This window comes from Hemicordylus capensis, chromosome 8 (assembly GCF_027244095.1).
Source record: "Hemicordylus capensis ecotype Gifberg chromosome 8, rHemCap1.1.pri, whole genome shotgun sequence".
NCBI lineage: Eukaryota > Metazoa > Chordata > Lepidosauria > Squamata > Cordylidae > Hemicordylus > Hemicordylus capensis.
Genome location: NC_069664.1, coordinates 32,096,730 through 32,621,642, shown reverse-complemented (window position 1 = coordinate 32,621,642; position 524,913 = coordinate 32,096,730). Strand labels below are relative to the sequence as shown.

The 524,913-nt window shown below is 57.9% G+C and overlaps 32 protein-coding genes across 93 annotated transcripts; 19 read left to right on the top strand and 13 right to left on the bottom strand.

Moving 5' to 3' along the window:
- Positions 1-2,596: 2,596 nt before the first annotated feature.
- On the top strand, positions 2,597-53,645 carry KMT2A (lysine methyltransferase 2A). Of its 6 annotated transcripts, none has more exons than XM_053269328.1 (37): positions 2,597-3,173; positions 18,170-18,239; positions 19,297-21,989; positions 22,764-22,941; positions 23,114-23,348; positions 24,198-24,262; positions 24,402-24,539; positions 25,180-25,253; positions 26,135-26,266; positions 29,639-29,752; positions 30,348-30,494; positions 30,739-30,834; positions 31,163-31,283; positions 31,400-31,441; positions 31,596-31,709; positions 32,181-32,365; positions 33,679-33,852; positions 35,633-35,743; positions 36,498-36,571; positions 36,905-37,098; positions 37,518-37,624; positions 37,837-37,974; positions 38,838-38,996; positions 39,098-39,215; positions 39,304-39,382; positions 39,534-39,694; positions 40,365-40,532; positions 41,457-45,675; positions 46,222-46,290; positions 47,156-47,220; positions 47,394-47,603; positions 47,762-47,836; positions 48,715-48,889; positions 49,308-49,415; positions 49,613-49,696; positions 49,982-50,111; positions 50,568-53,645. In XM_053269328.1, the coding sequence occupies exons 1-37, from the start codon at positions 2,784-2,786 to the stop codon at positions 50,841-50,843; spliced, it is 11,688 nt and encodes a 3,895-aa protein (XP_053125303.1). In that variant the 5' UTR covers positions 2,597-2,783; the 3' UTR covers positions 50,844-53,645. The 6 variants fall into 6 exon arrangements, with proteins under 6 accessions (XP_053125303.1, XP_053125302.1, XP_053125298.1 ...); XM_053269327.1 differs by having other exon boundaries at positions 24,402-24,560; XM_053269323.1 differs by having other exon boundaries at positions 24,402-24,770; positions 40,368-40,532.
- Positions 53,646-54,357: 712 nt separating this feature from the next.
- On the top strand, positions 54,358-56,191 carry TTC36 (tetratricopeptide repeat domain 36). The gene is made up of 3 exons (XM_053269340.1): positions 54,358-54,535; positions 55,183-55,371; positions 55,766-56,191. Exons 1-3 carry the CDS (start codon positions 54,424-54,426, stop codon positions 56,050-56,052), a joined length of 588 nt encoding a protein of 195 aa, XP_053125315.1. The 5' UTR covers positions 54,358-54,423; the 3' UTR covers positions 56,053-56,191.
- A 331-nt stretch (positions 56,192-56,522) lies between these two features.
- Positions 56,523-60,597, top strand: TMEM25 (transmembrane protein 25). The gene is made up of 7 exons (XM_053269336.1): positions 56,523-57,402; positions 57,522-57,830; positions 58,107-58,397; positions 58,608-58,739; positions 58,827-58,857; positions 59,096-59,211; positions 60,163-60,597. Exons 1-7 carry the CDS (start codon positions 57,339-57,341, stop codon positions 60,234-60,236), a joined length of 1,017 nt encoding a protein of 338 aa, XP_053125311.1. The 5' UTR covers positions 56,523-57,338; the 3' UTR covers positions 60,237-60,597.
- A 448-nt stretch (positions 60,598-61,045) lies between these two features.
- On the bottom strand, positions 61,046-64,477 carry IFT46 (intraflagellar transport 46). Of its 2 annotated transcripts, XM_053269334.1 has the most exons (12): positions 64,337-64,477; positions 64,135-64,231; positions 63,795-63,871; positions 63,476-63,606; positions 63,310-63,384; positions 63,139-63,232; positions 62,718-62,846; positions 62,442-62,563; positions 62,191-62,257; positions 61,929-61,989; positions 61,571-61,656; positions 61,046-61,358 (listed from the first exon to the last, which is right to left on the bottom strand). In XM_053269334.1, exons 1-12 carry the CDS (start codon positions 64,421-64,423, stop codon positions 61,263-61,265), a joined length of 1,122 nt encoding a protein of 373 aa, XP_053125309.1. In that variant the 5' UTR covers positions 64,424-64,477; the 3' UTR covers positions 61,046-61,262. The 2 variants fall into 2 exon arrangements, with proteins under 2 accessions (XP_053125309.1, XP_053125308.1); XM_053269333.1 differs by lacking the exon at positions 61,571-61,656.
- A 53-nt stretch (positions 64,478-64,530) lies between these two features.
- On the top strand, positions 64,531-71,258 carry ARCN1 (archain 1). The gene is made up of 10 exons (XM_053269332.1): positions 64,531-64,675; positions 65,099-65,362; positions 65,744-65,923; positions 66,030-66,235; positions 66,629-66,793; positions 67,289-67,454; positions 68,268-68,415; positions 68,585-68,693; positions 68,779-68,983; positions 70,180-71,258. The coding sequence occupies exons 1-10, from the start codon at positions 64,673-64,675 to the stop codon at positions 70,267-70,269; spliced, it is 1,536 nt and encodes a 511-aa protein (XP_053125307.1). The 5' UTR covers positions 64,531-64,672; the 3' UTR covers positions 70,270-71,258.
- Positions 71,259-74,574: 3,316 nt separating this feature from the next.
- PHLDB1 (pleckstrin homology like domain family B member 1) lies at positions 74,575-104,565 on the top strand. 15 transcript variants are annotated; one of them, XM_053270009.1, is made up of 25 exons: positions 74,575-74,961; positions 78,326-78,398; positions 79,184-79,307; positions 79,603-79,773; positions 86,979-87,104; positions 87,596-88,914; positions 92,642-92,857; positions 92,985-93,113; positions 93,273-93,410; positions 95,286-95,414; positions 96,216-96,371; positions 96,463-96,573; positions 97,095-97,184; positions 98,438-98,542; positions 99,524-99,667; positions 100,206-100,316; positions 100,611-100,713; positions 100,866-101,172; positions 101,709-101,799; positions 102,058-102,198; positions 102,659-102,878; positions 102,987-103,072; positions 103,222-103,251; positions 103,713-103,751; positions 104,045-104,565. In XM_053270009.1, the coding sequence occupies exons 2-25, from the start codon at positions 78,339-78,341 to the stop codon at positions 104,183-104,185; spliced, it is 4,287 nt and encodes a 1,428-aa protein (XP_053125984.1). In that variant the 5' UTR covers positions 74,575-74,961; positions 78,326-78,338; the 3' UTR covers positions 104,186-104,565. The 15 variants fall into 15 exon arrangements, with proteins under 15 accessions (XP_053125984.1, XP_053125983.1, XP_053125989.1 ...); XM_053270008.1 differs by having other exon boundaries at positions 102,052-102,198; XM_053270014.1 differs by lacking the exon at positions 95,286-95,414 and having other exon boundaries at positions 102,052-102,198.
- A 351-nt stretch (positions 104,566-104,916) lies between these two features.
- TREH (trehalase) lies at positions 104,917-112,283 on the bottom strand. Its single transcript, XM_053269857.1, has 16 exons — positions 112,141-112,283; positions 111,610-111,708; positions 110,780-110,880; positions 110,259-110,406; positions 109,498-109,585; positions 109,129-109,229; positions 108,865-108,957; positions 108,467-108,583; positions 108,131-108,253; positions 107,761-107,810; positions 107,330-107,530; positions 106,883-107,100; positions 106,048-106,159; positions 105,749-105,861; positions 105,408-105,461; positions 104,917-105,258 (listed from the first exon to the last, which is right to left on the bottom strand). Exons 1-16 carry the CDS (start codon positions 112,281-112,283, stop codon positions 105,121-105,123), a joined length of 1,899 nt encoding a protein of 632 aa, XP_053125832.1. The 3' UTR covers positions 104,917-105,120.
- A 4,170-nt stretch (positions 112,284-116,453) lies between these two features.
- DDX6 (DEAD-box helicase 6) lies at positions 116,454-134,458 on the bottom strand. 2 transcript variants are annotated; one of them, XM_053269421.1, is made up of 14 exons: positions 134,320-134,458; positions 132,476-132,933; positions 129,121-129,184; positions 128,635-128,739; positions 127,826-127,955; positions 126,793-126,939; positions 126,568-126,662; positions 125,681-125,803; positions 125,412-125,540; positions 124,932-125,048; positions 124,365-124,428; positions 121,966-122,067; positions 120,987-121,169; positions 116,454-120,114 (listed from the first exon to the last, which is right to left on the bottom strand). In XM_053269421.1, exons 2-13 carry the CDS (start codon positions 132,673-132,675, stop codon positions 120,994-120,996), a joined length of 1,452 nt encoding a protein of 483 aa, XP_053125396.1. In that variant the 5' UTR covers positions 132,676-132,933; positions 134,320-134,458; the 3' UTR covers positions 116,454-120,114; positions 120,987-120,993. The 2 variants fall into 2 exon arrangements, with proteins under 2 accessions (XP_053125396.1, XP_053125397.1); XM_053269422.1 differs by having other exon boundaries at positions 116,454-119,811.
- On the top strand, positions 134,389-142,501 carry CXCR5 (C-X-C motif chemokine receptor 5). Of its 5 annotated transcripts, none has more exons than XM_053269415.1 (2): positions 134,389-134,601; positions 140,804-142,501. In XM_053269415.1, the coding sequence occupies exons 1-2, from the start codon at positions 134,389-134,391 to the stop codon at positions 142,091-142,093; spliced, it is 1,503 nt and encodes a 500-aa protein (XP_053125390.1). In that variant the 3' UTR covers positions 142,094-142,501. The 5 variants fall into 5 exon arrangements, with proteins under 5 accessions (XP_053125390.1, XP_053125394.1, XP_053125391.1 ...); XM_053269419.1 differs by lacking the exon at positions 134,389-134,601 and adding an exon at positions 134,637-134,807; XM_053269416.1 differs by lacking the exon at positions 134,389-134,601 and adding an exon at positions 134,637-137,136.
- A 1,050-nt stretch (positions 142,502-143,551) lies between these two features.
- On the bottom strand, positions 143,552-175,967 carry BCL9L (BCL9 like). 3 transcript variants are annotated; one of them, XM_053269701.1, is made up of 8 exons: positions 175,841-175,967; positions 155,115-155,537; positions 154,907-155,029; positions 152,511-152,709; positions 152,067-152,151; positions 149,658-151,911; positions 147,792-147,956; positions 143,552-147,165 (listed from the first exon to the last, which is right to left on the bottom strand). In XM_053269701.1, the coding sequence occupies exons 2-8, from the start codon at positions 155,449-155,451 to the stop codon at positions 146,042-146,044; spliced, it is 4,287 nt and encodes a 1,428-aa protein (XP_053125676.1). In that variant the 5' UTR covers positions 155,452-155,537; positions 175,841-175,967; the 3' UTR covers positions 143,552-146,041. The 3 variants fall into 3 exon arrangements, with proteins under 3 accessions (XP_053125676.1, XP_053125674.1, XP_053125677.1); XM_053269699.1 differs by lacking the exon at positions 175,841-175,967 and adding an exon at positions 167,844-168,419; XM_053269702.1 differs by lacking the exon at positions 175,841-175,967 and adding an exon at positions 159,207-159,411.
- A 63-nt stretch (positions 175,968-176,030) lies between these two features.
- On the top strand, positions 176,031-180,793 carry FOXR1 (forkhead box R1). 4 transcript variants are annotated; one of them, XM_053269704.1, is made up of 5 exons: positions 176,031-176,164; positions 176,801-176,923; positions 177,300-177,484; positions 178,628-179,393; positions 179,696-180,793. In XM_053269704.1, the coding sequence occupies exons 2-5, from the start codon at positions 176,869-176,871 to the stop codon at positions 179,722-179,724; spliced, it is 1,035 nt and encodes a 344-aa protein (XP_053125679.1). In that variant the 5' UTR covers positions 176,031-176,164; positions 176,801-176,868; the 3' UTR covers positions 179,725-180,793. The 4 variants fall into 4 exon arrangements, with proteins under 4 accessions (XP_053125679.1, XP_053125681.1, XP_053125678.1 ...); XM_053269706.1 differs by lacking the exons at positions 176,031-176,164; positions 176,801-176,923 and adding an exon at positions 176,268-176,419 and having other exon boundaries at positions 178,628-178,872; positions 179,161-179,393; XM_053269703.1 differs by lacking the exons at positions 176,031-176,164; positions 176,801-176,923 and adding an exon at positions 176,268-176,419.
- Positions 180,794-182,239: 1,446 nt separating this feature from the next.
- Positions 182,240-186,845, top strand: CENATAC (centrosomal AT-AC splicing factor). Its single transcript, XM_053270103.1, has 11 exons — positions 182,240-182,434; positions 182,641-182,807; positions 183,516-183,614; positions 184,025-184,091; positions 184,186-184,248; positions 184,806-184,870; positions 184,987-185,113; positions 185,417-185,447; positions 185,717-185,794; positions 185,907-186,039; positions 186,559-186,845. The coding sequence occupies exons 1-11, from the start codon at positions 182,264-182,266 to the stop codon at positions 186,632-186,634; spliced, it is 1,077 nt and encodes a 358-aa protein (XP_053126078.1). The 5' UTR covers positions 182,240-182,263; the 3' UTR covers positions 186,635-186,845.
- A 582-nt stretch (positions 186,846-187,427) lies between these two features.
- Positions 187,428-190,244, bottom strand: RPS25 (ribosomal protein S25). The gene is made up of 5 exons (XM_053270106.1): positions 190,111-190,244; positions 189,917-190,012; positions 188,905-189,088; positions 187,608-187,706; positions 187,428-187,489 (listed from the first exon to the last, which is right to left on the bottom strand). Exons 1-4 carry the CDS (start codon positions 190,111-190,113, stop codon positions 187,612-187,614), a joined length of 378 nt encoding a protein of 125 aa, XP_053126081.1. The 5' UTR covers positions 190,114-190,244; the 3' UTR covers positions 187,428-187,489; positions 187,608-187,611.
- On the top strand, positions 190,244-193,288 carry TRAPPC4 (trafficking protein particle complex subunit 4). The gene is made up of 5 exons (XM_053270105.1): positions 190,244-190,518; positions 190,895-191,069; positions 191,194-191,297; positions 192,367-192,493; positions 192,908-193,288. The coding sequence occupies exons 1-5, from the start codon at positions 190,293-190,295 to the stop codon at positions 192,984-192,986; spliced, it is 711 nt and encodes a 236-aa protein (XP_053126080.1). The 5' UTR covers positions 190,244-190,292; the 3' UTR covers positions 192,987-193,288.
- Positions 193,289-193,447: 159 nt separating this feature from the next.
- SLC37A4 (solute carrier family 37 member 4) lies at positions 193,448-206,879 on the bottom strand. 6 transcript variants are annotated; one of them, XM_053270092.1, is made up of 11 exons: positions 206,598-206,879; positions 202,336-202,548; positions 200,956-201,450; positions 199,846-200,078; positions 198,465-198,708; positions 197,948-198,106; positions 197,493-197,578; positions 197,184-197,297; positions 195,988-196,053; positions 194,704-194,842; positions 193,448-194,624 (listed from the first exon to the last, which is right to left on the bottom strand). In XM_053270092.1, exons 3-11 carry the CDS (start codon positions 201,101-201,103, stop codon positions 194,458-194,460), a joined length of 1,356 nt encoding a protein of 451 aa, XP_053126067.1. In that variant the 5' UTR covers positions 201,104-201,450; positions 202,336-202,548; positions 206,598-206,879; the 3' UTR covers positions 193,448-194,457. The 6 variants fall into 6 exon arrangements, with proteins under 6 accessions (XP_053126067.1, XP_053126065.1, XP_053126066.1 ...); XM_053270090.1 differs by having other exon boundaries at positions 202,336-202,461; XM_053270091.1 differs by having other exon boundaries at positions 202,341-202,461.
- Positions 206,880-207,391: 512 nt separating this feature from the next.
- On the bottom strand, positions 207,392-224,129 carry HYOU1 (hypoxia up-regulated 1). 2 transcript variants are annotated; one of them, XM_053270078.1, is made up of 25 exons: positions 223,943-224,129; positions 223,199-223,363; positions 221,233-221,326; positions 220,745-220,823; positions 220,033-220,187; positions 219,511-219,587; positions 219,130-219,311; positions 218,688-218,803; positions 218,261-218,444; positions 217,818-217,952; positions 217,604-217,686; positions 217,375-217,507; positions 217,028-217,215; positions 216,458-216,596; positions 216,312-216,372; positions 215,730-215,812; positions 215,227-215,409; positions 214,198-214,394; positions 213,775-213,862; positions 213,001-213,123; positions 212,331-212,464; positions 211,931-212,015; positions 211,145-211,397; positions 210,781-210,870; positions 207,392-209,775 (listed from the first exon to the last, which is right to left on the bottom strand). In XM_053270078.1, exons 1-25 carry the CDS (start codon positions 224,100-224,102, stop codon positions 209,717-209,719), a joined length of 3,246 nt encoding a protein of 1,081 aa, XP_053126053.1. In that variant the 5' UTR covers positions 224,103-224,129; the 3' UTR covers positions 207,392-209,716. The 2 variants fall into 2 exon arrangements, with proteins under 2 accessions (XP_053126053.1, XP_053126052.1); XM_053270077.1 differs by having other exon boundaries at positions 223,199-223,366; positions 223,943-224,128.
- A 58-nt stretch (positions 224,130-224,187) lies between these two features.
- On the top strand, positions 224,188-234,102 carry VPS11 (VPS11 core subunit of CORVET and HOPS complexes). Its single transcript, XM_053270079.1, has 16 exons — positions 224,188-224,453; positions 225,324-225,468; positions 226,129-226,264; positions 226,538-226,701; positions 226,818-227,065; positions 227,659-227,860; positions 228,177-228,328; positions 228,865-229,051; positions 229,578-229,721; positions 229,989-230,177; positions 230,644-230,805; positions 231,014-231,153; positions 231,425-231,627; positions 232,453-232,624; positions 232,975-233,197; positions 233,325-234,102. Exons 1-16 carry the CDS (start codon positions 224,308-224,310, stop codon positions 233,487-233,489), a joined length of 2,778 nt encoding a protein of 925 aa, XP_053126054.1. The 5' UTR covers positions 224,188-224,307; the 3' UTR covers positions 233,490-234,102.
- A 1,495-nt stretch (positions 234,103-235,597) lies between these two features.
- On the top strand, positions 235,598-245,537 carry HMBS (hydroxymethylbilane synthase). 5 transcript variants are annotated; one of them, XM_053270099.1, is made up of 14 exons: positions 235,598-236,058; positions 239,091-239,144; positions 240,154-240,226; positions 240,669-240,718; positions 240,806-240,861; positions 241,344-241,421; positions 241,740-241,817; positions 242,227-242,302; positions 242,778-242,891; positions 243,149-243,187; positions 243,608-243,727; positions 243,847-243,900; positions 244,538-244,624; positions 245,138-245,537. In XM_053270099.1, the coding sequence occupies exons 1-14, from the start codon at positions 236,029-236,031 to the stop codon at positions 245,306-245,308; spliced, it is 1,080 nt and encodes a 359-aa protein (XP_053126074.1). In that variant the 5' UTR covers positions 235,598-236,028; the 3' UTR covers positions 245,309-245,537. The 5 variants fall into 5 exon arrangements, with proteins under 5 accessions (XP_053126074.1, XP_053126076.1, XP_053126077.1 ...); XM_053270102.1 differs by having other exon boundaries at positions 235,932-236,058; positions 239,074-239,144; XM_053270098.1 differs by lacking the exon at positions 235,598-236,058 and adding an exon at positions 236,181-236,346.
- Positions 245,538-246,240: 703 nt separating this feature from the next.
- LOC128333960 (uncharacterized) lies at positions 246,241-247,506 on the bottom strand. The gene is given in 1 exon segment (XM_053270104.1): positions 246,241-247,506. A coding segment is annotated over 1 exon segment (870 nt). The 5' UTR covers positions 247,317-247,506; the 3' UTR covers positions 246,241-246,446.
- Positions 246,241-255,537, bottom strand: DPAGT1 (dolichyl-phosphate N-acetylglucosaminephosphotransferase 1). Of its 2 annotated transcripts, none has more exons than XM_053270097.1 (10): positions 255,399-255,537; positions 253,285-253,658; positions 252,815-252,935; positions 252,495-252,708; positions 252,045-252,191; positions 251,759-251,843; positions 251,012-251,200; positions 249,932-250,019; positions 249,565-249,720; positions 246,241-249,256 (listed from the first exon to the last, which is right to left on the bottom strand). In XM_053270097.1, the coding sequence occupies exons 2-10, from the start codon at positions 253,437-253,439 to the stop codon at positions 249,191-249,193; spliced, it is 1,221 nt and encodes a 406-aa protein (XP_053126072.1). In that variant the 5' UTR covers positions 253,440-253,658; positions 255,399-255,537; the 3' UTR covers positions 246,241-249,190. The 2 variants fall into 2 exon arrangements, with proteins under 2 accessions (XP_053126072.1, XP_053126071.1); XM_053270096.1 differs by lacking the exon at positions 255,399-255,537 and adding an exon at positions 254,053-254,202.
- Positions 254,935-275,612, top strand: C2CD2L (C2CD2 like). Of its 2 annotated transcripts, none has more exons than XM_053270085.1 (14): positions 254,935-254,955; positions 262,957-263,052; positions 264,221-264,340; positions 264,870-264,980; positions 265,859-265,975; positions 266,224-266,341; positions 266,886-267,009; positions 268,098-268,174; positions 268,391-268,518; positions 269,864-270,026; positions 270,139-270,240; positions 270,809-270,942; positions 271,091-271,364; positions 271,578-275,612. In XM_053270085.1, the coding sequence occupies exons 2-14, from the start codon at positions 263,050-263,052 to the stop codon at positions 271,799-271,801; spliced, it is 1,695 nt and encodes a 564-aa protein (XP_053126060.1). In that variant the 5' UTR covers positions 254,935-254,955; positions 262,957-263,049; the 3' UTR covers positions 271,802-275,612. The 2 variants fall into 2 exon arrangements, with proteins under 2 accessions (XP_053126060.1, XP_053126059.1); XM_053270084.1 differs by lacking the exon at positions 254,935-254,955 and adding an exon at positions 255,707-256,305.
- Positions 275,613-278,765: 3,153 nt separating this feature from the next.
- On the top strand, positions 278,766-295,179 carry BACE1 (beta-secretase 1). Its single transcript, XM_053270089.1, has 9 exons — positions 278,766-279,067; positions 285,365-285,453; positions 286,621-286,837; positions 287,490-287,627; positions 289,676-289,810; positions 290,128-290,229; positions 291,007-291,156; positions 291,958-292,129; positions 292,468-295,179. The coding sequence occupies exons 1-9, from the start codon at positions 278,777-278,779 to the stop codon at positions 292,707-292,709; spliced, it is 1,536 nt and encodes a 511-aa protein (XP_053126064.1). The 5' UTR covers positions 278,766-278,776; the 3' UTR covers positions 292,710-295,179.
- Positions 295,180-295,374: 195 nt separating this feature from the next.
- On the bottom strand, positions 295,375-308,221 carry RNF214 (ring finger protein 214). Of its 4 annotated transcripts, none has more exons than XM_053270080.1 (16): positions 308,081-308,221; positions 306,941-307,189; positions 305,927-306,461; positions 305,443-305,502; positions 304,221-304,361; positions 301,203-301,342; positions 300,634-300,702; positions 300,040-300,136; positions 299,838-299,926; positions 299,149-299,239; positions 298,636-298,734; positions 298,081-298,451; positions 297,709-297,847; positions 297,223-297,330; positions 296,824-296,919; positions 295,375-295,646 (listed from the first exon to the last, which is right to left on the bottom strand). In XM_053270080.1, the coding sequence occupies exons 2-16, from the start codon at positions 307,072-307,074 to the stop codon at positions 295,581-295,583; spliced, it is 2,235 nt and encodes a 744-aa protein (XP_053126055.1). In that variant the 5' UTR covers positions 307,075-307,189; positions 308,081-308,221; the 3' UTR covers positions 295,375-295,580. The 4 variants fall into 4 exon arrangements, with proteins under 4 accessions (XP_053126055.1, XP_053126056.1, XP_053126057.1 ...); XM_053270081.1 differs by having other exon boundaries at positions 297,223-297,249; XM_053270082.1 differs by lacking the exon at positions 308,081-308,221 and having other exon boundaries at positions 305,927-306,052; positions 306,229-306,390; positions 306,941-307,069.
- On the top strand, positions 308,082-320,788 carry PCSK7 (proprotein convertase subtilisin/kexin type 7). Of its 4 annotated transcripts, none has more exons than XM_053270086.1 (16): positions 308,082-308,325; positions 309,089-309,619; positions 310,040-310,174; positions 311,033-311,198; positions 312,863-312,953; positions 313,306-313,360; positions 313,895-314,033; positions 314,247-314,347; positions 314,939-315,106; positions 315,383-315,490; positions 315,785-315,887; positions 317,849-318,005; positions 318,300-318,394; positions 318,504-318,600; positions 318,974-319,091; positions 319,725-320,788. In XM_053270086.1, exons 2-16 carry the CDS (start codon positions 309,101-309,103, stop codon positions 320,073-320,075), a joined length of 2,403 nt encoding a protein of 800 aa, XP_053126061.1. In that variant the 5' UTR covers positions 308,082-308,325; positions 309,089-309,100; the 3' UTR covers positions 320,076-320,788. The 4 variants fall into 4 exon arrangements, 3 of the variants coding, with proteins under 3 accessions (XP_053126061.1, XP_053126063.1, XP_053126062.1); XR_008311126.1 differs by having other exon boundaries at positions 308,174-308,325; positions 318,504-318,605; positions 319,725-319,744; XM_053270088.1 differs by having other exon boundaries at positions 308,174-308,325; positions 318,504-318,605; positions 319,047-319,091; positions 319,725-319,780.
- A 685-nt stretch (positions 320,789-321,473) lies between these two features.
- Positions 321,474-327,327, bottom strand: TAGLN (transgelin). Its single transcript, XM_053268998.1, has 5 exons — positions 327,175-327,327; positions 324,519-324,722; positions 323,590-323,767; positions 322,898-323,000; positions 321,474-322,054 (listed from the first exon to the last, which is right to left on the bottom strand). Exons 2-5 carry the CDS (start codon positions 324,696-324,698, stop codon positions 321,910-321,912), a joined length of 606 nt encoding a protein of 201 aa, XP_053124973.1. The 5' UTR covers positions 324,699-324,722; positions 327,175-327,327; the 3' UTR covers positions 321,474-321,909.
- A 2,867-nt stretch (positions 327,328-330,194) lies between these two features.
- SIDT2 (SID1 transmembrane family member 2) lies at positions 330,195-347,927 on the bottom strand. Of its 2 annotated transcripts, XM_053269953.1 has the most exons (27): positions 347,404-347,927; positions 345,173-345,294; positions 344,199-344,363; positions 343,967-344,012; positions 343,156-343,257; positions 342,970-343,053; positions 342,418-342,517; positions 342,014-342,079; positions 341,548-341,641; positions 340,965-341,026; positions 339,946-340,017; positions 338,226-338,300; positions 337,903-337,950; positions 336,878-336,996; positions 336,635-336,708; positions 336,401-336,467; positions 336,065-336,138; positions 335,481-335,604; positions 334,974-335,091; positions 334,546-334,682; positions 334,119-334,227; positions 333,143-333,219; positions 332,966-333,012; positions 332,744-332,849; positions 332,506-332,616; positions 332,140-332,253; positions 330,195-331,629 (listed from the first exon to the last, which is right to left on the bottom strand). In XM_053269953.1, exons 1-27 carry the CDS (start codon positions 347,848-347,850, stop codon positions 331,567-331,569), a joined length of 2,823 nt encoding a protein of 940 aa, XP_053125928.1. In that variant the 5' UTR covers positions 347,851-347,927; the 3' UTR covers positions 330,195-331,566. The 2 variants fall into 2 exon arrangements, with proteins under 2 accessions (XP_053125928.1, XP_053125929.1); XM_053269954.1 differs by lacking the exon at positions 337,903-337,950 and having other exon boundaries at positions 347,404-347,924.
- Positions 347,928-349,860: 1,933 nt separating this feature from the next.
- On the bottom strand, positions 349,861-356,963 carry PAFAH1B2 (platelet activating factor acetylhydrolase 1b catalytic subunit 2). 2 transcript variants are annotated; one of them, XM_053269956.1, is made up of 6 exons: positions 356,850-356,963; positions 356,101-356,188; positions 355,216-355,305; positions 354,535-354,651; positions 353,288-353,410; positions 349,861-352,855 (listed from the first exon to the last, which is right to left on the bottom strand). In XM_053269956.1, the coding sequence occupies exons 1-6, from the start codon at positions 356,888-356,890 to the stop codon at positions 352,577-352,579; spliced, it is 738 nt and encodes a 245-aa protein (XP_053125931.1). In that variant the 5' UTR covers positions 356,891-356,963; the 3' UTR covers positions 349,861-352,576. The 2 variants fall into 2 exon arrangements, with proteins under 2 accessions (XP_053125931.1, XP_053125932.1); XM_053269957.1 differs by lacking the exon at positions 356,850-356,963 and adding an exon at positions 356,379-356,828.
- Positions 356,964-357,115: 152 nt separating this feature from the next.
- SIK3 (SIK family kinase 3) lies at positions 357,116-444,220 on the top strand. Of its 7 annotated transcripts, none has more exons than XM_053269950.1 (26): positions 357,116-357,204; positions 359,530-359,653; positions 410,864-410,980; positions 413,059-413,122; positions 422,960-423,121; positions 423,359-423,483; positions 423,724-423,847; positions 427,767-427,885; positions 428,480-428,590; positions 428,680-428,826; positions 429,809-429,886; positions 429,977-430,086; positions 430,381-430,534; positions 430,787-430,942; positions 431,053-431,123; positions 433,246-433,383; positions 435,860-436,010; positions 436,549-436,674; positions 436,833-436,918; positions 437,646-437,773; positions 438,039-438,369; positions 438,551-439,494; positions 440,900-441,063; positions 441,266-441,398; positions 441,678-441,864; positions 442,275-444,220. In XM_053269950.1, exons 2-25 carry the CDS (start codon positions 359,648-359,650, stop codon positions 441,845-441,847), a joined length of 3,915 nt encoding a protein of 1,304 aa, XP_053125925.1. In that variant the 5' UTR covers positions 357,116-357,204; positions 359,530-359,647; the 3' UTR covers positions 441,848-441,864; positions 442,275-444,220. The 7 variants fall into 7 exon arrangements, with proteins under 7 accessions (XP_053125925.1, XP_053125923.1, XP_053125926.1 ...); XM_053269948.1 differs by having other exon boundaries at positions 357,180-357,816; XM_053269951.1 differs by lacking the exons at positions 357,116-357,204; positions 359,530-359,653 and adding an exon at positions 359,675-359,693.
- Positions 444,221-447,564: 3,344 nt separating this feature from the next.
- On the top strand, positions 447,565-451,113 carry APOA1 (apolipoprotein A1). The gene is made up of 4 exons (XM_053269955.1): positions 447,565-447,691; positions 448,853-448,942; positions 449,240-449,399; positions 450,141-451,113. The coding sequence occupies exons 2-4, from the start codon at positions 448,900-448,902 to the stop codon at positions 450,760-450,762; spliced, it is 825 nt and encodes a 274-aa protein (XP_053125930.1). The 5' UTR covers positions 447,565-447,691; positions 448,853-448,899; the 3' UTR covers positions 450,763-451,113.
- A 1,193-nt stretch (positions 451,114-452,306) lies between these two features.
- Positions 452,307-465,767, top strand: LOC128333495 (apolipoprotein A-IV-like). Of its 3 annotated transcripts, none has more exons than XM_053268973.1 (5): positions 452,435-452,565; positions 461,715-461,864; positions 462,449-462,540; positions 463,578-463,704; positions 464,483-465,767. In XM_053268973.1, exons 3-5 carry the CDS (start codon positions 462,492-462,494, stop codon positions 465,402-465,404), a joined length of 1,098 nt encoding a protein of 365 aa, XP_053124948.1. In that variant the 5' UTR covers positions 452,435-452,565; positions 461,715-461,864; positions 462,449-462,491; the 3' UTR covers positions 465,405-465,767. The 3 variants fall into 3 exon arrangements, with proteins under 3 accessions (XP_053124947.1, XP_053124948.1, XP_053124949.1); XM_053268974.1 differs by lacking the exon at positions 461,715-461,864 and adding an exon at positions 458,637-458,737 and having other exon boundaries at positions 452,452-452,565; XM_053268972.1 differs by lacking the exon at positions 461,715-461,864 and having other exon boundaries at positions 452,307-452,565.
- Positions 465,768-473,429: 7,662 nt separating this feature from the next.
- Positions 473,430-481,468, top strand: ZPR1 (ZPR1 zinc finger). The gene is made up of 14 exons (XM_053270285.1): positions 473,430-473,675; positions 475,001-475,162; positions 476,570-476,660; positions 477,445-477,515; positions 478,269-478,355; positions 478,469-478,591; positions 478,813-478,866; positions 479,018-479,084; positions 479,519-479,589; positions 479,679-479,768; positions 479,853-479,963; positions 480,195-480,281; positions 480,495-480,560; positions 480,919-481,468. The coding sequence occupies exons 1-14, from the start codon at positions 473,544-473,546 to the stop codon at positions 481,051-481,053; spliced, it is 1,347 nt and encodes a 448-aa protein (XP_053126260.1). The 5' UTR covers positions 473,430-473,543; the 3' UTR covers positions 481,054-481,468.
- Positions 481,469-481,938: 470 nt separating this feature from the next.
- BUD13 (BUD13 homolog) lies at positions 481,939-491,685 on the top strand. Of its 4 annotated transcripts, XM_053270235.1 has the most exons (12): positions 481,939-482,130; positions 483,600-483,696; positions 484,147-484,231; positions 484,870-484,924; positions 485,842-485,931; positions 486,010-486,230; positions 486,376-486,728; positions 486,952-487,060; positions 488,007-488,145; positions 488,361-488,545; positions 489,207-489,288; positions 490,815-491,685. In XM_053270235.1, exons 1-12 carry the CDS (start codon positions 481,979-481,981, stop codon positions 490,906-490,908), a joined length of 1,662 nt encoding a protein of 553 aa, XP_053126210.1. In that variant the 5' UTR covers positions 481,939-481,978; the 3' UTR covers positions 490,909-491,685. The 4 variants fall into 4 exon arrangements, with proteins under 4 accessions (XP_053126210.1, XP_053126209.1, XP_053126208.1 ...); XM_053270234.1 differs by having other exon boundaries at positions 481,939-482,122; positions 483,601-483,696; positions 485,842-486,230; XM_053270233.1 differs by having other exon boundaries at positions 485,842-486,230.
- The last annotated feature ends 33,228 nt before the right edge of the window (positions 491,686-524,913 follow it).

Genomic DNA, 524,913 nt, shown 5'->3' with positions numbered 1-524,913 from the left:
GGACGTGCCCAGAGGCAGATCCTGGTGCTCTGTGTGAGTGGCAGCTGGTGGACTTCAGCTGTACTCGTGTAAATGTGACAAACCAGTGCTGAAGACTTTAATTTGTGTGCTTCATTACTTTTTAATGGGCTATCTCTTCAAGACCGTAGAAACTAATGGAACCCAGTTGACAAAGGAAGAAAGTTGTTTTTGCACAATTCTGTTGGTTTCCAAAAACAAAAATTGTTTGTTTATGGAAACAGACAAATGATTCCACAGGACAATGCATTGTGTAATATGGCTGAGATGTGGTTGCCCTGTAAAACCTAATTTATGTGTAGAAGTGTAGAAAACAATAGGTTTCCTTCCATGGAGACTTCAGAGCACAGCTTGCAAAGTTTGGTTTGTGATCAGTTGAGTGACATGGTTTGGCTCCTAAGTGGGGTGAAATTTTAGCAAATATTTGTTCTTGTGTCATTGAATTGTGACGCCCTAAAAACAGGGTGGGCTAGGGATCCATGTTGAGCTTTGCTCCCAGCTGGGAGTGCTTGAGGTGCTCAGATATGACTGAGCATTGAAGAGATGTGGGTCACAGTCTCCCACTGGAGTTAGTGTTGCTGCTTCAGGTGGAGTGCCGAAGCCACACCTTAATCAAGGTGTCCCCTGTGGTGCCCCAAGGTGTGGTGGTGCCCCTGACTAGGCATTAAAAGTTGACTGACTTATTTTGTCACCATTGTCATAATTATCTAGATAAGGCATAATTAACCAATGAAATTCTCTGCCACGGAATGTGGAGATGGCCACTAGCTTGGATGGCTTTAAAGGGGGCTTAGACACATCCATGGAGGACGGGTCTATCAATGGCTCCTAGTCTGATGGCTACAGCCAACCTCCAGCCTCGGAGGCAAGATGCCTCTCAAGACCAGTTGCAGGAGAGAGGGCATGTCTTCACCTCTGTGCTTCTCAGAGGCATCTGGCCCATTGTGGGGAAACAGGATGCTGGACTAGATCTAGCAGGGGCTGTTATTGTCAAAAGTTGCTTCTGAGTGATCCTGGAAGAGCATTGTTGATTATTTCTTCCATCTTGAAAACCTGGCCCAAATACTTGTCTGCTCAGTTTGCTACCCTTGTTAATATACTGTTATGCTCCAGTTTGTCCAGATGTGAATTTATACCAAAGGGATACTGTATGGTTTTCAAAGAAAAAAGTCATAATTTCCAAACTGGTTAGGAGTGGTCCATTGTACCCATGTCCCCATCTCCCCTTCCCCAGGCCTTAACCACTGGGGTGGCAGGCTTTTTTCTTAATGCCTTCTTGCAAACTGTGGAGTGGCTGTTGCAGTTTGTGCTTGTGACCAGTGTTTGAAGGAGGAAAGCCAGGAGAATCTGGCTTTCCCCAGTTTCTTAAGAGCACAGTTTGCAGTAACCTGTAGGATAGAAGTGCACAGGAGGGGTGACTGGATCATGCTTTTCTTTATTCTTGCTTGAAAGTGTGGCACACACCTCCTGTTTCTGTGAACCATCAAGACTTAAAGCTGATGGTAGACAGGAATGTTCTTGTTTACATTGGATGCAGTTGCTATAGTATAAAATGCCAGTCCACTGGGCAGCAAGGAATTCTGTCTCCACTAGGACCCAGAAACTTAATTGGGCACTAGCCCAGATTTGCCAAGGGGTGGGGGAAGTGACTGGCACCACAGAGAGGGACTTCCCACCCCTGCAGGCGGCGGCGGCTGCTGCTGCTTCCCTCTGCTGGCAATTGTGCTTTCTCCCCCACCCCAGTGGCAGCATTGTTAAGGGCACAGTTGCTTAGCATCCCAGCAGGCCACTCCTGCAGGGAAGGCCAGTTTGGTGCATCCCCCCCCCGCCCGGCTGTGGAAGCCCCTCCCAGCCAGGTGGGCCTTCCTGGGCATCCATCCAGCCCTTCCTCGCTGAGTGGGTGGCAGGGCCCTGGAAGTCTCTTGTGGACTTCGGGTAAGACCCGTGGGCTGCGGCCGGCTGCTGGGTGCCCCCTCCCTCTTGTGAAGCGCCCAGGGTCCCGCAATGGGTGCTCCGGGGTGGGGTCCAAGGAGGCGCCCCAGGCCTCGCGGGCGAGGGAGGCGCTGCTGCTGCTGCTGGTGGAGGCCGCGCACTCGCCGGGCGGGGGGAGCTGCCTGCCTGGTGAGTCCGAGGCTGGGCCTGCTGCCGCTGCCTCCTCTCCGGCTAGGGAGGCCCCCCCCACCCGCGGAGGCTGGGGGCAGAGGGGGAGCCCTGGTGGGCCGGCCGGCCGGGTCGCAGAGAGGCCGCCCCCGCAAGACGCCCCTGGGCAGGAGCCCGCGGGGAAGCCTGCCCCCCCCCACCCCGGGAGCCTTCAGCGCGCTCCACCGGGCAGCAGCGAAGGGCCGGCGGGAGTGGCGCAGGCGCCGCGGCGGGCCTCCCGGGCGGGGGCGCGAGCGCGAGCGACCGCTCTGCCGCTGCTCTCCGGAGCGCGGCTAGGCGGGCTCAGGCAGCCGCAGTCAGGCAGGCGCCCCGCGCTCTGCCTGCCGACCCCAGTTATGCCGGGCGGGCAGGCTGCGGTTGTACGCCATGCCGCTCGCGGGGCGGCTGGGCGCGCGGGACCCGGGACCCTGGATAGCCATTGCGGTTATGCCGCTCGGCCGGCGGCGCGCTATGTGTGAGGCTGGGCGCGGGGCCGGGTACTGCCGGCGCCCTGCAACCTGGATAGGCGCGGCGCGTGTGCAGCGCCCCTAGGGGCGCGTTGTGCGCTAGGCAGGTTCCCGGGCGCGGCCCGGCCCCGCTCTCTGGCTCGTCGCCTCACAGGAAAGATGGCGCACAGCGGTCGGTGGCGCTTCCCGGCCCGGCCCGGCAGCGGGGGCTGGGGCCGCCGCGGGCTCGGGGGCTGCCGCGTCCGGGTGCCGGCCCTGCGCAGCCCGCGAGGGGAGCCGCCCGACGAGCGCCAGAGGGAGCGGCCCGCGGGCGGAGGGGCGGCGGTGGCGGGAAGCGGCGGAGGGGGCGGGGCGGGCGGCTCCTCCTCCGCCGCCGGGCCTCCCGGGGCGCCCCCCCAGCTGCCGCCGCCCCCGCCGCCGCCCCCCTCGCCCTCGTGCTCAGCGGGGGTGGCTCCCGGCTTCGACGCGGCTCTCCAGGTCTCGGCCGCCATCGGCATCAACCTGCGCCGGTTCCGGGCGGCCTGCGGGGCTGAGGCGGGCAGCGGAGAGGTGAGCGCGGGGGGGGAGGGGGGGCTGCGCCCGGCCGGGGGGGAGGGAGGGAGGAGCAGGAGGAGCCGTCGCCGCCCCCACCCCCGGGAGAAAGGGCTGGGAGGGGGCGGGGCGGGGCGGAGGGCGCCTGGGTGAGTCTGCCGCCCGGGGAGCCCCCCCTCCCGTGGCTGGCTGCGCATCCCGCTGCCTGGGCCGCCGAGGGAGGGAGAGGGCGGGCGGGCGGGCGGGCAGGCAGGCAGGGCGGCACGCCCACCCCGCTCGGGAGATGCTGCGCTCGGGAGGGGAGGGGAGGGGCAGGCCGAGGCCGCCGCCGCCTCCTCCGCCCCGCCCTTCTGTCAAAGGCCCTGGGCCACCCCGCTGCATCTACCGGCCGCTCCTGGAGGAGGGGGCGGCGACGCCTCCCCACCAGCGCCGGGCAGGCGCCTCTCCCCCAGCCCCTCACGCCCGAGTGGAGAGCGCTGCTCCCGGGTGCCCCCACCTCTCGCAGCAGGGAGTCAGGGTGGACGGGTGGCCTTTGTCCAGAGCCCGGGTCAGAGCGAACATCCGCCCCTCCGGGCTTTTCCCCTCTGGCCAAAGGGGTAGTCACAGGCAAGCAGGAACCGGCCTTTCGCGCCGCCGGCGGCAGCAGCAGCCGCCGCACTTGGCAGGGACGCTGGAACTCAGGGGGCTGTCACCAGGAGCCTGAGGGTTGGCTCAACCAAGAACAGATCAGATGTCCTAGTCCATTCATTCCAGGGAAATGTTCATGGAGTAGCTCCAGAGTAAAAGGCTCCAAGGTTGCAGCCACTGGCTTCATTTCGGCAAACACCTACCCTACGGGCAGAGAGAACCCATTCAAACCTTTTACCAGACTTAAGGAAGTTGCTGTTGAATTGTAATCTCAACATGGAGTTAAGAACTGGAAAGTTCCATACAGTGAAGTCTTATTTTGTCCTCCTTTCTGCATTGTTCCTTCCCTGCCCCCCCCCCCCAATATGATACCTCCGGGCTTTTGTGCACATGATGTGCAGCTTCATGCCCTTTAGAAGCCCAGCTGGGACCTGGCTAATCAGATCTGGTGCTATAAGGGGAGTGGAGTTAGTTACCCCCACTTTGCTTTCCCCCCCCAATCATTTATGGGGAGAAGTGTGGCTGAGCTCCTCAACAAGCCCTTACAGGCCCCCAACTTGTTTCTTTCTGACAATAAAAGCATTCATGGAGGAGGCTTGTGCTCTTTTAAAATGGATCAAAACTCTTGAGATGTTTCTACTTTGTATAGATAGAACAGCAGCAGCATACAGATGTGTTTGAGTTGAGGAAAGGGTTGTCATCATTATTGCTGTAAATTTCTGGTACTGTGATATGAATTGTAATCCTGGGAAGTTGAGGTGTGCAGGGACAAGGCCAAAGGAAGCAAGGCAGACACCAGTGCAGTGGAGTAAGTGGGCTTCCTGTTGGCCACACGAGAAAGGTGTTCCCTAGCTAGCTGACAGGAGGTGTGTGGGCTGCTTTTATAAGACTTGGGATGTAGTCTACAGCTGGCTGGCTTCCAGACTATTCTGTTGGTGTCTGTGAGACAATTCCAGAGTAATTGGTTTGAATTGCAGGCATTGTGCTTTTGATAAGTAATTTCTCAGTGTGAGATCAAGAGCTCTCCCACATTTCGTCATCTGTAGTCTGATTGGAATTTCTGGATGCAGTGTGGCATCTGCACTCAGAGATCATGTCAATCAGGGGAGATGCACATGCAGCTGGCTGTGATCTTGCTTGGGAGTCTTCACTGCTAAGCAGAACAGAATGGCTGCATCTTTTTAATGTCAAGCAGATGATGATGCTTTTTGATTCTGGTGGTGAATATCCCCAGAGGCTGGCCTCTTTCTCTGCCCCGACTGGACCCAACTGGGGTGTCTTGGGGATGACTATGCAGCTCCTACAGAATGTATGATTCCTAGTGGGGTTGATCTGATCAAAGCTGCTGCTGACCTCCTCATCCCTCTTGTCAACACGAAGTTGGAGGCACCTGGTTATGCTCCTGCTCTTTACTGACACGGCAGCAGTTCCCCAGCCCTAGAGGAGACTAGGTGCAAATCCTGGCATCTTTGATGAGCCAAGCCTCAGGATGCAGTAATCTCATGTAATATTTTAAAAGCAGTCTGTGTTCCAGATTTGCTTACGCACATGTGTGGATGCAACAGGTGTAACCAAACTGAGGTCAATTAACCCAAAGCAGAGAGCTGTTGTCTTCCTATTTGTATCCTCTTCCATTTCCAAGGAGCTCAGGGGTGCGGGTTTGTTCTCGTATCCTCGTTACAACCCTGAGAAGATGGAGTGAGAGATAATTATGCTCGCAGCCATACAATCAACTTTATACTAGGATGTGTTTCCCACAACCAAGCCCAGCACTCCTCCCTCCCTCTGTCCTAGTCACATGTTAGGATGACCACATTAACAGGGTGGGGTTTTTAGACCCTTTTAATGGCACATTTTTGCAATAAAGTTTAGTTGCATGTGTAATAAGTCTATTCATTTTTGTGAATAAAGGCCTGTGAATAAAGGCTTTCATGGGGTGGTGAAAAATTCTCCTTGGGGTGGCATACACGTCCCAACCATTTGCAGAAGCAAGTAATGTTGTGGTTGCATCCAGTGTTCCCTCTAACAGGGATTCCCAGTTGTTGTTGACTACAACTCCCAGAATCCCCAAGCAAAAGCCATTGCAGCTAGGGAGTCTGGGAATTGTAGTCCACAACATCTGGGAATCCCGCTTAGAGGGAACACTGGTTGCATCCCAAGACTTGCTGCATCCGCACATATCAGTGCAGTGTCACATACTTTGATGATGATTGCATGGAAGTTTCCTCATGATTACCTTGACTCCTCCAGTGCAGATGTGTTTGAGAGTTCAGGTATAACTGAATATTGATGGCAACTGTTACTGAATTCTGTGGTGTGTGCAATGTGATATGACTGACATAGGCAGATCCTATGTGTGTTTGTTATCAGTATGTCAGCCTGGTGGTGGTGGTGGTGGTGGTGGTGGTGGTGGTGGTGATTTTGCAGGTCTTGTGTCTTCTGTTCTGGCAAAGCCTGTTTCTTTCCTGAGAACTGGGGATCCGGCTTCTGATGATGTAGCTGAGAATTGGCCACGCTTCCAGTTGGTCTGACCAAGTATTCTAAGCAGCTGGAAAGCTCATGTTGGTTGCTCTTCAAGCAGCGGATGTTGGAGGGTTTTTTGCCTTTTAAACTTACAGCAACAGTGCTGAACTTGTTTCCTGCAACTGTAAACTGAATTTGTGAATAGAATTAAAGTTATTGTTACATCTTAAATAAAACTACAAGTATTTGGGGAAGAAGTTTAAAACATACATGACATCTTAACTGTCAATGCAGTATGTGTTTTTGATGTCAGGCAAAACCATTTTTTAATTTAAAGATTATTTTGCTTTTTTTAGTCATATATTTATGTAATTGTGTTTTACTATATAAACTGCCCTGGAAATTTTTAACTAAAGGACTAGATGTCAAATATTTTAAAAATATAATAATAAATGAATGATGCCATCCTGGTGCCATATTTGTGAATGGATCAAAATCTTAGGAGGCAAGCATTAGATTTATACTGACGGCTGAGATGCTCCTAGCCATCCTGGGTGTAGAAAAACTGAAGGCGGGGGGGGGGGATACACTTTTAAATTAAAGAAACATGGCAGGTAGGCATGTTTTCTGTATGGTTCTTCCACAGTCATACCAGAGCTGTGTTTATATTTTTTCCTTCTATCTGTGTGACTTTTTGCCATGCAGAATTGAACATTGTACACTGACCCTTTAGGGCAGGGGTAGGCAACATGTGACACTCCAGGTGTTGCTGAACTACAACTCCCAACAGCCCCAGCCACAATTTATTACAGGTGGCGATAGTGGGAGTTGTAGTGCAGCAACATCTGGAGAGCCACACCTTGCCTACTCCTGGCTCTGCATGGTAGCATTATTCCTTGATAGGTTGTGCTTCTCCTTGGCTTGTTGCTCACCTGGCAATGCCTGTGAGGCAGCACATCCTGCATAAACATCTCTGAGGAAACAAATGTTGATGGCAGTAAGACAAGCAGAAGGAATCTTGCCTATATCTGGGCTACTAGGTGTGTTGGTGGTTCCTCCTAGAACCAAATGACTTAAGGCACCCCATTTGCTGGATGCAAATACCTTTCATAAGGCACAGACTGTGTGTTACCCAGAGAAGATACAGGCACTGGTGGGGGAATGGGTGGGGACTGTGCCAGGCCAGTCTTGACAAATTGTGCCTTTAGTGAGTTAATGATGTGGCCCCTGCAAGAGATTGTCACCACTGTTCCTTCTAAGGCGTGCGGCCATGTGCGCGCTCACAAGTTCTGGGATGTTTGCTCAGATCAATTTAGATCCCGCTCAGGTTGAATCAGGAAGGTCCCATTCTGAAATGCATGTGCGTGCACACTGCCTTTATACTGCCGCCCAGAACAAAACTCATTCCCCACAGAGATGGAAAAAAATTAGGACCACCGATTGTCACAGTGGCCCTTCACAGAGCAACTGGTATGAGGGTTGTCAGCTGCCCCATTTCCAAGGCAGCTCTACCAGGGTGTGGAAATTAATCACAAATGACACTAGTAGGAATAGTCAGGCAATCCAGGGGAAGCTTGCTTTAGGGAGAGTTAAACGGGAGGACAGTCTCTGTGCTCCCCAAGAAGATGAGAGCCAAGCCCCTAGTTGTTTTTTTTAAAAGCAATGTCTTGGGATCCCAGTTCCCTGCTCTCACTAGGCCAAGACTAATGCTGGCATCACAGGACTGTGATTCGGTGCCCAAGCAGCAGCACAGTAGCTGCTGTGCCAGTGAAGGCTAAAGCAGTGCCTCCACCAGCATGCCTGGATACTCTTCTACACACACACACACACACACACACACACCCTCACACCAACTGTCCATGTGAAGCACCAGCCAATATGCTGACGATCTATATTCCTGGGAGAGCATTCATGCCTTGTGGGGGAGTGGACAGAGGTGTGTTGTAGGAAAGGAGACAACTTCTCTTCCTCCATCAAAGGCTTCCCCTGGCCTAGTGGTCAGGAGACATTCATGGAGCATCCAGAGGCTTCCCAGGAGAAGACCTGCTAGTGCCAATTATTTCATTCAAGTAGTGTTAGTTAATGTGCTTGTTAATGTCTGTGGGAAGGAAGCAAGGGTGTGTCTGTGCGCTTGCTTGCTTGCTTGCTTGCTTGCATACAAGGGAGAGGGAAGCGAATGACCTGAACAAGGAAGAATGGAAGCATCCACACCGTGAGGTGCCTGGCAACTGAGTGAGAAGGTGGCATTGCGGTGGGAGATTTGCGCAGGGGTGAGGGATTTTCATGTGAGCTTGGAGAGGGGAAGCCTACCCCTTGAAGCAACAGTTTTGGCTAGAAAAAGGGTGAAGCCACAGAACTTGAACCCTGGCTTCTTTCTGCACAGAGAGCAATCCCCTAACCACAAAGCCACAGGAACAAACAGATGAAAACCATGTGAGGGGCCTTATGGTCTCCTTTGTGGCCAAGCTCATGATATGCCCCTCACTTGTTCTCCCCCTGTTCCAACAATAGGAGATCTTCCAAACATGTAGACTGAAACTGAAGGAGTGCTGTCTTGAGTCACTGCTCAATAGAAGAACACTGGCTTAGCATCTCATCCCGGGTTTGATCCCTGTCTACAGTCCCTGAACAGGGTAAAGGGCTGGGAAAGCCCCCCCGCCGCCCGCCCCCCCACACCCTTGCACACTTGAGAGTACAGTGTGTGTCGTCAGAGTGGCTGGCATGTGGATCAATAGCCCCAGTGAGGTAATTGGCCCATTTGTGCCCAGGATGCCTTTCATGTTGTCCAGCCCCTTCATCCCATTTGCTCTCACACACACCTTTATTAGAATAATTTCAAGTGTCTTCTAGTTATTTTCTCAGGACACCCCCTATCCTCACACTCTCTACTTCATGCCGCCCCACTGCTGTGTTAATTATCACACCAACAGTTACTGGGCAGAAGGTAGTCAGGAGGACCTTGGGCTGCTTTGCCCTATTCCTGTGAATCCTGAGTGGTGTGATTTGGTCCTTAGTGAGGGTGTGGAGCTGTCTGGCAGGTCCAAGGCAAGGGATGCTGGAGCGGCAGGGGAGCTGTCCAGCCAAGGAGTCAGAGTCGGAATTTGTCTTTAAAAAAGCCAAATCTGGCAACAGAGAGTCAGACTAGAGCAGAAGTAGGGGTTGCACTAGCAACAGACAGGCAGCAGGTGGAAGCCTTTGTTTCAGCAGAGCTAGCTAAGAAAGGTGGTCACTCCATGGAGGATCAGTGGGTTTTTCACTGGTTATAGCTGCTTCTGTAGCCCGCACATAGCACAAGGGAGTGGGGAAGCATGCATGTTCAATGGGTGCCTGTGGGGAGCGAGAAGATGCAAACAATGAGGAATGGGTCGCAGTGGTATTCATTCCAGTGACTAGCTGCTTATCAGGGGATGTTGAGCACAAGTGAGGAAGGGGGCCACCTGGGTGCTCTTCCATTCACCTGCCTCAGCAGAGCTTCCTGCTCTCCCCATTTGAGGGGAAAGAAGATCATCAAGACAAAGCTCTCCCATCCAGTATTCCCTCTAATGGGGATTCCCAGATGTTGTGTACAACTCTCATCAGCCCCAAGCAAAAGCCAATGCAGCTGGGGATTCTGGGAGTTGTCAGCAACATCTGAGAATCCCTGTTAGAAGGAACACTGCTCCCATCTCCTGTATTGCACTGCAACAACTCTGCGGTTCTTGCTGGGTCACGGGCCACTGGCCGGCTCATATCCTGCATAGACGCTACCTAGCCAGCACGGGTAACAGACTGAATGGAAAGCCTGCTGTATTCCAGCAAAGTCTCTGAGTCCCCCTTTGCCCTCACTGGAGCATGATATCTGCCTGTTTGCACTGGATTTCCTGTCGGCTGGGGCCCCCCATTCTGTGAACTGCATGGGAATGGGTTGCCTTGGTGAACATACGGAGCTGCCTTGTACCCAAGCAGGCCATTGTTTCATCTAGGAGAGGACTGTCTACACTGACTGGCAGCAGCAGCTCTCCAGGGTTGTGCTTGTCACAGTTCCACTTTGTTCTTAAGAATATTTCTGACAGGTTGGGGAATTTATTTCTGTTGATTCTTAAAATGTGACAAGATGATGTGATCCTCTATGACTGGGAGAAATAATATGGTGTGATTGTTGTCCTGGTGGTTTTTAGGATCCAGCCTCGAGGTTAAATTTGTAAGACAGAGCTTGCATAGATAAAGTTGTCTTGCAAACGAGCCATTACACAATGAAAGGGCTCCTCACAACTTGCGCTGCCTTGCCAGCAGTGTTCCCTCTAACACGGATTCCCAGATGTTGTTGACTACAACTCCCAGAATCCCCAGCTGCAATGGCTTTTGCTTGGGGATTTTGGGAGCTGTAGTCAACAACATCTGGGAATCCCTGTTGTTCCTATTTATTTTTTGATTTGATTTGATTTATATACTGCCCTGCCAAAAATGGCTCAGGGTGGTTTACATAGGGATCACTGCTTGCCAGGTAAGTTAGGCTGAGAGATGCTTGGGGGGTTGCCTCATGTGTTGTGTGGCCTGAGCCCCAGACTCCCTAGTCTCAATGGATTTCCCGTGGTGTCGCACTTGGAAAATGTCAGGCTGCCATTTCATCTTTGCCTGAGCTGCCTTGAGCCAGCCACGCTCCTTTGAAAAAACACCGGTCTCTTCCCCCAGTCTCCTTCCCTACATTCAGCACAACCTACATGTTATCTTTTGGGATGGATGTTTGCGGAGGAAGTTCTGCCTGGACAAGATCTTGCCATCTGGGTGGCAAGTGTTGGGTATAGGCTCCCTTACTGAGTGGCAACAAGGATTGTGTCTGCTTTGCCCTTGGCATTTTCTTAGAAGTGTTACTCTTGTCAGTCTTGCATGTTGTGGAACTCTTTCTTGTCCACCTGGTGGAGATATTAAGAGCATCCCTAGAGTTGGTGGCAGAGGAGATTCTTCCAGATTGGCAAGGCAAGGAACTAGGCTTTGGAGACCTGCAAGTGCTCTGTGGAAGCTGCCCACAATCCAAGCTGTAGGGCAGTCAAGCCTGCTCCTCCTTCCACTTTGTCACATCCCTCTCCATCCCTGTGAGGGCTTGGCTTCTGCTCTGGCACAGACCAGCTGGGTCCCATGCCCAGTCTCCTAGTGGGCAGGAAGCACCCTAGCAGTCTTCAGGCTGCCAAGTACAGCTGTGCTTTCTAGGGCTTATCTCCTAGCCTGGTTGCTTTTCTTTCTTTCTTTCTTTCTTTCTTTCTTTCTTTCTTTCTTTCTTTCTTTTTATTTTAAATTTTTATTGGATTTTACTACACATAAATAAATATTGACTTCCTGCTTGCCTATCTGCGCGGTTCACAATAACTATACATATAAACCATTGCTATAATAATTCAAAACATACATACTAGCCTGGTTGCTTCTCTTTCAGGCAGTGTTCCCTCTAACAGGGATTTCCAGACGTTGTTGACTACAACTCCCAACATCCCCAGCTGCAGTGGCCTTTGGTTGGGGATGATGGGAGTTGTAGTCAACAACATCTGGAAATCCCTGTTACAGGGGACACTGCTTTCAGATATAAGATGCTGTATTATCTTCTTGGCTTAAGAAGGAGAAATCAAAAGCCAAAGTGCGTTGATAGTGCCTTTTTTATTGAGATCAAGACATCCTCTTCAGATGCTGGCACAATATGGTTCTTTGCTTTGTGCTCCTGTTTCTTTGGTAACTTGGCCCAGTTTTCCTTAATAAATCCACATTTGCCTCCAAAGCAGAAAGCTCAGGTTGTCTCTACAAGGCACTGTCTTGACCATGTTGTATGGTTCCTTCAAAGCCTTACAAAGACTTTTGGTGAATTGATGAAAATAGAGAGAGGGCTCTTACCTCTGCTTCTCTTGCGCTGGTTTTGTCACAAGTTCCTGATGACACCTCTGTGCAGTTGGGCCTTGAGCAGGCAGCCTGAGAGGCTCAGCCCTCTTGCAGTCCCAAGTCCCTTCCCATCTTGCTGGACAGCCTCCCTGACTGGGTGCTCAGGCCTTCTCCAGCCGCCCTCATTTAAATCTTGAGGATTGCAGCTAGAAGAGTTCGATTTCTGCCTCCACGTCTTAGACGATACGCCAGTCCCTGGGTCATGCATCCTTCACTGGCTTCCCACTGGAGAGCAGGGAGGGCTTCTCTTGCAAAGCAGAGAGAGATGATGAGGAATTGGTCTTCTCTTTCCATACCTGGTGGCCAGAGCTCTGCATGGCTGTAGGGATCTATCGGTGGCGTAGCTGTGATCACCAGAAGTGCAGACTCCGCGTTCAGAGACTGTGCATCTTTCAACTACCACAAGGAAGCACCAGCTTCCAGGATTCCCTCTAACAAGAATTCCCAGATGTTTTGTTGACTACAACTCCCATCATTCCCAAGCAAAAGCCATTGCAGCTGGGGATTCTGGGAGTTGTAGTCGACAGCACCTGGGAATCCCTGTTAGAGGGAACACTGCCAGCTTTCCTTGGTACATGCTGCTCATGTCAAGTCTAGTGGCCTGACCCAGGACATGTGTCTGAGTCTAGTGGCTGAGCCAGGGTTAGGGTTAGGGTTAGGGTTAGGGGTAGTACAATCTGCCAGGCCAGAATTTAGGGAGGTGAGACGATGGTCTGGTCGAGGATGTGTGACAAATGTGGAGGTGGTCATGAGTATTTGGCTGTGTTGGATATGAGAGGGAAGGGGGCGTGTATTAGAAAGGGTGTGGGCTTGCAGGACTTGAACTTGCTTGCTGAAATAAAAAAGCAGGGTGTTGTGGAAGTGCCAGGAGTCCTGGAGCTGAGGATTGGGGGCTCTCTGATTCGGTTCCTAGGTCCCGTGGAACCTTGGTGGCTTTCCCTCTCTCTGCCTCTCTTTAGTCCTCATTAAACTGGTGGTAGTTGTAAGAGGTCACTGCAGGGGCTGTTGGTGTGCTGAGGGTATGGTGGCCTTTGATCTAAGCTGAAGCTGCTTGGCACCCAGCTGTGTCTTGTGTGAAGGCTGCTGGTTCTTCTTTCAGGATTCTGGGGGTGGTATGCTGGGCTTTCGAGGAAGGCAGACATGAACGAGGGCAAAATGAAGCTTTGGTTGCATGCCTAGACTTCCCAGACTGCTGGTCAGTGGACTCCTCTGCCCTACCAGAGACGCCTTGGTGCTTCTCAGAGCAGCCCTGGTTGACTTTAGCCAGCTGCGCTCTCTTCCAGCAAGCCTCTGTCCTTCCTCAGCCATCGCAGTGCGAACATTGTTTACTTCTTGCAGGGTGCCCCACGTGTCCAAGGGGAGTGGCTGGCAGAGGAGACATGAAGAGGCTGCTGTTGCTGCTGCTGCTGCTCTCTGCAGTGCTGTGTGCATCGCCCCAGCCAGCCTCCCAGCAATGTGCTTCCACAGCCCTCCGTGAGCACTAGTTCTGCTGAATTCTGCAGAAGCCACAGCAGTTTCATCTTGCATGAAATGGTGGCCTAACCAAGGTCCACTTCAGAGGGATCCACAGCAGTGTTGTCAGCTCTTTGTGCGTGCGCGTGCACACACACGCCCGCACGCTGGCAGGAGAGTTTACTAGTTGACGTAATGCCGAAAAGCAGGCCATCTCTTTGCCTCCTGCCCAGTCCCTGCTCCAGTCTGGATGTCAAGGAGAGGCAGCCAGAACGCAGCTCTGTTCCTCCTAGCTGCCTTTCTAGCACTGCTGTCCTGTCAAGGGTTGACTTGCAGCAAATGACTCTTCTGATGTTGACTCTTCCTACCTGTAGCCTGCGGCAAGGTGCTTTCCGGAATGAAGTCTTCTTCCTGCATCAAGCACACTTGTGTGTGACTGTGCATGTGCTGGTACTCTGGGAATGGGCATCTGTAATAGGGAGGGGTGATAGCACTGTAATAGCACTCCCTGGGAAGGGTGCAAAAAGGGTTGCAAGGCTGGCTTCTGTTTCGATGAGCCATGGGAAGCGGGGTGGGTGGGGGACAGGCCCATCTTGACCAGGGTCTTCAGGGGCATGGAGCAGGAGTGTCCACAAGCGCTCCCCACTTTTGCTTTCTCCCGGAGAAGTGAGCGGCTGCTGATCACTCTTAGGGGGGACTGCTAAGGTACTGCCCTGGGTCCTTGTTGCAGTGAGGGCAACACCTGCCCTCTGATGCTGCCCAGAGAACTGGCCCACAGTCCAGTGCATGAAGCAGCCTGCTTCATGCTACCTGCTCCTCAGAGTAGCCATCTTTCTGGGCTTATAAAAGGACTGCTGCACTGTGCTCTGTGCCTCAGTGCCAGAAGCCTTGCAGGGAGGAGAAGACTTTAGCATCTGCTTCCCAGAGACAATGGCCACCCAGTGGTGAGAGCCTGAGCGGTTACTGTCTGCTTTTGTCAGCTTGCCAGTCTGGGTGCCCCCTAGCTTGTGGGGCTGTGGCTGCCATGCAGGTGAGTCTGTGTGGGGTCGGGGCCAGAGGGGATGAGTCAGCAGTTCCGGAGGGTCAGCTGCTCAGAGTAGCCATCTTTCTGGGCTTATGAAAGGACTGCTGCACTGTGGTGGTGGGCCTGCCACCGGCAGGGTCGCTCCTTTGGGGGAGCCACTTCAGGAGGCAATGAGGGTGAGGGCCTGGTGACATTTTTTGGCTTCTGTTGTTATTTTTGGATCCTGGGTGTTTCAGATGTGTCTTGGTTTGTCTGGGGATGGGGAGACAGGGGGTGTGTCCACTGACTGTGGGATGGCTATTCTGGTGGTGGTGGGGAATAGAGGAAGTAAAGTTGGCAGGTCAGCATGTCGTTACAGGGGAAGGGAAGTCAGAAATCTATTAGATGTTTCCCCTTCCGGCTGCCCTGCCAGCTCTTTGACCTTGGGGAGCAGTGCCAGCCTCCCACAGACTCTCACCTTGCTCCTCTGTAATGCCAGGTCTGTCCAGAATAAATTGGAAACTATCCATGATTTGATTCTGGATGAAGGGGCAGACCTGGTATGTATTACAGAGACTTGGCTGGGGGAGGCTGGTGGCCCAGTCTGGTCCCAGCTTCTCCCTCCAGGGTATTCTGTTGAGGAGTGGGTGCAGGGACGTGGGCGGGGAGGTGGAGTGGCTGTGGTCTACAAGAATAACCTTTCCCTGACCAGGATCCCTGTGGAAGTGTCTGAACATATTGAATCTGTGTACCTAAGTTTGGGGACCAGGGATAGACTGGGACTTCTCTTGGTGTACCAATCACCCCGCTGCCCAGTGGAGTCCCTAACTGAGCTGACGGACTTGGTCTCGGGTTTGGCGTTGGAGTCTCCCAGGCTTGTGGTACTGGGAGACATCAATGTCCACTATGGGACCAATTTGACTGGGGCGGCTCAGGAGTTCATAGTGGCCATGACAACTATGGGCCTATCCCAAAGGGTCTTGGGACCGACGCACATTACAGGTCATACACTTGATCTGGTCTTTCATTCTGATCAGGGTGGTGTTCCCTGGGTGGGGACTCCTGTGATTTCCCCATTGTCATGGACGGACCACCATCTGGTTAAGGTTGAGCTCACAGTCACACCCCACCTTTGCAGGTCCGCCCGAGAAGGTTATTAGATCCAATGGGGTTCCAAGAAGCCTTGGAGGAATTTAGTGTTGGCTCTGCTGGTGATCCTGTTGATGCCCTGGTGGAAACTGGAACAGCAAGCTCACCAGAGCAGTAGATATGATTGCACCTAAGTGTCCTCTCCAACCCACTTCAAAATTGTCCCCTTGGTATACAGAAGAACTACGGGGGCTGAAGCGGCGAGGTAGACGACTGGAGCGCAAGTGGAGGAAGACTCAACTCGAATCTGACAGATTACAACATAAAGCACATTTGAAGAACTATGCTCTGGCAATATGGGCGGCAAAGAAGCAATTCTTTTCGGCCCGTATTGCATCCACAAGTTCACGTCCAGTGGAGTTGTCCAGGGTTGTGAGTGGGCTAATGAGTGCCCCTCCTCCCTTGAATCAGACTTTGGAACCATCTATTACCCGCTGTGATGTGTTTAATTATTTCTTTGTGGATAAAATCTCTCATATTCGGGCTGACTTGGATTCAAACTCCACAATTACTGCAGTGTCTGAATCGGAGGTGCCCAGTGACTCCTTTTATGTGGTTAGGCTGGATCAGTTTCAGTTTGTGACTCGTGAGGATGTGGACAAGCTGCTTGGAGCGATGTTGCCTACCACCTGTTCTCTTGACCCTTGCCTGACGTGGCTAATACTCTCTGGCAGGGAGGTTGTTGTAGAAGGCCTGGTAGAGATAATAAATGCTTCTCTGAGGGAGGGCAGGATGCCTCCTTGTCTTAAGGAGACAATTATTAGACCACTTCTGAAGAAGCCTGCCCTGGATTCCTCAGAGTTGAGCAACTATAGGCCTGTCTCCAACCTTCCGTGGCTGGGCAAGGTAAATGAGAGGGTGGTGGCCTCCCAACTCCAGGCAATCATGGATGAAAGTGATTATCTAGACCCGTTTCAGACTGGCTTTTGGGTGGGCTATGGGGTGGAGACTGCCTTGGTCGGCCTGATGGATGATCTCCAATTGGAAATTGACAGAGGAAGTGTGACTTTGTTGGTCCTTTTGGACCTCTCAGCGGCTTTCGATACTATCGACCATAGTATCCTTCTGGAGCGTCTGAGGGGATTGTGGGTGGGAGGCACTGCTTTGTGGTGGTTCCACCCCTAGCTCTCAGGCAGATTCCAGATTCTCAATTGCATGTTAGTTGACTCTTCCAAGAGGAAGTACTTCCTTTTATGTTTTCCAAAGTGGCTGCTGGGTGCAGTTGCCTGAAGACTTGCGCTGAGGAGTCGTCGACATGCTGGGCTCGATCCTTCATTTGCATCAAGTCCTAGGGAGACTGTGGAATCCCTGAGCTGCTGTGAAGGGCTGGGTGGGAGCTCACACACTGACTCTGAATCCGGACAAGAGCAGTGTGCTACTGGTGGGTGGGCCTTCATTCCTGGGACAAGGTGTGCATCCTGTTCCATAAGGAGTTGTGCTCGCCCAGAGCTTGTACCTTGGGGGTGCTCCTTGATCTGCTACTGCTTTTGGAGGATGAGGTGGTGGTGCCCACTGGGGTGCCTTTTCCTGGTTTCAGCTGGCATGCCAGCTGCAGGCCTTCCAGGCAATGCTCAGGTTAGAGGACAGCATTGCATGTTGGCACTTAAAGAGCACTTGGGTTAGTGCACACTGGCTGCATGTTGCTCTGACTTCATTCAAGTTGGCCTGCCTGCCTGTTTGTTTGGGGGATCCATTCAAGGTGTTGAGCTGTAAAGACTTGCATGACTCGGGGCTGGGCATCCCGGAGACTGCCTTCTTTGGGGTGTGCCCTCATGCATGCTCCATTCGAGGTCTGAGGCTGTCCTTCAGGCACTGCTGCCAAATGGGGCTCACGGAGCAGGGCCACCTCAGGGGTGGCGCCATGCTCTAGATTGCCCTCCCCGGAGACCTGTACACAGCTTTCATGCAGGTGTCAGGAAATCCGTGGGAAATTTTTCTGTGAACCGCCTTGGGCTTGTTTTAATGAAAGGCGGTATATAAATACCCAGAGTACCCAGAATGTTGGGGGCAATATGCTAAATCATTGTAAACCGCTTAGAGAGCTCCGGCTATAGAGCGGTATATAAATGTAAGTGCTATTGCTATTGCTATTGCTATAAATGTAAAGATAGATAGATAGATAGATAGTCATACTAGATGGGCCTTGGGCCTGATTTAGCAAGCCTGTTCTTATGTTCAGTTCTGTGGCCCACAGTTTGATTTGACATATCTCTTGTGGTTTGAAAGGCATGTTTTCATGTGGCCTGCAGCTCACTCTGCACATTGACCAACAGACCACCTGTGGTTTATTTATTGCTAATTATTTCTCAGCTTCCACTTTCTTTGGAACAAACATTTGAAATTGCCACAGATTCTCTAACTTGTTTTGATTTTTGCCCTAGTTCTATCTTGACATTGCCTCTCTCTCTTTGCACAGGATGAGCAGTTCCTAGGCTTTGGCTCCGACGATGAGGCCCACGGACGAAGTCCTGCCAAGCCTCCCACAGGTATGGCCCACTAGCAGCACTGCCTGTGAGCTGGCTGCTGCCTGACCATCCTTGCAGAAGTTTGTACTGATGGGAAGTTTGTACTAATTGTACATAGTGTGGCTGGACTGGAGATTGTCCTGTTAAATGCTGCAAATGGTGGGATGCAGCCCACACAAAATGCATTCTGTCTCTTTGCACTATCAGTGGGAGATGTTTTGGAGGCACCTTGAGTAGAGATATGCCTGAACTCGGCCATGTAAATTCTGCTTTGGGTTTCATTTGTGGGGCAGGGAAGAAGTGGGGTATACATAATGAAATAAATGTCACTTCAGGGTTATTCAGCAGCATGTTGATTCAGCAGGTGCTCTTGGGGAGTGTCTCTGCTGATTGGGTGGGGATTCGCAAGTTCCAGCTCTCCCTGCTGTGGAGTCCTGGGGGCTGAGTCCAGCCAGAAGTTGTGTGTGCAGTGAAGGTGTTCTGTCTTCTTTAGACTTCTGGGTTTCTGCCCTCATTCTGTTCCAAGTAAACAATGCTGGTGGAACAATTTCTCCCAGCACAGTATTCTTTCAAGCTGGGCCAGTGGTCTGAAAAGAGGCACCTTCACACTCAGGTGCCACAGTGTTTCTGTTGTAGTCTGAGGTGAAACGAGAAGGGTATTTGAACAAGTTCCAGTCTTGCACAGACCCCCATCCCTCACTCGTTCATGCTGAGTCCAGATATGGACAACTGGTTAAAATCAAGTAGCATGATTAACCCTAAGTTTGGTCCCTCCTGCATGTGATCTTGGGTCAATGGCTCTGGAAAGAAATGAGATAAACTTACCAACTTCTAAAGCTGTGAGGAAAACTTTGATCCTTTTCACTCGACTAGTCAGGTCATTTTGCTATGGAAGATTCTGTTTGTTTCAGTGGAATTGCTTGGTGAATGTTGCTTGTTTAAAAGAGTCTGTTTGGACTGGGTTCAGTAGCCTGTTTGAATATTCCCACTATCTGTAAATGCATACATTTGTTCATTGTGGGAACAGTGATCAAGCCTAACATCTCCTTTTTTCATTCTTCTTATTCGGCAACCTCAGTCAATCCTAGCATACGCAAACCTCGTGGGAGACCCCGGAACAGCTCAGACCGCAGCTCAGTTGTGCTCTCAGAGCCCTCGTCTGTATATTCCCCTTCAAGCAAACTAGAACCCACATCTGTGGAAAAAGTAAAGAAGAAAGAATTAAAAAGTGGAGAGAAAAGGAGAGGGAGGCCCCCTGCGCTTCCCAGCATGAAGTTCAAGATCACCCGCAAAGAGGGCATGCCAGATGTGCAGAAGGGGGGCAAGGAGGGGAAGGAGGGTCTCAAGAAAATAAAGCGGACACCATCCACCACATTTCAGCATGCTGCCAAAATAAAAAAGCTAAGAGCAGGCAAGCTCTCCCCACTGAAGTCTAAATTCAAATCTGGGAAGCTCCAGATTGGGAGAAAGGGGGTTCCCATTGTTCGCAGAAGAGGAAGGCCACCATCTTCTGAACGCTTGAAGCCTGTGCCAGCGCTAATCATGAGTCCACAGCTGGAGAAACCCCAGAAGGTGCGAAAGGAGAAAGAGGATGGCCAACAGCTCCCCAAAGAAGAAAAGCCTGCTGTCAGGCAGAGCCCCCGCAGGATCAAGCCTGTGAGGATTATTCCTTCCTCCAAGAGGACTGATGCCACCATTGCTAAGCAACTCTTGCAGAGGGCTAAAAAGGGAGCCCAGAAGAAGATTGAGAAGGAAGCGGCCAAGCTGCAGGGCCGGAAGGGGAGGACACCCCTTAAGAACATCCGGCAGTTCATCATGCCCGTGGTGAGTGCCATCTCGTCACGGATCATCAAAACTCCCAAGCGCTTCATCGAAGATGAGGACTACGACCCACCCATCAAAATAGCCCGCCTGGAGTCCACACCCAACAGCCGGTTCAGTGCCACCTCATGTGGGTCCAGTGAGAAGTCCAGCGGCGCCTCTCAGCACTCTTCTCAGATGTCTTCGGATTCCTCACGGTCCAGCAGTCCCAGTGTTGACACATCCACCGATTCTCAGGCCTCTGAAGAGATGCAGGCATTATCTGAAGAATGCAGCAATACCCCAGAAGTCCACTCTTCGTTGCCCATCTCCCCATCCCCTGAGAATGAGGGTGGCGAGAGGCGGCGGCGGCGGCGGTTTTCTATGGCAGAGAGAAACTTTGTGCCCAAAGCAGCTAAAAAACTGCCTAGCATCCAAAGCGTGTCCCAGCAGCAATCCTCCTCCTCCTCCTCCCCTCCTCCGCCTCTCCTCACCCCACCCCCACCGCTGCAGCCCGCTGCCGGCATCTCAGACCACGCGCCTTGGCTGATGCCCCCTACCATTCCTTTGGCATCGCCCTTTTTGCCCTCCTCTGCCAATCCCATGCAGGAGAAGCGGAAGTCCATTCTCCGAGAGCCAACGTTTCGATGGACCTCTCTGAAGCACTCTCGCTCCGAACCTCAGTACTTTTCCTCAGCCAAGTATGCCAAAGAAGGTCTCATCCGCAAACCGATATTTGATAATTTCAGGCCTCCGCCGCTGACCCCCGAGGATGTTGGCTTTGCCTCTGGCTTCTCAGCTCCTGGGGCTGCAGCTCCAGCCCGTTTGTTTTCTCCTCTTCACTCCGGAACAAGATTTGACGTACACAAAAGAAGCCCCCTGCTGCGAGCTCCAAGGTTCACCCCCAGTGAGGCCCACTCGCGCATCTTTGAGTCCGTCACTTTGCCTCCTTCTGTTAGTCGAGCCGCTGCAGGAGCCACAGCGGCAGGTGCAGCTGCCTCTTCAAGGAAACGCAAGAGGAGAGTGTTCAGCCCCCTTGGATCCGAACCCAGATCTCCTTCGCACTCCATGAGGACAAGGAGTGGAAGACTCAGCAGCTCTGAACTGGCCTCTCTCACGCCACCCTCATCCGTCTCTTCCTCACTAACGAGCATTTCTGTGGGTTCCCTGACCACCAGTGCCTTAAATTCAACTTTTACTTTTCCTTCCCATCCCCTGACCCAGCCTGGGGAATCAGCAGAGAAAAATCAGAGATCAAGGAAGCAGACAAGCATCCCAGCTGAGTCTTTCTCATCCGGTGGCCCCGCTCCCCTCTTTCCCTGGTATACCCCAAGTCCCCAGATGGAGAGGGCCAAGAACAGAGACAGAGGCACAGAGAATCCATCCAAAGATAAAGAAAGTGACAAAAGTGTTGAGAAGGAGAAGAGCAGAGAAAGAGATAGAGGAGAGCGAGAGAAAGAAAACAAGCGTGAGTCCAGGAAAGAGAAAAGGAAGAAGGCTCCTGACATCCAGAGCAGCTCCACCCTGTTCCCATTGGCTCGTGTCTCCAAAGGCAAAGGGGTTAGCAGTGAAGAGGGAACCATTTCCTCTTCTGCCAAAAAGCCGGCAGGACGGAAGAAATCGGCAGCTGCTGACCCAGCAGCAGATGTGCCTGCTGTCGTTCTTGTGAACTCGGCAACGGCCATCAAGACCAAGCTGCCCAGGAAAGGCCGAGGGGGGTTAGAGAAATCCAGTCTGGAACTTGGCCTGGCTGCTCCCTCAGTAGAAACGGAAGAATCCCTTCATCTCCCGACTGCTTCTGTGAGCATTGTGAAACATTCCACTTCCTCCATCAGTTCAGTCTTGGCTCACGCGGACAAACTTCCCATGACTGACAAGAGGGTGGCCAGCCTCCTGAAGAAAGCAAAAGCCCAGCTGTACAAGATTGAGAAGAGCAAGTCTCTCAAACAGGTGGACCAGCCAAAAGGACAGGTATGTTCCCCAAACGGTGGGTGGAAAAGGGAGCTGAGTGCCTCCCAGAAGGGAGCCGTGATAGCAAAGTGCCTGCCTTGGGCATGGGCAGGATGGGGAAGAAAGGTCTGACCAAGGGGTGGAGGAGTCAATCCAAGCAGGATGCTGCCAGCCCAGGATTCTTCCAAGTCCTGGCTCCGCTTCATCCAGAGCAGTTGGCTTTTTCAGCTTCCTTTTTAGAGCTGCTTCTAGCTGCCTTGATCTCGCCCATGGCTTCTTGCTTTGGAATGGCTGGTGAGACTTCTCGTGATGACAGCCTTTCTCTTTGTGCCTCCCTCTCTTGGCTGTGCAGTGCTACTTGGGTCGTGGGACCACCTGACACACAGCAGCCACTGGGCGTCTTCTAGCCCTTGTCATGTTTTCCTATTGGGTGTCGGTGGCAGAGGGCTCTTGGTGGCTCATGAGGCAGTTCACCTATGCCTTTTTCACAAGTACCTGCAGAAGGCAGCCTTTTGCAAGCAAAGGTTCAGCGTAGTCATTGTATATTTGGCATTTCGAAGCAAAATGAAACTAACATCACCTTTCATTAGAAAATATATTACCAGTGTGTCCTCTGAAAGAGGAACTTTGCTGGGAAGCTGAGATGAGCAGAAGGTTCAGAAAGCTCTCTTCTGCTGTGCAAGCTGCCTCTTGCCATGGAACTGGCATTGCTCCCATGAGAGAGAGGGATGGGCCTGAGTGCACCCGAGAGAGCCAGCTCCCTGATTCTGGTGGCGTTGCTCCTTTGAAATGTAGGGTCAAGAGAGCGATTCATCTGAGACCTCAGTGCGAGGACCACGAATAAAACACGTCTGCAGAAGAGCGGCTGTAGCACTAGGCCGCAAGCGAGCAGTCTTCCCGGATGACATGCCCACTCTGAGTGCCTTACCGTGGGAAGAACGGGAGAAGATACTGTCTTCCATGGGGAACGATGGTGAGTCTCCAAACGCATGCACAGTAGGGCTGTAAGAGGCTGCCGGATAGGGTGCGCCAGCGGCCCTGCTGTAATCCCCTTCTAAGAAAACAGCATCGGCGCTGCTGGTCTGGAGCCCCCAGTCCCCTCTGCTGAGGGCTTCTGAATTTACGGCTGGCCTCTCACTTAACAGACAAGTCTTCGGTTGCTGGTTCAGAAGATGCCGAGCCCCTGGCACCTCCCGTCAAGCCCATCAAGCCAGTTACAAGGAACAAGGCCCCTCCGGAGCCTCCTGTGAAGAAAGGCCGGCGGTCGAGGCGCTGTGGCCAGTGCCCGGGCTGCCAAGTTCCAGAGGACTGTGGAGTCTGCACCAATTGCCTGGACAAGCCCAAGTTTGGTGGACGGAACATAAAAAAGCAGTGCTGCAAGTAAGTTGCTGGGCAGGAGGAGGCCCTCCCCTCCCCTGCCCTGCCCTCTTGTCTGCTTGGGGCAGCATCGCCAGCCTGTTGAATTGGGGAAGGGGTGGGGGTGTCGCACTTCTTTATTTAGCCAGGGTGAAGTCCTTTGACCATCATCAAGCAGGAGCCAAGGAAGGTACGGCTGCTGCCCTGATCTTGCCCTGGGCTTGGCCTCTGCATTGCCTATCTCTTGGAGTTCAAAGTGGCCATCAGATACCAACAGCCTCTCAAGCAGCCGCAGGGGAGGCGAGAGCCAGCTGCAGCTCTGCCCCCTTTGGCTCTGCCCCCTCCTTTCTTTGGCCTTTCTGGCTTTGGGTCTGTCTCTGCTGATTATGCCCATTCCAGTTTCTCCAGGGTGGTGACCTGGTGCGAGAATTGCCCCAGGATGCTTGCTTTGAGCAGACGTCCTTGCAGCTGCCTGGGCAGACCTCAGGGCAAAGTTTCAAGTTTCAAAAAAGAAGAACAGTTGTTGCCTCCTCCACCTAGACATAAGACTTTGAACTCCAGAAGATGCTTCCAGGGTCAGAGTCCTCTTCGAAAGGCTGATGCTGCAGAATGGGTGCTGCGGTGGTGGTGACCAAGTTGGGTGTGTGACTCACATTGGTCTGGAATTGGTTTCTGAGGGTAGAAGGAGACTCTGACCAGACGGGCGGTTGTGACCCGTGTTGAAGCCAGAGGCGCGCTCACCTTTTCCTCGACAAGGCCTCCTGTGAAGGACTTGGAGTCCAAAGCGACCTCTGCCACTTGCATGGGTCATTTCTTGCCATCACCTTCCTACCTTCCTTCTTTTATTCTCCCCTCTTGCTCTTTTCATCCTAGGATGAGGAAGTGTCAGAATTTGCAGTGGATGCCGTCCAAAGCTTATCTCCAGAAGCAAGCCAAAGGTAGGCCTGCGTGATGAGAAGGGGAGGGGAAGGCCTGGGGTTGCTCAGCGCCAGCCGAGCTGCAGGGCCGCCGGCTGCCGTATCCACTGCTGGCTGAGCTGTCTGTCATTGCAACTGAGGTGCTGCTTTTGCATTGCAGCTGTGAAAAAGAAAGAGAAGAAATGCAGGTCCAGTGAAAAGAAAGAGAGCCATGCTGGGAAGAACCAGTCCGACCCCGGGCAGAAAGCAGCTACTCAGCCCAGCCTGGCTAAAGAAGATCACGCCTCCAAGAGAAGCAGTGAGCCTGCCCGGAAGCCCAGTGAGGAGAAGAGTGAGGAGGGCCCCCTGCTGCCCCTCCCTGACACCAAGCAGGCCCCTCTGTCTGCCGCCAGGAAAACTGGCAAGCAGGCCCCAGCCCCCATGCCAGTGGCCCCCAGCTCACCACCCAGCTCAGGCCCGCCAAAAAAGGACGTCCCTAAGGTCATTCCTGCAGAGTCCAAGAAGAAGCCAGCCCCGCCCCCGGAAGCAGGTAGGTGTCCATCCATGTGCAGCAGCCTCTCCAGCGCCAGAGGCCTGAGAGCAGCCCGGCTGCAGGGCTGCCCTCCGGATGGGAGCCGTGGGGACATAGGCCATGGTAACTGGGCACACCTCAGCAGGCAAGAGACCTCTTGAAGTGGCAAGAAGGGCCTGCTGTTGCCCACTCTCCCCTGGCGGAAGCCCGAAGCAGATGGTTCCCTTTGCCCGGCCACCCCACCAGGAGAAGGGGCTGTGCTGAGGCCAGACCCGGGCTCTGCCAGCCCAGCAAGGGCAGCGCTTGGTCCCTGCTTTCCGCCGCAGTGTCTTTCGAGCGGCTGTTTTCTCCCAAGCAGTCTCAACTCCCTCCTGAGCTCCAGTGGCAACTCCTTACCGGTGGCAAAATGTGGTTCTGTTTCTCTTAGGTCTAGAGCAAAGCAAACAGAAGAAAGTCGCTCCTCGTCCAAGCTTGCCAGTGAAACCGAAGCCGAAAGAAAAGGTAACCTGCTGCTGCTTTGCAAGTTTTTCATGGCCGTGTCCTTGCAGGCTCCGCTCCTGGCCTGTGGAGAGCCCCTTGAGAGGATGGCCCGGGCACAGAACTCCCTTCCTTTCCCCTGCTAGTGAAGTAGGTGGGCTCCGCAAGAGGCCAGTGGGTGCTGCCCATTAACCTTCCAGGATGCTGAGCCTGCCCCCCCCCTCCAATCAGATGCAGGGTGGGTGATGACCCAAGAGCGGCCCTTCTTAGTTCTGGCACCCCAGTGCCAGAGATGCCCCTAGGAGTGCCACCTCTTTTCAGCACCAGGTGAATGGGCCCTGCCAGTCCCGCTGTTGAGTTAGTCCTTGACTGGTGGTGCTCCATTGTGGCTTTCATTCTTGAGTTGGGTCTTTCTTTCTTCCTTAGGATTTTTCTTGGGGCGGGGGGGGGGGCGTCTTGATTGTTGTTAGCCACTCTGGGTGCTTTTGTTTTACAGTGTTTGTATCATGGGTCTGTGGGTAGGTGGCATTCAGACTCTTCTTGCTGTGTGTGTGTTGCCATGTGACTTGCACACAGGACTGCTGCCTGTTGTCGTCTTCACAGGCCCTCAAGAGGAGGCCAGGAGGGCTACTTATTCCCAGCTGTGTGTTGACCAGACAACTGCCGCTGAAAGGAGTTCTGCTTTTGAAGTTAGATGGTGACCAATCCATCACTTGGCTCTTGCTTTCATTTTATGGAACTTGCTGGTTGCTCTTTACTTAGTGTAGCTTCTTTCACACTTCGAAAACAACAGGAGTGCTTCTTGGATCCATTGTGTGAATGACTGGAGTCCTGCATCAATTTGTTCTTGCTTTGGGGGAGTTTGGGTTGTAAAAAACCAAAACATTTCTCCCTCCCTTCTCCAGGAAAAACCCTCTCCAGTCAGCAGGCCAGAGAGCAGCACGCTCAACTTGCTGAGCACTCTGACCAATGGCAGCAGCTCCAAGCAGAAGCCGCCCCTGACTGATGGTGTCCACCGGATCCGAGTGGACTTCAAGGTAAAGAGCCGATGAAATGGAGTCCCCTCGGCCACCACTGCCAAGAGCTATTATTTTGAAAGCTGCTTAATTTCTCATGCTTTTTAACGTCTACTTCAAACCACTGGGAGAGTTCATCCATGGGTATAGGCTGTGGTGTTCTCAATATGCTGATGATATGCAACGTTTTCTGTCATTTAAGTCAGTCCTGACTTCAGTCACTCATGCACTGGTAACATCCAGATTGGATTACTGCAATGTGCTTTACTTGGGACTGCCCTTGAAGATGGTTCAGAAGCTTCCGCTGGTCTAGAATGCTGCTGCAAGGATGCTCATGGATGCTAGTTGCTCCTCAAGTATTACACCCATCCTGTGGCAGCTTCACTGGCTGCCAGTTTCTTCTGGGCTAGATTCAAGGTGCTGGTTTTTACCCATAAGCCCTACACGGCTTGGGGCCCGGTTATCTGTCGGACTATTAGGGATGTGCACAAATCACGATTCGTAGTGCAGTTCGGAACACATCCTCGGCCCCTTTAGAACGGAAGAGATCAAGTGCATACCTACTCACTGCCACTTCCTGGATTGGCGGCACTTCTCCCAGCTATCTGCATATACCAGCAGTGCTCTCTCCCTGTGGGCGGCCCTTGCACAACATGGTATGCGTGGAGGCCATGTGCCAGTCTCGGGCGAGGGCAGCTGGGGAAGAGCGCTGCCAGTGCATGCAGATAGCTGGGAGGAGCACCACCTATTCCGGAAGTGGCAGGGGGCAGCAAAGGAGCAGGTATGCACCTGCCCTGCTCCAGTCTGAAGGGGCCAGGGATGTGTTCCGAATCGCTCGATGAATTGTGATCTGCGCACATTGCTGCAAACCACATTCTCCCATATGAATCTGCCAGGATCCTTCACTCATCATCTTGAGCCCTGCTCACAGCCCCACAATGGGCTGAGATTTGGTTGGTGGGGATGAGAGACAGGGCCATTTCAGTGGTGGCCCCTGAGTTTTGGAATGCCCTCCCAGAAGAGCTTAACCATGCTCCATCCCTTCAGGTTTTTAAAAAAGATCTTAAATCTTGCTTGCCTAGAGAAGCTTTTTGATGTGTTTTATTGCAGCCTGTTGGATTTTTAATTTTAATTGGGCTTGTTTTAATTGTGACAAAATGCCAATTTAATTTGTTCTTGTGACAAAACGCTGATCTCCATCTTAGCTCAAGAATGCCTGATACTTCTACTCCACCCTGAGTGCTCTGAATGGGAGCAAGTCCTCTCTTTTGTTACTAAATGGGGACGGTTTCTTACTTTTGTTATTGAGGGGACAGGGCCATCAAGCTACAGGCCTAGGCCCACCCCCCACCCCACCCTGGCTCAGACTGGACTCACCTTTAGCCATGTAAGCTTAGGCCCAATAAGGAGGAGGAACCTGCAGTTTGGAGGGGAAATCCCAAATCCCAATTGGCCCCAAACCAGCATGACATCGAAGATGCGCCAGGCCTCCTCATTGGATCCAAAAGCTGTCTAACCTGGGAAGAGGAAAGCCTTCTTACTCCATAATGGCTATGAAAATTGAGAGCCAGGGCCTGCCTGGCCAGCGGTCACCATTTCCCATCTGTGAATGGGTGTTCCAGGGGAGAAGCTGTAGAGATTAACACCCTCTCAGACAAGGACTAGCTTACTGCTAGACTAAGTTAAAACTCAGTGCTAGTTAGTTAATGTTTTTGTATTTTCTTAAAGTTCATATACTTAGAAGTGGCTTTAGTCTGGAGTAGCCAGTACTGGAGTAACCAGGTTCTGGAGACTTGCTTGCAAAATTCTTCCATATGTGCCTCATAAGGTCATTTGCTGCTGTTGAATTGTTTTCTGAATAATACATTGTTGTCTAGAGCTGGCTGTACAGTGCCTATAAGTCCCAAGCCAGACAGGTCTAGGTTGTCGAAGCCATGGCTAAGCCTGGTCAGTGACTTCAGGTCAGTCTTCAGCTGGTGGCAGCCTACTTTGAAGGAGTGACATGCTCCTAGATTGGGATCAGCGCGATCTCTCTACTGAGGGTAGAGCCTAGGAAAGCAGAGAGTAGCCCCTGTTTCACCACAATTCTGCATTGTATTTTATTTGTTTTATTGTGTTAAATTGTACATTACTTTTATGGTTTTACTATTGTGAGCCACCCCAAGCAGTATTGTACTGGAGGGACAGAATATCTATATCTTAAAAATGCATACATATAAAAGAACATAAGAACAGCCCTGCTGGATCAGGCCCAAGGCCCATCTAGTTCAGCATCCTGTTTCGCACAGTGGCCCACCAGATGCCGCTGGAAGCCACAGACAGGAGTTGAGGGCGAGCCCTCTCTCCTGCCATTACTCCCCTGCAACTGGTACTCAGAGGCATCTTGCCTTTGAGGCTGGAGGTGGCCCACAGCCCTCCGACTAGCAGCCATTGATAGACTTCTCCTCCATGAAGTCATCCAAACCCCTCTTAAAGCCATCCAGGTTGTTGGCTGTCACCACATCCTGTGGCAGAGAGTTCCACAAGTGGATCACGCTTTGTGTGAAAAAGTACTTCCATTTGTTGGTCCTAGACCTCCTGGCAATCAATTTCATGGAGTGACCCCTGGTTCTGGTGTTGTGTGAGAGGGAAAAGAATTTCTCTCTCTCCATTTTCTCCACACCATGCATGATTTTATAGACCTCGATCATGTCTCCCCGCAGTCGTCTTTTTTTCTAAACTAAGAAGCCCCAGGTGTTGTAGCCTTGCCTCGTAAGAAAGGTGCTCTAGGCCCCTGATCATCTTGGTTGCCCTCTTCTGCACCTTCTCCAGTTCTGCAATGTCCTTCTTAAGATGTGGTGACCAGAATTGTACGCAGTACTCCAGGTGTGGTCGCACCATCGTTTTGTATCAGGGCATTAGAATGTTAGCCTTTTTATTTTCAGTCCCCTTCCTAATGATCCCTAGCATGGAACTGGCCTTTTTCACAGCTGCCGCACACTGAGTCGACCCTTTCAACGAGTATGTCTATGATAGGTGGGAGTCTGTAACTTCTTGATGGTACCCACTGGGTGAGCAAGAGCAGTTTATGACAGAAGAGGAAACCAGCCAGTTCAGTAAGCCACAGCAGCCTCCTGAGCTTCTTTGTGCCCAAGGAGAGAGTTCTGCTGAGTGTTTGCAGCAGCAGCAGTATAGGCACACGTCCAGGCTGAGAGGAGCTGTGCCCCTTCGCAACTGTGTCGGCTTCCCTGCTGGGAGTTAGGAAGGCGTCTTCACTTATGGCATGACATCCCTTTGTATGCAGCAGGAGCCCTGGCAGAAGAAACCCTTCTATTTGCAGAGTGTTTGGGGGGATGCTTATTGCCCAGTGTAAGGCTCCTTCCCTTCTCATGTGCTGGCGTTTGTGTTTTTTAGGAGGACTGTGAGGCTGAGAGTGTTTGGGAAATGGGTGGCCTGGGAATCCTGACCTCCCTCCCTATAACTCCCAGAGTGGTCTGCTTTCTCTGTGCCAGCAGTGGGCACCTGGAGGTAAGGAGCCTGGCTCTGGCAGCCAGCACCAAGTGGCGACAACCCGTACACACCTCTGATTATGTTGGCTGCCTTAAGGTCAAGGAAGTCTTGAATGGCACATGGAGCCAGATCCTTGGCTGGTTGGTTGCATTTTTATACCGCCCCATTCAGAGGCTCTGGGTGGTGCTTAATCCGTGCTGTCTGTGATTTTGCAGATTCAGCTACCATTTGAAATGCCGCTCTACTTGCCTCTGAACGCGAGGGCTGGCTGGGGGCTTCTGCCTCTGGGCCTCGGCTCCAGTTAGCCTTGCTTAAGCTGCTGCTCTTTCAGGTGTGGGGGAGCACCCTGGAAGGAAAGCAGCCTACGCCCTGGGCCTAAACCAAGACATTGACTTAGCTCCCCATTACGGCTGAGGCCTAGCTGGGCAGGGCAGGGGCATGTCTAGCCCTCTTTGCGATGACCCATCCGGTGTTAGCAGCAGGTGGAATAGGGACCAAGCCAAGCTGCTTCTGGAACCAGCTCTTTGGAGCCAACTGGTGGGCCCTTCAGTTCAAGAGAGCTCTGTGGGGTGTCTGACTAACTGGCCCACTGACTTCCTTTCTCTCCTTGCAGTTTGTGTATTGCCAGGTGTGTTGTGAGCCCTTCCACAAGTTCTGTTTGGAGGAAAGTGAGCGCCCCCTGGAGGACCAGTTGGAAAACTGGTGCTGTCGTCGCTGCAAGTTCTGCCATGTGTGTGGGAGGCAGCATCAAGCCACCAAGGTAGTCAGGGCCAGGGGTGCGCCTCCTGCAAACTTGTCCAGCACTTTTGTCCCTGTAGAGCGTGGGTCTGGGGTAGGGGCATTGCTGGGACATACCTTGGGATTCAGCCTTGTTTTGCATCCAGCCATTTTTGGTCATGCTGAACTGAAGCTTCAGAACAGCATCGGCTGGTCCGGTTAGCATTCAGTGGAAGGGCCTGGGTTTGAGCTAATGTGGCTGCTGGGTGTTGGCTCTGTCTCTGTAGCAGCTGCTGGAGTGTAACAAGTGCCGGAACAGCTATCACCCGGAGTGCCTGGGACCCAACTACCCAACAAAGCCTACCAAGAAGAAGAAGGTTTGGGTGAGTTCTGTTGCCGCACTTAGAGAGCAAACGGCACTTCCCCCCCCCCCGCCCCATTGTAGCACGGCTGACAAATACCTTAGCAGCATGACCAAAGTGCTGCATCGTCTCTCTCAGGCACAGCCCACTGTTTATAAGAGAGCGCACAAGAACACCTGCCTCCGCCTTAGAGAGTCCTGCATCTCTGGAGGCAGGCATTCTGCTCCCTGGCTAGCCAAGAGGAAGCAGCCGTGTCGTGGTGCCTGCCGTGGCTGTTGCTCGCTCCCCAGCCCAGGGACTGTGTGGCAGCAGCAACCATTGACCATGTGTGCCTGCCTTGTCTTTCCAGATCTGCACCAAGTGTGTCCGCTGCAAGAGCTGTGGTGCCACAACGCCAGGCAAAGGGTGGGATGCCCAGTGGTCTCATGACTTCTCTCTGTGTCATGACTGTGCCAAACTCTTCGCTAAAGGTGCAGAAAGGGAAGCTGGGAGGGTGCTTGTGGGCGTGGGTGGTGCATGCCATAACATGAGCAGTGGCCGTGAATCCAATTCTGGATGCATTCCTTGTTTTAAATGTTGTGTCCAGGAACCAGTGTGGAGGGGCGGGGGACCCTGTGCAGTGCCACCGGTAAGTATGGCTGGTGGAGTCCTTGCCAGGGCCCCTTAGCTGCAGAATCAGCTGGTTGCCATGCTTCTTTTGGGGACCCCTGACCCCAAGCTAGCCCTCTCTTTGGCCACGTGTTCTGGTGGCTGAAGGCCTGGCTTGCCTCTGTTGCTTGCAGGGAATTTCTGCCCGCTCTGTGACAAGTGCTATGACGACGACGACTATGAGAGCAAGATGATGCAGTGTGGGAAATGTGACCGTTGGGTCCACTCCAAGTGCGAGAACCTCTCCGGTGAGCCCGACTTCTGCCCTGAAGCCTCTCAAACGGAGAAGCTGGCTGGCTGGTACCTGGCCAAAGAAGGGAGGGGCCAAGCCCTGTTGGCTAGAGCAGAGGTCTCCCAAGTATACCTGGACCGCCTCAGGAGCAGAGCAGCTTGTGCTGTTTGTTCTCTGTGCTGAACAGGGGAGTGACGGTTTCCAGGGAGCCCAGTGGTGCCGGCTGCAGGGACCCCTCTTGCCTTGCAGAGCGTGGAAAGGGGCAGCTGTCACGTGGGGCACGAGACCGAGAGCTGCAGCTAGCCTCCCCTCTCGAGGTTCTGTGGGCTGCAGCCCCCAAGCAACTCAGACTGTGTCCCAAGCATGTCATCTCCTGCCCGAGCCCCCCTGCCATGCTGCCCACCCCAGAGGGAGCCCATGCCGCCGCCGCCGCTGCTGCTGCTGCCTGAGAACTGGCACCCCTGACACCTCTCGTGTCCACCCACAGATGAGATGTACGAGATCCTCTCCAACCTGCCCGAGAGTGTGGCTTATACCTGCATCAACTGCACTGAGCAGCACCCAGCTGAATGGCGCCTCGCTCTGGAGAAGGAGCTGCAGCTTTCTTTGAAGCAGGTGCTGACAGCCCTGCTCAACTCCAGGACAACCAGCCATTTGCTGCGCTACAGACAGGTGGGCCTCCCTCTCCTCTGCCTGGGTTCTGGTCACCAAGCATTGTGTTGCTGGGCTTCACCTGCAACCTCCTTTTGAGAAGAAAAACAGAAACGCTTTGCTAGTTCCATGTGATGGCAGTTGGGAGTGAGAGAGAGCGACAGGTTAAGATTTGCCAGGCTGGCTCAGAGCAGAGAACCCGCACTCGCCCCCCACCACCACTGGGGAAATTCATACGCAGAGCGGGTGTCGTGAGGATTGTCCTTTCTTACTAATCCCCACCAGCAGGTCATGGGAGGGTATATTCAGCTCAGAAGGCCCTTGGCTCACCCAGTTTGCATGAAGCTGCCTTTTCCTGGGCCAGACTCTTGGTCCCCGGGGGATTGGCCCAGTATTGTCTAGGCTGACTGGCAGCAGCTCTGCAAGGCCCCAGGCGGAGATCTTTTCCAGTCCTGTTACCTGAGACCCTCCTTAACTCAAGATGACAGAGGCTGAACGTGGAGACACTCTTCCTCCAGGCTTCCGGAGGTGATAGTTTCCTCTGCTTCCCTTGGCAGTGACCACCTGCCTCCTGAGTCTCTTCGGATTGGTTAGTGTTCTAGTCTAAGAGACAGGGCCACATAAGTCCCACACCACCCGCAGAACTGGAGGGTTGCATTTCCTTCAGTTCTTCAGCCTCCCCACTCCCCGGGAAGCCCAGCACCCATATGCCAGACATTGCTAATGGGCTTTTCCAACTTGTCTCCCAGTTCCTGAGGGATCCCTCTTACTCGGGCGGTGCTCTTTCCCCTCCAGCCACCTGGAGAGTCCCTGGGCCCCTGCCATCGCCCAAGGGCCTACCGTATTCTCTTTGGGTTCCTCTTTCCTTCCAAAGGAGCCTCTGCTTGTGCTGTCATATGAAAATGGAGAAATACTCCCTTGAGTGTGTCTTGACTGCAGCCTATCTTTTTTCACTGGACAACTCTTAGTTCTAGTATGTTGGAGATAAATGTTTCCCCCTTTTGCTCCATCTAGGGTTTTGTCTGCAGTTTTGTTTCTAAAGCTCTGGAATAACTGTTTTTCCTTAAAAGAAGATGCCCTCTCTCCCCCAATCAGTTTAGCTGTTCTTCCCTCCCTCCCTCCCCCCACTCTTTCTTTCTTTCTTTCTTTCTTTTTTCACCAATCAATCAATCCTAGTTATATATCACCTTATATGTGCATTTCTTTAACTCTGATTGTGTATCAGTAGATGAAATGCTGCATTAACATTGTCTTAGCAGCTTCTTCATTATTTGGTGCTGTGTGTTTGGGATGGGAGGCAGAAAACATTCTTCAGGCTTACTGTCTGTCTCCAGGCAGCCAAACCACCTGACTTAAACCCTGAGACAGAGGAGAGTATCCAGGCCCGAAGTTCCCCAGAAGGCCCAGACCCGCCGGTGCTAACAGAAGTCAGCAAGCAAGAAGAACAGCAGACCCTCGATCTGGAAGGCGTGAAAAGGAAAATGGACCAAGCAGGCTACACCTCTGTGGTATGTCACAATCTAAGTGCAGTTAGCTTAATGTCTGTTCCAGGTAAATTGATGGCAAGAATACTGAAAGATGAAAGTGTTAAATAGAACAGGCCTTGCTGAAGGAGAATCAGCATGGCCTCTACAAAGTTAAGTCTGGCCTCCCTTTGGAGTTTGATAATAATGTCAACAGGCATGTGGACAGAGGTGGTCTAGCTGATATAGTATACTATGGACTTTCAAAATGCTTTTGGAAGTCCCTCATCAAAGGCTCTTGTCTAAATTTAGTAATCTTGAGATTAGGGAGCAGATTAGGGAACATTTATGGATTGCTAACTGGTTGAAGGACAGAAACAGAACAGGAATAAATGGATAGTTTTCACAATGGAGAGATAGATGTAAGAAGTGGAGTCCCCCAGGGATTTCTACTGGGACCAGTGTGTTTTAATTTGTTCATAAATTCTCTAGAAAGTGTTGTAAACAGCCAGGTGGCCAGATTTTCTGATAAAACTAAACTGTTTAGGATTGTGAAAATCCAATCAGATTGTGAAAAACTCCAGAATAATCTTCAAACTGGGCAACAAAATGGCAAATGTGGTTCAGAGTAAGTAAGGGTAAAGTGATGCACATTGGGTCAAAAAATTCCAGCTTCACTAAACTCTCAGTGACTGATCAGGAGAGGGATCTTGGGTTTGTGTGGACAACTCATTGATAGTGTCAACTCAGTGCACAGAAGCCTGAAAAGGGCAAAACCCATGCTAGAGATTATTAGGAATTGAATGGAAAATAAAACTGCTAACATTACAATGCCATTATAAAAATTTATGGTGTGGGCACATTTGGAATAGTGTGTACCGTTCTGGTCACCCTATCTCAAGAAGAGTATAGAACTGGAAAAGGTGCAGAAGAGGGCAGCCAAAATTACCAGGTAACTAGAGCACCTTTCTTATGAGGTAAGACTACAACATCTGGGGCTTTTTAGTTTAGAAAAAAGGCAGTGAGGGGAAACATGGTAGAAGTTTCTAAAATTATGCATGGGTGGAAAACGTGGATAGAGGGGCCATACCATGAAGCTGTTTGGCAGGAAATTTAGAACAGACAAATGGAAGTACTTTTTCATACAGTCGATAATTAATTTATGGAGTTCTCTGCAACAGGATGTAGTGATGGCCACCAGCTTGGATGGCTTTAAAAGGGGCTTAGACCTGTTGTGTCTAAGCCCCTATCAGTGGCTGCTAGTCTTGATGGCTATAGGCTATCTCCAGGCTCAAAAAGGCAGGATAACTCTGAATACCAGTTGCAGGGTAGTAACTGCAGGAGAGGGGGCATGCCTTCATTTCCTGCTTGTGGGCTTCCCAGAGGCATCTGGTGGGCCATTATGGGAAACAGGATGCTGGACTAGAGAAGCCTTCTTGGGCCTGACCAAGCAAGGCTCTTCTGATGTTCTTATCCTCTGTTTGCTTTAATTATAGCTGGCTCTCTTGCATGAAGAGAAGAGAATGGAATATAAGATTTTAAAAAAAGGATAACCTACACAGCAGTAGTCTTAAAATGTGGTGTTTTTGCTCCAATGGCCTCCTGTGTGCTTTGAAGATGCTTGGGCATCATAGCCATTGCTCTTTGGCTCTCCTAGAGCACTGGGCAGGGAATGAAAGGGTGCTGGCTTAGCAGGAACACTACGAACGGGTAGCCCTTTGCCTATTGAAGAGAGATGGGCAGAGTCAGTGGGAGCTTGCAGAAGAAGGTGGCAAACATTCCACCACAGGGTGTATATCTGTGTGTCTCTCCTTCCCCCTTCTAGCTGGAATTCAGCGATGATGTCGTAAAGATCATTCAGGCAGCCATTAATGCTGACGGAGGGCAGCTCGAACTCAAGAAGGCCAACAGCATGGTGAAGTCCTTCTTTATTCGGGTAAGCTGCTCAGTTTTGCCACTGTTTATTCTTTTTAGGGATGTGCACAAAGTTTCTTCGGCACCGGGCGGGGGTAGTCCTTTAAGGGCGGGGGAGGGTGCACTTACCCCTCCCGCCGCATATCCCCCGCCGGCGCTCCGTCACTGCTAAGCCCCTCGGGGCGGCAGCATTCCTCCCTGCCGCCCCGTTTCTGTCATCGGCCGGAAGTGGCTGGAAGAAGCAAGCGCGCGTGCGCCCATCGTGCGCACGCAGCTGCACGGCAGACGGGCGTGTGCACGTCCGCAACGGGCGCATGCGCGCTTGCTTCTTCCGGCTGATGACAGAAACGGGGCGGCAGGGAGGAATGCTGCCGCCCCGAGGGGCTTAACAGTGACAGAGCGCCGGCAGGGGATATGTGGCGGGAGGGGTAAGTGCACCTCCCCCGCCCTTAAAGGACTACCCCCGCCGGTGCCGAAGCACCAAAATGGCCCCCGGAGCCGAAACGTTTCAGAGGCCTCCATAATGGCCTCCGAAACGTTTCGGGCACAAGCCTAATTCTTTTAAGCAGAGGCTGCATCTTGAACGCTCCCAAAGGAGATCATATTTCTGCTTAAGCTACCGCTTGGCTGTCTGAGAAACAAATTATTACCTTGGCTTGGCAGGTTTCTAAGGCTGGCTGTAAATTTGCAGGGATCCTGGAAGCTTTCTTGCAGTATTTAGTGATGAGTCTTGTAAAGCATTTCTAATAAAATCTTGGGCATCTCTTTTTCTTCAGCAAATGGAGCGAGTGTTTCCGTGGTTCAGTGTAAAGAAATCAAGATTTTGGGAACCTAATAAAGTCTCAACCAAGTAAGTTGCTGCTCTGCTTCCAGCAAGTGATCAGCTGCCTCTTTAGAAATGGGGCGGGGGGGGGAATACTGTTTTGACGGGGCGGCAGCGGGGTCTTCTGCTCCTCGTAGCCATTGCCGGTCCTGAAAGTCGACATAGGGTTTGCATCCTCCGATGGGAATCCATGTCCTGGTCATCCCAAAAGGAAATGGACCACACGCCTTGCCATGCCGTGGTGATCCCAGGAACTGTGTGGGAACTGCGTGGGCAGCACCTGCCCAGTGGCTAGAGGGGATGACGCCGTGCAGGGGTGGCCGTTGCTGACTGCTGGCCACCTCTCTTGTTGCCTTTCAGCAGTGGGATGCTGCCAAACGCTGTGCTGCCTCCATCACTCGACCACAACTATGCTCAGTGGCAGGAGCGCGAAGAAAACACTTGTGCTCAGCAGCCTCCCCTCATGAAGAAGATCATTCCCGCTCCAAAACCCAAAGGGCTTGGGGAGCCAGATCCCCCCACTCCACTGCCTCCTCCCACACACCCCATATCCAGTGAGAAACAGAGACGCGCTTGTCTGGTTTTGCCTGGGGAGGCTGCCGCTGCGGGAGATGGGTTTGGGCTCTTCGGGGAGAAATCTTGTCCAGCCAGAACTGGACACCAAGGAGGCCTGGCTGCAGTCCTGTAGCTTGGTCCCCTGCCTGCCAGGGGTTCTCCGGAGGCTGGACTCACCTAGTTTCCATCATCCCCAGTGTCTGCCTGGTGGGTTGGCTGGTCTTTCCTTGGAAAGAGAAACAGAAGCCCTTCAAGGAAGTAGTCTTTCCACAGCTTTGGCCTTTGGCAAGCCAGTTGGCTTCTCCTGTAGATCGTTTCCTGCTCCTATTTTCTTCCAAGTGTTGCTTGTCAGGAGTGAATAGTCCTCCCTCTCTCTCCCTCTCCCTCCCTCCCTCTCTCTCTCTCTCCTTGCTCTGAGGTTCTGACAGAAGCAGGGAGGACAGCCCAGAACTTGCCCCTCCTCCAGATGTGGAAGACAACCGGCAGTGCGCGCTTTGTTTGAAGTATGGCGACGATGGGGGGAATGTAAGTGGCTTGTGGAGGGGGGAGGAGGAGGAGCGGACCCTGTGAATGGGGACAGGCTGGCCTCGCTCCCCTCGCCCTGCTTCCTTTGCCGTGGCGGCTGCGGTGGCAGCTCACCATGGAGCTCAGTCACTTGGGGTGGGGGCTGCCATGCAGAGCTGCCCGGGCTCTTTGCACGCAGCTGTATCCTGAGTGGATCTGGTGACTTTTGGCAGGATGCTGGCCGTCTCCTCTACATTGGCCAGAACGAGTGGACCCATGTGAACTGTGCCCTGTGGTCAGCCGAAGTCTTTGAAGACGATGATGGCTCCCTGAAGAACGTCCATGTGGCCGTGATCCGAGGGAAGCAGCTGGTGGGTAGGAGCAGGCGAGGGCAGGGCGGCGGGGTGTCTGGCAAGGAAACCAGAATTGCCCCTGGAAGGCCGCGAGGAGCTTGGCTCTCTCTCGCTCCTACAAGAAGGAGGGAGGGAGGGTTGCGGGGAGCCTGCTGCCCTCCTCCTGGGAGCAGCTCCTCCTTGGTTTTCACTGTGTGGCTTGTGCTGCTTGATTCTCCACACTCTTAAGTAATGGAGTTCACAGACCTCATGGCATGTCAAGAAGGTGGGGTGGGCGGGGGGAAGGAAAGGCATGCATACATCCTGCTTCTAGCCTTCCTCTAACTGCAGAGCATCAAAAGGACTAGGCAGCTGGACACTTTTGAGCTGCTCTGAGCATGTATCATACGGCTCTTGGTCTGGCTTTGTCGAAAGCAGGAAAATGCGAGCGGGTGATCTACGCCTCCTTGGGTTGAATAAGGGATGAGTTGGAGAAGGGGGTCCTTTGTCAACTCCCTGTCTGCCGCCAGATGCAGTTGTTGCCCGCGACAGCTCAGAGAGAGGGTCCCTCCCTGTGGCAGGCTCCGAGGGTCTGGCTGAACCCTTTTGCGCCTGTAGAAATGGCTGTCAACCGAAAAGCCTTAGAAGGAAGTTGTAAAATTGAAATTGAATTAAAATTGAAAATCTAGGGAATGTCTGCATTAGCAGATGGAGCAGATTGAAAATGGGGTACTTAATAAGGGACAAGAGGCTCCCCGTTTGCTGGATACTGGGCTTGCTTGCTGCTCAGTGAAGCAGCTCTGGATAAGATGCTTTGCGATGCCCTGCTGTGATCCAGTACGTGCCATGAGTTGTGTGGAGTTCCCTTTGTTCCCTTTGGCAAAATGATCCCAATCTTGCAGAGGTGTGAATTTTGCCAGCGATCAGGAGCCACAGTCGGCTGCTGCTTGACCTCCTGCACGAGCAACTACCACTTCATGTGCTCCCGGGCCAAGAACTGCGTCTTCCTGGAAGATAAGAAAGTGTATTGCCAGCGCCATCGGGATCTGATCAAGGGAGAGGTGAGGCCCTGCTGCGGCCCCCGCCTGCCTTCTCGCCTCCTGTGCTTCTTCCTGTCCTGCCTGCCTGATGCTGGAGAGGCCTCTCTTTGTGGTTGCTGCAGGTGGTGCCTGAGAACGGCTTTGAGGTACTGAGAAGAGTCTTTGTGGATTTTGAAGGGATTAGTTTGAGGCGAAAGTTCCTCAGTGGTCTGGAGCCAGAGAACATCCACATGATGATTGGTAAGGTGACCTTGGTGACCTGTCTGGAACGTGGCTGCCTCTGTGGCTGCTCTCCTTTACACCCTTCCCCCTCCTGTTTTCCACGCAGGGTCCATGACCATTGACTGCTTGGGGATTCTGAACGATCTCTCAGACTGCGAAGACAAGCTCTTCCCCATTGGCTACCAGTAAGTCAGTACCCACGGCTGTGCTGGGGACCCCGACCCACAAAGAAGCACAGGGAGTCTTTTGCTTCCCTCCTGGTGAGCAGGCGCTGGGAACAGAGGCCAGGCTCCTGCAGGCCCTGCAGCTCTGATGCTGTGCGACATCTTTCCTCAGGTGTTCCCGGGTGTACTGGAGCACGGCGGATGCTCGGAAGCGCTGCGTCTACACGTGCAAGATCCTGGAGTGCCGGCCCCCAGCCCTGGAGCCAGACATCAACAGCACCGTCGAGCACGATGACAACCGGACCATTGCCCACAGCCCAGTGCCACCCTCGGGTGAGCTGAGCTGCTTTCTGTGTGGTCCAGCCTGGTGCAGTGGCCTCTGTGCCACAGCTGCTGACCCTGGCTTGCGGATCGGGGGCTCCCCTGAGGAAGGACCTTCCCTCTGGCCTCCTGTGCTGCCCCCTGTAGGGGCTCCCCTCCTCTTCAGTGGCCAGCCTGATCCAGCGCGGATGAAGGGCTAAGCAGGACTCACGGTATCCGTTGGTGGAGGTTTTCTGAGGAGTGCAGAAAGGGATCCCCCTCTTTAGTGTGGAACCCTCTTTCCTTGTTCCAGAACTGGCAGTGCCGAAGCAGCTTACAGCAGATGGGGGCGGGGGGTGCAGTAGAAAACGCCACCTTTGCCTCTTCAAGAAGTTTCTCAGCTGGGTTAGAAAAATGGTGGGGTAGGGGGGCAGAGTGGGGGGGGGGGGCTTTTCTAAAGTGCCATTCCCATTTGTGCCCCTTCCCTGGGCCCATCCGCAGCTTGGTCGTCTGTTTTGCTTCCTGCTCGAGTGCTCCCTTTTTCTTTCCGCTGTGGCTCTGCTCTGCCTTCCATAAGGAAGGAGGCTGTGAAGAAGACATGCCCTCTTCTCTCCTCTTCTTCCCCAAAGACCTTTTGTTTGGATGGACCTTATTTGTATTACCTGAATCCAGAAGTTCCTGATGGTTTGTTTTTCTTCTGCAGCAGAAATGCCAGCCAAAGAGGGCCATGGCGCCATCGCAGCCATTGTGATGAGCCCTCCGTCTTCAGATCTTCCTCCACATTCACAGAACTGCAAAGCTCTGCGGATCAGAACACCAAGCTTTTCGCCTGCACAGAGATCTCCGGGTTCAAGGCCGTTGCCCTCTGCAGGTCTGACCCTTTACCCCCACTCACCACCCCTCTGTTGCCTGTAGTTGGCTTTCACCTTGGAAACAGCCACTTCTTTTCCAGGCCTAGTTTCTGCTTCTAGTCCAGAACCTCCAGTAGTATGTTTCCATCAAAACTCAAGCATCTGTGTATGGCGTGTGCTGAGGTTATTCTAGATAAAGCCCCCGAGAGCTTGGGCCCAGCAGGTTCTGCTGCCCATCGTGCCCCAAGGCCAAGCAGGGCATCAGCTTTGAGCCTACCTGGTACAGAGAGACGAGTCCTTGGTGGCTGTGAGGTCCCCTCCTCCTTGAGCAGCATCCTCCAGGCATCCTCTCATGGTCCTGCTGAGCCCTTTGCATTATGGCATTCCTCTGATGAGCTGGATCCTGCATCAGCTGCTGACAACTTGCAACCCTCCCTTAGTCTTTGGGTTAAGGGGGGGCTCTGTTTTTAAATTTTGGGTTTGAAATTTTGGGCAAATTTTGAATTTGAAAAATTCTGGTTTCTGACATTCCCAGCTAACTTCTGATGGACACTTTTGAAGTCAGAAGGCATGGCAAAGGTGAGAGAAGGTGTCCTAATATACTGGCACCCCAAATTCTAGTTGCAAGTCTCCAGCTTAGCAGGCTCGAACCTCATGGGAGAGTTTCCATTATGCTCTGGAATTTCCATCAGAGTTTGAGAGGGCCCAGTCTGCTGCTGCTTGGGGCTAGGAAATATTTCTGGATAGCCAAGCCTAAGCCTGACCTAGGGGAAAATGTGATGTCTGGGTATTTTGAGGAATATGGGGAATGGAGTCTCAACTTGGTTCCTTGCCTTTGGGGGCTTTCAGTACACTCTGGGTATTTGTGTTCAAGGGGAGGAGGATGCAATTTTTGGCCCTATTGAGCCTAGTTTAGTAACTGCTACCCCCACCCCTCTTCCTAGGGAGTCCAACCCCTGTGACGCACGAGATAGTGACTGTGGGAGACCCGTTGCTGTCATCTGGACTTCGGAGCATCGGCTCCAGGAGGCACAGTGCATCTCCTCTGTCCCCGCAGCAGCTGAGGTCCTGGATGCTGTCTCCCAGCAGAGCCGGGGTCACTAACTCCAGGCACAGCATCTCTTCAGTGGCCAGCGCGGGCCCTTCCCCAGAGCAGGACTTGAGCACAAAGCCTACAGAACAGCCTGTGGGCCCAGCCACTGTGCGTGTGGCTTCCCAGAACAGCTGTGCTCCTCCCAATGTGGCAAGTGGAGGCCAAGGGGCTCGCTTGGAGGAGTCCCTGTCCTTGGAAACGGAGCTGGCAAGAGGGCCCATCCCTGCCAAGGCAGAGAAGGTCAAGCTGCTGTGCCCCAAAGACTCCAGCACTTCCCCTGGGAGTGCCAAAGCAGGCACTCCGCTTCAGAGCACAGAGCCAAACCCCAGCAAAGCAGTGAAGCTTCCAGAGCCCCCTCCTGGGTTGTTCTCTTCGAAAGAGTTAGTGGCTTTCCCAAGTCCACATCTGAGAGCCCCAAAGAAGGAGCAAGACCAGCAGGTGGACCTTGGACAGGCAGAACAAAGCTGCCCTCTCGAGGATCCAGAAGCAAAGTCCCCCAAGCTTCCTGGAGGGGGTCTCAGGCCTCCTTCCATAAGCGAGCCACTTCCTTCTGTGGGCAGAGACAGGCGGCCAAAGGGGAAGAAGGGAGCAAAAGAGAGACACTCCAGTAAGTTTTTTCCAGGCCCAGTCCTCCTCCTCCCAGCTAGCAGTGAAGAAAGTGCAGAGCCAGAGTGTGTGAATCCAGCTCTGATGCCGGAACCTGTTGAGCAGAGGCACTGCAACAGCATCGCCACTGAGAAGAGCACCGACAGCAGCCCACTGGCCCAGAGGACACCCAAGGCTTCTTTCCAAGGGGAAGTCGCCACCTCCAAGGATCTGCAGGCTTCCCAAAAGCGCACCGTGAAAGTCACGCTGACCCCCCTCAAGATGGAAGGGGAGAGCCAGCCCAAAAGCGTGCAGCGAGAGAGTGATGCAGAGCTTCAGGTGAAGGAGAGCAAGCCAGCTTCCACGGCACTGTCTTCTTCCACCCTGGAGCAGGCAGGAGATGGCTCGGTGGCCCAGGACAATCCCAGAGGTGCTCTAGTCCCAGAGTCCCAGAGCGACACCTACCAGAGTCTTCCTGTTCAAGAGAGCAACGTGATGCTCCAGGATGGGGCCAAAGCACAGGAGGATGGGGCCTATAAGAGGCGGTATCCGCGGCGCAGTGCCCGGGCCAGGTCCAACATGTTCTTTGGGCTGACTCCCTTGTATGGTGTGAGATCTTATGGTGAGGAAGACATTCCTTTCTACAGCAACTCCACTGGGAAGAAGCGGGGAAAGAGGTCTGCTGAGGGGCAAGTGGATGGAGCAGACGACCTCAGCACCTCCGATGAGGATGACCTGTACTACTATAACTTCACCAGGACAGTGGTGTCCAGCACGGAGGAGCACCTGGGTCCCCACAACCTCTTCCGAGAAGAAGAGCAGTGCAGCCTTCCCAAGATCTCTCAGCTGGATGGCGTGGATGATGGCACCGAAAGTGACACGAGTGTCATGGTGACAGCAAGGAAGGTGAATCCAGTGACCAAAAGGAACACAGGCAAAGAGAACGGGACGGACAGCTTGAAGCTGGATCGGAGTGAAGAGGGTGGGGAGAAAGCACAAGTGACCAAGGGCACGGCCGGCCACAAGCCAGCGGATCCCAAAATAGAGAACAGCCGGGCCAAGCCGCAGAGCCAGGACTCCCTGGAGGCCCAGCTGAGCTCCTTGGAGGCAGCCGGCCGCCGCCCTCGTGCCAGTACGCCCTCCGAGAAGACCCTCCTAGACACTTTCAACACGGAGCTGCTGAAATCCGACTCAGACAACAACAACAGCGACGACTGTGGCAACATCCTCCCCTCGGACATCATGGACTTTGTCCTGAAGAACACCCCCTCGATGCAGGCGCTAGGAGAGAGCCCCGAGTCCTCGTCCTCGGAGCTCCTCACCCTGGGAGAAGGACTGGGCCTCGACAGCAATCGGGGCAAGGATATGGGCCTCTTTGAGGTGTTCTCACAGCAGCTGCCGACAGCCGAGCCCGTGGACAGCAGCGTTTCTTCCTCGATTTCGGCCGAGGAGCAGTTTGAGCTGCCCCTGGAGCTGCCCTCAGACCTCTCTGTCTTGACGACACGGAGCCCTGCGGTGCCCAGCCAGAACCACGGCAGGCTTGCTGTCATTTCGGAATCCTCGCTGTCCTCCTCTGGAGAGAGATCAATGCTCACTCTGCCTTCCTCCAAATCTGCGGAGAAGAGAGTGACCGTCACAGAGAAGCCTGCCTCCAGTGAAGGGGAGCCAACACTGCTCAGCCCCAGAGTGGGCCCTAGCCCCGAAGGACACCTGACCCCAGACCCCTTTATTCCGGGCCCCATGGAAGCCGAGCACATCGCCAGCCCCCCCTGTGGGCCGGTAGAGCAAGGCCACGGAGCCAGCCAGGACTTAGCAAGGAACAGTGGGACGCCTGGCCTCCAAGTCCCAGTTTCTCCGACGCTGCCACTTCAGAACCCCAAGTACGGCCCCAGTGCCACGGAGAGCCCTGGTCCATCTCAGATCTCAAATGCTGCGGTGCAGACTGCCCCACTCCACCTCAAGGCAGCTGCTGAAAAACTCCTGGTGGTGAACCAGAACATGCAGCCGTTGTACGTCCTCCAGACTCTTCCCAATGGTGTGACTCAAAAGATCCAGCTGACCTCCGCGGTCAGCTCTTCCCAGGGTGTGATGGAGGCCGGTGCGTCTGTGCTCGGGCCCATGGGCACCGGGCTTGCGCTGGCCGCAGGCTTAAGCCCAAGTCTGCCCTCGCCCCAGGCGCTCTTCCCCCCCACCAGTAAAGGGCTCCTGCCCCTGCCTCATCACCAGCACTTGCATTCCTTTTCTGCAAGCCCCCAAGGCGGCTTCCCCTCCACTCTCAGCAGCCCTGCCTCGGGCCTCCTGATCGGTGTCCAGCAACCTCCTGACTCGGAAACAAGCCAGAGAGCAGACGTCGGGGCTGTAGCCCCAGCCCCAGCCTCCGGCCTCGGCAAGAAAAGGCCCATCGCACGCCTGCAGTCGCGGAAGAACAAGAAGCTTGCCCCTTCCGACTTGGTCCCGAACATGACGCTCATCAACTTCACCCCCTCCCCGCTTCCCAGCCATCCCAGCCTACTTGACTTGGGGACCGTCAGTAACTCTGCACCCCACAGGACGGTCCCCAACATCATCAAGCGCTCCAAGTCTGGGGTCATGTACTTTGAGCAGGCCTCTCTCTTGACACAGGGGGTGGGAGGGTCAGCAGCCACCGTGGCAGCAGTTGGCACTGCTGCTGGCGTGGCTGGGCCAGAGACGGGCCATCTTGCAGTGGGGCCTGTGTCGGAGCTTCCCTCCACGCCCTCTGTGCTGAACGTGGTCTCCATGCCGACGTCTGCCACGGCGCCTTCCACAGCCACCTCTGGCCCCGGACACGTGCTGGCCCGGGGATCCGTGGCGCTTGCTGGACCCAGGCTGCCGGGGGTCTCCGAGGTGGGCTCGATCAGCAACCTCCTCATCAAAGCCACTCAGCAGAGCCTGGGCCTTCCCGAGCAGCACTCCGCTGGGCCCCCATCTGGCTCTGGGATGTTCTTGCAGCTGGGCAGTGCCTCCTCAGCCCCGCCCGCAGCCACGATGGCAGCGGCACCAGCACCCGGCACCTGCCTCTTGCCCTCTGCACAGACAGTGGGCCTGGCCGCAGACCCGGAAGGCTCTTACCAGCCGGGGCCTCTGACCCAGATGCTGGCTAGCAAAACGGGGACTGTCCCCTCTGCAGGGGACCTCGCCCCTCCTTCCCAAGCCCCTCCGCTCTCAAGCTTCCCCCAGGTGGTGGACGTTGCTCTGGAGCCAAAGAAGACTTCCTCCTCCTCCTGCTCCGTCCCACGCGCCCGCTCAGCTTCTCCCAGGAGCTCCCCCCCTGCTGACCAGCCACCGGGAAGCTGTGCCGTGCCGGCCTCTGTGAAAGCAAAACTCAAATTCAAACGGCTTCAGTCCTCCTCCGACTGCAAAGGGTTTGGGAAGAAGCACAAGATGTCTCACCTCTGGACCAGTTCTCTTGAGAAACACATTCCGCAGCAAGGCAGCAGTGTGGCGGCCCAGGACTCGGCTGGAGGGTAAGAGAAGAAGACTGTCCTCTCCCCTTTCCCCTTGTAGCTTCTGCAGCAGAGCCCAGCTGGCATCCCGTCAGGAGAAGCCAGACTGGCTGAGAAGCAGCAAGCAGGCAGGTGCCTCCTGGAGCCAGAGAGCCACCTGGGGGCCGAGCTGAACTTGGCTTCTCGGGGCTCTCCCTCCCTCTCTGCAAGGGGCTGGCCGCAGGGTCTTCACAGCCGCTTGCTCTGTGGTGCTGGTGGCTCTTCTTGGGCTGTACCAGGTGTAAGTGGGGCAGGGAGGAGGGAGGAGATTTGCTTTCCGGAGCAGCGGCAGCTCTGGACGCCATGGAGGTCTACCAGTGCCGGGGAGTTCCAAAGGGTTTCTCTAGACATCCTAGTGACTGTAGGCAGGAACAGCACATAGTCCTCCTCAGGGAAAGTGGCACCTGGCCTGCCCCCCTGGCAGCCGCTGCCCCTCCTCCTCCTCCTCCCAGGTGCCAAGTTTGGCGCCACCTGCATGGGGCTCAGGCTTGGCTGCTGCCCTGATTCTCTCTCTCTCTCTCTCTCTAGGATTCCTGCCCCGAAGATGCACTCGGAGGAAGCCACCAGTACAGCGCCGCCTCCGCGCAAAGCAGCAGGGTAAGGCCGCCCCTTGTCTCGCCTGCTCCTTTGCCTTCTTCCCAGCCAGGCCCTTGGGCCGTCCAGCTCCACTACTCTGCCCGGGGCACTTCTTCCAGGCTCCAGGCGTCCCCTGCTCGGCCTGGAGACGCTGCTGCCAGGGAGTGCACCGGGGGCGGGGGGGGGGGGCGGGGGGCCTTCTGCATGCAAAGCGGATGATCTGCCAGCACTGAGCTACGGCCTCATCTCTAGGGAGCGGTGTGGGGCACGTGTGGCCCCTGAGCTGCTGCCAAGTCCTCTGGTCCCCTGAAAACCCTTAAGAGCCCCCGGATGGGTTCCAGAGGAAACAGGGGGGCTGGCTTCAGGGGAGAGCAGGGCGAGGCCGCAGCCAGGCTCCTAGGCGGTTCCCTGGAAGGACTGGCTGCCGGTGTCTCCAGGGCCCTCTGTGGTGGCCTTCCATAACAGAAGGGGAGGCTGGCTGCTGGATCAAGCCCCAGGAAGCCTGTCCAGGCCAACATCCTGGAAGCCCACAAGCGGGAGAGGGAGTCAGTGCCCCCCCCACCCCGCTGTTGCTCCCCTGGAGCTGGGATCTGGAGGCACCCTGCCTCCACTGCGGTCTTGGGAGAGCAGCCGTGAGCTTCCTCTCCTCCCCAGAAGTGTGACCCGTCTGAAAGCGCCAAGCGTGGTCCTTCTTGCCACCCACCGGGCTTGCTGTGATCAGGCCCGCTTGGTCCACCCCAGGACTGCCTCCTGAGCCCTGGAACTGCACCGAGGGCTAAAAGGGGAGGCTTTGTGGAGGGCCAGGGCTCGTGGCTCTCTGCGTGGCTTCTCTCGGCATCTGCCAAGGATTCAAAGCCCTGGCTGCCCCCCCCGCTCCTCTCCACAGGCAAACAGCAGCTCTCCCGGAATCCCAGTCAGTACAGAATGCTGCAAGTGAGCAAGAACATGCAGGTATGTTGCCCCTACCAGGCTCTGCCCTCTTTCTGCTGCGGGGTGGCTCTGGGCGTCACAGCGCTGCTTGCTCCCTTCTGAGAGTTCTCAGGAGCTCGCTCCATTTGGGAGCTGCAGGTCTCCATGCTGGTCTTGGGCTGTCTGTGTTGCTGAGGACCCTCTTTTCCCTCCAGACTCCAAGACTCCCGAGGAAGAGGAGGAGGGGGAGGAAGAAGAAGAGGAAGAAGAGGAAGAAGAAGGCCCTTTCAGTTCCCCACTCATGTTCTGGCTGCAGCAAGAGCGGAAGAGGAAGGAGAGCCTTGCTGAGAGGAAGCCCAAGAAGGGGCTGCTCTTTGAGATCTCCAGTGACGATGGCTTCCAGATCTGTGCTGAGAGTATTGAAGGTGGGCACAGGGGCAGTGGCGGGGAGGGAGGGGGTGCGCTTTGGATCAGCAGCGTCTTCACTCCTCTGCCCCACTGTGGGTGTGAACAAGAAGGGAGGGGGAGCCTCGCTGGGTGAGCCTCCCGCTGAGCCGCCCCGTTTCCCTTCTCTTCATGGCAGATGCCTGGAAATCTCTGACGGACAAAGTCCAGGAGGCGCGTTCCCAGGCCCGCCTGAAGCAGCTCTCCTTTGCAGGTAGCCAGGCCGGGGCGCTTGGGCAGCACCTGGTGAACTCGCTGCCTTTGCCTTTTTTTCAGAACATGCACTTAATTAAACATTTCCCCCCAAAGCAAGATAAAAGTTAACAAATGGAAAGCATTTAAAGTTTAAAGCAAATAATAAATATACACAGAATCAAACATAGAAATGTAACATATACAAAAATAATGACTGCATATTGCGAGGAGAGGTGTGCTTGCATGATGAAAACCATATCAAATATTGGCTTCAAGTTTGAGGAACAATTAGCAAATGAGAAAGACAGGCATTTTCACAAGAGGGACAGGCTGCTTGTGGGGAGGCGCTTCAGGGTCACATAGAGAAGGGGACCCGGTGGCCATGACTCTGGGATCCACATTTGGGTTTCTAGCCTGCCTAACTGGAACCACTGCAGTTGTGCTCGCTGCTCCTACCCTGCAGGCAAAATCCCAGGGAGGGGGTTACGGGGATGATCGTGGGGGGGCGGGGGGGCACCAATCTCCTCTTTTAGGCGGAAGAGCGAGTGGGCAGACGGGTAGGGCATGCCGTGCAATGCAGTTTCCCCCAGAAGTGACCCTTGAGTTGCTCCTGCCAGCACCCTGTAATCGACTGGGCTAAGGCTCAGGGCCATGGCTAAGCCCCCATGGGGGTGGGGCCCCCTGAGCAGCTGGTGCAGTTCTCCAGCGGGGCTCCTGTGCTTTGCGGTCTTGAGGCCAGGCACAGCGGTGCCCTCAGTGAACCCCACATCGGCCTTGGCGCCCAGACCTGCCCCACTGCTGCTCCTTGCAGCGGGGCTTTGCCTGGGCGGCCTTAGGCCTTGCGCCCCAGCCGCTTGCCTGCTGCCTGGGCCTCAGGGGCCTTCCTCCTCCTTCCAGGTGTCAGCGGGCTGCGGATGCTGGGCGTCCTCCATGACGCGGTCGTGTTCCTGATCGAGCAGCTCAGTGGAGCCCAGCATTGCCACCACTACAAGTTCAGGTTCCACAAGCCAGAGGAGGCGAAAGAGCCCCCCGTCAACCCCCACGGCTCGGCCAGGGCCGAAGTGCACCTCAGGCAAGTGGAACCCTCTTCCGGACAAGGCCCCGGCTCTCCTCTGGGGAGACCCCAGCCCGGCCTTCTGATGCCTGCTGGGGCCAGCACGAAAAGCCATGCCTCTCCAACTGGAAGTGGTTTGTATGGCCCCTGGAAGGTGCTCAGGGGCTGGGTGGGGGTGGGGGGTGACCCCAGTATATCAGGGCGGGGGGGGGAACGCCTCAGAAAGCCTGTCTGCTTCTCTGGGCCATTCTTGGGCTCCAGGTGGCTTCACTAAGGCCAGCTCTAGAGTTTGTCATGGAGCCACGGGAGGAGGGGGCGGGCTGCAAGACCCCAGAGGGCAGGGGAGCCAGCCCTGCTGGGAGCCCCGCCTGTGACCCAGAGCCCGTGGTCCTGGCTGCCGTGGTGGACCTCAGTCCCTCTGCCTTCTGCCCCTCAGGAAGTCTGCCTTTGACATGTTCAATTTCCTGGCTTCTAAGCATCGCCAACCCCCGGAGTACAACCCCAACGACGAGGAGGAGGAGGAGGTGCAGCTGAAGTCTGCCCGGTACATAGTGGGGCCGGCGGGAGGGCTCCAGGGCTGCCCTTTCCATCTCCCCTGCCCTGGTGGAGCGGGGCGTGATGGGAGGCCGACTCCCCTGCCCCCTGTGCCGAGAGCGGCTTGTGGGGCGTCCCGTGTGGGCCGGGGCGGTGGCTGCCTGCTTCCAGGGGCTCTTGAGCAGCCTCTGGCCTTCCTTTCCCCAGGAGGGCGACCAGCATGGACCTGCCCATGCCGATGCGCTTCCGACACTTGAAAAAGACCTCCAAGGAGGCAGTTGGCGTCTACAGGTGCGTGGGAGCCGGGGCAGCAAGCGGCAGCGGCAGGGCCGAGGGCAGGGCAGGCGGAACAGCTCAGGAGCCCCAAAGGGGTGGGGGGGGTCCCAAGAGAGCCTGGCCCCTCTGAAGTGTCCCCAGAGGTCTCCCTTGGGCCCTGGCCAGGCCTCTCGAGCAGCACTGACCTTGCTCCGGGAGGGAGGGAGGGGGGCCCCCCAGGGGGCCCCCCATTTCCAGGCCCGGCGCGAGGCTTCAGAGCCCTGGTGCCTCCTGCCCCTGGAACGTGCGTTTCCTGGCCAGGTCTCCCATCCACGGCCGGGGCCTGTTCTGCAAAAGGAACATCGATGCTGGGGAGATGGTGATCGAATATGCTGGCAACGTGATCCGCTCCATCCTGACTGACAAGCGTGAGAAGTACTACGACAGCAAGGTGAGCCTGAGCAGAGGCCTGTGTGCTGTGTGCTTGGCTGCTCCGGAGAGTTGCCAGTGGAGGGGCGCGAGGGGCAGCGGGCCTGGCTGGAGACCACCTCCAGAGGGCCTGCAAAGCCTCTGCACGGGGAGAGCCGGTTGGGGCCCTGCCTCGGAAGCCTGTGGTCAGGTTTCCCAATCCTCGGGTCTCCAGTGGCCGGCTGGCCTGCGACTCCTCCAAGTCGGCTGGGGCTGTGCCTGCCAGGCCCCGCTCCTCTGTGGCGCTTGGAGGGCCAAGTGCCTGTGGCGGTGGGGTGGGGCCCCCGAGGCGCCAGCGGCACCAACAGCTGCTGCCTGCAGGGCCTTGAGCCGAGATGCCTCCGGGGCGCCTCCCGCACAGCCCCGTGGCCTGGCTGCTCTGGCTGCCTGTGGCCCTGCTGGGATGTAACGGGCCCCTCCCGCTTGGCTCCTGGCCCAGGGCATCGGCTGCTACATGTTCCGCATTGACGACTCCGAGGTGGTGGACGCCACCATGCACGGGAACGCGGCCCGCTTCATCAACCACTCCTGCGAGCCCAACTGCTACTCCCGGGTCATCAACATCGACGGGCAGAAGCACATCGTCATCTTTGCCACGCGCAAGATCTACCGGGGCGAGGAGCTCACCTACGACTACAAGTTCCCCCTCGAGGACGCCAGGAACAAGCTGCCCTGCAACTGTGGGGCCAAGAAATGCCGCCGGTTCCTCAACTGAAGGGGGGCCGGGATGGCTGTGGGGCTGCCCCCTCGGCCCGGGTGGACGCCCAAAGGCTCCCTGCCTGCTTGGCTCTCCTGGGGAGAGCGGGAGGGCCGGGCTGGAGCAGAGAGCCATCCCCGACTGCCCCGTGGCCACCCTTCCTCCCGGGGCTGCCTGCCTTCTCCGGCCTGGAAGGCAGCCTGGAGGCCTCACTGGCCTGCCCTCCCCTCCCCTCCGGCCGCTGCTCACAGTTAGGGCCGCTTCCCAGGGCCCTGAGAGAGAGAGGGCTCAGGGCTGCGTGAGCAGATGCTTGGCAGAGGGGTCCCTGCCGCTGGCTGGCTTTCCAGGCCCCTGGCCTCCAGCCGGGAGGGAGCAGCTCTGCCCCCCTCGCTGGAAGTGGAGCATCCCAGAGAGCAGCCGCGGCCCTGGGCCCCTTCGGCCGAGTCGGCACCTCTAGCAGCCTCTCGTGGTTCGCCTCCTGCCGGCTGCCCTCGGAGGGGACACACTCCCAGGGAGAGCGGTGGGGTGGGGGGGGGGGTGCCGGCGTCCCCAGCACCCTGCAGGCTGCGGCTTCCTTGGGCCACAGAAGACGAGGAAACCAGGGTCACGGGGAAAGCCCCCAGTCCACTCTTGGGCCCATGTCAGAGGGAGTCCCAGCAGCACAGCCTCCTTCCCTCGCAGCCTCTTGGATTTATGTCATTGGATTTTACTTGGTTCTGTTTACAGTTTAGTATTTAAGGTTTTGTAAATGTAAATATATTTTGTATATTTTTCTATGAGAAGCACTTCATAGGGAAGAGCACTTATGAGACTATTTTTTCAACCGTGGTGTCATCCTAAGTTAAGAAACTCAGTTTTTGGAGACCTGTTTCGTTTAAGAGGATGGGCTTGAGCGGGCTGCTGGCCAGGTGTGCCGCCGGCTGGCTCCCTCCTCCTTGTGGGGTGAGGTCCTGGAAGCCTTGGCTGGGGCCGCGAGCATCACCTGGTGAGAGCTGAGAGCTGCCCCCTCCCAGCTGCTGGGAGAGGCTCTTGGAGCCCCGGCGGGGCGGCGGCTGCTGCTGCCAGGGAGTGGTTCCCTCGGACGGCCCCTGAACGTCCCGCCCCGTCCCAGAGAAGAGGAGTGAAGTATCCCGTCTCCCACCAGGCCAAGCCCCCTTCTCGGCCTGGCCTGTGCTGCCTCTTCCCACCCGGCCAAGGCCCGCAGCGGCCTCTCTCTTCAGCCCAGGCCGCAAGCAAAGCAGGACCCGGCCCGGCTGGAGGGGCCCTCGTGGCCCACGTCCCTTCCAGGCCCACAAGCACACGGCCTCCAGCCCCAGGCCCATGGCCGGCTTCCCTGGCTGTTGCCTTGGAAGGGGCAAGGTCCAAGCTGGGCTGGGGGGTGGCGGGCGGAGTGGGCCTGCCTCCCGCGTCTGGGGGCTCTCTGGCTTGCCCTTGCGGGCAGGCCCATCCTGCAGGTCAAGGAGGGACCTGACCCCTGCCCCCTGCATTTGCCCCAGGTCTGTGCCTTTGGCTGCCTGGTCCAGAGCGAGAGGGCGCCGGCCTCTGTCCGTCCGTCCGGCGCTTCCCTCTCTTCCTGGAGCCGGATCCCCGGGAGCCCGAGTCCCAGCTGACTGACTTTGCTGCTGCTAACCCTGTTCTGGCTGTCCGGAGCGACAGCTGCTGTGGCCAGTAAAACTGCCTGCCCCCCAAGGGAAGCCGCGTGGGCCCCCCGGGCAAGGGGAGGGCCAGACGAGGCAGGCTCCGTGTTGCTTCCCGGCAAGATGAATGTATATTTCTAAGGACTGACAGAGATCATGATACCTGAGAATGCGAAGAGTCAAACCTTTAAGGTGTTTATTTTTTTAAAGGAAAAGCGGGTCATTGCCAAGGGCTGGGTCTCACCTTCCTCTCGTCATTTCCCTTCATTGCCAAGCAATACCGGGCTCTTCTCCAGCCAGATGTCCTTTGTGCAGAATCATGTGGTTCACACCCCCGCCTCCCACACACTTGCAAGTTTTTATAACTTTAAATATGGTATATATAGGAACTAATATCGTACTGCACCGTGTCTTGAAGCCTGGCTTTTATTTCTCTTCAACACTATAGATAAGGGTTGTGTTCCAGTTGCTAAAAAGGCAGGGAACCAGCCAGCCCCGGCCAGTGGACGATGTCTCTTCTATGGGGAGGTGGCGGGGGGGGGCGCGTGACGGCAGATGCTCCAGCTGAGCCTGCCCCCAGGGAGCAAGTTGGGGGGCTTGGCTAGGCTTTCTCCTGGCCTTCAGTGTTAACAGTCAGTACTCGTACAACTTGTTTCTCTCCTCCACCTTTTGTTGGGGTACCACAACTGTGTCGTGCTTTCCAGGTATCTTATTGAGGACCTGCAGCTTTGCCTCTCAGCCAAGATCTGTGCTTGTGGTGTTCCTTTGATTCAACGTAGCCGTCTTTTAATAGCGACAGGTAGTAAATAATCGTCTCAAGCTGTGCAAACGCTCTGCAAACACAGGGTTCTGTTCCAAACAAAACGCAACTACTTATCATGTAACGCCAATCTCTCTCTTTATTTTTCCTTTCTCTTGTGTTCTTCCAAATTGTTTGGGTGTTTTTTCTTTTAAAAAAGGAAATGTGTCTCCTCTAGTGCATCAGTGTTAACTCCTCCCTGTCATCACAGGGATGAAGGAAATACTTTAAACTGTTCCAAGAAATTACTGAAAGCTTCACAAAAGACTGAATGTAAAAATAAGTGTATATAGTTGTACAAAAAAAAGGAGTTTTTAAACATGTTTATTTTCTATGCACTTTTTTATTTAAGTGATAGTTTAATTAATAAACATGTCAAGTTTATTGCTTCAGAAGTTGGTGGTTCATTTATTGGCCAGAGATTGCGAAGGTTTCCCCATGCCTTCTTCATAGCTGCAGTTGTGAGACCAGCCAGCGTCCCCACCGGTGTCTTTCCTGCCATCATCCAGGATGATAGGATGACCAACACCACTTCCACACCAGTTCGAGGCATGAGAGTGGAGCTCGCCCAAAGTGGAGGCTGGAGGGATCCCGCAAGGGCGGAAGGGAGGCTGAACCACCCCCTCCTGCAAGGGGAGGCATCTAGAACCTCCAGGACCCAACTGGTCCGCTCCATATTACAGGCCTTGAACACTGAAGTGGTCCGCATCTTCTTGGGAATTGTGAAACCATCACAATTCCTTTTTTGGAGATGCTGCCAGGAACTGAACCACGGAGGACCTTCTGCGCGCAAGGGGGCTGCTATGCCACTCCTCCATGGGCCCCTCCTGGGTCCTGAGGTGAGAGCGAGGGGGAGCCACCTGCCCCACAGACGTGGCTTTATCCCCTTGTTCTTACTTCTGTCCTTCATGCTGCTACCCCAGCATCCTGGGGAGAAAAGGGGAGGCAGGAAGCATCTCTGCAGGGGGCCAAATGCCTGCCCCTTGGATGTGCTGTGCAGGCCAGGCCGGCTCAGCCCCACCTCCCTCTCTCTTCTGCAGCATGTGGCCCCATCTGACTCCACCCCCACTGCCATTGGCTGCCTGGAGTCCAGCCCCTCGGCCCCAGATCAGCCCAGAGCCACAGAAGTTTCCCTTCCAGTGCTGACTGCCTGTGGTTCAACATGGCTACAAGCAAGGACAAGGCAGTGTTGGAAAGTATCTTCCACCCCCATGCCCCCTTTGGTGGCATCTCCGCTGAAGAGGAGCAGCAGCCTCAGAAGCACCAGGAAGAAGGTGAGTTTGACTTCTGCATAGGCTAGGGAGGGCGACTTGCCTGGAGCTCTGTTCTCGTTCTCTCTCTCTCTCTGCCCTGGACTTCAGAGGCTGGTGTGCACTTCAGACGTGCCAAGGAAGCTCCCGAGCTTGAGGAGGGCAGAGCGCGAGAGACAAACCAGCCCTTGGCCTGGCCAGCTTCTTGCTCTGCTTGCAGTTGGATAAGCAGCAAATGCCACGGACTGTTTCTTATTAGCCAGGCAGCCTGTGGGAGGGAGGGGCTCTGCCGAGCTGTCTCTTCCCATCTCTGGGTGCTGAAGGTTACTTTCAGGCGGCTGCCAGCCCAATTGTCCTGCAAGCAAAAGCCAGCGTTGGGCTCGGCCTGTGGGGCAGCCAGGCCTCCCAAAGTTCATCCCAAGTGACCAACCAGCACTGGAGAGAGAGAGGCACGTGTGTCTCCCAAGAAGTTCCTGGGTGCCCCTAGACAGACACAGCAGCAACTGCATAGGACCCCAGTCAGCAGGCAGCCCCATGGTGGCAGGGGGTGGGGGATGCTGTGGGGTGCGACCCGAGCAGTCCCAATACCTCCTAGAGAGCTGGCTGCTGGGTTCCCCCCCCCCCAGTGGCCCAAAGCTATGACAAAAGTGGCCTTCTCCTGATGGTGGCAGAAGGCGCATTTGACCCAGAGCTGCTGGAACAAGCCAGAATTCTGGAGCACCAGGGGGTCACCGCAGCGGAAGCAGGAGACGTGGACGGGGCTTTGGAGAGGCTGGACCGAGCCATTCAGCAGCTTCCCGAGCGAGCCTCCACCTACAACAACCGAGCACAGGCCCTCCGCCTCAAGGGTGAAGTTGCAAGTAAGTGGAGCTGGCGGGGGATCCTTCTCAGCCCCCACAACCCCGGCACGAGGGTGCACTCTGCCTGGCTCAGGCATGGCCATGGCGGCCGTGGGGCATGCACACTGAGAGGCAGCAGCCTGTGGCTCAGCGGAGGAGGCGGCCATCTGCTCGGCCTGCTTGCCATTCTTCCTTCTCAAGTGCTGTTGGGCAGACAGTGCCCTGGGGGAGTTGCTCCCTGGGCCGGGTTCTGGTGTTCTGAGGGTCTCTCTCAGCCGAAACCAAAGCTTGGTCAGTGGCTGCTGGTCGTGGCTTCCTTCCCCACCCACCATCAGCTCGCCATTAGCAGGCCCGTCTCCAGGGGGTTCCTCGCTCACATACGTACATCCCCCGCCCATCCCATTTCTTCCATCAGGTGCCCTGAAGGACTTGGATGTGGCCCTGAAGCTTAGCAAAGGCACTGGCCACGTGGCATGCCAGGCGTTTGTGCAGCGGGCCCTGATCCGGCGGCTGCAAGGGTGCGAGGAGGAGGCCCGGAGGGACTTGGAGCAAGCAGCCAGCTTGGGCAGCCCCTTTGCCCACCAGCAGCTGGTCCGGATGAACCCGTATGCAGCCCTCTGCAACCAGATGCTGTCAGAAGTTATGGGGAAGCTGCGCAGCCCCAGGGGAGAGCCCCAGCCTTCCTCAGGGGGAGAAGAGTGATGCTCGGAGCTCTTGCCCCAGCCCGTGGCTTGGTCTGCTATTCCAGCAGCAGATGCAGGAGCAGCTCCGAGCAAAACAAATTGCAGTTGAATCTAAATGGTGAGCCTGAATAAAGCACGCAAAGGAAGCACCTTGGAAACTGTTTCCCCCCCCAGGTTTTGTCTTATTAGCAAAAAAATCTCTGCTAAAAAATAATACTGATTAAAATCCCTGAAATGTCAAACACAGAAAGGTCTTGACCCAGCTGAAGGGTCCCAGTCCTAGAAGTAAAGCAGCCAGGGAAGAAGTGCTGCCTTCTCCAATGAAGCACTCAGACCACTCACGGAGGTTGAACCCCCCCCCCTCCTAAACCCCGCCAGGGAGTCCATGGGGCCCGCCCCGGCCGGTCCTGCAGCCTCTGTTTGGAGCTCCCAAGCAGCAGGGAGCCCAGAGGCGAGCAGATGCTCTTGGGCTCGCCCTGACCCCGCGGAAAGCGGCAGGGAGGGGCTGGGGAAGCGCTGGGAGAGCCCCTGCCAGGCGGAGTGTCAGCAGCTGAGCGCTGGAGGAGCTCGGCCCTTCAAGGCTGCCAAGGGCGCAGGAAGAAGTCAGTGGGGTCGCTGGCCTTGGGCCAGGGGGCGGCCGCGAAGCTCCTGCCTTCAGGAGGGGAGCTGGGCCAGGCCCCATCTCTCAGCCCCGCCGCTCTCAGGGGCAGAACCCGCCGCGCAGCCCGCGGCTCGGAGGAAGGGCAGTGCAGCACGAGCAACGCACCGCCGCCATGCCTGCCCACGCGTAGTTCGGGATGCGTCCAGGCAAATTATGCGGCAGGAGGAGCAGGAGGTGTGCGCACAGAGCCTGCCGGTGCCAGGAAAGCCTCTGGCGAGGCGCTTGGGCCGGCGGGCGGTGCGGACTCCGGACCGGGGTTTCCAGGGCGCCCAGCCGGCGCGGGAGAGAAGCGGGCGGGGCTTCTCGGCCGCCCACCTTGCCGTGGCAGCAGCCGCCGCCTCGCTCAGCGGGATGGGCTCGCGCGACGCAACCCGCTCCGCAGTGAGCGCCGGCCGGCACGCCGCTGCAGCGAGGGCGCCGCCGACCCGCCCCGGCCGCGCTCGCGCCCTTTGCCAGCCTGCGCGGGGCTCGGCTCGGCGTTAGCCGCAGAGCAGACACACGCCCCACCGGCCGCGGCTCCTTGGAGGACGAGGCGGCCTTGCGAGGGATGCCCGGCCGCCGGGACCAGTCAAGGTCGTCTCCCGCAAGTACCTCCCTGCTGCTCCCCCCCGGCCGCGCTGCTGCTCCCTGGAGGAAGCGGGCGGATGGCGCCGGGCGGCCCCCAGCGCGCCCTGCTGCTGCTGCTCCTGGAGGCTCTGCAGCCGCCGGGTGAGCGATGGGGCGCATGGCGACCGAGGCGGACTGGCGCCGAAGCGGGGACCCCCCCCCGCCCCGGCTCCTCTCGGCCTAGCCTAACCTCCCCTCCCCTCCCCTCCCCTCCCTCGCAGCCGCCGTGGCGGAGCCCGAGGCCACGATCGACGGGCGGGCGCTGTCGGTCAGCAGCTTGCAAGAGGCCGAGAGCCGCGCCTTCACGTGCCTGGCCTCCGCGCCCAGCCTGGCCTGGTACCTCAACGGGGAGAAGCAGGAGACCAACGGCTCGAGCAGGCTCGTGGCCACGGCCGACGGCACCGCCTTCGAGGAGAGCAGCAGCACCTTCGTGGTGACGGCGCGGCGCCTGGACCGCCAGCTCAATTGCTCGGCCACCGACCCGGCCACCGGCCATGTCTCCAGTGCCTCCGTCATGCTCAACGTGCAATGTGAGCGAACGGGACCGCCAGCCCCGCGGGGATCGGGGGTGGGGTCGCGCCTCCCGCCGGGTCGCTCCTCTGGCCGCCTGTGCCTGCCCTTTTCCCAGAGGAAGCGCCGCTGGGCACCAGTGAGGAGGACGCGATGCTTCTCGCGCGCCCCCCCCCCCGCCCATGCCCTGCAGGGTGGGGCCGAGAGCCAGCCCCCCCCCCCCGCCCTTCAGCGTCTCCTCTTTGCGCCCTGCTGTGCCGGCAGTAATCGTTGGTCTTTGTGTCCCTCCCGGCTAGTTAAGCCAGAGATTGTGAAGATGGGTGCCTGGTACGAAGAGGCGAGGGACCCGGGGCTCCTGCTGGTGCTGTTCGTGCTGGTCCAAGCCAACCCACCGGCCAACATCACCTGGGTGGACCAGGATGGGCACATGATGGTGAACACCTCCACCTTCCTCATGGTGGACACCAAGGCCTACCCCTGGCTCACCAACCACACCGTGCAGGTGCAGCTGAGCAGCCTGGCCCAGAACCTCTCCTTCAGCGCCGCCAATGATGTGGGCATCACCAACTCCTCCCTTCCACTGCCTGGTGCGGGCCTGCAGGTCGCGGCTTCTGGGGGTGGGGGGCTTCCGGGGGAGAGGCAGAGCGCACCCATCTTTCTCCGCCTAGCTTCCCCGGGAGGGATGTGCCGCCGGGAATGGCTCCGGCCTGGCTTCCCCCGGTGCTGATCCGCCTCCTGCTGTCCCAGGCAGGGAATGCGGCCACCTCTGGCCTGACGGGCATTTCTGGTCTCCCCAGGCTTCCTGGACACCCGTGTGGAGCTGCCCCTCCTGGCGCTTGTAGTGGGGGGTGCTGTGGCCCTGGGGACACTCCTGTGCCTTGGTGTGTGCATGAGCTGTGTGCTCTACCGGAAGGGCAAGGAGGCAGCAGGTAGGAGGAGGAGGAGGAAGGGGGCTGCCCGGAGAGACCAGGGCTGGCCTGCGTTCCGCCTGACCCGGCTCTCTTTCCTCCCCGCAGGGCTCTCCGCACCAGCCCAGATGCCTCCCAGGTAACCTTCCCCGCCACGGACTCATCTTCTTCTGGCTTGGCCTGGGGTCAAGGAGCCTTGTGTGCTCCCTGCCCACCACCCAGCTGCGCAGAGGTGGGGGCTCCCCTTGATGCAAGCCCCTGAAAGGCCCCACCCCAGCCGGGAGGGCCCCTAAGCCCTGTGGTCTTGGCTCTGGCTGGAGGGGAGCTGCTGCTCCAACGGCCAGCTCCCTTCTCTCTCTCTCTCTGCCTCTCCCCAGTGACTCCAACAACCTGAAGGCCATGGTGGCCCAGCTGCCCCGGGCAAACAGGTCCCTCCCGGCCAACCTTCAGCTCAACGACCTCACACCTGAGCCGCCGCCACCGCCGCCGCGAGGTAAGGAGAGCAGAGTGGGGCCTCCTGTCCCTGGGCCAGGGAGGAACCCAGCAGCGCCCCAGCCCGCCACCTCTTCCCCTCCACAGCCAAGGTCGGAGCAGATGGCGCTGCAGCTGAAGAGGACAGCCTGGCCCTCGCAAACGGAGGGAGGCGGGGAGGCCATGCCGGATGTGCTCTGAGCTCCCGTGGCCCTGAATTTGGCAACAGGGAGAGCTGCAGGAAGCCCGGGACAGAGAACCCTGCCTGAGCTGCATGTGGGGTGGGGGCAGGGCTCTTTCCCGTTGTTTCCATCTGTGTGCGGGAGGAGTTTTGTTCTGGGCGGCAGAATCAAGGCGGTGTCTGCACCCCAAAGTGCATTCAGAGTGGGGCCCTCTGGATCCAGCCTGGGCAGGACCTGAAATTAACTGAGTGGACATCAGAAAATGTGTGAGTGCATGCACATGCGCACCACGCCTTCGAGGGAACAGTGGCGGGGAGGGGGCAACAGATGGTGCTGGAAGGCTCACTGGCATAGGCAGAAATGAAGAAGCCCCCTGGGGCCCCCAGTGTGGCATCACTCCTCTTCTAAGCAAGACAAGCAACCTGTCACTGACGTGGGGTTCCTTCCAGGTGGATTGCAAGGGGGCCCAGTTTGGGGAAAGGGCCATCAGGAAGTGAATGGGCTGAACTGTGTCCACCTCTTGGCATCATAGCTCCCCACTTTCCCCCTAAAACTCAAATAATAATAACCTGCCAATCATCCAGCCGAGGTGCTGTTCAGCTGCTGAGAGATGACTGGGGTGGCCTGTGAGGGGTCCTTCCTTGCTCTGCTCCCTTGCAGCCTGCTAAGGGGGGGGGGAGGCCCTTCTGCAGGCAGAGCAGATGCTTGGCCACTGCAGTACCCCACCCGCCGACCCCCCTGTGTGAAGCCACCAAAGCAGTTGCTGCAAGTGGCTTTTCTCTGGCTTGCAGGTCTTGGCCAGTTCCCCATGGTGGGCTACATCTACAGAGCCTCCAGCATGAGCAGTGATGAGATCTGGCTGTGAGGACAGCCTGGCACCAGAGCAAGGGCGAAGACCACTCCTGAGGCGGCTGGGCCTGCGTGGACGGGAGCCCCCCCCCCGGTGGGCATCGGCCTCCAGGGGTGCCTGGCCAGTTCCCGAGGAGTCCACCAGGCCAGCAGCCAGCCTCTCCGCAGCCTACAGTTCATCATCCTGCGCTCCGCTCTGCTCCGCTGGGGGCCACCCCCTCCTCCCCTCCAGCACGGCAGCTGCCCCCCCGCTCCTTTTTCTCAACTGCCCCCACTTCAGGGGGGCTCGGTCTGCTTGCAGCTGGCGCTGCTCCCCCCTCCCCAGGCATGTTTGCTTCCGGGCTTCTACACCCTTGAAATAAACCAGCTCTGATGAATGGGGGCCCTTTTCTTGCACTGTTCCACCCCTGAAAGCAGCCGCTAGAGAGGCCAAGGCGGGCGGGGCACACAAGCCCTCCCTCCAGACAGGAGGAGGGAGCAGGGCCGGAGGCAGAGGCCACTGAGGGGAGGGCCACAGCCAAGCTTTGCCAAAGCCCTGAGTGGCTTCTGGGTAACTAGCCGGGCAGGCAACCTACGCACACGCACACACACACGCAGTTGCACAGGTGGTAAAGGGGAGCCCCGGGTTCACCAGGCAACCCCCCTCGCACTCCTAAAACGGTGTTGTGCCTTAAGGCCTAGCAGGATGTTTCCGAGCCCAGCAAAACGGGGGCCTCTCCAAATACTGGCTTCTGCCCCACCCGCCCACCAGAGTGACTCTAGGGCTGGCCCCGAGGGCCCAGTGAGGGCTGGCCCCTTGCCCTCCTGCAGGACCAAAGCAGCATCGGGACTTGACTTGGAACTTTACTGAGGCAAATCTCTGACAGATGATGCACAAGGCCAGTGAGATGCTGAACAGCTCCGGGGCTTCAGTCCAGCAACAAGCTCTAGGTCCGTGCCTGGCCCGGGGCCTGCTGGGCTCCACGGGACCCTTTCCTGCTCGGGGCCATGGCTGCAGGGTGGCCTCCCGAGTCCTTGCTAGTCTCCCAGGCAGGCAGCTGGCTCAGGTAAAGCTCAGGATCTCTGTCTCTCCAGCCTGTGACGGGGGGTGGAAGGGCACACTGCCGGCCTTCTTGCCCTCCGCCAGGGCTATGAAGTGCTGTGGGAAAGGAAGGCCACCATGACAGAGCTGCTGCTGGCTGGCCTATGAAGCCCAGGGCAGACCAGCTGCAGCTGGGCCTGAGCCCTGCCACAGGGACCCCCCTGGCCAAGCTGGATGAAGCCACCCCTCAGCAGAGCACCCCCCCACCCCCCGCCATGGGCACAGACAAGTACCCAAAGCATCAGCTTCTCCCCCAATCCTCCACATACCAGTGAATTTTTGAATTCAGAATAAAGTGAGAACAGGGTGTGCAGAGACTGGATACGGCCCTTGTAGACAGGAATGTCCAGAATGGCTGTGAAAAAGACACCCCCACACACACACCCCGCAATAGAAGTGATTTAGTTGGGCTTAAACTAAGAGATGGGGGAAACTGAGCTCAGCTATGGCCAGGAAGCAAGAAGGGAAACTGCCTAGAATGGGAGACCTAGGACGGTGGCATCGAGCTGAAGGGGCATCTCTGGGCGGGAGCAGCTCCCCAATGCCCGAGGCCTTTCCCTCCACCCAGAGGCAGGACAGCTCAGGCAGACTCCCTCCACAAAAGGCCAGGAGGATGGTGGCACCTACCACAAATCATGTCTGCATATTCCGCCAGGCTACAGTTGATGTCTGCAGTGGGGAGGCTCACCTGAATGGCACAAAGGACAGGATGGGCGGCTCAGTGCTGGCTCCTTCCTTCCTTCCTCAAGGGGTCGCTCTGGAGAGCCCCAGCTCCTGCTGCCAAGAGTCCCTTCCCCCATCACGGAGGACCCCCCCCCAGAGCAGGAACCAGTGATGGGGCAGATCCAGATAAAGGCCAGCAGCTCAGGGGGGTGATTGCCCCACGCACCTTTCCCAGCAGCTCTTCAAACTCCGGGGACCACTCCTGCATCAGGTTGTCTATCTCCGGCATGGGCCTGCAAGGGAGAAGCCCAGGTCAGTCAGGCTAAGCAGACGGCTGAGACTTGGAGGCTACCTGGGGGTGCCGATTCTTCCAGGCAGAGGACACGTCTGTGAGAGCGGGGCAGCAGAAGTGGTTCTGCCCTCTCCTCACAGAGCAGAGAGGAAGAGCCTGCAGTGGGGGGAAGAGGGGAGGCCCACCTGGCATAGTGGACGGTGGCGGGGGGCTTGCAGCGATGGAGTTCACTGATGCTCTCGATCCAGCTGTCGATGGCTTTGGGATGCTTCTCGGCGTTCTCCAGGCTCTTCACTTTAACTTGCTGCTGGAGACACAAACCAGAACCTGCCCCACCATAATCTGCTCCCACTCCTCACAGCCCTCAGCCACCTGCTCTCTCTGCTGTCCTGCTACTCAGAGCTGCCACTCGGCAATCCTTCCGCAGCCACCCGCCCCTTCCGCCCCCAGGGGCCACTCACAGCCACGTTGTGTTGCTTGGTGTTTTCAGTGAGCCAGAGGGAGAGCACTGTGGGGTCGGACTGCTTGGTCGAAGGCTCGTCGAGGACCAGCAAGCCAAGATTGTCCGGCTTCCCATCAGGGCGCGGGACCTGCAAGGAACCACCAAAGGCACCCTTTGGGTGAGAGGCTGCTTCACAGCCGTTGCTTCTAGAAAGCCTTTTTCTGGGAAGGCCCAGTCAGCTCGGAGAGAGCCAAAGGCCAGCACACGGTGGCGGCAGAGCCTGTGAGGGGCCCCTGGAGGCAAGGCTGCTGACTGTGGGGACAAGTCAGAGACGACCTCCGCCAGCCACACGCAAGCCTTCCCTTCCTGTGCCGCCCTAATGCTCCTCCCCGGAGCTGATCCTGGGTGCCTTTGGGGCAGGATCAAAACGACTGCTGTACCTTCAGGAAAGCATCAATGTCTCCCACAGCCGGGATGAAGTCTGGGAAGAAAGGCTTCAGCTTGTGCTCCAGGTCGATCATTTGTGAGGAATACCTAAGGAACAGAGGCCGTGAGCAAGGGTGGCTGCCACTCGCCTGGCCACGACCCGGCCCACCATTCTCGCTTCCCACCTCCGGATGTACTGGAAAAGCTCCTTGATCTCCAGGGAAACGGGAAGGTAGTCGTAGTCTGCGGAGTTGTAAGCCCTGCGGGAGAAAAGGGAGAAGACAAGAAGCACCCAAAGGCAGGCTCGGGCCCCCATGGGCTGCCCCGCCAGCCTCCCTCCTGGCCCCATACCCCTCAAGGGGGGCTCCGTGCTCCTCGTCGTCGTCGTCGTCCGAGTCGGTGTCAGAAGAGTCGTCGTCCTCGTCCTCCACCTCGTTGCCACTGAAGCGCCGCTGTGAGGCCAGCTGGGCCACCTTCTTCTCCTGGGGTGCAAGCGAGCCCAAGGGGCTGTCGGTGGGAGGGCAGGCAGAAGCGCCGACGGGCCGTGGGGGGAGAGGGGTGCCCCCAGCCACTCCTCAGGGTCCCAAGGGGGGCCCGCACCCTCTGCTCCCCTCCCGCCTACCTGCCCTCCTGGGGCTGCCCAGGCCCAGCCGCCTCGCCCTCCGCCTACCTTGAGGATCTCCTCCTCGTCCTCCTCGCTGCTGTTCCCGGCCAGGGTCTTGTGCTGGGTGCGCGGAGCCCTTGGCCCTGCGGGGAGGGGGGGGAGCGGCCGCCGTCAGGGTCCCGCTCACAGGGACTCCCAGACGCTGCTGACCCGAGTTCAAATCCTCTTCCAGCCATGGGACAAAATAGCCTCCCAGCATGCTCAGCTGCAGGGGCTTTGGCTGGGGATGCTGGGAGTTGTAGTCCGCCGCATCTGGGGTGGCCCCGGCTAGAGGGGACACTCAGGGCCTGCCACGGGGGGGGGGGGTCCACCCTCCCCGCCCGCCCTCTCGGGCCCCGCGGCCGACCTGGCTGCGGCGGGCTGGGCGCGTAGATGCTGGCCACGTCCTCCGTCTCGGCCACCTCCAGGCTCTCGTCGTAAGGCTGGTTCTCCACGAGCCGCGTCTGTCGGGGAAGGAGAGCAGCGGGAGGCCCTTCAGCCCCGGGAGCGGGAGAGGGGCGGGCGGCTCCCCCACCCCGATGGGGTCCCTCCCCGCCGCACGTCCACACCTGCAGGCCGGCCTCGGAGGGCGGCGGCGCCCCGGCCATCGCGCCGCGGGACGGCGGGCGAGCGAGCCGCGATGGCGCCGTCTCCATGGGAACAGCGGGAGAGGCCTTCGGGCCGGGCTCCGAGAGGCAGGCGCGGGCGGGGCTGGCCAGGCTGGCCCTTCCCCTCCGCGGGGCGGGGCGGGCGTGCGTCGTGGCGTGACGTGACGTGGCGTGCGTGGCGACGCTGCTGCTGCTGCTGCTTCCGCCTGCTGCTGCTGCTGCTGGGAGACGTGGCTCGGCGCCGCCATCTTGTGTGGCTCCCAGAGCGGCCGCCCAGCCAGACCAGACGCCGCCGCCATGGTGAGCAGCAGCAGCAGCAGCAGCAGCCGCGCCGCCGGGGCGAGGGCGGCGGGGAGCGGAGCGCGCCGGGGGGGGGGGGCGCTGCGCCGGGGTCTCCCGCGGGGCTCCTCGGCCTCCGCTGGCGGCGGGAGCAGGAGCGAGCGGAGTGCGCTGGCGGCCGCCCCCGAGCCCGGAGGGAGGCCCGAGGCGGCGGCGGCGGCGGCGGCGGCGGCGGCTCCTCCCGCTGCTCACGGCGCCCGGGTCTGGGCAGCCCCCCCTCCGCCCCCGCTCCTGCCTGGTCTCCGCAGCTGGCTGCCGCGGGCCTGGCCGGGCTCCGGCCGCGCTGCTCTGCCTGCCCTTCGGGAGGGCTTCGGGGCTGCGGCCTCGGCAGAGACGCGGCCGGCGCCTGACTCGGCCTCCCCCCGTCCCCCCCCCCCCGCGCAGGTGCTCTTGGCCTCCGCCGTCTGCACGAAGGCCGGGAAGGCGATCGTCTCGCGCCAGTTCGTGGAGATGACGCGGACGCGCATCGAGGGGCTGCTGGCGGCCTTCCCCAAGCTGATGAACACGGGCAAGCAGCACACCTTCGTGGAGACGGAGAGCGTGCGCTACGTCTACCAGCCGCTGGAGAAGCTCTACATGGTGCTGATCACCACCAAGAACAGCAACATCCTGGAGGACCTGGAGACGCTGCGGCTCTTCTCCCGGGTGGTGAGCGGGGCTCCGGGCCCGCCGTGCCGGGGGGGGGGGCTTCTTCCATCGCAGAGGCCCACCAGGGAGGGCCCTCGCCACAGCCCCTGGCTGCTTCTCCCCCCCCCCCGCCGCCACTGGGGGGTCCCTCAGCCTGGTTGCAGGGGCCAGGCTTGTTTCGTGGGGGTGGGAGCTGGGGCTGGTGGCAGGGAGGCTGGGGTCTGCCTGATGTCATGAGACAAGGGTGTGCTCCTTGGGCTGGGGTGTTCTCTTGCCCTTGGCGCTAAAGCTTCTGGACCGAAGGCTGCCTCTGCAGGGGCCTTTCTCCGGCTGGAGTTTGCTGCGTGGGACTTGGTTTCCCCAGCCCCTCGAAGCCCCTTTTTGTCCCTTGACTTCACCCAGATCCCTGAGTACTGTAGAGCCCTGGAAGAGAACGAGATCTCTGAGCACTGCTTTGATCTGATATTTGCCTTCGACGAGATCGTTGCCCTTGGCTACCGGGAGAACGTCAACCTGGCCCAGATCCGCACCTTTACAGAAATGGACTCCCATGAGGAGAAAGTCTTCCGAGCTGTCCGTGAGGTAGACGGTTTTTCTCTTGGGGTTTTCATTGGAGTGCTTGTGGTGCATGGAGCCAAGAACCCTGACTGAGATGTGTTTCTGACAGCACCCCTCTTCCCCCCTTTAGACACAAGAGCGGGAGGCCAAGGCGGAGATGCGCCGGAAAGCCAAGGAGCTGCAGCAGGCACGCAGGGATGCAGAGCGCCGGGGCACGAAAGCACCGGGCTTTGGTGGCTTTGGCAGCTCGGCGGTGTCAGGGGGCACCACGGCTGCGATGATCACAGAAACTATCATTGAGACGGAGAAGCCCAAAGTGGCTCCAGTCCCCACGAGGTACCCAAACTATTGGGCTGGGGCTGGGGACAGAGCCCCGGGGCAGTTGGTGCAAAGCGTGGGTGGGGATGGCCAGGGTCCCTGCAAGCGTCCTGTCCCTGCAGATGGTGCTCCAGCCTGGACACTCACACACACGGTTGACTTGGACTCATTTTCGGGGCTATTCCAGTAGCCAACTGACATGTTTGCTAGCTAGAGCGCTTTACTGCCCTTGGGCATATGCTGGCCCTGTGCAGATTGCCTTGGCGTGCAGCCAGCATCTTTTGGGTCATGCCGAGCTTTGTGGCATAGAAAGCAGGAGCAGCGCTGATAACATACACACGACCCTGGTGGTTCCCTTGCTAGGGATAAAGGGCTGTCGTCAAAGAGCTCTGCTTCTCCTTTGTTCGTTAGGCCGTCAGGTTCCAACAAGGCACTCAAGCTTGGTGCCAAAGGGAAGGAAGTGGACAACTTTGTGGACAAGCTGAAGTCTGAAGGAGAACACATTGTCGCCTCTTCTGTGGGCAAGCGGTCCTCGGAAGCGGCCACCATCCTTACTCCGCCCATGAACATGGAGAGGTGGGTGCTGAGTTATGCTGTTGTGGGGGCAGAGAACACAGCATCGGCAGTGTCCGTTCTTGTGCTTCAGGGAGGCTTCCAGGTCTTCTTCTGAGGGGTTCTGGCTACCTTTCCTGGGCGTTGGTAATTGCCTGTACCCTTTCAAGCAGATACTCATTAGGTAACCGGAGAGCGAGAGCTCCTGTCTGTCTCCTTGAGACAAATAGGCCAGATGTAGCAGGAGGTGACGCCGTCCCTGCCCCAAGTAGCAAGGAATTCACGGGGGAGGGGGCAGGCAGCAGGGGCAGAGAGAAGCCTGCTGCAGGACTGGCACTTGCAGGCATCAGGTCGAGAGGACAAGACGGAGGGACTTGGAACAAGCTTAGGAAGGCCACCCAGTGCTGCGAGGCCAAGGTATGGGGCCTCCTCTCTCGGGTACCTCTGCTGTGCAGCCGGCCTGTGTCCATTGCGGGAGGCCTGCAGAGCCCCGTCTGGTGACCAGACTCTTCTCTACAGTGTGCACATGAAGGTCGATGAGAAGATCTCGCTGACCTGTGGCCGAGATGGGGGGCTGCAGAACATGGAGCTGCACGGCATGATCATGCTGCGGATCCTGGATGAAAAGTTTGCTCGGATCCGCATCCATGTGGAGAATGAAGACAAGAAGGGGGTGCAGCTCCAGGTACAGTTGCCCGTTTGGGGGCAAAGCGACAATTGCTGGGTGGAGGGTCGTCTTTCTATCTCTCTGGCGGTTTGTATCGGAAGGGCTGTTCAGCCGTTTCTGGATGGGATTGAGCTCCCCCCAAAGGGTCAGGTTCACAGTCTGGGGGCTGGTTGAAGCCCAAGTGGCAGCAGAGAGAGTCTGGCTGGCTGAAGCCACCTTGGTTAGACTGCTGCCATGCAGTGGGTGTGGGGCTGCCTTGGGAGACTTCCTAGACACCTGCAGGGGCCGGGTGTTCAGCAGACAGCTGCTAACTGGCCCTGCAGGATGGATGATGTTCGTCCTGAAGCAGCATCGTTGGCCACTGGTCCCTGTGTGACTTGGAGCTGGAGGGGCTGCTTTCTCCCCCACGAAGCAGCCCAGACACGAAGGTCATTCCTGGGGTGGGGGTGGCTGGAGAGAGAGACAGAGGGGCCCCCTGGGGTTACTGTTCCAGGAAGGCTCACCTTTGATGCCAGGCAAGCACTTCTTAATTTGCAGGAGGGGAGGATGTGTTTCCTTTTGGCTTGCTCACATCCTGCGAGAACAACAGTCACGGTTCTCAAACTGCTTGCAGCCAGGGAAATGGGTCCGCAGCTACAGGCCCTGAGGAGGCTTCTCGCCTCTTCTGGCTGGCTGGCCTGTCCCAGTCTGGTTTGTAAAAGCAGCAGAGCTGAGCAGTTGAAGGCGACAAGTGGCCAGTTCAGGATCCTGGGGTGGGGGGAGCTTCAGGCTCCTTGCTGCTGGGCTTCTGGGAGCTCTGGCTGAATCTCTTCTCTCCTTTTCCTGCTCCAGACTCATCCCAATGTTGACAAGAAGCTTTTTACAACAGAGTCCCTGATTGGCCTAAAGAACCCCGAGAAGTCTTTCCCCATAAATAGTGATGTAGGGGTGCTGAAATGGCGGCTGCAGACCACCGAGGAGTCGCTCATTCCGCTGACCAGTGAGTGTGGGCACAGTTGCCTGGGAGTTGCCCCAGGGCCCCTGGGAAGGAGGAGCTAGGCACTGTGCTTCCTGCTGGCCAGGCTTCATCCAAATCAGCCCTTCGGCCCCTCCTGGGAGCCTGGTGCTGCCACAAGGCGCCCTGACCAGTGGGTGCCTTTCTGCTTCAGTTAACTGCTGGCCTTCGGAGAGCGGGAGCGGCTGTGACGTCAACATTGAATATGAGTTGCAGGAGGAGAGCTTGGAGTTGAATGATGTGGTGATCACCATCCCCTTGCCGTGAGTAGTGGGGTGCCCCCCCCGGGCCCGGGCAGCAGGGTGTGTGTGCAGGAGGGCCCCCGGTCACCTGTGGCTGCTTGCACAGGTCTGGCGTGGGCGCTCCTGTGATTGGGGAGATTGATGGCGAGTATCGGCACGACGGCCGGAGGAACCTTCTCGAGTGGTGCCTGCCTGTGATAGATGCCAAAAACAAAAGCGGCAGCCTGGAGTTCAGCATCGCTGGGCAGCCCAGTGACTTCTTCCCTGTGCACGTCTCCTTCGTCTCCAAGAAGAACTACTGCAGCATCCAGGTGAGCGGGACTCCAGCTCCCTCTGCGCTCCCCCCCCCATTTTGAAAGGGACCCTGTTCCATCCTGCAGTGCCCCCCGACACACACAAACCGCCACTCCCTCAGTTAGAAGCGCCTCTTCCACATGGTTGCCTCAGCCGGCTGGACAGAGCAACCTGGCAGCGTTGTCTGCGCTGCCTGACTTCCTTTTTTTACCTGGAAAGGCTGGCGATTGAGCCAGAGAGGAGCTTCTCCATGCAAAGCAGGTGCTTCTTCCCGGAGCTGCAACTTCCTTTCAGGCGCCATGCCGACCCACACAGGAGCAGTATGAATGGATCAGGCCAAGCACTAGCCAGTCCCACATCCTGTTTCTAGGGATGTGTGGACAGGTTCGGAGTCGAATTGGTTTTGTTCGACGGCTTGATGTGGAGCCCCCACACATACACACACGTATCCACACCCCAGTTCGGCTTATCGGACCAAACCCCCCTGGCCGTGGCGGGGGGTGGATGCTTTGCGAATATATATAATACATGTCTCTTCCGGGGGGGGCTTCTCCAAGGCCGTGGGGGTGTCTGTGGGTGCTCCCCCTCCCCCCACCGGCCTCCGTTTTTCTAAAAAGCACCCAGTTTGGGTGATCTTTGCCCCTTTCTAGGCGTTTTCTCCTCTCTTGGTGGCCATTTTGGAGGCCACCATGCATGCCCAATGGGCCCCTATGTGGCTGTGAGTCACCCCCATAGCCTTGGAGAAGCTCCCTGTAGGGAATAAGTACAGAAGAAAAATAATGTTTAAAAAAAAATATTTGCAGGACCCCCCCACCAGCCAACCGAATCCTGGAGGGTGGGGTTCGAGGGGGCAAAACTGAACTGGCCCGGTCCAGTTCAAGGCCGGCCAGTTCTGTGCACACCCCCACCTGTATCACACAGTGGCCCAGTGGATGCCTCCAGGAAGCCCACAAGCAGGAGATGAAGGCAGGCCTTTTCTCTTGCCCTTGCTCCCCTGCAACTGGTACTCGGAGGCATCTTGTCCCTGAACCTGCAGGTCCTGTGAGAGTCATCGTGACCAGTAACTGCTGGTGAACTTGTCCAATTTTGTCCTTAAAGCCCCGCCCACGGGAGTCTCTGTGTGAGGCCTTGTGGGCATGGGAGAGTTGCCCTGGGCGGCCTCAGCGTGCCCCGTCCCAGCTGACTTCGGGGCCTGCTCTTTTGCTTTTTGCAGGTTACCAAAGTGACCCAAGTGGATGGGAACAGCCCCGTGAGATTCTCCACAGAGACCACTTTCCTCGTGGACAAGTACGAGATCCTGTAGGCTTTGCTGTTGGGAAGCTGCAAGGAAGACTTTGAGGCTGTGGCTTCTCGTGAAAGGGCTGCGGCCCTCCCCGTCTTGAGGGACTCAGACACATCGGGTTGCCCACCTGCATTTCCGAGGTCCCAGCCGGGCAAGCAGGCAGGGAGAGGCCGCTTGCTTCTCTGGCACCCCCCGCCCCCCCCGGCCAGGCTGGCTCCTTCTCCCTGATCCTTGGGCTCTCTGCCTGTGCTTGATTTCACCAGGGCCCCTCCCCTGTCCCCATGGCCCTTCTCTTCTGCTGCTGCCAGGAGGTGCTGGTGGTCCTGGCGTGCGGCATCAGTGGGGGTGACCGGCCATCATGGACCCCTAGTAAGCTGAACAGTTAACCCCTTTGCTGGCCTAGCTGTGGGCTCTCCCTGCCATGATGCTGTCAAGCACTCCTCAGGACATGGGTTGGCGGGTGGGGCAGCTGGGTCATCTGTGGAGCTCCGTGCCTGACTTGGCCCAGTTCTGGGCTCCTCCCGGAAGACTCTTCCACCACTCTGCTGCAGCCACTGCCCCCCACCCTTTCCCCCTTGACCAATTGTCTCTGGTGCTCCCTTCTGGAAGCCCCCTCAAAATTCCCGGGAGTGGGGCTGGCAGTTTTAGATTGTCACCAGTGGCTTTTGGGGGGTGCCAGAGTTTTGCCCACCCACTAACCAAGTCACCAGCCTCTTTTCTGGTGTGTCCTGGGCCAAGGGGAGGGAGGACACACCTGTCCTGTAGGTAGGTAGTAGCCACGACCTGTAGGGAGCCAGCTGGGTTCAAGACTTGTCTGACTTTTAACATGCGTTTAGTTCCACCATCAGAGGAGGCTTTTGTTCCCCGTCTGTGTGGAGGGGAGGGGCTGATATTTAAAGAAAGTTTTGTCACCCTGTCAAATAATGATCTAGGGCCTATAACACATTCCAGTGTACACAAAGGACCCCTCCCCAGTCCCCGAATCAAATAAAATGTATTCTGAAAGGAGATCCCTGGTGCTGTTGAGCTGCCTCACAAAAGGGGGGAGCGGGGCTAGTGGAGGCGGCTGCCCTTGGAGCAGGCCCAGAGCGTGTGGGAGCTGCTCGAGCCTTGGTGCGTGGGAGCAAGGCTGCTGTCCCGCGCCACGGAGTACATGCACACGCACACCCCCTTCAGTGGCGACTGCCTCATGACAAGAGGACGGGGTTTTGCAGCCTTCTGGGCCTTTGGAGTGCAGGGAGAGGGGACATCTAAGGATCTCTCTTCTGCCCCCACACATCTTCTGGTGCCTCAGCTGCCTGGTTGAGGCCCAGCTGCGTGCTAGGAGGAGGCGGGCGTCCCCTGAGAGGCAGGCAGGTGCCTGCATGCTGGATTTGGTCGCAAGCCTGTGCCTGTGCCTGCCTCCAGCTCACCCGCAAAGGAGATGGGGTGGGGGAGAATCTGAGCATCCTTTGAGTGGGGGTGGTCTTCAAGGGAATAGGGTGGGGAGGTGGAAGGAAGCAGCCGGGGCAAAGGGAGCTGCATCGAGTGCTGTCGTTTATTTTATGTACTTGGAGGCAGACCTCTCCTGGTGATCTTGGTGAGCGGTGGGGATCTTGCAGGAAAAGGTGCCCTCTTTTTTGTAGCCTGGGGCTAGGCCATTCAGGGCCGGGTGAGGGTCTGCCCCCTTCTTCACCAACTTCAGTGTTGACCCCAGGAGGTCACTGGGCTTCCCGACGGGCCTGCCCTCTGCCTTCCTCCTGTGAAACTCCACCACGGGCCGGCTGCTACTGTTGGCAAGAATAAGGCTCTTGCGGACTTGTCCAGTCTGGAGCCCTCCGCGGATGTCTTCTGAATGGCATGCCGAGCCCCCCCCCCCCCCCCGGTCTTGTGTGCAGGCACACGGGAGCTCAGGGCAGCTCCTGCGACAGGGTTAGCCCGGCTTCTTGGCCAGCCTGATGCCTGCACATGGCTGGGAGGGCAGCACCGGGGCCTCGCCTCAAGCCTGCAGCACGGAAAGAGCCCAAAGGCTGGCGCAGCTGGAAGGTTGCTTTGACTCTGGAAGCCGAGGCAGAGCGTTGGGTGGCCAAGTTCCGTGCAGGGGCCCTGCACTTCACTCTGGCTGGATGCACGTGGGCCGACTGCCTTTCATCTCTGCTCCGGCCCCGACTCCTGACCCACCTAGTCCCCTGTGTAGCCGCAGCTGTGGCCTTCCCCGTGTTCAAAAGGTGCTTCCTGTCCATCCGGGGACCATCTCGGCCCTTGAGTCTCCTGTTTATGCTGGAAGGTGAGCGGATTCCCCTGGCGGAAGTGTGGGCTTTCCTGGGTCTCTTGCTGCAACGTGCTGGAGAGGGTTTCATGCTATTTAAAGGGGCTTGTGGGGAGGGAAGAGGGGCAGCAATGAATGAATGAGGGACTTGCACACGGCGTGTCACGTACTGTTCAGCTTGAACTAGATCAGTCTCTGTGAGAGCGAAACTGGGCAACGTTTAGGGCTGTGTATTCTGTATGTGTTTTGAGACCGGCCCAGTCTTGGTCATCCTGAGATTGCTCTTTGCCTAGTTCTGTAAGGCCCATAAGTGGGGGGGCCCTGCCCCACTTGCGCTTTGCTCTGACACCATCACCTTCAGTGTTGGAATGATGCTGCCGATGGGCCTGTTGTGAGGGTCACTGCAGTGCATGGGAAACCGATGGGGCACTCCCTCGCAGAAGAGTGCCCCCTGGGCTCTGGCCTCGCTGTCCGTGTCCTTCGCCTCCTCCCTTTCCTGGAAGAAGGCACTTGTGTGTGCAGCTGTGCAGAGCGTTGTGTCATGCAGAGCTCGGGGCTTGATCGGTTCCAGATGTTGCTCTGTGCACAGACTGTGGGAAAACAGGGTCACTGCGTGCACTGAGCCCGCCTCCCACTCCTGCCGGGAGTGCTTGCCGGCTGCTTGGCTCCTCTGCAGGGCCGTTGTTCACCTGCAGACTGATGGTGTGGCCGTTCTGTGCGCACAAGCTTCCTCCGTGTTGCTGGTCTCCCCCTTTCTGTCTTCTTGTGTTTGCTGCTGCCCCAGCTTGGCCCAGCCACTTGACCCCCCCCGCCCCAGGCCCAGCCAATGACTCAGAGCAGGAAACTGGTCCAGGAAAGTTCCGCGTTGTTGTCCTGGAGCCCAGCATCTGCCTCTTGGCACTGGCCGCTCCCGCCCAAGTTTCTCCAGAAGTTTCTTTCTAAATTGGTCCAAGAGTGGGATAGGCCAGCCAGGGCTGCTGTGCTCCTGGATGCTCAGAAAGAAGCCCCGTCCGGGTGGGGGGAGTTATCTGCTGCTGCTGCTGCCGCTGCCACCACCACCACCACGGTGGAAGGCCAAGAGGCAGGCCTGCTCCCCGTTCTCCTGCCTGCCTACCTACCTCCAGGTGGCATCTGAGGGTGGGGTGGAAATCTCTTTGCATGTATTATGTTTATATAGCACCCTCTACAAAGAAGCCCCTGGGTGGTTCGCGATGGCGAGCTATGGGGGGGGAGCCCCTGGTTTCCACCACACATGTGATGGGGTGGCTTGGACAGGCCAGGAGTCCTCAACTTTACATCCTCTGAGGTTGTGGGGAGGACAAAGCCCATCACCCCAGCCAGAGTGGCTGAAGGCCCTTGTGGCTGGGGGGTGGGAGCAGTGACAACCCCTCAGCATCCGGGTGGGCACCATGCCCCAGTGCCCCTTGGCTGCCTGCTGCTGCTGCCCCCTACCAGGGCTTGGCAGCTCCCAGCTGCCATTCAGAGGTAGACTGCTTCCGAATAGGGTAGTTCCATAGAGAGGGCCTGGTTAATAGCCACTGATACGCTCCCGGTCAGCCCCGCGGGATCAGGCCCATCGAGTCCAGCGTCCTGCTCCGCCATGCCCTCTCCCCCGCTGCCGCTCCCCCGCCACTGGTGCTTAGGGGCATCTTGCCTCCGCGGCTGGAGGCCGCCCATAAGCCCCACAGCCACGGAGAGGCCAGTCCTGCAGGGAAGGGGGGCGGGTGTGAACCAGAGTCTGCGATCCAGCGAAAAGTGAGCCGCCGCCGCGGCTGCTGGGCCTGGATGTCCGGCTGGGGAACGTGGAGCGGGCTGCCCGCAGGCCCCTGCCCGGCACACACAGCCTCGCCTCCGGCCTGGGGCGTCCTCCGGCAGCAGCGAGCGACCAGCCTCTGGGAGAAAGAGCCCCGGCAGGCAGGCAGGCAGCAGGCGTCGGCCCCAGGCGGGCAGCCCTTGGCGTGCGCACTGCGCCCCAGTCAGAGAGGCGGGGCGAGCCGAGGGCCAGGCCAGCCCTCGTCGCCCCGTCCCGGCAGGCCGCCGCTGGCTCGTCTCTTGGCTGGCCGGCCCAGCTTGGCGGCGGCGGCACGGCCAGTCTCGGGCGTCGCCTGCCGCTGCTGCTGTCGCCGGCACTGCCGCTCCTGGCAGGTCCTGCGCCGGGCGGCGGCGGCAGCAGCAGCTGCTGAGCCCAGCCTGGCAGCGCCCGAGGCGCGAGCGGCGGCGAACAAAGGCCCGGCCGGAGCGAGCGCGCAGGGACTCCATCCCCGGCTGCCGGCGCTCCTCCCCTCCCCGGGCCAGCCCCCTCCTCCCCTCCCCTCCCTCCCCGGCGCTGAAATAGGAGCCCGGACGCGGCGCGGGGAGACTCGGTGCTCCAGTGCGACGGGCCGGCGGAGCCAGCGGCGCGCAGCGAGGGACAGAGAGAGAGAGAGACCCCCGCAGTGGGCGCGCCCCGTCGGCGCCGCCAGCAGGTACGTCGCTGTCTCTAGGGCCGGGTGAATGCCAAAGAGGGCGCCCCCCCGCCCCCCCACACCTGCACCCAGACAATGGAGCCGAGGAGGGGCCCTTCTCCTAGGGCTGGGGCGGGGGTCTTCGCCCCTCCTCTTCGCCCACCTGCCTGGGCTGCGCAGGAAGCCGCTCCAGAGGACCGGCCGCCCTTTCTTGTCGGGGGAACGGAATAGATGCGCGAGTAATCGCCCCCCCCCCGCCGTCACTGCATCGCATTCCCTTGCTCTTCTCGGGGGCGGCGAGGGGTTGCCTGGATGGCACCTGAAGGCGCACCGGAGGGGCGGAGGGAGGGAGGGAGGGAGGGAGGAGCGAGCCCGCCCCCCCTCCCTCTTGGACGTGGAGCATTCCACACATTTTTGGCATTTCCCGACCCTAATTCCAGCCGCGATCTGAGGCTCCGGGACGCGGGGCGGGTGCCCGGGACGAGGATGGCCTCCCTGCGGGAACTGCTCCAGGAGAGCGGGGGTGGCTGGAAGCCGCCCGCAGACCGCCGCCCTATTATCCTGCTGGTGCTTTCTTTTGAGCTAGCCCCCACTGGTACTCTCAGTATGAGAGGCTGAGTAGTTGTTAAGAGAGTTTCTGAGTGTGTGCAGAGTGTCCCCCCATCCTCACTCAGTGACCACAGCAGGCTCGTCTGGGCTGAGTGCACCAAGTTTCTATCAGGCTCTGTCAGAAAAGGGGAGGGAATAGAGAGCCAGTTTGAGAGCAACAGGTGGGTTTGTGTGAAGCCCCCAGTCTGAGGGAGGCTCAGGGATCCGTGTGATTTCCTCCACCATAGAGGCCACAAGCGGTGGTGGGGCTGATCCTGGTTCCAGGACCTGCTGTGCCCCTGGTGCTTCCAAGGCTGCAGTTGTCCTAGGGGGAGATGGGGAGGTGCCCCACCCACTGGGTAGCCAGGATGGCCCGGTGAGAGGATGCTCCGGCTAGCCCAGGCTCTGCTCTCTTTGAGGTGACTCCCAGGGAAATTCTCTCTCTTTGCTCACCGTGGGGAGCCTGTGGTGGAGGCTGGTTGGTGGCCTGATGTGGGCAGGCGAGGCCTGGCTCTTGGGGAGAATTTCTTCCCATGATGGCCTCTGGCCCCTCACCCCTGGTGCCTTGGTGGGGGCCTTTGGGTCAGGACTGCGTGGCAGCATCAGCAGAGCGGGGGGGGGGGGGCGGGCCAGGCGGCTTCTCTGTGTGCTCTCCTCCCTTTGTTTTCCTGGGAAGAAGGAAGGGGCGCGTGTGTCATTGTCTGAGAGCGGAGATGGGCTTCCCCTGCCGCCCCCGCTGGCCGGCCGCGGGGACTTCCTTTCTGAGCTGTCATCTTCTTGCTGCACAGCCACGGCCCTTGCGGGGCTGGTGGCAACCTTGCAGCCACCGCCGGCACCCCGTCTCTTCTTCTCAGCACTCCTCATTCCAGCCGCTTCAGAGCAGAGCAGAGCAGAGAGCTGTGATCTTCAGACCCGGAGCAAATGTGCCCCTGGAGAGGAGGGAGGCTCGCCAGGGGCCGCTGGCTTCCTTTCCACTGGGCATTCTTGCCTGGGCCCCCTGCCTGCCCTCCTTGTGGAGGGGGGCACAGGCCAAGCAGTCTCTGCCCCTTTTCCGTGGGAGTGGGTGTGGGTGTGGTCTGCTGCCTGTTGCCTGGCAACCAGTGGCCTGGCCTGTCCTCCTCGTTGGTCCTGAGCGGTGGCGGGGGGGGGGAGGAAGGGCGGCTTCCTCCCTGTGACCCTGAGGGGACTCCAAAGGGGTCTCCAAAGGGGTCTTCTGGGGCCAGGCCTGGGCTTGGAGGTGGCACGTTTTTCTCCGGTTGCCTGCAAGCAGCCTCTTGCCTCTGCACGGGGCTTCCTGGGGCCCTTCTTGCCCCATAGGCTTAGTTTGGGGGCTGGTGGACGCCCACCCCACATGCCTTCCACTGCCTGGCCTTGTGAGGAAGGGTCCGCCTTGCTCTGAGTGCTCGGGACCCCTCGCCCTGCTTCCTGTGTGGGGCTTGGGCAGGCAGACCCATCCCCGCCTCCTGGCTCTCCCCCCCCCCCCGGTGGGCGGCCTGGGCTCGGCCTGGCTTGGGAAGAGGGTTTCCGCCGCCTCCTCCTTTCCCAGGCTGCCCGAGGAGGCAGGGGCCCAGAGCGGTCCAGGGGGCCAACAGCCTGCTGGGGCCAAGAGGCCGCGATATACTCACACCCTCCCTCCTGCACTGGGTCCCTTTTCTCACCCCCCCCTTCCTGGCCTGATGGGGGGAGTCCCCACGCCCCGGGCCCACAGGGACCTCCCCTCCAGGCCTGGGCTCGGCCTCGCTGAGCTGACCCTGCGGCATTTGCAGCCACACAAGTGCCTCTTTCTCTGGCAGCCCAGGGAAGAAAGGGGCCTTGTGGCTGGCAAGGTGGGCCGCCTGCCCCCCCCCCCCGCCGGGCCCTCTCCCGGAACAGAGGCCGCTTGTCAGGGCTGGTGACCTGCTGGCGCTCTGGCGGGGGGGGGGGGGCAAGGCAGTTCTGCTGTGCTGAGCAGAGGCCACAACTGGCTGGGGGGGATCTAGAGGTGGGAGAGCTGTGCCGAGCGAGGGAGCGGCTGCCCTGGAGAGGGGCTGGGCCCTTGCTTGCCGCGTCCTACTCTGGGGGATGCAGGCTCCCCAGTCAGGGTGCTGCCGCCTCCCCCCTCCGGGGTGTGTGTGTGTGTCTTGGGGCTGCTGCTGCTGTGCCAGTGCTGGGGCTGCGACTCAAGCCGGGTCCCCGTCAGCTCCCAGGTGGCGTCTGGCAGGGCAGGGCAGGGGCCTGTCGGTGGCCTGCTGGGACCCCCCCCCCCCGGCCAGGCTCCACTCCGCTGCCTCCAGAGAAGGCGGCAGGGATCATCTCCTCTTGTGCCTGTGGGTGCGGCGTGCTGGAGGGTGGGCCAGGTGAACCCCGGTAGGATCACCATCATGGGAGAGGCGGTGGGGTGGCCAGAGCATCCCTTGATGGGCTGCTGATGTGGGGATTGCGGGGCTTGAAGTGCCAGCCGTGCCGAAGGCGCTTGATGGTGTCACAGCCACTTCCAGTCACCATGCCGCAGGTCCCTGCCCCAAGGAGTCTACAGCCTCCTTTTCAGCTGGGGGGAGCAACCAAGGAGGAGCAGGAGCACAGGCTCCCAGTCAGTTGCTGGGCTGAGATGGACTGAGACTTGCAGGCTGTGCTCGTCCCCCAAGACAACGGCGAAGCCTCCCAAGCCCCGAGAAATGCCGCCCGATTTGGTAACGGCTCCGCCTCTGCCCCCTTCTGAATACAGCCGCCGGAGGTCAGAACCAGCGGGATGCTTGAGCTGTGTGTGTCTGGGGGGGGCTTTGCTGGGCTGAACTCTGGATGCCCCTTTTCCCTCCAGGACAGCTGCTGTCATGGAGACCTGTAACCGCAACGTGGCGCGTCCAGCCTGCCGGGTGCAAACACGGATCCAGGTGTGCAAATGCTTCCAGGGGCTGAACTATGGGGAGAGCTGTTGGGGCAGAGGAGCAGCGCAGACCACAGGCACGTCGGAAGCGGCCCGCTGCCCAGCCAGAGCCCCCACTCTGCCTCGCTGGGGGCTCCAGGCCGGAGTCCTTCCCAGCCGTCGCTGGAGACGCTGCTGCCTGGGATGGAACCCGGGGCGCCTGCGGGCCAAGCAGAGGCTCTTTGGCCCTGAGCTCCGGCCCCGTCCAGCGGCAGAGAGAGATTCTGAGCGTCCCAGCAGAGAGTGAGCCGGGCAGGGGAGGAGCAGCCGGGCACCCCAAGCGGGGCGGGGGGCACAGCATGCATTGGGCAGGGATGGCAACTGGCCCTCTCCATCCCCAGGGTCCGCCCAGCGGCTGTTGCTGGGCTCTGTCTTAGATGTCCGTTTCAGATGGCGAGCCCTTTGGGGACCGGGAGCCCTTTGCTTTACTGATATCTGCGTAAACCACTTTGGGCGGAAGAGCAGCATCTCAGCATCCGTGGTGGTCATCCTCTGTGTGCTCCAGCCGGGCCGTCCGCCTTGGTCTGCCCAGGAGGCTCCCGATTACGGGGATCAGCCGCCAATCCCTTTGGGCTAATTGGCTTCTCCGGTCATCCTCTCAGACTGAGCCACAGAGGCGGCCTGAGGCCACCGCAGGGCCCAGCCCGGCCACCCTCCGCGTCCCCCCCCTGCCCCCCCGATGCCCTGGCCCACCCTGTGGTGAGGGTGGAGGGAGGCTGCCCAGCCGTGACCTGCTTCTCCTCTGCCCCACAGAGCAGCCTTCTGGACCTGACGGAGACGGGCCGAGGCCTGAAGGTGCAGGCGGAGAAGCCCCACCTGGTGAGCCTGGGCAGCGGCCGCCTCAGCACGGCCATCACTCTCCTGCCTCTGGAAGAAGGTCAGAGCCCTTTCCTTGGGAGGGGCATTCGGGGGCGGCTCCTGGGACATGTGTGGGCAGGATGCTTTCGGGAGGGAGGGAGGGCAGCCTGTCCCAAGGCCAGGGCCAGCAAAGGCGAGCCTTGGCAGGCCCCATCCCCACCCCACCCCAGAGGCACAGCCATTCTGTGAGCCAGCCCTGCCCCCCCCACCTCCTGGGCTTGCTCTGTGGCTGGAGCAGGGCAGGGGGGCCCAGCCATGCAGCCCCCCACCCCCCAGGAGGCAGAGCTGCCCGCTGACCGGGGCTCTTCTTGCAGGCAAAACGGTGCTGGGCTCCGCCACGGGGGACATTGTGCTCCAGGGCTCTGGGGTGGAAGCCAAGCACTGCTTCATTGAGAACTCCCACGGGACCCTCACGCTGCACCCCTGCGGCAACCCCTGTGCCATAGACGGCCTGGCAGTCACACACCCCACGCGCCTCTCCCAAGGTAAGGGGGTGGGTGTCTGCGTCTGCTTGGGGGAGGTGGGGGGGGGAGGACCCAGACACAAGAACTGTGGTGGGGCCATGGAATGATATGGGGCAGCCCAGCCTCTGAAGGCCCCAAACTGGGCTGGGGTCTGTTGCTCTCAGGTGGGTGAGTCTGGGGTCTGTGGCAGGAGGGGTGCTGCTTATTCCTCTGCCCCTTGACCCACTGGGGTGTGTGTGTGTGTGGTGGGGGGGCCGCCCGGCTTGTAGCCCTTTGGGCTTTGCTTTGGTGATGCTGCGTGTGAGGCAGTCTGGATGGGGCCTTTCTCTGCCAAGCCCCCTCTGCCGTTCCAGCCCTAGGGTGGGGGTCCCCAAGGTGGCTGCAGTGCTGATAGCTCCTGGGGCCCGTGTCCCTCCAGCTCCTTGTGCCTGGCTTCCTGTGGGGAGGGGTGGGCAGTCTCCAGCCAGCGCTTTGGGCACAGCGCACCCCCCAGGGCCCCTCTCTAGTGCAGACCCCACAGCCCTCTGGGGCTTGGGCCGGAGAGGGAAGCCCATCCCTCCTGCCCGTGCCCCCCCCCCCGTGGCCCAGGCGCTGGGTGGCAGTGGCAGGAGCGGCTGGGAGAGGCAGCCGGGCGCCTCTGAGCCGGAGGACGGGGCCGTCAGCTCTGGAAGGCGCTGCGTGGAGTGCCCGTGGCCCCCTCCACCCACGGCCAGCCTGTTTGTTTCTGCAGAGGGCGGCTGGGGCTGTCAGGAGCTGGCTCCAGCTGTGGCCCCGTCACTTGGCAACCCCCCCTGCTTTACGGGGAGGGGGTACAGGCTGGCGGCAGCAGCGCAGCGGGCCCTCTGCTGCCTGGCTCAGCGCGCTTCGCTGGGTCTGCTGGAGGCAAGGAGAGCGGGCAGGGGGCTCGGCAGCATTGCCATCAGGAGTCTGTGGCTCTTTGTCCTTCGGGGGGGGGAGCTCCCTTGGCACTGACCAGAGGAGCAAATGCCAGGAGCGTCAAACCCCCCCCCCCCCGCGCAGGGAGGGAGGCTGGGCCCGGCACTGGCACTGGGCAGAGCCAAGGCGCACGTCCCCTGCCATGCCCACACTGGCGGGCCCTGTCCCTGGGGCAGCCCCTCACTGGCCTTCCCAGCAGGGGGGCAGCTGAGCAGGCAGCTCTGGCCGGGCCCCAGAGGAGAGTCTTTCTGGTGGGCTCCGGAGCTGCCCCGGGAAGAGCCAGAGCCCCCACCCCAACCACGGCTGGACTGCCTCCTCCCGCTTACGGAGCGGCATTGGTGTCGCGGGGAGAGTGCTGGACTCGGACCGGGAGACCCGAGTTCAAATCTCAGTCCCTCCATGCTGAGCAGGATCAGGACTCGCTGCTCCCCCCAACGGGCCTGGGGTGATGGGGCTGCTCCCCCCAGAGGGGACAACGCACGGAATGAGTTAATGAATGGATGCGTCTCTCGTTTAAAACTGGCTGCTGATGAGCAGCAAGCCCGGTCTGGAACGAACCATCCGTCTGAACCAGCAAGCAGCCCACTCCCCGTTCAGGCTGGGTGACAGAATGATGCCCCCCAGGGCGGAAGAGAGGCCCCCCCGTCCCTCCCACAAGCCACAGAAACCGCCCCCCCCCCACAAGCCAGCCCTTGCCTTGCCGCGGCACGAGGCGGAGGGGAGGGGAGGTGCTGGCCGGGGCTCCTGGTCACAGTCAGGGATCCCCAGGTGATGCCAGGATCGTCGCTGGCCATGCTGGGAGTTGCAGCCCGGAGCCCAGCCTCCCCTGCGGCCTCGGAGCCACTAGCCGGTGGCCCCGAAGAGCTGCGGGGTACAAGGCTCGGGCCACTCTCTCTCCCACCCCGCCCCTGCAGGCCGGCCATTCGTCAGGTCGAGCTGCACAGGGAGAGGGGAGCCGCCCCAGCTGCCTCCGTGGCCACCTGCTGCCGGCCAGAGCCCTGAAACGGAGCCCCACAGGGACCCAGGCAGAGGAGCAACCCAGTCATGAAGGCAGGCGCCAACCTACCGGCGCGCCTCTGGCATCCACGGGGCGTGAGCACATGCAGCTCTTGCCCCACATGGCCTTTCAGGGTGTTTGTTTGTTTGTTTGTTTAGTATATTTGTATGCCGCTCTATTAAAACAAAAGGCCCCGGGGGGTTCACAGTATAAAAACCGTTTAAAATAGGATACAAACTCAAAATTCCTTCCCTCCAGCCAGGAAGCCCCAAATGTTCTCTTCCTGTTGCCAGCAGAGGAGGGGCTCCAGGATGGGGGGGGCGTCCATGTTCATTCATTCATTCATTCATTCAATTTCTATATTGCCCTTGGTTTGCACAGAGAATGAATGAATGAATGAATGAGGTGGATCCCACAGGGCTCACAATCTACAAAGCAACATCAGATAGACACCAGCAGCAGCCACTGGAGGGATGCTGTGCTGGGGATGGAGAGGGGCAGCTGCTCTCCCCCTGCTTAATCAAGGGAGCCACCACGTTGAAAGGTGCCTCTTGGCCCAGTCAGCAGGGGATGTTCCCGCGAGGTGGGGTGGGGTGGGGTGGGGGTGGGGTGAGGTCGCTGCTCTCTGATGACCAGCCTCTGCCCGGCCCCCTAAGTTTCCCCATCTTTTTGAGGAAGCTCCTTCTCACAGGCAGCGCAGCAAGTCCTGCCGCAGGGATCGCACGCTCAGATTTTCCACAGACTCCCGGCTTCCGGGCTGAATCACTCTCTCCTTCCCCCCCTGCTCAGGCTCTGGAAAAACCAGCCCTGTGTAGTTTTTGGAAAGACTGTTCCTGTCGCTCCGAGGCCTGCTTGGGCTGACTGAGCGGAGCGCCTTCTCTCCCGGGCGGAGCAGTCCCAGGCACAGGCCTCTCGCCTCAAGCCCCTGCTGCAGCTGGCGGGAGAGAGCGGGACACACACACAGCTGGGCTCCTGGGGGGGGTGGACCCGCGCCCCCCCCACAGGCATGGTGCTGCTCAGCTGTGATCTCACATGTGGGAGGGAAGGAGGCCGCTGGGGGGAGAGAGAGGGAGAGGCTGCTGCTGTGGCCATCCTTCTTCCGGCAGGGTGGCTCTGCTGGTCCCTTTGGGCCAAGGGCCACCGCCTTCCCCACGGGGGTGGTGCCCTCTCGGGATCCTCCTTCCAGGCTCCTTGCAGCCATCTCCGAAATGGCAGCGCGGGAGGCGGGAGGCGGGCCTGGCCCCCGCCACTCGGGGAAGGAGGCAGGGACCTATCCCCTGAAGGAACGCAAACAAAAATCAAGGGCGCTGCGGCAGAAGGAGGGCAGAAGGAGGGCCATCCGTCACAAAGGAGATCCCATCCAGTCCGGGGAGGGAATGCGGGGGGGGGGGGCTTTGCTCCAGGACACACTGCCTCTGGGGCCAGAGAGAACGTGCTCTCTGTACAGGCTCAGAGGCTGCCGTTCTGGGGCATCCACACCTCAGCAGAGAACAAGGACACCTGTGCCCATATCGGGCTCCCGAGATGCAGCTCTTGGGAGGGCCCTTGGGTGCTGTGGGGTCAGCTGCGCTTCTGCCTCGGCCTTCTCCAAGCTTCTCAGGGCAGTGTGCACAGCTCTCTACCTACCAATTGTCCCCGTGGGCAACAGGCCGAGCGGGGAGTCAATGCGAATCAACCCAATACTGGAGTCCTCTGGCCATTGACGCTGTGCATGCACCTGTGTCTGTATGTGTGTATAAGTACATTTGTTTCAGAAGTGAACCTGGGTAGAGAGAGGAAGGGTGCTCCTGTATGCCTCTTGAGCATGAATGTGTGTACAGTGTGCACAGAGTCGACTGCATGGCAGAGGCACATGCAGCCTGAGGGGGGGGGGGGGCGTCTACCAGGCGCAGATTGGACAAATGCCCTGCTGTGACTGGGGCTGGGCTCCCGAACTGCCCGCGAGTTCTCACTGCCCCGGCAGGTCACCGAAGGCCAGATCTGCCCCAAGTGGCTGTTTCCTTGCGCCTGTTTTTTGGAACAAAGGTCCCAGCCCAGCAGCGTTCCAAACGGGCATCACAGCAGGGGTGCTCTTAGCCCTTGGCTTCCAGGCCGAGGTCCGGGGCCCCCACTGCCCCTGGGGGCCCCCACATCCTCCTTAGGCCGTCCCGGGTGGTGTCGTTGCCCAGCCCAGCATGATGATGGTTCTTAATTTGCGGGGGGGGGGAGAGGGGGCCTCTCCAAAGGCCTTTCGGTCCAGGCTCCGAAAGTGCCTACACTCACCTCTGATCACAGCCCCGCCCCCAACAGCGCCCCTGCAGGGTGGGCCGGCCGCGGAGAGTGGTGCGCGCGTGGCTCCTCCTCCTCCTGCCCGCTTCCCTTCCCACGGGGCTCCCTCGCCTCCTGCGCCCGCCCCCTGGTCCCCCGCTCGGCTGCACGCGCGGCGGAGCCAGGAGGAGGAGGAGCAGCCGCCAGCCGGGGCCGGGCTTGGCACCGCCGGGGCGGGGAAGGCAGGCGCGGCCAGGCCGGGATCCGGCGCGGGGAGGTATCCAGGCGGCGGCGGCGGCGGCGGGCAGACCGGTGAGTGTCCCGGGGCGGGCGCCGCTGCCAGCCGGAGGGACGGGCGGCCCTGCCCTCCTCGGCCGCAACAGGCTCTCCGGCCCGGCGTCGCGGCGGCGGCTATTTTTAGGCGCCCCGACCCTCTTCCAGGCAGGCCCGCCGGCCTCCCCTCTCCGCCCCGAGGGCACGCACGGCTGGCTCCCTCTCCGGGCCTCCGGCCGGCGGCGCCATTCTGGGGTCTGGGCCCGCGCTGAGCCGCCCGGAGTTTCTCCCCGCCGAGCCCTGGAGCTCAGTGTGGGGAGGGGGGCCCCGCGGGGTCTGCAGAGCGGGGAGTTGCCGGGCGCCATCGCTGCCCTGCCCCGCGCCGGCCTAGAGGAGAGCGCGGCTGCTGGAGGCTCTTGCCGGGCGAGGGGGGGACGGAGGGGGGGCGCCGGCTCCCGTGCGGAGCCCCTCGTCCGCCCGGCGCTGCGGAGATGAGGCGCGTTGCCCCTTCCCAGCCTCGTCCAGCCTTTGTCAGGGGCGAGGGTTCCTGCTGCTGCCGCCCTTACAGGGTTGTTGTGAGCAAGCTGGTCTTGTGGTCCCCTTCGCTAAGCAGGGCCCGCCCTGGTTGCATCTGAATGGGAGACTAGAAGTGTGAGCACTGCGACAGACCTTCCCCTCAGCAGGGGATGGAGCCGCCGCTCTGGGAAGAGCCTCGAGGTCCCGAGTCCCCTCCCTGGCGGCAGCAGCTCCAAGTTAGGGCTGAGAGAGACTCGTCCTGCCTGCAACCCGGGAGAAGCCGCTGCCAGTCTGGGCAGACAATCCTGAGCGAGATGGATCTCAGCTGCCGCTTGCTGCGCCCGCCCGCCCGTTACAAGTGCTGGCGATCATAGTCTAGGGTGCGCATGAGGACAGGATGGAGCATGGAGGGGCTCAGGCGGCGGGAAGGCCAGCTGGGGAGCAGCTCCGCCGGGAGATTTCGCTCCGGTCGCGGGTGTGTGTGTGTGTGTGTGTGTGGAAGCCGAGAGAGGTTTCTAGGGCAGATTGCTGGGCGACGGGCTGCAGTGCTGGCGGCTGGAGGAGGCCGGGGCCTCAAAGCGCAGCTGGTGACATCCCCTGCCCGCCCCCGCTGCGCACTCCAGCTGCCGCCTTGCCTGTGCAGAGAGCCCCTCCCTGGGCAGGGACGGCCACCTGTTCTTTCTCCAGCACTTTGGCGCACTTCCGCCGCTTCCCAGGGTTGGGGCAGGACAGAGGCCAGGCCCGCCCTCCCAACTGCTGTAAAATGTCCTGGACTCAGAAAGTGGGGCAAGGAGGGGGTCGCACTCTGCCCCTGTCCTCATGTGGGCTGGCAGGTGGTGGCCCCCTGAGCTGGATGGCTCTCCTCAGCTAGAGGGGGGGGCAGCACCCCAGGGTGCGGGCGCCTAGTGGGGGTCTGGCCCTGACGGCCCTTTTCTGGCGAGCCTGTCGGCTCTTTATGCACCCGCCAGGGCAAAGCCGGAGCTCCCTTGGAAAGGCCCAGCAGCAAGCACCAGTGCCCCTGGATGGCATGCACGGGGGGGGGGGGCGGGCATCGGTGACCCCCTCCGTGTGCACAGGAGGGCACCCCTGAGGAGGAGGTGCAGCCTGCCAGCCCAGGGCCAGCTCCGCCTTCAGTGGGGCTGCCCAGGAGGGGGCTGAGCACAGCTGGCCTGTTTTTAGCAGCCTACAATTTCTTTTCTTCCTTTCCAAAATCTCCCGGGCGGCTGGTGCCAACACAGCATCTTTTTGTGATTCAGGAAAGGAATTGGTTGGTCCTGGTTGGCAGCAGAGCGTTCTGGGCGGTGGCCGGGGCTGCCGGGACCAGGCTCTGGGGCCGCCTGGGAATTTGGCGCTGCTGCTGCTGCTGCTCTGTGGTTTGCACAAGCCTGGCATTAGTGGTGGGTCAGGCTCCTCCAGGCTGGGAGGCAGAGCCGGAAATGGGGCCCGCTTGCTCTGCTCCCCCTCCAGAAGGAGCGGCTTCAGCTGCCTGCTTTGTAATACGATCAGAGGGGTGGGGGATTTCTGGTGGAGCACACCCGCCCCCCCCGCCCCCCGCCAGGGCTGGTGTGTGTGTGTGGGGGGGCATGGCTGCTCTGCCCTGGTGTCAGGTGGAGGGCACCCCCAGGGCGTGGCTGGCCAGCATTTCCACACCTCCGGCCACCCCACACGCACACGCCCTGCATTCTGCCCAGGAGCTGCAGGCGGAAGTCGGCTTGCGCTTGTCTGCCAGCCAGAGAGGCTGGAATGTGGCTCCTCGGGGCGCTGAGTTCTGCCGCTCAGCCCCGCCCCAGCCCCCTGCCAAGCCCAGGAGCGCCACACCCCTCTGGGCAGCCCGCCCAGGGCTCTTGCGGGGCTCCGCGGTGCTTGCCACTGGCCTGCAGCCTGCCTGGGCCGAGGTGAACTTTGTGGAGGAGGCCCCGTGCCAGACCTGTTTGCTGCCTCCCAGGCCCTAAGCGGACCTGCAGGCTGCAGCAGCTGGTCACCTCCTGCCTGCGGAGCGGCCCAAGAGCTTTGCCGTGGCGCAAAGCTGGCCTGTCGGCAGAGGCCCAAGTGGAGTCTGTGGGCTCCCTGCTCGTCCCGTTGAGATCCGCTGGCTTATTTGTTGGGAGGGTCGATGTACCGGATTCGTGGCAGCTGACTCCCCAGTTCACTTGGAAGCCACCACTTCTAAAGCCACGGAGAGGCACTGCTGCCGTCGAGGGCCTCCCCCACCCAATGCTCGTGTCTCTCCCACCCACCCACCCCGCCCGCCCCCCAGGATGCATGATCTGCCTGGGCCAGTCGACGTTCCTTCGGTTCAACCACCCGGCGGAGGCCAAGTGGATGAAGAGCATGGTTCCCGGAGGGGGCCGGAGCCCTGCAGCCCAGCACGAACCCAGGCCAGGTAGGAGAGCGGCAAGGTGGGGGCGAGAGGGTTGGGAGGCGCTTCCGGGCTGCGGGCCTTGAGCTGAGGTTCCTGTGCTGGGACCCTGCAGCCTCCTGTCCGCCTGGCCTGGCTCAGCTGCGGGGACCCCTGCTGTGGGCATCCGCGGGGCTGTCAGAAGCAGCACCCCGACCCCCCGGACTGGGCAGCATGCAGCTCCTTCCTTGTAGAAGGACGATGGCCCTTCTCCTGCCCACGCTGGAGCTGGGGATTCCTGTGGCTGCTAGCCCAGCGCCTGGTGGCTGCTAGGAGACCAGAGATTCGGGGCCGGCTCTCTTTCAGAAGAGCTTGCCCATCTCCTTGCGAGGAGTCCTGGGCAGAGAGTGGGTGTGGCCCAGCATGGCGAGGATGCCTCTCAGCAGGGCCCAGCCAGTGGTGCGGTCGGGGGGGGGCAGCCTCTAGCCTGCCCCCTTCGGCAAGGCCTCGCCCCACCACCTCCCCTCCCTCCACAGAGTCGCAGCGCCTGGTGAATGGCAACCAGGAGCCCGCCCAGCCCTCCCGCCACCGGCACAGCGCCCTCGTCAGCTCCATCGAGCGGGACTTGCAGGACATTATGGACTCCCTGGTGCTGGAGGAAGAAGGCAGCCCTGCCAAGCACCTGCCCGGCAGCGCCACCTCCCCGCTCTCCTCCTCCTCCTCCTCCTCCCCCCTGGTCAACGGCAGGGGCGGGCGCTGCCTCCTCTCCCCGCCCCAGAGCCCTGGCGCCATGTCTGTGGGCTCCAGCTACGAGAACACCTCGCCCCCCTTCTCCCCGCTCTCGTCTCCCGCCAGCAGCAGCAGCTGCATGAGCCACTCGCCCGGCAGCCAGGATCCGGCCCCTGCCCTGCCTCCAGTGGTGCCCGTCCGCTCTTCCAGCTACAACCATGCCCTGTTGACGGCGCCCCCCGGCGGGCCTGGCGCGGAGCCCTGCGGCAGCCCTGGGGGCTTGAGCCCCGCGCGGGGGCCCGGGAGCCCGAGGACGGCACGGCGAGCGGTGCGGGACAGCCCCCCGCCCAGTCGCAGGGCTCGGCCTCCGGCGGAGAGTCCCCGTTCCGGCCAGCGGGGCTCCCCGCCGCCTCTGCTGCCCGGCGGCCTCGGCGAGGCTGTGGCTGGGAGCCCCCAGGGGCTGCACCCGGGCAGTCCATGCTCCACCCCCAAGTGCCAGCCTGCCTCGGCGCGGCGGGCCAAGGGGACAGCTCTGCAGGAGAGGCCCCCCAGCCCCTTCCGGGAGGGCAGGGACGTGCCCGCCAGCCCCTCCCGCCAAGGGACGGCGAAAGGCTTCCAGGCCGCAGAAGGGGCTGGGGCGGCGCCTGGCCGGGCACTGCAGCCCCCCGAGAGCCCCCGCCTAGGCAGGCGGACTCTGCCTCCCCCCAGCCCGGTCCTCTCCCGCCGCGCGGCGGCCGGATCTCCCCAGGCCAAAGCCTCCGAGAGCCCCTGTGCCTGGCGGAGGGAGCCCCCCGAGGACCCTCCTGCCCCCGGGGCGGCCTCCTGCCTGCGGAGGGGCCGCAGCCCTTCGCCCACCCTGCTCCTGGGAGAAGCGGCCCGGCGCAGGCCCGGCTGTGGAACAGGCCTGAGCCCCGCCTACAGCCTGGGCTGCCTCAGCCTGCCCTCCGCCTCGCCCCACCAGAGCCCCCGGCTGCGCCGCAAGCTCTCCGGGGACCTGCCGCTGCCGGGGCCCCTGCGGGAGCGCAAGCAGAGCATCTCGGAGCTGGGCGGCGACCAGGGGGGCCTGCTGGAGTACCACCGGCGGCAGCACCAGGAGCGGCTGCGGGAGCAGGAGATGGAGCGGCTGGTGAGTGGCAGCGGGCGGAGGCCGGGGCGGGGGGGGCCCTCTCCCTCGGAGTTCCACGTGGCCCCCACGGGGGGGGGGTCTGTGTGTGGGGGTGGGGTGGGTAAGAGGAGCCCTCCTGGCCAGGGACCCCCAGGCTGTTCCCACGGAGGGGATTGGGGCCCGGCCTGCCGAAGGAGCAGGGCCCGTCTCCCACCAGGGAGGGCGAGATCCGGTCTCCAAGGCATGTGGGTGGGGAGCACCGTGCCCAGAGCGAGGGGGCGGGAGGGGCCCCGGAGCAGGCCCCGCTCTGTGTGGGAGGGAGAGAGGTTGGCCCAGGGGGGCCTGGCTGCACAGCTGCTTATGGGGAAGGGGTGCCTGAGCTGAAGCCCCCAGGCCTGAAACATTCTCTGGGACTTTCCCATCAGGCCCAGACTGAGCATGCTCTGTGCCCCCCACCCCCCCCCCCGGCACTCCCTGCTACATTGTTCCACACTCTGCCTGCCCAGACTTAACTCTTCAGCTTCCAGAAATTCCTCACCCTCCGCCAGCCCCTCCCAAGCAGGCTGCCGTCTCCCTCCCTCCTTACCTGCCCCCCCAGTGCACCCCCCACCTCCCTGGGGATAGCATTGCAAGGCCCCACGTACACTCCCCTTGGCAGGGCATTGGGCCCCTGATGCCAGCAGTCCCATGGGGCCAGGGACAGCCCCCGCTGGGGCTGCTGCTGCTGCCCGCTGAGTCCAGCACAGTCAGCAGGGCGCAGAAATGCTTTGAGCAGCCAGCCTCCAGAGCAAGCAGCCCCAACCCTTTTTAAACAAGCGTGCCCCTTCTGCCACAAATTTCCCATGGAAATATTTTGTGTGTGTGCACACACATGCGCGCTTGCACGCTTAAATGTTGCTAGACAGACTACTCTAGTCTCTAGCTTTTCTCCAGACTACATTACTCATGAGTGCTCCATTGAATTAAATGGGGCAAGTAAATGGGTCCCATTAATTGCAATAAGACTGCTTCATCTGGATGTGCTGCTGTCTGGAGTAGCCGGCCTTGTAACTGTAACATTTACGTGTGTGTGTGTGTGTGTTTGTGCGCATAAAGATACGCATTGAGGTGAGCCCAGGCTACTGGCCCACATCCACACTATGTTACTCATCAGCAAGTAAACTTGGCCCGCTAATTTCAGTGGGGGTGCTCAGTGCTAATGTGCTGAAGCCTGTCTCTGAGGCGGAGGGGAGGGGCGGGGCACACTGAGCTTCAGCACGTAACCAGCCAATCGGGCGCAGAGGAGGCGGGTCTTCACCCTCCTCCCTCCCCTTCTGCAGTGGGTGCATCCCTGAGGCGGAATCGGCTTCAAGCCGGCAGTCCTCAGGTGGGGCGCAAATAGCGCAGCTGCCATGTGGGGAGACAGGAGGGCTTGGAGGACCCCCTAGGAGAACTCGCACCCCCTGTTGGGAGCCCCTGCTCTAGAGCGTCTTTGGATGTTTGGGTCAAGGGGGGGCGGGAAGTTGAGGGGCCTGGCCCTTCTCGGGGTATCTTGGAGCACCCCATGCGAAGGGGCCAGTCCCCCTTGCAGCCTGAGGGGTGCGCGGCCCCACTTGGTGACTGTGCTCCTGCTTGCCGTGGTGAGGCGGGAAAGGGGGAGGTCGTGGGGGTCTATGGAGCTGCCAGCAGGGAGCAAACACATCGCTCCCCATCTTTATTTTCCTTGGGGTCGGGGTCAACCCTTGTCCCTTTCCTACCCATGAGCAAACGCTCATGGTGGCTGACACCCGCCCACTCTAAAGATCACCTTTCCAGAGTAACAGAAGAGACGAAGACCGTCCCCGAGGTCCCTCTGGACTCACAGGGGTGTGGGCAGGGCAGGGCAGGGCAGGGCAGGGCAGGGCGGCGCTTCCTGGGGCTTCCTCCTCCCCCCCCCCGCGCCTCCCGCCTTCACAGCTGCTCGTGGGCACGAGAGCAAAAGGCTTCTTCAGGAAAGAGAGGAGATGGATGGGCACCCTCAAGGGCACGGACCCCGCTGAGGAAGGCTCCGCTCCCCGAGACAGCAGCTTTGGTGGCCATGTTGGCCGTGCCCCCCGCCCCCCGCCAGTGTCTGGCTTGCAGGGCCTCCCTCTGGTCCTCCCCTGGCCACGCCCTACTCTGAGGAAGAGGCTCTTGCTCCTTTCCCCCAGGAGGCCCCAGAGCCTTGTCGGCAGCCCTGGGCCTGGGGTGCCCTGCCGTGCGGTGGAGAGGAGAGCCCTTGGGGGCTGCCCTGCCTGGCTCTGGCTCTGGTGGAGTGTCCCCCCCCCCGGCCGCTGTGCCCCCCCTCCCCGGCCTGGCGGCGGCTGCTGCTGCTGCGTGTCTCGCCCGGGGCTGGGCACTGACTCACATGTGCTGCTTGTTTGCACAGCTTCCATCATGGAGCAGAAATAGGCTGGAGGTGTGGGGCCGGGCGGGGGGGGGGGGGGGAGTGCCGCTTGGCCCACACCCTGCAATTAGCCGTCTGGCTGCCTCTCTCCCTCTCCATTGCATGGCCCTGTGGGGCATCCCGGGTGGGGAGAGAGCTTGGGGGGGGGCTGCCATGAGGAGGGTTGCTCTTGCGGTGAGTAAGGCCGGTGTCCGGGGGGGGGGCAGTCCAGGGCTGGGTCCTCCAAGCCCCTTGGAGCTCTGCCAGGGGCACAGAAGGGGAGTGGGGCTGGGAGGGCAGAGGGTGGCCCAGGAAGGGGGGTGTGTGCCTCCGGAGGGAAAGGCAGGCTTGGGGGCGCTGGGGGCTGTGCCAGGGCTTGTCCTGGAGGCATCCGTCTCTCCCCCCCCCTGCAGCTCCTCTCCTCTTGGCTACGCCTGCTCTGCTTTTCCCCAGCAGCTGCTCCAGGCATCTTTGCAGCAGAGAGAGGCCTGGAGGGCGGGTCGCAGGGGGCCTCTGAGGCTGCAGCCCCTCCCTCCAACTCCAAGGGGCCACCACATGGCACGCCAGGTGCAGGCCAGGGGTGGCTTTTGTCCCTCCGGCGGAGCCGGGAGGTCTGGCACGCAGGTCCCCTGGGCTGGGCTGGGCTCCTGCTCTCTGCAGTCGGTTCCGGGCTCTGGCCAGCTGCAGGCCTCTGGGGAGCCCACCAGCGGGGTGTCGGGGCTGCTGCCCGGCGGGCTCTTGGTCCCTTGCGCCGGGTCTTCGGAGGGAGGCTGCCCTGAGCACAGAGGCGCTGCTCTCTTCCCTGAGTGGGGCTGGCCTTGAAGCACATCAGCGCAGCCCTTCTCGGCCGGCATCCCCTTCCGCCCACCAAGGGGGCCACTGGACACCACCCTCCCTCCCTCCCTCCTGCAAGGGGATTCTGCGCTGGGCGAAGGAGGCCTTCCAGGGCCTGGGCTGAGCAACTGCCATCCGGGCCACGGAGTGAGCCCAGGTTCTGCGAGGGAAGGGGAAGTCTCCCTCTCCCCTTTCTCCCTGGCAGTCAGTGGGGCTGGTGCGAGGCGGCGGGGAGTCTGTGTGTGTCTTGCTTACTGACTGGCTTGGCAGCCAGGCAGCGAGTGCCGTGCAGATCTGCCGGGCACCATCTTCTGGGCGGGGCGGGGTTGCTTGTCAAAAGCTGGGGCAAGCAGAGCGGGTGGAGGGGGGCTTGGACGGGGCCGTGGGGCGTAGGGGCGCCTGGCTGCCACTTGCGGGCTACGGTAGGAATTGTGCTGCTTCCTCTGTGTGAGTGCGCATGGCTGCGCTTGACGGCCGGGTCGGGGCCCCCAGGGTGACCGTGGCCCTCCTCCCTCCCTCCCCCTCCCCCAGGAGCGCCAGCGGCTGGAGACCATCCTGAGCCTGTGTGCCGAGTACACACACAGCGATGGCGCGGGGGGCTCAGAGCACCCCACCTTCCCCAGCGGGGCCGAAGACGGGGCTGCCTTGGCCGGCAGGAGGCCCTCCAGGGGCCCTTCCGGCCTGGAGCCCTCGGAAGAGGAGCACCTGCAGGAGGAGAGCAGCAGCACGGAGAGTGCCGGCCACGAGGTGAGGAGGGCCCCCAGGCGTGGCCAGAGGACTCCTGCAGGCCCCTTCCCCTCTGTGTGTGTGGTGGGGGGGCTGCCAGGCCTCGGGGCTGGGGGAGCCCCCCCCGCTGACTTGCCCACCTCCACAGCACGAGGAGCCGCCCAGCGCCAAAGCGGCCCAGCTGGAGGAGGAGCGCGCCTTCGCCCTGGCCACCATCGACCAGCTCAAGGGCCGCGCCCAAGAGCTGGAGCAGCAGCTGCAGGAGACCGCCCAGGAGGTGAGGTGCCCCCCGGGGGGGGGAGCCGTCCAGGAGTGCGGGGGGAGCATGCTGGGGTGCAGCAGGAGTGCCCCCCCCCCCGGGCCTGGCTCTTCCCCCAGAGAGCGCCTGGGATGGCTGCCCCAGTGTGTCACGGCCGCTTGTCACCCCCCCCCCCAGGCGGAGATGGAGAGGGCCCTCCTGCAGGGGGAGCGGGAGGCCGAGCTGGCCCAGCTGCAGCAGGAGCAGAAGAGGGCGCAGCAGCTGCAGGAGCAGCTCTCTGGCCTGGACGCCTCCATCCGCCGCGACCGGGAGAAGGTGAGCGGGCCGGGCTGGAGGCCTCCCCTTCCGGCCAGCCGACTGGCCTCGCAAGCCCAGCGCCGGGGATGTCCGCCGGCCTGGCCTGGCGGGGGCTGCTCCTTCTGGCGCTTCACGGGGACCCGGAGGCTGCCTCTGGCACCCTGCAGGGGGAGCTCCCCCCCCCCGGCTTGGGGCCTGCTCCGGGCCGGCCCCCTCCTTGCCTCCGGCAGGGCCCAAATGCCAAGGCTTCAAACCTCCCCCCCCCACCCCCTTCGCAGCTTTCCAGACCGGAGGCTCTTGGAAGACGTTTGCCCGGCTCATGTGGGGCCGCGGTGCTGGCTGGAGAAAGGCCCCCTGCGGGGCACCCTGGACCCACGACCCCGGGGAGGCTGCAGTGCCCGGCCAGCCTTTCCTCCAACCTTTGCTCACACAGGGAGCCCAAGGGAAGCACACGCCCCGCCACTAACCCAGCGGCCTGTACTAACCACCTCTGGCCTGCTCTCCCTCCCTCCCTCTCTCTCTTTCTCTGCCTCTCAGCGCTCTGGTGTCTGCCTGCCTGCCTGCCTGCCTGTCTGCAGCGGGGGCTTCTCCCCTCCGCTCCTCCCCTCCCCTCCGCCGGGCTCCAAGGGCTGCCCAGCAAGGACCGGCTGCCCCCCCCCCCGGCCCCCTCTGCCCGCCATGCTGGAGAGCAGCGCCACCTGCAGATTGCTCTGCCAAAGTGCCGCCTGCCTCCCTGCGGCCCAGACCCTGAGGCTGGATGCCCCTGGAGGGGCCCGAGGGGCTGGCCCTTCCGGCCCCTCCCCGGGACGCCTTCCGCTCCCCCACTGAACTGGGGCAAACGCACGCAGGGCAGCAGCACACAGTCCTTGGACGGGCTGCAGCAAACCGTCTGCCTGTCTCTTGGGGCCGCCAGGCTGGAGTGCTCGTGGCCGTCCGTGCATGGAGTGGCAGCGTCCAGCCACAGGCAGAGCCAAGCATTCGGGGGGGGGGGGCAAGGGGCTCAAAGGTCCCCACCCCCACCCCTGGCTCTCTGGAAAAGGGGGTGCTGCACGGCGGGGTTCTGTTGGCTTTGCGGTGCACCCCGCAGCCTGCGGTTTTCTGGTCCCAGGAGGGCTGAAGGCAGCAGAAATGCTGCACCCAGAAAAGCCCCGCTGTCGGTCTCTGTGAGGCAGAGGGGCGTCCTTTCTCTCAGTGGGCCTGGGGCCCGGGAGCGCCACGGGGCAGGGGAGCCCCTCGCCATCCCCAAAGCGGCTGGGCCTGGTGTCGCCTTCAGCCTGACGTGGCAGCCATGAGATTAAGGGCTAGAAACTTGCTTCTTTACAAAACAAAACATGGTGGCAGAGCTCTGCGTGCAGGTGCGCGCCTGATGGGTTTCCTGCGCCCAGACAGAGCCCTCGCAGAGTCCTGCTTCCCAAGGGGGGGGCCTGGCCTCTGGCGGCCGTCACTAACTGACTCACATGAACCCCCCAAGCCCCTTGAATGTGGAGGTGCACTAACCCGCAGGGAGTCTGGAGCCTCGTTTTGTGTCTCAGACGTTGCACAGACTTGTGTGTCGTGATGGAATTGGCTGCGTGTGTGTGTGTGTGAGCGCCTCTGTGGCCTCTTGGCCTGCCCAGCCCATCCGTGGCCGGAGCGACATTTGGGCAGCCAACTCCACAGGCCCTGCAGCTCTGAGACACACGACTGCAGTCCCTCGTGTGTGTGTGTGTGTGTGTGTGTCCCCGCCCGCCCCGACACCCCGTAGGTGTCCCATAACCACCTTGGTGTTTGCGCCCCCCCCCCCCCCCGCCGCTAACCCAGCCCAGCTTTGCATGGCTCTTGAGAAGTGTGTTTTCTCTCCCTCTCTCTCTCTCTCTCCCTCTTTCTCGTGTGTGTGTTTTCTCCCGGATTCAGGAGAGAGCAAAGGTTGATGCTGAAAGGAAGGAGCTGGAGCGGCTGCAGGTGCTGTACTCTGAGCTCCAGAGCCAGCTTGAGAACTGCCCTGAGTCAATGCGGGAGCAGGTGCAGGAGCAGGTGCAAAGGGTCAGTGCTCCCCCCACTCCCCCCCCACCTGCACTTGAGGCCAGGGATGCCACGCAGCGCCTGGGCGATGGTAAGCTGGGGGGGGCCACGGGCAGCAGGCGCAACACGCCCCTCCCCGGGGGCCACGGCCAGTCTGTGATCTCCCTCCTCCTGCTGGTCCTCCGCTGGCCGCTGGCTCCGGATCCTGGCCTTTCCAGTCCCCAAGGAGAGAGAGCTCCACTTCTGGAGCCCGTCAGCAGGGCAGGAAGGTCGTCGCCCTCCCCGGGCCTGGCAACTGGCACCTCCAGGGCCATGCTGCCACTGCATATGGAGGCTCCACCACGGGGCAGGCACGCCTCCAGGGAATTGTCCAGACTAGCGGAGGCTTCGCTCTGTGGGCCTTGTGGAGCCGGGCCTCGCGCCCCTTTCTCGTGTGCAGCCGATGAGCTCCAGGGACGTAGCCGCGGCCGTTTCTCCTGGCCACGCTCTGCCCCGGCTGCTCATGGCGGGGCAGCAACTCCTTGCCTCTTGCTTCTCGGACCCAAGCGCCTTTGCTCTCTGTGCTCGCCCTTCTTGCTAGCCGAGAGGGGCCATCTGCTGCACGTCGCTCGCCCCCCTGGAGGTGCTTGCTGGCCCTCTGGCAGGCAGCCATGGTCCTCCTGGGGGGCCCTCCTCTGCCACCCCCTGCCAAGTGGGTGCTTTGGACCCTCACCCGCTGGCCCCGTGGCTGCTGCGTGTGCCGCCTGCCGAGGGTGGCGCTGCCCTCCCCGCACTCTGCGCCAGCCGGCCCCGGACTGAGCAGCTGTGTCTCGCTGGCTGCAGGAGGCGGAGGCCCTGGAGGTGGAGGCCAAGCTCTTCGAGGACCTGGAGTTCCAGCAGCTGGAGCAGGAGAGCCGCCTGGAGGAGGAGCAGGAGCTGCTCAGCCAGCAGCTGATGCGCAGCCAAGCCGAGAGCCGCTGCAGCCTGGCCCGCAGGAAGGTGGGCCGGCAGGGGCGGGGCTGCGGGGGGGGCTCTTTGGGGCCCGGGGCCCCTCCCAGGGCGCGCACTCAGCCTGCTCCTTTCCCCCCAGGAGCGCGTGGCAGCCTTGGAGAGCCAGGCCGGCCAGATCCGGCTGCAGGCGGCCCAGGAGGTGGAGCGGCTGAGCAGAGAGAAGAGCGCCACCCTGCTGCTGCTGCAGAAGGTGCCATCTGGGGGGGGGGCGTCATTCCACTGGGTGGCCCCTGGGCTGTCAGCATTGTGGGAGGGGGGCCGGGGCGGGGGGGGCTGGGGGTAGTGTCCCTGGACTTGGCGCTGTGCCACAGAAGAATGTGCCACATCTCTGCCACGAGAGGTGGTGACAGCCAACCAGCTGGATGGCTTTCAGAGGGGTCTGGAGAACGTCAGGGAGGAGAGGTCTGTCGGCGGCTACTAGTCGGAGGGCTACAGGCCACCTCCAAGTCCCAGTTGCAGGGGAGCAACAGCAGCAGGCCAGAGGGGGCACGCCCTCCTCCCCTGCCTGTGGGCTCCCAGCGGCAGCTGGTGGGCCACTGGGTGAAACAGGAGGCTGGGCTAGTTGGGCCTGACCCAGCAGCAGGGCTCTCCTTCTGACCTTATGCAAGAAGAGAAGCCGAGGCAAGGTGGGCTGCCCCCCTGTGTGTGTGCGGGGGGGGGGCTTGGAGCACGCCCCCCCTCACCGCCTCCGCCCTTTCCCCTCTGTGGCAGGAGAAGGAGGCCCTCCTGATGCTCGAGAGACGGTACTGCGCGCTCACAGGTGCCCCCGGCTTCCCCAAGGCCTCCACAGCCTTCCGAGAGGTAAGGGGGCCCCTGCGGTGACTTCCCTGAGCAGGGGGCTTTCGGCAGCCTTTGCAGCCCCCACCCCTCCGTCCGCAGCAGGCGGTGGCATCAGAGAGCCGCCATGTGCAGGGCGGGCTGGTCCTCCGTCCTCACTGGGAGTGCAGCCTCACCGGGGGGGGGGGGTGTGCTTCAGCCGGGGGGGGGGGGGCTCATGGCCAAGCTGGAGCACGCTGGCCCCGTCTCCCTTCTTGTGTGTTCACAAGAGCACCATCGCCCGTCTGCAAACTCCGAGCAAGAACAAGCCAGAGGTGGCCCCATGGACTGCAGCGTGGGCCCCCTCCGCAAGCTTCTTCACAGCAGGCACTTTTCTGACCCATGGCAGTGTTTTTTAAGAACCCCTGTGCCGCCTTTGCTGCCCATCCCGCTGTGGCCTTCCCTTCCCCCGCCCCCTCTTGGGGGGGCATCTGGGTGAGGCCTCCCCCCCCTCCTCCTCCTTGCCGAGCCCTTCCTGGGACCTCCTTCCAGTGAAGTCTCCAGCGCCTGGCTCCCCATTCCCAGCCCGTGGGGCCCGTGGGGCCCGTGGGGCTGGGCAGCGGCATCTCCTTCACCCAAGGGTGCCGGGGCCCTGCCACGGGCCGCTGTGGGCCCACCAGGCCAGCTGCAGCTCTGGGGTCCTTCCCAGGCCCTCTTGCCACCAGTCTGCCCGTCGGGGTCTCCGATGGGTCTGGTTCCTCAGGGCCCCCCGCAGCAGCCGCCTGGTGCTCTTTCAAGGGGCTCGTGGCAGCTGCAGCCGGGCCTGTGAAGGCCCCTTCGGGCTTCTAAGCCGCTGCTCTTCCCACTCGGTCGGCCGGCCTGCCCACCTGCCTGGCTCCCAGCATCGCTCCTATTTCTGTTCCTGGTTTTCCTGGGAAAGCGTTGGGGTGATGCTGCGGGAGGGCCGGCTGGAGGGGCAGGCTGGCCTTAGGGGTGCTGGTGAAGATGGGGCCCGGGGAGGGGGAGGGGGAGGAGGGGGGCGGTTCACCCACCGCCCCCCCCCTGCTGTGAGCAGGATGCGAGGATTCCCTTACTGGCAGCAGAGAGGCCGGGCAGTCTCACTCGCTCTCCTCCTGCTGCTGCTGCTGTTCACAATGAGAGCGGAGGGGTTCAGGGCTTCCCGTGGCCCCCCGTGCCCCCCCCGGAGGCTGCTCACGCACCGCTCCTCCCTCCGCAGCTTTCTCTTTCCTCCGCCTCCCGTGCCGGCTTCTCCCTCACAGCTTTCCCCATCCACACAGGAGTCGCTTCCTTTCTCTGGGCTGGAGTGGGGAGCTGACGTGGCCGGCAGCCCCCCCCTCCCCGCAGCCCCCTCCTCCCTGCAGCTGAGCCCAGAGACGCTGGAGGTAAAGCCGGCGGGCGGCTCGGTGCTGTGTGCCTCTGCGCTTGCCCCCTGCATGCCTTGCTTGGATGCCCTTTGCCCCGTGAGCAGGCTTCTCTGCCCAGCCCGGCCTCCGGAACGCATCCCCCCCCCCCCAGCATGCGCATGGGCCTCTGACCGAGTCCCACTCCCCCCTGCCAGTGGGATGCCTGAACTGCGGGCAGAGCGTGGAGGAGCAGCTTCTGCCTAAAGCTCCGGCAGGTGCCAGCTTAATGGCCAGGCTCAGGAAATGCACTCGTCTACTTGTCTGTGAAGGGCGAGTAACGTGCCAAGAGAGCTCCAGGAACCATCTGAGGCGCAATAGATTTTGTCTGGCTGGTAAAATGAGCCGGCATTTCTTGGCCCCTGCTGATGGCATCACGTGGGCACAGGGGGCCCCGGACTCACCCACTTCCTCCCACAGAGCCATGGGGCCTCCCCCTCCCAGGGTTCCTCCTGCAGGCAGACGCCACCAACCAGCGGCTCACCCTGAGCAGTCCCAACCCTTCTGGGGGGGCCTTCCCCGCTGGCCCTGCTCCTTCTCTGTCTGCTGGGCTTGCATCTGTGAGGTGCTCCCGACAGCCTCGCCCCCTGCCCAGGCCACGCCGATTCCACGGCCTGGCGAGGTGCCACTGCAGTGGTTGGCCAGGTGCTCCCGCTGCCCCTCGCCTCTGCCCCTGCTTGCCTGCCAGGCCCCCTGCCCCGGCTGCTGGTGTGGCGGCTTGTGCTGAGAAGGGGGCAGGTCCTTGCTCACCCCCAGGGCATGCCATCTTCTGGGGAGGGCCTAGGGCTGGACCCCCTCCCCGTTGGTTGGGGTAGTCCCCTCAGGACACTTGAAGGGGCCCCAGCAGGGGCGTGTCAGTTAGCGCCCCCAGCCCCACCCCCTGGGCTCTTGCCCCCCCACCTGCATGCTGCCCCCCCACCCCGTTGCTGCCAGCCTCTCACTCTGGCTCTCCTCTCTGCCCAGTACGTGACAACTGACCAGCTGGCAGCGATCCTGGGCAGCGTCAGGGCGGCCGTAGGGCTCGCCCCCCCGCCCAGCTCCCCCACTGCGGACCCAGCTGCTCCTGCCCTGCCGGGGCGGCTCTTCTCCTCGGCCAGTTGCACCCAGGTTTGTGCTCCTCCTGCAGCCCTCCAGCCCCACCCCCTTCCTCCAGCAGTGGGGCTGCCGTGGCCTCAGGGAAGGGGAGGTCTGAGGTCTGAGGGGGGGAGCAAGTGAACACCCCTTGGCAGATGGGGGGGTCCCAGACCCAGCCTGCGTCTTGCTCCAGCTTCAAGCAGGAGGGGATGCTGTGGGCAGGGGTCAGCGGAGGCCCTTCCCTGCTGGGACACCGGCCTGGGCTGCCCAGCTGAGCCCCCCTTCTCTTTCCTGCTCCCTCTTGCCCTCCTCTCCCCCCCCCAGTGGGTCGGGAGCAGGGGGCAGCTGCCGCCTTTTGACCTAGAGCTGCTGGCTGAAGCGGAGTCCTCTGCTCCTCCTCCTCCTCTTCCTCCTCCTCTGCCTGCCAAAGCTCACGCTGTGCCCAAGCCATGCCAGGGAACTGCCCAGCCCGAGAGGGTGATGCCAGCGGCTGCTCAGAGCCCCCCCTCCCGCCAGCCCCCTCAAGCCCGGCTCTCTCTCCTCCCTCTTCCCCTGCCCCCCCCCCGCCCAGGTCTATCGCTCCAAGATGGACAGCTGTCCTGGCAGCCTGCCTGGGGCGAAAGGCAGCCGCGCCTCCTCCCAGCCCAGCAGGGCCGCCCTCGGGCACAGCCCCCCACCCAAGGTAGGGCTGCTGTGGCTCCCAGCAGGAGGGGCCGGGGAGGGTGTGTTCCTCTGCTCCGGGGTGGGGGAGGCTTCTTCTCCCTGGAGGAGCCCGCCTGGCCCTCTCCCCCCCCCCCCCCCGTGGCCATCGCTGCTGCTGGTGCCCCAGTCTGCTTGTCCTGTGGAATCAGCGGCTGCGGCAAGCTGGGGGTCTCCCTCTCCCCTGCGGCAGTCGGATGGAGTCACACGGTGGGGGGGGGGGGCGGGCGGGGGGGGAGTCCTCTTTGCTGAGCTGCCGCCCGCTTTCCTCCGGCAGAAGGTGCTGCCCCCGGCAAGTGGCACCGGCAGCCTCCCACGCCAGCTGGCCAGCACCCTCCAGGACATTGAGAGCAAGCGCCAGCAGGCCCTCCAGCAGAAAGGTGGGTGTGCAGAGCTCCGCCGCGGGGGCCCCGTGGGCCAGCAGGCTCGTGGCCGGGCAGAGCAGAGGCCGGGCCCCTCCGGGGGGGCGTGGCCTGAGCGGGCGCCATCCTGCCCAGGCGCTCAGCGGCTTCTGTCCTGGGCCTCTCTGCAGGGCAGCAGGTGATAGAGGAGCAGCGGCGGCGGCTGGCGGAACTGAAGCAGAAGGCAGCCGCCGAGGCGCAGTCCCAGTGGGAGGCCCTCCACGCGCAGCCCCCCCTCCTCTCCCCGCCCTCGCGCTCCCCCCTCATGCCCCACTCCATCCTCCATCCTCACCCCCCGGGGGGCTTGGGCCTGCGTGCCCACCCCCACGAGCAGGAGCAGCACCCCTACGACACCCTCAGCCTGGAGAGCTCCGACAGCTTCGACACCAACCTCTCCGCCAGCGGCAACTCCGCCTGCTCGCCCGACAACGTCTCCAGGTACCCACCCAGGGAGGGGGCAGCCCTGCTGCTGACTCACTGCCTAGGGAAGGGGAGATGCCCCCAGCCCCACTCCGGCAGGGAGGTCGTGGCAGCAGCCTTGGCCCCTGCTGCCCCCCCCCCCCCGGGACCTGCCCAGCCCTGAGTCGGTTCTCTAAAGGAAAGTCGGGGCGGGGCGGGGGGCGGGGGGGGTGCAGGACCAGTCCTCTGCCTCCAGCGGTGTGCCCTGCAGCCGGTGAGTATGCCCGCCTCCGCCCGCCCACCCATCTCACCCATCTCCTCCATCTCCCATGGCTCGTTAGTGCCACCCTGCCGGAAGCGCAGCCTCCGCTCGGCTGGCGTTCCCCACCTGCCTGGCGAAACAGAGGCGCCCCTGTGCCCCAGGGAAGAGGGGGCCGTCCCCTGGGCGGGGCCTCTTGGGGGCTGTGGAGCCAAGGAGCGGGTCTGGCTTCATGGCTGCGAGGAAGCAGGAGAGGGCCAGGCTGTGCCCAGGGCGGCAGCAGCAGCAGGAGTGAAGGCTGGGCTTTGGCTTGCAGCACCAGTGGGGCCGACGCAGGGAAGATCGAGGAGATGGAGAAGATGCTGAAGGAGGCGCATGCGGAAAAGTCCCGCCTGATGGAGTCGCGGGTGAGGAGAAGGGCTGGGGGCGGGCAGGCGGGGTTCTCCGGGCAGGGGGCCCCCCCACCACTCTGGCCCTTCGCCCCGGGGAGGGGGGAGCCTAGCCGGGCCCTCTTCGAGGCTGCCCCTCCGTGGGAGCTGGGCGCCCGCAGTGGCCTCCTCTCTCCGGCACTGACCTCTGCCCGGACAGTGGCCGGGAGGCGGGCGGTCTGGGCAGGTGCCGGGAGTGGGCAGCAGGATGCCGGCGTGTCTCCCCGGCAGGAGCAGGAGATGGAGCGGCGGCAGCAGGCCCTGGAGGAGGAGCGGCGGCGGCGGGAGCAGCTGGAGCGGCGGCTGCAGGATGAGACCGCCCGGCGGCAGAAGCTCATCGAGAAGGAGGTCCGGATGCGAGAGAAGCAGTTTGCCCAGGTGAGCGGGGAGCGCAGAGGCCCGTGTGTGCTGGGGCAGGGGGAACAGAGGGAGCGGCCATATGCTGAGTCAGACCCTTGGGCCAGCTAGCTCAGTCTTGTCTGCACAGGCTGGCAGCGGCTCCTCCCAGGTTGCAGGAGGTTCTCTGTGTGGGTGTGGCCGGCTCTGCCTCCCTGTTTCTGTTCCAAAAGGAACACGGCCTCCTGCCGGGGGGGGGGGGGGGTGACCTTGGGGAAGGGCCCACCTCTGGAGGTTCCCCACTTTTCTGATGGCGTTTGTGACCAGCAGCTGAGCTTGGTGGCTGGGCTCCCTCTGGGGGGCTGGGAGGGCCCGGTCTACGCCTGCGAGGTCAGGCTGCTTTGGCTGTGTGGGGGCTCCTTTGGAGACGATCCCTGCAGCTGGGGCTCCCCGGAGCACCCCGAGAGCCATCCTGCCCCCTGTCCTCCTCACCCCCCCCCAGGCACGGCCCCTGACCCGCTACCTGCCCATCCGCAAAGAGGACTTTGACCTGCGCTCGCACATCGAGTCCTCCGGCCACTGCGTGGACACCTGCAGCCACGTCCTCCTGTCGGAGAAGATGTGCAAGGGCTACCTGGTCAAGATGGGCGGCAAGGTCAAGTCCTGGAAGAAGCGCTGGTTCGTCTTTGACCGCCTGCGCCGCACCTTCTCCTACTACGTGGGTAAGGCCTGGCCACACGCTGCACCTGCCTCATCGCCGCCTGCTAGGGCTCGGGCCATGACCCCCCCCCGAGCTAGGACTCAGGCTCCCCCTTCTCTCCCCCACACAGACAAGCACGAGACGAAACTCAAGGGCCTCATCTACTTCCAGGCTATCGAGGAGGTTTACTTCGACCACCTGCGGAGCGCGGCCAAGGTGAGTGGCCGGGCGGGGAGGAGGGGCCTGGGTGCAGCCGTCTCCTGGGGAGGGGCCCGCTTGAGCCCCCCCAGGGTGGCTTTGTCTGGGACTCCCCCTTCACCACTCTCTCTGCCTCTCTCCTCCTCCTCCTCCTCCTCCTTCTCCAGAAGGGATTCTTCTCTCTCAGCCTGGCCAGTGTAGGTACCATCCAGTCGTGGGCATCTCGGGTGCCCCCCTTAACACTGTGCTGCCCCAGAGCACCTCAACTAACATGCCCCCCCGCCCCGTGTTGGCTGGGAAGCCGCCATCATGGGACTGTGGCTGGGTGTGGGGCTGCCACCCCACAGGAGACGGGCGTGTCTGCACGGTGGCGCTTTGTGCAGGACAGAGTCCCCTCTCTGCAGACACTGACCTGGAAGCGTGTGTGGGGTTTTTTTTGGGGGGGGGGGTTGCACTGGTGAGGCATTTGCATGCTCAGCAGTGGTTGCCCGGTGCCACATGTGGCTGACTGCGGTGTGTCCCCACCATGTGCAGACGTGCTCAGAGGCTGTCCTGAGCAGGGTCCCCCCAGCCCCGCCTCGCCCCCCTGCGCCTGCTACTCACAGCTGTGCTGCTGCCTGGTCCCCTGTAATCCACCTCTGTCTCTGTTCTCTCCTAGCACCTAGCAGACTTTCTCCCTGCTCCCTTCAGCAGAGAGGTTGGTCTTCACCCTCCCTCTGAGGCCAGGGTGGGGGCCGTGTGGACTTGGGGGGGGCATTTCGGGAGGGGGGTGCTCTGAGGAGCTGAGCTGAGCTGCGGTCTCCTCCCCTCAGTCAAGCACTGCAGTGTACCCCACCCCACCCCACCCCACCCCACCCCACCTCTTGGGTGCTAAACGTGGCCGTGGCCCTTGTGGGGTGTGTGTGTGTTGCGGGGGGGGCTGGCCCTGTGCCCCAGGCTTGTCTGCCCTCCCCAGCAGGCTTTTTCTCCTCCTCTTCCTCCTCTCGGCAGAGTCCCAACCCAGCGCTCACCTTCTGCGTCAAGACCCACGACCGGCTCTACTACATGGTGGCCCCCTCGGCCGAGGCCATGCGCATCTGGATGGACGTCATTGTGACGGGCGCCGAGGGCTACACCCAGTTCCTGAACTGAGCCGCCCAGGGGCCCGGACTGCGGCTGCTGCTGGCTGGCTGGGGGCCGGGGCGGGGCGGGGGGAGGCCGCCTCGGTGGGGCTGGCGATGCCAAAGACGCCCCCAGTCTCCACACACTCTCTTCCTCCAGCTGCTGCTGCTGGCGGGGGGGGGGAGGCAGGGGCTGGGTGCCCCCCCACCTCTGCACCAGACACGGGCCCCGCTCCTGCAAGCCTCCCTCCTGGGGGGCCCGTTGCTGGCACTCCGTCGTCACCCACCACCATGTGCCTTGTGTGGGGCGGGGGGGGGCAGAGCGGCCCCAGGGAACGGGGGCTCCAGCCGTGCATGGCGTACGCTGAAGAGCGGGAGGCGGAGGAGAGAATAAACAAGCCTTTTACGTAATCTGGCCTGCCCTTGTCCTGCTTTAGCCAAGGGAAGAGGTCAACTGTAGACACTTCTCCTTGGAGGGGGGCACTCCTGGAGGGGGGCTGCAGCCCCAGTTCCCTAACCCTGCCCCACGATTCGTAGGGGCTTCCCTCCATATACTCACAGAGGGATTTGGAGAGGAGCTGGCCAGCCGGCCAACTTTCAGCTCTCTGGGTCCCCTTCGCTCAGCAGAGCCTCCATCTCCAGAAGTAGGCTACCTGTTTCTCTGCAGAGGGAGGGCGGGAGGGCTTCAGGCCCTGCTTGTGGGCTGGTCAGAGAAACTGCCCTTGGGTCTGATGCTCTTAGCTGAAGGTGAGCAGGCAGGACTGCATGGCAGGAAGCGAGACAACTTTATTATTATTATTATTACTTAATTCAATTTCCATCCCGCCCTTCCCAAAATGGCTCAGGGCAGTTTTATTCCCTGGCTTGGCTGGCTCATGTACATTCCAGGCCCGTCCCCCAGAGGGGAGGAGGAGGCTGGCCGGCCGGCAGCTGCTCCAGATGCCCAGCCCTCCCCGCAAGTGGCTTCTACTCCCAGACCATCCGGAGGAGGAGGAGGGCGGCCCAGGCCCCGGTGCAGGGGTCTGGTGAGCCTGCCGAGGTGAGGCGGTCTCCATAGAGGTCCAGGAGGTGAAAGGCCACGCCGTTGGTCCAGCCAAACCCCTCCTGTAGGCAGGAGGCAAGAGGGAGAGAGATGCCAGGCCAGGCTACCGTCCCCTCCCCCCCATTAATAGCAGGACCTGCTGCTGCCCCCCCAGCCACCTGCTCCAGCCCGAGATTAGCACTCCCCAAGAGGAGCGGAAATCTGGCCTCACCTGGACGTCATACTCGCCACCAGAGCCGGGGCTCCCATCTCCTTCTACATTATACTAAAGAAATACAAATGGTGGGGAGGGCGGGGGGGGCGGTGTCAGCAGTGCCAGCGAGCAGAGCTGCCCCAGCTCACCGGGCGAGGACTGGGCACGGTGGCCCCACTGAGGGCAGGGGCAGGGCCCCCCTTCCTCCCTCCCCTCGCCCCCGCCAAAGGGTGGGCAGCCTCTCCCCTTCGCCTCCTGCATCCCCATCCCAGCAGGAGGCAAGAGGGAAGAGCAGCTGGGAGGGGCAGGAGCCCCAAGGGGGGGGGCACAACCTGGGCGGGGGGCACGGCTCGCCCTACCTTCTCAAACATGGCGTGGTGCCTCCTGTAGACGGCCAGGTTGGTTCTCACCCAGCGCTGGGCGAGGGAGAAGGCCAGCTCTTGCGCAGGGAGGGAGGAAGACTTGGCCAGGCCTAGTGGGCAGGAAGCGGGGTCAGGAGGGCACAGCAGGGCTGCTTGCTGCCCCACACAGGACGCCGCCCCTGCCCCAGCAAGGCACCTGGCAGGCGGGGGGGGGGGGAGAGAGAGCCATGCCTGGCTACTGTCCTCTCGGCACCCTGCCCCCCCACCCCCGCATGGGTGGGGAGCCAAGCCTTTACCTGCAATCACCATGTCCTGGAGGGGGGCCCAGGCATTGGGAAGGTCCCACTGCTCCCCTGTGCGCGCCAGCGAGGTGGGCAGCCCATTGGCGTAGGACAGGGCCGAGCTCCCCTGTGGACACAGACGGGCATGAAGGTGGCAGCAGCGGGGCGGGGAGGGGGGGCAGAAGCAGCCTTGGCGGCTCAGGCCTGCTGGAGGGCAGTAAGCAGCATGCGGGGGGGGGGGAGACCGGCCTTTCCCCCTTGCCCCCCCACCGCCACCTGAATTGGTCTGGCGCCCTCTGCTGGGCAAGAGGCCAGTTCACAGCTGCCCCCCCCGCCTTGCCCGTGTGGGTCTCTCCAGAGACCACCCCCCTTGTCCGTGGCTCCCCCTGGCCCTTCAACAGGGCAGGAAAAGGAGCCCAGGAGCAGGTCCCTGCCTGCCCCACACCCAGGTCTCAGACACCCTTCGGGGTTGACTGCACCTGCAAGATGCGAAGGCATCGCCTGGGGGCCCTCCTGCTTCAAGAAGGACAAACCGCTCCAGGCATTGGCAGTGGCGCCTTCCCAGCACACACACACACCCCTTGACTTCCCCCCATGGACCCCACACAGTTCCACAAGCCCCTGGGAAGGCTCTGGCTGGCAGCATCCACGCCTCAGCTGCCGCCAGTGCTGCCTCGCTTCCCCACGCCTGGCCGGGTTCTCGTGCACATCTCTGCCCTGAGCCGGGTGCCCGCCCTGCCCCCGCCTGCCCCAAGCCTCCCCTCCCGAGTCCAGCTGAGTGGAGGGGCTCTGGGGCAAAGCCCCCTCCCTGGCCCTCCTCGGCCCCCTTGCCCTGCTCTGGCCGGCTCACCTGCAGGTAGCCCAGCACCTTCTCCACCACGCCCGCCGTCACCCCACACTCTGTCCACAGGGGCGCCAAGTTGCTCGGGTAAAAGGCCCGGTTCCGCCGCCGGCGCAGGAGGTTGTAGTCCAGCCAGACCCCGTCCTCGGCGCTCCACAGCACAGCCTGGAGCGCGGCCACCCGCCGCTGGTGCGCGGCCTGGAACTGGGCGGCCTTCGTGGCGTTTCCTTGGGAGGAGAGAGAGAGAGAGGCGGGGGGGGACCGGAGGAGGCTCGCTGGAGGGGCCGGGCCGAGCCCGCAGCCCCAGGGGGTCCCAGCGGCAGCCCTGCCGGGAGGGCGGGGCCCGTGGGCGGCCAGCCCTCCCGCCCCACAGCTGGCCGAGGGCCCGCTGTGCCTGGCCCCCAGCCCAGAGAGGCTCCCCCCGCTTGCGGGCACGGAGGGCTGCCGATGCCTCACCCAGCGCCCCGTAGAAGGAGGCCAGCAGCCACTCCACGCGGCACAGGACGGCGTTCAGATCCACGGGCACCACCGCGCTGGTCCGGGTGTCTCGCCGCGTGGCCTGAAGGGGGGGCGGCCCTGGCAGGAGCCAGCGGGACGAGAAGTCCCAGCCGGACTCGGCGGCCCCCTTCAGCTCTGCCCAGAGCTCCTGCCGGGCGTCTGCGAGAGAAGCTGGCGTTGGAAACGGGGGCGGGGGGGCTGCCCCTTGGGCTGCCGGCAGCATCCCCAAGCGGGGGCCTGGATCCCACGCCCGCCGCCAGGCCCCCCTGCAAGAAGCACGAGGCTCTTCTCAGCCCCCTGGCTGCGCTTTGAGCCTGTCCCCCCCCGGCCCCTCCCCAAGCTGGAGACCAGCCCTCGTCCACCGAGCCAGGGCCACGGGGGGTAGGTACCTTCGTCCAAGCCCGCGGCCAGTTCCACATCCTTGGAGTAAGCCTCAGGTCTGGGGAAGAGACAGCAGAGGGGTGGGCTGTTGTGGCCCCTTGCTGGGCCGGAGTTCCTAGAGGCCTGGTGGGAGCCAGCATGGCTTGTCCCCTTAGCTCAGCAGGATCCCCCCCGGTTTGCCTTTGAATGGGCACCTACATGGGTGAGCACTGCAAGATCTTCCCCTGAGGGGATGGGGCCATGCGGGGAAGAGCACCTGCCTGTGGAAGGATCCCGGTTCCCGGTTCCCGCCCTGGCAGCAGCTCCAAGCCAGGGCTCGGAGAGAGTCCTGCCTGCAACCGGAGCAACGTGGGGTGTAGGGCTGGCCGACTGCCTCACCTGGGCCCCCCCACCTGGACGTTGTAGCGATTGAGGAGGTACTCTGTGCCCCCCACCGTGACGTTGACGGCCCGCTTCTCTTGCCAGAACTGGTACTCCGCCTCCAGCAGGTGGATGTTGGCCCTGGGGGGGGAGAAGGGCGGGTGAGAGAGCATCACACCTCAGGCAGGCTCCTGGGATGTGGGGGGGGGGGCGCAGGCGGGGGGGGGCTTCCTGTTGCCGCCATGGCCCAAGTCCCTGCTTGGGTGTGTGAGTGAGCACACTGGTCCACCCCACCCAGACCTCCAGGCCGCGATGCTCCTATGGGGAAAGGAGTGGACAGCAGGGGCCCCCCACCTGAGGAAGTCTGTGTGGTTGGTGTGCCTCAGGTAACTCTCCACCATGAGGGTGAGGAAGGGCGGCTGGCTCCGGCGCGTGTAGTAGACCCGGCCTCCGTTTGGGATGTGCCCGATCCTGTCGCCAAGAGCAAGGCGGGCGGCCTCAGAGCACAGGCAGGCAGGCAGGCAGCCCTGGGGCCGAACGGCAACTCCCATCACCCCGAGACACACTGCATTGTGGCTGGGGCTGATGGGAGTTGTAGTTCAGCCACAGCTGGAGAACAAAGCTGCCCCCCCACTAACCCTAGCCCCCCCCTTGCCAGCCATTCTCCTGCTCCAGCCCTTGGGGGGGGTGCCAAGGAAAGATTCCTGCCCGCCCCCACCCACCACGGCAGCCCTTTCCCAGGGGACTCTCACCTTTCCACCAGGTAGAGGAAGTTCTGGATCATGCCCTTGGCTGTGGTTGTCATGTTGCAGAGCAGAAGGCCTTCAATGACCCAGAAGGAGTCCCTGCAGGAGAAGCCGGCTGGGTGTCAGCCACGGGCCGCGGCCGCCCCCTGGGCCTTGTGTGCTGGGCGGTGGGGTGGGGGGTCTGGAGACCAGCAGCTGGGCACACCAGAGCCCTCCCCCCTCACACGGCCACAGGCCTCCAGTGGTGGGGGTGGGGGTGGGGCTGCTCACCAGTAGTAGTATTCAATGAACCGCCCGCCAGGCACGACCAGTGGGTGGGGCACGTAGAGCAGGGAGTGGCGCTGGGGGCTGCTCTGGACTTCAGGCTTCATCTGCAAGGCACAGAAGTGGCAGCTTCTTCTCCGCAGGGGTGGGACACAGCCAGCCCCCCCCCGCAGCTCTCTGGCGGTCCGCCTTGGGGGTTACCAGGGTCCTGCTCTCTAATTCTTTCCATCTCTGTGCGGAAAGCGGCAGGAGCAAGGCAGTGTGTGCGTGCGCCAGGAGCATTCAGGGTGGGGCCTTCCCGATTCAGCCTGCGCGGGATCTGACATTAACGGAGGGGACGTCCAAGAACCTGTGAGCGGGAGCACCAGGGGTTACCTTCCTGCCCAGGAGTTTCCACTTGGCGTTGAGCTCCCGGGCCCATGACCGCAGCTCCTTGTTGGCAATCCTCTCAAGAAGTGGAGGGCTGGAAAGGGATGGCAGAGGCAGAGGCAGGCAAGGAAGGAGGTGGCGGGGGGGGGGACGCACAGCAGGGGCCTCGAGGGCATCAGACTATCAGCCCACCCAGCAACTCAGCACCCCAGGCAGCCCCCCGCCCCGCCTTCTTCTTCTTCTTCTTCAGGGAGGTCCCCCTCCTCAGCTAGATCCGCTCCTCCTCCTCCTCCTCCTCCTCCTCCTCTAAGCTGGGCAGGGAGGGGGTTTCTCAAGGAGTGGCACTTGTTCCTCCAATAGGAAGAGCACCTGGGCAGCAGCTGCATCCAGGCATGGTGTCCAGCAGCCCCCTGCCTTGGATGGGCCCAAGTGGGACCTCAGAGTCTCCTCCTCCCTGACTCTGAGGAGTGGGGAAGCACCTGGCTGGGCAGGGCTGGGGAGGGGAGGCACCCCCCTGCCTGCAGGCGCCTGACCACCCCCTTCCTCTCCTCTGGTCATTGCTGCTGCAAGCAGGCCCATATTTCACTGCCCCTAATGCGGGGGGGAGGCAGGGAGGATGCCTCCATGTACAGTGGACTGGCCCAGGATGGGGACACACCTACCCACCCACCCACCCACCCCGACACCGCCAGCCGCCTTTCCCTGGCTATGCTGGGGACCGAGAGATGGGCAAAGTGGGGGGGGGGTGTGGTGGCCCAAAGCGCTACCTGCCTGTCCAGTCGGGAGGCTCCCAGTTCTCCAGCTCCTGCCCAGGGGGCGAGAAGTGGGTCTTCACAAACTCTTCCAGCTGCTTCCTGGGCAGAGCCCCTCCCAGTGTGGCATTGACCAGCCGCTGAAACTGCGCCAGAACCACCTCTGGGAGACGGAAACAGCGCTCAGCGCAGAAGCCAGGCCAATCCTGCTGCTGGGGTGGCAGAGGATGTGCCAGCCGGCCCAGGCAGGGTGCAAGGAAGTGGCCGCCGGAGAGAATGCCTCTCCTCTGGCTGCTGGCTGGCTGGCTGGGGCACAGCCTGCAGCCCATGTGCCGCCGCCGCCTCCTCCTCCTCCTCCAGGCCCCTGGGAGGGCAGCCTTGCCCAAGGGGCTCCCCCAAGCCCGTTGCCAAACAAGCTCCCAGTCAGACGGGGCCGCCCAGGGCCTCCCGTAGAATGGCCGGCTGCAGCTCCCAAGCAGGAAGTTCTGGGCTCAGAGGCAAGAGCGGGCCTGCTGGCGGCACAGCCCTGCCCTCACCTGGGCTCCTCTGCAGGGGCATGTCCACAAAGTCCTTGTCGTCGGGGAAGAGCTGGGCCAGCTGGACTTGCTTCAAGAGTTCCCCCGAGCAGTAGATCTGGCTGGGGAAGGACAGGTGCGGGGTGAGGCCCATCCGCCCAGGCTGAGGAAGCAAACTTGGCGGGGGGGGGGGGTCAGGGGATGATGATGATGATGATGATGGGCATCCTGAAGCCCCCACCTGGTGGGGGGGCGTTGGCCATTCCTCCCCATCTGCACTGCCCTCCCTTCCAAACTCTGGCTCCCCATCTGGGGCAGACAGGATGAGGAAGGGGGCGGAGGCTCAGGGCAGAAGCACAGGTGAGTCGGCAGACAGGGCCAAGAAGACGAGACCAGCCTCTGCCCAGCCCCCCACAACTGGACTGCGCAAGGAAGTCACTGAGGCCCCCACAAACACGCCCCCCCCCCAGAAGTCAGCAAGAAAACCGTGCCTGCTGCTGTTGGCAGGTGCACCCAAGTTGGCTGCCATCCTGCCCTCTGCAGCGGCTTTTCTCACTAGCTCCGTCACAGAAAACGCTTGAGCCCAGGAGGCTGGGGCCCCAGAGCATGCCCCCTCTGCCCAGCCTGGCCGAGGCAACCCTGCTCAGTGGCAAGGTGGTCTTGGATGGAGAGGGCATCTCCTTTGCCCCGTGGGCGTCTGCTGGGGCAAAGCCAACAATCCAGTCCCCCCCCTTCCCCTGGGCGTATGCCCCACTGACTTCCATGGGGACAATTGTGGGGGGGATTGCCCCGGGCCTCCCCTGCTGCCCAGGGCCGCCAGGCCACGCGGCCCTCAGCCCTTCAGCCCTCACCTGTCACAGGGCAGGCGCCATTCGCCCGCTGCCTGCTGCCACCACCCTGGCAAAGCAATGCCCATGCCCAGGAGCCACCACCAAGCTGGGGCTGGCATCCTGGCAAAGAAGAGCCAGAGCAGAAGGGGGCTGCTTGTCGGTCCGCCCGAATCGCTGCAAAGGAAGCCAGCAGCAGGTGAGGCTGACTGTGCAAGGTCCACAGGACCAAACTTGCACTTGCGAGGCTGAAGTCCTCCTGGGCGGCGGCGGCGGAGGCGTGGCCTTCTGCAGGGGCGGGGGGGGCAGGGGCTGCTCCGCTGGGAGGGGCCAAAGGAAGAGGCCCGCCAAGCTGCCTGCTGCTGCTCCTCTCCCAGTGCTGTGCTTCTGCAGCACCACAGAAACCACACAGGCAGCCCAGCCTGTGATGTGCCATCGCCACCACCACAGGCCGGCAGCAGCCATGAGGCAAGGGGGCTCCTGGGTCCTTGGGCCAGCCTCCAGCTGCAGCAGTCTTGCAGCGAGACCTTCTTCCTGGCTGGTGTGCCTGCCCACTTCTTTTTCTGGCCCTGCTCAACAAGCTGCCAAGAACAGCCAGGCTGGTCTGCATCGAGCTCGCCTTCCGGAGGAACAGCCTTCTCTTGGCCTTCAGCGCCATCCCTCTCAGAGATCCCGGCCAGTGCCCTCTCCTGGCACATGCCGGCAGTTTGCACTGCAATCCTCAATGGTCTTTTGCAACTCCACAGCCTGGGGGCTGAGATTTTTTTTATTTCTTCGGTACATTTCTATACCGCCCCAAATACAAAGCTCCGGGCAGTTTACAATTGAAAAAACAACATTTAACACATCAACACAAAGCAATTTAAAATATATATTAGACACTCTATAACTTAGAACTTTCTAAATTAAAAGCCTGATTTAGAAGGTGTGTTTTCATATTTTCCTTCAAAATATCCATGTTTTCAAGGTAACTCTGGAGCTCCTCACTTTGCACTCTACGGGGCATTTCTCTCTCTCTCTCCCTCCATGATCCATGTCATCTTGTGATGCCTACTGTGCTATCTAAACCTTCCGTGTCTTGCTTGCAATTGCCAGGATCCAGGGGGTTCTCAAACTGGAGGTCAAGCGGGTGCCCACAAGCCACGCAGAAGGGAGCTGTCTGGAGGACACTGGCCTTACCCAACGTGTCCAAGGTGTGGAGACGCCGGTCAGGGATGAGGGGAGGCCGGTGGAGACAGAAGCCAGCCACGGCTCGGCTGCTCCAGCACTCACAAAGCCAAGGCCAGGCACCGCAGTGGCTGTTCTTGGGCTGCTTAGCCAACGCAGAGGTCCTTCTCGGGAGATGCTTGCTAAGCTCACCTAGTGAGTGGCCAGCGCAGAGAAGCGGGGGGTGGGGGTGGTGGGGGTGGGGGTTTCGCTGCTCCTGCCTGCCCATGCCTTGCAAGTTGGAGCAGCACTTCGCTTGAAGGTCTCAATAACATCTCTGCCTGAATGCTGGATGAGTGTGAAAGCTGAGGACAAACAAGTAAGTCATGAAAATACCAACACTGATTTCTACTTGTGTGAACCAGTTTTCAGCAGTTGCTGCTATAACAAGCAAATATCTAATGAAAATAACTTGGAGCCTGAAAGCATATTGGCATTCTCAGATATCAAGCCCAGGTTTGAAAACCCAGCAGGAGCGAGCGAGCAAGCGAGCAAAGCAAGCAAGCAAGCATGCGCATCCTTCTCATGGAAAAGGCAAATGTGCTTTAGTTGTCTCTAGCTAATCACATAAACGGCCGACATCTGGACTAACACCATATGGGTACTCATAAGAACCTAAGGAGAGCCCTGCTGCTGGGTAAGGCCCAAGGAGGAGGCCCATCTCGTCCAGCATCCTGTTTCACACAGTGGCCCACCAGATGCCACTGCTGGAAGCCACAGAGGCAGGCGTTGGAAGGGGCCGGCCCTCACATCCCCTGCAACTGAACTCTCCCCACATGCCAGGCTTCCAGAGCCCGGTGGGCACCTGTCCACTCTGGCGCAAGAGCACAAGCGCTTTTGGGAGCTCGGCTGCGCTCTGGGAGCACGAGACTGCAAGGCTGGGAACACGTGCCTGACTGACCCTCAGCGACAAGTCTCTGCTTTATGCGTCATTTGTCAGGAAGTCAGCCAGTAGTTTAAAATATGGTGGGGGTGGGGTCCTGTAGCTTCATGCACGCTTGTAGGGGGTCACAGCATTAAAAAGCTTGGGAATCCCTACAGTTACCTGTTGCATTGGATAGTAGCGAGTTTCTGGAAGACCTCCTATCTTCAAACTTAAGAACATCCCTGCTGGATCAGGCCCAAGGCCTATCCAGCCTCCTGTTTCCCACAGTGGCTCACCAGATGCCTCTGGGGAGCCCACAGAGAAGAGGTGAGGGCGTGCCCTCCCTCCTGCTGCTGCTGCTCCCCTGCAACTGGGATTAAGAGGCATCGTGCCTCTGAGCCTTGAGGTGGCCTATAGCCATCAATACTAGTAGCCATTGATAGGCCTGTCCTCCATGACTTTGTCTAAGCCCCTTTTAAAGCCATCCAAGCTGGTGGTTATCACCACAGCCCATGGCAGAGAATTCCCTAGATTAATTATGCTGTGTGAAAAAGAACTTCCTCTTGTCAGTCCTAAATTTCCCGACCTTCAGTTTTATGGGGTGACCTCTGGTTCTAGTGTTGTGTGCGAGAGAGAGAAATTTATCTCTGTCCACCCCTCTCCACTCCATTCATAACTGTATACACTTCAATCATGTCTCCCCCTAGTCACCTCTTTTCCAAGGTAGAGTTCCAGATGCTGTAGCCTTGCCTCATAAGGAAGGTGCTCCAGGCACCTGATCCCATCAGTATATATGTGAAGTTGGGGTTTGTTTGTTTTTTGCCTCAATATGCATCCCTTTACACTTGCTTACATTGAACCACATTTGCCATTTTGTCACCCACTCCCCCAGTTTGGTGAGATTTGTTTGCAGCTCCTCACAATCTGTTGTGGATTTCAGTACCCAAGTTTAGTGTCATTTGCAAGTTTGGCCACTTCGCTGCTTACCCCAACTCTAGATAATTTATGAAGAAGTTAAAGAGCACTGGTCCCAGTACTGATCCCTGGGGGACCCCACTTCAAATCCCCATGAAACTAGCTGGGTGACTCTGGACCAGTCACTTCTCTCTCAGCCTAACCTACTTCACAGGGTTGTTGTGAAAGAGAAACTCAAGTATGTAGTACACCGCTCTGGGCTCCTTGGAGGAAGAGCGGGATATAAATGTAATAATAATAATAATGAGAAACTGAGGCAATCTAGCCTAGTCATACATGACTAAGCACCACTGAAATCAAGTCAACACGTTCGGCATAACTCATTTACATTCCGTTCATTGCAATGGGATTCAGTCATGACTACCTGATTTACTTTAAGAATTCCAGGACTTCGCCCAGCTGCTGCTTTGAGAGATCAAACCTGTAACATGCAGAACAGGGATCCGACCCTAAGAAGCAGCATCTGCCTCTCATAACCTGAGCATTTGGGCAGGACTCAAGCATGGTCAAAGCATTTAAAGTACATCCTCTCTTAACCTGACAGCCTCATTGTAATAATAAATCAAAAAGGTAAAAAACTGAATTTTGTAAGCCTTACAAATGCCTTCTGCCGAGTAAAAACAGCTAGGATTATATTTTATACCCTACATGTTTTAGTAGACTTAAGCCCTCACCAATGGGCTTGGAGTGTTATGGCCACTGCTGTGCCTACCCTTGGCTTTGCCTTTGGGTGTGGCCACGACTCTCTCTTGCTGCCAAGTGCAGTCCTAGGCAGGCAGAAGTATTGTTGGCCCGTTGTGGTGCATTGGAGTACTCGGTTAGACTACGTGGAGGGGTGTGGCTCACCACTTGCACCTCCAATCCCCACCTTAGATATTAAACACTGGAGACAATATGGAGCCTTGAGGGACACCATATGAAATTTCTGATTTTGGACAAGTTTCCAAGGGACACCATCTGGAATCTGCCTAAAGTAGGAGCGAAACCACTGCAAAGCAGTGCCTCCCACCCGCAACCCCTTCAGACGTTCCAGGAGAATACTATGGTTGATAGTATCAAAAGCCACCAAGAGATCCAAAAGGACCAACAGTGTCACACTCCCTCTGCCAATTCCCAATTGGAGATCTTCCCTCAGGCCAACCAGGGCAGTCCACCTTATAGCCTGTGCTAAAGCCAGGTTGAAATGGGTCTAGATAATCAGATTCCTCCGTCTGGAACTGGGAGGCCACCATCCTCTCAATTACTTTGCCCAGCCACAGAAGGTTGGGAGACAGGCCTGTAGTTGCTAAACTCTGAGGGATCCAGGACAGGCTTCTTCAGAAGTGGTCTAATGATTGCCTCCCTGCCCTCCCTCATATACCACAACAATAAAGGAAAAGCCCACCTGTGCATCACCCCAGGGGACAGGGATCCTCCCACCTCACAGCTCCTGTGGCTTTGTTGCCAAGGGCCACCCCCATCAGGGAAGGGATGTACTTGAGAGCTCAGGCCTGCCTGCACTCTTGGCTCCAATGCCACAGGGCAAGGAAGGGAAAGCCACCCACACCACTGGCTGAGCATTGCCCTTGCAGCAGGGACAGGAGCAAAACACTCCTCTCACTTCTTCAGGGAGAGACTTGCCCGGCTGGCCTGACCAGGAGTCCCCTCTGTCCAGAAGCAGGTCCTGCTTCTTCTGGGGCTTGGCTCCAAAGAGACAGCACAAGGTCAGGGACCAGCTACTGCAGCAGACAAGCCCTTGAACCCCACCTTCCTGCAAACAAGACGTTCCCCCTACCCACCAGCAGAACCACCAGATACTCAAGGAAGAAAGAAACAGGCAAGCTCAAGTCCCAGTGAGCTTTTATTGAGCTAATTTCCCCCCCTTAAAAAATAAGTCAGGATTTTACCATTCTTCACTTCTTCTGTCTGACATCAATATGGTCAGCCCTCCATTATATACTTTTGTACAGATAATACACTGAACCAAAAACTGAGCTCTACTGGACATTTGCCAATTATCAGTTCCCCCAACCCAAAAAAAGGTTAGCTTCCCCTCCCCCACCCACCCCAATTCCAAATTCTCGTCCTCATTGTTCACAGTGAACATGGCCTGGACTGAGGACCAAGCAACATTGTACTTTCATTGAACTGAATAATAAAAAAAAAATGCCCCCCTTCCCTTGACATTTCTAGTTTGTTTCAATAAAGGGAATTGCAACTAATTTTTTCTTCCAGATACCACCTCCCCACAAATCCGGGTTAAAATACAGCAAGGCTGTATCTTTGTATTCCCCCCCACCCCATCACCTGCACAGGACTTGGCAATGCTGCCAGAAGGGAGGCTGGCTTCTCCCTCCCCGCTCCCGCCACCCCCACCATGGGTCACAGCAAGCCTGATGGGCCCTCACTTTGGTTTAAGCCTCCCAGACTCTGCCAGGTCAGAAATTGTGGCTGTGCCCCCACGAGCAGCATCCTTTTCACCCGAGCCAGCGGCACACGGCACCAGCAGTATGGGCCAGCTTACTGCTGGTGGCAGCTGCACCGAGGCAAGGGGTCTGGCCGACAAGACAAGACACACAGCACCTCCCCTAGCTGGCAGGGCTCAAGCAATTCCTGTGCAGGTCAACCCACCCCTAAAAGAAAGAGGAGAATGAGATGTTTGATGCGAACACATCTGCTTTTGTGTCTTGCTTCCCGATCTCACACAGTTCCATGCAGACACAAACACAGAGGGGCAAGGAAAGATGCTCCCATCTCATTCTGGAGAAATTAAAATAAGTCTAAGTCCACCCCACCCCCCACCCCACCCGGGTAACTTCTGGTGAACAGAGTGCATTCTGGGAAGAGCACATGGAGATACCACAGCCCCAGTGCCAAGGAATTAATCCAATCGATTGGTCAATCTCCGCACACACTAAGGGGCGAAGCCAGCCAATGGGCACCTGTGTGCTCCTTTTCTTTGGACCTGCAAAGCAACAGACAACAGGATGTTCTTGACTGCTGCAATCCATGGGGATGCTGGTCACCAGCGACCTTTAGGAAGAAGACTCCCAGATGCTCAGGGTTTGCGTTTCTTTTCAGATGGAGGGGGAAAATGTGACCAGGGTCTACCTAGTCCTACAGTGGAGCATCTTTCCGCTTACAAGTCCCTCTCTTACACCTAGAGAGAGAGAGAGAGAGAGAGAGAGAGAGAGAAACCAGCAGTGGGTGGCTTCCTGACCCAACAAAAGCCACCCAAGAGTGGTGCTCAAAAATCTAGACAAATGCCACTCCTCTGCCAGGAGGATACATTTAAAGTAATACTTTCCATTTAAAAATGCTGTGCTTCAAGAGTGACCACCTGAGCATGGCACAGGGCAGAGTGGCCACCTCAACTCATGGCACAGGGCGGCACAGCAGGCGTGCACGCTTTCAAAAGACTCAAGACATTTGCATGCTGGTCACCTTTGCACTAAAAGGACCCCCTTCTCTCACCTGCTGGGAAGAGACTGGCTGCAGCAGAACAGCAAGGTTTTGCTATTGATCAGAACGTCCCACCCACAAAGCCTCCCCCTAAGAGACTGAATACTTGCTCATCTGGTGCAGCCACAGGCCAGTCCCAGCAGCTGAGCTGTACTTGAGTGCAGCTTTTGCTATGTTATTATGGAGTTACTTCGACAAAACACATTTCCACTTTCAACGGTGTTGCCAGGAGGCACCTAGTTCAAACACAAGTCTCTTGCGGGCTGGGCAGGGCAAGAGTGTGTTTTCCAATTCCAATGCAGGGAGAAGCCAGAAGACTCCGCTTCTCGGGGCAAGAAAGCAGGATGGCATTGCAGGTGCAGTTTCTGACTATACAGGGTCTGAGCAGAGAGGGCTGCGTTTGTCCCAGTGCCTCCTGGCAGCCTGTTGCTGGTCAGGCTGGAAGGGAATTCTTAAGAAGTTTACAGGCTGAGTGGTCTCACTCCTTTTGCCTGAAGATCAGGCCAAACATCAAGCATGTTGGGAGGGGCCCAATTTAAAGCAACACTGCTTGGCCCCACAGCACCTGCCAGTCCCACACAAGGCCAGCAGGGCTTCTGCAGCGGCAAAGGAAGAACATGGCAAAGGGCTGGGCAGGGGGAGCTCGTCCTTGCCTGCTCTCGAGAACCGAGGCAGGCAGATTCCGGGGAAAGTTGCAAGCCAACCCCACAGAACTCCAGAAATGGCCAGTGGCTTTTTTTCTTTTTATCAATGAAAGCCCCAGATCCACGCATGTCTGTTCTGTCGTGCCTTGCTCCAAGGTGGCAAACCAGGCCTTTGCTCCTGTAATGCACGCTGCCTTCCTGGAACGGTGGAGGGGGGCAATGGAAGAGCATCTGCAAAGGACTCGCTACGCACATCTGTCCCACACCCAGCTCTCCTCCAAGCGCTGCAAGTGAGCCTGGCCTGGCCAGAGGCTGGAGCGCTTGGCACAGTGCAGTGTTGCAGAAAACTGAGCCCCTCTCACCTGTAGCTGCTGTCAAGATCGATCTGTAATCCCTTTAACCCCAGCAAACTTCATCAAAGAAAACAAAAAGAAAAAGGTTATATGAACCCATAACAGAAAAACACATATTTACAAAGTTTATACAAGTATACACATCCAATTTTCTGTGGAACACACTGCAGAGAGGAAAGATTGCCACAGCTCTGAGACAGTCTGCCTAGCAAGTGCTGTGACCACCAACAGAGACTCACGGAAACCAGTCTGTAGTGTTCTGCGAGAGCCCAAGGGGCTTTGTGGATGGCAAGGGGCTCTTTCCTTCTGGAGCGTGAGGTTGCACTCCATCAGCCCAGATGGTCCGGCTTGTTTCGTTTAAATACACATATTTACAAAGGGGGTGAACTGCAACTGCATCTCAACTCCTCCATTTTGTTTAAAAAGGTTAAACAAAAGTATTACTGACAAGTGTCACCTCCCAGCCCAACTTGTGGGGGGGAGGGGGAGGGGGAGGGGGAGGGGGGAGAGAGACGTTGACCTGAACCAAAACGACTCCTGGGGCTGTATCTGAAAGGTGATATTCTGAATGGTCTTGTAGCATAAGGCACTTTGCACAAATAAGTAACAAGCTCTTTAGCTTAAAGACGGATGAGGAGCCAGGGAGACGTTGAAATGCACTCAGTCAGGCGGCTGTGGATGAGTTGGAAGTCGCAGTCAAGCTTGTGTTTGGGAGTCTTCTCTTGTCAGAGTTTTTCTTCTCCTCCACAAAGAAAAATTAAAACCAGCAGTTAGTGCAACTAATGTTCAGTCAGCACACAGTGCAAACAAGTGGGGGGGAAAGGTATTTCCTTCCTATCTTCTGCTTTCTTCCTCACAGCCAGATTTATAATTTTAAAAAAAGGGGGGAGGGGGAGGGGAGGCGGAGCTCTTTAATCTTTGTAGTTCCAAAAAAAAAGGGGGGGGAATAAAAGATGAAAAACCCATAGAGAGAAGGGTATCCCCAAAGAAACGACGTATCACATATCCAGATCGAAGGGCTTTAGCTCGTGTGTTTAAGCAAAGCCTAGGAAGGAAAAACACAGGCACTCAGAGATGTTTCATATCAGGCGGTGTATATATATACCAAACTGCATCTGAGAGCCACCCACTTGCTGAAGCCAAAGCACTGGCTAGCTAGCCTGAGCACAGCAGCGGAATCCCCAACAGCCAGATGTTCCCCCTCATTGCCACACGGCATCCCCAGCTCTACAGGGACCAACAAGAGCAACACCCGTGGCAAAGGAAAGGCCTCCTGGCTAGACCTCTCTTAGGCAAAGGTCTCTTGCCCACGCCAGCCACTTTGTGGCTCAAAGACGGCTATTCTGGCCAAGACTTACCTGCTTGCCAGAAGTGTGAGCACGGCCCATTCAGGGTGTCAAGCAACCACACCTGGAGAATTCCGTCAGTACCACTTTGTGGGCACATCAAGCTCAGGGGGTTTGCTCTAACGTGTGAATGAGTCACTACTTGCCCCTGCAAAAGCCCCCCAAGGGGATCAAATGCTGTACTCGCCCCTCATGGCAGGAGCCACAATAGAATCTCGCTCTGTTCTCAGTCACTGACCGACTGAGAGGTGAGGCCTTTCCCCCACCCCCCCAGCTGCTGTCTGGGGAAAGAGTTTGCAGAAAGTAGGAGTAGCTGCTTGTTATGGGACCCTGGAATTTCTCCAAACCTTCCTTCAAATACCTGCACCAAGGGTCGAGGACGTGGCCAGGTTCCTCACGACCAAGCTGTAAACTCTTATCTGACCTCCTAAACACAGCTAAGCAGCACCAAGTGCAAAGCGACACACCGGCAGCACATTGCCAGTGCTTCTTAGTGCAGCACCCATGCCCACAGCACAGGCGGGGGGGCCCCTCAGATGCTTTGCCGGCTTCTCCCAAGCCAGATACATACGCAGCAGTTAAGGTTTTTCATCCTCTACGGGTTCACTGTGGTATTCTGCCACGTACAGGCTCTTGTCAATGTTGCTGGGGATGGGCTTGATTTCTGTGCCCAGCTGCTCTTCAATACTTTTCAGGTTGAAGCGATCATCGTAGGTGATCAAGTTGATGGCCAGGCCCAGGTGGCCAAACCGACCTTGAAGGGAAGAACGTGTCTGGCATGAGACAACCGGCCTCTTTGTGCAAGCTCCCAGCTTGTGCCACTACCTGGGCTACGCATGGCTGGGCTGAAGGCTGCTTCCCGCAAGCACGAGACTCAGAGGCTCCCCTCCCCCAGCAGAGCTGCGTTCGGAAGTTTCACATCCCCATTTGTTGTGGGTGGTTTTTTTAAACACTTGACAAGATGTATCATGTTCCTATTTGCCAGTGGTGAGGGGTGCAGCTAAGAGGAACTTTGCCATAAGGTTCAGAAAATTTATGCGCTACTTTTCTTGCTCAATCCAAAAGCCACCTACAAATGTCACACAGAAGACAACACCTCACTATCTACACTTACATCATGATCTACACAGTTAATCAGAATAGTGATGGCAGCAGGATTCCTGCTTTTACACCTGCAGAGCTGAAAACTTGCTACCGTGACGGAGGCGCGCCATGTGCAGGCCCTGCCCTGGATGTGCTCTGGCCTCACCTCTCACCCAAGACAGAACTCCACCCCATTCCCATCTACTTCATGGACTGGGCAGTCCTGTCAGGAGGGCTGCTCATCGCTACAGACAACAGTACGTTAGATGGACCAACGGTCCAGCTCTGTAAAAGGCAGCTTCCTATGACCAATATGACCAGTTAATCCATCACCTGGCCATGCCCACCCCGCACACCACCAGGGACTCAGTCCAAGCAACAGCATTCCTGTCTCCCACCATTAATTTAGCACCAGTGCAAAGGCTCCACCAGTGAAGCTCTTCTTCCTCAGAGCACAGGCTCCTCACCTGATCTGCCAATACGGTGGAGATATGTCTCTGCCAGCTTTGGAAAATCAAAGTTTATCACAACATTCACAGCTTGGATATCAATACCTCGGGTAAACAGATCTGAAAGACAAGTATTCCAGTGCAGACCATTTGACTCAAGAAGCAAACAAGAAAGTGGCAGACAAGAAAAATGCAATAGCTGGCCTTGTGGTAGCACACATGACTTTCCCCTTTGCTAAGCAGGGTCCACCCTGGTTTGCATTCAAATGGGAGACTATATGTGAACACTGTAAGAGATACCCCCTGGGGATGGGGCCACTCTGGGAAGAACATCTGAATGCTTACAAGTAGAAGCCCCACGTTCCCTCCATGGTAGCATCTCCAAGATGGAGCTGAGAGAGACTCCTGCCTGCAACCTTGGAGAAGCTGCTGCCAGTTAATGTGGACAATACTGAGCTAGATGGACCAATGGTCTGACTCTGTATATGTCAGCTTCCAATGTATGAGCTGCTAGATTTTTAAAAAACATCTATTAAAATATATATCACTCAACATTAGTTGTATACTGAATGTATTCACTGTTCTTGTTTTACAATTCAATTTAACCATTATTACTTCATAAGGGACTCTAAATTTATGTTTTTAGTCCTTAAATATGGACACTCACATTACTTTCATAATAACCTCAGTGTCTGAGAAATCCAGCAAAATGGACAAAAAGGTTCCACAGTCAACCACTAATGCTTCCTGAGGCTGCTCATCCAAGCCAACGGCTTGCTCTAGGGCCACCACTCAAATGGGATAACTATTTTTCATTCCTTCTCATGCCCACTTGGATTATCCTCCTGCATTCTTCCATTTTCCCAATAGCCAGTTACCAATGATGTCTTCTTGAATTTCCAAAATGGAGGGAAGTACAACAGTGGTCAAAGCACAAGGAAAACCCTGAAAGTCTATCTTTTCTCTGAAGCTGCTTGGTCGTTAGAGCCAGGCTTGGCACCTAAATTCTGTACACAGGAAAAAAATTGGGCGGCAGAGTTTTAAAGTAGTTCTGTTCCTACCTCTGGAAAATTCCAGATGGTGTTGCTTGGAGACTGTTGCTCTGCAAAGCGGGAGTTAATGTATGGAGTGCCACAAGGCTCCACACTGTCTCCAATGCTTTTTAACATCTACATGAAACCGCTGGGAGAGATCATCATCAGATTTGGTAGAGGGTGTATGCTGATGACACCCAAATCAATTTCTCCATCTCAACTTCATCAGCTAATGGCAGAACTTCCCTAAATGCCTGCGTGGAGGCAGTAGTGGGCTGGATGAGGGATAAACTGAAGCTGAATCTAAACAAGACGAAGCGACTGACTGTGAGGGGGTTGGGACCCAAGAGATGGTTTAGATCTGCCTGTTCGAGATGGGGTTACATTCCCCCTGAAAGAACAAGCACATAGCTTGGGACTATTCTTAGATCTAAAACGCTCTCTGGCCTCTCATGTTGAGGCAACAGACAGGGTTGCTTTTTAATCTGCTTTGGCCAATATGTCAGCTATTTCCATTTCTGGAGGTAAATGACCTTAAAACAGTGGTATATATGCTGGTAACCTCCAGGCATGATTACTGTAACACATGTGGGGCTGCATTTATACATAGTCCACAAATACTGCTGGTGCAGAATGTGGCAGCCAGACTGGTGTCTGGGATAACCAAGAGAGACCACATAGGTTGTGAACCACCTAGAGCGTTTGGAGTCAGGTGGTATATACATAAATTAAATAAATAATACATCCATCTTAAAAGAACTGCACTGGCTAGGATTAGGGTAATAAGTGCTGCTTATTACCTATAAAGCCCTTAACAGCTTGGATCCAGGGTATTTAAGAGAGTGCCTCCTTTGTCATGAACCTTCCTGCCTATTAAGATCATCTGGGGATGTCCCACTACAGCTACCACCAGCTCATCTGGTGGCTACTCAGGACCAGGCCTTCTCTGTGGTTGCCCCAGGGCTCTGGAATGCACCCCCTGTTAAATTCCGTTTCTCTGTCGCTGGCTGTTTTTAAATGAAGGAGGTTTTCATTTAACACATCTGTTTTATCAGGCTTTTAATTAATTTTAATTGGTTTTATAACCTAATTGTTTTAATCATTTTAACCTGTTTTTATATTTGTTGTATTTTAACGTATGCACACTGCACGTCAGGCAGTATAGAAATATGATTAAAATTTCTCTTTTTTTAAAAGACCAGCTCTCTGGATTAAGTGGGAGATACCTCTGAGTCTAGCCCCAACCTTTCTGCAAAATAAAGTATCTCCTGGTGGAGGGAGGCAGAAAGCACACCAGCATTTGAACCACTGGATGGCCACATGTAGGGAGAAGTGGAGAGAGTATGAGCGCCAGAGAGAAAACAAAAGGGAAAGAAGACTCACCAGTGCAAACAAGATTACGGCATAAACCATTCCGGAAGTCATGGAACACTCGATTGCGGTGCTCCTGGTGAAGAAGAACAAGAGATTATTCACCAAGACTTTTCCTGATGCTCAGAGCCCAGAAGCTGCCCACCACTTTGTCCTAGGCCCAGGTGAAAACAGCAAGCACTTTTGTCTGCAGGCATCAAGTCAACTCGCTGGAGGGAACAGTGCTGTACTAGACAGGGAGTGTCTGTGCGGTCCCATCCAGCGCCACCATCTACCAGTCTGCCCCTTCTGCTCCCACTCAGTTTTGTCCAGTTTAAGCCCAAGTCGCCCTTTGCAGAGTCCCCAACATGGTGGTAGCAAACTGACCCCCCCCCCCGCCCCCCACACTTGGTTTAGGAATTGCCAGAGGACAAGCAAGGCAAACATTCTTCATTCAGTGCTGGTAACAGCAATGGAATGCAGAGACCAAGGTCGTCCAACCAAGCATATGCGACCCTCAATGCAGAGAGGGAAGCGAACCTCTCTGCATCCACATTGAAATCCTATCAGTGTCTGTTAAGTGCTCAACTTTACACTGACCTGTCTCATCTTTGCATGAATGTAGAAGCACGAATATCCCAGCTGGGAGATTTTCTTGGCTAGCAGTTCAACCCGTTGGGAGGAGTTGCAGAAAATGATTGACTGGTTAATCTGGAGCTAAATGCAAATACAAAAGTGTTAATTATCCACTGCCTATAAATTCAAAGGGAACTAATTCCCCACCCCCCTCAGAAAGATGAAATAAGCATAGAATCTTAGTCATGCATCCAATCTATAGTTTTTGGTTGAAGATTTACATAGGCTGATGACAAGTGTACAGTGTGAATGCTACACACACTCACGTGCACAAACATAGCCCAACACAAAGCTTGCAAGTATCTTTACTATGTTTCTGTATATGTACCGAACCAATACACCACAATAGTGATCGAGTCCTCTCCCGACATACAGTCCCCGATTCTATGATGTATCAGAAGCAAATTGAGGAAAAAGAACGTGCAAGTGGAGGTTGCTGCTTACCCTTGAGAACAGTGTGTTGAGGCAGTGTACTTTCTGGCGCTCAGTTACATAGGCATAGTACTGAGTAACTCCCTTCAGCGTCAATTCCTCCATCAAGTTAATCTCATAGGGTTTCTGCAAGTGAGAATTCTGAAAGAGAAGCACGCTAATATTTAGGGAAATGAGCAGACCATGGTCTGGTGCAAACTGACATGCACCTCTTTCGCTGATTCAGGAATGTGGGACTTATCAGAAATGCTACAGGCCAAGCTCGGCAGCATCACACTTACCATGAACTTCTGTACACTTAGAGGGAAAGTGGCCGAGTATAGCAAGATCTGCCTGTTTTTAGGTAGCGTGAGAATAATGTCCTCCATTATTTGAACAAAATCTTGGGACAACAACTTGTCTGCCTGCAATGAAAAGTGAACCAACTTAATACTCCAGTACTTAGGACATATCTGGACCCTTGCTTCAAGTTCAGGGTCTCCCACCAGTCACTTTACTCTGTCATGTATAGTGAACCCTCACCAACCGCGGGTTTCCCAATCACGGTTTTAAGTATCCATGACTGGGAAATTGTGGCAGGTCTCGCCTGTGGTTTGGTGAAATATTTGGGCAATCTGGGGTTGCGGGGGGGGGGGGGGGCTCTTTGCACGATTTCCGGGGGTGATTTTTTCTTTTAACTGTATTTTTCTGTTTCCCCCCGACCACTATCCCCCTAATCCCATTTCCCATGCATTTCTATTGCTCTCCAACCGCTAGGTTTTCCTGGAACGGAGCCCACGCAGTTGGCAAGGGATGACTGTACAACAGGTTGCAGAGATCCAGCCTCAGTTTTAAAACATTCGCATTGAAGGCACTGTTGGTTTCCCAGCCCTGAGCTGGAATAAACCTGGTTTGCTTTTTCCACACAAGCCACTTCCTCAAACTATGTGGCTCCCCTCCCTTTAAACAGAGGAAAGAATCTTCCTTGGGAAGGTACTGTAATAAGAGTCTGATTTTAAACTACATTTCAGAACATAAGATTGAATCAGTTTAGTAAGCAAGCACTGCCACTTTTATTTATTTAATTTTATTTCTATAACGCCCTTCCAAAAATGGCTCAGGGCGGTTGAGCTAAATGGCTCTAGTTGGTGAAGAACCAAGGTTCAACCTTGAACCTTGATGATATTACCTCATCTAGAACGATCATCTGAACATGGTCCACCTTTGCTACTCCCTTCTTGATGAGATCCAGAATCCTCCCTGGCGTAGCGATCACCACATGCACTGCAACAGGAAAAGCACACAGAGGTGAGCAGGAATTGAAATGATGGGGTCTGAAACTGAGCAGAACAGAAGACTCCAGGCTCCCACCTGACTTGCTCAGGAGCCAGCCCTTCAGAACCATGTGTCTTACCTGTATCGTCAAGCCTCATTATGTCATCACGCAGGTTGGTTCCTCCTGTGGTTGCCATCACTTTGGCCCCTCCCATATGTTTGCTGACTTGGATGCAGATCTGACTGACCTGCAGGGCAAGTTCTCGTGTGGGAACAATCACCATTGCTGCAAGAGGGGAAGAGAATATTCAGGGCACTAGCTTCATGCTTCCAGATTGCTCAGGGGAGCACCTGTATGCCAACTATTTCTGTCCTTTAGAAGCAGAATGTGCAACATTTGTAAGTCCTCCCCAGCTGGCAGGCACATCTGGTGTATACAGCTGTGAATGGTATGAAGAGAATGGACAGGGAATTCTCTCTCTCTCAGATCAATATCATGCTAGAACTTGCGGGTCAAGAAAGCCCAGAGAAAGGACTTGTTCACTCAATCAATGAATCAAGCCACAAGAGGGAGTGACAACCACTGAGCTTTAAAAAGATGTAGGTAACAGGAACCTCTATATAATAAAGGGACAATATACCTCTAAATGTCACATGCTGGAGAAGAATAAGGATGACCATCACTCTTCCCAGAGGTATCTGGCTGGCTGTTGGACAAAATGCTGGATGGACTGATCTAGCAGACTATGAAGTTCTTAATTGTTTGGAGGCTCTTCCATGCAGATAGAAGTGGGGGCTTATTTAAAAAACAGACGGTGTCCCTTTACAGAGATAGCTGGATTCACTCAACTATCTACCCTTGGGCATTTTCTGCAGGAAGATTCTCAGCAGCTTCCTAACTCTGGATTTCCCCCTCCTTATGTTTACTAGCCAAGCCTTCTATTCAAAAATTTCTGTTCTGTGCAAATATTCTATAAACAGAAGGAACAGTCTTAAACTGGAGCCAAAGGCAGAAAGGACAGAGGGGCCAAAGAGGCATATCAACCCTGGCAACATTCTGCAAACATCTTTGTTTCTCAACATCAGTTGAGTGGGTAAGAAATTCAACACGGCCATCTGGGAAGATTAAAGGGTCTGTTGTAGCTGACACTTGCTGGCCACTTTCAACTGACCTTGTATGTTGTCCTTCTTTAAGTCAAGCCGTTCAAGTAAGGGAATGAGGTAGGCGCCGCTCTTGCCGGTCCCGTTCTTAGCTCTAGCCAAGATGTCCCTCCCAGACAGAGCAATGGGAATGCTCTCCTCCTGGAAGGAAGCCACAGGGATCAGTAGGATGCCACGCAGCCCCAACTCATCCTACAATGCCTGCCTCAAGGAAGTAGGGGGAGACGGAGAACAGGAGAGACTAGAGACTATGAACAATCATCATTTTAATCGGCCCTATGCATTCAGCACTACTGATTATCCACAGCTGCAAGAGATCCCCACCCAAGCAGCAAGATTACTATTAGGAACTGGCCTTGCCATAAGCAGAGCAATAAGATGACAGAGAGGTTAATTCAGAGTAGCTGTTAGTGGCATCCAGGGTTGGGCCCAGAGAAAGGCTTTCCATTTCTTCAAGATGATATCTGGCTTTAAAGACAGTGTCAGATTTGAGACCAAAGTCAACCTATAGCAGTCCTGCCCTGCAGCAGCCAAGAAATGTAATGGTTTCCCTGCTATACAGTGAGCTATGATAAATTTATAGATAAGCACCACCACTGACAGAAGGAAAAGTCTCAGCTGCTAGGGAGGCAGCTAGACTAAGTTAAACTGACTAGATGCAGCCAGAGCACCAGTGAAAGCACAGGGCACAATCAAGCCTCCAACTATGCAACATCCAGCCCTCAAAAGGGCAGAGGAAAACTCCATTTCTATTCACTAAGCAAGCCCCTTCAACAACCCATTCCTGTCAAAAAGAACGAACTAGTTGATGTACACCAACCTGAATAGGAGATGGTTTTTCCCAGCCCATTTCAAAAATTCCCATCAGCAACTCCCGTTTCAGACAGTAATCTTCAAATTCGTTTCCTTTTGTGGAAGTCACATCCTGAACAAGCAAAGCAAGACAGTCAGCTCTCGCTACCAACACATCGGCACCCTTACTTAACACAACACGCGTTTCAAAAGGAGGTTCTGGCCAGTAGATGGGGCAGGCTAACCACCACACCTCTGCTTGCTGTGGATAGCAGAGCTATATTGAACGGTATAGGCATGCACAAATCTTTCAGTCCATTTTTCAGGAGAAACGAGTAGAGCCAACGTACCAAGAGGATTACTAGCCAAGACCTGATGAGCTGTACTGTAAATGGAAAGTTCCTTGCCCAGAATTTCAAGTCTTCATATTATTCCCTCAATTAGATTTTAAGCCCATCAGGCAAAACACTAGTACTCAGTATTTTTCATCATTACAGGTTTAGGAAACCCTTACCGAAGTTTTGATTCTCAGATCTTTTGGAGGGAGTTTTAAAGTCTTCTTCCAGTCATCACCAGGTCTGAAGAGAAAAGAGTTATATCAGCTGCTGAATTTGATTTGACAGTTTAAATGCTTTCTTCTACCTCTCTCTGCATCACACAGGAGGCATGACTTAATTCAGAGCTGCTAGTATTACTGAGCTGGAAATGCAACAAGAACCACTGAAATGACAAAACCACATCAAACTAGCTGACTTGGTGCAGAGCATCGGCACCCCAGTCCATCCTGCCATTTTCCCCTGCCAGCCAGCTTGGCAGCAGGCGCTCTCCCTCTCGGCCCGCCAGCCCAGTGGTGGGCACTTTCCCTCCCCACCGGCGGCCACCATTTTCTCTCTCCACACCTGTGGCTATCTGGCAGCTGCTCACAAACTCTCGCGAGAGCTGTCACGCATGGGATTAGCCATGGGTACGTCTTAGAGAAATAAATATAGAGATCGAAGATAACCAGTACAAACAGAAAAGCAACAGGAGCAGAACAGAAAAATGTAAGAGCACCACCGCCAAATTCGACGGCTCAAACAGAAGACCAGATGAAAAAGGTTTCAGCTGCTATTTAGAACTGGCAAAGGAGGTGGCCAAACCCCTCTTTCTGGGGAGAGAGCTGCAGAGAACCAGTATTGCTGCTCGGGAGTCTCCATCCCTAATGCCCACCAGACAGACTTCAGTCAGAGGTGAGGCAGAGGCTTCTCAGGCTGCACAAAGGAGCCAGGCCACATTTATGCAAGGCACTGTATTTGCTGTCAAGTCCACAGGCCAGGAAGCTGGCCTGAACAAGTTCTGCTGGCCAGGGGTCAAGAAATGTTGGCTCTGTTCACCAGCCAATTTTTAAAAACTCATCTACTACTACTATGACTATTTATATACCACTCTTCAGCCAAAGTTCTCAAAGCGGTTTACAGAGAAAAATACATAAATAAGAAGATGGTCCCCGTCCCCAAAGGGCTCACAGTCTGAGAATAAACATAAGGCAGATACCAGCAACAGCCACTGGTGGGATGCTGTGCTGCAGTTGGATAGGGCCAGTTGCTCTCCCCCTGCTAAATATAAGATATATAATATAAGGCACCTCTTTAAAAGGCGCATCTTTGCTCAGTTAAGCAGGGGCTGAGCTATGCTGCTTCGTTACTTGTCAGGAATCATTTTTCACTCCTCACAGACAAGTAGATGAGTGGATTCCCTGAGCCCTGCTGCTGGCAGCTTTCGTACGGCTACTGAGCAGGACAAGATCCCCTCACAGCCTGCCAGCTTCCTTTCCGGATGTCAAGGTATTCCAACACAAAAACTAAAGTTTGCTTTAAAACAGTCAGATAGCAAAGTAGCGTTGAGCAAAGGCATCAAAGGATGCTGACAGGCTACCGGGATATGTACGTACCACATGCCCACTTGACCTCATCCACAGTATTACAAAGCTGGGAGAAGCCGACTGCCTTTTGGGTGAATATAATTAATTCCTTACCAAGGGAGGGCTGTGTTTCAGTAAACTGAACTTGCTTAATTAAGACTATTGTGAAATGAGCCATCTCTCAATCTCCTTGAGTTCTTTCTTTCATTAAGAAATTTATATCCTACCTACTTTTCAAAGGGCATTGAAAGCAGCCAACCATTAAAATATGCAATAAACTGTTAAAACATAAGAGGTACAAGTTGAGGAACTAAGGTGAGACTATAACCTCCCCTTGAGCCAAGGTGGCACAAGCGGCTCCAGGTGCTCCTGGATGATATGGATCATCTAATTCCTTTCAAACTAGCTGCCAGACAGAGGCTGCCTGGGTCACCATGGCCAATGGTGTCCAGCGAAGAAGAGACAACATGAGCACCACCTTCCTGACCTCTTGAAGCTGTCATTAGCTTCCGATACCATTGACCATGGTGTCCTGCTAGATCAAGTAGGCAGACTGAGATTAGGGGGCTGCAATCCCATTGGACAGTTCCAGAAGATGATGATTGAGGCTGTTCTTTCCTGCTAGAGCTCTTTTCCTGTAGAGATATATTCCACCCCACTGTGCTTTTTTGTATGTACTGGGACAGGTCATCCAGGATTTTAGAGCAGGTGACCATCAGTATGTAGATGACACCCAGCACTGTTTCTCCTTTCCTACCCGAACCAGGTGTGGACCATCCTTGAATGACTGTGCATAGCTGATAATGGGCTGAATGAGAGTACATAAGCAAGGCTGTAGCTTAGGAGTGATCCTGGACTCTTAGATGGAAGCCACAGCCAGGAGTACATACCAGCAGTGTTAACAGATAAGCCAACCAAATCCCTTCCTAGAGATGCATGCCCTTGCCACAGCTGTGTGCACCCTGGTAGTCTCTTCAGTGGGAGGACTGCAACAATACGCTGTATGCACAGCTGCCTTGACTACTTGAAGTGTCAGCTGGTCCGAAATGCAGCAGTGCTAGCTGCTTTTCTGCAGCCTCAGAGGCACGATGCCTCAATACCAGATGCAGGGGAGCAACAGCAGGAGAGAAGGCATGCCCTCACCTCTTGCCTGTGAGCTCCCCAGAGACATCTGGTAGGCCACTGTGTGAAACAAGATGCTTGACTAGATAGGCCTTGAGCCTGATCCAGCAGGGCTGTTTTTATGTTCTGCAGTGGTTGTATTGGTTTTACTGTGTGTGTGGTTAATGTGTTTACAGTTAAATTACACCAGGGCTTATAACCTTTTCAGAGATTTTTTTTTTTTTTGCCAAAAAAGCAAGATTATAACCTTTTAAATAAATGTGCCAGTGGCACCCAGTGTCCTCTCTCATTTTTCCCCATCTGTGTGCGGAATGAGTTTTGTTCTGGGTGGCAGCAGTATCCAGGCAGTGAGAGCACACTGTGCAATTAGAGTGGGGCCTTCCTGATTCCACCTGTGTGGGATCTAAAATAAACTGAGCGGACATCAGAAAGTGTGTGAGCGTGAGTGCACATGCACACGCCTTAGAGGGGAAAGTGGCAGCACCTTAAGTTAGTTTCATTGCTTGCTGCCCTCTGTCAAAAATTAAACTGTAAACTCCTCAGAGAAGAGAACTAACTTTTTTTCTTTGTCAAGTGCCAACATCACTGATGGCAGCATATAAAGCAGAAGAATCCTACTAAATATTTACTTAGAACCTAATAAATTGGCTAAAGTATTGGAGCCCACAGCAACTGGAATGCTGACTCTTGCGCACACACAGACTTCTTGCAATTAACAAGCAAAATAATGCGGAAAGACAGAAAACACGATAACTGTTTTGACATCAAATGTGGGCTCAGCCTAAAGAGTCAGGCTTTTGGCCACTCTGGAGCACCACACCGACCAAGTCTTCATACAAGTACTCACTTGATAGTGGAGGCCATGCTCTGTGCTTGCTGCTGAGTGCCATTGTTGATTGTATTGGGATGTTTCAGCTGGTTCATCTGTTGCTGAGCCTGCGTTCCCCCACCTCCTGGGCCACCACTGGGCTTTACTGGGCCCCTCAGCTGTCCATTTTGACTGGAGAGACCCATTATAACAGGGTTCTCTGTTCTGGCTGTACTCATGTTTTGCTTTGTAAATACGTCTTTTCCAACTTCGAAACTTTTGTGAGTACAGAAACTGTAGTACAGTTTATTAGACTCTCCAAGATGAAGAGATAAATAAGGTCCTGCTCAATAGATGAGTCCTTTTATTGCAACGCAGGCAAGCACCTGTAAAGTCACTTAAGAGTCAAGCAGTCACTTGCACTGATGCACTGTGGAACCACTCTTTTAAAAGTCTTCTAACCAACTTGAGTTCTATCCAAAGTCATTCACTTCAATCTGGAAAAAAGAAACAGACAACAGAGTCAACACATGGAGTAGCTGCGGCGACCGACATGTCTGCAGAAGAGCCAAAGGAGACCCACAGTGATGAACACAAGGCTTGAGAGGACTATTTCGTTTATTTATTGTTCACGTTATTTATACTGCCTTTCATAAAGCATCCCAAGGTGGCTTACAAAAACTAAAACACAACAAAATTCAATGAAAATCATTTAAACCCTTAGCATTGGTTATTGTGCAAGCCCCAGGCAAAAAGGAAGCCCAGGGGACTACTGCTTGCCACTCCTCACCAACCTTTAATTGCAAAGAGGGTGCCCCCTAGAGACCATGGATGGTGGCCACTGAGAAACTAGCCAGGAGCCTCCTTCCTTTCAAGGGCACAAAACCACACTTCTTTGGTTCTATATACTTCTAAGACATCACTTAAAGGCGGAGGCGCCTTTGCTCTTTAGTTCTGTGTCCCCCACTGGAAAGGTGTTGGGGCCTCTCTGTCTTCTGCTCCCCCCCCCGCCCGCCATCTCTTAAAGGGCAAGGGGGGCTCTGGGGGCCGGCCAGGCAAGAGACTCCCAACCAGGCCCTCCAGGCCGGGCTCCTCCTGTCAGGGAGGAGGCAGCACCTCCCTGGGGCTTTCGGAGGGCGGCAGAGCCCACCGAGGCAGCGCCGCCGCCAGCTGGAAGCACCCACCCAGCCCGCCTGCCGCAGCGGCGGCGGCGTCGTCCCAGGCAGACTCTGGCGCGCCGGGGCCCAGCCGCACGGCCCTCCGGGGGCGCCTGGACGGAGGCAGCGGAGCGGCGTCTCTGGAGGAACAGAGCCCGCCCCAGGGAACAAGCGCCCCGCGGGGGCTCGGCGACCCCGGCTCCGGGCTGCACGCCGCCCCGGGCTCGCGCCCACCTTCGCCAGGCCCAGGCCCGCCCGGGGACCCGCGCTGGGCAGGGGGCCGGCTGGAGACGCCGCCGGCGGAGCGCCCGAGGATGGGCTCCGCCCGCAGCCCCGGAGAGCCGCCCCGCGCAGGCTCCGGCAAGAGGGCCGCCGCCGCCGCCGCCTCCTCCGCCAGCACCGGCAGGCCCCGCCGGGCCGCCGCCCCCTCTCGGCCGAGCGGCCTTCGTGGGGGGGGGGGGCGGCCTGCCTGCCTGCCTGCCTGCCGGGCGCCCATCCAGAGGGCCGAGCAGGGCCCTCCGGTCAGGCGGCGAGGCCCGCGAGCGGGGGCGGCGTCGTCCACCGCGGCCGGGAGGGAGCGAGGCCGCGCCAGGCTCCGGGGGCCGCGCGGCGAGGGGCGTGTGTGAGGGGAGGCCCCGATCCCAGGGACGTGCCGACGTGTGTGTGCGCGCCCGCGCGCCCCCGCCGGAGCCCCCCTCCCCCGGCGGCCCTCCTCCTCCTCCTCACCGCCGCCACCGGCTCCTTCGGCGCCCGCTCCGTCCGTCCGTCGATCGGTGGGTCGGTCTGCTCCGGACTATGGCGGCGGCGGCGGCGGCGGCGACGCGACAACAAGATGGCGGCTTCCTCCTTCCTTCCTTCCTGGCGTCCTTCCTCCCCCCGCGCAGGCTCCGCCCACACTGGCAGCAGCGCGGGCAGACACGGCGTGCGCGTGCGCGGGAAGGCCCCCTCGGCGGGGCGGGGCGAGGAGGAGGAGGAGAGCGATGGCGGCGCCCAGCAGAAGAAGGTTGGGTAGGCGCCTGCGCAGTGGGACTGCTGCCGCCGCGGGAGCCGCAGCAGAGGCTGCACGAGCGATGCCGCCCACGGTGGCCGCGCGCTTCGCAGCAGCTGCAGCAGCCGCAGCTTCCAGCATTGCATAGACTGGACGTGGTTCAGGCTATGATTTGTGGGGCTTTTGTCACTACGCCTGGCTTGTGATGTGCTTCGGGGTGTGGCCGGTGAGGCAGGCTGTGTCGGCGCCTTTTGGATACTATGCTTTGGACTAGGTTGCGGTCTCTCTCTTTTAGGAACTGGGGTAGCCTGCGTGCTCCTTGCTGGGAACTTGGTGATGGTCGCTCGCCATCCTCATGTTGCTCGACCCTCTTTATGGCCTGAGCTTGAGTTTCTTGGAGGGCTGCGGCACAGGGCAGGAGGAGTGGCGAATTTGCACCCGACATGGCTTTACCACCCCCACCCACCCCAATTTTGTGGGATGATTTGGGGAGCGAGTCCTTTTCCCGACCTGCTGCTGTTTTTAGATCATGGACCTTTGAAAGGTTGTTCCCTGATTCGGAATTCTGTGACATTTTTACAGATGGGTCAAGGTCTGTTCGGGGTGACAAAGTATCAGCAGCATTTGTTATACTGATAGAAAAGGGTTTTAGATTGTCCAGTGGAATTAGCATAATGTCTGCAAAATTAACAGCAATTCTTTTGGCCTCGGAATGGAATCAAGATATGCGTCCTGGGGTTTTTGTAATTTTTTCTGATTCCCTTTCAGGTTTACAGGCCATTCAGGCAGGTGGCTTTATTAATAAAGCCCCGGTGATTTCGGAAATTTGGAACCTGAATAACATTTTACTTTCCAGGGGCTTTACTATCAGATTGTTGGGTTCGGTCTCATGTTGGAATTTTTGGGAACGAGCTCGCTGATTCAGTAGCAAAACAATCGCTGGATCGTTTCTGCAGATTGTGAGGTTCCCTTGAATAATATGGAAGTTAGAAACTGAGTTTTATGGGAGATGAGGAGTTTGTGGCAGGTGGGGTGGGATAAAGATCTTACAGGTTGAAGAGTGTATTCCTTTTGTCAAAAGTTGAGCAATTTTTGACTTTTTAGTTTTTCGGGAAGAACTTGTCAAGTTTCTCTTTTAAGAACATTGACAGGACATTGTTCTACCAAGGATAAGTCGTATCTCCTTGGCAAATCTGAAGACAGCCTATGCCCTCTGTGTGGAGTGACTGAAACGACTGATCATCTTTTATGGGACTGTGTTCAATTTTGTGATGAGCATGAGCTCTTTTTTCATCTCTATGCTCTGTTAATTTCCCTATTGGATCGCTTCAGGAATTTTGCCAGAATTGGATGGCAGCCAAGCACCTTTTGCGGAACTTTCTCAAATCCTCGCGTCTCTTCGAGCACTTATAGTTCTTGTTTTCCTGTGGATTTCCAGTAGGTGGCGTTGGTGGGACCTTATGGTCCTGGTACGCCATGGACTCCTACAAGGAGCAGCACCACCGCCGCCACCGTTGGCTGCCCACGGCCCCATGGCGGCAGGACAGAGCCGGAGGTGGCAGAGTCTTCAACGCTGGCCTAGCCCGGCAGCGCCCCCCATGTATGCGTGGGGTGAACTGCTCCCTCCCTCCCTCCCTCCCTCCGAGTCGTCTCCTTCGCCCACACTCCTGCTGCTGCTGCAAACCGTGGCCGCCCCCGGCTGGGCCATCTTTGCCTCCAAGGAGCCTTCCCCTTGGAGCCTTCCCCATGCACACCACACCCCCGCTCATCCATGCACCCCACAACCACATCTGCATTCCTGGCACTAGGAGAGGAGCCCGCCAGCCAGCCAGAGGTTCCCTCACCCACCCACCCACCCCGCATGCACTGGCAGCAGATCCTGCTCATTCTTATGATGGGGGTGTGTGTCAACTGCTGTGCATAAGGACAGCCCTGCTGCTGGATCAGGCCCAAGGAGGAGGCCCATCTAGTCCTGTTTTACACAGTGGCCCACCAGATGCCGCTGCTGGAAGCCACAGGCAGGAGTTGAAAGGGGCCGGCCCTCTCTCCTGCTGTTGCTCCCCTGCAACTGGTACTCAGAGGCATCCTGCCTTGGAGGCTGGAGGTGGCCTGTAGCCCTCTGACTAGTAGCCGTTGATAGACCTCTTCTCCATGAAGTCATCCAAACCCCTCTTAAAGCCATCCAGGTTGTTGGCTGTCACCACATCTTGTGGCAGAGAATTCCACAAGTTGATGATGCGTTGTGTGAAAAAGTGCTTCCATTGGTTGGACCTAAGTTTCCTGGCAATCTGTGGGGGCAAAGTGGGCACAGCTGCTCTCCACTTGCCGCCGCCGCCGCCATGGTCCTTGCCTAACTCCCAGCTGCAGGCACCGTTTTGGACTCTGTGACCTGGGCATCCTCTCTCTGTCTCCCAAGACTCGGCTGCTGCAGGACCTGCAGGCTGTGTGGCAATGGTGTGCCTTCCATGGACGACATGAGCATAAGAATCCCCTCCCCAGTTCTGATATTTAAAAGCAGCTCAGCCAATCGCCAGCTTCTTGCTTGTCGTCAAAAGGTGGGCAGGAGCTTCAGCCAACAAAGCAACTATCCAGCTATGATAGATTTACCTGACCACCCACCAGGAGTGCCTGGAGGCAGGCACCATTTGAGAGAGCAGGGTGCATTGGTGTTCTGTCAAACACCGTCCTCCTGGAGAGCTTCAGGATCCACCCAAGCAACCAAGTTCCAGCAAGCAAAATGATGATGTTGATGATGGTTGATGATCTTGAATTTTCTCGTGGTGTTTGTTTTTGTTTAATCAGAAGTGGTGGGTAGGGGGTGGAGGCAGGGGGTTCCTGGGTTCTTCTTCTTCCGGAGAAAAAGCCCTTTCTTTTTCTTTCTTGACTTTTTTTTTTTTCAAACTGCTGCCTCTCTTATTAAAACATGGATTTTGCCCATCTCACAAAATGATGAGATGAGTGTTGCGGTCTCAGCTGCTGCTGCTGGACAATGCTGCTTGCCCTCCTCCTCAGAGCTCTATGCTCCTTGCAAGTTGCCTCTCCTACCCGCCCCCCCCCCCGCCGCCGCTCAGTCCCAGGGGCCACCAGCCACTCAAGCCGGGGCTGAGCTGCCTGATAGTGGGAATGGGAAGGGGCTTCAAGTCCTACCCTACAAAAGACACACAGGCTTCCATTGGGGGGTGGGGTTCCCCCTGGAAATGGCCACAGCAGAACCAGAACTTTGGCCTTCTCCTCTGCAGGGTGAGCAACACCTTAACAGGCGGCGGCGGATTGAAGGGAAAAGCCAGGGTGGCGCCTGCCCCACCTCCCAGAGGCCAAGCCCAAGGCATGCCTGCTGCTCTCTGCCCTGTCTGTGAGAGGGCTGACCCAGCCAGACCCAGCTGCCCTCTCAGATGGGAGAAGAGGACTAGAGCCAGGACTCAACTAGAGCTTGACCTTCACGGGCTGTCCTCCTTCCCCGACCCCATGGGATGGTGTTTCCTTCACTCACACCTGAGCCGCCCTGCTGGGTCACCAGGCCAAGGCCCATCCAGTACTTGGGAAGGGGGGCAGCTGGTGCTTCCCTTGGGGCTCCCTAGAACCGGGTGTTCAGGGGCACCCCCCCCCCAGATCCCAATGGAAGCATATAGCTGCTCCGGCTAGGAGCCGTTGGTAGCCCTGTCCTCCTTTTAAAAGCATCTCTATTGATGGCCATCACCACACCCAGCACAGCTTTTGGTCCACCAAGCTGAACATGGTCAGGCAGCCTACCAAGGCCTCAGTGCTGCTGCCTGCCTGGGACCACAGGACTATAAAGCTTCTGGCTGTGTCCTGCTTGGTAAGGCACAACTTGTGCAAGCCGGCCATCTTTTACAATCAGGTTGATGGGGGCTTCTGTTTGCCGTGCGGGGTGGCAGAAGCTGCTGGTGAGCTCCAGGTCTTGATGGCAGTCCTGTTGGCCTGGCCTGGTCTCCGCAGGCTCTGGCAAAGCAGCTACAGCTGCTGCTCCTGCTGCCACCGCTGCCCCCAGCCAAAGATTTCAGGATTTGTTCCTGGACCTCAAGCAAACCATGGTGGGGCCCCCAACCTCCCCCGTCCCAGGAGGTCCCTGCCCTCTAAGGCAGAGTGAGTGACATCTTCTTGAAAGGGAAGGCAGAGGCTCACAGGTGCTGCTCTGGGTTTTGCTAGCCTGACTTCTACTAATCCAGAGAGTAAGAAGTGCTCTAAAAAACTAGGGTACCTTCTGGGGAAGATACCTAATTTGCATTGCAAATGTGAGATGCTGAGTGCTCTTCATCCGGCTCTTCCTCCCACTTGGGGAAGTTGTTAAAGACCAAGCGAGAGACCTCGGCTGAGTCTCATGATGGACCAAGTCAGCTTTGCCTTGGATGACTTTGACTGGGTGAGTGCGGGGGCAAGGCCGGGCTTTGCTGAGGCTGCCCGGTGGGGCAAGGGCGGCGGTGGGGGATGAGGCAACCTGGCATCACGGCCAGGCTCTGGGAGATCCACTTCCATTCACAGCCAAGGCTCTAAGCAGATCTTTTGGGCCAGGAGGGCTAGGGGAGCTTTCCAGGTCCTCTAGCGGTTCAGGGCATCTTCCCTTGGAGAGTTGTGGGGCTCAGCCCCTAAGAGGGAGCATTCCAGAAAAGGAACTGCCTTCTGTCAGTCACTTGCAGGATCTTGGGGCACCTCAAGAACAGCAGCTGGTGGGGGCATCCGGTGCTCTTTAGGGTCCCACGAGCCTCTTGTTTGATCTAGGAAAGGCTTTCAGTTCTTGGGTGTGGGGGGCGGAAGTGTGGGGCTCTTGGGAAGACGACAGGTGAGCAGTCCTGAAATCCAGCCTCCGTTGCTGCCTCCGCCTGCTCAGTTTCTTTGCCTTGGGTCAACCCGGCCTTTTAGCTGCTTCAGCTCTTGCTTTCTTACCATGGCTTGGCTCTCGCACCGCCAGAGCTGGGACAGCCTCCCGCTGTGCTCTCAGCCAGCACGGGTGGGTGACGGCAGTGTGGGGAAGGGTGGTCCCCGGGTGCTCTGTATGTGCGGAGGCTTCCGCCTTGGCCAAGGGCAGCTTCTGGCCTGACCCAGAGCCCTCTCTGGGCCCTGTGGGCACAGTCTGTCCAGATGTGGGCAGCTGCTTGTTTGGTGCTGGCCTTGGCAAGAGAGGCGGCTGCTGAAGGCCGAGACTCCAGCTGTGCGGCTTAGCACAGGTGGTTCGTTCCTGAGATTTGGGGCTGCCACCTAAACGGCACAGCAGCGTCAACACAGGCAGAGGCAACGGGCAGACAAACATCCCCTTGGCGTGTGCCGCTGCCATGGGGGGCATTGGCAGAAGCCTCAGTGGGGCGCGGCATGTGGGCAATTTCCAGTGGCAAAGGGGGGGGGGTGAATCCCAAGAGGCAAGCGCGTTGACATTTCCCCGCTTACGGCATTTCTGTCCTGCCTTCCTTCCACCCGGCATGGATGCCCCCAGGCGGCATCCGTGAGGGGGCTCCCAGGAGGGTTTCCATCCAGACCTTCCTGAGCTCCAGCAAGGTGCCCTCAGGCCAGGCCCTGGTGCTTCACAGACAGGCTGAGTGCAAGATCTGGGTGGCTCTGCGCAAGAGGAAGGAGCTGTCTGCAGAGGTAGTTCATCTGGCACTTCACAGTTTGGTGAGACTTCCGCCCCAGAGCCCCCGAGTCCCACGAGAGAGAGAAGAGCTGCCCCCCCCCACCCCCGAGGGAGGAGGCCTCCAGGGAGCAAATGGCAGAAGTCATTTCTCTCCTTCCTCCTTCTGGGCAGCTGCTGCTATGATGGACATGCTAGGAGGTGGGGTGTGCAGATCCTTGAGCCCTCCTGCAGCTGCTGTCAGCCCAGATTTGCCCCCCCCCACCCCACAGCAGCTCTTGCAGTGAAGGCCTCTCTTTCAAATACTGCTTTCTGTAATGGCTTGGTGGTTATTTGATCCAGCTAACGAATTAGCTGCTCTTCCCAAGAACTGAGGGAGTCCAAGTTTTATTCTGCCTCCTTTGTGGCTGGAATTTCCAGGTTCTGGGAGAAGCTGCTTGCAAACCCTGGAGTTGTAGATTGTCGAGTTATGAGACGGAGTGCATTTTTAAAAGGAGACTTCTCATTGTGTAGTCACTTTTGGAGCTTGGCAGGGAGGTGGCTTAAATCTGAGAGCGAAGGGTCAATTAAGCTGCAGATGGAGACTCTCCGATATGCAGACTCCGCACCCAAAACACACACTCTCTCTCTCTCTTATTTAGGACGCCTATTACAACACTTCGGAGGATGGTGAGGGGGACTTCTCAGGCGACTACATGTGCTCTGAAGTGGCGGAGAGCTCCGTGCCCCTCTTCAGGAAGCTCTTGGTGTCCGGTGTCTTCCTGCTGATCTTCCTGCTGGGCAGCCTGGGCAACCTCCTGGTGATCGTGATCCTCTGGCGCTACCGCCAGTTCCGCACCTCCACCGAGCTCTTCCTCTTCCACCTGGCATTGGCCAACCTGCTGCTGGTCCTCACCTTCCCCTTTGGTGTGGTGGAGAGCATTGCTGGCTGGGTCTTCGGCACTTTCCTCTGCAAGGTGCTCAGTGCCACCCACCGAATAAACTTCTACAGCAGCAGCCTGCTGCTGGGCTGCATCAGTGTGGACCGCTACCTGGCCGTGGTGTACGCCGTGCAGACCTTCCGGAAGCGCCGTGCCCTGTCCATCCACCTGACCTGCCTGGTGGTCTGGCTCCTCTCCCTCCTGCTGACCTTGCCTGACTTGCTCTTCACTCAGGTGTGGACAGCGGCCAGCAACATGAGCATCTGCCACTTTGCCCCCAGCGGGGTCCATGGCTTCAACTCCTGGGTGGCCATGCGTTTCCTGTACCACATTGTGGGCTTCTTCCTGCCCTTGGTGCTCATGGGCTATTGCTACAGCGCCATTGTGAGGGCCCTGTGCCAGTCCCAGCGCCTGCAGCGGCAGAAGGCCGTCAAGGTGGCCATCGTGGTCACAGGCGTCTTCCTGCTCTGCTGGAGCCCTTACCACGTGGTCATCTTCCTGCAGACGCTCACCAAGCTGGAGGCCCGCAACGTGCTGTGTGCCGCAGAGGACTGGCTGAGCACCCCCATCATGGTCAGCGAGCTGATCGGCTTCAGCCACTGCTTCCTCAACCCCATCCTCTACGCGTTTGTGGGCACCCGGTTCCGCCACGACGCTTGCCGTGTCCTGCACGACCTGGGCTGCTTGAGCCAGTCTGCCCTGCAGGACATTCTGGACGCTGGCAGGATGGAGAGCAGGAGGGAGAGCAGCCTGGAGACCAACATCTCCACCATCCGGCAGCCGGCCTCGCCCTGCGCCGCCATGAATCTGCTGGCCATCTCCTCAGACCCGCCTGCTCCCTCGGCTTCTGCCCCAGCCGCTCCCAGGCCAGAGGCCCAGCTGGGCACTGCAGGACTCGACTCCGGCCGAGGCAGAGGCGGCCTCAGCAAGGGCCCACACTCCGCAGACTGGAGCAGCACATCTGCCGCCCGCCCGCCCGCCAGCCGGGGTCTCCTTCCTGTAGGCGAGTGACGGGTGGAAGCTCCTGGCCTCTCCGCTCTTTGACCCAGGCTCCTGCTTGCCAGGCTTCTAGGTGGAGAAGTGTCTTGCTTCTGCCTTGTCCCTTTTTGCTTAGACCTGAGAAAGCAAATGTAACTCCAAGCCAAAGATGCTGTCCTCACACCCGCTCTGGGCAGCCTTCTCTTCCGATGAGGCCGCTTTTCACGTCCTCCAAGGCTGCAGCAGCAGGAGCAGCAGCAGCTGTTGAAGGGCCAGGAGCCTCTCTTGGTGTGGGAGCTGGTAACATGCCACACCAGACACCAGCTTCTGCCGCTAGCAAAGCAGAGAACTGCGGTGGAGGAAGAGGTTCCCTCTGAGCATGACTGCACTGCTTTTGCAAATCACCTGAGGAGACTATGAAATAAAGAGATTTTGAACCGACTTCTCTCTCCTTTCTGCTGAACGGTCACTGAGGGCCTCCAAACCCAAGGTGGGTAACAAGGGCGGAGGGTGGACAGACTGCCAGCAACTGGGAGGAGAGCTGGTCTTGTGGCAGCAAGCATGAATTGTCCCAATTTGCTAAGCAGGGTCTGTCCTGGTTTGCCTTTGAATGGGAGACTACCTGCGGGAGCATTGTAAGAGATTCCCTCGAGGGGATGGGGCTGCCGCTCTGGGAAGGAGAGCACCTGCCTGCTTGCATGCAGAAGGTTCCCAGTTCCCTCCCTGGCAGCATCCCCAAGACAAGGCTGAGAGAGACTCCTGCCTGCAACCTGGGAGAAGCCGCCACCAGTCTGTGTAGACAATCCTGAGCTAGCTGGACCAAGGGTCTGACTCGGTAGAAGGCAGCTTCCTATGTTCGAGCTGCTAGATTGTTTAAAAACGTCTATTCGGTACTTCACTTAGCATGAGTTGTATACAGCTTCCGATGTTCCTCTCTCCCCCTCCCCTGCTGCTCCCTGCCTTGTGGCTCTTGTGGCCTGGCCTTCTCTGCCGGGGGGGCCTCGTGGAGGTGACCTCCTGGGCCCAAGGCTGCACGGGGGCCCACCCTCATCGCACTTCTGGCTGCCTCAGGCCCCCAGCATGGTGTCCTGTGCCTTCCTGCTGGCCTTCCAGCCAAAGCAGGCAGTCTGCAGTGGGGCCCCAAAGGAAATGGGCTGCCTCTTCCCGAAGAGAAAGTGGTGCCTGCTGGCGACCCCAGGGTGGGTTGGGGGGGGGCATCTGGTCCAGAAAGCAGCAGCAGCCCACCTCCAAGGGCCATTTGGGATGTAAAAGAGGTGGGCCCCCCCGCTCCTTCACAGCTCCCTGGCCACTCGCTACACCCCTGGGTGAACCCCCTTCATGCCAACGTTGCCAGAACCAGCAAAAAGGCCGGTGCAGAACACCGCCCCCCCCCCCAGGCCAGGCCTCACCTCTCTCGGGTAACTGGGAGACTGGCAGGCAGCTCTTCTCAGTCGTCCCCCCCACCCCAAAAAGGCTCCTGCCAGGCAGGTTTTGAAATGTCTCTTTTTAATAAAAAGGCACCTATAAAACAGGTCAATCAATACGTTACAGGCAGCACAGATACCCAAAAACAAGCCTAGAAATCATTTCAAAATAAAAACCAATAAGATGTCTTCACATATTGTATTTATATATTTATATTTATATATATATATATTTATAGAATGGTACAAAATGCATGGGTGGCAGCCCCCCCCCGCCCCCCGCCCAGGGGATGACAGAGAGCAGGCCGGTCCCCATCACCATCACTCAGGGCAGCATTTGAGATGGCTTGAAATGGTTCTCCCTAAGCCGGAGAGACGGACGGGCTGGCTGGGGCGAGACAGGCCCACTCACCGGGCAGCTTCAGCGGACACCCCACAGTGGAGAGCCCAGCCAGGAAGCACAAGCCACGAGACGTTCACAGCGCCGGCGGGGGGGGGGGGGGAGAGGGGGCTGCAGGGCCACCGTGCTGGTGAGGCGGCCAGAGGCTTCCTTCCCAGGTGTGCCGGCCACAGAGGGACACGGCCACCCCAGGCGGGAAGAGTTCCCTTTTATTTCCAGGACAACCAAGGTCCCCCTCTTCACCACTGTACCCCATTACTGAGCAGAGGCATATTGAAACCCCCCCCTCGCCACTTGCATTGCAGTGTAGTAGCCCCCCCCCCCGATTCCTCACTGCTGGGTGTGTGTGTGTGAGAAAGACGACACCCGCTTCTTGCTTCACTCCGTGCAACCCTTACTCGGGGTAGGGAAAGGACCATTCGAGGGCCCACTGGAGATGGAAATGGCACCAGCCGTGGTGACTTCACTGGCAACCCTTCACCCCTCCCGCCCCACAAGGGGTCAGCCACGGTTCCCACAAGCATGGTGCCAACGCCGTGCCCCTCCACAGTCAGCAATGGTGCCTTCGCTGCAAGGCCTGAAGCCTCCTGCGGCACAACCCTCGCCTCCCTTCAGCAAAGGGCAGGCAGGCAGGGGAAGCGCAATTCTGGCGGAGGGGCTTGAAGCACTGGGCAAAAGCATACAGGGACACGGGGGCCCGAGCGGGGGCCCTGCTTCTCTCGACCACCAACACATCTCTGAGACTTGGGTTTTCTGCTTATGGCTACCAGCGGAAATTACCGGGGTCCAGGACCCTGAAACCGAATCCCCAGGACACGAGGGAAGGCAGCAAGCCAGGGCTGAAAAGCCGCAGGAGCCTCCCGGATTCCAAAGGGTCCCTCTTGGCTGGGCACTCTCTGGCCTGAGCACCAACGCACCCAGGAGACCCCCCAAAGCCTGAGCCATTTCCCCCTGAGAGGGAGCAGGTGCTGGGGAGCCCAAGGCTGACCCCCAGCCCCCAGTTAGGGGTGTGTTTCCGGAGGGGGCGTTTAACAGTTGGGCCTGTCTGGAAGAAACGTTTCTGTGCAATCCATGAAGTGCAGGTGGATTCCCTCCGCTCATCCTTGGACGCAAAAGGAGAGCGCTCCCTCCTGCTACAAACACCTTCAGCATCCAGGCCAAGTCGGCTTCAGCCTGGCCCAACCGTTCCGGAAGCCCGTTCCTAAAAAGGAACCAATGCAGGCCCAGGAAGCCAAAGCCAGCGCTCTCTTAACTAGGGCAGGGTCACCCTCGCGACAACCTCCGCCCAGAAGCTTCCGGATCCATCTGCTGGCCCAGTTCTGCTCTTGCTACTCCCCAGGAGTAAAGGCGGAGATGGGGTGGGGGGGAGGAAGGCACGGATCTGCTCAGCTTGTGAGATTGTGTGGGTGGCAACTGCAGCCCGTCAAAAGCAGAGGGCCCAGAGGTGGCACTTCCCCACCCACCTCTCAGGGATGCCAGCAGGGAGGCATGAAGAAGAGGGTGCCCACTGCCTGGGGAAGGGAGCCGGGCTGCCCAAGCTGCTCCTGGCCTCCTTGGGGACTTCTTAAGGTCCTGGCAGACCCGGACAAGGGGGAGGGTGTGTGTGTGTGTGTGCGTGTGTGCGATTCCGGGCCATCTCGGCAGAGACCCTCCTGCACCCACCACGTGGCTGGTTGGCAACAGCCCTTGCTGGGCCAAGAGACCAGGCAAGCCGAGAGATCCCTGCCCCTCGTGAAGCCACCAGCCATCGGGGCAGGGCAGAGGCTGCTCCATCAGGGGTGCCCAAAGCGCGACCCCAACCCCCAGCTGCAGGCACCTGGCAGAGAGGCCTGAGGCACGCCCGGGCACCCGGCAGCCCACACCGCACTGCATCTTGCCAATGGGCTGTTGTCTGTCTCCTCCCTCTCTCTCCTTCAAGACAGGTATTGAGGCTTCTATTAAAACACAGAAATACAAACAATTGCAAGCCAGCAAGCACTTGCTGTGGCTTCCCCCTAACCCTATTTACAGCTTTTCCAAACCCTCTTGCACATTTTGGTTGCTTCTTTATTTAAAAAAAAAAGTGGGGGGGGGAGAGAAAGAAAGAAAAAGAAATTCACACTCAGAGGAAGAATCCAAACCAAACTCTGTGCCGCCCCCCCTGCCCCCCCCCGCCCCTCAGAAGGGCAGGTTGGCCATGCTGCTGGGTCCGGGGCCGTAGCTCATCTGGCTGTCCAGGGAGACGCTGCGCTGGCGCAGGGCGTGGGGCCCCATGAGGCTCTGCTGGGGCCCCGGGGGGCCCATGAGGGAGCCCTGGCTGGCCAGCAGGTGGGCCGGCTGGGCGTACCCCTCGCCCGAGACCGACAGGCTGCGCTGCTTGGCCTGCATCAGCAGGAAGTTCTGCTGGGCCAGGAGGCTCTGCTGCTGGGGCGGCGGCGGCAGCATCATGCCCTGGTGCAGGCTGTTGCCCATCATGGCCTGCTGGGGCGCCAGGCCTGTCCTGCCCAGCACGGGCACCTGTCCGGGGTGGCACATGGCCATGGCGCGCTGCATGCCCTGGGGGCCGGGCCGGGCCGGGGCCTGCTCCGCCATCATGTTCTGCAGGTTCATGAGGTGCAGGTTGGAGGGCGGCTGGGCCTTGGGCAGCTGCTGCCCCTCGCCTTTGGGGAAGTACTGCAGGGTGCTGCTGGGCTTCTCGGACGGGATGATGCGCGAGAGGTCGAACTCCGGGATGCCGGTGGGCGTGGGGCGGATGACGTCGCTCAGCTCCGGGTCGCTGAGCACCGAAGCCACCGAGGGGTAGGACTCGGGCAGCCGGCCGGCCAGGCGCTGCTGCTGCTGCTGCTGCTGCGGAGGCGGGGGAGGCGCTTGCTGCTGCTGCTGCTGCTGCTGGCCGGGCTGCGAGGGAGGCAGCTCTTCCGGAGGCAGGCCCAGGCCAGGCGGGTAGTGGGGAGGCCCCCCCGGCCCACTGGCGCCTCCTCCTGGAGCCATGGGCATGCCGCCGCCACCGCCGTTGGCCGGGGGCTGCTGGAGGCGCGGCGGGAACACCAGCTGGCCAGGAGGGCCGCAGGGCTGGCCGAGGGAGTCTTGGGGCCCGGGGGGCAGCAGCATCGGATTCTGGGGCGGGGCGCCGCTGTGCATGGGCATGCTGGCGCCCAGGGGGCCTGGCGAGGACAGGGTGGGGGCCGGCGGCTCGTGGGAGAGCGGCTGCTGTCCAGGAAGGGCCATGCCCATGGGGCTCTGCGCAGGAGCCGGGCCCAGGGAGTTCATGGCCATCTGGCTGGGCTGGGCCCCTCCCATGCCTGCGGGGGGAGAGGAAGCGCTCTTAGCCTGCAAACAGGAAAGCCTCCCACCGCCACCCTCGCCAGCACCGGAAGCCGGGCACATGCTGCTCGCCCCCAAAGACCGGCGGCTCCAGCCCCGCTGCCTCTGCCTCCTTGCACTCAAGGGAGCAACGAGAACAGCTCCCTCGCGGTTGCTGGCTGATGGGGGGTGGGGAGGAAAGGCCCTCCCCGCCATTGGACTGGCAGCTCCCTGCTGCCCCGACTCCCTGCCCCGCCCCACCAGTGCTGTCCTTGCTGGTGCCCCGATCCAGGTGGGGGTCCCCGGAGAGGCCAGGAGAGTGGCTCCGACAGGAGGCAGCAGCAGTGACCACGTAACCTGCCTTCAGCCCTCCAGCTGGTGTTGGACTACAACTCCCACCATCTCTGATTAGCTGGGGATGATGGGAGTTGTAGTCCACGTCCACAGCTGGAGGATCTGCCTTAGCCGGGGACTCCGCATTCCAGGAGGGGCTGAAGCTGCCCGAGAGCTGGGGGTGCAGGCAGAGGAACTCCCACCAAGAGGGCTCCAGACCCCGCAGTCTGCAAGCAGCCTTCTCTCTCACGCAAGGGCACAGCCCCCCCGCCCCCCCGCCAGCAAGACCTACCCGGCATGGCGCCAGAGGGCAGCAGCGGCCGGTCGGGGAGCAGCTCATCGTCGGACGTGGCGATGGTCTTGATGGCGTTGTGGTAGAGAGGGGTGGAGCTGGGCATGGCGTACTTGGACATCTGGGACATCATGAGCGACAGAGGGTTCTGGGACGGGGGTGGATCTGGAGAGGAAGGAAAAGCCAGCTTGGGGTTCAGGGGGCCACAGGAGCTGCTCCGAGGCCCAGGCGGAAGCCAACCTGCAGCTGCAGCAGCAGCAGGAGGAGGAGGAGGGCTCCCCCCACACCCCACGGCATGACCTGGCCAGGGGGCCCAGCAGCCCTGGATGCCAGCAGCAGCCTCGAGGGAGGGAGAGGCATGCGAGGGGGGGGGCAGACTCCACCAAACCTCACTCCCACCCACAGGCAAGACAGCTGACTGCAGAGGGAGGGGCTGCTCGAGGCCTGAGTCACATCAACTTCCCCCGTCTGAACAAGAGTCCCTACCAATTGCGTGATGGAAACACCTGGAGCTAAGCAGTAGCTACCCTCTGTCTGGAAGGTCTGCGTTACAAACAGTTCTCCATCAAAGACATCTATATGGGAGACTCCTTCGCTTCTAATGGATGCCACACTGTGTCTGGATTCCTATTTGCAGCCCCTCTCTCTCTCTCTCTCTGAGCTCACAGCCAAGCTCATGGACCAAGAGCACCGACTTCTGGAACAGACCCACCACCTCCCAAACCTTATGGGGTCAGGCAAGGGCCGGAAGGGATGGGGGAGAACAGCATCTGCCTAATGGCCCAGGATACCTGAAGGAGCATCTGCTCCCAAGGGTTTCTGCCTCAGAGGGGCCTTTGCGCTGTGTGCCGACATTTGAGCGAGGCTAACTGCCGTGCACGCAAGGCAGGGCCTTCTCTGTTGTTGCCCCCAGGCTCTGGAATGCTCTCCTGGCGAATGCCTGCTCTTTGACATCTGTGGCTGCTTTGAAAAACAACAAAATACCTTTTTATTTGTCCAGGCTTTTACCTCTTAAGGGCTGCAGGGCCTCTCAGCTCTCCTGCTTCCTTTTGTCTTTTTTATGGTGGTCGTTCTTTTGTTGTGTTATGGATTTTACTTTTAAACTGGTTTTAAGGTTTTAAATGTGATTTTTATGAAATTTTAATGTAAACTTCTGTAAACCACCTTGAGATGCCTTACGAAAGGCGGTATAAAAACTGAATAAATAAATAAAACAAACAAATAATGGCGAGACACACACACAGAGTTATGAATATATATATATATATATATATATATTCATAACTGGAGACCAAAAATGCAGTACACCGAAGCCAAGGGCTGGATCCAGCGCCTGGGAGGGATGGTTAGTTCTGGGTGCCAGCCATCAGCATGCAGCTAACCACCACCCTAATTCTACAGTGGCATTATTAATTATTGCTATTTATATTTTTATCCCACCCCATCTGTTAAGCTCTGGGCAGTTTACAACAAAACAAAACAAAAGCACAATTAAAGCCAGTAGCTGATGTTTGAACTCCAGCTGTTTTCTCCAGTACTTCCCCTTTGCCTGTTGGACACCAGATCACTGCATGATGAGGATTACAGATCACACTTTGGGAACAGGAAAGTCTAGGAGTTGCTTTTGGTGCTCACATTTCTCCTCACTTGCCAGACCCTCCGAAGCCTTTTGCCCACATTCTTAATGGGGACGTGGAACAAGCCCGGCCCCCAAGAGAGTCTGGTGATGCACCCAACCCAGCTTTCTCGCCCTTCGCCCGCACTTGTGGCCAAGCACATCCGGGATCCCAGCTGCAGCCCGCCCTGCTCTAGGGAGACCCTGGCCCAGACCCCCCCACAGGCCCCCGAGCCCCCCACGCCCCTTACCTTGCTCAAGGCTGCCCAGGGGTGCAGAGTTGCTCATTCCAAGGGCGGGCTTGTTCTGGCCAATCCCAGGGCTGGAAAGGGCGTTTTTGGGGGACGGCACCCAGCCCGGAGAGGACACTGCCATGCTCGGGGACTTGAGGTGGCCGGGGGAGCTGGTGGGGGAGCGGACGCTGAGCACAGAGCTGAGGACTTGAGGAGATTTGAGGGGGGCGCTGGGGGCTGGCAGGCTGACCAGGGCGGACGACGGCGTCTGTGGGGACTTGAGGTTGGCCGAAGGAGAGGTGCCCAGCGGAGAGTGGACTTGGCTGAGGGTCGGGGACTTGAGGCAGCCCACGCTGGGCGAGTTCATCTGCCCCATGTTGAGGGCCAGGTCCGAAGGGCGGCGGCCCAGGCCCCGTGCGGGCGCCTGGTGCAGGCTGGTGGGGGGCGCGTTGGTGGTGGGGGGCAGAGGGATGTGGCTGAGGCGGGTCGTGCTGCCCAGGCCGCCCTGCTCCGAGCCAAACATGTCGGGCGCGCTGCCCATCTCCTGGGGCACAGCCGGGTAGGGGCCCTGCACCGCCGGGAAGCTCTGCTGCCCCTGGTTGGAGAAGGGGGAGCCCATCATCATTTTGGGGGGGCCGCCGCTCATCATCGCCCCCGTGCCGTTGGGGGCACGTGCCCGGGCCATTTCCTCGGCGGGCAGCAACTCGGGGCCACGCATCTTCTGCGACATCAGCAGCTGCTGCTGCTGCTGGGGGGTCATCTGCACATTCAAGTTCATGTTCATGTTCATGTTGACGTTCATGTTCATGTTGAGGTTGCCGGGGCCCAGGGCCGGCTCCATCTCCCGCAGCGGCGGGCTCATCATGGCCCGCGAGCCGGCAAACTCCATGCCCAGCCCTTCGCCCGCGAACATGGCCGGCTCCATCTGCCGGTGGGCCTGCATCACGCGCTCCATCTCCACGCCCAGGGGCCGCTGCAGCCCCGCCTGGCGCTTCTCCAGCAGCTGCTGCTGCTGCCGCAAGATCTCTTCGCGGGCGCGCGGCGTCAGGAAGCGCTCCGCCTCGCCCGGCCCCGGCGGGTAGGGCAGGTTCCCCGGGGCAAAGTTGCCCGGGCCCCCCAGGGGCATGTCCTCGCTCCAGGCCATGCCGGGCCGCCCGGGGCGCTGCATGGAGCTCATGGGGCCCAGCGTCTCCAGGGGCAGGTTCTGCATCCCCGCAAAGCCCCGCGGCAGCTGGTTCCCGGGGAAGCGGGGCCCCGAGAAGGCTGGCCGCAGCTGCAGGGGCTCCTGCAGGGGCTCCATGGGCACTCCCCGCAGCAGCCACTGCTCGCCGGGCTTGCTGTGGTAGGGGGGCGGGGGCCCGCGCAGCATCATGCCCCCCAGGGGCTGGGGCAGCATCATGTCCGGCAGGGGCCGCGCCCCGTGCATGCCGACCTGCTCCTCCTTGCGGCGCTTCTCCTCGTAGTACTCCTCCTGCAGCTTGCGCCAGGCCACCTGCTCGGGCGTCAGGCTGTCCTGCCCCAGCCGCTGCATCATCAGGTTCATCTGCTGGCCCACGTCCAGCCCCGGGGGCACCGGCCCCTCCTGCTCCAGGCCGGGCCCCCCCAGGCTCTGGGTCTGGGAGATCATGGACTGCAGGGGCTCCTCGTACTTCTTCAGGCCCGCCCCGGGGGGAGGCGGGGCCTGGGCGGCCTGGGGGGGAGGCGGGGCCTGGGCGGGAGGCAGGGCGCCCCCCTCGCCCGCCTTGAGGAAGGGCTCGGCCTCGCTGCTGCGCAGCAGGAGGCGCTCAATGTCTCGCAGCGTCTGCAGCGACCTCTCCCGGTGTTCCAGCTGCTCCTTGGAGAGGCCCTCCGTGTTGAGGGGGTTGCGGGGGCCATTCCCTGCCGAGGGGGGCCCCGAGCCGGCGGCTTCCCCCAGCAAGCCCTCGGCAGTGCTGGCAGACAGGGAGCTGGGGGCGGTGGGCGTGCTGGGGTGGGTGCCGCTGGGGGCGGTGCTGCTGCTGCCGTTGCCCACCGAGTTGGGCGTCAAGTCCCGGCGGGGGTCTTCGGGAGCCCCCTCCTGGGGGAGGGCATTCACGGGCGGCGGCGGCGGCGGCGGCCCCTGGCCCAGACTCAGCGGTGGGGCTGCCGGGGGCTGGGAGGGCAGGGCAGGAGGTGGGGGCTGGCCCTGGGCCTGGCTGCTGGGAGGCACGGCGGCCTGAGACTGCGGGGTGCTGGCGGGAGACGGGGCAACCGGGAGCGGCTCGGGAGCGGCCTGCAGCTTCGGGACGGGTGCCTGCCAGAGAAGGACAGACAGTCAGGAGTGGGCGGGCGGGCCGTCAGAGGGCCCCATCCAGCCTTGACCCGCAGGGCCCAATACCCAGCATGACCCCCACCATCCGCAGCCCCTCCGGCTGAAAGCCCACCCTCTTGCCCGTGGCCCCCTCATACCTGGTCCAGCTTGGCCCGGGGCACATGCTGCTGGTGGTAGCCCAGGATCGAGTCCGCGCGGCCCTGTAGGACAGCCTCGGCGGCCCTGCAGTCCCAGAGAGAGTCACGGATCAGGGGCCTGCCCTACAAGCTCCCAAAGCCATTGAGCCGGGGCCCTGTGCCCCACGGATGCCGGGGCTCAACGGCCGAGGCCTGCCCCGCTGCCCTCTGGGAAGCACAGGCCCCCCGCATGCAGAGGCGCTTCCTCAGCCTCCGGCCCTTCCCAGACGCTGGAGGAGAGGCCAGCAGAGGAGAGGCCGGCTCTGCACGAGGGCAGCAGCCGCCTCCGCCGCCCTGGCAGATTTCCGGCTGCCCCGGGAAGCCGTGCTTCCGAGCACAGCCCAAGCCACAGGAAAGGCGGGCAGGGGGAGGGCGCCCGGTCCGTGGGCAGGCTCTGGGGCTTACGTGTTGGCGAGGTGGGTGGTGAAGACATAGACGAACTGCAAGGGCTGCTTCCCGCCCCCGCTGCCAGCATCCGGCCTCAAGCCGGGGGCCGTGCCGTGGGGCGTGCTGGAGGCGTTGCTCTCACTCAGGGCTGGCAGCGGATTGGGTCCCGGGCCCAGCTGCGAGGCCGCGGTCATCGCCGACTCTGCTGCGTTACAGTCTGCGAAGCAAGGAGAGCACCAGGGTGGGACCCGGAGCGGGGCTCAGCGGCGGGATCCCCACACGCTTGCTCCCCGCCATGGGGAGGGCCTGGGCAGAGCCGGAAGGAGCCCCAGCCAGTGGGGGGGGGGGTCTGCTCCTTCCCCACGGGGCCCTTGCGTTGCCTCCCCCCTCCGCTTTCCTCCAAGCGTCCAGCAGGTGACAGCACGCAACGGGAAACCCCAGCTCTGGCCAGCTCCCTTTGTGGGGCAGAGCACCCCCCTCCTGCACTGGGTTACTGCCCTCTGCAGAGCATGGAAGGCCCGATCCACTGCTCATCGGTCATGCGCGTGGCAGGGCTGCCGGCTCAGATTTCTGCAGGAGCCTCCTCTGGGTGGGCAACACCTTCCATGTGGTGTGGACAACTTCAGCCAAGGCAGCCCCTCCCGGCCTCAGGTGAGGTGGGGGGGGAGGAGAGCTTCTGGCAAAGAGGAGGTGGCCCCCCGGGGGGGGAGGGGGAGGAGGAGGAGGAAGAGGAGGGGGTGTGTTTTAATGCTCTGCTGGGAAGGGTGCAAAAGGAGTCCCAGGGCACCCCCCCCCCACACACACACCCGATCAGGGCTTCCTCCAGGAGGGGAGTAGAGGCAACTGCACTGCCCAAGTTCAGAACAGAGATTGCCGGGGGGGGGGGCAGGGAGAGAGAGAGAGAGAGAGAGAGTGTGTGTGTGTGTGTGTGTGACACAAAGGGATGCCTCAAGTCTCAAAGACAAATTCAGATCAGACTCACCGACAACAGGCTCATCTCCGCAGAGGGAGGTGGGGAGGGAGGAGAAAAGGAACCCTCTGCTGCCCCCCGCCCAGTGGCTTGAAAGGGAAACAGCAGCTCCCAGCTCAGAGAGAGAAAACTGGACGAGGGCGAGTTGGGGGGGCGAAAGAAAGAGACCCCCACCCAACCCACAGGCCTTGGCCTCCTGACGCTGAACAGGAGAAGACCTGCCTGGAATGGGGCTGGGGGGTCAGCGCAGGGCAGAAGCCCTCTTGCTCCCAGGGGTGGGGGTGGCAAGCCCCTCCTGCCCAAGCGCTGCTGCTGCTGCTGCTGTTGGGGGGGGGGCTCAGCCTGTGAACTGGGCAGGCTGGCGCTGGATCTCCCCTCGGCCCTGGACGTTTGCCGGATGTGGAAGCAACTTGTTTTGACTGAGTGTTTTATCTTGAATTGCCATTCTGGGTGTATTTATTTTGGCTCTGATGCGTTTGTAAAGGACTGTAAGCTGTCCTGGAGATCCATGCAGGGTAGATATTCATGGGTTAAAAAACCCCCCAAACCCCCATGGAATCCAAACCCGAAAGCTTGGTAGCTTCCCTGCAGCCAAGGGCTTCTGCCTGGGCTGGGCTTGGAGCCTGGTCTCTGGGTCCCTCCTAGCCCAGACCACTTCCCCAACCCCCTCACAGCCCTGGCTCTTTAAAACCCTCCCATGGAAAGAAGGAACCCAAAGCTGCCCAGGACTCCAAACCTGGGGACAGCACGAGGAGGAGGAGGAGGAGGAGGAGGAGGAGGAGGAGGAGGAGTCCGCCTTGTGCCTCGGACCACTCTGAGCAGAGTCCTGCCGGGCACAGGCTGAGCATCCACACCCCCCTTATCCACTGCCCCCGTGGGGACCAGAGGGGCCCCAATCTCAAAAACCACCCACCCAAGCAACACTCAAGGGGCAGGTTAAGCAACCATTTAAGCCCCACCGAGAGAAAACTTGGGTGCTGGAGGAGACTCCTGAGGACACCATGGAGAGCCAGGAAAACCAGCCATTGGATCACCGAACAAGGCAATCCAGGATTCCCACAAAGGACCAGGCTCAAGCTGCCATACTTGGGACACATGAGGCGAAGACCCAGCTCCCTGGAAAGGTCCATCATGCTGGGGAAAGCGGAAGGAAAGAGAAGAGGAGGGCGGCCGGCAGCGAGGAGGAGGGACTCGGTTAGGAGGGCCACGAAGGCACCCCGAGAGACCTGAAAGGCCAAGCTGAGGCCAGAGCGTCATCCTGGAGAGGATCTCTCTCGGTGGTCGCGAAGGGTCGACAGCGACGGGACAGCACACGATCAACCAATCAGAGCACCAGGGGCCCGTCCGCAGTGCGCGCGCACGCACGTGTACACACACACACACACACACACACACACACACACACACACACACACACCCACACCCAGAGACCCGGGGGACTCACTGTGGGTGCTGCCGAGGGGCTTGTCATCCTCCTCACTGTCGGGCCCGGAGCACCATTCGTCGCCACTGTAGGGCTGCTTCCGCTCCAGCACGCAGCGCCGCTTGCTGCGAGGGGCCACCTCACCTGCGAGGGGAAGACACGGCGTGAGCCTCCAAGGCCGAGCTCAGAGAGTGTGTGTGCGTGTGTGTGTGCTGTGTGTCCTGCTCACCTTTCAGCTCCTTGTCCAGGGAGGTGGCGGCGGCGGCGGCAGCAGCAGCGCCGGCTTCCCGCCGCTCTCCGGAGTCCCCAGAGACACTCTGCTCCCGCTTGACTTTGCCCTTCAGGGCCCCAAAGGTGGGGACGGGGGCCTGGCTGTTCTTCAGCCCCGAGCCACCGGGGGCAGGCTGGCTGGCCTTGCTGCCGCCGCCGCCATGGGCCCCTGCCCCCAGGCCCTTCGCACTCAGGCCGCAGGCGGGGCTCTGGCTCACGTTGTGGAGCTGGAGCTGGCCGCCGCCGCCGCCGCCGCCTGTCTTTCCATGGCTGGCCAGTTTACTGTCAGGGTGCATTGGACTAGCGGAGGCTTCCAGCAGCAGGCGACCCTGGAGGCGGCCCCAAGTCCCTGCTGCGGCTTCCCAGGCGGGGGGCAAAAGACCTGGAGGGAGGGAGGGAGGGAGAGAGAGAGAGATGAGTGGTGCCAGCCAGGGCAACGGGCACCAACCCCAGGCAGCCCCGGCCACCCCTGCAAACCAGCACTGCCCCCTGGAACCCTGAGACCCCCCTGCTCAGGAGCCCCAAGAACCCAGGAGGCCTAGGAGAGGAGAGCTGGTCTGGCGGGAGCCAGCAAGACCGGTCCCCTTGGCTAAGCAGGGTCCGCCCTGGCTGCCTGTGAATGGGAGACTGGGTGTGGGAGAGCACTGGGAGGGAGATCTTCCCCTCAGTCAGGGGATGGGGCCGCTCTGGGAAGAGCAGGAGGTTCCCAGTCCCCTCCCTGGCGGCAGCATCTCCAACGAGATAGGGCTGGGAGAGAGAGACTCCTGCCTGCAACCTCAGAGAGGCCGCTGCCAGTCTGGGTTGACAATACTGAGCTAGACAGACCAAGGGCCTGACTCTGTATACGGCAGCTCCCTATGTTCCTAGGATGCCGCAGCCTTAACGGTCCGCTGGCCCAGCCGAGGAAGCAAAAGGCCACACACACACACACACACACCCCGCCTGCGCTTGGATCTTGGCCGCGTCTCCCCTACGTCTAGCAGCCCAAGCCCTCCCCCCACCCCACCAGCTCTAGCACAAACGAGACCGAGCCACTCAGTCACCCCCCACCGCTGGGTCAGTGGCACCAGGGCGCATGTGCTGGGAATCCCCTCAGCGTGGCGGGGGCCATTCTTGTGCCTCCCCCGCTGTCCGGCATTCAGTAGCCATTTGGGATGGCTGCAGCCCAGCTGGCCGGCCAGGCACGGGAGAGGAACCCGCCCCCCCCCCCCCCGCAGGCCAGAGCCCCTGGCATTTGCCACGGCAGGATGGAGCAGCCGGGCACTGCCCCTGGAGGAAGGCCCAAGGCCCGGGGGGCCCACGCCCGGCTGCCTTGCAGGGCTCTCCCCCCTTTGCTCCCCAGAGCCCCTGGCCTCCCTCCGCCCGCCCCCTCGACAGGCTGCCCTTCGGCCTGGCTCTTTCCAGGAGCCTGCCGAGACTCCCGGGCAGGGCGGAGGGAGGGCCCAGACAGCCCTCTCCGGCCCCCCAGGGAAAGGCACTCTCAGGACATGGGGGGTGGGGTGGGGGGGCGAGAAGCAGAGGCAGCAGGGAGGAGGCAGCAGCTGCTGGTTGGCTGGGCGGGCAAGGAAGCCAGGCCCCCTGCCCTCAGCGGCTCCGGGCGGGCGGCACACACACTGGGCCTGTGGGACGTGCAGCTGGGCCACGCGGCTACTGCTAGCCAGCGCCCCCCCCCGGCCTGGCCCGTGCCCCTCGCTAACTAGCCAGCCATTCGCTGTTCCCGTCCTGCTCTGTGAAGGCAGAAACTCGCCAGACTGCGGGGTGTGTGTGTGTGTGTGGGGGTGCAGATCCGTGTCCTCCTCCCCCCCCCCCCCGGCAGCCTGCGAGGGACGCGGCGGAGGGGCCACTGTCCCTTTAAGTGTCCGCCCATGGCGCTGCCGGGCTTCGTCTCCGGGGGCCTATTAATAGCAGCTGGAAAGATCACATCACTCCCGGGATATTTATACCCCTCATTCCACACCAGGAGACATTTATTTCCATGCTGCCCAGCGCAGAATCCTGGAGGGGGCGGGGAGAGGCAAGGCCGGCCCGGGGGCAGGGGCACACCTGGAGTACCTGGCTGCCCCCAGCCCCCCCCGGCAAAGGGGGCTGCCCCAGCAGCAGGGCCTCTCCCGCCAGCCACCCTGCAAGGCACCTGCTGCTGCTGCCGCCGGATGCCCCCCGCCCTGCTGCGCACCCCGCCCAGAGCCAGCGCCTTCGCCTCCGCCCTCCTGCTCCGGATGCAGCAGCCTGGATCACAGGAAGCCCCAGCCTGAGCCGCAGAGCCGGCCCGGCCAGGGAGGCTGCCTCCTGCCTCCCGCCTGCCTGCCGCTCTTCAGGGTGACCGGCCTCATCCAGCCCCCGGCAGCCCAGCCCAGGATCAGGTTACAGGGCAGGCAGGCAGGCAGGCAGGCAAGGTGCGACCCCAGGACCTCTCCAGGGCCGGCAGCTCTGCAGCCTGGCCAGCACCAGCAGCGTCTCACCCAGCCCCAGCTGGCCAAGGCTCCCCGGACCCCTCCGGAGCTGGCCACGCCAAAGGGCAGCCCGCCACCCCCGGGCTTGGCCCGTGCCCAGCCTCCGAATGGAGGAGGACAGGCAGTGGGCCCTTGTGGGGGAGCGTTTTGCACAGGCTGAGGGCCACCTTTTCGGACCAGCTGGGGCTGAGAACGTGGCCTCCAGGGCCACGCCCTGGCAAGCGAAGCCGTGTTTTGAAATCTTTGCCCACTCTGGTCAGGCTGGAAGAGAATCACCATGAGCCAAGTTCTCTCTGGCTCCAACGTGTGAGCTGGGAGCGACCCAGAGACTCCTGCAAGGGTGACGGGACGAGCACCGTCCCGGTTCCCCACACAACTCTCCCAAAGCCAGGGCTGGGAAGAGCTTTCCAAGCTCCCGGGTGCCAGATTCCCACTTGGGAGAGTCCAGGTGCCAGAAAGCCAGCCCACCCTGGACCTGTGGCTGCTGCCGCCATGGGCCGCTCTCCCTTCGGTCTGCGGGGGGGGGGCATCTCCAAGGCAAAAAAGTGCCCCCCCAGCAGCCCCTGACCCCGGGAGGGAGGCGCCTCTGCTCCCGCCACTGCCTCCCAGCTCCTGGCAACCTCCAGCTGACACCCCCCTGGGCAGACCAAGCGGAAGGTGAAGAGTCCGGGGGTTGCTGCCAACCAAGTCTGCAGGCCCTCAAGAGAAAAGGCCGCCACTGCCCAGCCCGCCCCACGAAGCCCTGCACGCTGCCAGCGGGAGGGTCCTGGCCCCGGAAGAGCAGGGGCCCCTTTCCGCCTGGGCTGTTTGCCAGGGAGGCCGGCTGAGCTGAGGGCTGCCCAGGCCCACGCTGGGCCAGGAGGTCCCCAGAGGCTCCTGGGCGGCCACCCAGCCCACCCTCCCAGCGGCGGGGGGGGGGGGGGGCAAGCAGCTCGCACGTGTCCTGCCCCCAGAGGGGAGCTCAGGCAGCAGCGGCGGCGCTAAGTGAAGGAGCAGCGGGCGGGGACCCAGGCAGGAGGGGGAAGGGGGAGAAGCCACCCCCGCGGGCTTCCTGGTGGGCAGCCAGCTCCCTGACTCAGCCGGCTTGGTCACCTGCCATGCAGCATGGAAAACAACACGCTCTGTGCAGCCTGGCGGCGGCGGCGGCGGCGGCAGCAGCAGCAGCAAGGGGGCTCCTGGGGAGGGGGGCGGATCCTGCAGGGGCCTGGCATGAATGCTGGCAAGCGGCCACAGGCACCGCAGGGCACCGCTGGGTGCCAGCCAAGCCCTCCCGTGGGGGGGGGGGCGTGCTGATTCCCCAGGCCTGGCGGAGGCCCGGCTGCTGTGGCGGGTGGGTGGGGAGGTCACGAGCCCCCTCCTGGGCCACGGCCGGCCCCTCCCCACCTGTCTCTAGGGCTCCATTCCATTTGAGACGTGCCACGCCAACCCGGGCCCCCCCCATGACCCCGCAGTGGGGAAGGGCCAGGAGGGGTGGGCCACTCAAACAGAAAGAACCCCTCCCTCAGCAGCAAAGCAGGAGGGCCCCCAAGCACATATGGTGGGGGGGCGCCCCCAGCAGTTGCTGGCACAACCCCACCAGGAGCACCAGGAGCAGCACCCACCTCCCTGCTGCCCCACAGGACCGCTGCAATGGGGCCCAGGAAGCCGCTCCAGGCCTGGCCAAGGAAGGAGGAGCAGGGCGGGGGGGGGGAGAGGCCCCCCCTGCCCCGAAGCAAGGAGGGAGGAGAAAATGGCTGCTTCCTGGCAGGCGCCTCTTGCAGGCTGGAGCCTGGAGGTCTGGGAGCAATTTCTGCCTCCCACGTGCTGGGCTGAGTTTGCGCTGGGGGTCGAAGGTCGGTGCTTTTCCAAAGCACTCTGGGAAAGACGCCAAGTGGAGGCGGCTGCGGGACCCCCCCCCCCCGCGGCCCAGAGCAGGCGGAGGCTCCCCGGCCCCACGCTCTGCCCCCCCGCCCCCCCCCGGAGAGGCCTGCCAAGACCACAGCTCAAGGGGGCGCCCTCTCGGGGGAGGCGGGGGGTGGGGGGAGGGCAAGCAGCCCCCAGAAGCTACCCCGGAATCCTCTCCCCCTTTTGTCAGGCAAGGGGGGCACCGTGTGGGGCCAGCGGGATCGCCCCCTCCCCTCTGCAGACCTTCATGCAGCCACTCCCCACTTGCAGGAACAGGATCCCCCGGGCCCCGCGGGGGGGGGGGGCTCCAGGGACAGCCGTCCCACCTTCCACGGTGCAACCCACCCAGCCCCCCCATCACACTCCCAAGGCAGCCCCGACTGAGCCGCTGTGCCCCCCCCGCCCGCCCCCGCCCCCCGGCATCAGATCAGCTTCCTTCCTGCAGAGACGGAAGCAGGGAGAGCGCAGGGCTCAGTGGCAGGCCTCATCCTTTCCACGCTGAGCAGCCCCAGGAACAGGCCAGGAGGCTGCCAGCCTGAGCAGGCCGGGAAAGCCGCCAGGGCTCCAGGAGGTGGCCAGGCAGCCCCCCCCCGGCTCCTCTGTCCCCCCCCCCCCCCGCCGAACACGGCTCCTCTGCGCGAAGGGGCAGCAGCCACTCCCCCCCCCTGGCTTGCAGCTCTGGCCTGTCGGCCTCCAGGCCCCCCCCCGGGGCTGGCCCCTTCCCCACCTGCAGCCCCCTCCTCCCAGCTCAGCCCACAAGCCTCTGCTGCTCTTGGCCGCCATCCCCCTTCCCAAGGAGCCAGGCCCAGGCAGCAGCCCGTCGTCCTGAGGGGCACCCAAGGAGGCGCAGCTGCCTCTGCTTCCTGGCAACAGCAGCACCACCACTGCCGCCTCGGGAAGCTCCCCTCTTGCCCACGCTGCCTGCAGGCTGCCATTTGTCAGGTAGAGCTGCATGACAGCCTGCAGGCAGCACAGCACTTGGGGAGGAGAGGGGAGAGAGGAGCAAGCTTGGGCACGCCCCGCCCCCCCCCAGCCGCCGGCTGAGCCATCACTGGGTCTAGGGACGGACCCACGCCTCTCAGCTCCCCCAGCAAGCTCCCGTGAGTGTGCACGCAGGCTCAGACCCCCACCCCTTTACAGCCGGGCGAAGGACTAGAGGCACCAGGCCCGGCTTCCTTGGGCTGCCTTCGGGCTAGCCGGAGCGCCCCCCCCCCCCAGTGCCCGGGTGACACTGCTGGGTTGGACACGGACACTGATCCGTGGCGACTGGGAGCAGCCGCTGCTCAGGAGGCGGGGAGAGGGGCCCGGGCCCAGCTCAGCCCCTCGGAAGGCAGCTGCCCGCGCCGCGGCCCCACAGCCACCGCAGACCCAAGGGGGGCGCGGGAGGAGGAGGCCTCCCACGCAGCTAGCTGCCTGGGGCTCAGGGGAACCACCGCCACCCCCCTGGCTCGGCTCCCGGACACAGAGGGAGAGCCCCCTGGACGGACGGAGCCGCCTCGCACACGCTCTGCTTTACGGCAGAGGAGACCCAGGCCCTTCGCGGGCCCGGAAGGAAAGCCAGCCCAGCTGCAGACAGACGCTGCGGCCAGATCCAGCAGGAGCTGACCGGCGGGAGGGCAGGCAGTGCAGGCCAGCCCAGCCCCTGCTGCTCCCCACACTCACCCCGGGGGGGCACCCAGGGGCCACGGAGGACGGCCTGCGCAGCCACCCCAGGAACTGGCCCAAGCCCCGGAGAAAGAGGGGCCCTGCCAGAGCCCCAGGGGCTCCTCTGGCTGGGGGTGGCCTCCCCTGGCGGGCCCAGCAGGCCAAGGCGCACACCCGCTCGGCCCCCCAGCCCGCCCTGCTGCGGCGGCACGAGGAGCCCCCTCCTCTGCAGCCCAGCCCTTGGGCCGCGGTCTGCTCTGGGTCCGCACTGCTGACTGAATGAGGATGGGGAGGAAGGAACGGCTGGGGGGCGCACAGAGAGAGAGAGGGGCAGGGCCCTGGAGCCCACTGTGGCCTCAACTGCCGGCCCCCCAAGTATCGCCCTGCAGCGGTTCCTCATTCCAGCAGTGCCTGCCTCCTGACCCACAGAAGATGCACGCCTCAGGTGTGGGGGGGAGGAGGAGGGAAGACGCTCTTTCAGCCCCCACCCCACCCCCGCGCACGAAGGCCTGCACCCCCCCTGCGCATGCTGCTCTCCTGATCAAAGAGGAGGGAGGGAGGAAATGGACACACCGTGCCGGGGGGGGGGGTGTCTTGAGCCGCACTCTCCTTCCGGGGCAGCGGTGTGCAAGGCCCAGGACTCGGCTTCCAAACTTGGGCCTTGGAAGCCACTCCCCCGGAAGAAGAACACGACTCGAAAAGCGTGTGTGTGTGTGTGTGTGGGGTCTACTCTTTAATGAGCGGCCATTCCTACCTGGAGGGGGGGTGCTTCCCCCTCCCGTGTGCCTCTTGCAACCAAAGCACCTCCAGGCTCAAGCCGGCCTCCCCAAGCCCAGGTCCCCAGGTGTCACTGGACGGCAACTCCCAGCCAGTGCTCCCTCTAAGAGGGCTTCCCAGATGTTGCTGACTACAACTCCCATCACCCCCAAGCAAAAGCCAGTGCAGCAGGGGATCCTGGGACTCCCTCTGGGAGCCGAGAGCGAGGCCGGCATGGGGAGCTGCAGCCGGACCAGCCTGACTTCGGGGTCCTGGCAAGAGCCAGCTGCAGCTGCCAGCCGGGAGTGAGTCCCATTCTGGGCGGCAGGATCAAGGCGGTGTTGCTGTGCCCCATTCAGAGTGGGGCCTTCCTGACTCAACCTGAGGGGGATCTCAAATGAACCGAGCGGGCATCAAGAAGCCCCTGAGTTTTCTCGCGCCCGCCTTCCCGGGAACACGGCTGCCAATGCCGGTTTCTGGAGCCCAAGCGGTGCCCTCCCAGCAGAGCGGCTTCTTCCAGTCAGGGATGGGCTCAGTGGGGCAGGACGAAGGAAGCCGGGAGCCAGGGCAGCCCAGTCCCCAGAGGACCGAGCCCTGGCCCAGACCCCCCCCCCCCCGCTCCTCCTCCAGGGTGGTGAAAAGAGCGGCCTCTGGGCCAGTGTCCATTCACAAGGCGGACCTAGGCAGAGCACCCCACAAGCGCCTCTCTCTTCGCCGGCTGGATGCTCTGACAGAGGCCTCACGTTCTCTCACCCGCCCGCCCACGGATGGCCCGGTCAGACTGAAGGCACCCCCATCTGGAACTCCCCCCCACCCTTCTCAGTTCAACAGAGGGCTAGCACCGTCTCCTTACAAGAAGGGGGAGTGAGGGGAAGGAGCCACACGCTCTCCCATGAACACGATGGCGAGGAGGAGAACCGAATGGTTATTTCAACAAGGCTGGTACTACCAGGAAGCAAGGCGGTCCCACTCCTGGCTCTCGGCCTTCCCAGGCTTGGGCTGCAGATTGGTCCAACCTGCCTGGGACGCACCGGACTCGGGGGACGAGGGCAGAAGTGCTCTGGCGGAGACAGCCCACAGCGGCCTCAACAGGGCTGTTGACCAGGCCTGCCACGCCGCCCTCCAGAGGATGCCAAGGAAAGACGGAGGCCTCTCTGTGCTGGCCCCGGCTTCCTCTGAGCCAGACGAGGCACACACAGCGCCTGCCCAGCAGAGGACGGGGGGCAGGGGTCATCTCCCGGGAGCCCCGCGAGGCTCGGCTGTGGGGAAGGAGGGGCGCTGAGCAAGCTTGCAGGCGTGGTGGGATGGATGGCCTTACCCGCCCTCGGTGCATTTACAATGACCTCAACAAAAGGGCCAGCCAAGCAGAAGGAGAGAAGCAAACTTTCAGGACGGGCACATCTGCAGAGAGGAAGGAGACGGGAGAAGCTCCCCGGCCCCACTCCTGCTCTCGCAGTATCATCTGCCGCTTGCAGAGGCAAGCACGTTCCTCTATGGAGCTGCACAGGTGTGCACACAGGTGTGCCTCAGGGCAAACAGGGCAGCGAGGGCTGGAGCAAATGCCCAGAACCAGGGTCAGCCCACCAGGCAAGTCAGGGGGTCTGTCTGTGTGTGTGTGTGTGCGCACACGCACACAGCCCGGCCCATCCCGCCATCAGCAAGGACCACAAGGAGCCAGCACAGGCCGAGTCCGGGTTGGGAGAGCAAGAGGCTCCTCTTGGAAGCTCAGCCTGGCAAGGCCTCATGTGACCACAGGTGCTGGGACCCCAAGGAGAGGCCGGGAGGGATGGCAGCGCGTCCGCGAGGGCTCCAAGGAGCTGCCGGCCCACAGCCCCCGCCCCGCCCCCCCCGGCTGAGGAGGGGGCTGCCGCCCAGGCCCTGCCCAGGCCCACCTGAGCTCGTGGCCAAAGCCCCCCCCCCCAGCACTCCCCTAGCTCTGCTGCCCATATCTGCCCAAAGCCCCCCCCTAGCTCTGCTGCCCATATCTAGAGGGCTGCCCCCATCGCAAGACTAGGGGCATGTCCCCCCCGCCCCCGCCTCCATGACCTGGCTCCCCACTCCACATCGAGAGCAGCACCTGGAAATGGGGGGGGAGCCTCATGCCCCCCTCCATTCTAGTCTTGACCCTTCCAACTAGGACCCCCCCTCATAAACACACACACACACACACACACACACACACACACACACACACACACAGAGAGCGCGCACTATTACTGGCATTTCCTCCCTCCAGAAGAGGCTGTAAAATTTCCCAAGTGCAGCCAAGGATTGGGGGGGGGGGAGGAGGAGGCTCAGCTCATTAGCAGCTGCATGGGGAACCCTGGAGCAGGCTAGGAGTAGGGCGGAGGGGGGGGCGGTGGGGGGGAGGCAGCCTCCTAATGCAAAACAGTTCAGGCCTGGGAGAGAAAACAAGAACCAGGCATCCCGGCCGGGCGCTTGCTCACTGGCCTGGGCTCCACTTCAAGCCCCCGTTCCAGGATCCCCCCCCCCCGCCGCCGCCGCCCCGCTCGGCCTGGCCTCCACGCAGACACACTGGCCGGCCCGAGATGAGCTGGCACCAGCCAGAGGAAATTCCTGCTCTGTTGCTTCTGGCAGCCGCCCGTGCTGGGCCTGGCCACGGCCACAGCCACTTGGAAAGCAGCGACTCAGCAGTTCTCTTGCCATGCAATGGGCCGGCTCCAAGCCCCACACGCCCCCCTCCTCCTCCCCCCCACCCGCCGACGCCATCCCCTCCTGCCCCCTCCCCACTCGCCCCCAGCAGCGACTCCCACAAGCAGCAGCCGGAGTCTCCTGGGAACCCCCCACCCCACCCCAGCAGGCCGGCCTGGGAGCCTCAGGTGGGAGGGCAGCAGGGGCTGGCTGGGCGGGGGGGGGGCTTAGCAGCAGAGAGGGCGGAGGAGGAGGAGGGAGGAGTTCAGCCGAGGCCACCACTAGGCAGGCAGGACACAGGGTGCTTTCAGCCCCACTGACTGACCCACCACGGATGCCCAAGAGCTGACTCCAACTGCCCAGCCCCACACAGAGAGGCGGGCACAGCAGACCCCATGCACACGCTGGCCGGAGAGAGGCAGCCTCCCTTCGGCAAAGACCACCGTGCCCACGCCTTGGCGCGTTTGCTCGGGCAAGCCCCTTCCCCAGGGCAGGCGGGCCCGGGACCAGGGTTCCCTCTAAGAGGGGTTCCCAGATGCTGTGGACTACAACTCCCAGAATCCCCAGCCAAAGGCCGTTGCAGTTGGGAGTGCTAGGAGTTGTAGCCCACAACATCTGGGCACCCTTCTTACAGGGCACCTCCTGCCTGGGACCTCCCTCCCCACCCCACAAGGGCCAGGCTCAGTGCTCGCTCACCTCTTGGGGGACCCCAAGGACCCCCTGAAGGGCAGGACAGCCTAAGCCAGGGCTCTCAAGGGAGGGTCCCCGGAGGCTGTTGGACTACAGCTCCCATCACCCCAGCGGCAATGGGTTGGGGAGCATGGGAGTTGTAGTCCCTCTGGGGACCCTGCCTGGAGAACCCCCCACCTAAGCCAAAAGCCAGGAAGCCTTCCAACTGCTGCCCTCCCCAGCCGGCATGGAAGCCGGCCGGCGTCCACAGTCGGGTCCAGATGCTCCCCCAAATCGCCTCCTGCCTGGGCTGCTGGCCTGGAGAACGTGAGGGACAAGCGTCCAGGCGAGAGTCAGGCCCCCTGCTTTGGGCCAGCCCAGATCCAGGGCGCATGTCTAGCAGCCAGAGCAGGACCACAGGCAGGCTCTGCCCTCCCTCTACACACGTCACAAACATCCGCAAGGCTTGCCTCAGCACCATCCAGCCAGAGGTGTGTGTGTGTGGGGGGCAAAGGAGTGGCCCCAATCCCCTCCCAGCTCGAGACAGAGAGGAGCACCAGGAGCACCTCTGGAAGGCGGTGGCAGAGCGGCCAGCCCCCACCCGGGGAGCAGTCCAGCGAGAGACCCAGCCCCAGGAGACCAGGGCAGAGTGCCGGGCCCTTCTCCCTTGAGAACCAGGGCAGGGCAACCAGCAAGGGGGCGGCAGGGGTGTGAGTGTGCGCGCTCCCTGCCCCTGGGGCCCTGAAGCAGACCACGCAGCCAGCTCCTAGGCTCCAAAAGCCACGACAGCCACAGAGAACAAGAGCAGCCGGGCCAGCTGCTGCCACGGCCTCAAGAAGGGGCCCTTCTCGCCAGCCATGACGGCACCCCTTTGGCCAAGCAGGCTTCGGCCCTCTGCCACCATCCCATACAGATCCCAGGAATCTCCGCTTTGCACTCTGGACAAGCTCAAGGCAGGGAGGTCGGAGGCACCCTGAATGCGTAGCCACCCTGAGCGCCCTGCCTGTGCAGACGACCAGCCTGGGCCCCCAGACCTGCTCCTTGGCCCCCTCCCTCCCTGCCAGCAGCAGAAGCCCCTCTGAGGCACAGCAGGAGAGAGGCGCACAGGCCCCAAGCAAAGCTGGAGGGAAACTCCAGGTGACTGCTCCAATGTGTGGCTGTTCCAAGCAGCTAAGAATCCAGAAAGGCTGCCTGCCCTTGCCATGCCTTGATCCTGAGACTCCGGGGGTGTGTGTGTCTTGGGACAAGGTGGGGGGGGGCAGGCAGAAAGGACTAGGGAGGCCAGTCATGAGGCGGGGGGGGGGGAATCCCCTGCAAGTGGCCAGGCAGAGTCAAGAAGAAGAGGGATGGTTCTCCAACAGCACAGTCACACCTGGGCACGCAGGTGGGAGACTTCTGTGAAACTCCACGCAAGGCTGGCGCAAGGCTGGCACAAGGCTTTAGTAGCCAGTGGCCACTGGAGCCCCTGGCCAGTCCCTGCAACTCCCCCCCTTCCCCATCACCTCCTGCAAAGCAGCAGCCGCCGCCTGCAGGCCACCTCCACAGGGCCACCCACCTCCTTCCTCTGCCAACTGTTTGCAGTGAGAAAAAAGCTCGGTGCCACCCTCTCCTTGTGCCAAACTGCAACTTGTTCTCATAGCGAAGCAGGGTGCCAAAGCAGGGCGAGGAGAGGGGCACTTGCCGTGGGCACGGCAGCTGCATGAGGCAGCCCTGGCTCCGTGGGACAAGAGCCCACTTGCCCGACCAAGAGGCCGCCGCACCACTCACTCTTCCAACTTCCACAAACCAAGCCACCTTGGGCCCTACGGGGCGGCGGGGCAAGGCGGCAGCTCACAGAGCTGGACCCTCAGTGGCACCCATTCCCCTGCTGGGGAGGGCAGCAGCACAGCACAAGAGATCTCTTCCCAACAAAAGATCCCTGAACCACATGGGATCCAGTTAGCGAAAGCCACCGCAGGTGACAGCTGACAGAGCTCTTGCCAGTGGCGGGACGCCAGCGCAGTCCACAGAAACATCTCCCCACTCAAGTGCAACATCTGGAAAGACAGGGCTGCCGCCGGCCCACATGTGGACCCCCGAGGTCCTCCTCCCCCCCCCGCTCAGGGCCAGACACAAACCCACAGGCACCCTGGCATCTGCAGGCCGCTAGCAACCTGGGGCCACCACCGCGGGCACTTGGATCCACAGCAGCCGGGGGGGCCCACAAGCCACTGGCTTGTGCTCAACGCCCGGTAAGCCACCGAGGGGCCCGCACTCCGCCAGGCATCGCCTCCCCGGGGTCGGGGGAGCCCCCGACCGAGCCAGCTGCCCGCCAGACTCCTCACCTGGGCCAGCGCTGGCTCCGGAAGCCCCGACCAGGCGGCGGCTGGCAGGCAGGCAGGCGGGCGGGCGCGCGCTGCTGGGGCGAGTGCCACCACCAGGGCAGGGCAGGATCTGGCGGCGAGGCCGAAGGGCCGGCGCCTTCCTGCAGGCAGAGCGTGCTGCGGAGTGAGAGGCCGGCCGGAAGGCCTACGCCCGCCCGCCAGGCAGCCGGCAGCGGCAGCCGCCCAGCCCGAGGCCCGCACGGTGACAGCCGCGGCTGCAGCGGCGCCTGCCCGGACCGAACAATGACCCGCCTGGCCGGCCGAGCTTACCTGCTCAGGAGCGGAGATCGCCGCGGGGCTGGCCCATGCTCGCGGCGGCGGGAGGAGGGCGGCGGCGGCGGCGCTGCTGCTGCTGCTGCTGCTAAAGCCTTCGGGGCGCGGGCAGGACGCGCGGCGGCGGCGGCGGCGACTGGCTGCTCGTCGTCTTCCTGCTGCTGCTGCTGCTGCTGCTGCTCCTCTTTCGCTCTCACTTGCCGGGCCTGGCCCTGGAGGGGGCCGTCGGCGGGCACCCTGAAGCTCTCGCGCCGCCCCTCCGCGCCGCGCCCGAGCCGGCCTCGCCCTCCACTGAAGCCGGTGCCAACGGGCAGCGCCCGCCGCCGCCGCGTCCGCCTCCCGCCGCCCGCCGCAGACTGCTCATTTGGGGGAAAGAGGAGCGCTCGCTCCGCTCCAGACGAGCAGCCACTCCAGGCAGGCGCCGCCGCCGCCGCCGCTGCCACTGCCGCCGTGTCAAAATAAGAGCCGCCTCCCTCCTCCGCCTCCAGGTTCCGCTCCGCCGCGGCCTCCCAGCGGCCTGTCGGAGACCAGCACCTGGCTGGCGGCGGCGGCACCAAGGAGGGCTGGGCTGGGCGCGCCGGGCGGGCAGGAGAGCTCCGCGCCCCCCTCGGGCTAGCCCCGCGCGCGCCCCGCGCTGCGAAGCAAGGCGCCGCCACGCGCCCCCCCGACGGGCTGGACGTAGCATCGCTGCTGCTCGGGCCTGCCGGAGTCTGGGGCTGGCTGGGGCCCCGGGCCAGGTGGGCGCCCCCCGGCTTCCAGAGAGCCGCCTCCGAGCCGCCCAGTCCCAGCCCGCGAGCGAACCGAGGAGCTCACGACGGGCAGGCGGCAGAAGCCCGGCGGCGGCCCCCAGAGAGGTAGCTAAGTCGGGGCTCGCCGCCGCGGTTGCCTAGCCTCAGAAGCCCAGGCATGAATGACTCAAGGAAGCGAGCCAAGCCACGTGCCGAAGGAAACCCGTGAGGCGGCGGGGGGCCCACCTCGGTACCCGCCCGTTGCACTGGCCACCAGAGTGGATGCACGTGCGCGCGCGTGGGGGGGGCGGGGGCGGATTGGGCTGCTGTGGAACAGGCCGGCGGTGCACATCGAGCCCCTGGAGAGCCCTTGCGGGGCAGCGCGCACATCGCGAGGTCCTGCATGGGCGGAGAGCCGGCGGCGCTGCCTGGAGAAGGCGCGGCCGTCCTTTTCAGCCACCCCTCCGCGCAGGAGACATACACCCCACAACGCAGGGCGGCCTTTTCCCGACTCCTCGCTCTGAGGGTGCGTGCCCAGGGAAACTGAGGCAGGCGGCTCATCGCGCGGAGGACTCGCGTGTCCCCGGCAGCGGCCAGTCCGGGCCTGACGGCTCCCTCCCCACCGCCCCCCCTCCTCTTCTGACTCCTTTTCTTCTCCCGCCCGGGTGTGTGTGGGGGGGGGGAGGAGTCCCCGTCCTCTCCCTCCCCTTCCTCCTCCCCCTCCTCGCAGGCTTCGGCCCGCGCAACGCTTGGCAGGAGCTGCTGGGACTCTTATCCTGACAGGGCGCCTCCCTCCCAGGTCGGGGCCCGGAGACGTCGGCAAATCAGGGCCAGTCAAGCGGGCGGCGGGCGCCCGCAGCTGCGCTCTCCTTCGGTGCGCTGTGCATCGAGCCAGCCGCGGCGGCCGCGGAAAAGCAGCAGCAGCAGCAGCAGCAGCAGCAGCGGGAGGTGCCGTCTTCCCGGGGTGGGGGTCTGCGGGGCGGGGCGGGGGCACCCCGCAGGCGGAGCGCCTGCTCTGCAGTCCTTGGCTTCGGGTCTCGCCCGCCCGCTCAGCGGTGCGTCCCGGCCAGGCTCCTCCCCGCCCGCGAGCTCCCGCAAAGCACTTCCAAGGCGCGGGAAGGCTCGCTGCGTTCCCGCCGACGGCGCCAACCTGAGTAGACCGCAGCGGAGTACCAGGAGAAGCGCTCCGCCTGGCGGCCGAGCGCGGACCTGCTACCTGCTTCCCTCTCCCGGGCGGGCATCCTGTCTGTAGGAGCCCCCGACCCGCGCACCTGTTGCAGATTATGCCTAAGCACTAGTGTGGAGTGAACCAGTGTGCCTCTGAGCATGGGCAGAGCTCCTCTGTGACATCACTGAGGAACACACCTGGGCCAGACTGCAACTCTCCCTTTGGAAAGGGCATCAAAAGTGAGGGGAACCCCTTCTGGCCCCTCCCCTCAAGCGCCCTTAGCTTCTCTCTTGTCCCCTGGAGGAGGGGATTTGTGCCTGTCCCCCTCCTCCCGAGACAGTTTGCTACCCCTTGGCTGTGTTCAGTGGTCCCTCTCATTTCCCCCCATCTCTGGGCGGAAGGAGTTTTGTTGCAGGCGGCAGCAGCAGCAAGGCAGTGTGTGCATCCAGAGTGGGGCCTTCCCAGTTCAGCCTGAGCGGGCTCGAAACTGAACGGAGCGGACATCCCAAGACTTGTGAGCGTGTGCACGCCTTAGAGGGAACCATGCCTGTCTAAAGTGTGCACGTGCTCACAAGTCTCTGGATGTCTGAGAATTTTAGATCCCACTCAGGCTGGCCTGGGGAGGCCCCACTGAATGCACACGGTGCGCGCACACACTGCCTTGCTGCTGCTGCTGCCTGCAACAAAACTCATTCTGCCCAGAGATGGAAAAAATGAGCGAGAGAGAGAGAGTGTGGGGGTGGGGGGAGACGGGCTGCAGCATGCAAGGAAGCATGCGGAAGTGAGTGGCAACTTGGGAAGGGATCCATTGGAACCTCACGGGAAGCCCGAGTTCCCCAGCTGCAGAGGCCCAAGACCTGCTTTGGGGCCCGGGGCCCATCTCCCCCGAGTCAGGGTCAGGGCCCTTGGAAGCTCGCACGCTTGGGCACAGGTTGGAGTGGCTGGTCGCAACAAGCGCGGGGGGGGGAGGCAGCTCTACCTGACCCATGGCCAGCCTGCAGGCAGTGTGGCGCTCAGGCGGGAAGAGGAAGGGGAGCAACCCGAGCTGCTGCCCCCAGCCCGCACCTGCCTCTCCGGGCGGCCCTCCCGCTCGGGGCTGCAGCGGCTCCCCCACAACCTGCATGGAAAGGAAAGAGGAGGCCAGTGGGTGCCTTCAGGGTGCGAGCAGCGTGTTCCCATGGCAACAGGAGGATTCGGTGGAAGGAGAGGGGGATGCAAATGGGATGATGAGGTGGGGGAGGATGCAAAAGGCCTGGCGGGGCCAGAGAAGAGCCACCCGCAGCCCCCCCCGCCTGCCGCCACCTCCTCTCCTCCCTTCCGCTGGGGTCTCTGTGCGGGGCCTCCGGTTCCAGGAGAGCACCCTGGGCAGGCCAAGCGCCCTTTGCCAGGGAGGGACCTCTGCAGGCCAAGGGCAGCGGGACAGAGCAGGCGAGGCGGCCCTTCAGAGCCTGCCGAGCTGGGGGTGGCGGCGGGCATCCTGCCAAGGTGGCCTCCTGGGCGGGGGGGGGGCAGCTGGGGGCCTCGGCTCAGCCTGCACAAGCCCCAGAACAGCCTCCCTGCGAGAGGCTGGGCTCCTGGTCACCCTGGTCTCCCAGCGCAGGGAGCAGCCCCAGGGCCAGTGGCTGGCAGCAAGAGGGAGGGAGGGAGGGGGGGCCGCGGACCTGGAGATGGGCCCCTGTCACAATCCCCGACTGAGGGGTGTGTGTGTGTTTCTCCAAATGGGCCCAAGCCCCTCTACATTCAAGGCGCCAAGCTCGTCTGAAAACGGGGCTGGGGGCCAGAAGGCGGCCCCCTTGTCCAGGGCACGGAGCAGCCCCTGGCTCAGACAAACCCCTGAGGTGGGGAAGCCCCTGCTTGCTGTGGGGGGCTGCTGGGGCTGGGTGAGCTTCTCATGGCAGTGGAAGTGGACCCCTCTGGAGAGGGCTGCCATTTCTGGGCACGGATGGCCCAGCATGGGCTGGGAAACTCCCAAGAGGCCTGGGAAGGCCGAAAGGGCAAGCAGGCTGCTGCTGACCCGGAGGCAGAAGCGCAGGGAGCAGGATGGTGGCCTCAGGGCCCTTCTGAAGCCGCTCGTGGCCCTGGCAGGAAGGAGGAGGGCTGAGGCCAGGGCAGGCCCCTTGCGGAAGCCAAGGAGCCCCCCCCCCCCCCGTGCACCAAAGAGAGCAGCTGTTCCTTTAAAGGTGCCTCAAGTGGTGGGAGACTTAATCCGGCTGCTCCCCCCAAGACCCTCTCAGCCGCTGTGATGGGATAATTAGATGCGAGGGCTCAGTGCAGACGATGCTCCAGTCGCCTAGCAACTAATGGTTTCCATGGCAGCGGCAAACCACGGCCTCCTCAGCAGTAAGTGAGCAGTGCAGCCGGGCAGGGAGAGGCGGCCCTGGAGGTATTGAGGAAAGGGCTCTGTGTGTGTGTGTGTGTGTGTGTGTCTTGCGGGGGGCGGGGCTTAAAGGCACCGTGTCCCTCCGAGGGTCTGTGGGGTCCTTGAGCATCCAGGGCAAGGCTGGAGGGGGTCTCAAGCCAGACCCCCCCCCCCAGCTTCTCTGCACCCAATCCTGGCATTGCCACCTGGCCTCTAACCACAGTCTGGTGTGTCAAAATCGAGCAGGCCCACCACATCCCTCCATGCCAGGTCAGGCTTCACCTGCTCCCTTTGCAGCAGCAGGAGGAAGAGCTCCGAAAGAAAAGGTGGCAAGGCTAGCCCCGGCTCTGCCCGCGGCTGCGGCTGCTGCACATTTGTGCTTGGTGCACACACAGACGCACACCCCGGCAATGCTGCTGCAGCCACACGGGGGGGGGGGTGCTGGGCCCTCCCTCTGCTCCACCCTGGGCTGCAGGGGGCTCTTCTACCTAGGCAGGGAGGATGGAGCGCGCCTGACGGTTGCGCTTTGCAGCGATGAGCTCCCAGGCCAGAGAGAGGAGGGTTGCGGAAGGCCCAGTCAGGAATTGCTGCTTGCAGGGTGATGTGGGCTCTCTGCACATGCTCAGAAGTCACAAAGTATTCCTGGAAAGACGGTTTCGCTCTAGTACTCAAGGCCAGATCCATTCATCCCATCCTTGCCTGACTTTTCCACCTTGTTTTAGGAGTTCCCACTGACAGGAAGGTCCCCAACTTGCTCTGGGACCAACCTAATATAATGGCCAGGAGGCCACCCAAGACCTGGTGGCTTTTCTAGCCATGGCCCATCAGAGGAAGACACGAGTCCGTTTCTGGGCCGAGGCAGAGGCCAATGGACACTCCCTAAAAGGACAAGCCCAGAGCTTTTGACTTAAGAGCTCAAGGACACTCTTTGAATGCTCAGAAACCTGCTGCCACCCTTGGAATATACTTCAGGGGGCAAAGCAGAGCCTGGCCTGGCACAGACAGCAATCTGCCACAGTTCATGTGTGGACAGGGCAGCAGGATTGCCTCTGGCGTCTGTGTGTGGACTTGGCAGGGGGCTGCTGGGAGTGGTGAACAGCCCCCCTGGGCCTCCTGCTCCAGGACCACCACTCCCCCCCACCCCCCCGCCAGCCTCCCTGTCCCACTGAAGAAGGCCTGGCCTCTCCCCCCGGCTCTTGCCACCACACACAGAAATCAAAGGGAAAGGGAGCTCTTTGTTCTGCTGGGGGGGGGGAGGCAGGGCTCAGCCAGGTGTTTGAAGGCTTGGCTTTGAAGGGGGGGTGAAAATCTGGGAGGAGGGGCTGAGATCTGAGTCTGGCGAAAAGTTCGGGGCTTGCCAGAGTATGGGCTGGGTGGGGGACTGGAAGGGGGCCATTTTGATCCCGCCTTCCTTGCCTCATGGCAGGGCCTGATCCTGATCTTATGGTGGCTGCTCTCACCTCTGGTGACCCCAAGGAGGTCTTCTCCAGCCGGCATTGTTGGCCAACCTCCCAGCAGCTCCGCGACCCCCCATCCCTTCCTTCTCTAGTCTGCATCTCCACCAGGGCCTGAGCCTCCCACGTTCCTGGGGGTGGGACGTATGGAGGGGGCTGCTCACCCCCTCATCATTTCTGAGGCAGCACACCTTTCCCACCTCAGCTCCCTTTTGGAAGAGGTGGTGGGGATCCTTGCTGGCGATGGATGTCCTGCAAGGTTCCAGTTGGATGGAGTGGTGGGTCCTATGAAGGCCCCAGCAAAGTTGGGAACGAAAGGCACAGCTATCCGGGCAGTGTCTGAAACCCGCCAGAGTCGCCAATACGGAGGGAAACGGACTCAGTGGAAGGAGGCTTATGGGATCTCCCAGATGGAGGCGGCTGGGTGCAGAAGCACTCTCCCGCCCTCTGGATTCACAGGAATTCTGCCCAGCGCTTAGAATGGACGGGTTTATTTGCATCAGTCCTTAGACGACAGCCAAATAAAAACCGAGGAAAATGCACAGCATAGGAATAATAAAGTCCCACAAATCCATCCAGCCATAACAATAAAATAACCAACAAGTAAACATGGCAGAAATAAATCACCCATACTCAAATACAATAAGAACCAGTACGAAACACACACACTATAGAAGCAGATCATGTCGTGCAAATCCAACACAAAAACACACACACACAAATCAGGAGAAGCACAAACAGGAGAATAAAATCATGCAACCCTCAAATCAAAACCACCCAAAGGAGGAATCAGCTCCTGCCGGTCCCCACAGAGAGGGGGTGCAATGGCTTGGCCCTCAGCTGCCAACCCCCCCCCCACACACACACCATGGGGCTCTGTCCTCACTGCCTGCTGCAGTGCTGGTAACTGGGGGGGGGACCAAGGGGAGGGCAGAGAGGGGGCTCTCCCATCAGGGACTTCAAGGGCCCATGGGGCCAGGGGCGGGTGGGCTGCCTGCCCGCAGTGCTGACTGGCCAGGGCTGAGGAGAGACAGACATTTGCGACACCTTGACTGGGGGGGGCGCAGGGAAGCCCCTCCCCGCTCTTTTGTGCCTCTCCCCCAGGGAGGACGTGATCTAAGTCTGTTCTGTAACCAGAGCAATAAAGGTGTGGCGCTTTCTGGTGCAGCAGAGCCCTCGGGCTGCCTGCAGGTTGTTCAAAGGTGCTCGCCACGAGGGAAGGGCGGGGGGGGGGCGCGTCCATCCATGCCCGCGACAGGCTCGGCTCACAAGGGCAGCTCTGAACCTACTAGGCTTCTAGCGGCAGGGAGACGGGCCTCCTCGTGAGGGCGTTCAGTAGGAGGCGTCTCTGCCCCGCCCCGCCCCCAGCAAGGCTCAGGGAGAAGCTCTCCACGAGGATACGGGAACTAACCCAAGCAACCGATATGGAGCAGTCCGGCGTCCCCAGGCTCTGTCTGCCTCGGCTTCCCGGCAGCAGCAGCTCGGCTTGCTCCTCTCTCTCCCGCCCGAGAGCAGCGCTGCCTGCAGGCCGGCCAGTCATCAGGTAGAGCGATGCGGCCACTGTGCAGCTGTACCTGACGAATGGCCGGCCTGCAGGCAGCGCGGGAACGAGGCGAGACGGGACACCCGAACTGCCGGGAAGCAGGGCCAGCATGGATGGGCCAGTGTGGTGTAGTGGTTAGAGTGCTGCTGGACTAGGACCGGGGAGACCCGAGTTCAAATCCCCCTTCAGCTGGGTGACCCTGGGCCAGTCACGTCTCTCTCAGCCTAACCTACTTCACGGGGTTGTTGTGAGGAGAAACTCAAGTACATCGTACACCGCTCTGGGCTCCTTGGAGGGAGAGCGGGAGATAAATGTAATAAACAAATAAATGGGCGACTTTGGAGGTCCAAGAAAACGCAGCGGCCAAAGCCCCACGCAAAGGGAACCGTCCATGCCGAGGATTTGTGTCTGAGCCGAGGGCACCGGGCCGGGGGGAGAGAGACCGGGGAGGCCCGTGGGGGTCACCCCTCTCTCCGGGGGCCCCTGAGGGAGATAATGGGGAAGAGCGGGGCCCCGGCTTCTTGGAAGCCCTCCGCTCAACAGGAGCGACCCCCCGGGCCTGCCCCAAACGTGCTCCTGTTGAGACACAAAACGCAACCAGGAGAGCCGCTGGCCGAGGGCCGTGGAAACGGTTTCCCCGGAGCGGCTGCCGCCGCGATTCCTCACACGGTCAAGACTTCTCCACACACGCCGCCCCACACTTCGGCATATTCACCTTCCAGGGCTGTGGGGGGCGACTCACCTTGAGAAACGGGCGAACCCAGCGGAAGGCGGGCAGTTCGCTCGGCGGCCAGCAGGCAGGAAGAGAGTCCAGTGGAGCCTCCGCGTCCAGAGACAGTCTACCTTCCAGTCCCGGAGCCGGCCGCTGCCAGAGGAGGGCGGCGGCGGCGGGGCTGGGATCGTGGTTCGAGGGCTCTGCCTACAGCCCAGGAAGCTACCGCGCGGCCCGATTCCGCGGCTTGGCTGGACCGGATCCTGCAACGCCCCGCTGGAGACCCTTCCGGGACTGCCCACGTGGAGAGAGATGGCCAGGCAGGCCCGGCCGGGCCGGCCTCCGCGCTCCAGGGTAGGGTCAGGCTAGCGTCCCGCCCCCTGGGCCTCCCCTCCGTCTCTCCATGCCGGGCCTCAAAGGTGCGAAGCGCGCCGCGCCCACCTCCGCCCAGCAGCAAATGGCCTGAGCCCCTGCCCCGCGGAGCTTCCATGGACCTGCGCGTGCAGAAACCGGCCTTCTGGGCCAGCCTGCACTTGCGGAGTGGGCTGCAGAGCTGGCCCCTGGACCGGGAGCTGGCTCTGGGCGCCACCAGCGACCAGCTGGTCCGAGGTTGGCGGGGCAGGCGGGCGGACAAGGAGCCTTCCCCCTTCACTGGGCTGCCCTTCTGTGGGCTGAAGGCAGAGGGTCCCCCGAGCATGTGCAGAGGGCACCGAGCAAGCCCTTCCAACTCCCTGCAGCCCGGGCCAAAGGCTTCCTCCCTCTCTCCTGGGAGGGGGGCAGGGGGGGCTGGCTTCCCTGGGCTTTGTGGCCAGCAGTTGGGGGGCAGGCAGCACTGCTGGGCCTCTGGAGCACCAGGTGCTTGTGGGTCCTGCGCTGCACAGTTCTTTTCTCCCGTGGGGGGGGTGTCTGCCAAGCCCCCAGTACCTTGCGGGGGGGGGTGGACTAGAGGTGCCCAGCTCACTGGCCGGGGTCTGCCCTCCCTCTTGCTAGATCCTGAGGATGAAGAGGAGGAGGAGGAGGCGGAGGCGGAGAGGGCGGCTCACAGCTCTTTTGCCCTGATGGGGCAGTTTGAACTGCAGGCCTGCAGCCCCGCAGAGGCCCAGGGGGCCTGTGGTAAGCAAGTAAGGGCTCACAGAGGCTGGGGGCAGGGTGGGGCGTGCACTGTGGGGAGCTTGTGCCTGGACTGAGCACCCCAAGGGAACAAGCCACAGACGGCTTAGCAGCAGCGGGGAGAAGGGTGGCCCCTCCCCCCAGCACCCCTCTCACCCTTCTAGGGTGGCCCCCACTCCAGTAAGGCTAGGAAGAAGGGATTGGGGCATAAGGCTGTGGTGTCCCCCCCCCCCCCCCCGTCTCTAGCCTGCCCTCTGGCCAGCAAAGGGGGCTGGGCAGGGCCCACTTGAGGAGCCTCTTCCTGCCCGGCTGTGTTGTGCTGGGCGGCTTTGAGCTGGGGTGTGGTCCTGAAGCAGGTCCTTTGCTGCTCTCTCTGCAGAGTCTGAGGTGAGTCCCCACCTGTGGATGTGGGTGAACCCCAACCTGGTCTGCCCCATCCCTGGGTGTGTGGTGGCGGAGGGGCCACTGCCAAGGCCTTGGCCACCTGTGGGCCCAGCGGCTTCACCCCCCAGCCTGCCCTGCCCTCCAGAGGAGCTGCTGCCCACACCCAGTGAGGCAGAGAAGGTAAGGTGACGGGCCACCTAGGAAGCTGCCATAGACTGAGTCAGGCCCCTGGCCCCTCTAGCTCAGCATTGTCTGCCCAGACTGGCAGCGGCTTCTCCAAGGCTGCAGGCAGGAGTCTCTCCCAGCCCTTTCTGGAGATGCTGCTGCCCGGGAGGGACCTTGGGACCTTCTGCTCACAAGCGGGCAGGTGCTCTTCCCAGGGCGGCCCCACCCCCTACAGGGAATCTCTTGCGGTGCTCACACGTGGAGTCTCGTCTCCCATTCCAGTGCAAACTTGGTTGAGCCCTGCTTAGCAAGGGGGACCATGCATGCCTGCTACCACAAGACCAGCTCTCCTCCTTCCCTCCCTGGCACCCACGTAGGAGAAGGGCTGGCCTCTGCCTGCTGCCTGGAGCCCGGGATTCTGGGATTCCGGCCTGTCTCCATCCAGAGGGCGGGGGGGGGGGGGGTCTGACTGCTTCCCAGGCCGCTGGGCTCCTGAGCGAGTCACCTGCCTTCTGCTTCCATGGGGCCTTGCCCCGATGTGGGTGGCGCTTTTATTCTGCATTACTGAAAGCGGGTGTCTGCCGTCTTTCCATCTGGAAGTGTACAAGGCAGCCGACGATCAGCACTACAACCCCCCTGCAACATGTTAAGGCAATAATGTCCCAACACAGGCGGCTCCTCAGATATCTGACCCTGGCCAGGCGCCTGAAGTGCCAGGGGAGGAGCCGATGACCCAGTTGGAGCTTCTGTTTCACAACGGGGAAGACCCTCCCCGTCCCCGTCCCCAGGCAGCCACTGAGGGCACACTGAGCTGGGCCTCTTAGGAAGGACTGAACGTGGGGTGGCATCCTGGGTGGGGGGGTGGGGGGAGGCAGTCCTTGCAGGCTGAGTGCCTCCTGTCACCCGGCTAATGGCCTCTCTGGAATAGGAAGCAGGGTCCCCCCTCACAGGGATTCCCAGGTGTGGTTGACTACAACTCCCAGCATCCCCAGCTGCATGGCTTTTGCTTGGGCATTGTGGGAGTTGTAGTCAACCACGTCTGGGGATCCCTGTGAGCGGGGTCCCTGCCAGGAAGCTGTTTCCTCTGCTGGCTTCTGAGTGGGAGAGGGAGCCAGGGGCGCCCAGGCGGCTTGCTCTGACCTGGGCTACTCTTGACAGGTCTCCCGGGAAGAGGATTCCTCCCCAGTGGATTCTCTACCGCTCTGGAGCAGAGGAGGCACCCCTGGGCCACCCGCCCCAGCACCCTGGAAGGCAAAGGGCCTCCGCTCTCGGAGCAGGCACCCGAAGAGGGCTCAGGGGGGCTGGCCGCGCCCCCCCCTCAATTACTGCCTCCTCATCAGCCTGGCCTTGAGCAGGAGTGTGGACAGCAGCCTGACTGTGCAGGAGATCTACCAGTTCACACGGTACCAGCCCCCAGGCTGTGGGGGGAGGCAGAGGCCAGGTCGGACCTGTGGCCAGAGGCGAGACAGCGGGGTCCTGTCTGTGTCCAGTGGGGGTGGGGAAGGGCTGACCTGTGGGTCGTCATGTGCCACCATTGCAACCCCCAGGACAGCAACCCAAGCCCCCCCCGGACACAGGCAAGACCAGAGCACGGGGCTCTCCCCCTTCCCCGCCCCCTCTCGGCGCCGCTCTAGCCCTGGCAGCCGCGGGGCACCCCAGGGTGGCAACCCCTGTGCTCTGCCTTCCTGCAGAGAGCACTTTCCCTTCTTCCGCACGGCTCCCGAGGGCTGGAAAAACACCGTCCGGCACAACCTGTGCTTCAGCAGCAGCTTTGAGAAGACCGCCGACTTTGTGCACCTTGAAGGGAGCCGCAAGTCTCGCCTGTGGAAGCTGACCGCCGAGGGACACCGCCGGTTCCGGGAGGAGATGCAGGCGCTGTCGGAGGACATGATGGGGCTGGTGCATCAGAGCATGGACAACCCAGGTGGGCAGGAAATGGGGCACGGCGGGAGGGGAGAAGCCTAGGTTGCAGGAGGGTGATAGCAGTGGGGAGGTGTGTGGGGAGGCAGCGAGATCGGAGGAGACAGGAGCCTGCATGGCCGGGGGGGGGGGGGTGGCGACCTTGGCCAGTTGGGCGTCTGAGAGCAGCCTGGATTGGGCCGGCTACGGTGGCCTGGCTGGTTCCCTTGCAGAGCAACAGCCAAGTGCAGGGCCCCTCTCGATGGGCGACAGTGGCCCCCTTTGTCCAGCCTCCTTTTTCCTCTTCCTCCTCCCCCTCTCTTGCAGGATTGATGGGCTCTCTCTTTGGCCTTTGACCGTCCCTCCGGCACACTGGCCTGGGCAGCCATCACCATGAGCTGGGCTTGCTTCTGTGGGCAGCGAGGCCCTCCCCAGCTATCCCAGAAGAGTCCACAAAGTTGTCGAAGGGCTCAGGGCAGCTGGAGCCCTCCCTCGTTTCCCTCGGGGAGACGGAGCCCATTTCCGCTCAGAGACGTGGTTGAGCCCACGGGGAGGCATCCCAAGCCGCCAGGACTGCTGGCGGGAGAGGGAGGCCTTGCCAAAGCGGCCACCTGAAGCTGTGGGCTGCCTCTGCTGGAGGAGGAGGAGGGGCAGGCACCTGGCTGGGGGGCGCTGGGCTCTCCGGCCCTTGGCAGCGAGGCCCTTTGCGGAAGAGACATTCCTGGGGGAAGAGACATTTTTCATTCAACCAACAAGCTACCAAAGAATATGGCACGTTGCCATAGCACAATTATGTACAAAAGATCTGTCTTTACATTGATTGTGTGTGTGTGTGTGTGTGTGTGTGTGTGTGTACGTACACACATACATCTACAGATATGAGGTTGGAAAACAAGAGAGTTGTGAGTGAGGTATATGTAAGCAATACTGTAGCCAAAGGAAAAGGGGTTTAAAACAAATCAGGTGATCGGGGGTGTCACCTCTAAGGTCCATTTCCACAACTTGACCCATTGCCTTTCAGAAGAGGTGCTTTTGTCTTTCTGCACGTAACCATACAGTCTCTTTCCAGGAAAAAAAATCTCTGTCTTATCCCTGTGTATCTCTTAGTCACGTCTTACCTCCCCATTCCTATGTTGGAACATAGTGCAAAGGACATATAGGTTTACTAGCCTGATTACCAAGGCGGGGAGGGCGTTCCACTTCCCCAGTTTGCGCTGCTTTTGCACAATTGACCTCCTTCGGGAAGAGCAGGCAGTGGAGGTGCCCAATTTTTGTGTTGATGTGAGTGTGTTCTGTTTACGGGCACTTTTGAAGTAAAAAGTGTGAAGGCCTGAGTGCCTGACCTTTTTGTTCTTGAAGAAGAATCTTTCACTGCTGAATGCATATGATGGAGAGCAATCCACAATAAAGACCTTCAGAACCATGCACGGTGTTGCTTCTCTTCTTCCTTTGGGCTGGATTCCCTTTGCGCCTCCATATTGTAGGAATGACGGAAACCCAGGGAGTGCAAGGAGTGTGGAGGTGACTCCCCTCGTGCTGAGCTGGAGCCACTTGTGGCCTGCAGGGAAAGCCTCCTGCAAACTCTGCTCGGGCTGAATTCCGGGCCCAAAGGAGGCGGCAGCATCGCTCTGCTCTGCTGCTGGAGGGAAGAAGAACCGATTAGGCCACCTGCTGTAGAACGTGTGTGTGTGTGGGGGGGGGGGTATGTGCACCCAGTCCTTGGGGGGCTCCCTTCAAGCTGTGAACTGCTGTTCATGCGCAAGCTTGGATCTCTCCTCCCCCTTCCAAGCCAGGTGCCTTGAGTGGGGATTCAGTGTCATCAAGGGACTCCTTGCAGCACTCCTTGCTAGACCAGCGGCTGCTTGCTCTCCTGCGCGGACTGAGAAGTGGCTGGCCCCAGCTTGTTGCTTGTGGAGCAGCGTACAGCCCAGGGAGGCCCGAAGGCCCAGGGGCAGCGGACGGCTGGCTCTTGTCCAGACAGGGCAAATGGCCTGGGGAGAGCAAGCCTGGAGCTGGCCGGGGCGCAGGGGCCGTCTTTATCGCTTGGGGTTCTCTGAGGAAGCACTTCTGCAGCAGCAGCGCTCAGTGGTGCAACCAGGAGCAAGAATGACGAAGCTCAGTGGAAAGGCGGACAGCGCGAAGTCCCAGGTTCAGCCTCTGGCAGCAAAAGAACACCGGAAGCTGCCTTGGCATGGTCAGCATGGCTGGCAGGAGTCTCTCCCAGCCCTTTCTGGAGAGGCTGGCGACAGGGAGGGAGCCTCAACCCTTGTGCATGCAAACAGCTGCTCTACCACTGAGCTATGGCCCTGGGAGAGGCTCCTGCCTGAAAAGACTTGGGCCAGCCGCTGCCGGTCAGTGCTTACAGTACTGAGGTAGATGGACCGTTGGTCTGACTCAGTAGAAGGCGGAGAGGAGAGCTGGTCTGGTGGGAGCAAGCATGACTTGTCCCCATAGCTAAGCAGGGTCTGCCCTGGTTGCATCTGAATGGGAGACTTGATGTCTGAGCACTGCAAGAGATTCCCCTCAGGGGATGGAGCTGCTCTGGGAAGAGCAGAAGGTTCCCAGTTCCCTTCCTGGCAGCATCTCCAAGAGAGGGCTGAGAGAGATTCCTGCCTGCCACCTTGGAGAAGCCGCTGCTGCCAGTCTGTGAAGACAATACTGAGCTAGAGGGACCAAGGGTCTGACTCAGTATATGGCAGCTTCCTAAGGCGGCTTCCTATCTATGGACCTCTGCCTGCCCCGCCCACCTCCACTGACATCATCCTGAAGTTTGAGAGCTGGCCACCAGGGGGCAGGCGCCACAGGCCGAGAAGATTCGGGAGGAGGGGCCGGAGGGCGCAGGGTGGTGGTAGCGGCGCCGGCGGAAGTCCCGCCCGCTGCTTCCGGGCCCGCAAAATGGCGGACGGCGGCAGTGCGGTCGGGGGGCCTGCTCCGGTTCCCATGGCGACGACGCTCTTCCGCTGCCCGCTCTGCCGCCGCAGCGCCCTCTCCGGCCGCCGCAACCACCTGTACAGCGCCGGGCACCAGCGCCGAGTCCGGGAGGCCCTCGCCCGCCTCGGGGAGAAGGTGAGGGCAGGCGAGGCGCCCCGAGGCGACGGCGATGGGCGTGGGCGGGAGCGAGGAGACGCGGGCGGGGAGGAGGGCAGCAGCTGGCTGGCTGGCCGGCCGCTGTCGCGAGCGAGCGGGCGTCTCCTGCTCCTCCTGGCCCAGAGCGAACAAGTTGCTGCAGCAGCAGCAGCACCTGTTGAATCCCTGCCTCGCCCTTGGCCCAGGTGGGGGCGGCGCGGAAGACGCTGCAGGCGGCGGCGGTGGTCCCCTTCGAGGCCGGGGAGCACGAGCGGCGCTTCTGGTGCCTCTGCTGCCAGCGAGAGGTGGAGCAGCACCTGAGCCACGGAGCCCTGGCCGTGCTGCACAGCGGCCTCCTGCAGCACCTGGCCAGGTAGGTGGGTGGGTGGGTGGGCGGGTGGGCAAGAGCGGCTCCCTGGATGCCTGCTGAGGCTGCTGCCCTCGGACTAGCCCTGGGCCAAAACAGACCCACTTCAAGGGGGCAGGAAGGAGGGCTGAGGCTCTCCAGCTGCGGTAGGACTACAACTCCCATCACCCTCAGCTGCAGTGGGGAGTAGTAGTCCAAGAAGCACTGCAGAGCCTCAGGCTGGCCGTGCGGGATACAACTCCCTTTCTGCTTGAAAACATAAGCACAGGGTGTGCTCGTAGTGTATAGATAGGCCTGTAAGGAGCCCAGGCAGATCCTCCTGCTCTTCCCATATTTAGGAATGGAGCCAGGGACGTGTCGCCCCCCCGCCTCAATAAAATAAAATAAAAATAAAAGAGATGAAGCAGCAGCAAAACAAAACACCACTCTCGTCTTCCTAGGCACAAATACGTTTCCAGAAGTGATTCAGCAGTTGATTCAGTTGCAACTTTGGTTATGGTATTCTGGGGGACATCGACACTGGTTTTATTCCATATATGAAGCTCTCTGTGTATCTCCTGGTTTGTGACTAAGGCCTCTTTCTGCTGCTCTGCCTGTGAGATGAACTTTCAGGAATAGCAATTTAAATGACAAGCGCGCCAGCCTGCATAAGCATATTAATATCTATGCTTTTCTGGTGGCTTAAGTAGTCCTGGCCTTCCTTTCTTTTTCAAGTCCTGAACACGCAAAAGCCGTTTCTGTCTTCTGGTGGGAAAACAAAGCAGATCCCAGCCTGAAGCCCCACTTCCTGCTTTCCCCTGCAGATTATGAACTGTGAGTAAGCTCTTTGCCAGCCTCTTTGATGTTGCTGGGTAGATGTTTCTTTCCCAAATTCCAGTTCTTTAGGGTAGAGATGGCTTTGATCTTTGGGTGCAAGCTTCAATGTGTCTTCCTTGGCGACCCCATCTGGTTGTAACATGCATACTGTGGCCTGCATTACGTGTTTACTGGATGGGCTGAGAGCTGGTGGAAGGTGGCCATACCTGGCCTTTTCTAGTGCTTGGATTATCTGCCTTCTGAGGTGTGTGTGTGTGTGCGTTTCAGGCTCCCCCAAAAACTGTGCTATAAAGGTACAGCTCTTGTACTATCCCAGTTTTAGAGTTTAGAGTAGAGGCTGCCAGAGGCAATTCCTTTGGTGTCCTGGGCCACAAATGGATACGCTGACCTCTTGAGTTCTATTACAGTTTCAAGGTATCGCTCACCAAAGCTTTGGATGCTTATGAGGCAAGAGAGGACGAGGTTATTCAAGAGGTGAGGATGACGGGGGAGTGGGGAGAGGACAGAAACTCCAGGTGGTTCTTTTGCCTTGGATTCTCATTCTGTCTTTTGCTCACCCTAACTGCAGGTGGCAGCTCATATCCGGGAGGTGGAACAGAGCCGGCAAGAAATGATACAGACTCTCTTAGAGGTTTGTGTGCCCAGGATGCAAGTGGGCAGTATCCACCATCATGTGTCTGTGGGAAACCACCCCTCACCCCTAGGCCCCTTTTTCTCTCTTTAGGCTGATTCTTGAAGGAAGAATAGCTGACTGTACAAGCCATGCCTTTCTGTCTCTCTCAGGAACACCTTGTGTTTCCTGTGTACGGTCTCCAGTGCCTACCCATCTCTGGTAGCACTAAAAGGTCAAAAGGAGATGCTTGAGAGAGACATAGAGCTCTTATAGTAGCTTTGAGACATGCACGCAGCTCTTTGCCTCCCTTTCTTACCATTCATTGTGTAAACTAACTGTACTGTATTATGGAAATGATGGCTCTTTGGCAAGTGTTTTAAATAGCTTCCCTTCTTTGGTGGGACAGGAGTACTAAAGGGTTTGAGCTGTTTTGGGGTTCCTGTTGCTAGTAGGTGTCTTTGCCACATGACCTTTGCTAGGAGCTGGTGGAATCCCTTCCACCGAAGGATCTCGTACAAAAAAATATCACTGCTGTATTTTGGAACAAGTATTTGTTTTTCCTGAATCAAACTCAGCCACAGACACAGAGTGAGCTGTGTGATGGACATGCTGCTGTCAACACCCTTACAGGGGGCCTCAGGTAAGAGAGTGGCATCAGTCATGCTTGGCTTTGGCATTTGGTGACAGGCCTTGCTGCCTCCTGTGTGCTTTCTGCCTGGGCATCCCCAGCCAGGCTGAGCTTTTCTTGTGTTCCAGCGACTCTGCTTCCGCCACAGAAGAACAAGAACTGCCAGGACCAAGCAGGAGCACTGCATTTGTCGGAGAGCAGCCTGAGCTAGACTGGCTGGAAGCTGGGCAGCCCTTAACTTTCATTGGCCACCAGGTAAGCAGGCAGGCTGGAACCCTCTTGTCTGTTAAGTCCCAGCTCTGAGGCCTCGCAGCACTAGCAGTGTGAGTCTGTGAGATGTAGAGCAGCTACAGACCAGGTTGTCTCTCTGTCTTGCATGGGAGGGAGAATGCTGCTTGATAGGTTTCCAGAAGCAAATAAAAGCTCGTCCCTTCTTGCCATTGTCACCGAAGCACGTACACTGTTCATTGTGCAGCTGTAGGTTCTTTCTCTCTCAGCATCCTTCCTCTTCCCCAAGCCACTTCTAATTTAGATTCCCCTCCATTTCTTCGTACACAGGAAACAGCAGAGAAGGGCAACATTCACACAGGTATGTTTGTGAAGATGTGCTTGCTCCACCATCTGAAACCTCTCTGAACTCTGGATATGGTTTTGCCCTATGTGATAGGAAGAGGCTTGATGAAATTGGCCTTACAGTTGCAACTAGAAGTGTCATGTAAACCACCTCTTGGCACACTGAGGATTTCTTCTGTATTATCCAGAGGGAAATAGCACTAGAGACTTTACTGCTAGGGAGACTGTCCTTTGGTGTACAGATATGAGGAAGTTACCCTAACATGTTCCCCTTTTGATCCTTAGGGGCCAAGCCCCCATGGCTGATGGAGGAGGAAAGCCAAGGGCAGATTGGACCCTCCTATGAAGAATTTCTGAGAGAGAGTGAGTGAGCAGGGCTTTGTCCCTTGCTGGGAGGATATTAACCTACTCTGTTGGTCAGAATGGGTCGGGCTTGGTGTGACTCACGCCTGAACAGCATCTCTTTCCTTAAAAGAAGAGAAACAGAAGCTGAAGAAGCTCCCGCCTGATCGTGTTGGTGCTAACTTTGATCACACCTCCCAGACTGGAGAAGGCTGGCTTCCTTCCTTTGGGAGAGTCTGGAACCACGGAAGGAGATGGCAGTCGAGGTAGGTTTCTGGGCACCGACAAGGATGGCAGAGCACAGGGCTCAAGTGGGAAACAGGCTGGCCGGCAGAACTCATGCCATGCTGCAGCTGCATGTGTAGCTGGGTATAGCTTGGTCTGAATCCTAAGAGCAGCCTATGCCTGTTCCCCCCTGCCCACACTTCTAGAGGTGGACAGTGAGCAGGCAGCAGGCCATGGTCTAGTGGTGAACCACCTGCTCATTGCTGGGAGCCTTGCAGAGAACGCTGGACCTCCTCTTCTTAGGCACTCGTAAGCAAGAGTGCCCAACTGTGCCCCCTCTTATTTTTTCATCTGTGTGCGGAATGAATTTTGTTCTGGGTGGCAGCCTAGCCCTGGTCTGTAGTTTATACCCTTCATGCTCATGGGCTTCCTGCGGAGGCAAGTTCTCTTCAGCAGCACTTACTACTCAGCTTGTGCCTAGTTTCTGCAAGGAAATAACTGAGGGTTAAGCAAGTGGTTGCCAGCTACTACTTAACTTGTTCTCCTTGGCTTCCCCACAGACATCAATTCAAAGCTGAAGCAGGACAGAAGAAATCCCGCACAAGACGGAAGAGGCCCCAAACTGAGTCTATATGAAGAGGGTGGAGAATACTTCTAGGGAAGCTTTGTGTAGTTTATAATCTGCTTGCCAAGAGAAGGGAAAATCTTAATGATTGCCAAAACTAGATTATATATCTAACCAGTATTTGTATGCTGGTGACTAGAGTACTACTTCTGTTTTGTAAGAATTCTATTGCTATGGATTTAAGATCTATATTAAACTGATCATGTGCTCATTTATGACTGAGTCATAGGTAGCTGGCCTTTTGAGTTTTAAAGCTTGTTTGATCACAGTAGACTGTCCTGTCCCACACACAGTGTAATGTTTCATGGCTAGTATCCTATGGTGGGGAGAGAAAGGAAGGCAGAGGCCTAGCTTTCACCATTAGGCCTGTAAGGCAGCAGGGCATGTCTTGTAGTAGTAGTTAGGGATGTGCACAAACCTGTTCGGAAGCCCTCTTAACAGGCCTCTGAACTGGTCTGAACATTCAGCAGGGTGTATGTGTGGGACTTTAAGGGCAGGGGAGGGTGCACTTACCCCTTCCCCGGCAGCAGCGTACCTCCCTACCACACCTTCCCCTCTTTGGCCAGAAATATGGGGTGCACGTGCTTGCAATGTGCACGTGCTTGCAACATGCGCCTGGTACTTCTGGCCAAAGAGGGGAAGGGGCAGCAGGGAGGTACACTGCTGCCCCCAAAGCTTTTACAGGAATCTAGTGCTGGCAGGGGGAGGTGTAAGTGCACCCTCCCTTGTCTTCTTGGGTGTTAAATACCAACTTTGTACTCAGAACTCCACAGCAACTGCCCCACCCGATACACCACAAACATGTTAAGAATTCAATTATTTTATTTTTAGTAATATACAGAAGAGTTCCAACACCATTCAAGAACCTGTAATGCAAATAGATGACCAGTTAGAATGGTCTTCAATATTAAGCAAATGTCCTGCTTGAATTCCACTAAAGCATATTGGGTGAGGAGGAATAATGCCAGCCCTGAAGCAACTCACCTTTTCATGCATCTTCGCCAGCAGCGGGTGCATCACCTCCCTTGGTGTTGCGGGTGTAGATGACCTGGGCTCTGTGCTTGGATACAAGTTTGATTAGACCTGGTGGGAGAGCAGTGCAATTTTAGTATAAAGCCTGTAGAAAGAAGAGTTACCAACTTTCTGTACATACAACAATCTGGGAAAGAATTGATTGTAAGCATTGTAATGATCAGGCAGGAAATAAGCAGCAGCCTCCTCTTCACATCACTGTATGTTGTATTAGCATGCTAGTCCCAGGATTGCAGATGACCTCTGCCTCCGCCATCAAACAAGATGGGGAGCATTTATTTATTTCATTTAACGTATTTTTATACTGCCCCAAATGTACGTCTCTGGGCAGTGTACAAGAAAAAATGATAACAGAAAAGTTGAAACATTAGTTAAAATAAATGACAGCAAAAAGTTAACACATTACAACAATTTAAAACTTCTAAACAATATTTTAAGACAATGTTAAAACTTAAAATGATATATTTAATTAAAAATCTGGGTGAACAGATATGTCTTTAAAGATTTTTTTTAAAGTTGTCAAAGATGGGGAGGCTCTTATTTCAGCAGGGAGTGCACTCCAAAGCTCAAGGGCCACAGCAGAGAAGGCCTGTCCCCAAGTAGCCAGCAGATGAGCCGGTGGCAACTGCAGATGGACCTCTGCTGATTATCTCAATGGCCGGCGGAGTTCATGACAAATAAGACGTTCTCTTAAATACCCAGTGCCCAAGCCGTTTAGGGTCTTATAGGTAATGACCAGGAACTTGTATTTTGCCCAGCCAGTGTAAGTCTTTCAATACAGGAATAATATGGTCTCTCCGAGATGACCCAGAGACCAACCTGGCTGCTGCATTCTGAACCAGCTGTAGTTTCCAAACTACATACAAAGGCAGCCCCACATAGAGCACAGTGCTGTAATCCAGTCTGGAGAGTATCAGCATATGTACCACTGTCCTGAGGTCATTTATCTCAAGAAATGGATGCAGCTGGTGTATCAGCCGAAGCTGATGGAAGGCATGTCTGGCCAGTGCCTCAACCTGGAACACCAGGGAGAGACTCTGATCCAGAAACACCACCAGAAAAGTGTACCTGTTCCTTCTGGGGAAGTGTGACCCCATCCAGAACAGGCAGATCATTTGGCAAATGCTGTGCCATCAAATGAGATGCTACATCATGTCCAACATCTGAGAGAAGCCACCTGCGACTCCAGTCCCTACTCAACTTCTGCCTTCAGGGGCCCAGCAGCAGAGCTTCAGAGATCCGCTTTTACCTTTGCTAAGCAGCTCCTGGAGTGCAGCTCTAGCCAGGGAACCTCGAATCTTCAGCCTTTCAGAGACCACAGCTGGTGTGATGAGCTTGTAGTTGGGCACCTCTTTGCACAGCTTATCATAAGTAGCCTTGTCAAACAAGACAAGGTTGTTCAACTTGTCTCTTACTTTCCCTTTTGACCACTTCTACTTGAGAGAAAGAGGAAAACCATTAGTACTGTGAGAGACCACATGCTAGAATGTTCAGAGCTTACTGTGAAATGGGTCAAGGAAAAAAAAAAATCAGAAATCCCACCCGAAGATCTCTCTCACACAACTTCAGAGTTGTATTCCTGCTACATTTTTTGATGTTTGGTCATGGACAAAACAGTTATACTGTCAGACAGTAGCTGTGCTCCTACACTTACTCAAGTTTGGGGCCCACAAGGAACTGTGGAAAGTGAAATGCCCAGATCCACAGGGTGAAAATGCTGAACTTGAGTAGGTAAATCCCTTCCTAAATACGAACAATTGTTGAGGACTGTTGACAGCTAGGGATGGGGCAGGATGAAGAGGAAGCTTCATCAAGCACTGAACCTGGGGTAGCTGCAGTACAATTATCTGGTACGACAGGCTAAGGGGAAGAAACACTTCCCAGGCACCACTGATCCTCCTCTTCTCTCCAGGCACATTAATTAGAGATTCTGCCTCTTCCACAGGTTAGAGACGTTCAGGGCTTTTGTCCTAGACGGCTTTCTACTGCACCATTACACACGCGAGTGGGGGAGAACTGGGGGTGCCTTTAGGAGCTGGAACAGGCCAGCTGCCTCCTTTCAACCGTCTGGGGTGCCTTCCGGGCCACCCTGCAGCCCTCTCCCGCTCCCCTCTTCACAGGCATGGCGCCGGTTTCTGCCTTGCGGGCTGGGGAGGAAGAGAGCGGCTGCCACAGAAGCTACGCAGCACGTGCTCCTGGCACGTGGCACAACCCGCCCGCCCGCCCGCCCGCGGAGGGCCTGCTCGGCCCGCGACGTCCACCTTCTTCTTGGCTTTGCCGCCGGACTTGTTGACGGGGTCCTTGTCCTTCTTGGCCGACTTGCCCGCGTCCTTCTTCTTTTTGTCGTCCTTCGGCGGCTGCGGAGGAAAGAGACAGAGAAGGGAGGGAGCGGGAGGCCAGTCAGCCAGGCCCGCCGCCCTGACCCTGCCCGCTGGTTGCCCGCCGCGGGGCCTACCATGGCGCGATTCGGGGGAGCTCCTGCAAAGCGGGAGCGGCGGCGGCTGCTTCTCCTCGGCGACTTCCGGCCAGAAAGGAAGGCAGCGTTGCGGGCAGACCGGGAAACCCCGTGCAGGAGCGGCACTTCCGGCTCCGCTCCGGAAGGGGAGGAGCTCAAGGGCAGGAGGGCGGGTCTTCCTCATGGCCCAGGCCCCGCCCTCCCCGAGCCGGCGGGCGGCGACGGGAGCCGCGATGGCCATCTTCAGCGTCTACGTGGTGAACAAGGCCGGTGGGCTCATCTACCAGCTGGACCACTACGCGCCGCGGGCCGAGGCCGAGAAGACCTTCAGCTTCCCGCTGGAGCTGGTGCTGCGGCCGCACGACGAGCGTGTCCTCGTGGCCTTCGGGCAGCGCGACGGCATCCGCGGTGAGGGGCTCGGGGGGAGCGGAGCGGAGCTCCGAGGTAGACTGCCTCTGGCCATGGGGGCTCCACTGCTGCTTACCAGCAGTAGACCCCTTCTCCGTGAGGCGGGGCTTGCCGTGCGGTGTCGGGTCCAGCTGGCCCGGCGTCCTGCTTTGCGGAGGGGCGGCCTGGAGCAGGACGTGAGCGCCAGAGCCGCCTCCTGCTCCGTGAATCTCTCCTAGCCCTCTGAGTTAGCCGCCCGCCAGTGCCCCTTCTCGGAGCTCTGCCGAGGGGGTGGGCGGCTCCCTGCAAAGCCTCCGGCCTCTGCCCCCCACCCCGCGCAATGCGCCTTCTTCTTCTTCTCCTTCTTAGCGTGTCTCTCCTCTCCCCGCTTCTCCAGTGGGCCATGCTGTGCTTGCCATCAACGGCATCGATGTCAACGGGCGATGCACGGGCGACGGGAGGGATGTGCTGGAGTTCCTGAGCAACCCGGTCAACTACCCGGTGTCGATCCGCTTTGGCCGCCCCCGACTCTCGTCCAATGAGAAGCTCATGCTGGCCTCCATGTTCCACTCGTGAGTCACGGGGGAGGGGGGGGGCTTGATCTGGGGAAGGGGCTGGGGGCATCGCTCTCCCCCGCCCCAGGCGGCAAAAGCCTGGCCGGAGGCGCACATCATCCTAGGTCTGCTTTGTATACAGGTTGTTTGCGATCGGGTCCCAACTGTCTCCTGAGCAGGGCAGCTCTGGCATTGAGATGCTGGAAACAGACACTTTCAAGCTCCACTGCTTCCAGACTCTAACAGGTACCAATCCCTTTTTGATAGCCTGGGTGATGGGACTCCCAAGAGCAAGGGGGCAGCAGGCCAATGGGCCTTTCCCTAGCTTTTGCTTTGGAGTTCTCACCTGAAGTAGCCGCCGCCACAAAGAAGTTAGTGCTGCATCCCTGTGTGCATGCAAGGCGGGGCTCCTTTGCTTGAAGTATCTGCTGACTCCTTTCCTCCACCCAAACCTGCAGCTGCTGTCTGCTGCCACTTCCCAGCTGGGCTTTTAGTGTGTTGGCCATTGCCCTCCGTTTGCCTGCTCACTAGATGTTGAATCCCCAAATATAGGGGCTTGCAGCAGAAGGGTCTTGGATCTGAGGACCAAATTCCATCCCCCACTGGGTGCTGACAGAAATTAAAACAAAGACCCATGGTCTCCAGCTAGCTTCTCAACTGGAGGGAACTACCGTCTATAGGCACAGACCAGGCACAGAGGGTCTTTCACTTTGCTGGCTTCATCACTTAATTGCAAAGCAGACCCTCTGATCCATGCCCACAAACTGCAGCTGTCTCGCCTCTCAATCTAAATCTCCTTGAGAGAAAAGAATGCCTTGCGGGCCAGTGCATACCCCACTGCCTGCTAGAATGACTGAAGGGCTAGTCTTCCAGTTTATTTATTGAGAAGGAATGATCTTTTGTGTTGTCCAGTGCTTCATGTGAATCCTGGTTGCTTAACATCTACAAGCTTTTGAACTGCTCAGCCATTCTTAAGAGCAGAATAGGCTTTCAAATTTCACCTAGTTGAACTTGGTCCAGCAAGAAAGGTTGTCTCTGTCTGTTCGGTGGGGCCAGCAAGACAAACCACTCCTTGTGCACAGGAAAGGGGCAGTTAGCCTGTGAGCACCAATTTTTTAGGGAAGCCATCATCTGGCTGGAGACAACTGCGGTGTTTGCAGTGCAGCACTACTGCAGGCATCTCCAGTCCTTGCCTCATACCACCTGCATCTCCCAGAAGAGACTTGCAGTTTAAATCTCTACTTGTGTCCCTTCAGACAGCTGCATTCATTGCTGTGGGTGTGCCATGTTCCAACTCTCTTCGTTCTGTCTTCAGGGATCAAATTTGTGGTGCTTGCTGACCCACGGCAGTCTGGGATAGATTCTCTTCTGCGCAAGATCTATGAGATTTATTCAGACTTTGCTCTGAAAAATCCTTTCTACTCCCTGGAGATGCCAATCAGGTATGGATCAACACTCATTCTCACTCAACACAGAGGCGTGAGGGTGAAGCTAGATAGCCTTTCCACCTCTGTCATTACTGGATCAGCACTGCAGGGGACAAACATACCGTTCCTGAATTTCTTAGCCCACTCCTCCTTTGTGGGCTGCCTGGAACGCTGGCCCCTGGGGGATGTGACCATGATAGGCAGCCAGGAAAGGTTGAGGTTTGCATCACAGCCTGTGAGCCTGGTGATGCTTTAGGCATGATTGTGCCTCTTGAAGTGTAAAAATGTGCTGGAACAAAAAGTCCTACCTAGGCTGATCATGGGATGGAAAATCTGGAGTTCAAAGTACAAGCGGCTTACTGCTCAAGGTATGCACTCCAGTACATGCTGATGCTGTAGGGCCTCTTTCTCTCTCTCTCAACATTTCAGGTGTGAGCTCTTTGATCAGAACTTGAAGCTTGCGCTGGAGGTTGCCGAGAAAGCAGGGCCATTTGGCCCGGGATTGTAGGATGGATTTCTCCTGCTTCAGCCACCTCATGGACTCCTTCCAACAAGAGCTGGGTCTTCTGCCAGAAAGGTTCCCCGGCATGCCTGGCTGCAATTCCAGAGTGCAGAATAATGGATACGACTCCTATTGCTGAGGTTGGAGGCAGCAGGGGGGGCTGACTGAGGGCTTAGAAGAAGGGAGCACCATGGCTGCACCATTCCCGAGTGCTGGAGTGTGTGTGTACACGTTTGTTGCAATGTAAGTTATGGCTAGAGGATTATATGCTACTTGTGTAAATAAAGTATTCCCTAAAAGAAGAAGAAGAGGCACATGATGCTTCAGGCAGGGTGATGGGGACTTCTGTAGCTCCCCTGTTTGCATTCCAAGTGTGCGTGAACTTCTGTGGGCCTCTGCCCAGTGGGGAGCGGAGAGAGCAGTGGAGCCAGGCTGTTCAGGAAGAGAGGCCTCTGCACAACTTGGGCTTGGATTGCATTGTCCTTTATTGCAGGCAGTGACCACTTTGTTACAATTATCATGGCATGGAATCGGTCATAGATTATTTTTACCCCGCTGCTCAGACAAATGTTGTCTCCCAAAGCAGCTCACGGTGATCAAGAGATGACCCGAGCTGGGCCCTCAGGCTTACACACTAAAAAGACAGAGATGCACAAGGGAAGGGGAATGGCAGGAAGAGGTTGAGGAGGGAGGGCAGGATGCAGCAGTGAGCTATCAAGTTGGGACCAGGCTTACCTCTCCTTGCTGGTAGTGGCAGAGGGCAAAGGGTCTTTCCCCTCACTTTGTCCCGGGGCCCTGTCTTTCAGTCTTTGCAAGAGAATTCTCCAAGACAGTCCCAAACACTGCTGTGGTTAGTGGCTAGACCTTCTCATTACTGAGATGATAAGATTGAGGTGAAGAGGAAAAGAGGCAGTAGCACCTTATGGCCTTGTGGTACTAATAAGTTTATTTTTGTGGCCTTCATTCTCTGCTCCAGCTTTAAGTATGTCTTAGTCTGTGTATATACCTGGCTACACCCGAGTGCCTCTGCGCTCCAGCTACACCCAGCTGAAGTCAAAAGACTGAGATGACAGAAGAAAGCCGTCTCCTCTAGTTCAAGAGCACCTCAGTGGAACTTGCTGACACACAAGGGCAAACGCCTGTTGCTGACCACAGAACCTAGCATTCTGGCGAAGGCATCAGTCCTATTTCCCTTAACACGCTAAAGAAAGAGGGGAGAAGGGGGCTGCCAGGGGGGTCAGCAGGAGGGGCTGTTGCTGCCCAGCAGGTCGGGCTGAGAGCACTGGCCTCAGCCCCCCTTGTGCTTCTGAGCGTGCGAGCTGAGGGCAGCCGAGTGGTGGGAGAGGGAGGCTGTGCCTGGCTTGGGCAAAAGGCGGCGGGACCGAGGCCTTGAGTTCTGCCTCCGGTCCACTGCCCTCCTGGGCTGGTGGGGCTGGGGGAGCTGGCCCGTCCCCGGTGGAGCCAGCGCGGCTGCACTTCAGTCCACCTTCTTTGGCAAGCGTCCCATCTTGGTGCGGATATTCCTCAGGAGGAAGAAGGCCACCGTGCTGGCAGCGCAGGTCACTTCGGCGACCCAGAAGGCCGTCCCCCAGCTGTAGTGCTTGGCGATGGTGCTGAAGGGCAACCCTGCCAGGAACCCTCCAACTGGACAGAAAGGGACCTGTGAGTGGAGCCAGAGGGAGGGGGCCTTCCTCTCCCCACCCCCCCGGGGGGCGTCACTCACCGTTCGCCATGAGTGCTACGATGGCATGAGAAGTTCCACACAGGTTCGAGGGGGCACTCTCGTTGGCTATGACTCCAAACAGTGCAATTGGTCCATAAGAGCAAAATCCAAAGATCGCTCCGAGTATCAGGATCCACAGCTGACAAAACAAGGCCAAAAAAGAAGTTGGGGGTGTGTGTGCGGTGCAGTCCTAGCCTTCTGACGCCAAACTGCCCGGACCCCCTTCCCCACCCCACAGCACTACAGGGAGGTCTCTCCCTCGGATCACGCTAACAAATCCCACGGACTCCTCTTGTGAGAAGAAAGTGCAGTTCCTCTGCCAGGGATGGTGAGAAGTGTGATTGGTTAGCAGTGCTTCCTGGCAGCTCAGGTTGCTCCTCTCGCCCTGTCTGAGAGCTGCGCTGCCCCCAGGCTGGCCATTCATCAGGTACAGCCACGCAGTTAACTGCAGCTCCACCTGACAAACCGACAGCCTGCAGGTGGTGCAGGAGAGAAGAGCAACCTGAGCTGCTGCCAGGAAACGGAGCCTGCCACCCCCCCCCCCTTAGGATGAGCTGCGACTGGTTTGCTATATTAATGACAAACAGCATCAGTCACCACCAGCAATGGAATCGAAAAGGGGAGAAACTTGCTCAACTATGCTGGTGTCAATCGGTGCTTGAACCGAGGCTCACACATGCAGTGACGTCAGTGGAAGAAGAGAAAGAACTTGCTGCACTGCCACTTGCCCAAAAGCCTGCCCAAAAGGCACTGGTGAGGGGCCCTTGGCTACAACGTGGCTCCAAGGGGGGAGCCCAGGAACTGGGCAGAGCCCTGCTAGCAGAGGGTGTCCCCCAGGTTTCTGGGCTCTTCTCCCCCTACAGCCCCCACTGCTGGCCAGCATCCTTCAGCAAGGCCTTTTCAGTCGGCTAGCTTGCTCGAAGTTGCTCATGCTGGCTATGGGAGCCATGATCTTCAGCCAATGGACTGGACAAAGCCTCTTAAGTAGTTGCACTCATCAGAGCAACCCAAACACCAATAGTCCCCAATAACCGCCCCACACCCTCAAAGACCTCTCCATCCTTCCTCAATGGAGGGCAAGCAGCTACTTGCACAGGCAGGCCTCCCTGTTCTGTGCCCAAAGAGGAGGAGGGCTACTGATGAAGTGCAGCCGAGAGAAGACAGAAGCATGAAGAGGGAGGGGGCTTCCTTTCGCCCCGGCCGTGACGGCATTCCTCCTTCAAGGGCCCAGTTCTAAGCCCCCCCGCACAGCAAACAGGCAAGCAGAGAAGGCGCGATAAAGACCTCATGTTCTGTTAAGCCCACGAGGTTAGCAAGAGGGTGGAAGGCCAGAATCCAAGCACTGCTTTCCTGAGAGAGAAAGGAAGAGAGAATGAGAACAAGGCTGGAAGAGAGAAAGAGCTCTGGGAATGCAAAGGCCGCTTCAAGTCTCTTCCTGGAAAAGGAGCCCCGCTGGGGGGAGAGGCACAGGCCAGCTCCTCTCGAGGGCCTGACCTGCTGCTTGCCAAGGCCCTGCTCCAGCCACTCCCAGCCCTTTGGTCAACCCTCCTCCAAGGGCGGTTGGCTGGCCGGGGCGCTCAGGCCTGAGAGAACGCCGCTTTCTTCCTGGTGTAGAGAGCAGGGCTGGCAAAGGAAGGCTGTGCTTGCAAAAAGGCCAGAGGAGGCACTGTCCAGAAGGCATTTCTGCCTGGCTTCAGAGGCTCTGTTGTGTTGTCTCTCAGGACCGGGGCCAGATGCACAAGTGACCCCTCGGGGGGCGGGGGGAGCTTTCAAAAGCCACCCTTCCTCTTGCCCGGAGGCCGCAGGGCTCAAGGGCTACTCTGAGCAGGTGATGCTGGGAGCAAAGAGGCCCCCCCCCTTGGGGCGCAACCAGCTTTGCCATCCCCCCCGCTCTGGGTTCCACGTGGCCACTGGCCACCTTTGCCATGGGGATCGCCCTCTGGGAAGGCGTAGGAAGGGGAGCCCCACCTCCCTCCCCAGCTTGGAACTGGGAAGAGGTCGGGGCTGTCCCCATCACTGCCACCGAAACAGCCAGCCCCAATCTTGCCTCCCAATGGGGTGAGAGAGGCTGGGGCTGCCAAGCAGTGGCGGCTCCAAGACCTCTGCCCACCAAGGCCAGCTGCACCCTTTGCCTCTGGTTCCAAGGCTGGACTAGGAAGAGGGTGTCTGTCTGTCTGTCTGTCTGTGTTGCAGGGCGGAGGAGTTGCCTCTGCAAACTGCCGTGGAAACTGCCACTGCTGGGATGATCTTGGTGGGTTTCCTCAAGGGGAGCAGGAAATCGCCCCTGGCCAGGCTCAGCAATTTGATGCATGTCTCCCTGGGAGGAAGCACCCCTGAGCACCCAGAGTGCCACTGACTTGTGGGCAAACATGCATGGAGGGGCCAAGCTCTTGCTCCTGCTCCTCTAAAATCCTGTTGCCATCAATCGGCTCCTCGCTTGAGCTGCCCTGTGTGGCAATGAACCCCCCTGCATGGCTTACCTTGGGAGAGCTGGCTGTGACTGAGACCCGGAAGACGTACATGGAAGCAGACATGCCAGCCATCATGGCAAGGAGCAGCCCGTGCCGAGGGTTGCCGTAGATGGACAGGCCCACCTGCAACACACACAGGGAGAGCCCCACGGGAAGTGAGCGGGGACCCAGCGGTATTGGGTGTGCCTCCCTGAGCCCCTCCCTGACACAGAACCGCTCCGGTGGCTGCTGCCTGAGCAGGAGGCTTGTCTTCACTGCTCCTCCCTCTGTAGGTTTTGAGGACTGCTGCCCCACGAGATGGGGTGCCAGCCAGCTTACCCGTGCCACTGCTCGGTCTGAGAGATAGCCAGCTGCAATGCTTCCAAGCAGACCCCCAACTTCCAAGGCACTCATGTAGGAACTTCCTACAGGGAAAGGGGATACAAGCCCGTTGGCCCGAGTGGGAGAAGACCCCCGGGCTGAGGGCACTGGGCCTCCTCCCTGAACTCAGGAGTGGGGGCCTCTGCACCAGCCTAATCGTGCCTTGCCCAGTGCCCGAACACAGCCCCGCACCAGACCCACCCATCCTGCCCTGGTCAGTGCCAAGCGGGCAGGGGAGACCGGGGACGACATTTCGGAGATGCGTTCCCACCAGTCTGGAGACTGCCCCTGGCTCACAAGCACCCTCTCACTGCCAGCGGCTCTAGCGGCATCTTCAAAGGGCCAGTGAGGTGTCTCTCCCACTGGCATCTGCTCAGCAATGTAAACCGCGACACGAGGCTGCTGCATCCTACCCACAAGAGCAGACTGTCCTCTCTCCTGGATAAGGAAGAGCTGCCCCCAGTCGGTACAGCAGGTCTTCACGCCAAAGACCACCAAGTAGCCGGTAGACAGGACCCAGAGATAGGGGGAGAGCAGCAACTCAGCCAGGGTGCTGTCGTCGGCCGCGGAGCCTGCAAGGAAGAGGCCACCGCTCACTGCAGCCCAGGCGGGCCCAGCCGCTGCTCGGAGACACCCTCGGCCGGGCTACAGGCTGCGACAGATTTCACGGGAGCCCAGAAAGGCGATTTCTCATCAGCCTCAGCCACCACCTCCCGTGGCCGGGGCTGCCTGCTCCTCCAGACTCCCCACCTTCTCCCCCTCCCCGAAGGAAGGCAGGGACGCCTGGCCGGAGGGAAGGCCAGGAGTCCACTGGACAGCAGAGGCCAAAGAGGAGGAAACGTCTGGGCTCGAGGGGAAGCGAGCCCTTCGTGGCCACACACGCTCGGCAGCCTGTCCTGCTTCGGCCGGTCCTCCTCCTCAGGAACTCACCCTTTCCCCCCTTCTTGGGCCCAGGCTCAACGCTGGGCAGTCCCACGTCGGAGGGCTCGTTCTTAATGAGGAGCAGGCACACCAACGAGGCAACCACGCAGACGGAGCCGGAGAGAGCCAGGGTGGTGCGCCAGGCGTAGCTCAGGGCCATCAGAGCTGCCACAATGGGGCCCAGCCCCCCTGCCAGGTTCATGCTGGTGGAGAGGACTGCCCACCAAGTCCCAAACTGGGAAGGTGCAAACCACTGCGCAGAAAGGAGAGAAAAGCAAGTGCCAGTCACCGCCACGTCCAGGTGGCCAGCATACTGGAAACTGACGTGAACCAGGAACCCCAAGGCCTCAGTGCTGCTCATGACACACAGGCCCTTGAGCGGGCAGCAGTCATGGCTAAGAGGCAAACTGGGGCCATGAGACACAGATCTCCGCCCCGTGAAGGGTGGCTCGCCAAAGAGAGTATTGCAGACTCAAGACAGCAGGCAAGCAAAGGGCTGTCTGCAGCCTGGCCCCTCGAAGACAGCTTTGGAAGAGCGGCTTCTGCACAAAGAAGCCAGGCGGGGCTCCGTCCCACCAGCATCTTCACAGCCACCCGTGTTTCCCTCTACATGCCCTGCAAGAAAGCTCAACCCCCTGAGGAAGCCTGCAGGCTTCCTGTAGGAAGGTTTTCGCTGTTCCCAAGAGCAGCTACAGCCCTCAGTCTTTTGCTTCCGAGGGCCACGGGTGCAAATGGGGCCGTAAGGCTCCGTCAGGGTCCCAGAGGAGAATCGCCCCTCACCCCAGCCCTTCTCTGCGCTTGCTTTCTGCTCAGTTGTTGCCTGGACAACAGCTCCCGGCTGCAGAACGTCCAGCCCAACTCTCACCTTCGGGCAGAAGAAATCCAAGCATCCCCGCACCCCACAAGCAAGGTTCACTTGCTCAGCGTCATTTGATCGTTGTTTTAGGCAGCTGTGACAAGTTGCTGCTGGCGGCAAATGGGGTGCCAGCTTCCCAGGAATATCTCAAACTGCAATGTGATCCGGCTTGTGATTTATCATTCGCGCCACCATTGCCAACCTGACCCCCACCAGAAATACGGACTGGAGCCTCTTGTCCATGGAGGAAGGCCTTCTGTCTCGACACAGGCCAGGAAACAGCAGTGGGGCGGGAGGGGGGGGCGCTGCTCTGAAGGGCCTGCAGACCTCCCAGTGGCACGGCTACCAGCCAGCCAGCAGCAGATGACCTGACCCTCCTCGCCTGTGTCTGGCTGGAGGCTCAAGAGCCAGCTGCTGCCTACGCTTTGCAGACTCCCCCCACCGCTCTCCCCAGGGAGGGGATTCCTGCCAGCAGGGCCCTCTGCTGGGGGCTTGCTGCTAGGAACATCCCAGAAACCAGCAGCCGGCTCTTACCTTGCGCAGCACTTTCCCACACGGGGGCCACCCTAGACCTTGGGCCAGCCCATTGAGGAACCACAGCCCAGCGAAGACGGCCACAGTGGAGCTCCAAGAGAAGACCACGTTGACTACGCCCACAAGCAGGAGGCCAGCGGAGAAGAGCCAGCGGGCACTCATTTGGTCCGACAGGACTCCGCTGATGAACTTGCTGATTGCGTAGGCTGCTGACTGGCTGCTGGTGATCAGGCCTGCATCAGACGAGAGCCCACATGCAGATGGCACCACAGGACAGCCAGAGGGAGGCCTCAGCCCCCGGACCAGCCAGGGTGCAGAAGGTGGTCTTTGAATGGCATGCAGCGTGGCTTGGGACTGTTGATTCGACACCTCCCCAAGGGGCATGCAGGGTGCTTCCGGGCTGGCATTCTGGGGAGTCCATGCTCGCTCTCCAGCCAAACCAGCCAACTGCAGAGGCTGCACAGCTGAGGACAACGTGCTGCTCAGATCTGAGGCTGGTCCAGCACAGCTGCCACCAGCTTGTGGGTGAATCAAACACCACTTTACAGGAAGCCTGTTGTAGCTAAGCCTGCATCATGGAAGCAAAAGACTCTTCTTCCCTGTTAACCCCGTCTCCACTTCCCACCCTGCCTTTGCAGTTTCCTTTGTGCTGGTGTATAGACTGCAAGCCCCTCAGGGCAGGGACCTATCTTCTCGTACAGTCAAAGTGATAGAAAAGGACACCATTTGCAGCAACCCCAGATTCCAAGGTGATGCAGTTCTTCACAGTGGAGATGCTGCATGATTAATTTAGGGGGCTGAACTTATCCTGCCACATGCAGCCAAAAGGTACCTTCTCTAAACAAACGGAACCTTAAGAGACCTTTCCTGGAAAGGAAAGGAATCGCAGGCACTCTGGGAAGCCCAGCTAGCAGCTCCTCTCTGAGTCTCCGTCCCAGAATTGGAAACTGGCCTCTTTCCAGTGAGAACAAGTTTCCCTGGCAAGTGAACAGCTACATGTTAAGAGAACCTCTAATCAAAGCAGAGAAGGAAAACTCCAAGTCCCACACGGATCTGAGCCCCACAGACCCTCCCATGCACACCTCCTCCATCCAAAAAGGAAGCTCTTACCCAAGTCATCTTTATCAAGGTCTATCTCCTCCATAATGGAAGGCATCACAAAGGAGAAGGTTTTCCTGTTGAAGTAGTACAGGGTGTAGCCAACGTACATGGCCGTGAAGATCACCAGCCGGTAATAGCCATAGCCCTTTCCTGCCATCGTGAGGCCGGAGTTGTCCTCTTGAAGGAAGGAGAAGAAGAGGAAGATCTTCCCCCTTCTTAGAACTCCAGTGCACAGGAGCAGCAAACCTGCTTGTAGATGCAAGCAGAGGGGAGGGTTGGCACCAACGTGCTCGGAGGAGGAGGAGGAGGCGTTTGTGCCGAGAGGGAGGCAGGGAATCAGCAGCTGTCCAAGTCTGTGAGCGGCAGTCACTTGCCGGGGTTTCTGCTGAGCTGGGGCTTTGACAGAGTTCTCACTTGCTCTCCGTCCAGCTCAGGGCCACCTTCTCGAGAATCATTAACTCAGGGAACATGGCTGAACACACCGTTCAGGATAAAGCCATCCACCTAGAGTGAAACAAACAAGAGAAGCTGGCCTAGGATAAACAGCCGCCTTCAGAGTGGAAAGATTAGCCAGGCTTTCCTCACTCCCGCTGCACTCTGACCTCTGAACTCGCACAGCACAAGCGGAAGGCAACCCAGCCCAGCCCTTCCTGGGACAAGGCTGCAGCACGATCCCCCCCAGGGATGAAGAAGCCCCACATTCATTCAGCAGAAGGCAGCCTCGAAGGAGAGTCTTGCTTTCGTAAGGAGACACAATGTTATCCTACATGCTTCACAATGGCAACATTTCACCAGCGCTCTGCAAACGTTTCCTTGACAAGAGCTCTGGTGAAACATTGTTTGGATGAGGCCAAGGTATAACTTCCTTTCCCAAGTTGTAAAGCAACAACACTCTCCAGGGTGTGTATTATGTGTGGATGCAAAGAACCACCATCCTTTTCCAGGGTGGACCAGCAAGTTTATTTTAGAATCGTATACCCTACCATTCAATTTATCAAAGTTATGCCAAGGCACCTTCCAAATTAAGAGAAAAACAGAGTATCAAAACATCAGCAAAATGAAGATAGAAAATATATCTATATTTCTTCCTCTTGTATGCCTTTTCCTTAACCTTGTTACAGAAGTAGTTGAAATTTTCTGATATTAAATAGTTCTCCTTTTGTAATTTTTTTTTGCATGCATGCACATGCACCACAGTAAAACCCAAGAGTATCAATAAAAACAAAACAAATAAAAAACAAACGTTCAGTTCGGTGAAAAGCTCAAGCAGATGAATCCGTTTAACCTAGTGCCTAACACTCAAGAGAGTCTGCATCAGGCACAGGAAGGAAGGAAGTCCCATAACTGGGATCCCACCACAGAGAAGGTCCTGTTCCCATTGCTACCCACCTGACCTCGGAGGGTGGCAGTTCTGGAGAAGGGCCTCCAGTGAAGGCCTCAGTGACTGGGCAAGTTCTTCCAAGATCCAGGTCCTCAAGAGCTTTGCAAGATGCACACCAGCACTGAGAATTGTGCCTGGAAATACACAGGAAATCCGCAGAGTTGTCTCAACACTGGTGAGCTCAGGTCACTTATTTAGCTGCTGTATGTTGCATGTTCCTGCTGGTTGAGAACAGGAGGACAAAGGCCACTGCTTGGGTCGGAGGAACCACCCACCTCTGACTGAGCTTCAGCTCACCCTCATCCTGACCATGGCTGACTTCAGGATATCTGCTGTCTCATCTGAATCGGATGAAAGGAGACACAGAGCTGGATGTCCACTCCAAATCCCCAGATGGCCTCCCACAGCAGCTTCATGTCAGTGTTAAGCAACCTGTGGGGCAAATAGAGCCCACAGCACAACTAGCATGGGGCAGCACAAATGCCAGCCCATGCTACTTCTGACAAAAGTTATGCTGCTCCTGTTAAGAGTTCCACTCTAACAGGATAGATTTTGTGCACAGAGACTATCAATTTGCTTTGTCATGCAATATGCATGACAAATATACGTTGATAGGATCTGAGCTGTCCGTGACTGACCAGGAGAGGGATCTTGGGGTCGTGGTGGACAGCTCTTTGAAAGTGTCAATTCTATGTGTGGCAGCTGTGAAAAAGGCCAATTCCATGCTAGGGATCCTTAGGAAGGGGACTGAAAATAAAGCTGCTAATATTCTAATGCCCTTACACAAAACTAAGGTGTCGCCACACCTGGTGTACTGTTTACAGTTCTGGTCACTTCATCTAAAAAAGGACATTGTAGAACTGGAAAAGGTGCAGAAGAGGGCAACCAAGATTATCAGAGGCCTAGAGCACCTTCCTTATGAGGCAAGGCTACAACACCTGGGGCTTTTTAGTTTAGAAAAAAGACAACTGAGGGGAGACATGATAGAGGTCTATAAAATCATGCATGGTGTGGAGAAAATGGAGAGAGAGGAATTCTTCTCCCTCTCACATAACACTAGACCAGGGATCATCCCATGAAAATTTAGGACCAGCAAATGGAGGTACTTTTCCACACAATGCATAATCAACTTGTGGAATTCTCGACTAGAAGATGTGGTGACAGCCAACAACCTGGAGGGCTTGAAGAGAGGTTTGGATCACTTCATGGAGGAGAGGTCTACCATTGACTACTAGTCGGAGGGCTGTGGGCCACCTCCAGCCTCAAAGGCAGGATGCCTCTGAGTAGCAGTTGCAGGGGAGTAACAGCAGGGTATGCCCTCAACTGGGCCTGATCCAGCAGGGCTGTTCTTATAATCATGCTGTGAGGGGATCTGTTCCAGTTCTTTTCAGCTCTGTGGAATGGATTCCAGATCTCACCCCAACAGCGTGACAGGCAACATTAGCAAAGGGAAGCCCACCAGTCTTCCGTTTCCTCTGCATGCAGAATGAGTTTTTTTTCCTGGGCAGCAGTATCAAGGTGGTGTGTGGGCACTTTCATTCAGTGTGGGACCTTCCTGATTCAATCTGAATAGAATCTATCGTTAAATGAGTGGACATCAAAAAGTGTGTGCATGGAACACAGCAACCCACCAAACCCAGGATGGTAACTGGAACATAATATTAGAACCATGGGCCATTGTTGCATCCATGAGTCCAGATACAAATCTGAGGAGGTCAGTGGAGCTAACCTTTGCACTGAATTTGGGGGAAGAATAACTAACAGAGATAAGATTATAATTGGGCAACTGCCTGCAATGGGCAGTCAGCCAAATGGGAGGAATGGGCTGAGGGCAGAACACGCGTGCAGCAGGCTTCTCCATAACCTTTTGTCAGCTTTGTTTTCACACCACCCCAAGCATGTCCTACAGGCAACCCTATATGCTATGTCCTACGGCACAGAGATCTCTTGAATGAACCAGCTGTCTGATCAGTGGACCTTCCACAGAAAATCTACTTCCACTGTGGATGTCCTATGCAGTGCAGAAAACACACATATTCCAACAGAGAGAGTTGCATGTCAACAAGATGATGCATGAAGCGATCCCGTGCAGAAGAGGAAACACGGACAGGTGGAACAGTGTGGGGCCTGTGCAAGAACCGCTTGCGGGGCTCCTGAGAACAGATTCCCCTTCAAGAACAAAGCTTCCATCCCGAAGAGCGAGCCAGCCTCTCATCTTGTTTAATAAGGGAGCCGATCGTTAGGCAGGAGCCTTTGCAGTCCCATGTTTACCCACTGAGGTAGTTTTGTTTATTTTAGGGAAATGCTTGAGATTCAAAAGGAATAAACAACAAGCTGCTTCATACTGTTTTAGGGACAACTCTCTTCTGGCTCAAGGTAACCTCTGGGACCAGGCTAGCAAAACTCAGTGATACCGCTGCCAAATAGGAGGAAGCCCTGGCCAGAGTGGGAGGTTTTGGGGAATGCAGACTCCTTCTGAAGAGCCAGCTCCATTTCTTTCTGGGGGTGTCAAGGACAGGTTCTCCTGCAGAGATGAGAGAGGCTCACTGACTCGCATTCGAGCTGCTGGCCACTGCAGCCACCCAGCCTGTGTCTCTGGCACTTGCAAGCAAGAACACAGCTGGATACTGGATGCAGCTAGGTGGACCATCTATAGGAACATAGGAAGCTGCCCTATACTGAGTCAGACCCTTGGTCCATCTAGCTCAGTATTGTCTTCACAGAATGGCAGCAGCGGCTTCTCCAAGGCTGCAGGCAGGAATCTCTCTCAGCCCTATCTTGGAGATGCTGCCAGGGAGGGAACTTGGAACCTAGATGCTCTTCCCAGAGCGGCTCCATTTCCTGCTGAGGGGAGTATCTTCCTGTGCTCACCCTTCTGGTCTCCCATTCATATGCAACCAGGGTGGACCCTGCTTAGCTCAGGGGACAAGTCATGCTTGTTACCACAAGACCAGTTCTGCTCTCCATGAGGTGTAAACAAATATTTCTGCCTTTACTCGGTATAATTTCAGGGAATGTTCTCTGAATCTGCCTAAAAGGAGGAAATGTGAACCCCACAGTATTTAAAAGGAAAATGCTGCCCTATTTCTGCAAACAGCATTGTGCCAAGTTGCACAACATTTCTGAACTACAAGTATTTTCATACATCTTAAGTTTTCCCAGATGGTAAAAGTTGGTCTTCCAAGTCTGTGGGAGGCAGGTTCTCATGAACATATCCCCTGCTAACTGGGCAAAGAGGCACCTTTTACCATGGCGATTCTCTTTATTTAGCAGAGGGAGAGTAACTGGCCCTCTCCACCCCCAGCGCAGGACCTCCAGCGACTGTTGCTGGTGTGTATCGTGGTTGTTGTTTTTTAAATGTGAGCCCTTTGGGGACTGGGAGCCATCTTATTTATTATTTCTCTGTGTAAACCGCCCTGAGCCATTTTTGGAAGGGCGGTATAGAATCGAATTAATAATAATGATAATGATGATGAACATAACAATACAGGGCTGTAGAAGGCAAAAGGCAGAGAGTTTAGGCAGGGAGGACATGAACTATCACGATCCGTGCCTGAAAAGACCCAAAGCCAACTTGCCCCATGTAGACTTGCCTCTTTCCTGAGAAAGCAAACTGCTGCATTTGGTGAGAGGAGAGCTAAGCATCATCAGCCTTCAGCTTTTGCCTGCAATCATTATTAAACATGGGGGCTTGTCAGAGAGACTGGCGTAGGATGGGGAGATCAGGACTATTAGGGGTTTCACTTCGTGTGTGTGTGTGTGTGTGTGTGTGTGGTAGTTGGATTGATCGGTCTTTCTTCTCAAGCAGATTTCAACAGGTACCTTTTTCCAGCAAAAAGTCCACCCTATCTATAAAAATAAGCAATCCAAACAGGCGCGCGCACTCAAATGCAGGAGCTTGCGCGCATTTTGCATGCAACAGATTAAAAGGCCATCTCTGCCAGACGAACCCTGGCCAGGCCCCAGACTACGCTAGTCAGGACCGAGTCCCGCTGAAGCCAACGTGGCCGAGGTTACTCCCGGCTCACTGATGCCGACTGGGCGCCGCGGGGCTGCCTGCCCCCCCGGCCCCCCCCCCCGGAGCCTCGGTCGGCGCCGCGCTGCAGCCACGTGGTGGAAGCCCGGCGCGGGACGCGCACGCTCCCTTCTGCGTCCCCGCGCCCAGCCCCGCCTCGGAGGAGCCCGGCCGGGGGGGCTCAAGGGCGTCTGCTCTCAGGGCGGGCCGCTCCCCCCACCGCCGGCCACGCCAAGCGCACCGGCTCCTACGTACCGGGCAGAAGCTGGCTAGCCAGGCCGGCCGGCAGGCAACGCGGCGGCTCCTCAGCGTCCCTCACCCGGCTGGAAGCTCCGCCTCAAGGAAGGCATCTTCCTCTTTAATTGGACAGACTGCGCGCCTGTCTCTGGAATTCGCCATTCACGGCTTTTCCCACCTTGCCAAGGTAGACCTGCCCCGCCCCTTTTTAACGAGCAGCCGACTTCGATGCTCGGCTCTCTGCCCTGACCGAGCTCGGTAGGAGCGCATGCGCATTTCCTCCCCGAAGGCCGCCTAACTTCCAGTGCTGCCCGGTTGCGAAGGGGCTGCTCTGGACCGTGGAGGCCGCATCCTGCTCCTCCCCGCAGGGGCCGGGTCCAGGAGGCTCCCAGGACAAGCAGGACCTAGCGGCGGCGGCGGCAGCTGGCTTCTCCGCCACTCCCCGAGGTAGACCGTCTCTGACCACAGAGGCTCGCTTTAGCCCACTTAACTGACAGGCCCTACCGGAAGCTGCTCCTCGACCCCCTCTGAAAACCGTTCCGGCGACAGGGGAGTTTCGCAGGAGGGAAGGTTTTTCCTCAGGCCAGCCGGTAAACGAGTTTCCCTTTCTGTCCCTTGCGGGAGGGGGCAAGGAAGGGCAGCAAGTGCGTCCCCTTCCCTCCGCGCAGAGGCTCAGCAGAGGCAGCCCCTTCCTTTGGGGGAAGGAAGGAATCGGGCCTCTGACCGCAAAGGGATAGGGATCTATTTGGAAATCCCGCTTCGGAATGCCCCTGTGGTCACCCTTCAGGTTAAAGAGAGAGGAAAAGACTGTAGAAAAGCAAGTTATTTTATTGAAACCAGTTCTTCAAAAAGGAGTAAGTACATTTCAACTGAGTTAAATTTGAACACCATCACCACCCTTTTCTTTTTCCTTCCTTCCTTCCCTCCTAAAAAAGAAATTAATAGAACTAACAAGTACCCCAACACTGATGGAAGACCAACACATGTCAGCCACCACAGCTGAGTAAGTGCCAATGTGGCCACAAGGGGTAGGAGAATGGTACTCTGAGGCCAAATGACTCTTTAGGTTTGGCTTGCTTCCCTTTAAGCAGTTCTGAAAAGGCGGCGGCAGCAGCAGAGGGATGAAGAAAAACCCACTCCTCCTCTCCTCCCATTTCTGTGAAAGAAATATACAAAACTTCTACGCCTGCCATGTTCAAAGGGAGGAACAAACAGAACACCACAAGACAAACATTGTTCAGGAAACTGAAGATTTTACATTCAAATTCCAATTGCTTTATCAAGAGTTATCACAGTAGAAAGCACGTTCTGGCCAACACTGAGGTATGAACAAACAAATGCTTTTTAAACATCAGATCTGAACATTCATTCCTATCAAAATCCAAGTATGTGGTACACATTTTGACAAAGGCAAAACTACCTGTTGGGCCCAAATGTGTGCTATCAACTGTCTGAACAGGATGGAAAAAGATTTCAGAGGATGGCATGGGAAAGATGGCAGCTAAGCTTCCAAGCACTGCACAGATGGAATCCTTGTTGAAATAAAGAGGGCTTTATTGTGTGCAGCACTCAATTTACCATACAAGCCTTGATCTGGGAACTTGCAGCATCTGGCACAGAACTTCTGCCAACATAAAAAGGGAAAAAGGTTCCCCAAATGGGCAGGGGTAGACAAATGAATCTTCAAATTTATTCAGGTGAGCATCTGAGCTTCCTCCTTGGTTTCAAGAGACTAACAGGTGGTGTTCTCTCTAGGCCTGTGAGTTGGGTAGCAGTATTTTAAGATGAAGAATCCCTCCATGTTTCAAGGAAGATATTCTCTTGGGGAAACCGTTTGAGGATTGCAGGGAAGAAGAGGGGAACTAAAGGCTCCGGCCCATTTTTCCCTTCACCCTGCAGTAACACCTTTGGGCATGTATCCCATCTTGTGTGTTGATGGACTTGATCTGTGCTTCCAAAAATTGAAGCGCCAGGATTTCTATCCCCTATGAAAATCTTTCCCACCTACTGGCTGAAGTGGGAGGTTCAGATGCAAGGTAGGATAGGTTCAGCTATTAAATAAAAACACACACACACGACAGTGCCCTTTGAAAGTTCCAAAACCACCCTAAACATCAGAAGGAAGTGCAATGCCACTGTTACACAGAGTACTGGGAATTTGTAGGAAGGCTATTAGAAAGCAGCCACTCCTAACTTGATGAGCAAATACAGTGCAAAAAGAACTTGCACCTTAAGATAAATGTGAAGACATGACTGCTGTGTTTTGGCTGGACTAGTCAGCCCCTCTTTGCATTACAGCAGAACAGTAACAGCCCCATGGGCCCCCTAGAAATAGCTCAAGCTGGGGGAACTTTACCAAAGTCACTGCAAGATCACGGAAGGGAAGGACCAGGCTATCGCTTTCAACATTTGCCAGCCCTTGACGCATGAAGAGCCACACCTGCTATTCTACATCTAGCTATTCAGAGTCTGCTTTAGGTTTTCTTTGTTTTGTATTGGGACTAACGGTTTCTGAACGTTTTGGTTTTCCTTCTAAATGTTATCCAGCTCCTTTAAATTCCACTTCTATTTCTTCCATTTTTGATACAACCACCCCCAAAGGGCAGAGAATGGCATTATCAGCCCAACTCTCAGGTACAAGCAGCTGCTCATCCAGGCCTTGTCCATGTACCAGAAGACCAGGGTAAGGCCAAATCAGACTCCAATCTGGAATTCTGATTTGCGGGGGGACCTGGCTCTGCTACCATGTTGCAGATGGAGTAACATACGCTGCTCTTCACAAAATGAAGCATACATAGCACAGAGCACTGGTGCCAAGTTTCATTTCCTAAAACCATTTCAGGCAGAGCTGGATCTATCAGTCACAAGTGGCAATTCCAGTGGGAGTTCCAGTGGGACTTTGAGCTAAATGGAACTCAAAGTCACCTTTTAACAAAGGAAGTGGAGAGAGACAAACACCACACACCAAAATCAGCAACACAATGAAATCCCCAACAGAAAGGAAAAAAATGTACAACTCTATTGCATTTTGTCATCAGTCTGGTGCCATGTTCCACTTACTGGGTCCATTTTAAAAACAATGGAATCAAGTGTAAATAAATAGATTTTGATGCATGTGGTGTGGATTTCAGGAACTGTTATAATTCTTCATTTGTTCTGGTGTCTTTTGTTTGTGGCTTCTTTTTGGTTTGTGAGTCTGTAATATAGGAGATGGAAATTAATTAGAATACATACATACACACATCTCACAGAGGACAAATGTTCAAGTCAATATGCAGCCCCAATTTCTTCTCTCTCTCTCTCTCTCTCTCTCTCTCTCTCTCTCTCTCTCTCTCTCACTCACACACACACACACACACACACACACACTCTTTCCAAAGGATTTGATCCTTTAAGAACTCCAGTGCAAACTGATATTTGAGGGACCGCCTGCTCCCAAGGGTTCTTCCCACTTGATGAGATCATCTGAGGGGGCTCTGCTCCAGGTGCCGACAATGAGGGAGGCTAGGTTGTTGTGCACTTGGGACAGGGCCTTCTCTATTGCTGCCCCCAGGCTTTGGAATGCTCTCCCTGTGGCCATTGGCTCTTCAGACTCTGTTACTGTTTTTAGAAAGCTGGTTAAATCTTGGCTTTTTATCTAGGCCTTTACATGATTGTTTTATTGCTGCTTCTGTGTGTTTTTATCCATGTATAGGTTTTTTTTTTTTTGGTATATTATATATTTTTATATCAGATTGTTTTTATATTTTTAGCTAAATACTTTTAATTCATTTTTATGTGTTTTAACTTTTGTAAACCGCCTTGGGGTTGTTTTTAGCAAAAGGTGGTATATAAATCTAACAATAAATAAATAAAACAAACGGTAGACATCAAGAATAGGAAGAAAGCAAATTCTAAACTAAAGAGGGTTAGGCTTAAGTCTGAATTCTTTTTTCCAATTTGGACACATATTTATGAAGTGCATGTCCCACAGAAAGCAATTAACTGTGGCACTGGATGTGGGTAGAATATCTATCACCCATCTGTATTCCTCCAGTCAAGGAATATTATTCCACACTGAATTCAGGAGCAGAGTGCGGGAATCATATGGCTGTAGAAAAGAAGGCTCCTGTACCCCATTGTAATATGAGGAAGCAAGAAAGGAGATTAAAAAAAAACACAACTCAACATGCATTCCACTCTCTGAAGGAGGTCTCCTTACCTGTTTCTGATCCCAACTGATCACCCAGTGGTGCTTTGTCTTCTGTGGGTGGTTCTTTGATTGGGCTGGAATCTTCTAATTTATCTGTTCCTGGTAAGAGAAAACATCCACAGTTGCAGAGAAGTCTTGTGGCATTAAGACTCAATGCATGTAAACACAACAGGAAGAGAATTCCTGGGACATGCACAATGGCCAAATTGCACCACCCTGACCCAAGAGAGATGGAAGCCAACTGCATGACAGATCATGGAGCAACCAGTGGGGAGATGGGGAGGTGCAGGCCAATGCTGGGAGTACGCTTTGAATCTTCAAAAGACACACCAGGAACCCAGAGTGAAGTGTCTGCTGTCATGAGACTGCTCACCTTGCTTCTCCTCCTTGGGAGGAATGACCTTTTCACTCTCAGGAGGCACAGTGGTGTTCTTTCCAGCTTCCGTTTTTGTGGTGTTCTCCTTCTTGGGCTTGGGCTTGGGCTTTGCAAATTTGGCCTTGTTGAGAAGGTACTGCACCTCCCTGTCCAGGGCTGCAATCTTCAGCTCAATGTCCTTGGAAAACAGGGTGGGTTTCTCGGTGGGGAGCCGCTTGCTCTGCTCTGCCAGGGTCTCATTCTTCCACAACTGAAGAGCAAATGGAACCAGGGTCACAGAACACCCTCAGCCGGAAAACAGCCTTGGTTGGCGAGGTTCATTACTACGCACTTGCCAGCCTCCAGGGTAACTAATTCAGCTGCCCTACTAAGAACTGCTAATATTGTTCCTGAATGTTTTAATCTGTTTTATATTATTGTTTGTTAGTTTCTTGTTTTGTTGTTGTGCACTGCCCAGCGCCTTTGGATAGGGTGGTATAAAAATATAATAAATAAATATGGATCCACATGCTTACTACTTGAAGTTGTTCTCTGTGCAACTCCTAACCTTGGCCAAGAGTATTCCTTTTCCTCCCCATCGGTTCCCATGGGAGTGGGTGGGGGAGAGCAAGTGGAAGAGTGGATCTAGAACTACTATCCCTTTCATGGTCCCTTCCTTTTACCACCTGTGAACTAAATTGTGTGAGCTGGGAGAAAGAGAAGAAGAGGGGTGGAAGAGACCCCCAGCTCTGAGCTAGGATCCTCAAAACAAGATGAGCATCCCTTGCAACCCCTCTTTCTTACCGCTGTCTCATTTATAGCTTTTTCCAGGGTGCTTAATTCCACTTCTGTGAAAATCTGATCAGCTTCTGGGATCATCCGAGCTCCCCTGAAAGTGAGCAAGAAGCACATTCATTCCCTCTTAGGCGGCACTAAAATAAACATCTGTGTTAAAACTCTTCAGCTGAGGCAATTGGCTGAAGTTAAGAGCAGTGACTGTTGGGTGTGCAGGAGCCGTGATGTTGGTTTCTAGAGGGATCTGTCCCCTCATACTTTGAGACCAGAGCTGCACAACTTTGGCCCTCTCGCTGCTGCTGGACTTCCGCCTTGGGATTTTTAAATGAAAAGCAATATATAAATATGAGCAGATCAGCACTCCCACCCTAGCCCCTTTCCCCATCCAATCATGCCGAGGTCACCATACTTGAGGAAGAAACTGGAGTGATTGAGCAAGCTTTCCAGGGCAGCCAGACGGTCCGGCCACTTCCTTCGCTCCTCCACACGGAAGAAGAGGCTCCGGCACAGCTTCTTCAGTCCAGAGAGCCTCTCCTTCAGCTCCTGGGAATTGCCACAGAAATGAAACCGATTAGAAACAGGGCACTGCCAAAAACTCAAGAGGCCTCAGAACAAGATGCTGAGGATCCACAGAGCTCAACCTGCAGACGAGAACTTCCCTGGGGCGCTATAGTCCCAGGGCAGTTGTCTGTTGCAAGGTGAAGCCAATGACACACAGGTTGGTCAGACACCTGTAAATTATGGCAGCCTCAGAGAACACTGGTGTCTATGAGAGAAGACAATGCTGCACCATATACCCCCAAAGTAAGGTCAGCATGAAGGATCAGCCCGATGCCACATTGCACTGCTGTCCAGAGAAAGCAGCCTGGAAACTACTTCTCCCTCTGCCCCCAGCGTTACCCCTCATTCTGACAACCAGCCCGGAGCTAAGAACTCAATCATTTTAAGAGGAAAATGCAGCTTCTACAGTAAGGATAATCCACATAAAGCAAACTCTGAGGCTCTTCAGCTGGTGTCGCATAGTGATTTAAGGATTCTCTCTGGCTGAAGCTTTGGAAGGGAATTCCAGGGGTCCTAACCTTTGTCATAGCTGCATAACCTTCCTCTTCCATCCAGCTGGAGGCTTCACTCAGTTTTTTGGAAATTTCCTCTCTCTCTTCCTCAGTCGAAACAAACCGGTACTCCTCCTGATCAAGCTTATCCTGGTATAGGGGACACAGAAAGTAATTTATCTTGTGTAGGAGTGGACTTCCAACCAAACTGAAGCCCTAAGTTTATTTAAGTTTATTTTCTGATGCAACAAACCTGGCCAAGGAAAGCCCAGCAATTTGGGCTATTTATTTTATTTAATTTAACATATTTCTGTACTGCTCAAAACTTGCGTCCAGTGTTCTCTCTAATTTTTTTCATCTGAGTGCGCAATGAGTTTTGTTCTGGGTGGCAGTAGTATCAAGACGGTGTGTGCGCAAATATGCATTCAAAGTGGGGCCTTCCTGATTCAACCTGAGCAGGATCTAAAATTAACTGAACGGACAGAAGAAAAACTTGTGAGCACACGCACACCTTGGAGAGAACACTGCTTGCATCTCTGGGTGGTTTACAATTAAAATCATTTAAACATTAAAATCATTAAAAGCCCAACATTGAAAGTATTAAAACTATAAATCGAATTAAAAGCTATTCTAGGTTCTCTTCAGCCAAAGAGCAAGAGTGCTGCATGACACCACAGAGGATATGCACAACTGACAGAGGTCTGGCTAACTCTTGTTTTTCTGGGGGCTGAGACATCCTAGAACACAAGCTGAATTCCAGGAGACATGTCCGCCCTGGCGCCCTTTGGTTCCTTCTCCCACCTGGGTCTCAAAAATGAAGGCCTCCAGACTGTTAGCTGATCTCTCCCTCTCCTGCTTCTCTAGGTCTCTCGCAGTCAAATCTTGCAACCTGAAGTTGGAAAGAAGTGGGAAAGGAAGAGCACACAGGTCACAACCCTCTAAACAGCAGCAGGTAAAACCACTTCTTTGCATGACAACAGACTAATCTCATTTCCAAGCCACAGCTTAGGGGGCAAAGGCAGCCCTAGAGATTCACCCAAACACACGTGTAACAGAGTCTCTCATCAAATGCCCTCCAGTAAATTTAGTTGTGGCATAAGAAGTGCCTGATTAAACAGGAAGCACAGAGCTGGGGTAAGTGAGGGATTCTCACGATGGTGGAAAGCAAGAAGTCGAGTCCCCCAAGGATTTAGATTGGGAGCAGTGCTATTTGGCTGCCCTTACTTCTTGATGGAGTCTTGCAGCTCTTCCAGCAGCAACTCAGGCACGTCATTCACATCTAGCTCTACCATGATCTCCTCCACCAGTTTCTGCTTCTTGGGGGGCTTCGGTTTTTCCTCCTCTTCTGCTTTGGCACCGTTGCCCTCAGGGCTCTTGACAGGCTCCTCTCCTTTCCCAGATCCGGGCTTTTCTTGGGCTTCCTACAGAGGAGACATTCCAGGAACATTAAAGGCCATTTGCAAATCCCAGCTGGTAGACACATGTCACTGCTTAAAAAGAAAAAAGATAGCTCCACTTTGGTGAGCCTCTAGAGGGGGAAAAGTCCAGAACTGTAGCCCAGCCTTCAGGAGTGCCTCTGTGTGCCCCTTTGAGAGGGTGTTCTTGGTGGACATGCCCAGGAAACATCTAGAGTCTGCCTCCGAAACACAAGGAATTCCACAAGGAATGGAGGGACCCTCTCGCACAAGGGCATGTGCCAGAAAGTGAGGGACAGGACAAGCACTAAACAAACTCTCCAACTAAGAGGCAACTCTCTGAAGGGATCCCTCCACACAAGCCCAAGGAATCAGATTCTGAAAGCAAGTCATAGGGACACAGGAAGCTGCCATATACTGAGTCAGACTATTGGTCTATCTAGCTCATTATTGTCTACCTAGACTGGCAGTGGCTTCTCCAAGGTTGCAGGCAGGAATCTCTCTCAGCCCTATCTTGGAGATGCCACCAGGGAGGGAACTTGGAACCTTCTGCTCTTCCCAAAGCAGCTCCACCCCCTTGAAGAGGAATATCTGCTGTGCTCACACTTCTGGTCTCCCATTCATATGCAACCAGGGTAGACCCTGCTTAGCTAAGGAGACAAGTCATGCTCACTACCACTAGCTTTCTTCTCCCTTCCACCCCAACACAAGCAGGCGAGGATTTCAGTGGCTCAGGTGTTTGGGGTTGGAATGCTCCACCCCCTCCCCCCGAAAAGGCTGTCGTCTCAGAGCCCAGGTCACAAGGGTGGTGCTTTGGGGGACTTTGTTTCCTGCTCACCGGAGAGTCTGGCTTCTCCCCGCCTTCCTCCTGTTTGTCCTCAGCTGTAGAAGCATCTTCAGCAGCTTTTTCTTGAGTTGGGGACGGGGATGGTGGCAGCTGCTTTTCATCCTCCTCGCTAGTGGTGCCAGAGTCGTCTTTCTGGTCATCCTTTCCTGATTCTGCTGGGCTCTCCTCTTCCTCCTGGGCAGCAAAGCAAGGAAATGCCCAGCGGATGAGCTGCAGGGCCTTGCTTGACCAGGCTTCTTCAGCCAGGCCTGGCCCAGTACTCCATTAGAGCCATTCGCCACCATGGATCCCTTGCTCTACACATGCTCCATAGAGCCTCAGCAAAAGTACAGCACAAGGACCGAGAGAATCCTTGGGGCTGGGCCCAGGCTCCTTCCCTCTCTCTGTATGACAGAAGCGCCGCAACCAAGCCTCTACTGCCATCTGCACTGGGTTTATGCCAAATCCTGCATCAGGCTGGCTGCCCCTTTCACTGCCAGCAGTACAGTACTCACCTGGACAGTTTCAGTCAGGTTTTCAGTTGTGTCTGGCACAGGGCTGCTTCCTCCAAACAGGCTGGAGATGGTATTCCCAAGCTCTGCCAAAAAGAAGGAATGAGTCTCAGGAGCAGCCAAAGGGTCAGGTCAGGCTGTGCTCAAGCAGTAGCTCAGCTGCCATGGCTCTGGAGTGGACCACCCATGACCTCTCTGCGGGGCCTCTCAACTTTAGCACGGGGAAGACAAGACTGGCCACTTCTGCTCCACCAGCCATAAACAGGTATCAGCCTTTAAGGCTTGACCTATCTGCAGCTATAGAAGTGAAGTCACACAGAACTTGCATGTTTTACTCATGGGCATGCAGCACGGTCTCTGAAAGCACAGTGGGATGAGTGGCCAATGACAGAAGAGTGGAGAGTGCAAGCCCAGGGAACGCCCTTGTAGCCATAGCTTGCTTGGCTGACAGGATGGAAGAGAAAAAGATGGCTAAAGGACTCTTTCCCCACTCCTCCAGCTGATGCCAAGAATGGGGAGCCTGTTCCTGGCGTGTAAGAGTGGCTACCTGCCGTGTGTGTAGCCACTACGGCTTGGAGAACTTACTTGTTAAGGTGGATTCCTCCTCTGGCTTGTCCTCCACTACAGTCTCAAACACAGATTCGACCTGGAAGACCACACACAGAACAGAGTGAGACTGACAGCAGGGCCCAGCAGCACAGCCAGACACATGGTACAGAGGCAGCACTTACGCGGTCGAGACTCAGCACACCACTCTCATCCATGTTGAAGTGAGCCTTGATGCCTTTGGATTCATAGTCCAAGTGCTTCTTGAAGCTCTCACCCACACCTCGCAGCTTCACTCTTGTGAGATTCAGGGACCCAAAAACCCTGCCAAGACCAAAGCAAGAACAATTGTTGGAATGAGTAAACATAGTAGCCGGGCATCACTCTCCACTGCCACCCCCTGACCCTGTTTCAAGCCTCCAGCTTTGCAGCACCTTCTAGAAACACTGGACAGGAAAGCAGTCAATCAAGATTTCTTTGGGGACTATCCACCTGTAAGATGCAGCTCCAGATTCAGAACAAACCAAGTCCCCAAAGTAGTAGTGATAAGAGAGACTGCACAGAGTCATCCGTGTGACCCAGGTAAAGATTGGAGTTCAGCACAAGCCTCGGCAGGAATACTTCCCTTCACAGAGGAAGCTCCTGGGCATAGGTGTTGCAGCTTCACTGCTGTGAGCAGCAGCCATGGTGGGGATGGCGGGGGAAGGAAGAGGGAAGCATTCCAGCTGCCTGGCTGGCTCCCCACAGGCACTCACCGCAAGTCACTTTCGCTCAGGAAGCCCAGGTCAGCATAGTTGACGTGGAACTCAAAGTCATCTGTGTAGCGATTGAAAGTGATGACCTTGCGCTGTGGATACGGAGCCATGCGCTGGAACAGGATCCGCCTGTTGTGCTTGAGGCTTTTGGATTTATCCTCCTCTTCCACCTCACGCGTGAACTCAACCTGAAGGCGGAAGAAGAAAGCAGAGACTGTAGCTCTTGTATACCCTACTAGACCCCAAGGGAACAAGAGATCAATGCTTCTGACTGCTGCACTTACAGATTCCAAGATGGGCTGGTTACCCCCTCTGTATTAACCCCCCCCCAAAGAGCCATAGCTCACCTGGATGGGGAAAATGGCAGCATCACGGACAACGAAAGGCTTCACCTTGAAGGCCTTGCTCAGGGCAGCTGCCTGGTAGACAGCGCCCATTGCAGCAGCTTCGTCTGCATTGATATTCTTGCCCAGCTCATCCCTGAGATTGGCAAAGGAGAAAGAGTTAAGCACCACCCTGCTCTGGCCAAAAGAGAGTGGTGGGAAGAAGGGCATCAGAGACTGGCCGGGCACTTACTTGCCAACTGCTCTGAGCAGAAACTCCTGCACCTTTGGCACTCGAGTGGCACCACCAACTAGGACCACCTGGTCAATTTCATTCTAGGAATTGGAGACATATTCAAAGTTTGACTCTCAAAAGTGTAGGATGTAGATCTATGCAGTCAGTCCCTGTCCTGCGTAGCTTATGGCACTGGGATCCCTCCCGCAGCAGAAAGCATATCGGCACCTACCAGATTGATCTCAGCACTGCTGAGCGCCTGCTGCACAGGCCCTGCAACCCGCTGGAACAAGTCGGAACACAGATCCTCAAACTCCTGACGTGATACCTTGGCCTTGAAGTCAATGTCATCCAACAAGCCCTCAATCTGGGAAGGGAGGGAGGGAAACCGTGAGCGTCTCATCACACAGCACTTCTTATGTGGCACTTTGCTTCAAGTCCCTCCAAGAAAAAAGCCCGGTGCCTCGTCTCCTTCTCAAGGCCACCACACCCACCTTGCAGGACTCGTCTGCAGTGCAGGAGGCAACCACCCAGCCCACCAACCCCTTTATTACAAGGGCTGGGAATGGTCCATGGTCTTGACTAAGCATCCTTCTGCACACTGGATATGCTGCCTGCCCACCCCAGGAGGCCGTCTCTTATGCCACACCACTTTCCACGCACACCAGCGCCTACCTGGGCCATGTGATCAGCATTGGCACTGAGCACAGTTTTCAGGCGATTGGCTTCCTTTAGCAGCTTGGCCATTGACCGGAAGTTTTTCCGAACATCTTTTGAAGGGTGCTTTTCATTGAAGAGTTTGGCCAGGTGGTCCCGAAGGCGCAACTCCATTTCCAGCCCTCCCAGCGTGCGATCAAATCTGAGCAGCAGACAGGCAGCAGAAGCAGATGCTCATGCCAGGCCTTCCTGGCCAAGAAGCCCAACAACCTCCCCGTTCACAGCTACCGTTTCCTCCCACCCTTTGGTTTTCTGCACATCCTTCTGTGGCACTTGGTGAAACAGGCCTCCCAACGTGGAGGGAGAGCAGCTGCCCTTCATAGATCCTCCTCTCTCCTGACTTTCCAAAAAACTGGAGGCCCAATCGCAAGGGATGAGCTCTTACCCGACACCCCGGATCTGCAGCTGTGGCTGGGTTCCCGAGTCCTTCATTTTCATCGTTTGATAGGTCACAATGGTGCACACAGTGCTGCCTGCTCCCATGTCATAGAACATGATATTCTGTTAAGAAAGAACAAAAGCTAACAGGAAGAACACACAGCAGACAGAGGTACTTAGATGGGATTTAAAATGGCATGCTTGGCTTTGGGAAGCCAGCTCTGTCCTCTCTTCAGGCTCAAACAGGATGTGGGTACCCAAGCATCTGTTCTGCAAGCACTTTGAATGCATGCGATCCTTTCCCCACTAGGACTTAAAACTAAAGATTCAGCACCAGGCAGATGACTCCCATTTTTACAAAGGAAACGAGTCTGCCCCAAAGCCCCACACATCCCAGGCAGAACTACAGGAGCATGGCAGCTTGAGCCATGGAGAGTAGCCAGACATACCTGGGCTGTGGCATTGATGTCCTTCCTTCGGAACACTCCGTAGTTCAGAGCTACAGCTGTGTTGTCGTTGATGAGCTGCAACACCTTGAGACCAGCCATCTGGGCGGCATACAGGACAGCTCTCCTCTCTGCCTGGTTGAAGTAGGCAGGGACGGTGATCACAGCATCCTTGATGGTCTGTTCTGCAAGGTAGGGAGAGGGAGGCACGTTAGCCCAGGGCTTCCCCCCCCTTTTTTTATTTTAAGAAAAAGGGGTTTCTTCATTTATGGGTAAATAAATAAATGTATAATTATTGGGAAAAGCAGGGCCTAGCATCTTAATCTTGTTTCTCTCACACCCCATCCCCGGAAGCAAGACAACTTTATATTTCCCATTCCCAACCTGCAAATTCTTCTGCCAGCGCCCGAGAATAGTTCAGGACCATGCCCAAGATCTCTTCTGGAGAATACTGCAGTTGGCTGCGAGGAAGAAGAGAGAAGATAAACCTCTGCATTCCTAATTCTGAGCAGTGAAATGCATCCTTTAGAGGGCTCCCCCCAAAAGGTTGCAGGATCCTTCTCTGAGGCAGTCTAGACCCAGACAGTCAAAACCACCACACAAAGAAGCTGGATCCTTCTAAGTGAGCAACAGCGAGCCAACACCATGGCAGCGGCCCTGGAGGACAGATACAGTCAGGCCTGTAACAGACGACAGTCAGAGGAAACTGACTCCCTACCTCTCATCCTCAGGGCATAGGGTATCAATTCTGCACACTACAGCCCCAAAGCACGGCAAAGGCACACATCTTTGTATAAGCTGACCAGAGCATTGGTCCAACTCAGCCCCTGTAGCAGCACTCTGGGTGGCACAGCTTCTCTTGCTCGGCCATGCCACGTGGCAAATCCCAAACTGGCCAAAACTCACTCTGACAGCTTGAAGTTGACCGTCTCCCTCCTTGCATCCTTCACCAGCTCATGCTCTGGGAACCGCAACTGGTACTGTGCCACCTGGGGGTTATCTATGTGCTTGCCCAGGAGATCCTGGAAATACCGGAAAGTCACCTTGGGGCTCTTGATGGCCTGTTGGGGGGAGCACAGAACAGAGTTCCAAACAGCCCCTGACTTGCTCCTGCCAGGCTTCTTTGCCTCACATGCTCAAATGGCATTTATTTTACAAATCCCTCAACTGCCTTTTGAGCCACATGATAGCAAGAGAGCTTACGATATTAGACAAATTACCACACAAATCCCTCCCCCACCAATTGAATAATTATTCAGAACATCAAGCAGGACAGCATTTCGCACCCTTCGTTGCTTAAAGCCAAACATGTCTGCCTGTCATCTCACATGAAATGAAGTCCAGGCAGCAATCCCACAGGGTGAGCTCCACAGCTGGGATGCCAGAAAGGAGATAGACCCAATCTGCAGCACACAACCTAGCCTCCTGAAGAGGGAGCACCTCTCCAGCCAACCTCAGCAAGGAGTTATGTGCTATGGAAACTAAAACTGGAGCAAAGAGGAAAAGGTAGCTGAAGTGTCATCCTGTGTAACTCAAGCTTCCTAAGCAATTCAGAGCACTTGGTTCTAAGAATGGAAGAGAGACAGAAGAGCTGGGTGGATGGCATTCCAGAGCTTACCATTCCTGCAGCACTGTCACCAAAAAAGCGTTCGTTCTCCTTCAGGGACACAGCCACCGGCGTTTTCCTCCGAGATTCCCTAAAACAAGAAGAACAATTATGCTGTTATTCTGCAGAACACTCTTCCCTTGGCTGAATAAACACATGAAGCTTCCAGGCAAATGTGAGGCCTAGGGTTTCTTCTCTTTTGACAATTCACCACCAATACAGTGAGCTGGCTGGGCCGTATCTTAAGGCTACCTATTGCATTAGGAGCAGTAGCACCAACACTTCTGGTAGAATGACTTGCATGATCTGATGGCAGCGGATGCTTGATCTTTCTTCATACTTAAAAGAGCTGGGAATAATTTTATGTCCCTTATCAACAATGAAAATTCTGCCACTTCTGTCCAGCTGCTGTGTTCTCTCTGGATTGGTAAGAAGTTGTGCCAAGTCCCAAGAAATGGCTGTGCCCCTCACAATAGCAAACACACATCAAGCCCACTCACTTATTTAAGACAATTTCCATTGGCACCCCAGGCTTGACAATGGCGATCTTCATGGATTCACTTCCCAGGTCCACTGACATCACAGCCAAGGAATCTGCAGCACAAGAGGCCTGTGTCATAGGTACTCAGTGCTAAGAAGAATATCAGATGCACAACAGCAGATGATGTTTCCCACCCTCTCCTCCCATTTCAAGACTTCTGCAGTCGTCCATCCTAAATGCTCAGGCAGAACAACTGCCTCACCCAGGGAATCTTTTGTTCATTTTATTTACATACTCAAGCTTTTAGTCTGCCCCAATCCAGCAGCCCAGGCAACAAATTAAGATCATGTATGCCAAAGATCCAGCTATAATCAGCAGGAAACAAATGACTTGTATCAAGAACTAAAGTGGCAGTCGACAAACCAGTTTAACCCCAGGCAACAAAAGCCAGTCTGGACAGGGACGGATCAGGGCACCCTTGAAAGATGCTCCTCTGGAGACTCCATCCTATCACCTAGGACAGGGGCTCCCAACTTTGTGACTCTCATCATCCTCAGCTGCCTTTGATATGGGAGTTGCAGTCCAACAGCATCTGAGGACCCAAGGTTGGGAAATGATGACCCAGAACACCTCTTGGGTTGCAGGTGAAGTGTCAGACTAAGCGTCTTCCTGGTCCAGCATCCTGCCTTGCACAGTGGCCAACCAGGAGCCTTGGAGAAGCCCACAAGCACGACATGAGGCTCTCTCCCACGGTTATTCCCCAGAGGTACATTCCTTCTGAATATGAAGATTGTACTTAGCTATTGTGGCTAGCAGCCATTAACAGACACCTGCCGCTCCATGAATGTGTCTAGTTCTAAGGATGTGCACGAAATATTTCGTCAACATCCAATGGGGCAGGGAGGTCTTACCTGCCCCTCCCTCAGGCCTCTGCTGCCCCGCACCACCCCATCATGGCACTCTTCTAAGCAAAGGTGCTCTGTAAAAGCAGCAGCCTGTGCCTCTGGCTCCATCGCTGTGGTTAGGGTTTAAAAGAGCTGGCGGCATGGACTGCCACTTTCACAGAGCAGCTTTGCTTAGAACACCACCTTGATGGGGCAGCAGAGGCTTGGGGGAGGAGCCTGCCTCCAGGGAGATAAGACCTGCCTGCCTCCTTTTAAAGGGACTGAATAGTTTGGTGCCTCTTCAAAGAGGTGCTGAAACGGGCTCATCCCTATCTAATTCCCTTTTAAAGCCATCTAAAAGTAGCCATTATTGTGGCATCTAGCAGCAATGAATTTCATAAATCAATCATGAGCTGTGAAAGGAGGACTCTCTTTTGTCTGTCCTGGATCTACCAAAAGTGGGTTCATCACCCTAACATCTCCTGGACATCACAAGGGCATCAGGGTCCACGTGGCTGCCTCACCAGAGGATCATTACAAGCTCAATCATCACCAGAAAGACACTAATATGCCCAAGCCTTTGATGGGACCAGACTGGCACCTGAGACTAAGTCAAGGGTCACAGAAGCCCTAGAGGAACACTCCTGCCTTCTTTGTGCCCACAGCTCTAAATCTCCCTGCTTGTTTCTCTGCCATCACTGCTGTTCTCAGCAAGACTTCAAACTCAACAAGACTTCAACCATTGACCCCCTGCTTGGCTTTTGGTTCCTTCAACCTGCTCCCAAGGCTGGCAATCTCATGTTAACCCAGATTCCCCAAACCACCCATCACCTCACTTGGCTGAATGTATCTGGAAAGAACATAACATGGAATATAACATGCATGTGCAGCTGGCACCTTTTGCCCAGAAGCTGATCAACCCCCACTCAAATCACTCTTAAATCACTCTGGACAGTCACCAGCCATCAACAACATGGGCCGCCAGATCAGGAAGAGACCCTGTTGCTGGCCTGCACATCCCATTTGCTTGAACCAGGCGAACCGAGTCTCAGCATTTGGAAAGGCAGCCCAGGTTCCTGCCTAGCCCGTGGGTTCGCCTACCTGAGTGCGATGGCAAACAAGCAAGCAAGAGGATGGGTAGGAACGGCCACCAGGGTCCTTGAGCCATCCTGGACAGAAGGAGCATCAACCCCTCTTGAGACGAAAGGCCGGCGGAGAGCGGCGCTCCCAGCCTGGCAGGTCCGCGGCGATCCGGCCGCCTTCGCGCTGCTGGGGAGGACAGTTCAGGCTCAGCCGACCGTTGTCGCAGACAGCGCCCGCGCAGGTGCCCAGCCCGGCAGGCTGACCGGGGAGACTCGGGCTCTCTCGGCACAGACCAGGCTTCCCTTTCCTTGCTGCTGCTGCTGCTGCGGAGGAGCCCCGGGCAGGAGGAGGCTGCCTTGCACTGGCGCAGCCGGGCCAGCCCCGGGGCCTCTGGCAGAGACTCGCCGGCTGGCCTTGGGCCCCGGGGTGGTGGTGCCGCCGCCGCCGGGCCGCCCACGTGCTTGGCCGGCGCGCGGGCAGGGAGCGGAGCGGACTCGGTGTGCGCTCGGCTTCTCGGCGCCCCCGAGTCAGCGCCTGCTCCCCCGGGGGCTCCCCCGGGCTGGCCCTCCCTTCCTCCCTCCCTCCCCTCTGCCGGCGGGGGGCGAGCTCTCTGCCTTTCGGCTCTGTCCCGGGGTGGCGGCGGCGGCGGCAGCAACAGCAGCAGCAGCAGCGGCGGCCCGTCACCGGCCCCTCGCGTCCCGGCGGGGCTGCGGAGGCCAGGGGCAGGCGGGGCGTTCTCCGTGCGCGGCGGGCGCCTCTCACCGTCGGGTCGGTTCCTGCGGGGGGCGCCTGGAGGTGTGGCCGGCCGGCCGGCGTCTGTCTCGGCCTCCCCGGCTGCGGCTCCTCCCCCAGCGGGACGCGGCGAACACTCATTGGCGCGCCCCTCATTGGGCCACGTCGCGGGCGGAGCTGCCGAGCCCATTGGCTGCGAGGAGGAGACCCGAGGAGGAGCTTCCTGTCTCCTCGCGCTCACCGCCCACAAGTGGCCGGGCTGCCGCCTCTTCTGCGCTTGCGTGCCATTGGGGGACCGGGACAACAATTACTCGTCCCAGCAGCCCCTGCAGCAGGGGGCGGGCAGTGCGGAAGCGGCTCGGCCTCGGTCACGTGACCCCAACACAGCTGCCAAGATGGCGGCCTATCTGCAGTGGCGCCGCTTCGCCTTCTTCGACCGGGAAGTGAAGGAGCTCGATGGCTCCCCTGGGCAGCCCCTGCCTCTGCCGCCGGGCATCACAGTCTGCGACTCGGGCCGAGGCCGCCTCGTTTTTGGGGATATCCTTTGATGGGCGGGCCCAGAGGAACCGAGTTGGGTCCTCTCTGGAACGGGCTGGGGTACCTCTCCTAGCCTGGGCCATGCCCAGAGGTCCAAGCGGGCAGGTCCTCGGGGAGGCCTGGAGCAGGTTGAAGGCTCTCAGACAGAGGCTGGGCGACCATCCTTCGGGGACCGAGTAGTAGCCTCCTGCACTCAACTGAGGTGGACTAGAAGACCTCTGTGGCCCCTTCCAGCTCGGGTATTCTAGGCTTCTGTGACTCGAGGCCCTCGGGAGAGATGCTCTGGGCCCCCTCTCGCCTTACTCTCCCAGCCTCTGGCTGCCATCTTCACAGCCATGCTCCTTGCACCAGGCTCCCCACCACCTTTGCTTAGCAGGTCACCATTAGGTCCTGTGAATATCAGACAGCAATTGGACAGCCCGGCTGTTAACCTGGAATTTGTCTAGTAAACGAAGTGACTGGTTAGTAGCCACTGCAGTATAAAGTAAGCTGAGAGAGCGTGCTTCTGAATGACTGTAGTCTGCCTTCCCTTCACAGCTGAATGGGCCCAGCCAGCTCTGCTGGGGTTGGTCGTTGTAGGGGTTTTTTTGCCAGGGTCACAGGCAGGCTCGAGTCCTGGCTCTTCCCTGGGTGTCGTGCGAGGGTGTGTAGTGCAGCCACCTTGTTTCTATGCAAGCAGGGCTGCATCTGGACACTGCTTGACAGGGAGGCCACCTGGGAAGGAGCCCAGCCCCCATGTCTGTTGCCTTCAGCTTCATGATAGCCGAAAGAATAGAAATGCATGAACCCAATATTTAGCAAACTAAGTATTAGGTCACTTCCTTGGCTGATACTTTTGCTTACGCTGAGGACCCCTTAACTCACACCTACATATGCAAGGCTACATATGGTTCCTGCCACGCACTTGTAAACTCAGCAACTTCCAAGCCTATAAGCTGAGAGTGACCCACCTTTACCAGCTGAAGCAGCACAGCATCTTGGCCTCAGTCGGTGAGGATGAAGAAGGTATTAATCCTTTGGTAAGTCCAGGACAGAGGAAGAGGCTGCCTTGATTTTTTCTCTTACAAGAAGCTTGCAGGGTGTCTTCTAAGATGACAAAGCTGGAAAAAAACTCAGGCTTGCAAGTACCTTAAGCTTTGTTGCTAGTTTTTAGGAATTTCAAATACTTTCCCAGACCTAGTCCTGGTTTATAAGAATTTGTGCTGCTTTTATTGATCTGTTACTTTATAGACAGTCAGCTTAACCATAGCCAAGGAATTATAGCAGCAGCAATAGTACAGACACCCACTGGTGTTGTCCATTTCCCACTCCCCCAACCAATGTAGCATCGCCATGCTATGTTGGGGGGTATTGTGCTGGGTGAAATGGTGGGTGTTGGGCTAGAATACTGTTTTTTGTACTACAGCAGTGAAAGAAGCAAAAACCCATCTCTCTGCCAAGGTAAGGGGAGCAAGCCCACTGGAGGGCACTTTGACAAGAGCACTCTCGAACCTGGAGCCTTTTCTACTTCCAGGGCAGCTGTGACTGCTGTACTGGTCCAAGGGTTTATGCTTGGTACTGTCCGAAGAGGTAAATGTACAGCCACATATAACACACTTAGGCAGTTATCTCTGGATGAAGGGGGAGCTACGCCAGAGTATGGCAACTTCTCCAGACAAGCGCCTTCTGGTAATTTTCAGGTCAAGGTCTGGAACCTAGAGAAGCATGATAGTGGCAATCCCCTATGCACTCGGATTTTCCCTGCTATTCCAGGCAACAAGCCCACAGTTGTGTCTTGCCTCACCGTCCACGAGAATCTCAACTTTATGGCTATCGGTAAGTGGAAATGAAATTACCACTGCAGGTGAGAAACATTCAGATGCTTGCAGAGTGAATTATGAGAAGCTTGTAAGGCAGGTTAGCTCAGATATTGGGAGAATGCTCCTTCCTATATGGTGAATTATTGGAGCAATGTTTGATTTTTTTTTCAGTAGCCGAGAGTACTAGCCATTCAGTAGCCGAGAGTACTAGCCATTCAGTAGCCGAGAGTACTAGCCATACCTAGGATTGTCAAAGGGTGTATGACATTATTTCCCTTTTCTTCCATAGGCTTTGCAGATGGGAGTGTTGTGCTTACAAAAGGGGACATCACAAGAGATAGGCACAGTAAGACTCAGATCCTCCAGGAGGGAAATTACCCAGTTACAGGCCTTGCCTTCCGCCAGTCTGGCAAAACGACTCATCTTTTTGTTGCCACCACTGAGAAGATCCAGGTAAGACATTGGACTAACCGTCATGGGGGACCAAGCTTGGCCCAGTTATGGTCCCAGCCTCTGATCTTCTCCAGCTGCCGTCTGTGCTTCACTGTTGTCTCCTTCCCATTTGGCAGTGCTACACGCTTTCCGTGAAGGACTATCCAGAGCTAGAACTGGACACCCGTGGTTGTGGGCTGCGCTGCTCCACGCTCAGCGATCCCTCCCAGGACCTCCAGTTCATTGTGGCAGGAGACGAGTGTGTGTATTTGTACCAGCCAGATGAACGCGGGCCCTGCTTTGCCTTTGAGGGGCAGAAGCTGATTGCCCACTGGTATCGGGGCTACCTGGTCATTGTGTCCAAGGACCGGAAGACATCTCCAAAGTAAGATGACTTTAGACAGCTAAGCACTGAACGTTTTGCTGTGGTGGTGGTGGTGGGGTGGTCACCTTCTCCCTCTGCTGAGCTGTGTTGCTACCTGATAGCTACTTTGCCATATATGAGAGCATTAAGTAAAATTTGTGTATCTTGGGAATTTTTCCTTGCCTTAAGAAGCAAGTCAGTTCTCCTCCTTGCTCTGTCAAATTTCTGTCATGTTTCAGATCTTTTGAATGTGCTGGGTAGAATTTATACAAATAGTTCTAAGAATATGGCAGTTGTAATCCTTGGACAGATCTGTGGTCTGTCTAGCCTAGCGCTCTGGCCGAAAAAGTGTCCCAGAAACATCAACCAACAGGAATGTTGTCTGTAGCCATCTTCCAGCATCTCTTGGTCATGCAGAAATAGTCTTTGAAAGCGAGAGCTATTCTCTGGACATGGTTACTAACCGTTTCTAGTACATAATTCAGCTTGATTAGTACCTAGGCCATGGGTTCTGCAAATCAGGCCATAAAGGGCAGGCAGGTCCAAATGGGCTCTGTGAAGCTGGTGAGTGTGGCCAGGAGGCTGTTCCTCATTCTGAGTTCTCTGTGTTCTAGATCGGAATTCGCTGGGGGTGACCCACAAAACTCCGACAAGCACATCCTGAACATTTATGACTTGGGCAACAAGTTCATTGCATACAGCGCTGTCTTTGACGACGTGGTGGATGTCCTGGCAGAGTGGGGATGCCTGCATGTGCTCACCAGAGATGGGAAGCTGTATGAGCTGCAGGAGAAGGACACCCAGACAAAACTTGAGGCAAGGGCACTCAGCGTGTCCCCCTGTGGGCTCAGAGAGGGGTGGCCCTTGAGCAGCTGTCCTGGGCATCTGGCTTTCTATTCCTCCTCAAAGAACTGGATGGAGGCCCATACATGGCAGAGGGTGGGCGCTGGGAGTTGCTCTGAGCCAGCGTCTGTGGAGGGAGACCAGGCAAAGCCTGGCTGCGTCCTGCAGGCCCAGGGAGGAGAGGCTCTGGGTTGGCACCTTGGTTCAGAGTCCCCGTAGATGCATGCACTGCCCGGGCTTCTCATTGTTTCAAGCTCTGGAAGCAACCGCTTCCTTTCCCATCCAATAGATGCTCTTCAAGAAGAACCTGTTTGAAATGGCCATTAACCTGGCCCGGAGTCACCACCTGGACAGTGATGGTTTATCGGAGATCTTCCGCCAATATGGAGATCATCTGTACAACAAGGGCAACCACGATGGTGCCATTCAGCAGTATATCCGGTAGGCGAAGGCCATGTGTGGTGCGGAGGGGCAGGCCCTGGCTTGCCCAGGAACCTTGTTTCCGTTGGGCTAGGATGAAAATGCTGAGGCCTGGCCTAGAGGCCTTTGAGCAGCTGGGCTCCACAGCCTTCTTGCAGACTTCTTTTGGCTTTCTTTTTCTTGTTGCCACACTAGGGAAACATTGATAAGGTGAAAAACAAATATAGCCAGAAGTCTGGTTTGCAAACCCAATGGAGGCTTGTGAGCTCCAACATCCATGGATGAGTCAAGTAGAGCTTGGTTCTCTGGATCTCAGTGGCTAGAATTATTTTCTCCTGTGTAAATTTCATGACTTATTTGGGGGAGAGAGGCTTTATGGAACATCGGGGAACTTGGAAGTGGGTAGAACTGTGGTGTGTGTGCAGGGCTGTGGTGCTCAGTTATTCTAATGTTTTGCAGAGTGGGGAAGGTAAGGAGATATCTAAGGGGAGTGTCCAAAGACACTTTCCTGATGTGTTCTCACTGCGCTTTAAGTAACAAGCCCCCTTTCTCCCCAGGACTATTGGGAAGCTAGAACCATCGTATGTAATCCGCAAATTCTTGGACGCTCAGCGCATACACAACTTGACAGCATACTTGCAGATGCTCCACCTGCAGTCGCTGGCCAATGCAGACCATACGACACTGCTGCTGAACTGCTACACCAAGCTGAAAGACATTTCCAAGCTGGAGGAATTCATAAAGGTAGAATTGGGAAGTGGGAAATGCTCCTGGCTGTAGGCCCAGCCTTCCCTTGAGTTCCTTGATGCTCTCGTGCACCTGAGCAGCTGTCCCCAAGCTCCCATGGCTGGCTTACTTTCTGGTTCAGATAACTCTGCCAAACTCACATGAAAGCCCTCTGGGAATGGATGGCCCTTCCTCTCTAGCCCTGGAGTCGAGGAGCAGCAGCAGCAGCAGCAGACTTGCCTTCCTGTGGAGGGGAACTCTTCTCTTCTACCCACCCCCGCCCCCCCGGCCGGGATGAACAGCGCTAGGGGTTCCCTTTGTCTGGTGGGGAGGCGCTGCCCCTGGTTCCAAGCACGATGCAGGAGTGGGAGGTGGGGAGAGAGAGCTGGGCATTCCGCTTGCTGATGGATCCCTGGCCCAATCCCTTAAAGAGGGGCTGCCCTGCAGAGCCAGGTGGGCAGATCTGGTGGGACATGCTGCAGAAACCGCCGCATTCCGTCTTCCTGCGAAAGAGCTGCTTTGGTGTGTGTCTTTCCCCACACAGACAAGCGAGAGCGAGGTGCACTTTGATGTTGAAACAGCCATCAAGGTCCTGCGCCAAGCCGGCTGCTATTCCCACGCTGTGTACCTGGCAGAGAAGCACGCACACCACGAGTGGTACCTCAAGATCCAGCTGGAGGATATCAAGGTGGGGCCTCCCTGCGTCTCTGTGGGCCTCGCCACGTACACTGTCATGGCTGGTGTTTTAGAATGCGCTGGGGGGGGCAATGGGGGTGGCAGGCCCTCTAGGGCTGGATTCTGTGGAAGGAGCTGTGCGGCCTGGTGGTCTCTCTTGCTCTGCTGCCACCCCCAAGCTGCTCAGAAACTTGGGCCTGCTTCTGAAGTTAGCTCAGCCAAAGTGCTGGCTCCCGAGTGACCCCTCCCTCCTCCTCCTCCTCCTCTCTCTCTCCTGCAGAACTACCAGGAGGCCCTGCGGTATATTGGGAAGCTGCCTCTTGAGCAGGCTGAGAGCAACATGAAGCGTTACGGCAAGATCCTGATGCATCACGGCCCCAACGAGACCACTGAGCTGCTGAAGGTCCTCTGCACAGACTACCGACCAGTGGGGGGCCACGAGGGCTCTGGAGCGCCGGAGGAGAGCAAGGTAGGGGCTGGCCAGGGGAGCGGGGAGGCCGGCCCAGGAACTGCTGCAGTGGGCTGAGTCCACCACAGAAGACTGTGGCTAGAAAGTGGGTGACGAGGCTGCTTGGCAGGAGGAGTCGGGGAGGAAAGCCTGCAAGAGTGGTCGGGGGGGCAGGCAGCAGAGTTTGCCAGAAGGGCAGGGATGCTGGAGCCACAGGCGGGGTGTCTCTGTTGTGGGGGGGGAGTGGCTGGCCACCCCAGCTGGAGTCTTCCCAGCCCAGCTGGAGTCTTCCCAGGTCCTGGCCGCTCTCCAGAGGAGTTGCCCCACCCTGCCCGTTGCGACGCCACCCTCGGGCCACTCTGCAGGCTCCTGGGAGGTGGGGAATGCCTGGAACATGCAGAGGTGCGGGTGGCTCTGCTTTGTGGGGGTTGACCCCGAGGGTGCTCAGGGTGGGCTGCCTCCTTCCTTCTCTTCCCTCGCGATCTAGGCAAATCCAGAGGAGTTCATTCCCATTTTTGCCAACAACTCCCGGGAACTGAAGGCCTTTCTTGAGCACATGTCGGAGGTGCAGCCCGACTCTCCGCAGGGCGTGTATGACACCCTCCTAGAGCTCCGCCTCCAGAACTGGGCACACGAGAAGGACCCGCAGGTAGGTCTGGCTTTGTGTTTCTGGCTGTATTGCAGGAAGCCATCTGCAGTGGGGTCCTTGGCAGACGTGTTTGCGGGGCGGGCGGCAAGAGAGGCAGAGCCCCCTAGCCCATGGGACCCTCACCCACTGCTGCTCGAGGCATCTGGGTCGAGGTCTGGGACTCCCCTTGCCTCAGCCTGAGGCTCTCTTGGCTTGGGGCTCCTTTCAGGTCAAAGAGAAGCTGCACAATGAAGCCATTTCCTTGCTGAAGAGCGGGAGGTTCAAGAGCGTCTTTGATAAGGCTTTGGTCCTGTGCCAGATGCACAACTTCAAGGATGGGGTCCTATACCTCTATGAGCAGGGCAAGCTGTGAGTGCAGAGGAGCCAGCTGCTGCTGGTGGCGGGGAAGGGGGGCTTCTGGAGGGAGGGAGCTGCCTGTTGAGCCAGGCTTTCACCCCCACGCTCAGAGCACTGGCTCAGTTGGCGTGAGCCTAGGCTGTGTGGACAGGAATGGGCTGGGCAGCTTGGGGTCCAGTCGGGATACATCTGTCCTCTGGCCCGGAAGCCTCTTGGGGGCAGCGGGGGGGGGAGACCTTGGCTGGTTTTCACCTTCCCTCTTCTCGTCCCGCCCCGCCCCCAGTTTCCAGCAAATCATGCACTACCACATGCAGAACGAGCAGTACCGGAAGGTGGTGGAGGTCTGTGAGCTGTATGGGGACCAGGAGGCCTGTCTCTGGGAACAAGCCCTCGGCTACTTTGCCCACAAGGAGGAGGACTGCAAGGAGTACATCACAGCTGTGCTCAAGCACATCGAGACCAAGAACCTCATGCCCCCCCTGCTGGGTAAGGGGCCCGGCAGGTCGGGGGTGGCTCTGGGGAGCCCCTGGGGCCAATGGAGCTGGAGGGACAGGGGGTGGGCACGTGGCAGGGGGTGTCTCTGGAGCAGCCCTTTACCCCCCGCCTTTCTGGGAAGGATCTGCCTCCCGGTCTGTGCTGGTTGCAGCTGGCCATCCAGAGGCCAACACTGGGCTGTGCGCTTAAAAGTGCATTTCTTTCTTTCTGAGCCGCCTCACACCAAGGGCTCTGGGTGGAGAAGAAAGCTTTAAAACCTCCAGTGGCCCTGCCTGGATGCGACTCTCCATGGCAACCTGGATGCAGCCTTCAGCCACTGAGGCCAAGGGGGATGCTGGGAGCTGCAGTCCAGCATCGTCTGGGGACCCACATTGGAGAACCCCTGCTGGATTCCACGGTTGAGTTCCGTGGCCTTTGCTGGCCAAGCTGTGACCATTCAATGCCAGCCCAAATAGGGCTGCTGGGTGTTGCTTCAGGAAAAGTGATCAGGCTCTGGTTAGGATGGGCTTTGGGGAGAGCAGGATCCAGACCAGTGGAGCAGCTCCTTGGAGCCACTCGTCTTCCACGTGCCTCAGGCTCTCAGCTGCCGGCCCGTTGGGTGTTGGGGCAGTGGGCAGCTGCTGAAGTGTGCTGAGCCACACCCTACTTGGAGATCCCTCTTCCATCCCGAAGGACAAACGCTTGTCCCTTGTTGGAGAGATCTGGGTTCTCCTCGGTGTCGTGGGCATGACACAAGTCGCCTGTGCCCATCCTCCCTCCACCCTGCCCCGCCCGCCCCCATGCCTCTCTGTGCCAATGGGTTGCTTCCCCTTCCAGTCGTGCAGACTCTGGCTCACAACTCCACTGCCACACTGTCGGTCATTAAGGACTACCTGGTGAGCAAGTTGCAGAAGCAAAGCCACCAGATTGAGCAGGACGAACAGAGGATTCAGAAATACCGGGAGGAGACCAAGCGGATCCGCCAGGAGATTGAGGAGCTCAAAACCAGGTAGCCACAGCCCGCCCTTTGCTGCTGGCTGGAGTGTCTGTCTGTCTTGTGCACTTGGCCCCCCCAAGTAACCCAAGTATCACCCTATAGCACTTCCCTGTACCTGGCTATTGTCCTGCTCTGTGTGGTGGCGATGTATGATGAAAAAGGCTGTCCATTTCCTTGGAAGAGATCTCTGCTGGGAAGAGACCTTAGTGGTGGCTTTTCATAGCCAGTGTCTCTGGCAGGGAGCCAGCTGTCTTTCCAAGTCCAGCAGTGGCTCTTTGCTTGCCGGGATCTGGAGGCAGGCTCTTATGCTGGGGTTCTCGGGCTTCCCTTCCCCTGTGTGTGTGTGTGTTTCCCTCCCTTAGTCCCAAGATCTTCCAGAAGACCAAGTGCAGCATCTGCACCAGTGCCCTGGAGCTCCCCTCGGTGCATTTCCTGTGCAGCCACTCCTTCCACCAGCACTGCTTTGAGAGCTACTCGGAGAGTGGTTCAGAGTGTCCCACCTGCATGCCAGAGAACCGCAAAGTCATGGACATGATCCGTGCCCAAGAGCAGAAACGGGATTTGCACGATCAGTTTCAGCACCAGGTAGGACTTCTGGGTTGACTCAGGGCTGTGACTCAGTGGGGCCAGGGTGTCCATTGCATACACTTGCCAGATCAACTCCCTTCTGCCTCCATATCCCATCTGACTAAAGCGTCTGTGTCTCCTCCAGCTCAAATGCTCCAATGATAGCTTCTCGGTGGTTGCAGACTATTTTGGCCGAGGTGTTTTCAACAAGCTCACTCTGATCACAGACCTTCCTCCGGGGAAATCGGCTTCAGCGCTGGAAGCTGGCTTGCAGCGGGAGCTGCTGATCCATACCAAGCGGAACGCTTAGACTGTGGATGGGGGCGTCCAGTCCCCTCTCCTAGGATGGCCTCCAGTGTGAAATGAGGCTTCTCCACTGAGCAGTGAACCTGTGGAAGGCAAAATTGGGCCAGAGGTGCCTAGCAGGAGGGCTGCGTGTCTGCCATGGACTTGTGGAATTGCTGTGCACTTTGAGAGAGGCGAGATCGCCACGGCAGCTGTGCAGGGCACCTTTCCTGCCTAACCACAACGCTTTGGCCTGGCTCCTGGCAGCTGGAGCTTCTGCTTTTCAAAGCATTGGCATTTATAGCAGCTGGTAAAAGTCCATAGCTTAACTGTGCTCTCCGAGTCCCAGGAGTAGTGAGCTCCCGTAAGACTGCCGTGTGGTAAAAATGAGGAGCTGGGCATCTGGTTCTGGGGGTAGCTCAGCAGGTTCCAGGCTGTGCTCTGACCCCACAGCAAGAATGGGCCGCCCCGACTACAATGAGGGGCGAAGCTCCTGGCATTGTGGGACTAGGGGGAGTTTCCTCTTGGGAGGGGTGGGGGGTGGATTCAGGGTGCAAACAGTGTTTAAACCCTGGCTTCCCTCTCTGTAAGTGGGTTTCTTTCTTCCTTGGGTTATAAACTGCATGGAGTATTTTCAAGGAGTAACTTCATTCTTTCTGTCCCTGGTGTGCAAGCAACTTCCTACACATTTTGGTAGCCATGAGGGCCGGCACCATGCAAGGGCCCCAGCTGTAGGTGTCTCAGGGCAACTTCCGGACTCTCTAGTTAGGTTGAATCTCACTAATTTCAGTGGCACTTAGTCATTATCAACTGAGTCTGGCTGTTGCCCTTAGAATCGAGCCTACCACAGCGTTTACTCAGGACTGGCCCCTCATCTTGGAGGCAATTTCCCTTGAGGGCAGTGTGAGGCAGGATGCCTTTCTGGGCAGGTGCAGAAAATGGTGTGGGAGGCAGTTGGCAAACCTCAGTTGGCTCCTCCCTCCTGGCCTCATATTTCAGCCCCATCCTGTAGCTTACAGGTGCACAGCACTGCCTCCTTGGAGCTGTGGTCAGCTTCGGCTAGGGTAGGGCAGGGCAACCCTAACCCGTTTTGATTCTGCCCGCTGCTTGCTGGCCACCTCCTTTGATGTCCTCCCTAGCTGGAGGAAACAGGCAAGGGGGCTTGGGTGAGGGAAGGAAGCTTGGGGTTCCCCCACATAGGGAATAGGGGTCCCTTAAACTCCTCAATCGCTACTCCCCCCCCACGCCTTTCAAAATTCCTTTGAAGGAGAAAAGTCCTGGGATGTCCCCTGCTGTTGTGCTGCTGGGCCACTGTGTGAAACAGGATGCTGGACTAGATGGGCCTTCTTGGGCCTGATCCAGCAGGGCTGTTCTTATGTTATGTTCTAATCTGCTGCTAGTACCTGTAGTTTGCAAATTAGCAGGGATGTAGGTCAGAGAGAGCCAGAGGCTGGAATTGCGGAATCAAAAAGAAATAAGTCAAGATGAAAAGCTTAACATATATGTTGCTGAAGAGCTCCTTGCAGATCCTATGAGCAGAGGTGATGGTTTTACCTGCTAATTAAAGGTAAAGTGTGCTATTGAATCGGGGTCAACTCCTGGCGACTACAGAGCCCTGTGGTTTTCCTTGGTAGAATACAGGAGGGGTTTACCATTGCCTCCTCCCATGCAGTATGATATGATAATGCCTTTCAGCATCTTCCTAGATCGCTGCTGCCCAATGTAGGTGACTTTCCCGCTGTGCCATTAAGTGGCTGCCTGCTAATTAGCTCTCCCTTAATGGTCTTTCCTCTCTGGTTTTCCCACTCCACCAAGGTGGTCCAAAACCTCCACTGCAGAGCTGGGGTTCAGGATCTTGTCAGTTGTCTTCTGGGTCAGTCACTCCACGCAGGCCGACAGGTTACCCAACAATGCAGCAGGGAGGTGGCTGGAGTTCAGCTTTTCTTCTTTCCACACAGAGCACAATGAAGGTTCTCCAAAATAACCACCTACTCATTCCCGGCGATTAAACAGCAACCAAACTAGTGCGTGCAACGCAGCCTTCTGAACAAACAGATCTTACGCATGCACCAGAGCAGCAGGCCTGCGGCAGTGCTTGGGACCCGGAGTTCACACGCTTTGGCCCTCCTTACAGGGATGATGGGGATTTTCTTTTAAAGGCCATACGCGGGTCTTTGTAGAAAGGGAATGGAGCGGCACAAAACGGGGCTGTGGCAGAGGAAGACCCCCACCGCTGCAACTCGTTTCTCGGGCTGAGGCGTCCTGCGGGGGCGAGTAGAATGCCTCTGAGACGGTGCAGAGTGCCGCAGCAAACAGGAAAGGGCGCGCGAGAGCTGCCGTCGCCGGCAATCACCTCTTTTACAGCAATTACGGTAAAGGGGCCGGGTCGCAACCCCTTCAGAGAGAGAGCGGCAGGTGGGCGGGGCGCAATGCCTGCCGGAAGTGACGCGAGAGGCAGGAAGACGCGTATGTCCACTTGGAAGCGGCGATGGAGCCGGCGGTGGCGGCAGCCAGCTAGCTGACCTTGCCCGGCTGGCCTCCCCTCGCCCTCCACGGCCGCCGTCATGGCCAGCCCGCACCCTGACTCGGCCCCGGTGAGTCTCCTTGCCGCTGATTGGTCGGCGCGCTGGGCTCCTTGCCCGCTATTGGGGAGGGGAGCTTGAGGGGCGGGACTCCAGGTGGCCCCGCTCCTCCGGGCGTGTGCAGTGATGCAAGCGGTGGGCTTCCACCCCCCGGTTGATGACATGTAAATGAGCTCTCCCCCCCCCCGAGTCGGTGGGGCCTCTGAGCCCTTCCTGCGCAGGAGCCTCCTCTGAAAGAGGACCGGAACGCGGGCAGTGGCCTTAATGGCCTCCTTGCAATCCTTACAACAGCCCTGCAAGGTAGGCCTTTGTCCCAGGGGTCACAGAAGGCCGCCATGGCGGAAGTGAGGTGTGGATCAGGGGCTTCCAGGCTCCTGCATGACGCTATGCCTCGTTTCCTCTTTCTCCTCCTCCTCTTTATATACTGCTTTTCAGTAGAAGTTCCCAAAGCAGTTTATACAGAGGACTAATAAATAAATAAATAAGATGGCTGCCTCTCTCAAAGGGTTCACAATCTAAACAACACAATTGTCTGAAGGGTAGACTGTGGCTTGTGCGTGGTGGGAGGGTGAGGCTGGCTGGTGGCTCCAAAGGAGCAAGGCCAGCCCCCTGCTCTCTGCGAGCTGGACCCCTTGGCCGGTGTGCTTTGCCCCAGGGCCAGCTGAGCATTGCTAAGGCTTGGTGGGCAAAAGCCAGCTCTGTGCCCTGCAGGTCACCTTTCACAAGCACTGGCTGCAGGAGATGGGAGAGGCTGCGCCTCTGATGGGATGGGAGGCCTCTCTGCTTGCGCAATCCGGTGCCGGAGGAGCTCTTCCTCTCTCTGGAGAGCAGCGCTTGCTCAATCCCAGGCAGCGGCTTTGTGGGCCGGGCCGAGCCTGGCTGTTGTCATCTGGCAGCTTCTGCTTCCATGCTGGCAGCCGAGCTGAGCATGATACGGGGGTGATCGGGAGGAGGAGGAGGCAGCTCTGTGGCCTTGGCAAGCCCTCACTGGCTGCTTTGAGGCTGCTTCCTGACACTCTTCCTCTGCACACTGCTGCGTGACCTGCACTTTCTCAAGCTGCCTGTCTGCCCCATCCATGCACGCATCACGCCTCCCCACCCCCATGGCTTCAGCTGCACTCTGTTGCCTGCCAGTGGGGCACGTGGCCGTGCCAAAGAGCAGACGGGCTTCGAGAGGTCTGAGGGATGCTCCTGAAGTGTGGCCTGGATTGGGACCCCAGTTGGCTGTCAAACAAGGCAGGGATTAGGGGAACTGGATGGCAGAGTCACCTGTGCCTGCTCCTCAGACCCATCACAGAGGAGTGGTCGAATATCTGGGTTGCCAGTCGGGCTTCTCTACGCCAGTGCAGTTCTGCAGTCAATGCAGCTGCAGAATTTTTGCACAAGTGTGGGACTTCCACGTTTTGGCACCCTGAGAGTCCCTTCTTGTTAAGAGAAGGTCCTGGTCTTTATCTCTGCCCCTCCTATCAGCTGCTGGGATCTGCTCCCCATTGCTAACTAAGCAAAGAGGCACCTTTTAAAAGTGGCTATTCTCTTGATTGAGCAGGGGAGAGCAACTGGCCCTATCCATCTCCAGCACAGCATCCCTCCAGTGGCTGGTGTCTATCTTAAGCTTCTTTTTTAGATTGTGAGCCCTTTGGGGACAGGGAGCCATCTTTATATCTATTTATATCTATGTAAACTGCTTTGAGGACTTGTGTTGAAAAGCGGTGTGTGTGTGTGTGTATTTGTCGTCATCGTCACCGCCCCACCAATGCCCCATCGGTGTCCTTTCCCCAGTCTCCCTGGATCTGTTTGTTTTGCCCACCTCCTTTCAGTTTTTTGTCCCAAAGATTCAAATGCGTTAGGCGCCCCCATACTGCATGTGCACTTCGTTGCACAGAGGACAGCCAAGCCTCTGCCCAGCCTCGGAGGCAGCTTCCGGCTGCAGAAGCTGGGGCAGAGCACAGGCAGTCTTGCCCGTTGGCTGAAGCCGGCCGGTCGACTTCCGGTGTCCGGCTCAGAGAGACGCTTGGCTGCTGTGCAGCTTGCTCGGGTCTCCTTCCTCACGCCATCCTTTCCTCCTGTCCCCAACCTCGCTGCAGATAAGTGGGTCAAATGACTCTTGTTCACTTGTGAAAATGGCCCATTGTGAGCTGCTGGGGGGTGGCGGGGGGGGGGGACGCGCCTTCCCTGCCTGTCTTTCCTAGAACAGTTTTCTTTCTGTGCAGAACCTGCGTGGTCTTGGCAGCTGCAGCTCCTCCAGGGCCTCGCTCTCCCTCCCCTGCCCCCTCCCCACTGGGAAGGCCTCTCCCTCCTTATCTCTCCCTCCACATTGGGCTGGGCTGGCAAGGAGGAGAGGCGGCCTCAGTCAGAGACCAGGGCAAGGCAGCAGCAGGGCTGCTCTTCCGCTTGCTGGTGGCAAAGCCCCATTGTGGCTTCGGGCTGGGGGAGCGCTGCTGGGATGGCAAAGGTGGCGTTGCAGCAGGAGCAGGTAAGGGGCGGCGTTTCTTGGGGAACGGGCAGGGCTGGTTGGAAGAAGGTTTCCCAGTCCTGCCTGCCTGCTTCAGTATTGTAGGAGCCAGCCCTGCCTTTCAAGGGGTTGGGGAGCCTTCTTGCTCCGGATTAGCAGCCAGGGAGTCACACTTCTCCTCTTCCCTTTAAACACACACACATACACCGGCTGCTGTGCTTTGCTCTTTGTCTCTGGTTGCAGAGTCTTGCGCCTAAAAGTGTCAGACTTGCCCAACTCATGATTCTGAAAATTATTACTTGTCCAAGCCACTTGAGTTGAATGCGTGCCTCTTAACTGCCTTCTCCTGCACATATGGTTCGCCTTAAGCACCCCCCCCCCCGCCCCCCTGCTCTCTTTTAACTGGGGGGCCTCTGCAGTCTGTGCCACATTGCATTGCCTGGTCTGAGGCCGGTGGGCTCTGCCTTTGGGCAGGAAATGAGGCTGGAGACCTTTCGTTCTTGTCTGGCCTTGGATTCTCTTTGGGAGCCAGAAAGGGGTCATCAGCTGAAATCTCACTTTTCAAACATAACAAGAGAGAACTACTTTGCAGGAGGAGAATGGCTTGAAAAAGCAGACGATCCGCGTGGGAACCCGGAAGAGCCAGGTGAAGCCTCCTCCCTACTTGTTCTGATGCCGTCTCTGGCATTCCTCTCTGCCTCTTCTGGGCCTGCTCCTTTCGAGACGGGGAGAAGAACTGTGTGCAGGGCATGATGTGAGGGTTCGGGTGGATTTCTGCAGGAGCGGTGTGGCGTTTCCTCTCTGGGCCATTATGACTAGGGGATCTCTTGGCTGCCCCCTTCTGAGTCCCTGTCTCTTTCCTGTTGTTGCTCTAACTCGGCATCAGTCCTGGGATAGGGTGGGTTTTTGCTGCATCAGCGAGAGCCCTTCTGCCACTTTCCATCAGTCCTGGCTTTAGACGGAACAGTCTTAAAAATGTCCTACCCTTGAAAGGAACTCTCAAAACTCACTGGAGCTCGCCCGAGGACTGGGCTGGATCCTCACTTCCCCCACTCTGAGCTGGGAATCCCCGCAGCCTTTCCCCCTTTGCTAAGACGGCCTTGAAAGACCAGGCCTGGAAGGAGAGACCCAAGGCCCCGCGGAGCTTGGCGGTGTGGAAGGAGCGGGGGCAGCAGACGCGGGAGAGCCCTCACCAGCTGCCGCCACGTGTGCCCGTGTCCAGGCTCAGCAGCAGAGCCCAGGTTTCCCCAAAGACCTGAGGGAGGGGCCGGCTTGCAGCAGGAGATAGTGCCCCACCCTTGTGGCTGAGGCTAATCTCCATCTCCCTGCTGCTGCCCCACCAAACCCCCTTCCTCAGTGGGGGCCTAGCCAGGGGCGGGCCTAGGGACATCTTGTGCCTGTGCGGGGGGGGGGGGAGGCAGGAGCAGCAGCAGCAAGGCCCAGACTGATGAGCTTGCATCACCCAGACCGTGAAGCGGACAGCCGCCTCTCCCCAAGCGCTTGCATTGCAGCACGATGTTGTGCAAAGGCACCCTTTCCGCAGCAGGCCGGAGGAGTGTCGGCCGTCTGTCCATCCTGTGGAGTGGAAACGGTCTTGGCTGGAGGATTGGTTCCCCTTGCCGATGGCCTTTGCCTTCTCTCCTTTGCAACTGCAGCTGGCCCGCATCCAGACCGACAGTGTGGTGCAGATGCTGCAGGAACGCCACCCCCACCTCTGCTTTGAGATCGGTGAGCATCGGTGGCGGGAGGCCCCAAGGGCTGCTGGAGGAGCCCAGCCAGGGTGGGGGCTCCGGGGTCCAGGCACTGGCGCGCATCGCGCTTTAGGGTGCTCCTCATGGGGAGTGGTCTCAGCTCCTGCTCAGCAAGCAAGTCCTCCCAGTGGTCTGCGCAGCAGGAGGAGGGAAAAGCGGCTTCCCTTTGGGCTGCACGCTAAAGAGCAACTCCAAGGAGACCCCGGCAGGAGCCCCGGGAGTGGCGCCATCTTTGTCCTGCCCTGCTGATGGCACTGGATTGGGTCACGGCAAGACTGCTTTGTGCTGTGCTTCCGGAAGCAAAGCAGCGGCGGCCTGGGAAGCCCCCCTTCAGCCCATCTCCGAGTTGGTGGGGGCCCCCCGTGTCCTGGTCCCACCACGTCCGCCCTCAGCTGCCCTTTTCCTTTCTCTCGGAATAGTTGCCATGTCGACCACTGGAGACAAGATTCTGGACACGGCTCTGTCCAAGGTGAGCGCCTTCTGCTCCCGGGGTGAATGTGGTTGGCCGGTGGCGGGAGGTTCAGACCGGGCCGTAACGCTCCCTTTCTGCTCCCAGATCGGAGAGAAAAGCCTCTTCACCAAGGAGCTGGAGCTCGCCCTGGAAAGGAATGAGTGAGTGCTCTTGGGCCAGAGGCACACGGGAAGGGGCGGCTGGTGCCTGCAGAGCCAGGATTGCTGGGCCTGAGCGAGGCCTTTCCCTCTGCCCCAGCTTGGCAGGCAGCAATTCCGGGGAAGGAAAGGCCAAGTGTGGAGCAGAAGGCGGGAGAACACCCTGTCTGTCTGGGTCTGCCCTACTGTCCAGTGGTTTGGTTTTCCTGCCCTTTCGGCGGGGATCAAGGTGTGCTACAGCAGCAGGCCCTAAATTTCATTTTTTCTAAACTGTTAGTATCACAACAGTCCTGAAAGGTAGGCTGCGCCGGGATTGACTTGCTCATGGAGACCAGCAAATGTAACAGCTGCACAGGAATGTGAGCCTGGCTCATGTATGCCAAGGCCCTGGACCTCTCTCCCGCCTTTGACGCTGCGCTGGATTCTCCGGTCTGGTGCTTGCAGTCTCCCGCCTGAGCCTGGTTGCTCTGCTTCTCTGCTTCCAGGGTTGACTTGGTGGTTCACTCCCTGAAGGACCTGCCCACGTCGCTCCCTGCCGGCTTCACCATCGGAGCCGTCTGCAAGTGAGTCCGAACTGTGCTGCCTGCCTGGGGCCGTGTGCTGTGGCGCTTGGCTGGCAGCTGACCCTCTGCTGAACTGGACATGCATCGCTCAGGGTGCTTGAGGCATGAGGGGGAGGGGCGGTGGTGGCACTGCCCCCGCCAGCGGGTGATGGGCTGCAGAGTCCTCTGAGAGCAAGGAGGGGGGGGCTGTTTCCGGGGGGAGGATCCGATCCGTGGAGCTCCAGCGTTCCCTCTCCCAGGAGATCAGGAGCAGCTGTTTTGGTCGCTCAGCAGCTCTGCTGCCTGAAGCCCTCCCCGCAACTCTCCGGTTCTTTGCAGGAGAGAGAACCCCTGCGATGCTGTCGTCTTCCACCCCAAACACACGGGGAAAACCCTCCGCAGCCTCCCTGACAAGAGGTGAGTGCTCCTTTTTTTGCACCCTCCTGCAACCCGGCCAGATCTTGCCTAGCCTCTGTCCTGCCTGATGGGGTGGGAGGCAATTTCAAGACCCAGTCTGCCTCTCCAGGAAAGCAGCCTTGTGCCCAGTGGGTGGTCGGAATTCATTCCTAAGAGATCATGTACATCTGAGATCCCTCCTTGCCAGAGACCCTGATGAGTTGCTGTTGATCAGAGCAGACTTGCTGGGCGAATGGTTGGACCTGGCTTGGCAGCGGGGAAAGGAAGGCTGGCGGAGTGGTGTGTGTGTGTGTGTGTGTGTGTGTGTGTGTGTGTGTGTGTGTGTGTGTGTGTGTGCGCCAGCCAGGGATGGGGAGCCTGGAGGTGCCGATCACCCTCGGATGCTGGTCTGATGTTGGCTTCCCTGCAGCGTGGTTGGGACCAGCTCCCTGCGCCGGGCGGCTCAGCTGAAGAGGAAGTTCCCTCAGCTGCAGTTCAGGGACATCGTATCCTTTCCTGACTCAGCAGGGCGTGGGAGGGAGAGGCGGGGGTGTGTGTCTGGGGGTCCCCTCTCTGCCCCCAGAGCTTTGCTTTGCTTTGCAAAAGGGGCCGGGCCTTCCCAGGGAGCAGGAGGCAGGTGGGAGTTCCTTGCTGCAAAAAGACAGCCCCGACAAGGTGGGTCTCCCTCTCTGGAAATGGGGTCTGGGCACAGCCCCTTCTCTAAAGCCAGCCTGGCTTCCAGCCTGAGTTGTCCAAGGCCGGGTCTGGCACTCAGCGGAGCGTCTGCCTTGTGACCTGGAGGAGTGGCCCGGCTCTTCCCCTTCCGAGAGGGGTGGCTGAAGCGAGTGGGGCCTGGCCCCCCCCCCTCGATCCCAAGGGGGCTTGGGTTCTTGTGGCAGCGGCCCCCCAGGAGCAGACCAAGGGCCACCCAGTTTCCGCTGTGGGCCAAGGCCCCTTGTTTTCACTTAAGCCTCCCTGCAGAGGGGAAACTTGAACACGCGCTTGAAGAAGCTGGAGGAGAAGGAAGACTTCAGTGCCATCGTCCTGGCTGCTGCGGGCCTGAGGCGGATGGGCTGGGACGGCCGCATTGGCCAGGTGAGCAGGGAGTGACTCGGAGTGGGGGCCCTCCTGCGCCCCAAGTTCCCTCCGCCAGCTGTGATGCTGACCCTCTGCCTCTTCAGTGCCACAAGGGGGACCCCGAGGAGGGCTGTGCCACTTCCCCCCCCCCCACTTCAGAAGCAAGGAGAGGCATTTGTCTCAGCAGGCCCTCCCCGTCTGGCGAGACCCTGGGACTCCTCTCCCAGGAAAGACGGGGTGACCCTTCTGCTAACTTTCATTCTGCTCCTTTCCAGATCCTGAGCCCAGCGGACTGCTTATATGCTGTCGGACAGGTGCGTGTTCTCCCGGCTGTGTGTCCAGTTCAGCTCCAGGCTGCTGCTCCCTCTAGCCCCATGGTCTCTACTCCAGCAGGCAGGGGTTCTCCAGGGCTCCTCCTTAGCACCTGCTAGGGTGGTAGCGACTCTGCAGGGTGGTCAAGCAGTCAGTTCAGGTTTCTCCAATGAGGTGACCACTCTGCAGTTCGCCCTGCTTGCCCCTCATCTCGGGGAGGCCCCCGCACACCCATGCCCAGCATTCCAGGGGCCTTTCTGTGCCCACGTCCCCAAGGGAAGCCTGCTTTGCCGAGTGGGCGGCACCTGTCTGGATACAGCCTGTCCTCCGGCTTCCAGGGGCTGTTGCAGAGAGCCTGCCGGCCCTTGTTCCTGGGGGAGCTGCTGTAAGAGGCTGAGAAGGGGCTGTTGTGCTGCCCGTAGGGTGCCTTGGCGGTGGAGGTGAGAGCCAAAGACCAGGCCGTCCTGGAGATGGTGTCTGTCTTGCACGATGAGGAGACGGTGCTGCGCTGCATTGCTGAGAGGGCCTTCATGAAGCGCTTGGTACGTCGGGGGAGGCCCTCTGCCCCCATGCTGGAGGGCGGGGCGGTGTCGGCCGGTCAGGGCTTCCAGAGGGCCTGGCAGCAGCTTTTCATTAACCTGCCTGGCTCCTTCTCTTCCAGGAGGGCGGCTGCAGCGTCCCAGTAGCGGTGAGCACCCTGTTGAAGGACCTCCAGGTAATGCCAGCACTCGGACCATTCCCTTCTGCTGACTGGCAAGGGGCATCCCTGGCTCTGGAGGGCACTGGGCCTGCGTGTGCATGATGGAGCACCTGTTCTGGGCAACTTCCGCAGGGCAGACAGGTGGAGGTATAAGGGCTCAAGAAGGCCGTCTGAATGGAGAGGGCTCTGCTGGCTGAAAGAGAGAGCCACACCTCCGATCTAAGTTCTCGGCTTGGATTCTGGTCTCTGCCATGAATTAATGCATTTGGTGGCCTCCAGTGATGGTATTACTGGCCTTCCTTACAGGGCTGTTGTAATGTCTCCAGGACATGAAGTATTCAAGCACTCTATATGAAGGCTGGTCATTTTGAATGGCTATTTCTATGTGAGCATCATACTTCAGCATTTTTATTTTATCTGTGCCTGGCTCACAACAGAGGGAGGCAGATAAGAGGATAAGAGTCCCTTCCTGGAGTTCTTTACCTCTATGTGTGTGTGTGTGTATTCCAAATTATAGGAATCTAGTCTTGCTGTAATACTTGCAGCTTGCCTCCAGTTCTAGCCTATTGCATTCATTTGCCTTCTGAGAGGTGAGAGAACCCCGGTGAATTCTCTCCCCTCTGCTAGAGCTCACACTTGCCTCTTCTCCTAGCTCTACTTGACTGGAGCAGTCTACAGCCTCGATGGATCAGAGAGTCTTCGGGAGACCATGCAAGCAAGCATGAGCTTCCCAAATGAGGTACTTGCTTCTGTTGCTTTGGCAAACCCTATGCTTTGGAGTTTTTGGATGGAATAAAACTTCCAGTGTACTGTCTAATGGTGTGTGTACGTGTGTATATACACACACACACACACACACACACACACTCTTACACTTGTAGGTCATTCATAGCAAAAGGGGTGGTAAACAGGAGGGTCAGGCCCCTGTTAGAGGAGCAACTCCCCAGTTCTGGCAGCTTGTTGGTGCAATGGTTTCAGGAGTGGGGCCACCTTTTCCAGCAACATGCGCTGGAGCAGGGCGGGCAACCTTGTCTCTCTAGTGGTTTCTGGACTACAACTCCCATCATCCGCAGCTGCAATAAGCTGGAGCCAAGGCTGCCTACCCCTGCACTGGAGGATGCAGCCTCTTTTGTGACTTCTGCCATGCGGGAGGCCCTCAACATGTCCCCTCCGCCCCAGCTCCCTGAAGGGTGTTTTTGGCATCTTCTGCCTCCAAGTAGGAGTGCCTGTCACCTCCCCTTTCATTCTGCAGAATGAAGATGGGCCTGATGATGACATTCAGCACGTGGGCATCACAGCCAAGACCATCCCTCACCCAGCACAAGTGGCTGCAGAGAGGCTGGGCGTGGAGCTGGCGGAACTGCTGTTGAGCCAGGGGGCAAAGCAGATCCTCAGTGTGGCCAGACAGATGAACGATGCCTGAGAGCGGCCTGGTCACCATCGTCCTCTTCCCAAGAGAGGGCGCAACTCCTCATAGGTCGCCACCACTGTTCACTGGGCCTGAAGGACAGGCTCTGGTCAGTCCCCAGACAAGGCCTGGACTCTGAAAAAAGGGAACTGCTCCAAGGACTCAACAGGGTTGTGTTGTGTGGAGTGCCTGTTTTCTTCTGCCTTACTGTGGTCAAAATGGATTAAAGAGATACAAAGTGGAACGAGTGAAGGGGCTCTCTGGGTTCAGCTGGGCTTCTGTGAAGGGGCCCCTGTGGGCCCTCTGGAAAACAGCACCAGGCCTGCTTTCATGAGCAATGGGTTAGGGTTAGGGCCCTCTCTCTTTTGAGCCAGGCAGCAGCAGATCATCCTAAGGAGCCCGAGCCCTGCCAAGAGGTGCAGCTGTCTATGCTTCCCTGCAGCAGCAAAGGCTGCTCCTCCCAACTCCAGGAGCCTGTCAGATGGAGCTGCAGAGTCAATTGTGCAGCTCTGCCTGGTGAATGGCCAGCCTGCAGGTACCACAGCTCCCGGAACTGGGAGGAGCAGCCTGAGTTGCTGCCAGGAAGTGGACGCAGTTAGCCGGCAGCCCTGGCTCCTGGGGATGAGCTGCTGGGGCGCCCCACTCGGGCCCCGCCCCGAACCGCCGCGGCCCAGCAGCCCTCGCAAGGAAGAGGAATGCCTCCTCCGCCCCTGCAGCTCTGGGTCGTTTGGGCGGCGGCAGCCCACCCTCCTTCCGGTCCGGGCCCGCAAGAGCACCTGAGCCGGCTTGCTTCTGCCCAGCGGGCCTTCCGAGAGCCGGAGACCGCGGCGCCCCCGCAGTGACAGGCCCTGGAGTCTGGCCTCGCGCCCCCGCCATCAAGGCCGGGCTCCAGCGGCGCTGCCTTCTCCCCCGACCGCCCCCGAAAAAGCGAGGACAGCACACTCGAGTCAAACAAAGCCCCTTTAATGAGCCACCTGGACGCAAACGAGGCCCCGAAGAGGCAGCCCCGGGGCAAAGCAGCCGCCCCGCCGCCGAGCAAGGGAGAAAGGCCTGGAGCCTCTGCGTCCATCGAGTCCCGCTCTCCGGCTGGGGGCGCGCCGCGCCTGGATCCCAGCAGGGCGACGAGCCGCTCTCCTCCTGCCGTCGGCGGCATCTAGTACTCCTGCGAGGCCTGGACCGCCGTCTGCTTCTTCTTCTTGGCCGGCTGCGCGGCTGCTCCGGAGGCTGCGCCGGCCTTGCGCGGCAAGAGGGCGGCCGGGATGTTGGGCAGGACGCCGCCCTGGGCGATGGTGACGCGGCCCAGCAGGCGGCTGAGCTCCTCGTCGTTGCGCACAGCCAGCTGGACGTGGCGGGGCACGATGCGCGTCTTGCGGTTGTCCCGCGCTGCGTTGCCCGCCAGCTCCAGGATCTCGGCCGTCAGGTACTCCAGCACCGCTGCCAGGTAGACGGGCGCGCCGGCCCCGACCCGCTCCGCTTAGTGTCCTCGCCGCAGCAGCCGGTGCACGCGCCCCACCGGGAACTGCAGCCCGGCCCGTGAGGAGCGCGACTTGCCCTTGGCCCGCGCTTTGCCGCCGCCAACCTTTCCGCGCCCCGACATGGCGAGCCCTCGACAGCCGAAAGGATGAATGGGAGCAGGGAGAGCGGAATGGAGCAGAAACCCGCGCTTCGCCGATATTTGTAGGCGCCGCGCTTTCTCCTTATTGGTCCCTCCGCTGCCCACATGAGCGCGCTGATTGGGTACGAGTCTACGATTCTCCCGACCATTGGCCGACACCCGCAGCCAGTGGGGAAGCAGCGCGCCAAATTCGAAAAGGGAAGAGGAAAAGCTCGCGAGCGTATGCAAGCAGCGGAGTTCCGTTGCGTCAGCGGAAGAGGCGTGAGGAGACGGAAGAAGGCCCCCACCGCTCCTCCCCAAATTGTGAGTGACTAGTTGAAGGAAATGCCTTTTATTACTGCTTAACACCCAGCGGGAGAGTGAAGAGGGAATCCAAAATATGCCTGAGAAAAGAGCCTCCACCTGCATAAAGGTCTAGGGAAACAAGGTAGGGGTGGTTACCTTCCCGAACAGGCAGGGCCGGACTAGGGGCACTGAGGGGGGAGGGCGGCAGGTTTCGCACAAAATAAGTAATTAAGGGTAGGAGTTGGGCACACTGGGAATATGCCCAGTGGGCCAGTCAGAGCCTGCAAACAGGTAACTATGGCAGATACTGTAGTATTCACACACCTGCCCCCCTCTGTGAGCACCAAAATGGGAAAAGGCCAGTTGCTGAAAGGCAGCAGTGCAGGATTAGCAACAGAGACCAGAACAGCTAATGAGTTTTCACAGGCCTTGCTCCAAGGGGGAGTTGAGGCTTCCACTTCCAGAAGGTGCTTGGCTAAAAAGTGTTACAAATCACCTGTCTTATCCCACCCCAACCCCTTCTCACCCATTTGATGAGCATCCTTCACCAACACACACACCTTTCACACCTATTCTGTCACAGCTTTATTGCAGGGCCACTGGCCGACAGCCCTGACAGATTGCCAACTATTTCACCTCCCTGCTCCCCAACTGTCCAGCCCCATGCCCCACAGGGATGACTTAAGCTCTCCCCGAGCAGGCTTCAGTCCTCAGAATGCAGTGCCCGCTTGTAGTCTGTCAGTCTTCTCTTTATGGATCTCAGGCCAGGGCAGAGAGTGACAGTGCAAGCCCAAGACAGTGGTAACAGAAAAACACAAGGCAAGACAATCTTCCTTGGGGCTGCGGCAGAGAGCTAGATAGTAGTACAGAAGTGGTTTGGCACGGCAGGCCTGAAGAGGCCAACAGCAGGATCATATACTGGCTTACAACCCTACCACCTTTAATAAGACTTGCTTTGTAGGAAATATGTTTTGGGCTTCTGTCTCCCACATCCAGTCTTAACAATCACCTGCTGCTGCTTCTAGACTGCATCACCCACCACAAGACAAAAAAAGAGACATGAACTGACATAACAGCTGTGAGCAGGAGCAGACGATCCTAACAAGCCAGCACACATAGGTGCTAAAGGGGAGATAGCTGTCTCCCCTTCCCGCCCGCTTGATTGCTTCTCTCTCCCACCCCCCACTGCCTGCAGGCTAGCCATTTGTCAGGTAGAGCAATACAGCTCTACCTGACAAATAGCCAGTCTACAAGCACCACAGGGCAGAAGAGGAGAGGAGCAACCTAGTTGCGGGAAGGAGAGGCAGCTGTGCCTCCTTTGGTGCTTCCCCCAATTGTTAGGTCAAGCCATTCCTGAAGGAGGGGAACAAGACTGACCAGGCTCATGACCTCCCATGCCAAGCAGAGTACACCATACATGTGATGGTTCCCTTGGATTTTGGTGTCTGATCCCTTTGCTGAAGGCATTAGTGCTGGCCACGGTAACCCTGAGGGAGAAGCCCAGCAGTCTTCACAGTGGTCCTTGACCGAGTGCAGGAAACTACAGGCCTAGAATACAAGGCCGGGTCCATTTTCCTAGCAGGAGTAAACAGGGGAGGTGGTGATGCGGGACTAGTTTCAGCATGGACAGCTCCGTTCTAGAGTCCTCCTTCAGGTCAGATATGCTCCATAGGAGAGATGTACGCAGAAGCCAGTGCCCTTCCCACCCACCCCCAACCCCAGCAGTCTTTTGACACTTCCTGATCTGCCAGTGCATTAATAAGCTACTTAAAACACATAGTGCAAACTCCTGCACCGGCAGCGGCAGCAGCAGCCTGTCTCCAACCAAGATCCCAAACACATCCAGAGAAAGAGCGGCTGGCATGAGAGGCCTTTTCAAATGCCTTCCTGCACCTTGGGATGGAGACTGAGTGGCAGAGGCCAAGGGCAGCTCTGAGCCACATGCGGGGCAAGCCAGAAGAGGTGGTGGGTCTGGTGCCAGCAGCAGAAGGGAAAGCTCAGACATCATAGAACAGCCGCACAAGCTGGTACCGGACCGAGAAGGCAATGATGCTCCCCGCAATCTGAGGAGAGAGACCAACAAAGGATACGTCGGCACCCAAGAACATGCCTTGTTCCCCACATGCTTGCCAACACTATAATTTTGAGCAACTGTGGAGAAGGGCGCCTTCCCCCCTGCCCCATCAACACACTTGCTGAAAAATTCCACAGGACAAGATGGTTACTGAGTCCGCCTTCAGAGAAGGTGCTGGATAGCAACAGAGGAGCCATCCAGAGCGGTATCCCACCCCAGATGTAGGCTCATGGGGAGGAAACACAAAGCATGACTTGCAGCAGAGGCTCCTGCTGCTCTGGGAGACGCACCCCTTACCTGCATCATCAGCAGCAGAATGGTGAGGGTCCTCTCAGCAGTTGGTCCTCTCAGCTTTATCACAAAGTTAATCAGCGTCATGTTGTTACATTCTATGTATTCTCCGTCCTTGTCAGCTCCTTGACGTACATCCATTATGTGGAGCTTCTCAGATATCTGGAGAAGATTCATTTTATTAGATTTGCCTCTCTATAATTCAGCCAGGAAAGTGATGAGCCCTCCCCTCCTCCATCAGCACAAGCAGGCCCAACCCCCCTCCTGGGAGAGGGTTAGATTCTCTGCTACTCAGCAGGTATCCCCTCTGCTTGGCCCAAGACCCGGCCTTCAAATCAGACTATAGCGATGCTGAGATTGTTCGGGGCATTACCTTGAGGATATGTGCCCCCAAGGGAGAGAGGCTTTTGAGCTTGAATCTTGAATAGCTCATTTCTAGCTTTCCTGTCTCAGGGTTGAATCTGCAGACAGACAGACACAAACTTCAGCTTGCAAGCAACTTGAGACAATGGAGAAAGAGCTCAGGACAGAAACACCTGAACTCGGAGGGACCTTGCACAGAGACGGATCAAGGCAGATGCCACATCAGCTACACAGAGATGGTTCTGAGCTACTTCAAACAGAAAAGGCATTTGAGCTACAGAGCTTGCTTCTAGGCTATCAAGTTTTTCATGCTGATCTATAATATCTACTAACTGGGTCAAGAGCCACCTTTTAAGTGGTGGTTCTCTTCTATTTAGCAGTGAGAGAGCAATTTCCCCTATTTTCCCAAGCAGTATCTTTTTCAGAGGCTGTTTGCTATTTGTAGACTGAGACCCTATGGGTCAAGGAATCATCACTGCATTTATTTTGATCTTCAAACTGCTCTGAGAACCATTTCTTTCTTGAGAAGTGATATTCAAATATTCTAACAGCAGCAGCAATACTCCTTTCATAGAACTACAGTTCCCAGCATTAACATAAGAGCAGCCCTGCTGGATCAGGCCCAAGGAGGCCCATCTAGTCCAGCAACCTGCTTCACACAGTGGCCCACCAGATGCCTCTGGGAAGTCCACACAGGGAAGAGCTGAAGGCAAGCCCTCTCTCCTCTTCCTCGTCCCCTGCAACTGGGATTTAGAGGCATATTGCTTCTGAGGCTGGAGGTGGCCTATAGCCCTCAGACTAAGACTAGTAGCCACCGATAGACCTGTCTTCCATGAATTTATCTAAACCCCTCTTAAAGCTCTCCAGGCTGCTGCCTGTCACCACATCTTGTGGCAGAGAATTCCATAGGTTGATTATACATTGTGTGAAAAAGTACTTCCTTTTGTCGGCCCTACGTTAGGAGCCAAGGAATCCTGGTTTGAGTTAGTTCCAACTTGCAGTGTTCACATGCTGCAAGGAGAAGCGCCAGGTGCCACCGGGTTGCGTACCAAGCAGGGCGGCACCTGGCAGGCAGTCAAGTCCTGGTTACCTGGGCAGCCGATGGCGTGGGCAGGGGATGATGTGGAAGAGCTGAGGCAACGAATACAGGAAGTTGAGAACTTGTGGGATGAAGAAGAGCAGCATGGTTTTGCTGAAGTGCCCCAGGATCCCGACCACAGCGAAGGTCATGCCGGCAAAATAGCAGAACGTGTCGCCCACGAACACACGGGAAGGATACCTGCAGGCAGCCATGTGGCCAGTCAGGACACACAAGAGTCTGAATGGACCAGGCCCTCACACTGAGGGGGTCTGTGGCACCCTAGCATAGCCCACCAGGATGTAGGACAACAACTGTGTGTGGCACGTGAGAGAGGGCAGCAGGGATTCTGGAAAACGGGATGGCATGAGAGGGCCTGCTCCTGTTTAATGGGTCTCCTCAAGAGGAGCTGGTGACACACGGTAGAGGGGGAAAGCCTCTTAAGCTGGATTTCACATGGAGAACTTAAAACCTCTAAATGGAACCGTTTGTAATCTGATGGTGCTCTGAAGCTCCTCCTAAAGAGGCTACAGCTGGGGCTCCCAGAGGCTCCCACACACCTCTCTAGCGAGGATTTCCAGATAATGCTAGAACTGTGGAGCCCCACCATGCACTGCCCCCAAATGGCTGCAACAGCAAGGCAGGTTGTGCTGCCTTGATGCAAATAAATTCAGAAGCCTGCAGCCTCCTCTGAGCATGTCCGAACACTTCTCTCCCAGAGGCTACAGCCTGGCACATTCATCCTGCAGGTGCTCTTACCAGTTGTGATACAGCAGCCCCAACGTGGTGAAGAAAAAGGGAATCATGAAGTAGAGAGAGAAGATGTGGTCATCTCTGTAATCCCCTGTGAGCAAGGAGGAAAAAGCAAAACAGACATCAGCCATAGGCAGCCCCACAGCACAAGCACCGTTACGCACCCTGCCCGCTGCTGCCACAGATGCAGAAGGGATGCCCTGCATCTGTGATGTGTCTTGCCTCAGGTTCTGCTGACCAAGCCACTTGAGAAGTTTGGCAGCACAATCCTCAGCTATCAGCCCCTTCCTACCGTTTAACTCTATGACGTTGAAAGTGACAATTGAAGCAGCGATCACCAGCGACTGCCCAGCCTCCAGACCATTGATCCCCGCAAGAATGTTGATTGCATTGGTGCAGAAAACAGCCAACATGCCCATGTACACATAATACAAGATGCCTGCAAGAGGAGAGAAGACCCGCAGGAGAGTGTCTTTTTCTCCTGTATCTTCCAAGGTCATGAGCCACATAACTCCGTGGTAAAGAACGCCAAGCAGGGGGTGGTGGGAGATCTGGGGAGATCTGGCAATGCTCGTGTCAGTCACAGCGTTTCTCAGACTAGCACTTTTGCTCACGGGCCACCAGCTCTTGCAACATGATGCTGAGAGAACAGCAGCTCTGGTAATGCTAGCCAGGAGCGCGCCCCGCCCGCCGCCATGTCCTCTGGGCCACAGTCAGCCGGGGATGGTCCTGAGTCACTCACCCAGGTCTAAGTGCATGCCGAGCAGCAGCCGGAAGGGCTTGGGGACCACGATGGTCGTGTTCCCAAAGTTGGTGAAGTAGACCATGAGGAGGGGCAAGGAAGCCATGGTGGGCAGCAGCAGCTTGTGGCGCCAGCGCAGGTTGAGGACGTCATCTGCGAAGCCCAGGAAGATCATGCAGCAGATGGCCAGGAGGGAGCCAATCAACGCCACAAACTGCAGGGCAGGGAGAAGTCATGAGGCAGGCGGGCGCTGCTCCGTCCCTGCAGCCCGGAGCCCTCAATGGCCCCCCCATGCAAGGCCTGGCTCCGCAGCTGCTTACCTCATGATGAGGGAATGCTTTACACTGCTCTTCCACGAAGCAGCTCAGGAAGGGCACCGGGATGAAGCAGAAGAGGATGATGAGAAAGACGGCCCCACTAATGACTCCTTGGGACTCGGGGCTGAAAGCAAGACCGCACGACAAGGCAAACGTTCAAATAATCCCACCAGGACTTGCTTGCCCTACATATCTGAGTCAATTTTAGGAGGAAAAATGTGAACCAACAAAAAATGTGAACTCAACAAATTGGAATAAATGAACAGTAAAGGGCATCATCCTTACTGATCTCTAGCTGTCAGCTCTAGGAGGCAGAGACTCGGTGCAGCATATCAGTGTGTGTTTATTGTCTTATGCTATTTCCACAGCCACACACCTCTGAAGTCGCCTACCCTCCAGGCTCAGGTCACACCCCCAAAGTACAGTGTGTGGGTCCCAAAAGAATAAAGCGCATGCAACAGTCTGTTACTCACATGGGCTGCTTGGAGGTTTTGTTCAAGTCAATCCCAAAAAGCTTGGCAGCAATGAAGTGATCCTTGAAGGCTGGGATGAGTGTCACCGTTGCAACAAAGCCCAAGAGGGAGCCGAAGACGTTGATCAGCAGCGGGATGACTGGCAACTTCCACATCTCTAAGCTGGCTCTGGACACACCCAGGGGAGAGGAAGGCGAGCAGAACCGGCACCGGCGTGGGGCCAGAGAACGGAGAGCGAATCCCGCGGCCTGGCACTGCTGCCCGTTGCAGTCTACCTTAGAGAGCCACAGCAAGCATCTCTCGATACAGGAAGCCCAGCAGAGAGGAGAGCCTCAGGCCCCAGCCGACGCCAGCAGAATCGGGCTCCTTCATCGCTAAGGATGAGAAATAGGTGGCAGGTCACAGGTGCAGCAGGGCACACCTGCCTGCCCGCCTGCCCTGCCGTTCTTCCCAGAGGAGGTGGGGCGGTGTGTTACAGAAGGGGGGAGGGATCCTGCCTGGGGTGGGTGCGCGCGCACGCGCGGGGTGGGGGCTCTCCCCAATGTGCAAGAGATGATGGGGGGGGCGCGCGTTTGCAGGCTGAAATGGCAGCGCGTGCAGAGGGAGGGGATCATCGGGGTGGAGCCGCAAGCACGGCAGCCTCCCGGCCCTCCTCCCGCTCCGCTTCTGCCGGGGTCTGCCGTGCTGTGGGGTTCTGGGGGCTGGAGGGCAGGGCTGGGCCAAGCGCACACCCCGCTGCCAGAGGGCAAGGCTGCCCCCCAGGCTCACCAGCGCGGAGGGGGCACCCACTGGCCTCGGGCCCCCGCCCCTCGCACGGACGCCCCCGCCGGCGAGCAGCAGCAGCGGCTTCTCCACTTCCGCGTGCAGCTGGCTGGAGTTTCCACCCGGAAGCTCCCGTTCCAGCCTCCCACCGGGTCGCCTCTATGGTTTATCGAGCGGCCGCCGCCGCCATATTTAATATTGGCACCGAGACGCTCCGGCACACTAGAAGGGCAGTCGAGCCCCTTTGAGGCGGCTTGTCGCATTTCGGGATCGCGTTGAGCGCAACTTCTCAAGAGTTTGGGGTGGGAAATTGTGCCAGGCGCAAAGTTCCAGCCAGCAGACTACCCACACTAAAGATGGCGGTCCCCATGTATCATGTGACAGCCCCTCATACTCCCTCATTTCGCTACACGTCACCTAACTCCTGATTGGCTGGACAAGGGCCTTCAGCTCCGGGCGGGGCCACTTAAAGGGGCGCCGCTCTTCAAGCAAAGTAACGCCAGGCAGAGCACGAAAAATGCACCACCTAGGCAGAGGCCGAAGGGTTTTGTGGAACTCCGAGGCTTGCACAGACCCAAGTGAAAAATTAGCTGGCGGCACCTGGTCAATCAGTAAAGGCCTCACTAATTAGAAAAACATATACAGACCAGGAATCCTCCTCACACACAAAAGACTCAAGGGGTATCTGCAAGCCCATCTACACTTATTTAGGAGGAAAGCCCCATTGAGCGTAGCGGAACTGGCTTCTGCGAAAGCTGGCCTGAGACTGCTGCTGAGTCCCTGTGCTGTAGGTAGGACGTCCCAAGTTCTTCAACTCTGAGCTGCTGCCAGCCAGTGTCGACAAGAAGATAGTCTAGAAGCCTCAACAGGAGGCAGCAGTGGCAGCCTGCTGTTCTTATTTGCGCTGCAGTAAGCTGACGGTGGCAAAAACTTCCGCACAGCAAATGTGTGCGGAGACTTCCAGGTGCTACTGGGAAGCTTTGCAGAGGAGGACGGCGTGGGAAGGGCCCCCTGCCCCCCCCACCCCGCGCCCTCACTGCCCCCGTTGCCTGACCTTGGCCAGACTCCGGGGGAGGAAGGCCACCGGGGCGGGGGGAGCCCCGTCGGTGACTGCGCTGCTGCCTGCCAGGCACGTCGCTCTCCTTAGAGAGCAAGCGCGGCTGCCAGCAGCAACGGGGTCATCGCAGCCCACCACGGCAGTCCAAGGGGCGTCGTCGGCAGCACTGCCACTCGGGGGTGGGGAAGTGGGGACGAGCGGCGGCGGCATTCCGAGCCTGGGCCCCCAAGCCCCCCCTCCCCGCCTCCCTCCAGGTAGCCCCGGTGGTGGTGGTGGGGCTTCCCCAGATGCTCACCAGCAGCAGCCTGCCCAGGAGCGATGGGAGGAGGAGGACCCGCGATCTCCGTGCGGCTTTCTCCAGGGCGGGCGGCCGCCTGCAGGATCGCACCCGGGGCTGGCGCTGCGGCGTTCTCTCCGGCTGCTGCCCTCAGGCGGGGTCCCGGCGAAGGAGGCAGCGGCTTTGGGGCGGGCCCGACCCCCGACCCCGGCTCGGCTCCTTTAAGACGGCCGCGAGGGGAGGCGCGCAAGGAGAGGAAGCGCCGGCCGGGAGTCGGCCCTGCCCAGCTCAGCTGAGCCGCCGGCGGCGCCCACACAGCCCACCCCGGACGGCCCCCGCGAAGCGACGCGCTGCTCCGCCCAGCCGCCCTCGCCGCGGCCGTCGGAAGAGCGCAGCAGCGCCGCCGCCGGTGCTCTGTGGCAGCTCCTTCCTCGTCGGAAGAGAAGGCGAAGAGGAGCCGGCAGCGGGGGACGGCCGGCCGGCCGGCCGACGTCGTGGCCTCCTAGCCAGCCGGCCCGTTCGCCCGCCTCGCTGCACCTGCCGAGGGAGGATGCGCGCGGAGGACGCCCCGTGACCAGCACCAGCCATGGAGCCGGGGCTGGGCTTGGGCTGGGCGGCGCTGGTGCTGCTCTTCGCCGCCTCGCTGCTCACCGTCTCGGCCTGGCTCCTGCAGTTCGCCCGGGGCTTGTGGCGCGGACGGGGGCTGCCGACGGGGGCGCCGCGGGGCAAAGCTCCTGTCGCCGCCGGCGGCGGCGGCGGCCTCTGGACGTCCCTGCTGCGCCTGGGCTCGGCCCGAGGGGGCGCCAGCTCGGAGGCGGCGGGGGCCCGCGGCTTGCTGGCTTCGCTCTTCGCCTTCCGAGCCTTCCGCGAGAACTGGCAGCGAGCCTGGCTGCGAGCACTCAACGAGCAGGCCCGACGGCATGGGGTAAGGCACGGGCCGGGGACGCCCCTCGGAGACCCGGGCAGGCCGAGCGCGGGTGGCTGGAGCGGGGGACGCGGCGCTCTCGGCGGGCGCTGGGAGGAGGGCTCCGCTGTGGGGCTGGACAGCGCCTGGCCCCACACACAGGGGGCGGCCAGGCGTGCTTGCGGGCGGGGTGTGTGTGAGAGAGATGGGGGGAGCCTCGCAGCAGGGCCCCGGGAGGCCGCCCACATGCCCCCGGGCTGCTCCCAGTTGAAGCGGGTGGCTGTCGGTGCAGGATGCCCAGGTGCAAGGGGCGCCGCGGCACAGGATCCACGTTCTCCCGGGGGCGGGCGGGGGGCTCAGGGCTGAGCTGCTGCTGCACAAGGGCCCGCCTGCCTGCCTGGGGCTGGGGCACCTGTTGGCTCTCTGCTCCGACACGCGGGCGCCCTTGAGTCCCTGAAGGGCGGCGGGAGGCAGCGGTGCCGACCGCTTCTTGCTCCCTTGCTGCCGCCGCCGCCGCCGCCGCTGGGCGTGAGGGGAGTAGCAGAGCCGGCAACTGCGTGATCCGAGCTGCTGCCAGTCTGCCTTGCGGCTGCGGGAAGCGGATTTCCTAGGCGGGCAGCAGCTCGGGAGTGCAAGCAGCGACTGAGCCAGCCGGCAGCATCTGGGCAGGGCTGCTGTTGTGATGGATGAAGTGGCGGGGAGGCGAAAGTTCCCCTTTTGCCTGGTGCGCTTCCTTTTGGTGGCCTAAAAGCCCCCAGGGAGCGTTGCTGCCGCCTCTTCCTCTGCTGGGTTTAGTCTCCTGTCACTTCTGCCCAGGCCTCCATTTGGACCATTTCTCGCCGCAGGCCCTTTCTGGGAGTATAAGCCGGTTTGATTCGGTGTAGAGACTTCGGTGGGGAGGAAGAAGGGCTGTTCCTGGGGCTCCAGGGGTCTGTCTCTGCAAGTTCTTTCGGTTCGGAGTTGTAATTTGTTTAATCAAATCCTCTTGCTTTGTGATCAGATAAGCACCCTAACTAGCTAAATGGTTTAGTGTAACAATCAAAGGTCACTGCAATTCCCTCTGGGGGCAAAGGTTTGCGAGGCGCTTCTTAAGACAACCACAATGACCAGCAGCCGCCTTGCTGTGCTGCTGCTAATAGGGTGGCCGTGGGACCCTGCCTTCCTGGGGAATGCCCACCCCCCAGAGGCCTCCTGCAGTGGGGGGGGGGGCGGGGGGGAGCCCTGCTGGCCTTCTTGGCTGCCTTGGTGAAGTCGCTCCTGAGAAGGTAGAGAAGTAAACCTCCTTTCTGAGGGGGCCCTGGGCGGCGGCTGCTGCTGCTTGCCAGAGGAAATTCTCCTTGCTTTGCTGCAAGGTCCTCCTCCCTCGGTTGGAGGCCTCCTGCTTCCCCAGCCCAGCCCTGGCAGGGGCTGCCTCTGCCCTCGGCATGCCACGTTTCCTGCCGGAGGAAACACGCGCTGTCTGGTGGCGTCCCTGCACTGCCTTGCTACATGAGTTGTGCGGATGTGCACAGCTTGAAGGAGCGGGTGCTCCTCCTGAGGCCATGGAGCTTGGGCCCCGGGGACCTGGCCGAACCCCTTGGTTAGTCCAGGACTAGCTGGTGGATCTGGACAAGCTGGCGCTGTGGCTACCCATAAGTAAAACGGGGCTGATCAATGACACTGGAAGACTGGGTCCCCTGGCCTTGGATATACACCTGGGTACCCCATGGGGTGCCACGGATGTGTGTCTTATGACTGGCTTTCTGCTACATGTGTGCGCACTGGACAGTGGCTGCGCATTGCATAGTTGTGTGCACAGTTAACTTCATTTATTAAGTCTTTATACCGCCTTTCATTAAAACAATCTCAAGGTGCTTTGCAAACCACCGTTGCCTGCATTAGAATAACACCTTGGTAGAGGAATCTTCTAGCATGGAGGAGCCCGTGTCAGGATCAGCACAGGAGACGCCTCCCCCATCCCGTCACCTGCAGAAGCAACCCACTCCTCTCTGGCAAAGGTGGATGGAGACCTGTGAGGGGGCAGGTGCAAGAGCCATCCTCGGACTCTGGGGTGGGGCGACTGACAGCAGGGGCCTGGCGAGCCGGGAGGGAGAGTGGTGCTAGTGAGAGGGTGGGCTGGCTTCTGGTGTCTGGCTTTTGAAGCAGACTGGGAGAGCAGCCACAATGACCTTGCCGCTGCGGGGCGGAGAGGCAGGAAACCTAATGGCCAGGGCACGCTGTCAGCTGATTGGCATGAGAACTGGGCAAGAGCTTCCCCTGGCCCTCCTGTGGTTGTGCCAGTGAGCAGGTTTGTAACTGGTCCTTTTCCAGGAGGGGGGTGTTGTACCACGTAGGGAAGCGACCAAGTCTGGCAGCAAACCCCTCCCGTTTTTGCCTGGGAGGCGAGGGAACCTCGGTTGCTTGCTGCGTCTTTCTTCTGTGGTCAAAGAGCCCAGCCTACTTGGCTGCTTAGCCCTTTGGGCAAAGTTTGGGCAGAGAGTAGCTGGGTGCCTGGAGAGACCAGCTCACTGTGCGGGTGCAGCTCTGCTTGCCCGCCTTGTAGGGCAGACAGCTCCGCTCTCAGCCACTTAATGCTGAGGTTGCATAAAACGCCCCAGAATGGGGCTGGGGGCAGTGTGGACTTGGAACTGAGCCTTGCATGGCCTGCCTGAGAAGCAGCTGCCTTCTCCCGCTTCTCGAAGCTCATCTGCTAGCGTCTGAATCACCTGTGCATGGTGAGGGCATCAGGTCAAATTTATCACAGTCCAAGACCAGCGTAAAGTACAAGTCAGGTTGGTTTCAAGCAGTAATAGGGTTGCATAAGAGGCGTAAGGGATAAGCTGCAAACACTCGACTAAGGTGAGGGCACCACAAGGCCTTTTCACTGGCCGCAGCCCACAACGGTGGCAGGCCCTCCCCCTGGAGGCAGCCCAAAGCCTGAGCCTGAGCCTTTCCCCACATTCTTCAAGACGCCCCTTTCGTGGCTGTAGTAAGTAAATGCAGGGTGACTTTTCTCTGGTATAATATACTGTTCTTGATCTGTTGTGTTTTTTCTCTTCATGTTATCTGCCCTTTTTTTGCTAAAGTAAAACGAATCGTTTGTCTGCAGGGACAGGAATGGCACTCAGTTCAGTGACTGGGGGAAAACAAAGCTTGTGCTCAGTGTAGGTTCCTGTCCCTCAATTTAGGAGAATTCGGTTTTAGCAGAACGTATTCTGGGATTACGGCTCCGGTGACTCCCCAACCTCATCCCCCCATCCTAATAAGAAGCTTTTTCAGTGCTCTTCTCTGCACGCCACCCCTAATCCCTGGTGGCTGCGGTGACACTCTTTCATCTGGGGAGCAAGAAGGGGCTTAAGGCCGGATCCTGCTCCCGTCCGTCAGCTGCGCAATGCTTCTCTCCATGCCCCCCACCCCAGCCCCGGCTCCACTTTCTTTGCCTTGGAAGCCCCAGAGGACTCTGGGATGGATTTTCTTTTGGAGGGAACTGATCTCTGGTCCCTCTGGATAGGATTATTTTTAGCTTCTTCTGATGTCACAGTTTTCCCTTTTAGCGATTTGAAATGTGGAGAAGCCACATAGAAAGGCATAAAGAGGGGATTTGGTTGGGTGAGGGAGAGGAAGCTGGGCATCAGCTTTCTTGTGCGTGGAGAGACGCGGCAGCAGCGGGGGGGGGGCTTGGTGGCTGATGTGGGGTGGGGGGAGCAGTCCCTCTTCTCCCCCCCCTTGCAGTTTGCCTGCATCCTCTCGTGGAGCCTAATAAAGGTTGTTTCTGCTTGGCCACTTTTCTCTTCCCTTCCCACCAGGATATGCAGGGGGCAGGAAGAGGCCTAGCCTGGCACCTGGGCTCCTCTTGGGCTTGGGGATTTGTGCTTCTTGGCGAAGAGCCATCGGGCACCCCTGCCTGGGACTTGCCCTTCAGGGTCCTCCTGTAGCTTTTCCCTTCCAGATTTCCGGGCCTTCAGTGCTCTTGTCGGGAGCAGAATCCAGTCTCTGGGACAAGCACACTGGCAGCTCATGAAGGTTGGCAACCTTTTCAGAGGTGGCTGCTTTTCAGGGGAGCAGAGAGCAAGTCCAGCACCATCCGGCTGGAAATCCCTGCTGCTTCATGGAAGTCTTGTTTTCAGGCCTGTGGCCACGTTGTGCAGCCGTAGAAAGCAGCTGCCCCTTTCTGACTGTTGTCGCTTCCTGCTTGAGTCGTGCTTCCTTTCTGGGCTGAGCAAGGCAGCAGTGATGGGTTTTATGTTCTCAGCGTTTTGATTTACTTCAGATTTGGTTGGCTTTGTTCGGCTGTGGCTGTGATGCCACCATAGCTGAAACGAGCTGCGTATTTCCTATATGGCCTTTATTTTCCGGGGGTGGGTGGGTGGGTGGGTGCATGGTTTGAGGTGACTGGTCTGGATGGCTCCATTCCTGAGGATAGGCAAGTGTGCTTTGGCCCCTTTACGGCGGTCTTGCACGAGAGCAGGACAGCTTCAAGGCCTCTTTAGGCTGGGCAGAAGACCGCGCTAGGCAGGGCTGGGGTGCCTTTTCATCCAGTCTAGGGCGGCTTCCCGGTTCCAGGTTCTTGACGGCCCTGGACGCAACTTGTCTCAAGAGCCAGAGGTCCAGAGAACGCTTCCGCTCCCTGCTTCTGTCACGGCCTCCAAAGCTCCTGGCAAAGGGTGCTCTTCTCTCTCTGGGCGCTTCCCAATGATGTGCCTCAACTTCCTCTGCGGCATCATTCTGGGCAGCTGTTGCTGAGGGTCTGTAGAGCAGAGTTGCCTGCATGACAGTCCCCAGAGAGAGGGGAGCTGCTGTTCACGGATCTTCTCTCAGGAACGTCTGCCTTGTGCTCCTACTACAAACTTTTATATACTGCCTTCCCAAGTGGTTTGTGCAGAAAAATAAATAAGATGGTCCCCTGTCCCCAAAGAGCTCACAATCTGAAAGAATTAGAAGATAGCCACCAGCAACAGCCACTGGAGGGATGCTGTGCTGGGGTTGGATAGGGCCAGTTGCTCTCCCCCTGCTAAATGTAAGAGAAGCACCGTTTTAAAAAGTGCCCCTCTATTCGGTTAGCAGGGGCTAACTATACAGAGTCGGACCCTTGGTCCATCTAGCTCACCTTGTCTACACTGACTGGCAGCAGCTCTCCAAAGTTTCAGGCAAGCGTCTCCCCCAGCCCTGCCTTGGAAATGCTGCCAGGGACTGAAGCTGAGACCTTCTGCACGCACAGCAGATGCTCTTCCACTGAGCTACAGCCCCACTTCAGCTGGTGGGGGCAGGCCCCAGAGGGCTGAGAAGCAAAAGCGGAGAAGCCGGGGGGGGGGGGCGGGCGGGGCGGAGAGCCTCCCCCTCTCCTTGAAATCCCAAGAACAGGGCGGCCTTTGAGGCAGGGGCTGGGCTGGGGAGACCTTCACTGGCTTTGTCTGAGCCTTGTGATGCCTGCTCTAGCCAGCCAGATGGGGAGGTGCTGTGTGCACGAGAGGAGATGCCTGGGATTTGGGAGAGCGAGGCAGGGATCCCAGCCCTGGGAGGGGAGGCTCTCTCTGACACTAGGACACACCCACACCCCCACGCACACACATCCCCATTCCTTACCCAAACGAAGGATGCAGCCTGAGGATGCATAATTGAAAGGCTGACATCTTCTTGCCTGGTTTATCCCCTGCCCTGCTCTTCCGTTGCCTCTCTGTGTTGAATTCTAGATTGTAAGCTCTGCGGGGCAGAGACCTGTCCCCTCGTACTGTACAGAGCGCAGTGCACTTTGGTGGCCCTGTGACGGCAACAGCAACATGCCGCTTGGGCTGCCCTCCTGCTCTGGCGGCTCCCAGCAGAAGGGGGAGGCTTCTGGTCCCCCTCGAGGGCTGGCGGGTGGCAGGCAGCCTTGCCTGTGCTGGGGGCAGTGCTTAGGGGTCCTGTGGAGGGTGGAGGCTGCCTCCTTGCCACTCAGCCCGCTCCCCGCATGCACGGGGAAAGTGGCATTCCAGCCACCAGCTGCCATGGCAACTCTGCCTCTGCTTAACCTGCCTGCCTGGGGCAGCCTACGGACTCGGAGGCTTGAACAGACGGGGAGGGGATGCCGCTGGGCGAGCAGGAATTAGGGCTGGCGGGGAGTTCCCCCTCCTGGGCAGCCAACGGTCTCTTTCCGCCTCCAGGGCTTTCTTGTTGCCAGGGTCTGGGCAGAACACTCTCCTCCTCCTCCTCCTCAGCCCCCCAAGGGCACTCGGAGGAGCCCTCCAGCTGGGCCTGCCTGCCCCCAGGGTCCCCCTCCCTGCTGTTCCGGCAGGACTGCTGAGTGTTGGGGAGAAGTTCCGCAGGAGCGGAGGCTGTCCTTGGTGCTTGTCTCTGTGCTGAGGGAAGCTTCACCAGTTGCAGGTCTCGGCTGCAGCCCAGTCAGCCGCTTGCCGGCCCGCCTTGGAGCAGCTTCGGAGGGCGGCCGGTGCCTCGGAGAGCGGGCAGCAGTGGTGGGAGGGGGCGGTCTGGCTGCCGAGGCTGGGAATGTGGAGCAGAGAGTCCGGACGGAGTCCCAGGCCCAGCGGGGGGCAGTGGTCCCCATGTGGCCGGAGGAGCCTCCAGACGGGCATCGGGCATCGGGCCCCGCCCTGGGCAAGGGCTGGCACGGCACATGGCCTGCTCTGCCCTGGCCAAGGGGCCCTGCTGGCGCTGGGCTGGGCAGCCCTCGTCCTGACGCGCCTCCTCTTCCCCCAGAGCTCCGTCCAGATCGTCTTTGAGGAGAGTCCTCAGCTCCGGCCAGCTGTGGACATCAGCGACGTGACCTGCACGGACCAGTCGGACTGCAGCATGGTGAGCTGCCGCCGCAGCATCCCAGGCCCTGCGTGGCCGCCGTGTTCCGTGGCACGGACTCAGGAGGCAGCAGCCAGAGCGGGTGGGCAGGTGTGGGCTGGGCTTTGCTGGAGGGCGGAGAGGCGAGCTGCCTGGGAAAGGCCCCTGGAATGCAGGCGGCCCTCGGGGGTCCGTTCGGTGCTTCGGCTCCACCCTCGGGATGCCCTTGGCTCTTTCCCTGGCGGCCCCCGGCAAGCACAGTGGCTCAGACTGCTTCTCTGCACTTGGGCTTCCTGCAAGTATTGGGTTCGGGTGTGGAAAAGAAGCCAGCAGAACAGCCACGGCAGCCTCCCGATCCCCTCAGTGTTAGGGTGCTCCTGCCCAAAGGCTCCCGTGAAAATTCAGTGAAAGGGCATAGAAAGCCGGGTTGTGACAGAGAAGCCCGAAGGGACGTTTTGGAAAAGGTCCGCAGAGAGCCTTCCCCGGAATCCCTGCTGTGCAAGGCTGAGTGATGGGAGTGCACTCTGTGTATGCCCAGATGCACCACCGGTTCACGTTTTCCTCTGGTCTGACAACTGACAAGAGGTTCCAAGGCTGAGCCTGGCAGAGGGTGGGCCCATTTACGCCTTGCCACATGTGGGAGAATGGCCAGGAGTCAACCAGGAGAAGGCCCTGGCAGCTGGAAGTGATCGGAGAGCAGGCAGGAGAGCAGAGAGAAGCCGAGGCGAGAGGGATGCGCAAAGTGGGAGCCAGCAGGCGCCCAGCCTGCCGATCGAAGCCCTGCTGCCTAACCCTGGCAGAGCTGGCTGTGCTGGGTCTCCGTGAATGTTCAGTCCTAGCAGCAGTAGCGGCGAGAAGACCCCAGAGCAGAATCCAGGCAGAAAACGAGGGGCACGCAGGCTTGTTGGCCCTGGCGGGAAGAGAAGGGCAGGATCGGGCCTGGCTTTCTGGAGGGGTTGCAGCCGGGTTCGCCCACAGCAGGCACAACAGCATCCTGTGGCGCTTCAAGTCAAACAGGTCGATTATAGAGGGTGGCCACTGCAATGCAGGGCTTGGTCCTGGGGAAGGAATGCCTCCTCTGCCGTTCATCCCTGGAGGGCCATTGGTGCCAGGGATGGGGCCGGGAGCCTTCTGCCAACTTTCTTCCCTGCCGTTCCTCCTCCTCTGCCCTTCCCGCCTCTCCTTCCAGATGTTGCGCTGCCACCTGTCAGCCGAAGCGGTGCAGTTCCCCATCTCCGTCACCCAGCAGTCTCCAGCCGCGGTTTCCATGGACACCTACCACGTCACCTTGGCGGTACTGCGGGCCCAGGTAGTGGACGCCGGGCTGGCTCCCTCCTGCCCCCCCCCCTCGGCCTTCCTCTGCGTCCCCTGCAGGGGAGTTCTTCGTGGATCGGGGGTGGGGGTGGGGGCTGCCGATGGCTGTACTTGGGCAGTTTCCCGAGAGGCCTGGGTTGGGCTCCGTGTTTGTCTGCCTCTGATTTGAATGTCATTTGGTTATGTCGTGGGGTTGTCACCAAAGAGGCGGGCTTCCAACCCGAGGGTTCCTGCCAGCTGGGCCAGAGGCACCTTTGGAGAGGGAGGCTCCCTCTCCGTCGAGCAGAGGGCTCTAGCAGCAACTGCTCCTGCGTACAGCCCGCTGCCGCCTCCCTCCAGTGGCTGTGGCTGGGCTCTCTCCCTTGTGCTGCTGCTGCTGCTGCTGCTGCTGGGCCTGTGTCCCTCCTCGGGGACAGAGAGGCCTCGTGCCGTCCCTTTGGCTGTGCAGCCCACTTGCCAAGAAGCAGCCGCCTGGCAGCTCGCCATGCCCAGTGACCACTTGCCTCTTCTCTCTGCCTGGCCAGCTGGAGATCCATCTGGAGGAGATCCAGGAGGAAGGCCTGCTGGTCTCCTGGGCATTCAAAGACAGACCCGACTTGCGCCTCACGGTGGTTCCAAGGCTCCAGCTACGTGACGTGAGCAAATGGCCGGAGCGGGCTGGGGGGTGGGAGGCGGGGCGGGGGAGCCCTTGTGGGGAGGGGGAGCCAGAGGACACTGCCCATCCGGACGCTGCTTCTCCCTGCCGCCCGGGCCAGGAGGCTCAGTGGCCTCCCGCTGTGTGCAGGCTGCCTGGCTGCCAGGGCTTTGGTGAGGAGGCCCTCCTGGACCTGCGAGATGCTCCATTGTAGATGCATTCCACGCTGGGGCACTTCCCTGCCTTCCAGCAGGCGGTGCCCCATCCTGCTCGCCCTTGTCCAGGGTGCAAATCAGCGTGGGCTGCTGTGTCTGGCTCAGCGCTGGGTGCAAAGATGGGGCCCTTGCAGCAGGAAAGGCTGCTTTTCCTGCTCCACCGTATGAGACACATGATGCCCGGCTGGGAAAGTGCTGCCAGGTGTCCCGGGACTTGAGCCGAAGGCATTCCCAGGCTGCCCGGCTCATCCTGCAAGAGAGAGCACCTGGGAAAAGACCTGCCTTGGCAGCCCAGCTGCGAGTGGGGTACTGCCCAGCGCCAGGCGTACGGCTGGTGCTAGGCAGTGTTCCCTCCCTGCATCAGGGATGCCCAGATGTTGTTGACTGCAACTCCCAGCATGCTCAGCTGCAACGGCCTTTGGCTGGGGATTGTGGGAGCTGCCATCAACACCGCCTGGGGCTGCTCCCCGACGCTGGCTGTAGGAATGCTGGGAAGCAGCAGAGTAGCAGAGTCCCTGGCCTGCTGCTCCCTTCCTTCCTGGAGGCTGGAGACCTCCTGGTGGCAGCGGCAGCAGCAGCTGCCTTGAAAACGGCTTGGGCAGTAAGCCTTCTCCCTCCCCGCTTGGCTTGGCTTGACTTTCCTCCATTCTGCTCCTCTCTCCAGGAGAACGATGGGAAAGTGGACCTGACCACCATCCAGGACCTGGTTGAGGACTCTGTCATCAGCACTCAGCCTGCCATGATGGTTAACCTGAAGGCCAGCGCAGCGGGGGGCCATATGGTAAGGGCGGCGTGGGGTGGGGCTGCGCAAAACTGCAGGATTGAGCGCAGGGGGGCGGGGGGCCACACACACACACACACACACACACACACACACACACACACACACACACACACACACGCGCCTGGGTAGCCTAGCCTGGCTGGCCGCCTCTGGCTTCCAGGCCTTCCCCTCCCGTGAGCCCCGAGCAGCCTGCCTGGGTCCGGGTGGCTCCGGCTCCTCTCTTCCTCCCACCCTGTCGTCCGCAGACCTCCTGCAACAAGCAGCTCTCCCAGGGCTCCGCATCCAGCGCAGCCGTCGCCGGGGTGCCCAGGCTGCTCCTGCACCACCTGCGAGCCGTCCATCTGGGCTGCGAGGAAACTCAAGGTGCGGCGGGGGCTTCCTGGCCGCTGACCAGCCCGGGGTGGGGTGCTGGGCGGCCTGGCCTGCAGACGGCCTCCTGCTCTTTGCAAGCGGGGCTACCGCTGTGGGTCGGGAAGGGCTGCAGGACGGAGCGTGCCTGGGGGTCTGCAGGCGGCAGAGCCCTGCTCCCTCCGCCGGATCCTGGCTGCCTCCCTCTTTCAACTCTGGGGGGCTCTTCAAAGCAGCAGACCCCCAAGGGATCGCTGTGGTGGGGGCCTCCAAAGAAGCCCCCTGGTGTACGTGGATCCAAGGGCGGGGGGCTGGCTCTGGGCTGGGAAGACAGGGCTGCCGCACCCCTGCTCTGGGTAGCCGGGGGGGGGGGTGGATTCTTCCCCTCAGTCTCCTGCCTGTCAAATGGGAATGTGGCTGCCCTGCCTTGCAGGGCTGTTGTGGTGATCAATATGACAAGGACAGGATGCAGGCTAGAGAAGTGAGTGAGAACGCCAGTCCAGGGGCTGGTCCCTGGTCCCGGCTGACCCCTCCCTCCTGCTCTGTGCCTCCCTCCTAGGAAGCAGGCAGCTGTGCTGCATGGTAGAGCTGGACAGCCCTCGACAGCAGAAGCGGACAAAGCTGGCGCCAGGCAGCAGCTCCAGCCCTGCGGCCGAAGTGGAATGGGCCGATCGACTCGTTCTGTAAGGGGCTCCTCTTGATGCAAGCGGGGGGGGGCCGTGGCCCAGGGGCTGCTGGAGACGGCAGCAGCACCCCTGATTGGCTCCCGTCCATGGGGAATGGGGAGGAGGGCGGGGCTCGGGGCTCGGCTAAGCAGGGCCTGCCTTGGTTTGCACTTGGGTGGGTTACTGCATGTGAGTGCTATGAACGGTTTGCCTTCGCGGGCGAGCGTCTGCCTTGGATGCCAGGGGCCGTCCTTGGGCTGGGGAAAACCCCCGGCCTGAATCCTGGGAGAGCTGCTGTAGGCAGCGCTGAGCTAGCTGGGCCAAGAGTCGGAGTTGGTATTTATCTACCATAAATATTTTTTTATTGCTGCTGCTATTGTTGTTCACCACGTAGTCTCTGGAGGAGGCGATATACAATAAATTTTTAATAAATATCTGCTGCCTGATACATGAATCCCTAGGCAGTGTACATAATTCAAACATGCAACAAATGTAAAAACGGGGGGGGGGGGGTTAAAACAGTTTTACAGAGTAAGAACAACTAAAGGAGTTCAAAACCAATTTGAACTAAAAGCCCGAGAGAACGGGTGGATCTTGAGGGTCTTTTAAAAAGCAGCCCGAGATGAGGAAGCTCTGATTGGGACAGGGAGCACATCCCAGATCCCTGGGGTGGCCCCAGAGAAGGCCCCGTCCCAAGTTGCTGGTGGAAGCTGTAACTGGATCTCCTTAGGCGGGAGGGTTCATGGCCAAGGAGGCAGACGGCAGCTTCCTCCTCTCCTATGTACGTTCCTGTGAGACTGATCTTTGTGGGCTGGGAAAAGATGATGCCGCGGGCTCTGCCCTGCTTCTCTGGCTCAGTCCGGAGAGTCTTCTCTCCTTCGCCTTCTCCTCCTCCTCCAAGCACCCTGCCCCCCTGCACAGGACTTTCTGCTTCAGGTCCCTCCCCCCCACCCCCCATGTGGATGAGCCTGCAGGCCGGCCCTTCCTTTGCCGGGAGGGCAAGGAGGAGTGCCTGCCTTGGGGGTGTGCTGGTGGTGGTGGTGGTGGGGAGTCCCCAAGGGGAGAGCACTTGGAGCAACCCCTCTTCTTGCTTTGTGCCTGGGCAGGGAGCTTGGTCCGCAGAGCCGGGAGCTGAAGCTGAGCGTCCTTGGGAGCAGCACCACCACCACCACCACCGGGGAGGGTAAGTGGTGTCCTCGAGCAGTGGAGGGGGCTGCTCTCGGTGGGCTTGAGCTCAGGAGCGGAGGGGCCAGTCCCTTGCCTTTGCTTGCGGGTGCTGGGTCTGGCAGGTTCTTCCGGCCTCCCCGTGGCTTCGCTCGCTGACCCCCACTTGTGGGAGGGAACGGGGCGGGTGTGGGGCAGAGCGGCTCTTGGTCTGACGGCGGCTCCTCTCCTGCAGATGTGCTCTTGGGGACGGCCACCGTCCCACTCGCCTCGCCCTCCAAAGAGCCACGGGGCCAGCAGCTCTACTTGCTGAATCCTGCGGCTGGCAAGAAGCTGCCCCCTTCAGCTGCCGTCGCTGTGGAGGTGAGGAGCAAAGGCCAAACCACGCGGGCTGGATCACCTGCATCCGTGCCCGTGGAGAAGTGTGCCGTGCTGCTTCCCTTTGACTTTGAAGTAGAATTAAAGGCTTAGTATTCAAATGTGCGGTTTCGGGGGGGTGGGGAGAACGGAGGACACCAGAAAAACAGTGGAGGTGTGGAGAGAAGTTAGCTTGAAAGCCACCCTCACAGTTTTAGGGTTGGCAGGGATCTTGGCCGTCTTCAAGTCCCCACACCCTGCTTAGCGCAGGAAACCGCTGAGAGATGGCTGCCCAGCCACTGTTTGGAGAACACCACTAGTGAGAAAAAGAGCTCACCGCTTCATGAGACGGACGGTTTCACTGTCCAACAGCTTTCACGCTTGGAAAAACCCTCCTCATATAAGAGGAATATTATTCCTGATATATTTCTTCTTCTTATGATATAATACCCTCAAGCTATTTAAGAGAATAGCATCTTCACTATGAGCCCCCTCACCCATTGAGATCACCCGGAGAGGTGCGTCTGCAGTTGCCACCAGCTTGCCCAGTGGCTACAGGCCTTCTCTGTTGCCGCCTCGAGACTCTGGAATGGGCTACCTGCTGAAATAAGAGCCTCCCCATCTCTGACCATTTTAGAAAGTGTTGTCGGAGAACAATTTGTTATGGGGCGGTCAACAAAGATGATTGTGATGATTAAAAAGTCTCTAAAGACACATTTATTCACCCAAGCTTTTTAACTAGACTTGTGGTTTTACATGGTGTTAATTTCTGTTTTAATTTGCCTTATGCTGCTGTAAACGGCCCAGAGACGGACGTTTGGGGTGGTGTCCAAATATAATAAGTATCTAGTCTAAATGTGCTTCCTTGCCATTTTCAAGCCACTGGTTCAGGAGCACAGAGAACAAGTCCACTCCCTCTTCTACATGACAGCCCTTCACATCTTTGCAGATAGTTTATAATGTCCCCTTAGCACCCCTATAAGAATATAAGAACCACCTTCATGCCTCTAGGAAGCCCACAGGCAAGTGTTGAGGGCATGCTCCCCTGTGCCAGAGCCACTAACCCGAATGACTGGTGTGCACTCCAGAATCCCTTGGCAGCTGTGGGGGCTAGAAGGTGGCTCCCTGCCTCACTGTTGTGCCCCCCCATCCCGGTTTCTGGAAGGGCCCCGTCTTCTGAGTCCCAGAGGTTAGCAGGAAGGCTGGCCTGGCAGCCGTCACCTCGGTCGTGGCTGGGCAAATAGGGCCAGCCGACAGGCCACAGAGCAGGCAGGAGCGCGGGTGCTGGTTCCCCGGGGGCAAGACGTTGCCTGCGGGAGGCGGGTGCTGATCTTGTCTGATGCCTTGGCAGCTGCTGTACCAGGAGCTGCCTGAGCTCCAGCCCGCATCTTCGCTGCGCACCAGCATCACCCCCACCAAGAGGATCGAGATGGACCGCACCATCATGCCCGACGGGACCGTCGTCACCACCGTCACCACCATCCAGTCCAGGCCCAAGATGGACTGCAAGCTTGGTGAGGCTGGGTTTGGGTGCTGGCCAGGGACCTTGCTGAGCCCCTCTCTCCAGGGCGCGGTGTGAGCTGCTTCTCCACCCCCCCCCTTGTGCCTCTCCCTTCTGGAGTCTAGATTCGCCCTCGAGGTCTCCGTCGAAGGTGGAAGTGACGGAGAAGGTGACCACCATGCTCCCAGAGAATGGCTGCCCTGGCAGTGCGTCTCCCAGCAGCAGCAGTAAGTCAGTCTTGGGGAGGGGAGGCTTTGTCCCGGCAAGGACCGCCGGGGGGGGGGGGCGGCACTGGCAGCTGGGCGAGGAGTAGCCCCTGGTGGCCGCTGGCCCCGCTGACCCTGTGCTGCTCCACCTCCTGCAAGGGCGGTGGGTGCTCTGAGAGCCCCCCGGGCCCAGTCAAGTGGAGGCATTCCTCCACAGAGCCCCCTCTCTCCCCTTCCCTCCTTCCGCCAGCTAGCAGCTGCTCAGAGCGGAGCTGGAGAGCAAGAAAGCCAGCAGCTGCCTGCCAGAGTAGGAAGGCTTCTCCTGCACCAGCCAGAGAGGCTGCCGCTCGGGGGCAAAGCACTTGCTTTGAGGGAGGGGGTCCGCAGTTCCACCCCTGGTCTCTCCGGGCGGGGGGCTCTGGCAGGCCAGCCTTGGGCCCCTACTTGTCAGCAGCCCCACCCCCGGACGTAGTGACCCAGGCGGCTGAGTCGCAGGCAGTCCCAGCCTGTGCAGAGTGTCACGCCCCCCCCCCCCCCCGCTCCCGCTTCCCGGGTGCACGTGATGGCCGGAGGTGTCTCCCTTCTGCAGGGAGCAGTCGTGTCTCCAACGGCTTGGACCCCGTAGCGGAGACGGCCATCCGGCAGCTGACAGACCTGACCAACAAGCCTGCGAAGAAGACCCCAACGAAGCGCAGCACGCTGATCATCTCGGGCATTTCCAAGGTAACTGGCTGCTCATCCGCTTGGAGCTGGCCGTTTTCTCGGGCCGACTGAGGGGCCAGGAAGAGGCATCGGCTGCCCAGGGAGTGGAGGGAGCATCGCTTGGCCCTCTGGGCCTTCGGCTGAATTGTCCTCCCGGCTGCCTCCTCAGGTGCCCATTGCCCAGGATGAAATGGCCCTCTCCCTTGGCTATGCCGCCTCGCTGGAGGCCACGCTCCAGGACGACTCCTTCCTGGCCGGCATGTCGGAGTACACACAGAGCCTCGCGGAGGCCACGGAGGCCACCTACTCTGCCCAAAGGGCCAGTCAGGAGCTGGACGAGACGACGCACTCGGACATCTCCGAGAGGCCCTCGGTGGAGGATGCGGAGTCTGAAACGGGTTCAACGGGAGCTCTGGAGACCAGGAGCCTGAAAGATCACAAAGGTGAGGCTGCGCAGAAGGGGGCACCCGGCTAGACCCGGCCTCTGGGGCTCTTCAGGCATGGCTTTGTGTTGCTGTGTCCAGGAGAGCAGAAGTACTCGACCTGTGGGACTCCCGATGGGGCTGAACTACAACTCCCATCATCCCCATGGGGCAGCAGGACCCCCCTGATGTGTGTGTGCGTGTCTCTCTCTTTCTCCCTCCCCGCTGCTCCAGTGAACTTCCTTCGGAGCGGCACTAAACTCCTCTTCCGCAGGAAGAACAAGCAGAAGGAGGCCGGCCTCAGCCAGTCGCACGACGACTTGCCCCAGGCCAGCTCTAGCTCAGCCGCCAGGAAGAAGTCGGGCAGCTTCTCCCGGCGCCTCATCAAGCGCTTCTCCTTCAAGTCCAAGTCGAAACCAAAGGCCAACGGCAGCACGCTGGCCATGGACGATCACTGAAGCCCCTCTGCTGAGAGGCGTTCTCCAGCAGCAGCCCCCCCCCGCGCGCCCCCCGGCCGATGCTTCCCCGCTCCGTCTCCACATCGCAGCCCCAGTTCCTCCCCCCTCCTGTGCAGAAGGGGGGCAGCCCTCCAGGACCAGCCTGGGTGGTTGCTGTTGATCGCTGGAGCTCTTGCTGCGAGGCTGCTGTGGGTGCTGCAGCCTCCCGGAGGGAGAGACCGTGGCCCCAGTGGGCCTGTTTGCCACTGCTCTGTGTGCTGCATCTTGGGGAGGGGGGCAAGGATGCAGGCCCCACGTGCTTGAATTTGGAACCCTGGGTGTGCAGGGAGGAGAAGCCTTGAGGAGGGCTTCACACCAGCCCACCCTGCCCCCTCTACTGGCTGGGGTTCGGGGGGGGGGCAACCCCGGCCTCCGCCAGCCCTATAGCAGTTTCCCAGCATGCCAGCATCCGTGGGCACTCCGTGGCGTCCTCTTCTACGGGGCCTGATGAGGTGGCTGCAGCAGAGGCACTCGGTCTTGTCTGCTGAAGATGGGAAGCGGCACTGCCAGAGGGCTCTCCCTCCCTCTCTCTCTCTCAAGAAGTGGCCCTTCCTGCATTTCTCCTCTTCCCTCACAGACTGGGCTCCACTTGAAGGGGAGGCTCTCTGCTGATCTGCCCTGCGTCAGGGTGCAGGAGGACAGGTGCTGTGTAGACAGGCTCCCCACTCTCCTTGAGGAGGGGGCATTCTTGACTTGCGCAGCAGAGCGCTGGACGAGGCCTTGTCTACCTGAAGGAGTGGGGCAGTCTGTCTGCCGGCCCCTGCTGGTGAGCCAGATGGCCCGTGTGTGTGATGCTGGGGGGGGGGCAGGCCTGCTTAGGCTGGGCTGGTCCCTCCCTGCAGGTGGGGAGGGGGGGGGCTCTTAGGGTAAGGAAACAAAACTCTGGGGTCGCCCAAGAAGTCAGTACTCAGGTTTTGAACACTTGCAGGAGACCCTCGGCTTGAGACACAACCGTGTCCTTGCGTCGGAGGGAGTGGCCGCTGGGCACGTCCAAGACCCACGGAGGCTGGCGGGGTGTGTCTGCGGCAAGGAGGAGGCAGCACAGCAGGCTGGTGTGAGCACTGCCCCTGCCCCTCTCCAGGCCGCGGTGTCTGCTCAGCCTCCAGGGCCTGTGCTTGTTTCCCCTTTGGCCCGCTGGTCTCTGTGGGCCCAACTGCTCCCTGGAAGAGAGGGGTGTCCCCCCCCCCCGCTTGGCAAGCGAGACTTGGCACTCTGAGGATGGGCCAGCCTGTGTGCTCTCCTGCTTGTTGTCTTCGGCTGCACCCATCCTTCGTTTTGGGGAACTCCCCGTTGGCTTGCGCCAAGGCGGACCAGCCGAGTTCTGCACCCTTCAGTGTGGGGAAGCTGCAACTTGGATTCCCCTTCAGTCTGAGCAGTGAAACCCAGAAGGGGGAGGGCTGTCCCGGGAGTTTCTGTCTGCATTTACACCTGCATGATGTGAAGAGGTGGGGGGGAGAGACCTCCCCCACTGCCTCCCTTGCACCTGACTGGGCCATTTGAACTAGTCTGGAGTCCAGGGAGGTCTCTGGGAGGAAAGAGGGCAACGAAGGGGCTTCTCTCTGGCCCAGAGCATGTCCTGCTCTTTCATCAAGGGAAAGGACAGGTGTCTCTGCCTCAGGATGCCCTGTGCCAATAGGGTAGCCAGCAGGCTAGGATGCCTGGCCCCCGCTTGTCCCCATCCGCGGTGGGAGTGGCAGCACCGGCTACCAGCACGCCTGCACTGTGAAGGCCGCCTGTGCTGCAGTCCTCTCGTTTGAATTAGTCCAGTCTGAACACTGCACTTATTTGTTAGTTCACTCATCATGGGCTTTAAAAACCCCCACACCCAGATTTGCAGGTAAAGGTAGCTGGATTAGGGGTGCCTGCATTCTGTGCTGTGTTCAGTCATGGTTGCTTTGCAAAGTGGGATGTCCGTAGGGCAAGTGGCACAGAATCATGATCTTGAAAAATCACTCGTACAATCACTCTTACTTTTTGCACTCTGGTTTCTGCAAGACTTGCTTGCTGCTTTGGTTGGTGTGCATTGTTCTGTGTGTAAACACTCTGCTGGTGTGCCTGAGCAGTGGATTGGCGTGAGGTGGGAACAGCCGTGCACTGCCCTTGGCAAAACTCTCTAGGGCTGCGGTGGAAGAGAGTCGGGGGTGGGGGGCAGTGGCAAAGGAGGCACCGCTGCCTCTGCTTCCCTTGCTCCTCTCCACTCTCCCTCAACTTGCACTGCCTGTAGGCTGGCCACTCGTCAGGTAGAGCTGTGTGGTTAATGGCCGGCCTGCAGGCAGCACAGATTAGGAGAGAGAGGAGCAAACGGAGCCCCAGAAAGCAGAGGCAGCGGAGCCTCTTGATGAACACTGAGCCACTGCAGACTTCGAGGCTGACACGGAAGCAGCCTGAGCATTCTGCTTGCTGCTCTTCACAGGTCTCCTGTACAGTAATGGCCCTCTGACTTAAAACTGGTACTGACAGACACATCTTGCCATCTTTTCGGAGTGAGGATGTAGCCACCCTGGCGGCTGCTGCTGCTACTTCGAAGATGGATTCAGGGCATCGTAGCCATGAGCGCTCTCGAATAGCCTTTCAAAGGCCACTAGCTGGCCAGCATAGGAAATACAATTCCATTTTTAAAAAATGACCAGCCTGTAGTTTGAGGAAATTAGAGAGACTCTTTACAAAGGGTAAAATGAAGGATTCTGCTGGCCAGTGATTGACTCTCCAGGAGGATGCATGGGCTGACCGTGGCACAAGTGTGAATGCAACGGGGTAGCTTCATTTTTGCACAATACAGCCAGCAGCTGGTGCGGGAAGGAGCCTTTCCACTGCTCTGGTGTGATCAAACCAAGGATGCCCCATCACCTGACTGGGGCCACTGGTTGACTGAGACAAGCTCCCGCCTAGGGATTGTGCTTGAAATGTATTTTCTTTCATAGGAAATGTGCTTTGTGGCTCTCTTGGCAAACAGCACTTGATGTGGTGATTTCAGAGGTTTGGAGGTGCATGCCTGATGGGCCGAGCACCTGTTTTAAGACTCTGGTGCATCTCCCCCGTCTGACTCCATGGTGGGGAAGGGCTTGTTCCTTATTTCCTTGGCACCAGGCCGAAAAGGTGTCATTTGTGGGGGAAACTCTTCACTCCTCCTGGTTTGCAGAGGGTGCGAATCCTCTGCCAATCAGGTGTTGCACTTCACCATGGTCCCGTGAAGGTTTGCATTGCCGCTTCCTCACTGCCTGGGTACTAGCCGATGCTTTGTCACTTCTGCTGCTGGAGGGAGAGCAGGCCCTTAACTAACTGGCAAGTAGCTCAGGGTCTGAAGCCGGATGGAGCAGCTCCTCTGGCTCTCACTGCTTCAGTCACATGGGCGGCATTTATGGAGATCAGAGCAGTGGGTTCTGTGGCGGTGGCAGCCTTCCTGGAAGATGAGCTGTACAGCCCCCTTCCACCCACACCCCCGACGGAGTCCTCAGCTCTGTAGCTGTCCCTTAGGCTGTGCCTCCTTTGTTCACTTGTACAGGTGCTGGACCAAACGCTCACTGGAGCCTGAGCCGACCCCCCTGCTCATGGGCTCTTCTGTACCCGAGGCCTTCTCTGTGGGTGGATCACTGTAAGCCCCAGATTGTTTAGATAAAATGAAATAGGAACTGTGTAGATATTTACAGGACTAGAGTACAATAATTATTTAAAGATGATTGTGAAACTCTGCACCTTTGTATATGTTGGAAGAATTCTACTGCTGTGTGATGGCCTGGACTTTAACTTATTAAACTAAATGGGAACTACAGAAGTGGCTCCAGCTTGTGGTCTCTGTGCCTGTGCTTTACAGGTGGCTGGCAGAGCAGGCCTCTCTCCCTTTGGTGTTCTCTCTCTCTCTCTTTAAGTTGAGCATGTCTGGAATCACATGGTATTGGAGAAGTTTTGTTAACCACAGCTAACTTGTTCCCTGTCCCTGCTTTTCTGCTTCACCCAGCTAAGCTTCTTGATTTACTTTACTGTTTCTATATCAAATGTTGCCATATCAAGACCAGAACCTCACCTTCTGCCAGATGTAGGCTTCCAGAGTTCAGAAGCTTGTATAGTGCCCCCAAAAAAGCACTCCTGAAAGGGCAGAGCTGCTGAAGCCATAACACTCATGCTCTCCGATGTGCTATGTACTGGTGGCTGCTACAGCAGCTGGTCAGGCAGTGGCAGCACAGGTGAGCTAGAATTCTGTGCTTGTCTCTTCAGGTCGCCATGTTCTGCTCTACGCCTCACCCATGTACAGCAGGAAGTTGGCAGTGCTTTCTCTGATATTTTTATGCAGGATACCAGCATAAGTCCTGACTTCCTCTATCAAAAACAAACATCACAGACTGCTGTTTACAAATACCTTTATTTCTGATGCTCTGAAAGTGGTTGTTCCTAGAAGATCTACAGCCGTAGAGAACGGGACCATGTTTATTTTTCCACAGCTGCAAGAATACTGGCCCATTTCTCCCAAAGCTGCAGTACTGTGTCATCCTCCTGACAAGGCCTTGGAGTGGCACAGCCCCTCTGTTGGTATTTTAGCCCTGTCACTGTGCCTTTGAATAAACCAGGAGCTGCGCAGGTGGTGCTTCAGTCACCCCTCAGATGTACTTTTGCATCACCCTTGTGACACTCACCTTAGTGCCAAAGGGGGCAGCAGCTATGATGCAACTCACCCCAGACTGTGTCTAAGCAGCCTCCAGCAGGCTGGAGCAGGCCACCGTCTGTAGCTTAGCGCTTCCTTCATGCAGCAATGTGGAAAAGGGTTAGGTGTCACACCTCAGTCTCTACTCACCCCAAGTCTTTGAGGAAAAGGGGGCTCTCAGGAAAACTGCAAGGCCCTTCCCTTGACCTAACCACAGCGCATGGATCAGGAAGAGGTGGCTGCCTTGCTGCTGGCTGTTTTTTCTGGCTACTGCAGCAGGGCTCCCTGACTGGAGGAGGGCCGGTGCAGCAGAGACCGAGGAAGAGGTTGCTTCCATGGCAACTCCGGTTCCCGCCTGCTTTTCAAGAAATGCAATAAATAAATACAGTTAAAAGTCAGTCAGCAACATTAAAGACAGAAGTGGCAACCCAGTCAAAGCTCTTGCAACAGAAAAGGGTTTGCAGGGGGTGGGTGGGGCCGAGCGCCCTTGAAAGCGGGCAGGCTGTGGGCCCTGTCTCCGAGCCAGGGGAGGGGCCTGCTGCCCTCCAGAGCCGGTGGGGGCAGCCGGGCTAGATTCACAGGCGCGGGCTGGGCTGACAGGCCCAGCCGCCCGCGAGGCTTTCAGAAACAAAGCTCCTAGTCCTCAGGGGCTGGGTCCTCGGTTGCCATGGTCACGTTGGGACTGCCCCCACGGAGGGCGCCCCGACTTCCGGCCTCTGGCTAGACTTGCCTTCTCGCGCACTGACGCCTCGCTCGATTGGCCGGTAGCGAGAGTCAGCATCACGTGCCCTGGCGAGGGTCTCTGGCGCCCCGCAGCATTATGGGAACTGCAGTTCTTGCGCGGAGCTGGATGGGTCGCGCTCCTCCTGCTGCCCGCCCCGACTTGGTCTCTTCCTTCCCGGGACACGGACTGTTTTGAGGAAGGCGTTGCTGCGGGTGCTGCTGCTTCTGTTTCCCGGCAGCTCGGGTTGCTCTTGTTTCACTTCCCGCCCCGGTCCTAAGGAGAGCCGCGTTGCCTGCAGGCTGGACATTCGTCAGGTAGAGCGGCTCTAGGGCAGCGTGGGGCCGGAGAGCCAGGAGAGACACCCGAGCGGCTGCCAGGAACGGGAAGCTGGCTCGTTAGGAGCCGCGGCCACTGAAACGTAGGTCAAGGGTTCCCAACCTGCGCTACTCCAGATGATGGTGGATTACAACGCCCATCATCTCCAGCCACAATAAATAGTAGCTGGGGATGATGGGAGTTGTAGTTCAGCAACATCTGGGGTACCACACAGGTTGGGAACCGCGTCTGGTCCAGCATCCCTGTCCCAGCGAAGCCGAGCAACAGGACGGGCAGACCAAGAGCCTTCTTCCCAGCAACGCCCTGCTTCCCAGCAACGGGGACTTGGCGCCTTCCTCCCCTTGGACCACCACCCGGAGGTCACCGGTAGCCATTGCTAAGCTCGCCCTCCTTACCCTGGAGTCGTCGTCCAGCAGCCCCCTTGCAAGCCGTCCAGGCGCAGGCCATCGCGCCACGTGAGCCCGCGGCGGACCATCCCGTCTTCTAACTCTGGGCTGGGGGAGAAGCGTTCCCCTTTGTCAGAGGGATGACACCCCGCCGGGTTCGAGTGCTGCGGGGAGGGAGTGCACCCCTTAGGGCTCCCCTCCTCTTCCTCCCCCGCTTGCGAGCCGCCTTTGCCTGACTCAGGGGTCCCCACGGCGGCGGCGGCAGCAGCAGCAAGGGGCCAGCGTGCCCCTCCCTCCTTCCTCCCCGCCCGGCCGCTCCGACGTGCACCGCACGCGCAGACGAAGGAGGCGCGCGCAAAGCGCCTCCTGCGTAGCCAGCTGCTTCTCCTCCGGCGGCGGCGGCGGCGGCCTTCGCGGGGCCTCCTCCCGGGCGGGGACTACAACTCCCAGGCATCCGCGGCAGAGGAGGGGACCCTTGGCCTGCGCCGCTGCGCCCAGACTTTCTGCTTGCGCCGCTGCTGGAGCTTGCTTGGAGGCGAGCGGACCAGCCAGCGCAGCGCTGCTCGCGGGAGGGGGCCCGGCCCCGGCTGCCGGACGCCCTCGCCCCATGCGCCGGCGGCGGCGGGGAGGAGGAGGAGGAGGAGAGAGCAGGCGCGCGCCCCTCCTGCCCGCCGTCTTCTCCTGCCCTTCCGGAGGCTCCAGATGCTGCAGCGGCAGCTGCTCCTCCCCCCGCCGCGGCCCGGAGATGCCGCCGCCGCCCGGGCCGCTGTGAAGTAGCCCCCGACGTGCCGCGGGCGCCGCCCGGGGAAGCGCGCTCTTGAGGCGGGGGCCTGAGCGAGGCGCGGCGCCTCAGCATGGCTCAGGCGCTGCTGGGGCTGCTGCTCTGCTTGGGCTCCGGCGTGGCGCGCAGCAGCAGCAGCAGCAGCAGCATCGTCGTCGAGGCTCCCGGCGGGATCCGGCTGCCGCTGCGCAACGGGCTGGGGGCTCTGCAGCAGGTGGAGCCGCCGCGGACGCCCCGCTCGGCGGGCGAGCAGGACGAGGCGCGGCGGCCGCGCAGCAGCTTCGTGGACATGATCGACAACCTGCGCGGCAAGTCCGGGCAGGGCTACTACGTGGAGATGACGGTGGGCAGCCCCCCGCAGAAGGTAAGCAAGCAAGCAAGCGCGCGCCTCTCCTGGCCAGCCGGCCCCGCACCCAGCAGCCAACTGGGCGAGGCAGGCGAGGCGAGGCGAGGCGAGGCGAGGCCCGCGCCCGGCCGGGGATGCTTCGCCCCGGGCACCAGCGCTGCCTGCATCATCTCGGCCACCCTTCCGACAGCCCTTCCAGGTGGGCCGGGGGGAGGGGGAGGGGGAGGAGGAGGGCAGGGCGGGGGCCGCCTTCGGAGCAGCCGGCTCATGGTGGAGGCCGGAGGCGGACCGTGCCCGGCCCAAGAGGTTGGCTGCTCGCTGGCAGGCCAGGCCTGGGCTCGGAGTGCGCGCTCGCTCCGTCTGCGGAGGGCCTGCCCTGGGTGATGCGGCCGCTTGGCCAGGCCCTCGCGACGGGACAAAGAGCAGCAAGAGCCGCGTCCCGCGGGCGAAGGAAAAGCTCCCCCAGGGAGTCCCTGGAGGCAGGCGGGCCAGAGGTTGCTGCTGACCCGGAGGCTGGCGGCTGGCTGGCCTGGCATCCCTGCAGAAGGCTGTGTATGGCTGGGAGGCAGGCGGCGGTGGGGAGAACCTCTGCCTCGGGCTCTCCTCTTCTCAAAGCGAGGATAGCCAGAGGGAGCCGCTAATCGGCTCAAGCTGCCACTGGGTGGAGGTTGCCCAGCCTGCAGCCTGATCCTCGCCATGTTCATGGGCAGCCCGTGTCCTCAGCTGACACCGCCCGACAGATCCTGGAGGAGCTCCTGTCAAGCAACGGTCTCTGGGGCTGAGCGGCTCTCCGGAGCCTCAGCAGCTCTGTTTGGGGTTTGTGGAGGGTGCAGAGGACAGGGCGGCTACGGCCAAGAGCCCTGAGCGAGGGAGGGAGGGAGCGGCACCCTCTCCCTGCTGCTTGGAACAGGAGCGCCTCTTGCTGCTTGTTACCCAGACACATCGGGGAAGAGTGGGGAGCTTGGTGTAAAGTGGACTGGGGGTGCATAAGATGCTGCCATATATACTGAGTCAGACCATAGGACCGTCTAGCCCAGTATTGCCTGCACAGACTGGCAGCGGCTTCTTCAAGGTTGCAGGCAGCAGGAGTCTCTCTCAGCCCTCTCTTGGAGATGCTGCAGCCAGGGAGGGAACTTGGACCCTTCTGCTCTTCCCAGAGTGGCTCCATCCCCTGACTGAGGGGAGTCTCTTCCAGTGCTCACACTGCTAGTCTCCCATTCATATGCAACCAGGGTGGACCCTGCTTAGCTAAGGGGACAAGTCATGTTCGCTGCCACAAGACCCACTCTCCTCTATTCACCGGGTAGGTGGGGAGAGCCCTGGCCCCCATGCAGGTGGTGGTTGAGAGGAGGCTGGTGTGCATCCTGAGATGCTAAACGGTCATTTTGGGAATCTCAAGCATGGGCCCCTGGCAGCAGCTGGCCTACAGCTCCCATCCCTTGGCCATTCCTTGGGGGCTCATGGGAGTTGTAGGCCAGCAGCAGCAGCTGGGGGCCCACGTTTGAGAGCCCCTCTCTTAGGGACAGGCACAACCCCGCAGCACAAGTCTCTTTGAGGGGGTGCCTGCTGATCCACCAGCAACAGGGTGTGTCTGGGCTTAATCTGAAACCTATTTTGAGTACTTAGTCCTGGAACCTATTTTAAGTTTGGCCTTAAAGCATGATGGTGGTGAGAGTAACCCTGAGGATGTGCAGAGTGCCTTTCCCTCACTACTGAGCAGCCACTGCTATGGATGTAGGAGACAGAGAGCAGGCTTCGAGGGCAGGAGCACCAGCTCCTCTGCTTCTACAAATGAACTCCTGGCGTGGGATGGGGGAGCTCCTCCCTGGGCCTTCTGTAGAAAATGCCCCCCCCCCCCCCCGCCGGCGCCCGCCTGATTCCAGGAAGGCGCTTGACGCTCCTTCACCGGCTGCCTCTTCAGCTCTGGCCACACGCCAGGCGAGCCGGAGTTGCCAGCAGCATATGGTGCTTTCCGTGGAATTAAAGGCTCCTTATATAAAGCGTGCGTGTGCGGGAGGAAGAGGCCAGGCATCTTCTTGGGCATGAGTAAGTGGTACCAGGAGCGTGTCCCACAGCGGTTGGTTTACTTAGAGTTACAGCAGGTAACACGGAAGCCTAAGAATCCCAGGATAACCCCACCCTTCCTCTGCCAGGTTTTTACTATAATAATGACTCATATAAAAAGTTCTCAAAGCAGTTTACACAGAAAAAAATGGATGAGAAGATGGGTCTCTGTGCCCTTCACAATCCAGACAGAAACGCAAGAGAGGCACCCGCAAGAGCCCCTGGAGAGATGCTGGGACAGGCCAGGGACGCGGCTGCTCTCCCCGCCCCCCCCCCCGGCTGAATATGAGAGCCACCACCTTAGGGATTGTGCTGGGGAGTCGAGCCCCCCCGAGGTAGACAAGAGGCTGATGCCCCTGTTCTGACCTTGGTGGGGCTCAGTGAAGGAGGAGTCCCATAAGGCGCATGGACTGTGCTGTGTGCCCTGCCTTGTGTGGGAGTGCTTTTCTCGGTGCAAAAGTGCGCGTGAGTTTTACTGTGGGGAAGCCAGTGAGCGCCCAGTCCAAGGACCTGAGGGCAGGTTGGTCCTGGGGAAGACCTCTTCTTCAGCTTCGTGAGTGAGAAGGGGGGGGCACGGCGGGGCGGCCAGGCCATCCTCTCCTCTGGCACAGAGGCTGCCTGGGTCTCCAAGGCACAGGCCTGGGGCAGTCGTCGACTGGCTGCACGGCTGCTGAAGTCTGAGTGCGGTGCATGGGAGGCCCTCCCTGTTTCTTGGGGAAGGGTCCCTACTGGCCTGCTTGTGTCTTTCCCCGGCTAGTTATACTACTTTCTACCAGGGCGGAGCCTGCCCTGTGCATGTCCGCTGAGAAGGAAGCCCCTCTGTGTTTGCTGGGGCTGAAGGGGTGGGCGTGGGGCCAGAGCCCTGAATGCCTCCCGTTGAACGCTTGTGCCCAGCCGCCTTGCACTCTTGCATATTAAAGCCATGGAAACGTAACACTGTCTCTTGCTTCGTGTTGGTGCACGGCTCTGCAACGAAGCAGAGAAGTGAACTGCTTTACAATCTTCTTGGTAGGGATGATGCAACAAAGGATGTTGCCCCAAACTCGGACGCAAAAGGCAAGCAGGGTGTGCACAGACGGCAATGCAAACCTCCCACCACTGCCACAACCGCTGTGGTTTGCTGGTTGGGGCAACAGCAGTGAGCCCTTCCCTGGCACGCTCGGCGGGCGGGCGGGCGGTGGGGGGCGGATGAGGAGGAGACGGGAGCTCCTGTCCGGTCAGGATGAAGGCTGCCCAGCCCTGCGGCCTGGCAGGGCTCTCTGATGCCCACTCCAAGGGGCTGTGTTGCTTCAGGCTGGCCAAGTCAACGAGATCAGAACGGAAGAGAAGAGGGACAGGAAATGCTGCTTTGGGCTGGGACTTCAGCAAGTGAAGCTTGACTGAGTGCAGAGCCTCTCTGCTGCCGCCAGTCTGAGACCCCTTCATCAGCCTGGCCAGCTTCTCCCCTTGTGATTAGGAGGCAATCTGGCTCAGCCGTGGCACCAGATGCAGAGAGATTCTCGGTCGCTTGATCTACTGATGTGACAACGGAGTCTTATTTATCAAGAAGTGAATAAGGAGATGTAATGAAGCCGGGTGCTTCAAGTAAGAGTTGGAAAGGGGTTTTCTAATGAGGCTGGGCCTAGCTCTGGTTTCTGCCAAACACACTCAGAGGCACTTGGTGGACACAAGCCTCCAAATAAAAGGGACTTCCCGCCCCACCAGGCACAAGGTCTTCACTGTGGCCCTCCACTCTGTTACTGATCAGTTGGCCGCTGAACTGCCGGCCGCCCAGAAGATGGAGGTGTCTTCAGCTGCAGACTGCTCAGCTTCCTGAAGGTGGCGGCTCAGCCCTCGGGCGAAGGGCTCAGGCCGGACATTCGGCTCTTTGGAAGGTGCCTGGCTTGGGCAGAGCTGGCCAGCCTGCTCCCCCTCAGCCTTCCTGCTGGCGGAGGCGGCAGTGCCCGCCTTCCTCCTCCCTTCCCTGAGCTCCCTTCTCCAGCTCCCCCCACCCCCAGGCCTCTCCTCCTGGCCTGACGCTGCTCCAGCTGCTGCTCAGATCCTCTCCTCGGAAGTTGAGGTGGGCTTGGCCAATCCTAACCCAACTTCACTTTTCAAATTGAGGGGCTGAAGCCTCCCCCTGCTTTCCTTTGACTGAATGAGGCCCTTCTCCGAGCAGCCCTTCTCCCTGGAGAGATGCCACCCAGGCCCCCAAGCCTGGTCCCAACTGCAGCCCGTAAGCAAAGCCAGCCAGCCAAGTCAAGAGACCCTTCCCTGGTGAGTGGTGGTGACGATATGCACAGAGAGCTCATCTCTTCATAGCAAGCGGACATCAGCGCTGCCACATCAGCCAAGCGAATGCAAAACTAATACAGAACAATTCTTCCCCAGCAGATCCAGGCTGAGGTGGCCCAAGAGTTGTCCCCTTGGCTCGTTCCTGGGCTTAGGGCTGGCCCTCGCTCTAGACGACAGAAAGGCAGCCATGTGGGCTGCAGACGCCTCTTGCGGCCTGGCCGGGCCCAGCCAGGGGTTGAACTGGCCGACAGAGCCAGTGGGTGTGGTCATGAGGAGAGCGGGGCTTGTGGCAGCAAGCAGGACTTGTCCCCTTAGCTAGCAGGGTCTGCCCTGGTTGCATCTGAATGGGAGACTAGACGTGTGAGCACTGGAAGAGATTCCCCTTATAGGGGATGGAGCCACTCTGGGAAGAGCAGAAGGTTCCAAGTTCCCTCCCTGGCAGCATCTCCAAGATAGAGCTGAGAGAGACTCCTGACTGCAACCTTGGCGAAGCTGTTGCCAGTCTGTGAAGACAATACTGAGATAGAGAGACCAATGGTCTGACTCAGTCTAGGGCAGCTTCCTATGTTCCTATGAATAGGTAAGGTCTATAAAGCTGGGGTGTGGGGTGTGGGAGGGATTCCTCTGTGAAAAGCTGCCATGAAATGGTTAGTGCCACAGAGCCACCATTCCTTGCACATGTGTGCAAATACGGTACATTGGGAATCCAGCCTTTTTCTCAGCAAGGCCCCAATATGCGCATGACTCAGAGGCTCCTGCAGACGGCAGCGGTGAACCTGGGATGGGCCTTCCAGTGAGCCTCGTGGACAAGAGCCGTCATGGCGAAATGCTGTGTCAATATCGGGAAGCACTTCAACCTGACTGATGCCGGAGAAGGAGTCGAGGAGTCTCTGGCATCCTCCGGTTCTCCCCCTGATGACGCGCACCCGGGTGCCTGCCCAGGAGGGTAGAGGGCACGGCTGCAGAAGGCCACGTGGCCCCCTCCCGCGTGCTGCCTGCCTCCCAGAGGGGGGTGTCTTTGCCACTCAGGCCGGCCGGGGCTGAGGGGGGCTCTCGGGGCCTTTGGTCTCGGACGGGGCAGAAAGTCCAGCCCAGGCTGCTGGGCTCCCAGCCAGAGGCCCTCCGCTGCAGAGCTGCCCAGTCAGGAGAGCCGTGGCTTCCAGGCCGGGAGGTCTTGGGCGGCTCCCCAGGCGAGGCGAGCTGGTCTCCAGGGCCAGCCTGAGAAGCCTTCCAGCCGCTGCGGCACTGCTGCTCCCACCGTGGGGCCTGACCTTGCACAGGGAAGCTGAGACGCCTGTGGTTTTGTTGCTGATGGGGCTGCTTCCTCCCGGGCTGGCGAAGCGGCCGCAGAACAGAGGGAGCCAGGAGCAGGCTTTGGGCGCTGCCGCCGCAGATGGAGAGCAGCGACGGCCCCAGTGACCTTGCGTGCCTGGCCCACTCTGTGCGTGCCCTCTCCCCCCTACCACACACCCCCATTGCTTGCCTTGGACTTCCAGCCCTCCCGGCTTCCTTGGCAGGCTGCCACCAGGAGTGCCAGCCAGACCTGCCCCCCCCCCGCCCGGCCTCGATTCCTCTCCCGCTCCGCTGAGGACCGTGTAGCTCCCAAGTGGGCGCACGCCTCACACCGGCAGGAGCTGATCCAGTGGAAGCAGGGCGGCTCTGACGAGGGTCTCCCGGTGTGGTTGGGTTTCAGCTCCCAGCACCCCCAGCGACAGTGGCCAAAGGCCCTTGTGGCTGGAGATGATGGGCGTTGTAGTCCAGCTGCACCTGGGGACCCACCTTGGAGAGCCCAGAAGACGCGGCCGTGGGGTGGTTCCCCCTCTTCCCGTTTCTGGAGTGGCAGTGGCAGCGTTGCTAGAGTTGCCAGAAACGGGAGGGTGGGCCCAGCGGCTGCTCTCCGTGGCCGTCAAGGGGGGAAAGCTGCATGCCCGGCAGCAGCCCTGTCCTCACGCTCCCCCCCCCCGCTTCTTTGCACAGCTGAATATCCTGGTCGACACTGGGAGCAGCAACTTTGCGGTGGGCGCAGCGCCTCACCCCTTCCTCAGGCGGTTCTACCGGCGCCAGCTGTGAGTATGTTGCCAAGTTGGCGGGTGCGGGGGGGGAGGTAGGGCTCTGGAGGGGAGGCAGCCAAGAACTGGGGCACCCCACACACACACACACCTTTTTCCTTGGCGGTGACGGCTGTTTCCTGGCAGGCTCTCTGCCTTGGACACCCAGCCCTCCCGCCATTCAGCCCCGGCACTCTCGGGGCCCTTGGCTTGGCCCAGAGCGAAATGGCCTCTTTCTGTGCCCGAGGGAGGGGAGGCGGTCTGGCCCTCCAGCCGCAGGGCACAGTGGACAGGCCTCTCCTCCCTGGCTGGGCGCGCCTGACTCTGCCTCGCCGGGGAAGAAGAGGGCGAGAGCGGCACCTCTGAGCTAGGCTGCGCAGGGGAAGGGGAGGCCAGCTGTGGGCCGCTTGCTGTGGAGATGCAAAGTCTCCTGCCTGCGGGAACCGGCTCCTGCAGCTGCACAGGCGTGAGGCAGGCAGAGGTCCGTGTGCTCCCTGCGGGGAGATGCGCAGCCTGGCTCTCCCCCTGGGCTCTGAGACGGGGGCATCACGCCGCAGGGCTACAGACGCAAGTCAGTGACCTGCAGAAGTAAAGGAAGGGCAGATGGCAGCAGGGAAATGGGCAGGTCTCCCTCGAGGCAGAGCGCGGCTCCGTCTGGCTCAGTGTTGGCTCTACACTGACTGGCAGCTGCTCTTCAGGGTCTCCGGCATGGAAGGGCCTTTCCCAACCCTGCGTGGAGATACTGCCAGGGATTGAACCTGCTGGCATTCAGTGTGTGCAGAGCAGCTTCTCCGCCACTGACCCTCAGCCCTGAAGCATCTCAACTCAGTGAGCATATGAAGCTGCCTCATACGGAGTCCGGCCCTTGGTCCAGCTAGCCCAGGGTGCTTGCTCTGACTGGCAGCAGCTCTCCAAGGCCTCGGGCAGAGAGAAGGACTCTTTTCGCTGGAGATGCTGCTAGGAGCAAGCCTGCTGAGACCCCTTGCAGGCACAGCGGCTTCTCTGGCCCCAACTCTCCATGCACGCTGATCCACGCCTGAGTCCAAGGCAGGCTCCACGCATTCCGGCCAGCCAGTGAGAGTGAGATGCACGAGACTCGTGCTTGTGTGCAGCCTTCTCCCCCCGCGCTCAGGCTTCTCCTCTGCCTCCTCACGGCCCGGCTCTTTCTGCTTGTGTCTCTTGCAGCTCCAGCACCTACCGGGACCTGCGGAAGGGGGTGTATGTGCCGTACACGCAGGGGAAGTGGCAAGGGGAGCTGGGCACCGATCTGGTCACCATCCCCCATGGCCCAAATGTCACGGTCCGGGCCAACATTGCCGCCATCACCGAGTCGGACAAGTTTTTCATCAACGGCTCCAACTGGGAAGGGATCTTGGGCCTGGCATATGCCGAGATTGCCCGGGTGAGCCTGGCATCACCACTGGCACCTCTGTAGAAGTGTCGGAGCTGTGTAGTGAGTGGCAGGAGAGAGGTCCCCAAACACTCAGCATTTTAAAGCCACGAAAGGGATGGTTTTGTCCTGGAGCTGAACGTGGCCGCTTTGCTCGCCTTGTTGCAGGGTTAGTGCAGAACCTAGTGAGGCTTATGGGCAGCCTGTTCAGGCAGAGCCTCCCGAAGGCGCACTGCACTCTTTGAAACAGAGTTCTGGTGAGGCAAGTAGAGCATCACCCCCCTGGACCCAGGGAGAAATCCTTTTGCTGGGTCAAATGCTGCTTAAATGTCCTGAATCTCACTTGGAAAGTCCGCTGCGATGATCCGAAGCGAGAGGCTAGGGACGTGATATGACAAGCTTTGCTCAACCTGAGGGGCTAGCCCTCTCGGATCTAAGGTCTTGCAAGCAGATCTGAGCCTGTTGGTCAGCAAGCGATTCGGAAGCTGCCTGGGTTAGAAGGTGCACCTTACTCCTGGACTTGCTCCTTCTCAAGCTGACCAGTGTGGACTCCCAGTCACAGCCCAGCAGGGTTGGGGAGCCCAAGAGCCGCCGCCTGTCCTGGGGTGTCTGCTGGGCAGCCTGTGTTTTGCTGATGCCGTGTCCCTGCCTTGCCCCCTCGCAGCCTGACGACGCCCTGGAGCCCTTTTTTGACTCCCTGGTGAAGCAGACCCAGGTGCCGAACGTCTTCTCGCTGCAGCTGTGTGGGGCGGGCTTCCCACCCAATGACTCGGAGGCCCTGACATCTGTGGGGGGCAGCATGGTGAGTACTGGAGGAGGGGCAGGACAGGCCCCTCTGCCATTTGGGGCAGGAACTGCAGGTCTGTAGGTCGTGGCACTTGGTCTGAGCCTCAGGACCAGCATGGGGAACCACATGCCCGTTGACACTCTCAAGGAACTGCAAAGGGTTAGTGAGGCAAGACTGGCCCTTGCAGAAGCCAGGCTGGTTCTCCTTCTGCAAGGCCTGTTCTTCTCTATGGTTAACAGTGTTGTCCTTAAGTAGGCTTTCTTTCCATTGATTTACCCAGCACCAAAGTTAAGCTAACTGGCCTGTAGTTTCCTGGATTCTCCCTGGATCCCTTTTTGAAAATTGGAGTCACGTTGGCTACTTTCCAGTCCTCTGGTACAGAGCCTGATTGCAGGGGCAAGTTATATATGTTTGCTAGGAGATCAACAATTTCACATTTCAATTCCTTCAGAACTCTTGGGTGGACGCTGTTTGTCCATGGAGATTTGTTAATTTTTAGTTTTTCAAGACAGTTTAGAACATGCTCTCTCATCACCTCAAATTGGTCCAGTTCTTCAAGCCTCCAAACCTGAGAAGCAAAGCTCTGGAGAGTGTATATGGTCAGTATCTTCTGTTGTGAAGACAGATGCAAAGGACTCATTCAGCTTCTCTGCAATTTCCTTGTCTTCCTTAATAAAATGGATTATTAAGGAGGGTAAGGAAATTGTTCAATAAATCCCTTATTGACACCTTGCATTTCTTTTGCCAGAGTTTATATTCCTTCCTGTTCTCTTCATTTGGGCAGAACTTCCATTTTCTGGAAGAAGTCTTCTTCCCTTTGATAGCTTCCCTGACTTTACTTGTTAGCCACGCTGGCGTCCTCCTGAACTTGGTGGTATCATTCCTCCTCCTCGTGACGTTAAGAGCTAATTGGTTTATTACCTGGTATTTTATGACACTGTTTAATTGTAATTTATTGCTTGGGATTTAAATTGTAAACTGCTTTGGGGTTTTATGAAGAGTGGAAGAGAAGTTTATTTTACATAAGAACATAAGAATGTGATCCAAACCCCTCTTAAAGCCATCCAGGTTGTTGGCTGTCACCACATCTCGTGGCAGAGAATTCCACAAGTTGATTATGTGTTGTGTGAAAAGTACTTCCGTTTGTTTGTTGGTCCTAGATTTCCTGGCCATCAATTTCATGGGATGACCCCTGGTTCTAGTGTGATGTGAGAGGGAGAAGAATTTCTCTCTCTCCGCTTTCTCCACACCATGCATGATTTTATAGACCTCTATCATGTCTTCCCGCAGTCGTCTTTTTTCTAAACCCCAAAGGCCCAGGTGTTGTAGCCTTGCCTCATAAGAAAGGTGCTCTAGGCCCCTGATCATCTTGGCTGCCCTCTTCTGCACCTTTTCCAGTTCTGCAATGTCCTTTTTTAGATGTGGTGACCAGAACTGTACACAATACTCCAGGTACCATGGCCTGGACCGCACCATAGTTTTGTATAAGGGCATCATAATATTAGCAGTTTTATTTTCAACCCCCCTCCTAATGATCCCTAGCATGGAATTGGCCTTTGTCACAGCTGCCGCACTGAGTCGACACTTTCAACCAGCTGTCCACCACAACCCCAAGATCCCTCTCCTGGTCAGTCACCAACAGCTCAGATCCCATCGGCATATACTTGAAGTTGGGGTTCTTCATCCCAATGTGCATCACTTTACACTAATAAAAAATAAGAGCACCTCTGAGCATGTGCTCATCTCCTCCTCACTGAGTAACCACAACCAATTTCTGCATGCTGTAGTCTAGGCTAGGGCTCCCCGGCTGGAAAGAGTCAGCACTAGCTTCCTGCCCTGAGAGGAGGACACTTAGGTTGCCATAAAGAGGAGGAGAGTGCTTCTGAGAACGTGCAGAGTGCCCTTTCCTCACCAGACCACTCCCACTTCTGCAATGAGGGAGAAGAACATTTAAGTAGCAGAGCATGGGTTCCAGAGAGCCTTGAGGGCAGCCCATGTGGGGTGTGGGGCAGGGGAGCTTGGTTCTCTGCCTCACGCCTTCCCTGCATCCCATCTCCCTGCAGATTATTGGGGGCATCGACCAGTCGCTTTACGTGGGCAGCATCTGGTACACGCCGATTCGGAAGGAGTGGTATTACGAGGTCATCATTGTCAAGGTTGAGATCAACGGGCAGGATCTGCAAATGGACTGCAAGGAGGTGAGAGGACCAGCCTTGCGCCCTGGGAGAGGGAGGCGCAGGAGGGGCAGCTTGGCCGGGCCCGGTGGGCAGTGCTTGTGCCCTCCCAGCCCAGGCCCTTGAGACTGGTGGGAGAGCTGGCGCTCGGACCTCCCCGCCACTGGGCACGGCGCCCCACATTGGGCTGGCCTCTGCCTGTGCTTGGCGTGGCTGCCAGCGGGGAGGGAACGTGTGCACACCCATGCAGGGATTTCACGGGTTGGCCTGCCCGCCCCGCCCCCACCCCACCCCCGGTGTGCTGAGGGCCGGACCCTCACCCCAGGTGCCTTCCCCTGCAGTACAACTACGACAAGAGCATCGTCGATAGTGGCACCACCAACCTCCGGCTCCCCAAGAAAGTATTTGAGGCAGCTGTGAAGTCCATCAAGACGGCTTCCTCGGTGAGCAAGGTGTAGGTGGGGGGGTGCCTGATCTGGTGCCCCACCTCTTAAAAAGAGCACGTGTGGGGCCTCCCCTGGTCCCCATGGAGAGCAAGCGGGGGGTGGTTGGTGGGGCTGGCCTGCTGTCTGTTCTGCAAAGCAGCTTTGGCGGCCCTAAGGCAGGGGTCTTAAACGTGGGCCCCCAGATGATGCTGGACTACAAGTTTGAAAACCCCTGGAGGAGAGTAAGACGAGTTCTCAAACTTGGGGCCTCCTGATGATGGTGGACTACAACTCCCATCATCCCCAGCCACAATGGCATTTCCCGGAGGTTTGGCGCCAACCTGTGACTTTGAGACGGCCTTAAAGGGGGGTTGGACAAACTCACTGGCCTTTAGTCATGGCACAGACATATGGAGCCTCCTTGTTCAGCAGCAGTGTTCTGGGGAGCAGCAGCAGGGGTTGCCTTTCTGCCCTGCTTGTGGGCTTCCGAGAGGCACCTGCCTGGCCGTGGTGGGCAACGAGGTGCTGGGCCAGATGGGCGGCTTGGGCTCCTCTCTTGGCGTCTTCAAGCCTGTGGTGCCTGGTGCTGCTGCTCCTCCGGGCAAGCAAGGGTCTCCAGATGCAGGGTGGAAGCGGGTCCCTCCCTGGCGTCCTTGGGGAGGGGGCTTCAGGGGGGACGCACCCGTCCGGCTTCCTCTTGGCCTCCCTGCCAAGCGGGCGGCAGCAGCAGCCTCTGCCGGAGTCTGGCATGGCTTGGCCCTGCACTGAGCAGCCCCCCCCCCGTGCCCTCTGCAGACGGAGAAGTTCCCTGACGGCTTCTGGCTGGGGGAGCAGCTGGTGTGCTGGCAGGTGGGCACCACCCCCTGGCACATCTTCCCGGTCATCTCTCTCTACCTGATGGGCGAGGCCACCAACGACTCCTTCCGGATCAGCATCCTGCCCCAGGTGAGTGCCGGGTCTCCCGGGCGGCGGGGGAGGAGGCAGACCTCAGGTGTGGTGTGGAAGGGAGGACTGGCCGGAAGGCGGATGCGGTCGGGGCGGCGTATCAGAAGAGCCTGAGTGCGGAGAGAGAGAGAGAGAGAGGAGCAGAAACTCCTGTCCCCCCCCGAATGAGATGGGCAGACTGTAGATTCGGAATGGAAGGAAGGCAGGAAGGGTGTCTTGGCACAAGGCCGACTGAAGGTGTGGAATTCCTTGGCAGTCCCTGCTCGGGACGGCCACTTGTTGCGATGGCTTTAAGAGGGCTTAGACCAGTTCATGGAGGAGGGAGGGAAGGAGGTCTGGCCACAACAAGGTGAAGCCTCCCTCTTCCGAGCCCGTGTGCCGCTGAATATCCGGTGCTGGGGCTGCGAGAAGCCAGAGAGGGCTGCTTTGCAGGGTCGTCGCTCGTCTGGATGCTCAAGAGCTTCCCAGCACACAGGAGGGAGACGCAGCTGTACGGTCCTGGGGTGGGGTGGGGGGAGCTTAGCAGGGCTCAGCCCTCGGAGCTCTTTTCAGGGCCGGGGTTCAGTCCTGGGACTTGCAGAATCCCAAGACCGAGAGCGGCTTTGTCCAGGGTGTTTCCCCCCTGCGCCTCCTGGGCAGCCTCACTGAGCCCCCAGAAACGTGAGCTTAGAGAGGGGGCCCCCCAGCTCATAGTGGGGCACCCTGGCTGCTGTGAGCCCCACCCCACCCCCGGGCCTCTCATGGGAAGAACGCGGGGAACGCTCAGCAGGCCAGCTGCCTCCTCTCGCTCTCTCCCTCCAGCAATACCTGCGCCCTGTCGAGGACGTGGCCACGTCTCAGGATGAATGCTACAAGTTCGCCATCTCGCAGTCTTCCACCGGCACCGTCATGGGTGCGGTCATCATGGAGGGCTTCTACGTTGTGTTTGACCGTGCACGCAAGCGCATCGGCTTTGCTGTCAGTGCCTGCCACGGTGAGGAGGAGGAAGGCCAGAAGCGGCGGGGGGGCTGCCTGGGAGGCGGGAGGCCCAGAGAGGGAGCCGCTCAGCAGCACGGCCAGGGCTCTGCCGGCGGGGTGCGCACAGCAGGGAGTGGGGAAGGTGCCCCTGAGCACGTGCAGAGTGCTTTCCCTTTTGCCACCTCCGTGTTACCATTCCCAGCCCTTGCACGCCTGGTGCTAAGGAACGGGCCCAGTGCTCCTTTTTATTCCGCACCAGCTGGAGCCTGTATGGCCCCACCTGCCCCAGGAGCTCCCGGCAGTCTCGGACTCCCACCGCCCTGACCCCCCCCTCTCCTTTTCCTCTGGCTTCAGTCCATGATGAATTTCGGACAGCGGCCGTGGACGGGCCTTTTCCGCACTCCAACATGGAGGACTGTGGCTACAACATTCCCCAGACGGATGAGTCGACGCTGATGACCATTGCCTACGTCATGGCCGCCATCTGCGCCCTCTTCATGCTCCCGCTCTGCCTCATGGTCTCCCAGTGGCGCTGCCTGCGCTGCCTGCGCCGGGCCCAGGACGACTTTGCTGACGACATCTCCCTGCTCAAGTGACCTCGGCGGCCCCCTCCCCACCCGCCTTCTGGCAGCAGAGGGGGCTGCTGACCTGGGCAGGGCAGGGCGCCCCCACGGTCGGAGGGGCTGGGGGGGCACTCTGGAACTGCTTTGGGCCCACAGCCAGCGCAGCGACTGGGGTGCAGTTCAGCAAAAGCCCCACCTGACTCCCCCCCCACCCAGTGACTGAAATGATGGTTTACAAAGCTGCTGCTGCTGCCGCCGCCACCACACAGACCCCCCCCCCACCCAGCCTGGTGGGAGAAGCGTGCTGGGGTGAGACGTGGCGGGCCAGCGAGGGGGCTGAGCAGCGAGACCTCTTCTCCGCTGGCTTCGTGGTCCACCCTGTGGCTGTGACTCTCTTGGCCACGGAGGCTTCGTAACAGGAGCAGCAGCAGCAGCAAGACCCCCCCAATGTTGCTTCTAGATAGAGCCGCTGTGAGTACCTCTTGTTCCTTAAACATATATATATAGAGAGAGAGAGAGAGAGAGAGAGAGAGAGAGCGAGAGAGAGAGAGCGAGCGCACCCCTCGGCCTTGACAGGCAGCCTCCGCCCCCCCAACTGCCTCTCTGAGCTGGACTCGGGGTTGGGGTGGCAGCCCCAGGAAGCGGGTCCCTCCCCAGGGTGGCCCATTGACTCCATTTGCCGGGACGGCTCCGAAAGAGAAGGGCCCCGCAGGGACGAGCCCCGGCTCTCTCCAGGGGTGCATTAGTGCCAGCCTGAACTGCCAGTGCAGTGGCTCACCTCGTCGCTGGGAATGCCTCCGCCCACCCCACCCTGGCAGCTGTTGGCGCTACTGGCGGCTGATGACCTTTGCCTGTGTCATGGCTGCCATCTGCCCGGGCCCGGCGGGGGCTCAGGGAAGTGCAGCGCTCTCAGCTGGCCCCCTCCCCAGGCTGCCAGGGACTGGGACCCTGATACCAGCCCTGCTGGCAATGCCTAGGATCCCACTGCTGCTGCCCCCCCCGGGCTTTGGTGGGGCGGCTGGTGTTGCGGGTTCAGGAGCAGCAATTCCTCCCTCCCTCTCTCCTAGGCCTGGACTCTGCTCCCAGGAGGGGGCCAGCTGGGAGGGGGCCAGCTGGGAGAGCCCCCCCTGCCCAGACTCACATGCAGGGCCCCAGGAGGCCTTCCCAGGGAAGGCTGCCATGAACAGACCCCCCCGCCCCCCCAACCTGCTCAGAGACCAAAGCCCGTCTCCGGCGGTGCTGACGGTGCCCTTGCTCCCCTCCACGCCTTTTTCCAGGCCTCCCCTGCGCTCTGCCGAGGACTAGGGCTGCCCTCCCGGATGCTCTCCGCTTGTACAATACTCTGTAAATATTTGTAATACTGCCCCCCCCTCCCCCATTTATCTCAAAAGGCAAGCGGGGGGTGGGGGGAAGGAGCCAACCTTTTTTTAAAAAAAAACACACAACTGCTGGTTTGTTTCCAAGGTCTGGTTGCTTTTATACTTGTCTGCTGGGGGGGTCAGTTGGGCCAGCCAGGAGGAAGGGAGGGAGACGGGAAGGGACGGATGCACTTTAGGGATTGCTCCAGGTTTGGAGTGGAGCTGGGGGCTGTTCTCTGCCCATCCCTGTTCCCAGTGAGGGGCTGTGGGGTGGGAGTCCAGCTCCAGCTGCTGCTCAGATGGTTGGTTTAAAATAATCTCGTGGCAGTGAGGGGAAGGGGGGTCCCTCCCTCTCCCCAAGGTGGCAGGCGCCCCCCCCCCCACACACCCCGGTCCCTCTTCTAGCAAGGTATTTCATGTGGAGGCAACTGCCCGTCCCTGGCATGTTTTCCAGCAGTGATGGCTGCTGCTCTGCTGCGAGGGGGCCAGGACTGCAGGCAGCTCCCTCCAGCGGGGCCCCTGGTCCCTCCAGCCCCATCTCCTGGGAGAGTGACTTTGCAGCTCTGGGGCAGAGCGTCACCCCGCAGGCGCAGAACCCCCTGCCCCCGTTTGCCTTGTCCTAGTTGGGGGAGAGGCAGAGTAAGCACAGGGGGGGGGCGCTGGAGAAATGCTGCCTTGGTCAGGGGAGTTGCTGCAGGGCCAAGCGTAGCACAGCCCCGGGGCAGAGAGAGCACAAAGCCTCTGCTGAAGATGTGCACGCCAGGGAGGCGGGGAGCCGAGCCTCTGCTCCTGGTGCGGCCCAGGGCAGCATCATAGCGGAAGTGGCCGGCAGGCGGGTGCAACCTGGTCCCTGCCCACCCCTCACCTCCGCGACTGCCTGGCGTGCTGGTGACTCGCTTAAGCAGACGACTCCCGGGCAGAGTCACCCGCTGCAAGCCCCCCCTTGGCCCCAGTGCCCAGGAGTGGGGCCAGAATTCTAGTGGCAAGAAGGAATGTGTGGGTGGGGGGGGGGGGCAGTTGGAAGGAAGATCCACTCATGGCAGGCACCAAAGGGATTAGAGCACTCTGTCACCCCCCCTCCCAAAACGTCTATATAAGTCATGAATGTTAATACAGTAAATTATTGCATTAAAGAGAGAAAAGCCTGTTTTGTTCCAAGCCCAGTTATTGGGAGCAGGGATGCAGGCCTGTCATGGCCATTGCCCTCACGCGCATGAATTGGGGGGAAGAGGGAGGCTGACCCCAAAGACCCCACAGCCTGGAGACTTCCAGAAGAAAGCCACAACTGCAGCGTGCCCCCTTGCGGGACAAAGAGGCAGGACCAGACCCACACATACCACTCTGCATAATATACACACTTTATTATGAACTGGTCTGTATACAGACTTTCTATACACACATTCCCTATAGAATAAAAATGTACATGTGTATACAAGGCCATATAAATATAGAGCTGTAGAAATCTTGGAATGCCTCCGGCCTCGGCCAAGTGCTCCTCCCTCCCGGGTGAGTCCTGCTGTCCTCCTCCTCCTCCTCCACCAGCTGGTCACTTCAGCGTGGGGCAGAAGGGGCAGGTGTCATTCGTGTTGGTCTGAGCCCAGAACTTGATGCACTGGAAGAGGAGAAAGGCCACTGGGTGCTCCAACGCCACACATGCTCCCACCCCTGGAGTGGTGGTGTCAGGGAAGAGGAGCAGCTCCCTGAGCAAAGAGGCACCTCTCAAAGTGGGGATTTGCTTACATTTAGCGGGGGGGGGGGGGAGCAATTGGCTGCACCCAACCCCAGCCCACCTGTTGCTGGTATCTGCCTTGCATTTCTTTTTAGATTGTGAGCTCTTTGGAGATATAAACCTAATTTATGTATTTGTTGCAGTGGGTGGGGGGGAGAGCACAGACCCCCTTCAGCAGTGCCTGCAGGGGGCTGCATCTGTCACCCCTATTTACCAAACTGGGCCGGGATTTCCCAGAGACTCCAGAAGACAAGGACGCCTGACCTCAGCATACCCGAAAAGGGGAGCGGGGGACCCCATGTTGACCTTGCATATCCGGCAATGGGGGGGGGGGGGGCTGGAAATGACTGCCACAAAATGGCTCCCATTAAAATAATACCCACAAAACCCTGTGATTTTTGGCTAATTAGCTGTTTTGAGGGCACCTCGTGACTTACAGAGCAAGGTAAGAAGCTCCCTGCTGCAAAAATGGGTCAATTTGGAACCTAACCCCCACGATCCCATATTTGCAGTTTGCATATCCGTGGTACAGCCACAGAATGGAACCCATGCGAATATCAGGGTCCACCTGTAGGTGTATATACAATCAGACCTCCAGGTCAGTGGCTGCGTTTCCAGTCAAAACCTTTGCTGGTCACAGGTGAGGAAAGAGCCTCTCCCCTGCCTCAGGTCCCAAGTGGGGGGCTCTCAGCCAAAGCAGACACGAGTGGGCTAGACTGCCTCTGGCTCAGGCAGCTTTCTAGGAGCGGGTATCTCCAGCCCAGGCAGGCCCTGTGCTGCTGGCTCTGCGCACGCCCCCCCCCCCCCCCCCCCGCCGGTCAGGCTCTCCTTGTGAGGACGCAGGAATGCTCTGCCTGGCTGCTGACTCTGCAAGCAGGAAACGGGGGCATTTCCTCGATCCCCGCGTGAAGAGGTGTGCCTGTACGTGTGCGCAGGCACACGCTCCCCCTGCCAGGAAGAACACGGCACCTTCCACAGCCCTGCTTTAGGAGCAGCCGGTGGAGGGGGTGGGAGGGTGGGTTGCATACTGCACATGTTGTGGGGCACCCTGAGCACTCACCTCCTTGTGCAGAATATGGGAGCAGGCCATGGGGTGGAGCTCGTTGGGCTGGACCAGCTTCTGGCACATCAGACACAGTTTGCAGGTTGCGGTTGCCTGGCATGCCCACCCAGGAGAAACAGGAGAGAATGGGAATCCCCAACAGAGAGGCAGACGGAGGGCGGCGGCAGCAGCAGCAGCTTCTCCTAAGGAGCCTTCCCAGCAGCGTGGGATGCTCCTTCCTCTCCCTCTGCGGCTGGCCACTCTTGGGGGGCAGGGAGAGCTGCATGGTGAACTGGGAGCAGAGGCCGCTCTCTTCTCTCTCTCTCTCACCCCCCCCCCCCGGTTCCTCAGGACCAGCTACACTGCTTGGGGCCTATGGGGTTCAGGCCTGCTGGGAAGGGGAGGGGCTCATCTTACCTGGGCTGGCGTCCCGCTGTAGGAGACCTGAGCAGGTGGCAAAAACAGGGGGTTGTTGATCTGAGGCAGAGGAGCAGGGAAGAGGGGGGAGCGGATTCGGCCAAGAGGCTGTGGCAGAGAAAACAAGGGGAGGGCTTCTGAGAGTTTACCCCCCACCTGCGGGGGGAGGAAGTGTCTCGCCCTTGGAGGCTTACCCTTCCAAGTCATCTGTGTGTGTCTATTTGGACGCCGCTTACAAAAGCTAGGAATGCGGAAACACCCAGTCGACAAGGTAAGAACATCCCACCAAAAATGGGATTGCCAGAAGAGAAGAGTCTGTGCTTCCTGCCTGTGAGGGAGCCGGCCTTGTGCCCAGAAGGAGAGAGGCCGATCCCAGCCCCACCCACCCCGACTCGATCAACCGGGGGCCTCTGCAGCGGGCACAAGGGGAAGGTGGCCCGCCAGGCCCTGCAGCTCGGCCCAGTCCTCACCCCGGTGCCAACTGACCTGCGTGCCAACGGCTGCCACCCTTTCCTGCTGTTCTGCCAGCTTGGCGGCCACCAACTGGTTCAGCTCCTCCATGGTGAGCCCCGCCAGGGTCCTTCGGGCTGCTTTGATCTGCTGCAGGATGTTGGTCAGCTGGGCCCTGAGGAGACAAGGGGCCGCTCAGCCGCTGCTCACCAGGGGAACCTTCTTAGGAATTCCACCCCAGTCGGGAAGGAAGGAAGGAGAGCATGCTGGACCCTGGGAAGAACCCAGCATGCATGGTGCCTGGCTGCCCGTGGCCCAAAAGGACGACCCCAAACCGCCGTCCCGGCCCCCATCCTTGGGTTTCCCAGGCAGAGCTCTTGGCGCAGCGGGGAGGTGGGGCCGACTCACTTAGTGCACCGGGGAAATCGCATCAGGAGCTTCTCCAGGATCTTCTCCAGCTTGTCCACGGGGGGCGGCGGTCTGTGGAATTCTGAAGCGGCGGCCTTGACTCCGCCCAGGCCCGGCGGGGGAGGGAGGGAAGCCGCGGGCGCCAGGCGGGGGCCGGCCAGAGAGGCCAGCACGGGGCTGTTCCTGCCCTGGGAGGTGGGCAGGGGGGGCGAGGGCTGGCCGGGCCTGGAGAGGGAAGGGTTCCGGAGAGGGAAGGAGAGCACTCGGGGGTCCGCGCTGGGCATGACCATCGGGACGGTCCCAAGGGGGAAGGGCAGCCGGGGGGCCAGGGAGGCGTTGGGGGGCGGGAAGGCGGGCAGCAGGAAGTCTGTCTGCAAGAAAGAAGGGGGGGGGAGGCTGGTCAGCTGGAGTCTACCGCCCAGCCTACATCCACGTGGGCTCCCAGGCATGCTGCTGCTCACAGCCCTTGCTTGCGTTTGGGGGGGCTGCTCTTTGGTGGAGCACTGCCTGCCTCCCCCCCTCCACCCGCGTAGGATGTCTAGGGGAAGGGCTCACCTCCAGCGGGGGTGGCGGCAGGGGGGGCGTGGGGATCTGGGGAAGGCTGCTCAGCTTGGCCCCGTTGCGTACTAGCTGGATGTGGTCGTTGAACTGCTCCTAGGAGACAAGTGCAAAGCAAAGAGGGTGTCAGCCCAGGTCACGGCACCCTCCCCTCCGGAAGCAGGGAGGCAGCTACCAGCCATGACGGGACGTGCACATTCTGACACGCACCAAAGCCACGGCTCCCTCCCAATGAGAGCAGAACAAGCAGCCCGCCCCGAGCAGTACGAGCCTTCCTCTAGGTCTCAGCAGCAGCGGCGGGGATCTCTCCCTCTCGGCCTTCTGCAGACGCTCTGCAACAGGGTTGGGCCCTCCCAAGACAAATGCGGTGCCCTCCTCCGATGCCACCCTGGGCTGGCTGCTCGTGCCCAAGGAAAGCCCCAGGCCCCCCTTGCTGCATCCCCAGCGACCACCCCCGCTTCGGGGCTGCTCTGTAACCTGCCCAGCAGCAAGCTGTCTGTTGCCACGTACCCGGACGCTCTCCTTGGTCATCCGGATGGTGCTCAGCCTCGCCTCCCACTCCTGCTTGGGCCGGATGGTCTCCAGCGTGGGGGGCGCTGACCTGCTCAGAGACAGAAGCAGAGGAAAGGAGACGGCTCCAGCCACCCTTCAGCCCGCCACGCTGGGGAGCAAGACGAGGAGCGACGCCCAGCTGAGAGGAGGAAAAGCCCCCCCCCCCGGGCAGGTCCCTCCCTGCCCCTCCCGCGAGATTCTGTGTGAGGCACTCAGGTCACAGACAGGCATGTGTGATGTCACAGGGCAAGCAAGAGCCCTGCAGCCCAGCGTGGGCAGCCTGGCTCCTGTGCCTGGTGGGAGGCACTGCCGACCCCTCGGACCAGCCCTGGGGACTCGCAGACGTGCCTCCCAGCTAGCTTTCTAGGGGTGGGGAGGAGGACCTCAGCAAGGCGGGGGGCTCAGAGCAGCGCCCTCCTGCCTGCACAGGCAGGCCCTGCCGAACCACCACCACCACCAGGCTGGGCGGCCCAGTCTGAAGAGGGGCCGGGTGGCTTCTCAGCGAGAGGAAGGGGCCGAGGAGGGCCAGAGACGCGCCTCTCCTGGGTCCTGCCAGGGAAGAGGGGAGGCTGCAGGGCAGTGTGGAAGGAGCAGAAGCCCCGCTCTCCGCAGGGCCAGGTCGGAGGGCGCTCTGGCCACGCACTCACTTGAGGTAGGTGAGGTGCAGCTCGGCTTCCTTTTCGGCCTCTTCCAGTTTCAGCAGCAGCAGCTCCTTTCTGCTCTCCAGGGACAAGATCTGGCAAGGACAGAAGCCACGCTGGCTCACGGAGAAGCAGCACCTGGGCTACCACCGCCCGGATCTCCCTCAGGCAGCACACAGGCCGGGGGACGTCAAGGCCAGGGACCCACCTCTGCCTTCCAGGCTCGCTCCGTCTCCTCCAGGATGGACCTGTTGATGTCATTGTGCTGGTTCTTCAGCTTGTCCAACTCCATCTCCCAGGCCTCCCTGAGGAGCAAACCAGGGACTCCGGTTTAGGGGCCCGGGAGCAGCACTGCCAGACTCTCCTCCTCCTCCTCCTCCCAGGGGCCCCCTTAGGCCAGAGCACCATTGCCCCACCCAACGGGATGGGTGGCCTCACTGCCCAGCCGCTGCTGAGCCGGCAGGGGGCGCACCCCGAAGGGGGCAACGCGGAGGAGCCAATGCTCAGGCCACCCTCTTGAAGTTGCCACCAGATTGGCCCAAGGGAGGACTCTCCGACCCTGGCAAAGCGCCCTTGCGGGTGGAGACTAATCTGATTACAGGCACCCTGCGGCCCCACGACTGGCCATTAATCCAGGATGCTGAAGGCAGACAACAAAGGGTGTGTCTTGGCTAGCTGGCGCATGAGCGAGAGCCTCCCCCAGGAAGGGGAGGAAATCCCTACTGGATGGCAGCTGCCTAGGAAAGCAGGAAGGGCTTGTGAAGAGGCAGCAGCTTAGCAAGGGAGAAAAAGAGAGCCCTACTTCTCCTCGGACTGCTCAGCAATGAGCGAGACGATTTTGTTCTCCTTCTCCTCTTGTTCTTTCAGCAGCCTGGATGGAAAGAGGAGGGACAGGCAAAGTTTCCTCTGCTCATCAGGCAGACTTGCATGCTGCCCCAAACTCATGTTTCTGGGCAGTTAGCGCTTTTCAATCGCTGCCTAGGAAAAGCAGCCACCCTGCCTGGAAGACAATGCCTGGCAGCTGCTGCTCCTCAGGCAACAGAGGCACCAGGCCAGCCTGCCCACTTCTGAATTCAGCACTTGACTGCATTTGGTGCAAGCCACCTGGAAAGGTTTTCTATCAGGTGGTTTATACATCTAACCACATAAATAAATAAAGCTGCTTTAGCCACTCAGCACACGTGACCTCCTGGGCCTCATTTCTGAGCATCTGCAGAGCTCTGGGCCCGCCAAAGCAGGCCACATGGCTGGTGAAAACATGCAGATCCATTCCCCAAAGCGGACCAAGGTGGCTTCGGCTCTTGCCCTCCTGGATTCTGAGCCAACCTCCACAGAGGGTTAGAAGCTGCAGCCGCCAGTTCTCAGATCTACCTCCTGCCTTTCTCACAGAGCTTCTCGATTTCGGCCTTCAAATCCTGCTCCTTCTGCAAGAATTCCTTTTTTTCCTTTTCCATCTTCTTCTTGGTCTCTTCCCGCTTAACAGTCACCTCCTGAATAGCCTTCAGAATCTCCTGGAGGAATAGTAAAAATTTTTTTTAAAAAAAGCACTGATTTCCCACTTTTCTTAAAATTAAACCAAAGCAGCTTACAAAGTAATCAAACACCAATAGCAGTTGGGTGTCGTTCCGATTTACAGTTCGGCAAAGAACATGAGATGGTGAAGCTGCACCCCAACTTCAACATCAAAATAAAAGCTTTTTTAAAAAAAAACTTTAATAAAAATGATTATTTTTGAAAAGAAAGAAAAGAAGGTGAAGCTTCAGAAAACAGGAGTGGGCCTCCCAGGAGGCCCAGCACACCAAAGCAGGCAGGCCCCCAAGCCTCCCTGAAGAGCCCGGGCTTCCCATGGTGCTGGGGGCTGGCTGGTGGGCCCCTTGCGGGAGGGCGTCCCACAGCTGGTGTCACGACCCAGAAGGCTCCGCTCCTAACAGACTCCTGCTGGGCCTCAGCTGGCAGGGGCACCCTGAGCAGGACCTCAGATGCAGGAGCTGGTGGTCCCCCAGGGACTTGGGAGCCGAGCCAGGGAGGGGTTCTGAAAGGGAAGGCTCTGGCCTTCCCATTCTATTGCTTGGAGCTGTAGGCCACCTTGGACTTGATTCTGCTGGATATAAACAGCAGGAACACATAAGCATATACAGGTGAAACTCGGAAAATTAGAATATCATGCAAAAGTCCATTAATTTCAGTAATGCAAATTAAAAGGTGAAACTGATATATGAGACAGACGCATTACATGCAAAGCGAGACAAGTCAAGCCTTAATTTGTTACGAAAACCCCGAATCCAAAATCCCAGAAAATTAGAATATTACATGGAACCAAGAAGACAAGGATTGTAGAATAGAACAATATCGGACCTCTGAAAAGTATACAGTGTACTGCGCTTGATTGGCCAGCAAACTCGCCTGACCTGACCCCATAGAGAATCTATGGGGCATTGCCAAGAGAAGGATGAGAGACATGAGACCAAACAATGCAGAAGAGCTGAAGGCCGCTAATGAAGCATCCTGGTCTTCCATAACACCTCATCAGTGCCACAGGCTGATAGCATCCATGCCACGCCGCATTGAGGCAGTAATTGCTGCAAAAGGGGCCCAAACCAAGTACTGAATACATATGCATGCTTATACTTTTCAGAGGTCCGATATTGTTCTATTCTTCAATCCTTGTCTTCTTGGTTCCATGTAATATTCTAATTTTCTGAGATTGTGGATTTGGGGTTTTCATGAGCTGTACGCCATGATCATCACAATTATAACAAATTAAGGCTTGACTTATCTCGCTTTGCATGTAATGCGTCTGTCTCATTTATCAGTTTCACCTTTTAATTTGCATTACTGAAATTAATGGACTTTTGCATGATATTCTAATTTTCCGAGTTTCACCTGTATGTGGCAAGTCCAGAGGTGAGAGCACGCATTCATTCATTTACATACATACATACATTTCTATCCCGCTCTTCCTCCAAGGAGCCCAGAGCGGTGTACTACATACTTGAGTTCCTCCTGTGAAGTAGGCTAGGCTGAGAGAGAAGGGACCGGCCCAGTCACCCAGCAAGTCTCCTGGCTGAAGGGGGATTTGAACTCGGGTCTCCCCGGGCCTAGTCCAGCCCTCTCGCCACTCCCCCACGCTGGCTCCACACTTCACAAACATGGCTGCAAGTCATCCCTATGATGGCCGTTTAAGGGAAGCCAGCAGCATCCGCCTTTTCCAGACGCGGGAGAAAGGCTGAGAGAGGAACTGCTTGGAGCGTTTGAGGCAGGAGGGAGATCTGAACCAGTGACCTTCTGGGCCACGCAGACCACCCTCTTAGCCAGGAGGCTCCTCCAGGCAGAGGGCTGCCCCTTCTTCTTGACAAACCTGAAGACAGGACACCTGCACCCGGGCATTCCTCAAAGGATGAAAACCCACACGGGTCAGAACCCTAGAGGCGACTTCAGGAAAACAGGAGGGTGCTGTCCAGGCAGGAGGAAGATCCAGGCCAGAAAATCTCAGGGCCAGACCCTAGTGACTCTTAGCATGGAGACCTTTTCCCTTCCGTAACACACTTGCCATGTTACACCAAGGGCCTAAACTGCTCAGGGCCCCTGGAGACAACGCTTGCTTTGGGGGCAGGCCTACTCAACTTTGGCCCCCCTCGCTGTTTTTGGACTACAACTCCCATAATCCCCAGCCACAGTGGCCAACAGCCAGGGATTATTTTATTTAGCAAATTTATTGACCACCTGACTTCCTTAGACTTGAGGGATTATGGGAGTTGTAGGCCAACATCTTCAGCGGGGCCGAAGTTGAGCAGCCTAGTTTTAGGGGCTAGGAGCCCACCCGGCAGTCACCACCATCCTGCTATTTCCTCCGCATCACCAACGTTACAGCAGCCTGAGTGGGGAGGGGGAGAGAGAGAGAGAGAGCAGCAAGGCAATCGCTCAGTAAGGGGCACGTCACGCCCACAAGGACTCCAGTGGAAAGGAATTTGGGAAGGAAAACCCACGGAAGCTGATGGCACAGATTGTGCAACATGCCCAGCCAGCCGGTCGGATTTTAGAAAAGCAAGGAGCAAAGGTGAATCTGCTGCAAAGGCTTATCAGCGAGGCACCGGTCTCTCTTTCAGTGTCCTACAGAGTCACGTTTTAATGCCTGGATTTAAAGATTCACATTCCAACACTTTTCTTTTTCAGCTCCGCTCCGAACCCACAGAGTCAAGGAAGGGTTCATCCTGTTCAGTAATGCTCACTGTGGGACACCCCACGGAAGACTGCCCCCCCGCACCCCTTTGCCACAAGCGTCCTCTCCAGACCCTGCCAAGGGCCCACGATGCCTAGCGGCCACCCAAGAGCAGCAGCCCCATGGCTCAGCCGCACTGGCAAGCATCGAGGGAGGCCCGGCCCTGGTACCTGGTGGTTCTTCATCTCTTCCTGCCTCCGCTGCTGGAGATGCTGCAGCTGCACCTGGAGCTGATTCTCCACCTGCCTCTGCTTGTCCAGCACTTCCTGGTAGCGCTCTTTCAGCAAAGCCCTCTCAGACATCATTTTGTCCTGCCAGGGTCCAGAACCGAAAGGCCAGGTGAGGGCCCCTTCCACCACCCCAGGATGGCACCAGCCCCGTGTGCTCCCCCCGCCCTGGCTGGATTCACGCCTGGAAGTGGGGAAGGGAGATGCTTGAGCTACGGCCGCATTCCCTGATTGCTGGGGCACTCCTGACCTTGCCTTGGGATGGCTGGCTGGGCGGCAGCAGGAGGGCAGGCCAAGCACTGGACACAAGGAGGAAGCAGCGCCGCCAGTGGCCTGCCGGCATCCCGGCAAGCTGCTGCACACAAGGAGAGGTGGTGTGGGGCACTTGCTGGTGCTGCTGCTGCTGCGCAGTCCCCAGCAGGCCTTTGAGGGGAGCCGGACACAGCCCTGCTTCACCTCCCCTCGCCTCCGGACCGAGGAGCCACACTGCAGCACGGCCCACGAGCAGAGCTGCCCTGCAGCCATTGGTTCCCCTGCTGAGGGAGGGATGCAGGCGCAACACAGCCCTCAGAAGCCGGAGGCCTGGTGGGCTCCAAGCAGGAGCACGGGAGCTGGGCGAGGCTGGGTCGAAGGGAGGTCGATCCAGCGGCGCACAAAGCAGGCGGCCAGTTTTATGGACCCTGGCAAGGGACCCTGGCCCTCCCCTAGGGAGGGCTCTGGTTCTTGACCCATTTCTGGCTCCAGCCGTGCTGAGGGGGGCTCTACTAGGAAACGAGGGTGAAGGCAGAGCTGGATCGCCAGGTCACGGGGAGGTGCAGGCCCAGGGTCCCCTCAGATGGGAGGTGCCACGTGGGGCCCAGGTCACTGGGTCTACCTACTCCGTCTCACCCCTGTCTGCCTTACCCCTGAATGGTGTGGGGGGAGTGTTCCTGGACCCAAGGTCATGGCATCAACGCTTTGGACTCCCCAGGGGCATTCTGGAGATGTGGGCTGACTACTGCCCCTTGTGCTTAGAGAACTTCCCTGGAAGCCCCTTTGGCTTCAAAAAGAACCTCTACTAGCTTCCAGGTTCCCGACTGAGAGGCTTGCGGGTGCGCAGAAGGAATCCAGGCATCTGCCATCTGGGGTGACAGCTATTCGGACAGGAGACCCCAGCAGCGCTTACCAGGTTCTTTTCAATATCTTGATCAGTGTTCACTTCCAGGTCGGCCGTCTTGAAGTCTGTCTGCAAGGGGAGAAGAGAGTTCTGCCCATCAAACATGTCCAGAGATCCTCCAGAGACCCTCGTGCCACTTTCCCTCTTTCCGAGGCTTCGATTCCAGCAGCCACGCGTGAAGCCACTTTGCAGAATTTATGGGACCAGGTGGCCAAGGCTCCACGCTAAAGTCCTGAGCCTCCCACGTTCCTGATTGCCAAAGCCAGTCAGCCCAGCAGAGAGCAGAGCACGGGAGACCCAGTTCAAAATCCACCCAGCTCCCTATCTTCTGCCTAACCCGGAATCTCAGGACCGGTGTGCAAGGTTTAGCTCCCTAAGGGCGGGGGGGGGGACCCTCTCCTTCCTGCAAGCCAGCAGCCTCCGATCAATAACCATCCCCAGGAGACTCCCTGGGAGACAGGAGAGCCTCCCGCTCCCCAGCTGGGTGCCTGACCTGCACTGCGATGTTCTGGGAGGGCTTGGGAGGCGAGCCTTCTTGATGCTGGCTTCCCCCATCGCTGGGCGATGCTGCCCTAGGCGTGTCTTCCAGGTCTGGGCACCCATTCCGCCGCCTGCCATGCTGCAAGATCAGAGATCCCAGCTCAGTCTCGGAGCAGTTAAGGACGGCATCAGCCTGGTCCACGGAGCGGTCTGCCTGCAGACGCAGCGGAGCCATCACCAGCAGACTTTCCCCAGACAAGGAGGGTCTCTTTTCTCCCACAGCATGGTCCGAGTCAGGCAAAGGGGGCTCCTCACTTGAGAGGCAGGCCTGAGGCTGCAAGGGGAGCTCAGCAAGGCTAGGCAAAGGCTCTTCTGAAGCGGCTTGGTCTTGGGGGGCCAGCAAGGCGGTCCCGCTCTCTGCTGCCTCGGCATCCCTTTTGGCTTCCTCCACATGCTCCTCTTCCCAGTCCTCATTCACTGGTGGACAGGAATGGTTGGCGGCAGACAGAGCGAGACAATCATGGGGGGGAATGGAAAAATCACTTGTGCTGTCCCAGAGAGGGGGCGAGGGAAGGAGAGAGAGAGAGAGAACGACACTCATCAACACCAAGGCAAATGTCACCCAACCAAAGTCTGCCGCTCACAGTTATCCTGGGAAGGGAAACCCCACAAGCTACCAGCCCGACAGAAAACCAGCTGCCCCAGGATTACTTTTCTTCCCAGTTGTGGAGACAACGGTGGATGTAGGATAGTGGGGTGACCCACAGCTAGGAGGAGACCGCTAGCATCTTTGCAACGGAGGGCACTGGGAGGCCCTGAGCATCGCCCGGCTCAGCCGCCCGGGACAATCAGCCAACAGCAGAGCCCAGAAGAGAAGCAAAGTGTTTCTCTGGCCCAGCCCCTCCGGACAGGCAGAGGGCCTCTGGCGGCTTCCCCCAGACAGGCGGGACCCAAGAGGCTCTTCCTGAAGCAAGACTCCACTGGCGAGCAGCAGCCCAGGGGGCAGGAGCGCCCCCAGCCCACCTACCTGAGAGGCAAGCGGGCAGGTCCTTCTTCGGGCAGGCCCGGACCAGGTGAGGCCGGCTGCTGGGCAGGAGCGCTCTCCCTGGCCTCCACCACCACGACCTCCTCCTCCTCCTCCTTGGTCTGCTCCGACGCCATCGCCTCTTCCCCAGAGTCTCCAGCGGTCACAGCGCGGCACTTCGGACCCGCCGCCCTCACGCGCCGGAGGGCCCTGCAGCGCCTCTCGTCAGGCCAAGCAGCCCAAGGCAGGCTCCTGGGAGACAGACAGACGGAGCAGGTGGAGCCGTGACACAGCCGGGCGAAGGGACGGCAGCAGCGAGAGGGCCCCACTCAGCCTGGGGGGCAGCCGGGTGGCCGTCAGGCTGGCTGCAGGAGCCTTGGCCCGCTGGTGGGGGCGGCTCGCCTGACACCTGTCTCCAACTGGGGGGGGTTGCAGCAAGAGCCCTCCAGCACCAGCCCAACGGGCCAGGGAGGCTGGTTGCCCCATGCAGAGCCAGGCCCCCTTCAGCCCCATCATGGCTGCCAGGCTGCCCTGAGGGGTGCCCGACTGTGTCCAGGTCAGGATCCTGCGGGCGGGGGGGGGGCTGGACCCCCCTCGCCCCATTTCCCCTCCCTCAGAGATGAATGCTGCGACTGGTGCAGCTGGGGGGAGCCTCTCTCCGCCCCCCTCCCAGGCTGGGGCGGGCATTCCCTGCGCCCCACAAGAAGGCTGCCTGCCAACCCGGCCCCCCAGGAGAGGGAGGGGGGGAGGAGGGAAGCACCCGAGCGCGCGCACCGGTCGGGGGGGCAGCCCCCTCCTTGGCGTTCCCTCCTGGGGGAGGCGAGAAACCGCCGCCCCCCGGACGAGGCGGGCGGCTTCGCTGCTCCTCTGGGGCTTGGGGCGGCCAGGCCAGGCGGGGCTCCGTCCGGGCCAGGAGCGGCAGCAGCGGCCTAGCTGGCGGCAGGACGGCCGGCTTCGCGGGGCCCAGCCGGGCACGCCGCTCCGCACAGCCGCCCGCCCGCTGCTCCTCGAAGCGACGCCTTCTCCGGTGGGGCGCCTGCCTGCCTGCCTGCGGCCTCTGCCCGGGGGGCCCGGCGACCCTGCGCTGCAGCCCGCCCCCCCGCGCCCCGCCTCCCCCCCCGGGGGGCTAACAGTCAGACCCACCTTGCAGGGCGGAGACGGCGCCGGGGCAGGCCGGGGGGTCGGAGCCGCGGGAGCTGCTGGGGCGGGCGGGCGGGCTGGGGCTGCGGCGGCTGCTGCTGCTGCTGCTGCCGCCGCCGGACGTGACGCGCCGCCTCCCTCCCTTCCTCCCTCCCTCCCTCTTCCTCTGCCGGCGGCGGCGGCTCTTCCGGCTCTTCGCGTCCTGCCGGGGGCTCCTCCTGGGCCGGCTCCATGCGGGCCCCTGCGCGGTAGGTGGGGGCTGGGGGGGCGCGCCTCTCCGCTGGCCGGACGGACGGCTGCCTGCCTGGCGAGACCCCGCCCTGGCCCCAGCGAGCCGGAGAGGCGGGGGGAGGGGGCTCCCCAGGAGGAAGAGCCCCTCGCGGGGCGGGGGGGGGCGGGCCCCGCAATGGACCGCTGAGAGCGGCGGGTTGGCCAGCCCTGCCCGGAGGGCTCCCCCAGCCCCCTGCCGGGTAGGCCGGCGCTGGCTCCCCTCGTCTGGGGGTGGGCGGAAAGCCGGCAGACTTGGGGGAGGCCTGTCTGTCTGCCTGGGGGGGGGGGGAAGCCGACCCCGCTTTGCTGCCAGGCATGAGGGGGGAAGCCCGCTAAAGCGCGCGAGGCAGGCAGGAGCCGGGCTGGGTCTCTTGCGCGGGTGGGGCTGGGCTGGGGTGCTGGAGGCGCAGATTCGCCTCCTGCAGGGGAGCAGCCTGCCTTCCTCCTCCTCCTCCTCCTCGAGGTCTCCTGGGGTCCTCAGAGGCGGCTGGACTCCGCCGCCCATCATCCCTGGGCACGGTGGCCTCGGCTTGAGTCCCTGGGGGTTGCCGTCCAGTTCCTTCTCTGCAAAGAGGAAACGGGCCAGCCTGCGGGCTCTAAGCCGCGGGGCTTGTACGGGGCGACTCGTCTGCAAGATCCGCGATCTCCAGACTGTGGCGCCTCCGCGGAGGTGGGCAAGGGGAGGCCCGAAGGGGAGGCCCGAGCGCCTCACTCCTCACATGCTCTTCTCTGCCCCTGCAGCTTGCTTGTCGGATGCCGCCGTGGAGGGGGCAGGAGCCATCATGGAGGGCTGTGATGGAGGCCGGGTTGTGTGTCCACACGTGCCTTTGGCTGCTCCCAGCCTGGATCCCTTTGCTGCTGCTGCTGCTGCCGCTGCCCAGCAGACTTGCCTATGGGGCAGGACTGCCGCCTGGGGTGGAGCCCTGTGGGGGGGCAGCCCCTTGCCCCGGGCAGCTGACGTGGGCCGTGCACCTGGCTGTGCCCAAGAGCGCCACTCCCTCGGAGGAGCAGCTGGACCGGCAAGCAGACCAACTGGCCCAGGAGGCTGGCCTGGTGAACCTGGGCCGGATCGGGGAGCTCCGGGGCCATTACCTCTTTGGCTACCGGCCAGCAGGCCGTGAGGAGCCGGGCCTGGCGGCCATCCAGCACTCGGCCGCGGCCGTCTTTGCCCAGCACGACAGTGTGAGGTGGCACGCCCAGCAGCGGCTGCTGAAGCGCTCCAAGCGCGGCCTGCACTTCAACGACCCCAAGTTCCCGCAGCAGTGGCACCTGGTGAGTCGCTCGCCCGCCTGCCTTGCTTGGTTCCAGGCCAGTCTGGGATGTGGCTGCAGTCCTCCGGGTCTGGCTCTGTCAACGGGAAGCCTCTGGGGTGCCTGGAAAGGGCCTCCCCAGTGAATCTGCTGCTGCTGGTCCCTGTCTACTGAGTTCCCCGGGTCTCATCCAGAATGGTGCTGCCAGGAGGGCAGGGTGTCCCCTTGCCTGCAGCCGAGGATGGCACCTTGCCGCCCCAGCGTAGGGTCCAGATGGTGGCCAGTGGTGCTGAGCCCTGGCGATCACCCAGGCTGGCTAGAGGGGGCTGTGCCCTCGGGCCCCCCCTTCTCCTGGCTCTGCTTCTTCCCTCTGGCCTGGGCTGGGCCTGCCCACCCATCCTGCCCGTGCCCTCTGAATGTCTCCTCCTCTCTGTGGACCCAGAACAACGACAAGAGCCCCGGGATGGACATCAACGTGACGGGCGTGTGGGAGAGAAACGTGACGGGCCGGGGCGTGACGGTGGTGGTGGTGGACGATGGCGTGGAGCACACCATCCAAGACATCCAGCCCAACTACGTGAGTAGCCGGCGCCACCCCATCCTCCACGGAGGGGCAGCAGCAGCCCCTGTGGGTGCTCGGGCCCCAGGGGGGATGCAGCCACCCAGTCCCTGGCCAGAGGGCAAGGGGCAGGCTGAGGAGGAAGGGGGGAGAAGGCAGGGGAGGGGAGTCTGGGCTGATGGGAGGAGGAGGTTGCCCAGGGCGGGAGAGCTGAGATCTGCTGCTTCTAGCCAGTCAGAGCCGGAGGTAGCCCAGATGGAATGGGCAACAAGGGGAAAGAACTGGTCCTCCTCTGCTGGTGGCGGGGCGGAAGCCGCTGCCTTCGGACTTGGGTTCAGGTTCTGCTGGAGGCAGCAGTGGCAGTGAACGGCTCACCCTGTGGGCCAATCGGCAATGCTTCTGTGAGATGGTTGGATGCCACAGGGACCCCTGGAGGCTTGTAAACACAAGAGGGCCCTGGCCAAAAGCAGGGAAGGGGTAAGGTGGAGCAGGGGGCACCCGGAAGCCAGGCTCCTTCCGTGAGCTGAGGGTGAGGCCAGGCCCCGCTCCTGTTTGGTAGCCTTTTGCTTTCCTCTCCAGCTTCCTCTTTCAAGTAGTAACACCGGTGACGCCTGAGCTGCCCGCCTGGGCCCATGCTCCTTCCAGCCCCACCCCGAGCAGCACGCACTCCTGGGAGAACTGGGCCGGGGCTTGGCGGGGGGTTGTCCACTGGTCCTCAGGCAACGAGCCCCCTGGCCACTGCCCCGTTTGGCTCCCCGGCTGCAGCCTCGGACATCCACTCTGTGGGTTTGCTTGGCTGGCGTGTTGTCAGCGTTTCAGTGGGGCTTCGTGTTCTGGGGGGAAGGAGGTCTCAATGGTGGGTCTGCTCTCTTCCAGAGCCCTGAAGGCAGCTACGACTTGAACTCCAACGACCCTGACCCCATGCCCCACGCAGACGAGGAAGACGGCAACCACCATGGGACCCGCTGTGCTGGTGAAATCGCGGCCGTTTCCAACAACAGTATCTGTGCCGTTGGAGTTGCCTACGGGAGCCGGATCGCAGGTGCTGGCACCTGACCTCACCTTCCCTCTGCTGGCATCTGCCCCATCTTTCCGTGGGGCAGAGGGAGGGAGTCGCTTGTTTCCCCTGGTATTGTTTTTGTATGGGAGACCAGCGAGGGAGAGCTGATTGAGTGTAGGGGCAAAGAAGAAAGGTCAGGCAAACCCCTGTGGTTACACCCCGCCCCCCCGCCGCCACCCTCCAAATGGGACAGGGGTGTTCCTGAGGGCACATTTAGTCTGAAATAGCCGGTTCCTGATGAAGCTCTCCTGAACTGTGAACTGGCGTGCAGAACTCATCCTGGGATTGCCTCAGCATCCATCATGACTTGTAGGGACTTTGCCCGGGCTCCTGACCCCTGGGTAGGCCAGGTGGCCTCTTGGCAGACTTCCCAGCCCCACGCCTGCCCTCCCCTGGCGGCAGTTCTCCCTTTGCGCAGCAGATGGCGGGCTCCTCCCTCGGGTGAGCGCTGCTCTTTTCCCAGCGGGATGACTTCTCTTCTGTGCTTTGCACCTCTGCTTGCTTCTGGGCTGGAGGGGGGCGAGTGGCTTCTCCTTGCGGCAGTCCTGATCTCCAGCTGTCTTCAGAGCAGGCACTGCAAAGCTGGCGCCGGAGGAGAGGAGGCCCGGGGCTGCCTGGTAGGGCTGGCACCTCTGGGGATGGGGTGGTGAGGCCGGCAGAGCGGAGTAGGTGCCACAGGCAGCCAGAGAGCAGACTGGGGGCTTGTTCTGCCGTGGAAGCCGGGGGCAGCTGAGCCGAGGTTCCCATCTGGACCAGGGCTGGCTGACTGCCACGCTGGACTCCCCCTGTGCAGATTGGCTGCATGAGCTCGTTGGAAACATGGCTCCCGCTCCAGTCGCTTGGCTCGCTTTTGCCAGCTATTCCTGTGGGAGGCTTGGCTGGCACTGTTGGGTAATATTGAATTAGCGGATTACATGGGGTGCGGTGCAGGGCCGGAGGCGATTCCCGGAGGCTTCAGAAGGAAGCCGAGCTGGGGCTTTGCCGGAACTCCCGGAAGGCTGCTTGGCGTGGCGTGACGAGGGGCGGAGCAGGGCGGTCCCCGGCTGGCCCACCTCCCACCGGTCGTCTCCTCCTTGTAGCAACACACACAGCACTTAGCGAAAGGCTTTAGAAGAGGCTGCTAGACAGATGTATGGGGGAGGAGCTGGTCTGTGGCTGCCTGGGACCCCCCAGGTCAGCGGCAGCGTGTTGGGAGTCAGTGAGGGGGGGCGGGGGGCCTGTTTGCCTCCACATCCCTCTTTGGACTCCCCAAAGGCGTCTGCTTAACTGCTGCGGGGAGCGGGGTGCTGGGCAAGGGGTGCCCCCTTTCCCCCTCTGCCGCTGCTGCTGCTTGCCTGCTGCTCCCGCTCAGCAGGCAGGGTTCTTTCTGCTCCCCCAGCTCCCTTTCCCTGGCCTGGAGGTCTGTGGCCCCACAAGCCCCACCTCCGCTCTGCAATGGCTGCTGTGGCTTCTTGTCCACACACGGCCTCTCCTCTGGCCCGGCTCTCCTTCTAGCCCTGGGAGGCCGGCCGCTTCTCTTCCGCTTCTGCTGGCAGGATGCCCACGGCCGCTCCCGGGGCTCAGAGAGTTGAGGCCAGGCTTGAAGGCGGGTCTGGGTGGCCGCTGCTTGCCAGGCCCTGCTGACTGCACTGTCTTGGCCCACGCAGGGATCCGTGTGCTGGACGGGCCGCTCACTGACAGCATGGAGGCCGTTGCCTTCAACAAGCACTACCAGATCAATGACATCTACAGCTGCAGGTCAGTGCCAGGGAGCCAGGCTAGGACGGGTGTCAACAAGCCCCCTCTGCGGCCGGGATTCTGGTCCCGGAAGGGGGTGGCGTGCTGGAAATCGGAGCAGCCACACAACAAGCCCCGGCTGTGACCCTCCCTGCAGACCTTGAGCCCCCCAGTTAGTCAGCAGGAGGCTGGGGGGGGGCAAGCGGGGGGCTGCGGCTCTGGGCTGCCACTCCTCGGGGCATGTGGAATCGCTCCGGGCTTTTGGGAGGAAGAGCAGGATAGAAGTGGAGGAATCCTTCTCCTCCTCCTCCTCCTCCTCCTCCTCCTCGCTCTTGCCCACCGGTGTTCCAAGACGCTGCTTCTCCCTCCACAGCTGGGGTCCAGATGACGATGGCAAAACTGTGGACGGTCCTCATCAGCTTGGCAAGGTACGTTTCGGGTTAGGGCCTCTGCTGTCTGCTGCTCTCTGCTGCTCTCTGCGTGCCTGCTTTGCTTCAGGGGCCCGGAAGAGCCTTTCCCCCGGGAGCTCCTCACGAGTCAGAATGCAGATTGTGCAGGGAGGGCGGGAGGGCTGCCTCCAGTATGTTTAATGGGAAGCAGAGGCATTCCATTTGGAAGGAGGATGCGTCTTTTAAAGTGTCCTGAACCCCTGAGGGCCTGCCCTCCGCGCCTGCCTGTAGGCATCCAGCAGCGGCATCGTGAAACAGGATGCTGGACTAGATGGGCCTTTGGGGGCCTGATCCAGCAGGGCTGTTCTTAGGTTCTTAAAACAGAAATGAATAGGGGAAGCTGGTCTGGGGGGATCACGAGAGAGCTCTGGGGAGCCTGGGCCTCCTGCCCTGGGGGCCCTTTGGCCAGCAGCCCTCCACTGGGTGGGTGGGGGCTGCCGGGAGGCTCTCCTGCTCCTGAGAAGAACAAGCCAGCCCTTCCCCGAACGGCAACGCCGCTGCTCTCCTCTGCAGGCCGCCTTGCAGCATGGTGTGATTGCCGGCCGCCGAGGCTTTGGCAGCATCTTTGTGGTGGCCAGTGGCAACGGAGGGCAGCACAGCGACAACTGCAACTATGACGGCTACGCCAACTCCATCTACACAGTCACCATCGGTAAGGGCCCGGGCGCACCTGGCCGCGCAGTGCACGTGTGAGCGGTGCAGGGACGGGGGCTGCTTTGCGCCCCAGGGGGCTGGTTGTGTGTTGGGGTGCTCCCCTGTGCCCTCCCTGTGGGGTGGTGTCTGCTGCCGGGCCGTGCAGGCAAACCCCGAGAGTCGGAGTTGGGAGAAGGCGGCTTCCTGTGCTTCTCCTCTGGCTTCCTTCCAGGCGCAGTGGACGAGATGGGCTCCATGCCCTTCTATGCGGAGGAGTGCGCCTCCATGCTGGCGGTGACCTTCAGTGGGGGAGACAAGCTGATGAGGAGCATTGTGAGTAGATTTCCCCTGAGAAGCAGAGCAGGGGCAGGCGGGGGCTCCGACTAGGCTCGGGGCTGCTGCTTCTCCCCCCACACGCCACTACTATGAAGGGCCCAGTAGCCACACATTACGTCCGGCCATCATGTGCTGAAGCCGGAAGGGGAAGTGGGGGGCCGCCTTGTCCGCCCCAGAGGCACCCTCCCGGCTCCAGGCAGAAATGCAGTGCAAATGGGTTTGGCCCTGCAGGAGCGAGTGTCCCTCGGCTCAATATCCGGAAGCCTCCTTTGGCAGGCCGGGGTGGGGGGGAGGGGAGGGCTCCGTGCCCCTCCCTCTGTGCTGTGGGCTAGGGATCCTGGGCGGTGGGTTGGCCAGTGAAGGTTTGAGCCCAGGTCTCCCCACTCGTGTCCCAGCATCCTCCAGGGTGTTGCGCTGGGGAAGTGCTATAATGGCGGAGAAAGGCACCTTCCGGGCATGTGGAATTGGCAGGGGGGCTCCCTGGCCGGCTCCCTGCTCTCACCTCTGTGCCCCCCCCCCGGCCCAACCCGGGAGTTCGAGCAGGGCTTGGCTGGCCCCCTCCCATGCCTCCTTGCTGCCCCTCTCCAGGCAACCACTGACTGGGATTTGCACAGGGCAACGGGGTGCACAGAAGGCCACACGGGCACCTCGGCCGCGGCCCCCCTGGCAGCCGGCATGATCGCCCTCATGCTGCAGGCCCGCCCCTGCCTCACCTGGCGGGACGTCCAGCACATCATCGTCTTCACGGCCACGAAGGTGAGCAGCCCGGCAGCCCCTCCTCTGCCTCCCCCCCCCAACGCGGCAAGCGGGTCCTGGGCTGACCAAGCCCTGAGCTCGCTGGGCCCTCTGGCCAGGGTGGGCGCAGAGGCGGGGGTGAGCTGGAAGGGGCTCTGCAGCCGTCTCCTGACGAGGGAGGTCCTCTCCCTTCTGGAGTCGAGCCCGGCCTGCCCGTGCAGGAGCAGGAGGGGGGCGAGGGGCGGGCAGGATGGACTTTCCGAGTGCTCAGGCCTCCCTGCCTGCCTCCCTTTGCAGTACGAAGACCACCGGGCCAGCTGGGACACCAACCAGGCCGGACTCAGCCACAGCCACCAGCACGGCTTTGGCTTGCTCAACGCCTGGAGGCTGGTCAACGCGGCCAAGGTAGCTGCCGGGACGGCCTTCCAGACTCCTCAGGAGAAGGCCCCCATGCTGGAGCGTGGCCCTCCGCTCCCCCCGGGCCACGGCCCCCAGCAGGGCACTGCAGCGAGGTGGGGGCCCAGGGGAGTCCCAGGCAGGCAGCCCCCCCCCACTTGCCACCGAGGGAACAGCCGGTGTGGCTGCAGACATCGTGAAGCCCCCCGGCTGGCCTGGGAGTGGGTGCTTCCCGGGGGGTTGCGGAGACGGCCGTGCGGTGCTCGGTGCGAAACCTTCCTTCTCTCCCATCCACCCCGGCAGGTCTGGGAGTCCGTCCCCTACTTGGCCTCCTACGTCAGCCCCACTTTGAGGGAGAGCCAAGCCATCCCTCTGGAGCCCCAGCAGCTGGAAGTCTCCTGGAATGGTGCGTGGGGCTTCCCTGCCGTGGGGCGGGAGGAGGGGAGGGGCTGGCCCTGCAGGGGGGTGCCCACCATGCTGGACTTCCCCACAGGGGGGCCCGGGGGTGTGTGTGCAGTGGGTGCGCAGGGGGGCCCTCCCAACAGAGAGTGCCTGGCTGCCCTCAAAGGCCCCGGCTCCTGGAGCTCCTTGAGGGGCGGAGGAGGCACAGTCTCGCTTCAGCAGGCAGCGGAGGAGTCGGCTCGTGGGGCTGGGGGTGGGGGCCGAGTGGAGCTCTGCCATGGGAGGGGGGCAGCTGGAAGGGCCGTGTGTGTGTGTGTGTGTGTGTGTGTGTGTGTGTGTGTGTGTGTGTGTTGCCCACCCCCAGCTCGCATTGGTCCTGGATGGAGCCAGGCTGCTGCCTTCCTGCTCAGCCCCAGCCTGGATGTGTGCACGGAGGGAGGGATGGGAGGAAGCCAGGGCTGCAGCAGGCTCTGCCCTTTTTAGGCAATGCTGGAGCTCCTGTTTTGGCGGCTCTCCTCCGTCCAGGCGCACCGCTTCTCCCCAGGCCGGCCCATCCCTCAGCGGTGCGTGGGAGCCCCCCCCCCGACCCAGGCCGCCTTCCCCTCTCCCCACCCCAGCTGCCACGGCCACCTCTGGGCAGTGAGGAGCTCTGTCCTGCTCTCTGGAGGGCGGCGGAGGGGGGGGGGGCCTGCAGTTCTTATCGCCTCCCAGATGTGTTGCCCAGTAACCCAGGGTTGCCTTTTTGGCCAGTTAGGAAGGATTTTAATAGGTTAACGGGACAGATTCGTTGATACGATACAAGCTGCAGGCAAAGTCTGAGCGGCAGAGGAGGAGGGAGTCAGACTGAGAGAGCTGGGGGGGGGCGCCAGAGGGCTGTGCGGCCTCCTGCCCCTCAGAGCCCCTCGGACCCTGGACACACAGCACCCCACGCTGAGCCCAGAGCAGCTCCTCGGGGGCGGCTGAGGCTGCTGCTGCCCAGCAGGGCGTTCTGGTGTGCTGCCTTCCAGGCGGAGTTGCGGGCCTCCCTCCCAGCTCTGGGAAGAGGAGGGCAGAGAGACGCTCCTCTCCAGCCTGCAGGGAGCTCTCTCTCTCTCGCTCTCTCTCTCTGCCAGACGCAACGTGCTCCCCCCAGGCTGGGGGCTGTGTGTTGGCGGTGGCAGCTCCTCCCTTGGGGGGCCTGGGCCCGTTCCCAGCCTTGATGAGTCGCTGGGTGGGAGTCCAGGACAGCGTCTGGGAGCCCGTTTCCCCTACAAGGCAGGCTCTGGAGCAGAACGAGCAGCCACCCACCCCACTGGCTGGGAAATGCCAGGGAGGCATGTGGGGGGCCAGGCTGCCTCTGCGAAGGGAGGGCAGGAGGGGAAGGTGCTGCGGGCGGCCGGGGGTGGGGGTGGGGGGGTCCCTGCAGAGCTTAACCCTTTCCCCGGCACCCACCAGCCGGCTCCGCTGGGCAGGAAGAGGCCCGGCTTGCTTGGAGAGCGACTCTGGCTGGGCTCTGAAGTCCCAGACCAGGCAGCAGCGTGGGCAGCGCCTCAGTTCCTGCTTCAGAGACGTTCTTCCCAAAGGCCATCTGTGGGGTCCGGCATCGCGGTGGTGGCCCTGGCGCTTCCTGGAGCATTGGGGGCCTGTGGCGGGGCTGCTTTCCTCCCCTGCGGTCCTGCAGATCCCAACGGAGGGGGCGGGGAGAGGAACCCCTCGGGAGGGAGCAGGCATGAAGTGGGGGGGGGCTGTCTGAGTGCTGATGAAAGGCCTGGCCTGGCCCTCCCCCTCGCCCCCCCCATGCAAACAAAGGCAGTGGCCTGCATTGGCCCCCACCCACCCCCAGGGGTCCTTCGGGAGGCCTCCTTGTATGGACGCGTCTGCCAGGGCTGTGTGCAGGCAAAGCCAGAAGGCCGTCTTGAAAAAGGCCTGCAATGCCACCAGGCCCCACGAGCCCACCTCTCCCCCTCCTTTCCTCCCCCCCCCCAGTCACAGAAGCTGACCTGGGGCTGTCGGGCATGCGCACCCTGGAGCACGTGGCCGTGACAGTCACCATCAGCCACCCTCGACGCGGCAACCTGGAGATCCGCCTCCTCTGCCCCAGCGGCATGGAGTCCGTGATCGGGACCGCGCGCAGCATGGACTCGTAAGCGTGGCCCCACTCAGGCGGGAGGGCAGCCACTTGCGGTGCCGGAAGGAGAAGCCACTGGGGAGCGAGGTGGGCCGGGGCCAGTCCCAGTCCCGCTCCCTCCCGGACTGCAAGGGCAGGCAGCTGGCCCCTCACGGGGGCGTCCCTTGGCCGCTGGCCTTGCGCTCCAGCCAGGGCCCGGGACAGGAGCCCCATCTCTCCGGCAGCCGTCCCTGTGGGGCTCTCCAGCTCCGGGTGCTGCCGAGGCCTCTCCCTGCCACTCTCCCGTCTCCTCCTCCTCCTCTTCTGTAGAGATCCCAACGGCTTTGTGGACTGGACCTTCTCCACGGTGCGCTGTTGGGGTGAGGCGGCCCAGGGCACCTACCGCCTCGTGGTCCGTGATGTGGGTGAGTCCTCGCCTCCCTCCTCCCTAGGCCCTGCTGCCCTCCTGCTGCCCCTCTTGCCCGCTCCGCGACTGAGCACCGCTCGCCCCCCTTCGGGCCCTCTCCTCTCCAGGGGACGAGCTGCTGCGAGGAGGAGGAGTGCTGGAGCAGTGGCAGCTGACGCTCTACGGCTCCTCGTGGGCCCCGGCCGAGATCCAGGCGCGGCAGAGGTAAGGTGAGAGTTGGGCAGGAGCGCTGAGGCCTGGGGGGCGGCTTCTCCCGGGTGCCCGGAGGGAAGCAGCAGAGCAGGGTCCGGCCCTGGCCCGTCTCCCAGCGGGGCTGCCTCCCGCAGGTGTGTCCGCAGGCCTGCCTGGTGGTGGCTCCGAAGGGTCTCTTGCCGTTGGGTTTCCCACTTCCCTGGCTTCCGTGGGTGCTTTGGCTTCACTTACTCACGCTGTGCCGGGCTGGGGGGGGGGGGGTTGGATCCAGACGGCTCCTCCTGGCTGCCGTGGAGCAACTCCCTCCCCAGATCAGCCGGTTTGGCTAAGGGGAGCGGCTCCTGCCATAACGCCGGGGCGGGGGGGGGGCAACTTTCCCTCTCAGGCTGCTGGAGGAGGCCATGAGCGGCCGGTTCTTGGACAGCAGCTTCTCCTTGCCTTGCCCGCCCGGCCTGCAGATCTCGGAGCAGGAGCCCTACACCATCAGCACCAACACCCTCAAGGTGATGCCCGTCTCTGAGCAGGCCAGGGCTGCCGGGTGGGGGGGCGGGGGGGGCCCAGGGAAGTGCTGGGGCCTGGAAGGTGCAGAGCACGGAGGCAGTTCGGCTGGGGGGAAGCAGGGGCCGGCTCTTCTGAAGGGACACAGGGGTGCAATGGCATCATTGGGGGGGTGTCCAGAGGGCTTGGCCAGTGCACTGGGCAGGGCTGGGGTCTTGGGGGCTGGTGCCCCCCCAGGCCGTGGAAGCCAGGCCTGCTGGCCTAGACTTGGCCGCCTGGAGGGTCTCTTCCTTGGCCGGCTGCTAGCCTCTCCCCCTCCTCTGATAGGCTCCTTTCAAGTCGGGGATTCTTCCCAGCAGTCCCCTCTGGCCAGGGAGGCCTCTCCTTCCCCATCTCCGTTTGCTCCTCTTTCTCCCACCCTGCCCCAGCGTTAAGGAGAGCTGCGCTGCCTGCAGTCTGGCCACTCATCAGGTTAACCGTGCAGCTCTACCTGACGGACAGCCAGCCTGCAGGCAGCACAGGGCAGGAGACAGAGGTGCAGACGGGGCGTTGGGAGGCAGGGCAGCCAGCTGGCAGCTCCCCTCCACTCCTGCCTGTGGCTCTGACGGCCTCCCCGGGCCCGCCCTCTCCTTCCACAGACCCTGATGCTCTTGGGCTGCTTTGCCGTCTTCTGGACCATCTACTACATGCTGGAGGTGTTTCTGACCCGCCGCCACCTGGCCTTTGACCTGGCAGCCTGCAGCGGCGCCAGCGGCTGCCCCTGGTCCTTGCAAGGCAGGACGGCTGCAAGCCTGGAGGACGGGACCCAGAGGGAGGAGGCCATCCCCCTCTACGGGGGCAAGGACGGGGAGCTGGAGGTCGAGCCCCTCCTGCCCAGCGTGGGGGGCCAGGAGGACGAGGAGGAGGAGCAGGGCCGCCTGGCCTTGGGCAGGGAGCGCTGCCTCACCCAGGGCTTGCTGAGTGCTGACCGAGAGCCCCAGGGGTGCTGACCGGACTGGAGCCCACCTCCTCCGCTCCGAGGAGAGGCGGGGCCGAGGCGAGCGCCGTGTCCGAAGGCCCGGCTGGCTCCTGGGTGCAGCTGGGTGCGCTGGCCACCCTCCTCCCTCCAGTCCCGCCGGAGCCGCAGAACTGCTGGGACGTCTCTGCAGAGCCTCTCCTGGGGGCTGCCCCCCCCCCCAGCCGCTGCTGGCCATCACCGAGGCTGGGCTGGAGGCGCCCCCTTCTCGCCTTTGAGGAGCGGGCAGGGCCCTGTCTTGCTGCCTTCTGTTGCTGCCGGCTGGGGAATCCGCTGCTCAGCGGCCGGCCGCAGCTGCCTGGCCTGTCTTCTGCCTTTGCCCGCCTGCCTGCCCCGCCACTGAGGAAGGGCAAAGGGGGGAGGGCTCCTGGGCCTGCCCCATGGCTGCAATGCCCTCGCCTCCGCCGTACGCCTGAGGGGGCCGGGCCCGGAGGAGGGCAGTGGGGCACCTTCCCTCAGGAGCTCCGCGCGGAGCAGTGCTTGGCTGGCAGCCCCCGCATGAGCTGCTCCCCTGCTTGCCCGGGGCGACCCACCGCTGTGAGGAGGCGGCCGCAGCTGGGGGTTCCTGCAGGGGCCTTGGCTGCCTCTCCCCAAGTCTTCACCCTGCCTGGGTTCTGTCTGTTCGTTCTTTTCTAAACAGCAGAATTTGTCTTTGCAGCTTTCCAGAATAAACGAATTAAAGCCCAAGGCGGCTGCTCCTCTCCTTCCCTCCTGGCCTCTGCAGAGGTGCTCCTTTGCCACTCTTCACCAGGCCGTAAGCGCAGCCTGCTGCTGGGCCAGTCCCAAGGAGGCCTCTCCAGTCCAGCAGCCTGGCTCACACAGTGGCCCCCCCACCAGGTGCCTCTGAGGCTGGAGGGGGCCCACGGCCACCACGCTAGTAGCCATGATAGCCCTGCCCACCATGAATTGTCTCCGCCCCCTTGAAAGCCCTCCACGCTGGTGGCCGTCACCACATCCCGTGGCAGAGCATTCCAGAGATCCATTATGCGCTGTGTGGGGAAGGACTTCCGCTTGTGGGTCCTAAATGTCCCAACCTGCAGTTTCATGGGGTGACCCCTGCTTCTCGTCTTGTGAGAGAGGAGCAGAAACTGCTCTCTCTCCACTCCATGCATCCTTCCAGATCACGTCTCCCCTCAGTCGCCCCTTTTCCAAGGCCAAGCGCTCCGGCTGCTGTAGCCTCGCCTCGTCAGGAAGGGGCCGGGCCATGCCCAGCCGGGGGTCTCTCCTCTGCAGGAGAGGGAAGGAGCTGGGGCCCAGGGGCTCTGCTGGGGCGGTGGGGGGGGGGTGTCCGCCTTGCGCAAGCATTGCCCAGCCTTGCACAACTGTGGTGACAGACTGGTGGGGTGTCAAAGAATCAGGCAAGAACCCTGAAAAGACTCGTGGCTTTTAATGGAGGAACCATGTACAAGACCGGCGGGCAGGGGAGACGCGCCCCCCCCTTGCTCTTTGCAGGGGCCTGTTGAGAAGGGGTGGGGAGGGGGGCTGCACTTCAGCCATTTCCAGGCAGGCTGTCAGGCCCAGGCGGGGCAAGGGAGCTGCTGCTCTGGCGCGGGGCCAGGGAGCCAGTGAAGCAGGGAGCATGCAGAAGGCTGGTGGGGGGAGAGCCAGTGGGGGGGAAGGCGGCCGTCCCGACAGAGCGGCCTGGCCGGAGTCCCTCGGGTCCCCCCCAGACATCTTTTCCAGGGCTGCATTGGGGTCAAAGGTTCTCCCATCAAGACCCAGTTGGCGGCATTGGGGCTGTGAGCACAGGGCCTGGGAGGCCAGTTCTGCTGGGGGGTGGGGTGGGGTGGGGCGGGGCTGCTCCCCGTCTAGCTGATGATCTGCCGGGGCCGGCCGTAGCCCGTCATGCCCGCCTGCGAGGCACCCTGGTTGGAGCCCATCTGCAGCCCAATCACGTTCTTGCCTTCCTTCAGCTGGCTGTCCGAGAAGTCCCGCTTGTTCTCCTGGGCTTTCCTGGGGCAGGAGAGAGAAAGCGGTCAGAAGATCTGCCAACCAAGCACCCCACACGCTGCACCAAACTCCACCACCCCGGCTGCAATGCCTGCTGCACAACAGCCCACATGCGGTGGCCAGAATTAGATGAAGTGCATGCTTTGGTGTTCAGAAGTCCCTTTGACTGCTGAATAGACCCCAAGAACATCCCTGCTGGATCAGGCCCATCTGGTCCAGCACCCTGGAGTCAGATCCAGCTCAGGACTGTCTACCCAGACTGGCAGCAGCTTCTCCAAGGCGGCAGGCAGGAATCTCTCTCAGCCCTCTCTCGTTGGAGATGCTGCTGCCAGGGAGGGAACTTGGGAACCTTGATGCTCTCCCACTGAGCTAGAAGCCCATCCCCTAAGGGGAATACCTTGCAGGGCTCCTGCATGTAGTCTCCTATTCAAATGCAAAACCAGGGTGGACCCTGCTTAGCAGAGGGGACCATTCATGCTTGATACCACAAGCGCAGCGGGGGAGTAACTTGCCTAGGGAGCAAGAGGTTGCTGGTTCGAGTCCCCGCTGGTGTGTTTTCCAGACTATGGAAAACCCCTCTATCGGGCAGCAGCAGCGATACAGGAAGATGCTGAAAGGCACCATCTCACACTGTGCGGAGGGAGAGGCAATGGCAAAGCCTTCCTGTCGTCTACCAAAGACAACCACAGAACTCTGCGGGCGCCAGGAGTCGACAGCGACACCTTTCCCTCACCCCAAGACCAGCTCTCCCGCCTCTGAGCCTAAAAGTAGTCTGGAGTCATCAGACGAGTAGCCACGGATCGTGGGGCAGCTGCTCCTCCCCCCAGAGACGCGGAAGCCCCTTACTTCATGAACCAGTTGGGGTCTCCTTTGTACTGCCCGTCGTCCTTGGTCACCGCAAGGCTGCCCAGGGCCATGAGCGTCCTCTGCACCGCTGCCATGTCTTTCGCTGGGGGCAGAATCAGTGCACCGGTTGTGGTCTCGACCCCACACCCACCGCCCGCACTGCCTGATGGGGGTTTGTGATGCAGGGCAAGAGGCAGCAGACTCGAGGGCGGGAGGCCCAAGGCCTGGCTGGGAGGCCCCTCAGGGATGCCGCCTTGAGGGAGACCGGGCAGAAATGCAACAAAACCAATCCACGTCCTCCTGCCCCGCAAGGAAATGGGGACCCCAGCATCGGCTCTCGGCAATGGGCACCATCTTCTTCTAATGATGGGGCTGCATCTTCTTGGCAACCCCCCCCCCCGAGGCTAGTTGCAGACCCTCAGGAGCCTTCAGCGTTCTGGTTTCAGGAAGAGACCTTGAACCCCGTCTCGGCCAGCATCCCACGCCCTCCTCTGCTTCTAATATGGAAGTTGTGGCAAAGTCTGCTTGGCGGAGTTCTTGCAAAGGCAAAGGGAAGGCAAGCTACTTAAGACAGAGGCAAGGCAAGCCGCCAAGAGAGTGGGCAAGGGCCATGCCCAGGACCCCACAAGCCTGCCCCCCCCCCCCCGTCTTGTGCAGCTTGTCCCCACAGCCCGGCCCTCCTCGGTCCCCACCTTCAAACAGGTCGACTGTCTGGAAGATGTCGGTCTTCACCACGCCGTAGTCCTCTGCTGCCTTCAGGAACTGGGAGATCTGCTCCATCTGCTTGAAGACCATGGTGGGAGGGGGGTCTGGGATCTTCACTGGCTTGGAGCCACTGGGGTAGAGGCTGTTCACCAGCTTGCCCAGAACCTGCCAGGGGCAGCAAAGGGGGGCCACAGGTCATCAGCCAAGGACTTTGGGGGGTGGGCAGCACGACGACCCCGCGAAATGGCACAGAAGCCCCCTTCGGACAGACCTGGGTCTCCCTTCCTTGAGAACGCCACAGTTCCACAGGAGAAGCACAAAACCCCAAGAAGTACTGCCTCCACACCTGCACCCACCTGCTGACCTCCATGACCCAAGGAAGCTATTAGCAGAGGCGGTCAAAGCTGCATTAGGAACATAGGAAGCGGCCATATACTGACCCAGCCTGGCAGCGCCTTCTCCCAGGTTGCAGGCAGGAGCCTCTCTCAGCCAGATCTTGGAGATGCTGCTGCCAGGGAGGGAACTTGGGAACCTCGATGCTCCATCATCCCCTCAGGGGAATCCCTTGCAATGCTCATACATCAAGTCTCCCTTTCATATGCAACCAAGGCAGACCCTGCTTAGCTAAGGGGACCAATCCTGCTGGCTGCCACCAGACCAGCTCTCCACTGTATGAAGTAGCTCAATCATAGAAAGTCCTGGGCACAAACTGGAAGTTCCCTTCCTTCCTTCCCTCCCACCCTAACCTCTTCTCCTGGGACTCTGGATTCTCTGTGCATGTGCAGAATCTCTGGGGTTTGGGGCATGACACGAGGCATTCCACAGCTGAGTCCGGCACAGATATCAGAGCCTGCCGTTGAGCCAAAAGGAAGACCAGGAAAGTGGGGCCGAGGTTAGACCGCCCCGCACGACTTACAATGCCATTTTTCAGCCAGACCTGGAAGCCCAGCCTGCCACGTTCAGGGCGCCCCACATCTGCCCCACTCTGGGTCACAACCCACTCTACCAGCCGCTCTTCCAGATTGTCGTCATATTTCTTCTCAATCTTGGCCTGGATGTCTCTGCTCAGGCCGAAGGAAGGACCTTTGTTTGCCATCTTCTCTGGAGGGAGGAGGAAGACCTGGGTGGGGAGAGGGGGGGGCGAAAGGTGGCGTGGGGTCCTGGGAGAAGTACGGCCTCTGCTCCATTGGCAGCCCCGTCATTTCCCCTGCCCCATTGCCAGCTCTGCTGAGAGAAAGTTCCATCCCCAGCCCACACAACATTCCAAGCTGTTGCAAAAGGAGAGCCACCGCTTCTGCAGGAAACGCCTTGCAAACGCCAGCACGGGCTGGCAGCCTTTGCTGTTCACCCACAAGGCGACCCCTGCAGAAGCCAGGACACTTAAGCCCTCGAGAGCCCTAAAGAGCACTCTTATGCACAGGACTAGGGCAGGTCCTGTGTGGGGCCAGGACGAGGAGCCGGGTCTGAACCTGGTGTGGCTCTGTGCAGGCACCACTCCTGGGCTCAGAAATCCGACAGCTGCCCTTCTGTGCCGGCCAGAATAAGGGTCTGTGGCAGGCAGGCTCTCCAGGATGGAGGTCTCCCACATGGCAGGCAGGCAGGCAGGCAGGCTGCGGTGCGCCCCAGTGGTGTGCCAGAGGGAGGCCCACACAGGCAAGAGCCAGAGGGAGGAGGGACAGGGTCCCCCAGAGCCCCCCCAGGAGCGATGGAAGAGAGCAGTTTGCTCGTAGCAGCCGGCCGGCCGAGAGTCCTGCTCCTCCACTCGGTGAAGGCAGAGCTCCCTCCAGATGCTCTGCTCAGCTGGAAGCAGCTGCCAGGCCTGCTGAGGGAGGCTGCAGAGTAGAGCCCGCGGCCTCCACCCCACCTGGGTCTCCACCAAGTGTGCAATCCGACGCCAGGGTTCAGTTCTGCAGCCAGTTCGCTGCTGCTGCTGCTGCTGCTGCGCAGGTCTCTGTGCTGCTTCCCAGTCCCAGTTCTCAGGAATGCAACACAATCCTCTTGCCAAGAGGGCTGTGAACCCAGACCTCTCTCCAGAGGGACCCACTGGGGCCTGGGAAGCAGGACACAGACCCTGCCCAGGGATGTTTCCCATGGACTCCAGCGTGACCTGGGGAGGCGAGCTGGGCGGCTACAGAATTTGCCTTTTCGGAAGGCTCCTAGCAGATCAGCTTCATTTGCCATTGACCAGCTGGCCACCCCCAGCCGCCCTGCTGCCTCCTGCCTAGTCTCCTGGCAAGCCCCCTGGGCTGGGCTCCCCCACAAGCCTGAATCTCTGCCCTCCGCCAGCCCAGTTCCCAAGGCGTTGCACTGCAGACAGTCCGGCCTCCCACCTGGTCGCTGGTCCCACAGTGCAAAACAGCCTCCAAGCTGCACACAGCCCCCGATTTGGCCCCCTTGGCAGCTGCCGTTCCCCTCTGCACTCTCTCGACCAAGGAGTCCACCCCATCCGCTGCCCTCCCCATTCCTCTGGACCGAGCTCCCACACATAGGAGCAGAGGAAGCGGCCTTAGACCGAGTCAGACCCTCCAGCTCAGAACTGCCTTCACTGACTGGCAGGGGCTCTCGGGGGGGGGGGAGGGGGGCTTCAAAGAGGAGCCCCTCCCAGCCCTACCTGGAGATGCAACCAGGGAGGGAACCTGGGCCCCTCTGCAAGCAAGCAGGCAGACGCTCCTCCACTGAGCAAAGCCCCTGTCTCCGCCCCCTAAGGAGAATGTCTTACAGTGCTCACATGTGGTCGCCCATTCAAATGCAAACCAAGGCAGACCTTGCTTAGCAAAGGGGGCAATTCATGATTGCTGCATGACCTCATCCTGCATGGGAGGAGGCAATGGCAAACCCCTCCGACCAAAGACAACCGCAGGGCTCTGTGGGCTCCAGGAGTCGAAATTGACTCGATGGCACACTTTACCTTTACTCCAAGTCCTCCTTCCCTGCGCCCCCAAGATGCCAATAACCGAAGCAGTGCATGCACGCGCACACACACTGATCCAGTTTCCAGGTGGTCACACATGTCCCATTTCCAGTTTGGGGCTGACTCTAAGAAGCACTCTGCTGGATCAGGCCCAAGTGAGCACCCACCTGCTCTGCCATCCTGTGCCACACCGTAGCTGCCCAGCTCCCTGCAGGAAGCCCACAAGCAGGGGACTGAGGCCACAGCTGCCTACCCCCCCCGAAACTGGCATTCTGTGGTGTACTGAGTTGCTGAGCTTGGAGGTGCGATTCCCCCACCGTGGCTGTCACAGGAGGTGTGTACCCCGACGGGGGGGGGGCTGCTGCCCCACATGCTACTGCCTCCCCCCCCCCACCGCCCCCGGCGTGCTGCCTGGATCATTTCACCTGGATTTGACAGACAAAACCAGACCCACCCGGCAGCTGCTCCTGTGCTGGTTTAAAACAGGGTCCCACCCCAGCCTGGGCTTCAGCCAGCTCTCCATTGCCAATCTGCTTCGGTTCAAGACTAATCAAGCCCGGTGCCACCTTCTCCCCCAGCGCCCAGCGCCTCGGCCTGCCAATCTCCCGCAGGTCACGCCACACCGGCTTCGCCCGCTGGGCAGCAGCGAGGACACACTTACAACAAGGGATGGTGCTGGGCTCTCCTCAGCCGATGCTCTGCCGCCGGGAAAGGCTGGGGCTGGGGCTAAAAGGCTCTGGCCGGCTGGCCGGTGACATCACGGCTCCAGCCCAGCCCGCAAATCCCCTTCGGAGCAAAGGCCTCCATATTTGGGGAAAGACTCCAAAAGACGGTGACGGAAGAGCTTTCCAGAAACATTCCCCAGATGCCTGAGTCAGCCGGCGGGGGAGGTGGTTGCCTGGGCCGGCCCAGGAGTTCGTCCTTTTTTGGGGCCCAAAAGCACCCGAGAGCAGGAGGAGGAGGTGGAGGAGGCGGTTCCGGCCCTGACCTCATCGCTGGCTCTCTGTGAGGTCAGAGCGCAAAAGGCGAAATAACTCCCACTCCGAAGCCGTGCCTTCGGGGTCTCCTTGCGCCACTCCAGAGGAGTCCGGCCGGACGTTGCAGTGGTGGCAGCATCATTCCAGCCGGAAAGGAGAGCGGTCAGCTCACCTCCAGAGGCGAAGGGGTGTTTGGGGTTCCTCCTCAATGGAGCCCCTGCAAATGACCTGCTTCTGGCACAGAGACACAGCCACAGACCTCTCTCTCCACCTCCAAAGACATGCAACTCCGCCAGGCTTTCCCTTATTCTTAAAGTAACGTTCCTTACCATTCGGAATCCGGGCTCCAAGTGGGGCCTGCAGACCCCAACACTTCTCATCAGGCTGCCTGACCATGCAGACACCTCCCGGCAACACCAGCTTGGTCAACAGCCCCTTGGCAATAAGGCAAGAGACGCTGAGAACGCTGCCGTGGAAGAACCCTGAAACTTCTGGTCCCTGTTCCACCTTGCTGGATTCAGACATCCCTGGGGCAGACCTGAACAAACCAGACAACTTACATAGGAACCTAGGAAGCTGCCACAGACTGAGCCAGACCCTGGGTCCATCTAGCTCAGTATTGTCTTCAGAGACTGGCAGCAGCGGCTTCTCTGAGGTTGCCGGCAGGAATCTCTCTCAGCCCCCCGATCTTGGAGATGCTGCCGCCAGGGAGGGAACCGGGAACCTTCTGCTCTTCCCAGAGCGGCTCCATCCCTTAAGGGGAATCTCTTGCAGTGCTCACACATCAAGGCTCCCATTCAAAAGGCAACCAGGTTCGCTCAGGGGACAAGCCATGCTTGCTCCCACCAGACCAGCCCCTCCACCCACAGTGTGTCTCTCCAGGCTCGCGGTCTCTTCACCATACAATTTGCTCCCCTCCGATGCTTGCTCAGCTTCTCCCAGCGCCCAGCTCAGCCTGCTGGCCTCCCATGCATCACCCCCCGGCAGCATCCAAGACACACTCACAAGAAACCGCCCAGGTCCTCTAAGCACTGCTGCTGCTGCTGCTGCTTCTCACTGAGTGCTTTGCAGACTTGATGGCAAACACCCCTCTAAGGCCCTGCACGACACACTCCAGCTGCTTTGCAAGGTGGGGGGACCAGAGAGAGGATGCCTTGCCCGGGGCATCGGGAGGATTTGAAGCCAGAGCCAAACCTAGAATGCTTTCACCATTAAACACCAAACGAGACAGAAGGGGGAAGCTCGGCAAAGCACTAGGGAAATCTGTGAGCCCTACAGAAAACCCTTTGTAGGTCCACGCCTTAGCTGCTGCCGAGAGTTCTGGTCCTGCATCTTTAAGACGAGAGAGTACAAGCAGAAGAGGGGCCCATTTGATCCACAAAAGAGAACGGCAAGACCTGTTGCTGGGGTCAGGCTAGCAGCCAAGAGTGCAACCCTCCCGGCCTGTCAAAGCTCCCCTCAGCCCCACCCCTGCCTGCCCCCCGCCCCCGCCCCGATTTGTCTGAGCCTCAGGATCCCTCCCCCATGCGATATGGGGCAAATATTGCCTAACCTAAAGGGATGGTGTACAATCCATGGAGATGCTATGTGTATGGAACTGCTGCAAGCACCTGAACTGGGCTTTTGTTGTTAGAAGGAAACAGCATCCGAAAAGAGAAGCAAGGATCAGACCAGGGCTGCACACACACACTCGCTCACAGAGGGCGCATTCCACCCCCCCCCCAAAGACCCTTGAGGCTGAAGGGGCCGACTCACTCGCCCACCTCTCAAATAGCAAACCTCCCCCCAACAGGCTGTTGCTGTTGATGGGCACACCCCCAAAGCCTGCCCCTACCTAGGGCTTTTGCTGGCGGGGGTGGGGGTGGCAGTTGGGAAATAAAAGCCCAGGGAGATTGGTTTTGTATGAGCATGGGGGGGGGGGCTTTCCCTCCCTCCCTCCCTCCCTCCCAGCCAGCCCCATCAGAGCAAGCGGGCTTCTGTCCCTTCTTGTCCCTGCCTTGTGGAAGGAGCAAGAGCAGCATCACAGGGTCCGGCTCCGAGCAAGACCAGGAGGCGGCGGAAGGCGGCCTATCCAGGGCTTCTTTTCTTCCTCAGGAAAGCTCTGGGGCAGGAAGCCGCGTGCCGGAGGGCGTGTGGGTGGCGGCGGCAAAGAGAACAGCTCTTCCCTTCTTCCCGGGTTTCATTCCGCACCGTTTCAAACCCAGCCGCTAGCCCACTTTTCTCTCTCTCTCTCTCTCAGCCCAACAGAAGCTGCTCACGGGCAAAGCCCCAGCATGCCTGCATGGGCAGGGGAGGGGAGGGGAGGCCACGGAGCTGAGCGCTTCAGCCCAGGACCTCCAAGCCAGGGCCGGAGGCACATCCAGTGTGGCAATTTCGGAGCTGGACTCCGGCAGGCAGGCAGGCAGGCAGGCGTCTCTGCCTTCCCTCCAGCCAGCGGTGGGCAGCCCCAGCCCATGCAGTGCGACTTCAGCTTCGCCTTCTTTGTGCAGCTTGCTGGACCACCCGTCCACCTGCTCCTCAGGCTGCAGGATGAGACCATTCCCCGGCAGCAGGCAGTGCAGGTAGCAGATCAGCTGCTGGAGAGCCCAGGCGGGCAGCCTGGGCTGGCCAGAGAGAGGAGTCGGTGGCCTCCCACCCTCCTGCCCTGTCCAAAGACAACCCCCCCCCCAAGTCGCCTGGAGAGCAACAAGAACCAGCCAAGAGGGCAAAGCAAGGCTCTCGTTTATTCCATTCTTGGCATTTGGCAGCAAAATCAGTAAACAGGAAGACTGCCGTCGTGTTCCGTACCACAGGACATGGAGGAAGGTTGAGAAAAGGGACGGCGGGGGGGGGGGGAACCATCAACAGCGGAACCGAGAGCCAGGGAGGGACAAACGCGGGAGGTCCCTCCTTGCAGCACCTCCCCGGCAACTGGGCAGGATCCTCCCCCCTGCCGTCCCCCCCCGTGGCCTTTCCGCAGTCACTGCTGGGACAGCCCCCCAGCCAGCCCCCCAGGCAGCGCTCTGCCTCCTCACCACCTTCCTGCAGCTTATACAAAAGTCGGAGGGAGCGGGAGCGGGCGCTGCCGTGGGGCTGGTGCTGAGCGCCCCGTGCAAAAGGCAGAGCGGGGAGCACGAGGCTCCGGCAGCACAATGTAAACTGGCAGTGGGCCCTTGGGGGCCCGGGGCCCAGAGTGGCAGCTGAAATGCAGGCCTCGGGGTGGCAGTGGCTCGGAGGAGACACACAGAGAAGGTAGACAGAGCCCCAGCCTGCACCTGCACCCGCCCCGCGGCCCAAATGAGGCACTGAAGGGAGTCCCAGACAATGTGCTTGGAGAAGACAGACAAACCTCCCCCCCCCAGCAGAGCTGCCCTGCTGCTGCTGCCGCCCCCCAGGAGTTGGCAAATCAGCTCAGTCGCCCTCCGACCTCCACCCCCCTGAAAGGCCATGCTTGGAAGGGGGGAGAGAAGGCAGGCCCGCCTCCGCTGACCCGCGGGTGGGCTTGAGGTGGACGATACACGTGTGCGTAGATGGGTGGAGCGGGGCCACATCACAGACACCGCCACTCCTCTAGGGCTGGCCTTGCTCAGGCCTCCCCCCCCAATCCCCACGGGCGGCCTGAGACCCCTGCCAGGGGGAGGCTGCCCATTTCCTCCCCACCCCGGCCCCTCTGGGCCCTCCTGGGGCCAGCCTCGCTTGCGGGGCGTGGGCAGGCACAGCGGTGAGGGCAGATGCCAGTCGAGGCAAAGAGGCGCCCCGGCCCCCTTGGGGAACTGGCACATGCAAGCAATGTGACTCGGGAGGGAGGGGCTGCAGGGACGCAGACGGACGGACGGACGGACGGACGGGACTCAAAGGGCTGCCCCATGGCCGGGCAGCCAGCACCACCGAGACGCAATACTGAAACGGCCTCTGCAGGGTCGGCCAGGTGGCAGCATCTGCAAAACACAGGGGAGTGGAGAGGACGCCCAGGGCAAGCCGGCTGAGGCCCCCTGCAAGGCGACGCCCACACAGGGCCGCCCACCCCCACAGTCAGCGGGACGGCCTCCAGGCCCGCTGGAAGGAGCCACCACCACGGCGGGCAGGAAGATGGCCGTCTAGAAGACATAGATCTTGTCACGCTGGACACAGTCCAGGTCGTCGTCCAAGGTCAGCAATACCTGCAACCAAAGTTGGGGGGCAGGAGTCAGGCGGGGAAGGCCCCGCCCACCACGCCGCCATTGGCCCCGCCTTCTCTGCACATTGGGAGTCTCCGTGCTGCCCGAGAGAGGCTGGGCTGAGTCCCAGGGTGGTTCCCCGTCCAGGCACCGGCCAGACCAGGCAGGCTCCTGAGCGCCAGCCAGGGGGAGGCTGCCTCCTGACTCCCCCCACCAATGGGACGGGGGCTGTTGAAAGCTCTTAGGTGCCCCCCCCCTGCCCGCCAGCTCACTAGGATGAGCCGCTACGTGAAGGGACTCTGGAGGGACTCCGGCTGTTTGCCCAGACGCGGAGCCCTCCGATGCTTCTTAATACAAATAAATCCCTCGCTGCTGGAAGCAGGCAGGGAAAACCGGCTCTCTTCCTTTCTGGTTGCCGCTGGTGGCTGCACTGATGGCTCACTCTCGCTCGTGGGGACAGTGCCGGGGGCTGCCCTCCCCCTGGGGGCTGCCCTCCCCCCAGGGGCCGCCTACCAGGAAGGAGCCAAACATGGCAATGGACGAGAGGAAGTGCCAGACGTCGTGGTCGTCAAAGAAGTCCAGCAGGATGCAGTCGCGGTTGTGCTCGCGGGACTCGGCGGGCGTTTTCTGTGGGGAATGGGCCAAGAGGCCCGGGGGATGCTGGTGAGGGCAGAAGGGGTGGGCTGGGGGGGGCAGTGGGCCGGGCCCCCCACTTCGGAGCAGCTCCGTCACCTGCCCGGGGGGGGGCCCCTTTCCCATTTGAGAAGCCGTCTCCAACTGCAGCTTTGCGGCAGAGCAGGCGAGGCGAGGCTCAGAGGGGCTGCTCCGCCTTCTGCCAGTCCTGGGCCCACCGCTGGGGGTGGGGGGGGCATGGCTCACCTGCCAGGTGCTCAGTCCCTGGAAGAAGAAGAAGAGGGCAAAGCCCCACACGACGGAAGTGCAGACGATGCAGAGCAGGGGGATCAGCTTGAGGTGTTCACCACTCCGGAGCTGCAGAGCAAGCAGAGCGGTCAGAAGGGGAGGAGGGACACCCCGCCCCCCCCCCCAGGAAACCAGGAGCACAACCCAGTGGGAAGTGCTCCTGCACAAGCCCCCCCCCCCCCCCGCCCAGCGGCACCTTCATGATGATGTAGAAGGCGAAGTAGAGGAGCAGGTTGCAGATGCCGATGGCCAGCAGGTAGGAGGCAAAGTCATTGGGCCGCATGATGAGGCCGTAGGCGGCGCTGGGGGGGGGGGAAGGGAGGTGCTCAGGCAGGCACCAGAGCAGGGCAGAGGCCGTGCCTGGCCTGCCCCCCTCCGGAAGCCCCGCCCCCCCCCGCGGCCCGCAGCTCCTACTCACAGCGACCAGTTGATGAGGTTGCCCATCACCAGCAGCACCATCCGATCCTGCGGGCAAAAGCAGAGCAAGGGGGCCAGTGGGCTGCTGCAGGGGAGGCAGCCGCGCCTCGGAAGCCCCAGCCAGCCCCAGGCCGCATGCAAGGGACGGCGGGTGGGGGGGAGGCCCCCCACTACTCACCACATACATGGGCCCACTGCACTGGCGGATGCAGTCTGTGTACAGCATGTAGAGGATTCGGCGCAAGATCCCCGAGTCTGTGGAGACAGCGAGGCGGCTGAAGGCCCAAGGCGGGGAGGAGCGGAAGGGGGGGCGGGTGGGGGGGGCCAGCCGTGGCTCCAGGCTGATCCCCTTTACGGAGAGGAGGAGGAGGAGAAGACCCCCCCCCGCCTCCATTCTTTCAAGGGCCGCGGGTCCCAGCGATCCAAGGGGCCTCCTCTGACCCCAGCCAGGCCAGCTCGGTCTCGCCAGTCCTCAGAGAAGGCTCCTTGGGGAGGGCCAGTGGCACGGCCGGGGGGCTTTCCAGAGGCCACCTTGAGACGGCTTCCCTACGGCTGGGCTTTGAGACCGGCTCGCAGGGGGCCGCCCACGTCGCCACAGCCTGGTTCGGGTCTTAGCTTGACGTTTCAGGCTTCACACGTGGTCTGTGCCTCCTGAAATAGTAGCTGGGTTCCTGAGATTACGCAGAAGTAAATGATTCAGTTCAATGGGCTTCCTCCTAAGTAAGTGTGCACCGGATTGTAGCTGTAGAAGTGTGGCTTGCTTTTAGAGGAGTGTGTGTCAATTGCAGATTTTTTGTTGTTGCCGGGGGGGGGGGGAAGGAGGAGGCGAGGAAAAGCCGTCCGCCACCCCCACCCCACCCCCTCTTCTCCCCTGTGTGCAGAGCCAGGGGTGGGGGCTGCTTCCTCTCCTCCTCCTCCTCCCTCCCCTCAAAGCCTCAGCAAGGGAGGGGCGTCAAATCCAAAGCAGCTCCCTCCAACTGGCTTCAAAGCGGTCGGATCCACCCCACTTCCTCCCGCACAGTCTGGAAAGCACCCTGGCCCGGCCCTGCTGCAGGACAGCACCCCACAGGGCAGAACTGGAGAGCCCCCCTCCCTCAGTGGGGGCTGCTGCCAGGAGCCACAGGGGAGAGGACCGGGGCGGGGGCAGAGCTCACCCAGCTTCCAGCGGCCCATGTAGTAGAGCTGGGTGCTCAGCAGCAGGGTGGAGAGGATGTGGATGACCGAGAAGACGACCCAGAAGGCCGTGTTGCCTTTGCCAAAGACCTGGGAGAAGGGGGAGCAGGAGAAGCCGGTTGTGGCAGGAAGCCTGCAGAATGGGGGGGGGGAGCAAAGGCTGCCTCTTCCACTCCCGCCCCCCCCCCCCGGGGAACAGAGGCTGGTAGGATTTTAAGGAGGGAGCCGGGGGCCACACAAACATGGCCTCCACCTTGTAAGTGCCAGGGGCTCTGTAGGAAGCATCCAAGTCACTGAGGAGCAAATGGGGAAACACTCCCTGAATCCACGGGGACTAGGAACTTGTCTGGTTTTTAAACCAAAGGACGCAGGAGGGCAGCCCCCCAGCGCCGCTCATGGCTCACTCACCACCCCCACGACGGAGAAGAAGATGACCACGGCGAGGCAGGCGTAGGCGCTGTAGGCGCTGGCGTTGATGTCCGGGTGCCGCTTCTGGTAGAGCTTCAGCATGCACAGCCCAGCAATCATGTACATGAAAGAGGTGTCTGTGGGGCAGGGCAGGGAGAGCTTAGGGGCTCAGCCGGGGGGGGGGGGTGTTCTGCGTGTGGCTTTGAGCAAGTAACAGGTAATGAGCCCGCCTGGAAGCCACGTGCTGGGTTCATGCAGGGGCGAGGGAAGGGCACTTTGCATGTGCTCAGGAGCCTTCCCCCTTTGTCAGCCCTTTACGTGCCCCGGAGTTGAACACGGTGGGGCCTGCCAGGGAGGAGGCAGCGGCTGGCGCTCTTCCCTCTGGGGGTGCCGCCGAAACCCCTCCGCACGGCCCGGCCGACACTCACCAAACTGGAAGTTGGTGTAGTTGGGGCAGACGTGGTAGCAGGCGCTGAGGAGCCCCTCCATCATGAGGGCCGTGCCCATGGCGTAGAAGAGGCCAAAGTGCTTCGGGATGCCGCACTCCTGGGGGGGGGGAGGAGGAGGAGGAGGGGGGGGTCACAGCACCCCCGGCACGCTGGCATTTGGGGCAGGCTTTACCACACACCCACACCCACAGAGCAAGGGTCTCTCCACCTGACCCAAAGGCAGGCTCTTTACTGGGAAAGAGCTTCTGGGTGGCTGAAAGGAGCGTCCCCAGCCACAATTTGCCGTAAGAGCATCAGCGCAGCCCTGCTGGGTCAGGCCCAAGGGTGCCCTGGCCGTCTGCCATGAACAGAAGCTGCACCCTCACTGACCCCCCCCCCCCCACTGAGCTCGCCATGGGAAACCCAGGGCCTCCTGGGACAGCCGTGGAGCGGGGAAGGGGGCCCCACCCTGTGCCCCACACGCCAGGGCCGGGGGGAGGCTCTCACCAGAGCCTGCAGGTCATTGCGGACGAGCGCCCGGTTGTAGTTGATCTCACGCTGCAGGATGATGAGCAGGAACAGCAGCCCCAGCAGGATGTAGCCCATGTTGCTGAGGATGTTGTTGAAGGCGCTGGAGAGGAGGGAGGAATGGAAGAAGTGGCTTTGTGCCGAGTCCGGCCCTTGGTCCTGCAAGCTCAGTATCGTTTACACTGGCCGGCAGCAGCTCCCCAAGGCTTCAGGCAGGAGTCTCTCCCGGCCCTGCCTGGGGATGCTGCCGCCAGGGACTAGACCGGGCACCTGCCCCACCTCTGAGCCGCGCCAGCCCCCCAGGGGAATCGCTGGCAGAGCTCACACACGGAGTCTCCCACCCAGATGCAAACCAAGGCAGACCCTGCTTAGCAAAAGGGGACCATTCAGGCTTGCTGCTACAAGACCAGCTCTCCTCCCCGAGGGGCCAGGCAGGGACTCCTGCGTGGCTAAGGCCAGCATCTGGGCAGCGTGGCCGGAGCCCCCGGCCCCCCACCCCGAGCTCGGCCGGAGCCCCTCCTTGCCCACCCTGGCTACTGAACCGGGAATGATGCCCGCCGTACCTGAGGTTGCCCAGGGGGTGGGCACAGAGGAAGTTGTAGTAGCAGATGTCTTGGTTGCCCGTGACATTCACGACCTGCCAAGTGCCAGCCATGGGGGGGGGGGGAGGAGGGAGGAGGAGGAAGTTCACAATGGAGGCGGCCATAAAAAGTGTGGGAGCTGCGGGAGTTGCTTCGGCACACCCAGCAGCAGGGAAGGCAGAGAAGCCCACCAGCACAGCCCCCTCCCTCTGCCCGCCCCCACACCTCGGGAAACCGAGTCCCACCAGCACATCCCTGCACCAGCTCGCGGGGCCCGGAAGGCAGGCCCCCCGGGGGCCCCAGGGGAGCGCCACTTACGGTCTGGTAGGTGATGACCAGCTGGATGACCGGAAGGGCGTAGAAGACAGCAATGGTGGCAATATTCCTGGGGGGCACAGTGGGGAGCAAACACACCGTCACGGGGCCCCCGGCCTGCTGAGCAAGCATGCAGGGCACGCAGAGGGCACGCAGAGGGCAAGCCGGCGACCCAGCCAGGGAGGGGGTGGCGGCGGGGGGTGGCTAGGGCCCAGCACTGCCCCCAGCCTCACTCACCAAAAGTAAATCTGGTATTTCTTCCGCAGCACCCGCTTGTCTTTGCGGGCCAGATCCGCCACATAGAGATATTGCTGGAACCAGAGGAGAGGAGAGGAGCAGGCATGATATTCAGGCAGCCCCTCCCTGGGCACTGCCCCCCCCCACCTCCCATGTAGAGAGGTCCCTGGGCCAGCAGAGGCAGCAGGGGTGGCCCCACATACAGCGCCCCCCCCCCGGCCCGTTCCCTCCACCTGCAGCCACCTTGGTGCGGATGACATTCTTGTCCGAATCGATGTCGGCCAGCGTGTCGTAGTCGTCTTCCTCCACCGAGCTGAGCGAGTCGAGTCGTGGGCGCCCCACCACGTTCTCTAGAGAGCGGTCTGTGGGTAGGCAGGTGGCAGCATCACCGCCGGGCCGTGGGGCACCCCTCCTCTCTCCCCCATGCCCAGAGGCCCCCTCCGCTTCTGGGCACACCTCCTAGCAGGGCCCAAAGGTCAGCTCAGCCCCCCATCGAATTACCGATGCAGCCGACTGACCTCCTGCCCGCCCCAGTGGAGGGTGTTCTGTGGGGCGCGGAGGAGCTCAGTGCTGGAGGTCCTCAGAGACACAACAGGGGCCTCCTTGTCAGGCAGGGGCTTCATGGCCCTCCCCACACTGAGCTCCCCAGCCACACAGAGACCTCCCCTCCCTCCCTCCCCTCCTCCAGAGCAGTGATCACCCAGCTCTGGAACCTTGGCTCATGCAACTGGGGGGGGGATGGGGGGTTGCCCCATGCAAGTCACCCCTCCTCTGTCAGCTTTCTGAGGGGGGTCTCTTCACCCCTACGAGGCGCACGGTGCAAAGCAGGGCCCTCGATGGGAACAGGAGTCCCAATTAACCCACCAGGCCTGAAAGAAGCATTGGGACTGTTATGCAAAGGGGCAGCAGGGCTTCTGCCCCACACATGCCACCCTTCAGGAAGCCACAGCGGGAGATGGGTGGGTGTTAGCATCACATTTCTGGCAACCTAGCGGCGGGCAGGTCATCGAGAGCCCTCGGTGTACTCTGTGCTTCATGTGAGGAGAACAAGAAACTCAGCACTAGGAAAACCTCCATGTTCAATGGCAGTATGCCTCCAAATACAAGTTGCTAAGGAACAGAGCGTGTGTGTGTGTGTGATCTCCACAAAGCAGAGAATACACAGAGTGCTGACTGATGCCCACCCCCACCAACCAACACCAGGCTCTGGTGCCAGAAACGTGAGGCTCGATTGAAGTGATTGGTGCTCTCTCTCTGCCAGCATCTACCCATAGCCATGGCCCAGTGTCTCTGGCGGTGCTGGCACGCATCCTGCCCTTGAAAGGAAAGCAAAGCAAAGAGTTACACGAACGGGGTCAGTTCTGCCTCTGGAATCTCAGCCCTGCCAGGCGAGGCAGAGATTTCCCCACAGGCAGCTCTGAGGGCTGATCTTGCAGCCCCGGGAGCGACAGAACTCACGGCCCCGCTCCCCTGAATGAAGCCTGAACCGAGCGCCCCCCACACGCTGCCCCGGCTCACAAATCCTCAGCATGCTGGGAAGGAACCAGGCCTCAGAACACGAGAGGCCAGCTAGGCCAGGTCAGCCTCTCACCCACGTAGCCGTAGGACGCTTCTGTGGAGAGCAAACTGTCAGTGACGTTCTCGGTGCTGACGGTGGAGCCGTTATCTGCAGCAGAAACCAAGGACATCAGAAGCAGAGCCCCGCTGGATCCGGCCCAGGGAGGCCCAGCGAGCCCAGCCTCCGGCTCCGGTGTACGTCTTATGCAACGTTGGGGTAAGTTTTTTTAAAAATAGTGGGTGCTGCCCATTTCTGTCAAGGCAGAAATGCAGTATAAAAATGCCACACACACCCCACACAAACACACACTCACACACACACTCACACACACACACTCACCCACCAGGTGCCTCTGAGGAGGTGAGGGCAGGCCCCCTCTCCTGCTGCTGCTCCCCTGCAACTGGGATTGAGAGGCCTCTGAGCCTTGAGGTGGCCTATAGCCATCAAGACTAGTAGCCATTGACAGGCCTGCCCTCCATGGATTTGTCTACGCCCCTTTTAAAGCCATCCGGGCTAGTGGCCATCACCACATCCCATGGCTAGAAATCCCACAGATTAGGCACTGTGTGGAAACAGCACATCCTTCCGTTGGTCCTATATTCCCCCACCTTCCGTTGCATAGGATGACTCCTGGTTCTAGTGTTGCGAGACAGAGAGAGAAAATTTCTCTCTCTCCACACCATGCAAAAGAACCTAAGAAGAGCCCTGCTGGATCAGGCCCAAGAAGGCCCACCTAGTCCAGCCTCCTGTTTCACACAGTGGCCCACCAGATGCCTCTGGGGAGCCCACAGAGAAGAGGTGAGGGCGTGCCCTCCCTCCTGCTGCTGCTGCTCCCCTGCAACTGAGATTAAGAGGCATCTTGCCTCTGAGGCTGGAGGTGGCCCACAGCCACCAGACTAGTAGCCAGCGATAGCAATGCATAATTTTATGGACCTCTCAGTCACCTTCTTTATAAACGAAAAAGCCCCAGATGTTGTACCCTTGCCTCCTAAGGGAGGCACTCCAGGACCCTGGTCATCTCCATTGCCCCCTTTCAAGCAAGAAGTGGGTGTCAGGGCCAGAAACGGAGCCAGTGAGCAACACAGTAAATGTTGTGTTCTGTCCCCCTCAGAAATGTCAGGGGCAGGAGAGATAGGTGGGGGGGGGGGATGTTGCACCCAGCCTGGGCAGAAAACACGAGACTTTGCCCCTGAGAGCATCCTGCCTGCCTGCTTCTGAAGGAGGGAGAAGAAAATTCTCTCTCTCCACACCATGCAAAAGGAGGAGAGCTGGTCTGGTGGCAGCAAGCATGACTGGTCCCCTGAGCTAAGCAGGGTTTGCCCTGGTTGCATCTGAATGGGAGACTTGATGTGTGAGCACGGCAAGAGATTCCCCTCCGGGGATGGAGCCGCCGCTCTGGGAAGAGCATCAAGGTTCCCTCCCTGGCAGCAGCATCTCCAAGACAGGGCTGAGAGAGATTCCTGCCTGCAACCTTGGAGAAGCCGCTGCCAGTCTGGGCAGACAATACTGAGCTGGATAGATCAAGGGTCTGACTCAGTATCTGGCAGCTTCCTAGGTTTGTACGTTCCTCCTCCCCTCTGCTTCCTGGAGAAACAAGCAGACCCCAGGAGTGGAGTCCAGGAAGAGACGCCCCTCAGAGCCAGGCGGGGAGGCTGCTAGCCCTCTGAAACACGTGGGCCACAGCCCATGGCCTCTGCACCCCCAGCACAGACAGGAGGAGGGCTTCAGGGAGAGGCAAGTGGCAGGGACTCACCGAAGGAACCATAACTGTAGCCGTTATAAGGTGGGCGTCCCAGGAAGGAGTCTGGAGAGACGTGGGGGTGCCCTGCAAGAAACCAAGACGCAACCAACCGTCAGCTGAGGGCGACTGTGGAAAAGGGTCGCAGGGCGGAGGTGGGCAAGCAAGAGCCCCGGGCGTCCTCCCGGGGACCGTCGTCTCCAACCAGAGAGCTCATCCCGGGAGAGACGCGTGAAGGAGAAGCCTGGCAAAGAGGGCCAAGGCTTGCCCATCAGCTCATCTCCCCCAAAGCAGCCTCTCCACGGGCTGGCTGTTCTCACGGGGCATAAGCCAGAGGAGTCCCCCCCCCCACCAGGCAGTTGCCTCTACTCTGGACCCCAGGCTGATTCTGCGAGGCATTCTGAGAGAGAGAGAGAGAGAGAGAGAGAGAGAGAATTCTCTGACCCAAGGCAGGCAGGCAGGCAGGCTGGTGCTTACCGAGGAGAGAAGCTGAGTGTGAGGAGACCCAAGAAATGAGAGAGAGAGAGAGAGAAAGAGGGATGTAAATGCAAAGGCAGCTGCTAAGGTGGTGGGTTAAGGTTAGGGAAATGCCCAGCTGTGCGACGATGCCCCCTGGCCACAGAGCGACAGCATGCCCTTGACACGGTCGAGGCAAAGGAGGCCTCGGTCTGTGGCAGAATCCGGAGAGCGAACTGGCCTCCTGCGACAGGCTTGCGTGCCCAGGATTCTCGGCCGGCTTTCCGGTTCTGAGCCCTCACTTTGGACTCTGCAGACAGGCTTGACAGCTCCGAGGGGCAGTCGAGGCGCCAGCGTCTTTCCCGCCCAGCATCCCGCTGCACGTCCAGCAACACCCCCCCCCCAGCCCACGTCTCCCCTTTTGCTCAGCGAGCTCAGAGACAGCGGGAGCCGGACAAGGCCCAGGGAGGGATCCCCCTGAAGGCCCAGGCCGGCCCAGGCCAGCTGCCTGCCAGGCCTGACTGAGCCCCACGCACGGCAATGCCCCGAGAGCCAGGCCCTCCCCCCGCCCCACGTACCGGTATCCGTGCTGGGTGTTTCTATGGTGGCAATGAGTCCCATCATGTTCCTCTTCTGCTGCCTGAAAAGCAATGGGAGAGCCCCGGGCAGAAGAAGCCCACAGAGGAGAGCAGGGCTGGGGGGCACGTTGCCCTCTCTGGCCAGGGGGCTGGGCCCTTCGAGGGGATGGCCACGCCGGGCTTCGGGGGATGGCCCGGAGAGAGAGTCCAGGCGCAATGTCGAGTCACGGAAGCAGGAGCGGGAGAGCAGCAGGAGTCCGCTGAGCCTCCCCGCACTGCCCTCGTCCCGCCACAGATCCACCCAGGCAGTGTGCACCAAGCAGGGTAAACTGTTCCAGACGACTCCCGCCAGTGAGCCAAGCTGCACAGGGGGCAGGCGGACGAGAATTCGGACCGGCCCAGGCCGAGGGGAAGCTGGACCGAGTGGCCGTGCCCTGGGCACCAGGGAGACAGCGGCTGCCAAGGTGGCCTCGAGGTCCCCCTCCCTGTGGCCAGAGAACCTGCCCCTGCCCCCCAGCACGGCGGGGGGGGGGGAGTGGGGAGGCCCCACCATGCCTGTGGCCCGCACAAGAGGGGGACTCACCTCCAGTTCTCCCAGCAGGCGAGGAGCAGCGTCAGGACGTAGAAGGAGAAGAAGATGCCCAGGCAGAAGAGCATCCCACTCACGTAGGCCTGTGCTGCAGGGAAGGGAAAGGAAGGCCAGACCTTGCAGAGGGGCAGATGCCGAGATGGGGCAGGCCTCTGACAGCCTCATTGCCCAAGCCCCTCCCTCCATGGCCTGTGCTGCTTCTTCCAGCACGGAACCCCCCCCCCCGGGGCAGAAGAGATTGGCAGGAAGTCGGGGGGGGCACAGATGAAAAGGCACGCCTGTGAAATCCCTGCAGCCGCTCTGTAGCCCCAAATGCCACCTCGTGCCTCGTGCAGCATTTGGGGCGAGCCGAAGGCCACGTGGCCCTGAGGAGCATTGGCAGCGCCCCCCACTCCCCCCCCCCCCGGGGCTGTGCTTCGCCTGCAGCATGGGAGCAGCTGCCAGACCCCCGGCGACTTACAGCTGACAGCGGGCGACACCACCACGTCCAGGGCCTTCTGCCGGTTGCCTTGATCCACGGGCTCGTCTGGAAAGGCAAAGGAGCCCGGTTGGCCAAGCTGGAGAGCGGCCCGGCCCGGCCCACCACCAGGGCCCGGCCCGTCTCCAAGCAGCTCTTCCTGGAGGTCTCCTTGGCGGGAAGAAGCAGCCTGGGAAGCCTGAGCGACACGGAGCCTGCCTTGAGCTGCAGCCGGCTGCTCTGGGAGGCGGCTCCCCGGCCCTGAAGGCTGCCCGCGGCTTGGGGGTCCCCCCAGTCAGCGAGGGCCTCACATGCTCTTGTACATCCCCATGCAAAGTGGCACAAGCGCCGTCTGGGGGCAGGGCATAAGACGCAGAGAAGTGACCCTAGGAAACCATCCTCTGCACCTTTGGAGTAGGGGTAGTAGTGCAGGGCCCCGCCACACGCCTCGTCCTCCGTCTTCACCACCACCACCACGTAAAAGCTGTGGTTGGGGAAGTCCTTCTTCTGCAAGGAAATGGGAAGAGGGGAAACAGTGGGTGGGGGGGGGCAGGGGTCCGTGTGTGTCCCTGCATCGTGCCCAAGAGGCAACAGAATGTCCAGACCGCAGGCTGACGAGGCCCCAACGGGCAGGCCCTCGAGGGGCCCCAAGGCTGCTCTTCCCAGACGCCTCCTCTTCATCACAAACAGCCCCCAAGGCAGGCTGCAGCCCCCGCCCTGCCCACCCGCCAGGAGCCAGAGGCAAGGGGAGCCCAGAGGGCCCGTCCTGCCCTGCCCTGCACAGGCACGACTTCCCCAGCAGCCAAGGGCACTGCCAGGCTGGCTGGGCACAACCGGTACCATCACGAGCAGCGCCTGCTAATTGATGCCACCCATCACCAGAGACAAGGGGGGCCTGGCCAGCCGCGCCTGTGGGGCTCAGATTGCAGCAGGCAGAGCGCCAGGCAGGTGTGCCGTACCTGGACGGTGATGGCCGCCTTCTTCGTCATGGTCTGGTACATGCCGATGAAGGCCACGTTGTTATCCAGGTCATAGACGGGGCACTGGAGGGGCAGGCAGGGAGGGAGGGAGGCAGGGGGTCAGCCACTCCGAGTGAGAGACAGCGGGACACCCAAGCCCTTGGCCCACCCTCCCGGCCGATGTACCAGGATGTCCTGGATGGAGATGACGGAGCAGGGGAAGGCCATGGCGGACGTCACCTTCACAATCACCGAGTCCACACTCTCTGGGAACTCGTACTTGAAATACTGCCGGTGAGAGAACCAAGGTGAGGCCCACCAGAAGCGGCGCCTCGGCCTGCCCCCCTCCCCAGAAGCAGCCATCATCACAACTCCCCCCTGCCCTGCCTCGCCCCGCCCCCAAGAGAAGCAGGCTCCACGCCAGCTCAGAAGGGCTCTGGCTCTGCTTCTGCAGCTTTGCCAAGTGGGGGACCCAGAAGAGCAGTTCCCCGACACCCAAAAAGGAGGCAGCCTCTCCCCCGGCGGCAGCATCTCCGAGAAAGACAGGGCCGAGAAAGACTCCTGCCTGGAACCTGGGAGAAGCCTCTGCCAATCTGTGTAGACTGTACTGAGCTAGACCGACCAAGGGTCTGACTCTGTCTCTGGCAGCTCCCTATGTTCCTATGCATGCAGACGACGTGGAGCCGTGGTTTCCTGGCGTGCAGACATCAGTGGCAGCCTCCCAACTTCACTTCCAGAAAGAGAACCCCGGAGCAACATTCCCTCTAAGAGGGGATTCCAGATGCTGTTGACTACCACTCCCAGAATCCTCAGCTGCAGTGGCCCTTGGCTGGGAATTATGGGAGCTGTAGTCAACAATATCTGGAATGCCCTCTGAGAGGCAACCCTGCCCAGGAGTCCTGGCTTCAGAGACCCACACTTCCGCCAGGTGCCCCCCCCTTCATCCACTCTCAGCGTCTGCTAAGCCCTCCATGTGTCGGGGTGGGAGGGGGCTCACCTGTGGCTGGGCTGCTGTGGCGTTGAAGCTGAAGTGCTGGTTTGTCCTGTTCGGGGGAAGAGAGGAAAGAAGCAAGTAGCAGAGGTGCCGAGGGCAATTCCACAAGCAAGGCAGGGGCTGAGTTCACTTGGAGACGACCAGGACCCCTAATTTTATACAGGGGTGCGGTTGGTGGGGCTGCCCCAGCAGGGGTCCAGTTCCACACACCTTTGGGGCCCCAGGGCCAACTCACCCGAGCACAAAGTTCTCCACCCGACTGACCCGGAGCTGGTAGGAGGCGTTGACCACCGAGAGGGTGGACACATCCACGTAGAAGAACTGCGTCTCGGCCTCGCTCTTGGTCTGAGGCTGACACAGGGTGCGGCCGACATCCTGGTACAGGTACTTCCGCTGGTATCTGGAGGCCAGAGGAAGCGGGGCATGGTGGGTGCCCAAACCCCAAAGGACACAGGCGGGCGGGGGGGGGGAGAGACCTGGTCCCATTCAAATGCTACCGCACCCTTCCCCCACACATGGTCCGTGGGCGACTGGGCTAGGCTTTTGGTTGAAAACCTTAAACTGTTTTAGTAAAACAACAACAACAACAACTGTATTCACTGGCCGCTGCATAATTATTTTCTGTTTTCTCTTAAAGTGTTTCTACTTTTGCTGCATTTTAGAATAATTTTATGTACACCACCCACGGCTGTCCTTACCAAGGACGAGCTGGGGAGTGTCCCAATAAAGCCCCAAACATGGAGAGTTGAGGACCAAACAGGGGAGGGGGCCGAAACTCAGCAAGGCAGAACCCCCTGCTAGGCATGCCGAAGGCCCCCAGGTTCAATCCCAGGCGGCAGCATCTCCAGGCAAGAGGGCTGGGAAAGACCCCTGAGCCGGAAATCCCGGGAAGTGGCTGCTGCCAGTCAGTAAAAACAGTAGCCAGCTATATGGAGTGCAGGTCTGACTGGGCATCAGGCAGTTGGATAGAAAATGGATGCATTTGCTCCAGTGACAGCATGGACAGGTGACCTCGGGCACCAAGGCCTGAAACCAGAACTTCCCTTCAGCTGTGGAGCAGGAAAGTGCCGGAATCCGTGGCCGTTCCCTTGGGGTTCCCTGCCAACACAGCTCAGGCATAAGGAGGCCCACCCAAGGCAAGCCCCCCCACCCCACGAGGGCGGCCTAGGGTGGCCTGCTGCCAGTTGTCCAGGGGAAGAGGATACTCACAGGCCTCGGAGGATTAAGGGCACCTGGAAGGACACCACGGCCCCCTTCTGCCTCACCACAAAGAGCACGGGGGCCTCCTTCTGCTCCGAGAGCACGTTCACCGACACCCGGACTCCCTCTGTCTGTAGAGCAAGGAGAAAAGGAGGAAGAAGATCAGAGTCGGCCTTTCAAGGCCCAAAGGACAAGAGAGCAGATGGAGGTTGGGGGGGGGGCAGAGCCAAACATGCCTGCCCTTGCACCCCTTGCCTGCTCGCTTCCCAGAGAAGCAGCGGCCATCAGCTGCAGAGGGACCTCCCTACGGAGAGGGAGATCTCCCCGTGTCCCACTGGCCAGCACTCCACAGCCGGACCTCCAGCTCAGACCTCCGAAAGCTCTGCACGAGAACCAAGGCTTGGCCTGAACTTCATTCCTAGAAGGGGGTGGCTTGAGCCCCATGCCTTCCTCTCAGAAGATGGGTGGGGGCCACAGATGTGACCAAGTTATTCAGCTGGGGGAGGCGTTGCCTCAGCAAATTTTGTGGAGCAGGCAGCCACAGGACGCCTATGGTTATGTATGTCTTGCTTTTCAACAAAAAGCGCAGTTTACATAGACAAAATAAATAAAGATGCTTCCCTGTCCCTAGGGAAACAACATCTTCTGAAATCTGCCAGAGAGTGGGGCCACTGCAAAGTGGTAACCTGCCCCCCCCCCCCCGCCGGCAATCCAGAAGGATGCCATGGTCGATGGTATCGAAAGCCGCCAAGAGAGCCCAAAGGATCAACAGAGTCACACTCTCTCTGTCCACTCCCCGTTGGAGAGCATCCACCAGGCTGACCAAGGCCGTCTCCACCCATAACCTGCCCCAAATCCAGCTTGAAACGGGTCTAGATGACCTATTTCATCCAAGTCCACCACCCTCTCAATCACCTTGGCCAACCACAGGCGATTGGAGACGGGCCTATGATTGCCTAACTCTGAGGGGTCCAGTGTAGGCTCTAAGTGGTGCCTGGGCTGGATAGGGACAATTCCTCTTCCAACGCCGATTTGCTACTTTAAAAGTTGCTTCTTTGCTGGCACAGGAGAGGGAGGGAAAGATGCAAGCAAGAGAAAAGCACGCCTGACCCACCCCTGGAAGAACCAGTCTGACATCTTCCCTTCCCCACAGAGGAGAGACAGGCTAGCCTTCTTGCCCGATGGAAGCTGGGCCCAGGAAGGCAGGCAAATGCGTGTGGATGGGGAGTTTAGGGGGCTTTTGCCAGGATTGCCAGGCCACTCCCAGCAAGGCCTTTCCTTGCTTCCCAAGCGGGACATTCTCTGCAGCTCCAGTACAGCCCAAACCACTTTATTGGTTAGCCACCCCATGACAAGAGTGGTGCTAGGTCCATAAGCTGAGAGCGCAGAGGAGCACCATGCAGAAGTCTTGGGCCCCTGCTGGTCCCGACAGGGAGAGATTGACGTTGGCGCTGAGCAACTCGGGAGTCTTCTTCAGTCCTGCACAGGACCAGCCTGATGCTGGTGCCTAGAAGTCACAGCGGGACCAGAGCACTGTCATGTTCCCTGCAACCTTTCCAGGGGTGGGGGAAAGCATCAGTTTATCAGCCGGGAACCCTAACGGAGTCACCCAGATTGGCTGTGCGGAGGCTGGGTGTGGCCCTCCCCCGCACCTGCACAGGTGGCAGGAACAATGTCCCCGTGGACTGTCACGCCTGCAGCAGCCCCGCCCCGAGGCCCTCACCTGAAGAGCTAGGGGGCCTTTCCTCAGGGACAGCCACCTTTGCCCCCTTCCTCCTGGGCTGCAGTCCGGCTTGTGCGCTGTGAGGAAAGCCACACAGAAGCCAGTTGCACAAGGGGCAGGCGCCACGCCAGCGGGGGGCCAAAGGTCGCCTCCCCTTTGCCCCTACCGGGGAAGAGCGGCCTAGTCCGCCGAGGGGGTCGCTCTGGCGGGGGTGCAAGCCCTCCGCCTCCTTGAGATCCCGGAACTTGAAGGCAAGTGCAGAAGCGACCAGGAAGCTGGCGTGCAGCCCGGCCCAACCGGGAGGAGGCGGCGGCGGGTGGCCTCTGCTCTGCCTTTGTGCTGCCGGCTGGACTCGGGGCGCGGAGCGGGCTGCACAGAAGCCAGAGGGGCTCTCTGGTGGCCGGGGGGGCGGGCGCGTTGTTCTGCGTGGCTCCCGCGCGCCGGAGCAAGCGCCCAGGCTAGGCCCTCTGCACATGCCCAGAGGCGGGGTCAGCGTCATGCGGGCTAGTTGGCTCACCCAGTTGCGCGTGACGGTGTGGTTGAAGGCGTAGATGTTGAGCAGCTCGCTGTTGACGGCGTCCGCGTAGAGCTTGTCGAAGTCGGCCTCCTTCTGCCGGACGCTCTTGTCGGCCTCCGCCGCTCTCCCGGGCAGCAACTGCAGCAGCACCAGCAGCAGCGGCGCCCCCGGCAGCCCTAGCATGGCCTCAGCCGGCGAGGGCCAGCAGGGCCACCATCCCAGGCGGGCAGCACCAGGCCTCCTCCTCCTCTTGCTTGCGCGCGCGGCCCCTTTAAGGCGGGCGGGCGCTTCGTTACTTTGTATCGCTTCTCGCTCGAGCCCCAGCAGGACAAACTGTCGGGGAGGCCGTGACGTCAGCGCTAGAAGCCGCGCCCTTTTAAAGGGCCAGGCGTACCTTCGGCCGAGGAAGAGGCAGGCCAAGGGCATCAGTAGCAGCCCTCGCAGCATGCGCTTGCCGTCCTCGCGCGCCCCCTGTCCCTCGGGGGTGTCTTGCAGCGGTCTTGTAGAGAAGTCCCTCGGGGCAGAGACCTGCGCTCCCCAGCTCTGTACACCTTGCGGCTCCCTCCGGCCGCTTTCCCAGCCTCTCCTCTAATCCGGACCACTCCTGTGCTGTGATTACCGGGAGAGGCTGCCAAGGAACGCAAGCCCGCCCTAACCAAGCTTGGGACGCTTCACTCTAACTGGCCGAGAGCGCTTAGTAGGACAGGATAATGCAGCATCAACTGACAGGAGGCTACTTTTATTCTAAAGAACACCACACTTTTGCTATAAAAAGCAAATAGAGAACTAACTATACTGTGTGGGACCAGTTGCTTGCCTCCTAGGCCAGAATGCCCGCGCGGGTGGAGGAGATGGCACGGCCTCTGAATCACTGCATGATCCACAGGTTCAGGAGGCAGGTTGGGAAGCCGGAGCGGGGCCCACTTAGCCCTCCAGCTGTTCCTGCTGAACTGCAGGCTCCCATCTCGGCCAGCCACAATGCCTGGAACAGCAGCAGCGCTCAACTGCCAGAGGGCACGATAGGTGTCCCCCCCCCCCCAGGGCACCACAGCAGCCCTTGGTCAGGTATGGCTCGGCCTCATCAGGAAGTGGAAGAAGCTGACGCCGTGCCCCAAACCACTTTGGGACTTGGGCATCTGTGTGTGGGTTTGCTAAACCGTGGAGCGGCCGTGCTCTCCTCTTCCTTCAGCAGGCAAGGGTGGCAGCCCTGGCCGAGGCAATTCCAGCTGACCAACTTGACTTCGGGGGTCCTCAGAAGAAGGCAGCAGCTGACGGGAGGAAGGGATATTGCCTGGATGATCCGGGCACCGTGGAGGAACTGTGGTATGTCTGTTTTAAAACTACAGTACAGTTCTCTACAAACCTTGCACTAGCCTCCCCTCCCCCTCCTTATGCAAATGCAGAAGTTTGGAGGAGAAACCGTGTCTGCTACCTGATCACCCACAATACGGAGTTCCTAAATCCTGGCAAAGTGGAAGCACCTATTCCTTCACCTCAGTGCTTGTGCTTTGTCACTGCCAGGAAGGAAGGAAGGTTGGTGGCGGTGGCGGCGGCACCTGTTCTCCCACACCCTGCAAGGGAGTCAGCGTGGAATACCCGTGCTCCCTGCATGGCGCCTCCCTGGCAGAGGGGGCTCTGCTGTTGGCTCAGCGCTTCCCCAACTCCAGCCAGATGGCGAGTTGGCCGTGGCCTGCCATGCCACAGCCAACAGGACATGTGTCAGCGTGCTGCAGGGACTGACGGCCAATTCCTTGCGAGCAGGAGTCTTCGTTAGCCCTTCCTCTTGGCTGCCCACCGGCATTTCTCAGCAGAGATGACAGAGAGCAGCCCCCGCCCCCCAACCACCTGTGGGACCCCCTTCTCTGCTAGAACTAGTTTCTTGTGAGCAAGATTCCAGCCTAGCTTTCTGGATATTGGACATAGTTTGCTCTGGAAACTCTTAGGAAAAACTCTGATGGCACTATTATTACAAATAGTTACATATCCCTTTCCAAGATGAAATTTCTCAAAACAGATTACATGGCAAAAGGTATGAGAAGATGGTTTACTGTCCCAGAGGGGCTCACAATCTTAAAAAAGACATAGAAGAAGCACACCAGCAACATTCACTGAGAGGGAGGCTGGGCAGGGCTGAGTGGGGTAGCGGGTCTCCCCCCACCCTGCTAAATGTGAGAGCCATCGCTTTCAAAGGTGCCTCTTAGCAACCTCTGCTAACTGGGCCAACATGACACATGCTCTGGCTATCTGCAAGACCACCCCAGTGGCATCTCGTGCTCCTGGATGCTGGTCGGGACACTCTCGGGCACTGATAGCACAAGAGGCATGTTCCACAGCAAGGAGTGCCACAGTCCTGATGCACAAAGGGTTAACACATTGGCAGGTAGACCTGAAGAAGCTGGCCAGTTCCAGACTTCTCCCCATCCATGCAGATACCAATAAGAGCCACTCACACACACACTGAGTGAAACATATACATTTATATTGAAATATGCACTAAACAGTGAGCTCTACCAGTCATCAATGCTATTTTGACAAAGCTGAATCATTGCTGGGGGGGCGGGCGGGGGGTTGGAAGGTTCAGTCACTACCAGTGAAGGGGGAAGGGGAAGCCCCCTCCTCCCCCCTTCCCAAGGTCACTACAACGCAGGGCTCCGTGGCATTTCTGTCAACCCGAGTGAGCCAGCCGCCAGCCTGGGCTCTCTCCCGTGCTCCCCCAGTTACAGCCACACTTGCGTCACAAGGTAAAGACAACATTCTTTAACTTTTGCTTTCACACTTTTTCTTTGCTGCAATAAATATAAAATTGGCAATGCTCATACACCACAGGACAAACAAGATTCCAGGCTGCAGCACACAACCGTAAACAGCAACGAGATTAAAAAGAGAATCCAAGTAAAAGCTCAAGAAGAGGCCAGTTATATGAACCGCAGGGAGGTGGTGGTGGTGGAAGGTTACCAGAGGCACCTGGCAGCAGAAGAGCCAGCCGAGGAACACCACCTCAGCACACACCCTGTGATTGGGACCAAGCAGCAGGACAACGACTGCTGGCACCAGGAGATGCAGCAGGGGCCAGGGTGAGGGTGCTTTGCCGATTGCCAGCTGTGTCTATTGACAAGCGTCCCTCCTTTTGACACAACGACAGGAAAGTGCTGCTGCCTTCCATTTGCATGGGAGTCAGGACAGCATGCAGGAGAAACGGCCAAGTGCAGCCCAGCAAGACTGGGAAGCAAAACTGAGAAGCAGCCAGTTCAGAGGCAGGTCTGCGAAGGAAGCCGTTGCCCTCACGGAACCGGGCACGCTTAGCACCCCTCTCACAGCTGGACTACCTAGGTCTCTGGCGGAGGCCAGTCCAGAGCGAGCCAGAGCTTCTTCTCAAAAGGAATGTTTTGCTCACAAAGCAGCTGCGGAACCAGGGCAGAAGCAACACCGCGGAGGTATTTTTAGTCAGCATTAGCTCAGTGTCACTTTCTCCACAAAAGCATCTCACTCTGGGCAAGTACCAAGGAGCCCGGTCTTGCTTCCTCTCCCCTAGCCCACAGGCCAGGATTCCAGCAGGCAGTGCTCCTCGTTGCAGGACTTGCTCCAGAATGCTCTTTCAGGAGCAGCAGCCCTGTGATTTTGAGATCCTCCTGCTCAATGCTAGAGGAAGTCTACCAGACTGAGGCGATACAAGAAATAAAAAGAATGCTGGGCAGTGGTCTACCTGAAGGGCACAAAGGAAGGGTGCAGTTCAGAAACTGCACTCGCTCCCTCAAAGCCTCTAACACTAGGAGGCAGCATTTCTACAGTGAAAAGAACCATAAACACCTCAAGCACAACACTCTTATCAGCCATGGTGGGGGAGCAATTCATGCTGTGACTGGTGGGCCAAAACATCTGAAGGATCTTTGCTTTAAACAAAAAACAAAAAACTTACGTTGAATTACGAGGCCTCCAAATCCAGAAATCTGGAAGAGGTTTTCTTTAAAAGGGGGAATCCTTTCATACATTTCGACCCAAATTAAGGCGTTATGTTCTCCTTATAAAAAGCTCTGGTCATACCGAGTCCTTGCTCTCCACAACAGGTGCCTTTGCCGGATGGGAAGCATGCTCAGGAGATGAGAATGGCTGCAGCTCGACTCCCCCCTTCAATGTCAGAGGCCTCATTTGCTCCAATAAAATGCTTTTAAAAGACAGACAAACAAAAATATACACCTTGTAACTCATAAAGCTTCAGCCTGCTTCAGGCCTTGTAAGAAGGGAAACATCTGGATTGTTATTTCGGGGGCGGGGGAGTAAGTCATATGCTCTTTGCTCTTGTTTTTGAGTGCTAAACCAATGAACACGAGCAGCTCCACACAGCACCCTGCAGCACGAGACCCCACCGCGAGAAGAAATGTCAGTTTCACATTGGTGGAAGTGGTGGGCCTCTACCAGGCTCCAAAGCCGGGTGGCGGGGGACAGCTTCTATCAGGGACACACAAGGGGACATCCCCCCCCACCCCACAAGGAGAACGCCATCTATCAAGCTAGAGAAACAAAAAACAGGCTCTGTTGAAGGAGTTCCCTCCCTCAACACCTAATTCTTCACATGTCTGAAGCTGTCATGAGTAGCTGTATCCTGCTTTTTTGCCAAAGCCAGAAAGCAGCCAGTGTCACTTAAAACAAAAACCCAACCCCAATAAGTATTAAAACTCTCCAAACAATTCAATTTTTTAAAGCAGCAGCTACTTTTGAATTCAGGGAGTGGAATGTGAGTGTAGCTAGGGAGCTAAGACAGAGGAAGACTCAGGGGCTATTGACATGAAGCGGTGGCGGGGGGGGGGGGACACTGGTGGGGCAACAGCAACGGGACAGGCATGTTTACACTGTAAACGGAAAATGGCAAAGTGACCTCCTCCTCCTCCTCCTCCGGTCAGTTTCAACCTACAGCGGCGGAGACCATCCCCAACAGTGCTTGGCTGGCCCGTGTGCTGTGACGCCGCCCGCCCGCCACCCTCTTCTGCTTTCCACTGCTAAATACAACACTTAGCAACATCCAACAATGGAAAGTGCTGAGTGAGGACAACTCTGTAGTGCCAGGTTAAAAGAAGAAGAAGAAGAAGAAGAAGAAGAAGAAGAAGAAGAAGAAGAAGAAGAAGAAGAACTGCACTGATGGAGCTGGGTTGCCCTGAACACTGCTGGGCCGGGCTGCTCAGGCCAGAGTCGCCTGCTTCTCCTCAGGGGTCTCCTCCAGCAGCTGCATGATCAGTTCATGGAGGGGTTTGCAGAGCTTGGCATAACCAGTGCCTGTGAGGTGCAGAAAATCAAACATGTCGTGGCAAGAGATGGTGCCGTCTGAGTGCACGAAGCCCCCGTCCACATCCAGCAGCTGGACGTTGGGGAGTTTGGGCAGGGAGCTCTTCAGGAGCTGGTTGACCTTGGTGTTCTTCTGCCGCAGGGGGTTTGGCTTCTCACCACGTGGTAGCAGGCCCTGGGGGTGGGGACAGAATTGTTTTAGGAGGTGCTCCTCTTACCTCGCTCTGCTCTCCCTCCAGGAAGACACGCTCCCTATGGTTGAGTGATTCCTCCCACAGATCTCTCTGGACACCAGTGAGCAACCCCCCCCCCGCATGGTGCCAGACATCCTTCCACCTCAAATCAAATCAAAGCATTTCCATGCACCCACCCACCTTTCTTTCTAATTATGCTTGCCTGAGAAATTATACTCAGCTACAAAAAGGGATCCAGCCAATGACCTAGGATAGTACTCAACCACCTGAATAGCAGCCTCACTCTGAAGCCCAACAAGACCCTTTCCCTCAAATAAATGATGCTGAAGACAGACCTGTGACCTTCCCGCTTCTAGAAAAAGCTTCAGGGGCCTGCTTGGTGCTGCTTGTTCCTCGACCACAGTTATACATACCAGGACAATAATCTTGGCCTGGGGCTGCAGTGTATTTATCAGTCTCACAATAGCCTCTATGCCGCCAGTTACTTCCTCGGCTGTATTTTCATGGTTATTTGTTCCAACCCAAACAACAATGACCTGCGGAGAATGAGAGAGAGAGAGAGAAACAAATAAGGAAAGCAGTCAGGAAGTGATTCCTGTATTACATAGCAGCAGCAGAAGAGAAGAAATACTGTATTATGCACTTGTGACTATATCAGTCACAGCCCTAGGGCACCTTCTGCTTCTTCACTTGTAGATCGCAGGTTGCAAATGTAGTAAGTACTACGGGCATACACACAGGCAAGGAATACCTGAGACTTTTTTAGTGCAGAACTTCTTAAGTTGTTTGAGGAGAGCTGGTCTTGTGGTAGCAAGCATGACTTGCCCCCATAGCTAAGCAGGGTCTGCCCTGGGTACATATGAATGGGAGACTTGATGTGTGAGCACTGCAAGATATTCCCCTCAGGGGATGAAGCTGCTCTGGGAAGAGCAGAAGGTTTCAAGTTCCTTCCCCGGCTTCCCCAAGATAGGGTTGAGAGAGATTCCTGCCTGCAACCTTGGAGAAGCTGCTGCCAGTCTGTGAAGACAATACTGAGCTAGATAGACCAATGGTCTGACTCAGTCTATGGCAGTTTCCTATGTTCCTATGTTCTTTCTTTAAAGAAATAAATATATTTATTTGTTTATTTTTACATTTTATATCCCACTCTTCCTCCAAGGAGCCCAGAGCGGTGTACTACATACTTAAGTTTCTCCTCACAACAACCCTGTGAAGTAGGTTAGGCTGAGAGAGAAGTGACTGACCCAAAGTCACCCAGCTAGTATCATGGCTGAATGGGGGATATGAACTCAGGTGTCCCCGGTCCTAGTCCAGCACTCTAACCACTACACCACGCTGGCTCTCTTTTATATATATATTATATAAGAGCCTCCCCATCTCTGGCAGCTTTTAAAGAATCTTTAAAGACACATCTGTTCACCCAGGCTTTTAATTAAATATTGTTTTAATAGTTTTAACACTGTTTTAAATTATTGTTTTAAGATTTTTAAATTGCTGTAATGTTTTAACTTTTTCTGTTTTTGCATTGTTGTAAACCGCCCAGAGATGCAAGTTTTGGGTGGTATAAAAATATGTTAAATAAATAACAAACAACTAGCAATATCTTCTTTTGAAAAGAGAGGGGAACTTTCACATGTACGTGGTCATTGCTCCAGTTTACCTTGGGTTTAATATTCTCCAGCTCACCATTCTTCAATCTCCACAGAACATGCCCTGTTGTGTCCCCTCCAATTCCAAAATTCAGTGCATGGAGGGGTGAGAAGAGCTCTCGCCATATCTGCAACCAGAAACCAATTTGCAGTTTATCATCACGCTTAAATAAAAGCGGAACATCCCACTGACAGCACGCTTATGCAAAAGAAACATCCAAAGTGCCAATAAGGTATGTATTGAGCAACAGGGGCGCTCTCTCCAGGCTGGATTTCCTGCTGGTGAGCATGCCCTTACAAAGGTCAGCATTTGCTCTCAGGGCACTCTGGGAAAGCATATCATGCTGAGATCTAACAGCATTAGTGTTAGGGAGAGCTAACGATTCATCTAGGGCTAACTTCAATTCTGCCTTAAAAGTTAAGGCATACATTAATCTGCTTTCAGTGATTCTGCACCTGCTATTTTGTTTAGGAACAAAAGAATCACCTTGCTAGGTAAGGTCACAGTCTGCCTAACAGAGCACTCGTTGCAGCAATTCCAGGAACAAGAACGTGCAAAGTGGTCCACCAGGGAACCACAGTCTATCTTCTGTCGACCCCTGTGATGAAGAATCCCAGTGCTACATGCTGTTAGGGAAGCAACCGCTCGCACACAACTAGTCCCACAGCTCCAGCCCCACATTTTACTGCACCTCGTATTGCTGTAGCAGCTGCACCATGGAGTCCCCTACGAACAGTACGTCGGGCTCTTTGTCCTTGCAATCCAAGACAAATCGGTTATGCTGAATCAGAAGAAGCAACAGGATTAATACACACTTAAGAGCTTTCTTGCAAAGAAGAAGAGCTACCCAATCAATGACAGGTAATCTTTCTGCATCTCAGCCACTCTCTTTGTCTCTTTGTTGTTGAAGTTTCCTCCTCCAGATGCGCTCCATTAGATGAGAATCCACCAGGTTGCACTGCCTTATTCAGCAGTAGAGAAAGATTGCAAGTGAGGTGTGAACAGTTATTAACCCCGTGTTACTGAATGCCACAGTGCAAAAGATGCTGTGCAGGCAAGTCCTGTTCTCAGGACTGCCACTGCTTGCTTGTATAAGTTTAGGCAACCCCCCTACAGCACAATCCAGACATGATGTTCTATTAAGAAATGAAGAGAGACTAACAGTTTTAATCAGCTGGCAACTGCCCTGAGCCATATTTGGAAGAGCAGTATAGAATTCGAATGAATGAATGAATAAATAGTCAACCAGATAGTCCTTATGGACAAGATATGCTTCCCCTCACTTCAATAGAAATGCTGTGCTGCCAGAAGCAGCAATCTTGGTTAGCACAATCAGTGCACTGAGTTGCCTCACAAGTTACAGACACCCACCTAATTCTGAAGCTGCACCACACTCTTATTATTTATATTTTTATACCATCCTTTGTCCAAAGATGCCTGGGCAGTTAACAACAAGATAAAGACAGTAACAGGACTTCAATAAAAACAAACTGCTAAAACGAAAGCAGCTACATTAGAAAGAGAGCTGGGGAACACTCACTGCCACTCGTTTAAAAAGGTGTTCTACATTTTTTACCTGTGACATCCACCTGTCATCTCCCTGGATATCTTCAGCTGCATGGGGGACTGCTGCTGGGTTCGAATCACCTTGGCTCATTCTATCCCTGAAAAGGCAACTATCTCAGTATGCAATTCTCTTGTTGGAAAGAAGTCGACCATGTGAACAAGTCAGGTGACACACGCACAGTTATCCCAGGAGACCTTGCGGACATCACACACAGCAGCGCACAAACAGGTGCTGCTGTATGCATGCACACACACAGCATGGAGCTGTCCCAGCTGCCGAGTACCTACATCTGGAAGTCACACGGGGCCACAAATGTGCAGATGCGGCATGCACAGAGGCACCAGTTTCACAGGCAGCGTGAGGTTTTGTGCCTCACGCGCGGAGCCGGCGGCATCCCCTACTCGAAGGCCGTGGGGTGCTCTGTCTGGAGAGGGGCTGGCCCACCCCAAGGCGGGAGCAGCAGCAGCAGCAGCAGCAGCAGGAAACGGGGCGTGCAGAGCAGGCGCGGGGCCAGCAGGGCCGGAGGAGGGCGCGGAGGCCCACCCAGGCTCGGCCGGGCTGGAGACAGCCAGAGGGAAGGCGGGCGCGGAAGGGCTCCCGGGGCCCCGGCGGAGGGCGGCCTGCGGGGGAAGAGCGGGTCGCCACTCGCGGCCTCCCCCCGGCCTGGGGCCCTCTTGCAGGCCGGGCTTGCTTGGGGTGGGGGTCTGGCGAGCGGGGAGGGCTGGCCTGGGGCCGGCGGGGGAGCCCTGCGCACTCACGGGGGGGGCGGGGGCGGCTGCGGTTCTCCCCGCGCCTCCATCGCGCTCGCGCTCTCCTCCCTCCCTGTCGCTGCTCCAGCGGGCGCGCCCCCGCTGCAGCGCGCCTGCGCCCCAGCCCAGTTCCGCCCCCGAGCCCTACTCGCTGGCGAATCGGCTTTGTCCTCCCGGAAGAAGTCCCGCCCACCGGCGCCTTCGATGGCAGGCCCAGAGAGACAGACAGGCAGATGGCGGGGGGGGGGGGGACGGGACTCTGTGGGCGCGCAGTGATGCCGTCATCGCGCTCGCCTCCTTGGCGGCGTCACGTGGGGCCGAAGTGGATGACGTGCCTGGTCACCATAGCGACCCGATTTGGCCGGTGATTTCCTTTTCTTCCTCCTCTTTGGCCGCCCCTGCTCTTGTCACGAGTTTTGTCCCTAACGTGAGAACAGGCAGGGAAGGAATGGCCTAATCAACAGGACATCTGCTTCACTTCACCACCGACTAAGGATTCTTCCTTTCCTTCTTCCACACTCACGTCAAGAACTGAACGTGGGATTTGGCCTCTTCTAGTCCCTGATTTTGGAAATGGAATGGAAAATGTCAATATTCGTAGGCCTGCCCAAGCGTGTTGCTTTCCGTGTGGAAGGTGCAAGCGCTGCAGCTGCCTCTCTTAACGGCATCGGTACAGAAACCTCACAGGCCTCTTGCTGCTGCTGCTGCAAACCAGAATCGATTCAATTCCCTCTTTTGGACCGGAGGGATTTGGTGTCTTCATGCAATGGAGAGCTGGTCTTGTGGGAGCAAGCATGACCTGTCCCCTTAGCTAAGCAGGGTCTACCCTGCTTGCATATGATTGGGAGCCTAGAAGTGTGAGCAGCACTGGAAGATCTTCCCAGCAGGGAATGGAGCCGCTCTGGGAGCTTCCTATGTTCCTAATCCTTCAAGAATGGCCTGGAGTCTCCAGGATTCAGCCTCAGTCAGTCTCTAGGTGACTCTTGAAAGCAATGCTGGAGATTTTAGTGGCTTAATATTATGGACATATAGGAGGAGGGAATAGCTTTAGTTAGAGCTGGCAACCCTGTTCAGGACCCTTACAAGTACATGATGTTAAAAATAGGGTTCCACAAAAGGAAGAATCCTCCTGAGCATGATGAAACTTAGCTGATGGAGATAATGGGAAATAAGTAATTAATAGGTGGCAGGTGATAGTGTGTGGGGACATCCCAGCTGCAGAGGGTCTTGGATGATACGGATTATCTGGACCCTTTTCAACTGGCTTCTGCCCTCTTTGTACTCTGTATCGCTTTTATGCTTTTGTTTTAAATTTTTAATCAGATTTGTTTAAAAATTTTCACTTAATATTTTAATTGTCTTTTTTACCATCTTGTTTTTAAATTTTGCTGTAAACCGCCTTTGGATTGTTTTAATGAAAGGCGGTATATAAATTTAACAATAAATAAATAGTTAACTGCAGCAAGAAGTCTCTTGTCCAAAATCACCTAACATGCATCTGGGAGTCCCACCCTCCTTCGCTATTGTGATGGTGGGGAACTGGATTGGAGCCATGATGCTGTTGGAGGGAGTTTAAACCTTCCACCACCATCCCCATACCGTTTTCCTGTTTTAAATTTAGCTCCCCACAGCTGCAATCTGTCTTCCTAAGGAAAACAAATTAATCTGACACCTTGAAGGAGGGCGGGACTCCCAGATGCATATGAGGGAATCATCATAAAATATATTAAAAGAGATGGGGGATCTGATCTCAGTTGTCCAATATCTCATCTAGTTTAGCCCAGGTACCCCAGAAATCTCTTAGCAATAGCAAGAGAATTTTGGATGGAGCACTTTAATGTTTCCTGTGCTCAGGGATGGTTAGGATTTGAGGGCTGAATGGATAGATGTGGGGCCCACTCACACTGTCAGTCCATATACCACTTTACCACTACAATCTCTGTACATCTGGGACATTAATAATCAGATGATTACAAGGACACCTCCATCCCCAGGTTCTGGTGCACTCTCTTCCAAAGTTAAAAACATAGTGTATTTGGGGGAGCAGCAAAAGAATTGGCCATCCCCTATTGCAAAGGTCCCCTCCCCTCAGTTCCCAGCACATCTCTTTTCTGAGTGAGAAAATCTTCCTCTTGAGCTCGCTCACTTCATTCAACACTGCATCCATTTTAAGAGGTTTCCATTATTAAGCTGACAGCTCACATGTTAAAGAGGGACTGAGCTCCTCTATAGCCCTCTTGAAGCTTTCTACTTTAGTTGCTTTCTACTTTAGTACTGCCTTTGCATTCTTCTGCTCTGGAGCCCAAGGCCCCTTCTTTTGTCAGAAAAGGCTCCCTCTTTACCACACATGTCACACACCAAGCAGCAGAATGGTTGCTATTTTGTCTTCTAGGGTTTCCTGCAGACCATGTTTAGGACTACAGCCTAGGAGGGTAAACAATTAAAAGAGTAACATGAATGGGGAGAGGGAATCTAACCAGCTGTGGTGGTGTAGGACAACTTTTTGCAAGCCATAAAAGCTTGTGGATCAGTGGGGCAATCTCAGCAGATGGAGCATGCCTTGCGCTTGCAACAGAAACTCACCAGATTCCTCCTCCAGCTGGTTGCAGATTAATGTTAAACCAAGTCTGTGCCACTTTAATTCCTTTTTCAGTAGATAACTGAAACACACCTGTCTCTTGTTTTTCAGGGGAGTTGAAGCTCCGGTGTTGCCACTGGCAACAGTTGGACCACTTGAGGCTAACTCAGCCGTTTCCCTGGGCAACGTCAACAACAAAGTTTCGTGAAACCACCTTAATGAATGAAAGATGCAGGTAAATGGCATCTAATGGGAGCAGAATCCACTAATCAATGGTGAGGTCAGACTCCTCTTCTCATGATGCCTGACCCAGAAGGGCATGGCAGGGGATGGGGCTATAATCTCTTTGGAGGGAAAGGGTGTTTTTCTTTACAGCCTTTGCTTTTGTCAAGATCTACACTGTTCACAGCTGTTGCCCTAGTTTCCTTCCCTCAGCTTCCACCCACTCTCCTGTGTAAGGGCTGCCTGCCACCTGCACTGAACATTAAATCTGTTCCTTCAAATCCATGAATTTCCCCTCCCCTTGAATTAACAGGGCAAAATCCAGCATTACTGATCTACATTTGTGAATTAACAAAACAGGCACTGGAATAAATTTTGGTAGCCATGTAGTAAAGGGCTGGAATGGACAGGAACAGAATGGAGAGGGGCAGGGGCACTGGAGGAAATCCCAGGGAATGTCAAACTGAAAGCCAGTCATAACGCTTCTTGCATCTTGTTGGAGACTTTTGTAAGATAGAGGGCAGAAAATAGGCAGAGGCACATTATCTTTGTACAACACTGGGTCTGGTCACACCCTTTAATTTTGCATTAATAAGTCTGGGCACAAATGTATATACACACAAACTCTCTGCATTCTGCCCTTAAAATATTTGACATTAAACACATGGAAGGCCATGCAAATTACAAGGTGATTAAGGATTGATATCTGTGCTAAATGTTCTTGAGCATGCATGCTGACATACGCATCTGACAGCCTTTAGTGAGAATGATCATTCAGCTGATGATGGCCCATAGCTCAGTGGGTGGCCTCAGGCTTTGCATGAAAAAGGACACACCCAGGTTAAAGGGCTACACGCAGGAGATCTGGATGCACCACCCGTGGTCTCACTCAGTATAAGGGGCAGCAGCTTCCATATCCAGCTCTTCTCACTTTACAAAGGTGCCATTTTCCAAATGCCCCATTCCCTATACATGCATGACAAATGAAGGGGAATATTCATTAAATGGACATTTAGCAGGCAAAGGGTTTCTAGGCCCAGAGATGAAGTGATGGGGAAAGCTTCACTTGCTTGTCAGCATGTCAACCGGCTGTTAAAAATACACCCTGTTAGAAAAAAGCAAGGCAACAACTTCGCTTTTCAGGAATGAGGTGGCTGCTTTTTGCACTTGCTCAGAGCTTCTCTGTGTTTATTTGAAAAGTTCCAGTGCTTAGCCTTGGAGCAGGTGCTGGGACTGAGAGGGGATCTGAGAGGGAGCCATGTAAAGACAATAGATGATTCATGTATTTAACACTTTTAGATCCCACTTTATGAACATGCTTACATGAACACAATGACAGTACACAATAAATAAACAACAGGATTGGAATGGCAAGAGCAGCTTTTGTAAAAATGGAACATCTGCTCTGTAAAAGAGATTTCAGTATAGAACTGAAAATCCATATGGTGAGATGTTACACCTATTCAGTCCTGCTTTACAGAATGGAAGCTTGGACACTTAAAAAACAGAATATGAGCAAACTAGAATCTTTCGAGCTCTGGATATATCAATATATATTACAACTATCATGGGCAGATAGTTACCAATGAGGAAGATTTGAGAAGAATGGCAAAAGAGAAAGAGCTAATTAACATCATTATTAAGAGAAGAAAACTTGAATATCTTGGCCATGTTATTAGAGGGGGGAAATACTACTTACTGCAGTTAATCATGCAGGGAAAGATTAAAGGAAGAAGAAGTGTCAGAAAACGAAGAACATGCTGGCTGAAAAATTTGCAGGAATGGTTTGGATGCACATCCTTACAACTTTGTAGAGCAGCTGCATCCAAATTCAGAATAGCCTTAATGATAGGTAGGAGATAGCAGCTGAAGAAGACCATCCCACTTTCATGCCCAATAGGGCCCTTAAGTGTAACAATGAGCAGGGCGTGGGGAATCTTATTCAGGGAGTATGTGTTAACTTCTCTGTCCCCCCACCCCACCATGTTTTAAAACTGCAGTCTTATGCACAGTTACTTGGGAGTAAGCCCCTCTCAACATAATCGGATTTATTTTTTAGTAAACATGCATAGGATTGTACTGTAAGTCTCCCCAAATAAAGAATCGGGTACTAAGAAGGCTTTGCAATGGGATTCCTCTCTCAGTTGTGTAAAAGAGGACATTTCAAGAAGAGCAGCATGCCTTATAGGGAGGATAAAAGCTGCACAAGCACAGGAGGCCTGCTGTCCTCCTTCGTAGAGGGTCAGCTGCAAAGAATAGGGGTTAAATAGGGACAGTAACTTATTAGGGACATACCATGGTAAATAGGGATGGTTGGACAGCAAATGCCTGCCCTGCCCTGCCCTACCCCTTGTGCTTCAGAGAAAACAAATAGCCTCCTAGAGTAAAATTGCAAAATTGGAGAGAAAGGTAGGATTCTTTCATCTAGAGGTTAGATCACATGTCTATTGGGTGAAAGAGGGGTACATATGGGGTGGAGTTAGGCTAGTCTCTGGGCAGGATGGGAGATAGGCTGCTTAGATAAGCCTTCTGAAAAAGTCTTGGAAGGGAAGAGGTATTTGGCTGTTAGTAGTGTCCTTATGTGGCTTTAAAGGACTACTTAGTCTGAAGAAACCTTGTTTTTTTATGATGGTTAGTATATTAAGTGATCCCTCTTTCCTGGGTGCTGATAAGCCCAGGAAAAGTCATATGGTATAGGGTTTAGTTTCTTTTGGGTGAGAAATAGATCTGGGGACAGAATTGCAAATTCTCCAGGATTAGCTGGGAGTCTCCTGAAACTGGTAATGTTCCCAAGAAAGATTTAAAAAGCAGTGTATGGAGACCTTAATGGCTTGGTACTGTAAAACAACAGGGGGGTGGAGGAAATCCAGAAATAGCTTCAGTCAGAGCTGATAACTGTAACTGGTGGCTTTGTAATATTTGTTTGTCTACAGATACACAAACAGAGTCTAACAGAAGCTGTAGGTGGCAAGAGTGCTGGCTTTTGATTGGATTTCTAGATGCTTTTTAGTTTTGCCTTTCTTCTGTCTAAGGCTGCTGTGCCCCAGTTTTAGCTAACAAGGGAGGGCACAGTGCGTATTCCTCTGATGCTGCAGAAGGGGAGGCTACTCCCCAGCTGTAAACTCCGTGTTTTTCTTCCTGCTCAATATCCAAATTTGCTTACTCCTTTGACTCTTTAGTTGGTCTTAATAAAGATATTATTATGCTACTATTGCTGTCGAGATTTTCCCCTAACTGACCTATCTGGCTGGCTGCATTTTCTGTCTGCTGCTTAACAGACTCCCACGGTTCTTGGGTTCTCCCCAGTAAAAGCTGGAGTGGATCTTGTAGGGATCAATCCTTGCCGACTCAATATCCATCTTTCTTATTGTTCCTCCGTCCCCTGCCTTCTATGTCAGTGTGTTCCACCCCTATTCCGCTAATTCTACCCTGACTTTATACCACCTTCTCTCCAATTGTCTCATGGATGTCCTGCCAATGTCCCAACACGTGGTGACTCCTTACTTTCCTGTCCAGCTTACTCCATCCTGTGCTAAGGAATGGTGGGTTGGTGTTTGACTGTGGGATAGCACTTTCCTCAGACTTCTGATTCCAGGATCAGGGGGAGGAATTAGTGAGGCTAGAGATGGTGCTTTTTAGCAACAAGGAATGGAGTACTGTGTACAATTCTGGTCCCCACATCTAAAGGACACTGTAGAACTGGGAAAGGTGCAGAAGAGGGCAGCCATGATGATCAGGGGCCTAGAGCACCTTCCTTATGAGGCAAGGCTACAACACCTGGGGCTTTTTAGTTTAGAAAAAAGATGACTGCGAGGAGACATGATAGAGGTGTATAAAATCATTCATGGTTTGGAGAAAGTGGATAGAGAGAAAATTTCCCCCCTCTCACATAACACTAGAACCAGGGGTCATCCCATGAAATTGATTGCCAAGAAATTTAGGGCCAACAAAAGGAAGTACTTTTTCACACAACACATAATCAACTTGTGGAATTCTCTGCCATGAGATGTGGTGGTGACAGCCAACAACCTGGATGGCTTTAAGATGGGTTTGGATAACTTCATGGAGGAGAGGTCTGTCAAGGGCTACTAGTTGGAGGGCTACAGGCCACCATCAGCCTCGGAGGCAGGATGCCTCTGAATACCAGTTGCAGGGGAGTGACAGCAGGAGGGGGGGCATGCTCTCAACTCCTGCCTGTAGGCTTCCAGTGGCATCTGGTGGGCTACTGTGTGAAACAGGATGCTGGACTAGATGGGCCTCCTTGGGCCTGATCCAGCAGGGATGTTCTTATGAGTGTCTCAACTAGTCCAACATGCCTGTGCCTTTAGTATTTTAATTTGTGGTACTGGAGGATTCACTTGAGCTCTCTGCTCTCTTACCAGGCTGTTTCCTCTTGAGTTGCTTCAGCATCTCCTATTTAGATCATGCTTCATCAAGTTATTTTATTTTAACATCCTTGGAGCATTCTCAAGGAATTGGGGAGACACAACTTCACTAACATGCTTGTCAGCTGCTTTTGACTATGTTCTATACCTGTTTTGAGTGTAGATGTGGTGGTCTTTGCTCTGGATTGTACTGAGCTGCATATAACAGCTGTAACTCTATTATGTTTTGGAGAGTTTGTGTGAAATAAAGCCATACCAAATGACCTACAGATAGTATTTTGCATTGACAATTCTACCTCTGAATGCACTACTTTTTACACCACAATATGGAAGATTTAATTATTTTTGTTGGTGGGCTTTTTTAGCAGAAATTCTGAATTATGTCAACATGTTATGTTTATGTTAACATAATATTAATTATGTTAATGCTCAGTCAGATCAGAAAAGCAGATTATTTTTCTTGGATTCAAATTCAGTGGTTAGAGTTCTGGACTAGGACCGGGGAGACCCGAGTTCAAATCCCAGGAAGAGTGGGATATAAATGTAATAATAATAATAATGAAATGAATGTTTGAAATTGAAATTCTACATACTTCAAACTGCTTTACTTCTCTTTTGCAAGCACACTACTGAAAAATTATATTATATTTAATTTATTGAACTTCCCTATCAGTATAATCTATGCAAAATTACTTTGCCTGCTCAATGACAGGCCTCATATTGGATAATTGCCTTGTGGAGGTTGCTTGGGCTTTTTCATTTTAAAAAGGGAAACATCATTTGGTTTGTTTGCTGGCTTCCGACAGGTGTTGGCTGTGAAAAAGCCATCCAAGTGCAGCTTTCCCCACGCACTTCGGGGCTGGCCCTCTCTGTGCAGTACAGTACTCGTCACCACAAAGATGTGCATAGATAAAGCAAGATAAGATGGCTATTGGGTTAATTTTCACAGAAGTATGTTCTTAAACATGGTACTTTGCCTTGTGCATGGTGGGGATTAGTCCAGAGGAAAATACGCCCACTGTTAGGCCAACTTAGCAAAGTCTTGGTATGCTTGCACACATCCAATCAGATTACAGCATAGCTCTGCTGTAACTCTGTGTTCTCTTCTGCCTGAAGGTCCCACCTTCTAGTGCCAGGCTGTCTCTGTCCTTGAATTCTTGTAGGGCTAACAGGCTCAGCACTGGCACTTGGAATGCCTAAGAGGGCAAGGGACAGACCTTGACAACAGAGGGCCTCTTTGCCTGATGCTGGCTGGGGCAGTGTGGCATATGAACTGTGGGTGACCAGCTGAGGCCACTGTTGCTTCTGGAGCAGATGTCTGGGGATAAAGTTTTGCTTAACATGTAAACTGAGGGGACGGGAACTGCCCAGGTACAGCCACCTAGTTTAGGGTGTGTTGGCGGGCTCATGGTGCCGTGCCCTGGCATTGGTTTGAAAGTGGGGTGAAGGAGTGCACCATATCTTGTGGCAAGAATTAAGAGGCACTTGGTGAATTGCTCAGTGCCGCTGCCTTACGTTGTGGGCGTGCAGACACCGTATGTGCAAGAGTGGTGGTGGTGGTAGACGGGGGAGTGTCTCTTCCCGTACTGGTGCTGCCTGCCCTCGAGTATGAGGTCCTGCCAGCCAGCGATGGGGGTGGCCCGCCTCTTTGAGCACAGAGCTCTGCAGGCGCAGGCTCGCTTAGAATTAAGGCCCCTCGGTGTCAGTGCGGCTTACTCCCGAGCAAGAGGCTCGGAGTGCAGCCTGCAGCAGCCTTCACCTGGCAGTGTGAACCACGTCTCCAGCTGGAATGCCTACTCGCGCCACTTCCGCGGAGACGCCACCGCCCTCCAGCCCCCTTGCAGCAGGAGCCCCCTCTGGGCCTGGCCGGGAGACGGCCTGGAGCCGCCCTGCTGCGAGGGAAGGAAGGCAGGCGGCTTCTCTTCTGGGAGCGCCTGTCCAGTCGGCGTGCTGCGGCTGGAGCCCGGCCCGGCCGCCGGCAGCTCCTCTCTCTCCCGCGCTGCTGCCGCCTGCGGGCTGGCCATTTGTCAGGCAGAGCTGCCCAAAGCCGCGCAGAGTTACCTGACGAATGGCCAGCTTGCAGTCGGACACGGGAGGGAGCGCATCCTGAGCGACAGCTGCCGCCTTCTCCCCGCGGCGGTCCAGCCAGCGCTTTGTCCCTCCCCGCTTTCCGTAGGCGTCGTGCCCGCCCCCTCCCGTCCCGTGACGCGCTCTCTGGCGTCACAGGCGTCGCGGCCGGGCGCGCGCGGCTCCTGCTGCTCCTCCGCCGGTTGCCATGGCGGCGGCTGCGGCCCCGCCCCCGTGCGGATGAGCTCACGCGGTGCCGCCGCCGCAGCAGCAGCAGCAGCCCCGGGAGGGGGAGGGGCGGCCGCTGCGCCTGCTTCCCCCGCCCCCTCCTCCCTCTCGCAACAAGATGGCGGCGGCGGCCGTGTCCGGAGGTGGCGGCGGCGCGGGGGGGCCCTCGTCGGTGTCGGCGCCCCAGTCCTCGGCAGCGCCCCAGTCCTCGGCGGCGCCCCAGGCCTCCCGCCTGCCCCCGCCGCCCTCGGCCCGGCCCCCGGGCGCCCCGGCGCGCATCGGCTACTACGAGATCGACCGTACCATCGGCAAGGGCAACTTCGCCGTCGTCAAGCTGGCCACGCACCTCGTCACCCGCGCCAAGGTGACCGGCGAGGGGGGGAGGGAGGAGGGGCACGGGCGGGGGCCACGGGCTCTCCCTTCGGGCCGGCCTCCCGCACTTGCCTGGAAGCGCCGCCTGGCCGCTGGCCCGCCGCTCTCCCTCTCGGCGGGGCTGAAGAGCAGCTCGGGCTCCTCCATGCCAGACGGCCCTGGAGGCTGCGCAGGGGGTCGGACTAGAGGACCTCTAGGCTCCCTTCCAGGCGGAAGGTCCCCGGGGAAAGGCCCCCCCAGCAGACTGCTCGCTGCGTCTTCCGGAGTTGCTGCTGCCAGCGGCGCGCTGGGCCTTGGCCACCGGCGAAGACAGCCAAGCGAGGTGTCTGCCTGCCTGCGCCCCCCCCCCATGACAGCCAGCTCATCCTGCCTCCGGTGGCCTGGGGCGGGGGTGGAGTCATGCTGGAGTCAGCCCCTTCCTAAATGGGCAGCCCCTTGGACTGGCAGCAGCTGAGGCCCATTTTGTCTGACAGGTTGTTCCAAGGAGTCTTTCAGTGGCCCAGCCTCTTAAGGGGGTTGTCAAACTTGGGTCACCAGGTGGCGTTGTATTACAACTCCCATCATCCGCAGCTGCCATGGCCGAAGGTGCCCACCACATCTGGGCACCCAAGCTTGAGAACCCCTGTCTAAATATTTGGTGGTGAATTTGTTCCACATCAACAGTGTGGCGGGACTGTAGTGCCTCTTGGTGCTGAGAAGCGTTTCCAGGGTTGTGAGTGTTGGCAATCTTGTGAGATCTGGCAGCTGTTGGCAGAGCCTGGTGCCTTTTCCTTCAGTCCGCTGTCTCCATAGGGCCCTGGAGTGCTATGGCTCTGTGCCATCTGCTGAGGGTCGACCTCAGTGTTTTTGCCATTCAGGGTAGCCACGGAGCCAGCCTCTCAGGCGATGTCCTGATTAGGAGGACCATCCAGTTGGAAGACTTTGCATAGATTCTTGCTCAAGCTCTGTCTGCCATGCATGGGGCAGAGAAGAGTTTTTATTATTATTATTATTATTATTATTATTTACATTTTATATCCCGCTCTCCCTCCAAGGAGCCCAGAGCGGTGTAGTACAGACTTAAGTTTCTCCCCACAGCAACCCTGTGAAGTAGGTTAGGCTGAGAGAGAAGTGACTGGCTCAGAGTCACCCAGCAAGTCTCATGGCTGAATGGGGATTGGAACTCGGGTCTCCCTGGTCCTAGTCCAGTACTCTCTAACCAGTATACCACGCTGGCTCTGGTTTCTCTCTGGTTTGACAGCAGTGGCCTTGGTATCTTATTCCTGTGAAGCTTGGCTTGTGGCGTGAATTGTCCTGAGCTATGTGGCCTTTAAGCAGCTGCTTTCTGCTCACAGAACTATGTGGCCTGACCATGGAGGTTGATATCTGGGGCTGACTGGTGGGTGGTCTCTTTTGCACCAGGGAAATGTGCTAGATGGTGTGGTGGTCCTTTAGATGAGAGGAAGGGGAGAAGCTGAATTGGTAAAATGAATATCAGAAGAGCAAAGAAACGAGAGAATGAACCTGCTGATGGTTTCAGTAGTCTGGGGAAACCGGATGGGAATGCTTGCTGCTTGTCCTGGTATCGGGATAATCTCATCCTGGTTTTCAGAACTCCTGGCCAGCGCATTCTGTATCTCTGTACCTAAGTTGTTTGGATATGTTCTTTTTTACCAGACCCTTTGGATAGAGGAAGCTGTGTTCTGTGTAGTACATTGGGCCACAAAAGCAGGATCCGGCCAAGTGTGGATGAATACAGCTTGACTGAATACAGCCAGCGTGGTGTAGTGGTTAGAGTGCTGGACTAGGACTGAGGAGACCCGAGTTCAAATCCCCATTCAGCCATGAAACTAGCTGGGTGACTCTGGGCCAGTCACTTCTCTCTCAGCCTAACCTACTTCACAGGGTTGCTGTGAAAGACAAACTCAAGTATGTAGTACACTGCTCTGGGCTCCTTGGAGGAAGAGCGGGAGATAAATGTAGTAATAATAATAATAACAACAACCAGCATGTGTGACACAAGTCCCTTTCTTATTGTCAGAAGGTGTCAGGTGAGAGTGCGGCTTCTATACCTGGTAGTCTGTCTGGTGTTTCCCTTCTCCTCCGCTCTGCCTTTGTGTCCGCTGCTGCATCTGCTGCCCGTGGCAACAATGCAGTGCTCTGCAGAAAACTGGATGAAGCCTTAAGCAGTGTCTGCAGGCTGGTCCTGCAGATCCACCAGATCTGCTCGTTTGCTTGGGCTGACACTTCTTTCTAGGGCACAGTATGGGGCAGGACAGGGATCTCCTGGTGGTGCTTAGAGTGTTCATTTTTCTGAAGAAGCCACTAGACAGACCTTCTGCTAGAAGCTATGCTTACTTCTTAAATGTTGAGGTGGCCCAAAGCTGCTGGTGATGTTTTACGATGTTTGCTGGGTTTTACGGATAGCAATTTGTGCTTTCCATGCAAAAGGCTGGGTGACTTAACATGAGTTCTTCTGTTAGAAAAATTCCTGTTTTCGGTTATTCTGGTTGAGTTGGACTTCGGAGTCTGGCTGATGTTGAGGATGGTAAGCTATGGAGGCAAAACCCGAAAATGCCAGTAGATGGCATGGAACAGACCCTTCAGACTCTATTCATCAGTTTGAGGAAAAAGGCATTCTGAAAAGATATAGCCTGATCTGAGTTTCTAATTGAATGCAGAGTGAATTTCTGAGGATCTAAAATCTGACATGGTGTGAGGGGTGGGCAGGTGAGAGAAGGAAATAGAGATGTGTGGTGGGGGGAGGTGCTCTGGTGCATCCCGGGACCTTTTCATCTCCCCTCCCCTCACAAACATTCTTCAAACTCCTCCTCTTCTGTCTTTAACAGTGTACATGATGATGCACATATGTGTTTCTGCAGGGTCTCTCTGGTCCTTGTGTTTTTCTGTGGTCTTTACTGGAGGCGGTCACTGCAGTGATTCAGAGATGGCTGGCTGCAAACAAACCGAGAAATAAATGCATGCTTGTTTACAAAGTCTGAAGGGTTGAGCAAGGGACCAGCACTAAAGTGGGCAGAAGTGTGTGGTGGGGAAATCCAGCCCCTCCCGCCCCCCTCCCTGCCAGCTTGGAAAGGCTGACCAGTGTGGTTGACAGGAGCGATGTCTGGGCTTGACTTTATTCTACTGTGTAGGAACTGGGAGGACGAGGACCTGGGGGACAGGGGAGATCTTTACAGACTGTGCTTAGTTTTTGCAAATAAGAGTTAAGGAGGAGAGAAATCTGGTTGCATGGAAGCAGTCGATCCTTGCAAAGGTTGCCTCTGCTGTGAAGCTGCAGAATCCCCAAGTCTTGTTCCGGAGCCACTTGACTGGTGTCACTGAAGCAAAAGGGTGGTGAAACAACCATCCCTTGTGTGTAATGCTCAGAGCTGGCTTCTGCTCTGTGATGCTGAGGATCCCTTTGGAGACACAAAGTTGGCACAATTAAACCTGTTGTTGGACCAATAGCTTCCAAGATTCACAGAATTTTTCATTGACCTTTGTGGAATTTGGTGACTTGGTGTTGCCTGTCCCAAACCAAGAGGCTGCTAGTCACTGACAACTCCTTGCTTTTCTGTGGAGCTCTCTGGCTTTCCCAGCAGCCCTTCTCTACTCTCTGTGTTTGACTGGCCAGTCCACTTTGAAGAACAGGCCCATAACTGGGTTCATGTGTGATACCAGTAGCATCACAGAGCACCACTTGAACCTTCTCAGTAAGACATGTGGGAGTTGGTTCATCTGGTGCATTCTTGCTGACCTAGAACATCTGTTTGCTGAATTTCACAATGCTGGGGGTACTGTGACAAGGGACTGTGGTTCACCTGAAAAATGCAGGGAGTGTTGTGAAATCAAAGAGGGGTGTGTGTTCAAGTATAAAAAGGTAGTTTGTATTCAGTCTGTCACTTTTAGTGTCTGGTGCTCCTGCTGGCTAAACAAGAACTCACCTTGCTTCTCGGGGGTGGGGGGTGGGGTGGGGGTTGGGGGATGTTAACTGGACACCTGCAGGATAACTGGTGCTGTCGCTTCCATTCTCTCTCCTGTGTTCTCTCACCTCATTCCTCTGTTGACAGTCTGGTGTTGCTCAAGAAGGAGGAAAATGCCTCATGACCTCTCTGGCAGGCTGCTGTGTGCACAGATCCTGCTTGCAGTCTTGTTATGAATTCTGTGTCTCCAGACAGAGGGGCAGGGAGTTTGCAGTTGCCCCATCCTGGCTGTGCAGTACAGTGTGTGGTGGTGGTAGCGGTGGCTGTTGTGCTGGCTCAAGTTGGATTATTGTCAGAGGAAGGGAGTGGACAGTAGTTGCTTGCCAGGAGCCTTCTCAGTCTGGGGCTACATGTGCAGCAGCAGGAGGGGGCAGAACATGGAGGGGATGGAATGGGCGGCACCACGTTGGGCTGCGGGGAGGATGCACACACACTCCCTCCAAGCTGCAAACTAGCAGAGGAAGGAACCTCTCTTCCTGACGTGTTGGTTTGCTCCTGGCATGCAGCATCTCTTCCAAAGGGGCCTCTCGGTCCTACAGTCTGCAGCACATTCAGCCACCTGGTTCTGCTCCGTGGTAGGCTGGGCCTAATTCCTTCCCGCCAGGTTCTGGTGTGAAGGTGTGTTTGTGCAGGAGGTGGCAGTGCAGTGTGTCTATGGGGTGCAGGCCTGCTGCCTGCCCTGCCCTGCCCTTTCAGTGGCTGGCTAGAGCACTGGTCTTCAGTCTGGGAGAGCTGCTGCCTGCAGTGCTGTACAGGCTCAGGGCTGTCTGCCTCAGTCCCTCGTCTGCACTGAAGCGAGAGCGATGCTCACCTGGTTCATGTGGTGGTTCTGACAGTCGACGACAATCAAGATCATACACATCTTGCACATATAAATTGTGCTGAGCCCCATAATACTGCCGCCACGCTTCCATCTTTCATCCTTGGAAAGGTTGGTGGGGCTTCATCTGGCACATTTGCTCGAACAGCTGAGATTGAATCCAGACAAGACAGAGGTGCTGCTGGTCAATAGAAGAGCCAACCAGGCTGAGGGTGTTCGATTGGCTCTTGATGGGTTTCCCTTGAAGGAGTGGCTGTGCAGTTGAGGAGTCCTGCTGGACCCAGCTCTGCTTCCGGATGCCCAGCTGGAGACTGTCCCCAGGGATGCCTTGGCACAGCTTCGGCTGCACCCGTTTCTCGAGAAGGTCGATCTGGCCACAGTTGCCCATGCCTGAGACACTTCACAGCTGGATTCTTGCAATGTGCTCTGTGTGCAATGCTCTTGAAGGATATTCAGAAATTGCAGCTGGTGGGAAATGTGTCAGACAAGAGCTTTGTCAGGAACTGCAGGTTCTTTGGGACCATATCATGCCTGTTTTGCAAGGCGTGTACTGGCTAACCATTTATTTCTGGGTCCGGTTCAGGGTGCTGGTCATAGTCTTTAAAGCCCTGAATGGCTGGGCCCTGGATACCTGAAGGACCCCCTGCACCCAAAAGCTTGTTTGCCTGACGCAGTCCTTGCGGGGACTCTGCTCTGTGTGCCAGTGCTGAGAGAGGCACATGGGGCAGGGCCTTCTCGGTCATTGCTGTGGAGTGCTCTCCCAGCAGACGTCCGCTCTTTGGCTTCCCTTGCTGCCTACGGGGTGGGTAAAGACCCAGGTGTCCACTCAGGCCTTTGACCTTTAAGGCAGGCTTTGACCAATTTTCCTGGGATCTCGGAGCCAATCCCAGCGCTCAAGGGCCAGGCACTGGACTCTTGACCAAATGACTGGACTTCGTGACAGACATTGTGGAGGGGGAGGGCCGATGGCCTTCTTTTTATCCCCGTTACAAGTAGTATGTTTAGAACAGAAACAGGACTGCCGGGCACAAACAAATATGTTATTAAATACCTCTGAACATCCTAGTCTAGGCGCCGTGGTTGATTTTCTCGGTGCCATGGCTCCCTGGTGCCAGGGATTTGTCAAGCTTCTCTTTCAGAGATGCGGTTTTCTTTTTTTTGGCAGCAGCTCTCCAGGGCTTCAGGCCTGGGTCTTTCCCAGCCCTACCTAATGATGCTGGCAAGGGTTGAATCTAGGACCTTTCTCATGCAAAACAGGGACTCAGCCACAGAGGTACAGCCCCTCGCAAGGCGGCCCGGATGAGACAGGTGTCCCTGACTGCACAGCTCTTGCTGGACACACTGGTCCATGTGGATGCCCCTGTAAACCAGAGGCATTGGTTCTGTGTTGGCCTCTTCTTTTCAAAGAGTGTCTGTTTGTAAACTGACACTGCAAGCAACGGAGTTGTGCAGCGCTGCTTTCCAGCTGGCCTCCCTGGCCTGGCCTATTGTGGCCTCACACTCTGCTGATATTTTGACTAGGAAACAATGAAGCTGCTTTTCTGCTGACTCTTCACATTTGCCAACAGCCACCGAATCTGGCTTCTTGGTTGGCACAGAACTTGAGTGTTGGCAAAAATGTGACAGAGCAGCAACCGCTGGTCTGTATGGATAGAGGCTTTTGCTGCTATGTCCAGGCGATGCATCTCTGCATACAGTTGAGCCACGGAGGCTGCTGGGTGGGTTGGAGAAATGCTCTTCTGTGTGTCTGGCAGGTCCTGGCCAGACCTGCAGGACTGTTGGCTTGGTGGGGGGGGGGGAGGGCTTGCGGTGGGTGCACAGCTCTCTCCACATGCCAGCAAGAGACAGGTGGGCTCTGGCTTTCTGCTCCCCTGGGAAAGAGAGCGGGCTCTGCAGGGCCTGCCAGTTGAGGGCCGCCTCTGGCCACGGCCTCGTGCCGGTTTCCTGGGGGTCCCATTTGGATTCTGTGCAGTGGTGCCATGCTTGGCCGCCTGGTGCTGTTCTGCTGCCCTTCCTCTCCCTCATCTCATTGTATTGCATCCTGTGAAAAATGTCTCCGGCATCTCTTGGAAAGGCATCTGATGTTGTGGTTCTCCTGGGGCTTGTGGTTTCTCAAAGAATCCAGGCTTAAGATGGATGGAAAGGCAGCCGAGGGCTTTTGCCAACCGGTTCGCTCTGCAATTCCCTGGACGCTCCTTAGAGGCGGAAGGCTGCGTTAAATACATCTTGGCTATTAACTATGCCATCTGGGCTCTAAGCAACTTTAACTTCCACATAGTTCTGTGCAACTGGCAAAAGGACTTTGATTAAATGTTCTTGGAATGCTTTGTTCTGTTGTGGTGTGTGTGTTTCCAGAGACCTCCATTGTGAGAGCTGGTGAAATACTGCAGAGGGTAGGATAGGCCTGGGGAAGAGATCTTTGTTTGGTGCCACATGCAAATTGTCTATTGTCTCCTCCACTTGAGAAATTGGGTCCACATATTCAGGGTCTATCTAGGGAGAGCCCCGGGACTCTGCAGCGGATCTGCTTAGTCTTTCTTCCATGGTAACTTTGCTAGACATATTAAGTGACTCTTTAAGACACACGTGCAGATTGCCCTGCTGGCCGTTGTGCTTCAGCTTGTCTTCTAGTGACAGACTGCTGGGAGAGGGAGAGGGCTGGCTGGTTGTTTGCCCCACCCCTCTGGGATGGGAAAGATTGCAGACTTGGGGCAAACTGCATGCACATCCATAAGTGCAGATTCCTTCCTGCATGTGGTGACAAGTACAAGTGATTTCTGAAGCCTGCAAACAGTGAGGGTAGATCAGTACCCAGTGGCCAAATGTCTGGATTGATCCACAGTGATAGGAGGAAGCCTGAGTAGAATGGGTTTTGACGAAGAATATTTATTTACCACCTTTCAACCAAAGTTCTCATAGTGGTTTATGTTGAGAAATAAATAATATGTAAATAAGATGGTCACCTATCCCCAAAGAGCTCACAATTTAAAAGAAACATAAGGCAGATACCAGCAACAGCTACTGGAGGGATGCTGTGCTGGGGTTGGATAGGGCCAGTTGCTCCCCCCCGCCAAATATAAGAGAATCACCACTTTAAAAGGTGCCTCTTTGCAACCTTGCGAAAAAATCATTGCAACAGGTGCTTCTTATGAGCCCTTGCTGGAAACCCTGGAGGCCAGGTCACAGCGGCTCTGTGAGGAGCCCCTGGAGTTCAGTGATGTGTCCACCTTCATGGCTGGGTTGGGGCCAGGGAGGAAGACGTGTCTCCTTAATTCCCAATGGCTGACGTGGAAATGACACTTGCTTTCAAGATCTGTGTCACTATACGGAACGATTTCTCATCCTACTCTGGTATTTCTGTTGGGCTACTGAGTTCTTAAGGGTTGTCACCTGAAGAGAGCTGCCCATTCAGCTGGGGCGAGAATGTGATGCAGCCTTTGCAAATGGGACTTCCAAGCCGTGTGTGTGTGTGCGCGCGCGCAATCGTAATTCCAGGTCAATGTGGGGCTCAGAGAAGCCCCAAATGTCAGTGAGACTTTCCTTACAGCGGGGATGAATTGCCTGCTCCTCTGTGGGGAGGAGCATCCCTTGCCCCGCCTGCAAGTGCACCCCCCCCCCCCCGGCCTTGCGATGTTTTTGGTCCAGGCGCCAAGAGCAGAAGCAAGCCCTGCTGGGAGGAAGCTGAATGGGATGGTGGGGATTTGCAAGGGAGAACTGGCAGATGGGGACTAACTAAGGCGGCCCTCCCCGCCTTCCTGTTACTCAGTAAATGTGGGTTAGGAAGAAGTGTTGCCAAGGTAATGTAGCTCTGCTCCCGAGAGGACCAGGAAAAGCAAGGGGTGTGCTGAGCTCCAGTGGGAGGAAAGCTGGTGCCTGCTTTCTGAGTGCCATTGGCCTTGTTCATGCCCCTGGCTGGGAATAGGCAGCCTTTCTCCCAGTTCAGCGGTGTTGGCATCTCTTGGTGGGGCCTCTTGTAGTGAGGGTCAAGCACACCACAGCTGGTTCAATAAACTCTGGCTGATCCTGTTCTGAAAGTTCCAAGATTTGGAACTTTCCAGGTCATCCGGAGCACTTAAATTAGGCTTAGTCAGTGACAAATTTCCTCTTTCAGTGGAAAATCTTTGGGATTGATAGTTCTCCCCCCCCCCACTTCACAGGATAACTGACTTCTAGGAACTGATTTGCTGCAAGTTTAAATTGTCAGCCTGTCAAAGTAGAGCATCCATGGTGGATAGCTTCTTTGCAGTAGACTGCTTAGAACTCGGGGATCCTCTGGAGATGCTATTTTGATAATCTATTAACTGGTGTGACTAATCAAAGATTAGTTCTGAAAATGGCATGGCTTCACAGGCAGTGTGTGCAACAAGTCAGAATTCTGCCTCTTGAAGGATCTGCAAGTATAATCACATGTCTTGCTCCTTCCACACCAGCATTGTACAAAATACTTGGAAAATGGCTTTTCTTTCCAGTTTGTATCTGAACCTAATTTGCCTTTCAGTAGTAACTACAGTAGCTCTTTTCACAATTCGGGCCACAGTAAACTGAAAGTCACGGTACTTGGTTGAAGTCTGTGGCTGGGGTCCTCTAGGTATGCCTAAGGACGCCTGTATATGTGTGTGCCCAGTGAGATTTTTGACCCAATTTCTTTGGGATGAGAGAAGAGACTCCCTTGCTTTGAAAAACGGCTGATCCTATGCCCAGGGAGCTGGCTGCTGTTTGAGAAGCACTAAGGGCAGTTATTCCTTTGAACATATATATATATATGTGTGGTATATGTCACACTGTTCGGCAAGCAAGATGAAGCAAGGGGTGGCGTGACAGTGCCATGGGGACTGGCAGCAGGGGGGTGCTGTGTGCTTTTTCTTCCGTGTGTGTCTTCCAGATTGGAGCCCCAACTCAAGAAAAGGTCGGGGAAGAAATGGTCGTTGGGTGGGGGGGAGAAGCCCAAGTGGCGGAGTGGTCCAGCGCTTTCCTCTGCTCACTCCCATGCCCTTTAAATTGCCCCTCCCCTCCTGAGCGTGGCGCAAAGTGATTGCACACTAGCATTGACAGAAGTCTTTTAGCGCATGTGCGCTGGCAAGCGGGGTCATCTTGGGATCCCTTCCGTGGGAGGAGTGTCGTCTCTGCTGTTGAGGAGGCTGGGAGGCTGCATGGGCCAGAGGTTTGGCTCCAAAGAGGCCAGAGTGCCGTCCCATCAGGCCTGGTTTGTCAGAATACATGGCACAAATACTGCTGCCAAAGGGCCATGTGGTGGTGAACTTTCTGTACCCTCTGCCTGGCACTTTGTCCGAGCTCTGGAAACTGAAGCTGCAGGGCCCCCTGTGGTGCACGTAATGCAGATCACAGAACTCAGGAGGCATGGCAGGGTCTTTGGCACTCCAAACTTCTCTTAGTTCTTGGCGTGCTTCAGATGCCTCCCTTGCAGGGGGGGGGCCTGCAGCTGCTGCAAACATTGGCGTGGAGTTGAGCTGTCCTGGTGCTGTGTCTGTGCTGACCCCTAGATGTGCCTCTGCATTGGCCTCAGCTGCAGTTGGTGGCCTGAGCACAAATTGGCTGGCCTAGAGGCACACCGTGCCTCTCAAGCGTGCTCCTGGCAGTTGTGACTCTGCAGACATTCCTGGAGGCATTCTTTCCTCGGCCCAGATCTGCTGACACCCCGCAGCAGAGCTAGAGGTGTGGAATCAGTGTCCTCGGGCAAGCCGTTCTTGGCATGCTTGTTCTCAAGACCTGCTCGGTGGGCCCCAGGCTAGATAGAGCAGACCCCGGAACTCTGTAGGCTGAGGAGGCCCCAGTACAGCAGTGGCTGTGCTGCTGGCCATGGGACAAAAGTGGGGCTTGCTGGAATGGGTCCACAGAGAGGCTTCCCGGAAGCTTAGAGAGGCTTAGGGTCCGAAACGGATACTGTTGTAGTTCAGGAATAACAGCCACTGCCTGGGATTAAGCTGCTGAGGAACAAAGCACAAGAAGTATGTCTTTCTAAAAAGGCATGTGGTGGAAACTTCAGATGCATTTAAGGAGAGAGAGAGAGAGGAAAGCTCACACTCGCTTTGCAAACAGGGCTGCAGAGCTGACTGGCTCACCTGCTGCCATGTACCTGTGTGCAGCCAGTTGTGGCCTTGCAACCACAGCCTGCTGACTCTTGTGTAAAGCTTCTTTGCCTAGAGGAGAGCCTCGCCATAGGCTCAGGCAAGGGGCTCTAAGCCTGGCTTTCAACCTCAAGCATCCCTGCCCTCTCTGCCCTTCTTCTCAAAAAGCCTCCCTTGGGGCAATTCCAAGGGTAACGGAATCAGGCACGGTGCCACTTCTTCAATGATTGTGTAGCCAAAAGCAGTTATCAAGTTGATATTATATATGTATACCCACTGGCAAGAGAGCATCTCTGACTATAAGGCCATATTTTTTACAGAACCCTTAAATATTATAGATAGTGTCTGAAATGTGCAAAATACATCAGTGACAATCAGAATTTTTGGATATTGCTTCTGATTCGGTTACCAACATATTTTGCATTTTTCAGACACATTTATAGAGTTTGTAAAAATATGGCCTTATAGTTGGATATGTTCTCTTGCTGGTTGTGTGTGTCTCAACTTGTAAATTTGCTCATGGCTGCTATAGTGATTGAACATGTGCCATCAGGCCATGTGCCTGATTCTATTGCCCTTGAAATGACCCCCTGTAAAGTCAGGCTCCTATTCTGGCAGAGGGTGGGAGTGAAAGGTGGCAACAAATGGCTGTTTACAAATGGGTTAGGGTTCTAAAAGATAGAGATAGAGCAAATGGGAATGCTGTTTACAAATGGGAATGCTGTGGAATGGAGCTCCCCTCTGCTGGCTTTGCTCATGGCACCATCGCCAACTGCTGTTGCCCTCATCCTGAAGCTTCTGTGGGGCAGAGGGCTATATCCATCCTGCTTAGCCAACCATCCCCACATATCCTTCTGTTCTCGAGTGTGCTTTGAGTCTCTCCTGCTTGCGGAATTGAGCCTTCTTTTCTTGAACCAGAGCTTACTATGGCCATTCAAGGGGATGGGGAATTGTGCAAAGTCCAGACCTCAGTTGCCTGGGATGCCTCCTGCCTGTCCTGCCATGTATGGCTGCCACCCAGGTGCATTCCTCCTTCACAGCTCCCACCTGCTGCTCCTTGAATAATCCCTCTCTTCCATCCAGGAAATCCTCATTCTTCCCCACCTGATGCAGAGTTGACATGAGCTGCTTCAGCAGAGTAGAGACCTCACTGTGGCTGGCTGACCTCCTTTCCAGGGAGGGGGAAGTGCCCTTGGTGCCCACTCTGCTAGCTGAGGGTCGTGGAGTGTCTCCTTGCTTGCTCTGTTGGGCAGTTTCCTTGCTTGTGTTCCTTTACAGGGAGCTGTGCCAGTTCTGCTGAAAAGGCTCTTGGGCAGCTTGGATCATATCACTTCTGTACCTGAATCTCTCTTCCTTCTTCTTCCTTCCTCCTTCTTTCTTTTTTACGTTTATAACCTGCTCTTCCTCCAAGGAGCCCAGAGCGGTGTACTACATACTTGAGTTTCTCCTCACAACAACCCTGTGAAGTAGGTTAGGCTGAGAGAGACGTGACTGGCCCAGAGTCACCCAGCAAGTCTCCTGGCTGAATGGGGATTTGAACTCGGGTCTCCCCGGTCCTAGTCCAGCACTCTAACCACTACACCACGCTGGCTCCAGTTCCTTCCTAGTGGCGGAACTGGATGGAAATGCTGTGGAAGCGCAACACCCCCAGAAGACTCTTCCTCTCTTTGTGGGTGTGGCCCCCTTCCCACACTGTCCCTGGGGATGTGTGGGGCAGGGCTTTGGAATGCCATTCTCCTGCAGTCCTCCTTAGCGACTAAAATCTGCTCTTCTGCCATTTGTGAAGCAGTGTGATTGCTTCAGATTTGTGCAGTTGCACAAACACAAGAGTTTTTGGTTCTGCCTTTCCATCCAGAGAGTAACTGCCCCAAAGTGGACTGCTGTCTAAAAACATATGCAGCTGCAGCAGCAACAAATTGGCAACCATCCACCAAAGCCAGTAATGCCCCCATGCAGTTCAGGTTGTTCAGATAACTTCAGAAAATCCTCCCTAAATCTCCAAGCTGTGGCAAACCTCTGTCTCCCTTCCTTGCCTCTCTGGTGGAAGCTCGCTTTGTGGTGCCACTTCTGAGAACTCTGCTGACTCCTCCTTGCTTGGGCTGACAGGGGGCATCACCATGTGATCTCAAAAAGCATGTGCACTCAGCCTCAGCCATTGTGGGGAATGGTCAGAAGTAATAGAGCGGGGAGGAGAGAGCGAGCATAGAGTTGACTTGCCCACCTGCAGCTGTTGTGATGGCTGAGTTGGAAACTTGGGGTGAAGTTTGTCCTTGGGCAGTGATCTCTAACAGGCCCTGAGACCTTCTTTTCGTTCCCTCCTGCCACATGGGCCTAGTTCTTACTGTGTGCGTATATCTCCCCCTCTGCATTTGCCTCCCTTTTGCTTTTCTCTTCACTTATACAAGAAGCAGCCAGTGGCAGATAGAGGGACTTCTGGTGGGATCCCTTTGTGGGTCCTGCCTCACCAGTGTGCTGATTCACTTCTTTCTACATGCCACTGGACTTTGGTGGGTGAACCTCTGCCACTTCAGAGCAGAACATTTTGGATGGCATAAAGGCAAGTGCTGGTGGCCCCCATGCCGGTCCCTGGTCAGGCAGCAGGCCTCAGTGGGTTTGATTGCACCAATTAAAGCTTTCAATGTTGGATATAAGCAGCATGCTAGCTAACCGGAGAGAATCACTAGCCTTGTAGAACAAGCTTTTCTTCTGCTCTCAAAAGTACTCTGGCTTGAGCAAAAAAGAAAAGAGTTTGAAGAAAATCGCAATACATCTCCTTCCTCCTACCCTGTCCCCATGGCTGGATAGAGCCCTTGGATGCCTTTTCCTTCCTAGAAAACTTGTCGTGACTGAAGAGCATCAGCTGCTTGAGAGCCTGGAACCTGCAGACCTTCCTCAAATTGTACAGAAGCTGTGAAGCCACGAGGACTCCTCTCTCCCCAGAACAGCCTGTAATGAATCTGCCCCCATTCCTAGCATGTGCTGCTGATCAAGGCTGTTCTCTTGGCATTCCAGAGGGAAGCTCTCTTCCTGACAGCCTCTGAAGCTCGCGCTTCAGACATTCTAGGAGACAAAACCCCAGGCTTGCTGGAGTGAGTCATCCTTCACAGAGGCCATGGTGCCAGATGTTCCAGTTGAAAGGGGAGAATGTTGGGTGAAGCAACCCAGTGCCTGATTGGCCTTCAGTCCGGTGGCTGTGGGGCACATGAGCAGCAACAGTCAGCAAGGAGTGCTCTTCCCTGAGAGCCAATTGTGCTGTTTCAGATGCAGAAGCCATCATGGAAACGCTGTGCCTCCTCGATGACACCATTCTTTGCTTTCTTCAGCAGTTCCTTTCATTCAGTAGTTGAGCTTGTCAAAGCTCCCAAGGGCTGCTATTGAGTTAGGCAAGTGAACTTGCATCCAGAGTTAGTCTGGTTTCTAAGCCTCGGATCTCCAGGTGCCTCAGAGTGCTCTCCTCCCTCTTTCAGATGCCTTCTCCTGTCACTAGTCTGGTGCCTCCTGGCCCCAGTTGGCACTGGCACATTGAAGGGGTGGGCTTCAAAGTGGCTGGCAGGCTGGCATTCGTGGCTTGCTGTCCTGGTGGAAGACCGGCAACCAGTGACGGTTCTTAAATGATGGAGGCATTGATCTGTATCCCAGTCTGGACCTTTCTGGAAACCCTGCCTTTAATTGATCTCCTGTTGATTGAGCAAAGAGGCACCTTTTTCAAGTGGTGATTCCTTTATATTAAGCAGGCCCTATTCAGCCCCAGCACAGCAACCCCAGTGGCTGTTGCTGGTGTCCACATTTTTTTTTTTTAAGCTTGTGAGCCCTTGGGAACAGGGAACTGTTTTATTTCTTTACTTTTCTATGTAAACTGCTTTGAGAACTTTTGTTAAAAAGCAGTATATAAATAGTTGTTGGTGGTTCTAGCAAACTTGCAAATGTCTTCCTGTTCCGCTGAGCCACCTGCTATTAAATTCCAAAAGCTACTGACCTTCAATTGTATCTAGTTGAGCAGATTGAAGTATTTTGTCAAAACATGAAATGCAAACGAAATGCATCAACCTGAGCAAGCTGTGCAGTCATGGAGGTTGCTGCACCACTCAAAGAACAGGTGAATGGTACAAAGCAAAGGAACTAGAGTGAGAGTGAAATTCCAGCTTCTTTGCTCCAGGAGAAACTGTAAACACACCACATGCAACCCAATTCTCTGCATGTTTACTTGGAAGTAGGTCTCTGTCCCAAGTAACTATGCACTGGATCTGGCTGTTGGAGGCCTGCTAGCTTCCCCCCTCCTCCCTCCTGTAGGGAATGAAATTTTACTCCTAGGTCTTCTTGCTTGGATCTTATTCATGCTCCTCCAGTTCTGCCCTACCAGGCTTTTCACAGAATCCAGTCATGCAGATTGTGAGGTTGTGCATTTGGGAGCCTTATAGTAAACATTTTTGTGCTTGGCTGAAAGAGATCGGAATGGGGAAGAGGTCTAGCTGGTGCTGATACCAGTGTGATGTGGCTGTGGCGCGGGGAGAGGGTGAAACAAAAGGCAAATGTAATTATTGAATGTCGAAGGGCACTCCTAGTAGGGAGAAAGGAATACTTACAACCTTGCAGATGGCATTTGTCTTCCTTTGGAATGCCATCTCCAGCTTTTGCTGTCTATATTTGAGAATCAGTGTTCTGAATGTCTTCCAGTTGTAAAGAAAAGCAAGTAGAACAAATTCAGGAATTAAGGATACCTTCTGCAATTTATAAAGATTAAGAGTGTTGAATCCCAATTGTCCTGCCCAGTCCTACGCTGTCTGACTTGGACATGTCCCATCTGTATGTTGTTAGGCATTGACAAAAGGGTTGGCTTTTTTCTGTCCTAATGGCATAGCAGCTCTTGAAATAACAGGGCTTGGCTTGAGCAAAGTAATGGCAAAAAGACCATGTTCTCCTGTAGGTTGTGCCCAAATGTTGAGGGCAGGAAACATGAGCTCTGTGGCTGGTGACCTTGCCAGAACTCTTTGTATGCGTTGGGTTTATGGGCCCTTCCACTTCCCCGCCTTTGAGTGGCCTGCATTCTGGCCCTTCCAGAGCACACACCTTAAGCCTGCAGGCATTTCTGAGACATACTAGAACTTGACAGGGTTATATTATGGCTGTTAATTTTTTTAAAATTGAAAATTTGCATTATTTGGGGGGAAAAGACTCTGTGCCAAAAGCGGGTATTTCTTGATCCTTTGCATTTGTGCCATCCTGATACAGCTTGTGGGAACATCCTTGCAAGAAAGTATTCCTATTTTTCACTTCCTTACCTCAGTTCCCCACATTGGAGGAAATGGAGATCGATGAAATGGGTCAGGACCTTCTGCTGAGTGGTCTTGTGTGCCTCTGATGGTGCAGGTCAAGTGACTTGCTCTGCATGTGCCTCTGTGTTCCCCTCAGGGAGCCAGCCTGAAGCACACGTGGCTGCCCTTGCCTGCCATCTTCCCTCCCTGTGCTTCTCTCTGTGGCCCCCCGGCCATAGTCTGTAAGTTGGGGGGGGCAGCTAGACGTGCTCGCGGGAGATCCTGATTTGAACCAGTGTAATAGCTGTGAGGTGGTGATGGTAGTTTTGATGGGACCCCCACCCAGGTGAGGGAGGGTGAGTTAATACAGCGGGCAAAAGAGCGGTAGGGCTTGCTCTTCGGTAGGAGCGGCTCAAGAGCCCATCCCCACTTGCTGCTCGAGTTGGCTGTTGCAACTATGAGGGAATTTTGAGCGGCTCTTGCTACACTTGAGGAAGAAGTCTAAGAATATTTTCCCACGGGAAAAACGATTTCCAGTGTGTTTGGCCTTTAATTGAAGAGCACCCCCATGCAGCTGCCTGCTCTTTCATGTGCGCTCCCCCTCCCCCAGGGCTGTGTTCCCCACCTCACCCACTAGCACCCCGCAGTTGTTGACCTTTCCAAAAATAGGAGGAGATCAACTGCTCCTCGTACTCCAGGGCAGCACCTGTCTGGTGTTCTGCAAGACCCGATGCTCCCTGGTGGCAATACATCAGTCAGAAATGGGGCGGGGGCCGTATTTGTACTCCGCTTAGGGCCACATGCCTTCTGGCCTGTGTTGCCAGAGTTCACCCCGGCCCCATCTCCAAACCTGAGGAAGGCCAGTGAGGGGACCCTGAACTAGCCTCAGATGAAGAGTCACAGCTGGAAGAAACAGCAGACCTAGCCCCTGGCTGCTCGATGGAGGCTGTTACTGCCTGTTTGTGTTTCCAGTGTGGCTGAAGCGGCTGGTCTCCCAATGCGAGGCCAGGCTAAAGGAAGAGTCGCACTTGCTGGTGGGTGACTGCACGACTTGCAGTAGAGCAGCAGGGGTTTGGGACTCCCAGGCGTTCTGCAATAGCAGCAAGGCAAAGGCATGCCCCACCCTTCTCTAAACTGGGCTGTTGGGATCCCTGCGCTCTAGAGACTCACCTGTGGGAATCTGCAGGTGTATGCAGGCCACCTTCTTGCACCAGGCTCCATTTAGTGGTTTTTCTGGTTAAAAAGCAGAATAGATCCTGCAAGTCTGAGTCCCGCCCACACCTTGTCTTACGGGTTGCCTTGGAAGAGGCCAGACTTCTGTGGCCCGGTTGTCCTTGGCATGTCATGTGCCCGCCCTTTGGGGAGTGATCTGTGGCCTGTGAGCAGCCAGGGCCCTCTTCTCCCACTCTGCCTTTTGTGTCTTCATGTGATCTCCTTGGGGTTGCACTCTGGGACGTCAGCCAGCCAGTCTCCTGGTCTGATCTGCTCTTCCGGATAGTCTCAAGCCTCCCTCCCTCCCTCCACCTGTCAGAACGCACTGAAATGGGGAGAGACCCGGCCTCTTCAGGCTCCTCCCAGGGTGGTGGGAAGGCCAGTGTCTTGAGGGAAGCCAGCTGGACTCCTCCTTGCCCTGTAGGCTGCCCATTCAGCCTGGCCATTCATCCGGAAGAGAGGAAATGAGCTCCGGCTGTCTTCCAGGCTTGGCTGGACTGGTACCTGGAGTTGCAGTGAGGGCCACAAGTTCACTCTGGAGGCTGTGTGGAAAGTGTGGTATTCAGGTGCGCATTTCAGCCCTCTCCATTTGGGGGGCTGTGGTGGTAGCTGAGGCTCGGTGAGGAGACTGAGGCCCTGAGAGCAAGCAGCTCTCTCTTGCTGCTTCCCGAGGCTGCTGGCTGCTCTTCCTCCGGTGGGGAGATGCACATGGCAGCGGCAAGAGAGGAGGGTGCTTGCCCCACACGCTCAGCAAGGGCCACTCAGTCTCTCTCTCGCTGCAGGGATGGTGATACTTGTTTGTAGGTCCGCTTGTGGCGGGCCACCGTTCTGCAGGCAGCCGATGGGGCGGACTCTAGAGCCTCATCTGCAGCTCACAGGGTTGCAGCGGCTGCAGTGATGCAGCGAATCGGCTTCCTTCTGGTCGCTGGGATCTGCCCTCCTCCTCCTCCTCCTCCTCCTGGTGGCTGTAATCAACGAGGGCCGCTAACTCTATTCAGCTTAGTTTTTTCCACCTCTTCAGTGGTGTGCAGCTGAAGCAATGATGAGTAATAGTTTAGGGCTTGTTTGTTTTTTGTTCCTTCAAGAAATGCTTCTGTAACCTTTTAAGTTTGGATGGGTAGACGGAGCATTTTAATCTCTACATTTTTCCATTGCATTGGAGTGACGGAGCATTCCTGGCCAATGAATCACTCTGTTACCGCACAGAGCTGCTCTTGTAAACCCAACTCTGTTGTCAAAAGACTCTGGGCGAGAGTGGCTTGGGCGATCAATCTGGGTGACTGTTGAGGACTTTGGGGCATGGCTAGTGGGCTTTGGGCAAACTGGCTTGGGCTTGTCTGCTGTCTGCCCGCCTGCCGTCTTGGGGTGCTTCATCTTCCTGAGCATTCCCCTGCAGAGATGACCCCACCCCACCCCTCCGGCCTCCCCGAATAAGTTCTCGATCACATGCAGCCAAAGGAGGAGGAAGAGGACGGGCGTGGAACCCTGGCTGAGGGTGCATCTCTGTGGAAACCAGCACTGTTTCCTTGTGCTGTGCTGCTGGCATAGAGCTAGTTTCAGTGGCGGTGGGGTTTCTGTAAGAGTCCTTGGGCAGCAGCCGCCTTTATTGCAAAGGGAAGAGAGAGAAAAGACACCCGCCCTTTGTTGAGCTCAAGAGCACAGTGCCGGCCTTTTCCTTTGACCTTGGTTGGGACTTGCTTTGGGTCTGCCGGCGCGCCTGCCAAGCTCTGCTCAGGAAGCCTTGCTGTGCATGTGTCCAGCCCTGCAGCGAGAGTTCTGTCAACAGCAGGCTGAGAGCACGCCTGGAGGGTGGCTCTTCCTTCCTCCGCCACGGAAGTCCACGCCGCCTCCAGAATGCTGGTGACTTTGCAAAGAGCCTTGGGGGCTGTTTCATGATTCCTGGCCTCTGTGCGGGTGGGGCCAGGGCTGTAGGCGTCCGATATGGGCCGCTGGGAACTCAGAAGCCCTCTTCAGTCCTGGCCTTGGGCTCTTGCTTGCTACTGGATCTTGGCATACTTCATCTCCTCAGGCATTCTAGTGCTTGTCCTGTAGATGGGCAGAGACCTCTCCTTCCACAGGCCCTCTTGGGACCCAGTTCTCATTGCTCTGCTGCTGATAGGACCCCCTTGTGGTCTGAGCCTGCTGTGTAGCTTCGGCGTCTCTGTGCAGGGGATGCCCAGCAAAGCAGCAGGGAAACTCTGCTGCTCACAAAAAGCCCTTCAAAATCTCCCCCTAGCTTCTGTTTGTTCATAACTAGTATGGAACTCACACTTGTGGGCTGGCAACATATAACGGGGGCTGATTTTCTCTGCTGTCACGGAGAGAACTCTTCCAGCTTCCAGACTTAGCTGCTCTAATGTCACAGAGGGCTAGGGTTAGGGTTAGGTAGCTGGAAGCTTCGGGACTTGGAGTTTTATGAGCAACGTTTGCTTCAGCAGTAGGAAGGCTGTCTTTGGGGCATAGAGGCTGGCTAGTTTTGGAAGCATTTGATGGAAAAGTTTGCTACAGCGAGTTGGTTTTGGGATGCGATTCTTTCTGTGTTTCATATTTTATAAACATGGAATCAATTTCATGCCAATAATAAACAACCTCACTTTATTAAAGGCATTGTGTGCTCACCAGCATCTGTTGATAACGGACTAGCTCTCTGGCATGCTAGACTTAAAATGTGCTGGGTTGCCTCTGGCTCTGAACAGTGGCCGCTGATGCCCACGAAGGGGGAGTCTTCCGACAAGTATGGGGCGTGCTGTCCAGAAACAGAAGTAGCGTGGAACTGGCTGTGCTGAATCCCAGGCCTGTCCACAGCCTGGCTGTGCAGTGGGGGGAGCTTGTTAAGGGAGAGGCGGGATTGCATGCCCTGCGCTTTGACTGGGCGTGTCTGAGCCCGAGAGCTTGCCTGCCGTGACAGCAGCTTGGGGGTCTCTGCTGGCAGACGGGTGGGCAGCCTGGCGCTCGTTCTGCCGGATCTGGCTAGCATGCTGTGACATGGGAGCTCCCATAAGCAGTGAGCAGCCCAGAAGCTTCTGTCCCTGAGCCTCATCCCCCACTCCCCAGTGGCCACGGTCTCTTCTGCCTGGATATGGCAAGGCAAGGTGGCAGCCGTTTTGGCCCTCCAGCTGTTCTTGGACTACAGCTCCCATCATCCCTGACTGTTTGGCCCCTTTGGCTGGGGATGATGGAAGTTCTAGTCCAACAACAGCTAAGGAGCCAGGGGGGTGCCAAGGAGGCGGCTCAGGCTGCTGGGAAGCAGAGGGAGGAGAGCTGGTCTGGTCTGGACCCTTAGCTAAGCAGGGTCCACCCTGGTTGCATATGAAAGGGAGACTACATGTGTGAGCACTGGAAGACACTTATTTATTTATTTGATTTATATACCACCCCTCTAAAATGGCTCAGGGCCGTTGACAACAAATAAAACAATTAAAACCAATTCAGTAGTTACAATCAAAACTATATCAGTTAAACAATTAAAATTAAAAACATAAACATTAAAATCATTTCAAACCAGCATTAAAAATTTATACCATAGATCTAATTAAAAGAATAAATGTGTCTTCAGCACCTTTTTAAAAGTTGCAAGAGAAGGGGAGGCTCTTATTTCAACAGGGAGCACATTCCAAAGTCCAGGGGCAGCAACTGAGAAGACCCGTTCCCGAGTAGCCACCAAACAGGTTGGCGGCAACTGCAGGCGAACCTCTCTAGAGCAGGGTTTCTTAACCTTGGGCCCCCAGATGTTGTTGGACTACAACTCTCAGACTCCCCAGCCATAAAGGCGTATCTGGGGATTCTGGGAGTTGTAGTCCAACAACATCTGGGGGCCCAAGGTTAAGAAATCCTGCTCTAGAATAGATGATCTCAACAGGTGGTGGGACTCGTGGTGAAGAAGACATTTTCTTAAATACTCAGGGCCTAAGCTGTTTAGGGCTTTCTAGATATTCCCCTTAGAGGATGGGCTGCTCTGGGAAGAGCATCTGTATGCTTGCATGCAAGAGGTTCCAAGTTGCCTCCCTGGAAGCATCTCCAAGATAGGGATGAGAGAGACTCCTGCCTGCAGCCTTGGAGATGCCACTGCCAGCCTGTGTACGCACTAATGAGCTAGATGGACCAATGGTCTGACTCCGTATATGGCAGCTTCCTATGCTGTCCCTATGTGCCTAACTTTGCACCCCGGCTGATTAGGACAAGCTGCTATTGGCTGGAGGGCTGAAGTCCCGCAGTCCTGGCTCTGCAGCAACAGGTAAAATGCCTTCAAAGCAACTGTGGCTTGCTAAGCTCTGGGAGAGCTTCCTGTCTGGGACGGAGAGAGATTTGGTGCTGACCACACTGTCGAATGAGGAAGCCCCAAAGCTGCCAAAGCAAAGAGGCAGTGGCTGAGCTGTTGTTCACATCCACAGCTTCCTCTGGCCTTATTCAGGTGGGCCAGTAAACTGACCCCAGAGTTTCAAGGGTGATTAAAAACCAAGGGCCGTGTGGGCTCCAAAAGCGGCTAGGAAGGACGTGGTCCCTCCGGCTCAGAGGGATCCATTTCAGGGCCTGCGGGCGGGCTTCTTGGCGTGTGGCGGATGCTGCTAGACACTCTGCCTGTCTGCTCCTGGTAATGGCTGACTCTAGAGAACAAGGTCACCGCAGTGAATGAGGGGCAGAGAAGAGAAATGTGAGCTGAGACGCCTGCCGGCTGGCTCACGCTACACCCTTGGCGTGCAGCGGAGGGACACGTGCGTCACTCTGCCTTGCGCAAAGGATGCTGAGCGGCAGCTCTCGGAAGGCGCCTGCTAATGGGTTCAGTGCATGCCCGGCGGAGAGGGGCACAGCACCGAAGGCTCGCTTGGCCATGCTTGCGAAAGCGCTTGTGTCAGGGAGCCTCCCCCCTCCCTCTGGGGCGCAGAGCCTGAGGAGGCCTGCCTGCCCGCCAAGGGCCCCATGGCTCTCCTGCCCAAACGGCAAAGTGCGCGCTCAGCTCCCCCACCTCTGGCACCGGTGGTCAGACCTGCTGTGTGTCGCCTGTGGAGCTGTTCAAGCAGTGGCCAGCCCCTTCCTTGGTCTGCAGCTGAAGCCTCCGTTTCCTTTCTTTTTGAATCCTGGCAGCTCAGAGAGCAGGGCTCTCCCTCTTCTCCAGCTGCCTGGCTGTGCTGCTGCTGCTGCTGCTGCTGAGACACAGCCAGCACTTCTGCCTCTCCTGCTGCTGGCCTCTGGCCCCTCTGGTGCTGGTCGCCACTGCTGCCATTTCGTCCTTCCTCACCCCCTTGAGCAAAACTGGTGCTCCTGCCCGCCCCTTCTCCAGGCTGCGCGAAATCTCCATTCCAGGGCAAGCCAGTCTCTCCCCCCTGCCCCCCCCCCATGGATTCAAACGAAGGCTAGCTTTCCATCATTGCTCTTTTGGCTTGGTGTGCTTGACCCACACCTGGCTGCCACTCCAGCACTTGGCCGTCCCAGTGACTTGCCGAGTGGGTTGGCTGTTGGGCTTGGCCTGGGCAGAGGAGGCCCCATATCTCTGCTTGGCCGTGCGGCTTCCCGCTGACTCTGGAACTGGCCTGGGGCATTGGCTCAGCCTGACATTCCCCTTGGTGGTTGGCATGGGGAGGGGGGAATCTCCCCCCCCCGATGATGGAGAGAGGGCAGGAGATGAGTAAAACAAACTCGTGACCCTGAGGAAGATTTCATTCATTCATTCATTCATTCATTCATTCATTCATTCAACTAACATTTTTTTTATACTGCCCCAAACTTGTGTCTCTGGACAGTGTTTCTATACCACCCAGATTTTGGCCCCTGTGGAGTCCACAGGACTGTGCAGTTGTGGCCTCTTGGACTGTGGTGAACTCAGTCCATCTCTCTGGCTGGTGTCTGTCAGCGGCTCCAGGCAAGAGGGAGAGTGTTGATTTGAACCCGCTCCTCCTCGGTCCACCCGGCATGTGTGTGCTGTGCCGCCTCTGTTCCTGGCAGTGGGGCCTGTGTGGCTTCCTGTTCCTTTGGAAGGGGCTTGGTCTCTTCTGCTCCCCTGCAATGGTGCTGGTGGTACCTGACTTCAGCGACTGGGGTGCCACTTCCAGGGTCCCCCCCCCGTCAGTCACGGCTCCAGCTTGCCAGCCCCTCTCCAGCCAGTCTGCACACAGCTTGCCAGGTTTGTGAGCTGCCCTGGGCGGCCCCTTCCCCACTTCAGCTGCCTGCCGCTCTTCTGCTTGGGTAGCTGGCTGAGGTCATGCTGGACTCAGATGAAAGACAAAGGCTACTTCACACGAGGGCTCAGACTGACAGAGAACTGCAGGCCCACGCACCACCCCAACCTATGCAAAAAGCCGGGGCCGCCTCTTGCTCCAGCTTCCCTGGCTCTCTGGACTGTCCCTCTCACAGCAGGGGGTCAGTGGCCACGGGGAAAGTGTCCGCCTTCTTCACTCCATTTTGGTTTTCTGCAGATGCACAGTTGGACCTGGGAGAGCTGTTAGCTGTAGCAGGTTTATTGGGAGTGTAGTTCCTTATGCTCCCCCAATAATGACCAGCTTCTGTAGTTTCAACTTGTAAAGTAAACTTAAACTCCTCTTAGCTGCAGCTCATCGAAGGTCAAGTCAGATGAGCTCTTTCCTCCCATCCTTTCCTGGCTGTGTGTTTTGTACCTGGGTTCCAAGCTGTGTCTGGGAATGTCATTTTTTGAAAAGGAAAAATGGGGGCGGGGGGGCGGGGGGGGAAGCACTTCCAGGTCATTTGTATTTTTAAACTCTCCAGTTCAAATGCTACATTTAGAATGGGATTTGGTAACCAGTTTGGGCCCAGTTTAAATGCCCTTCAGGCAGAATAGCATCCAACACTTTGGTCTGAAACACAAAAAGCTTCCAGACTTACGTCAAGGACCCTCGTTGCTGGACAGCAGTGTGGGGCCAGGGGGCGGCTCTAAAGCCATAGGAGGCCGACCAACCGGTCCTAGACCCTGCCTACCAATCTTCGCCTCATCCTCATTCTCTTACATAGGAAGCTGCCTTATACTGAGTCAGACGCTTCAGTATTGTCAACACAGACTGGCAGCGGCTTCTCCAAGGTTGCAGGCAGGAGTCTCTCCCAGCTCTATCTTGGCAATTCCAGGGAGGAAACTTGGAACCTTCTGCAAGCAACCAAGCAGGTGCTCTTCCCAGAGCAGCTCCATTCCCTAAGGAGGGGAATATCTTGTAATGCTCGAATGCAAACCAGGGTGGACCCTGCCTAGCAAATGGGGCAAGTCATACTTGTTGCCACAAGACCAGCTCTCCTACCATCTCTTTCCACTCTTCAAGTGGCTTGCTGGGAAATGCAGCTTCTCCAAGTGTCACAGGAACACCAGAGAGGAGACCCCTCCGCTGCTCCCAGAAGAATCTCTGGAGCAGCTGGGTACCCCTTTAGGTAGATCATCTCCCTTTGCAAGATGTTCAACTCCTGGAAAAAGCTCTCCGAGCCCTGTCTTCTATTCAGGTTTGGATTAACTCCCTGCTTGTAGAGTAAGTGAAGGGCGGGGGTGGGCCTCCCCCCCCCCCCGGCCCCTAATAAGCCACATTCATCATCAATATGCCTTTATTAGTCTACAGACCATAATACAATAACCAACTAATACAATAACAAAATACAATTAGTGACATAAAAAATCCACCTCCGCTCCTTACAATTTATACTACTGATGACTCAGCTCCAGCATTTGTCGTCTTCTAATAGTATCAGCAACAAGGTATTTGGCCATACTTATTGTTACTTCTTTATCATATCCGGCGGGAAGATAAGCAACATAAAAACCTCCTTGGCGTTGACCACTTGATGGTGTACAAAACAGCTTGCAAGGGAAGTTGTGAATACGGAGAAGTGTAAAGGAGGCGTTGGGGGGCCAAGCAGCTTGCAGTTCAGGGCCGTGGGGGAAAGTGGGGCTGAGAGCTGCTTGCTCCAGGAGATGGAGACTCCTCCTCCTCCTCCTCCTCCTCCTGCTGGCACCTGTTAAAAGGTGCCCAGAAGGAGCTGATGACAGCTTGGATCAGCCCAGGCTTCCCTGGAGTGGATCCTTGTATTTTGATGTCTGCCTTCAGAAACAACCTGGAGGATTGGGATGGATACTGGGACCCAGTGCGTGTCAGTAAAAGATGTATAGTAAAAATAACTGTATTGATGGTTCGACAGAGAGGTTGGATGAGCTGAGGAGGCTTGGGAAGAGTGCTGTTAGTACTTTCTCGCAATTAGTGCAGGTAGCTAATTGGCAGCCTCACTGGAAGTTTGTCTGCCTCAAGACGTCAGAAACACATTGGCCCTAAAGGTGTGTGGTGGTGCTGCAAGTCATGTGGAATAGTGCATTTCTCAGCTCCCGCTTTCTCCACCAAACACAGGCCCACCAGCCTTCATCTTGCTGTGTCCTCCTCTGTCTGACTTGCCCATTGTAGAGGTGAGAGGGAGACTCTCCCTGCCCCTCCAGAGCGCCCAGCCAGCCCCCCTGGAAAGGGTGAGCTTCTGACAGAGCAGGTGTCAGCTCTGAGTGGCCCCCGTGCAAGGCAAGCGGCCCTGGGCCGTGAGGGTGGCATCCCACCGCTGCTCCGTGCGGGCCCAGGAGTGAGCTGGCCGAGACACTCTGGTCCTACTTGGAGAAACAAAAGGCCACCCCTTAGGTGGCAAGCCCAGGAGTATTAAGTGCCTGCTTTTTGATTGTGTTTATTGGTCCAGTTCATACCTTGCCTTTCTGTTTTGCGTCCTCAAGGCAACGGACAAAATTGTACCGGACCGCAAATTCTCACGGTCTGACCTGCTGTCTTCTGAAGTGTGTGGCTTAACCCTCTGCACGTTTACTCGGAACAGCTGAGTTCAGAGAGGCTTGCTTCCAAGCATGCATGCGTAGAATTGCAACCTGGATTTCCTAGATGTGACTTCATGTCCCAGGACCCTGTTCTGTCCAAGCCAGAGTGTAGTTGGTTAACCTGAAAATAGACCTGAATGAAGGCAACTGTGTAGCAAAGGAGGTGTGATGGATCACAATAACCAGGCTGAGATATTTTTCCGAACTTGCTGTTCCCGCAAATCAGCATTCCTGTAAAGGGAAAGTGCGGTCTTCAAGAAACATTTCCTTCTGTCTCCATAAATATTTTCCAAGCCTCTGCGAAAATATCATGATGGAGCAGCGAAGTTTGTGCAGAGAAGCACAGGAATCGGCCTCTGGGCCCCCCTGGAAGTGCTGCTGTTCAGCTTCTTGAAAGGCTTAGGGAAGGAGGCCCGGCCCGGCCCGTGTCTACTTCAGTGGGCGGCAACCAGAGGCTGGCAGTTTGATGCATGAGCAGACCCAGATGCCAATGAATTGGAAGTGTCCGTTACAAGTGGAGGGCTAAAGCAGGATGCAGTCCAGCTCTGTGGGCCCGGAGTACAGGGCAGCGCAGAGTGGGGGTCACGGGGCTTGGCTCCTCTTCTGGCTGCTTCTGAAGCCCTTGGAGTGCTTGGGCGAGAGAAGCAGGATGAGTGCCCCTGGGCCCGAAGGAGAGCCCAGGGCGGTCAGCTTGCTCTCAAGCTGGGCTTGTCAGCGTGATGGCTGGCAGAGGGCTTTGTCCCTCTGGAGTGTCGCTCGGAGGTGTCCCCCCCCTCCAGAAACGAGGAGTAGTGCCACGGGCTGAACTCCCAGTCTCATAAACTCCCCCGGGTGCGCTGGAGGTCACCTTTTGAGGCTTCGAGGCAGGTCTATAGGGATGACTTGGGAATCCGGGTTGGGTTTGGCTCTCTGGCCTGCTGGTTTGCCGCTTCTCAACATCTCTGCTCCTGGTGCACTCCAGTTCCAGTTGCCAAGAGTTGCTAAAGTCCTGAGAGTTCTGTAGCTGGCTTCCTCTTCTCCAGGGTCCCATAGAAACAGGTGGTTGAGAACAGCAAGGTGCTTGTCAGAAACTACTTTGAAGTCTTCCAGATTTCCCCGCAGAGGTTCCCGTACTGGAAGCCTCTCTTTCCACCAGGTTGACTGTTGCAGACCCTGTCTCGGCAAAGACATTGCTCAATGTTGCTTGCTTCTTCCAGTGATTCCAGAGAGTGGCAGGGCTCTTGACAGAACCACCAGCCACACTGGCAGGAACATCCTCCAGAAGGATCAGAAAACCGACCGGGTCCAGTGGCCTGCAAGGGTGGCTCATTTTTAATGTTTGTTTGCATAAGCTGTTTTTCCATGGAGTGCTCCAAAGCAGTGTACAATACAAAACACAAACATTGCAGTACGAATCATACACTATCGAAAAAACAAACTCGGTCAACAAGAGGTCCTGCATTTCTGCCATGCGCCCCCCCCCCCCCGACTGGGAGGGTTGAATTCCTGGGTCCAACTCGACCCTGGCATGCAATCCTACCAGCAGCCAGGCTGCTTCCTGGGGTGGAGTTTTGCCACCTTGGTTCAGCCGCTGATGTTCTGTTCCTGGCCACCGTATTTCCAGATCCTGGGCTGCTCCTCCTGTGTATGCATCGCGTTGCAAAGAAAGGAAGTGCCTAGCTGCCAGTGGGTTAGGTGGTGGGGCAGCCTCCCCATGATGTAGGTGACTAGCAGCCTTGTGAAACGGAGGCCCGCCTGTGGCTTTTCCATTGCAGCCCCCCCCCCCCAGCCTAAGCTGAGGTGGCCGTTGGACAGAGAGGCAGCTCTGCCTGTCGCTTTGGCTCTTTGGTCTGGGGTGGCATCATCCCATGGAGAGGGCGCGGGCTTCTTGCAGGATGCTAATGCCATGCAGGCTGGTGCATCCTGGCCTCCTCTGAGATCGTGGGGAGAGCTTGGTGTAGCAACTCGGGCAGAAGCTGCTGCTAGCAGTTCACTCTAGCAGTTTCTCTGGCTAGAGCTGAATAAAAGGAGCGGTTGGCTGGAATGACAGATCCCGCTGGAAGCTGCTGCCAGGTAGTGCCTAAGCCAAGCCGTCCCACGCACCATCTTCTGGAGGCCGTGTGGTTTAACCCGTGCTGTGTTTGGGGAGGTGCAGAGCAAGCCCCGGGCCTTGCGGCTCTCGTGCCTGCCCTGGCTTGTGTGCTGCTTTGCCTGCCCAGATGGCAGGGCCTCTGCCGAAATGCCTGGCGTTGGGTCCTGTGGGGGTGAGAGGGGAGAGGAGGTGCCCGCAGGCAAGCAGCCGTGTGCCTGGGCAGGTGCCCATTGGTTGCCTTGTTCAAGGGCTGTGGCTTGAGGAGGTGATCTTCCCTGCAGCATGCTGCTATTTCTGGGCCTCGGACCCAGCTGGCGAAAACCCTAGTTCTCAGTCCTGGACTCCAGCAGTGTCCAGTCATTCTCATCTTATCAAAAAGATGGGCGTGACGGGACACTGCTGGAGACCAGCACTGGTGGGGAAGGGTCCCTCCTTCAGGAGAGGCCCGATTAGCCTCCCCTGGTCACGTGCCTCATGCCCTGCCACTGCTTGGCTCCTGTCTTGACCGTCCTTGCTCTGCAAAAGGGCCCCTGTGCTGGGTGGGGGGTGGCTAGCCTCCAGGGCCAGAGGCAGGAAGCGTGGAGAAGACCAGGCTGGAGTTGATTGTGGAATGAGAACAGTAGGGGTAAGGCTCCGACTGAGGACCTGGGCCCGTTCCGTAGAGCCAGGCAGGCATCGACGGAGTCCTCGGGTCCCCTGGCCGGAAGAGGAACCGTCCCAGCTCCAGCCATTGTCCGAGCGGGTGCTGCAATGCAGCAGAGAGTGCCAGTAGCTGCTTCCGGCTGGGAGGTGCCCTGGTGGAGCAGGGAGCCCGGCACCTGAGCCCTGCTGCCAGGACCCCCAGCTGGAGCTCCGTGGTGGCTTGCCCGAGCCACGCGTGCTCTCAGAGGCTCTGTCCAGCTGCTTTGGGGGAGTCGAGGGCACTCTGAGGCCTCCTGCTTTGGCCGCCCATCAGCAGGACTCTTCCAGCTAGCCAGTGGCGGGCCTGTGGCAGTTTCTGGAATGCCCTTGGCTGGAGGCAAGTGCTGCTGCAGCACACGTGACTCCCCTGGGCTGCTAAGCCCCTCTGCCTGGCATTCTCTGTCGTGCCAGTGAGTAGCAGCCGCGCTGGGATCCAGTGTCGCCAGCAGCAGCACAAAGCCTGGGAATCTAAGCAGCATATTCGTTAAGAGGCAGCTGATCTCGTGAGTGGGTCCCGTGGCCGCCAGGCAGGCAGTCTTGGCCCCAGGAGCTGCCCTCTTTGGCACAAGCGCTGCGCCTGCTGGCTCCTGGTTCTGGGTGCACCGGCAGGAGCCGCTCCATGAATTCCGGGGCCCGGCCGCTCCTTTCTAGGAGAGCACATGGCCGTAATGTGCTGTTCGATCACTGCAGGTTGCGCAGCCTGAGACAGCTGGACCCGGCCAGCTTTTGGTTTTCCTCTCTGTTTCTTGACAGCGGTGAGAGAGAGTCCCTTGGGGTTTTTTGCTGGAAGTGGTTAAAAGTGCTTCTGTGGACAGACGGGAGCGCACTCTTCCTTTCCTGACCCTGCCATGCAGGCCCCGCTCTGATCCTGGGAGGGCTGTCGGGGTGCACATGTGCCCCACAGGCCCCTCTCGTCCGGAGGGGGTTCTGCTGCTTGTTCCCGGGGCTCCCGTCCCCACCCCAAGCCTGGCTCAACACGCCCTGGGCTGCAGACAGTGTTCTGGGGCAGACCTGGTGACTGGGAGACTAGGCTGAAGGCTGCTTGCTGAGCTGATCACAGCCTTCTCTTGAAAGCAGGAGGCCGGGGAGAGTCGGCAGAAAGCACTCCTTCAAAGACCCAAGGCCTGGTTACAGCATGGCGTTGGCTGCCACGTGGTTTGCAATGAGCAGTGGCTCTGGTGGCTTTAAAGGGGGGTTAGACCCATCTGTAGTGGGGGAAGAGAGGCCTGTCAACTACTGCTCTTCCTAAGCGCTAAATGGAGCCTCCAGACTTAGAAGCAGTATACCTCTGCATGCCACTTTCTGGGGGAGGGCTGCGTGTGAATTTCCCAGAAGCATCTGGCTGCCCAGTGTGGGGAACGGGTTGCTGGCTAGAGGGGCCTTTGCTCTGATTCAGCAGGGATCCGAAAGACTCTTAGGGTGGTCTTTTTCTTTTCTAATAGTCGGCCTTGTACAGGGCTGGCTTCTAGGAACTGTCCATAAAGGTCCACCCCTCAGCTTGGGCTTCGCTTTGTTCCACCCATAGACACGCCATAGGCAAGAGGTTCCTCCTCCAACAGGTCTTCAGCTGCTGGCTGGCAAGGAGGGCGGACCGTAGAGGTTTCATCCTGGGTCTGCCAACCACGTTCTGTCTGAGACACACACTCACTCACTCCGGACATCGGAAGCTGCCTTCTGTTGAGTCAGACCAGTGGTCCGGCAAGGTCAGTATTGTCTGCACTGACTGGCAGCGACTCTTGCGGGTTTCAGGCGGGGAAGGGATGGCTTTTCCCAGCCTGACTTGGCGATGCTTCCAGGGCTTGACTCGGGGGGCCTTTTGCATGCCGAGCAGGGGCTCCAGCCCCTCCTCCCCGCGCACTCCAATATGGAGTCCGTTCCACTCCATATTGCGCCTTAGCAAGGCCGGCTGTTGTGTGCATTTGAATGCCTCCCACAGACTCCTCTGGGCTTCCCTAATTGACACCCCTGGTAAGTCTTTGCTCCAGCCTCTCCTTGTGGAAAACATTGTTGCTCCCAAGAAATGGCTCTTTCTCCTCGCCTTTCCTCTCCGGTTTCCAGGCAACCTGGCCTTCTGCACGATCACAACACCCTGATGACGTCTGTGCCACTCTCTCCGCCCCCCCCCCCTTTCTCTCTCCCCCTCGGAGGAGGTTCAGGGTGGAAATTTTTCGGCTTCCCTCCCACGTGCCATGATGTGTGCTTTGGTACATGTGTGGGAAAAGGCAGCTTGGAGGATGGAACCGCTCCGGTTGGCTCATCTGCTTTCTGCCAGGCCATTCTGTGGTTTTTACATTTGCTTGATTTAAACTGGCTCTCTTGCCCATCCGCTTAGTGTTGGGTTTTGTGTTCTCCTCGTTGAAGAACCAAGCAGATTTGCTGGCAGTCTCTTTTCCCACAAGCAGTAGCATCCAGTGTGATTGAGGTGGCTGACACGGGTGGTTTTGGCAGGGCCAGATGCTGACTCTGTAAAGAGACGATGTATCGGAAGTCTTTGCAGGAGTTGGACCAGGCATGGGTGAGTGTGAGTTCTCAGCTGCGCAGGAGCCTTGCAGGGGCAAGGTTATGATCTGGGTACAAGCTTAAGTTTGGGATGATCTAGACATAAGCAGGCCCTGAGTGAGTGAGTGAGTGAGTGAGTGAGTGAGTGAGTGAGTGAGTGTGTAGTAGCAGAGCCAGGAACTGGTTGATGATCCTAGGAGGACACACACACACACACACACACACACACACACACACACACACACCGCCCAAGTGTGTGAAAACTGGCACCAATCTCTGGCAGACCAAGGCAGTTCCTTCCAGCCTCTGGAAGAGTAGCAGGGAGCTCACTCTGGCACATTTCTACTTGTCTCCCCATCTCTTAAAAACTTACGTTTTTATTCTTTGGCACACAAACTGATTTCCTGGCATTCAAGGCCAAGGCAAACATCTCCGGAATTGGGTTCTCTGCAACTAGCCTCAAACAGTTAGGAAAGAAGTGAAGAGCTCTGCTCTGGAGCTAGCACAGGGTCCTCCAGCATCTCGCCAGGTGTCTTCTGGCCTGGCACTTCCTCTCTCTTGGGCAGAAGAGTTTTGGACCAAGAGGGTGGGGTGGGGAGAGAGAGACTACACCAAGCTCTTCCCCAAACAGTGTGACTTGATCTGTTTTGTGATAAACTCCACACAATGGGATGATTCCATAGGAAGCTGCCATACACTGGGTCAGACCATAGGTCCATCTAGCTCAATAATGTCTACCCAGACTGGCAGCGGCTTCTCCAAGGTTGCAGGCAGGAATCTCTCTCAGCCCTATCTTGGAGATGCTGCCAGAGTGGGAACTTGGAACCTAGATGCTTTTCCCAGAGTGGCTCCATCCCCAGAGGGGAATCTCTTCCAGTGCTCACACTTCTAGTCTCCCATTCAGATGCAAACAGGGCAGACCCTGCTTAGCAAAAGGGACAAGTCATGCTTGCTACCCCAAGACCAGAATGATCATTTGTGGGGAGGAGGGTTTCAGAGGCCCCCAGTTGCTTTGAGGCCCTGCACACAGTGGTCACTACTGGTGTTCCTTGTTCCCCGCTGCCCTCACTTCCCAGCCAGCTTTCCAGCAGTGAGTGCCTCTAGGGTCTGGCTCCTGGGAGATGGAGACTTCAAACCACAGTTGGACTGAAGTCTCCCAAGGTGTTCCCTGTGGTGTTTCAGTGGATGGGGCCACCGTTCCCTTCCATCCATCTCCTTTCAGCCCTGGAAAGGACTCCCAAGGCAACTTACAAAAGCCACTTAAAAATATGGAATGCAGTACAAAAGCAATCCAGTTGAAAAGCTTACAGCCAGTGCTTCAGTCCCCAAAGTCATGGCAGATACAGACTGCCTGCGAAGGCAGCCTGCTCACCCAGGGGTAGGACTGGAGCCACGAGGCCCATCCCAGCTGGCTGGTCCAGCAGGCTGCCGCTGAAAGCTGCAGAGAGGTCCAGCAGGGCAGCACACCTCCCTCCGCCCACGGAGCTAGTCCGCTGGAGTGACTGAAGCAGTCTCCACTCCGTGGAGACTAGTTGGAAAAGGACCCATGAAGGTCGATATTGTCCTGGAGTGCCGTCCTGGCCTGCTGGTCCTTGTGGGTTGTCACCTTCTTTCGGCTGTATTAGGTCTAGGAGGACTAATCTCATGCAGGGTAGTTTGGCCCTTTGAGTGAGAGTTCACTCCAGACCTTGATTGCTTGAGTGGCGTATGAAGATGACAAGGCTCATCTCCAGGAGGTATTTAACCTGCACATTCCCAGCAATTTGGACTTCCAGTGTCTTTCCATCCAAGGTTTCATCTCCTGGCCAGAGGCTCCCCTTCATCATGGAGTTCTTAGAAAGGTGTTGGGGGTGTGAGTGGAAAGAGCGAAACTGGTTCTTGGCCTTCCCACTCAAAGCCCCCTTGCTGTGGGGTGGATGTTAGGGTAGTTGTGAGCAGTTGCCAGAAGTGTTGGCCTCGTGTGCCTGAACCGACAGAGTGTGGCTAGCTTTGTGCCTCTGGTCATTGCATTGAGCATGCACCTGCTGGTCTCTGCTGTACAGTAAGAAGTGGAATTTCCCCCCCGAATTGAATTCTTTCTCAGTGTCTGGAATAAACAGAAGTTGCTGCTTCTGTTGGAGGGACTGGGAGGATGCTTGTGCTACCTGCCTGGTGTCTGCTCGCCCAGAACAAGGAGAGAAGCTGGATCTGTACTGGCTCAGGGTGGATTTGATTTAAATCAAACTGATTTAAATCACGATTTAAATCACTAGCAGGGTGGATAAAAATCAATGATTTTTTTAAAAAAATAAAAAAATTGGATTTTTTAAATTTAAATTGGATTTTTTTGATTTAAATCAGATTTTTAAAAATTTAAATCCGATTTTTTTGATTTTTTTTTAAAAAATCATTGATTTTTATCCACCCTGCTAGTGATTTAAATCGTGATTTAAATCAGTTTGATTTAAATCAGATCCACCCTGCCTGGCCTGGCTAGTGACACAGGCCCATAGCACTGTGGTCTGTCCTCCATCTTGGGGCCTGTGGGAAGATGGCTGTGGACATGCAAGGAAGGCGGCCTGGGGAGAAAAGTGGCCCTCTTGTGCTGCTCCATGTTGGCAGTATGTGCACTAAGCATCTCTTGCCTTTTGCTGAGGACCGGAGAATTGGACCCTGTGTTGGGTGGTACAAGGGGGCACGCCCGTGAAGGCTCTCTTATTAGTTATTTAGGCTTGATTCTTTAACATACTTCTGTAGCGCCCCAGACTTGCCCCAGTGGCTTTGGGATGTGCTTCCATGTGCCGAGCCAAGTGGGTATCAGACTCTCTGTGGGCAGACGTGAGTGTGCCGGGGTCTGATGTCGGCCAAGGGCTTCTGCTGGGAGGGCCTGCCTGGCTGCTGTGGCTGGTTTCCCCCGGGCCAGGAAATGGCCGGCCTGCAGGAAGGCTGGTTGGGGCAGGCCTAGGAAACAGCAGCCGCTTTGCCGTTGGCACCACTTGCCTAGAGCAACTCGGAGACTTCAGCTCTCACCCTGCTTGCCAGTGAAATGCAGCCACCCCTCAGGGAGAGCCTGGAAAGTAGTCTGTATTGGCTGCTGCAGAAATGGAGGCCCTTCTCTGCCGTGGCGGCCACTGCAGCCATTCAAGCCTCCGTGGGGGAGGCAGCGTGGGGCAGAACCCCAGACTTGAACTGGCCCTCAGTTGTGCTGTTGGGGCCAGCCATGCTCTGCCTTTTCAGGTCTCGGCAGGGCTTCTGTGCAGAAGGCGGAGCTGTTTGCAAGGCCTCCAGTCCAGCCTGCAAACAGGTCAGAGGGCAGAAAGCAAGGCCCCTCCGCAGGGAGGCCTGGCGGCAGAGGAAGCCAAAGCTCCCCCACTTGCACAACTGTGGTCCTCGGGCCAAGGCCAAAGAGAGTGGCGACATGCGTGCCGGCTGTGTGCTCCAGGGCTGCAAGAATTGCCCAGTAAGGCTACCAACAAAAATGTGTGTCGGTTCAGAGCCGCATCTCCAGCTGAGATTTGTGTGTGTGCATGCCAGGGAAATTGGACTCCAGATGTCAGTAAACGATGCCGGGTTTCTTGAATGGCTGCATTTTGTTTGCTTGATCTGGATTTAATTTGAGGCTGCAGAGCAGGAAAAATGAAACTTCCAGTAGTCGCTTGATACTGCATAGAACGTCAAAGCAGCAGCAGCAGAGGAGGAGGAGGAGGAGGAGGAGGAGGAGAGACCCTGGCAGGAAATTGAGAACAAAGGCAAACCCCGAGCCTCAAATCTCTCTCCTCTGCAGAGGTTACGGAAGCGTTTGCCCTTCATGCTTGTCCCAAAGCTCTCCTCGGCTTTTCTCCATCCATCCTGTGGGGCCCTGCCCCCCGCCCCAAAGTGTGGCTGCTTCATCACAGAACTTTCTTGCTTGGTGTCCTGACTTCCTTGGCCTGTGTGCATTTGCTCTGGACTTTGCCGGCTGCTTGTTCTGTGTGTGTCTGGGTCAGCCATGGGCCTTGCTGCTCTCTCCCTCCAAGACGCCAGCCTGGGGCACAGGCCAGCCATTTGGAAACAGGGCTGGAGCTGAGGGGCCCGACTGAGTGCCACCTCCCCAGGGCTGCTCCTGAACCAGGGGCCAGGAGGACAGCATGCTGGCTGCCCGCTAGTGCCCCCTGGTGGCTGTTTGCACAGACCAGGTGAGCGGGGGTGTGTGTGTGTTTGTGTGTGTGTGTGTGTGGGGGGGTGGCACGCCAGGGATTCTGGCACTGGGGAGCCCAAGACAGTGTCCACTGGCTGCTCTTCCTCTGGAACAGGCTCTCTTTCTGCCTTTCCCTGTTTGGGGAATGGCCAAAGATGCTCTTGCTTTGTCTAGTGTGACTGAACAAGGGTAAGAAGAGCAGATCCCATGTGTTGCTTCCAGCACTCAAAATGGCAAGTGGCTGGTGCTGAGTGCCTTTTCAGAGATCCAGCTTGGATGGCATGCCATGGGCCTTGATTGAGTAGGTGCTGGGTATAGAAGAGGACCTGCCTCGATGCTTGGGGCGGCGGGCGGCTGCTGCTCTTGCTCTGTGTGCTGGACAGATGGAAACCCAGGCGTCCTTTTGATGTGGCAGAAAACCCAGAGGAATGTGTCTGGGCAACTTGTCTGTAGCTGGAGATCTGGCATTTGGCTGTGGAGGGAGAGGATATACTGCAGAAAAGACCGAGCAAGGAACAGACGTGGCTCTGCCCTGGGCCAAACTGCCCAGGCAACCTCTCTCCGTTCAGCTTGGAGGCATTTGGGCAGTTGGCCTGTTTTCTGTCTGCCCAGCTCGCTGCTGCTGGGGTGTGTGTGTGAGAAACGGTTCAGGGGTTAGGAAAGGTTGCTTTCCCCAAGAAGTAGAGTTGCCTGTTGGTGTGGCTTTGACTGCTAGCCCTCATTGCCTTTGGGAGATACTTGACAGCATCAGCTTCCCTATTAAGAGACAGACCCACGCGGAGGCCTTTTGCTTTCTTGGCCAGAATTGGGGCCCGTGTGGGGACGGAGGGGAGAAGGGCCAGGATTCAGAGGCTGCCTTCACCTTTTTCCTTGCAGCAGATAGATGGAGGTGGCTTGTTTTGGGGGAGCCTGTCTGAAGATTGCCTCCGCTGGAAGCTGATAAACAGGATGTGAGTACTGATTCCTGATAGTGCCAAGAGGGTGTTGCCTTGCCTGTAATGAGCCTGATGCTGCCTCTGGCACGATCTTTGCTGAGCTCTCGCTTGACTTAGGTCACCTCCGTTCTTCCAGCCAGCTTGGTGGAGTTGATCTATGCGCTTGGCCTGGGCTTCTGACACCTCCGCTCATTACATCACGGGAAGTCCAGAATTCAAGGCAGCCGCCGTTGCCTTGAGCAGTGGAGGCTGCCAACAAAGAGGTCTCTGGTGTGTGCTGAGGAGTGCAGAGCCCTTTCGTGGCTTCTGTGCTGCCTTGAGAGGTCAGAGGCAAAACCACCTAGAATGATGGGCGAGATGCTCGCAACACGCATCGTGTGGGGACAGGGTACAACCAGGAGTAGAGCAGATGGAAGTACATGAAAGCTGGCTGAACAAGTCAAATGACAGTAAGGGAGACAGCACACGCCAGCGCCAGGTGAGAGACTCGGCATATAGGTGTTTATATATCCATGCCAGAAGCCTTCGAGCCAAAATGGGTGAGCTGGAGTGCTTGGTTGCTAATGAAAACATATAATGGGCGTAACAGAAACCTGGTAGAATGGCGAGAATCAGTGGGACACAGTAATTCCTGGATACAAACTGCTACACAAAGGACAGGGAGGGGCGGATTGGGGATAGAGGAACACTGTATGTTCAAGAAAGGATAGGACCCAGCAAGCTAGAAAACCTAGGAGGACCAGAGTCCTCCACAGAATCATTATGGGTGGCAATCAGTGGACTTGAAAGGGAATGTATTACTAGGGATGTGCTATTGCCCTTCCAATCACCCACAAAAATGAGGGGATTGGTACAAAGTAAGCTGAAAGGGAAAGTCACTCCAGAAAGCATGGAACTTAAAACCACAACAATAGAAGCTCAGTTGAAGACTTCCTTCCGAAAACAGAAGTCCTGCCCAAATGAAGAGAACAGAAAGGAACATAAACTCTGGCAAAAGAAATGCAAGGAGACAATAAGGGATGCAAAGAGAGAGTTTGAGGAGCATATAGTTAGGAGTATCACGGGGAATAACGAAAACTTATTTAAATATATCAGAATTATAGGAACATAGGAAGCTGCTATATACTGAGTCAGACCATAGGTCCATCTAGCTCAGTATTGTCTTCACAGACTGGCAGTGGCTTCTCCAAGGTTGCAGGCAGGAATCTTTCTCAGCCCTATCTTGGAGGTGCTGCCAGGGAGGGAACTTGGAACCTAGATGCTCTTCCCGCGGTGGCTCCATCCCCTGAGGGGAATATCTTAGTGCTCACATATCAAGTCTCCCATTCATATGCAACCACAGTGGACCCTGCTTAGCTAAGGGGACAAGTCATGTTCGCTACCACAAGACCAGCTCTCTTCCCAAAAGCAGAAAACCTGCTAAGGAGGCGTTGGACTCTTAGAAGCTGAGGGCATGAAAGGAATTATCAAGGATAAGGAGATTGCACAAAAGCTGAATGAGGTTTTTTTTGCATCTGTCTTCATGGCAGAGGATACTGGCCATATACATGCTGCAGAGCTGAGCATGTATATGGCCTTCTCGGGCTTGGAAGCTGAAGAACTGGGACAATTTGCTGGGACAACCAAGAAGTGGGGTCCTCCAGGGATCTGTCCTGGGATCAGTGCTCTTTAACTTGTTCATAAATGATCTAGAAGTTGGGGTAAGCAGCGAAGTGGCCATATTTGCAGATGACACTAAACTATTTAGGGTAGTGAAAACCAAAGCAGATTGTTAGGGCCTCCAAAAGGAATTCTCCAAACTGGGTGAATGGGCAACAAAATGGCAAATGCAGTTCAATATGAGTATTGATGCGATAATTCCTCGATCCAGACACTTGGGACCAGTTGGGACCCCGAACCCTTTGGCCTGTGTGCTTACCACACAGAATGTTGTATGTAGTGTTGTGCTAATTGGCTGAACCAAATTCTCCAATGGTGGTGATATGCTGATGAGCTTTATATCTCTACCCCGCAATCACGTGACGGCGTTCATGTGCTGGCTCAGTGCATAGAGGCTGTCAGGACCTGAATGGGCTAAAATAAACTCAGGCTCAATCCCTCCAAGACTGAGTTCCTCTTGTTCAGTTTGCGATCTGGCCAATTGCTGTGTGTGAGTTTCTCTCTTGACTAGTAGTGTGCTTGGTTCGGTTCGGGTACAATATAAAAGCCCTCCGGACCGGTTTGGAAGTCCGGAGGTTCGGAAGGGTGGGGGAGTGTCTCTTTAAGGGTGGTGGTGGTAGTACTTACCCCCCCCCGCTGCTCTTCCCCCTCTGGCGCTGGTGTGTTTAAAACTCTTCTTGGGGTGGCAGAGTTCCTCCCTGCCGCCCCTGCCCCCATCGCTGTCCTTCTAAGCCTGCAACGGAGTACAGCTAGCTGCGCGCATGCGCCCTGCGCGGCATGCATGCTCGTTTTCGCCGCTTGCGCGCGTGCACCACATGATGTATGTGGTGTGCGCCAGCAGCAGAGACGAGCACGCGCCCCACGCAGTAATTACTGTAATGCGCTCTACCTATGGTTGCCTTTGAAAACAATCCGGAAGCTTCCAACTAGTCCAGAACGCAGCGGCCAGCCTCCTCATGGGTGACTGTAGATTTGATAGTGTCACACCTCTTTTACAATTGCTGCACTGGTTGCCTGTTCACTTCCGGGTCCAATTCAAAGTGCTCGCTCTCACCGACAAAACCCTTATGGGCTTAGCACCGGTATATCTCTGGGATCGCCTCTCTCGGCCAGTTGTATCCTGACCTGTGAGGTCTTCCTTAGTGGCCCTCCTTAGTGTCCCAGGCCCTGGTGTAGTGTGCGGTGCCTGGGCCCATGGAAGGCCTTCTCTGTGGCCGCACCTCTTCTCTAGAACACGCTTCCACTCTCAGATTGGTTCAGCCCCCTCCCTGGCTGCTGTTAAGACTCTTCTTAAGACCCACCTGTTTGGCCAGGCGTTTGCCCTTTAATAATTCCTTTTTTGATCGATGTTGATATTTCTGTTGTTCACTGCCTAGAGTCTTTGGAGGAGGTGGTATATAAGAAGTTTCAACTAACCAATCAATCAGTAAAATGGTATGCAAATCCCAGACCTGCTGTTGGACCATCTTTCTGTCTGAATGCTGATTTTCCTCCTCAGGGGAATCCTCAAGTTCCGCCCCACCAGACTCAGCAATTTGGGCTAAGCAGAGCATTGTTGCAGGTCACCGTGAGAAGCCAGCATTGTCTTATGTGAGGCCAGCATTTGTCGTCCTCTTGGATGGGCACCGTTAGGGGTAGAGTGTCCTGGGACTCCCAGATGACCCACGACAGAGTTGCACATTTGGGGTATGCTCTTGCACAGCACCCTCATGGCTAAAATGCATTCATGGCACAATCTGGGAAGGCTTACACTGCACACCTGCCTCCACGGAAGCTGCACGTCCTCACAGAAGAAGCTGTGTCCAGGAATGTGGTGTAGGCACATGCATTTCCCTTGGAAGTGGGATGAGGGAGGGAGGAGTTCTTGGTCTCTTTAAAAACCTACGGTGTCTGCTTTGGAGTGGGGAGGGGGCATAGCAGAGGCATTTCCTGCCTAGTGAAGCTTCATGGCTTTGGAGTTGAGCTGGTTCAACTTCCACCCTGTGCCATCTGCAGGTTGCAGTAAGGTGAGGCTGCAGTCAGTGGTTCTCTGTGACGAAGCTTCTCCAGTGGACTCTGGCCTGTTGGCCTGGCCAACGCTTTGCCCTCTCTGTGCCCGCTGTTGGCGGGGGGAGAGTGGTGTGGCCAGGCTCAGATTCTTCCTCTTGGTGCCTGGTGCTTTTGAAGGAGGACAAGCCCAGCAGTGACCCATTGACTTGACCTCCTTTGGGAAACGGGTGGTCAGTGAAGGAGCCGTTCTAGTTTCACTGGCTTGTTTCATGACAGAGGCTCACAGAACCCTTGGGAAAGAATGGCAAACTTCACTCTCCAGCAGGGCCAAGCACAGATTCTTGTGCAGATGGCATCCTTTGGGGGAGTGGTGGTGCTTCTTAACACCCTGACACTTTCAACAGCCTAGGCTTGAACCTTCAGATCGAGTGCCGCGCAGGAGATGGGAGGGAAGGTGTACCTGGGGCGGCCGTGGCGGCGGCTCCTCTGCCGTGGGCTTCTTGAGAATGGTGAGCCAGGAAGCGGGACTGGGGGGGCTTCTGGTGGTGGCTGCTGGTGCTGCTGGAGGGGGCTAGCTCACCACCGAGAAGTGCAGAGCAGTGTCTGCAGCTTGTCTTTGGAAGTGTGAGTTTCGCAGAGTGGCTCCAGGGCGACTTGGAACTTGATTTGAGAATCCTGCCCAGGACTGGTGTGGGGCTGGGGGTGGGAAGGTGGTTGTAATTCTGCTAGTCTTGAGCAATTTGTTCCTCAAACTACCAGGTGGAACTCCAGGCGGATGCAGGGGAAAGGGCAGCTTTGACTTGGAAGCTGTTCTGCTAATTGGTGGCAGGGCATGTGCTGGGAGATGGCAGGGTTCCTGCAGCGCTATGCTTGGTTAGCATCCCATAATGGGGTGGCTGATTTCCCTGGGCTTTTGTTTGAGAGTTTCGCAGCAGAAGGAATTTGGTTGTGGATTAGTTCCGCTCTTAATTGTGTCCTGATTTGTGCGCCGACGCTGGGTTGAGCACAGTCTGGGTAATCCTGTGTGTGAACTTGCTGTGCCCTTGAAGTGTGTGAGGTTGGCCCTCCTCTGCCTGCCAATCAAGGCCAGCCAGTGGAGGTATTTGCCCCTGTTGCCGTGATGGCCACCTTCAGCTGGCCAAGACTTGTGCCTGTTGAGGGGGTGGCTACTTCCAGGCTGAGGCTTCTGGCCCTGGGGGCAGCCAATGAAAATGAAGGGGTCAAACCTGCTGAAATTAGAGGGGCCTGGCGGCGTTGGGGAATGGGAAGGATAAATCCCTCGGCATACTGTCAGTGTGAGAAGAGCCGCAGGTGCACAGAGCTGGCTTTATTGTTGAGACTAACCCCACCATGTTTAGAGTATGGAGCTCTTCATCAGGGGACTCTATGAGGGGATGTGTAAGGCACTGTAAGAAACATCAGTGACAGTGATGGACTCATAACAAACACAACAAATAGACAGTGTTTCACACCATGGAATGCGTAATAAGCAAACATCAATAATTTAAGCAGAGAAACTATGACTTCTAAGGAACAGAAGTGAAAAATTAGGGGGGAAAGCTTTATCACTTAAACAACTCTCAAACCATATAAGCTGCTTATATAAAAAGATGTGTCTTAAAATGAATACACATATGGACACAGGCTTGCTTATTTAATTGGCATAAGCCCAGTTGCAAAATTGAGGTCTGTGTTACCTTAATGCAGAATTCCCACCACAACACTACCCCTTCAGTGACAGAGGCAGGAGAAGAAAATGGACCTTGGAAGACTATGGATCTTCCTGTGGCTGGCAGCCTCCGGCAGATCAGCCCTGTGGCTTTTTTTGCTGGGAGCAGCCTGTTCAGCTGGAAGTTGTCTGGCCATCCTCCAAAGGCACTCTGAGAGGAAGCCCTTGGAGCTGGTGCTGAGCTAGAGGCCCTCTCCAGCATCCACTAGCACTGGCCACTTGGCTGGCTGGCTGGCCTCCTGTGTGGTCCTCATGACTTCCTTGCAGCTTTCCTAGAGCGTCTGGTGCGTGAGAGCCCTTTCCAGCCCCAGGCGACTTCCCCTGCCTCCCTACCAATGGCCTTTCCATGCTCTGCATCATAGCATACTCGTTAGCATGTGTGCTGGAAGGAGAAGATGCCTGCTTACCTGAAGAGGACAGTGCCATTACTGGAAGGGGTTGCGGAGGGCAGAGAAGCATGCAGTAATGTGTTTTGGGGAGCTGTGTTTCAGGTGGGGGACAGTGGTGGAGGTTGGACCAGGCAGCATGGTGAAGAGCAGCAGTGCTCAGTCTTCTTCCCTGGCCATGGACAGGAGACTTTGCTCCAACATGTGCTGGGAGGGCTGCATGGACTTGGGTGTCATGTGGCATTGAATGTCTCCATGGTGTCTGGTAAACAGGTGGCTTCAAACACTGGAGAACATCGGTGTCCTCGGTGAAGACACTTGTCAGTGTGGAATGGGGGGCATGCTATTCCAGGAAAAGCACTTGAGGAGTCGGCCATGACTGGGCCGCATGGGGTGTGGCAGATGCCTCTGGGCTGGCTCCATCATTGGCTATACCTGGTGGATGCTTCCTGAATGAGTGCCCGCCCCCCGCTGGAGCAGGCAAGAGTCTGTCCCCTCCCTGGTTTGCCTCAGAGCTTTAGCTTCCCAGCAGCTTCTGTATGGTTGCACATTTGGTAGTGTGGATGTGCAGGCAAGGGCGGGGGCATTATGGCCAACGAATACCAGTCATAGAAGAGATGAGCGGGAACAGCACGTGTGTGTGCGTGTGTGTTAATTAATCAGGAACAGCTTAAACCTAGAAAATCTTGCGTTTGTATGGGATGAGATGGGATTCCCTTTAATTACATAGGAAGCTGCCTTATACTGAGTCAGACCATTGGTCCGTCTAGCTCAGTATTGTCTACACAGACTGGTAGTGGCATCTCCAAGGTTCCAGGCAGGACTCTCTCTCCACCGTACCTTGGAGATGCTGCCAGGGAGGGAACCTAGAGCCTTCTGCATGCAAGCATGCAGGTGCTCTTCCGAGAATAGCCCCATCCCCTAAGGGGAAGATCTTACAGTGCTCACATGTGGTCCCCCATTCAAATGCAAACCAGAGTATACTCTACTTAGCAAAGGGGACAATTCATGCTTGCTACCACAACACCATCTCTCTTCCCATACAAATATTGCACCAGCAACATAATAAATGGGAACCTGGTTAGGGCTGTCAGACAGCCAAGGCTCTGTCCTGTACCTATTCCACACAATAGTGACCTCTCATTGTTTGGTTGAGGAAGCTTGGTTTTTGCTTTAGGTAGCTTTGCAATTCCCTGGATGTGTGATGTTTTATCGTTAAGTGGCACTCAACATTAGTTAAAGAGCACTTTGATGGAAAACTCTTTGGAGGGGGTTGACCTGATGCTTTTGGTTAGCTTGTTGGGAGGAAAATGAAGAGGCCCTTCAGCCACCAGCCCATGGCAAACATCAGAATTGCCCATTTATCAATATGTGGAGACTGTGTATTGAGAGGGCTAGCTGATGTGTCTGACCCACATCTCAGGAATATTTGGAATGTTTCGGGGGAAGAAGCTTTATGGGCACCCCTTGTATTTCTCCAATGCAAGTGTAAAAGGCACATTTGTCTTCAGAACTGTCTGTTGGGCCGATTTCCTCTTTATCTGACTAGCACTCGGGTGGCAGGTTAGTTGATGTGAGATGCTGCAAACATGCTGTGGGACATCTTCCTGGAGCCAATGAATGGAAGACACATGGGAGGAGGGCCCATTGCTCAGGGTTGGGGGCACACAAGGCCTTACAGTTGGCCAGTCGGCATCTCCAGTGTAGAGGGCCTTGGGCAGCAGGGATGGGCAAGGTCTCTGTCTGAGGCCCTCAAGAGAAGAGGGTGTTGGGCTAGATGGACCAGTGGTCTGCCCAAAGAGGGTAGCTTTGTACTTCCAGGAATGATAGCTCTTGGGTTGGGATGCCACTCCCTTGGCTTGAGGAGGCAGAGTTGGCTCTTGATTCCACCTGGCTATGTTGAGCTGGTTTTTTTTCCAATAGCTGGTCTTGCTGGTCCCTTGCAGGTTGCTATAAAGATCATTGATAAGACTCAGCTCGACGAAGAGAACCTCAAGAAGATCTTCAGGGAAGTCCAGATCATGAAGATGCTCTGCCACCCACACATCATCAGATTATATCAGGTAGGAGTGCTCTGCAGGTGGGGTGGGGGTGGTGCCAGCGCCCTCTCCATGGGCTTGTGCTAGTTCTAGGGTAGCCGGCTCTGGCTTGAGCTACCCCAGGAGATTCCCCCGCCCCTCCAGTGTTTTCTTCATTATGCCTCACAATAGCGAGCCATTGAGATGGCTGGGATGGCTTTCACGAGTCACTTGGATGCCTTCCTCGAGACTCCCAGCCAATCCTGGAGGGCTGGCAACTCCAGCTGCTTGGCAAGCGTTGACGTTTGTGAAGGCTGTCCTTGGTGATGGAGCTCTTGAAGCGTCCGCACTTGTCTGAGCTCCCAAGGCCTCCTCTTCTCTTCTGAAGGCGTCCGCCAGGCACTTGCAGAGGAGCGTGGCCTTGGCAGTGCATGTTGAAGGCCTCCCAGGCGCCTTTAGGGAGGAAAAGCTTTGTCGACTGAATGCACGAGCTCATGCCAAAGACAAGCCAGTGCGGAGCCCTCAGCCGGACAGCAGAGGAGAGCATGTGGGGAGGAGGCTCCCCAGGCTGGCTGCTCTTCATAGTCCATAACGGCCCCCAAGTGTCTGCTTTGCCACACTTCTCAGGAGGAAGCCCCTGTACTTGTAAACCCACGACCGTGGTCCTCTTTGGATGGGGGGGGGGCACTCTCCTGGGTTCATGCCTGGTACCCCTCTCATATTGAATGGGGTGCTGATTCTGTGGGGGAGACCTGCAGGATCGACAGGTCTGAATAGCTGTGCCACTCCAGGGGGATGGATCCCAGGAAAGCGCCTCCTGCTACGCTGGTGTAACTTGGATAAGGTCCGCTGGTCAGACAGCTGCTCACCACCTCGTTTCATCTTCTTCCTTGTCTTCTGTGTAGTGCAATCAACAGTGTGCTTGTTTCCTAACCCGATGCACTGTGCTGTTGTCATCCCCCAGCCCCCGCTTGCTAGCAGTAGGAGCCTCTTTAGCTCCTCACTGCACCAGCTGCACTTTTTTGGGGGGGGGAGATATTGTGCTGGGGAGGGGAGAAAGACTTGCTTCCCAAGGCCCCTCCCCCCACTTGCCTGTTCTCCTGGACCAGTTGCCTTGGTCTTCATGAGGAGGAGCTGGCACGGAGGGCCCTTTCTGTCATCTTGCCTCTGCTCTGGGCTTTTCCTCTCGCTCTCCAGCCCGCTTCTCCCTTCAGGCTCTGTGTGCAGAGCACAAGGAGAGGATTGTACCCCTATCGGCCCTCCATCCTTGACTTGGGTTAGGAGGCTCCAGCCACTTCCCCAAGAGTCTGCCTGAAAAAGGCCTGGGGTATGTGTGTGTGTGTGGGGGGGTGGCTACCACCCTATGTCCATCTACACCATGTACCCCAAGAGCCAAGGTCGTCAGGTGCAGCAGTCAGCCTTGGGTTAGGTGCCCTTTCCCTTCTGGGCCTGGGAGGGGCCTCTAGAGCAAACGGCCAAGCCAGCTACCTCTGTTGCTGAGATGTGTGGAGGGTGGGGTCCCTCCTCTCTTTCTGGGGAGTCTGTACTTCCCCAAGGTGAGCTATGGGGAGGTCAGTGATGAAGGTGACCTTCAGCTTGGAAAATGTATTGGAGCATCTACTCAGGAGGCCTGACTCCCTGCTACTTCAAGAGGTCCAGCAGACGACTCACGCTCGACAGCACCCTTTTAGGCGCCTCTCCTGGATTCAAAGCACGTTCCCATCATTCCAGGGCAGGTTGCATGAATTGTATCCACAGGTTTGTTTTCCAAAGAAGCATGAGGGTTTAAAAGGCGCATTTAGCAGCCATGTTCGCCCCACAAAAGCCGGAATGTGAAGCAAGCAGGCCGATCCCTTGGAGTGTAGAGAAGGGTCCCCCTTGGAGAGCTCTCTGCCAGCATTTCCACCTAGTCCGGGATGCGTCTCGCTTCTTCCACGCTGACAGCTCCTCGTGGTGGTCCTCTGCTGGCCTTTTGCACTTGAGCGCAGCTGCTGGGTTCTCTTGATTTGTGGAGAGTGGCTCCACGTATCAGAGATGCAAGTCACACAAGAGGAGTCCCATTAGTGCCACTTCCTTGTGTCCTAGGCGGTCTCCTTATCAGTCGCTTTTCTGTCCTTGCCCAGGTTATGGAGACGGAGCGGATGATTTATTTGGTGACGGAATATGCGAGTGGAGGAGAAATATTTGGTAAGTACATTTATTGCATTCTTTAATTGGATAATGTACTTAGTCAACTACCGTAAACTTAAAATAGCTGCCCCTCCTCCTCTCCACTTTCAGCTGGGCGATGCCCTTCAGGCCTTGGCACTTTCCATTGATCCAAGCGTGGGGCGGGGGAGAGACTCCTGAGCTGTAATGCACCAGCCCTGTGGCCTTCCCTGGGAGGAAGAAAACTGAGAACCTGAGGCTGCCTGCCATAACTATAGGCCTGAAACCCGAAGGACCTCTTAAAAACCCTTCTTGGGATTTGTGTGCTCATTGCCTCTGTGTTTGGCCGGGGTAGAGCTGGCCCATGGGAGACACAGAGGCAGGGGGGTGATCTGTAGCAGCTCCGGTAGGTATCCGTAGAGGAGCTTTGTGTGGCCAACAGTCCCCATTGGTGGTTCTCTGGAAAAGGTCCCTTTCCAGGGATAAAACCCAGTTATCTCCAGGGCCAAGCTCAGTGCAAATCCTGCAATGTCTCAGAGGTCACTGGTTGATGTATAGTGCATCTTCTGTGGCTGCCCACTTTCGTTTTTGGCTTGCAATCTTGATTCAGCTGACCCGCTCCGTGCTGCCTGGATGCTCTGTGTCCTTCATTTGTAAAGCACAGCTTGAGGACTGCTGCTCCTCATTTTTCAAGAGGGGCTGGTCAAAGTGTGCTTGGTATTGTATCACTGGACAAACACTTCCAAGCAGAGAATTGTCATTTTGGAAGAGAGAGACCAGCCTCCAGTCCAGTCTGCCACTGCAGAGTAGGCTGTTTTGTGCACCAGCAGACCACAGAGTCCAAGTGCGCCTTTGCGTGGCTCAAGCCAGGCTACAAGCATGGACTGGAAGGCAGACTCTGAGAGGAAGCCATAGGCGCTAAATGAAGGACCTTTTTGTTGCCTGCAGAGTGTCTGCTTTCTGCAATTTGAGGAGGGATTGCAGGGTGGGCTGGGGCAGGGAGAGGGGAGCTGTTTCTATCAACGAATCAAGAGTATTTGGAAGAGAAGCTGCCTCTTAGACACAAGTTCTTTCCAAGGGTGTTGCATGCCTGTAGTGGTTCACTTTTATTTTTGCTGGAAGGTGAGCTGTCCAGTGGAGTGTGCATGCGTGCGCGCGCGCGCACACACACACACACACACAGAAGTGAAACGCCTGCTGCCTCCCCTCCCCACACTCTGCTCCTGAGCTCTACCTCAAATCCTGAGCTCTGTGCTCTCCGGCAAGCTGCTCTGTGAATTTGGTAGGACTGTAGCTGCTTACCAAAATAACCTTGTTACGTGCAGAGCAGATGGAAATCTTCTTCTTGCTTTTGGAAGAGCTTCATGCTGCAGTAAATTCTGCTTGTTTGGAGCGACTGATTTACAGCAAACCATCCAGCCCCTGTGGCCTCGCTTGCTTGCTGGAAGCCAGCGAGCCTCCTGGTTCCCAGTCCTGTTCTCTGGCCTTTGCAGCTTCCTTCCCTCCCTCCGCAGCTGTTTTCAGCTGCCACTCTCTGGAATCCACAAACCCCATGCCTCTTGGGGAGAGCAGAGCCAGAACTCAGCAACTTCCAGGGAAAAGTTGCTTGGTGGCTCTGGAGGGGAGCGAGCTGCTGAAGGAAACACAGAAGCCCTTCTGGGAAGGAGGGTGTCTCTGCCCTCCTCGGCGACCTCAGCAGCAAGAGGAGCTTCCGGTGGGGGCTGATGGGCTGACTCTGCCCAGAATGAGGTTGGGCCAAGGCAGCTCCGTGGGCTGGCCACAGTGTGGCTTCCACCCAGGGGCTCTTCCCTCGTGTGAGCGACTGGGGTGATGGGAGTCACTGGCGGGTTGTCAGCCTCTCCCCTGGAGGCTTCACTCCCTGTAGCTGTGTTGATAACTCCCTGTCTTTTCTTTACACTGCAGCTGCTGTAAACAAGGAACCCCAGATCCGGGGCTGGGTGGGGGAGAAGAGGTTTAACTTACTCCGTGTTTCAAGTGACTCTTTAATTTCCGTTGGCAATCTGGCCAAGGCCGAAGAAGGAGCTGCAGCCCTTGTGGCCCTGACAGCAGCTGGCGTGCCGAGCTGCCCTTCCTGCTGCACAGCCAAGAAGTGCATTGTTGGGCTTGGCTTAGGGCTTGCTTGCACGTGGCCTGGGGTGGCGGCAGCAGCAGCAGCTGCTGCTGCTGCCCAAACCCTTCGCTAGCTGCCCCCAAGTTTCAGAGGTGTGACTGCAGGGAAGTTGGAGCCCACACATGAGCGGTGTTGCAGCGGGCAGTGCAGCCCCCCCCCCAGATGAAAAGGTGCCAGGAGCACCAGACTTGCTCCCCAAGGGCTGCTTCCAGGGGGACGGGCAGGGTTGCAGTGCAGTTTGCTCAGGCTCTGTAACAGCGTCTCCCAGGGTTGCAATGGGCCTTGGTAAGAAGTGTGTGCTGGGTGGGAATGGAGCCCCCTGACAGCTGTGCCTAGAATGGAGTTCTTTTCATGAAATGGGAACAATTGCTGCTGGAACTGTGTGTGTGTGTGGAGTGTTCCTAAAAGCAGGACTTGAAAGCTGGGCTTTGAGAAGCTGTCGCTCAGTGACGGAGCATGCAGGAGGTCCTTGGCCCAGTCCCTGGCAGCATTTCCAGCTGGAGCTGGGAAAGAATCTTCTCTGCATGAAGCCCTGGAGACGGCTTCCAGTCAGTGTGGACAAGACGGAGTTAGAAGGACCAGCAGTCTGATGCAATAAACAGTCGCTTCCTATGTTTCTGTGTGTTCTGACTGGACAGAAGTTAACCAGGCCGTGCATCTGTTGATACTCAGAACATAAGCGAGCTCCCAGTCTGGCCTGTCAGTCTCCCCTCATCAGGTTAGGCCAATGCTCTGCTCACAGAAGAAAAACAAAAAACCAGCTTGGAGGTGACTTAAGTGTGCTGTCAGCCATACCTTTCCCCCTAACTTATATCCAGGCAAGTACAGAAGTAATGGGTGACCCCTTCTCACAAAACGCGTAGAATGGATGGTAAGCTCTGTGCAAAAAGAGAGTTTGAGGAGCATATAGCTAGAAGTGTACCAAGGGGAATAGCAAAAACATCTCTAAATATATCAGAAGTGGAAAAATTGCCAGGGAGGCGGTTGGACCCTTAGCTGATGAGGGCATGAAAGGGATTATTAAGGAGGAAAAGGAGACTGCAGAGAAGCTGAATGAGTTCTTTGCATCTGTCTTCACGGCAGAGAATACCGACCATATACCCTCTCCAGAACTGAACTTCTCGGGCTTAGAGGCTGAAGAACTGGGCCAATTTGAGGTGACCAGAGGGGATGCTCTAAAAAGGTATTGAAAAACTAAAAAGTAGCAAATCACCAGGGCCAGATGGCATCCACCCCAGAGTTCTGAAGAAACTCAAATGCGAAATTTCTAATTTCCTAGCAAAAGTATGTAACTTGTCCCTACAATCAGGCTCTGTACCAGAAGACTGGAAAATAGCTAATGTAACTCCTTCAAGGGGGGATCCAGGAAACCACAGGCTGGTCAGCTTAACTTCTGTGCTGGGTACATTGAAGGAAAGCATATCAATGACAAAATTGTTAAAAAACAACAACAAAGAACAGGCCTTGCTGAAGGAGAACCAGCATGGCTTCTGCAAGGGCAAGTCTTGCCTCACTAATCTTTTGGAGTTCTTTGAGAGTGTCAACAGGAACATAGGAAACTGCCATATACTGAGTCAGACCACTGGTCTATCTAGCTCAGTATTGTCTACCCAGACTGGCAGCGGCTTCTCCAAGGTGGCAGGCAGGAATCTCTCTCAGCCCTCTCTTGGAGGTGCTGCCAGGGAGGGAACTTGGAACCTTCTGCTCTTCCCAGAGCAGCTCCATCCCCTAAGTGGGGGAATATCTTAGTGCTCACATATCGTCTCCCATTCATATGCAATCACAGTGGACCCTGCTTAGCTAAGGGGACAAATCATGTTCGCTGTTGCAAGACCAGCTTTCCAGCTCTCAAGACCAGGCATGCGGATAAAGGTGATCTGGTTGACATAGTATACTTGGACTTCCAAAAAGCTTTTGACAAAGTTCCTCACCGAAAGCTCTTGAGTAAACTTAGCAGTCATGGGATAAGGGCACAGGTTCATGTGTGGATTGGTAACTAACTGGTTGAAGGGCAGGAAACAGAGGGTGGGAATAAATGGAGAATTTTCACAATGGAGGGAAGTAAGAAGTGGGGGTCCCCCAGGGATCTGTACTGGGACCAGAGCTTTTAAATTTTTATTCATAAATGAACTAGAAGCAGGGGTAAGCAGCGATGTGGCCAAATTTGCAGATGATACCAAACTATTTAGGGTAGTGAAATCCAAAGCAGATTGGGAGGAGCTCCAGAAGGTTCAAGGGAGGGAGCCCCCTGTGCCTCCCTAGACAGGGAAAGGCAAGGCCCCAGAGCTGCTGGTGAGGGGATCCCCACCACAGGATGCCTGGTGGGGATTGTTCCCACCAGGAGGAACAATCCCGCTGCCAGCTCCCTGATTCCTGACCATCTCACAGGATGGACCCGAGCTGGGCCAGAGGCGGCTGGCCTCCAGCTCATTCCCAGCTCACGGCCCCCCCAATCAATCCAGCCAGAGGGTGCTTGGGGGTTGCTAGCCGGTTGCACGGGAGTAAGAGCAGGAGAGAGGGCACGCCCTCACCTCTTGCCTGTGGGCTTCTCAGAGGCATCTGGTGGGCCGCTGTGTGAAATAGGATGCTGCACTAGATAGGCCTCCTTGGGCCTGATCCAGCAGGGCTCTTCTTACATTATTACATGGTGCAGGGCAGTGGTCTCCTGGGTTCTGAGATGTTCTTGGATTACAACTCCCATCATCCCCTCTTTGGTTTGTGGGGCTAGGATTGATGGGAGTTGCAGTCCGGCAGCATCTACAGCTCCAAGGTTAAGCGCCTCTGATGTAGCAAGATTTTGTGTTTCACCCTCCCAAGCAATCTTGTGCCCAGACGAAGTGGAACGAAGCAGCTGAGAGCTTATTGCCTAGAAGCCAAGCCAAGAGCAAAGCTGATGCTTCTGTCTCGGAGCAGGAAAGAAGCACGTCAGAGCACCAGTCCTCCTCATGAGAAATCTCTGCTTCTCCCACCATTGGAACCCAGTGCTGTTGACACGTGGGTCTGATTCCGGCTGGCAGTCCAGGAAGGGAAGGAGGTGGCTGGGCCGGGAGAGGGAGGGCCTCCACCCCCTGTTTGCCTGAATGAGGACACCTGGAAACTCAAGTGGAGAACCAGCATGCTTGGCAGGGGACGGGCTGGCTGGTCTTGCTGCAGCACCATGCATGTTGAGATCAAGTTGGGTGATGGAGACAGGTAGCGGGTGGGGCGGGACTGAGTTGTGCCTGTCTCTCCAGCGGTCGGAGAGCAGAGGAGGGAGGCGAGTGGAGGCTTCAGGAGCTCAAGTGTGGGAGGCCCTGACCTCCCTTGGCACCCCCACCCCCTCTGCTCTCAGCATGGGGCAGCTGGAGTGCCACCAAGAGGGCTGCTGCCCCACAAGGCCAGGGTGGGGTCCTAGTGGGGCCTGGCGCCTTGGGAACCTTCCACTTTGCAAAGGAAGTGCAAATGTGCGGTGTCAGGAAGGGGCTTCTGCAGAGCAGCCTGCTGGTTTGGCCTCAGAGGAACCGGAGCCTGGGCCGCTTCAGCCTGCTTCCTTCATAAAATGTATTAATTATAGAGGGAAAGGCGAAAGTCTGCTCTAGAGAATCAAAATAAAGCTGAAGTGTTCCCATCAGGTGGTTGTTTTGCCAAAGTGCCCACTAATTAAAATACCCAGACACAATCCATTCGCAGTAAACTCTAATTAAAAAAACACATCAGACGCTTTCTGCCTCTCCAGATAAAGGGCAATTTATTTTTTTGATGTTGGTTTTCTAATATATTGTGATGGGGTTGCCAGCAATCCAGCTTCTTTCTCCTCCCCAATTATATTTCATTTCCTGAAAAGACTGTTTGGTCCAGGCAGCCAAGAGCGGGAGAGAGCCGTGGGGAGGGAGGAGGTCGTGAAGGTGCCTGGACCCCCTCTAGGGTCAGAAGAGGGGGCAGGCATGGGGCATGGCTGCAGGGATCGAGGAGGGTGGGGTTGGGCCTCCCAGCTTAGACAGGGACCTTCCAGGTTGCTCTCCTCTTCCTTCCCAAAGACCCTGGAAGCATTTGGGAGGGCCTGCTGCAGAATTGGGTTGGGTGGGATGTGCACGAAGGGCTTGGGCAGCTGCGGGCAGGGTGGGGGTCGGTTGCTTTAAAAAGCAGGTCAGTAGGACCTTACCTGCTCCTCCGCACCTCACCACTTTTCTGGGTGTGGCACTCACTGTTTAAAAGGCCATGTTGCTCCCAGCAGCCTGTGTGCTGCGTTGCCATGCACATGGCCACCATGTACCCTGACAATGCATGGTGTTGCTGACCATGGAAATAGCCTCTGTGCATGCGCGGCAGTCATGTGTGTGCTGATGCTGCATGCAGGGTGCTGGGAGCAGCACTGCAGCTGCATGTGGCCTTTTGAACAGCAAGTGCCGTGCCCGGAAAAGCAGTGGGACTGCAGAGGAGCAGGTAAGATCCTGCTCACCTGCTTTTTAAAGGAACCGGCCCCTGCCCTGCCGAACCGGTTCGGTGCTTCCCTCAGGTGGTGCCGAACCGCTTTGGGGGAGGGGGAGTACTACTACCCAGCACTACACTGGATGCCCCCCACTTCAGGTGCTCCCTCCCCCTTCAGACGTGCAAGACGTCTCCTTGCCTTCAAGCAGGCTTCTCAAGGGCCAGATCCAGCACCTATCTCTAAGCTTTCACTGCTCAGGACCCGCACCATTCCCAGGCAAGGGCTTGCAGGCTTCTCTTCAGCCAGTGCCTTTGGGTGCCAGCCTCCCACTCCCAGTTTGACATGGCAAGAAACCGAATCTGAAACCTTACTCTGCAAATCCTGGTGGTCCCAACTGGTTTTTGTGAAAGGTTCTTCGGGTCCTACCGAATGACTCCATAAGCGACACAATTTGGAAAGTCTCTCACCAGGCAGACTCTTTCTGCATCCCTTTGGCCCAGAATGTAGGCCAAAGCACGGCACAAACAGGAGCCCGTCCAGGCCTTTGGTAGGTTGGACTTTGTTTTCTCCAGCTCGGTTTCCGCTGGGCTCTAGGCTGTGTAATAATAAACCTTTTAAAAATATAATTAATGGATGCCAGTGGCCTGGCCTTGCTGTTCCACACTTCCCTTCCAAAGGGCCTGTTGTTCCTCGGCAGTGGCTCTTGAGTGCACCTGGGCCTGGAGCCTGGCTGCTTGGCAACATCCCCCCCCCCTCCTTTCAGCACAGGCCGTGCAAAAATGTCTTTAGGTGTTGATGTGACATGTTGCTACCCCAGTGGAAATCCATGGGAGGAGGACTCCCCCCTCCCTTCTCCATGCCAAGCACGTGCTCCCCCACTGAGCGCGGGGCCTTCCTCTCTGGCCTGCCAGGGCCTCCAAAGGCAGAGTTGGGGTTCCAGAGGCTTCCGGGCTGCCCCCCCCGGCTCCTCTGCCATCCTGCCACTCTGGCACGGAGGGCCTGCCCTAGCCTCCTGCACATGGTTTGCTGGCCCGGGGGGGGGGTGTCACTTGCCTCTGGAGGCTGACCTCTGTTGACGGCATCTCCTGCCTGAGCCTGGCGTGTCACTAGTGACATGCCCCACTGGGGAGGCTGCTCCGCAGTGCTGAAGCAGCAGCAGCAGCGCCACCATCGCGCAGGAAACGGGGATGGGAGCCAGCAGCAGGGCCGTTTTCCAGAGCCACAATCCCACCAGGGGCCTGGGAAGGAGCCCCAGAGAAGGAGCGAGCGCCATGGACTGGAACCCCCTTCCCAGCAGCAGTGGCGCTCTTTTCTGTGTTCTGTCCCTTGGCACATGGCTAGGGCCCTCCCCAGCTCAAACCCTCCCCCAGGGTCACTGCGGATCTGCTCAGGGTGCTTCCGTACTTCCTGCGTGGTGACACCACAGTCCCTGTGCTGACTGACAGCAAGGTGCTGTTCCCATTTCCGGTGCCTTCCTTCCCAATTTATCTTTGCAAAGCATTTTACTGCTGTTGTAGCGCCTAGCACTCCATCCATGTGGCCTGGGGAGGGGCTGGGCCGGGGGGAGCCCCATCCGTCTCATCCATGTGAAATGGGCACAGGGGTGAGCCTGTGTGGCCCTGGAACAGCCGTGGGAGACCCCAGCTCACACCCCTCTCTGCGACCAAGCTCTGGGCAAGTCTCTCTTGCCGCCCAGTCTAACCTGAAGAAGAGGGCTTCTGGAGCTCAGTGGTGCTCTGAGCACCTTGGACAAATCCCAATAAAGGACGTGAACCTGCTTCCAAGACCAATGCCGTCGTTTCTGTAGGCCACTTGATCAATGGAAGCTGCTGTTGCTCTTTCTCAGAAGTTCTAGTAGTGTTTTGAAGCACTTAAGGATCCCCTTTGGAAGTGGCTGGGCAGCAACCAGGCCCCCTCTTGTTCCAGTCCTTCCCCCAAACACCATGCCCCCCCCCGAGGAATTCATGTATGGTTTTGCCCACCCGAATGCTGACCCTGCCCGCAGCTTCTCCTGTTAGGGACGGCAGCAGATGAACAGTCAGTCCCACGGAAGCAGCAGCAGCAGCAGCAGCATGGACTGCTGATCAGTGGCCTTTGGGAACAGTGTCTTTTGGACCTTTTCTGACTCACGAGCAGGTGGGCCCACTTCCAGCTGTTCAGAAGCAGTAAACAGCTAAAAACAACCTGTGGGCTCGTTTCCTGCTTGGCTCTGGGAAGAAAGGCCCTTTGTCGGGAGGGCAGCCGAAGCCGGCCGCGACTGTCACGGGACGCCACCAGCCGCAGCCACCAGATGGCCTCAGCTGGGCCACGGCCCCCGTCCCAGCGGCTTGTCCCTTGCTGGCTCTGGGGTGTTTTCCAAACCAAACGGGACTCCAGGCTGTCCTGTGATGGAACTGGAGCCTCAGCAGAGCTTGCCTTCTATGCATGGCCTCTACTGCCCTTTCCCCCGCCACCCCATAATTGACAGAATATAGTATTCAGCTCACATGTACACTTTCTGCATCCCTTGAGAGGTAGGGAAGGGCTACTTTGGGGGCTTTCCTCGCATGGTTCTCCTTGGTGCTGCCCTTTAGGCTTTCTTGTGGGTCTTCCTCTTTTTCCGCTCTCTCTCCCATTCTGGGGCACATCCCCTAGTAGGCAGAATTGTTCATGGGTGAGTGACTCAAGGGTGCCTCCTCCTCCCCCCCCCAGTGCCCTCACCCCCACTCCCATGCTGCAGTGGCAGCCTTCACCTGCCTCTGTAGGGTGCAGTGCAGCAGCGTGGGCCCTCCTGGGGAGACCTTCGGCCCTTTGGGGCTGCTAGGAGCGCAGCCAGGTGCTGCTGGAGCATCCTGCTGGCCCAGAGAGGCTCTTCCTGTGATGGCCTTGCAGCCCTGGCTTTCCCTGGAGACTCGGCAAAGGCAGAATCACACGTGTTCCGAGGCTGCCAGTTGAGGATGGGATTTGGCGGCTCAAGGTGCTGGAGTCGGTGACCTTCCTTGAGCCTTGGGAATCGGGTGGGCGATGCATCTCTATGGAGTGCACAGTCCGTGTGTCCCCCAACTGGGGACGGCCTCTGCTGCCTGCACACCCAGCTTCCCCTGGCCAGGGCCTCTTGCGCTGGGTGAGCAGCCTCCCCTGCAGCAGTCTTCCTGGGCATCTGGGCCTTTAGGGACATGGGCAGCTAGCTCTTAGCAGATCGGGCCGTGAGTCTGTCGGGCTCTGGATTGGCTCTGGAGTGCTGGCCGCCTCCCTGGCAGACAGCGGCACTGCCACCCTCTTGTGCTGCTTCCTGCCAGAAAGAGCCGGCACTCCACCCTTCTCACCCCCACCCCCGTTCCCCCCGCGTCTCTTGCAGACCACCTGGTGGCCCATGGGCGGATGGCCGAAAAAGAAGCCCGGAAGAAGTTCAAGCAGATTGTGGCAGCTGTCCATTTCTGCCACTGCCACAACATTGTCCACAGAGACCTGAAGGCAGAGAATCTGCTCCTGGATGTAAACCTGAACATTAAGATAGCAGGTCAGGCATCTTCCAGGGAAGGGAGTGCAGCCGTGCGACACTGCTGGCCAGTGGCTGACGGGGGGCTGCTTCTGCCGCTGGGCAGGCTGGGCGCCCGACTGCCCTGGGCCTCTCCATCCTGGCAGGTGCAGCTGCACCTGGTGCCTGCCTCCCCTGCTGCAGTTGTTACTTGGTGGCTTTTTGTGGGGGGAATGGGTGGCCCTGGGAGGCTGCTGAATCTCTGCCTTCCTTTTCCAGATTTTGGGTTCAGTAATATCTTCACTCCTGGTCAGCTGCTGAAGACCTGGTGCGGAAGCCCCCCCTACGCTGCCCCTGAGCTCTTTGAAGGGAAGGAGTATGATGGGCCCAAAGTGGACATCTGGGTAGGCGGGGGACCCCTCTTCCGCCCTGGCAGCAAGTGTCTCCTCTGGCTGGCGGGCTTCTGATGCCAGTGCACCCCGGGGCAGGCCCAGATGGGTCCCCATGCCCTTAACCATAGTAACCCATCAGGCTTGTCAGCTTGGCCCCTTTGGAGAGAGGAGTGCCTCTTGTCTTGGGCTGGCTTCCTGCCGCTGCTGCTGCCACCCCCGCCCTGCCTGACGGGTGTGGCCTGTCTCTTGCAGAGCCTCGGCGTGGTGCTCTACGTGCTGGTCTGCGGGGCCCTGCCTTTCGACGGGAGCACGCTGCAGAACCTGCGGGCCAGGGTGCTGAGTGGGAAGTTCCGCATTCCCTTTTTCATGTCCACAGGTAAGGTGCCTCGCGCTCAGCAGGATGGCCTCGGCCCCGCTGTCTGTCTGTCTCCCACAGGATGCTGCTGTGCCTGCCTTGGTTATTCAGCCGTTAACCTAGGAGCAGGGAGAGAGCTGGTGGTGGATGCTGGACTGGCTGCGTTGGGCAGCTGTGCTGTTCTTGAGGAGCTACGCAACTGGGCACTTCCCTGGTGGCGAAGCATGGCTGCGTCCGAAGCTTGCCTCTTGCCTCCCTCTTTCCCTGCCATCCTCCCTGAGCCGGCACTCAGGTAGGGGCACACAACTGCCTCTCTCTCCTGTGGTCTGCGAGGAGGAAAGTTGCCTCTTCTCGCTTCTCGGGTCTGGAGCCGAAGGACTGGGCAGCCTGCTTTGGGCTCCAGGTTTGCGGTCTGCCCTACAGGGTGATGCAGAACCTTCTGTCACTCTTTCCAAAACGGGGGCCCCCCACTCCTAGGCAGCCTGGCCTTGCCTGGCGTGAGCAGGTGGATTGACTAGCCACATCCCGTTGCAGAGCCGCTGAGGAGTGGGCTGCTTTGGGGGAGTGGAGCTCACAGGATTGCACAAGATGAAGCTGGAATCATCCTCATGAATAAAGTCTGTTTATTTGTTAGCCACCTCTGGGTGGCTCACAGCAATACAAACATCCAATTAAAACACATGACAAATTACAATATGAAATAGAAAATACAAAATACTGTACTAAACATTTAGGTCTCTTTATGGTGCTTTTAGGACAACATTCAATACAAAACATGCTGGACTCTTGGGCATATTTGGAAGCTGGGTGGGCTGGCCAGCTTGCTCCACAGGAGCTGCAGATGGCATTCTGTTGGCTTTCTGTTCCTTTCCTGTGCAAATATGAAGCCAGAAGATCCTAACCCCCCCCCCCCCTTCCCAGGACAGACAGACCAAGGCACCACCAGGGCTGCTGAGCCCTGGATGCTGCAGCTAGATTTCAGTGACAGGTTTTTCTCTTTTCATGAGAGGACAAACGGCTTCAGCTGGAAAGCCAGCCGGCTGGCATTTTCTTCCCCGAACCTGCTGTGATCCCCCTTCCAGGCTGCTGCTGGCAGAGGGGAGGCCCCCGAGAGAGGCTTGTTTGCAGAAATGGGCGGCTTGCCTGAATCGCTGTGTCTGCAGAGAGGGAAGATGGCAGAGCAGGCGTCTGCTTTCCCTGACCCTGGCCAGGTCAGGCAGGAGAACCGTGAGCCGTTCTTAGGTGTTTGAGGAAGAGGAGGGCGAGAGGTCCTCACAGAAGAAGCCCAGACAGCTCGTACATGTTGGGAATGGGGTGGGTGCTTCATTGGACTTGCCTGCTCTCCAGTTGCAATTATTATTTATGATTATTTACATTTTATATCCCGCTCTTCCTCCAAGGAGCCCAGAGCGGTGTACTACATGCTTAAGTTTCTCCTCACAACAACCCTGTGAAGTAGGTTAGGCTGAGAGAGATGTGACTGGCCCAGAGTCAACCAGCAAGTCTCATGCCTGAAGGGGGATTTGAACTCGGGTCTCCCTGGTCCTAGTCCAGCACTCTAACCACTACACCTCGCTGGCTCTCTCAGTTGTAAGGGGCAAAGGAAGGCCCACCCAGCAAGCTGGGCTCTTCTCCCTCCTTCTGAGGAGATGGCCACCTTGTGACTGCCAACTAGCAGGGCATGAATGTTTCAGCCCACTGCAGCGCTATGTAGAACTGACTGCAGATTTCTAGTGGGCCCTATGAAGTGGAACTCTTGGCCCCTTGATCACCAGCAGTGCAGCGCAGCATAAGACTCTTTTAAAAGTCAGCCGGTTTCAGAGACCTGTTTGGCAGTGAGGCAAGAGAGGGACCTGCCGCAGCCCCACACAGTGAGCATATGCCCAGCTCTGGCAGAGAGACTGTCGAGCAGATGTCTGAGGGACTGGGATGCTTTGGGAGGGAAAGAGCTTCCCTCCCTAGCTAGTTCTGCAGAGTATCCAATTTTCGCAAATGCCATACAGTGGAATCATAACATGGCAGAATGCTAGAGCCGGAAGGGACCTTGGAGGCCTCTTCTCGTCCTGGCCCCTGCTTGGTGCCGGAAGCTCCTCGGAGCGGCTCTGACCAGCCTCTCTTGAAGGCCTCTCACGAACTAGAGCCCACGACTGCACGAGGCAGACTCCCTCACTGTCTAACAGCTCTGACTGCTAGGAAATCCTTCCCGACCTCTCGTCTGAACCGGCTCTGGGAAGAAAGGCCCTTTGTCAGGAGAGCAGCCGAAGGGGCCCCCCCAACTGTCAGTTTTGGAGCCCCGAATCTGTCACGAATCTGTCTCCCCCGTCCCCTCTTCTCCAGACTAAAACACACCCAGCCCCTTCAGCTGTTCCTCAGAGGACTTGATTTCCAGCCCCCTCACCATTCCAGACCTCCTCGGAGCCCCTTCCAGTTTATCAGCGTCTGTCTTAAAATGTGGGGCTCCAAAGTGGCCTTGGGATTCCCAGTGAGGTCTGACCAGTGCCGAATGGAGTGGGACACGGAACTGAGCCTGTGAGCTGGCACAGCCTGAAGAGTCACAGGGTCTTCCTTGGCACGGATGTGGAGAGCAATGCTCAGACACCAGATGAGATGGGACAAAGTTGCTGTGACTCCTGCTTTGATTGTTGCTCCCCTGGCCGGGGCTCTTCGGCCCTCTTGCCCTGGTCCTGGACCCAGGAGGTCTTGCCTGGCAGCCCCACTAGAGGCCTTTCAAGTCAGCCCTGGCCAGCAGCTGCTGGGACATCAGCCCAGCCAGCTGGAGCCTTCAGAGTTGTGTGGAGGCAGAGCAAGACTCCTGTTTCCAATGAGCAGCTGCTTCCGAGACTGAGTGGCCGCCTCCTCCTCCTCCTCCTCCCCAGCACTAAAGCCCTCCTTGAAGTCTTCTCTCCTGTGTGGCAGGAAAAGGGGGTGGGAAGGTTGGAAGCTGCCCGCCTGGGGCTGGGCTGCACAGCTGGCTTCTGCACCTGCTGTCTGGGCTTCCTTGACCGCTTGGGTGTGTGTGGTCTTAGGGCCGTCCATGAAGATCTCTGCACTTGTCCAGCGGTTTGCATCCCTTGACTAGGACAAGTTCTCAAGGCAGTTCACAGAGCCGAAGGAGTGCAACTGTGGCTCCGTGCCCCAGAGGGGCTCTGGTGGGACTTGCTCCTGTTACTCTTTGTGCACAACCCTTGATGTGGAAGATTGCGCCCCCTGCCCTGCTGCCCATTCCGGGATTCAGGCTTCTTACGAGGATGGCTTCACCACTCCCATCTCCCTTGCCTGCTTGCTTGACTGCTGAGCGGCTCTTCCAGTGAGGAGCTTTCTGAATGTGCTTCCTCAGGCTCCCTTCTGTGCTCTTAGACTCAGGACTTCCTGGGGCCTGGCATCTCTTGGTCTGCTTTCTGACTGGTCAGCCTAGTCCTGCTAGGAACTGTGCCTGTAGACGAAGCCCGTCTTATTCCTCAAGTCTTTCCTCCTTGCGGATTGGTCTTCGGGGCCCCATGTCATCCTTCTGGCTCTTGTCTGAATCCTCCTTGGTGGACCCCTTCAGGGAAGCTGTCCAACCAATGAGCCTAGCTGGAAGCAGATGCTGAACAGTGTCTCTGCTGATGGGGCAGTTTAAAAAGCAGCTGCCTGCTGGCCACGGCTGTGCCTGGTTGCGAGACCAGGCCTCCTCCTGTGCATGGCCAAAGTCTTGGGTCTTTGTGAGGCTGGTGGCTCTTGCCATCACAAGAAAGCAGTGGGGCTTGGAATGGGTGGCCTTGAGGGAGCAGCAAGACCGAGGTCTTGCATGGGCTGGGGAGGGGGGGGATTTGGTGTCTACAGCAGCATGTACTCTTGGCTGCTGAAGAGCTCTCTGGGCAGAGGCACTGCACGTGGCAGGCCCCGCTCCATCTCCCAGACGCCTCAGCCTGCTGCTGCTGCTGCTGCTGCTCTCTTGCAGAGTGCGAGCACCTGATCCGCCACATGCTGGTGCTGGAGCCGAGCAGGCGCCTCTCCATGGAGCAGATCTGCAAGCACAAGTGGATGAAGCTGGGCGAGGGGGATGCCGAGTTCGATACGGTGAGTATGTTGGCGGGCCTGTGGGTGGGCCTTGTGGCTCTCGGCTCGGTGCACGAGGTGGGGCGGCTGAGCTCTGAGGAGTCCCGATGCTGAGGCAAGGGCTTTTGGATCGTGCACCGACATGGGCACACGCACTGTGTGCCAGCCTTACTAGAAGGGGGCCTTTTTGTGTCTTGGCAGGATGCATTTAGCTTGCAGGAAGTAGTTGGCGCAGGAGGGGACGTGCCGGGGGTGGGGAGTTAGTGCTGGGGTGCGGAGCGTGGCTGGGGTCTGTTGGGGAGGGGCAGCGAGAGCGGGGCAGGGCGCAGACTCCTGCCTCGGCTGCTGCCTCCATGTCTTCAAAATGGCTGCCTGGAGGGGAGCCCTCTGCACGCTGGGGGCCTGCTGTCCCTGGGGCCACAGTCGAGCGGGGGGGGGGGGGGCTTGTTGTGGCTCCTGCAGCCGGCCTCCTCTCTGCTGCTCCCTGGCTGGATCCCCCTCTCTGGGCACAGGGTGCCTGGCCGTCCTCTTCCTCGGCTGGGAGCTCCCCAGAACCTCGCGGGCCTTGCCTGGTTCCAGGGCTGGCCACAACTGACCGGTCCTTGTGCCTTCCAGCTAATAGCGGAGTGTCGGCACTTGAAAGTGGAGAGGCAGGTGGAGCCCCTGAACGAAGACGTGCTGCTGGCCATGGCCGAGATGGGGCTGGACAAGGAGCGCACCCTGCAGGTAGTGGTGGCGGCGGGGCCTGCCGGGCACACGCAGCGGCTCGCCCACCGGGCAGGGGAAAGGTGACGTCTCGCCTCCTTGCCTTCCAGTCCCTGCGGTCGGACGCCTACGATCACTACAGCGCCATCTACAGCTTGCTTTGTGACCGGCTGAAGCGCCACAAGAACCTGCGCGTTGCCACCCTGCCCAGCGTCCCCCGGACCGTGGCCTTCCCGACGCCAGCGGCCAGCGGCCAGGTCCGTCTTGTGTGTGCTGGGCGTGCGGCTCCGTGGCGGGGCACCTCCTTAGAGCCGTCCCAGGGGGCCGCCCGCCCGCCCTTCCGCAAGCCCCGCCGGTCGCCAGGGAATGCCTGTCCCCAGTGCAGAGCAAGGGGGCCTCTAGGCAGGGGAGCCGGGGGCCTCCGCTGGAGTCGGAAGAGCACCACGCCCGGGCTGGGGCAAGGCTGCCTTGGGCATCCCTGCCTGGTGCTTGCTGGCGCCTCTCCCCTCCCTAGGCACCTCGCTGCTGCTGCTGCTGATCGCACCAGGCCTTGGGGGAGCCCACCCCCACCCCCTCCCCCTTCTTTTAGAAGAATGCAAGTGGTCGTTAGCGCCTCTTTGTTCTGGGAATTTATCTTGGCGTTTGTATCGCTCTTTGGAAGCCAAGGAGAGCCAGCGTAGTGGTTAGAGTGTTGGACTAGGACCGTGAAGACCCGAGTTCGAATCCCCATTCAACCATGAAACTCCCTGGGTGACTCTGGGCCGGTCATGTATCTCTCAGCCGAACCTACCACACAGGGTTGTTGTGTGGATAGAAATGAGCATGTACACCGCTCTGAGCTACTCAGAGGAAGAGCGGGATAGAAATGCAAAAAACAAAAAGAAGCAGCAGAAGTGCTCCACGTGTGTTACTGTGTTGCTCTCCTTGCAAGGCAGGCGAATATAGCTGTCCTCAGCTTGCAGCTGAGGCGGAGAGGGAGCAGCTTGCCTCTGGCCGCCTCAGCGGTGAGACTCGAACCGGGAAAGTCCCGATCCGGAGCTCGGTCTGCTCTCTAAGAAGCTGCAGCAGCTCTGGAGCCAGCCTCTTTGAAGGGGCCTCTCTTGGGCCTGATGTCAGGCGAGCCAGGGCCTTCTGTGGCTGCAGTGCTGGGCAGCACCTGCAGCCTCCTGGGGAGACGTGGGCGGCTGGCCCCCGAGGCCAGAGGCCTTCTGCACAGTCTGGCTTCCTTCCGCTTTGCAGGCAGAGCCGGTGGGGAACATGGTGAGCCTCAGCGTCCCGCAGGTGCAGCTCATCAACCCGGAGAACCAAATAGTGGAGGTAAGCGGCTCTCTGGCTGCCCCCCTCCCTCCCCGACCCTTCCCTTCCCTTCTGCTTCTCTTTGCAACCCTCTCTGTGTTCCTGCCCTAGACGGATGGGGCCATGAACCTGGATAGCGACGAGGGCGAAGAGCCTTCCCCCGAAGCTCTGGTCCGCTACCTCTCCATGAGGAGGCACACAGTGGGAGTGGCCGACCCGCGGTGAGTCCGCCTGCCGGCAGGGGACCCGTCAGCCCCACAAGCCCTCCTCTCTTCTTGCAGCCCTTTGGCGCAAGGACCCGGCTGCTGCCTCCCTTGCCGCCCAGCACCGGCTCTGCCCTTGGGGCGTCTGGCTCCACTTCCATGGCGGCCCAGTGCGCTGCCCGTCCCCTCAGGCGCTTGGCGCAGGGGAGGGATGTGCAGACGTCTCTTTGGTGCTGGGAACGGTGCCCAGCGCATGAGCAGAGAAGCGAGATTGCTGGGTGGTCTCTTGAGCGGTGTGGCCTGTGTTTGCAGCACGGAGGTGATGGAAGATCTCCAGAAGCTCCTCCCGGGCTTCCCACGCATCACACCGCAGGCCCCATTCCTGCAGGTGGCACCAAACATGAACATGGCCGCCAACATGCTTCCCATGCAGCACCTGCAGCCGACTGGCCAGCTGGAGTACAAGGTATGGAGGGCAGAGGCGGGGGGGAGGGGGCAGGGAGGGGGACTCTCTGGGCGCAGTGCCCTGGCTGCCGACTCCTGGCCCTTGGTGGGGCCAGCCAGGACAGCCCGTGGGCAGGGCAGGCCCTCCCCCAAGTGGCCCAGCGCGGGGATCCAGCCCTGCCTCCTGGAGGAGGAGGAGAAGCAGCAGCCGCTGCCCCGCTGTCTGGGGCCTGGCCTGGAGGAGCTGGCAGAGACGTGGGCTGTTTCCTTGCAGGAGCAGTCCTTGCTGCAGCCCCCGACCCTGCAGCTGCTGAACGGGATGGGGCCGCTTGGGCGCCGGGCCTCCGACGGAGGAGCCAATATCCAGCTCCACGCACAACAGCTGCTGAAGCGTCCGCGGGGCCCTTCTCCACTCGTTAGCATGACGCCAGTAAGTAGCAGCAGGCCAGCCTGGCACAGGCCTGGGGGGGGGGGCTCTGGGGTGTCTCTGCAGCCCCCCCCCTGTGCAGAACCGAGCCCCCCGCTGTCTTCTCCCTCCAGGCAGTGCCTGCAGTGACCCCTGTGGATGAGGAGAGCTCGGACGGCGAGCCTGACCAGGAAGCCGTGCAGAGGTAACTCCTGCTGGGGCCGCCCGCCGGAGGGGCCTTCACCGGCAGCTGCTGGGATGGTCACAAAGGTGGCCGGGTGGCTTGTGGTTTCTGCTTCGCCTCTGCTGCTTCCCTGGGAGCCGGTGCTCTGTGTGGACCCTGCTGCCGCCGCCGCCACTGCTGCTGTGCCTTGCTCCCGTTCCCGCTCCTGGCCTCCCCACTAACCTCCTTCCGCCCACCCTGATGCGCCTGGGGCTCAGAGCGGAGGGCAGCTGCTCGGCCCAGAGGTGCACAGCAGCCTGGCCTTCTGGCCACGCTGCTGTAGAGCTGGCTGTCGCGTCCTCCTCCTTGCACGCCCCGTGCCTTGGAAGCAGCTCCTGGTGTTCCCCCGGCCCGCCGGAGCATCGCACGCCCTTCCCAGAGCGGCCAGCCTTCCTGCTCTTGCTTGCAGGGGCCGCAGGGCTTGCCGTGGGCAGGTGCCCTCTGGAGGAGGGAGGCGGCGGCAAGGGAGTGGGGTTGGGGGCGCTGGGCTGTCATCTGGCAAGGCCGCAGGAAGACTGAGCTAGAAAAGGAGCGTCCTGCCTGGGCCAGCTGCCCCCCCTGGGCAGGATAGAGGCTCCTCCCCGGCTCTCTGTTCCCCCTGGAGGAGTTGTATGATGGGTGAGAGAGGAAGGGGGCACCTCCTTCTGACTGGACGGCCCTTGGGCCATTCCATGGGGAGCACACGCCCTTCCGAAGGATGCCTCTGGGAGGCCTTTCCTGACCTCTGGCCCGGGATCCTTGTACGTGCCTCCACACAAACCCGTGACCTTGGGGCTGACGGCGGCTCTCCCAGGTCTCAAGCCGAGGAGGCGCTGTCCCTGCCCTCTTCCTGAGACTTCTCTGGGGCTGCCAGGGGCTGCTCTTTGGGCCTTGTGCGTGCCACGCAGGTCTCCTGCCAGGGGGCTGGGGCTCCTTGGTTGCTTCTCCTTGGGTCAGGCTAGAAGTCAGAGACCTGGGCATCCGCTGGCGTGGCTGGGCCCAAGCCCCTCCCTCCCGATCAGGCCTCCCATCAGGCCGGAAGAGCCCGCAGTGTGTCCGTGGGGCTGGATGCAAAGCCTGGCCTACCCAGGAGACACCCTGTGTGAGGAGCAGCTGCTCTCCTTCCCCAAGGGCTGGGGTGGCCACTGGCTGTCTCTGGCTTTGAGAGGAAGCCGCTGGCTCGCTCTGGCCTCACAAGCCTGCGGATGGTGTGCGGTGGTGCGCATGGCCGGGTTGGGCCCCAGAGGCCTGGGACGGACAGCTCTTGGCCCACAGCAGACGCTGCGCTCTCCGGGCCACGCCCCTCTCTCCGCCTGAGCAGACGGTGCCGGTGCTGATGCCAGCGGGCCACAAGCTCCCCTCTGGAGCCCTGTGGGTTGCCATGACTGTCACTTCTCTCCCTGCCCCCCTGAGCCAGACCCTTTGCAAAATGGGCTCCACCAGGAAGTCCGACCCGCATGCAGGATCTGGCTCTTGGAGGGAGGAGGAGAGGGAGCCCTTCCTTCTTGGTGCACAGCTCCCCAACCTTGGAGCTTCTGGAGCCCTGACCTGAGTTGATGTACAGGCAGAAATCTTCTGCAAATGCAGCTTCTTCCCCGACCGCCACCCTGTGCTGGGAGAAGTGGCTCCTGTGGAAATTCTTTCCTCAGGGCCATTCTTCAAGGCAGAGGCGACTTGCCCCATCTTGAATCTTGACATTTGCGTGCACCCCCCCCAAAAAGGGCCACTTCCTGCTCCAGCCTGCTTCTCTTCCCGGAGTCAGCCCCTTGGTTTTGGGGACTCGGGGGGTGCTGGAGTCAAGGTAGCCCCAGTGCTTCCCCTCCCTCCCCCCATGAGGAGTCTCCTCCTCTCCCCCCCCCTTGCAGCTGCTGCATCCTTTGGGGCCTGCTCTAACCCACTCGCTTTGCTTGAGTCTCCGTGGGGACTGGCATTCCTGCTTTCTCCAGAGTTGCCCTTGACCCAGAGGGGCAGACACCTCCTCTCCCCTGCCCCAGCTCCCATCAAGAAACTTTGGAGAGAGCTGGGCAGCGCCCCCCCCGCTCTTGCTCCCCCTTTGGAGTGCTCCGGGCCACACCCCCTCGCCTCCGCCCCCCGCCCTCACCAAATGTGCTCCTGCTTGTTGCAGATACTTGGCCAATAGGTCCAAAAGGCACACACTGGCCATGACCAACCCCACTGCGGAAATCCCGCCCGACTTGCAGAGGCAGCTGGGACAGCAGCCCTTCCGCTCCCGGGCATCACACCTGGCACCCGACCAGCACCGGTGAGTAGTGGCACCGGCCGCTTGGGCAGCTCTGCGCCAGGGGCCCTGAGCAGGGCAGAGCGCCCCCGCTGGGGCAGGGAGGCGTTTGCCCCCACCTGCCCGTGCCTGGAGATGAGCAGAGGGCAGGGCCAGCTGCTAGCAAGAGAGCAGCAGGACCCCTCCCGGGGGGGGGTGAAGCAAAGCTGTGGGCACAGTCTGCCCCCCCCCACCTCCCCGGCTAGCAACCCCCAAGCCCGCTCTGGCTGGATTGATTGGGGGGGCCGTGAGCTGGGAATGAGCTGGAGGCCAGCCGCCTCTGGCCCATCCTGTGAGATGGTCAGGGATCAGGGAGCTGGCAGCGGGATTGTTCCTCCTGGTGGGAACAATCCCCACCAGGCATCCTGCGGAGGGGATCCCCCCCCCGCCCCCGGCAGCTCTGGGGCCTTGCCTTTCCCTGCCTGGGGAGGCACAGGGGGCTCCCTCCCCCTCACCGCCCTTGGAGGAGGGCCTCCCAAGTGCCCACAGCCCTGGCACCGGAGCAGGCCGTGCCTGCCTCTGCTGCTGCCAGGGCCAGGGCCTTTGTCTGTTGGGAAAGAGGCTCCTGCCCTGGGGCACAGAGGGTCCTGGGCTCCCGCAGGTTGAGGCCCCCCCCTGCCTCCTGCCCCAGCAAGAGGGGTTGCATCTCCCCTCTTCCCCGGCTTGCAAGCCCGTTGCTGCTGCTGCTGCTGCTGCCCATCACGAGATGCCGCCTGCTGAGCTGGGTGGTGACGTCAGCAGCCGGAGCAGCTGGACTCTGAGCGGGCTGAGGCCCTGCTGGCGCCACGCTGGAGCAACCGGAGCGCGCCCCGGAGATAAGCCTCTCCTGCCTCTGCGGCCAAGCAGGAGCCCCGGCCCAGGTGACCTGGCCCAGGGGCCGCAGCAGGCCGCTGAGTCCGCAGAGCCCTCCCTCGGGAGCAGGCGGCTCCTCAGCCCCACGGCTCCTGCCGGCTGGCTGGGAAGTGCCGCCTCTCGGGGCAAAGTCCCCCCCCCCGGCTCCTGCGGCTCCCTCTGCCCGGGCTCTGCTGTGGCTGCTGGCACACAGCTGGCTGCTGCTCCCTGTCCTCGAGCCACCAGCCCAGGCATCCTCCAGCGTGGCTCCCCAGACTGAAGTCCCCTCAGAAGCCTCACTAGGCCGCCGGTGCTCCCCCCACCCCACCCCCACGAAAGGGCACCGCGGATGCTGGGGAGCTGGTTGCTTCCCTGGGAGACCAGCCAGGCGCCTGCATTGGGCAGGGCTGGGGGGGGGGGCGCGGAGAGGAAGGCGGCCCCCCTTGGAGACACGGAGGGCGTGTCTGTCCAGCAGGAGCAGGAGCAGGGAGAGGAGGCGCCCCGCTTGGCCCGACAGGAAGCCCCTTGCCCTTCAGCAAAGCCCACCTGGCCTGGTGCCCAGAGCGGGGTCTGGAGAGCGGCCTGCTGTTCCCCTGGGGACGGGTGTCTCTGGTTGGGGGCTGCCTCCGTGGGGAGGGCTGTGTGGGGGCTTGGCCGGCTGCTGACAGCCGTGTGCCCGGAGAGGGGCTCCACGAGGGGAGGGTCCTGGCTGAGGCCGCGGAAGTCCTCCAGGGAGAGGCCTCCTGCACTGCTCTGGGCTGGGGGAGGGACTGTGGAAGACTGCACTCTGCACATGTCCCGGGGCACCCTGGAGCGGAGCCAGCCCCGGCAGGTCCTTGCGCAGGGGAGGGAGCGACTCCAAGCAGCCTGGCTCTCCTCCTCCTCCTCCTCCAAGTGTCTCTGGGTCGCTCTGCCCATGCCCGGCTCTCACGCAGCTCTCCTGCCTGGCAGGCGCGGGGCCCCTGCTGGTGGGCGTCCCGGTGAGCTGCTGCCTGCAGAGGGGAGCTGTTGAGCAGGCCCTGTGCCGCTGGCCGGTCTTCCTCCCCCTCCGCTGCCCAGCCCTCCCCTCCCAGGCCTTCCTCCAGCCTGGAGTCTGCTGCTCTGGAGCTCTCCCTGGGCACAACTCCGGCCACTTGCTGCTGCTTCCACTGGGCACCTTTTCGTGGCACTCCGGAGGCTGGCTGCACCTCGCGGCCTCTTCTCCGATGGGCAGCAGAGGGGAGTGGGGGGACACGGAGCCCCTCCTCTGCAGACCCCCCTCAGAGGCTCTGGGCCCCTGCCGGGGACCCCCTCCTGGGCCGTTTCTTCTGGCCTCCCCCCAAGGGTTTATCGCAACAGTGACACACTGGTGCTGCCCCCCCGTTTGGGGCTGGCCCCCTTTCTCTGCACAGGCTTTGCAGGAGCCCAGATGCCAAGTGGGGGAGGCAGCCGAGCGACTTGGGAGTCAGCAGGTGCTGAAGCAGATTTGCCAGTTTCCGCCTCCGGCCTACACCAGCTGGTGCCCCCCGAAGTGGCTCTTGTGGCTCAGAGAGGGGGCCAGGCCAGGCTTGGTGGGCGCCTCTGGCTGTTGACCCCGGGCCTCTGACCCGCTCCCCTCTGTGTCTGTGTCTGTGTCTGTGTGCATGCGCAGCTACATCTACAAGGACTCCAACACCCTGCACCTGCCCACGGAGCGCTTCTCTCCAGTCCGCCGCTTCTCGGATGGGGCCGCCAGCATCCAGGCCTTCAAGGCCCAGCTGGAGAAGATGGGCAACCACAGCAGCATCAAGCAGCTCCAGCAGGTAGAGCGGGGAGTCCCGGGGGGGGGGAGGGGGGCAGAAGCCGGCCGGGCAGCTCTGAGCTCCAGGCCCCCGTCGTGGGGTTGTGTCGTGCCTCTTGCTCTTGGGCCAGGCTGCGCTGTGGACAGGCAGCCGAGTCTGTGGGGTGGAGTTCGCCTCTCCGGCAAGCCAGCGTGGCCTTCAGCCCGTGTCCTTGCCGTGCCTCGTGGGAAGGGGGTGGGGAGTGTCCTTCCCTCCTCCCTTCACAGCACTGCAGCCCCCCCCCCATCTTCGAGGGAAGAGGAGACGATGAAGCCTGTTTGGAGGAGGGGATTTGGCGTGCCCCACGGCTTGTGTCCGAGAGGGGGACCCGGGAATGCTCAAGGCCCACGGATCTGCCTGAAGCAGCATGTTGGGAAATTGGGGGCCACCCCAGAGCTGCCCTGGGTGCTGGTTCCCCTGGGGCCCCCAAAGAAGTGGAGGGGGGCCTGCCTGTGCAGCGCCCCCCTCTGGCTGCCCTTGGCTGGGCCCCGTGCAGCAAAGCTCCCCCTGCTGGTTGCAGGAGTGTGAGCAGCTCCAGAAGATGTACGGAGGGCACATGGACGAGAGGACCCGGGAGAAGACCCAGCAGCAGCACATCTTGTACCAGCAGGAGCAGCACCAGCAGATCCTCCAGCATCAGATCCAGGTACTGGCGCGCTAAAAGCTTGGGCAGCCCAGAAGCCGAAGTGCTGGGGGGGGGGGTTGTTGCACAGTGGGGCTGCTGTGGGGCTGGGTGTCCCCAGCTTGGGGGCTGCAGATACCACAACTGACCTCCTGCTGCCTCCCCTCCGGTGCCCCGTGCAGGATTGTGTCCGCCCTCCTCAGCCCTCCCCACCACTGCCAGCTCCAGGAGAAAACCAGCCGGCTCTGCTCACTCACCAGCTCCAGAGGTAAGCCAGTGGGGGAGAGGGCCGGGCCCCTGGGGGCCTGCAGGGCAGCAGCCCGAGGCAAGAGCGGTGCGGGCCCTTGGCTCTGCCTCCGCTGGCCCTGCTGCATCTGGGGGCGGCGGGGGGGGGCATGCTTGGGCCAGGAAGGAGGAGAAGGGCGCCGTGCGGGGAGGCCCCAGCGCTTGGCGGAGCAGCAGCTCTTCTGGAGAGAGAAGGCGCCGCTGAGCCATGGGGCGGACTGCCTGGGGGGGGGGGCGGGGGGGACTCTGGCCTTGCCTCCCTTTCCAAAAGAGGCTCCCTGGCAGGGAGGCCACTTTCAGTGGGTGGGCTGTGGAGGGGGGAGCCCGGGCTGGGGGGTGGGCGCTGGCGGCTCTTCTCCGCTGCCTTCAGCTTGGAGGGCCGCCTGGCCCCGCTTGGTCTCCGAGGCGTGGGGTGGAGGAGGCGGCTTGGGCCCAGCCAGGCCAGCCCCCTCCCTCCCTCCCTCCCTCCTTGGCGGGCCTTGCCTGGGTGTGCTGCCACCCTTGTTGCTGGCAGTGTGGCCGAGAAGGTCCCCTTGCTTGGGAGCCGCCTGCCTCGCCCTCCCAGGGACGGAGCCGCGGCCCTTCTTCCTCTCGGCCAGCCCTGTGCTGGCAACCCTCTTGAGGGGCCGAGGGCACCTGCTTCTGACACGCTGGCTGTGTGTGTGTGTGTGTGTGTGTGTGTGTGTGTGTGTGCGCACGTGCGCTCGCAGGTTGCGGATCCAGCCCTCCAGCCCTCCCCCCAACCACCCCAGCAACCACCTCTTCAGGCAGACGGAGAGCAGCTCCCCTCCTGCCAGCAGCAGCAGCAGCAGCAGCAGCAACATGCTGCAGAGCCACGGTAAGTGTCTGGCGCTGGCAGGCCGCTCGAGGGTGCTCAGGACCCGGCTCCTCTTCCCCGCCGAGCTCCCTCCTGGGGCGCTGCAGGCAGCTGGCCTGTGGGGAACCCCCCGCCCCCGCCCCCGCCCCATGGCTCCACTTGAGCCCAGCGTCCCAGGGCTGAGCGACGAGTAACCTCCCGTGCACTCAGCGGTTGGGGGCAGGGAACAAATTCCCCCCCCCCCGCCCGTGTGTGCCAGTAACTGGGCGTGTGGTGCTCCTTGCAGGTGCCGCCTCCCAGCCGCAGTTCCAGGGGATGCCTCCCCCCCACGGCGCCCTCTTCCAGCAGTCCGGAAGCTGCTCCCCGCCCCCCGCCGTGGCCCTCTCCTGCCTGGGCATGTCGCAGCCAGTGCCAGGCCAGCCGGTCACCCTCCAGGTGCAGGAGCCGGGCGACCTGGGCGGCGGGGCTGGCCTCCTGCAGGCAGGGCGGGGCGTGCCCATCGCCCCCAGTGCCAGCCAGCTGCAGATGCACCACCGGGCCAGCCTGATGGCCTCCCTGACGTACGGGCACCGGCCCCTCTCCAAGCAGCTCAGTGCGGACAGTGCCGAGCCTCACAGGTAGGGCGGGGAGCTGTTTCTGCGGGGTGGGCCTGCTGGGGATGGCCGCTCGCTCAGCCCGCTTGCAAAGGGGCGTGGGAGGAGCCGAGCCCTGTGTGTGGAGGGCGGTCTTCCTGGCCCCCGCTGGAGCCCTGGCCGCCCTGCCCTGCCCCTCTCAAGCGCCTGCCTCTCTCCCGCCCAGTCCGCACAGGTATCCCTCCACTGGCTACGAGCAGGTGCACCTGCACCCCCACCTCTTTCCAGAGCAGGGCCGGGGCCCTCCGAGTGGCTACAGCCCGTCAGCAGCCGCCGCCGCCGCCGCCGCCGTGGTGGGCTTCCCTGCGACGCAGGCACTGAAGGTCCCCCTGCTGGAGCAGTTCCCCGCCTTCCCCCCGAGCGCCCAGCAGCAGCAGCAGCAGCAGCAGCAGCAGCAGCAGCACTACGCAGCCGCCTCGGCCCTGCAGCAGGCCCTGCTCTCTCCCACCCCGCCGGACTACAGCCGGCACCAGCAGGTCCCTCACATCCTGCAGGGGCTGCTCTCGCCCCGGCACTCGCTCACGGGCCACGGGGACCTGCGGCTGCCCCAGGCGGAGCTGGCCCAGCTGATCAAGCGGCGGCAGCAGCAGCAGCAGCAGGAGTTCCAGGAGCTCTTCCGGCACATGAGCCAGGGGGAGACGGGCCACGCGGTCAGCAGCCACCTGGCCCAGAAACTGTCGGAGCGCCAGGCACTGGCCTTGCCTTACCAGAACACGGACGCCCCCTACCACCCGCACCCCCACCCCCACCACCACCCCCACACCAGCCCCCAGCACCTCCTCAAGGTGCGGGTGCACGAATGTATCCAGCCGGGCCCGGCCCCCGGCTACAGCCCCCACCAGCAGCCCCCCCTGGCCCACTCGGAGAGCATGGAGGAAGAGGCCGCGGACTGTGTGTGTGAGCGGGGGGAGAGGGGCGGCTTTCTAGACAGGCGGGGCGACGCTTGCCACGAGACTCCGCTGCTCTTGAGCACAGTGGGGCCGGGGGGCCCGGACTCGGCCTTTGGGACGGCGAAGCACGAGCAGGAGTTGGGGATGCACCATTACAGGCAGCAGCAGCAGCAGCAGCAACCCGCGGCTGCCTTCAGCCGGAACAAGGCGCCCTGCCGAGGTAAGGCCGGGCTCTGCCCGGGAGTGGGACGCAGTCTGCCCCGGTGGGGGCCCCTCAGCTGCAGCACGGAGGCAGAGTATTCTGGCCAGGCAGCCTTGGTCTGGGGGGCACCCCCCGCTCCCCAGGAGAGCAGTGCTCCTCTTTGGCTCAGCCTCCTTGAAACGCTGGGGCCATGCGGGGGGGGGGGGGGGGCTGTTCCTGCCCACTGGGCCCAGACAGCTTTGCGCTGGAAGGACTGAGTGCCTCCCAGCAGCGGGCTCAGCAGGCAGCTCAGCCCGTGCAGTCTGAGTGGCGCCGAGGATGGCGCTCCCGGCGACTGGGGCAAGCGAGCTGCGCAGCACCGCTCAGGGAGGCGCTTCCCAGAGGCCCCTTCCAGCAGGCCCGGCTTTGGGCCCTCTTCCGGGGCTGCGCCTTGGTGTCTGTTGCCACCTTCAGGGGTGGGGCAGGGAACCACAGGCCAGCTCTGGGCGCTCTCCAGTCACCCCAGGGGAGCCCTGCTGCCTGCTGGCAGGATCCCGTCCCCTTGTGCTCCCGACCGGGTGTGGCTGCTGCCCTTGGAGACACTTAGGCCCTGATAGGGAGGCAGCCTTTGCCCCCAGCCCACGGGGTGCCAGCAGTGGCTGCCCTTTGGCTGGTCTGTGGAATGAGGAGCGGCCGCCTCCTGGATCCTGCCCTGGCGTGGGAGTGAATCCAGGCCTCCCCTCTGAGCGGAAGAACCGGGGCTGAGCCCCTGGCTGGAAACACAGGGTGGACCTGGGCCGGACCCAGGAGCTCCTGGACAGGCTCCACGGAGGGGGGCTGATGCCCAGAAATTGCGCACGGGCATGGTAGTGTGCACGCACAGAGTGGGGTGTGCCCTTGTTAGCCCCCAAAGCCGGGGGGGGGAGGGCGTGGGTGTGGCTCCATCGCAGCCCTGGGAGTCTCCCAGCCGGCCAGCCCCTTTGCCTGGGGTGAGCTGGGCAGGTTCCTCTTGGGTGCCCTGGGCAGGCAGTGCCAGCTCCCGGCCAGCTCTGCAGGGCATCCGAGAGCACGTGAGGGGGCCGCCAGCTGGGGCGGGAAGGGGCGCTGGCGCATCTCTGCCTGTTCCCTACCACAAGGCAGCCTGTGGCCTGCTGGCCAGAATCCAACAGCAAGGCAGTGTGGTGTCGTGAAGAGAGTGCTGGCTTGGCCAGGCGGGCCTGAGTTCAAATCCCTGCGCGGCCTGAAATCCAGCACGAGGGGACCGTGGGCCGGTGGTGTGTGCTGGGCACTGCCCACTTCACAGGGCTGTTGCGAGGATGACATGGAGGAGTCCCCCTGTGTGCCTCTTGAATGTCTGGGAGGAAGGGTTGGCTTGACTGAGTGAGGAGTCAAGAATAGGACCGGGGCCTGAAACGGGGACCTTTCTCCCTCTCCCCTGCCCCAGATGCCATGGTCACAGGCGGCATGGAAAGAAGCGCTCCCGGGCATGCGGAGATGCTGGACGCGGATGGGCTGGGGGCCTATCCCGCAAGACCCGCTTCTGGCCCAGCCCAGAGATCCCGGCCTCTGCAGAGACATCACACCATTCAGAACAGCGACGACGCTTACGTAGGTTGGCAGGGGGAGCGGCCTCCCCACTGGGCACGGCTCCCATCCGGGGGGGGCAGTTTCCCTGCGTCAGCTGCTTCACCCTGCACTGGCTGTGCTCTCGGGGGGCTGCTGGACCTCCCCGGCACACACACACACACCCCAGTGCCCTGACCCTGCACTTCCCGCTCCTGTCTGTCTCCCCCCCCCCCCCCGCCCACAGGTGCAACTGGACACTCTGCCGGGCATGAGTCTCATGGCGGGGAAGGCGCTCAGCTCCGCCCGCATGTCTGACGTGGTGCTCAGCCAGTCGTCGCTCATGGCCAGCCAGCCGCTGCACGACGGGCAGAGCACAGGTGAGGGCAGCACTCTTGCTAGGCGCCCGCTGGCGTCTCCCACCTGATGAGCCCTGGACGGGAACCGAGAGGGCTCGCCAGGGCATGGCAGGCCGAGGTTCCCAGCAGCGCCGGCGGTCTGTGTGGGAGCCCTGCTGGGAGTCTGGCTGGGTGGGTGGGCAGACGCACTCCCTGCAGGCCGGGAGCCCCCCCCCCCGGCTGGCTTCCTCCCCCTGCGGGCCTGGGCTTGGCAGGCCCTCCCTGCTCTCGCCTGTGCATGGCCTGTCTCTGGCCTTTCAGACTGCCAGGAGGAGGAGGAGGACCTGGAAGGCCAAGAGCCGCCCCGCCTGGGCGACGGCAGCCAGCAGCACCTCAACGCCTCTTGCTACACCTCCACGTGTATGACCGATGTCCTGCTGAGTTACAAGCACCCGGAGCTGCCCTTTGGGATGGAGCAGGCGGGAGTCTAGCCAGCAGGCGGGCAACAGTAAGTGGGGCAGGCCTCTAGGCGAGGGTGGGCGGAGAGAGCTCTCCAGGCCCTCGGCCCGGAGCTGCCCTGGCGAGCGCTTGGCGGGAGCTTTGGTCGGTCCAGCTGGGGCCGAGGAGAGCTCCTGGGCTGGGGGAAGCTGCCTCCGTCCTCTCGGCGAGGGTCAGGCTGGGTGGGCAGCAGCAGTCCCAGTGCCAGGTCCCAGCCTGCCTCCGGGGGCAAAGGGCGAAGCAGCGCCCACGTGCCAGGCGGCCGGAAGCGCAGCGGGGGGGGGAGGCGGTGGCTTTCCCTGGCCGGCTGGGCCTGCCATGCGGCTGCCTTTGGCCTGGGCTTCTCTGCCGTCCTCTTCGAGGGTGGCGGGCCGGGCGGGGACGCCCCTGGCACCCACTCCTCTGGTCTTCTCTTGGCAGGGGTATGTACAGCTTGGAAACAAAAAGGTCCATTTCAAACCAACAGTATCTCGCAGCATTGCGCCAAAATGGCAGCCGCGGTCTCCTTCGCGGGAATCGCGCGGCTCCTCCCTCCTCTTCCTCCTCCTCTTTGTGGGTTGAACAGTGTGCTTCTTCCTTTCGGATGTTCATTATTGCCATATTTGCCTGCGATGCCAGCCATTCTGGAAGGACCAGCGCCCCCCCCCCCCCCCCCGCGCGCAGATGCTGCTGCAGGGTCCTGCGTGGGGCAAAGACAGCTGCTGCCCGAGGGGCCCTTTCCGCAGGCCGCGGGTGCTCTGGGCCTGCCTTTGCCTGGGAAGCCCAGGCGAAGCTCTGGGCAAGGGGCAGTGGTGCCCACCAGCGAGCAATAAGCAGATGTTCTGGACAGCACCTCCTCAGGGCCTGCCGTGCCCCCCCCCGCCCCCAGGGACAAGAGCCAAGCCGCCCCCCACACGGACCTCTGCCTTCCTCAGATTGCTCGCTCCCCCCGGCTCCCCGTCCAGGCCTTCTCCCGGCAGTGGGTGCAATATTGCTGCTTTGGGGCATCTCTCCTTCGCTAGCTTTTCTCTCGGATTTTGTCGTCGTGCTAAAATTGTTTTTCTTTTCCTTCCTTCTCTTTTCTACACAAATCCATGTACTACTTTTTTTCTAATTATTAATATTTTAAGGTTGAGAGAGCCTGCATCTTGTTTTTAACTCGCCTCCCTCCCAAATCATGTAGGAATTTGTTTTGGTAAATGTTTATTATTATTATTATTAATATTAATATTATTATTAAAATTATTATTAATAAATTAATTGTTAATGAGAAGCGAGAGGCATTTCTCCCCCGGCCCCCAGTTGGTCCTCCTCTCCGCCCCCCGCGCTCCGCTGGTTTCCTCCGTTCCCAGGATTGGCTCTGCTCCTGCGTGCCGCGTGTGGGGCTGGGGGCCCCTCTGCTGCCGCCCTCCCTGCCTTGGCAGAGGCCTTTCCTCGCTCGCCAGCCTGGGGGAGCTTGTTTCTGTGACTTGCCTGGGGCCTGGTGACCCTCCAGCGGCTGGGCCTGCGGGGAGTCGCTCCTGACGTCATCTTTTTTTGCCTTTGGAACTTTTGGGAAACCGACAACAGAGAATTCCTATTACTGACTCTTTGGGGAAGAATTTTTTAAAGGAGACCCGATCCATGCAGTCAGTCCTCCTCAGTTTGCACAGAAGACGTGTGAGACCAGCATGGCCCCGGGTTCTTGTGCTGTTGTCGTCGTCACCGCCGCCCTCCTCCTCCTCCTCCTCCGTGGTTTCCCCACCCTGGCCTCTAGGACCCAGGGGCACCAGCAATGGCGGAGCAGCCCCCTCCAGCTGACCTTGGACTGGAACTCCACATTGGCCTGCAGCCCCTTTGTGTGGGGGGGGCTGGGTGTGTTGGGAGCCGCCCGCTCATCTCTCTGGCCGGAGGGGGCCCAAGGCACGACAGGCCACCTTCAGCCCCCCTTTGGACTCTTGCTTCGGTTTCTCCTTTTGTTTACATGGTCTGGAGACGGCCACCGCCGCCGCCCTCCAGGGCCATCCCAACCAGTTGCGCAGAGACTCGCCCCGTCTGGCCGCGCCGTCTTGCAGTATCACACTTTTTATTTTCGTGTTGGTTTTTTTTAATCATTGCTTTGTATTGTAGTAATCAATACTTGCAGTATATGTTGAATGTATAATATACTTTGCTATTATTTCTGTTTTGGGGAAATGTCCAAAGTATTTTCTCATTTATGTTGGACTAAAAAGAAGGCTCCCCCCCCCCCCCCGCCACACACACACACACATGAACTCCCCAGATTTTCAGTAAATTCTTAGGTTGGGGTGTTTTTTGTTTTGGTTTCTTTTTTTGGTGGGTCATTTGCAACTAGTAACTTAGCTGGACGTGGGATCCTGACCAATAAACCCATGATTATGATTGGCTCTCAGCTCTGGCCTGGCTTCTGTCTCCAGTATCTGAACAGCTCTGGCTTCCCTGCCACTCAGGGCCAGCGCCCTCTTGCTCTGCCATCTAGCAAGCCCAGAGGATTGGGAGAAGGGGGCGGCGTGTCTGAGGGGTGGTCCTGTCCAGATGACGGAGATGGCTCTGGAGGAGTCTTCCCTGTAACGGAGATTCCCAGGTGTGGTTGACTGCAACTCCCAGCATCCCCACAACATCTGGGGGTCGGTCTGCAGCTGGCCCTCCACGGGAGAAGAGCCCTGGTGCTCTGGGGTTTGCAGTTGGGCCAGAGCTCGGTGGCTGCTGCGAAGAGCTTGGCTGCTGCCTGCTGTGGAGAATTCCTCGTCGGCCGCTCATGAGTCCAGCCGCTCCCTCCCTCCCTCTGCCCACTGTGTCTGCCGCCTGCGAGGCTGCCTCCCACACACCCCTGCCCACCCTTGGGGGGGTTACTGCCCCCACACTCCCCCTGCAGTGTTAACGGGGCACTTGGGACATTCGGAGGCACTGTTGACTCCTTGAGCATCTCATTGGGAAGCATCAGGGAAGCTGGTCGTCCCCCCCAAAAAATCCCTGATGACATCTGAAGAGGGTTTTCAGCAGTGAGGGGGCAGAATTGGGGCAAGCTTGGCCAAGAACTCTGCACAGAGCCTGCTTGGGTATTTTCATGAGGTGGGCTGGTGCCCCACCCCCTGCCTTGATCCGTCTCCCCGATGGTTCATGGATGCGGACAAATGCCCCCCTTGGGCACCTCTGCACTTAAGAGCAGCCCTGCCGGGCCAGGCCCATCTCCTCCAGCCTCCTGTTCCCCACCGGGGTCTCCAGATGCCTCTGGGGAGCCCACAGGCAAGGCGGGAGGGCATGTCTCCTCTTGCCTGTTCCGTCTCTTCTTCACCTCCCAAACAAAACAAACCTGGGTCTGGCGTTCCCTGTGTGGGGCCCATTCCAAGACCCTCCCCTCAGGAGGGAGTAGGCACACGGGATGGGAGGGGACGGCCAGGGCAAATCCTCCACGGGGCCGCTCAGCTCCAAGCACCAGCCGAAGCCAAGCCAGCCTTCCTCTTCGCTTCAGGCCTCCTGCTACCCCCCAGCCTCAAAGCCCCGCGTGGACATCAGACCCCAATAAAGGTCGGGGTGGGGGCTGCCCAGTCCAAGCGGCCATTCAGTCCGAAGCTCCTCTTCAGGGGAGGGACTCTCTCTTCCTCCTTACTCATGTGCATTCGAGGGACAGCGACGGCCCCCACGTCCCTTGGAGGCACCCGCGGCTGTGCCTGATGGAGAACCCTTGTGTCCAGTGGCGTGTGCATGTCTCCTGTGACCCCACACCCGTGCCAAGCTTGGCCCCGCAGTAGAATTCAGCACCCTGGCAGGTGGCGGGGTGTCTGGCTCACAGGCACCCTTCTGGCATCTCGGAGGAGAGCGGGACAGGATGCTCTTCTTTCCCCACATTTTAGATTTTTGTTGGCTTTCACAATAGCGCAGGATGCTCTTCCACCGGGGCCCTTTCCCGCTGGCGCGCTGCCACAGGGTCGCAAGGTATCCCGCACTGCCTGCGCTGTTCCTGCACTGTAAGCAAGACACCGTTCCCGTTTCTGTCGCTTGCTTTTGGGTTGGGTTGCTGCCTTGTAGCCCTATAACGTTGCATATGCTTTGTAGAAAAAGAGCTGTATCTACCCATTGTAGCTTAAAACGCATTTCAACTGCGGTTTGAATTTGGCACACAAAACGTAGCCGTCTACACCACTTTTTGCATTGCAAGGCTCACTGCCTGGAAACCACCCTGGCGCCCAGTCCTTTTCCTTGACTAGCAAGCCTTGAATGAATTTTGCAGAATCCAGCCAGGGCTTCCACGAGTGCTGAAGGCTGCAGTGTATCCAGCTTGCAGATCTTGCCCTGATTTGGGCACTTTCCAGATGACCGGCTGTTCAGCAGTAAAACGCTTCGGCTTGGCAGGATCGTTTTGAAAACATAAATAGCTTGTGCAACACCTACAGTGGGAAAATACGGCTTTTTCCCCCCCTTTTTTTTGGCAACGCACATGCAGCAGTGTAGGACTAAAACACAAGGATAAAATCCGAAAGCCCCTTGCTGACAGGACAGGGACTCTGATGTCGAAACACAGGCAGTACGGTGGACAGCAGTGACACTGGTGTAGCTCGTGATCTGCAAAGTACCTTGGGTGGAGTTGGAGTGGAATCTTCTTCAGTAGCCGCTTGTCCTAACGATCCAGGGGGACACCAAAGCAGGCAGCCCAAGTTGCTCCTCTCACTCCATGTGAGAGCTGCGTTGCTTGCAGGCTGCCCATTCACTAGGTAGAGCTTGGCATTTAACCACATAGCTCTACCTGACGAATGGCCAGCCTGCTGGCAGTTAATGCTGGGGCGGGAGAGAAAGGAGCCAACGGACTTCAGGGGAGCAGAGGGAGCAGCACCTCCGTTGGCCCCCCTCTGGCTGGTGAGGAGGAGCTGCTCCTCTCCCGAGAGCCTTGGGGACCTGCCGGCGTGAGCCCTTGGTGGTGCCTCTTGCCGTCAGTTCTCCCTGCAGGCCGTGTGCAGACCTGGGGCTGGAGACAGGCTGCTGCAACCGCCTCTGAGCTATGAGGACCGGAGAAGGGCTTCTTGGAAGCCTCGCTGGCACTGCTTGGGGGCGGGAGGGTGGGGGGCGGTTTCTGTCTAAAACCCCGGGGAGCTTTGGCTAGTCACGGCAGGTGCTCCCGAGCTGGACGGACCAATGGTCCGGCCCGGCAGAAAACAGCTGCCTCCGCTGCTGTGCCCCAATGCAGGCCAGCCCCTCCGAGGGTCTGCGGCTTGTAAGGCTGCCTCTGCCGCCTGGGTGGCTTGTGGGAGGAGGTGAGGCCTGACCTGGGTGAGGGGGGCTCCTGCCTGCCCGCCCACCCGCCCGGAAGCTGAGGCTCGGCTGCTCCCGCTGGAGAACAGGACAATCCGGTGGCGGGTTCAGCCCCAGGAGAGCGGCGACCCTTGACCTCTTGTCCACGGCTCGGGAGGCTTCAGGTCAGGGAGTTGTTCTCCTCAAGATCTTGCTGGATGCACCGAGGGCAGAGTTCCCCTCCAGCCACCGCCGAGCAATCTCCGTTGGCTGCCGGCCTGCCCAGAGGAGGGGTCTGCCTGCGGGATCCTGCTCTGCCCACCGGTGCAAATCTGGGTCAGAGACTTGGCACTGGGCCCAACGCCCTGTTCCGGCTTGTTCTGGACTCTCCTGCCAACCGCCCCCCTGCCCGGTCCTTTGATTGTGCCCAGCCCCCCCCTGGGGATGTGTTCGATCCTTGAACTCTCCGTGCCACATAGTCACAGCTTGGGAGTGAATTCCCCGTTTAGGGCTCTTGCTTATCTCGGCAATAAACAGCCACCTCCAGCATAAATAGCCACGACCAGGAGCTTGTGGAGCACACGTAACAGCAGCAGCAGCAGCAGCAGCAGCCGCCACCGCCGAAGGAGCTGGTAAGAGACTGGACCCCTCTGGGCTCTCTCCTCTCTCTGGACCGCTTGCCTCTCCCTTGAGCACCTGGGTGCTGCTGAACTCTGCTTCTCCCATCTGCTGCCTGCGGGTTGTTTCTTGGGCAACCATGACAGAGGGATGAGGGAAAGTGGGGGAGACCTCTGTGCCCCAGGAGCAGCAAGATCCTGTCTGGGAAGGTGGCATGCCCTTGCCCGCCCCCGCCCCGCCCGGGCAAGCAGGAGTGGGCACCCCAGAAGGGCTGTGCTCCTGCTGCTGGATCAGCCTGTTGCCCTGCCACAGCCAGCTCCTCGGAGATCTCCAGAGAAAGACCCGGCAGATCCACCACCGAGGGGGGCAGGTCTGCCAGGACGGAGGCTCCTCGTTGGCAGGACTGGGCACTCTTTGCTCCTCTGAGGAGCGGATGCCCGAGACACACCATCCGCGAGCTTTGGGCCGGGAGCGATGCCACTTCAGGGACCCAGCAGGGGAGTCCTGCAGGTCTTGTCGGCAGCCGTTCAACTTCTTGCTGAGGGACAGAAGAAGTGCCTGGTGCCAGGCTCCCCCCGGCCCAAAGCCTCTGCTGCCAAGAGTGGCACGCCCATGCTGTTAGGAAGCTGGTCCAGCAGAGCAGCGAAAAGGACCAGCCGGGACTTGGACTCTCGCCTCTCCCCCTCAGCCTTTCCATCTGCAATATGGGGGCGAGAAATCCCTGACGGAGTCCCTCCAGATCATAGGCACGGAGCGTTGGGCAGGCTCTCAAAGCACAGCACAGACATGCCCGCCGGAGACCCCCACCAGCAGGGTGGGAGGGCAACTCCCAAGGGCTCATCCCCCCCCCGCCTCTGAGCACGGGGCTTCCGAGGAAAGGTCCCGGCTAAGCACCCTCTTTGGTGGGCCTCGTTCTCCGGGCGCCTTCAGTCTCCAACCTCGGGGGTGATCTTTTGGGGTAGTGTTGGGACCCGAAGGAGCTGCCTTCTGCCGCGTCAGACCTGGGGTCCGGCTGGCTCAGTCTCGTCTACCCTGCTTGGCAGGGGCTCCTCCGGCCTGCAGACCTGGCCCCCTCATTCCTGCATGAGCCCCGGGGAGGGGCGGGGGAAGCAGCAAAGGGCCGTTCTCCCTCCCTGTGCGCATTGTCAGTGTCTGTGGACCTCTCTGGCCTCCAGCTCCAGTGCAACCCGACAGCTGTCTCCAGGTTGGCAGGTGTGGCAAGATGAAGGCCCTCGCAGTGACCCTCGTCCTGGTGTTCCTCACCGGTGAGTAGTCCTGCTGCTGGCGGGAGGAGGCTGCAGGAACAACGGGCCCCCACCAGGGCCAGGCAGCCCCTGCTTCTCAGTGCCTGGGGGGAGGCAGGTGGGGGGGGTTGATTCCTAATGGGGTGTGTGTGCCAAGGGCAGTGGGCTCTGTGAGCAAGGAGTCAGGCTGGCAGGAGGTGGGGAGCCCGCCTGCCCCAGGGGGCCCCCTTCAGGCGCGCTGCCTTCGGGCTGCCCTGGCGGTGCGGGGACCCTGCTGGGCCCGCTGCTCTAGCCTGGGTGCTGGTGTGGCTTGTGCAGCAGGAGCCCAGGCCCGCCACTTCTGGCAGCAGGATGAGCCCCAGCAGACGGAACTGGAGCGCGTGAAAGACCTGATCCACGTCTACTTGGAGACGATCAAAGTTGGCACCAATGAGGCCGTTTCCCAGTTCGAAGCCTCCGCCCTGGGCCAGCAGCTGAAGTGAGTGTGAGATCTGGGGGGGGGGGCAGGAGGTTGGCAGCTTCGGGCTCAGAGAAGGCTCCTGCTCTTCTTCTGGGAAGAATGTCCCTCCATGGCAAGGCCTGGACCGTGGGGGGCACAGGGCCTGGCTGTGTGGGCTGCCACTGCCGCCATGGTGTCCTCCCGCTCCGTGCCCCAGAGAGTCCTCTTGTCTGCCGCAGAGAGGGGAGGAGGCGAGGTGTGGGCGGCTAATGCCACCAAGCCCATCATCAGGCGTCTCCTGCCTTGGCTGAAGGCCAAATGTGTGACTCTGGGGAGTGGTGGTGGGGGGGCTGTTTCCATCTGCACAACCTGAGAGGGCAGCTCAAGCAGCACTCCCCAAGCCCTAGTGGGTCCCACACGGATCCGCGGCCGCCTTGTGCCCCTAGAGAGAGGGTGGGAGGGTGGGAAAGGTCTCATTTGCAGACTGCTAGGGAGGTGCGTGGGGGCCAGGTGCGGGGGGGGGGAGAAAGCAGAAGTGGGCAAAGAGAAGTGCCCACGAAGCCAAAGCCATCAGACCCCTGCTTGCTGTGGCCCCTTTGAGAGAGGCGGGGGGCAGGGGGGGGACTGGCCATCAGAGATGTCCTACTAGGCTAGCAGGAGGAAGCCGGCAGCCAGGCAGGGCGCGCGCTTGGCCTCCTCCTGCCCACCCCCCCACCCCCGAGCGGCTTGACTCCCTTCTTCCTCCTCCTCCTCCTCCTCCTCCCCCCCCCCACTCTGCAGCCTCAACCTGGCCGAGCACTTGGCGAGCCTGCATGTGGCCGCGGAGAAGCTCCGGGAAGAGCTGGGCCCCCAGATGCAGGAGCTCCGGCAGCAGCTGAGCCGAGACCTGGAGACCTTCCACCAGGAGCTGGTCAAGGACATGGAGGGGATGAAAGCCAAGATGCAGCCCTACCTCAACCAGTTCCGGGAGAGGGTTCAGCAGGAGGCCGAGGCCATCCGGACCCGGATGCAGCCCATCGGCCAGGAGTTCAAGGAGACGGTCCGCCAGAGCCTGGAGGCGCTGCACCAGAAGGTGGCCCCCGTGGCCGAGGACGCGCGGGACAAGCTGCGGGCCCATGTGGAGCAGCTGCGCACGGACCTGGCCCCCATCCAGGAGGAGCTGCGCCAGCAGGTGACCCAGAAGCTGCAGGCCCTGAGGGAGAAGGGCATCCCCAACGTGGACGAGTACAAGGCCAAGATCCAGCAGCACGTCAGCTCCTTGTGGGAGAAGATCCCTCCCTTCGTGGAGAGCCTCCGTGAGCACGTGGGCCCAGCCGTGGAGGTCCTCAAGACCCACATCCACGGCCTGGTGGAGGCCGCCCAGAAGCAGATGGAGGCGCAGCAGCAGCAGAGCAGTGCCTAGAGGCAGCCCTGCCCCACTCCCCCAGGGTCCCAGGGACCCCCCCACCTGGACCTCTGGGTGCCCCTTCCCTTGCTCAGGGCCCCCCACCGCACTGCCCCCGCCCCCGCCCAAGCTCACTATTTATCACTGACCCTTCTTGAAGGCATCTAAAACCTGAGTGGATTGTGGCGGGGTTGGGGGGGGGAAGATGATGGGGTTGCATCTCCCCCCCCCCCCGGATTAGCAGCTGGAAGACCCCAGGCTGGAATGGAGGGCCTGCTCCTTCTCCCCTCCTCTCCCCCCTCTAGATCCAGTGCCTCTCTCCTCCCCCCTCTGCTTTGTGTGACAAAATAAAAGTGATTGTAAGTCTGGGGTTTGGTGTGCTGGTTAATGTTGGCTTCTCCCCAGGGCAGCTGCGAGCCGTGGGGCAGGGTGAAGTGGAAGGCAGGGCAGCAGGGGCTGGGAGGAAGCGGAGTGGGGCAGGGGCTGGGGGCTCTTTCCTGGCCCCCCCAAGATGGAGCTGGCTGTGGGTGGGGGCCCAAGAGGGAGGCAGCATCGGGGGGGGGGCTCTTGCAGGCCTCTGCGGTTTCTCAAGCAGGAAGGGGGAGAGGACGCTGACGCAGTCCTTGGCCGGACCAAGCATGGCGGGCTTGGGCAGAGTCCAGGGTGGTGCCCTCATGCTGGGCCTGTGGCGCGGTGGTCCTGGGACCCCCCAAGGCGATGGAAGGGCCTCTGCCCTTTGGGACAGGGGTGGGTGTGTGGCTGGGGCTGTGCCAGTGGCTGCAAAGGTCCCCCTTGCTTGAGGGAGCCCAGCCGAGCCCACGCAGGGCAGCCGTGCCTGTGGGCAGAACCCAGCGGTGGCGCCCAGAGGTGGGGGCTATCTCTGGGAAGGGCTTGGGGGCAGGTGGAGCCCAGGAGGTCCCAAGCCTGGCCTGGCGGGATGTTGCCGCCTCTCCTCCTTCTCCCCCTGGCTTTTCTGGCACCTGGCCTGGAAGCAGCCCCCCCCACACTCCCCAGCCCCGGGCACAGCGCAGGGATGGCGCACGGCTCTCCCCAGCGCCTCCTTGGGCCTTCGTGCTTCCTTCCCGGCAGGGCCTGGCGGAGGAGGGCACCCCCCTCCGGGGCTGCCTCCCAAGCCCCCCCCCCGCTGTCTGGAGGGATGGGCCCTCTGCTGCTCCCGCGCGGCCCCTCCAGCCCCTCCGACCTGCATCCCCACAAACGCTCCGGGTGCCCCCCCCCCGCCCCGTGCAGTGGGAGAGCGAGTTGGGCACGGAGAGCGAGCCGGGTCCCCCGGGCATGGCGGGCTGCAGCTGGCCGGGCCGGGCGGTGCGCCTCCGTCTGCCCTTCGTGTGGTCCCCACCGCAGCAGCAGCAGCAGCAGCAGCAGTTGGAGGGAGGGGGTCTCTCTGCCCTCCCCACCCAGGAGAGTGGGGGCTTGTTTCTCCCCAAGGCCCTGGGCTGCTGCGGCTGCGGCTGCGGCTGCGGCTGCCTTTGCCCCCGCTGGCTCTGGGCGACTGCAAAGGCTCCTGCTGTGACCCTCCCCACTTGGCTGCGGGGTTCGCGGGGGCAAGAAACGCAAACACGGACGAGGCATGGACCGTTTAATGCCGCACGTGCCAACAAAGAGGTGTGGGAGCGGGGGGGGCGGTGCGCTGGGTTGGGCAGGAACAGGCCCCCGCCCCGCCCCCTCAGGCGGCAGGCTTCCCTCTCTCCAGCACCGCCTCAGCCACCTTTTCCTTCAAACGGTCCAGGTAGTGATTCGCCTGCTGGGCTCCAGTGCTGAACCATTCCCTGCAGAAAAGAGGAGGAAGAAGAAGAAGAAGAGGTGCTTAGCGGCAGGGAGGGAGGGAGCAGCTCTGCAGGCAGATATCGGGGTGGGGGGGGTGGGGCTCTGCATCCAGGGGGCAGGCTGGCCTTTGGGTAGCAGGGTGGCCTCTGGACTGGTCTTAGTCCTGGAGCTCTGCCTGCCCCCCCCCCCCCAGCGGAGGCTTGTGGGGGCCTGTTTCCACCCTCTGCAATGCCTGGGATAAATGTGCGTGGGCAGCCGTGGACAGCGGCCGGGCCCAGTCCTGTGGGATGCCAGAGGCCTGGCGGTCCACAGGCCCCACAGGGGTCCAGAGGCCACGGCACAGGGAGCAGCAGGCGGCCCCCGGCCCCGTGTGCAAGTCCCTCTCCAGCCCTGACTTGCTTCTGCCACTTGCTGAATCTGGCATGCAGGGAGCAGGCCCCTTTGCAAGGGGGGGGGTGATATGGGGGGGGCAAAGTCTTTGCAGACTCCTCCTTGGCCTCCAGCCAAGCCCGGCTTCAAGGGCCACACGCCCCCGCCCCCACCCCGCCCCGCCCAGCCCCACTTGCTTCTTCCTTGGAACCTGGGGCTGCTTTTACCCACCTTAACTGCTGGGCCACGTCAGACTCGCGGATGGTGGTCCAGCGCTCTTGGGCTCTCTGGGCAAACTGCTGGGCCAGGACCCTTGCCTTGGCCACCAGGCTCTCCTCCTCCTCCTCCCCACCCGAGGGAGGTGTTTGGGCTCCTGCAAGGTGACAAGGAGGTGGGAGCAATCGGGGTCCTGCCCTCCCTCGTGGGGTGGAGGCCCCTCCAGAGCCTTCCAAACTGGTTCCCACGGAGGAGGGAGAGGAGCAGCAGCAGCAGCGGCAGCAGCCCAGGGCTGGAGAGCACGTGGGGTGGGGGGGTGGGACTCGGGCTCTCCCCCCCCCCGTGGGTCTAGCGGCCGAGAAACTCAGCACTGGGGCCCCTGGAGCGGCTTCTGCTGGCGCCCCCCACCCAGCTGCTTGCTTTGGGCGCTGGGCTTGGTGGGAAGGGGGGCTTCAGGCAGGTTTGCAGGGCCAGCCAATGAGTCGTCTTCTCTGAGGGCAGGGAGCAGCCTTGCATGTGGGGTGTGGAGGTCTGGCAAGGGCCCCTGACACCCTCGGAAAGGAGGCACCACCGCAGGGCTCCTTGTTGGGGGGGAGGGGATGTGGCCGAGGGCTGCCCAAGCAGCGAAAAGGCACACTGGGCTGAAATAGCTTGACAGAGCTGCTGGGGAGTGGAGCCAGTGTGTGGCACAGTGGTTAGAGTGTTGGGCTAGGACCAGGGAGACCCGGGTTCAAATCCCTCTTCAGCCCCGGAACCCCCCTGGGTGTCTCTGGGCCAGCTGCTCCTCAGCCGAGCCGAGCTCACTGGGTTGTTGCAAGGATAAACATAACCGTGTACACTGCTTTGGGCTCCCTGGAGGAAGGACGGGGGAGGAATGGAGGAAATTCAGTTGAACAAGGGCTGAGCTGTGGGGCGGGGGCGGTGCTGAGGGGTCTGGCTCTCCTGTCTAGGCTGGGGCGGGGAGTCCCTTGGTCTAATCCAACCTGTTGCTTTGCCTCAGCCAATGGGCAGTGCAGAAGGGACAGGGAGCCCTTCCCCTCTTCTCCCCACTGCTGTCCAAGTCATTGGACCCTGAGTCCCCCCCCCCCCCCCGGTCATTTTCTGCACAGTAGGGTTGCTGGCCCCCCCTGTTGTGTCTGGGGTCTCCGGGAATCGGCAACATCCCCAGGGGGCTTTTGAACATCAGCCTGCAGATGCCAATGGCTTGAGGGGGGATGTCGGGGGAAGCCCCCTCCCAGCAGAGCTCCACTCCATGCTGGCGACCCCACGGCACGCACACACAGCCCCGACCAAGTCTTACGTGGACACGTGGCCAGCAGTGCCAGGAGGACAAAGAGCAGCAGGAAGGGGCCCCTCATCGTGGGGGGTCCGGCTGGGCTGGGCTGGGCTGTGCCTGGGAAGGGAAGACACACCACTGACCCCGGCTGCAGAGGGGGAGGGAGGCCTCCCCGCCCCCCACCCCCCCGCCTGTCCTGCTGGGCCTGAGCCTCAGTCCTTGGGCAGGTGCCAAACCTCCCGCATTGCCCCCCCCGGGAAGCTGCCCACCTTGCCCCCCACCCCCCAGGTCCTTGCCTCTCCAGGGGCTGCTTGCCCGCCGGAGCCTCTGTGTGCCCAGCAAGAAAGGGAGCCCAGAGGCTGCAGAGAGCAGGAGCCAGAGCGGCCAAGACCTGGCTGTGCAGCCTTTGGGTCAGGAGAGGAGGGAGGAGGCCTCTGGGTCCAGCACCTGCTGCTGTGGGGCTCTGGGGAGGGGCCGGCCCATGTCTGTGCAGCAGCTCCTGGACAGAAGGGTGGACTGCCCCAAATCGCCAGGCAAAGCAGCTGGGCCCAGCCCCTGCCCAGCTAGCAGAGGGAGCTGCCCCCAGCGGCTGGGCTCCTGGACCTGGCTCCTCGCTGGCTCTGCTTCTCCAGGGGCGGCTGAGGGTGGCCCCACTCGCTCCTTAACATGCCCCCCCCCCGAGCGGTGCCAGCCAGGGCTGCATTTCAGGGGGCAGCCAGCTCCTCTGCCCTTGGTCCCAGAGCCCAGATATGCGGAGGCTGCTTGTGGTCAACTCAGCAGGGAGCAGTCAGCCCTCTGCACGTGCCCAGAGGGCCCCCTCCCTTGGCCACATGTCCTGGGGCTGAGCTCCTCCTGCAGCTTCACACCAGTCGGCCTGGTTCGGAGGGAGCTCTGGCAGGGTCCCCTCCGGGCAAGGTGAGGGGATGCTTCTGACCGCATCCTGGAGGATGCTCCCCTGCCGCCCCCCCCCCCAGCTCAGGGAAACCCCCCCCCTCCTTACCTCTTCCTCCTGCTTCCTAGAAGTGGCTGTCTGGCGCCTTCCTGGGCTGCTCCCCATATATACCCCCCTCCCCAGCTGGATGGGGCCATTTGGCCAAAGTTCGGCCAGGAGACCTGGCAGGGTGGCTGGGGGAGGGGGGAGCATCCGTTGCTCTGCTCCCGCCTGCCGGCCAGCCTTGCTCAACTGGGCTGGGGGGTGGACATTGAGACATCCCTGCTCTCAGCCAGCCGGGCCAAGGTTGCTGCTCTGCTGGGGTGGGCAGCTCTGCCTGGCCCTTCCGCACAGGGGGCATCCAGGACGTCGCCCCCTCCTAGAAAGGCACCCCCAGGAGGCCACCAGCCAGGGCAGCGGGCTGAGGGCGGGTTCTTTGGAGCCAGGAATGCTGGCAGGTCTTGCTGGGCTTCCATGTTTGTTGCCAGGCTTGCCCATCGAAGAGTTCTGTGCCACTAAAAGCTCCCACACTGTGAAGATTTGTGCACCCTGATCAAAGATCGCCCCCCCCCCATCGCCCTGGTGGTCCTGCCTGCCCATTAGGGGCACCTGCTCTGTGCATCTCCCTGCCTTGTCCACACTGGGCAACGTCTGCGCTGTGCACAGCAACAGCACGGACCCCGGGGACCCCTTGCGTCCCTTGGCAGACAGAATGGCTTCTTGGCCGTAGAGAGTGCTGCCGATTTAGGGCCACCACAGAGCTTGGCTTTGAGCTTCCCTGCTAACAATAATGGATGGCTACCAATCCACATGGAAACAAACGCTGGGGGTGGAAATGGCTTCACGCAGACTCTCTCCCGCCCACCTCCCCTCCGCTCTTCAAACAGTGCATCATGGACTTAGGCAGGGTTCCCAAGCTCAAGTCGAAGATACGTAGCAGCTGGAGGGCCCGAATCACAGAAGGGCCTTTGCCTCGGCCCACTTTGGTGCCCTTCCCGCAGCTGTGCTAGGCAGAAGAGACAGGCAGATCTCCTTCGCGGGACAGACTCTGTGCCCCGGCAACTCTGGGCCAGGCGAAACCATCGAGCACGTCCTTCTCCGTTGCCGCTTCTCTAGAGGCCTCTGCAAGACCCTCATTCACCCACGTCACATCGGCTGCCCCCCTGCTCTGCAGTCGGCACCCACCTTGGACTCTCTGACTGCAATCCTTCCACATCGTGTGACGTCGCCAAGTTTTGTGCAGCTGTGTGCAAAGTTTGCCAGGATTTGACCGCCAGCACGTGTTAACCAGGCCCGGTGCAGCACCAAGCCCTATTTCTAAACTTTTAGACTAATTCTATAGCTCCCTACAGCTTTATCCAGATAGGTTTTAGTCCTATAGCCGTTTTTTCAGTCCAGCAGCTTTTCTCTCTATAGCTTTTAGTAATATAACTATTAAACCTTTTAGTATCCTACAGCTTATTTCTATAGCCTTCAGTAACTACTATAGTTTTAATCTTCTTTAACTATATTACCTTTTTAGTTTTACATACTTTTATGCTGTAATAAAGGTAAAGTGTGCCTTCGAGTCAGTGTCAACTCCTGGCGCCCACAGAGCCCCGTGGTTGTCTTTGGTAGGATACAGGAGGGGTGGACCATTGCCATCTCCCGCGCAGAATGAGATGATGTCTTTCAGCACCTTCCTGTATCGCTGCTGCTGCCCAATATAGGAGTTTCCCAGTCTGGGAAACAGACCAGCGGGGATTCGAACCGGTCACCTCTGGCTTGATAATCAAGTCATTTCTCCGCTGCGCCATTAGGTGGCTTTTTAGCTGACTTGTAATGCTCACAGTTTCTATGTTCTGGTGGCCTTATGCTGGTCAAAGACCCAAAACAAGATTTATTATTTGATTGGTTTTAAACTTCATTGTGACCTTTGCTTAGAAATGTTTGAAATGAAGAAGGGAAAGTCAAGCGGGGGCTTTGGGGGCCCCATTCAGAGCCTGCCTTGGTGCATTTTCTGGCAGCTGTAGAAAGCCAGGGAGGGGCCAGGCTGAGGATGGCTGCTCAGTTGCTTTCTGGGGTCTTTGAGTTCACCAGCTGCTGTGTCTGCTGGATCAGACTGTCAGCAAGGTGGGGTGCTTTTGGGGTCTAGGATGACTGCCAAGCACCAGTTGGCTCTACAGGTGGGATCCAGCGAGAAGGACCACCTGCTCCCACATACACCTGTCCCGGTAATGCTGACTAGGGTGGGGTGTCCCCACCCTCCCAGGTGAGGGGGACTATGGACTGGGAGGGGGTGGCTCTCCATTAATGGAATGCTCTCATAGGAACATAGGAAGCTGCCGTATACCGAGTCAGGCCCTTGGCCCATCTAGCTCAGTATTGTCTTCACAGACTGGCAGCGGCTTCTCCAAGGTTGCAGGCAGGAATCTCCCTCAACCCTATTTTGGAGATGCTGCAGCGTGGAGGGGAGGGGGGACTTGGAACCTTTTGCTCTTCCCAGAACGGCTCCATCCCCTGAGTGGGGGAATCTCTTCCGGTGCTCACACTTCTAGTCTCCCATTCATGTGCAACCAGGGCGGACTCTGCTTAGCTAAGGGGACAAGTCATGCTGGCTCCCACCAGACCAGCTTTCCTCTCCGATCCTCCCCCGGGAAGGTCCACTGGGTTCTACCTTTGCTAAGCTTTAGCTGCCAGATTCAGGCTGCAATCCTAAGCACGCTTGTCTGGGATTCAGCCCTGGACCTCCTTCCTAGTAAACTTGCCCAGGTCTGCATGGGAAAGCCTCTGTTCTTGGCCTTTTGTATTCGTCTTTGTCTTTGTCTTCTTCTTCTTCAAAAACTTAGATTCATTTTTATTTGCCACTGTATTTTTTCCTGCTGCTTTGTTGAGTTCATTGCCGACGCTTTGCTTGTTTCTGCCAACTGCTGTGCAGATTTATCTGATTGGTTATTTATTTATTATATTTCTATACTGCCCCATCCAGAGGCTCTGGGAGGTGCACAACAGGTAAAATACTACAAACAGCATTTAAAACAAACAGTTAAAACAATATAAAAACAAATCTAACCCTAAATATAAAAACAGTTCAGAGCCATTTAAAACCAATGAAAAATGCTTAAAAGAAATGTAGAGTAACGTTGTGCCTTTGAGTTGGTGTCAACTCCCGGCGTCCCCAGAGCCCTGTGGTTTTCTTTGGGGTTTACCGGAGGGGTTGCCCATTGCCATCTCCCGCGCAGTCTGAGATCCTTTCAGCGTCTCTGTTCTAAATGTGGGTTTGTTGCGACTTGCTGTCAACTGCTTTGCGGACTTGTTTGTTTCTCCATTTAACAGGCGATGTTGAAGAAAGAATCCAGTGAAGTGGAGCCCAGTGGAAACGCTCTTGGCTTGGCTTGGCAGGACTAGCCCAGTTCTGTGGCAGCTCCTCCTCCCAGGTTAATTGGCTCGCATGTTACCCTTCTTGTGCGTTGCCTGTGGCTTGGCTCACTTGCTGGAGTCACCTCTGTGCTCCGCAGGCCCCTCTGCTCTGGATTGGGCTGGGCCATCGCCCTGGGGGTGATGAACTGAATGGAAAGGTGGGAAAGGAATCCCTCCCCAACTTCCCTTAAGGGTGTCTGGTGCGTTCAGTAAGCCAGGGGGGTTGTGGAAGGAAGAAGGGGCGGCCACTGAGAATAAAGCACACCTTTGGACCGTCCTGTGTGTCACACTGCTTTAAGGAGGAGGAGGAGGACTTATCTTTGGACCCTCCAGGCTGCTGCCACCCCTGCCTGAGCTCTGCCCCTCCGCTCTGCACATCAAATCTGCATCACCTTGGACTGTGATCCCAAGATAATGCATCCTACACAAGCTGGGGAGCAGCTGAACAAACCCGGTTAATTTCTATTCCAAACAGAGAGAAATGCCTGGAACTCTGACCTCCCCTGCCTGCCCTACAAGCCCAGCAGCCCATGGTTTGGCTATTTTCACTTGCTGGAGAGGGAAAGGTGCTCTGCACGTGCTCAGGAGCATGGTCAGTGTAGTAAACGCCTTTACATCTTGCAGTGAGGAGGCCCGCCTTCCAAAAGGACTTCAAGGCTGAGGGCTGCCTCCTATTTCCAGCAGCAATTGAGACCAAATGACCGGTTTATGGGGAAGAAGAAGAAGAGCTTTGCTAGACCAACAGAGACGTGTTTGCACTCTGGCAAAAGGGGTGAGCTGATGCACAGGGCAGGAAACTCCTGCTGGCTGGCTGGCTGGGAGGGCCTTGGGCCGCTGCCATCAGCAGGCCAGCAAGAGGCCAAGGGCTGCCTTGGACGGTGGCCCAAACCCAGTGACGTGGCGTCAGTGGTGCCAAGGCAAGGGACCCACGGTGCCTCTCGCCTTTGCTGTGGCAGAGGTTTGCCCGAATCCTTGTGGCAGATGGGCTGGGCGAGCCGGTTTTGCAGCCTGCTGAGCGTTGGAAATGGAGATATTTTACCATTGTGGGATTAATTGTGCAGCATTTGTGGAAACCTGAAGTGGAGGAGTTGTTGTGAATGTCCACGTTGGACCACTGAGGAAGATGTGTCTGGCCAACCACTCACCACTGACAAACAGTTGATCTCTTAGTGGGTTACAAACATTATTTCGTGTTATCACCAAGCTTCAGGTCTCTTTGACATATCGGATGCTGTGTGCTCTATTTCAAGGATTCACTTTTTAATCGTTCCATATCTGGGGATATTTTAGCAGTCGACAGACACCAGTAGCTTTAAATGATTATTTGAAAAAATACCGTGGGATGCAAATGCAATAGCGCTGTCCTGGTTTGAGTGCTGTGGGTCTTTAGTGAGGCACAATATCAGGACCCACAAACAGGGCTGGATATCTTTGGCTCTCTTGCTCATGTAACATTCATTCATTCATTCATTTACATCAGATTTATATACTGCCTGATACAGTATGCACATCTCTAAGCAATGTACACAATTCAAAACACAACAACTACAAAACAGAGTAAACATAGTTTAAAACATTCCACAGAATAAAAAGTTAAAACAATCTCATGAAATAAAAACAAATTAAACTGTGTAATTAATTCATTTCAGTTAAAAGCCTGAGAAAACAGGTGCGTCTTGAGGGTCTTCCTAAAGGCAAGTCGAGAAGGAGATGCTCTTATTTCAGCGGGGAGCGTGTTCCAAAGCCCCGGGGCAGCCACAGAGAAGGCCTGGTCCTGAGTCGCCACGAAACGAGCCAGTGGCAACTGTAACCGGACCTCTCCAGAGGATCTGAATAGGCGGCAGGGTTCATGAAAGAGAAGGTGCTCTCTTAAGCACCCTAGACCCAAGCCATTGCAGGCTTCATAGAGTCTCTTTGGGGGATATTTGCAAGGTTGTTAGAAGCACTTTGCAGCCGAACAAGACCGGAGGTGCTCAGCAGCAGCCAGCTCCCAACAGCCAGCCTGCTCTAGTCCTCTGTGCCGGGGTGGGGGCCTCAGCAGAACCTTCTCTGCTTGTAGAAACACAGCCCTCCCCCACCTCTAGTTTAAGAGGGGCCGTTAGGCCATTGGCTTTACCCACAGGGGTTATCCACATGCAGGCACAGCCAGCCCATTCCAAGAGGGAGAAACCAGCCGTGCCAGTTGCGGGACAGGCCGTGGCTGGGGCCAGTCCTGAAAAGGGAGGCGCCCCCTGGATGCGGTGCTCTCCTGCTGGGAAGCCCCACTCCTGACCCCCATGTGCAGAGCAGTGGTGGAGTGAGGAGGGACAGGGCCGATCATGCTCCTCTTCTTGCCCAGGTCTCAGGTCTGGCATGGAGAACTGGTTCTGAGCCACAGGCTAGGCGGGCAGGGCCATCCCAGGGGTTGACCATGAGCCACACCAGCTGCCCGTTCCTGAGGCTGAATGACCAGCCTCCGTGGATGACCAGTGATGACTGGCCCACCCTGGTCTCAGGATTCAGTGGGAGAGAGTTCCCATGGCTTGCAACCACTGGCTTGCATGACTTTAAAAGGGGGTTAGAGAAGTGAGGTCTGTTAAGGGGCATTAGCAAGAGCCTCCGTGTTCAAAGGCAGTCTACCACAGGATCCCTGCTGCCTGGAGGGGGGCCAACAGAGGGCTGCTGGGCTCCTTGGAGAGCCCTGCTTAGTCACCATGGACTGGTCCTGCCGCTGGGCTCTGCTTGGGGTTTCCCCCTCCTCAGCTGGGCCCGAGACGTCTTCCTGTGGCTGATGACCTGAGAGGATGCTCTGGAACGGAGGTCCTCTGTGAGCCGCCCCCCCCGCCCCTCCTCCCAGTGCCTGACCCTTGCAGGCTATGCAGGCAGGACGGCTCACACATTCGTGGGCAGAAGAACCTCCTCCAAGGGCTGCTGGGCCTTCTTGGCTGGGCCCTCCTTGAGCCTGCTTGCCCCACTCCCGGCAGATAACAAGAAGGCAGCCTTGTCACCCTCCAGGACCGCCACGTCACCCCCCTGCTAAAGTCCAAGCCCTGGAGGATGTGTCACCGGCCTGCGTGGAAGCCGGAAGGGTCCGCTCTCCGGGTATAAATGCCGGCCCAGGCAAAGCCAGGCAGCACCGGCAGGGCTGGAGACGCAGCGGAGGAGGTGAGCCGGCAGCCAGGCAGGGTGGGGCTGGGCTTGGGAGGGCGGAGGGGGCAGCAGCTTGGAGGGGGAGGCACTGCCCGGCTTGCCCCCCACCCCGGCTCTAGCCTCTAGCTAGAACTGGCAACACCAAGCCGCCACATTTCCTTGGGTCTGATCTGCCTTCTCCTCCTTTTCTATGTGCTTCTTCTCCTCTCCTTTGCTTTTGTTGCTCCAATTCATACAAGTCCATGATGGTTTATGAAGAATGAGAGGGGAGGTCCCTGCCCCATGGGGCTTACAATCTCTAAGGCAAGGGAGACAGTGCAGGAGAGGGCGGGATGTGGAGGCAGAGATCTTGGAGGAAGAATACGCAGTCATTGCAGTCCCACATGCATGGACTCCATGAGGGTGGGGCCTGGTGTCCCGGGGCTTGCACCCCAGGCTTCACATCATGTGAAGGACACGGGGGCGCCCTGGTCTTTGAAGAGGGGCGGCCTGAAGTGCAGGTTCGGAGGGATGCCGGAGCATTGCTGACAGCGCGAGTGTAGAACCAGGTGCTGCTGGTGCTGCCGCTAAACCCCTTTGGGGCCCTCTTTCTTTTGCAGATCCATCCCTCAACCAGCACCCACCAACACCGAGCCACAGACGATGGCTCTGAGGGCAGCTGCCTTGATTTTGAGCCTCTGGGCCATTGCAGGTAAGCCAGAGACTCAGGCAGCCGATGCCAGCGCCCCTGCCCACACCTGGAAATCCAACATGCCGTAGACGTAGGGTTCCACTACCTGACCCAGGGGGGAAATAAACCCAGGGGGTAGTCTAGTATTTGTCGTCATTCAGGCCATGCCCCTAAACTGAATTTGCATGCAGTAGGCAAGAATGGGAGACTGGATCTGAAGCTGAACAGGGGGTCCAGGCAGAGGCGCTCTTCCCCCTGGACTTTGGGGCCGAAAAAGTCCAGGGCCTCCACAACCCCTGGGGGACCCCAAATCCTCAAGTCTGTCTCGGGTGGTGTGGTCACCTGGCAGAGTTTGGTGATGCTTAATTTGCAGGGGAGGGGGCCCCTCCAAAGGCCTTTAGGTCCAGCTCCGAAATTAGCTACGCGCACCTCTGGATCCAGGTAGCAGTCTCTCTCTGTACATTCCGACCGAGCCATCTCCCGCTGAGCTTGCTAGTGTAGGAAATGATCAGGAGATCCTTTGGGAGCACTGCTGACCTGCTACGTGGCTCAGATCTGAGGACTGCCGGGTCTTCTGGCGAGAGTTTGGGACAGTCTCCCAACTCAGGTTCAGCAAAGCCCTCTTGATCTGTAAATCTAGAAAGGTCTCATGAAGCTTGGCCATTGAGAAGAGTGCTTGGCTTGGATCTCAGCGGTCTCCAGGGGCAGTAAGATGGTTGAAGAAGCCTCCATAAGGTGGTCAGAACAAGGGGGAAACGGGCAGACTGGATTTCAGAGCGGGAGGCAGGTCAGGCTGAAAACTGGGTGTCCCCAGAGTGGGGGAGGGAGGACGTTAGGTCCTGTTGGGCTCAGTAGGGCCCCTGGGACATTTCTGGCCTCACGGCACGGCATGGCTGAGGCTGTGGAAGTGAGAGCACAGGCTCAGCACGGACATTTCCAAGGGGAGGCCAGAAGTGACAGGATCCTGCCGGGAGCTCAGCAGGTCTCTTCCAGGCACGTGGGGCGGAGGGCTGCTGGGCCCCTCACAGCACTGACCTCTCCTCTCTCTGTCCCTGCAGGGGCTCAGGCTGAAATCAGCGCTGACCAGGTGGCTGACGTGGTCTGGGGTTACTTCACCCAGCTGAGCAGCAACGCCAAGGAGACGGTGGAGCAGCTCCAGCAAGCGGAAATCAGCCAGCAGCTCAAGTCAGTCCCTTCTCCTCGCCCCCCTTGGCTAGCAGCAGAGACCTGCCTGGGCCACTGCCCTGCTTAGACCCCCCCCCCCCCGGGTGCCTTTTTGTGCAGAGACAGAATCCATCACCTTGCTGGCCCTGCAGCCTCACACTCACTAACGCCCATATGGTTTGCAATGTAGGATGGACAACATGCAGCCCTTTGTGGTGGGAGCGGGGAGGGGACCCTGTGCTGCTGGGAGGGAGGGCAGGGCTCATTGGTGGAGCCCCGTTTTGCAGGCAGGCAGTCCCTGGTTCAGCCCTTGGCAGCATCTCCAGGTAGGGCTGGGAAAGGACCCTGGCTGAGACCGTCAAGAGATGCTGCCAGCCAGTGCAGACAGTACTGGTCTAGATGGAACAAGGCCTGGCCCAGTAGCCAGGAGCTGCAGGCCAAGCTTCCCCTTGACGTGGAGGAGCTGTGCACTCAGCAGACGGCAACTCCATATGTACATGTGCGCTCCCTGAGCTGGCAAGGAGCGGCAGGGGTCCATGCGGGAAGAAAACACGCCGGTGGGGTGGAAAGGCAGGGGAGAGGGAGGCAGTCGCAAAGGGCAGGAGCCGAGGGGCCAAGCAGCAGAGGTGGGTGGCGGCGGCGGCGGCAGCAGCGGAGGGTGAGGGGTGTCCATGGCAGCAGGAATGCTTCCTAGGAGCAAGCCACTGAATCCCAGAGAACGCTGGAGGTCTCCACGTTTTGGGAGATGGGGTGGGAGTGATTTCCCTCTGACCAGTGCTCTGCACCCTTTTCTCGGCAGCACCCTCTTCAAGGACAACCTCCAGGCTGTCAACTCCTACGCTGGGGAACTGCAGAAGCAGCTCGTTCCCTTTGCCACAGACCTGCACGCCCGGCTGGCCCAGGACTCTGAGAAGCTGAAGGAGCAAATCCAGCAGGAGCTGGAAGAGCTCCAAGCGCGGTTCTCTCCTTTTGCAGACGAGGTCCACCAGCAGATCAACAAGAACATCCAGGAGCTGCAGGCCAAGCTCTCCCCTTACGCCAAGGAGCTGCGCGCTCAGGTGGACAAGAACGCGGCCAAGTTGCGCAAGCAGCTGGAGCCCCTGGCCCAGGAGCTGCAGGGCAAGCTGCAGGAGAATGTGGGCAACCTCCAGACGGCCCTGGGGCCCTACGCGGACCAGATGCAGGAGCAGATCAGCCAGCAGGTGGAGGACATCAAAGGGCAGCTGACCCCCTACGCCGATGAGCTCAAGGCCAAGGTGGACCAGAGCGTGGAAGAGCTGCGCACGAGCCTGTCGCCCTACGCCCAGGATGTCCAGGACCAGCTGAACCACCAGCTGGAGGGGCTCGCCTTCCAGATGAAGAAGGGTGCTGAGGAACTGCGGGTCAAGCTCTCCGAGGGGACCGAGGACCTGAGGCAGAAGCTGACCCCCTACGCCCAGGAGCTGAGGCAGAAGCTGCAGGAGTCCAACTTCCCGGAGACCTTGGGGCCCTACGTGGAAGGCTTGAATGGGAAGATCGACCAGCAGATTGAAGCCTTCCGCCAGACCATGGGGCCCTATGGGGAGGACTTCAATAGGCTGCTGGTGCAGAAGGTGGAGGGGATGAGGCAGAAGCTGAGTCCCTACGCGGGGGAGGTGGAGGACCATCTCAGCTTCCTGGAGAAAGACGTGAGGGACAGACTTACCTCCTTCTTTGACACCCTCAAGCCTATTGAAAACTAAAGGGGGCCCTTTTCCTCCCCACATAGCTGGTGAGAAGAACTTCATTTCTGACCTCACAGCTCCAGAGTGCCCCTTCCCTGGGCTTGCACTGTTGGTGCCTTCCTGAGCTCTCTGGGAAACCAGCCCAGAAACCGTCCTCCCCGGTGGAATCCAGGACTCCAGAGCCCAGCGTACATGGGGAACAAAGCCTCAAATGCCGGTGGGGGGAGGCCTATGTTGTAGCAATGCTGGACACTTCTCTGTTACTCTCTCTGTCTGTTGCTGCTTGCAAGCTCCATGAAGTGTCCTAACTGCGTGCAGGCACATGCACACACACAAACACACACTCTCTCCCCGCCGAAATAAACAAGCAACTCAGCAATGCATGCAAGAATGTCTCTGTCTCATGGATTGAAGAGGCCAGTTCATGCCTGTGCTATCCTGGAAGCAGCTGGGTGGGGTGGAGGGATTCCGATCCCAACTGGAAGGTGCCCCAGTGTGTACTTGATGAGGGTTATAGGGGTATCAACCTCTAATACAAATAGGGTACAACCTGGCTGTCACCTGCTTCTTTGTGCGTCCTCCACCCTCCATGATCTCATTGGCTGAGCTCTTGTGACGTCATGGAATGTCCACAGGCATTCTAAGGAAAAGGTGTCAAATACAAGAGGGGTGTTGTGGGGCAGGAATTGGGGCAAGCAGGCTACAGTGGTAGTCAGGTCTGAATTTCCCCCATTGCTTTCAACGAATCAGCCAAATATAATTTCTCCTAGCACTTTTAAGGCGTACAAAGTACTTTGCAGATATTCAAGGAGGGGAGTGGTTGAGCCAGAAGGCCCAAAGTGCAATCCTTGGCAACATCCTCATGGGGGGGGGGCTAGGGTTGCCAATTCTGACGGAAACCATTCCTGGCGATTCCCTCCCCTATATTTCTCACAACCTCAAGCCTTCGAAACCTCCCGGCCTGCTTTCAGGAGTCATCGGGAGATGGGTGCTGATTTCTGGAGACCCCGAGCCAGTCCTGCAGGGTTAGCAACCCACCCTGGGGCTGGGAAGGACCTCTGTCTGACCTTGGAGAGCTGCTGCCCGTCACAGCAGACAAGACTGCGCTAGATGGAGCAGCGTTTCGACTGAACAGGAGGCCGCTTCCTACCTTCCTACTAACCTTGCCAGTCTGCATGGGACTGGGTGGTCAATACAATGGGGTCAATTTGCTGCCTGCTCCCAGAACTCTGGGGTGCCCTGTAAGAACAGCTTGCCCAGAAATCCCTCCAAGAGCTCACTTCCCGAGAACAAATCCTGGCTGAGGAGAGGAGCTGGGGAATCACAGAGGAGCAGCAGCAGCGGCAGTGGGCTTTCATGGCCGGTTCAGCTCAAAGCGAAGAGGCCGTCGTGTGAAGCTGTGTGGGTGCCACTCTTTCCCTGCATTTCTGCCACAAGCAAGAGAGTCTCCGCATTGCCCCACCTTCAGAGCTGATGTCTGCCTCCACGCGGTTGGCAAGCCTGAACCTTGGCTCGCTAGCCAAAGAGCAGCCAAATGGCCACTTTCAGCTCCGGCTGAGCCCTCTTTGTCTTCTGCCAGGAGGGGCTCTTCTTCTCGCAGCAAGGCCTCGAATGGAAGGGGCCTTGGAGGGGGCCTTGGCTTGGATCTCTCAGGCTGGGCTCTTGGGAGGTGTGACTTGGCTGCTATTGGTATAGTTCAGAGAATCAAGGAAGTGGCCAAGAGAGGAATGAGGGGTTTCATAGCGGGAGGGCAGGCAGGGTCCGCCCTGGTTGCATCTGAATGGGAGACGAGAAGTGTGAGCACTGGAAGATATTCCCCTCAGGGGATGGAGCTGCTCTGGGAAGAGCAGAAGGTTCCCAGTTCCCTCCCTGGCTGCAGCATCTCCAAGAAAGGGCTGAGAGAGATCCCTGCCTGCAACCTTGGAGAAGCCACTGCTGCCAGTCTCTGAAGACAATATTGAGCAGGATGCCTCTGAGTACCAGTTGCAGGGGAGTCACAGCAGGAGAGAGAAGGCATGCCCTCACCTCTTGCCTGTAAGCTTCCAGCGGCATCTGGTGGGCCACGCTGGGAAACAGGATGCTGGACTAGATGGGCCTCCTTGGGCCTGATCCAGCAGGGCTGTTCTTATGTTCTTAGATGGTCTGACTCAGTATATGGCAGCTTCCTATGTTCCTAAAAGTGAGTGTCTCATCCACTCAATGTGGGGGTGTTGGCAGTTTTGATTTGGGGGTGCCCCACTCTGAAGGAAAAGGAGCTGGACCCTGGAGAGAACTGGACGGAAGCCACATGCTGGAGAACAACCAGAGGAGGGAGGAAGCCCCCGCCCCCGTGTAACGTGTGCCCCTCTGCTTGGGAAGCCCCAGAAAACCTGAGGAGGGGCAGGAGGGGTGCCCTTATTATACGCGTCATTGTTGTCGTGGCAGGAATTGGGGCCAGGCTGGGAGTGACCTTTGCTTCCAGCTCAGGGGCAACGACTGCTCAGACCTTCCCTGGCCAAAAGCTGGACTTTGCTGATGGCAGTGCAGACTCTGACCTCTCCTGACTGTTCGCACACAAACGGGGGTGGGGGGGGAGGGGAGCTGCCAGCATGGCTTGCAGAGAGGGAGGGGGTCACCAGAAGGCTTCCCTGACAGGGGTCTCTCCCTTTCCAGGCAGTCAGCCCTTTCCGCTCCCAGCCCCATCTTATCTACACATTTGGTTTCAGAGCAACCTGCCTTGGGGGGTTGGTCCATTGTCCCAAGGCGGTTCTCCCAACTAGGGCTCCTGATGCTTTCTCCTTGGTGCAAGGCAGAGGTGAGGCCCCGGTGCTCGGTTCTCCAGGGACAGCTCACTGGGACCGCTGCACGCAACCGTTCAGCCCTGCGCTGGATCTGACCCCGCTTTCCCAAGCCTGCATCTTTCAGGGCATCCCTATGCCATTGATGTAGCCATTCTTTCTTCCCAGGGAATCACTGGAGAGCCAGAGATCTGGGGCACAGAATTCTCAGTGCCTCACCAAACTTCAATTGAAAAACATACAAACTGCCCTGCTGGATCAGGCCGAAGAAGGCCCATCCAGTCCAGCGCTCTGTTTCCCACAGTGGCCCACCAGATGCCTTTGAAAAGCCCACAGGCAAGAGGGGAGGGCATGCCTTCTCTCCTGCTGTTGCTCCCCTGCAACTGGTATTCCGAGGCATCTTGCCTCTTAGGCTGGAGGTGGCCTATAGCCCTCAGACTAGTAGCCGTTGATAACTGGTCCTGTCCATGAATTTATCTAAGTCCTTCTTAAAGCCACCCAGAAAACAATTTGTTACAGGGTGGAGGTCAATTATGCATGAAAAAGTACTTCCATTTTTCAGTCCTAAATTTATTGACAATCAGTTTCATGGGATGACCCCTGGTTCTAGTGTTATGCAAGAGGGAGAAACATTTCTCTCTCTCCACACCATGCAGAATTTTATAGACCTCTATCATGTCGCCCCTCGGTTGACATTTTTCTAAACTAAAGTTCTAAACTAAAGTCCTCAGGATCCTTCTGGAGAAGCCATAGCAGATAATAATAGTGGTGCAAAGTTGGCAGGTTTCGTGTAGATAGGTCCTCAGCCTCAAGTTGGGGAGAAAGTGGTCAGAGACGTGCATCTTCGTCATGCTGGAATGGACGGACGTGAATCCAAAAGATGCAAGTGGCAAGTCATCTCTGAGAGGCTGTGCCAGCTGTGTGAACAGCTTGGGACCAAGTTACCGGAAAGAGCGCCTTGCCCCAAATATCCCAACCAGGACCTTGAGATCTTCTTCAGAGACCCTGCTCCAAGCGCTCCTGCGGTTCGGTCTGGCCTTCCAGGGTTTTTAAACTATCTTTAAACTGAAAATATTTGGCCTGGTATTCCAGGGTTTTAAAACTGCTTTAAATGTTTTAATTGTTAATTGGTTTTACATTGGTTTTATAGTGTTTTTTAAATTTTAACTGTTAATTGATTTTAATTGTTTTTATTTTAATGTAAACCGCCCTGAGCCATTTTTGGAAGGGCAGTATAGAAATCAAATACATACATACATACATTAAATGAGAGGGTCTTTCCAGTGGTGGCATCCCATCTATGGAATAGCCTCACCTGGAGTCATTGCTTTATTCTTCTAGAAGCCAGGTTAAAACCTTTCTGTTCACTCAGGCCTTTCAACATAGGTCTTAAAAAGTTTTTTAAATGTGTGAACATTGTATTTTATTGTAAATGTTTGTTTTGTTTTGTTTCATGTCTTTTAATTGTATATTTTGTTCTATTGTTCTATTGTGAGCCTCCCAGAGAACATTTGTTATGGGGCGGGGGACAAATAAAGTTGTATATTATTATTTCTTGTTTACACAGTCAGACAAGTGTTATTGTTTGGTTTGTTTTATCCAGGCATTGAGTCCTTCCCAAGGACCTGGGATAACTGAATTTTATTATCAATATTGTTGTTATTATTATAGATATCATCACAAAATATAGGCTGTTCCCAGTAAAGTCATATTATGTGATGATGATGATGATGCTATTTAAACACAATCTACCAGATGCTATTGACTGGATTTGGTACTTTAAGTATTGGGCCCTTTCCAAGAGTCTAGGATAACTAAAGAAGAATTAAAGACAGTGTCGTAGTATTCGTGCTGTCCCAAGTAGTGTGGCCTTCTGTGGTTGATGTGTTGTAATTTGATCGATGCCCAAGGTGTCGAGATGGTGTTCAAGTTCTTTTGCTACTGCACCAAGGACACTCACAACTATTGGCTCCACTGCTGTTTTCTTTTTCCAGAGCTGCTCAATTTCAACCTGAAGGTCCTTGCGTTTAGCTATTTCCTCCAGTTGTTTTTCATCAACTCATCTATCCCCTGGGATTGCAATATCAATGACCAGAACCCGATTCTTCTCGATGACTGTCAGATCCAGAGTATTGTGCGCTAAATGCCTATCAATTTGTATTCGAAAATCCCAAAGGATTTTTGCTTCTTCATTTTCTGTGACCGTCTCAATCGGATGATTCCACCCATGCGTACTTGCTGGCAATTTGCCATTCTCACAAAAGTCCCATCATCATCCTCCTCATCTCTATATTTAATTCTTCTAAATGTACCCGTCGCTAATCCCATGTGTGGCAGCTCTTGCCAGAGCAGCTGCCTGGAGATAGCGATGTGGATGCGAGACAATAGTGGGGGCGGGCTGGCCTGGGCCAGCCGCTGGTCGGGCCGGAGAAGGCTGCAGCTGGCCAGCCTGGCCCACCCAGCTGCTGGGAGGAGAGGGTGGAAGGAGGTGGCGGGCCGGCCATGGGGTGGGGGGGGGGAGAGGAGGCGGGCTGGCCTGCCGGTCCGCCAGAAAGCTGGGGGGGGGGACGGGGGGAGTGGGGAGCGGGAACGGCCAGCCAGAAAGCCGGGCATGCTGGCGTGGTGGTCGGGGTGGGGGGGAAGCGGTGGTGGTGGGCCGACTGGAGGCATAGATGCTCTGCACCCTAACCCATAGCCTGCCCGAAATCCAGTTTGGAGTGGGTCCAGATAATCCGCTTCCTCCAAGACAGCCTGGAGCTGAGATGCCACCACCTTCTCAATCACCTTGCTCAGTCACGGGAGGTTGGAGACAGGCCTATAATTGCCCAGTTCTGAGGGATCCAATGCAGGCCTCTTCAAGAGTGGTCTAATAATTGCCTCCTTGAGACATGGAGGCATCCTGTCCTCCCTCAGAGAAGCATTAATGATCTTAACAAGGCCCTCTCCAATAACATAGGAAGCTGCCATATACTGAGTCAGACCATTGGTCCATCTAGCTCTGTTTTGTCTACACAGACTGGTAGCGGCTTCTCACTGCTAGATCATATAAGCAGGGCCGGTGCCAGACTATCTTGCGTCCTAGGCAAGGCTAAGTATTTGCACCCCCCCTTGTACCCCCCACCCCTACACCCTGCGCCCCTCTGAGGTCTGCGCCCTAGACAGCTGCCTAGTTGGCCTATGGTAGCACCGACCCTGCATATAAGCCATGTTGGGCAAGGGTCGAGAGAACAGGAGATAAGTCGCAGTGTCCCAAGAATCTTGTCCACATCCTCGGGAGTCACAAATTGAAATTGATCCAATTTAGCTGCACAAGAGGAGCTGCTGGACACCTGCACAATAGACTCTGTGGTAACTGTAGTCTAGTTCAACTCGAATACGAGAGATTTTATCTGCGAAAAACTCATTAAAAATGTCACAACGGGTAACTGATAGATCCAAATACTCATTCAGGGGAGGAGGGGCATGTACTAGTCTCTCACAACCCCAGACAACTCAGCTGGATGTGAACTTGCAGAAGCAATGTGGGCAGAAAAGAACTGCTTCTTTGCTGCACGCATTGCCAGAGCATAGATCTTCAAATGTGCTTTGTGCTATAATCTGTCAGATTCGAGCCCAGTCTTTCTCCACTTGCGCTCCAGCCGTCTGCCTTGCACTTCCGCCCCCGTAGTTCTTCCATATACCATATAGGGGCTAATTCAGAAGAGAGTTGGAGAGGGCGCTTAGGTCCGTCATGTCTGTTGCCCGAGTGAGTTCATTATTCCAAGTCTGGACCAGGGTGAGGTGAATTCGGCATCAACAGAATCGCTGGCAGAACCAACCGTAAAGCCGTCTAAGGCTTCTTGGCATCCTATGGGATCCAGTTCCATTTTGGGAGGACCATCCTAATAGGTCCTTCACCCCTGCGGAGGGGGGCTGAGGCTGTGAGTCCAACCTTAACCAGATGGTGGTCCGTCCATGACCGTCTCGCAGGAACATCTCTTAAGAGCCGCTCCTGGCCGCCTTCTTAGGCTGGCGTGAATCTGTGCCATGAATGCAGCGGCCATTTAGCTCTGAACTGGGGCCACGCGGCCCCCGCTTGGGAGCTAAACCAGCACCCCCGCGTCTGATGTCAGACGTGGGGTGTGTGTTGGGGCCGTGAAGTGCAGCCTCTGATTGGGCCCAGCCTGGGTTCTTTGAACCCGTTGGCCCAATTGTGGCTCCGCCCTTGGCTAGAAACTTTATTCCCGACCTGCTAGATTGGAAGACTCGCATCTGAGACTTGACTCCCTGTGGAAGGACATTTTGCAGAGCCCAAAACGACCCCACTGCCAGCTCATACTGAAATCCTGCGTGGATGCAGAGGAGCAAAATCAGGTGAATCCCATCCTTCTCTTGTGATCTCTCTCCCAGTCACCAAAGAGAGTGTTATCTGGCGAAGGCATTTGACAGCTGGTAGAGTTGCCATGCCCCACGGAATTCCGGGTTTCACCCGTATTTCAAGCATCTCACCCGATTGCTTAGCCCACCTGGATTTGCCTGGATTTCAGCTTTCAGAGAGAGAGAGAGAGAGAGAGAGCGAGCGCTAAGCTCTAGCCCTTGTAGAAGTGGAGTTATGGAGCAAAACATGCAGTCACTATTCCGCTCAACTGCTGGACTTGGATTAGGAGAGGAAGAGCACAGGAGGCTCCTTGGGAGGATTTCAGTTTCACAACTACAACAACCCCCTGAGGATTCTTGCCTTGTTTGTTATCAGCAGGGAATCTCTTTCAGGCAGTTGAGAGGATAGCTTGCTTTCGATGTGAATCACTGCCTGCCTACCAGGCTGTGTATTGTAATGTTTCAGGACTTGCTTGGCTTTACATTCAGTGCATGCCTACTTGGAAGGAAGCACCGTTGGTTTCAATCAGGTCTCCTCTCAAACAAGTGTGTACAGTATTGCAGCCTTAATTAAAAAGCTGTGCATTTGTGTGTGGGTGTTCTATTGTTGCTCTTAATATGTCAAGGAAAATGGTCAGGCAAAGAGAGCTTCCCCAACGAATGTTGGTAGGAACCCGGAGCAAATCACAAGTCAACTGGAAAGAGCAGCTGCTAATCTGAAGATGTAAAATTATTTTCAAGCTAATATGCATAGTATGCAAGTGAGGCACCCAGATGTAGGCACTGTGCAATATAGGGCGAAGAGAGCGCTCAAAACGCATCTTCGCAAGCCCTTCCCCGGGGGGGGGGAGGAGAGCCACGCGCCGTCATGTGACGCGAGGCTAGACGCCTCGAAGATGCCGCGCAGGGCGCATGCGCGCGCCTCTGTCGGGCGGAAGTTCCGGGTCACAGAGAGCCCGGAAGTGAGCCGGGGCCGCCGACGCAAGAGCAGGGCCGCCTCGCTCCCTCTCTCCGCCGCCCCGTCATGTCGGCCCTCGGAGCGCTGGACCCCGCCAGGGGCGTCCGAGCCGCGGGGCTGTTCCGCCCGCTCAGCGCCGAGGACGAGGAGCAGCAGCCGGCCGAGATCGAGTCCCTCTGCATGGCCTGCTACCGCAACGTGAGCCTCTCGGGCCTCCTCCTCCTCCTCCTTCTTCGTGGCGGCGGCGGCGGCACTCCGGCCTCCCTCGGGGCTCCCCGCGGGGCCCGGCCTCCCCAGGGCGACCGAGGCAGCCGCCCGGAGCGCCCCGCCCCGCCCCGCCCCGCAGGCAGCTTCGTCCTGGGCGGTTCTGCACCCCGCGGGGCTCCTCCGCTCCCCCCGCCCCCAGCAAAAAGGGGTTCCCGCGGGGAGGGGCCCCCGGGCGGGGCGTGCTTTGGTGTCTCGCTCCAAAAAGCGAAGCGGAAGCGTCCCTGCCCGCTCCTGCCAAGCACTCCCGCCTGCCCTCCTGGCAAAGGCTTCAGGGCAGTGAGCAGCTGCCATTCAGAGAAGGAAGCCCGGCGAAGCCAAAGAGAACTGCAGGGTGGAAGCCGGTTCTCAGGCGGCCTGGAAAAGGGCCTCTCCTGGTGCCGTGAAGCTGGCGGAGTGGGGAGGGCATTTCGGGGATGGGGTGCTGCAGCAGCCACAGGCCCTGTTTTCAGAGGCATCCGGAGAGGGGCTCCCAGGGTGAGGAGAGTTGCCTGGGTCTCCCTTGGTCATTGCCTGCAGCACCTCTGGGCAGCCTCCTGACCCCTTGCTGTGTTGCTTTTGGAGCAAGGATCAGATTCCTGTTTGAGCTCTGCCTGGGGCTTCCTGTCCCGAGATCCCCCTCTTGAGCAAATGGTTTCCCGGACCACACTGACTTCTCCTGCTCGTTCGCTGCTGGCATGATGTGGATCCTGTGAATGCCGTTGTAATAAGTTGGGGCTTGGCTTTCAGTGTGGTTCCTCCTGATTCTCTTGTGGTTATAGCAGTGGATGGGGTGTATGGGCTGCAGAGTCTTGGTTCTGAGAGAAAAGTTACAGTGTGTTTGTGAAAAAGGGAGTGTGCAATGTCTACTGACATCCAGATATTTGAGAGTGTGGGCTCTTGCCATTTTGGAGTTATACTTCAGAGGAAGTACTTTTTCACACAGCACATAATTGATCTATGGAATTCTCTGCCATAGGTTGTAGTGATGGCCACTAATTTGGATGGCTTTAAAAGGGGCTTAGACCAAGTCATGGAAGACAGGTCTATCAGTGGCTACTAGTCTGGTGGCTGTGGGCCATCTCCAGCCTCAGAGGCACGATGCCTCTCAATACCAGTTGCAGGGGAGCAACTGCAGGAGAGAGAGCATGCACATACCTCTTGCCTATGGGCTTTCCAGAGGTATCTGGTGGGTCACTGTGTGAAACGGTGCTGGACTAGATGGGCCAAGTTGTGCCTGACCCAGAAGGACTGTTCTTATGTCCTCTTTCCTGATCTAGGGAGTGACTCGGCTGCTGCTGACCAGGATTCCATTCTTCAGAGAGATCATTGTCAGTTCCTTCACCTGCAACAGCTGTGCCTGGTCCAACTCTGAGATCCAGTCAGCTGGTCGGATTCAGGACCAAGGAGTGTGCTATACACTGGCTGTTCGAAAGAAGCAGGTAGGCTGGCCTGCCTCCCACTCTCCACAGTAGTATGTTGGGGATGATGATGTTGCTTTTGGATGCATACTGGCACTGTTCAGTGTTTGAATGCATTGCAGAACTGCTTCATTGAAGGGCTGATTAGGCTCGGGAAAACAGTGACAGTCCTACAAACTGCATAAAGGAATTGGCTGGTTTGCTTGCAGCAAAGCTGGCCTAGTATGTGGTTGTTGGTGGGCTGCCCCTTTTATGCATCAGTCCAGAGAACTGCAGCTTTGAGTCTATAGATGGGTTACTGGAAGTACATTGAAACAGTCCAAAACACATCCAGTGTGCACAGGAGTGTGATGCGGGTGCTCAGGAAGGTGGGGAGCAACAAGTCCTGCTGTTGCTCTGTGACAGAGTCTGCTGCAACATGCGAATGGCTTTTAAAGGAGGCCTTGCCTCTTCTGGAAGTGATAAACCTCCCCATGTGTCTTAGAATGCCCTGGTAACTCTGGACAGGGAGCAGCCCTTGAAAGTGTCTGCATTTGTTACGGATGTAGAACTGGCGATCAGATCAGTAGGTAGCTCTTGACTGGGTTAGTGGCTGGTCATGTTTAGCATTTACCTCAAGGCAGTGACATGTTGGAAGAACTGGGCCACAGAAGCAGCCTTGTCCTCCTGACTCGGACATTGTGATCTGCTCAACCGCAGCTTGGTTTTGGGGACATGTGCTTCTGGGGAGGGCTTGTGTCTGTCTCACTGCTGAGGCCAAGAGAGCCAGGCCTTCTGCTGACATTGGCAAGGGAGGGGAATGGCTCCGTCAAGCCCCATTCTGTGAGATTTTAACTGTCATCAAGCTGGTGGGATCCTCCAGAGCAGGCATCCACTCACGGGTGAGAAAACCCTTCTGGTTTAGAACGCCAAGACGTGATGTGTAAGCCTCAGTGAAGACGAAGTGGTTGAAGGACAGGATATAAATGTGCTACATATACTTCCAAAGTGGAATGTGATGGTTGTCCTGCCTCCAGTTCTCCAGAGTTGGGAGTGAACTGCTTTAGTGCCAAGTGTCTGAAAATGACGGCATGGGTGCTTTGACTTCTTTGCCCGCCTCCCCGCCCCCCTCCAGGGCGCTGCTGCCTGCCTCCCATTTACAACCCGGAGGCTTCAGTTACCCCTTCCAGTCACCTTCCCAGGGTGACTCTTGGTGCTGCTATCAAGGAATAAGGTGCAACATGGGCACAAGTTTGCGGGGGCTGGCGGAAGCAGCAGCCTGCTCACCCTGCTTGTGCTTCTTCTCTGGCTGACTGGGAGGGTTTGGCCAACTGGCCGGTGTCCCCTTGGGTTCGTGGGTGATTTGGACTAGCCCTTGGCCCTGCTTGTCAGGGTGGGCTGCCGGGATTCTCGGCTGGTGTAATCTCCCCTGTAACTCGTTCTCTCCAGGATATGAATAGGGAAGTGGTGAAGACTGACTGTGCCACAGCTAGAGTCCCAGAGCTAGACTTTGAAATCCCTGCTTTTTCTCAGAAGGGAGGTGGGTATATAGTCATTTCTGTCTGTCTTGGGGCAGTTGTCAGTGATCTTGGGACGCAGGAGCCAGTCGTGGTGACTAGCTCAGCGCTCTTCGTGCTGCGGAGGAGGAGGAGCTGCTGCTTCTTTGGGGTGTCAGAGGGCCAAGTTCCACTAGCGGCTTTGGGGGTGATGGGTGTGTGCAGGGGGCCTTTGCAGCTGGGCTCTACAAGCCTGGCAAGAGCAGGGTTCAGCTAGACTAGAATCCAGGCCTCCGCCGCATCTCCCCCAGCCTCTCAGAAGCCTGTTTCTGTCTCTCTCCTGGGCAAGTAGGGACTACTTTCGAAAGCAGCAGTGGCTAGCAGTGATGGCTTACAGCCTGTTCCTTGGCCAAGCTGTGTTGCTGCCAGCTCACTCCCTGTCTGGTGTGCTTGCAAGGGCAGCAGTGGCTGCTGCTGCCGCCACCATGGCCATCTGCTAAATTTTCTCAAGAGCAGCTAGGACTGGGGGGACAGGAGAGAGCAGGGGGGCAGTGGCACGGGGACACACCAGTGGGAGAGGCAGGCAAAAGAGAAGTGGCATTGCCTGCGTTCTCTCTTCCAAGGCAGTGGGGGTAGTTTCTGGCTGCGGACAGGGTGGACTGATGCTAGTTCCATAGAGCGTGCCAATGAGACAGCCCCTCTCTGCCCCCCAACCTGGGGGTGGGCATGGAATGCGGGGGGTGAGGGTAGGGAGCTTGAAATTGGTGGTCCTCGATCGTGAGGTGGTGGTGCTGATGTCTTGGTGACTCTTCTCCTCTCTGTCACCAGCTCTTACCACCATCGAAGGGTTAATTGACAGAGCCATCGCAGGATTGAAGCAGGACCAGCCCATCCGCAGGGTAAGCTGCTGGCAAGGAACATGGAGGAGGAGAGTGCGCGTTCCTCTTGGGTATCGCCTTGGAGGGCAAAATGCGCACATTGGAGGTGTCCTCTGATGGGTGTCTTGCTTATTGAAAAGCTTCCTGGGGCCCGCGGCTGATCACAGAATAGACTCTTTATATGAAGCAAACTTGTATTTGGCTTCCTTGGATTTAGAAGATACTCTTTGGGAAGCAAGATGTGAGCATCAACTGGAAGCACTGAAAGACCTTCCGGTGTGGCTGGCTTTGAGCTGAAAGACTTTCCTGTACTCTTGTACTTGAGAAAGCCAGCGCAATCAGTCAAGTCTCAGACAAGGACCCGGGTTCAAATCTTTACTCTGCTGTGATGCTCCCTGGGTGACCATGGGCCAGTCACCATCTCTCAGCTTAACGGAGAGGCTGTGAGGCTACGGGGAAGGTGTGGGGGAGAACCAGGCACAGAGCCCCTTGCACAACAGGCCAGATAAAAGTGTATCCTGAAACATATTTTTAAAAGAGCCTTGGACTAGAGAAGCTGCAAGTATGGCAGGATAAACACCTTAATGACTGTTTCAGTAACAAAAGACTTGAATATGCTGTTGCTTCTGGCAATAACGTGCCATGAGGAGAGCTCTAAATTAAATGGCTTCTAATGGGGGACTCAGCAGGGCCTGTATTCCTGGCACACTGGTCATCTGTGGCTGTAGAGCTGTTGGAGGCCTCAAGGCAGCAGTTTCTGCTTCTTGGTCCTAGGAAACAGACACAGACGTGGCAGGAAAGATAGACCAGTTCATCTCTAAGCTGAAGCGCTTGAAAGGAGTGGATTCCGCCTTCACCTTTGTAAGTTCTGCTGGCACTTGTTGGCTGGGTGGGGGCTCTGGTCTCTGCACTTCCCTGCCAGAGCAAATGGTGGATCCTGACTGCTTCTCCCTTCTGTTTTTGCTTTCTGCCAGATCTTAGATGACCCCTCAGGCAACAGCTTTGTGGAGAACCCTCATGCCCCACAGAGAGATGAAGCCCTAGTGGTTACCCACTACAGGAGAACTGCTCAGCAGGCTGCTATGCTGGGCCTTGAGGTAGTCTGGGGCTTGGTGGGTTCATGGAGGCTCTTCTGGTACATGAGGTTCACTGGGGTGGGTTTTTTTGGTCCTCTGAGCCACGATGTGGGCCCTGACACAGAGGAGGCTTCCTGTGTCTTCCTAAGGTGTAACTGCCCCCTTTAAACAATCTGTGTACAAAGGATGTGAAGCTGTGAATGGCTTCCATTTGTGACAGCCTCCTGTGTATTCTCTTCCAGATAGAGGAGTCCAAGGAGGACTCGGCAGACCCAGCTGACGATCTGAGGAATGAGGTGAGTCAGCTGCCTTGTAGCCTGGTGCTTGGCAGAGTCTTCGTAAAAGTGCCCCTTCTGGGTCTGAATTGCCCTCCCTGGAGCGTCCTCCTCCTCCTCCATCACCCAGAGGCATGCCTTTCTGACAGCTACCTCCCTTTCTGTGTTCCAGGTGCTGCAGTTTAGCACAAACTGTCCAGAATGTAATGCTCCGGCCGCTACAAATATGAAGCTGGTGCGTATCCTTTGTGGGAGAGGAATGTGTCCAGTTCCAGCCTGTTTGGTAGGGCCAGTGAAGCGCATTTGACCTGGTGGCTTTCTCTTGCCCAGAGAGTGGCTTAACCATGCCTGGGGTGGTGTCAGGGTGAGTGCTGGGGCTGAAGCTGTCTGCATGCCAGAGTGATGACATCGGGATCTAGCAAAAGACACTTCCTTGCACAAGTGAAGGCGTGAGGCTTGAATCCGTAGCCCAGCAGCCCTCCAGTGTGGTTGCTAGTCTTTACCTCTTGTTTCTTTTTCGACTGGGGGCAGGGAACTGTCCTTTTTATTTCTGTTTGATTTTCTGTGCGAACCACTTTGAGAACGCTTGCTGAAAAGTGGTGTATAAATAGTTGTAGAAGCCAAGATGGGAGCCGGAGGCTGTCGGTAGGTTTCCTTGACTCTTCCTTCTCAGAGATTCCCCATTTCAAAGAAGTAATCATAATGGCCACCAACTGTGATGTCTGTGGGCACAGAACTAACGAGGTGAGGCTTTTCTCCCCGGAAGGGGCTGGGACCCCCTTTGGGCTTCAGGGGCGTGGAACTGGACTCTGCAACTTACCGTTTGTCTGCAGGTGAAATCGGGAGGGGCCGTTGAGCCTTTGGGGACCAAGATCACCCTCCACGTGACAGACCCCTCAGACATGACTAGAGACATCCTAAAGGTAACAAGCTCTCCTCTGGCAGGTGAAGTCTGTCTAGCCTTTGTCCTTTCAGGATCTAATTGAAACCTCCTTCCTCTTCCACAGTCTGAAACTTGCAGGGTGGAGATCCCAGAGCTGGAGTTTGAGCTGGGGATGGGGGCCCTAGGTGGCAAGTTCACTACTCTGGAAGGCCTGCTGAAAGACATCCAGGGACTGGTGAGTGGTGCTGGCTTCTTGCTGCCTCCCTCTAAGCCAGAGGAGTCTTTGCTGCCTCCTTGGCTGGTGTGATCTTGGCATAACCCCCAATTTTGGGTGGAGGGTGTTGGTCTCCTGAGGGAAAGCTGCTGCCCCCCCCCCCCCCGTCAGCTGCCAGGCATGTTGGTGGCCCTTGAGGAGAGTCTTGGAACACAGAACGGCTGTCCCTAACGCAGAGTCCTCGCTCCACAGGTGGCCAAGAACCCCTTCACCCTGGGGGATAGTTCGACCCCTGACAGAGCAGAACAACTCCACGCATTTGGCAGGAAGCTGCAGCAGGTATGGGGCCCATGGAGCCTTCACTTGCTGTCTAGGGTGTCCTTTCCCCTCAGGCTGCTGTGTGAGGTGGAGTGCAGTGAGGCCCTCTGGCCTGATGCACTTCCTGGATCCTGAACTTGGGCTGCTTCTTGGTTGGGAGGGAGGGAGGATCATGAGGTCCCTTCTGCAATCTCTGGCTGAAAAGTCTGGTCTGCTTCTTGCCTCCATTCCTAGATCGTGGATGGGGAGCTGAGAGTACATTTGGTCCTGGATGACCCTGCAGGGAACAGCTATCTTCAGGTAAGGAAATTGGAGGGTGAGGAGAGACCGTAGGGTGGGAGGGGGGCGCAGCTCTGTGGCAGAGCCCCTGCTTGCCAGGCAGAAGGGGCCAGGTTCAGTTCCTGCCGCATCTCCAGGTAGGGCTGGGGGAGACTCCTGTTCTGGAAACCTCAGAATTGCTGCTGCTGCCACTCTGTGTCGCTGATACTGAGCTAAATGGCGCAATGGGCAGACCCCGTCTAAGGCAGCCTCCTGTGCGCCTAAGACAAGAGACCATCGGATAGTCGTTCAAGTGGGAAGCAGTGCCTGTGTTGGCTCACTGCATGGCGCTATGGGGTGCTGCACCTCCCGATCTAACCCTTCCTCTCGCTGCCTGCAGAACGTGTATGCCCCTGAGGATGACCCAGAGATGCGAGTGGAGCACTACGAGCGGCTCTTTGAGCAGAATGAGGAGCTGGGCCTCAACGACATGAAGACGGAGGGCTACGAGGCAGACTGCTCTTCCAGCCGGTAGCAGTCCCAGGCAGAGGCGGAGCCAGTGGCGCGAGCACCCACTGGAAAGAGCAGGCCTGTCCCTGCACTCAGGGCGAAACCTCTTCCCTTAGAAGGGAGCATCTGGTGGCTCTCTGGATTGAAGTTGAGCTGCTAAAAACTGCCGGCAAACTGACTGTGTATTAAAGCTGAAGTATTGCTGAGTTTGAGACTGCATTGAGCTTGGGTTTCTGTTTTGTACAAGAAATAAGTGGGTCTCACTGCTACCTACCCCCCCCCCCCCCCCGTGTGCAGTTCTCCCTTGGTTCTGGAGTGGGTGCTGCTCAGTGCAGGGATAGTGGCTTTTTCTACCGATGGCTGCAGAATGAAAGCACCCCCTGCCTTGTCCCCCTCTCCTTCTCTTTATTTTGGAGCAATAAAAGTGAGGGGCTCTCATAGTTTTCAGTGTGGCTTCCTTGTGAATAGATAACTGCGCCCCTGGAAATCTGCTCTTGTCTGGACGGGAGGTGGGATCATACAAATGCCCCTCTGCTCCCTGAAGACGCACAGAGAGATGGGCCTCAATGTGGGGAGGAGGACGACTAAGAGAGACGTTGCCATTCGCTGGGCCCTAGCAGCCGGGCAATGGGAGGATGAGCCCTGCTGAATACCGGTGGAGCCTGCTTGAGTAGGCTGGGGACTGGGGTCCTCCTGCCCGGGGTGCCCTGTGGCGCAAGCAGCGGGCAGCAGAGGCGGGTTCTGCTAGTTCCTCCCCTGCAGCACGTGCCGCCAGCCGCTCCCCGCCTGAAAGCATCCTCTGCTGCCTGCCTGGGCCAAGAGGAGCGTTGCTGCCGCCAGGCCAGCGCTAGGGGGCGCTCTCAGCTGGCGCCGCGTGGCGCGCGCTCTTTCCCAGGCTTTGGCCCCGCCGCCGACCCGTCTTCCGCTTCCGGTTCCGGCCGCGGGCGAAGATGGCGGCGGCTCCGGCTTCGGGCCTGTCCAAGGCGGAGTACCTGCGGCGGCGCTACCTGGAGCCCGGCGAGGCCGAGGCGGACTCGGCGGCCAAGAAGCGGCGAAGGAGGAAGAAGAAGGAGGAGGCAGAGGCGGCGCCCAGGGAAGGCGGGTGCGCTTGGGCCGGGGGGCCGCCACGAAGGCGGGGAAGGGGCTTGTCTGGGAGTCGCCGGTGGCTCTTCCTCCTCTCTCCCTTCCTTCCTCCGCCCAGGTGGCCCCTCCTGGCCCCCGGGGCCTCGCTTGGGCGGAGAAAGGGCTGGAGGGAAGCGGGCCTTGGGGGAGGGAGCGGGAGCCCCGCCGTGTGCTCGCCTCACCCCGAGGCCGGGAAGGTCGCGCTGGGGCCCCCTCCCAGCGCCTGCCTGGAGCAGAGGAAGCGGCTATACGCAGAGTCAGGTCCTTGGTCTATCTAGCAAGCTCAGTATTGTCTGCACAGACTGGCAGCGGCTTCTCCAGGGTTGCAGGCCAGGGAGGGGACTTGGGTGGGACCTTCTGCTCTTCCCAGGGCGACGACTCCATCCCGAGGGGAATCTAATCTTGCAGTATGCAACCAGGGCAGACCCTGCTCAGCTAAGGGGACAAGTCATGCTCCGCACTGTCTGCCCTGAACCAATGCCCTGAACGGCAGGAGCTCTCTGGGGTCTTCTCCAGAGAAGCGTCTTTCCAGCCTTGCAGTTGTCCGAATCCAGGACCTCCGGCCACTGACCTGCTGCATGCTGTAGCCCACCCCGCAAAAACATTTTGCTTTTGAAGCTGCCTTATGCTGAGTTGGATCTAGCCCAGTGTTGCCTGCTCTGGCTGACAGCAGCTGCTCAATGTCCCAGGCGGGCTGGGCGGGGGGTGAACAAACCCTTTCCCATCTCTTGCTTTCTGAGATCCTTTCACCAAGAGGTGTTGGGGATTGCATGTGGGGCTTTCTGTGTAAGCAAAGCCTGTGCTCTACCACTGGGCAATGGTTCCTTGGGGACACCCCCACCCCCAAACTTTACATTCAATCATGTTTTAACAATCTCTCTTCCCCATTTCAGTCTCCTGTATTTGCTTCCCAATTATAGTTACGTTTAATTATAGTTAAGTTTTAGTTCTTGACTGCATTTGTTGTTAAATGTACCCTAATACTCACTTAATTTAATACATTTTCTCATTGATGTGATAGTTTCAGAGGTGAGGCCAGAACCTCAGGGGTATACTCGTGAGTCAAATGGGCCGTAACCCAAAATTTGGCTTAAAAAAAGCCAAATCTGGCAACAGAATGGTGTCATTTCTAGGCTTCCTGTTCTAGGAGAGAGAATAGAGAGCCAGCATGGTATAGTGGTTAGAGTGTTGGACTAACCAGGGGGACTCGAGTGCAAATCTGCATTCAGCCATGAAACTCTGGGTGATTCCGGGCTAGTCACTTATCTCTGTCTAGCCTAGCTCACAGGGGTGGTTGTGAGGATAGACTTATATATGTACATTGCTCTGGGCTCCTTGGGGGAAGACTGGGATATAAATATAAATAAATATTCTAGGATTTCCAGGCCTTAACATGATTAGAAATCATGCTGATTTATCACTGCAGTGTTTTATTTCTTTGAAATTCAGGATGCGTATAGTGGATGATGATGATGCAAGTTGGAAAAACACTGCTTTTGAGCAGGAAAAGGACGATGCGGAAGGGGATGATGGCGACTTGCCTGTGGTGAGTATTTTGGGGATGGAAACGGAGTATGAAGTTGTACATGGCTGTTAATATTAAATACTGTATTCATCTTTTATGTTTTCACTCTACCCTTCATCCAGAGTGCCCAGGGTAGAGCAGATGGTTCTTCATGCAGCCATTTTATTCTGAGATATTTAGGCTGAGATAGGATGCCTGGGTTGAGGCTACTCTTAGGCTCTTCATGGATAAGTAAGGATCTGAGCTTGGTTCCCCCCAGCAGTAGTCTGACGTTCTTAGCCCTTTGCTATATTTGTATCTTGTTCCAGTCTTGTGCAGTGAAGGTCATGATAATTCCCAATTTACAAATGGGAAATGGAGGCTTTGGAATATAAACCAACAGGCACACACATGCATTGGGTGGGAAAGGCATAACTGGCTGTGTGACATGGGGATGTGATTTATCTGAACCTTCTTGCCTATCACTTCCAGGTGGCTGAATTTATTGATGAGCGGCCAGAAGAAGTGAAGTGGATGGAAGAGTTCCGCACCAGTAACAAGTGGAAACTCCTGGGAGGTGAGCATTTTGTAGTCCTATTGATGGGGTGATGGCTTTATGCTCGTTGAGGTACTGCAGTGAGGTTAGCTCCCTGTACAGACAGACACCCAAGCCAGGCACTCTTTGGTTTCAGGAAGGGGAGTTCAGGCTGTTTAAATGTGTCTCATGGATTTGGCAAAAGATGCTTGTAAGGCAATAGTCTTTTAAGCCGCTGTGGAAAGGCAAGCAGGAGGTTGGACGCGCAGCACAGAAGAGAACAGCCACTTCCTGATTGTTAGTATTTGGGCAGTATTGAGGTTAATGGAACATTGGAAGCCCTGTTAAAAATGAAATAAAAACCATTTGATATTTCCAGAGTGTACATGCTGGTTATGTAGACTTTGGCTAGTCTTGGTCACGTGTTAGTTCATGTCTTTTTCATGCCTTTGATAGGAGGATGCAGTTGACTGGGGAGCCCTCATGGAAGTGGGGTTCAAAAGTCTCCAGAACTGCAGGTTTAATTTTAAGTTGTCAAAGCCTTTATCATCTCATGAGGATGAAGATGCATCACAAAAAAAATCTGGGCTTTGTTCACTTTTTGGAAGCCCATGGCAAAAGCACACCAGTGTTGAATTTTATGCAGAGCTCTAAACTGATGGTTTTGACTTATTTTTTAGAACAGAATGTGGAGTCACAGGGCTTGGAGCCTGCTGTGATTGCAGAATCAAACAGGTGAGATAGTTGTGTGGAGCAGACAGCCTGTCCTTTCCTAGCTATAGCTCCTGCTTGTGTTTTCTGGAATGTTTCTGTAGCCTGGGGTGGAGGAAATGCCCTACAAACATGGTTTTCTGTGTTGCTGATGTGTGGCTCTTGCCTTGTTTGAAGACACAGATATTTAAGGCAGTTTGCCGGTGACAGGCATCACTGCAGCATCTTTTTGGCAACACAGCAGCTCCATGAAATAATAAAAACTAAGGCTCAAAGCTTGTTTGTACTGTAACAAACTCTCTTGAAAACAGCATGTTTTTGTACATAGGTAGTAAATCCCTGGCATCTGTTTTACCTGGCTAGAACGGAAGGGGCTGCTGTGGTTTATGAGAGAGGTGCTGAGCTAAAACATGATCCTTGCTATGGTGTGCAAGATGGACCGTGGGCACACTCCTAATATAAGCAGCCCATAGCATGTGTTGGAGTCTGGAGCACCAAGACCAGGAGCCTCTGATATTGAATTGCGGCTGTGGGGGACCCTGGACCTTAACAGATTCTGGTGGCTCCAACCTGCTTAGCCCAGAAGCAACCAGGCAATAGTGCAGATCAAAGAGGACCAGAGTGATATGCTCCAGTCAGCCAGTTTCAGCCAACAATCTGGCGGCAGGCTTTCTACCACTAGAAACTTCCTAATGCTTTTCAAGGGTAGCCCTGTGTAGAGCAGCACTTCACTACAGCTAAGCCTGGTGGGGATCAGAGCATTATTATTCATGAATGATTGGGCAAGATTTGACTCTGCCAGGGAGGTTTCTGAGGCCTGCTGTATCTGAGACAGCACCAAAGTCACTTGGCAAAACTGTACCTGTTAAGAGAATGTGAATTGATCACTAGATCAGCACTTTGATGTACACTGTTGCTTCTGGTTTGGTATTTCTTTTTAGATCAGAAGCCACAAAACAAAAGAAAACAAAGTGCTTGCCCAGCCGGTCTCCGCCCAGGAGGGGCCGCCACGATTCCCCGGACCGGTCTCCGCCCAGGAGGGGCCGCCACGATTCCCCGGACCGGTCTCCGCCCAGGAGGGGCCGCCACGATTCCCCGGACCGGTCTCCCAAAAGGCTTCATACTTCAACGGGAAAAAATGATTCTCGAGTATCAAGTGGAGGCCAAAAAGAACGTTTCTCAGACAAGCACTCATCAACCCATCGAACGCGGCTGGATACTCCTGATGTTTCACCGCCTAGGAAGAAAATGCACAGTTTGGATGCAGATGAGATGCTACCTCAGAAGCGGCTGTCATCCCCTGCAGGGTTGAGAAAGCAGGGCAGCACCGGTGAGTAGACTTGTGGAAAGCACTGGGCTTTCCCCAGAGAAGAATATGTTTTGTGCTACAAACAGTTGCTCATTCTCACTGAAATACAGACGTGCACAGAGTCAAACCTGCTAATGTCGTTGGATGTCCATGTGTCTCTCCGTAGGCTCTTCTCCAGCCAAGAAGCAGCTCCAGCCAGCAGCACCTTCACCAAGGAGGCGCCAGAGACTTGATTCTGAATCTGATTCCGACTCCCTTCCCCCGAGAAGGAGTGCCAAAGCCTCCTCCGATTCAGACCTTTCCCCACCCCGGGCTGCGCGCAGTGCAGGCTTGCAGCGCCGCCGCTCTCCTGATCTTTCTCCTCCCAGGAGGAGTCGGCAGAGGTCTTCGGACTCCGATTTGTCTCCTCCCCGAAGGGGTTTGGGAGCAGCAAAGAAGGCCCCTGGGTCAGGGAGCCCACCCGACCTCTCCCCACCCCGGCGAATGAAGGATTCCAAAGGAGGGAGCCATGGCCAAAGCGTAAGGGCTCAGCCTCGGGGAGGACAGCTGCTGACTCCCGCTCTGTTTTGAAGCTGGAGGAGTGTGGCCCAGTCTGCAGAGCCTGTGTGCGCGGCCTGCGGCACCGCAGGGGGGAGCTGCCTTGTGAAGCGCTCGTGTGGAACGAGCCGCCTCTTGCTGCTGCTGCTGCTGCCGCCGCCACCGCCAGGTCTTGACCGGGCTGTTGTGCTGCTTTTGCTTGCAGGGCCCTCAGATGCTCTCGGGGGGCCAAGCCGGCCTGGTGTCGGCTGAACTGCTGAGGAGGGAGCAGCAGGAGCTCAGGAGGCAGGACGGGAGCAGCAAGCACTTGGAAGGTGGGACCTTTTGCGGAGTGTTGCCTAGCGGGTGGGACCAGGGCTGCAAGCGTGGCTTGCCTGAAATCACACCTAGCTGGGATGGATCCAACTTGCCCAGAGCCAGAGAGGCTCCCGCTGTGGCTGTGGCATGCGCCTCTCCATGTTCCTCTCAGGAAACATGCATTGCTTGAATGGTCATGTTTGGAGACTACACAGGTGAGCACGGTCAGGTATTCCCCTCAGAGGATGGGGCCACTCTGGGAAGACCACCTGCCTACTTGCAGGTTCCAAGTTCCCTCCCTGGCAGCATCTCCAGGATAGGGCTGAGAGAGACGCCTGCCTGCAGCCTTCAAGAAGCTGCTACCAGTCTGGGTAGTCAAGACTGAGCGAGATGGATCCATGGTCAGACTCAGTATACGGTGGCTCCCTATGTTCCTAGCTGTCATCTGGTGCATAGTGCAGTGAGGCCTAGATGCTGTATCATAAAATGTCTACCTTCTGTTTGTCCACTCCACTTTGATCCAAGTCTCCCCCACAGGGTCATGTGGGCAGGTCTGATGGCAACACGTATCTCAGTTTACAGCTGACCTGGGGAAATTCACTGCTGTTACGTATTTAACTTTTATTTTGCCCTTCCTCCAAGTTACTCAGGGTGAGAGGGAGTCGCGGGCTCAAGGCTTGTAGCTGCGTGGGGCTTTGTAACCTGGTTTCCCCAGTTCCGGGCCAACACTAACCCCTACATCACACTGGCTCACAGTGGTAGTGGTGGCCAGTTGTGTCATTCACATAGTTTATTGCAAGTCCAAAAACAAGGTTCCTCAGCCCAGACTGCCAGTTTACCCGCAAGCAGCAACCATCGTGTCCATGACACACCCATACATGCAAATGTTGACTTGACCTGCTAGATCCGCCAGGCTGTGTGATCATCCTTTGAGTGGCTGACTCGGACATCTGGCTCTTTCAGTGGCATCGCGACATGTGGAGACTGTTTTCCGGGACAAGTCAGGCCGCAAGAGGGACCTGAGGCAGGAGCGGCAGGAGCTGCAGAAGAAAGCGGAGGAGAAGTCTGAACGAGATGAGCAGTATGCCAGATGGGGCAAGGGGTAAGCTTCATGGTGGAAACTCGGCTTTCTTAGGAGGCCACAGGAAAGCACCTGTGCGCACACGCACGCGCTGGGTGACGGGGGAGACTGGGCTGGGCAGCTGTCCGTGGCCTGTTCCTCTTGGGCGACAGTGTGTGTCCTGTGATGTGTCGGGTGCTCACCAGGCAGTGCACAGGCCCATGACCTTGGGTGGCTTTGCTTTGGCTCTCTCACAGCCTTGCACAGGGCAGGCAGCAGCAGCAGAACTTGGAGGATGCCCTGAAGGAGATGCAGAAGCCTCTGGCTCGCTACATTGACGACCAGGACTTGGACAAGATGCTCCGGGAGCAGGAGCGGGAAGGCGACCCCATGGCCAACTTCATCAGGAAGAAGAAGGCCAAGGAGAGGAGAGATGTGACAGGTCAGCCCTTCCGTCCACCTGTTACCAAGGGAAGAGGGGAGGGAGGGGCTGCTGCAGACTGACCCCTCCCCCAGGATTGGGGTGGTCCCTGGCATTGCTGGGGAGGCCGTCTGAGCTGGGGTAAATGTTCTGCACGAATGTAGTTCTGCTGCTAACAGGCGCAGCTCAAGGAGAATTGCAGCAGCTGTTAAGAGAACTCCTGTTTTGAAAAAGCATTTCCTTGGTGGAGGAATAGATTGTAGGAGCCGCGACGAAGGGCAGGTATGGAAGGGAGCTGGGCAGGCTGCAGGCCTCCTGTGCCCACGTAGGCTTCCTCCCCCATCCTCTTGCTCTCCAAGTTGCACCCCACTCTCACTGTTGACTTTCAAATGCCTCTCAGCAATGAGGCCTGGAAGTTCGCTGTGAGAAAGAAGACAACATTCTCAGGCATCTCTGCTAGGGGGAGAGTTTTGGGATTTCAGAGCATGGCAACTTCTTGCCTGTCTTGGGAAAGCAGGAATGCCAGAGCTGTGGGAGCGGCACTTTCCGTACTGCCTTTAGTGGTGGGCTCAGTGAGAAGCTTCTCTCTGCTACCTGTAGTGCGTGTATTTTGAGTGGATGCTCAATAACTCTGGCTTTACTGAACAAAGAGTTGATGCGTCTGTTGCCTTCCCTGCTGCAGAAAAGCCGAGATACAATGGACCTGCACCCCCACTGAACAGGTTTAACATCTGGCCTGGGTATCGCTGGGATGGAGTTGACAGGTGAGTCTGTCGTTACAGACACTGCGATGGCAGGGAGTGTCATCAGTGCTTCCTTTTCTTAAGTGCATGTGTGCAGACTGTGTTGCCTACACACCCTTTGGATGTGTAGGGCCGGGAAAGGTCTGTCATGGCATCAGTCTGCTTTGGGCTTCGTCTCCCCTCTGCAAGCCCCAGAACGGTCCTGAGGTGGCATCCCGAGGATGAGCGGAAAGAGGCCAGAGAGGGAGATGCTCCATCCAGCTGCTGCCTCTGCCTCCTCCCTCATCTCTCTCTCCTGACTTCCATGCAAGGGCTTGGAAATAAAACTACCAAGTCCTTAAAGCCCTTGGAGGTGGCCACATTTAGGACATCCTGTACAGTTCTAGTTGCCACCTCTCAAAAAGAACATCATAGACTTTGAGAGAGTGCAGGAAAGGGGTGGGTTGGGGGGACAAAAGCCATCAGTGGCTTAAAGCACCTTCCAGGAACAGCTGCATCATTTGGGGCTTTGGAAAATGGTGGGGGTGGTGGGGGGGTTGACTGGGGTTTATAAAATGAGATGTGGTGTGGATAAAGCAGGGAAGTTGTGGGCCTAGCAGAACCCCTGAGAGACAGAGATGTTTTCCTTCCTCTCTCATCACGCTAGAACCTGTGGGGTCAGTCAGTGCAACAGATTGGTGGTAGATTCAGGACAGACTTAAGAGAGTCTTTGTTTGTCATATTTGTGCACCACCCCAAACTTTAATCTCTGGGTGGTTAACAATAACATAAAACAAATTAAAACATACACAAAGCTCTTAAAACAATTTAGACAATCTAAAAACCAGAAACAGATTAAAACTTAAAAATTTTAAGAAGCTGAAAAAGCTTGGGTGAAGTGGTGAGTTTTCAAATGCTTTAAAAAAAATTTCAGAGATGGGGAGGATCGTATTTCAGTAGGGAGCACATTCCACAGTCTCGGGGCAGCAACCGAGAAGGCCCGTCCCTGTGTGGCCACCAGCTGAGCTGGCGGCAACTGGAGATGGACCTCTCTTGACAAGCTCAGTGGGTGATGGGACTCATAATGAAGACAACGTTCTCTTAAATTCCCAGTGATATTTAAATTCATTAGACAGTGCATAATGAATTGGTGGAAGTTGCTGATGGTGATGGCCACTCAGCTCAGTGGCTTGAATTTATGGAGGATAGGCCTGTCAGTGACGGTTAGGCATGATGGCTCTATGGCACATTTGGGCCCAGAGGTGGTATGTCTCTGAAGATTGGTTACTGTGGGACAACACAGGGAGTCGTGTGGCTGGCTGCTGTGGGAACCAGGAGGTGGGACTAGGTGGGCCTTTTGTTCCGACCCAGCCACTCTCATGACTGGAACTGGAGCTTCTAAGCTGGAAGCTGTTTGGCTGCACAGTGAAGAGCGGCCTGTCGCCCCTACGGAATCCGTGATGCTGGCTTCTCTGGGCCAGCATCCTGTTTCCCACCGTGGCCCACCAGATGCCTAGATCCATCACTTTGCAGAGCCCCGATGGAAACCCTTGCTGCTGTTTCTGCAGATCAAACGGCTTTGAGCAGAAGCGCTTTGCCAGAATCGCAAACAAGAAGGCGGTGCAGGAGCTGGCCTACAAGTGGAGCGTTGAGGACATGTGATTGGCTCGCCTGAGATGCAAGAGAACCTCTTGCCATGGCCAGGCCTGGGAATGATCTTCTCTGCTTTGGGAACCAAGGGTTCACCTTACGGGACCTGTCAAGATGCTTTTGGAAAGGCCCCAAAGCAGTTTTCTCTTTCCAGACCAACCACAGGAAGGTTGACCGGATTCCTGGAGTCTAGATTGTGCTTCGAGGAGTGAGGAGGTCTCCTGTCAGGGGAAAGCCTCGAGGCCCATCTGAGTGGACCCTTGTGGAAATCCAGCCCGCCTCAAAGAGACTGGCCCCTCTTTAGATGTATGTGAAGCTCACAGAGCAGCAGAGGGTGCAGCAGCTTACCCTTCAGGTGTGCCCCAGCAATCTCAGGTGCTTGAGTTGTGAAGGTGCCTCCTTCACATAAGGGTTTCCTGTCCGCAGAGCCAGGTGGGACATGCAGAGTGCAGAAACCCGACTGTCCCCAGCTTTCCCTGAGCAGGGTGATCGTGTCTCTTTCTCATGGCCTCTTCCTGAAAGGACCAGCTGGCACCTGCCTTGTCTTTTGACAGACTCCTCTGCAACAGGTAGCAGCTCCAGAAGCTGATTGGGAGGTCAGCAGGCAAAGTTCAAAAACTGTGTCTTTCCCCCTTCAGACACTGATGGTGCCCCTTAAGAAATACCTGCCAAATGTTGCAAGCCTGCCATCGGAAACACTGCTTGGTGGGGGGTTATCCACAGCTAAAATTTCTAATACCCTTTGTAATTTGGATGTACAGTTTGTAAATAACACACTTGTTTGTTTAATCAGTTGTGCGTGTGTGTGTTTAAAATACATGTCTACTGCCACATTGGGACCAGTGAGTAAGAGGGAGGGGACCTCCTTGGCTTTGAGGTGTTATGAGTTTGTGTTAATGAACTTAATTCCTTTTATTGTTGTGTTAATATTGGTACCTTTGCACAAGGGCTGTTTCCAACCATGAACAAAACTCAAGAGTGCTGTTTAGTTGCTGAGGCATGACCCTTGTGGCTGGCACGTTCACAGGTGGAGAGTTGTGTGCAGATCTGTTGCTGCTGAATTAGGTCTGTTTGCCGGTGACAGACAGGCAGTGGAATGGGCCTGCAAGACAGCGCAGAAAGCTGCCTTATGCCAGGTGCAGCCATGGCGCTTCTAGCTCAGCCTGGTCTGCACAGACTAGTGGGGGCTCTCCAGGGCCTCCAGCAGAGGCATTCCTCATCACCTGCTTATCTTGAACCTGGGACCTCCTGCATACAACGCACATGCTCTGTCACTGAGCTGTGGCCCCGTCCTGGATTTGAACCCAGGTCTCTGTAGTCCTAGTCTGAGGATTCTTTGGTGCAGTCTTGCTTATGCTGCGATGTGATTTCCCCTGCCCCACCCACTGCAGCCAGGCTTGGGGATGCTTCTCAGTGGCTGGGCTGGGCCTGGCTGCATACCTGTACGTGTCCCGGTGGACAGTGAGGAGATCTCGCTCGCCTTCGAATGGGATGCCTTTGGGATCTGGCTTGCAGCTCTTTGCCTTGTCTGCTTTCTGGGGCAGGTATGGGCTGCGTGTCGTGGTCTGGCTGTCACACGTGCCCTGTTTTGAAAACCCAAACAGGCTGCAGCGTAAGTGCAGCGCTCTCTGGCAGGCGTATAATGCTGTCCGCATGCCCTTTCTTTGAGGGGGACCAAGCCTCTTGAGCCAGGACCAGATGCCAATAGAAGACGGCAGCTAGGAAATGGCATCTCCTTGAGAGACGGGGCAGCTCATCAGCTGCCCTTCAGCTTCACCCGCTCGCAGAAGGGGCCGTTGAACTGGGGAGGAAGGAAAACTGTTTTCCACGAAAGGGCTGCCAGGTGAGGTGTGCCCCCCCCCACACATGTGCTCTCTTTCTCTTTGCCCTCCTACACTGCAGACCCCAAGGCAAAAGGCTTGCCTTTCCCAGCAGCCTCCGACTGTCATAGGACCTAGACCGCGAGGAAGCGAGCTGGCTCTTCCCAAGACCCGAAGGTCCCTTGGCCAGGAGCAGGCCTGTTGTTGGCTCAGGGCAACAGACACAAGGACTGGATCTGGGTGGGGGAAATGTGCCTGCTTGCATTTGAGTGGGCGCTATTCTCCATTGTGGCTGGGGATTCTGGGAGTTGAAGTCCAATAGCGCTTGGGGACCCAAGGCTGAGACGCCTTGGCCTGTCCAACAGTTGATGTTGTGTTGGAGTGGGGGCTGTTCCACAGGAGCTACCACAATATCCTGGGGGGAGAAGCACTCTGGGGCCATGTTGCTAACCCCCTTGTTTCCCAAGGCTGTCCAGAAGAGACTCTCCTAAAGGAGAGCTGAAAGGGAGGGGGGTGGATACACTCAAGGAGTGGTCGGCTTTGAGAACAGGGGTGATGGGAAGATACAGCCGTGTCCTGGTCAAGGACAAACGTTGCAGATGGCTTCTTGGGGAAATGGTTCCCCACTGGCTTCACGGAAGCAAAGATCAGGCTGTCAGCCGCCCCACTGCATTCCAGAAATTGCTCACCATGTTGAGCTTTCAGAAGAGCTGAGTAGTACAATGGGGACCCCTTTGCCCCCATGCCAGACCTGCCGGCTCAGCCCTGAAGGATGAGGGGCAGGAAGGGGCAGTGCCCAGGACCTGCTCCCAACAGGAGGGGAGGTCCCTCCTATCTGAAGTTGTGGGCCTCTGCTCCCACACGGCGGCTGGAGACAGGCTTGCAGTGCAACACCAGCACCACCGCCACATATATTTATATATCACTTTTCAACAAAAGTTTCCAAAGCAGTTTACATAAGATGGATGGATGGATGGATGGATGGATCCCTATTCCTGAAGGGCTCACAAGACAGACACCAGCAACCGTCACTGGAGGTCCTGTGCTGGGGGGTGGATCGGGCCAGTTACTCTTCCCCTGCTCAATAAAGAGTCTAGCTACCCAAGGGCTGAAAATGTGACCGGTGGAAGAACACTCACAGGTTCCTTGGCTGTGCTGGGAGGTCTGGGATGGCCTGGTCTGTGCTGCACAACTGCTGCCCCCCCCAGAAGAGGCCCCCTTGGAAGAGCTGCTGCCTGCAGAGTCATTTCCGGTGGCTTTGACGTTGGAGCGCCTTCCATGTGCCATCATCACTTGCCAGTCCAGTGGGCACATCTCTCTGCAAGCTATTTCTGAAAACGTGGCGGCCGCCTTCGGAACCGCCATCACCGGTCGACTTTGATTAGCCTTAGCCATAGGAAAGCAGGGCAAAAAGGATATTAAAATCTTAATTTAATTTAAAATACTGTCATTCACAGTCACGGCAAACACTGAGCAGGCTAATTATTATGCAAATGAAGCAGATAGAAAAATGATTAATAATTGTACAAATTAAAAATTATTGTAAACATCCTGTGAGTAGTGATAAGTCTGCATGGCACTGGCATGCAGGCGGACACAGCGCAGCCAGCTCTGGCATCCTGATGGTCTCATTAGCACGCCTTAATTAGCCAGTGATGAGCGGGAGCCAAGCAGTGTCTGCGGGGAGCCAGGATGGGGGGCTGGGCCAGGAAGCCCGACACCCCGCCAGGACGATGCTGCATGATGGAATACCAGGAGTGGGAGGTCTGACACTGCACCAAATGGTGGGTAGCACAGCTTCTGCCTTCTGAACCTCCCATGTACACCTAGGAGCAGCCCTGCTGGATCAGGCCCAAGAAGGCCCATCTAGTCCAGCATCCTGCTTCCCACGCAGTGGCCCACCAGATGCCACCTCTGGAGAGCCTGCGGGCAAGAGGTGAAGCGGCGCCCTCTCTCCTGCTGCTGTTGCTCCCTTGCAACTGGGCTTCAGAGACATCAAGTGGTCCGGAAGATGTGCAAGACCTGAACTGATTTTGCTGGAGGCAGGCTGGGTAATTGCTTTGGGTTGGTCCGCCTGTGCCCTTTCATTTATGCGAACCCAACTCTTCTCTCTGCCTCTTCTCCATAGAAACTGCAAACTCGGGTATGCAGGCGTTGGTGCCTTTGTGACGCCTTTGGCCATTGCACCGACCCCTCCTCTTCTCACACCCACTTGCATGATGGCTGCTTCCAGTGACAGCCAAACAGCTTCCCGGGAAGGGCTGCCTGCAAAGCAGAAGCGGGCAAATGTTGGGCCAATACCGACGAGTCAATGAAGGCATCGACTCAGCCACTCTCTCCTAGCCCGGATTAGTGGCCCCTCCACACACTTCACTCATGTGTTGCTTTGGCATCTGGGTGGGTTCTACTCTCTGTCAACAACGAGGTGTCTGGCGCTAGGACATGGCCATGATTCTGGATGTGTGGAACTGGAATAAGGAGGCAGACTCTGTTGGGCCCGTCCTCAGTCCTTGGGTCAATGCCTGGGGCGAAGGGCAGGAGTTCCGCTGCGCCTTCTCCAGACGCAGCTCAGGGAGAGCTCTTGCCTTGCTGAGGACTGAGGCGCCTCTGACGGGCTGGCTGCTAATTGTGCGACATTATTCCCCCCCCCGCCCCATGTTTAACTGTTTTACTTTTATACTTTTGACAGGAAGCTGGATGATAATAATAATAGGCTTACACTGGGTAATAGGCTTATGTGGTACATTATGCATGTCAAGGACAAGCAATTAAGCTTGGCCTCACACATAATAATTAGATTTTTGTTGATGAGCTCATCAGTAATGTGTTTAGTTAAGATTAAGGGCTTAGTGCTCAGAGCACAACATCACCAGGAGTTCCTCTCCTCCCCCCCCACCCCCTTCCTCCTCAAGAGCAACAGGCTGAGGGCTGGGCTGGACTTGGGGTGGGGAGACCCAGTTAACCAGCCAGCAAGAGGCCACTTAAAACCCAGCCAATTGCAGACGCCCTTAGCTAGGCCCTGCCTTGATTCTTCCTGGGCCGAGTCAGGAACACCTGCAGAGAATCCTCCCAGGCTCTGTTCCTGGCAGCATCCCCAGGTAGGGCTGGGAAAGACCTTTCCCTGGCTGGAATCTTGGAGAGCTGCTGCCAGTCAGTGTTGCAGATGACACGGAGCTCAGCGGTCCAAGGGCCTGACTTAACGGTTGCTGGTTTGCCCAAAAGGACCCTGATTCTCTAGCATTTTGTTTTGTTTTAGCCAGATAGGTGCTAAAGGTTAATCTCAGGCCCTTTTGGAGTGGCTTCTGGGTTCTGCCCCTTTATGCTGCTCAGATACCAGATTCCACTCCGCCATTTTTCAAAGGTTGACTGTCTTATGGTATCATCAGACCTTGCCGCAGAAATCTCAGGTTGTGGGTTCACCTGTCATGGCACCCTAGTCTGGTTTAGTACAGGGTTCTCAGCCTTGGTTCCCCAGATGATGTTGTTGGAGGAGGAGAGCTGGTCTTGTGGTAGCAAGCATGAATTGTCCCCTTAGCTGAGCAGAATCTGCTCTGGTTTGCATTTGAATGGGAGACTAGAAGTGTCAGCACTGGAAGAGATGGGGCTGCCCTGGGAAGAACCCCTGTCTGCTTGCATGCTGAGGGCCCCAAGTCCCCTCCCTGGCTGGCAGCATCTCCAAGAGAGGGCTGAGAGCAACTCCTGCCTGCAACCTTGGAGAAGCCGCTGCCAGTCTGTGAAGACAATACTGAGCGAGATGGACCAAGGGTCTGACTCAGAAGAATGCAGCTACCTGTGTCCCTATGACTACAACTCCCAACATCCCCTGCCATAATGGCAAGGTTGGGAAGCCCTGACTGTTGCATGAGGCCGCTTCTGATGTCCAACCAGACCTGGAGGAAGAAGCAAATGAGCTTTTCCTGCTGCTGTGTCTGTCCACAGGATGCCCGAGCCTTGCTCCTGGCTTGGAGTTCCTGGCCTCCTCCCTGCAAGGATGGTGGGACGGGAGGGGGAAGGACGTGCATTGCTGGGTGTGGGTGTGTGTTGGGGGGGGGTTTGCTTGGGCATTTGGTCCCAGGGTGAACTTTGGCCCGGGACTCCGTCTTGTCATCCTGTCCTGAGAGTTGTCATCTAAAGGTTCCTGCTGTCTCAGTAGGCAGACCTAGAATCAGACTCACAGAGAGGACGCTGGGCAGGTGCTTGGAGAGCATTGCTGTCCTCATACCAGAGACCACGCGCTGGTCTAGTGGTTAGAGTTGTGGACTAGGACTGGGGAGACCCAGGTTCGAATCCCCATTCAGCCATGAAACTCACTGGGTGACGCTGGGCCAGTCGCGGGTCTCTCAGCCTAACCCATAGCCCCAGGGTTGTTGTGGGGATATAGGCATAACCACATACTCTGCTCTGACTCCTTGGAGGGAGAGGGAGACATAAATGCAAATTAAAAACCAGCCAAATAACTGAATGGTGCATTGCGGAAGGCGGCCCTGGGGCTGACTGCATGCCTTGCTCTGCAATGACCCAGCCTCCACGGACTGAGAAGCCAAGATGGTCTTTGTTCTTGGATGAAAGGCACATCAGGACCGCCTCACGGGCTGCTAATCTGTTCCCTCCGGTCCAAACGTGCCTCGGTGTGTGTGTGGCACCTGACGCCGCGGAGGCAGCACGACCCAATGCCAGGGCAGCATGAAGGCAGGCGCCCTCCGCAGAGACCAGGAGCGTCCAGCTCCCGTCCCCAGAAACGGAATGGCCAGGGACCCTCGCGAGGGGGCTGCCCAATGACAGCTCTTGCTGCGACTCCCTGTGGCAACACTTTGACCAGGCCTCCCCCCCAGGCAAAAATAGGGGCAGCGATTGCCGAGGGCCAGGGGCCATGCGTGCCCCTGTGGCCCTTTCCTTTCCCCGCCGTCAGGGTCCAGGCCTGTTGGCTCGGCCAGGCACGGCGTGAGAGGACCTGGGTGTGCAGGCATGACGCAGCTCTGGGCCAGGCCTCCCTCCCACTGCCTGGGGGCCAGGGTTGTCGGCTACAATTCTCACCACCCCCAACCAAAGGCCACTACAGCTGGGGATGATGGGAGTTGTAGTCGGCAGCCCCTGGCAATCCCTGTTACGGGGAACCCTGCTGGGGGCTCTCAGCTGCAGTCTGCCGCTCACCCCACATTTCCCTGCATGCCCCATTTGGAGCAGATGCTCTGCAATTACGGCCCTGGCTGCGAGCGGCAGGGAAGCCGAGTTGGGGGCCAGGCACGCTGGGCTGCCGTCCTCCGAGGAGCAGATGAGCCTGAGGAGAAATAAGGGATGTCCTGGGAAGATGGACATGGAGTTCAGGCAGCCTGCTTGGAGCCGAGTGTGGGGCAGGACCTCATCCAAAGGCTGAGGATGCTGGGGGGTGGGGGGAGGTGAGCCAGGAGCCCTGGCAGTGGTAGCTCTCTCTGCTAGCCTGCAGGACTCTGCCGCTGCTGCCGCTGCCAGCCTGTGTTCTGAGTACCGCCAGGGGGCAATACGGCAGCTGCTAGGTCAGGTGACCCAAGAGAGCCAACGGGGTTCTGCTTGGCCCTATAAAGCCCACACGACTCAGCTCTGTAGCTCAGTGTTTGTGGAGAATTTGCTGGGGTGGTGGGAGGGACTGGAGCAGAAAGTGTTGTGGGGGCAGTTGAGGGTTGCTCGTTTCTAGATAGTTAGCTGCAAGTTTTGTTCCTGACTGATTCTGATTAGTAGTTCCAAGATGTATTCTGAATCCAGGCTGCTCTGCAAAGCACTCGGTTTCCTGCCTCTCTCTCACACCACACACATGCAAGCACAAACCTTTCCTGGGTGTGCTGATTGCCTCAGATGGGAGGCACCTGGAGGACCTCTAAGGGCGGGCAGGTGTGCTGAATGCTGGCCTGGGGGAGTGGGCTGGGCTGGCCGTTTCATTCTGTAGTAAGCCTTTGTGCCAGAAGAGGACTTGCTCCTCTTTATGCAGGTGGAGGGAAACCTGGCAAAGCGACTCTGCAGAGTTTGCTAACATGTGCAAGTTAGCTAAAAGACGCCCTGCAGCTGCTGAGCTGCTCAGGACGCAGCTGTGTCCAAGAGGTGAGCTCCTTTGCCAGGGAAGCTGCCTGCAAGCCGAGGCGAAGGCAAGTGCATGCTTCAGCCGGTGGGGTGGCTTTAGTCGGGGGCCTGTGCTCTTCGGGGCTTGAGCAGGCATTCAAAGAGATGCCCTGAACGAGACTATTTCCGGGCAGTGCACTCTTCTGGGTGGTGGATTTCAGTCCTAGGAAGCTGCCTTCTATGGAGTCAGACCTTTGTTCCCTCTAGCTCAGTCTTGTCTACGCTGACCGGCAGCGGATCTCCAAGGTTCCAGGCAGGCGGATCTCCTAGCCCTACTTGGAGATGCTGCCGCCAGGGATTGGACCGGGGGCCTCCTGCATGCCGAGCAGGGCCTCGGCCACCCGCTTAAAGCCAGAGGATGTTTGGTTGCAGAGATCCTAGAGAAACACAGTTGCCCCACAATCTGTTCGCAGCAGCTGCAGCGTGTGAACTGGGGGCAGGTGTGTGCGTGTGCGCTGTGTGGGGCCTTGAGGGTCATGTCCATGCATGGACTTTAAAGATGCTGCGTTGACTTCGCACGCCCAAGATTTAATTCTTAGGAACCCTGGTCACGGAGCTGAACCCCCAGGAATCACGCCAACAGTTTCATCAAGACGCCCAAACAGGGACTGCCTGCATGCCAGCAGCTGCGGTTTCCTGGTTAGCTTCACCTCTCCTTTGGGGAATTAAATGCTGGGGAGTTCCTCAATTGAAGGGGGAACCCCCCCCTGTAATGTGCAGAGTCTGGGAATCTGGCATGGAAATGGGAGGTGCTGGCATTGGTGGTGGTGGTGGGTCAACACTCGCTTCGGTGGCTTGAAAAGGGGGCTGTGGAGGGGGGAGGCCAGTCAATGGCTCCGTGTCATGATGGCTCTGTGTGGAGCTCCTGGAGCACCTTCCTGATGAGGCTGGGCTACAGCATCTGGGGCTCTTTAGTTTGGAAAAGAGGCGACTGAGGGGAGACGTGAATGAGGTGTATGAAATTATGCACAGCATAGAGAGAGTGGACAGAGAGAAATTTCTCCTTCTCTCACACAACACTTGAACTGGAACACTAGATCCTCCGCTTGAAGCTGCCCCTGTACCTGCTGGTGGCCGACTCCCAGGTGTGGCACCTTGGCAGGGGTGCTGGGCATCCAACCCTGGCCTTTGTGACGGGGGATGATGAGAGTTGTAGTCCAACCACATCTGGGGTGGTGACCAAAGGCTGGGAACCCTGGGCTGCAGCCTTAATCCTGCGGCTGCGTCATCTTCGGATTGGATTGTGTCAGTTTATACAGGGTTGTTAGCCATCCTGAAAGCCAATAGGACGGAGTCCAGTGTTTATTCTGTAACTAACTGACTAGATAAATTCAGCCTCAGACACCAGGAGCACACAAGTTGTTCCCCAGATGAGAGCGAGCGTGTGCATTTCCAGCTTAACACAAATATTTATTTTAATCATTTATATCCCACATTTTGTTAGAAATAACAACCAACCATGGAGAGGAAACCATGCAACAACTGGGACAACGTTGCAAATAAAGTTATTAAATGTGCATTTCCTAACATCTCAGTAGCCCATCATCACGTATTACCACAGCCAGACACCATCATTAATAATGGACCAGCATCTGAGAATGGCCCAAGCAAGCTCCCCAGAACTGGGCAGCTGAACCGGCCCCCTCTTTGCTCTCGCTGCCCTTGCAAACTGGCTGGTGGTCAGCAGATGGCAGCAAATGCTCATCCAGGTGAGCCCACCTGCTCCCACACAGGCACTGGGCAAGGGGGCCTGGAGCAGAGCTGCACTGTGCCAGCAGCGGGCGGGCTGCAGTTGGAGGGGCTGGAGGCAAAGCGGGGCTGGGAGTGCAGGCAGCCTGCAGAGACGCTCTGGTGCATAAGGCATCCAGACAGGGAGGAAAGCTTTGCACGGTGAAGGCTCCTCTTTGCATGGCTGGGTTTAGGTGGGTCCCCTCCCTGAAGTGGTGGTGGATAGGCCAGGGCAGCAGGCAGCTCTCTGCCCCTGAGTAGACCTTGCAAGTGGGCTTGCCATGTTCTGTCTTTCCAAATCCGGGTGCCTAATTTGCATATTATGCAAATTGGCTTGGAAATGATTTTTGAGCAGAATAGTGACTGCCAGTTTTGCTCCACAACTCCACTTCTACAAGGGCTAGAGCTTAGCTTTAAAGGAGAAAAAAAAATGAAACCTGAAATCTGGGCAGATCTGGGTGGGCTAAGAAACCTGGGCGAGATGCTTAAAAGCCAGGTGAAACCCGAAATTCCGGGGGACATGCCTTGCTACCTGTTGGTAGAGACACGGGTGGTTTCATTTTTTGAGACCCCTGGGTGTCAAGGGGCAGTCCCTCCTGCTAATTTTTATTTTCATTTCATTTCACTTTATTTTGGGGGATTTGTACTCTGCTTTTCTTGATAAAACAAACCAAATTGGCAAATAAACGGATCGTTTTAATAACAAGACAATAACTCTAATAAAAGCAGCAAAAGCCCAGCAGAGCAAGCAAACCAATCCCAACCACCTGCAGCAACAAAAATACTGGCACTAGACAGCAAATAAAGTGTCAGTTGCTAATGGAAGACGGGGCATAATTCCCTGGGAAGGAGCCTTGTTGAAATGAGCAGGAGATGCTACAAGAACAGGGCACTGAATCGCCTGTGCAAGAGTACCAAAGAGTCTTGTGGCATGAATTTCAGAAGGGCCATTGGGAAGAACCCCGTGCATTTCAAGGGCTGCCATTCTCTGCCATCCAATTTAATATGTACCCTGGAACCCACTTCACCAGATGCACATGGTGTTCTCAGATCATAGGAACAAAGGAAGTTGCCATATACTGAGTCAGACCATTGGCCTATCTAGCTCAGTATTGTCTTTACCGACTGGCAGTGGCTTCTCCAAGGTTGGAGTCTCTCTCAGCCCTTTCTTGGAGATGCTGCAACCAGGGAGGGAACTGGGAACCTTCTGCTCTTCCCAGAGCCGCTCCATCCCCTGAGGGGAATCTCTTCCAGTGCTCACACGTCTAGTCTCCCATTCAGATGCAACCAGGGCAGACCCTGCTTAGCTAAGGGACAAGTCATGCTTGCTGCCACAAGACCAGCTCTTGCCAATTTACAACAGATCATGCCAATTTACAAGGGAACAACTTGTAAATGCTGGGACAACCTTTTCCTCTGGAGCTGCACTTGTGTGTGTGTGTGTGTGTGTGTGTGCTGACTGGATAACACAATCACCCTTCATGTGGCTAATGAAGTGGGTGCAGCTAGCTTTCAAAATCTAACTCCCTGGTAAGTGAGAGGTGGTCTCCGACCCTGATCGGGGCCTCCCCTCCCTTGCACTCCTCACTCAGCCCCCTCAGGGCTGCTTCCGATGCGGCTGTGCAAAGCAGCAGATTTTATGCCTTTCGGTTTCTGGCCACAGGGTGCAGAAGCCTGTAACAGGTGAGTGCATCTCTGCATTGGTGCCCTTTTCTTCATTATGATATAATTAGGGGCACACAGAGAAAAAACCTTGACAAATAATATTTACTCTGGATTACTTCCCCCGCAATTAACACCTCCTTCCAGTTTCTGGGAGCTATAGTGGTGCTTAGCAAATCCTTGCTAATGAATGTTTGTACATGCAAGAGCATTCCACCCTGGAATACCCAGGGGGGGGGCAGGCCGTCTCTTTATCTTCATAGGGGTTTTTTTGGGGGGGGCCAAGGAATTTAATATTTATAATTCCACATTCCTGTGAATAATATGAAAAGAAAAGAAGAGAAAGAAAGAAAAGAAACATCTCCAGATCTTGCCCAAGGAGATTAGCGAGTCTGGGGATACTGATGGAGCGCCTGCTTTCCCCCTTTTCAATTACAGACACCTCACATAATTAAGTGCTAATAACCTTGTTAATCTGAAATGGATGTTCTTTCTCCTGGCCATCTCATAATAGAATTAAAAACAGATAATAAGCAGAGATGGGTCAGATCTGTGCTTAGGACAGAGAGGGAAGGGGAGCAAGCCTGCCAGGCTCCTGGACTCGTTCCTGGTCACATCATGTTTCTATTATTCATACAACACCAGTAGCGGACGTGGTGTTCTTTCAGCAGCGGCAAGCAAGAAAGCTCTTTGCCCCAAGGAGGCTGCCACCCAGAGTCCGGCAGGAGGAAGAGAACAGAGAGGCCGAGGCCATGCCACTGAATGGACTTGCAAGGATTCCGGGGCCCCCCAGGTGGAAGCCGTCCTGCTGTTTGCCTTGGCAGCTGCAGGTTCAAATCCCCAGAGGGGTCTCCCGCAGCCTGAGAGGGCTGGAGCTTTAAGGCAGGAGTCATAATTCAGGGGAGGGTCCAGGGGCGTAGTGAGGTTCCCGGCAGCCGGGGGACAAACTTCAGTCAGGGGGCCTCCATCGCATGTGCCCCAGAGCCCCAAGCCACACCCCCTGCATCTGACACCAGATACAAGGGGTGGGGCCACCGAATGAGCCTCCCCCTCCCCCTTTCTTGAACTCCCCGCTCAGTGAGCCTTTTGGGAGCGTGGCCGCCACTGTGGCCAGCAGCAGCGCTGGCTCGATGGTGCAGAGCCCAGCCGGGCCAGGCACGGGGCCACCGGGGGTCATCGCCCTCCTATGCCAGGGGTGGTGGTGGAGGATTGGGGCTGGGCAGCCCCTCCTCTGGGAGCTCCTGCATGGCAGCCAGCGGGTATAGCAGCAGCAAGGGGTGCTCTGCTGGGAGGAGGGAGTGTGGGGGGAGGAGAAAGGAGGCCCCAGCAGGTGTCTTCCAATCGCGCAGGTACAAAGCACCGCAAGCCTCAGCTGCACCCGGCACGGAATGGGCAGTGGTGCCAGGGTGCACCTCCAGGCCTGGGGATATTTGTCCCCCCTTGTCCAGTGGGCGCTATGCCCATGGGGGGGTGGGGCGGGGGGGTCATAGCTCTGCCTGCAGGAGGTCCTGGCTCAGCCTCTGGCCACTCCAGCTCTCACTGGGATGGGGGATCAGCTTCACCACTCGCCTGGCTGCTCTGCTCTGCGGAAGCCAGGCCAGTGGTGGAGGCCCCCAGCTTCACCCCTCCCTATTTTCTTCATTATCTCCCTCACTCCGAGGGGCCCCCAGGGAGTGGGGTGAACATGGGCCCCCTCCCCCCAGCTATGCCTCTGTCCCAAACCCAACAGCATCCAGAACTGTGTTTTCTTCTTTGCTCATTTTGCAGACCAATGAGAGATGCCTGATGTGGCTTGGGTGTTGTGTTTCCCCCTGATATGCATTTCAGTTGCAATCCCGAGCTTGTGTGTTGTGGGTGCCTTCCAGGACATTTCCTCCTTTCCCTCATGAGGCGTCTTCTGCAGTCCAGCCAGGTTTTGCCTCACCTCAGCTCTGTGTGTGTGTGTGTTTCTCCCCCTCGCTGCCCCCCCCACTCACTCCGCCTGCCCTAGAGCTGTCACACAACTGCAGGCTGAACGGCAAAGACACACTGTTGCTTGTTCACTTTATACAGCTTAAATTTTTAAGACAAACAGCCGTGTAAGAACCATCTCCTAATGAAACTGTTTTATGGTAATTAATTATGTATCAGCCTTGTTTGCATGCACACTGCGACTCGTCTTGCCTCGGCTGAGCCTTTGATCTGTCAGAGGCTAAATGGGAGATAAATAATGAAATTACAAAGCCGCCTGGGTGGAAATAAACACGCGCGGGGTGGGGGTGGGGGGGAGAGTGTTCTCCAACAGGTAGCAGCAGCAAAACAGGAACAGGAATGGGAGCGCTTGGATTCCGAGGGTCCAGGCATGGCAAGAGTGGTCCTTCTTCAGGGTTCCAGCTTCCTTCCCAGCAGGGTCCCTAGAAGTTGAGTCTCAGAGGGAGCAGTGGGTGCATCTTATTCCTAGTGTACATGCAGGTCAATCCAGGCACACATGAGCGCTAAGGCACACGGTGCAGTGCCCTGAGGGCTTGGCCAGTGGCTTCCATGGAGAACTCCCCAAGCTGCAGGGGTGCTGCCCTCATGCTCCAGCAAAAGGCCTTCTTTTGAGGGAGGTCTTGGCCCACCCCTTGCCGCTCCGCCGGTTTCCCTCCTGCTCCCAGCTGCGATGCAGTGAGGTTTGGTGGGCAGCTGCAGGCCTGGACCTTTGCTCTGGCCAGGCTGCCACCCCCTCCCTCTCGCTGGAGGCCCATTCATATGCAGCCGAGGGAATGAAATTCAATAAAACTCATTAACCTAACACCAGGCCGATAAGATGAGTGGCTGAGATGCTGCTGTCTCCGGAACACAAAGCCTCTGCTCGGCTCTGCCACAGCCAGATAATTGCTTCAAAGCCAGCACACAATGCATTGACAATGGAGGAGCTGATAGGAGCCGGACGTGGCAGACAAAGCTGGGGAGGGGGGGCAGGAAGATGCCCCCCCGTCTCCTGTGAAGAACTCATCAAGGTGAACAGAGTGGGGCTGGAGGAGGAGGAGAGAGAAGCCAAAGCAGGGCAGCCCCGGGGAGCCAGTGGGGGGGCACCCTCGTGGCAGGGATGCATGGCTTCGTATGGGTGGTGGGCTGGGGGGGGCATTTCCCCCTGAAGGAATCCATATGTCGTCAGAGATCTTCCCCCAGGGAGAGAATTATTGCTAGGACTCAGCAGGGCCTGCTCAGCTACCTGTTTTTCAATGTGAAGGGATAATAAAATTATTAATAAATAATACTATTGCTACCAGAGTAATACATTAATAATACACAAGTAATGATGGGACTCCATCTGTGGCCAGCAACTCTCCCCATGAGCTTGCATGGAGAGGAGAGCTGGTCTGGTGGTAGCAAGCATGACTTGTCCCCTTAGCTAAGCAGGGTCTGCCCTGGTTGCATTTGAATGGGAGACTTGATGTGTGAGCTCTGGAAGAGATTCCCCTGAGGGGATGGAGCCGCTCTGGGAAGAGCATCTAGATTCCAAGTTCCCTCCCTGGCAGCAACTCCATGATAGGGCTGAGAGAGACTCCTGCCTACAACCTTGGAGAAGCGGCTGCCAGTCTGTGTAGACAATACTGAGCTAGAGAGACCAAAGGTCTGACTCAGTAAATGGCAGCGTCCTATGTTCCTAAGGACCATCGGGCTGCTCCTGCCTTGGATTCCATCTGCATCCAGCCATTCTGCATGGGATGCAGGTAAACCCCAGATCCCCCCTTCTCCTTTCCTCCCTAATGTGTCATGTCTTTACCATGAAGTGGTAAGACTGAGGATGGTGCCTTTTTCATTTCCAAGTTTTGTAGCAGTTGGAGGCACAATATTATTGAGGATTACTTTTTTGCTCTTGCGCATGCATACAGTGCCCCCCCATCACTTAGAAGGTGCATCTTCTGGCCCTCGGGTTCTGCACGGCTGCCCCTCCCCACTCCTGGCCTCACCTGCAGATCTGCTGCCCTGACTTCTGAGCAAGGACAGCATCCTCTCACCTGGTGCCTTGCCCTGAAGCCGCCTCAGTTGAAACAAGCTGACCCAGCACTCTCCCAATGTGCTCCTGCCCCCCATTCCATCCCCGAATCATTTTGAAATCCATGACTGTGTCTTACGGAGGTCTGTTGCTTCTTTCCACACCTGCCAACATGAAACAGGCATTCGCCAGGCTGGCAGAGGACACACAAAGCAGGAGGTGCCTCTGTGTCCGCCCATCAGAGAGAACAAAAGTGAAGGAGTGGCGATGCGACTCGAGAAGGTCCAGTGACCCACCAACTTCTATGGGCTAAGATGCAGAAGCAGACCCTGGGGGCAGGGGGTGTGGGGCCAGGGAACAGAGGGAGGCTCCATTAGCCAGGATAAAGCTGACCAGAGAGGACAAAGAGAGCATGGCTGGATGGGAAGCAAACTGGCAATGAGTGGGAAACGTGTCTTGCTTGGCCTTCCTGGGACTCCTGCAGCAGCCTCTGTCTCCAGAGTTAACTGTACTGCCATTGCTTGTCCTTTGCTCCAGAGTACGTGGCTGTGAGCTTGGAGGTGTGTGAGTCTGATGGAAATCTGGGCAGCATAGGGGCTGGGAGCTGGGGTGATTCCGTGGCAATTAATACTTAAGGGGAACAGTGCAAGGCCGCTTCTTCAGGGTGGGGGGACCTCTTTCCGTTTGCAGGGAGAGTGCCAGCCTTCAGGCTGTGTGTGTCTCTGTCTCGGTGGAACCAGGGCTCAGTATTCGGCCTCCAGCACTGCTGCCAGTGCTCTGATTCCACGGCCAGCCTGGCGGACAAGCCTGCCCCGTTCAGGCTGCAGGACCAGCTGGCCTGAACAGCCACTCAGGTGACTTCAAGGGCCAGCCCTGCCCACCAAGTCCGATAGAGCCGCCCTGGCCCCAGAGCCCGCTCCCCAGTGTGAGCAGCCCTTACCGGGGACGGGGCTTTTGCTTGCACTGCTGCTACTGCTCTGTGATGGCTGCTCTGGAACTTGAGGCCTGCCCCATTTTTACTAGGCATGGGCTTCTGACAGGCAGCTCCCTTGCAGTGGCCTTTCACAGTGCTTGGCCCCAGGACAATTGGACAGGAGGCAGCAGGAGCTAGAATCAACCAGGGCTGATCTCCGCCATCCTGTTGTTGGGCCGGCAGCCAGATTGTGCTGCGCTGGGCTCATAAAGAAGCTTCCTTTATCATCATCATCATCATTATTATTATTTCTTGTTTACACAGTCAGACAGGTGTTATTGACTGGTTTGTTTTATCCAGACATCGAGTCCTTCCCAAGGACCTGGGGTGGCTGAATTTTATTGTCAGTTGTTATAGATATCGTTGCAGAATATGGGCTGTTCCCAGTAAAGCTGCTTTTTGTAATTGGCTGATGGTGATTTCTGTGACCCCTATGGGTCACTTTATTTATTTATTTATTTATTTATTTATTTATTTATTTATTTATTTATTTATTTATTTATTTGCTACATGTATATCCCGCTCTTCCTCCAAGGAGCCCAGAGCAGTGTACTACATACTTGAGTTTCTCTTTCACAACAACCCTGTGAAGTAGGTTAGGCTGAGAGAGAAGTGACTTTGTCCCTTCATAATATTTATAACGGAGCCATGGGACCATCCAGGAATTTAAACATGGAGCTGGTAAGACGATGCTTCTCCTCCATAGGGAGGAAACAATACAATAAGATACAATTTGGAGTAAGTTTAAAAATAAATAAATCTCCCGGGATATCATGTTTGCTGGCAAGACCTGTGGGGGAGAAGGGGTCACATGGTCCTGAGTGCATGGGTGAAATGCTGTGGACACGCTGCTAAGGAAGACTCCAGTATAACTTAACACAAATCTCTGACCATTAGTAACACTTGAGTTGAGCCAGATGCAGATGCATATTCATTTTGGGTGACCTCAGAAATAGCAACCACCAGTGAAGCCAAGTCGGCTGAGCTATTCAAGACCCAAGAATGCCATTGCAAGAATTGCAGGTAAATGGAAGTGATATAACAACAAGGAAAACTATCTCACTTTACCACTGGAGGGAGAAGTTACCTCTTGTCAGAACATCTGCAGGGAGTGGGGCAGATGGTGAAATGTTTTCTGTGGAAGCTTGGAATCTGGCAGGAGGAGCACCACTAATGGCATCGCCTTGGGAAAGAATGGAGGACCCTGTAGGTAGCCGTGACCCGTGAGCCAACCCAAGGCTTGTGCTGTCCTGGGATTGCAACAGTTTCCCTGCCCAATCCACAGGGTTGGCCCAACTTGTCTGGGGCTCCTCTCAGGATAATGGAATTACCTTTTGGGGAAGGAGGGGCAGAGGTGCCCTGACACTGTGTCAATATGGGGGAGCAGGACGCTGGTACCCGCTCGGCTCCCTTTCCCTTGCCTTCCCAGGAAGCAAAACTTGCCTCCTAGGATCCTTTCTCTGTGAGACCAACAAAGCTGCTAAAGGGCTGATCTCAATATTCTGAACTTTTAAAGAATATAGACTAAAGCTTCATTTCCCAGCCAAATTAACCTAGCCAAAGAAGGAGGTTCCACCTCGCCTCATGAGAGGGCCTCCCCAAGCACCTTGCTCTTGTGCTGCTGCTGCTCCTCCTCTTTGGTTGCTTCATCCTCCCATTTCTCTCACCTTCTTTAGCAAGATAGATTCGCCTTCAGTTCCACAGCAAGCAGAGAGCTGGGGGAGTGAAGGGCAGAGAAGACCAGAGGAGGCTCCATGCTTTACCGGGTGGTCTTGAGAATAGCCTCCCTGGACCTGCCTGAGCCCTGCTTCAGAGACCCTCCTCTGATCACCATCCAGGGAGATTAAGTGGGCAGGGGCAAGCAGCAGGACCTTTTTGGTAGTGGCACCGCCAAAACTCTGAAATGCCCTCCCTGTGGAGGCCCAGCAGACTCTCCCTCCTATTTTGCCTTCAGGTGTGTTTGGAAGATCTTTTATTAATTCAACAAACTTTTAAAGGTCCCATCAAACTGTTGCCTTATTGAATTGCCATTTTAAGGGTATCGTAGTGCTATTGCTCTACTTTGTTGTTGTGCAGTTTTACTCTGTGTATTTTGATTGCCTCTGCAAGCCACCTTGGGGGTTTGCAGTTATGTTTCACATAATGTTGCTTCAGCTCTGTGATGTGTGGGGGTGAGTGAAATATTGGCTGGAGGCCCACAAAGCCCACTCCTCCCAATTTCAGCGCCGCACAGGACTCTGTGCTGGAGCATGAAGCTAGATATGTGACCACTGTCACTGCTGAACCGCTTCCTGGCAAGTCCTTAAAGTGAGGAGCAGAATCTTTGGGCTGAGGCCTGGTATATGTGGCTTGGCTATCACTCAGTGGCATTTCCCAGCATGCAGCAAGACGTGGAGGTTTGCCGCAGTGAACAGAATGATCACCTCTGCAGCCTGGTTTGTAACACAGATGTTTTTAGCAGCAATTTGGAGACCTCCAGGGAGCAGGCTGCAGCGCCAGCCATTCTCAGCTGGGGTGAGGAGGGGCTAGAAACCCATTCCTCTGAAAGCTGCTTCCCCTCCAGTTGCCCTGAGATGTGTTTCCTCTTGGAGCCATAGTAGGCAGCCACACACCAATTAGGAGGCGCCTCTTTGGGATGCATTTCATTGAACGGCCACGAGATGCTGGATTTCTGAAGCCATATTTGAAACTGGAGCCAGGCAGTGTCCTTTTGGCTGGATGAAAGGCCCTCTCATGCCCGGCCCTCTCCGGACTCCACTCCACAGAACTTCCTCCTCACAGCCAAGTAAGAACTAACCAGGGTGGCACATTTTCACGTGGCATTGGAAATCTCGAGGCTTCCGGACAGGCTCATTCTTCTCCCCCATCAACCTCTGTGCAAGGGCTGATTAATTCAGCACGAGCGATGAGGCTAAGCTGCTTCCCCTCCCCAGGGCTGCAGGCTGAGGATGTCCCCGGGGCATCATGCCAAGGGACCAATCAACGCTCAGCAGGGCACCTTTCTCTTTCTTCTTGCTTTGGGGAAATGTGCCAAGCCATGGAGGGGGCTGAGCCTCCGTGGCCACCGAATCCAGGCGCATCCTGAGAAGATGGTTGCCAGGCAGAAGTCGACCCTAGCATACATCAAGAGGCAATCGATGTCAGTCAGTCACAGGTGACGCCTGCCGCTAATCACATGACAGGTGAATAAACACAAAGGTTCTTGATTTGTGTTATCAGGGTTTATCTTTTCTATTAATGGCTTTCTAAATTGGTGGCACTGGAGCAAGGAAACCCAATTTGAACTCCGAGCATGCCTGATTATGACGGTAATAACCTTGGCTAATAAGAATATGATGTGGGGTTAGGCCAGGAAAGAAAACACATTTCTCATTAGCTTTTTGATTAATTACTCTCCACACGTTCCTAGGGGGACACGGTCGAGACTGACTTATGATGTAGAGAAGAGGCTTACCTTAACTTAATCATTTTCCTTGGTGACATTTTGACAGCAGGTTTCAATTAACCTCTCATCAACTGGAGGCAGTGTGCATCTTCTGGAGTGATGGAGGCCCTGGCCAGAGGAAGGAAGGGAGGACGCCCTCTTTATCTGCCCTGGCAGGGCAGCCATGACCCGGGAGGGATTTCCGTGGCCTGCTTGCTTGCTTGGCCAAGGGCTCCATGGGTGGGGGCTGTCACCATGCTGCCTGCTCTGGCTTACAGGACACAGGAAGTGAGGCGGCCGCATCTCATGCCTCTGACATCCCTGCTCTTATTGGTGGCTAGTTGGGGTGGAAGTTCCTCGCCATCTGGGAGAGGAAACAGATAAGGCTTAATAAAACTAGAACTCAGTAACATGGCCATGCAGCCACAAAACTGGAGAAGCATTTCTGGTGTCTGGAATCGTATAACCACGGACCACACATCCAGCTAGTCCGGCCATCTGCTCCCAGCAGAACCACCATATTCTGCCAGCAGCTGACAGTCAGGGGTTTGCTGCCTTTGGTTTTGCTATTGCCATGGCCCTGTGCCGCAGGGGAACACACAACCCCCATTAACTGCCAGGGCCACCCCTGGGTGAGGTGTGCTTTCAGTGCGCCCCCCACCCCAAGGCTATTCACCAGTGGCTGCTGAAGGGTTGTAGAGCCTGGTGGTGGTGGTGGTGTAAGAGGCCCAACTATGGCTCCCAGCCACCCCCCCCCACCAGCCATGCCCCTGAAAGGGCCCAGAGCTGCTGATGCTGCTCCATCATGTGCTGCCTGTGCCCTCCTGCTTCTGCTCCAGCTGCAGGGTGCCACTGAAGTCTCCTCCTCCTCCTCCTCCTCCTCCTCCTCCTCCTCCTCCTCCGGTCTCTTCCCATCATCCTTTCCCCAACCTCTTCCCATAAGAAATTAAGCAGAGGAAGGCCTTTCCTGGTTCTGCCTTTTCCCTCCAACTCACTGAGGACACTCAGCAAGTCACTGAGCGAGCTCAGCACCTGTTTCTGTCAGGCAATTGCCTGCCTCCCACCCCTAAAGCTCGCCCTTCTGGCCAGAGCAAAAGGATTTCCCGAGGCCCTGATGCAGCAATCACTCCGCAAACGCAGTCACTGGATGGCCAGAGGAGTTCTCTCGGAGTGAGCCCCCCTCATTCTGGCCACCCCAGAGGGTCTCCAGCAGAGCCCGGCTGAGGCAGCAGTGCCGGCATTCCTGGCCTGCAGCCGTTTCCCTCTTCTCTTGTAAAGCAAGACTGACACCCAACGGGCACTGAAGGGAGTCCTCCCTGCTGGAATGAGAGAGCTTTCTGCACGCTGCTGCAATCTGAGATGGGAAAGAGAAGAACTGGGTGGCTTATTTAGAAGAACCCTTGCGTCACGCCTTTCTGGTTCCAAACACAGTACCACTCAAGGCAACTGAAAGTATCAAATAACAATGCAGTTTCAAATCTGTTTTAAAATGGGCAAAGCGGCATTAAAAATAGAAGCCTCTCCCTCACTTTCTCAGCCACTGCACTTTGGATGGGGTTGGGAGATGCAAGAGGCGAGTCATTCCCAATGACCTTCCTGGAGGCGCAGCAGGACTGTGTGGTGTGGAGAATGGAGGAGGAGAGACGTTTCCCTCCCTCTCTCATAACAACCCTAGAACCAGGGGCCATCCCATGAAATTGGCCTCCTTTGTTGCCCAGCCAGCTCTTTAGGACAAGCCACTCCTGGTTCAGGGACAGAGGCAGGGCAGCAGAGGGAGATGGGCCCCACTCCCACCTCCTGCTTGGGGGCTTCCCGAAGCCCTTGGTGGGCCACTGTGGGAAACAGGAAGATGCTGGGCCAGAGAGGGCTCTTCCGATGCTCTCCATGCTTGTGAGGTTGTGGGATTCTCAGAAGCTTCCTCTACAGTTGAGGCTGCTGGGAGATTCAGGTGGCCATAACTCCAGATACCACTCTGGTGGGAGAGTAAGACAGGAACACTCTGTGGGTGGGAGGGAGTGGGCTTGAGCAGAGGATTCCTCATATAGTCTACTAATTAATTGGCAGTGCTGATTAAAAGATTAATGCAAACAGAACAAACAGATCTGGGTTGTGTTGGGAAGTTACTATATAAATTTAACAATCAATTAAAAATAAATAAATAAAGTGTATCTCGTGGCCTCATGCAGGAGAGAGCGGAGGTCACTGTGGGACCATTTCTCTGCACAGCTGCAGCCAACGTGCTTTAGCAGAAGGGAGATGGAAGATGCTTGCTCTGTCGGTTTGCCAGTTGCATGGTGGTCAACTCTTGGCCCCTTGCATGGAAGGAAGATCACAGTTGCACCCAAAACTGGGACCATCCCATAATCAGTTCAGAAACTGACAGGACCACGGAGACCCCAGGAGTGTGATCACGGCAGTCCTTCAGCTTCAGCACCGTTGGGGTGATTTCTTCTCGGTGGCCTTCCTGCTTCTGAATAGTGGCCACCCTTCCCTTTCCTTTCCAGAAGTCTGTGGTCTGCCTCTTGGGCGAAGGCGCCATGCTTTTGCTCCCAGCTGCCACCTCTTGTCCTCAGCATGAAAGAGAGCACACCTTCTGCCCTGAAAGTGCAAGTATGTTGCGACGGGCGCCTCTGAAACCTGTTCCCTGACAAGCAAACTGGGGGAGAGGCCATGCACCCATTGCGGGTTGTGGGGCTCAGATGTGAAGGGACGAGGGGGCCATGCATGCAGGGTCCTGGTCCTGGGCTGGCTGTGTCCTCCTTGCCAGAGCGGTGACGGGGGCGGGCGGTGGGGGCGGGGGCTTACATGCGTGCTGTTCCGCAGCTGAAGACCTTCGGCAGACTCAGGCCAAGGCTGGTCTCCGGCCTGGTCTGCTGTGCCAGAAGCTGGGCCAGCAGTGAGCTCCTCCTCGCAAGAGGTGGCCTTCGGAGGGAGGAGCCTCCATCTTTCGCCTGGAGCGCCTGTGCTGTAAACACCGGCAACTTTGAGGAGTCCACACACACATGCCGTTGCTGAGCAAAATGTCAGGGCAATTCTCCTCCGGATCACCCGGCTACCTTTTGACATTTCTGCGGCTGTTGCTGGAGTGCTAATTGCATGACAGCTCTTCCCACGCGCAGCTCCTTCCCACCACCAATCTTTGCTGCTGTTTGGAATCTCGATCCTGCTGTCTCTAAGAGCCCCTCCGAAAAGCCGGGCTTGGGAATTAGCTTCTCTCTGAAGAAGTAAAGGGGAAACCTCCTCCTCTTGGCTGGCTGTGGCGGGGGTGCGGTGGGTGGGCTCTGCTGAAATAACCCCCCACAACTAGGATCTGTGGTGGCCACCCCCCCCCCACCCTCCTCCTCCTCCTCCATGAGCCTTTGCTGTGGTTTACCATTTTGTTCACCAGCTAAAAATCTGCCATAATATAAACATATGAAGCTGCTTTCTGCTGAGTTGGACACTTGACCCATCTCGTCCAGGACTGGCAGCAGCTCTGACGGGCAGGGTCTCCAGGCTGCATTGCACTTTTTGGAAAGGCGGTGGTGGGCAGTATCCTGGAAGTAAAAACAAAAACAAAATTTAAGAAAATCCCCAGCTCTTGCTCGGGCAAAGGCAAGACAGGACGTGACTGCTTCCAGTCCCTGCAGCTTGGATTCCGAGGATGGGGCAGAACAGGGGCAGCCAAGGTTCCTGGAGCGAGAGGGAGTTTCACCGCAGTGCACGCGTTTAACTGTGCTTGACAGCTCCATGTGAGAAGGATTTGTTCTGACAGCCAGCCTGAGCGGCAGCAAGTCCACTACGAGGTGCCTGGCATTTGATGGAGGGTGGCACAACCAACAAAGCATGTACCGAGGAGAGACAGGATTACCGCCCCAATCGCTCTCTCCTTCGTGCCGCTCCAGCCTCCAGGAGCTGGCCCCACTCATGTCCCTTTGCATCTTCCATTTGGGAGACCTCTGCCTTTAGCCCAGGGGGCTTGTACGTCCGACACTGGGAGACGCGCCACTGTGGAGGAGTCCCGTGTCAGCAGCAGCCTGAGCTCAGTAGTGGCTCCTACCACTCATCAGGTGGAGCTGTGGGGTTAATTCCAACCTGCAGGTAGCTGTGCCTCCTTTGGCTCCCCCCCCCCCGACTCATTAGGACGAGATGCTACTGCCTTACCTGGCTGACTTCTGACATACAGAGCAGCGGTAAACCTGACTTGGGGGACAGGGGCATCAGTGGCAATTGACTGGAATGGCTAAATGGAACCTCCATGTCCAGAGCAGTATATCTTTGAGAACACTCAGGGACGGGCCTTCTCCGCTGCTGCCCCAAGGCTTTGGAATGCGCTCCCTAGTGAAATAAGAGCCTCCCCATCTCTGACAGCTTTTAAAAAGTCTTTAAAAACACATTTCTTCACCCAGGCTTTTAATTAATGTTGTTTTAATGGTTTTAATGTTGTTTTAAAATATTATTTTAAAATTTTAAAATTGTTGTAGTGTGTGTGTCCCCCCCCCCACATTTTTGTCTTAATGAATGTTTTACTTTGTTTTTATTCTGTTGTAAACCACCCAGAGACATAAGATTTGGGCGGTATAGAAATGTTTTAATAAATAATAAACAAGATTCAGGAGGCAAGCTGGAGGGGGTCCCTGACCGTCACACTCTGCTTGTGAGATACCTGCTGCACATTGTTCAAGGAGCAGATGGCCTGATCCAGTGCTCTGAGATGCTAAAGGCAATGTTTTCCAGACTTCCTCCCTTCATGGAGCACTTTTCACATCACTCACATCAGCTTCTCTGCTAAGGAACCCCTGATCCTCTGCCCAGGATAGAACCCCTGCCTTTTGCACAGGATTCTGGGGCATGTTCACCACTCTGAACCCCACGACTTGAGAGGGTGCACTCCGAATATCCCCAACTCTCCCTTGAAGTTTGGCAGCGGCAGGAAGCTTCTCTTTCCAGACAGCTCCTTGTCCTCTGTCACTGGTCTTCTAAGGGAGGAATCTCTGCCCAGCCTCCAAGGAAGTCCACAGCCTGGACAGCACTGTCCTAAGCCATTGATTTTGTTCTTAGAGAGAGCGAGAGCAGCTGAGCTGTAAGAAAGCTGGAGGAGATTGAGACAGGATATTTCATGAGCAAAACTCATCGTTAACTCCTGTTAAATTATAGCACTAGGAAAAGAGCCAGTGTCTGCAAGGCTTCTTGATGTTGCTGACTGCACAAGTAAGTTTGCCAGAACACCACCGGTTCAAAAGGGCTTAAGGCAGGGCCCCCCAACTTGGGTTTCTATAAGTTGTTGGACTACAACTTCCATTATGCCCAGCCTTTAGCCATTATGGCTGGGGATGATGGGAGTTGTAATCCAACAAGAACTGGGGACCCAGGTTTGAGAACCCTGCCTTAAAGGGAATGTATTTCATGGTCACCAGCCAGCCGAACCCAGGGAATAATTCTTCCTGATTCTACATATCAGCCAGACCTTGAAGCATGATTTCTTCAAACAGGAATATGGAAAAGACTCACACTAGGATAAAAGGAAGCCACCTAATGGTGCAGTGGGGAAATGACTTGACTAGCAAGAGAGAGGTTGCTGGTTCGAATTCCTGTTGGTATGTTTCCCAGACGATGGGAAACTCCTATATTGAGCAGCAGCGATACAGGAAGGTGCTGAAAGGCATGATCTCATACTGCGTGTGGGAGATGGCCATGGTAAACCCCTCCTGGATTCTACCAAAGACAACTACAGGTCTCTGTGGCTGCCAGGAGTTGACACTGACTCAACGGCACAATCAAAACAGAACAAAGACTAACCAACAGAAAAACCAACCAACATCCATTCTTCTCCCCCCATTGCCCCCATTGCAGGAACCGTTGTGAAGGGGCTGGAACTTGGCTGGCTGGCTGGTCATCATTTGCATGCAGGCCGCTCCTCCCTTGGCAACATCTCTGATGGGCCTTGGCGTCTCTGTCCATGGTGCTGCCGAAAGAATAAGTGATGGATGTATTTATGCTTTCATTCAGCAGGCTGTATCAAACCAGACACTTTAATCTATTCAACAACAACTCAAGGATTAAAAAGTTGCTGGCAAATCAGAGCCCCAAATTGGTACGAGAGGCTGGCTTGTCAGGTGACAAATCATGTTGTGAAGCTGGTGTGGCCAGCCGGTGTGGCCTTCAGAAGGGTGTGGGCCTCCTCGCCTCAGTGCCCCCCCCCACTTTGGGGCATCCCAGACCCACCCTCCTTATTGCTTCCCACCAACTGCACCCATTCCTAAGTGGTCTCCTAGTGAGCCTCTTGATCACCCAGCAGGGTGCTGCACTCAGCCCGGAGGTGCCGGTGTGTTTGCTCTTTTCTGGCCTCTTCTGCTTCTCTCCGTCTCTTGCAGTTTGCTCTCTTTGGCGCTGAAGCCTCGGTAATAGGCCTTCCAATCAGGGCTTGTCGCCTGTTTGTATTTCGGCAGGTGGTGGCAGTTCACTGCGTGTTCCAGCTCGGCTCGTATTTGCAGAGAGAGCTATATCCCATTCTCTGCTTCATTTGGGAGTAAACTCGGCAGGGGAGTTCTCTCCCGTCAAGAGACTGGAAATGCTTCCCAGGAGAGAAACCAGGGTCACGAGATGGTCTGCTGGCCATCAGCATCAGTGGCTTTAAAAGAAGGATGAGAAAAGCTCATTTGTGGAGGAGGGGGCGACAAAGTGGCAGATGCACTTCAATGTTGGCAAGTGTCAAGTGATGCACATTGGGACGAAAAGCCCCAACTTCAAGTATACACTGATGGGATCTGAGCTGTCGGTGACTGATGAGGAGAGGGATCTTGGGGTTGTGGTGGACAGCTCGTTGGAAGTGTTGACTCAATGTGCGGCAGCTGTGAACAAGGGCAGTTCCATGCTATGGATCATTAGGAAGGGGTCTGAAAATAAAATGGCTAATATTATAATGCCCTTATACAAAACTACAGTGCAGCCACACCTGGAGTGGTCACCACATCTAAAAAAGGACATTGTAGAACTGGAAAAGGTGCAGAAGAGGGCAACCAAGATGATCTAGAGCACCTTCCTTATGAGGCAAGGTGACAACTGTGGGGAGACGTGATAGAGGTCTATAAAATCATGCATGGTGTCGAGAAAGTGGATAGAGAGAAATTATTCTCCCTCTCCCATAACACTAGAACCAGGGGTCATCCCATGAAATTGATTGCTAGGAAATTTAGGACTAGCAAACAGAAGTACTTTTTCATACATTGCATAATCAACATGTGGAATTATCTGCCACAAGATGTGGTGACAGCCAACAACCTGGATGGCTTTAAGATAGGTTTGGATAACTTCATGGAGGAGAGGTCTTCCAGCCTCAAAGGCAGGATGCCTCTGAGTACCAGTTGCAGGGGAGTAACAGCACAGCAGGAGAGAGGGCATGCCCTGCCTATAGACTTCCAGCAGCATCTGGTGGGCCACTGTGTGAAACAGGATGCTGGACCAGATGGGCCTTCTTGGGCCTGATCCAGCAGGGCTGTTCTTTTGTTCTTATGTGGCTCAGCCCTGAGAGCCACCAAAGTCCAGCTTTTATTTTTGCAAACATCGTGTATTTCTGGCTACCAGAAGCCAGGGAGGATTCTTAGAAGATGGCCATGACCTGAAGAGTCGGCTTGCGAGATGCAGCCAGGCATCCATCTGGCCACAGAAAGCCAATGTTCAGGCCCATCAGGGCCCTACATTGCTGGTAGCAAGGCCCTGCTCCATAGGGCCTTCTCTGCAGTGGCACTATGGCTGTGAAACTCTCTCTCCAGAGATGTTACTGGTGTGTGTCTCTTTTAGCTTGTAAAAAAGGAAGTGGAGACATTTTTCATAGCAGCACATGTTCTTTTAGCTGCAGATTGTATCTGGTTTGAGCTTCCTTCAAAAGATCTGTGACATGTTTTCTGATTGATTCTCATTGTAAGGTCAAGTCATAATTGTTTGATCTTGTTTAATCTTGTCAGCTGCCTGGCAGGTAGAACAAGTTCAAAATAAATAGGTTCTTCAGGCCTTTTCACTCTTAGCTCTGTAAGGATCTCACAAATTACCACCTAGAAAGACGTCTTGCTTTGCACACTGCAGACTGCAAGGGCCACGCAGTGCACTGGCATACAATGCATTTTTGCACCCACAAAGCCCCAGATTCACTCTTGGACACCTCCAAATAAGAGCTGCAGGTAAATGAGGGAGAGAAGGCCACCCAGGCTGCTGGTGGGAACTAGAGGCAGGGGTGCTTCCTTTGGCACCCCCCCCCAGCTCATTGGGACAAACCACTACTGCTAATATATGACCATGTTGTTGACTTGTGAATTTATGCCAAGGTCCAAAGACACTCCTCAACCCAATTAATTTGCAGTTGGAAGCGATCTGTGCATGATTTGCTCATCAGTGGAATGCAGGGCTTGCCTCCTCACAACCAGGGGAGGGATCTAGCCACTCAGCCCTGCTGCCCTTGAGACGCAGCTGCCTTTGCTCCAGAACCCACAAGCTGCCTCTTCATCAGCAGCCATGGGCCACCAGCCACTCTCACTGCCGTTGCTGCTGGCATCTCCTGCTCTTTGCCACCGATTGCAATGACTTTTATTTACCAGAATGTTTATTTTTCAAACAAAGTAATTACTAATTAATTGGCGAGGAGCTTGATTTCTACTCCCTGAGCTCCTGTGAGGCAAATCTGGCCATTTTTTTTTTTTTGGTGGCTCTGTGTTTGTGTGTATGTAGGGCTAGCATTTTATGACTGCTCCATCTGGCTCTTTGAAAATAATTAGCAGGTGTCCAGTGCTGGGAGCAGGTAATTGCTGATGGGCAGTGGGCAATGCTGTTGCTGCTGCATATGTGGCTGCAGCTCAAAGAGAGACCAAGGCAAAGGAGGTGCATCACTTGCCCCCAGGACAGAAGCTGGGGGGCAAAAAGATTCCTGGAGAGAAATCCAGCCCCCCTCCCAGGTGTCAGGTGGACAGGCATGGTGGACAGGCATGGTTGGGAAAGGCAGTGGTAGCAGTTAAAGGAGGGGGCATTGGGACAAATTAAGCTACTGAGTCAGACCCTTGGTCCTTCTAGCGCTGCATTGTCTACAAACCAGCTGGCAGGGGTTCTCCAGGTTTTCAGCCTCAGGGGTCTCTCCCTACCCTATCTGGATATGCTGCCAGGGACTGAGCCTGAGGGAGGAGAGCTGGTCTTACGGTAGCAAGCATGACTTGTCCCCTTAGTTAAGCAGGGTCTGCCCTGGTTGCATATGAAAGGGAGACTTGATGTGTGAGTGTTGGAAGATATTCCCCTTAAGGGATGGAGCCACTCTGGGAAGAGCAGAAGGTTCCAGGTTCCCTCCCTGGCAGCATCTCCAAGACAGGGCTGAGAGAGACTCCTGCCTGCAGCCTTGGGGAAGCTGCCGCCAGTCTGTGTTGACAATGCTGAGCTAGATGGACCAAGGGTCTGACTCGGTAGAAGGCAGCTGCCTATCGTGTCCCTATGACCTTCTGCATGCAAAGCAGATGCCCTGCCACTGAGCTATGCCCCCCCCCCCCATGCTGCCTTCCAGACTCCTGGTGGAGGGCAGAGATGGGTGCCTGCATTGCTTGTGTGTGGCTAGCACCACTGCTTGGACCTCTGCTACCTGGTGCCCCCAGCCACACCCTGCTCTGGCTTACTCCTGTCTCAGCTGTCTAGTGGGGACCATCAGTTCTCTGTGCAGGGGCCACCGCACTTCTTTTTTCTGTACAGACCTGGCACACTCTTGACCCTATTGCAGCAGCAGCAGCAGGGATGGCGGGACTGCAGAGGAGCTGGCGATCCTTCTGGACAGGGAGGCCTCTCCTCCCTGTGGCCTCGGAAATAACACGAGCCCAAGCAGGCACCCAGAGAGACCGCGGCCCTCAGGGGCTCCCAGGCGGCAAAGCAACACACCCGCGCGAGGAGGGGTCTGGCGAGCGGGATGCCCGCGTCCTAAGAACGGGCCGCCGACTGCCCGCCCGACTGCCCGCCCGCTCTGGGGCTGCCTGGAAGGGCCTCTCAGGCCCGGGGAGCCTTTCTGTTCTGCGCGCAGGTGAGGCGCCTCAAGCAGCCACCTGCAGAAGAAGCGGCACTGAAGGAGCTTTCCGAGCCGGAGACGGGGAGGCGACGCACAGCCCACCGGCAGCAACAGCCTCCTCGTGTCTCTTTCACAGGTCAGCGGTTTGATGCCTTTTTAAGCGGAGCGGGTCCCTGGGGGCGGGCAGGCAGGCCCCTCTGCCTGCGCCGCCGCCTCCGCCGCCGCCTCCCGAGCGCATCTCCACTGCCGAGCAGCTGATTTACATGAGCCGCTTCTGCTGTTAAGTGTGTCTCCCGCAGCCTCCGGTTGCCAAGGAAACAGAAGCTGGGATGGCATCTGTTGCAGAGCGCCGCTCTCTTGGAGGAGCAGCAGCCCCGTGACTCGGCTCAGCCCAGCTCAGGGGCGGTGGGTGCAGGCAAGGCCCGGCTGGGGGCCGTTTCCCTGCGCCAAGGGCATTGGGCTCCCCCCCTCCCCGCGCGCACCCCGAGAGGGGCCACACCCCTGCCAGGAGAAGAGCCTCCTCTGCGGGGGACTCGGCTCCTCCTGTGGTCAGCGGGGTCGGCTTCACGAAAAGGTTGCCGTTCGGGCGTCGCGCAGGGAGCCCAGCCCGAGAGGCACGCAGGCGGCTCTCTCCTGATTCCGGCCTGGTGGAGGGAGGCAGCGGCGAGCTCTCCGAAAGCTCCCTTGCGCGCTCGACAGATGGCTGCAGTGGAGGGTGTTCCTTCCTGCCAAGAGGCAAGCTGGGCGTCAAGCCAGCCAGGAGCCAGGAGCCAGGCCCCCGCCCCGAGGAGCCCTGCTGCTGCTGCTGCATTCCGAGTCGCGAGGGGGCGCTGCATGTGCAAAGACACTTTGCGTATGCCCAGAAACAGTCTCCTGCTTCGCTGCTTCGCTCTGAGTCCTGTCCCCTGGCCAGCGGGTTGGGCTGGGGCGGGGCGGCCTGTTGCCTGCTTGCTTCCTTGATGCCGCCGATGTTTAACTCATCCTATCCCAGGACGGGGTTGTTGTGAGGGAAAGAGGGAGAGGGAACCCCATGAATACCGCCCAGAGTGCCCGTGGAAGACGGCGGTGGGGGACATATGCAGAGGGGGCCAGGTCTCTGGCAAAAGCATCCGCTGGTTTTCTCCTTGAAGGGGTCCGAAAGTGTCATGATCTCTCCCCGCACGCCCCGTAGCGCCAGTCTGACCCGGAGGAGGCAGGACCAGTGCTAGCCCCAGAGTCGGAAAGAAGCCCAGCACTGGACCCCCCGCCCCGGCAACAGCGCTCTTGGAACGCAGCCCCCCCCTTACGAGCCAGCCCCTCCCTCGCTGCGGTGCTCAGGGTGAGTGAGACTGAGAGAGGGCGGGGCGGGGCGGGCGGTGGCCCCAGAGGGCTTCGCCTCTGCAGGCGGGGCAGCCGTCGCTCAAAGGCCCCAGCCGGCCTCTCGCGGGAGCTGTCCATGGTGCCTCCAGCCGCCTCCCGCGCGCGCTCTCTTGTCAGCGGGACAGAAGCGGCGGCGGCGGCGGCGGCGGGTGGGACTCAGAAGCCACACAGCAGTCAGGAGAACTGGCACGCGCACCGCTGCCTCCCTGAGCGAGAGCGAGCACGTCGCCTCCTCGGAGACGGCCGGAGAAAGCCGCTTGGCCCGGTGGTACCGCTGGCTGCCCAAACACTCGCGGCCGGGGAGGGCAAGCGCTCCTCCTTCTCCTCCTGCTCCTGTGGAAGCGAGTTCCATAGAGTGGCTGTCACGTGTCGCCGCCGCCGCCGCAGCCGCCAAACGGCAAGGAAGGGGGCACACGGGGGGGGGGCGCCCTCCAAGAGCCTTTCGGGCAGGGGCAGCCGAGCGGCGGCTCCCCCGCCCGCTGCTGAACGCCTCCCTTCGCCCCACCTGCTCCCGTGTGCCCTTCCGCCAGGGGCGCCCCCGCCACGCAGCTCCCAACTCCCCGCCCGCCCCCTTGGCAGCGCGCATCTGGCAGAAGCAGCAGCGGGCCGCGATCACTCCGGGGAGAGCGGGGCTGCGCAGCGCGCTCTCGGCTTGGCACGGAAGTGTCGCCTTTGGAAAGCCCAGGCGGGCCAACTGGCGCGATCAAGGCAGCAGCCCGCCCGCCCGCCCAGAGAAGCCCCGCCGAGCCGGGAGGGAGGGAGCCGGGGAGGCGAGGCGGCGGCTGCTCCCTCCCCCCATGACAGGCGGGCGAGCCGCTTCGCTGGGGCCTGGTTGGCTCGCGGGGAGCCTAAGAGGGGTGGGTGGGGTCCTCGTGAGGGAGTGCAAGGCATGCCGTTGTAGGCAATGGGCCTGGAGTTCCCCGGATGGCCTGCAAGGCTTGCTTTCTTGAGCACCACAGTGTGTGTGGAGCTACTGGTTGCCGCTGGAGCTGACCCAGAAAAGAGGCGTTGGTGGGCTGATGGGACTGAGCATGGCAGGCAAAGCGGGGGGGGGGGTGAAGTGGGGAGTCCGAGAGGCCTGCCGCTGCAAAGGGCCACAGCTGGCCATTCCTGAGCCCTTCAGAGTTGAGCAGAAGCGGGAGATTCAACAGGTGGAGCTTGCCAAGTACGAATATGAGGATGGCAGACATTTATATACTGCTTTTCAACAAAGGTCCTTCCCAAAGACCTTTGCATAGATCTAATAAACAACACGTGGACTGAGAAAGACCTCTCCCGCCCTTGCAGCGATCGCCCTGATACAGCTCACGTTAACATTTGCCATGGGGTGGCCCACCATATGGGTCTGATTCAGAGCCGCCATGTGGGCTGGACAAGGACCCCCACCCCCCACACGCCACCCATGGTCCTTTTGGCTAGCAGTCCGGGGGTCTTGCTCTCCCAAGACATGTCTGCTTTGCCTCCTGATGGGGACTGCAGGCCTGGTCCTCTCCAAAGGAGCTGCTCTCTATGCATCGCAGAGCTCCTCCTCAGCTTCAGTGCTAGGATGCTGCAGCCCCCCCACCCGCCCCCCTCAGGCTCTTTGGTGGCCACTGGTGTCAATTTCCCTTTCCTAATGAGCACTGAGTTTCCAGATAAGAACCCCTTAATAAAGACACACCAGAGCAAAGCGACACAATTGGGAAGCACAACATGCAAAGGAAACCCAGCGTCGGCTTCCTTTATTGTATCCATTCCCTCCTCTCTGAACAGGCCTCCCACCTCTCTCCCGCCTCCACCCCCCCATACAATAACGCCAAGCAGGTTGATGAATTATTCCAATATATAGTCTGTCTGGAAAGAAAACACACATCATATATATCTTTGACAAGTTATTATTCTCCCTTATCGGAATATGGGCTCATCCAGGAACGCCGTCGCTCACCCGGGCCACAGGTTCTGGCAAGCAAGGGGTGGGGGGAGGAGGAGGCCTGGCCAGTTGAGGAAGAGCTCCTGCATTCCTAAGAGGTGACCTGAGAAAGTGGTCCAAGGAGCCTGGGAGTCCCCCTCACCAGCGCTGGGACATCCTGGGCTTGCAGGAGGAGAGGAAAAGTGGAGGAGGCAGAAGAGTGCAGCTGCTTAGCCCTCCCAGACCTGTACTGCATGGAGAACCCTCCTCCACTGCCACACCCTTGCTCTTTACCATGCAGAGTGTCTGGATGCTAGACAGACCCTGGGAGACATGCAGTCTGTGCTGTATACAGGCCCCTGCTAACAGAGCAAAGAGGCACCTTTTAAAAGGGGCGATTCTCTTCATTTAGCAGAGGGAGAGCAACTGGCCCGATCCCTCCCCAGCACAGCATCCCTCCAGTGGCTGTTGCCGGTGTCTCTCATGTTTCCTTTTTAGATTGTGAGTCCTTTGGCGACAGGGAGCCATATTTATTTATTTATATCTATGTAAACCACTTTGGGGACTTTTTGTTGAAAAGCAGCATATCAGTATTTGTCACCATTTATAAATATTCGTCGTTGTACTGGACTGTGGCTGTGCCAAATCAGTACCCCATCTGTGTGACGGGCTTGTTCATTGCATTGCCCAGATGCCACGTTCGCAGCTTCATCTGCGTTTGTTCTCCCACCCGGCAAGACAGGCATTCACCATTCCCATTTGAATACTGGGGGAACTCGGGCTGAGAGCGTCACTTGCTCAAGATCTCTCGTTACCCCCCAGGGGTGAAAAGGGATCCAAGGTCCCAGCGTAGCACTGAGCGTTGTGTCTTTGTGCAGAGTGTGGATGATTCCTTTTGAGGCTCCTCTGGCTGCTTGGACTGGGGTGGCAGCCTGACCCAGGCAGGGTGGGTGGCCAAGCTGGTTTTCTAGCGGAGGAGGCAAGGGGGCCAGTGGGGGGGGGACTGCACCTTGGACAGCTCCGAGGGAAAGCGCTAGCCAAGAGGTCAGTGGGAGTTCAGTAGGCAACCGGCTGCCACCAACGTGGAGTCCTCCCGGGAGCCG

Coding starts and splice junctions, on each gene's coding strand:
- KMT2A (XM_053269322.1), top strand. CDS start 2,784: ATGGCGCACAGCGGTCGGTGGCGCTTCCCGGCCCGGCCCGGCAGCGGG. Junction 35,744..36,497: donor TGAAGTCCTTCTTTATTCGG/GTAAGCTGCTCA, acceptor CTTTTTCTTCAG/CAAATGGAGCGAGTGTTTCC. Junction 36,572..36,904: donor CCTAATAAAGTCTCAACCAA/GTAAGTTGCTGC, acceptor GTTGCCTTTCAG/CAGTGGGATGCTGCCAAACG.
- TTC36 (XM_053269340.1), top strand. CDS start 54,424: ATGGCTACAAGCAAGGACAAGGCAGTGTTGGAAAGTATCTTCCACCCC. Junction 54,536..55,182: donor TCAGAAGCACCAGGAAGAAG/GTGAGTTTGACT, acceptor TGATGGTGGCAG/AAGGCGCATTTGACCCAGAG. Junction 55,372..55,765: donor CCTCAAGGGTGAAGTTGCAA/GTAAGTGGAGCT, acceptor TTCTTCCATCAG/GTGCCCTGAAGGACTTGGAT.
- TMEM25 (XM_053269336.1), top strand. CDS start 57,339: ATGGCGCCGGGCGGCCCCCAGCGCGCCCTGCTGCTGCTGCTCCTGGAG. Junction 57,831..58,106: donor CGTCATGCTCAACGTGCAAT/GTGAGCGAACGG, acceptor CCTCCCGGCTAG/TTAAGCCAGAGATTGTGAAG. Junction 58,858..59,095: donor CCAGCCCAGATGCCTCCCAG/GTAACCTTCCCC, acceptor GCCTCTCCCCAG/TGACTCCAACAACCTGAAGG.
- IFT46 (XM_053269333.1), bottom strand. CDS start 64,423: ATGGAGACGGCGCCATCGCGGCTCGCTCGCCCGCCGTCCCGCGGCGCG. Junction 63,385..63,475: donor CACGGAGCCCCCCTTGAGGG/GTATGGGGCCAG, acceptor TTTCTCCCGCAG/GGCTTACAACTCCGCAGACT. Junction 62,258..62,441: donor GCCACCGTCCACTATGCCAG/GTGGGCCTCCCC, acceptor TCTCCCTTGCAG/GCCCATGCCGGAGATAGACA.
- ARCN1 (XM_053269332.1), top strand. Junction 65,924..66,029: donor TCTTCCGAGCTGTCCGTGAG/GTAGACGGTTTT, acceptor TCCCCCCTTTAG/ACACAAGAGCGGGAGGCCAA. Junction 68,416..68,584: donor GTCGCTCATTCCGCTGACCA/GTGAGTGTGGGC, acceptor TTTCTGCTTCAG/TTAACTGCTGGCCTTCGGAG.
- PHLDB1 (XM_053270008.1), top strand. CDS start 78,339: ATGGAGACCTGTAACCGCAACGTGGCGCGTCCAGCCTGCCGGGTGCAA. Junction 87,105..87,595: donor CCAGCACGAACCCAGGCCAG/GTAGGAGAGCGG, acceptor CTCCCTCCACAG/AGTCGCAGCGCCTGGTGAAT. Junction 101,173..101,708: donor TCGCCCGACAACGTCTCCAG/GTACCCACCCAG, acceptor TTTGGCTTGCAG/CACCAGTGGGGCCGACGCAG.
- TREH (XM_053269857.1), bottom strand. CDS start 112,283: ATGTGCCAGGAGAGGGCACTGGCCGGGATCTCTGAGAGGGATGGCGCT. Junction 106,160..106,882: donor AGGTGCTGGGCTACCTGCAG/GTGAGCCGGCCA, acceptor CTGTGTCCACAG/GGGAGCTCGGCCCTGTCCTA. Junction 105,462..105,748: donor ACCACGCCATGTTTGAGAAG/GTAGGGCGAGCC, acceptor GTATTTCTTTAG/TATAATGTAGAAGGAGATGG.
- DDX6 (XM_053269421.1), bottom strand. CDS start 132,675: ATGAGTACAGCCAGAACAGAGAACCCTGTTATAATGGGTCTCTCCAGT. Junction 122,068..124,364: donor CCGTAATCTTGTTTGCACTG/GTGAGTCTTCTT, acceptor CTTGTCTTTCAG/ATCTGTTTACCCGAGGTATT. Junction 121,170..121,965: donor CCACCGTATTGGCAGATCAG/GTGAGGAGCCTG, acceptor CTTCCCTTCAAG/GTCGGTTTGGCCACCTGGGC.
- CXCR5 (XM_053269415.1), top strand. CDS start 134,389: ATGGCGGCGGCGGCGGCGGCGGCGACGCGACAACAAGATGGCGGCTTC. Junction 134,602..140,803: donor GCCCAGCAGAAGAAGGTTGG/GTAGGCGCCTGC, acceptor TCTCTTATTTAG/GACGCCTATTACAACACTTC.
- BCL9L (XM_053269701.1), bottom strand. CDS start 155,451: ATGCACCCTGACAGTAAACTGGCCAGCCATGGAAAGACAGGCGGCGGC. Junction 155,030..155,114: donor CCTGGACAAGGAGCTGAAAG/GTGAGCAGGACA, acceptor TTCCCCTCGCAG/GTGAGGTGGCCCCTCGCAGC. Junction 151,912..152,066: donor CCCGGGCCAAGCTGGACCAG/GTATGAGGGGGC, acceptor CTTCTCTGGCAG/GCACCCGTCCCGAAGCTGCA.
- FOXR1 (XM_053269703.1), top strand. CDS start 176,299: ATGGACCTGCGCGTGCAGAAACCGGCCTTCTGGGCCAGCCTGCACTTG. Junction 176,420..177,299: donor CAGCGACCAGCTGGTCCGAG/GTTGGCGGGGCA, acceptor CTCTCTCTGCAG/AGTCTGAGGTGAGTCCCCAC. Junction 179,394..179,695: donor TCAGAGCATGGACAACCCAG/GTGGGCAGGAAA, acceptor CCTCTCTTGCAG/GATTGATGGGCTCTCTCTTT.
- CENATAC (XM_053270103.1), top strand. CDS start 182,264: ATGGCGGACGGCGGCAGTGCGGTCGGGGGGCCTGCTCCGGTTCCCATG. Junction 182,435..182,640: donor TCGCCCGCCTCGGGGAGAAG/GTGAGGGCAGGC, acceptor CCCTTGGCCCAG/GTGGGGGCGGCGCGGAAGAC. Junction 184,092..184,185: donor AGGACGAGGTTATTCAAGAG/GTGAGGATGACG, acceptor CCCTAACTGCAG/GTGGCAGCTCATATCCGGGA.
- RPS25 (XM_053270106.1), bottom strand. Junction 189,089..189,916: donor GCGGCAAAGCCAAGAAGAAG/GTGGACGTCGCG, acceptor TCTCTCAAGTAG/AAGTGGTCAAAAGGGAAAGT. Junction 187,707..188,904: donor CCAGGAGCTGCTTAGCAAAG/GTAAAAGCGGAT, acceptor CTCTCCCACCAG/GTCTAATCAAACTTGTATCC.
- TRAPPC4 (XM_053270105.1), top strand. CDS start 190,293: ATGGCCCAGGCCCCGCCCTCCCCGAGCCGGCGGGCGGCGACGGGAGCC. Junction 191,298..192,366: donor CTGCTTCCAGACTCTAACAG/GTACCAATCCCT, acceptor TTCTGTCTTCAG/GGATCAAATTTGTGGTGCTT. Junction 192,494..192,907: donor TCCCTGGAGATGCCAATCAG/GTATGGATCAAC, acceptor TCAACATTTCAG/GTGTGAGCTCTTTGATCAGA.
- SLC37A4 (XM_053270092.1), bottom strand. CDS start 201,103: ATGGCAGGAAAGGGCTATGGCTATTACCGGCTGGTGATCTTCACGGCC. Junction 200,079..200,955: donor CCTTGATAAAGATGACTTGG/GTAAGAGCTTCC, acceptor CGTCTGATGCAG/GCCTGATCACCAGCAGCCAG. Junction 194,843..195,987: donor TGGGCTTAACAGAACATGAG/GTCTTTATCGCG, acceptor TTGTTTTGTCAG/CTGTGGATCCTGATACTCGG.
- HYOU1 (XM_053270077.1), bottom strand. CDS start 224,102: ATGGGCTCGGCAGCTCCGCCCGCGACGTGGCCCAATGAGGGGCGCGCC. Junction 221,327..223,198: donor TTGTTTGCCATCGCACTCAG/GTAGGCGAACCC, acceptor CTTGTGCTGCAG/ATTCCTTGGCTGTGATGTCA. Junction 212,465..213,000: donor GTTATGCAGCTATGACAAAG/GTTAGGACCCCT, acceptor GGCAATTCCCAG/GAGCTGAAGGAGAGGCTCTC.
- VPS11 (XM_053270079.1), top strand. CDS start 224,308: ATGGCGGCCTATCTGCAGTGGCGCCGCTTCGCCTTCTTCGACCGGGAA. Junction 225,469..226,128: donor AAGAAGGTATTAATCCTTTG/GTAAGTCCAGGA, acceptor GGTAATTTTCAG/GTCAAGGTCTGGAACCTAGA. Junction 233,198..233,324: donor ACGATCAGTTTCAGCACCAG/GTAGGACTTCTG, acceptor TGTCTCCTCCAG/CTCAAATGCTCCAATGATAG.
- HMBS (XM_053270098.1), top strand. CDS start 236,311: ATGGCCTCCTTGCAATCCTTACAACAGCCCTGCAAG. Junction 241,422..241,739: donor ACCATCGGAGCCGTCTGCAA/GTGAGTCCGAAC, acceptor GGTTCTTTGCAG/GAGAGAGAACCCCTGCGATG. Junction 242,892..243,148: donor GGGACGGCCGCATTGGCCAG/GTGAGCAGGGAG, acceptor GCTCCTTTCCAG/ATCCTGAGCCCAGCGGACTG.
- DPAGT1 (XM_053270097.1), bottom strand. CDS start 253,439: ATGTGGAAGTTGCCAGTCATCCCGCTGCTGATCAACGTCTTCGGCTCC. Junction 252,936..253,284: donor AAAACCTCCAAGCAGCCCAT/GTGAGTAACAGA, acceptor TCTTGCTTTCAG/CCCCGAGTCCCAAGGAGTCA. Junction 251,201..251,758: donor GGGCTGCTGTATCACAACTG/GTAAGAGCACCT, acceptor GGCTGCCTGCAG/GTATCCTTCCCGTGTGTTCG.
- C2CD2L (XM_053270084.1), top strand. CDS start 255,967: ATGGAGCCGGGGCTGGGCTTGGGCTGGGCGGCGCTGGTGCTGCTCTTC. Junction 265,976..266,223: donor GCGCAGCGGGGGGCCATATG/GTAAGGGCGGCG, acceptor TGTCGTCCGCAG/ACCTCCTGCAACAAGCAGCT. Junction 268,519..269,863: donor CAGCTGCCGTCGCTGTGGAG/GTGAGGAGCAAA, acceptor ATGCCTTGGCAG/CTGCTGTACCAGGAGCTGCC.
- BACE1 (XM_053270089.1), top strand. CDS start 278,777: ATGGCTCAGGCGCTGCTGGGGCTGCTGCTCTGCTTGGGCTCCGGCGTG. Junction 290,230..291,006: donor CCATCAAGACGGCTTCCTCG/GTGAGCAAGGTG, acceptor TGCCCTCTGCAG/ACGGAGAAGTTCCCTGACGG. Junction 292,130..292,467: donor TGCTGTCAGTGCCTGCCACG/GTGAGGAGGAGG, acceptor CTCTGGCTTCAG/TCCATGATGAATTTCGGACA.
- RNF214 (XM_053270080.1), bottom strand. CDS start 307,074: ATGGCGTCGGAGCAGACCAAGGAGGAGGAGGAGGAGGTCGTGGTGGTG. Junction 300,137..300,633: donor GCTGAGCAGTCCGAGGAGAA/GTAGGGCTCTCT, acceptor TTTGCTCCTCAG/GGAGGCCTGGGAGATGGAGT. Junction 296,920..297,222: donor ACAGCGGGACGCCAGCCCAG/GTAAGATGAGCC, acceptor TGGGCATGCCAG/GCAACCGCAACCTGCAAACT.
- PCSK7 (XM_053270086.1), top strand. CDS start 309,101: ATGCCGCCGTGGAGGGGGCAGGAGCCATCATGGAGGGCTGTGATGGAG. Junction 315,491..315,784: donor GGCTGGTCAACGCGGCCAAG/GTAGCTGCCGGG, acceptor CCACCCCGGCAG/GTCTGGGAGTCCGTCCCCTA. Junction 318,395..318,503: donor CCTCGTGGTCCGTGATGTGG/GTGAGTCCTCGC, acceptor TCTCCTCTCCAG/GGGACGAGCTGCTGCGAGGA.
- TAGLN (XM_053268998.1), bottom strand. CDS start 324,698: ATGGCAAACAAAGGTCCTTCCTTCGGCCTGAGCAGAGACATCCAGGCC. Junction 323,001..323,589: donor GACAGTCGACCTGTTTGAAG/GTGGGGACCGAG, acceptor TTCTGCCCCCAG/CGAAAGACATGGCAGCGGTG. Junction 322,055..322,897: donor GACCCCAACTGGTTCATGAA/GTAAGGGGCTTC, acceptor CTCCTGCCCCAG/GAAAGCCCAGGAGAACAAGC.
- SIDT2 (XM_053269953.1), bottom strand. CDS start 347,850: ATGCTGCGAGGGCTGCTACTGATGCCCTTGGCCTGCCTCTTCCTCGGC. Junction 345,295..347,403: donor ACACCGTCACGCGCAACTGG/GTGAGCCAACTA, acceptor CTTGCTCTACAG/ACAGAGGGAGTCCGGGTGTC. Junction 338,301..339,945: donor CTACAGTTATGGTTCCTTCG/GTGAGTCCCTGC, acceptor TTTCTGCTGCAG/ATAACGGCTCCACCGTCAGC.
- PAFAH1B2 (XM_053269956.1), bottom strand. CDS start 356,890: ATGGAGGCGCGGGGAGAACCGCAGCCGCCCCCGCCCCCCCC. Junction 355,306..356,100: donor ATGACAGGTGGATGTCACAG/GTAAAAAATGTA, acceptor CTTCTGATTCAG/CATAACCGATTTGTCTTGGA. Junction 352,856..353,287: donor AGGCCAAGATTATTGTCCTG/GTATGTATAACT, acceptor CCCCACCCCCAG/GGCCTGCTACCACGTGGTGA.
- SIK3 (XM_053269945.1), top strand. CDS start 366,439: ATGGCGGCGGCGGCCGTGTCCGGAGGTGGCGGCGGCGCGGGGGGGCCC. Junction 429,887..429,976: donor CGGAGAACCAAATAGTGGAG/GTAAGCGGCTCT, acceptor TTCCTGCCCTAG/ACGGATGGGGCCATGAACCT. Junction 436,675..436,832: donor TCCTCCAGCATCAGATCCAG/GTACTGGCGCGC, acceptor TGCCCCGTGCAG/GATTGTGTCCGCCCTCCTCA.
- APOA1 (XM_053269955.1), top strand. CDS start 448,900: ATGAAGGCCCTCGCAGTGACCCTCGTCCTGGTGTTCCTCACCG. Junction 448,943..449,239: donor CGTCCTGGTGTTCCTCACCG/GTGAGTAGTCCT, acceptor TGGCTTGTGCAG/CAGGAGCCCAGGCCCGCCAC. Junction 449,400..450,140: donor GCCCTGGGCCAGCAGCTGAA/GTGAGTGTGAGA, acceptor CCCACTCTGCAG/CCTCAACCTGGCCGAGCACT.
- LOC128333495 (XM_053268972.1), top strand. CDS start 452,333: ATGGACCGTTTAATGCCGCACGTGCCAACAAAGAGGTGTGGGAGCGGG. Junction 462,541..463,577: donor GAGCCTCTGGGCCATTGCAG/GTAAGCCAGAGA, acceptor CTGTCCCTGCAG/GGGCTCAGGCTGAAATCAGC. Junction 463,705..464,482: donor GAAATCAGCCAGCAGCTCAA/GTCAGTCCCTTC, acceptor TTTTCTCGGCAG/CACCCTCTTCAAGGACAACC.
- ZPR1 (XM_053270285.1), top strand. CDS start 473,544: ATGTCGGCCCTCGGAGCGCTGGACCCCGCCAGGGGCGTCCGAGCCGCG. Junction 478,356..478,468: donor TGGATTCCGCCTTCACCTTT/GTAAGTTCTGCT, acceptor GCTTTCTGCCAG/ATCTTAGATGACCCCTCAGG. Junction 479,964..480,194: donor TGAAAGACATCCAGGGACTG/GTGAGTGGTGCT, acceptor CTCGCTCCACAG/GTGGCCAAGAACCCCTTCAC.
- BUD13 (XM_053270233.1), top strand. CDS start 481,979: ATGGCGGCGGCTCCGGCTTCGGGCCTGTCCAAGGCGGAGTACCTGCGG. Junction 488,146..488,360: donor TATGCCAGATGGGGCAAGGG/GTAAGCTTCATG, acceptor GCTCTCTCACAG/CCTTGCACAGGGCAGGCAGC. Junction 489,289..490,814: donor CGCTGGGATGGAGTTGACAG/GTGAGTCTGTCG, acceptor CTGTTTCTGCAG/ATCAAACGGCTTTGAGCAGA.